This window comes from Chelonia mydas, chromosome 3 (genome assembly GCF_015237465.2).
Source record: "Chelonia mydas isolate rCheMyd1 chromosome 3, rCheMyd1.pri.v2, whole genome shotgun sequence".
NCBI classification, from domain to species: domain Eukaryota; kingdom Metazoa; phylum Chordata; order Testudines; family Cheloniidae; genus Chelonia; species Chelonia mydas.
The window spans coordinates 34013004-34589719 of record NC_057851.1 but is presented as its reverse complement, the minus strand read 5'-3'; the positions used below and the strand labels follow the sequence as shown (position 1 = coordinate 34589719).

At 42.7% G+C, this 576716-nt stretch overlaps 7 protein-coding genes and 1 non-coding gene across 31 annotated transcripts; 4 read left to right on the top strand and 4 right to left on the bottom strand.

Annotated features, from left to right (window-relative positions):
* Positions 1–181385: 181385 nt before the first annotated feature.
* EIPR1 (EARP complex and GARP complex interacting protein 1) lies at positions 181386–349910 on the bottom strand. 3 transcript variants are annotated; one of them, XM_037894138.2, is made up of 10 exons: positions 349748–349910; positions 342973–343042; positions 335830–335913; positions 328945–329077; positions 271058–271214; positions 229493–229592; positions 200948–201084; positions 197034–197201; positions 195358–195525; positions 181386–181719 (listed from the first exon to the last, which is right to left on the bottom strand). In XM_037894138.2, exons 1-10 carry the CDS (start codon positions 349762–349764, stop codon positions 181545–181547), a joined length of 1209 nt encoding a protein of 402 aa, XP_037750066.1. In that variant the 5' UTR covers positions 349765–349910; the 3' UTR covers positions 181386–181544. The 3 variants fall into 3 exon arrangements, with proteins under 3 accessions (XP_037750066.1, XP_043398237.1, XP_037750067.1); XM_043542302.1 differs by lacking the exon at positions 342973–343042 and adding an exon at positions 195241–195264 and having other exon boundaries at positions 349748–349894; XM_037894139.2 differs by lacking the exon at positions 342973–343042 and having other exon boundaries at positions 349748–349894.
* Positions 349911–349921: 11 nt separating this feature from the next.
* TRAPPC12 (trafficking protein particle complex subunit 12) lies at positions 349922–430808 on the top strand. Of its 3 annotated transcripts, XM_037894136.2 has the most exons (13): positions 349931–350061; positions 350515–350699; positions 353296–354515; positions 360216–360332; positions 371287–371400; positions 373526–373664; positions 403321–403433; positions 408955–409027; positions 414329–414402; positions 422765–422863; positions 427621–427721; positions 428521–428608; positions 430047–430808. In XM_037894136.2, exons 2-13 carry the CDS (start codon positions 350657–350659, stop codon positions 430287–430289), a joined length of 2424 nt encoding a protein of 807 aa, XP_037750064.1. In that variant the 5' UTR covers positions 349931–350061; positions 350515–350656; the 3' UTR covers positions 430290–430808. The 3 variants fall into 3 exon arrangements, with proteins under 3 accessions (XP_037750065.1, XP_037750064.1, XP_043398236.1); XM_037894137.2 differs by lacking the exon at positions 350515–350699 and having other exon boundaries at positions 349922–350061; XM_043542301.1 differs by lacking the exons at positions 408955–409027; positions 414329–414402.
* Positions 430809–453787: 22979 nt separating this feature from the next.
* Positions 453788–462209, bottom strand: ADI1 (acireductone dioxygenase 1). The gene is made up of 4 exons (XM_037894130.2): positions 461888–462209; positions 457971–458090; positions 456016–456195; positions 453788–454301 (listed from the first exon to the last, which is right to left on the bottom strand). Exons 1-4 carry the CDS (start codon positions 462005–462007, stop codon positions 454188–454190), a joined length of 534 nt encoding a protein of 177 aa, XP_037750058.1. The 5' UTR covers positions 462008–462209; the 3' UTR covers positions 453788–454187.
* A 9598-nt stretch (positions 462210–471807) lies between these two features.
* On the bottom strand, positions 471808–490634 carry RNASEH1 (ribonuclease H1). Of its 10 annotated transcripts, none has more exons than XM_043542299.1 (9): positions 490424–490634; positions 489548–489689; positions 489223–489344; positions 485750–485944; positions 484777–484876; positions 484174–484228; positions 483144–483228; positions 479369–479493; positions 471808–475284 (listed from the first exon to the last, which is right to left on the bottom strand). In XM_043542299.1, exons 2-9 carry the CDS (start codon positions 489580–489582, stop codon positions 475198–475200), a joined length of 804 nt encoding a protein of 267 aa, XP_043398234.1. In that variant the 5' UTR covers positions 489583–489689; positions 490424–490634; the 3' UTR covers positions 471808–475197. The 10 variants fall into 10 exon arrangements, with proteins under 10 accessions (XP_043398234.1, XP_043398235.1, XP_043398232.1 ...); XM_043542300.1 differs by having other exon boundaries at positions 489548–489686; XM_043542297.1 differs by having other exon boundaries at positions 489618–489686; positions 490424–490550.
* Positions 490635–500333: 9699 nt separating this feature from the next.
* Positions 500334–502634, bottom strand: LOC122464855. The gene has a single exon (XM_043541918.1). The coding sequence runs from the start codon at positions 502632–502634 to the stop codon at positions 500334–500336; it is 2301 nt and encodes a 766-aa protein (XP_043397853.1).
* A 3737-nt stretch (positions 502635–506371) lies between these two features.
* Positions 506372–521534, top strand: RPS7 (ribosomal protein S7). 2 transcript variants are annotated; one of them, XM_037894129.2, is made up of 8 exons: positions 506375–506428; positions 509649–509877; positions 510585–510666; positions 511102–511173; positions 513687–513830; positions 515950–516014; positions 520214–520364; positions 521418–521534. In XM_037894129.2, exons 3-8 carry the CDS (start codon positions 510592–510594, stop codon positions 521493–521495), a joined length of 585 nt encoding a protein of 194 aa, XP_037750057.1. In that variant the 5' UTR covers positions 506375–506428; positions 509649–509877; positions 510585–510591; the 3' UTR covers positions 521496–521534. The 2 variants fall into 2 exon arrangements, with proteins under 2 accessions (XP_043398230.1, XP_037750057.1); XM_043542295.1 differs by lacking the exon at positions 509649–509877 and having other exon boundaries at positions 506372–506428.
* Positions 521094–521305, top strand: LOC114018443. The gene has a single exon (XR_003563781.1). It is a non-coding gene; the product is annotated as a small nucleolar RNA SNORA73 family (small nucleolar RNA).
* On the top strand, positions 521465–568340 carry COLEC11 (collectin subfamily member 11). Of its 10 annotated transcripts, XM_037894120.2 has the most exons (9): positions 521526–526957; positions 527264–527388; positions 527593–527664; positions 538920–539075; positions 544704–544775; positions 560691–560762; positions 562383–562436; positions 566367–566462; positions 566622–568340. In XM_037894120.2, the coding sequence occupies exons 3-9, from the start codon at positions 527628–527630 to the stop codon at positions 567029–567031; spliced, it is 897 nt and encodes a 298-aa protein (XP_037750048.1). In that variant the 5' UTR covers positions 521526–526957; positions 527264–527388; positions 527593–527627; the 3' UTR covers positions 567032–568340. The 10 variants fall into 10 exon arrangements, with proteins under 10 accessions (XP_043398229.1, XP_037750055.1, XP_037750048.1 ...); XM_037894122.2 differs by having other exon boundaries at positions 521526–527388; positions 566640–568340; XM_027818060.3 differs by having other exon boundaries at positions 521526–527388.
* Positions 568341–576716: the final 8376 nt, after the last annotated feature.

Genomic DNA, 576716 nt, shown 5'->3' with positions numbered 1-576716 from the left:
GCTCCCCAAATCCCTAACAATCCCTCTCCTTCTCTTTCCCTTCACCCAAAAAAACCTGTTCCATACTTCTCCCACTTTCACCCAGCAACCCTCCAAGTTAAATCCCAGACTCCTTCCTTCTCCCTTAGCTCCTCCATTACCCCTGACTCCTCCAAGACTTTTCACTGCTTCTGAGAAGTGTGGGAAATATGTTTCTGTATTGTAGTTTAAATGAATTACTCAAAGTTCCATATTAATATGCCTAGTAAGGAATCTGCTTGTCAAAAATCATTACCTGAATCTTTTTTTTGTTGTTGTCTGTATTGTTACAAACATACTTGCTGACAGGTATTTTGAAATAAATTACCAAAATAATTTAAACTGGCCTGATTATATTGTGGTATTTTGACAAATAAAATATGCAGAATTTAAAATATTGTGTGCAGAATTTTTAATTTTTTGGTGCAGAATTCTCCCAGGAGTCAGATATGGACACAGATAATTAAAAGTGATATTTTAGATATAGTCTGTGTGTCATCATTGATTTCAGTTTTTGGTTTATTTTCTTTCATCCTCTAGGACTTTGCTGTTTCTATTATATTTAACATGGAAAACTGTCATTCCTTGCTAGAGCACTAGGTTGTGTGTAACTGTGTACTAAAGGAATTGCTGGAGAAGCAAGAGGTAGAAATGTGTGCACTAGAAAGATCTTATAGTGGATGTATTGCAGTAAAATAGCTCTGGAGCTATCTTAATTTTGCTAACGTGATTGATCAGACCCAATATTTTCAGTATGTCATGCATCTCTACAACCCTCCACCACTGAGATTATTTATTATTGCCACCAGATCACTAAATTCTTCCAAGATATGTGAAAACTAAGTTTCATTTTATTTTATTAATCTCTTACCATTTATTATCTACTTTACCTTCGTTAGGGTATTTTCTTTTCTTTATAAAACTTATCTCTCTATACAATTATTGAATCATTTCCAATCTTTTGTCTTTGGCCCCCTAGCCAGACACAAACTTGACTAGGGTAAAGATGGAAGAAACTTCAAAGTGTGTCTTGTCTTGAAACTAATCTCCTGATGCACAAAGCTCATGTACAGTCTTATCACGTTGCTTCTGTTTCAACCAGGTCTACTTTTTCTCCTCCCATTGCTAATGAGAAATACAGACCTGAAGTCTTATTTTGTACTATTGATCACATTTTCAACCACAAATCACTTGTTGTGCACAATCCTTCAACTGCCTCCTGTGAGGAATTCGGCAAGAACAGAGTGAATTTCTAATCAGCTGCTCCTGTTCAGCACTGCTTCTGGTAATTATAATACCAGTGCAAGTTTGACAGTTTTTCTTTGTTCCATGCTGAGCTCATAGGCTGTGTCTACACTACAAAGTTAAGTTGACTTTATGTAAGTCAACATTAAGCCTCCAATTTAAGCAAATCAATCTTCCGTGTCCACACTATGCTCACTGTGTTGGTGGAGTGCATCCTTACTAGCAGGGCTTGCATCGACGCACAGAGCACTGCACTGTGGAGAGCGGGGAGGGGGCGGGGGAAACCTTTTGTAACCCTTTGATAATCAAGGTGGGCCATTTCCAGCAGGGGACACCATCATAGGGCCTAATCACATCAGCCATGTACATTGGTCAAACTGAACAGTCTCTACGTAAAAGAATAAATGGACACAAATCAGACGTCAAGAATTATAACATTCAAAAACCAGTCGGAGAACACTTCAGTCTCTTTGGTCACTCAATTACAGACCTAAAAGTGGCAATTCTTCAACAAAAAAACTTCAAAAACAGACTCCAAAGAGAGACTGCTGAATTGGAATTAATTTGCAAACTGGATACAATTAACTTAGGCTTGAATAGAGACTGGGAGTGGATGGATCATTACACAAAGTAAAACTATTTCCTCATGTTTATTCCCCACACACACACACTGTTCCTCAGACGTTCTTGTCAACTGCTGGAAATGGCCCACCTTGATTATCACTACAAAGGTTCCCCCCACCTCCGCTCTCCTGCTGGTAATAGCTCACCTTAAGTGATCACTCTCCTTCCAGTGTGTATGGTAACACCCATTGTTTCATGTTCTCTATGTATATAAATCTCCCCACTGTATTTTCCACTGAATGCATCCGATGAAGTGAGCTGCAGCTCACGAAAGCTTATGCTCAAATAAATTTGTTAGTCTCGAAGGTGCCACAAGTACTCCTTTTCTTTTTGCGAATACAGACTAACACGGCTGCTACTCTGAAACCAGTCATTATGCAAGGCACTGAATTTAGCCGTATGGAATGGAAATCTATCAACTTCATTAAAAAACTCGTACAGATACAGACAGACATCATCTTCCTTTCCAAATGCAAACAGATGGACTTCATACCAAAAGGACTGAAGGTAAAAAATCCATTACAATCTACATACCACACAGACTATGCTGACAGCTTGTGCCACATGCTCTCAAAGAAATGCAGAACCACGTGATCAAGATCCTCTACAGCAAACAGGGAAAGATTAAGAATGAGCTCTCAAAACTGGATACTCTCATAAAAACCCATCCTTCCACACAATCTTCCTCATGGCTGGACTTTACAAAAACTAGACAAGCCATTTACAACACACACTTTGCTTCTCTACAAAAGAAAAAGGACACTAAACTATCTAAACTACTGCATGCCACAAGGGGCCACAACAATGGTTCCCTTAACCGACCCAGCAATATTGATAATCTATCCAACTATACCCTTAGCCCAGCAGAAGAATCTGTCCTATCTCGAGGCCCCTCCTTCTGCCCCTCCACCCCCACGAACATGATACAGTTCTGTGGTGACCTAGAATCCTATTTTCGACGTCTCCAACTCAAGGAATATTTCCAACACACCTCTGAACAACATACTAACCCACAGAGACCTTCCTATCAAGACTACAAAAAGAAGGATTCTGGGTGGACTCCTCCTGAAGGTCGAAACAACAGACTGGACTTCTACATAGAGTGCTTCCGCCAACGTGCATGGGCTGAAATTGTGGAAAAGCAGCATCACTTGCCCCATAACCTCAGCCGTGCAGAACACAATGCCGTCCACAGCCTCAAAAACAACTCTGAAATCATAATCAAAAAGGCTGACAAAGGAGGTGCTGTCGTTATCATGAATAGGTTGGAATATGAACAAGAGGCTGCTAGGCAGCTCTCCAACACCACTTTCTACAAGCCATTACCCTCTGATCCCACTGAGGGTTACCAAAAGAAACTACACCATTTGCTCAAGAAGCTCCCTGAAAAAGCACAAGAACAAATCCGCACAGACACACCCCTGGAGCCCCGACCTGGGGTATTCTATCTGCTACCCAAGATCCATAAACCTGGGAAATCCTGGATGCCCCATCATTTCAGGCATTGGCACCCTCATAGCAGGATTGTCTGGCTATGTAGATTCCCTCCTCAGGCCCTACGCTACCAGCACTCCCAGCTATCTTCGAGACATCACTGACTTCCTGAGGAAACTACAATCCAACGGTGATCTTCCTGAAAACACCACTGGCCACTATGGATGCAGAAACCCTCTACACCAACATTCCACACAAAGATGGACTACAAGCCATCAGGAACAGAATCCCCAATAATGTCACGGCAAACCTGGTGGCTGAACTTTGTGACTTTGTCCTCACCCACAACTATTTCACATTTGGGGACAATGTATACCTTCAAATCAGGGCACTGCTATGGGTACCCGCATGCCAACATTTTTATGGCTGACTTAGAACAACGCTTCCTCAGCTCTCGTCCCCTAATGCCCCTACTCTACTTGCGCTACATTGATGACATCTTCATCATCTGGACCCAGGGAAAAGAAGCCCTTGAGGAATTCCACCACGATTTCAACAATGTCCATCCCACCATCAACCTCAGCCTGGATCAGTCTACACAAGAGATCCACTTCCTGGACACTGTGGTTCTAATAAGCGATGGTGACATAAACACCACCCTATTCCGGAAACCTACTGACCGCTATTCCTACCTACATGCCTCCAGCTTTCACCCTGACCACACCACACAATCCATTGTTGACAGCCAAGCTCTGCGATACAACTGCATTTGCTCCAACCCCTCAGACAGAGACAAACACCTACAAGATCTCTATCAAGTGTTCTTACAACTACAATACGCACCTGCTGAAGTGAAGAAACAGATTGACAGAGCCAGAAGAGTACCCAGAAGTCACCTACTACACGACAGGCCCAACAAAGAAAATAACAGAACGCCACTAGCCATCACCTTCAGCCCCCAACTAAAACCTCTCCAACGCATCATCAAGGATCTACAACCTATCCTGAAGGACGACCTATCACTCTCACAGATCTTGGGAGACAGGCCAGTCCTTGCTTACAGACAGCCCCTCAACCTGAAGCAAATACTCACCAGCAACCACACACCACACAACAGAACCACTAACCCAGGACCTATCCTTGCAACAAAGCCCGTTGCCAACTGTGTCCACATATCTATTCAGCATCATCACCATCATAGGGCCTAATCACATCAGCCACACTATCAGAGGCTCGTTCACCTGCACATCTACCAATGTGATATATGCCATCATGGGCCAGCAATGCCCCTCTGCCATGTACGTTGGTCAAACTGGACGTCTCTACGTAAAAGAATAAATGGACACAAATCAGACCTCAAGAATTATAACATTCAAAAACCAGCTGGAGAACACTTCAATCTCTTTGGTCACTCGATTACAGACCTAAAAGTGGCAATTCTTCAACAAAAAAACTTCAAAAACAGACTCCAACAAGAGACTGCTGAATTGGAATTAATTTGCAAACTTAATACAGTTAATTTAGACTTGAATAGAGACTGGGAGTAGATGGGTCATTACACAAAGTAAAACTATTTCCCCATGTTTATTCCTCCCCCCACCCCTCCACTGTTCCTCAGACGTTCTTGTCAACTGCTGGAAATGGCCCACCTCTTCCCTCTCCCCCCCCGGCTCTCCTGCTGGTAATAGCTCACCTTAAGTGATCACTCTCCTTCCAGTGTGTATGGTAACACCCATTGTTTCATGTTCTCTATGTATATAAATCTCCCCACTGTATTTTCCACTGAATGCATCCGATGAAGTGAGCTGTAACTCACAAAAGCTTATGCTCAAATAAATTTGTTAGTTTCAAAGGTGCCACAAGTAGTCCTTTTCTTTTTGCGAATACAGACTAACACGGCTGCTACTCTGAAACAAGTATTTTTTCCCCTTTTTTTGTAAGCCTGGGTTACCCGCGTGGACGCCATAGCACAATAAGCATGGACCCCACTCAGCTGTACAATGCTGTGAGCATTAAAAACACCTTGTGCCTTATCATGCAGTATTTACACAGCCGATACAGGGGCCGCTGTGCAGAACAATGTGATGCCACACAAGCAGCCCTGCTGGAAGCCACAGAGCAGAGCAATTTGCAGTTGCTAGCAACAGTCATAAGAACATAAGAATGGCCATACTCGGTCAGACCAAAGGTCCATCCAGCCCAGTATGCTGTCTACCGACAGTGGCCAATGCCAGGTGCCGCAGAGGGAGTGAACCTAACAGGTAATGATCTAGTGATCTCTCTCCTGCCATCCATCTCCACCATCTGACAAACAGAGGCTAGGGACACCATTCTTTACCCATCCTGGCTAATAGCCGTTAATGGACTTAACCTCCATGAATGTATCCAGTTATCTTTTAAACCCTGTCATAGTCCTAGCCTTCACAACCTCCTCAGGCAAGGAGTTCCACAGATTGACTGTGCACTGAGTGAAGAAGAACTTCCTTTTATTTGTTCTAAACCTGCTGTCCATTAATTTCATTTGGTGGCCCCTAGTTCTTATATTATGGGAACAAGTAAATAACTTTTCCTTATTCACTTTCTCCACACAACGCATGATTTTATATACCTCTATCATATCCCCCTTAGTCTCCTCTTTTCCAAGCTGAAAAGTCCTAGCTTCTTTAATCTCTCCTCATATGGGACCCATTCCAAACCCCTAATCATTTTAGTTGCCCTTCTCTGAACCTTTTCTAATGCCAGTATATCTTTTTTGAGATGAGAAGGCCACATCTGTACACAGTATTCAAGATGTGGGTGTACCATGGATTTATATGAGGGCAATAAGATATTCTCCGTCTTATTCTCTATCCCTTTTTTAATGATTCCTAATATCCTGTTTGCTTTTTTGACTGCCGCTGCACACTGCATGGGCGTCTTTAGAGAACTATTCATGACGACTCCAAGATCTTTCTCCTGATTAGTTGTAGCTAAATTAGCCCCCATCATATTGTATGTACACTTGGGGTTATTTTTTCCAATGTGCGTTACTTTACATTTATCCACATTACATTTCATTTGCCATTTTGTTGCCCAATCACTTAGTTTGTGTGGACTTTTTGAAGTTCTTCACAGTCTGCTTTGGTCTTAACTATCTTGAGCAGTTTAGTATTGTCTGCAGACTTTGCCACCTCACTGTTTACCCTTTTCTCCAGATCATTTATGAATAAGTTGAATAGGATTGGTCCTAGGGCTGACCTTTGGGGAACACCACTAGTTACCCCTCTCCATTCTGAAAATTTACCATTTATTCCTACTCTTTGTTCCCTGTCTTTTAACCAGTTCTCAGTCCATGAAAGTTCCCTCTTATCCCATGACAACTTAATTTACGTAAGAGCCTTTGGTGAGGGACCTTGTCAAAGGCTTCCTGGAAATCTAAGTACACTATGTCCTCTGGATCCCCCTTGTCCACATGTTTGTTGACCCCTTCAAAGAACTCTAATAGATTTGTAAAACATGATCTCCCTTTACAGAAACCATGTTGACTTTTGTGCAACAATTTATGTTCTTCTATGTGTCTGATAATTTTATTCTTTACTATTGTTTCAACTAATTTGCCTGGCACTGACGTTAGACTTACCGGTCTGTAATTGCCAGGATCACCTTTAGAGCCCTTCTTAAATATTGGTGTTACGTTAGCTATCTTCCAGTCATTGGGTACAGTAGCTGATTTAAAGGACAGGTTAGAAACCATAATTAATAGTTCTGCAATTTCACATTTGAGTTCCTCAGAACTCGGGTGAATGCCATCTGGTCCCGGTGACTTGTTACTGTTAAGTTTCTCAATTAATTCCAAAACCTCCTCTAGTGACACTTCAATCTGTGACAATTCCTCAGATTTGTCACCTACAAAGGACAGCCCAGGTTTGGGAATCTCCCTAACATCCTCAGCCGTGAAGACTGAAGCAAAGAATTCATTTAGTTTCTCTGCAATGACTTTATCATCTTTAAGTGCTCATTTTGTATCTCGATCGTCCAGGGGTCCCGCTGGTTGTTTAGCTGCTTCTGATATACTTAAAAAACATTTTGTTATTACGTTTTGAGTTTTTGGCTAGCTGTTCTTCAAACTCCTTTTTGGCTTTTCTTATTACATTTTTACATTTAATTTGGATGTGTTTATGCTCCTTTCTATTTACCTCACTAGGATTTGACTTCCCCTTTTTAAAAGATGCCTTTTTGTCTCTCACTGCTTCTTTTACATGGTTGTTAAGCCACGGTGGCTCTTTTGTAGTTCTTTTAGTGTGTTTTTTTTAATTTGGGGTATACATTTAAGTTGAGCCTCTATTATGGTGTCTTTGAAAAGTGTCCATGCAGCTTGCAGTCTACTCACTGTACCTTTTAATTTCTGTTTAACTAACCTCCTCATTTTTGCATAGTTCCCCTTTCTGAAATTAAATGCCACAATGTTGGGCTGTTGAGGTGTTCTTCCCACCACAGGAATGTTAAGTGTTATTATATTATGGTCACTATTACCAAGCGGTCCTGTTATAGTTACCTCTTGGACCAGATCCTGCGCTCCACTCAGGACTAGATCGAGAGTTGCCTCTCCCCTTGTGGGTTCCTGTACCAGCTGCTCCAAGAAGCAGTCATTTAAAGTATCAAGGAATTTTGTCTCTTCATTTTGTCCTGAGGTGACATGTGCCCAGTCAATATGGGGATAATTGAAATCCCCCACTATTACTGAGTTTTTTATTTTGATAGCCTCTCTAATCTCCCTTAGCATTTCAGCATCACTATCACTGTCCTGGTCAGGTGGTCGATAATAGATCCCTACTGTTATATTCTTCTTAGAGCATGGAATTACTGTCCATAGAGATTCTATGGAACATGTGGATTCATTTAAGATTTTTATTTCATTTGATTCTACTTTTTCTTTCACACATAGTGCCACTCACTCACTCCCCTCCCCAGCCCCTCCCCGCACAACCTGTTCTGTCCTTCCGATATATTTTGTACCCCGGAATGATGGTGTCCCATTGATTGTCCTCACTCCACCAGGTTTCTGTGATGCCTATTATATCAATATCCTCCTTAACACGAGGCACTCTAGTTCACCCATCTTATTATTTAGACTTCTAACATTTGTGTACAAGCACTTTAAAAACTTGTCACTGTTTATTTGTCTGCCCTGTTCTGATGTGTCAGATTCCTTATGTAAATGTTTCTCATCTGATCTGGCCCATACTCTGTCCTCTTTCATCACCTCCTCCTGACTAAAACCTAGAGAATCTCTATCAATAGACTCTCCTCTAGGAGAAGTCTCTGTCTGATCCATGTGTGCCTCTGGAGCAATTGGCTTTCCCCCAGCTCTTTGTTTAAAAACTGCTCTGCAACCTTTTTAATGTTAAGTGGCAGCTGTCTGGATCCACTTTGGTTTAGGTGGAGTACATCCTTCCTGTATAGGCTCCCCCTCTCCCAAAGTTTCCCCAGTTCCTAATAAATCTAAACCCCTCTTCTCTACACCATCGTCTCATCCATGCATTGAGACTCTGAAGTCTCTGCCTGCCTACCTGACCCTGCGCATGGAACTGGAAGCATTTCCGAGAACGCCACCATAGAGGTCCTGGATTTCAGTCTCTTTTCTAGCAGCCTAAATTTGGCCTCCATGATGTCTCTCCTACCCTTCCCTATGTCATTGGTACCTACATGTACCACGACCACCAGCTCTTCCCCAGCACTACACATAAGTCTATCTAGATGCCTCGAGAGATCCGCAACCTTTGTACCAGGCAGGCAAGTCACCATACGGTTCTCCCAGTCATCACAAACCCAGCTATCTATGTTTCTAGTGATTGAATCTCCCATTACTAATACCTGTATTTTCCTAATGACTGGAGTTCCCTCCCCCAGAGGGGTAACCTCAGTGCGAGAGGATACCCCAACATCATGTGGAAGGAGGGTCCCAGCTATGGGAAGGTTTCCCTCTGTTCCCATTGACTTCTCTCCTTCTCTGGGCCTTTCATCTTCCTTAACGGCGCAGGGGCTGTCTGACCGGAGGTGGGACAAACATACAGTGTCCCAGAAAGCCTCATCATAGAATCATAGAATATCAGGGTTGGAAGGGACCCCAGAAGGTCATCTAGTCCAACCCCCTGCTCGAAGCAGGACCAATTCCCAGTTAAATCATCCCAGCCAGGGCTTGGTCAAGCCTGACCTTAAAAACCTCTAAGGAAGGAGATTCTACCACCTCCCTAGGTAACGCATTCCAGTGTTTCACCACCCGCTTAGTGAAAAAGTTTTTCCTAATATCCAATCTAAACCTCCCCCATTGCAACTTGAGACCATTACTCCTCGTTCTGTCATCTGCTACCATTGAGAACAGTCTAGAGCCATCCTCTTTGGAACCCCCTTTCAGGTAGTTGAAAGCAGCTATCAAATCCCCCCTCATTCTTCTCTTCTGCAGACTAAACAATCCCAGCTCCCTCAGCCTCTCCTCATAAGTCATGTGCTCTAGACCCCTAATCATTTTTGTTGCCCTTTGCTGGACTCTCTCCAATTTATCCACATCCTTCTTGTAGTGTGGGGCCCAAAACTGGACACAGTACTCCAGATGAGGCCTCACCAGTGTCGAATAGAGGGGAACGATCACGTCCCTCGATCTGCTCGCTATGCCCCTACCTATACATCCCAAAATGCCATTGGCCTTCTTGGCAACAAGGGCACACTGCTGACTCATATCCAGCTTGTCGTCCACTGTCACCCCTAGGTCCTTTTCCGCAGAACTGCTGCCTAGCCATTCGGTCCCTAGTCTGTAGCGGTGCATTGGATTCTTCCATCCTAAGTGCAGGACCCTGCACTTATCCTTATTGAACCTCATCAGATTTCTTTTGGCCCAATCCTCCAATTTGTCTAGGTCCTTCTGTATCCTATCCCTCCCCTCCAGCGTATCTACCACTCCTCCCAGTTTAGTATCATCCGCAAATTTGCTGAGAGTGCAATCCACACCATCCTCCAGATCATTTATGAAGATATTGAACAAAACCGGCCCCAGGACCGACCCCTGGGGCACTCCACTTGACACCGGCTGCCAACTAGACATGGAGCCATTGATCACTACCCGTTGAGCCCGACAATCTAGCCAGCTTTCTACCCACCTTATAGTGCATTCATCCAGCCCATACTTCCTTAACTTGCTGACAAGAATACTGTGGGAGACCGTGTCAAAAGCTTTGCTAAAGTCAAGAAACAATACGTCCACTGCTTTCCCTTCATCCACAGAACCAGTAATCTCATCATAAAAGGCGATTAGATTAGTCAGGCATGACCTTCCCTTGGTGAATCCATGCTGACTGTTCCTGATCACTTTCCTCTCATGTAAGTGCTTCAGGATTGATTCTTTGAGGACCTGCTCCATGATTTTTCCGGGGACTGAGGTGAGGCTGACTGGCCTGTAGTTCCCAGGATCCTCCTTCTTCCCTTTTTTAAAGATTGGCACTACATTAGCCTTTTTCCAGTCATCTGGGACTTCCCCCGTTCGCCACGATTTTTCAAAGATAATGGCCAAGGGCTCTGCAATCACAGCCGCCAATTCCTTCAGCACTCTCGGATGCAACTCGTCCGGCCCCATGGACTTGTGCACGTCCAGCTTTTCTAAATAGTCCCTAACCACCTCTATCTCCACAGAGGGCTGGCCATCTCTTCCCCATTTTGTGATGCCCAGCGCAGCACTCTGGGAGCTGACCTACCTCAACATACCTCTCTGCCTCCCTTAGCCACTCCAGTTCCACCACTCTGGCGTCCAAAGCCCATACATGGTCTCTGAGGGCCAGGAGCTCCTTGCACCGAATGCACACATACACTGCCCACCCACAGGGCAGGTAATCATACATGCTACACTGAGTGCAATAAACAAGATACCCCCCACTCTGCTGCTGGTCTTCAGCCTGCATTTCTCCTACAGCTACCGAGGTTAAAGATAGGGTTTTTGTTTAAATCAAGAAGTTTTGATTGTAGTTTAGTGTAAAGATTTTAAATAATGGCAAGTGTACCTTACTCTCTTCCCACTCCTCTTCCAAACTCCCTCTCGAAACTCCCTGTTAGCGGCCCCTATATCACCTTGACATGGTTGAGTGCCGTTTCTGGGCCCAGGAAACAAGCACTGACTGGTGGGACCACATCATTATGCAGCTATGGGATGATAAGCAGTGGCTGCAGAATTTTCAAAAGCATAAGGACACTTTTCTGGAACTGTATGAAGAGCTTTCCCCAGCCCTGAAGCATAGCAATACTAAAATGAGAGCTGCTCTGAGAGTGGCAATAGCTCTGTGGAAGCTTGCAACGCCACACTGCTACCGGTCAGCGTGGCATCAGTTTGGTATGAGTAAATCTACCACGGAATCTGTTGTGATCCAAGTTTGCATGGCCATTAACAGGCTTCTGCTAAGAAGGGTAGTGACTCTGGGCAACGTGCAGGACATAATGGATGGTTTTGCCATGATGGGGTTCCCTAACTGCAGTGGGACAACAGACAGAACACATATCTCTATCCTGGCACCAGACTACCTTGCCAAAGAATACATAAACCGAAAGGGGTATTTCTCAATGGTGTTGCAAGTGCTGGTGGATCACAGGGGCCATTTCACCAACATAAACATGAGATGGTCAGGAATGGTGCATATCATGCGCATCTTTAGGAACACAGGTCTGTTCAGAAAGCTGCAAGCAGGGACTTTCTTTTCAGACTGCAAAATAATCACTGGTGATGTTGACATGCCAATCCTGATCCTGGTAGACTCAGCCTACCCGTTGCTCCCATGGCTCATGAAGCCGTACACTAGCAGCCTGGACAGCAGTAAGAACCTGTTCAACTATAGGCTGAGCAAGTCAGAATGGTTGTGGAATGTGCCTTTGGTCATTTAAAAGGTTGCTGGTGTTGTTTGCTTACTAAGTTAGACCTCAGGGAAAGCAATATCCCCATTGTTATTGCTGCCTGCTGTGCACTCCATAATATCTGTGAAATAAAGGGAAAAAAGTTTCCACTGGGGTGGGGGTATTGAGGCAGATCGCCTGGCAGCCAATATTGAGCAGGCAGATACCAAGACAATAAGAAGAGCACGTTGAGGGGCTCTGCGTCCCTGTAAGGCTTTGAAAACCAGTTTCAACAATGAGCCAGAGTAATGTGATACTTATCTGTGTTGTTCCTTACCAACTTGTCCCCTCCATTGCATTTTCTCCCCTGTAAACTCCACCCCCACCAACCACTGTGTGTTAAAGGAGAAAAAGCTCTTTATTCATTCATCTGTTAAGTTTTGTGATGCACACAAACACATAGAGACTGAAAAGAAAAGTAAAATAATCTGGGGCAAAAGGGTTGATAATACTATGGGGGGGGAGAAAAAGAAAGTTTACTTACAGGTGCACTGCAATAACAATCAAAGGTATGGGAATGTGCGCCTTCCGGTCCTTGTACCCTCCCCTGGTGTTGAGTGCAAGTGATACTTTCCCACCCACTCCCTCCCTCCCCCGTCTCATAGGACGTTTGAGGGAGGAGGATGTAGAACTGGGCGATCATGGCAGCAGGTTCAGCATAGACTGCAGAGGGACTCTAGCATCCGGCTGCCTCTCTTGAACCTCAACCAGACACCTCAACATATCTGATTGCTCCTTCAAAATCTGCAGCATCTCGTCCTGCATAGCACGCTATTGTTCCCTGCATGTTCTCCTGTCCTCCCTGTCCATGTCCAGGTTCTCAGACAGTGCAATCCTCCATGATCTGAGCGCCGTCTTGTCACTCTCAGAGGCATGCATTAACTCATTGAACATGTCCCCCCGAGTCTTCTTTTTCTGCCTTCTAATCTGGGAAAGTCTCTGTCCCGGTGTGGAGGATGTGCAGACAGACAAGGTTTCAGCTGCAAAGAATGAAAAGCACAAGGGTAGCATTGACAGTACATACATTGTTTCTGGTGCAAGGTTAAAACACCCTCTATACACTTCACTGCAAGACACAATGTAATCACAACCGCTGGCTATTGCAAGAGTCAATTTGCTGCTCCAGCCATGGTGAGTAAGGCCATGAGACACACTGCTTTTGTGAAGACATCCTTGGGATCACAGGTTGGAACTTGAGAAAAGCCCACTCTCCCCTAGCAACCTGGATAGTGCTTGAGGACAGGCACCAGTGTAAAGCCCCCCAAATAATTTGTTTTTTTACAAAAGTGGCAGCAGGTTGGGGGGGGGAGGGAAGGGCGACAAACAGGAAGCCACTCTCCTCTTTTTTTCTAATGCTGCTTGCAATACATAGTGATCCCTTCCAACCACAGCTATGCCACATCTAGGAAAGCGTGGTTGTGTGACCCAGATTTCACCAAACGGGAGGTGGATTGTTTTCAGCCCAAGGGCTAGCATTGAAAACTTCCCCCGTTTCCCCTAGGTGACCCCATGTGATATCATTCTCCTGAGGGTAACAGAGGTGGAAAGGGAGCAGATGCTGCAAGCATCTGGGTACAGACCTGGTCCAATGCTGTGTGCTTCAATGATGCCAGCAGAGTTAATACCGGAGTGGGGTGGGAAAGTGTCCTACCATGGTGGATGAAATAAGGCAGTCCTTCCCAGACACCTCCTGTAAAGGATTGCAGAGTACTTCCATGAAAGCTTCCTAGAGATCTCTATGGAGGATTCCCAGGCCATCCCCATGCATATAAACTTTTTTGGAGAGCACCCTCTGCATAGCTGGAGTGGCCACTGATACCCACTACACCTACTTTTTTGTTCAGATTAAACATAAAAAATAATAGCATGTAACCCATACAGTTTGATTGGATATGTGTACTCACCAGAGGTGCCTTCCCCGGCATCACACTCCGCTGCCCACTGGTCCTGTGAAGGGATGGGCTCCAGAGTTAAAAACAGTTCTTGTCTGTCAGGAAGAATGGATCCTCCACTTGCCCGCTTCACATTCTCCTCCTCTTCCTCATCAACAATGTCCTCCTCGTTGTTGCTCGAGATCACCTGGAGTTCCTGGGAGGTATCCAAGGCATGTTTTGGGGCAGTAGTGGGATCACCGACAAGGTTCCCTCTAATTTTTTTTGTCCACGTGTGGAATGAATTTTGTTATGGGCACCAATATGGAGGTAATATGTGGTGGGGGTGGGGCTGGGGATGAAGGGTTTGGGGTGCGGGAGGGGGATCAGGGCTAGGACATAGTGTTGGGGTGTGGGGGTGAGGGCTCTGGCTGGGGGTGCAAGCTCTGAGGTGGGGCTCGGGATGAGGGGTTTGGGGCATGGGAGGGGGCTCAGGACTGGGGAAGAAGGTTGCTGTATAGGGGGTCAGGGCTCCAGCTGGGGGTGTGGGCTCTTGGGTGATGCTGGGGGAGAGGTGGCCCTGCCTGGCCATGGTAGCTCGGGGGCCGGGGGAGAGGCACCTCTCCCCAGCCAGGGCAACTCCAGGCCCCGGGCTGAAGGAGAGGCACTTCTCCCTGACCTCAGCAGCTCTGGGGCTGAGGCCAGGGGAAAGGTGCCTCTCCCTGCCTTCATGGCCCTTGATTGCCTGCTGCGCATCTTAGAGGAAACTTAGGTCACCACCAAGAATCGCATGCAGCTCATAAAAGTGGCACATCTGTGGAAGAGAACCAGAAAGACTGCTCGCCTCCCTTGTCTTCTGGTATGTTTCCCTAAGCTCCTTTATTTTCACGTGGCACTGCTGCGTGTTCCTGGTGTAGCCCTTCTCCCCCATGCCTGGCATGATCTTGACATAGATGTCAGCGTTTCTTCTGCTGGATCAGAGCTCTGCTTGCACACACTCTTCTTCCCACACAGCAATTAGATCCACCATCTCCTGTGTACTCCATGCTGGAGCGCGTCTGCCATCTTCAGTCTCCATGATCAGCTATGCTGGTGAGCTCTCCATGCTGATCAACAGGAAATGAAAATTCAAATGTTCCTGAGGCTTTAACAGGGGAGCGGCTGTTCCCTGTGTACCTGGCTGACTTGCAGTGGAGTTGAAAGTGCTCTCCAGAGCGGTCACAGAGGAGGACTGTGGGACACCTCCTGGAATCCAATTCATTCAAATTACACAACGCAGTGTCTACACTATCCCCATGTCGAACCGTGGATGTCGAATCAAGCGCTACATCTCTCGCACAGGTGGAGTACAGAAGTCGACTTTACAGGCCACTTAGGTCAGCAGAAGGTACTCGGTATTGTAGTCACACACATTACTAGATCGACTTAATGTGGCTTATGTTGACCTAAGTTTGAAGTGTAGATCTGGCCATCGTTAGGAAAGCAATCATGCTCCATTACTTCTTGTTTTGACTCTTGGCCCATATGGCTGCTCACGGACAGTCTTTTGGTGCTTTGCTACATTAGCTAATATGGTTAATGAGTCTTTGCTTTCTGAGTGTGTTCATTATCTGTAGCTGTTCATTGTTAGCAGAAAGAAGCCAAAGCTTTCCCCTTTGTATCTTGCAGATTTCTATCCTACAACTGATCCCTTACTAAAACTCCTGTTTTGGATAGTGGGAAGGGAGAGATTGGAAAAGATGGTTGTCCTTTAACTAAAGGCAATTTTGCCCGGGAATGGATTATATGAGAGGTTTCAGTCTGGCTTCAGGGAGAACACCAGTAGTGGGATTGCTTTACTTAGCGGCACAAATGATTTATTACTAGCTGATTATTCAAGTTAAATTACACGGCTCCTTCTGATAGATCCTTCTGCTGCTTTCTGTACAGCAGATCTTGGAATATTACTGAGTCATTTGACGGAAATGCTTAGATTATGAAGAACTGTCCTGGCTTGGTGTCATTCACCATTTATAGGGCATTATCAGTTTGTAACTGGGCAATTGTGGATCAAATTCTTCCTCACTGGCTCCATTACTCTCCAGAATATAATATCCTATAATTCACTCCCTTTATTTGCTGCAGATGTGTACAAAATTCTCTAGCAGCATAATATTAATTTTAATTAGAACACAAACAATATGCATTTGTCTTTTACAGTTTTGGGCAACAAAAATGATTAGGGGTATGGAACAGCTGCCGTATTGGGAGAGATTAATAAGATTGGGACTTTTCAGCTTGGTAAAGAGGCAACTAAGGAGGGATATGATTGAGGTCTATAAAATCATGACAGGTGAGGAGAAAGTCAATAAGGAAATTTTATTTACTCCTTCTCATAACACAAGAACTGGGGGGTCATCAAATGAAATTAATAGGCAACAGGTTTAAAACAAACAAAAGGAAGTATTTTTTCAGTCAACATGTGGAACTCTTTGCCAGAGGATGTTGAGAAGGCCAAGACTATAACAAGGTTAAAAAAAGAACTAGATAAGTTCATGGAGGATAGGTCCATCAATGGCTATTAGCCAGGATGGGCAGGGATGTGTCCCTAGCCTTTGTTTGCCAGAAGCTGGGAATGGGCAACAAGGGGATGAATCACTTGATGTTTAACTGTTCTGTTCATTCTCTCTGAAGCACCTGGCATTGGCCACTGTTGTAAGACAGGACACTGGGCGAGATGGACCTTTGGTCTAACCCAGTTTGGCTGTTCTTATGTCTCTTGCAGCAGTTTTGCCCATGTCTACGTGTTTTACCAAAGCATGATCTGTGATGGTCACAAATGATTTGAAACTGAACTGAGATAATATGTATTTGTTTTTTGCAAATCTTCTGCTTCTACTAAGTAGTTGTTTTCTAGGCAATCTAATCTATCTATCGTACTGACTCAGTGCAAGGGGATGGACTAGATGACCTCTTGAGTTCACTTCCAGTCATCCCTTTCTATGATTTTATAGCTGAAGTATGCATCACCTTGCATTTGGGGGATCTTTCTCCAAAGAGTATAATATATAAGCTACCAGAGTTAGAAGACTTGGAATGAAAATAGAGTCGGGGGAAGTCGGGGCGGCGGGGGCGGGTTAGGCTGGATATTAGGAAAAACTTTTTCACTAGAAGGATGGTGAAACACTGGAATGCATTACCTAGAGAGGTGGCCTCCTTCCTTTGAGGTTTTTAAGGTCAGGCTTGACAAAACACTGGCTAGGATGATTCAGTTGGGGATTGGTCCTGCTTTGAGCAGGGGGTTGGACTAAATGACCTCCTGAGGTCCCTTCCAACCCTGATATTCTATGATTCTATTACATATCTTGTCACCAGGTTTGCCTTTCATCATCTCAGAAGTCTTAGAGTGAAACTGCACTTTCGCAATGTTGATATTTTAGTTTTTATTTTGCTTGACTTTTAATTTCTCCCCTGGAATCTTCGATATTATTAATGCACGCATTCTCTAGTTTTCACAATATGAAAATTGGGCCTTATTCTAAATGCCAGGGTTGTCTCTGGTAATACAAAGCTGTTCTTAAGCCACTTCACTGGCTACTAGTACTGTTTCCATTTTACTTCATAATCATATTGATCATTCCCCAACTACTGCAATGATTATCACCTACTTCTTTCTACTACCATCTGTTTCAATAGGCCTTTAAGGCCCCTAGGATCATCTGTTTCCAGACTCTCATCTTCAGACATAGGAGAGCTTTTACTTTCCCATCTAGAAGACAGGTCTATCACTTTTGGATATGGAAGGTAGAACGTTTAGCAATGCCACTACAAGACCATCTAATGAACCCTTTGCCAGAAACATAGCCCATGGGAAATGTTTATATTTTTGTTTTCCTGGAAAACTTACCCATTACAAAAAATATGTATATTTCATTTTAGATTTATCCAACACCTGCACTTTGTGCATCACCCAGTGTTAGACACTGCTGCTTCAAGCAGACCACCACACCTACATAACTGCTTGCAGGATTTGATTCTCAGTTATATGCATAGTTCAGAGTTTTCCAACACTAGAGAGATCTTATGAGAGGCGACAAATCCATTAGAAGTGACATTCTTATTCAAATGAGTCAATGTTTGTGCCTGACAGACACTGTCCTTGTATCATCAGACAACCATGGATATTTTCACAACTTCATTTTCTGGTGACACTTATGCTAATTGAGCAATATTGTCCAGGCACCATTCCAAATATGTTTGATTTTTTTAATATAAAATATTAAATGTGATTAGAAATGCATTATTAAGTATTTCCCTTTAAACCAATATCCTGTAAAAAGATGAGCTGTTCACCAACCACTTGGGTGCCATGGGTATTTACAGCTCACCCTGCTTATACTACTCACAAAAAAGTCCTGCACACGCAGAAAATTTTCTTCCAGATTAGAGAGGACTTTGCTCATGGGGGGTGGAGCAGGGAAGGTTAAAAACATTTTTATTTTTAGATTCTATAAGCATATTTTTTCTTTGACTTGAAAAACTTCTCTTCACATTTCCCCAGCTAATGTATCATGCTGAAAAGCATCCTCTCCTTTTATATCACATAAATAAATATGTAACGAAACCACTTGGGATGCCTCACATAACACAAGAAGACAGGACATTTGAACAGAAGGTTTTCTGAACAATTTGGTAAAGAAAAACAAGGAAAGAAAAAAGCTTTTATCTTTAGATTGGCTAGTACAAGTGCCCCAGCCACATAGTTGCCATGGGCATTTAATTCACAGTTCTGATTTACTCCCCCCTTCAGTATGCAAGCACACAGGGTCCTCCTGCTGTTAACACACTGGAGAAACATAACAGATGCCTTGTTAAAACTCACCCCTCTAGGCTAGCAGTCCACAAATAATTTCCAAATGCTCCCCACTGCTCAGCACCTGATCATGAATGTATTAGGAAAACTAAAAAAAAACTAAAGACAAAAACTAAACTAAAATACTTAAATAAAACAATAAACAAACACAGCAAGAAGCTAAATTGATTTGGACAAAAAGAGAAGCTTTTTAGTGCATTTTAAACCACCTTTACCATAATTTTATCATCTTCACCGTGGCTGCAACTTCTTATGTGTGGATGGCCTACCACACATGGCTTCACTGATCTCAGCCTGCTCACATGCAAGATGTTGCAGAATCACGGCTTAATTTTAAGGTCTTTGGTGCAGGACCCTGACTTCTTATATATCTATAAAACACCATGTATTACCTAATTACCAGTAATAAGAAGAATACTTAACACATAACCAATATCACTGTAACACTTACAATAATTTAAAAATGAATAATATAAACAAAACCAATATATTGATTCACAGAAAGATCGGGTTTAGTGGAAATATTAGACCTGCTCAAATGCAATCATAGTTCAGATTATCTGGTCAACCAAACACTCATTTTAACTTCCCCTCATAAGATCCTATGTCAGGTTGAATATACACTACCCATGTAGTAATAAACCAAAAGAATCAACAATAAACTGGTGGAATAAGATATATCTATGGGATATTTTTCCATTATTTATGTGTAGAACTGAACAGTGAATATTTGATATTTGACACAACTGTAGCTGAGACTCATCTAATCATCACTATAACACTGAATGTAGGAGATGAGCTAGTTGACAGAAGAGCATTTTCCTCAGAGGACAAAGAAATCTCTCACATATTGGTGGTTTCAATGACAATGTGTTCTCTATCACAAATCAAAGGCCTGATCTAACATTTGCTTTAATTAATGGCAATTCTTCCTTTGACTTCAACGGGCACTGGATCAGACCCCAAAAGCTGAAAATATGGGCTTCTTGGGTGGGACTAACTGGCTGGAAGGTTGCTAATTCTCACATTTCATAACAAAACTTGCACTACTATGGAAGGAGTACACACACCAAAGTGTCTCAGTTCACATGCTGTGGGAAACAATATTCTATCCTTTTTGGGGGGTGGGTCTTCCTTCTATCTGTCGCAGTCACATGGCACCCCCATCACCATCATATCTTCCCAATCTTTAAAGTATTTATCCTCACAACATCCCTTTGGGGGTGTTATTATCCCCATTGTACAGATTGGGAACTGTAGCACAGAGAGACCAGGGCCCAGATACACAAAGGTACTAAGGAGCATAAACCCCAGACTTAAGTGTCTAAGTCCCAATTTTAGGCTCCACAACAATCCTGCTGAACTCTGTAGGCACCTAAAATCACTTGGTGCCTACAGTTTTCAAAGCAAAGTTTCTCTAGGCCCCTACATTTCAGCCTCTTGGCTTGTCCACTGCTGTCTCCCTCTAGGCATTCAGATGCCTGTCTCCTGCCTAAGCCCCAGAGTGAGTCACAAACCAGGGAAGATAGGCTTTTGCCCACCTAAGTCACAAGCAGGGCCCAATTCAGCAGGCTCAGAGAGCACCTAATGGATTGGGTCCCATTCAAAATACAGCTGAAGGAAGAGGTGACGGTGGTGCCCACAGTATTTAACATTTAGCCCAGGGATTAGAACATTCTCCTGGGATAAGGGAGACTCAGGTTCATTTCCCCCCTCCCTGAAAGAGGGGAGAAAGGATTTGAACAGGGGTCTCCCTCCTCTCAGCAGAGTGTTCTTACCTTTGGACTCTTGGATACGCTGAGGTGCAGCTCCCTCAGTCTCTCCTGTTGAAGCTATTCCACTTTGGAGAAATAATGAGAGTCATGGGAGCAGGGGGAAGGGGACTGCGCCTGGGGTTTCCCACCTCCGAGGCAAGTGCTCTAACCACTGGGCTAAAAGTTATGCTTTGGATGGCACCAATCCTGTAGGTATTTCGTATGGAATAAAGCAGGCACCTGACTCAGTTCCTCAAGATGTGGCTTACATGCCTAAGCCACCCGACTCCATGCGATAGGTTCCTGTTTGAGGATTGCCAAGGAGCGATAGCACCCCCCCCCCCCCGCCCCAGTCTCAATTTAAGACACCTATCTCCAAGAGCAGGGTGAACGCACACACACACACTTGTTGTCAGTCTCTCCCACAGCTAGCTAACTTAGGTGGTTCCCTGCCTAGTATGTTACCCTTTGTGGATAGTATTGATACCCATCGCTCCTCATTCATTATATAGGGAGTCTAGGTAACTAATTTAGGCTTTGTGGATTACACTGTTGGTTCTGGAATTTTCTAAGCACCATGACACTCAGTGCTGCTATGCCTAGATCCCGTTACGCATCCTTCCCTAAGTGACTTGCCCAAGGTCACACAGGAAGTCTGTGGTAGAGCAGGGACTCAAACCTAGGGCTCCCAAAGCATAGGCTTGTGTTTTAACCAGTGGATCATCCCGTTTCCTCTTAATTCCTTCAGACTTCATCTTCCTCTGTAATCCCCACCCCCACCCCAGACTGACAGTGCCACTCTCTCCTATTAATTCAATGTGTCCTCATCTGTCTCCTGCTATCTAGGGCACCAAATGAATTGCTCTCACTAGTGAATATGTTTTATTTGTCCTGCACACAGTTCTTACTGCCCTCTTCCATCACTGTTTGAATCACAGAATCATAGAATCATAGAATCATAGAATATCAGGGTTGGAAGGGACCTCAGAAGGTCATCTAGTCCAACCCCCTGCTCGAAGCAGGACCAAGTCCCAGTTAAATCATCCCAGCCAGGGCTTGGTCAAGCCTGACCTTAAAAACCTGTAAGGAAGGAGATTCTACCACCTCCCTAGGTAACGCATTCCAGTGTTTCACCACCCGCTTAGTGAAAAAGTTTTTCCTAATATCCAATCTAAACCTCCCCCACTGCAACTTGAGACCATTACTCCTCGTTCTGTCATCTGCTACCACTGAGAACAGTCTAGAGCCATCCTCTTTGGAACCCCCTTTCAGGTAGTTGAAAGCAGCTATCAAATCCCCCCTCATTCTTCTCTTCTGTAGACTAAACAATCCCAGCTCCCTCAGCCTCTCCTCATAAGTCATGTGTTCTAGACCCCTAATCATTTTTGTTGCCCTTCGCTGGACTCTCTCCAATTTATCCACATCCTTCTTGTAGTGTGGGGCCCAAAACTGGACACAGTACTCCAGATGAGGCCTCACCAGTGTCGAATAGAGGGGAACGATCACGTCCCTCGATCTGCTCGCTATGCCCCTACTTATACATCCCAAAATGCCATTGGCCTTCTTGGCAACAAGGGCACACTGCTGACTCATATCCAGCTTCTCGTCCACTGTCACCCCTAGGTCCTTTTCCGCAGAACTGCTGCCTAGCCCTGCTCTCATTACAGTGTTAATGCTGAGTACTTTTGATAATCTCACTTTTGACACACACAAAGGTGGTCATATATGTGTGAAATGACTGAACTCTTGTTCCTTCTAGTTTTCATTTTTGATGCTATTTACCCAATCTATTAATAATAATTTGCATAACCATGCTGCTTTCCTTTGTAGATCTCACAGCAGTTTATAAAGGGGAGTAAACATGATCATCCTCATTCAGAGGATGTGGAAATTGGGATGATGAGCGTTGACTTGGTTACACAATGTGTCAAAGACAGACACTGGTACACACTCTGAACCTCCTCAAACCCAGTCCTGTATTCTAACCACTACTCCATGAGAAGTAGCTTGGCACAGTAGTGTGGAATGCCTACCTACATCATTGCCTGGCAAGAAAACTCCATTCCTCCTCTTAGATGAGAACCCCAACCATCACAAATCTATGCTTTCAGTGCCTCCAGGTTAGATTATTACAACTCATTCCACCTGAGACTGTACAGAACTGACTCAAGACAACTAAGATTGGTGCAGTATGCAGCAATGCACCTCATAAACCATAAAGATAAATGGGAACACAATGCACCTGAGCTTTGTACATTCTACTGGCTCCCCATTAACTTCAGAAGTCATGTCAAAGTGTTGGTCTTAATCTGTAAAGCTCTTAACAGGACCTGGTTGTGCCAACCAACTGAGAGGAGTTGTGACTTACCCACACCTTGAAAAAAAAATCTGGCTGGTGCACACAAGCGTGTGTGTGTGTGTGTGTATAAAAAGAAAACATTGACACTCCAAATGGAGGGAAAAAATAGAAGAAATTAAACAAAAAACAATACTATGTGATTTCTTCAGATGCATATCTTGTCTTCTGACGCACTCCAAAACAGAAGCTTTCAATTCTGTAAGTAAAACACAAGAACCCAATAATCATGTTCCGACTCTACTAATGAGTCAGGCCTATCATTCTTTTGACTCTGTCCTTTAGATACTGATTACACTGAATTGTTTTACAGCTTTGTCCTTGTGTAGTTCTTTGCTGTTTACTGGACCAAGCCAGATTCCCAAAGAAACTGCCAGCCATCCTGTATTCATTCCATCACCTCATTCAATTGCTTTTCTAAGTTTAGAGTTTCTCTGTAAAGTCCTCCTCATGTTTCCTACTAATTTCAACACACTTATGATAAGTTGGAATTAAATGTAGAAGAATTCTCATAACTGCCAATTTTGTGCAGCTCCATGTGTGAAATTGTATGCAAATCATTTAATGAACTAATTTACATAACTGCATAAACTTCAGCTTAAGGCCACTACCTAAACACTCCCCGCCAAGCAGAAGTGGGAGTAGGACACAAAGCTGCCTAAAATTTGGCTGCTGTGAGGCAAAGCCAGATAAGGGGTTAGTAGGTGAGAGGGTAGGTGATTAGGGGGAGGATGCTGGAGGTTATCTGGGATTGCCACTATGTGCATTCATACTAGGGTGTCTACATCACTGAGTGTGGGAGGGGTGGCTGGGTGCTGTCATGGGGTGTCTAGAGTAAGTGGTTCAAGTGCTGCGTGCTGAGACGTCTGGGAGTGCTGGGATAGTCAGGGGCTGAATGGGAGATGGGCTCTGGTCTCCAAGAGGGCAGATACCTGGGGAATGGTTACTCTCTCGGGGGCAGGGGTCTGGATAGGGTTTCTGAGGGGCTGGTTAGGGAAGCAGTGGTCTCAGGTTTTTCTGGGCTCTGGCTGCTGGAGCCTGGGGCTCTTATTTAGGTTACATAATCTTTCTTCCCAGCCAACCTGCCACCTGCTGCAGCCAAGTCACTATGCTGCTGCTCCTTTCCCAGCTGAATCCAATACCGGGAGCATCTGGAGGGAAGGCAGAGTGCTGCCCTGAAGCGCTGAGCTTCATTGAGCAGCAGTGAGAGGCCTCAGGAGGAACTGCAGTTTCTGCTCTCAGGCCAGCTGGGCTATGTGATATTCAGGCTGAGCTGTGAGCAGGCAGGACAGAGCTGCCAAATGCATGATTGTCATGTGTGAGGCATAGAATTCGGCAGCACTGCAGACTTGCCAAGAGTTCTCCCCAGGGTCAGTGGAAAGCAGGAGTATTAATAAAGCTACTGAATATGAGGCTTATGGTACATATGGAAATATTTTAAATTTCTACATGCAGACCTGCCACGTGTATGTGATTTCCCCATACACTATGGGGCTTCCAACCCTTCTATGGGACGCCCCGGCCCCAGCCTTCTGATTTGCTGACTTCACCGTCATGCCACCTCCTGGGGGAGGGGAATTCAGTTTTAGGAGCTGCATGTGGTGAGCGATCACTTGGCACTTAACATTCGCAGTAGCCAAGACTCCTTTCCCTTCCCCCAAATGTAAGTGGACTGTTGGCCCCCTACTAATACTCAGAGGGGGTGTTTTGGTTGGCTAGCTCCCAGTACCAAAAGGAAGGGGAAGGGTTAATGGGAAATCAGGACCCTGAGATTGACAGTCCCCAGGAACAATGGGGAGAGGCCAATGCTCCAGGTCAGCCTGAATGACAGGGCAGGCAGGCTAATGAGAGAGTCAGGAGGCCAGGGGGGTCCCATCCTCTGTTTGAGCTGGAATTGCCTGGGTCAGACAGAGTAGGACCAAGCTAAGGAGAGAGCAGGAGCTGCACCAGCCAGAGAGACAAAAAGCCAGAAAAGCAGCCCAGGAAGCAGGTCAGTGCTAGGAGCCGAGCCACAGAAGCAGCCCACAGAGCAGACATTTTCTGGGAGGAGAGCTGCAGCAGCCAGAGCCAGAGGGGCCAGTGGGGTTGCCACGCATCCGGTTTTTGAGCGGAACACCTGGTCAAAAAGGCATCCTGGTGGCTCCGGTCAGCACCACTGTCCAGTCAGCGGCGCAGCAAGGCTAAGGCAGGCTCCCTGTCTGCCCTGGCTCTGTGCGGCTCCCAGAAGCAGCCGGTATGTCCCTGTGGCCACAAGGCACAGAGGTAGCCAGAGAGGCTCTGCGCGCTGCCCCCTGAGCGCTGGCTCTGCAGCTCCCATTGGCCAGGAACCGTGGCCAACAGGAGCTGTAGAGGCGGCACCTGTGGCCGGGGGGAAGCGCGCAGAGCTGCCTAGCCATGCCTCCCTCTAGGGGCCGCAGGGACATGCCGGCCACTGCTGGGAGCCACTTGAGGTAAGCGCTGCTTGGAGACTGCACCCCGCACCTCCTCCCGTGGCCCAGCCCAGAGCCCCCTCCCACACTACGAACTCCTCATCCCCAGCATCACCCCAGAGCCCCCACCCCCAGCTGCAGCCCTCAGCCCCCCTCACACTCCAACCTCCTGCCCCAGTCCTGAGCCCCCTCCCTCATCCCCGGCCCCATCCCAGAGCCCGTTCCCCCAGCTGGAGCCCTCACCCTTTCCCCAGCCCGGTGAAGATGAGTGAGGATTGCTAAGAGCTAGCGAGGGAGGGAGGGAAGGGGGGAATGGAGTGAGTGGGGGAGGGGCCTCAGAGAAGGGGTGGGGCAGGGGAGAGTGGGGCAGGGAGCAGGGTAAGGGTGTTCAGTTTTTCTGCAATCAGAAAGTTGATAAACCTAGGGGCCAGAAAAAGCAGCCCTGGGGGCTGGAGGCAGAGCAGCATCAATGCTGAGGCTGAGTGGAGCTGGAGCTGGGGCTAGAGCAGTCTGGAGCCAGGTGCAGTGAGCAGCTGGGAAGAGTGAGGGGGGACCCTGGGCAGCCAGCCCAGTGCAGGGAGATGCCCCAGCCAACAGGCCTTGCAGGCCAGACTTGTGGGGGATCGTAACCCCGACCCTAGCCCCTGTCCTAAGTGACCATGACAAGGTTGGGGTTGAGCCCCCCGAGGAATCCTGGGCCCAGCCTTGTTGGGGTTACGAGGACTCTGCCGTACAGGAGAGTGGAAGGGGAACCCTCGAGGTCAGGCAGGCCTCTGAGTAATGGAACTGGGAGTGAGGACTCAGATCCTTTCACTAGCCAAGTCCTCCAGGGTAGTGTATAAGACAGGAAAGTTCCCCACAGTAGCGGGACCATTGCTCCACTTACACAAACATCAGGCTGAGAGCCAGCTGGAGAGAAGCAGCTCCTTGCTGGGTCTGTAATTTCCACCACTAATTTTCCTCCACCCATCCTGTCCAAACCTCCTGGGGGAGAGGCGTAAAGAGGCCACTAATGCTGCCTTCCCCCAGACTGGGTGACAGGACAAAAGTCCCCTTTTCCCATCCTTGCCTCCCAACATCTGGAGGAGAGCACCTGGAGCTGCTCCATCAGCAGAGGAGAGACAGTGAGCAGCAAAGCAGCCCAGCAGAGCTGAGAGACAGGCGCCAGGAATGGAGCAGGACTAGCACCCACCCTGGAAATAGGTATGGATGGGGACAGGGCAGGCTGTTCCAGGGGGCAGGATTAGTGATGGGCTGTGTGGATAACACAGTCAGAAACCAGATTAATTAGGTGACCTGCCTATAGAGAGTATAGAATTTATTGGGGGCTCTGTGCTGGCGGCAGCAATGTTATTTGGGGAAACAGATGGAACATATATAATTAACTGGGGGGCTGTGTGTAGGATAAGAGAATTAATCAGGACTGCATGGAGCATGCAACTTGGGTGCTGTGCATTGAAGGGACTGACAGAATTACTAGCTGTGCAACAGATGTAATGCATGGTGCACTAGGGATAAGTATTGATTTTATAGGTGTAGGGAAGCGGATGAAGGCATGGGGAAAGGTAAGAAAGGAGCTCTCTCCCTCCTAGAGTCCATTCTCTCCTCCCTGGGGAGTTTTGCTTGTTTTCTCTGCTATTTTATAATGGGAGGAAGACTGAAAGAAGGTCAGGGCTATGGAGAGAGAGAGAGCACCCCCTAACAAAGGAGCCCACACCACCCACAATGTTTACATCAATCAGACTTAAGAGTGTTTGGTGGGGGTGTCCCACTCTTCTCCATTGTCGTCGCCAGGGGCTCCAGTGATGTGGACAGTACTAGGAGGGGAGCTGGCCTGGCATGTATTCCCCATAACATCAGACCCCCTGCCTACATCAAGGGGGAGGAACTGGGACCGTCACCAAGTACTCTAACCCACTTGTTTTTGACATATGCAAATTCAAATCTATTGGCTTCTGGTTGACCGCTGTTGGCAGTAACAGTTTGCTTTAGGGCCAAGCTAAGGGTCACTTTTTGCTCACTAAGGTTTAAGTAATGCATTCAAACACTGATCAAAGTAAGATTTAAGTAATGCATTCAAATACCAGGAAGAAGGACCGAATCCTGAGCCCACCCAAGCCTCGCTGCCCTAGGTGGTGGGGCCAAAGCCAAATATGGGTAGTGGAGCTTGGGCTTTGGCCCCGGGCGGTAGAGCTCGGGCTTTGGCCCCGGATGGTGGGACTCAGGCTTTGACCCTGGGCCCCAGCAAGTCTAATGCTAGTCCTGGCAACCCCATTAAGACGGGATCGCAGGACCCACTTTGGGGTTCCAATCCACAGTTTGAGAACCGCTGCCCTAGATGCATGCTTATAGTTCACCCAACCATCTTGCACTAATGCCAGTGTTCATTCTTTTAGTCCAGAAATAATAAAACAACACCGAAAATAAATAGCAAACAATAAAACCTGAACATAATGGCTGGGATTTATTTTCAAAGGCATTTAAGGGACTTAGGTGTCAAAATCCCATTCAAATTGTGTGCCTAACTCCCCTTGGCACCTTTGACGACCCCAGTCTAGATTCATATATGCCATATAATCTAGAAACAGAGAGGGGAAAACATCAGTTATTCTGGATGTTGTGGGTTGTGTTGGCTCCTTTTCTCCTGAGTTTGGGGGTGCTCTCTCCATCCATAGCCCTGACCTTCTTTCAGTCTTCCACCCCAAACCCACTCTCCCCTACCCATCCCACCTCCTCCCATAAAATATCTACTCAAAACATCTGTCTGTCTCTCTAATATATGGGTGTAATCCCCTTGCGGTTTAGAGAGCATGGCCCCTTGTCTTCAGAGGAACTGCTGGTTGTTCCGGGGAGAGGAGAATGGAGAAGGGGGGGGGGCCTGTAGCTTCAGACAAGAAGGCCTACAGCAAGCAGACCCTCACATAGTAAAGCAGCCAAGAACCAGCCCAAAGCCCAGGAGGGACAGAGCATCAACAGGGGACGTCCCAGAATGGGAACCAGGAGGAGCACCATGCAAGGGAAGAATCACCTGAGAAGGGGAAAACCAGAGCCAGTCCCAGTATCACTGTTGCCCAGAGCTGTATGGGGCCGGGAGTACTGGGGCTTCTGACCTGACATTGAGAATAAGGAGGGTGGCTGTAGCTAGTTAAGTGGGGCGGTTGTCACTCTGTCTGGATTTGCAGAGAATGGTAGAAGTGGGGTGGATGATATTTGAAATTTTTGTCTACCCACAAAAAAAAAAAACAAGCAGCATCGAAGACGCGTTCTCAGTTCCGTATACTAAAGCCATAGGAAAGATTCCCTCTGAACACTCACACTTCTCAAACTCTACCCAAAACTGATCTGTTTTAATAAAAAAATAAAAACTAAAAAATTCACTAAGAATGGATACCAAGCCTTGCCCTTCCCAAAACCTTTCCACATACATCCTTTTCCTTCCAGATTCCTTGTTTTAAAATCCAGAGAACCACAGAGTTAGGCAGCATATCTTTAGAGTAATTCTAGCCTCATAAGGATACTAACAGTTTAGAAATGAATAGGATGTGCCTGGGCAGATTAGATTGGTCAAATGGCTTTAAACATCAAATGAACTCACCCTTGACACCAGACAGGTTGATTTATTGTACTGTTAGCCCTCCTGACAACATGCACTGTGGTCTTGGCACTGTCTGATCATTTTTCAAGCTCTCTGCTCTCTACTGGCACCTACACCCTCTAACACATTACATCAGACAGCTCAGCTACAGAATGCTAAAAGTGTTCTCTGGGTTTTTTTTTTTTAAAGCAGCCTAAATGTAAATTATAATGTAGTGAAAGAGAAGGGGTCAGTGTTTGTATCTGCTGGACAAATAAATATATATGGGCTAGGACGCGTCAAAAGGACACAGCTCATAGTATTTTATATATTTATTTATAGTGGTGCCTACTCAGGAAGGCTGCTCCAATAAGTTCACAATCTAGTAAGGGCCAGTATGTAGCTGCCCCATGCAAGGGGTATCCTAAAGAAAGAATTGTGGTGGAAAGAACCACAATATCCTCTATGCTTCAGGGAGCTAAAATTTGCCACTGCCTATAGGAGTAAGTATTGATTTTATAGGTGCACTGGCCACAACCAAGGGCATTCAGCCTGCAGAGTCCAGAGGCAAGCAGAATGCCTTCACAGGAAAACTGAAGGAGCACATTGAGATTGGGTGCTTATACCTCCATAATAGGTTAAATATGCAAGTCCCCTTCCCAGCATTGGCCACAGCCACCAATCGTTGTCCAAGGGGTGCCAGGCCTTAAACCATTTGGGTTGCAGTTGATTTCCAAAAGAAATAACTCTTCATCCATCTTCCCTTATTTTATCTAAGACACATAGAAACACAGCTGTGCTAAGTTAGGTATCTAAGTAGATTCCTGGATTCCAAGGCCAGAAGGGACTAATGAGATCATCTAGTCTGACCTCCTGTATAACACAGGTCATAGAACTTCTCCAAAATAATTGCTGAAGCATATTTCAGAAAAACATCCAATCTTGATTTAAAAATTGCCAGTGATGGAGAATCCACCACAATCCTTGGTAGACTTCCAATGGTTAAATACCCTCTCTGTTAAAAATTTACATCTCTTATTTCCAGTCTGAATTTGTCTAGCTTCAACTTCCAGCCATTGAATCATGTTATATCTTTGTGAGTTTGAAGAGCCCATTATCAAATATTTGTTCCCCATGTGGGTATTTACAACTGTGATCAAGTCACCTCTTTACCTTCTCTTTGTTAAGCTAAGTAAATTGAATTCCTTGAGTCTATCACTCTAAGGCATGTTTTCTAATCTGTTATTCATTCTTGTGACTCTTCTCTAAACCTTCTCCAATTGATAACATCCTTCTTGAATTGTGGACACCAAACCTGGACACAGTATTCCAGCAGTGGTCATACCAGTACCAAATATAGAAGTAAAATAACCTCTTTACTCCTACGTGAGATTCTTCTGTTTATGCATCCAAGGACCACTTCCAACTATTATGAAAATAAAAGATTTTCTTTAATATTCACAACTATTTCCTTACATGGTCTGCAAGGTCATCAATTCTGTGAAGGCCAGTGTCCTTTGATAATGGGGTTGTTTTCAACTTGTTGGCTCCAATCTTCCCTATCATTATTTCATATATTTCCCACAGCTGCATGAAGCAATTAGGGGTTCATCTGAGCAATTTTGTTTTCAATGATCTGTAACGAGAAGGCACATGACACCCTAAGTGTATTTTTATTTAATATAGCTTTTTAGGAAATAACTTTTCTGCCTTTTCATTTGTTGTTCCCGCCAAACTAATCTCTTTCACCCTCCCCTCAGACTGTGGGTGCTTAGGTGAGATGTCTCTTCAGATTCCATGGTCTCATGACATCATTTGCCTGAATGTGGTAACACAACACACACTGATTGTTGGACTCATATTCAGAACATGGAAATTCATGTGTCTGGCTGCTTTTCAGCATTTTCTTCTCTATTTTATTTCTGTGGCTCTCACTCTTTGCACTACTGCCTTCACTGTCACCTTCATGTTTATACTTCTCACAGCTGCCCTCCCACTGCGATTAGTGCTGCAGGCCTTCATGGACTTCAGAGCAGAAAAGGAGGAGGAGGTGGTGACTCCAGGTGGCCACTCCTGCCACTTCTGATCTTAGTGCAGGACATGGAGAAGCAGGAGGGAACTCCTACAGGCAGCTTCTGCCACTTCTACAGGACCTGAAAAGAGGGAGAGGAAGCTATGAATATGTATTTCAGAGATATTTTAGCTTTGCATCATGTCTCATTTACCAAATATCCACGCTTCACCAGGAGGATATGCCTCGTGACTTGAAAGCTCTTGTCCTACAGAACATCATTACCTAATTATGTTTCTCATCTAGCAGCATATGCAAAATTACTTTGTGATTTTTTTCTGTTTGGTTTTCTATTCCACAACAGCCAACTAAGATGCTTTCACTGGAGGAAAAAAACTACTCTTTTCCCTTGAAACGCAGGATGTCATGATTATATCTGGATATTCTTAGCATGAACCAAACCAGACAAATCCTGGCTGTTGCACAGTAGGGAAGCTCATACATTTATCATTTTTACAACATGAGCATCATTCACAAAGAGTCACTGTATGTCAAAAGGAGCAGGAAGAATTGAAGCGAAGCTATTTGTTGAATTCAGTCTCAAATTTTGTTTTCCCAGGTTTACAAATCCAATATTTGTTGCTAACATGAACATTTGTACAAACGGCATTTTGTTTGTCTGAATGTTCATGAATAAAATGATGAACTATCTGTATAATCTGAAATTCATTTCGGGATCATGGGAGTTCTGATTTGGGACAGAAGAGGTAATACCAGCAAAAGTTATACAGTGACAACGAAATATAACAAATAGGATGAAAAAAAAGTTGGGACAACCAACTAGGTTACATTTTCGCTGACATTTTTCATATGATTCCATCAAAAAATGACAAAAATATGAAAAATTGTATAAACACCAACTTTTTTGTAAAAAGTTTTTAAATAAAAAAAGCCTGTATATTTTAAGGAAAGAAAAAAGTAACCAATATCTCCGCCAACTCTAACGGAAAAATCTCCAACTACACTACCTAAAGGTTTTAAAAAACAACATCTAGCAGAGGGCTGGGAGCCAGGAGGTTCCAAGTTCCATTCTCCCCACCTCACCAAATCACTGTAATGATGTGTAAGTAGGTGCTCTAACACTTTACAAATGTTGTTTAGTAGCTAAATATTGCTGATCCCATTTTATTGACAGGGTTCTCTCCTTGACCTACTCATTTCCATGGGCACCTTCATCTACTCTCAAAGACTCAGCTAGTCACTTTATGCTGGTAACTCGCAAATGTGTTTCTCCAGCTGCTCTCTATTTCCCGTGTTCAGTCCTACATATCAGCTTGGTTCTTCCAAATTTTGTCATGGATAACTTGCTGACAACCATAACCTAACATGGCTAAAGCCAAACATTTTATTTTCTCTGCTAACTATTCTTTCTCCGCCTTCTTTCTTGCTGATGATAACACCATGCTCCTTGTCATATAAGCTCATGATCTCAACTAGTCCAGCTCTCATATACAATCAGTATCCAAATCTTGCCATTTCTTCCCTCAGAGCTCATTAAAAATCTGACCTTCCCAATCCAGATGGTTAAAATGATTGACTACACCCTCATCCTTGAGTCTTCATCAACTTCTTTATCTCTGATATTCCCAGTACCCACATTACCCCCATTAGCCCATCCAATAAACTAACATTTTCTTCCCCACCCATTCATCCGAATGCTTCCCTCTATTGGTTCTCCTGGCATACTATGTCAAGTTAAACTTCTCATCCTCATGTGTATTTCTATCCCTACCTATAAGTCAGACCTTACTCTCATTTCTTTCCAACATACACCTTCCACCAGTGATACTAACTTTGATGCCCCACTATTTTCCTTCTCTTGCTACTATCTTTGAATATTTTCCATGTTGCCCCATGTACAGAACGTCTTCCATATCCCATTATCCCACTATCTCGCTCATTCAGAGCTCTCCTGAAGACGCATGACAACTGAAAGAAATAACTTTATAACTATCCTAATTTATTCTTAACTCTAGATTTCATCTGTGTCTGACTTTCAAACTGTAAATTCTTTGTGATAAGATTAGTCTTTATTGTGTGTATATTTACAGCACAGAGCACACATTGTCAGAGCTAAACAGACAACAACAATACTGAGAAAGAAACTAAGGATAAGACACTTTAGACCAGAGGTTCTCAAACTGTGGTCTGCAGACCACCAGTGGTGCACAAGCTCCATTCAGATGGTCCACGGATAGTTACCTCTAAGATGTGCACTTAGGCAGCCGCAGGCGTGACTCCACTAATTAGATGCCTGGACCCTGGAGAAGATGCACATGTAAGGTGAGGTGGTGGACTTGGAGGGAATAGGAGGTAGGTGGGAGGGGGCAGTGGGGTGAGAAGAGGGGGTGGGGGGAATTTGGGACGTCAAGGGCTGTGGCAGCCAAAGAAAGAGACGACTTTCCCCAGATCCGGGGCTGCGGCTGTCGGGGAGAGACAGCCCTCCTTCCCAGCCCCAGCTCGGGGGCTGCTGTGGCAGGAGAGAGAGAGGGCACATCCATTGCATTAGAAAGGTAAGACTACTGATATTAAAATATGAGTTGTGCACTTTTATTTGTAGAACAAAAAACCATTAATTATTAAGGTTTTTTTATATGGTGCTTTTATCCAAAGCACTTTACAGTAGTTAGCTAACGGTACAAACAACATTTGGAAAGATCATTAAGTGGTCTGCCAAGACCCTCAGCAATTTTCAAGTGGTCCATGAAAAAAAAAGTTTGAGAACCACTGCTTTAACCAATTCTACTTTCATTTACACTGATGCAACTTGCATTGACTTCTTGTGAAAAGGTTTTCACCTGTTTTGCCTACTTTGTTCAGTATCTAATTGAAAACATCTAGTTTGCATTATTCATCTTCATCAGTTAAACCAGGGTTTCCCAAACTTGGGATGCCGCTTGTTCAGGAAAAGCCCCTGGCAGGCCGGGCCAGTTTGGTTACCTGTCGCATCCACAGGTTCGGCCGATCGCGGCTCCAACTGGCTGCAGTTCGCTGCTGCAGGCCAATGGGGGCTGTGGGAAGCGGTACAGGCCGAGGGAAGTACGTACCGGCTGCCACTTCCCGCAGCCCCCATTGGCCTGCAGCAGGGAACTGCTGCCAGTGGGAGCCGCGATCGACCGAACCTGCGGACGCGGCAGGTAAACACACCAGCCCAGCCCACCAGGGGCTTTCCCTGAACAAGTGGCATCCCAAGTTTGGGAAACACATGTAGAGAGACCTCCCTCTGAGCCTAATGAGGAGGGACTGCCCCATGTCCTATGGTAGGTGAAGCCAAGCCAGCCCTCCTCCCCTCCCCTGGAAGCATCAGGCTGCTTAAGGCATTGCCATTAGCTACCTCACAGGCTCACAACAGGAAGTCTAAGAGGTGGTGAACTCCAGCTCAGTTGGGTGGGAGCCAGGGAAGGAAGCAGACATCTTTGCCCTGCTGCAGAACTCTGGACCAGAGATTGAGCTGTGCAGCACCCTGCCCCCAGGGGAGACTGACTTTGGTGAGGAGTTACTGAGACTGCTGTCTGTGGTTTACCCTGAGGAGACTGAGGATGCATGGACTATGGAGCCACACCAAGGAAGGGCAGCAGGAAGTAGCCCAGGGGAACCACACATGAGTCCGGTTATATTGCTGAGAGATGAGTCAGTGTGTTTTGGTCGGATCTCTGCTGACCAAGTGACAAGACCATCCACCACTCTTAGGGCCCTGGGTTGGCACCCAGTGGAGTATGGTGGGCCCGGGTCCCCCTACTGCCAACCCAACCTCTGGGGTGGTGGCCTACTCACCGTAGGCCAGAAGGCCTGTGCCTTTCCTGTGGCTGGCCCCAGCCAGAAAGCTGTAAGCCCCTAACTGTCTTGTTTGCTGTCTTCCCTAGTCAGGAGCTTTGGGCTATAGACTGCTCTCTGCTGTGCCCCACCCAGAGGGTCATAGGCCTAAACTGCACTTATTGTCTGCTCAGTTTGGAGGCTAGGCTAAAGACTGTTTGTTACTCTGCCCCACCCAAAAGGGCCTGGGCTATAGGCTGATAATTACTGTCTACCTAGCCAGGAGGCTAGGGTAATGATGGCTTGTTACTCTGCCCCACCCAAAGGGCTGCGGCAGTAGACGGTTAATGGTTGTATCCCTGCTCAGTAGTCGAGGCTAAAGACTGCTAATTTCCTGTGATTTGACTGTTGATGTAGTGAGGCAGAGCGTCCTCCCTCCAAACCTGATGGGGAGGGATGGACATGGACTACTACACCAGTGTGCCCTCTGATTTTTTACATCCATGTGCGGAATGAATTTTGTTATGTGCACCTTCATATTGGTGCACATAACAAAATTCATGTGGTGGTGGTGGTAGGGCCACGGGGTTCGGAGTGTGGGAGGGGCTCAGGGCTAGGGCAGAGGGTTGGAGTGCAGGGGGAGTGAGGGCTCTGGGGTGGGGCTAGGGATGAGGGGTTCAGGGTGCAGGAGGGGGCAAAGGGTTGGTGTGGGGCGGGATGAGGGCTCCGGCTGGGGGTGTGGGCTCTGGGGTGGGGCTGGGGATGAGGGAACTGGGGTGCAGGAGGGGGCTTAGGGCTGGAGAAGAGGGTTCGGGTGCAGGGGGGACCAGGGATGAGAGGGTTGGGGTGCAGACTGCCCCAGGGCTGCGGTGGGGAGAGAGAACTCCCCCCAGCCCTCTCTCGCTGCAGCAGCTCTGGCGGACCTGGGCCCGGGGGAGGGACACCTCTCACCACTGTGGCAGCTCCGTGCCAGGGGGAGGGACACTTCTTCCCACTGTAGCCCTGAGCCTCTGCGCAGGGCTTAATAGGCAGCTGTGTGGCCGCACAGTTTAGAGGGAACTTAGCACTACATCACACTTAACTGTTAAATGGTGTAACAATGGACGAGGGTTTCAATAACATCTTACTTCTTATTGGACCTATCTACAAGGTCATTAACAGGCTAGAACTTGACTCTCTCAGAAACAGCCTCTCTATCCATAACTCACCATAACAAATGCACTCCACAAGGATGGTACAGGTGGATAGACTCAAGTTCTAACTATAAAGCACTTTCTACAGGTCATGCTCAGTGAGGGGAACCTGAGCTATGGGACTACTTACCAGAAGAGATCAGCGCATTCCTACATAGGTTCAGACATTCTCCCCAAAACTATCCCTTAGTAAGAATAGAAAAGTTCAGGAAGGAGACAAGGCTTTGGAAATGTAGAAAGGCTGAGGTCCCTTAGGATACTATCGGTTGTACCCAAAGTTGCGTGAATGGGACTTCTTAGATATCATGGGATAGGTAATTCTGAGGTACCTCTGATTTAATGAGATTACATCTTTTCAAATGATTTAAAAACTGATCTGGAGAGTAGCTTTATTTGCATCTATTACAGGAAGATGCATTAACATTAACTGATCTCTCTTCTTTTCCTCTGCCTCCCACACTGTCCCTCCGCATCCCTGGTAAGGTAACTTTGACCTTATTTCAGCTTTTCCTTACTTTCCATATAAAAAAATCCTCTTGTCAAATGAATAGCCATAGAGTTCTAATAACATAATATACAGTTCTGGGTCCAGTAGTATTCAATGTTTTCATTAGTGACTTGGATAATAGAGTAGAGAGGTTGCAAGCTCTTTAGAGGGCAGAATTAGAATTCAAAAGGAACTTGACAAACTGGAGAATTGATCTGAATTCAACAAGATGAAATTTAATAAAGACAAGTGCAAAGTACTTCACTTAGGAAGGAAAAATCAAATGCACAACTACAAAATGGGGAATAACTGGCTAGGCAGTAGTGCTGCTGAGAAGGATTGGGGGGTTATAGTGGATCACAAATTAAATATGAGTCAACAGTGTTATGCAAAAGGCTAATATAATTATGGGGGTATTAACAGGAGTGTCGTCTGCAAGACACAGGGAGTAATTGTCCCACTCTACTCAATCTATTGGTGAGGCCTAAGCTACAATACTATGTTCAATTTTGGGAGTCACACTTAAGGCAATGTGAGGATAAATTGGAGAGTGTCCTGCGGAAAGCAACAAAAATCATAAAAGCTTTAGAAAAACATGACCTATGAGGAAAAGTTAAAAAAAAATTGTGCACTTTTAGTCTTGAGAAAAGAAGACTGAGGGGAGACCTGATAACAGTCCTTAAATATGTTAAGTGTGTTCTAAAAAGGACTGATCAGTTGTTCTCCATGTCCACTGAAGGTAGGACAAGAACTAATGGGCTTAATCTGCAATGAGGGAGATTTAGGTTAGATATTAGGAAAAACTGTCTGTCTATAAGGGTAGTTAAGCACTGGAATAGGCTTCCAAGGGAGGACGTAGAACCCCCATCATGGGGTTTTTTAAAAACATGTTGGACAAATACCTATTAGGGATAATCTAGGTTTACTTGGTCCTGCTTCAGTTCAGGGGGCTGGACTAGATGACTTCTCAAGGTCCTTTCCAGCTCTACATTTCTATGATTCTAGGATACCCTTACATTTCAGAATCAACCATACATTTCAGAACAAGCAGGACAGGAAAGAAATGATGGCTGAAATGGGCCCTAATACTACTTTACAATGATGATGGGCAATCATTTGTTACCAGGTATGATCGTTTTCCATGGAAGTTATGGGTCCTCAGGTGGCTAATAAGGCCAATCCTTGAACCACAAGTTCTATTACAATGAGGGCAGATGTTTTCAGGCTCAGCAGGAGGTTGTTGACCATGACTGGAAGCCAGTCTCACCTTCCTCCTGCGCCTCTTGTCCTCTTCAGCTTGTCAGTGAGTAAGTTCAAAATGCAGGGGACCATCACGTAGGACTTCACTCCATTTTAAGCGATCCTGGGCAAGTGTCTCCCAGGTGTCAATGTCAATATTACACGTTTTTAGGTTGTCCTTATATTGGAATCTTAGAATATCAGGGTTGGAAGGGACCTCAGGAGGTCATCTAGTCCAACCCCCTGCCCAGAGCAGGACCAATCCCCAAGTAAATCATCCCAGCCAGTGCTTTGTCAAGCCTGGTCTTAAAAACTTCTAAGGAAGGGGATTCCACCACCTCCCTAGGTAACGCATTCCAGTGTTTCACCACCCTCCCAGTGAAAAAGATTTTCCTAATATCCAACCTAAATCTCCCCCACTGCAACTTGAGACTCCTTGTCCTGTCCTCTTCTACCACTGAGAATAGTCTAGAACCATCCCCTCTGGAACCACCTCTCAGGTAGTTGAAAGCAGCTATCAAATCCCCCCTCATTCTTCTCTTCTGCAGACTAAACAATCCCAGTTCCCTCAGCCTCTCCTCATAAGTCATGTGTTCCAGACCCCTAATCATTTCTGTTGCCCTTCTCTGGACTCTCTCCAATTTATCCACGTCCTTCTTGTAGTGTGGGGCCCAAAACTGGACACAGTACTCCAGTTGAGGCCTCACCAATGTCGAATAGAGGGGAACGATCACGTCCCTCGATCTGCTCGCTATGCCCCTACTTATACACCCCAAAATGCCATTGGCCTTCTTGGCAACAAGGGCACACTGTCGACTCATATCCAGCTTCTCGTCCACTGTCACCCCTAGGTCCTTCTCTGCAGAACTGCTGCCTAGCCATTCGGTCCCTAGTCTGTAGCGGTGCATTGGATTCTTCTGTCCTAAGTGCAGGACTCTGCACTTGTCCTTGTTGAACCTCATCAGATTTCTTTTGGCCCAATCCTCCAATTTGTCTAGGTCCCTCTGTATCCTATCCCTACCCTCCAGCGTATCTACCACTCCTCCCAGTTTAGTGTCATCCGCAAACTTACTGAGGGTGCAATCCACACCATCCTCCAGATCATTAATGAAGATATTGAACAAAACCGGCCCCAGGACCGACCCTTGGGGCACTCCGCTAGATATCGGCTGCCAACTAGACATGGAGCCATTGATCACTACCCGTTGAGCCCGACACTCTAGCCAACTTTCTACCCACCTTGTAGTGCATCCATCCAGCCCATACTTCTTTAACTTGCTGACAAGAATACTGTGGGAGACCGTGTCAAAAGCTTTGCTAAAGTCGAGGAATAACACGTCCACTGTTTTCCCTTCATCCACAGAGCCAGTTATCTCATCATAGAAGGCAATTAGATTAGTCAGGCATGACTTTCCCTTGGTGAATCCATGCTGACTGTTCCCGATCACTTTCCTCTCCTCTAAGTGCTTCAGAATTGATTCCTTGAGGACCTGCTCCATGATTTTTCCGGGGACGAGGTGTGGCTGACTGGCCTGTAGTTCCCAGGATCCTCCTTCTTCCCTTTTTTAAAGATTGGCACTACATTAGCCTTTTTCCAGTTTTCCTCGACTTCCCCTGATTGCCATGAGTTTTCAAAGGTAATGGCCAATGGCTCTGCAATCACATCTGCCAATTCCTTTAGCACTCTCGGACGCAATGCATCCAGCCCCATGGACTTGTGCACGTCCAGCTTTTCTAAATAGTCCCGAACCACTTCTTTCTTCATAGAGGGCTGGCCACCTCCTCCCCATGCTGTGCTGCCCAGTGCAGCAGTCTGGGAGCTGACCTTGTTCGTGAAGACAGAGGCAAAAAAAGCATTGAGTACATTAGCTTTTTCCACATCCTCTGTCACTAGGTTGCCTCCCTCATTCAGTAAGGGGCCCACACTTTCCTTGACTTTCTTCTTGTTGCCAACATACCTGAAGAAACCCTTCTTGTTACTCTTAACATCTCTCGCTAGCTGCAACTCCAAGTGTGATTTAGCCTTCTGATTTCACTCCTACATGCCCGAGCAATATTTTTATACTCATCCCTGGTCATTTGTCCAATCTTCCACTTCTTGTAAGCCTCTTTTTTGTGTTTAAGATCAGCAAGGATTTCACTGTTAAGCCAAGCTGGTCGCCTGCCATATTTACTATTCTTTCTACACATCGGGATGGTTTGTCCCTGTAACCACAATAAGGATTCTTTAAAATACAGCCAGCTCTCCTGGACTCCTTTCCCCCTCATGTTATTCTCCCATGGAATCCTGCCCATCAGTTCCCGGAGGGAGTCAAAGTCTGCTTTTCTGAAGTCCAGGGTCCGTATTCTGCTGCTTTCCTTTCTTCCTTGTGTCAGGATCCTGAACTCGACCATCTCATGGTCACTGCCTCCCAGGTTCCCATCCACTTTTGCTTCCCCTACTAATTCTTCCCGGTTTGTGAGCAGCAGGTCAAGAAGAGCTCCGCCCCTAGTTGGTTCCTCCAGCACTTGCACCAGGAAATTGTCCCCTACATTTTCCAAAAACTTCCTGGATTGTCTGTGCACCTCTGTATTGCTCTCCCAGCAGATATCAGGATGATTGAAGTCGCCCATGAGAACCAGGGCGTGCGATCTAGTAGCTTCTGCGAGTTGCCGGAAGAAAGCCTCGTCCACCTCATCCCCCTGGTCTGGTGGTCTACAGCAGACTCCCACCACAACATCACCCTTGTTGTTCACGCTTCTAAACTTAACCCAGAGACTCTCAGGTTTTTCTGCAGTTTCATACTTGAGCTCTGAGCAGTCATACTGCTCCCTTACATACAGTGCTACTCCCCCACCTTTTCTGGCCTCCCTGTCCTTCCTGAACAGTTTATACCCATCCATGACAGTACTCCAGTCATGCGAGTTATCCCACCAAGTCTCTGTTATTCCAATCACATCATAATTCCTTGACTTTGCCAGGACCTCCAGTTCTCCCTGCTTGTTTCCCAGGCTTTGTGCATTTGTATATAGGCACTTGAGATAACCCGCTGATCGCCCCTCATTCTCAGTATGAGGCAGGAGCCCTCCCCTCTCACACGCTCCCGCTTGTGCTTCCTCCCGGTATCCCGTTTCCCCACTACCTCAGGGCTTTGGTCTCCTTCCCCCGGTGAACCTAGTTTAAAGCCCTCCTCACTAGGTTAGCCAGCCTGCTCGCAAAGATGCTCTTCCCTCTCTTCGTTAGGTGGAGCGCATCTCTGCGTAGCACTCCTCCTTCTTGGAACACCATCCCATGGTCAAAGAATCCAAAGCCTTCTCTCCGACACCACCTGCGTAGCCATTCATTGACTTCCACGATTCGATGATCCCTACCTCATTCTTTTCCTTCCATGGGGAGGATGGACGAGAACACCACTTGTGCCTCATACTCCTTTGTCCTCCTTCCCAGAGCCACGTAGTCTGCAGTGATCCGCTCAAGGTCATTCTTGGCAGTATCATTGGTGCCCACATGGAAAAGCAGGAAGGGGTAGCGGTCCGAGGACTTGATGAGTCTCGGCAATCTCTCCGTCACATCGCAAATCTTAGCCCCTGGCAAGCAGCAGACTTCTCTGTTTTCCTGGTCAGAGCGGCAGACAGATGACTCAGTCCCCCTGAGGAGACTATCTGAATCCTGTGAGTCCTGTTCTGCCATTTGAAGGCCACCTCTTCTTGAAGTCAAATCATACCTAGGCATTTGTAGTGCGAGAGGGAGAGAGATCAAGAGAAGAGAGCAGAGATACATATGAACTATGAAATCTAGGGAGATGAAATGGAAAAAATCCAGGCTATATCATTTTCTATCTTGAGCTGACAAACCTATGTTTCAACACCACAGTAAAGCAGGGTAGGTAAAATTGGAGTACCAGACCTTGAAAACTAACTTCAGATTTATATAAGAAAGTTCAGAAATGCATTTCTCTTGATTCACTGCATGAAAATTGTTGAGTAAGAATTATACTGTAATGCTAGGCTAGTGTTCTTCCTTTCACTTTTTGGATGCAATTTTTTTTTTAATATCAATCCCACCGTACATTTGTAACTGAATTGCAAAAGTTGCTAAAGGATAAAACTATTTGAAAAATGAAAAATGTATTTATGCTAAAGTCCATTCCACAACCACTTCATGAGGTATACTTTGTGATAAGCCTTTGTGGTATTACAACATGCTGCTGTTAATCTATCCCAACTATCTATCCCAACTATCTTCAAAATCCATTCAAAAAGGATGACAGGTTTCAGAGTAGCAGCCGTGTTAGTCTGTATTCGCAAAAAGAAAAGGAGTACTTGTGGCACCTTCGAGACTAACAAATTTATTTGAGCATAAGCTTTTGTGAGCTACAGCTCACTTCATCGTGGTGTCTCATATTTCTAACCATCAACTTCCTATTGTTTTCCAGTTAATCATTTTGTTTTTTAAGCTGAGATTTTAGTGTTTGGAGTTCCCACTTGGAATTGGTTTTAGGTTCTTCAGCCTCCTTCTCAGTTTCTACTTCTTTCAGGAGACCACCAAAGCCTGCAACTCACTCACTCTCCTTGCAGACATTATTGCCACAAGGAAGGCAGTTTTCTGGCACAAAAGGGAGAAAGAAGTTGCCAGAGGCTCGAACGGAGGACCCATAAGAGCTGCTATGACAGTATTAAGGTCCCACAAAGGAACTGGCTCATCAACTGGTGGGTGGAGACAAATAACACCTTTCAAGAATCTCACTACCATGGAGTTTGAAAACACCAGCTTTCCATGGATGGGCGGATGAAACGCCAAAATCACCAGCAGTTGGACTCTCAATGAACTAAGTACAAGACCAAAAGACTGAAGGTGTAACAGGTACTCTAAGATGTCCTGGATGCAACCTAGCTTTGATTAGACTCCTTGGGATAATGATCAGATCAAGAACCCCTTCTACTTAGCTGAATAGGTTCTCTGGAGGGATTCCTGCTATTAAGCAATATTTGCCAGTCCACCTCTGCACATCGCTCCTCTTTCTCATCTAACCACGTAGCATCCATGCTGCAAGATGCAGGGAGCTGAGTTCTGGATGTAAAACCTGACTGTGATGCTGAGTCAGGAGGTCAGGATTAAGATGAAGGGTTGTGGGAGGCCGAACCAATAATGTGCTGAGGTCAGAGAACCAACATTGTCTCCACCACACTGGAGCAATCAGTCTGGCATGGTCCAATTTCATCTCAAGAATGACCTGCGTTATAATCAGAATTGGAGGTCGATTGTTGGTATGCCCCAAACTGAAAAAAATGTGCCTCAGGACCCTGGGCTTCAGAGACCGCTCATGGTTCAGGGAGAAATTTCTGAGGTGATCTGCCAGGTGATTCTGGATCCCAGGTAAGTGATGAGCCACCAGTATAATGCTTTCCCTGATGCTGAACTGCTAGAGCCTGATCACATCCTGACAAGGCACATTGTCTGTTCACATAGTATATTGCAGTGGTATTGTTGGTGAATATGAGAGCTGCTGAGTCCCGGAGGTGATCTTGAAAGGTCTGACAGGCATTATAGATGGCACGAAGCTCTGGGACATTGATGTGAAGAGAATCTTCCTGTTCTGACCACAGGCCTTGATATTTCAGCAATCCAAGATGCGCTCCCCAGCCTATTTAGGAAGGATTGGTGCAGTCTTGGTCAGTGGGGACTGAGCAAAAGGAACACCTGGCACACAGGGTCCTGAATCATCCACCATTCTAAGGTGTCTAGGATTGGCAGGGGAGTTGGACCAGCCTGTCCAAAGGATGACAAACTAGATGATAGATCGACTTCACCCACATCTGAAGAGGACACAGCTGCAGCCTGGCATATTGGACTACCTGTGTCCATGCAGCCATATGGCCTAACAGCCTCAGGCACACCCAAGCTGTGGTTGAGGGTTGAGATTGCAGCTCCAGACATAGGCAGGAAATCGCTTGGAATTGCTTAGTCAGTAGAAATGCTCTAGCAGGGCCCCAGTGAACTCAATTCTTTGAGTTGGAACCCATGTTGTCTTCCCAGTGTTTAGGAAGAGACCTAGATGATTGAGTAGGGTTAGTGTGAAGTGAACATGATAGAGGATTTATTTTCTGGACTTGCCCCTCAATAACCAATCGACCAGAAATGGAAGATATGAATTCCCCTCTTCCTGAGGTATGCTGTTATCACAATCATACACTTGGTAAAAACCCAGGGAGCGGAAGACATGCTGAAAGGCAGCACTGTGTACTGGTAGTGTAAGCCAGCCACAACAAACCTGAGGAAACTCCTGTGTCTCAGAAAGATTGCAACATGGAAATAAACATCCTGAAGGTCCAGAGCAGCAAACCAGTCGTGATTTAAAGTGTGGAGAAGAGTTGCTAGGATGATCATACGGAATCTCATGTATCTGATGTATTTGCTGAGATTGCAGAGGTCAAGGATAGGTTTCATCCCTCCTTTGGGTTTAGGGACCAGAAAATACCAGGAATAGGATTCCTGTCCTCAATGCTGTAGAGGGACCTCCTCTATAGCCCCCAGCAACAGAAACTGAACCTTCTTGAGGAGCAATGTGTCATGAGAGGGGTCCCTGAAGAGGAACATGGTAGGGGTGGGGAGGAGGGATGGAGAGGAACTGTATGGCATAACCCAATCTGAAGGTGCTGAGGACCCAGTTGTCCATGGTAATCAAGTCCCAAAAACCATAAAAATAAGTCAGCCTGTCCCCAAAGAGGGGCTGGAGAAGGAGAGTTCACCACTGATTGTTGCCTTGACACACAAGTCAAAATGGACGCTTGCTGGATGCCAGGGGGGTGGGGAGATGGCTGGTTAAAACCAGAACCAGGAAACCTTCTCTTCTCAGATCTGTGGTCCTTCCTGGAGCCCCACTGCCTTACAGGAAAGGGGGACTGTCCAAAGAAACACAGAGTAGTTTTGCTGCTGACTGCTACAGTGGCGCCTCTTCACAGCCCGACTATATAAACTCAGAGAACGCAAAATAGCACAGGAGTGTTTAAAAGAGTGCAAGGTTTTGTCATTTTTTCCTGAAAACAAAACTCTGCCATCAGACAGTAAGTCCTCAATGGTCTGCTGCCTCAGGCACAATGCTTGAATTCTGCAGCCACGAGACCCTCCTCATGGTTATAGCTGATGCCATAATTCTGACCGAAGCATATGCCATATCCAGAGCTGACTGCAACCAAGTCTTGGCCATCATAGAGCCTTTTACAATGAATGCCTTAAACTCTTCCTTGAAGGCTTCTGGCAGCTTGTCCACGAACTTAGACATGGCCTCCCAATTAACAAAGTCATATTTAGAGAGCAATGCCTGTTGGTTTGTGATGCACATCTGCAGGGAAAAGGAGGTATACATTTTTAGCCCCATCAAGTCCATCATCTTGGACTCATTGTCCTGAGGTATGGACTTCTACCTTCCCTGATGTTCCCTGTCATTTGCTGCAGTTACCACCAGCGAATTAAGGGCTGGTTGGGAGAAACCCTCAAAACCTTGCATGGGAACAAAATACTACTTCTAATGCTTCACCGTGGGAGGCAGCGAAGCTGGGGTATTCCAGAGGACCTTTGTAGGCTCCAAGAGATCCTCATTTATCGGGAAAGCTACTCTTCCTGGAGCTAGTAATTGGAGAATATCCACAGCTTATGTGTATTCTCCTGCAGCAATTCCACCTGCATGCCCAAGGTGGTGGCCATATGCCTCAGGAGGTCCTGATATGCCTTAAAGACCTTGAGCATCGAGGGAGAGGAAGATTCCTGTAAGGCAGAGTCATCCGGAGAGTATGGAGAGGTGGTTTGCCATGCCAACACCAGGTCCTGTTCTTGCACCACAGGATCCAGTCAGAATAACCCCAGAGTTCCAACAGAATGGGCTTAGCAGTCACATGCAGTTGAGGTGGTTTGGAAGAAGGAGCCACCATCATGACTAGTGATCTTGCCCTGGAGCGGGTCAAAGAGTGGGACCTTATGGACGAGGAGCATCCCAAAGATTCCAAGAAGGCCACTGGGCATACGAGTAAGGCATTTATGACCAGTAAGCACCAGTTCAAGAGCTTCTGTCCTGACTACAGTGGTGATCCAAGGACAACTTCTGGTGCCTCCCAGGCAACTATGAAGGGGATGATGAAACCAAATTGGATCTTGATGAATCTCAGAGGTTGTCTGGTGACAACGGGGGAGCCAGCCCCAATCAGGCAAACAAACAGAGAGACTCATCTGAATCCCAATATGTGGGCAGCATTGGTTCCAAAGAGCAATGTGGGATTGGCACTGGCAATACTGAATGAGAGACACTCCCATGCAGTACCAAGAGGGGTATCGGCACTGAGGTGAAGGGCAGCACTGAACTCAACAAAGGGCTCTGCCTCCAAGACAACAGCAGCACTGAAGGATTCACCAGCATCGAGGGGGCCTTCAATGCCAGACTCTGCATCAGCCTCAACTCCACAGAGTGAGTCTTGGGTGGTGTGAGCTATGGTGCTGACAAACACGGCAGCTCTGTGACATGGACAGAAGGCTCATGCCAAGGGCTCATGGAGAATTTAGGCAGTAGAAGCCATGGCATCAGAGAACAGCACTGGAGAGTCCAGGACTTCAAGGCAAAGCAAGTCTGATGCACCAGTTATGCTGTTAAGATGGAGACAGTTGGAGTTGGCACCATTGTCATAGATACTGGACTCAGCACACACCTCATGGACAGAACTGGAATCAATGGTACAGGCTCTCGCTGATGTTGGAGTGGTACTGAGGAGCTGTTGTACAGACCTGCTTCATCCCGTGTGAGAGGAGTCTGCCCAGTTCATTTTATGGGCCCTCATCCTTACCACACTAGATGTAGGTGAACAACCTCTCTTCCTCCTTGGTGAAACACCAGAGCCTGAGGGCAGAGGGACATCACTTGCTGGATCCAAGACAACCACTGATCAAACAAGGTCCTTGCTACCAGAGCAGCTCCAGCAAGTGCTGCTTTAGGTGAAAGTCTCTTGCCACCTGAGTCCTCTTTGTGCACAACTTGCAGATGGAGCATTGTTCTTTAATGTGTCCTTCACCAAAACACAATAAGCTCCTCAGATGGGGATCACTGTCATGGCTGGTCTCCCCACAAAATGGACAACGCTTGAACTCTGGTGAGGGCATCACACAGGGCAGCCAACTACTCTAGCTAATACTATACTAACACTAAACTTAACCTAAGGTACTACTAACTAACTATTAAATACAAGAAAAAATTCTCAGAAATCTCACACTGAAAGTGTGAGGTGAAAACACCACACAGAGCTCTGACTGTAGCCACAGGGGGTGAGAAGGAACTGAGGGAGCCCCTTATATGGCCAAGGGAGGGGCTAGTGCCGCAGGGCATGAGTGCCACCCCTACAAATACTGCTAGGTGAAGTTTTCTGGCTCCAGTGCACTGGGTGCGCACACCCTGAAGTAGAATACACAACTACATCTACTCGAAGATTATTAGTTGTGCAGCTGGTCAAAAACAATCATCAAAATGTAGTCTTATATTCTGAATGGCTTTTACCAGCTCTAGAACAGGTTGAAAAAAGGAAGAAGGTATCACAAAAATTGTTATTGAAAACTTACAGCTAATTTTTGTGGAAAAACTCTGCTTAAAGATTTCACCAAAACTGCACATTTTGAAAATTTTCAGACAGCTTTAGTGAAATGGTAAGACAAGTTCTCAACAAGCATAACCAGTAGAGGAGTGAGAATTGGTTGCTTTTTTTTTTACTGTACCTTCTGAAAAATAAAAGAATATATTCAAAAATAGCCAAAGAGAATGATTGTCAAATAGATTAACGCTAACTAGGCAAACTGAGACAGTATCGTTATTCATATAGCACCGTAGCTGTGCATGGCATATTGTGCTGCATACAAAGACTGAACACGAGGCCTACCTTAAGATATTATAGTCTGAAACTCGCAAACAAGACCTTGAACAATAAAGTGAGCAGGCACAGACCGGTACATGGGTATTATCATTGGTAGGCTATGGGGAACAATAGATTTGTATATGTTTTTGAAGGACAGGAGGGATTGTTGTGAAAAACGAGTCACATCATTTCTTTTCATAACACCTTCTTTTAACATTTGTACAAAGTTTCACTGCTTAATTTCCTCCAGTAACTACAGAGTTAACCTCTCACTTTCTTTCTTTCAACTTCCTCTACTGCTGGTCTGGGCCGGATCCTTTTTTTCTTCTTGTTGCATTATTTCTTTTCATGGGCACAGGCATTGTTTCACTACCAATTTAGCAAGGAGGGTGAACTTTTTGACTAACCCCCCTTTTATTTATTTATACACACCAATTTACATACACACACATTCATTCCTCATATCTAGATGCATCTTATTTAACAATAACCTTAATCCTTTATGTCCAGACTTAATACAACCTTCCCCTTATTTGAGGCTGTAACAACCCCTCAGCACTGGTGCTTTGCCGAAAAGGATAGTAGTAGGGCTAGGGACAACGTGAAAGGTAGTGAGAACAGCAGCATTAACAGCACGGTGAAATGGGGGAGTTACGCTCACTGACCATAGGAATAATGATTCCTTGCTGAATTAAGGAGGTGATTACTGGTCAAATTTCTTCCTCGGCCTATTTTGAGAGAGGATTCAGGCAAATGTTAGGAAGGGGCCTTGCTGGGTTCAGGCGGAATTTTAACCAGTTGGGCGGACCCAATGTACCCAACCTGATCAGCATGATCAGCCCACAGGCAGGAGGGGGAACCTTAGCCAGCAGTTTCTGTTGCAACGAGGAAGGGCTGGGGTCGGTCTCCCTCTTGGAGCATCCATGTACATTTTAATTTACATAGCAAGCCTCTTCCCAAAAGGTTAACCGGTGAGCAAGGGCTGAGGAGGAAGGCATGATGGTCAGACAGAGGACCGATAGAAATGGTCAGAGGTAAAGAGATGGGGTGGGGATTAGGAATATTGCCCACCCCCACTGCAGTTTAAATATAAGTTTATAGGATCTTCAGATGGAGCTGAGGGGGTCTCCCGAAGAGGCCTTAAAGGGTAGAGAGATATCTGCTGGCCAGCAGGGGCTTGGAAAACCCAATTTCTCTTTTGTCTCCCTTAATTGTGTTTTAAGTTTTTCATGGGAGTCCTTGAGACTCCTCCTTTGAGATTCATGGTGCTGTTTTTCTGTTTCTCCATACCAATTGAAATATGCATCAAACATTTGCCAGAAGTGCGCCTCTGAGGTGCACAATCTTGTCAAGGTCAAAACTTTCCCTCTAGGGGAGACCGTAATTTTGAATCATCACTGGTATACCAATTCCATTTTTCCAGAAACTTGTAAGTGAAAGGACTAGGCCTTTTGACGAGACAGTGATCCCTCTGGACCCACTGGCCCACATTTCCCCAGTTCCTGGTGTCCCAGTATAACAGTTCCTGGCGAGGCAGGGATCCCCTTGGATCCTCTGGCCCCCAAGTATCCAACCTTCCTGGGGGATGTTTGGCCCCCAGTCCCCGGTTCACTTTCACTTGGGTCACTCACACAGGAAAGACTTACAGGAAATGTGGAATGAGGAAAGAAGTTAAGGGAAACACACTTGTACAAGGAAAATTTACAGAGGATGTCCATGACCCTCTCACATCCCCTTTGGCGAAGAGCCTCTGCTAGTGTCGCATGCTCTACCACATCAGGTGAGATGTAAGACCAGTCAGTGGTCCTAGCCTATGACCTTCCCCACAGCCCCCTTTAGCAAAGAGCATTGGCTAAAGCCGCATACTTTATCACATCAGGCGAGATGTAGGATCAGTCAGTGGCCAAAGAATTAGGGTCATCCACGGATGGAAAATAGGGACACACACACTTTCCTTTCCTTAGATGGGGTCCATTTCACTGGTCAAGCCATGCAGAAACAGCCCATCTTGGCCAGGGCTTTTACCGCCCTTCTCCATTGGGGCCACAGAGCTTGCTTTAGAGACACCTCTGGTCACTAGCAAAGCTTCGCAGAGGGCTCTGGGCGTCTTTCTGTGACCCTTACTTTCACACTGGCACACAGACACAGAGACTAAGTCCTAGGCAGCCACCTTTGTGACTTCTCTGGCCTACCTGAAGGCGTCAGAGCTGTTTGATAATAAAGTTCAGATCCAGCAAGCAACTCACCCAATTCCAGAACCTACAGTCAGTTCTCCACCGAAAACCCAATGTAGAGATTTAAAAGGTCTCTTACCTTTTACATGGTGCCTTGGGTTCGGAGGGAAACAGCCTGCGGTTGTGGATGGTATACAGTGGATGGATGGTATACACTCATGGATGGTATACGGTGGATCCTGGACGAGCCTGCAAATTGTTGTGTTGATTCAAACAGCTTGAGGTCTTTTATTGAATACAAGCATGCAGGGAGAGGGAGATAGAGATGGTCACACACAGGTGCCACCCTGGTCTCTCTCTGCCCTGCCCCTATAATATATAATATCAGACTTATATAAGTCCAAATTCAAGCCAAATGATACATTTCCTTACCACTCAAGCATTATTAATACAGCCTTATAAGGAATTAATGGAAGGGCAGTTTCATAATTAGCACAGTGCTGATGCACCGTGTTATAATCAAGATCTTATCAAGATCTGTGGTTTGCTGTGGCAGCGTTTTGTCTAGGGACTTTTGCAGGGTGGAGGGTGCATATAATGGACAGCTAGGGTCTTTTCTGGAGGCACTTTGGTTCTTTTTTAGTTAGAGATTGGCCTAGTCTATTATCTGGGTCAAGTGCCACAGCCTAGCATACGTAAATGCTTTAGCTTAAGCCAAGTCTTACAGGATACAGGCCTGTAGGCCTCTTGCGTTACAGCTTTTGTATATGTTGCATATAGTGCATAGATTTTGCCGCAGAATGGGATGGGGTCAGTTTCAACAGCAAGGTTAATAGCAATTTCCCCCACAATATGGTGCTTGGAAAAATGTTGAGTGATGGGTTGTTCCAAAATGGCAGGAGGTCTGAATGTTGGTGCAAAGTCAGGAAGGGAAGAAATAGTGAATTGTTTAAGAATATTAGCAATCTTGGACTCCCCATGTGACGCTCACACACTTAAGAAGACTGTAGGAACATAGGAATTGTCATACTGGATCAGACTCATGGTCCACCTACTCCAGTATCCAGTCTCCAGCAGTGGCCAGCACTAGATCCTTCAAGGAAGGTACAAGAAACCCTGCAGTAGGTAGATGTTGGATAATCTGTCTCCTAGGGGAGTCAACTCCTAAACCCCAATAGTTAGAGATTGGCTAAAGCCCTGAAGCATGCGGTGTTATATTACTTCTCAAACTTTTTTCACTGTTCTTTAAGTATTTACTATTACTACTGTTGATTTTCTTGTTATCCATATAAAAGCCCAGTACCTCTTTGAATCTTACTAAGTTTTTGGCTAGCCTGTGGCAATGAGTTCCACAATCTAATTATGCATTGTGTGAAAAAAATATTTCCTGGTATAAATTTTTAATTTGCTGCCTTCCTAGTTAATTGAATGTCCTATTCCTCTTGTGTTATGAGACAGGAAGAACAGATATTCTCAATCCAACTTCTCAGTGCCATTCATTATTTTGTATACTCTGATCCCTTCTACTCATCTCCTCCCTGAAGTAATTAATCCCAATCTTTTCAGTCTCTCTTCACATGAGAACTTTTCCATACCCCTAATCCTTTTCATCACTCATCTCTGAACTCCCTCTAAATACTCAACTTAACCACAGACCTTTGACCGTCACACATTTGGCTTTTCAAAATTTGCCACAGATGGTTCACCTCATCTCATTTCAGACAAAAGGAATGGATAATATTTCTAATTTGCTGGTATTTTAAACCAACAATCGTAGTCTTTTTAGCCTTCTAGTAGATTAATTGCAAACTCAAAGAAAGAAATACATATGAAACTTACAGTCTGCAGTCAAATGTGTGATAAATTATTTAAAAATAGTTATGTTGATGAATGACAGAAGATTCCTTTCTCTGGGAAATAATTAACTTCACGCACCTGAAAAAGTGAAAAAACAGACATGTTATAAATATTGGGCCAGATCCTCAACTGGTGATTTACACAAGCTAAGGATCTAGCCCTTGTTTTAAGTAGTGATTGTAACATGGGAAAAGGTTAACATACATGTGCTCATTACGTTATGTAAGAATATACAGGAAAATGACAGCATCTCGGCTACTTGTTACAATGACTTAGTGCCATTTTATACCATATCACGCAGCATGATAAACAGAGACATAAATTTCACCCCATTGTGCAAATCAAGTTACATTAGCAAAATATCTGATGCTATGATAGATACCTGTAGGCAAACATTCTTACAACTATTTTTGAGTTAAATTGGTTCCAAAAATATGGCGTCCAAAATATATTATGCAGTTTTAGAAAATGCTGCCATCCTCACTATTATTTATATGCACCATAAAAGTGCACAGGCTATTACAGACAATTAAGAGACAACCTGTCTGCCCTGAGATGCTTACACTCGGAGGTTCTGACTTATACACATGCTTAAGTTTATGCACTATGAGTAGTAGTAAGTCAGTGGGACTCCTTGCTGTGTGTAAAGTTAAGCACCCGCGTGAGTCTTTGCAGAATTAGGGCCTACAGCTTCCATGCTGAAAAACGGATATACAGATTCAATGGGGCTTCACAAGGTGCAGCTGTCCTGCCACATAGCTAAGACTGCTATGTTTGTTGGGTAGATGCACCCCTGATGGAACCACTGTTCCCATTGTTCTGTTGCAATGTAGTGCTTCGCTAGTCTCCATTCTATTCTCTATACTTTCCTCTACCAAGAGCACTTTTTACTGCTAATCTAAGTGATCAGATCAGGCCTAGATTTCAAACCAGATGAATAGTGACCATATTACTGGTGAGATGTCAATCTTAGCTGTTGGAATTTTCACTTGATTTTGAAATATGTTATTTACCAAGGCAGTCGGTCTCAGTTGTCACTCACAATCTGAGACTGGCAGTGGCAACAGAATTTTAGTTTTTTTATTAAAAGGAAGACAAAGCTACACTTATCAGAGCAAGTAAAAATCAGACACACTACAAACGTGAGAAAAGCAAGAAATCATGGCATAATGCTCTGTAACAGAGCAAGGAGAATGCAGAAGGATGCTATTTAATTTAAAACTATCACAGTGGCAACATTTCATTTTGATTTACTTAAGATTGTGATAAGACCCTGGAAATTAGTGCAACCACATTTTCCTATTAGATAACCAGAGTGGACACCTTAACTGCTTATTGACAAGAGCTCAAGGTCCTGCCTCCCCCACCCAGATCTGGTGTCAATCTTGGGTAATTTTAAAGTTTGCTAGTTTTGGTGTACAGAGCGTGGGTTCTGTTTAATTTTCTTTGATTTTCAAAAGAGGAATAACTTCCACTGACACCATTTCATTCTGTTTTTAAACCATAATGCAGTTTCATTGAAACCATTTTGCCATCATAACCTTACATTGAAAAGACTTCATAATGGCGTCATCAAAAGGTCCTTACAGACTTGCTATGAAATAGTTTCCCCATAATAACTTCACATCTCTGACTGTATTGTAATGGTATGATCATGGGGTCATAGACTACCACTGAATTCCTTTTGCCATTGTAATTGTACAGTACATCATTATAGCCTCAGTCACTGTGGCATTGTTATAGGGTCTCCATTGGCTGGCAATGAAACTATTTTCTCGTCCTACATTAGTCTTAAATAACAATATCGACCTAATGATATAGTCAAGAGGTTAGGAGAAAACAAGCCATACCCTTACTTATTTCAGTTCAGCACTAGATTCATGGGGCTGAGGGTTTACAGTATGGCCTCCTGAACTACGTTCCCTCCTTTTATAACGAAAATAAACCATGGCTCTATAAGCCACAGAAATGGAGAATTTTTTAAAAAATTAAAAGGGAGCTCCTTTACCTCTTCTAGGACCTGATTCACCAAAACATTTAAACATATGCTTAAGTTCATTCCTGTTCATCAAAGCACTTAAGCACATGCTTAACTTTAAAGTAATGCTTATATCACATTGACTTCAGTCAGATTTAAGCCTGGTTGTCAAATTCTTTGCTGACTTCAGATGGACTTCAGCACATGCTTTGCTGCATTGGACCCTAATATCTCCCAGTTCTAGTTTGCTCGCAGCCAAATCTTGAAGAGTGCTGTATGCCTTCAAATTCCACCAATATCAATGGGAGTTGACTCCCTCAGCAACTTACAGGATAAGACCTTCGGTCTGTACTCCATAAGGCCCCCCCATAGTCATCTCATCAGATCCACAGCCCTCCACTTTGTATTCAGCTTTGTTATGGCTGCACATATATAATTCCTTTGAAACTGACCTAATAAAATTTTTTATTCCCTCCTATAATGACAGGTTTCAGAGTAGCAGCTGTGTTAGTCTGTATTCGCAAAAAGAAAAGGAGTACTAGTGGCACCTTAGAGACTAACCAATTTATTTGAGCATAAGCTTTCGTGAGCTACAGCTCACTTCATCGGATGCATTCAGTGGAAAATACAGTGAGGAGATTTATATACACACAGAACATGAAAAAATGGGTGTTACCATACACACTGTAAGGAGAGTGATCACTTAAGATGAGCTATTACCAGCAAGAGAGCGGGGGCGGGGGCAGAAAACCTTTTGTAGTGATAATCAAGCTGGGCCATTTCCAGCAGTTAACAGGAACGTCCGAGGAGCAGTGAGGGGGGGGCGGAATAAACATGGGGAAATAGTTTTACTTTGTGTAATGACCCATCTACTCCCAGTCTCTATTCAAGCCTAAATTAATTGTATCCAGTTTGCAAATTAATTCCAATTCAGCAGTCTCTTGTTGGAGTCTGTTTTTGAAGTTTTTTTGTTGAAGAATTGCAACTTTTAGGTCTGTAATCGAGTGACCAAAGAGATTGAAGTATTCTCCAACTGGTTCATGAATGTTATAATTCTTGACATCTGATTTGTGTCCATTTATTCTTTTACATAGAGACTGTCCAGTCTGACCAATGTACATGGCAGAGGGGCATTGCTGGCACATGATGGCATATATCACATTGGTAGATGTGCAGGTGAACGAGCCTCTGATAGTGTGGCTGATGTGATTAGGCCCTATGATGGTGTCCCCTGAATAGATATGTGGACACAGTTGGCAACAGGCTTTGTTGCAAGGACCTAGCAAGGACCTCTGGTCACTCGATCTCAGACCTAAAGGTCGCAATATTAAAATTAAAATGGCCCACCTTGATTATCACTACAAAAGGTTTTCTTCCCCCCTCCCACCCCCCGCTCTCCTGTGTGTATGTATGTGTATTTGTGTATGATAAACCCCCATTTTTTCATGTTGTGTGTGTATATAAATTTCCTCACTGTATTTTCCACTGAATGCACCCGATGAAGTGAGCTGTAGCTCACGAAAGCTTATGCTCAAATAAATTGGTTAGTCTCTAAGGTGCCACTAGTACTCCTTTTCTTATTCCCTCCTATTCACCCACACAGGCTACATTTTGCCCAGACCCCTGAAACTCTTGCCGTTTTATTCTCACATCCTAATGGCTCCATGTTAATAGAGCCTCCATAGTCTTGTACCTGATGCCACTGAAATCTCAAACTGTAATGGTCCTATAATCGCATCATCACAGGATCTCCATAAATTGATTATCCTTATTCTGCCACTGCTATTGCACTAAACAACCATCCCCTTTGCTGTTGGTGCCACGGTGAGAGAGTGGGATAATGAGTTCCTGGTAAGATGAGAAAAATTCATTTTAATGCCCAAATAGAAAGGTCTTGACATTAAGTCAAAACATCAACAGAGTCATTAATGCTGTCTGTGCACTTAGGAGAAAAGAAAATTCCTTAAAGTGAGCACTAAGAAGGAATGCTGGAACAGTCTTGCTGGCTTGACATCTCCTCAGCTTCACTCAGTGACACAGAGCCAAGCAGCAGGTACACAGACAGCCCTTCTTTTCATTGCCTCCCCTCACTTTATGCAGAAGGATTAAAAAAAGGAAGCGAGAATGGGAGTGAATGAAGGTATGTATACTCTAGCCACCCCTTTGACTATTCCACATATTGTCATTGTTCCAGTACTGGGTACAGTTATACAGACCAGTATAAAATAAATTGACAAAAATATGGATGGCCACTACAACTGGGGTCAACTAGCATGGATTCCTCCAAAGAAAGTAGTGTTCAGTATGCTTAGGGATAATGAGCTTTAGAAGAAAATTAATGGTTAAAGTGGAGGCAATTATTTCTCTCTTTCCTCCCCCCTGCCCCCAGACACACACTTTTCACTCAAGTGTCTGTGGCATTCAGATCCTGACATTAGAATTCTAAACACCATGGTAGTCATGACATACCTTCTCCAAATTTCTGCACAACCCTATAATGCATTTCTAAATTCCTCTCAATTTTTCATTCTTTTTCAAACTGACAATACTTTACTTCATTTACGAAAGACAATAAGTCACATGTACCTCTCTTACAAAGGAAAAAAGAAGCAGCAAACCTAATATTTCCTCTATGGTTTAATATAATCTACTGGGCAATTTTAAAAGATTATTTTAGAGAAATTATATGTAAATGCATAAAAAAAATAAAGTCTCCTTGCATGAGCTCCAGACAAATAACCTGAAAATAATCCCAAGAAGATTTCATTTACAGAACTGAGAACCTCTGTCAGAAAACACTTCTATGAACAGCCACATGATTTTTAGCTTCAAATGCCTTTCAGTGTAGTTTTTTCCACCATTACAAGTTTTGACTAGATGACAAACAGCCTTAACTCTGCCCTTATAGTCCCATCAACCTATATAGCTCTGAGTCAGGAAAATATGTGGCAATAGCCAATATCACAGTATCACAAATAGTTGAACCATGGTGCCTTGGCAGCTCACCCAGGACCATGGTGATGGATCCTTTAAACCTTGTACATACAACTACATTTCTGTAAACGTAGATATTTTAAATCTTGTCCTTGTACAGCAGTGCATGCATAGCCAAGTCAAAAGACTATCTCAGATAAAGATATCAGCAAACAAAACAGGATAAAGACAGTATTATAATTTTGATTTAATATTTGAGTGGACAAGTTGTCCCTTTTTCAACTTTTGCAATTGTGTTAACAATTTATATTTTACCATTCTATACTTCTGTCAATATTTGGCACCTGTTTATTATTAATGGATCAGATACTCTTCGTAAAAGCAACAGCCGCTTAGGAGCAACATGCCAAAAGGGCACCGATAAACTACTACTAACAAATGTCTATTGTTGTTAGAAAATTTTTCTTAATATCTAACATAAATCACCCTTGCAGCAGATTAAGCAGGTTACTGCTTATCTCACCTTCAATGGACATGGAGAACAACTGATCACAGTCCTCTTTACAACAGCCTTTAGAGGGGTTCTCAAACTTCATTGCACCGTGACTCCCTCCTGACAACAAAAATTACTAGATGACCCCAGGTAGGGGGGGACAGGCCAAAGCCCAAGCCCCACCATCCCGGGTGGGGGAGCTAAAGCCAAAAGCCCAAAGGCTTCAGGCCCAGACAGGGGGCCCTGTAGCCTGAGCCCTGCCACCCAGGGCTGAAGCCCTAGGTTTCGGCTTCGGCCCTGGGCAGTGGAGCTCGGGCTTGGGCTTGGGCTTGGGCTTTGGCTTTGGGCCCCAGCAAGCCTAACACCAGCCCTGGCAACTCCATTTAAGTGCAGTCCCAATCTACTTTGGGGTCCCAACCCACAGTTTGAGAATCCATTTAAAGCTATTATCAGGTCCGCTCTCAGTCTTCTTCTCTCAAGACTAAACATGCCCGGTTTTTTAACCTTTTCTCTTAGGTAATGTTTTCTAAACTCTTTATCCTTGTATTTACTCTCCTCTGGACTCTCTCACGATTTTGTCCACATCTTTCCTAAAGTGTGGTGCCCAGAATTGGACACAGTACTTCAGCTGAGGCCTCCCTATGTCTGTCTTGTCCCTCTGGAATGTAACTTCTTCATGACAAAAACTGTCTTTGTACATTGCCTTCCACAATGGTGCCCCTGATCTCAGCTGGTGACCTCTAGATGGTCCAGTAATATAGTACAAATAATAATAAATGGTAAACAATCTCTGTGTGTTCTAATTTTCCAATCTGTAAAATGTCTATAATTACTTCAAATGTCTATAATTACTTAGCATCCCCATCCTAGGGACCTTTTTTTATAATATAAAGCAGCATTTATTAATTCCTCCACATTTAATTAATTGTGACCATTTTGCTAGAAGAGGTCGTTTTTGTTGTATTTAAGCCTTTACTTGGTCATTGTTACATGTGTTATATTATAATTAACAAGGCCATAAAACCACTACACCAATTTTAACAGAAGTTACCCTGTGCATTACAATGACACTTTGACCAGAAAGTAAAATTCATTGTAAAGGACATTTCCAATTACTTACAGAAAGGACTGTTTGCAGCCTTAATTGGACTGGAAAATCAGTTAACTGAAGAGAGATTTTTCACCATAAAAAGACTTTATGCCCAGAATGTGGATGAACTGTATGTGCCTATCTTCCTAAACTTTCCTTTAATAGGCGACGTGGACAATGCCACTGTTCTAATCACTAGTGACATAAAGATGCACTTTCTTTACAACTCCAGGAAAAGTAGGAAAGGGTCACACCTTGTTTTTATTTTTTTTAATTTTGGATGCTCATATGATATAACCACCTCATTTTACAATGAAAAGAATTCTGCATCATTTCAAGTATGTCAGTTAAAAACTAACTGCTATGATCGTCACAAACATCAAACCCTCCTCCCAAATTCAGTGAAACTAGAAATCAACTAGAACAATGGTTCTCAATCTTTTTGTGCTCAGGACCCACTTATAAATGTTTATGGCCTGTCATGACCCAGTAAATAGTCTGGGGGTGGAGGTCCTGCAGTGGTGTGGTGGGATCCTGCCCACAGTGGAGGTTGCGTCCTGCCCGGCACTCACTCCACAGTGGCGGCACCTGCAGCTCTTGTGATGTGGGGCTGGCTGGGCTTGGCTCTCCAGTCCAGGTGTGGCAATCTCCAGGACTGCAGCGCCTCTCAAGTTTGGCCCCATCCCCCTGACTAGACCAAATTTATGTGAGTAGAATTGTGACCTGGCTCATGGGGTTGCAGTGCCACTCACTCAAATTTAGCCTACCCAGACTCCCATCATCATGACGGCTGGGCTAAACCTGAGTGGTGCTGGGACCCCAGAGGTTGCAGTGGATGGAGCTGGGAGGCGAGCCCAGACAGCCCCGTAGGACAGGAGCCACAGGAGTTGCCACACGACACTGAAACATTTTGGCAACCCCAGTTTTGGGTCCCTACCCACAGGCTGAGAAACCCTGAACTAGAATATAATCTATGAATTTGATCCCTGACTTACAAAGATACTGTTATGACAAAGCTGGCAATGGAATGTATGTTATGAATGACTGACTAGCAAGTAGCATAGCATTCTACGCTACTTAAATTTAGACCCCCATTAAGTGTGGCTAAAGCAACCACAACTGGGTGGTTGTTGGGTTAGTGTGTGAGTTCAATGCTTGCTGTAGTCTGGTTGGACATGAACAGACCACTTGGTTCCAGTGGATGCTATTTATAATCAAGCCTATTATGAGAGTTTCTTTTTGTTGCAGAGCAGCTGCAAGCTGGACAAACAGAGGATTAACACTCAGGGAACTTGAACTAATGTATGCCTAGCATTGATGATGAGGAGCTCCATGCAGCAAAGTGCTTATAAGTTTGGACTAACTGGTTTCCCAGATGAAATAAGGGCCAGGCCGTACACAAGCACCGACAGTGCAATGAGGGTAGGAAAGAGTGACATCAGGTCAGAAAAGGATGCTGCTTTCTGACTACATGGCTGGATGCAGTGGGATCTTCGCTGGAATTTCTGCCAGAGGAATTACCTCTGTATGTAGTCTTTCTGGCATTTTTACCGTCTCTGTGCAAAGTAACCAAGATTTGTGACCATTTTCATGTGAAAAGTTTCTCTACAAACAGAAAGCTGCCACTGAAAAGTCCTCGCTGCTACCACTGAGCAATGGGCAACAATGCTTTTGAAGAGGACATTTTTTGCTTTTAGAATAGACCAGACTGCATCAATAGTACTCAGATTCTATGATGATGAGCAGAGTGGAAGAATCTTTACAGAACAGAACAGCCTCAGGCAGGGAGGCAGCTAAGTCAATTGCAGGCAGGAGTCTCAGATGCAGGGAAACAGAGTAGACTTAGGGTATGTCTACATGGCTCAGGCTGGAGGATTAAAAGTTGCAGTGTAGACATTCGAGTTCAGGCTGGAGCCCAGGCTCTGAAACCCCACAAGGAGGAGGGTCTCAGATCCTGGGCTCCAGTGTGAGCCCCGATGTCTACACTGCAATCTTTATCCCTGCAGCCTGAGCCCCATGAGCCCAAGTCAATTGACCTGGGCTCTGAGACTCATTGGTGCAGGTTTTTATTGCATTGTAGATGTACCCTTAGGTCCTAAATCTTCAGTGACATGATGGCCTTTGCGATTTACATGGAGACATGAAACATACCTACTGGAAGGTGAATGTTAAATACAGTATATGGACTGAAGCTAATGACTTTTTGAGCCCCATTTGAAGGGGATTAACCTTATTAAAAACCACAAAAGCAATGAATGGCACTCCCAATGCTTAAAAAAATTATCAGCAGTTCAGCTGGGTGACTATGCTGGAAACTGGTCATTCCTTGGAGATTAATAAGCCATTTTCTCTCAGTGTAAAGGGTGCGCTCTGATAGAAAACGAACAAAAAAAGCACCATTCTCAGGGAATTATTGTTAAGAATCCATTGTGTTGTACATATTTAAGAGGAAACTTGTGGATATTGCTACTGTCCCAGAAGTATATTTTTATTTATTTTTCCCTGTAAACACTAGAAGCCAATATATGACATGTTACAGTGCATGGATATCTAGATTCTAAAATGACCAATTATAGGTGAAAAACCAACAAGGTGTCAAACATTTCATAAGGTGTTTGTTGATGATGGTGGTGGGGCTTTCTTGTTTGTTTTCTGTGCAATTGCTTTCATTTAGGTTTGCCTGCCATTTGCTGGTGCTTATTTTTCTATTAGGCTTTATTTAAATCAGTCACAACTGATTAATCTGAACTGTTTGACTATTATTGTTTAATTGTCCCTAAGCAGGCATTCCCTTAAAAAGCATAAAGTTTCAAAAGAGACCTCTCTGATTAAAGAAATGTAATTATGAGTAAGATAAATGTGATTTGTACCAGATGCCTAAATGTTAATACATAAGATTCTTAGAATATCCTTCTATAAAAAACTTGCCCTAGTTTAAAACGTTCTGCCATTTATTTTTTTTTACCAAGACATACTTCACCAAGGTTAATATTGTATTTTAATTGTACCATATAGCAAATTGGTCATGCAATAACACGTGTAGGGGGCATGGGGCAAGATTGTGTTATGTCTAGACAACATTATTTCAGATCAAAGTGTAGCAGAGATAACCAAATCAGTTTCCATGTAGGAGACCAAAAAAGGAGAAAAATAATATCATGCATGCAAATTTCTTTCAAAATGAGCGTTTTGCAGACCCAAATCCTTTTTCTGTGGTTTCAAAGTCACGGTGGAGCTAATATACTGTCTTATCCTATCACAGGACTCTGTTCTCCCATAGAGTTCAGGTTACACAAGAAGCATCACTGAGGATGTGACTTGAGGAGCTGGTAAAGGGTGAGTGTGAAGGTGGATTGAGGATAGAACCAGCTTCAACAGAAATGCCACCAAGTTCTTATAACAATAATAATCTTGACTAATGGTTACACAGAAATGTAGCCACTTATTCCCACACAATGCAACCAATCCCATCCAGTCTACATGGAGTCTCATCAGGCAGGTGGAGAAGGGGATGCATAAGGGAGCTGCACCTGTTATACAGGATCAGAGTTCAGAGCCACTTGATTAGATGAGTTCCCTATCCTCCAACCACTTTTATGCAGATCCTCCATTCAGAGCCTCCCACCTTTCTGCAGGGCTTGTGTGAGTTACTGCAGGCATTGAAAACAATAGGCCAAATTCCCCGAAGGCTTGGTTGCTGAAGAGTCTCTCTCCTCCCCTCATCCTGACTGCTGTGGCCTTAACTGTGTGGCTTGACAGTGTTTCACAGGAAGAGAGATTGGGGGGGTTGTTAAGCACTCCAAGCTCATCATCAGAAGCAAGCACTCCACAGACATAGACCCACCAACTCAATGTGGCACCTGACCCTGTCAAAACGACAGCTGCAAAACCTGCAGACACATTTCCACTGCTACAATGATCAACACCCCCCACAACACACCTTTCAAGATCCATGGGCCCTACACCTGCCTATCACAATATGTTGTGTACCTCATCTAGTGCACTAAATGCACCAATAGCAACTATGTGGATGAAACCAGAGAATCACTAAGCTCTCAAATGAACTCACACAGGAATATGATAAAAGACAAAAACACTACATTACCTGTGGGTGAACTCTTTTCACAAACCCATCACTCTATATCTGACCTATCAGTCCTCACACTCAAAGGAAACCTGCACAAAACTTTCTGAAAATGAGCCTGAGTGCTTAAATTCATAACTTTGCTAGACACTAAAAATCACAGACTTGAAGAGAGACACTAGATTTATTGTTTATTACAACAATCTGTAACCCACTAACAACACCCCCCTCCCCCAGCTAACTTCCCCTCAATTCTTTTCTCCCCTATAATTGGAGGGGTGTTAACAGGCCACTTCACCTTGAAAGGTCCCTTGAAATATGTGTTAACTACTTATGCTAAACAATCCATTCCACCTTGTATTTAGCTCTGAGTAGGTTTTCTGGACCTGAAGAAGAGCTCTGTGTAAGCTCAAAAGTTTGTCTCTCTCACCAACAGAAGTTGGTCCAAGATATTACCTCACCCACCTTGTCTCCCTCAACCATGTAATCTAATCATTATCCCCAAGTGTTACTCAGCCATGGAGACCATGATTTCCCCTCACTACAAACCTCTGTTCAGACATTGAAGAGGAAATGCCTACCCTGTTTGCTATATGTTTAAGCTAAGCGGGGAGGGACTATTTGTGTGTCTGCCCAAGGGAGTGGGCAGGACTGAGTGGCCATTTAGGAGCAAATGGCTGCTACTGAGGGGGCCACTTACTCCACAGGTCTGGAGCAAGACCTACTTACATGGTTTAGATCAGGCCATGTGTTACAGAGGCAACAGGGCCAGACACTAACTCTTACATATAATTTTTCATAGTTCTCTATAAACAGTGACTGTGTAATTAAACAGATGGAGAAACTTGGGAAGAGAGGTTACAGGACTTGCCCAAGGCCAAACAGTATATTGCAAAATTGGTCTTATTCCCAAATCATTTTCTGGGATTGATCTTAAAGCCAGGGGCAGTTGGCATAGTTTTGCAGGGTAAACATAGCCATAGTGGCAGAGGCAGGATTATACTCATATGAGTTCCTAGCTCATATGCCTATGCTCAATCCACTAGGTCTCCTTAGCCCTTGCACCATGACGGGCCAGACTGCAATGACTTTGACTCATCTACTTGTATCCACGGTCTGATTGTGACTATTAGGGCATTGCTCTTTCCTTGAACAATGGCTATGGCCTAACTACCAGGTACACGTCCCTTTTTTCAAATGCAAATGACAACTGTTGTCGGGCTCTGCTGGGTCACTTCTGTATGTTTCAGCCTGTGCTAGGATTGCTTAACATCCAGTGCTTGGAAATTGCACCCTCATCTTACATGTATTTTGGCAGCCGCCAGGTGGTCTTCATATGTTTCTAAAACACCATCTGCACTACAAACTTGTTAGTAATCAGAATGCACCAGATTTTCATGCCTTCCTTTCTTCTGCTGTTCAGACTTTCTCATAAGGGGAAGAAAGAATTTTGTGCCAACATGGCATTGCAGTAACAAGGGAAGAACATTCTGCTGTGGAACATGGGTGACTGGCCCATTGCCAGGCACTGATGGCATATGGCAAGGGGGTTGGCTAATATTTTTAGCATTTAGAGAACATGGGCCCGGTGCCATCCTCAGATATACAGGTATAACGCCAACTGACTTCAGTGATGTTAGCATCGGTCTGACAGAACCAGGCACTAATTAACACATCTGTTCTGTGGATTAAAGAAATTATTCCCAATCATATATTTTTGTGTGTGTTAAAATATTTGGCTTGGGTTGTTGAAATGTTCAGCTGAACATTTTAAAAATACAGAAAGAAAAGTATAGCTAGAGACCTGATTAAATGTATGTATACTAGACTTTACAAGTAGGGAATGGGCTAGAACTTGAAGAGTTCATAGAATAGATCTAAAATGATATGTGATACGTAAAGGAGTCAGAGAGGGTTCATATTGGTTGACTCTGATCTGAAGTGATTAGGAATCTGGAACTATTTGGCTACGGTTCCAACATCAACATATTCATAGTTAGCAGTTATACTGCAAGATCTAGGCTAGTTGTTAAAGAGATCTTTCCAGTTTGGTAGGGTGAACTGAACAAGAAATAGGAGTTTATCAGTAGATCTTAATAATATAATTATATTCACTGAAAGTACTAGAATGATTGAGCATTACTCCTACTGGATAACATTTATTAGTTATAGTGAGCTTTTCCAATAATTTGAACAATTTTCCAGCACTGTTGTAAATCTCTCTCTCTCTCTCACACACACACACACACAAACACACACTTTATGTCTGCTGTTAAAATCACATGCATCTTGTCTCTCAGCATATTAATTGTACACAATGTATATTTGTTAAAATGTGCTGGGGTTATCTATCTCACAAGGTGGGATTTTCAAGGTGAAAAGAACTGAAGAACACACATCTTGCTGAAAGTCAGTCAGTGGAATTTGTGCTCTTAAATCATTTAGGTGCCTTCGAACAGCCTTCCCACAGTGGTTTGCTCTACTTCATTCTGTCCCACAAGCAATTATACCTAACTTCCTGACAGTGGGCCAGACTGTGAAGCCCTTACTCATGCTAGTAAACACTCACTCAAATAGGTCCATTCTCATAAGCAAACTCAGGAAATGCAGGCTAGATGAAATTACTATAAGGTGAGTGCACAATTGGTAGAATGTCCAAACTCAAAGAGTAATTATCAATGGTTCACTGTCAACCTGGGAGGGTGTATCCCATGGGATCTAGCAGGAGTCAGTCCTAGGTCTGGTACTATTAAATATTTTCATTAATGACTTGGATAATGAAGTAGAGAGCACGTTTATAAAATGCAGGTGACACTAAGATGGGAGGGGATGCAAACACTTTGGAAGACAGAATTAATTCTAAATGACCTTGACAAATTAGAGAATTTGTCTGAAATCAACAAGATGAAATTCAATAAATAAATTCAATAAATTCAATAAAGACAAGTGCAAAGTACTTCATTTAGGAAGGAAAAATCAAATGCCCAACTACAAAATTAAGAATAACTGGCAAGGTGGTAGTTCTGCAGAAAAGGATCTGCTAGTTATAGTGGATCACATATTGAATATGAATCAACAACATGATGCAGTTGTGAAAAAAGCTAATATTATGGGGAGTATTAACAGGAGTATTGTATGTAAGACACCGTCGGTAACTGTCAAATTCTGCTCTGGACTAGTGAGGCTTCAGCTGGAGTACTGTGTCCAATTCTGGGTGCCATACTTTAGGAAAGATTTGGATAAATTGGAGAGAGCCCAGGGCAAAGCAACAATATGATAAGAGGTTTAGAAAATCTAACCTATGAGGAAAGGTTAAAAATCTGGGTATGCTTAGTCTTAAGAAAAGAAGACAGAGGGCTGATAACAGTCCTTAAATATGTTAAGGGTGTTCTAAAAAGGACTCATCAATTGTTCTCCGTGTCCACGAAGGTGAGACAAGCAGTAATCTGCTTAATCTACTGCAAGGGAAATTTAAATTAGATATTAGGAAAAGCTTCCTAAGTATTATAAGGGTAGTTAAACTCTGGAATATGCTTCCAAGGGCAACTGTGAAATCCCCATCATTAGAGGTTTTTAAGAACAGGTTGGACAAACACCTGTCAGGGATGGTCTAGGTTTACTTTGTCCTGCCTCTTGAGGTCCCCGTCAACCCCACATTTCTACGATTGGAAGTGCTGACATGAGTAAGTGCTCATGTAAGCATAGGATCTCCATAATCTGGCCCACTAAATTCTACTGACCGAGAATCAGTCTATCAAGAGAGTTTTTGGAATCCCATTGCTGGGTACATTTAAAACAAAATTGGACACTAGAAAGTATACTGTAGCAACAATAAGAGCTCATTGGGGGTAAATTAGATCATGTAATAGGTCCTTTCCAGCAGTAATTTCCATGATACTGTTTCTATCCAAACTAACATATCAGCAATTGCAGGCCAAAATTTTCAACCTGAGCACCTACAGTTTTCGGCCATATTTCTTAACTTCCCTCATTTAACTACTCAGTTAGTATTCTTAGCTCAGGAACAGCTCTGAAGGGTATAAGACCAAGTGGCATGTGCCCTTCCTCTGTCCTGTGTGTAAATATAAAGAATAAATATAGATGTGTCCTCCGGTAGCTCCATGTCCAGGTTGTTCTATCATCCCCATGAGCATAATGGTTCTACTTGAACATCCAATGGCTGGATATGTATCTTAAATCTCAATCATTCAGCAGTGATCCTTGGCTTTAGCAGCTGGATAGTTCTCTCCCCACAACTGCAGTTCTGTATATCCAGAACCTCTTCTCAGGATCAGTACCTGATCCATCATGATCTGGAGATTTCTTTTTTAAATTCTAGTTTTTCTACATACTGTGCTAAAGCTAATATCAAGCTGCCAAAACAGTTCTCTCTCTTTCTCTTTCTAATTGTCATAAGTCCCCGCTGAGGGCCACCCACATAACAATCTTCAAGCTCTAGTAGAATTTCTTCAGCTAACAGAATGATTCTCCACATTATCAGTCATAAGTGTAGACTATCTAGATATAACGGGCTGTCTCTCTTAAAATACTAAATTAACTTTATTGTTCCCCAGGTCAGTCTGAACACTTGTCTCTCCCTGCCAGCAGGCTGAGGAACTGTAACCCTAAGAAAGTGAATTGAGTATCTCTGTATCTTTACCTCCTATTAACTCCTAGCTCCTTACATTTTGAATTAAATTAAAATACATTGATTGATACTGGCATACTGCAAAAAAATCAGTATTTGACCCAAATCCCTTCAACATTTACATGTTCAAGTGTTACAATGGTTTCCTCTTGAGATCACAGATTAGATTTTGTATTCATTCAACCCAAAAAGCCACAATATTAATGGAATGCAAAAGTTAAGACTTGAACCCACAAATGTCAGGCAACTTAGATAAAATTGCCTCAGCCCATGTCCGTGCTCTGTGTCACGTGTAGGCATCATGACAACATCCTAGAGTATATAACACGTATCAACAGTCACGGGTAATAGGACATATGATTGGACAACTATTTCATTTGCAAATATGGTGCAATGCTGACAGACCAGGTGCCAGCTCTTGCCAATGCTGTTGGTGCCAGCTGAGCACTGGCAAATTCATAGCTGGAAACCAAACCAGCTCACCTGCATATTAGTATTGTTCAAGATAGGTATTAGACTTATCAGAATGTGTTTAGTCTCCATGGAATGCATGTAAGTTGCTGCATGCATTAATTTCACTTGTAATGTCTGTATCCCATGCTATAAGGTGATATATAAGATTTACTTTATAATTGTAAAAATTCTTGCTCTGAATCTGTGAACTCAGTCATGAGAAATGGTCTGGCACCCATCAAAAAGGACTATCAAAACTAAATGGTCTGTTGTGGAGTACCACAATACAAAGACTTGGTTAATGGCCCTCTCACACCCACGAAGGTGATATGTACAAGAAAGCCTGTCCCATCTGTTTGAATGCTGGAAGCAGGGGATAAAACAGAGACATAAAAAAATGTTCTCTCTCTCTTGTGCTATTTGGACTCTCACAGGGCTGGAGCTAAGAAACAGAATCAGAGATCCCCAGGGTCAATCTTTTAGGGGGTTATCCCTAAAAGATATTCAGTGCTGACTGATTACTACAACTCTGTCACCTTTTAAAACCATAGACTGTAACTCATTTGTGCATATGTTTGCCTGCTTTAACCTGTAAATAACTCTCTCGTTTCTTTTTTCTAATTAATAAATGCTTAATTAGTTTACCATAGGTTTGACTACAAGCATTGTCTTTGGTGTGAGATCTGAAGTACAAATTGACCTGGGGTAAGTGACTGATCTCTTGGAGCAGGAAGCAACCTGAATATTTTGCGATCTTTGGTGTATGGCAACCCAACTATCACTAAGTCCACCTTGCCTGGGTGGCAAGAGAGACTGGAGTGTCCAAGGCAATTGTCTGTGACTCCATGGTAAGACTGTTATAGTGCTTCAGGAATTCACATTTGTTAGATTGGGGTGCCTGCCCTGCTTTTTGATAAACTGCCCTGAGGTTGGCACTCATGGTTGTGAACCGCTCCAGACAGTGTGACATATGAAAGAAATTCCATATCAGATTTGTCCTGTCATAATGCACATGCACAAGAAGGCCAAATTAATTGTGTCTTGAGAAAGAAGAGGGAAACAGCATGAGGGAGAAGGGGGACAAAATTCCACACCACAGTAAAACCCAGCATAAAATTCTTCAGCCGTCTTTGCCTTGTCTGTTGCGTCATCTCCTGCTTTGTCAAACACAAAGTTAACAGTTGCCTTCCTCCCTGGTCTTCATTGTTCTCCTTTATCTCCCTGCTCTTCTTTTTGTTCTTGCAGTCATACACAGCCTAACAAGTTCTACAGCCCGAAGCTTTAGGCTTATAGCTTTAAGTTTATTTTCTCTCGTTCAGAGCATCTTGTCTATTCAGACACAATTTCAGATTTGTCAAATGTTCTTCAGATAAACTACTTTAGAAAGCAAATTTCAATCTGAATCCTTTTCCCTGTGATTAATAATGAGTTATTCTAACAGTCACTAACCCTCCCCAAGACTTTTGAATCAGTCTTATACTTCTGTCATTCTTATTCTTCAATCTGAAAGACAGTGATCAGCTCTGTTTCTTTTAAACGAGTATTTGACTTTTTGTTCTAGGGCCTAATTTAGTGTAGGGAGAGAGTAAAAGAGCAACATTCACTGAACCAAGTTCCTCTCTGAGCTACGTTTGTGTAAATCCAGAGCAACTCCAATATCTTCATTTAAATCCAGATTGGCACTACCAGAGAAATTGGGCTGCACCCTTTATGACAGGGATCTCAAACTCAAATCACCACGAGGGCCACATGAGGACTAGTACATTGGCCCCAGGGCCACATCACTGATACCTTTTCATATAAAGATACGAAAGCCCTCCCTCGTGTCCCCTGCCCTGCCCCCCTTCACCCTTTCCATGAGGCCCTGCCCCTTCCCTGCCCCCACTCCGCCCCCTCTCTGCCACTATTCCAAACCCTTCCCCAAATCCCCGCCCCTGCCCTGTCTCCTCCCCTGAGTGCACGGCTCCCTGCTCCTCCCTCTCCCTCCTGGAAAGCGCTAAGGCAGCGGGAAGGACCTGGAGGTAGGCAGAGAAGCGGGGACATGGCACACAGAGGGGGGAGTGGGAGCGTCGGGTGAGGGGAGCTTGGCGCGGCAGCAAATAACTCCACGGGCTGCGTGTTTGAGACCCCTGCTTTATGACAAGCATTCCCATGAAAATGTTAATCTCTGATGCATGAAGAGCTATCTTTCCGGTGACATGAAACCATCAGAGATTTTTCCACACCAGCTTTCTTGAATCATTATTGTTTATATTATGGTAGTGCTTAGGAACGACAATCAACTATCAGGGCCCTATTGTGCTAAGCACTGTACAGACAGCAAGCAAACAAGACAGTCAATGGCCCAGAGAGGTCACAATCTGCTCACAGTCTACAGTAACATCCTACCAACAAAAATGTGATTTTTATAAAACTAGCATGTGCTTTACACATATTTATGACTTTATGTATTGAGTCCATATATGAATATGAACGTGTCACCTTTCAAGTCATTACAGTCCAGGTGCTCACATTGCAAATAGTATAACTCTCATGTTTATATCTGTAAATAAACCCCATCTGTTCTTAATAAACCCATCAAAAATCATTAAAGGGAGTTAATCTGGTGGCGGTTGGTAACATTTGGAGGAGTCTTACAAACACATCTCAAAACACTGATGCAAAAGACCCCTGGGACAGCAAAAATAAATTCCAGGATATTATAAACACTAGGATTTTAGTATGCAGTGTAGTTGTAGCCATGTCAGTCCCAGGATATTAGAAAGACAAGGTGGGTGACATAATATCTTTTATTGGAAGATATTTGGAAGTTGGTCCAATAGAAGATATTATGTCACCCACCTTGCCTAGCTCGGATTTTAGCACATTCTTATGGAAAGCCAGCAGTTCTATTTCCTTTACTCCATCACTATTCAATGCTCCTAGTGTTTTTTTAATCTATATTTGTTCTACTTTCTCTTTAGATATCCCTCCAAACTTTTTTATCTTTGTGTTTCTCATCATACCTAAGTTTTTTGGACAGGGACCACATCCTCACTTACTTATTTTGTAAAACTCACAAGTGTTGTGAAGCTAATTCCATTAATGTTTGTGAGATGCTCTAATGTTACAGTAATGGATGCTATAGAAATGCCTTACATACTTTTCTGTTTGCTCTGGAAAGCACCTAGAGTAGTTTTGAGAGCTGTAGAAATAAATAAATAAAATATCTGAATTAAAATGCGGCAAAAAAGTTTGCAAGTAATATACATATCTTCTATGATGTTTTTATACCATAAATGTTCTTCTTAACTTAAACAACACTTTTTACAAGTGCTTAGTCTATGGGTAAAAATTTTTCAAAAGCACCTAAGTCCCTTTTAATAATGGGACTTAGGTACCTTTAAAATTTTTACCCTATATTTTATCTACTTTTGCTATTTTAGTAAAAACATATTTTGAAACAATTCAGATAAGAGAATTTCAGAACTATTGTTTATGCACTCAATTTTTCTAATGTGTTGTCTCTTTTGCATCCCTCAATTGCACAGAAATATTACTTAAGTACCCATCTTTTTGTGTAATTCCATGTCCTAATTATGTAATTGTGTGTATTTAAACTAATTTCATAATTGGCATGCATATGTTAATTAAGGCCCATAATGATATGTTCATAAATAAACAAATTATTCTATGGGAAGGATTGTTCCAAACACAATTTTTTTTTATTTGCTGACCCAAAAATAACATGACCTGAGATATAACTGGAAAGTGCTACAAGGGAAGAGTTTAATATTTAAAGGGAAAGCGTCCTATTTAACATCCAACCTGTTACATAATGAAAAAGCAGTAGCATGTTCAGCAGTAAACAGTCCATGTTATAGTCAAAATATTTGGTATGCAAATGCATGTAACTAAGAATCAACTATTAAGAGGTAGTTAGAGCCAGTGGGTAGGGTCCTGGCCTTAGTTCTGTTCCTGTCTCTGTTGTGTGACTTTGGGCAAGGTATTGCATACCTCTGTAAAATGAGGAGAATGGTACTTTTCTTCCTTTACAAAGCACTCGGTGATCAATGTATGAAGGCCAGTATATAAGAGCGAAGTATTTTTAATTAAATACATTAACAAGCTTAGTATTTAGTTCTTTCTGTGAGAGCTATTCTGGAGCCTTCAGGAGTTTTGACTGTACTGCAGCCTGCAAAACCACCTTCAGTATTTTCCCTCATAGCCAGAGTCATCCCCTTCATTGATAGAACATTTCCTGTTGCCCTGCCTTCAGGTCATTTATGGCTTAATCCCACAAGGGACGAAGGACACTGACACTTAAGCACATGCTGATCTTTAAACACATGGGTAGATCCACTGGAAAGTGCTTAAGCTTTGCTAGGCCAATGCTAAAGTGCTCAACACCTTGCAGGAATAAGCCCTTTGGCTTAAGTAGTGCAGGATTCCCAGAATCCTTTGTTGCAGCGGGTAATAAGAATGCCTTCCTTAACTTCCCAAAAGGCATTTCTACACCTGTACAGGATGGCTCACCTTAGATAAGTGAGGTAAGGTGACTTGCTTTCTCCTAGTTTTTAGGATTATAATGTTTTCTACTTTTTTTAAAAATGTATTTTAGTGCCTTGGAGAAAAGGGCTTTTTAAAAATTATTAGTGTTCTATTTGACTTGTGATAAAGGAGCATTATTTGCGGGGGAGGTTTCAACCTATAACAATTTCTGGAAGGTGTTCAGATACTACTGTGATGGGCGTGACATAAGTATAGACCATGAACACAAAATATATGGACAGACATGCAGCCAGTCTTGGGGCCCAATCCTTTGGGGATTCTGAGTGCCTCAAGTATCTTTGGAAAGTCATATAAAACTGAAGAGAGATTAAACCTATAGGTTACAAACCAGTTGGGTCCCACAGAAATTAATTTTTAAAAGTTATAGAATTTAATAGAGAATCATGACTTTTATAGATTAAACCCAACCTGGAGAAATTAGTAGAGGAATACATCTCTGCTTTAGAATACTATCGAATGGCTTAATAAATTACAGAGGAATTCCATATTTGATCAGACCTGCAGTCCATTCTACCCTGGAATCTTATCTCTGACAGTAGCCAGTACTAGCTGTTTCCAAGAGCAGAATTTGGGGAAGGGAAGGAAGGGAGAACTAAATGAAAGACTATGGGAAAAAATCTTAGGCACCACATGTGCTGGTGGCTTTCCCACCCTGATCCAAGACACAGTCAACACACATTCATAAAGTCAAAATTCACCCCCTTCCTGATTTTTAGTTTTGTTTTCAAAAACACTAATAACAATTTAACAAATTCAGCCCAAACCTACTCCCTAGGCTCAGCTACTCCTCCATGAGAATGGGTCAGCCAAGACTCCTTGCTGCCCTGCAAACCAGTCCTCCATATCTTATATCCATGTTGTTAATGACCCCACCTGCTCTAATGAGTCAGAAGGAATCTATCATTAGCTCCCTGCAGGGTTCCAACATCTGTTAAAAGCATGAGGTACTAATAGAAAAACCTTGCCACATTCATGTATGGACTCCACTGAATTTCAATTCTCAAAGAGAGTTGGAGCATAGAGCTAACCTTTCTACTGTTTTGTGCAATATGGAGCTAAGCTGCAAAGAAAATTTGCACCATTTTCTTCAACCTCCATCTTTACAAATGCCTAGAGTGCTGTTGTACACAAAGCACCACCCGCCACTGCCGCTGCTCTAGACATTTCTCCAGCAAAATCACATACTAACGATGCCTGTCTGGCTCAAAAGTACAAGGTCGTTCAGATACCTACTTTGCAAATCTACTCTTCCCCCAGGGCCTCCAGGAACAACCCACTAGGTTGTCAGAATAACAGCTCATCTCTTATGGCTTGGCAGGGGCACAGATATTCTGGGGAAAGGAGAAAAGACATCATTAAGTTAATTTGCATTTAAAAATACAGGTAATTTCCTTGTGCTTATAACAGAAATATTTTAATTCTCTTCAGTTCTACTGTTTGACAGTCTGAATATTTATTAGCAACTATTGGTTCTCCAGATGTGTAAGAGCAGAGAATACAATATGGTTTTATCTCCATGTCAAATAATAATCCAATAAGGAGTTAAACTATGCACTGATCTCTGGACAATATGAAATGAACATTTGCCAAGGAAGACAAAAGGTTTATTTCCCTGACCAGGAAGGGTTTATGCAGGAGCAGATTAAATTTCATAATCCTAACACTGTGTAAATAAAATAAAAGTTAAGACACTGGTATGCTTTTCACTTTACTGACCTTTCCGTTTAAGGATTAATGCTAAGAAAACTTAAACCCAAAGAACAGGGTGTGAGTGGAGAACTGTCTTTTTGGTGTATTGTATTTATGTATTATAACATATAACCACATGAATCAAATGTGGCTATCATGGTTGATGTATAATATAAGCAGAGCTGGTACGCCTTAAATTAGGGTTACCTAACACTTTCCATTATAATACCAGGTGCCAGAGGGAGGGGAGAATAGGAGCAAAGGTGCAGGACAGACACAGACTAGGGGTAAGAGGGACAGATGGGTTTATAAGCATGAACGCACACTCCCCTTCAGAGGCTAAAATAGAATCCAATACTCCGGAGTCTCTACTCCACTGCTATCAGTGTTTCAACTCACCACTGATGGCTGGTTCATATGGAAAATAACAGTCTATTACTCCTACATTATTCCACTTCCTGAGTCATAGAGATCTGTGCTGTGAATCTAGAAGCTCCAGTTCTATTGATGACCCTGGGGGGGGGGGGGGTTACTGTGGTTCCGCATGTTGGAATTTGGTTTTTTACAGTTTGCTTTTTAAAAAAAAAAAATTAGAAAATTACATTTAAAAAGATGTTAAAAGAATGTGAAGGTTGCACAGTCAGGCACTCACAAGTTAGGAAATATCAGAATTTAGGAAGCTAGAAAATGCCTGAACAACTGTTCCCTTGTGCATATACATTGTGTCAGTCTTTACTTACATGATCAGATACTTTTTTTGACCCCTACCTTATTCAGGGCCCAGGATGGACCTGCTCAGAGAATAAATCAGGGTTGTGAAGTGCCTCAGACTGTTATCTGTAGGGCCACTGCCTTATTTGATGCAGAAGTTGAAAGGTGTGTATGCTATTTGTGGGTACTGGGACAGGCAGGTCTAGCCCTGCTCAAAGTTAGAGGTCTGCCCCCTCAACTAAGGAGAAGGAACCAATAGGCCCAGTCCAGAAAGGGAGTATATTGGACAACAAAAGAGAAAACGAGAACAGGAGGTCAAAGGTTAAAAATAAGGGATCCAGACAGACATATCAAGCACAGAAACTCGGACAGAACCTGCTGCTCCTCAAAGGCATGTGAGGATGCAGTGGACAATGCCCAGAGGAACTCTGCCCAGAGACTTGATTCGATGTGGGACCAGAAATAGGTCCCACAGTCACAGAATACCCCCCGACCCCAGCCAGCTTCCTTCTCCTGATGTGATGGATGCCCATCTCCTCTTCCAGGAGAAGGTTGATGAGGAGGTGCCACAACTTTGTGGGCCCATGGATGGGGTGTGCAAAATTTCAATAAGAGGTTCTGGAAGAGGGGCTTCAACCTGACACACCCTGCATAGATGTGTGCCAGGGTCTCCCTCTGGCCACTGAAGGGAATTGGCACCAGAGGAGTTGAAGAACTATGCCAGGTACAAACCCGCCCTTACAGCTCCATGGAAAAGCTGCCAATTAATATCCCCGGTGGGCTGTAGAACCAGAGTGGAGTACAGATTGGCCTGGGTTCCTTTCCCTCCGCAGATGGCAACAGTTCCGGCCACTTGGTGTTGGGGCAGAATATGAGAGTGACAAAGTGGATAGTAAAAAGCATGAGAGTGTACAGATGTTCTCTGGGCATGGTTTGGATGCGGACTGGCTGGATGTTGTGCAGCCAGCTCAGGTGGAATATCAAGGGCTGACAGGAAGACTTGTGAGACAAAGGCCCAATGACGAGTTCCAAAGGGCGGGGATGAAGGGTGGGCAGGGAGCACCTCCCACAGGACACACTTGAGGAAAGCGAGAGAAGCAGGAAGTAAGACTGCTTTCACCTCCTGGAGCACATGACCAGCGATGCACAGGATGGGCAGCCCCATGCTCTGTGGCCAAGCACCGCAGGTCCACCCAATCCCACCAATCATTCCAGGAGGTCTCAAAGTCTGGTGGTACCAGCCAGGACTGTCTTTTGGTGCACCAAGGGAGACTCAGCCATCTGCATACAGAGATGGGAGTTGTGTCACAGGGGTTCTGTGAGGAGGTCCCCCCTTTCAGCGGAGGCTATGGGCCTGATCACTGCAACTAGCTTCCAGATCCCGAGCAGGTCCTGGCAGAAGATCAGCAGCTCAAATAGGTCTCAGGGGAGAAGTTTCGGGTGGAGATAAAGGAGCTGCTGGTTGCATGGCGCCCTCGAAGGTGGCAGAGGAAGGTGTGTGCCAGCATATTTCATGCGAGACTAACTGCGGCTTTCAGGAGTCTCTGAAGGCCAAAAGCATAGACCTGGCTTCCCAGGGGGAGGCTCAGGACACCCACAGAGACCCAGAGCATCCCCAGCCAGAAAAATTGCAGGATCTTCTTCTGGAGGCTCACCAGGTACCCATGGGCAGGCTCAAGGTGTTAAACCAGTGCCAGAGTATGGAGAGGACCAGCTGGTTGAGCACCAATGGTCTCCCTCAAAGAAAAAGGCTCTGGAGCAGCCCCACCAACCTCCACAACTGGTCAGCCATCCAGACCGCTAGACTGCCTCAATTATGCAGTAGGGAGGGATCGATGGCAGAAAGATACACTCCCAGATAGAGCAGTGGACCCGCCCCCCACTGAATAGGCCAGAACACTGGTGGGAGGGAGCCCACTTGCCACCCATCCTTGACCGTCCGTCCAGAGATCTTGACCCAGTTGACAGCAGAGGAGATTGCCAAATAGATGGCTTGGAAAGTCACTACCAGCTTCATGTCTCCCAGGTCCTGGGGCATGAGAAGCACATTATCGGCATATGCCTACAGTACCACCCACAATTCCAGTTCCCAAAGCTTTGTCATCCTCTTGCAGAAGAGATGGAAAAATGCCTTGATATTGATGGAATAGAGCTGGCGAGATAGCGAGTGGCCCTGATGTACCCCTCAATTGAAGGTGACAGTTTCAGTCAAGGCCCAGCTGAACTTGCCCAGACACTTCGCAGAGGCATACAGCACCTGGATAAACCCCCACAAAGCAGAGCCCAAAGCCAAATGTCCACCAAGTACCCATGAGATATTCATGATCCACCATCAAATGTCTTTTTTCAGTCCATAGACAGGAGGGCGAACGACAGACCAGCCCTACATGCCAGATGGAGTAGGTCCTCGACTAGATAGAGATTATCAAAGACAGTGAAGCCAAGGACCATGTAAGTCTGTTTGGGGTAGATTCAGTGGTGAGCTGGAGCCAGTTTGCACCAGTTCGCTAGAACCGGTTGTTAAATTTAGAAGCCCTTTTAGAACCGGTTGTTCCGCGAGGACAACTGGTTCTAAAAGGGCTTCTAAATTTAACTGGCCAAAAGTGGCGCCTTAGGCACCAACTCCACGGGTGCTCCAACCCTGGAGCACCCAAGGGGAAAATTTGGCGGGTGCAGAGCACCCACCAGCAGCTCCCTGCCCCACCCCTGGCCCCAGCTCACCTCACCTCCGCTCTGCCTCCGCCTCCTCTCTGAACACGCCGCCCCACTCAGTTTCTCCGCCCCCCACCCCCGGCTTCCCACGAACCAGCTGTTCAAGCGGGAAGCCGGGGCAGGCTGAGAAGCAAGCGGCGGCTTCCCACTCAGGCCCAGGGAGGCAGAGCGGAGGTGAGGTCGGGCGGGGCGGGGGGGGGGGGGCGCGAGGAGGGCCGCCCATGCCGCAGCAGGTAACCCGGGGGGGGGGCGCAGGGGAACTGCTCCCCCCCCCAGCTCACCTCCGCCACCCTCGGCCTGAGTGGGAAGCTGCGGCCTGCTTCTCAGCCCTCCTCGGCTTCCCCCCGAACAGCTGATTCGCGGGAAGCCAGGTGCGGGGGGGGACGTGGAGAAGCAGAGCGGGGCCGTGGGTTCAGGGGACGAGGCGGAGCGGAGGTGAGCTGGGGCCAGGTGGAGCTGCCTGTGGGTGCTCTGCACCCACCAAATTTTCCCCATGGGTGCTCCAGTCCCAGAGCACCCAGGAAGTCGGCGCCTAAGGCGCCACTTTTGATGTGATCAGTGGGGGAGCAGCCGCTCCCCCTGCTCCCCCCCTAGCTATGCTCCCCCGCCCCTAGGAGCCAGAGGGACCTGCCGGATGCTTCCTGGGAGCTGCCCCAGGTAAGCACCGCTGGGACTCCCCACCTCGCCCCCTGGCAGGTGCCTCTGGCTCTTAGGGGTGGGGTGGGCACCCACTACGGTGGCCCACAAGACCCTCCTGCCCGGTTCTGGGGGCAGTCAGGGGACAGGGTGGATGGGGCAGGTGTCCGGGGGGGGGCATCAAGGAACACGGGGGGGTTGGATGGGGCAGGAGTCCTGGGGGGCAGGGGTGGGCAACGACCCCCTCGTGGGGAGAGGAGGGAACCCGTTGTTAAGATTTTGGCAGCTCATCACTGGGTAGATTATGTCTACCAGCATGGACCCCAGCCACAGCAAGATGGTGTGCACTACAAATTTGTAGTCCATCCTGAGGAATGAAACTGGGTGCCAATTCCTTAGGTTGTGAAGGTCCCTCTTTTTAGGCAGCAGGGCAAACAAGGCCCACCTGCATGATATGGGGAGCACCATGTCCCCAAGGACTCCGCCAAATGGTGTCAAGGTCCAGGCTGATCGAACTCTATGGTCAGCCTGTCAATGCCTGGAGATTTGTTGGTGGGCATCAGATTAGAAGGCTTCTGAGAACTTGGCCTGAAAGAGAGAGAGGTTTCTCTAGCTGGTCCTGGTTGCCCATTCTGAATGTAGGGAGTTCATCCCACAGGACCACACAGACATCAGCATCAGTCAGAATTGGAGAGGAGAGGCTAGCACAGAAGGGTCTGGCCCTTCCCCACATTTCCACGTGACCCATAAGAGGGAGGGGTGCCATTCTCTGCCAGGAAGCAGGTGATATGCTTTTTTGGCACACCTCTTTTTCTCCAGGGCATAGAAGAAGTGGGAGTCATCATCAATCTTCCAAAGAAGCTGGATGAGGGGTGTAACAAAGGCACTCAGGCTCATTGGTCATCAAGGACCTGGAGCTCGTCCCACTTCTCCTAACACTTACTGCAAAGGGATGGCTAGCTGGTGCAAGAGATCTGGAACCTCTTCAGCTCCAAAACCTTATGCTTCAACTGCTCTGTTGCCACATCCATCCTCAGGCTGCCCCTGCCCCACTGGTTGTAGTCAAAGCAGAACTGCTGGGCATGTGCCTTCGCCACATCCACCTTCTCTTCACCGAGGGAAAGGCATGCCTCTGCCAGGCCAGCCAGAACTCCCAGAACAACACTGCAAACCTCACATTCTCCAACAGGCTGCTATTGAAATGCCAGTAGGCTGGCCCTGGCAATGAGAATAAAATGGCCATCAGGTGGTGGTCCAAGCCTGGGGCCATCCCGATGCAGGAGGCATGGGCCTGCAAGATGTTAAATCAAGTTAAATCCCAGTCCATCCAGGAATGGCATGACCTAGTGTCCTTTACCTGGACATAAACTGGAGGTGATAGAGACATCCAGGTGGTAGTCATGCCAAACCTCCACCTGAGAGTGTTGGTTGACAATCTCCCTGAAGAGGTTCATGGCAGCCTGTCACACCTCTCTTCCACGGCAGTCCCGTGCATCCAGGGTAGTGTTAAAATCCCCACCCAGGACCAGGCACTCATGGAAATCCAGAGTGCCAAGAAAGGTGGATGCCTACCTATAGAACTTCACCCACTCTGGATCCAATATCAGGGCACAGATGTTAACCAGGTAAAGAATCAGCCCCGTCACACAGACCTGGAGGTGCAGCAAGCATCCTGGCATGACCTTGGCAACCCTCAGCATATTGAGCAACAGGTCTGCAGATAAAGGGGTGGCCACCCCACCCAAGATCTCAGTGAGGTGGCTGAAATACACCCGATCCCCCCACTCTAGCTGGAACCTGCAGCTGGATCAGTGAGAGTCTCCTGCAGGAAGATCACAGAGTATGCCCCCACCAGAAGGAATGAAAGTACCTAGTACCTGTGGAGACTGACCATACAGCCCCAGTGTTAAGTGATGTGAAGGCAGTTGGATTCATTGTGGGGGATTGAGTATCCTGGGCTGGGAGTGCTGCCCATCCCTGCAGAGCCACAAAGCAACCTATGGTCGATCCCAAATGCAATCAGGGAATAGTGGAAGCTGTGAGCCCACTGGAAGGCTGCAGCATCCTGTTTCCTAGTGCCCTTGCTTTCCCCCATCAAGGCCCTCATTGTCTAGGGGACAAGATTAAAATCCCCCCACTGCTAGAGAGTGAACTGCACCATCCCTCTGGAGACATTCATATCTGCTATGAACTGGCACAGCCCATCCTGCAGCGCAGCGGAGGCCAAGAGCTCCGTAACCTTAACCAAGCCCACGGATTCCCAGTTGTTCTCTAGCTGGGCTCTGTCAACATCCCCACGGCCTTTGGGCAGGGTCACATGCACCATTCCCTCAGTGGTAGCAGAACCACAGCACAGCACATCCACACTGCATTATCCCCCTTGTCTCGTGACACAGGAGGGAGCTGTGGAGGGAGCACAGCAACCCCCAGTGGAGTAAGGAAGGGAAATACAAATAAGGCCTCCCAAGAAAGAAGAAAACACCACCTCAGGGGCAGCATTAGCATAGGAGGTAGAAGTGGAGGGATCAGGAGTGAGATTGGTGTCCCAAGCGGCTGAGCTACGGGGGGCAGCACCAACCTCACCAGACACAGGGGTTGAATGGGCAGGTGTAGGGGGCCCCTCGATGACACCAAGCTTGCGCACCACAATGGTCTCGGTGCCTGCAGCATCAGACTGGGCACTGACTTGGTCGGGGTCCTCATGCTGCTCCAGGAACAATGGCCCTGTCTGAAGAGGGGGTGCCCCAGAAAGCTGTAAGCCCAGCTGCGTGGCACCAGCTGTTACCTCAGTGGGGTTGGCAGCCAGAAGCGCGGTGCGATCTGTAACCAGGCAGGTGGAAAGGGCAGGAAACACCTGAGACACAAAAACTAGGGCCATCATCCTGGGCAATAAGCTGGGGAAAGCGAGGGGTGCTGTAGCAGATTCAGTGCCCAGATCAAGGCCCACTGGCAAAGGTTTGTCCTCAGCCTGGCTGCAGAGGTCAGACCAAGATCCTCCAACTCCTGGAAGATGGCCCAGAGGCCCCATCCTGCCAAAAGGCTGTCCCCTCCCCATCAGTGACCAAGGCAAGTTCTACCTTGGTGCCAATAGAAGAAACAGGTTACAGAAAGGTGAGGGGGGGCGGGTCTGTGAGGCCTTATCCATAAACGGTTCCATAAGGGAAACCGTGTTACCTCCCTCGGCTGCCAGAACCACCTTGGCCAGCTTCACCTGTTAGATTTTTTCAGAGGGCACAGAAGCAGACCCAGAGATGGCCCCACTAGGTGCCTTATAGGAGGCCTCCTCCCCATCCTTGACAGGGAGGTGCTGGGCCCATGACTTACTAAGTTCCATCTAAGCTGTGCGGCTGCACTGCAGGTTATCAAGGGCCATGTAGGCGGGGAGAGGCGCCCCTCCCCCCGCCCGGCCCAATGAAGCCCTGCCTGTGCTGCCATGGCGGGGAAGAAACACCCCTCCCCCTGGACCGGCCCAACCCAGCTGGAGCTGCCAGGGCCGGGGAGAGGTGCCCTTCCCGAAGCTGCCGCGGCCATGGCCATGGAGAGATGCCTCTCACCCAGCTCCGAGCTACTGCGGCAAGAGAGGGCTGGGGGAAATCCTCTTTCCCCACTGTAGCCCCAGGGCAGCCTGCACCCCAAAACCCTCATCCCTGGCTCCACCCCAGAGCCCACATCCCCAGCCAGAGCCCTCACCCTACACCCCCCCCCCGCACCCCAACCCTCTGCCCCAGTCCTGAGCCCCCTCTCACGCACCAACCCCTCATCCCCGGCCCCACCCAAGAGCCCACATCCCCTGCCAGAGCCCACACTTCCTACACCCCAACCCTCTGCCCCAGCCCTGAGCCTTCTACCGCACCCCTAACCCCTCATCCCTGGCCCCACTCCAGAGCCTGCAGCCCCCTCCAGAGCCCTCACCCCCACGCTTACTCTCTTCCCCAGTCCTGAGCCCCCTGACACACTCAGAACCTCTCGGCCCCACCCCCGCCACACATCACCTCCATATTGGTACACAAAAAATTGTAATTGTTGGGGCTAGTAAGTGCTTTAGTACACCAAAACCACTAGGGTTCGAGTTGCTTTCCAGTTGTACCACAACGCAGCAGCAAGCACAGTAAGTGTGTTGTATTGTATTGATAGCCCGGGTGGATCCCAATAATCACGCAGACACATGGCTAAGTGAAAGGATATTTTACCGGGGCTGGCGGGAAAGAGAAAGTTTAAAAATACCTAGGCGGAGAGGCTTAAACAGTTATTGTTCAAAGTGAGCAACAGCAGTAAATGTTTGGGTCTCTGGGACAGTCGAATTGGGAGTCAGGGCTCTCTAGATCTAGTGCCTGGGATGCCATCTACAGTCCAGGTCTCTATTCAGGCAAATAGGAGTTTGCAGGTTTCCAAGCCAGGCTCAGCTGGGCTCTCACATTGGGTTCCCTGCCCAGTCATGGCTCTTCTAACACTGATCTGCACCTGGCTGTAATGTCTGGCAGTCATTGTCTGTTCCACACATGGCTCCACATACGGTTCCTGGGGATTCCTCTCTGCATCTGACTTCTCTGTAGCTCTTGGCTTGCCATGCTGCCACTGCTTCCCCACAAGAGCTGATTACCTGACCACTTCCTGGTTCAGGACCATTTGCCTTACCTAGCCTGGGGAAGGAAAATGCAATGGAGAGGAGACTGATCGAAGTTATAGTCCCCTGCTTAGCAGGTCCATCACAATTGGTATTGGCCATAAATTTATTATAACTTCACCAGCAGAGATTTTTAAAGCTTCCTATCTGGATGGAGTTCTGTGGAAAGATGTATATTGTACCAATGAAAAAATTAGAATTCAAAGCTCTATTTAAACTGTGTCCTGTGAGAATGTTGTGTTCACTCTGTCTGTGATATATAGATGGCTGCCATCACCGTAATATCTGAGCCCCTCACAATCTTCAATGCACTGATCCTCACAACAACCCTGTGAGAAAGTAGTTTCATACCCATTTCACAGATGGGGAACTGAGGCAGAGAGAGACTGGCCCAAGATCACAAAGGAAGTCTGGGGCAGTGCAGGAAATTGAATCCAGCTTTCCTGAATCTCAGCCTAGTGCCCCAACCAGCCTTCCTCCTGGTAGAAAACCTCAAGAGAGAACACAGGATAATGAAGCTTTTACTGGGGTAATGGTTCTCATTTGTAATTGTATTAGAGATGTCATTTTAGATATATGACATATGTATGACAACAGAATACATTTCTAATAGAGGGCCAGTCATCACTCAGCGTGTTGCCCAATTAAGGACTACAGGATTTGGTCCACTCTATATTCAGGCCAGCTTCATCTTATAAATATCATTTAAAAACTACAACTTCTGAATAACAAGAAGTTCTCAAGCAAATGGGATCAAATTGACAGCAGCAGAACACACAATATTTAGATGTAATATTAGCTCCATCAGGAAAGCAAATTCTGAAAGTTAACAAAAATTGATGAATGCTTCCTGACCGTAAGTGTTTGTAATTTTTTGCACTATACCAATGTGGAATAAGTTAACTACATGAACACCAGTTTCTCCTTTACAACTGCTGTTACTATTCTAACAGCATTATCAGCCTCACACATGTTTACCTCAGGGATATTTAGCCAGCCATAATTGACTTTTGCACAAAAACAAAGCTGCAAGCAAGGTTTAATCCATTTGGGTCTGCTTTTTCACCAAAAATAATTTAAGAAAATTTTTACAAGATCAAATATGAAAATCATAGATTAGGATTAACCTGTTCAGTCTTTCCAGTTTATATTTTTCTCTATGTTTCTCATAATTAGCAAATCTTTAAATATACAGCGCTGTATAATTTAAGACAGTACAAATAAACAAAGCATTCAGGGTTTGCACTTCCAATACCAATACTGATTTAATTGATATTTAATCATGTCACGGTACATCACCAGGGTATAGCTTAATAAATACCTCATCGCTATACTAACATCAAACCACATTTCAGCTGACAAAGTTAATACTACCTAACTGAGACTGTAAACACATGATGTGCATAGTAGTTCATCACAGGATAAAAATCTGTTGTAGAGTTGTCAGTTTAGTTAATTCTATATTTAAAGATTTTCCTCATTGCAGGTATCTCATTAGTACTCTTGGTTTTTTACATATGCACTGATTACTAGGTAGTGCTTGTCACAGTTTCAGGGTAACTACTTTTCTATCTCCCTCTCTGTGGTCCACTTCAAGAGTTCCCAGTCAGGTCTCAGGTTATAAACCATCACCTGTCTCTGGGTATGGACCTTTGTCCTTCTCCCTTCTAACCAGGACGTTTTAAGGCTGCACAGCTCCCTGCCTTATATTGTGCTATCATAGCAAGTGAGTCTACTTAAAGGCCAGCTTGTGCTTTGCTTTCTCTCTGAGGGCTACAGTGTATTGCCAGCAGTTACAAGTCACCACACGGCTCCTTCTAAGCAAGCACATTTATTCTTAAGGTAAAAGCATTATGGAAAAAACAATTAAAATAATAAACAGATTTAAACACACTAACCATACCAGGAGCCACCCTGTAGTCAAATGGGGCCCTAGAATGTCAAAGTCTTTCCAACCCTTCCTTAAGGTTTGGGGCATTTAGACAGAATGTCCTGTCCATTTGCTGGATCAAAAAGAAGGCCCTGAGTCAGTTTAAACTAGCCTTTTTATATCAAATGCTCTTTCTTTATCTCCTAGTCTCTTGAAACCCAGCTTGAACCAAGGGCTGGTACCTCTATAGATTTTTTGAGTCTCTGTGAGTCACCTTTAATCACCTCTCACTCTTTTTAGTTCCTGTAGGAGTTCTGGTAATCATCCCCCATGGAATAGAACACAGTGATACATAAACCATTCATAGAGTTAATACAGTATAGTCCCCATGTAATTGTAATATCTGTCACAGTGCTGCACAGAGGACCCGGATTTAGAAGATGTGGGGTAAAATCCTGACTCCATTTAAATCAATGACAAAATTGCCATTGACTTCAATGGGATTTGGATTTCACCTCTGGATTTTATTCCTGACTCTGTCAATTGATTCATTGTCTGACCATGGGCAAGTCACTTAATTTCTCTGTTTCTTAAATGATTTCTAGAAGATTCTCTGAACCACGCTATGAAGTATCCCTAATCTCTGTTCACGAGAAGCTGGGAATGGGAGACAGGGGATTGATCACTTGATGATTATCTGTTCTGTTCATTCCCTCTGAAGCACCTGGCATTGGCCATTGTTGGAAGACAGGATACTGGGCTAGATGGACCATTGGTCTGACCCAATATGGCAGTTCTTATGTTGTTCAGATCTCACGGTCCCTTCTGGCCTTAAGTTCCATGACTATATTTTTTAATTTCTCTATTCGTAAAATGGTGATAATTAGGTTCACCCTTGTAAAATGCTTTGTATTCTATGGATGAAAGACATTATACAAGTGGTAAGTACATCGTTTAATGTTATTATCTATATTTTATATAAAATGTATACCTTGTTCCCCTGTTTCTGTTGTTTTCCTGCAAGGGTGAAACTAAAGCTCTAGTCCTGAAAACACTTAAAGTACATAGATAGTTGCATGATTAATATTAAGCATGTTCTTAAAGAGGACTGGGCCTAACTGAGAATACAGAGGAAATTGAGAAGCTGACCATCCAGAGTGCTGCCAAATGAAGAAAGAAAGAAAGAAAGAAAGAAAGAAAGAAAGAAAGAAAGAAAGAAAGAAAGAAACTATTAGATAGACAGATAGATTACATGATTTCCATTCTTACCGGTTATTATAGCTATTGTAGTAGGTACAAACATTTCAGACAAACATAATTTTCATGTTGAAGGCATCCCTTTAAAATCTGACTGGGGTCCTGGGATGTATGGATTTCCCATGGAGAGCCTTATGACATTACTGCTGGGCTTAACAGAACACACAAGGCTGGAAAGCTTGGGCAAAATTTGTAGACACAGTAAGGTTTGTTGCCTTTTAAAAAAACAAAACAAAAACCAATGAATGCATAAAAACTTACCAGGAAGTCATGAGTAACAGATCATCACAAGTATGAGTAAAGGTATAAAATATTAGTCCTGGTCTTTTTCTAGTAGCCAAGACTTTATCAAACCTTGTATTTTAGTATTTTGTAACTATACAGAGAATGAATCCTTGCCCAGTTAAAGTCAATGGAAAAATTCCCACTGACTTCAGTGGGTCCAGGGTATCACTGAAAGTGTGATGAAAGAAGATCTTCAACAGTCAAATAATAGGGTTGGTAAATATGGGTACCGTTTCTTAAGGAAAGGAGATAAGTGGAGGCAAAAGAGGAATGTTAAAGGCTCATAACAAATCCAGAAAAGTCCTCTGGTTGATCCAGAAACAGAAAACCTATTGAGACCTCTTGGCAACGATGCGATTGGGCAGTGTACAAGAAGTCAAAGAAATAAAGCTGTCGCTCATAGATACAGATCCAAAGTTGGTGATTAGTATGGCTGGGGATCTCTGTAAAAATGTTAGTTCTAATAACACATACAATTTCAATACAGAATAAACCTATACATTCAATAGCGGATCAAGCACAGCAAAGAAAACATTGTTAGATTGCACAGCTGTGTTTGACTGCACCCTGAAGTGATTGGGAGTTCTCAAAACAGCAATACTTAATAAATGAAAATAAGACAATGCTCTTGTGCAAGATGTATTCACTAATAGCAACATTAAATCCTTTGATCAATGTAAATTAAAACCACAGTCGGAGAATTCATTTTTTCCCCTCTACAGACAAATCTTTAATGTCTTTCATCATAAAGACCTGGTGCTTTGTGCTGAAAACTCTAGCAGGTTTTCTTTTAGTCCTCCAGAAAATTAGATCATCATGATAAACAGAGATGGAAAAGACACACTACAAAAGATCATAAAGACTATCTCCTTGTAAGGATGCAAAACAGTCTTCATACAGAGGACTCATCAAATAATAAGTGGATACCAAAAGAGATCTTAGCTAAGAGGCTGAAATAGTTCAGTCCAAACCTCATACAAAATTCACAGCATCAGCCATGAGGAGGAGAACTGAAATGGAATTAAGAAGATTTATTATTACATGTATAGAATTGTAAGAAAATACAAAAGGGAGTATATTTTCCCCCTTAATCCTTCTACTATGGTTATATGCCATAGAATACTTGTGTATCACTTACAGCAAAAGATACCAGAGCTGACTGGAAAATTATTTTTCCCCCATAGAATATTTTTAGTTTTTGGCAAAAAAAAAATCTGAAATATTTCAGCCATAAACTAAAATATTTAATGTGAAAAACATAATATTTTTATTCTGAAATGCCACTGCAGAGCGTCATGGGAGCTGAAGTTCAAATGCCTGATGCTCCCATTTTCCTCCGAAGGATGGACTCATCTCCCATGATGCACCATTCTTGGTGAGGGAAAACGGTGCATCATTGATATTTTTGGCTTGGTAGCATTCAGTTTTTGACAAAATACTAAAAATTTCTATGGAAAGCAAACCCTTTTTGCAAAAAAAAAAAATGTTTTGTTGCAAACCCATTTTTCTGTTGAAAACAGTTATGATGGAAATTTTTGACCAACCCTAAAATCTGCTTAATCTGTCAAGGACACAAGCTATACCCAGAAGACTTACTTAATTAATTCCGGTTCTTTCCCATACTGTGTAATTATTAGGCCCAGATCCCAAAGCAGATGTTGATTGCTCTATAGAACATAGTCCCTTTTTATTCTAAAATATTCTATGGCTGTTTAGCCACTTGGAAAAGGTCTAAATTCTTAGATGTTTAAAAATTTAAGGACTAGTTGGTTTCTAGGTTTTTGTGGGGGTAATGTGGCATGCTGAGTCTTAATTTATTCACTTTAATTTAAGGTTTTGCATGCCAATAATACATTTTAACATTTTTAGAAGGTCTCGCTCTATAAGTCTATATATTATATAACTAAACTATTGTCGTATGTAAACAAGGTTTTCAAAATGTTTAAGAAACTTCATTTAAAATTAAAGTAAAAAGCTGATCTTACACCGCCGGCCCGCTCAGCCCGTTGCCGGCCTGGGGTTCCGTTCACCTAGGCCGGCAGCAGGCTGAGCGGGGCCTGCGGCCGGGATCCCGGCTGGCAAGGGGCCGGCAGCCAGAACCCCAGACCGGCAGTGGGCTGAGCAGCTCAGCCAGCTGCCGCTCAGCCCACTGCTGGTTTGGGGTTCTGTCTGCCAACTCCTCCCAGCCAGGGTCTCGGCCCTGTCCACATAGAGTAGGTACCTACCTTCTCCCTGGTTCTACCATTCTCTTCCTCTCGCTGCACTGAGATGAGGGTGGGAGTGCGCTGAGAACAGGGCTGGGGGTGAAGGAGCAGGTAGGGGTGCAGGGTCTGGCCAAGAGCTAGAATGAGGGAGGGGGCTCAGGGTTGGGGCAGGAGGTTTGGGTGTGGAGCACTTACCTGGGGAGCTCCCATTTGGTGTGAGGGGTGCAGGTGGGAATGTGGGGCGTGTGTGTGCAGGAGCTCCCATTTGGTGCTCAGGGCAGGGGGCTGGGTGTGTGTGGGGGGGGTGCCGGAGTCAGGGCTGGGGTTGTGGGAGGGTTCAGGGGTGAGGGCAGAGGGCTGGGTGTGTGTGAGAAGGGTTCAGGGGTCAGGGCAGTGGGTTGGGGGGGTGTGAGGGGATTCAGGAGTTAGGACAGAGGGCTGGGGGTGTGGGCTGGGGTCGTGGGGGTGCTCCCAGCCCCCTGCCCAGAGCGGCTCATGGGGGATATGCCTTGATTCCACCCCCCTCCCCAAGGTCCCCGGAGCAGAGAGCGCACTGCAGCTCCGCTTCTCCCCCTCCCGCGCAAAGGCCGTCAGCTGATCGGCAGCAGGGAGGGAGAGGAGGAGGGGGCAGGAACCCAGCACGCTGGGGGAAGAGGCGGGGGAGGGGGAAGCTTGCCTGCCCTGCAAGGAGAGAGCGGTGGGCAGGGGGGTGGAAAAGAGCGGGCCGGGCAGGAATTTTAATGGCAGGCTCCTGTCTGCTGGGGTCTGGCAGACAGCAGCGTGCCATTAAAAATTGGCTCACATGCTGTCTTTGGCACGCGTGCCATAGGTTGCCAACCCCTGAGGATGAATGGACAATCACTAGCAGCCAGCATGGATTTACCAAGAACAAATCATGCCAAACCAGCTTGATTTCCTTCTTTGGCAGGGTAACAGGTTTGGAGGATAGGGGGAATGTGGTGGTCAGAATACACCTGGACTACAGCAAGGCTTTGGATACGATCCCACATGACATTCTGATAAGTAACCTGGAGAAATGCAGGCTCGGCAGAACTACCCTTAAGTGGATACAAAATTGGTTAAATAACGGCAAACAAAGAGTAACTATTAATGGAATGTTGTCAGATTAGAGGGAGGTTTAAAATGGGGTTCCACAGGGATCTGTTCTGGGTCCGGTGTTGTTTAACATCTTTATTAATGACCTGGGTGTCGATATAGAGAGCAGACTGATCAAATCTGCAGATGACACAAAGCTAAGGGGGGGGACACTTTGGAGGATAGAGCTAAGATTCAGAACGATCTAGATAAATGGAAGAACTGGGCTATAGATAACAAAATGGAATTCAACAAAGACAAATGCAAGGTGCTGCCCTTTGGAAAGAAAAACCAAATGCACAAATACAGAATGGGGAATAACTAGCTTGGCAGCAGCAGTACTGACAAGGATCTGAGAGCTGTGATGGATCAAAACTTCAACATGAGTCAGCAGTGTGATGCTACTGGGAAGAAAGAAAAAAAAAAGCAAATGCAATTTTAGGTTACATTAAGAGAGGCACAGCACACAAGTCACAGGAGGTAATAGTACCGCTCTACTCAGGACTGGTTAGGCCTCAGCTTCAGTACTGTGTCCAGTTTTGATCACCAATGTATAGAAAGGATGTGGAGAAACTGGAAAAGATACAGAGGCGAGTGACAAAGATGATCAAAGGGACAAAACCAAGTCATATGAGCAAAAGCTGAAGGAACTGGGTATGCTTAGTTTGGAAAAGAGGAGATTGAAGGAGGACATGATAGTGGTCTTCAAATACTTGAAAAGTTGCCATAAAAAAATGGTGAAAAGTTGTTCTCTCTTGCCACAGAGGGCAAGACAAGAGGCAATGGGTTTAAACTACAGCATAGCAGATTTAGATTAAATCTCAGAAAAACCTTCCTAAGAACAGTAGGACAATGGAACAGACTGCCTAGGGAAGTTGTGAAAGCTCCTTCGCTGGAGGTTTTAAAAAGGAAGTTGGATAACCATCTATCTGGGATGGTTTAGACAAATCCTGCATCTTGGCAGGGGGTTAGACTAAATGAACCTTGCGGTCCCTTCTAACCCTATGATTCTAAATCCAGATCCAGGAGGAGCCAGCAGATTGTCAGCAGTGTGTCTCAGTTACTCCTGAGGAGATCCTGCGTGACTGCACACCCACAGAAAACATTGTGTCCCATCCCCCCTGCCCCGAATTCCTGCGGGAAGGGAAGCCACTCACAGGATGGGGTGAGGTATGACCATGGGCACAGTTTTGGGGGGGAGGATTGCCCCCCCAAACAGAGACGAGGCATGGAGGGCACATGGGGTTACATGCCACTGCCCCCCCGTCATTTCTGCAAGCACTGAGCTGCCCAGCTGCAGGACCCTGCCTCTCTGCTCAGCTGACTCTGCAGCTGAATGCCACCTCCTGGGTCCTAGTGCCAGTCGTGTTCCCCCTCTGTGTGCTGGGAGCCTTCCTGTTTTCTGGGCAACCGTGAATGCCCATGGTGGGGCTGGGTAAGGGGGGGGGGAATGAGGGAAAGGGGGTAAGGGGGAAGAGGCAGTGGGGGGAAGGAAGTGGAAAGTGGGAGTGTGGGGACGGGGATGGAGAAGAAAAGGGGTTAGGGGAATCACGGGGGGAAGTGGGAGCCCAACATGCAGCATCCCCTTGGCAGCATCTGAGGCTCCCCTGTTAAGCAGGCCCATTGAACCCTCACTCTGACAAGCCCTACCCCCCTATACCTGGACTCCTCCAATGAGCTGCCCCACCCGGACCCCCACCCCACTGATCCCCAACCAGCTGCACCTGGACCCCCACCCCATCAAGCCCCACTACCTTGGCACCCAGACCCCCCCCCACTGAGCCTCCCATACCCAGACCTCCCACTGAGCCCAATCTCCCCAACCGAGACCCCCCCAGCTGACCCCCAACCACCTTCACCTGGATCCTCTGCAGAGTCCCATTTCCCCTGCACCCAGAACCCCCCAGCGAGCCCCTGTGCTTCCAGATCTCCCACAGAGCGCCCAGATTGCCCCACATAGAAACCTCTTATTCCACACCTGGATACCCCCACACTAAGCCCCTCCATACTTGGATCCTGATGGATCGAGCCTGCCCACCCACACCTGGTGCACCTGGAGCAGAGGGGCAGGGTCCCAGGATGTTTCTGGGGCATGCCCAGCCCTTGCACTGTGTCAGGGTCAGGTGCAGCCTTACTGCCGAGTTCCTGTACTCGGGGAAGTGGGGGCTTCAGGGTTATCTCCCACCTCAATGCAGCCAGTGGCCTGTGCTCCCCACTGTCATGCTAGAGCCACATTTATTTATTGACAAATACATTTGCAGAATTTTGAGAGTTTTAAAATATTGTGCCCATAATTTTTAATTTTGGGGGGCAGAATTACCTCAGGAGTACTCAGTGGAGACCAGAGGCAGTGGTTAAGCTAAAGCAGGTAGGGAACAGCAGTGACTCTAGTAGTTTGGATACTAGGTGAAACACTGGAATGCGTTACCTAGGGAGGTGGTGGAATCTCCTTCCTTAGAAGTTTTTAAGGTCAGGCTTGACAAAGCCCTGGCTGGGATGATTTCATTGAGGCTTGGTCCCACTTTGAGCAGGGGGTTGGACTAGATGACCTCCTGAGGTCCCTTCCAACCCTGATATTCTATGATTCTATGACTCTGTTGGCAAATGAGGCAAAGAAAGAGCAGGGAGAGAGAAGGAGGTTGAAGGAATGAGGAACAAAGGAGTCATTTATTTGGCTCCTCTCTCTCAGCTTATAATTTCAAAAGAAGTATAGTCTTCTTTAGGCTAACAGAGGATTTACTTTGCAGATTCCTGATAAAGCATTTCTATTGCTTATCTGTGATATTCTGACACAGTACTCCGTGTTGAAATTTGTTTTGCTATATATGAAAATATTATTAAAAGTTGGTGGTTATTGATAAATTATATGCAAAGTGAAGCTGCACTTTGGGGATATTTAAATTAAGTGGCAAGTGTGCTGGCTGCATGAGTTATTGTCCATTGGACAGCTGTGTTTTAGAAATAATGAAATAAATTAGACTTGGCAACCTATCCGAATGATCAATCTAGTTCACTCATCATCACACAGAGAAATGGCCCTGGTCAGTGAAGAAAAATACAGGTTGGTGTACTGGAAAACTGGGACTAGCATACATGCAGTTTCCTGAAGAGTGGTAGAAATCTCTGGGTTGCTTGGTAGTAAGCTATAGCTTCAAAACAAGTAACAGAGACACAAGGGAGCAAAGATTAACGCAGAATCCTCCACTAGAGCAAGTTATAGCACCCATTTCTCTAGAACATTCTCCCTGAATGATCCGTAAGGCTCCTGTAGAACTCTGAAGCTACCTCCGCTGTCATGTCTGTCAGTAAATTAATGATGGTTAGACTGAGGGACAGGGGGGATAGCTGGCACTTTATTAAGAATTATTTTTAAATATATAAATGTACACTTTCCCCTCCCCTAACCCTTCACCTGTCACTTGTCTATTTATATTGCAAGCTCTTCAAATCAGGTTCCAAGCCTTCATATATATTGTACAGCCCCTAGCACAATGGAGCCTACTCTAATATAAATACTAATAAATTATAACTTCTGTATATGCTGAAATATAGGCCAGTTATTGGAAGTTTAATCTCCATGTGTCAGCTATTCATCAGTAGGCTTTTTATACCATCTTCTGTGTTAAAGACTACATTCTGCAAGGACTGTCCATCAATCCAAGATTATGCAAGGGGAGAGCACCTTGTAAGGTTGTCTGGGCAGCTGCTCATATGTGAGTATTGTATTTCAGCAAGTGGTCAAGCTCCCCTTTCCCATCTGGGAGGAATTCCTTTCCTGTCAAAATTTCATCATTATGCTGTAGTTAGGTGTATACATCTGGATTTCAGCTTTCCCTGATGCCAGAGAGCTCGCCTTGCTAAGTTGTTTATGTGGGTGTTGCTGGCCTTCCTCTCCCAGTACCTTTAATTTCACTTCCTAGCTGCACTGCATAGTGATCAATAAGATACCATACTGTGCTTCAATCAGTGTTCTGTCTTCTCTTCACTCCTGCAAAAAGACCTTTTCTTCGCTTTTTAAATTTTTTATTACCAAGATCAATAAAATCAGAGTTCTGAATCTGTTTAGTCTCCATTTGCCAGAGCCGGTCTTTCTGGAGACCTGCTGATCTCTTAGTAATGGTCATGTCAAGGGGGTGATTTTTTTCTTACTAAATTAATCCTCTGAGATTGTAGAGGTGGCTTTGCATCCATTCTCCATGACTTGCTGTCCCTGTCCTGGCATACCTGATTTATAAAATTATGCCTTCTAATTTTAGGCCCCTTCTATTCATGTGTAGCAAATGTTCCGTTCATCTTCAAGAATGATTCTCCAAAGAAGGCTGTAATTTCTATTCTGAGGAAGCTTTTGGTTTAGGTGGTTTAGGTGGATGATTTTTTTAGATTAATTTCTAATCTACCTTTATTAGCAAAGGTTTTGGAGAAGGTCATGGCAGTTTAAATTCAGGCCCATCCTGTCAGAAATCATCTGTGTGAAAAATGCTAAACTGTCTTCCTGTCCTGTTGCAGAACTAACTTTAATCTCGTGTGTGTGTGTATTTACTAAGATCCTTATATTATTGGCAGTAGATTCCATTTATGGTATAATACCATTCCACTGTTTTAATATGATACAGTTTTATCCTCCTAGAACATCCTAAAAAGTTTATCTGGAACTGTCAATATGTTTTTATTCATATTTTTCACAACATTGCAGCTTCAGACTCTTGGTAATAAATTCAGTCACAGAGAAGTTTAATTTCAAATCCATTTAGTTCTCTGCATCAATGTTTTTTGTCATAGAGCAATTGCCTAACTCAGTGGTTCCCAAACTTGTTTCTACGCTTGTGCCGGGAAAGCCCCTGTCGGGCCGGGCCGGTTTGTTTACCTGCCGCGTCCACAGGTTCGGCCGATCGCAGCTTCCAGCAGCTCTCATTGGCCTGGAGCAGCAAACCGCGGAAACTGGGAGCCGCGATCAGCCGAACCTGTGGACACGGCAGGTAAACAAACAGGCCCGGCCCACCAGGGGCTTTCCCTGCACGAGCAGCGGAACAAGTTTGGGAACCACTGGCCTAACTTTATCAACACCTGAAGAAGTGAGGTTTTCTAACCCAAAATGTTCTGGCACAAAATATTTAAAACAAATATTTTTATTACATATGAAAATCAACCTACACATTCTAAAAACTATAGGACAATCAACTACAGGACAATCAAGTTTTAAATTCATGCCATTTATTGAGTCATCAAGAAAATAACATAAGATGATCTGGCTGACTTAAATAATTAGATGGAGGGCCTTTCATCATTATCCCACCAACCAGTAACCAAATCAGCAGGAATTAATGTAATGGCCTGCTATGATGAGCTAATAATTTTGGTGTTGTTCCTATTGAAGAGATATCAAAATTATTACCAATAACATGAAGCCCAAACTTTGGAACTAGAGCTCACACTGAACCAGGATTTTTTTTTTCAGGGCTAAAATACCCTTCAGAAATCTTCTGAATGAAAAGTGGAACTGCTCTAAATGCTGAGTTTAGAATTCCTCTAGTATCAGCCACTGGATACATTACAAAAATCTATATTTGCAACAAAGAGATCTGTTAAATCAAATCAGTTTGTAAACTCATTTGTACACTTCTAAACACACACACACCTCTTGATGTCAATATTACTCCTGAGGGAATTCTGCACCAAAAAATAAAAATTATACACACAATATTGTAAAATTCTGAAAAATTCTGCAAATTTTGTCAATAAATAAATGTGGCTCCAGCATAGCAGTGGGGAGCACAGGCCACTGGCTGCATTGAGGTGGGAGATCACCCTGAAGCCCCTACCTCCCCCGGGAACTCTGCAGTAAGGCTGCACCTGACCCTGCCCCAGAAACATCCTGGGGCCCTGCCCCTCTGCTCCAGGTGCGGGCAGGCAGACTCAATCCATCAGGATCCAAGTATGGAGGGGCTTAGTGTAGGGGTATCCAGGTGTGGAGTGAGAGGTTTCTGTGTGGAGCAATCTGGGTGTGGGCAGCTCAGTGGGAGATCTGGATGCACAGGGGCTCGCTGGGGGGTTCTGGGTGCAAGGGCAATCAGACTCTGCAGGGGATCCAGGTGAATGTGATGGGCCTCAGCAAGGGGGTTCGGGGGAGGGGAGCTCAGTTGCAGTCTCCGGGTGCCAGGGGAGTGGGGCTTGATGGGGTGGGGGTCCAGGTGCAGCTAGTTGGGGAGGCAGTGGCATCGGGTCTAGGTGTGGGGTCTCATCAGAGGGATCCAGGTGTAGGGGGGTAGGGCTTGTCAGGGTAAGGGTTCAATGGGCCTCCTTAATGGGGGAGCCACAGCTGCTGCTGAGGGGACGCCGCATGCAGGGGTCCCCCTTCCCCCTGCTATTCCCCAATTCCCTTTTCTTTTCATTCTTCCTCCCCTTGCCCTATTCCACCCCCCTTCCTTCCCCACTGCCTCTTCACCCCAACCCCTCACTCCCCTTCCCTCATATCCCCCATCCCTCCCTCCCTCCCCAGCCCACCTAGGGCATTCACTGTTGCACAGAAAACAGGAAGGCTCCCAATACACAGAAGGGGAGCATGACTGGCACTAGACCCAAGAGGTGGCGTTCAGCTGCTCAATCAGTGGAGCAAAGAGGCTGCCTCCTTCAGGTGGGCAGCTCTGTGCTTGCAGGAATGAGGGGGAGCAGTGGCACATAACCCTGTGTGCCCCCCCCATGCCTCACCTCTGTTTGGGGGGGCAATTCCCCCCAAAACAGCATCCATGGTCCTCCTTCCCCACATGGCTTCCCTTTGCTTCCCTGCCATTTTCAGCAGGGAAGCACAGGACTTCTGGGGGAGGGCTGTTTTCTGCAGGCACGCAGTCACGCAGAATCCTCCCAGGAGTAATTTAATATGTCAGTAATATATCATATAAATTCCACAGGGCTGTTGCCTTGTAGATTCTCAAAGTTATTGTTTAAACATACTCCGTAAACCTTGAAGTGGCTGGCATATCACATTTAACTCTGTACATTTCTTGTATAAATTTGGTGTGATATGAAGAAAGAACGGTTAAGGAAAAAGATTGGAACTCTTATATTATTATTCCCAAGAAGGCCTTAGCTCCAGAAAAGAGCACAGTTTCACATAAAGGTGGCTAAATCTTCATTAGACACCTAAACATAGTCACCTACAGCCAACAATTTCATACTTAATATGGGTATTCAGATGCCTAAATATAAATGTTAGTGCCTAAAGTTTGGCAACCATTGAAAGTTGTGCCTACCTTTGTTGAAGTGTGAGGAAATCAGGCCACAAGCAATTAAAAGTCTGACCTGTCTTTTGACATGAATGCTTGATTAAAGGGTAAGAGAGCACAGATATGGCAAGTTTCCTATAGATAGGAGTCCAGTGCCTAACTTAAGCATTAGCTGTGATTATAGCATTTTTAGGGTTTGGATTCATTTTTCAATTGTTACGTATTATTAAATGACACAATACCTCTCAGGCTGAAGTTATTTTAATAAGCTTTGAATCACAGAATTTACAGGTGATAGAATACCCTATTAGGTCACCTAGTCCAACTCCTTGGCAGCATAGGACTATGCCTTATTGACTATGATTATGAACCCGTGAAAACACAACTCAGAAAATAAGTTTCAAAAATTCTTGACATAAGTAAAATTTTAAAAAATAGATTAGAATTTAAACAAATATTCCTTAAAGAGCAAAGTGGGATGTTACTGTGGGTGCTGATATCAAGAAGTAAGCTATAGTATTTAGCCTCCCAGATCTTCCAGAAAAGCTTCTCTAATTATTTACCAGGAAAAGTGCCTATGCTTATATTAACAGGGAAAATTGTTTCACAAATCAATTTTGCACTAACCGTATAAACAAAAATGCATCTCATATTGAGATGCTATTACTTTGCCTTGTACCTCAAAGGATAAGGTGAACTGGTATTCAAGAAAAAGGGTTGTTCTTTGTTCTCTATACTCAACATGATAATCTATTATCAGAGAAATTATAAGCACTCACATAAAGTACATTGTCCTTGACCCTTGCCCAGATGCACAATTGAAAGGAACCTCCCCCTCCATCCTCTATCTCTCCATCGAGAGCCAAGAAACATTTACCCTATCTATCCCCATCATATTACAGTAATCTTCATCTTTGCCCTTCTCATCCTTTTCCACTGATCAAGCCAGGTCTAAAATTCAGGCCTGATCCTGCAATCAGCTCTTCATGGATAGACCTTTGCACCTGTACTGAACCCCATTGACTTGATCTACCAAGACATTGCCTCTAAACTCTGCTCAGGGGCTATATCTTGTCTGTCAGCCCCAATTCAGTGTTGATTGTTATGTTCACAGCATACAGAGATAATAAGTGAAAACATAAAATCTTCTTGCTGAAAGGCTCAACATAATGCTACTTTATTTCTTAGAATTCAGAACAACGTACAAGAACCCAGAAAACAGAGACAAAAAACAGACCGCTCCCTATAATACAGAGACACAGCTCAAGCCACTGGTTCTCTGCAGAAACACCCAGATCATATGCTTCCCTAGAAAGCCCCCATGTCAGCAAGCAGGACCAGGAAATTTGAAGTGACAGCTTGTAATTTTAACACAGTTTTCAATAAATCCCATGATTAATCCTATCCCTAGTGAGTAGAGTTGCCAACCCACCAGGATTGTCCTGGAGACTCCAGGAATTAAAGATTATGTCTGTGATGAAGCCTTCAGGAACAGGTCCAACCAAAATTGACAACCCTACTAGTGAGCAAACTGTTTAAATTTAAGCATATGCCCAAACATATTGCTGAATCATGGCCTAAATGTGTAATAAATTGGAAGCCTTTCCCTCAGACCTACTAGAAGGGCAAAGGAGCTCTCTTTTCTTTCCATCCCAGAGCCTCCAGATTGTTGTGTGACAGAATCCATTACTGTATCCTTTGTCAAACCTATTGGTTGCTGTTGGGGTAGGGAGGGTAGAGTGTCTACTCTATTCAGCCACACCTCTAGCCACCTGGCTACTACCAGTGGCATGAACAGGACTTGGGGGTACTGTTGTCTTCTATTTTCAGGCTTCACTTTTTGGACCTCTTCCACAGTGGATTCATTTGTTTCTATTTTTACTATTGTTCAATAAAAAGAACAACAATGCAAAGCTTTGGGCACACTTTACAATCTTTTTAAGATATACTAACAGCTACCCAGACCCAACAAAATTATTCTAAGATCAGTGCTTGCCTCTAAAGCTGCCGAGTGGAACAGACATCATTCTTTATCCTATTTATAATCTACTCTTTATTATTTTATTCGTTCCCAAAACTGTGCTAGGCACTTTGGAGAAACATGTGTGAAGGCAAGCTCTCTGCCCCAAGCAAGGAGTGTTCAGTTTACTATTCAGTTTATGCCATGGGATGGAGACAAGAAACAGGGAAGGTATGAGACAAGATAGGGTAAGGATTACAATAGTAATAGTAAGACCACATGGTCAGAGAGGGGCCTGAAATTCTCCTAGTTCCTGAGAACCAGGATGTATATGTTATCTGTGTGTGGTTATTTTTTGGAAGTGGGCAGGCTGGATAGAGGATGAATGCTTTACCTTAGTCTTTGTCATTTCCTTCGCTCTCTTTACCTGTTCCACTCCCCCCGCCACATTCTTTTGAAATTTACCTGCTTTTGACTATTTGTGTGTCAAGGACTGTTTGATTGGATTTCAAAATGCAGAACCAACCATTTATGACCTAATTCTCTCCCATATCACAGAGTGCTTTCTGAGAAAAACAGACTGATTCCTGTACCTACACAGAGAATTAGGTCTGACCCCAAGGACAGATAGTCTGAAGTTACCTCAGCTGGAGGGAAGGAACTGGAGATATATGGATGGGGTTAACAATTAAGTCACTATCTTTGCCCATACACTTGTTATCTGTTCCCCAGCACGTCATCTACATTCTCTTTTTATTCACAAATAAATACCAAGCAGAGTGCACATTATGCCTTTAGCTGAATGAAAGAAATGAGTTTTATCATCTTTGACTCTCCACCACACATTACCATCTAACACACACAGGCTATATCTGCACTTAGCATGGCATGCAGAGCACAGGCACTACACATGGAGCTACATGGAGCAGTGAAAGGCTCCAGCAGTGGGGAAAGGCCCGGCAGCTCCCCACAGCTGGAGCCTTTCACTGTGCCAAGGAAAGTCTCCAGCAGCCAGCAAACAGTGGGAAAATGCACCGGTTGGCCCTTTGCCAAATGGTCAACATCTATACCCGAACAAATTTCTGTGCAAAAATCTGTATTTGCTTATACCCCGACTAGTTAAATGACATTGATAAAGGTGCATATCAAATTATGAATAGGGAAATTACTATGCAAATTGAATTATGTAATGTTAGTAGGGGAGTGGCTATGCTAATACCTGTAAGCATCTGAACACGTCCAGGGTAAGTTGGATATTTCCAGAACTCTAAACAGAGTCTAATGGAAATGATTGTCATGCAGTTAGTAAAATGCTGAGCCTTCTCTCCTGACAACTCTGACTCCATTTTTCTGAGACCCTTACATACTTGCTTTGGTTTGTAAATCTTTTCTATCTGCCATCATATCTTTAGCAGCTTTTAGTAATAAACTCACAGTTTCTGACTATCTAATTTTGTAGAATGTTTGCCCTACATTATAATATTAATCCTTTTAATGCTGACAAGAATGAATAAATACCAGGAGTAGTGTGAAACGAATGAAAGGCAGGAGGTGAAGTATATGTACTATAGCCACTTCATCATAGGATGTCAAAATGAAAAGTGTTGTGCCTTTCCCCATTATGTCATACTAATCCACCTTTGTCCTTATATAAAGTAGAGCTGCTCTTTTGCATGTAACATGTTCAATAAGTAATAGTGCTCCAGACATGGTAAGTGCTCTGCTTTAATTTGTACATCACAAGACACTGTGCCGTGTATAGGCAGTCCAGAAAATTATCTACATTACTATGTATATTATTCTAAATGTATTAACATTTGTTCATAATTTGTATTATGTTTTTTTATATCACTTAATCTCCCATTGATATTACCTGACTTTAAAAACTATACCATTTACACAGGGAAGACAACTTGAAAGTGCACAGAATTCCAGCAGGAGACAGTGCATTGTAATGCATATCCTCAATTCTCTGCAGGATTCAGCAGACTGCAGATCAGTCAGGGTAGACTCTGCAGGGAAACAGGGTACTTTTCAGCTCTCTGTACTGCATATAATCATGCATTATATGATGCAGAAAGATACATTATTGTGTGTCAAATGAGCCTAGTGCTCCTCTTCTCTGTTTTCCCAACATCAGATATTGCAAAGTCAAAAAGGCTAAACCAAACTTGCTATGTTTTTGGAGCTGAAATTGTGTTGGCAATGTGCTATATATTAAATTTTAAAGTGTTGCCTGTCATCGCTGTCCAGAGGCAGTTTCCTGAATAAGACGCATTTGGTGCCAAGGGTCACCTCATATTACAGCTCAGCCCCCATAACTTCACTTACACCAAACTCTGAGTATAAAATACAATATTGTAAACATCACCAGGAGGTATAAATATAAATAGATATAAAGACTGGTACTCAAAACTAAACAATGCAGCTGACTTTAGTAAACCCAATAACACATTTTACAGATCCTACAAACATGGTGCTACCTTATAAAAATTCTTACAGAAGTGCACTGGCAGAGTAATGACTTTGAATTTCACGAAGGGAGTATCTCAAGCTCACATGGCTAGTCAATGGCACAGTCTGAATAGAACCCAGGAGCCCTGACAATGAGAGCATTGATCTAATGTCACTGCCTTATCTACAACTGGACAATTATTTCTGAGATATAAGCACACAGTGAAAATGCAGATGATTCAAAGCACACTGATTTAAAGTGGATAATGGAAGTCGATGGGTACTGCACGTTGAATACTGAGAAAGAAAACGGATGAAGATTAAACTGAGGCTCTAGTAATAAAGATTGAATACGTACCCAGAAAAGACCCCTGTGCATTGGGAGCCATGTTCCAAGGCAAGACCTTGTAGCTTCTTTTTAACATGATTTAAACTAAGAGACATACTTTGTGTTAATTTGTAGCCTGTAATACTTTTAATTTGAATGACTTCACTTTTTAGGCAATTATAAATTATTCCAGTGCTACAGGTGTGGAAGCCATAATGGTAACCAATTCCATTACATTGTAATTATTCACAGCTCAAACTGAGAAAATGGTTCCAGAAAGGAAAACTGCAATGGCATGGTATTTTTAGTTCACTGCCATACCTCTCACCTGTCCCTCATTTCAGATGCAAATGTTCTTCCATTCCACAGAAACCTGATGTTATCACTCTATTATTAATGTAAACTATTTACAGTGCATTAGAAGTGCTAACCTATGAAACTGTAGCTATAGAAAATGTTGCTGATCCCCCAAAAATGAATCCATAGCTTCTCTCTCCTTTTAAAACATTTTAACGGTGAATTTAGTGCTTGTCAAAATTATCAGATTCACAGTCCCATTCACAGAAGCCCACAGAAAGGTGCTGCAGCAGCCATCGAGTTTTCCCACATTGTCCCACTACCTTTGACAAGGCTTAACAGACCACTGTTAGTGTTCAAAAAGTGATCATTTATCAGGCTGATTCCATATGTGATTTTATATTAATAATACTGAGCACTTATGCATGGTCTTGGATCAAAGTATCCTAAAGTATGGGATAACTTAAGGGCCAAATTCTGGTTGCAGAATTTAATGTTTTGTCATTCCCATGAATGGGACCAGGGTTAAGTCCTAAATAATTAAGCCTCAGTCATTAATTGTTAATCTTAACAGAAAAAGTAATCAAAAGGAACTCAGCATGGAGCAATGATTTTTTTTTTCTGATTTATCCTCCAAGAAGTGGTTTGAGACCCTCATAGAAAACAGAACTGTATCTAACTATAAGAAGCTACCCCAATGAGCACACCTTCTTACAGGCCATCAAACAATCAACAAATGTTGATCATTTTTTAACATTGCTGATTAGGTTGGATTCAAGCAAGTGATCAAAAGAAGAAATTCTCCATATTCTGCTACAAAACCTCTGAGCCAGTTGTCCCACATCTGTTAAAGCTGCTTGTACTCTTTTTGTTTTGGGGGGTTTTTTTGGCCCCACATTCTTACATAGTTATAGTCTCACCTTTGAGATTCAGCAGGTTGAATGGTATATTCTCTGCAATTACCCTTATGTGTAGGAAAAACCAAGCTCTAGCTATTGGATTTACAACATTGGTGAGGTTAGCAATATTAAATGCTGATGCAATATTTGTCTACTGCTCACAAGACAATCATGATAATACAGTAGAAGTCTCTCAAATATATAGCTTCTATGAACAGAGACTGTATTATCTTGGCAGACTTATTCTTTAACATGTACTCATGGGGACTCTAGGGTGTTTCTGTGAAGTACAGTACTTTACATTTAACAATAATGTCTCTAAGCCCTGGTCTACACTAGGAGTTGAGGTCGAATTTAGCAGCATTAAATCGATTTAACCCTGCACCCGTCCACATGATGAAGCCCTTTTTTTCAATGTAAAGGGCTCTTAAAATCAATTTCCTTACTCCACCCTTGACAAGGAGATTAGCGCTGAAATCGGCCTTGCCGGGTCGAATTTGGGGTACTGTAGACGCAATTAGATGGTATTAGCCTCCGGGAGCTATCCCAGAGTGCTCCATCGTGACCGCTCTGGACAGCACTCTCAACTCAGATGCACTGGCCAGGTAGACAGGAAAAGGCCCGCAAACTTTTGAATTTCAATTTCCTGTTTGGCCAGCGTGGCAAGCTGCAGGTGAGTGCAGAACTCATCAGCAGAGGTGACCATGATGGAGTCCCAGAATCGCAAAAGAGCTCCAGCATGGACCGAACGGGAGGTACGGGATCTGATTGCTGTATGGGGAGAGGAATCCATGCTATCAGAACTCCGTTCCAGTTTTCGAAATGCCAAAACATTTGTCAAAATCTCCCAGGGCATGAAGGACAGAGACCATAACAGGGACCCGAAGCAGTGCCACGTGAAACTTAAAGAGCTGAGGCAAGCCTACCAGAAAACCAGAGAGACGAACGGCTGCTCTGGGTTAGAGCCCCAAACATGCCGCTTCTATGATGAGCTGCATGCCATTTAAGGGGGTTCAGCCACCACTACCTCAGCCATGTTGTTTGACTCCTTCAATGGAAATGGAGGCAACACGGAAGCAGGTTTTGGGGACGAGAAAGATGATGATGATGAGGTTGTAGATAGCTCACAGCAAGCAAGCGGAGAAACTGGTTTTCCCGACAGCTAGGAACTGTTCCTCACCCTGGACCTGGAGCCAGTACCCCCCGAACCCACCCAAGACTGCCTCCCAGACCCACCAGGCGGAGAAGGGACCTCTGGTGAGTGTACCTTTTAAAATACTATACATGGTTTAAAAGCAAGCATGTTTAATGATTAATTTGCCCTGGCATTCGCAGCTCTCCTGGATGTACTCCCAAAGCCTTTGCAAAAGGTTTCTGGGGAGGGCAGCCTTATTCCATCCACCATGGTAGGACACTTTACCACTCCAGGCCAGTAGCACGTACTCGGGAATCATTGCAGAACAAAGCATTGCAGTGTATGTTTGCTGGCATTCAAACATCCGTTCTTTATCTCTCTGTGTTATCCTCAGAAGAGTGATATCATTCATGGTCACCTGGTTGAAATAGGGTGCTTTTCTTAAGGGGACATTCAGAGGTGACCGTTCCTGCTGGGCTGTTTGCCTGTGGCTGAACAGAAATGTTCCCTGCTGTTAGCCATGGGGTGGGGGGAGGAGGGGGGCTAGCCACACAGTGCAGGGAGGCAAAATGCGACCTTGGAACGAAAGCACATGTGCTATGTATGTAATGTTAACAGCAAGGTTTAACGTGAAAGAGTGTACCCATTGTTCTATGAAATGTGTCTTTTTAAATACCACTGTCCCTTTTTTTTCTCCACCAGCTGCATGTGTTTCAAGGATCACAGGATCTTCTCCTTCCCAGAGGCTAGTGAAGATTAGAAGGCAAAAAAAATGCACTCGTGATGAAATGTTCTCTGAGCTCATGCTGTCCTCCCACACTGACAGAGCACAGATGAATGCATGGAGGCAGACAATGTCAGAGTGAAGGAAAGCACAAAATGACCAGGAGGAGAGGTGGCGGACTGAAGAGAGGGCTGAAGCTGAAAGGTGGCGGCAGCGTGATGAGAGGAGGCAGGATTCAATGCTGAGGCTGCTGGAGGATCAAACTAATATGCTCCAGCATATAGTTGAGCTGCAGAAAAGGCAGCTGGAGCACAGACTGCCGGTACAGCCCCTGTGTAACCAACCTCCCTCCTCCCCAAGTTCCATAGCCTCCTCACCCAGATGCCCAAGAACACGGTGGGGGGGCCTCGGGCCACCCAGTCACTCCACCCCAGAGGATTGCCCAAGCAACAGAAGGCTGGCATTCAATAAGTTTTAAAGTTTTAAACTTTTAAAGTGCTGTGTGGCCTTGTGCTTCCTTCCTCCACCACCCCTCCAGGTGCTTCTCTCCTCCACCACCCCTCGTGGGCTACCTGGGCAGTTATCCCCCTATTTGTGTGATGAATGAATAAAGAATGCATGAATGTGAAGCAACAATGACTTTATTGCCTCTGAAAGAGGTGATCGAAGGGAGGAGGGGAGGGTGGTTAGCTTACAGGGAAGTAGAGTGAACCAAGAGGCGGGGGGTTTCATCAAGGAGAAACAAATAGAGCTTCCACACCGTAGCCTGTCGAGTCATGAAACTGGTTTTCAAAGCTTCTCTGATGCGCACTGCACCCTCCTGTGCCTCAACCTCCTACCCCGCCATAAACGTCTCCCCCTTACTCTCACAGAGATTGTGGAGCACACAGCAAGCAGTAATAACAATAGGAATATTGGTTTTGCTGAGGTCTAACCGAGTCAATAAACTGCGCCAGCGTGCTTTTAAACATCCAAATGCACATTCTACCACCATTCTGCACTTGCTCAGCCTGTAGTTGAACAGCTCCTGACTACTGTCCAGGCTGCCTGCGTATGGCTTCATGAGCCATGGCATTAAGGGGTAGGCTGGGTCCCCAAGGATAACTACAGGCATTTCAACATCCCCAACGGTTATTTTCTGGTCTGGGAATAGCTTTTGCTATCCCTGCAGCTTTTGAAGCAGACCAGAGTTCCTGAAGATGCGAGCGTCATGTACCTTTCCCAGCCATCCCACATTGATGTTGGTGAAACATCCCTTGTGATTCCCCAGTGCTTGCAGCACTATTGAAAAGTACCCCTTGCGGTTTATGTACTCGCCGGCTTGGTGCTCCTGTGCCAAGATAGGGATATAGGTTCCGTCTATGGCCCCACCACAGTTAGGGAATCCCATTGCAGCAAAGCCATTCACTATGACCTGCACATTTCCCAGGGTCACTACCCTTGGTATCAGCAGATCTTTGATTGCATTGGCTACTTGCATCACAGCAGCCCCCACAGTAGATTTGCCCACTCCAAATTGATTCCTGACTGACCGGTAGCTGTCTGGCGTTGCAAACTTCCACAGGGCTATCGCCACTCGCTTCTCAGCTGTGAGGGCTGCTCTCATCTTGGTATTCATGCTCTTCAGGGCAGGTGAAAGCAAGTCACAAAGTTCCATGAAAGTGCCCTAACGCATGCGAAAGTTTCGCTGCCACTGGGAATCGTCCCAAACCTGCAACACTATGTGGTCCCACCAGTCTGTGCTTGTTTCCCGGGCCCAGAATCAGTGTTCCACCCTGCCCCATTAGCACCATGATGCCCACATTGCCAGGGCCTGTGCTGCTGGATAATGCGTGTGGTGTTTAATGTGCTCCTAATTGCCAAAGTGATCTGAGCGGGCTCCATGCTTGCCGTGGTACGGCGTCTGCACAGACAAAAGCTGCGGAACGATTGTCTGCCATTGCTCTGACGGAGGGAGGGGCGACTGATGACATGGCTTACAGGGTTGGCTTACAGGGAATTAAAATCAACAAAGGGGGTGGCTTTACATCAAGGAGAAACAAAAACAACTGTCACGCAGAATGGCCCCTCAAGGATTGAACTCAAGCCCCTGGGTTGAGCAGGCCAATGCTCAACCCACTAAGCTATCCCTCCCTCTGGTATTTCAGGCAGGACTGAATCTCCATTAAGGTTTTCAAGGTGCCCCTGACAGACCTCACCAAAACGATTGTCAGCTATTGATTTCACAGAGGGAGGGAGGGAAGGGGGAAGCAAATGAATACAAAACAAATCTGGTCTATTTCTTGTTTTGATCCACTCCATCTATCTTTTACATCTTTGGCTGGCAGCAGATGGTGCAGTAGGACTGCAAGCCATCCACATCTCCTGGCTGCTCGGCAGAAGATGGTGCAATAGGACTGCTAGCCATCCTCATCTCCTGCAAGCTCACCATAAGATGGTACAATAGGACTGCCTGCAGGACTAAAGAGAATGACCTGGTCAAGTCACTCCTAATTTAGTCCCTGCACCCATGTCTGCCCAGGCGCTCCTGACCGACCTTACTGAGGCAGCCATGAGCACCTTGGACATGAGGACGATAGTTTTCAGGCCTGTAGCACCTTTTGCTGCCACAAGGCAATGGGTTGCTGCTGCTGTGTAGCAATGCAGTACTGCGTCTGCCAGCACCCAGGAGATATACGGAGACAGTGAGCTGAGCAGGCTCCATGCTTGACGTGGTATGGCGTCTGCACAGGTAACTCAGGAAAAAAGGTGCAAAACGATTGTCTGCCGTTGCTTTCATGGAGGGAGGGAGGAAGGGCCTGACGATATGTACCCAGAACCACCCGCGACAATGTTTATTGCCCCATCAGGCATTGGGATCTCAACCCAAAATTCCAATGGGCGGCGGAGACTGCGGGAACTGTGGGCTAGCTACCCACAGTGCAACACTCCGGAAGTCGATGCTAGCCTTGGAATTGTGGAAGCACTCTGCCGAGTTAATGCACTTAGAGCATTTTGTGTGGGGACACACACAATCGACTATATAAAAATGATTTCTAAAAAAACGACTTCTATAAATTTGACCTAATTTCATACTGTAGACATACCCTAATTGTGCAGTAGTCAAATGGACCTTCCTTTATTCTCCTTTGCTATTACAACAGCATTGCTTAATTGTCTATTACTCACCCACTAGTAAATTTCTGCCTCTCAAGCAGAGTCATGTCCATTGATTTCACCAGTTCCCATTTAACTTTCAGTGGAATAATAACCTAAATCATATAAAAATAACGAGGAGCCCTTGTGGCATCTTAGAGACTAACACATTTGTTTGAGCATAAGCTTTCATGGGCTAAAACCCACTTCATCAGATGCATGGAGTAAAAAATACAGTAAGCAGTATATATATTACAGCACATGAAAAGATGGGAGTTGCCTTACCAAGTGGGCAACTCCGATCTTTTCATGTGCTGTAATATATATATTGCTTACTGTATTTTTCGTTCCATGCATCTGATGAAGTGGGTTTTAGCCCACGAAAGCTTATGCCCAAATAAATGTGTTAGTCTCTAAGGTGTCACAAGGACTCCTTGTTGTTTTTGCTTATACAGACTAACAAGGCTACCACTCTGAAACCTAAATCATATAGGATAAATTGAATCACCAAGGAGAACAAGAGGGGTTAGAACTGTTATTTATACCTGGGCCAGATTTCAGAAGAACTCATCTCCCACTAAATTTAGTGGCCAGATTTTCAAAAGAATTCGACAGCCAGCACCTCTTTGTTCTCTAAGAGTTGATGAGTTCTTCTGAAAATCTCACTAATAATACTACTGGTATCACACATGGAGCTTTACAGCCCATAGTCCCGGCTCCTAGGAATTTACCATTTAAGGTGCTGATCCAGCCGCCATTTATACTCAAATGTAAAACTCCCTTTGACCCTAATGGGAGCTGAATCCAGCTCTTAGCTTATCTTAATAGTGAAGCTTTTTTATTTCCATAGAAGCTGAGGATGCTCAGCACCATTCAGGGAGCAATCAGCACTGGGACACAGTTAGCCCTAAGGCCCTGATCCTGCAAAAATACACATACGCACATTTAATTTTACTCATGTTGATTTCAGTGGGAATACTTACAGCGCCAAAAGTTAAGCACATCTGTAAGTCTTCACAAGATCAGTACCTATGGGCTTCATTCTGCTCCATTAAAATTAGACAAAAAATTACCCGTGAACGTTATTTTCTAAAATAGATCTTTCCGAAGATGGATGAAAGTTGAGATGGATGGAGGGACAGCTGCCTGGATCTCTCTTCTGCATGCTTGTTTACAGTTATCACCATTAACTGACTTTTTAAAAAAAAAAAAAAAAAAAGCTCACTCCCCTCACCCCATTTTATTTTTATAAGAAAAAAAATTCTGTATTCAAACACACAGCCCATTTCAAAGCTACAGTGGTAGCCAGGAAATACTTTAGAGATCAGGTGAAATGAATTCAAGAAGAGTGAAAATGGTCTTTGGTTCTGCTCTGTTACCTTTTCCTGAAGAATCACTGCAGAGATGTGAATCATCTTCATCGTACTGTGCTTCGTTTCTTGCGGGCATTTTCACAGATCCCTCCTGCTTCTTTTGTCTCCCCGTTTCAGACGCAGGCACTTTTCCCTTGGTCACTGTGACATTAAGGGTTTAATAGCAGCTAGAACATATAGTGGGGAAGGCAGCATGACTGAAAAAAAGACACCTTGTAATGAGGAATATCAATTAGGTAATAAAGTCAAGAAAAATGGAAAAACACAGGGAGCTTCAGCTCACTTGGCTTAAAGCAAAAACACAGCTTTTACTATTATAACAACTAAAATCCCTACTTTAAATAAACTGAAAACCAGCTACACACAGACAACAAGGTCATTTGTCTTTATAGGGAAAGTCTCTTTCTCGAGAGAATGAACAAATAAGACACTTAAACAAAAACTATCAGAGGCTAACAATTTTTAAAGAATCCATTAATAATATAATAGAAATAATTGCATAAAACACTAGTGGAAACAATTGCTTCTGGACTAGCTGAGATATATGTCAAAATGATAAATACTGTCTTTGTAAAGTATATGAAATATTGTTTTACCTCTCCTAGTTAGCCCTCTTAACAAAACATGCCTTCTATTTACATTTAGAAAACTAAATGATAGTGTTTCATGAAGAATGAAAGACCAAACACATTGACAGTGCTGTCTTTGTTCTTACATTTAATTCCTTTCTTTGGGAACTACAGTTAGTGTCTACATTTATGTTAAATAACAAACAAAAAATACAGGAAAATAAGAGAGATGTATATTTTAAAGTTATGTATTTTTCTTGCAAAAGGCATTTGACTGTATGATCTCCAAGTACACCAGTATGGCCAGTCTCCACATAAGATGTTAAGTCTCAGTTCCACTAACAAATTAAGCACTGAGGGAGACAGCAAGGCCTGGGGACATTGGGGGGTGGGTCAGGGGCACCAAAATACACATTGACCCAGGGCGCCATTTTCCCTAGACCAGCCCCAGTTGTAAGATTGAATCAAGCTCAAAGGCTTTTTTCCACACTTGTTACTGTAACTAATCATCATCATCGGCTATCCCTCGATTCAGATCTCTACCACAGATTTACATATGGGTCCTGAGACCCATATAATAACTAATATAAACTGACTAATATAAACATTTTAAAAGGGATAATCTTAAATACTATAAACTTAGACTCTTGCATGTGCAGTCTGTTGGAGCCTACATTAGGGCCTGATCCTGCAAGGTGCTGAACATCTTCAACTCACGTTGAACTCCTAAGAAAACTAGCCAATTGCTGGTTTTGTGTCCAAGTAGAAGAGCTGTACCTTGACCTATATTTTGGGTTTGGAAAATCCAAAGCTAAAATTAACAGTGAAGAAAGGATTTAAAGGTGTCTTACACTGCTTGTAGGTGGGCATTCCACTGCTCAAGGCCCACAGTCTCAATTCTGCCAGCAGGAGTGGAATGAGCTCATTGTTCAATTATCATGCACATTGTCCTTATTTTAGGTAATTTTCAAATTATTTCCTAACAGCAGGAAAACCAGAGAATGGAAACTGTAACACGTGGCACACGTATATCTGCACCGAGTCCCAAGGATCCCCTTTGCAAATGAGATCTTGCACTTTGTAGAGTTTTTTTCCCCCCCATGGTAAACTATTTAAATGAATAACCACATTTAAAGTACTCCTGGGGAAGAACCAATTTAAGGAAAACCATCCAGGAATTCACTGCAAATGAGATGCAGCATCTCCAAAGACTGTGTTTCTTACCGTAATGGTGACAGGCTTACATTGGCAGCTAACAGTGAATACCAGAAAGTCAGGAATCTATCCATTATGCCTCGGTTTAAACCAGCTAGGCAAAAGGCCTTTTTTATCCCTTAAAATAAATACATAAGTAGCTTTCACAGCAAATAAAATGTATGCCTAACTAGTGACTGCCTATGTTCTTGTAGCTTATATATTAGGGGGTCCCCATAGGAACAGAAGTTATATGCTAATAAGTATAAAATTGAGAGCAATGCTGTCCTTTCCTGGAGTAATCATCATGCATCAGATTTTTGTCATATCACACATCTCCCTTTAGTCTGCGAGTTCATGAGATTCTCCTATTAATTCAGTATTATTTGTACTGTGGTTGATGTTAGTGGCAAAATTCCTGTTGATGTCAATGGAAGCAGGATTGGGATCTTAGCTCTAAGGGGTAGTTTGCATTCAGAGTGTACCTCTTCACAGCTGATCTCCCAGTTCTGATGCTTATAAACCTAGCACATAACAAAAATTAACCCCAGCAGTCATGCAAGAAAGCTCTACAAGGTACCACTTAGTCTTGTCAGGATCTATCTGATCATCCAGTCTCTCTCCTGCCTGGATTGATTCTTGTTTAGCTGTAACAATGTGAAAAAACGCCTGACCGGCAGAATCAAAACATGAGGTTCAAGATGCAACTCCGCTTTACACACTGGGGAGACCAAATGCAACATGCACAACCCAGTATCTAGAATCAGTCTTTACTGAGTCTGCCTCTGTGCTCATGTATATCTACATTTGCAAAATTCATTGCCAAAGAGTTTGGCTCATAAGATGAATTGCTGCATAGACGTCAGCTCCTTTGTGGTTGTATGCCCATGCATTTGTTGTTAGAAGTCATAACTTGCTGCACCAGCTAGGTAAGGTCTCATCAATTCCCTTCTTTGAGATTCCTCCACCTGTCATAGATATGTGACCTTTATGTGAGGCAAATATCTGTTGAAAAGAGGTACTGCTTCAAATTACCTGATGGCTTTACTCACTGTCATGAGGATTCTTAGTTCAAAAGTAACCTGGAATGAATATATTTATTTCTGATGGTTTCCTAGGCTGAGTCGTTACTGCTGCATTCATCAGTTGGTGGCATATTGGGCATCATTAAGAGCACTGAAATATATGAATTGTAACAGGTTATATCAGCATTCATCTCTGGAGTTGTTCCTTCTCATTTTTTCCCTTGAGTTAGCTAAACCCGATGAGTTAGATTAAATGACTTGAATAGTGTTTTACTAGTATTTTTTATTTCTGTCACTATTCTGAAAACATCAATCCATAAATGATCATTCCAAGTTAATTTTCATCTGTGTGCATTTAAAATATCCTCAGCTATTCCTTGCAGTTTGCTTGTCAAAAAAAAGCAAGGTGCCGCTACAAAAGTCTGATAACTGGACAGGTTATCATCCCACAAAGGAATATTTTTGCACTGCACATGTAAGGAAGATGTGGGTCCAGCTGGCTAACACACCCCACACTTGCTACAAGAGTCAGTGGGGTCTCCACAACATTTAGAAACTTGTAGATCATAAGGAGATAATTCAAGCACCCTGCCTCTTATTTTCATTTTTTGACTATGGTGCTTCATCGTCTATTTGTTGCAAAAATTTAACCCCACTTGCCACATCCTTTTGAAGCAGCTGTTCCTTTTGGTATGGCTGATATCTTCTCTTCCTGGAGCCACTATTGGTGGTGGTGGCTTGGAATTGATTGTTTTGAATTATGCTTCAGTGCCAAGGCAAAATGTTATTAAATATTCATATTACAGTAGCACCTAGAAGCTCCTATCAGGCTAGAGGCGGTATTGTATACAAACACATACAAATACAATAATTTATTTTTTTAATTGCTCATTTTCCAAATCCATCATCCGTGATTATCATAGTTGGACCTTTGAGAAAGTTGTTCTCTGACAGAGAGCACTTCACATCACTCAGAATGCGGTTGTACATGCAGCGCACAGGTCATATTAGCACATCATGCTAATTAGCCAAGTATTCCACCAGCCTGGCCAAAGTCAGCAAGAGTCAAGAGACAACAGCTGTCCTCTCTGTAACTTAAGAACCTTTCTCAATGTTGCCATTTCACTGACTTTTCTTGTCGTCTTAATGTCACACAACTCAGTGAACTGAAGAGTGAAGTTCAGCTAAACTCACATCTGTGCTGAGCGCATTGTGCATGCACTTCCTTCAGTTTGGTTCTTTTCCCCATTGAGCAGGACAAATTACTTCAGAGCATTTCGAAGTTTACTGATGCAAAGCATTCACTCAGATGCATCTCCAAATTCAAATGAACCACGCTTTTCACTGCATCCAGATTACGCTTTTCTGTAAGTATGAAATGATTTCAGATCTGGCTTCTCTGGAATGAGTGTCAGTGAGTCAAATTCAGAAATATACTTTAGTTTACTCCTATAACCATTCAATGTCCCCCAGCCACCTCATCAACTAACTCTGACTTTTTGCCTATCACTTAATATAGCTTAAAATCTATCTTTTGTACTCAGTAAATTTGTTTTACTGTTTATCTTTATGAGTGAGTTTGCCTGAAGAGTGTGGCAAATCTGCTCAGGTTTTGCAAAGGCTGATGTATATCCACTTTCCATTGATGAAGTGGTGAACCAATTAATAAATTTGCACTGCCCATCTTGAGCAGAGCAAAATGGTATATTCCTGAGATGCAAGGCTGGGAGCTGGGGGGGATCTGGCCGGTGCCTTTCCCTGTGTGATTCATGAGTGGCTCTGGGAGCATTCATGCAATCAAGCTGGGTGTGGATCTCCACATGTGGTTGTACTGAGTGTTAACTCAGCCCTGGTCTACACTAGGACTTTAGGTCGAATTTAGCAGCGTTAAATCGATGTAAGCCCGTACCTGTCCACACGATGAAGCCATTTATTTCGACTTAAAGGGCTCTTAAAATCGATTTCCTTACTCCACCCCTGAAAAGTGGATTAGCGCTTAAATCGGCCTTGCCGGGTCGAATTTGGGGTACTGTGGACACAATTCGACGGTATTGGCCTCCGGGAGCTATCCCAGAGTGCTCCATTTTGACCGCTCTGGACAGCACTCTCAACTCAGATGCACTGGCCAGGTAGACAGGAAAAGAACCGCGAACTTTTGAATCTCATTTCCTGTTTGGCCAGCGTGGCAAGCTGCAGGTGACCATGCAGAGCTCATCAGCAGAGGTGACCATGATGGAGTCTCAGAATCGTAAAAGAGCTCCAGCATGGACCGAACGGGAGGTACGGGATCTGATCGCTGTATGGGGAGAGGAATCCGTGCTATCAGAACTCCGTTCCAGTTTTCGAAATGCCAAAACCTTTGTCAAAATCTCCCAGGGCATGAAGGACAGAGGCCATAACAGGGACCCGAAGCAGTGCCGCGTGAAACTGAAGGAGCTGAGGCAAGCCTACCAGAAAACCAGAGAGGCGAACGGCCGCTCCGGGTCAGAGCCCCAAACATGCCGCTTCTATGATGAGCTGCATGCCATTTTAGGGGGTTCAGCCACCACTACCCCAGCCGTGTTGTTTGACTCCTTCAATGGAGATGGAGGCAATACGGAAGCAGGTTTTGGGGACGAAGAAGATGATGATGAGGAGGAGGTTGTAGATAGCTCACAGCAAGCAAGCGGAGAAACCGGTTTTCCCGACAGCCAGGAACTGTTTCTCACCCTGGACCTGGAGCCAGTACCCCCCGAACCCACCCAAGGCTGCCTCCTGGACCCAGCAGGCGGAGAAGGGACCTCCGGTGAGTGTACCTTTTAAAATACTATACATAGTGTAAAAGCAAGCACGTGAAAGGATTACTTTGCCCTGGCATTCGCGGCTCTCCTGGATATACTCCCAAAGCCTTTGCAAAAGGTTTCTGGGGAGGGCAGACTTATTGCGTCCTTCATGGTAGGACACTTTACCTCTCCAGGCCAGTAACATGTACTCGGGAATCATTGTACAACAAAGCATTGCAGTGTATGTTTGCTGGCGTTCAAGCAACATCCGTTCTTTATCTCTCTGTGTTATCCTCAGGAGAGTGAGATATAATCCATGGTCACCTGGTTGAAATAGGGTGCTTTTCTTCAGGGGACACTCAGAGGAGCCCATTCCTGCTGGGCTGTTTGCCTGCGGCTGAACAGAAATGTTCCCCGCTGTTAGCCACAGGGAGGGGGGAGGGGGGAGGGGGTAGCCACGCGGTGGGGGGAGGCAAAATGCGACCTTGTAACGAAAGCACATGTGCTATGTATGTAATGTTAACAGCAAGGTTTACCCTGAAAGAGTGTAGCCAGTGTTTTATAAAATGTGTCTTTTTAAATACCGCTGTCCCTTTTTTTTTCTCCACCAGCTGCATGTGTTTCAACGATCACAGGATCTTCTCCTTCCCAGAGGCTAGTGAAGATTAGAAAGAAAAAAAAAACGCACTCGAGATGAAATGTTCTCCGAGCTGATGCTGTCCTCCCACACTGACAGAGCACAGACGAATGCGTGGAGGCAAATAATGTCAGACTGCAGGAAAGCACAAAATGACCGGGAGGAGAGGTGGCGGGCTGAAGAGAGTAAGTGGCGGGCTGAAGAGAGGGCTGAAGCTCGAATGTGGCGGCAGCGTGATGAGAGGAGGCAGGATTCAATGCTGAGGCTGCTGGAGGACCAAACCAGTATGCTCCAGTGTATGGTTGAGCTGCAGCAAAGGCAGCTGGAGAACAGACTGCCACTACAGCCCCTGTGTAACCAACCGCCCTCCTCCCCAAGTTCCATAGCCTCCACACCCAGACGCCCAAGAACGTGGTGGGGGGGCCTCCGGCCAACCAGCCACTCCACCACAGAGGATTGCCCAAAAAAAAGAAGGCTGTCATTCAATAAATTTTAAAGTTGTAAACTTTTAAAGTGCTGTGTGGCATTTTCCTTCCCTCCTCCACCACCCCTCCTGGGCTACCTTGGTAGTCATCCCCCTGTTTGTGTGATGAATGAATGAAGAATGCATGAATGTGAAGCAACAATGACTTTATTGCCTCTGCAAGCGGTGATCGAAGGGAGGAGGGGAGGGTGGTTAGCTTACAGGGAAGTAGAGTGAACCAAGGGGCGGGGGGTTTCATCAAGGAGAAACAAACAGAACTTTCACACAGTAGCCTGGCCAGTCACGAAACTGGTTTTCAAAGCCTCTCTGATGCGTACCGCGCCCTCCTGTGCTCTTCTAACTGCCCTGGTGTCTGGCTGCGCGTAACCAGCAACCAGGCGATTTGCCTCAACCTCCCACCCCGCCATAAACGTCTCCCCCTTACTCTCACAGATATTGTGGAGCACACAGCAAGCAGTAATAACAGTGGGAATATTGGTTTCGCTGAGGTCTAAGCGAGTCAGTAAACTGCGCCAGCGCGCCTTTAAACGTCCAAATGTACATTCTACCACCATTCTGCACTTGCTCAGCCTGTAGTTGAACAGCTCCTGACTACTGTCCAGGCTGCCTGTGTATGGCTTCATGAGCCATGGCATTAAGGGGTAGGCTGGGTCCCCAAGGATACATATAGGCATTTCAACATCCCCAACAGTTATTTTCTGGTCTGGGAATAAAGTCCCTTCTTGCAGCTTTTGAAACAGACCAGAGTTCCTGAAGATGCGAGCGTCATGTACCTTTCCCGGCCATCCCACGTTGATGTTGGTGAAACGTCCCTTGTGATCCACCAGAGCTTGCAGCACTATTGAAAAGTACCCCTTGCGGTTTATGTACTCGCCGACTTGGTGCTCCGGTGCCAAGATAGGGATATGGGTTCCGTCTATGGCCCCACCACAGTTAGGGAATCCCATTGCAGCAAAGCCATCCACTATGACCTGCACATTTCCCAGGGTCACTACCCTTGATATCAGCAGATCTTTGATTGCGTGGGCTACTTGCATCACAGCAGCCCCAACAGTAGATTTGCCCACTCCAAATTGATTCCTGACTGACCGGTAGCTGTCTGGCGTTGCAAGCTTCCACAGGGCTATCGCCACTCGCTTCTCAACTGTGAGGGCTGCTCTCATCTTGGTATTCATGCGCTTCAGGGCAGGGGAAAGCAAGTCACAGAGTTCCATGAAAGTGCCCTTACGCATGCGAAAGTTTCGCAGCCACTGGGAATCGTCCCAGACCTGCAACACTATGCGGTCCCACCAGTCTGTGCTTGTTTCCCGAGCCCAGAATCGGCATTCCACAGCATGAACCTGCCCCATTAGCACCATGATGCATGCATTGTCAGGGCCCATGCTTTCAGAGAAATCTGTGTCCATGTCCTGATCACTCACGTGACCGCGCTGACGTCGCCTCCTCGCCCGGTAGCGCTTTGCCAGGTTCTGGTGCTGCATATACTGCTGGATAATGCGTGTGGTGTTTAATGTGCTCCTAATTGCCAAAGTGAGCTGAGCGGACTCCATGCTTGCCTTGGTATGGCGTCCACACAGAAAAAAGGCGCGGAATGATTGTCTGCCGTTGCTCTGACGGAGGGAGGGGCGACTGACGACACGGCTTACAGGGTTGGCTTCAGGGAGCTAAAATCCACAAAGGGGGTGGCTTTAAATCAAGGAGTAGTTCAGGCAGGAGTTCATGGAGGGTTCCAATAAGAAATGGTGCACCTAAGTTACTGTTCTTATTGGAACAAGGAGGTTAGCGTGGCCTCTGATTGATACATGGCTAGATTTAGCTCGCTGCACCTTCTCTGTGAGTGACTGCAGTGTGACCTAGAGGAATGAGTCCCCTAGACAGGGGAAGAGGCAAATGAGTACAAAACAAATCTGGTCTATTTCTTGTTTCGATCCACTCCATCTATCTTTTACATCTTTGGCTGGCAGCAGACGGTGCAGAAGGACTGCATGCCATCCACATCTCATGGCTGCTCGGCAGAAGATGGTACAGTACGACTGCTAGCCATCCTCATCTCTTGCCTGCCCGGCAGAAGATGGTACAGTACGATTGCTAGCCATCGTCATCTCTTGCCTGCCCGGCAGAAGATGGTACAGTACGATTGCTAGCCATCGTCATCTCTTGCCTGCCCGGCAGAAGACGGTACAATACGACTGCTAGCAATCCGTATTGCCTGCCTGATCACCATAAGACGGTTCAATAGGACTGACTGCAGGACTAAAGAGAATGACCTGGTCAAGTCACCAAAAATTTAGTCCCTGCGCCCATGTCTGCCCAGTGCTCCCAGCCGACGTGGCCAGGAGCACCTCGGACACGACGAGGACGGGTAACAGTCATACTGCACCGTCTGCTGCCAGAAGGCAATGGGTTGCTGCTACTGTGTAGCAATGCCGTACCGCGTCTTCCAGCACCCAGGAGACATACGGTGACGGTTACCTGAGCGGGCTCCATGCTTGCGGTGGTATGGCGTCCGCACAGGTAACTCAGGAAAAAAGGCGCGAAACGATTGTCTGCCCTTGCCTTCACGGAGGGAGGGAGGGAACGGGGGCCAGACAATATGTACCCAGAACCGCCCGCGACAATGTTTTAGCCCAATCAGAGTGCTCCATTGTGACTGCTCTGGACAGCACTCTCAACTCAGATGCACGATTGTTTGCCGTTGCTCTGACGCAGAGAGGGGTTACAGAGTTGACTTCACGGAGGGTTCCAATAAGAAATGGTGCACCTAAGTTATTGTTCTTATTGGAACAAGGAGGTTAGCCTGGCCTCTGATTGATACATGGCTAGATTTAGCTCGCTGCGCCTTCTCTGTGAGTGACTGCAGTGTGACCTAGAGGAATGAGTCCCATAGACAGGGGAAGAGGCAAATGAGTACAAAACAAATCCGGTTTATTTCTTGTTTTGATCCACTCCATCTATCTTTTACATCTTTGGCTGGCAGCAGACAGTGCAGAAGGACATATTGCCTACCTGCTCACCATAAGATGGTTCAATAGGACTGACTGCCTGACTTAAGAGAATGACCTGGTCAAGTCACCAAAAATTTAGTCCCTGAGCCCATGTCTGCCCAGGCGCTCCCAGCCGACGTGGCCAGGAGCACCTCGGACATGACGAGAACGGCTACCAGTCGTACTGTACCGTCTGCTGCCAGAAGGCAAGGGGTTGCTGCTACTGTGTAGCAATGCCATACCGCGTCTGCCAGCACCCAGGAGACATACGGTGACGGTTACCTGAGCGGGCTCCATGCTTGCGGTGGTATGGCGTCCGCACAGGTAACTCAGGAAAAAAGGCGCGAAACGATTGTCTGCCCTTGCTTTCACGGAGGGAGGGAGGGAAGGGGGGACTGACGATACCCAGAACCACCCGCGACAATGTTTTAGCCCCATCAGGCATTGGGATCTCAACCCAGAATTCCAATGGGCAGCGGAGACTGCGGGAACTGTGGGATAGCTACCCACAGTGCAACGCTCCGGAAGTCGACTCTAGCCTCGGTACTGTGGAAGCACTCCGCCGAGTTAATGCACTTAATGCACTTCTGTGGGGACACACACACTCGAATATATAAAACTGATTTCTAAAAAACCGACTTCTATAAATTCGACCTTATTCCGTAGTGTAGACATACCCTCAGTGGAGGGGTTTGCTGCTTGTCACTAGCAAGGCATTGTGAGAGTCAGCCCAGGCTGGAGAGAGTTAAAGGGGGCACAGGGGTCCCACAGCCCCAGGCTGCACCATGGGGATCCCATCATAGAAATTAATTATTCTATCTTTAGAATAGGGTCTGTATAGTGTGAAGTAGATAAGGAAAGTGGCCATGTATTGAACAATGAGGAAAAAAACAAATATTCATTAGCTGCTCACTTAGCGAGCCCTATCCATCATCCTGTGCATTGAAAGAAGCTGGGGTCCTGTGAAACAATTAGTAAGTGATCATGTAATTAAAGACTATGTCATAATGCATACATGTGCAGGGACAGAATTAAGTATATACTGGGACTCTCAATTCTGGCATTTCCTAATTTTTGAGTGATGTACTTTGCAACCATTTACTTTGCATTTTAATGCAGTTTTTTGTGCATATTGTCTACGTTTGGCAATGATTCCATGAAAGGACAGACACCATAATGTGAAAATCATGGAATTTGATCTTAGAAGACAGATGAACTTGGTGTGATGTGTTTAGCACACCATTGTTTACTACTTATAACTACAGAGCCATACAAGGCAACAATGAATGCCCAGTAGAAAAAGAATTGAAAATTTGTAGCAGAAAATCATATATAGCCACAAGATAGCACTTTACATATTTAGCCATTTTTATTATTTCATTTTAAAAAAATGTTATTTTTACTCATTAAAAATGTGTCTAAACCATCTGAATACATTGTGTCTTCTCTCACAGAACGGGTCTTTTAACCTTTCCAGGCACAAGATGAGTGGTAAATCTTCTTTGGCTCGGCATCACCATCGTGTGCACAAGTGTCCTGAGGATATTTTAAAACAATGTCATGATATAAAATTGTGCTGAATTAATTCTAACCATTGAGATCTTAAACCTGACTTGATTATTTGCCAATTATAAGTACGCCTGAAGTAAAATACAGTTTTAATCCTGATAGAGTGGCCTATCTGGATCTACCTATCTAAGTGTTTGTATGGGAACCAGAACCATATATTATTGTGCTGGAGGATGTTGGTGGCTGCTAGTAGGCATGTCTTCAATCTGTGGGCGATCACCGACCTCATTGAAGCTGATGGACATGCTAGCCACATTTCATTCTAGCTAAATGAAGGGGCAATTAAATGCACCTTGGCTTAGTGACAGGTAAAATAATAGAAGCCACTGCCCAAGGCACAGACTAGAATGGCAAGGCTCAGTAGAAGTTGAGCCATGTGGCTCAAGGGATTTTCTGGAAACTGATTGGAAAAGCAGGGGCTGGGGCACTGATCTGGTTGCTGGTGTCTGAGTGAGTGTGGAAAAAAAAACAAGAAAGAAGCAGAAGGTCAGGAGAAAGCTAGAGAAGTAAGTGGTAGCATGGCTCTTAGAGAAAGCAGAGAGAGAGCTCAGTGGGACACACAACTAGATGGAAAGCAGGCTTGAATTTCTGAACAAGGAAACTGCTGCTTGTTTGCTTCTAATTTGTTCAGGGAAATAGGACTTTGTGTACATTCTTTGTAAATAAACAAGACTGCACCCAAGAAATACTGGACTCTCATAATCCATCTCTCCTCCTAAAGAAAACAACCCCACAAGGCTCCAAATATTGGTTAAAAGCTCAGATGTCAAGGGTTCAATAGTATATTCGCATAAATTTCAGCTAATAAAAACCTAAAGCTGATAAGCCATAACTGACCACACAACACAACTACTTTTATACTAACTACAGTAGAATTTTACTAAGTGAAAGAAAAGGTTTGATTGGCTACTTGTTGGACTGCAAGTTCCTTCAAAACATCTACTATAGAAATAGAGCCTGCATTTCAAAGGTGACCTTTCTGTTTATGAGCTGAACGCAGCAAAAGGAAAACAAAGATGGATTTATTTTAAAAAAAATCTTTTAAGAAGCTAATAGCTACAATAGATATAATTTCTGGGGGAGATGTATCACTATCTCATGGCTCAATAAAACCCTCAAAATTGGTCAGTTAAGGCCCAAAACTTGATCTCTGAAAGTTATAATAATCTGATGGGGAGAATTCAATTTTAAGGCATCATCCACAGTAAACAGAAATCAATGAGAAGACAAACCTTGGCTTCAGTGGACTTTGGATTCTGTCCTCAATCTTTGTCACTCCACTGACAGCAAGGGAGCCGGGCATTTTCAGTGCAAACCCTCTGTTTTTGAATTCCCGCCTTCTAAAAACCAATTAAAAAGAAAAGTCTGGAGATTTTAGGCCACTGTGCAAAATTTGTTCCCTCTGGTTACTTCTTAATTTGGGCCTGGCCTGGAGGTAGTGGGGTGGAAGGAATTTATTTCTAGATTTGAATGACTGATTTTACAGGGAATAATTTATTCAATTAATTTAACTTTATTTTTTTCTTTGCAGATTATCCATACTCATCTTACAGTTATCACCAATTTATTCCTCATTCACAGAATAATTTCTACAAATCAGCCCTAGGTCTATAATTTGTGCATGAGTGGTTTTTTTTAATATTTTATATTCAAAATTTGAGCTTTCTTTAGGTTTGATTGGCTATACAGCTCGTGGTGTATTTTTTTCCCATTCCCTGACTGTTTGAGCTTAACTCTTAGAATAAGCTTGCGTTTAAGAGCTCAAAATTTGGTTTCCACAAATATTCTCTTATATTTGCTGTTTCTGTGAACATTTTTGCCAGCAAATTTGATCATAAGAGAATCTAGCAGAATTGTTAGAAGACACACAAATAGAGGCAAAGCAAATTTGGTGCTTTTTATGCAGATGAATATTTAAGAGACTTTTAATGCTATTTACCCTGCTTACTTAATTAATAAGAGGAAGGCATGGATTTGATCTGTGTCAACTGTTGGTAACAGTTTTAATTTTTGTCCTACATGCCCAGTGTGAGGGCTGATACAGTATACAGGCTGGTTAAGTAATTTTAATGAACTAATTAGCTATGCCATGCTTCTCAAGATTTTGTTGAAATTGGGGCTGTTTAGCTAAAGTACAGATTCACATTCTCACACTTTTATAAAAGTTTTGTTAATCAAAATAAAATTTAAACAAGTTAGATGTTATATGACAGTGTTTCTAATCATAACATAAATTAGGCTTCATGTATTATCTTGTTGCTGTCTAATCAGAAAACAGGGCATCTCTGTTGCCCTTTTAAATGTGTAACTTCATATTGTTGCTGTGGGTCTTGTTCCACAAACCCAAGCTCTACAGATCTTCACATTCCAATTCTGCTTTCAGAATTTCACCAGTTTAAGAAACTGCTAGGCACCTGCTATGATTTTGTTCCAGGGATGAGACTCTGGTTTGGACACCTCTGTCATCCTGATCTTCCCAAAGCTTCCCTGTGGGTTCTGACCTCTTTCACACAACATCATATTCCTTCTGATAATGCAGAATCTCTTTCTTTATGCAAAGTCAGTAAAGTCTCTCCACATTCTTTGACAGTCCAGTATGCAGCAGTGTCAATCTTCTCTCCTCCAACATCCTTAGCTTGAATTAACATTAGCAGGATGAAAAAACGATATAAACATTTGATTGTTAGCTGTTTATTATTTTTATTTATTCTTATTTGACTTATGAGCTGGAATTGCTTCATCAGTGTACTTTGCAGCTGGCACCTGTGCACTTCTAATCAAGCAGTGAACATATCTCTCTGACCATCCTGTTCTTATGATGCACAGTGGTTGGGTTAACTTTTAAGACTTCCACTTTTTCATTGGCTTTCCATCAAATAAATGTAAGTGCTTCACTCAGTCTTTGCAAGAAGATATCTTTGTTCATTATTTAAGTACTTCCATTAATCAACATTTCTTATTTAAAATAAAAACATATGTTGTCCTGACACACCGTGGTTACCGTCTCCTAGCAACAGAACTTCCTCTTAAGCTGACACTTGTTCTTTTGAGGTGTCTACACCCTGAATACTTTCAATAGCATTCAGTCTCCATATTTTTTGTCTAACTTAATCAATCCTTTATTTTATGTGTTTGATTAGCTATATAAAAGGGTTTATTATTTCCATAATGTCACAATAGTTTGCTCTATCAGATATGATAACTTTTGATCTTTTTGTATTAACACTTTCATGATGCATTTAAACTAAGTAGTGCAAAGCTCCTCTTTCACAAATACTCCAGGAATTTCCAGGTCGGAAGGTTTGTGCCTGTCACTCCAGGTTTTAGAGTGCAACCTTGTGAAAGACTGGAGGAACGCTGTTGCTAGATTTTCATTTTTACTACTTTCCAGGGTCTGTATAACTGCCATTGATACATGGTGTTATTGAAATCCATATTTATTGAGGTTGTCACCAGATAAAACAATGATGGGCACGACATACATTTTAAAGCTAAATAAATTCTATCATTCCATTTCCAGGAGTCCCCCCACCCTCACACTACTATTTTTGTCAGGCACACAAAAACAATGATTTTGTACTTCTTGTGTTGGCTGGGCTGCAAACAAACACTATCTAGGGCCATTATGTGATCATTGACTATATATATAGGTACACGAATAAAGCCATCTTGGTAAAATAAAGAGTCATAGAAGTAGTTGGTCTTCCCAAAGAAAAACAATGATAATTTCTGTTCAGTTTGAAACACAATTGAAAAACAAATGTTCACTAAATAAAGGTCAATGTTGGTACAGAAGGAAATTTGTAATGTTCTCAAAAGGGAATTACAAATATGGAAGAATAACCAAGGAAACCCCAAAAGCTTAAAATTACTTGACAGAGCCCTTGTAATACTTAGAAAATGCTTTACTCTTGCTGGTTAGATAATCAAAGACAACATCCACTGCATCTGATAGATTAAGTTGCTGTATCATTGCTTCTGGTGAAGCTAATCACTTGTTGTTTATCTCACTAAATCATGTGTTCTCAGGGACATTTCTGGAAATCATGCAGAAATAAGTGTAATGTTACTTCTACAGACAAATCATTCATTTGTAACAAGTGTGTTCAGAAAATAATGCAGATATGTATTATTTCCATAACTGAAATGGGATGAAATGTTCTAGTGTGTGAGTTACCACTCACAGGATGTAAACTGGTAGGCCTTCGTGTGGCAATTCTAGTTTGCTAAGGAATGATTGAAGACAAGCCTTAGGCCTGGTCTACTCTACAACGATAGGTTGACGCAAGGCATCTTACATTGACCTAGATGTGCATGTGTCTTCACTTAAATTTGGCTCCCACTGACATACGTGCTCTGTTACACCAACTTAATAGCATCACCTCTCCGAGCAGCGTAGAGTCATGATCGATGTAGTTAGGTTGACGCAGTGTAAGTGTATACACTGAGTCATAGGTGCCGACTTCCCCTCTGCTCAGTGGGTGCTTGCCCCCCCTGCCCCTGCCCCACCTCTTCCCACCCCTGCACCGCCCTCGCCCCACCCCCATTCCACCCCTTCCCCAAAGTCCCCGACCCACCCTGCCCCCTTCCCGCCCCCATTCCACCCCCTTCCTCTGAGTCCCCATCCCTGCCCTACCTCTTCTCTGCCTCCTCCCCTGAGCGCACCGCATCCTCACTCCTCCCCCTCCCTCCTGGAAAGTCCTAAGCACTGCCAAACAGCTGTTAGGTGGCAGGAAGAGCCGGGAGGGAGGGGGAGGAGCGGGGACGCAGCACACTGCAGGCGGGAGAAGGAGGCCAGGAGGGGGGAGCTTCGCTGCCAGTGGGTGCGGAGCACCCATTAATTTTTCCCCGTGGGTGCCCCACACTGACAACTCTGGCAGCAAAGCGAGGCAGGATCGATTGTTGGCTTCACCGCAGTCCAGCCAATCCCACCAGTCAAGCATAGGTGAACCCAATGCAGGGCAGGAACTTTGGGTAAGTACGCAGTTTGCTTTGAAATTACAGGGATGGCACCCCCAGCATAGTGCAAACATCTTTAAATTTACTCATTTTTACTCATTGTGGCCTTCACGGTGTTCCCCTCCATATTTGTGGAATGACTGAGCCAGATAAGTCGGAGAAAGAAGAGGACTCGGGATGACATGTGCCTGCAAGCCAGTGCTGCATCAGAGAACAAGCACATGGCCTGGAGGAGGAGGATTGCCCTTGCAGACAGCCTGGGGAAGGATAGAGAGAAGAGGAGAAAGGTGCAGGGAAAGGAGAGGAACATGCAGCACAACATGCAGGCACTTCTCAGGCAGCAAACACCAATGCTGCCGACTCTGGTGGACATGCAACAATCCCAGGATCGCCTCCTTCTGCAGCCCATTAAGAACTCAGTATCAGGACATCCCTGTGTGCCCCCCATCCCTCAACATTCCATGTGGCATCAAGGGTCACTGTACTACAGTGGTGGACATTAAAGACAATCATAGCTCCACATACACTGACCTGTGAAAGCCACGGTTGGCATATGTGTAGCTGAAATGGACATGATTGTTCTTTCCCCTTCATATGTTCTGATTGCTTAATGTATTAATTTTTAAATGGTTTTCTTTTGAATTGCCTGTTTCATGTTACAGAACAAAAGTCTATTTTTTGGAACATGATTCATCTTTATTAGTTCCAAACATATGCTGACTTGTGCGAGCAGTTCTGAAAGTGACCAATCACTTGTTACTGTTAGTGTCACACAACTCATAGCATCGCTCACAAACAATATTAATAGGTGCATTGGCAATGTTGTATTTCTACATACTCAGCAATCACTAGAAGATTCATACCTGGTTGCAAGAGAGGAGGGCCAGGTAGAGCATGCTACTGCAACCTTGTATCTGGCTGTTCATATTCAGTAGACAGCCACTTCACCTCTGCCCTCCACCCCAGCAGAAATGTTTCCCCCTTTGCTTCACAGGTATTGCACTAGACACAGCAGACAGCTATAACCGTTGGGGTATTTTTCTCACTGAGGTCCAGTCTTGCAAGTAAACAATGCCAGGAACCCTTCAAATGACCAAAGGCACATTCAATTGTCATTCTGCACCCGCTGAGCCTGTAGCTGAAATGCTCCTTGGTGCTATCGATGTGGATGGGCCAGGGGAGAAAGGGGTAGGCTGGACAGGATCACTATAGTCATTTCAACATTCTCAATGGTGATCCACTGGTTGGGAAAGAAAGTCCCTGCTTCCAGTTTTCTGAGCAGTCCTGTATTCTTAAAGATGCGAGCATCATGCACTTTCCCTGACCAGCCCACATTGATGTAGATGAAGTTTCCCCGGTGATCTACTAGCACTTGCATAATCATAGAAAAATAGCCCTTTCTGCTGATGTACTCCATGGCAAGGTGGCCTGGTGCCAAAAGAGGGATACATATGCCATTTATCATCCCACTGTAGTTTGTGAGCCACTTTGCTGCAAATCCACCCACGACGTACTGCACATGGTCGAGAATCACAGTCCTGTGTAGCAGGAGGTGATTAATGACCCTGCACACTTGCATCACGATGGCCCCTGTGGTGGATTTCCTGACTCAGATTGATTCCCAGCTGACCAATAGCAAGCTGGCATTGCAAGTTTCCACAGTGCAGTTGCCACTCACTTCTCACCTGTCCGTGCAGCGCTCATTCTGGTGTGCCTGCGCTGGAGGGTTGGGGCATGCTCAGCGCACAGATCCAGGAGTGTGGCCTTGAGCATCCAGAAATTCTGCAGCTACTGCTCTTCATCCCAAACCTGCATGACAATGCAATCCCACCGCTCAGTGCTTCTTTCTCGGCCCCGAAACGGTGCTCTGCCACCTCCAGCTGCTCCTTGAATGCCACCAACAACCTTGAATTGTTTCTTTCTATGTCCCACAGCAATCTGTCCTCCAAGGAATCATCATGTTCCCCATGGCTCCTCAAGTGACTCTGCAAATACTGCAGGCTCATGCACCCCGTGCTTGCAACGTTCATGACAATCATGCAGAGCTATCCAAGCTCCATGCTTCTGTCAGAGATGGTGGACATCAACGAGGGACGCGCAAGTGTGTGGAATTTTGAAAAGAAGGCATGCAAATTATGGGATGCAGATGAAATTATGGCATGGAGAGCACTGAATTATGAGAAGTTGACCCCATGCTTCCTGTTATCCCAGCATGACTCGTTTTGGCCCCATCAGGCATTGCAAAAACTTCCCAAACACACTGCGCTAGATGATGGTGAGTTGCACGGCGGGATACCTACCCATGGCACACTGCACTCTGTCTCAATACAATTGCTCCTGGTGAATATGTGCACTGTTGCCACAAGGAGCCGGGTACATACCTGCACAAGCCATGTACTAACTGCGGCGGCTGTATGCAAACATGACTTAGGTCAACATAAGTTTGTAGTGTAGACGTGGCCTTAAAGTCTCATTAATTTTTATCAGTGTTACCAGGTGTAATATCAAGTAGTGATTGGTGAACATCAAGAGACTTAGAATACAAGCTGAGCACTCAAAAGTAGGGATGCTTATTAAAAGCATATCCCAAAAGTCCATACTATTTCAGTTTGTAAAAGTGGACTGGACATTTCCAAACAGGATCTCTGGCCAGTTTTCTTGTTATTTGCACTTTCGGTTCAGAAATACTACCAAAAAAACCAACCTAAACCCCAACTCAGCCTCTCTCAAGCCAACTAACCTCCTGCACAGGGCCAGTAGTTGAAGAGTGTCATAGGGAGAGGGCTGTGTTGGCCAAAAGGATCAGCAGAGTCGAAGCATCAATGCCATAGAAACCCCACTCATGGGATACTGAAGGTGCAGTATGCTAAAGCAAATGACCTGGTTTCAATAGGAGGTGGCTGGAGTCAGAGGCCCAGTTCTTCCTAATCCTACAGCCCCTTTACACTGATTTGGCAGCGTAAAGAGACCTTAAAGTGAAGTGAATGTAGTTTTAATTTTAATGTAAGTGTAATTTGCACCCACAGCCAGAGCAGTGTAAAGGGACTTGAGGGTATGGCGACACTGCTATTAGACACCCACAGCTGGCCCATGCTTGCAGGCTTGCAGAAATTGGGTGCATGGGGCTGTTTAACTGAGGTGTCGACATTCAGACTCAGGCTACAACCTGAGCTCTGGGACCCTCCCACTTCACAGGGACTAAGAACCCAGGCTCCAGCACAAGCCCAGACAGCTACACCACAATTAAGCAGCTCCTTTGCCCAAGCCCCACAGGCCTGAGTCAGCTGGCACGGGCCAGCTGCAGGCATCTAATTGTAGTGTAGACACACAGTGCGAATGAGAATCAGGTCCAGGGTGTCTTCAGTGCAGGGTCCTTAACTCAGAAATCGCATCTTCCATTGGTCACATAAGCCTGAATACTATGGGGCTCCAGGTCTCCAGTAATCTCCCCCCGCCGCCCCGGCCCAGTCCAGGTTTAGTCAGGGTGAGGGAGACCATCGCACACGGTTTTAGGAGTGCTTGTACAGCCTATATTGAAGCCTGTGTTTTCGCTGTTTCACTGCCACTGGTACCAATGCTAACTAGATTAAAGCTAGTCCAGGTACGTCCACGTGAGCTGCAACTGTAACCTGTGCCTGCTTCATGTGGCACTCTGTCCCCCTCTAGTGGCAGCTAAACCAGCTAGAGATTGATGAGCCCGCTACAGCCTTGGATAAGAGACATGCGTCTTTTAGCTCACGCGTTAAGCTCCAGAGGTCCCAGGTTTGATCCCAGCCGATGATGACCGGAGTCTGTCAGCGTTTCACAACTACACCTTGGTTATGTCCTTGCTGTGAGATAAGGGCGGCGATTCCCCTGCTCTTGTACACATACTCGCATAGCTTGACGAAAGCTCGCATGAGTGTAAATAGTAGGGTAGTTGTGGTAACATGGGCAGCAGCCGTGGAGGCACGGCTGAGTCGTGCCGAGTGCATACCCACCATTTGTACTCCGCTCATGACTCAGCCAAGCCTCCGCTGGCACTGCCCATGCTGCTGCAGCTACACCACTTATACTTGCACTGGGTCTCTCTGAGCTGCACATGTGTACACAAGCAGGGGAAACACCCCCCTAGCTCAAAGTGTAAACATCGTCCCTGTGTTTGCTGTGTAGACACAGGCTTGGAGGGTTAGGCGTCAGCTCTGGACAAAGTGACTTGGTTCTAATCCTGGATCTGACCATTTGCTTTTCAGCTCTTTTTACCAACACTGGGTGTGAAGATTGATTTGCGTTGCATCTGCTACCTAGAGAATATAAGACATGCGTTGAATAATTCAGGGCTCTGCAGGAACTAGTATGAGCTTGGCCTGCAATATTCACTTCTTTTATATAGTCGTATGGTCATCTCTGATTTCATGTATTTAATTTTTCAGACTATTTCTTCATTTACCCAGATGAGGGAAAAGAAAAAAGAAAGATTTAAACGGGGGAAAAAACCTGGAAAATTCCAAAACCAAAACTTTATTTAAAAAAATAGTGAAAGTTTCTAAGTGATCACACAGTACTGAAATGTTTATGTTTTTTTTATTTTTAAGACTCTGGGGTGAAATCCTGGTGCCAGTAAAGTCAATGGGAGTTTTGTTGTTGACTTTAGTAGGGTCAAGATTTCACCCAAGGTAGGTGTTCATTGTGTGATCAGTGTACGATTTAGCACAGACTTCATTTTTTATTTCCTTGCTTTAAGTTCTCGGCTTTAATAAATGTTCTGACAACTCCAGTTAGGGAAGGTTGTTACCTAGCAACCTAATTTGGTTCTATATATTAAACTTTTTTGTTTTTTAAAAAATTGTTAAAGTCCCTGCCCCTAAATGCTTTCCAATCAAAAGGCATCATTGGAACAAACTCTCATGGGCTGATAGTACAAAGGGGCCCAGAAACACTTGCAAGCTGTTTGTCCAAGCAGTAGCCTTATACAATTTAACTCTTATGGTTGCAACATTCACTACAGACAGGCAAAGAAAACCTGGATGATTAAAAGCCTGCCCCTCTCTCTCTTTCTCTATCTCCCCTCCTCCCCCTTGCCCCTCAGTTGATGAATTCCAGTAAGGCCTGAAAACTGAACAGGAGTTTTGTAGGATTGCAGAGTCTTTGAGAAAACAAGGGTCATTGCAGTAAGAAAAGCCTGGAGTTATGGAGAGGGCCACCCGCAAAGTCCAACGTCATATCAGAGTAACAGCACTTCTTTCCCCTGCCCCCACCAAATAAAAACTCAAAAAGGAAGAAGATCTAGTAAGCTGCCATTTATATGGAGGCAAAAGTGGCCCCAGTCATGTAGTCAGAATGATTTTGATGTTCCTGTCCATTATATGTAGCATGCTGAGCTAGCCAAAGGATTCAAGAAAAGGACAAGGCAACGGCATATGGCCTAAGCAGACTGTTCATGTCTTTCCCCAAACAAGGCAAAGCTTCACCTTAGACTGACCTTGCAATTACAGGCTACTGGGAGCAGTTATGCCCTTGAAAACAGTCAGCACAACAAATGGCATGAACAGAAAAGACTCAGAAAAACTGAACTCAGAGAGCCCTCAATTGGCAAGCCATGTATTTTGCCTACACTCTGAGATAAGCCTGCTCAGGTCATGAGGCTTGTTAGCTAAAGTTAACTATGAAATATGGAAGTAAAAGATCTCTTTATAGTAGCATTTCCTAAACAGATGAAACAAATGATAAAGTCTCCTCCAGAGAGGCACCTTTGGTAATTTGAAATTCTGAAAAAATAATCTGCAAATAATAAATCTAAATAACTGCAGAATAAGCAAAGTGGATTAATGTGTCATCTCTCTCCAGTGATGAGAGCAGAGTTTGAATATTTTTCTGAGCTGGTATTAACTAGCTAGAGAAAAATTGCAGCTCCACCACAAATAATTCATGCCTGTATGACACAGTGGAGGAATATTAATAAAATCCAGGCACCCAGAGAAAGACTGGCCCTTCTCATTAGAGTTTAAGGAAGACAGGATTCTGGGCATAAATCCACCAATTTGACCATGGCTATACTGTATGTACAGTACTCTGCACAGACCACAAATATAAACAAGCTTCCATCTCATTTACAAATCACTAACTCTTACGAATGTGCTAACTTGAACTGTAAAAACTCTTTTGACTACTAAAATTTAATCTGTCTCTCTTTCTGTCACAGCTCACGTGTGCAGGTCATATACATATATATAGCACATACACAAATATACACAGAAAAACACACACATATATGTACATATATAGCTACACATACAATGTGTGTTAGAAAATTAAAAATATATACATTATATATTAGCGAATAGACAGATATAGGAGCAACCAATTCCCATCAGGTGTATGCCTTGGTGATGAGTCGGGGCATGTCCTGCAGATATGCAGGACAGCTGTGAATATTCAGTAAGTAGTCACGGTTCAACTGGTGACATTTCGGGTGGGTAGCTGATGGTACGGTTACCTCTATAAAATGCCACTTAGGCCCTATGAGGAGGCTATCAAAGCAAATAAAGCCCACCTGCAGGGGCAGGTGAGGCCTATCAGCCTTGGCAGACAGCTCATGTAGGAGAAAGAAAAATCCAATTTCAAACCTTAGGAGCCAATCTGTAAAGCTTGTCCAATAGATATGCTCATGTGAACTAATGTTGATGCCAAGTGTACCCCAGAGGGGTAAAGGTGCTCCCTGCAACTGACATAAAACAGCCTTGCCTCAATGTAGTAACTGGGCAGGGGCTGCTAAAGTTATAGAAGCAAGTGAGCAAAGATGTGCAAGTTGGGATATAGGAATGCTGACTGGATGTTTAGAGATTCTTTTTGAGATCGTAAAGAGGAGAGGAGTAAATGTGGCTGTGACCCTATGTCCCATATTCTTCATAAAGATATGCTTATGATATGAATATGACATAACTAAGATATGTTTTATGCAAGATGGGTCATGTGAGATATCATTTGAAAGGTTATGATTTACTGAATACAATTAACCAATTTGAATACATGTATCATTTCTGTATCTGAAGTTAGAAATATTGACTATGTAATAATTACAATTGTGTTTTCACCTGGGGAACGCCCACCAGAGAGTATGCAAACAGCCTGGATGGACCATTAGGAAGGACAATGGGTCTTTGAGGATACTAATCTCCCTCCTTCCTGAGAAGTTTCCTGGGATGCTGCTTTGACACTGCAGGGTCTTGTGATCATGTCACCTGGTACAGGATACCATCTGAAAATGCTGGTACAGGATACCATCTTAAAATGCTAGTATTTAAATTCGGACAAATGCAAAGTACTCCATTTAGATAAGAACAATTAGTTGCACACATACAAAATGGGAAATGACTGCTTAGGAAGGAGTACTGCGGAAAGGGATCTGGGGGTCATAGTGGAGCACAAGCTAAATATGAGTCAACACTGTAACACTGTTGCAAAAAAAGCGAACATCCTTCAGGAGTATTGTAAGCAAGACATGAGAAGTAATTCTTCTGCTCTACTCCACGCTAATTAGGCCTCAACTAGAGTATTGTGTCCAGTTCTGGGCACCACATTTCAGGAAGGATATGGACAAATTGGGGAGAGTCCAGAGAAGAGCAACAATAATGATTAAAGGTCTAGAAAACATGACCTATGAGGGAAGATTGAAAAAATTGGGTTTCTTTAGTCTGGAAAAGATAAGACAGAGGGAACATGACAACAATTTTCAAGTATGTAAAAGGTTGTCACAAGAAGGAGGAAGAAAAAATGTTTTTCTTAATCTCTGAGGATAGAACAAGAAGCAATGGGTTTAAATTGCAGCAAGGGAGGTTTATGTTGGACATTAGGAAAAACTTCCTGTCAGGTGAATAAGCACTGGAATAAATTGCCTCGGGTCATTGTGGAATCTCCGTCACTGGAGATTTTTAAGAGCAGGTTTGACAAATACCTGTCAGGAATGGTCTAGATCAGTGCTTCTCAAGCTATTTGATGTGGGGGGCCGGCATTTTTTTTTCCAATGTGCTCGCAGACAGGCAGCCGATGGCTCATGGACCGGCACCGGTCCGCAGACCATCACTTTGAGTAGCACTGGTCTAGATAATACGTAGTCCTGCCATGAGTGCAGGGGACTGGACTAGATGACCTCTCGAGGTCTCTTCCAGTCCTTTGATTCCATGATTCTCTTTTCCACTGGATGGGAAACAAAGGATTCTCGCCATATGCAAATCCTATTTAAGGCTGGGGAGTGAGTTCATCTTGGCTCTTTTCCATTGCCTCCCCACCCAAGAAGGAAGACTGTTAAAAACACCTGAAGAAACAAAGGAACAAAGCTGGGGGAAGGTGGGGCTGGGGCGAGAAAGGTCAGCCTGTAAAAGGAATCCCTGGAGATTTAAACTGTGCTGTTTACCTTCAAGAAACTCTGCAACCTGCTTGAAACAACAGTTAGGGTGAGAAATTATTATTTGTAGCAAGTATTCCTTACTGTATTAAGCTTAGTTTGCATGTTTTGTTTTATTTGCTCAGTAATCTGCTTTGAGCGGTTTGCTATCCCTTATAATCACTTAAAATTTAGCTTTTGTAGTTAATAAACTTGGTTTTTGTTTATTCCAAAACCCAGTTTGTGCAATTCATGATGGGGTGTCAGGGGAGGGCAAAAAGCTGTGCATATCTTCCTCCACATTGAGGGAGGGGTCAATTTTCATGAGTTTACATTGTATACATCTCTATACAATGCAGACAATATAATTTTGCGTTTACATTCCAGAGGGTGCATGCACCAGAGTGCTGGGCAATTCCTCAAGCTGAGTCTTCGCACACAGAGCTGATTGGAGACTGTGTGATTGGATATCTCGGTGCATCCCTATCTGTGTGTGTGCAGCAGGACACGGTAAGGGAGCCCAGACTGGTGGAACTGGCGGGCTCAGTGGGACCCCAGCACATCAGGTGATACCCTAGAAGAGGGGTCCAACCCATCACAGTGGCGTGTGTACAAGATACCAAACAAAAAAAGGTTGTAACACTAAGCTGATGGTGAAGGATTACAAAATCTACTTCTCAGGCAGTTCAACATCCTGAAACAATATTGGAGTTATTCTGGATGAAACCATGTGATAGATGAGTATTAAACTCCATTGGGAAGAGGTAACTATCCATACACTAAGTGGGTATGCACCATAGTTAGGGGATGGCCAAAAGGTAAAAGGAGTTTTTTGATTAATTGTACTTTTTGGAAACACACCATCCAACAAGAAGGTAATTTCAGAGGAGGTCTCAATGCACACATTGAAACTGCAAAGGCTGGGTATGAAACAGTCCATGGAGGACATGGCACAGGAACCATAAATTTTGAGGTCAAAATGATCCTTCAGACTCGTGTGGCACTGGACATGGTGATCACAAACACTCCCTTTCAGAAGGGGGAAAGCCATCACATATATAACGTATGCCAGTTGAGGACACAAGTCCCGAATTGATTTTTTCTTTTAGTAATAGGAAGAGATAGATCATGAATAATAAATTCTAAGGTAATACTCAGTGGGTGCATTGTGAAATAGCACAGACTTCTCCTTCCAGATGTCAGAACAGACAGGCCTTAGAAGCATCTGAACCCCTGACAATCGGAAAGGCTTAAGTGGTGTAAACTTAAAGATGGGAATGTGAAAATCTTCAAACAAGGAATAATGCTCAGACTTCCTGACTACAAACAGGGAGGGGTGGACCGGGCTGGACTTAGGGGCAGACGACCGCTTTGGTGCCGGGCTTGGGGGTCGCGGGTGTTGTTTTTGTTTTTAGCCTGTCTTCAAGGAAACTCGTATTCATGAGAAAAAGAGACAGTTGGGTTACAAGGGCAAAGATGAGGTGATGGGAAGCTTAGAAGAAGAATTCAAGAGGGAGGTTCTTTGCTCGCTCGTTGACACTGCTTGAGTGTCCATCAAAGAAAGGTTTCGACAAATGAAGCACCACAAAAACACGGGGGGGGGCAGGGGGGTACAGGTTGTATGACCTTAGTAAGCTGCCAGCAGACAGGAAGAGACTCTTGAACAATTGTACGGACCTTCACCGGACGCTGACACATGGGGAATGTTCGGACATCAATAATAAAGACCTCTATGTCGAATTGGACAACATCCACCATATTTTGCCACACGGGAAGCACTCTTCACTCCTAGTTCTCCAATTCATTCATGATGCAGAGCTGAAGGACACTTTTCCTAATGTGTGGATAGCTTTGAGGATTCTGCTTACTCTGCGAGTCACAGTCTCGGAGTGGTAAGCGCAGCTTATGAAGCTCAGGCTCATTAAAACATATCTTCAGTAGGCAACGGCCGACAAGAGACTGACATCACTTGCTATTTTACCTGTTGAAAATACCATTGGCCAGTCTTTGGATCTCTCTGATGCTGTGCTTCAATTCACAGGGCAAAGGTGAGAAAAAACGACCTTTTGAACTAAAGGACTAGGGTTAACATTCTAAGGCTGTCACCTACTGTAACACTGTTTAATACTGGTCCACTATGTTGGTGCACAGTTTAATTTCTTGATGTTAGTACATTTCTGTTATTCTTAAAATGAAAAAGTTTCTAAAAGCTTAGAGGAAACAAATTTTTTTATTTGCATATATATGGCATGAATAATACAGATTTATAGATCCTAATGTGAAAATGTATCATCTTATATGACAGGGATAAATCATGCATCAAAGTTGTGAAATGGGCTATAAATGCAACACAAAAATAAGGTATTCAAAAGTTGAACAAATGGAGGCAGGGGCGTGGAGGAAACCTGGTTCCACCTGAACGCAACTTTGCTGGAAGTGGCATATGAAGTCCGAGGATTACACCAGTGCCAAAAGGATAAAAAGGGAGACTTGGTAGTGGAATCCTCAAGTTAAAGTATTTGTTGAGGGGGAAAAAAATATAATTTTCAAAAAATGGCAGGCCACTGGTTTGAGCAGTGATAAGATGGTGTATATGGAGGCAAGAAAGCAAGTCAAAAGAAATGTTGCTGCAGCTAAAAATATGGCTAGTGCTGAGTTATGTGACCGATTAGGAGGACATGAGGAAAAGACCATCTACAGACTCACCAAGGCAAGAGAGAAAATGGCGAGGGATGTGAACAAGTTTGTTTACATTAGAAATGAATAAGTTACATTGCAAATGAATAGTGAATCAATCAGTAAAGTTTGGAGTGATTATTCTGAAAAAGTGATGAATGAAGAAAACCCAAGGAAGGAATTAAGACTATGTCTATACAATGGACCTTACAGCTGCACAATTGTGCAGCTGCGCCACTGTAAGGTCTCCTGTGTAGCCGCTGTATGCCACCGGGAGAGAGCTCTCCTGTCGGCATAATTTAACCACCCTCAATGAGCAGTGGTAGCTATGTCAGAGGGAGACGCTCTCCTGCTGATGTAGTGCTGGCCACACTGGTGTTTTTGTCAGTGAAACTTATCTCAATTGCAGATGTGTTTTTTCCACACCCCTGACCGACAAAAGTTTTGCCAATGAAAGTGCTACTATCAACAAAACCTAAGGTCATGTAAACTGAACTGGTATTTGATAAATTTCACACAAGAGAAAGAGGTTGAGGAGGCACTTAAGAAAAAGGAAAAAGCCCCTGGCCAAATGAAGTACCAGTGAATGCAGTGAAGTCACTGGGAAGGGAAGGCATCAAGTACCAGTTTCTTCAATGATATTCTTAAGAAAGGGAAAATGCCAGATGAATGGCATAAAAGGTTTGTGACGCATATTTTTAAACATAAAGGAGATAGCCCAATGAAGTTGACAGCACATGCTAGGAAAGCATAAGAGAAAATTGTTGAAAAGAATCTGCACAGAAGTCTTGAAATTTTGAAAGGTCAGTGTGGATTCATGCTGGGAAGGAGCACAACTGATGCCACATTTGCATTACAAATCCTCGTAGAGATGTTCAGAGAAAAGAGACAGCAACTGGGTATGGGCTTTAGATCTAGAAGGTGTAACACTGTATATCAGGATAACTATGGGGGTGGAGTTTGCGATGGAGAGATGTGCCAGAAGAATATGTCCATCTTATCCAGTATATGTATGATGGAGTGACTAGCACAGTCAAAACTAAATGAGGGTACAGTACAGAATTTCCAGTAAATATTGGCCTGCGTTAAGGGTCAGTGCCGATTCCCTATTTGTTTGTGGTTATCATAGAACCATAAGGTTAGAATGGATTGCAAAGGTCATCAAGTCTAACTCCCTGCCAAGATGCAGAATTTGTTGCATCCAGGAACAATGGCTATCCAGCCTCCTCCAGTGAAGGAGCTTCTACAACATCCCAAGGCAGTCTGTTCCATTGTCCTACTATTCTTACAGTTAGGAAGCTTTTCCTGAGATTTAATCTAAATCTGCTATGATGTAGTCTGAACCCATTGCCTCTTGTCCGGCCCTCTGTGGCAAGAGAGAACAACTTTCATCCATCTTTTTTATGGCAGCCTTTCAAGTATTTGAAGACCACTATCATGTCCTCCCTCAATCTCCTCTTTTCCAAACTAAACATACCCAGTTCCTTCTACCTTTGATCATATGGCTTGCATCCATCCCTTTGATCATCTTTGTCGCTCACCTCTGGATCCTTTCCAGTTTCTCCACATCCTTTCTATACATTGGTGACCAAAATTGGACACAGTACTCCTGCTGAGGCCTAACCAGCCCTGATTAGAGTGGTACTATAGCCTCCCATGACTTGCATGCTATTCCCTGTTAATGCAACCTAAAACTGCATTTACTTTTTTTGCAACAGCATTGCATTGCTGGCTCATGTTGGGGTTGTGAGTCACCAAAACTCCCAAATCCTTGCCAGCAGTGCTGCTGCCAAGCCAGTTAACCCCCATTCTGTATTTGTGCATTTGGTTTTTCTTGCCTAAGTGTAGCACCTTACCTTTGTCTTTGTTTAATTCCATTTTGTCTATAGCCCAGTTCTCCAATTTATCAAGATCCTTGTGAATCTGAGCTCTATCCTCCAAAATGTTGGCAACCCTCCCTAGCTTTGTGTCATCTGCAAACTTAATCAGTGTGCTCTCTATTCCTACATCCAGGTCATTAATAAAGATGTTAAACACCGGACCCAGAACAGATCCATGTGGAACCCCATTTGAGACCTCCCTCCAATCTGACAACATTCCATTAATAGTTACTTTTTGTTTGCAGACCTTTAACCAATTTTGTATCCACTTAATGGTAGTTCTGCTGAGCCTGCATTTCTCCAGCTTACTTAACAGAATGTCATGTGGGACTGTGTCAAAAGCATTGCTGAAGTCCAGGTAGATTACATCCACCACATTCCCCCTAGCCACCAAACCTGATACCCTGTTAAAGAAGGAAAATCAAGCTGGTTTGGCATGATTTGTTCTTGGTAAATCCATGCTGGCTGCTAGTGATTGCCCCTTCATCCGCTACGTGTTCACAAACTGAATGTTTTATAAGTTACTCTAATAGCTTCCCAGGTATCGAAGCAGAAGCTTTGACTGCTATTGTGTTTCATGCATTCCTGGACACTTCCTGGCCTGAGGAATAGGGTATGCTGGAAGTATACCACAAGTGTTCATAAGAACGGAGTTGGGGGGATTTTTGGCAGGTAGGTTGCTAGGCAATTGGTTGGTAATTAGACTGCTTTGACACATACGAATTGTTAGAACATTATTGAGAAAGGATTGATGCAAAAGGTTAATATTAATGATTATCATTAATCATGGACTCCCAGAATGCCACTGATGGAATAGGGGCAGGCACTGATAATTGGAGTACCAGAACAAATATGAGTATACACCCATGACATCTGCATAATGCAGGGTATAAAACACCATGCATAGTTCCCTTTCCTCAGGTTCTCTCGGGCTCTGAACTGTTGCCAACTGGATCTGTGGCCTTCTGAAGGTCTCCACTTGCTAATTTTCATCCCTGTGTTTTCATCTTTTTTACAGTGAGTAGAAATGCATTTATTAGCCTGGTCCAGTTTGGTGCACTGATTGCTCATTCGGATAGGTTTATGTTGTTTAATAATTATAGGTAGTACAATTACTTGGTTTCTTTGTAAGGTTATAATTGAATCTATACTACTCTATCATCAGTCACGTCAATCCCAAAGAGAAAGAGAGGGGTTTCTAAGGGACTTGTGTAGCTTGTTTGAGGAAAGAACCTGTGACTGTTTATTCATAAAAACATTGTGTTACAAATCATCTGTGTGATTATTTGTAAGGGCTACATGGTCAAATGGTTGTACACTCCATGATAGGACATGAAACAAGTTTGTAAAGGGCCTAATATAGACTTCTTCAATTGAGGGAGGCCAGGCTACATTGGTATGGGCATATCCAGTGAAGACCACAGAGTTATATCAATAAGATTACAGTAGAACCTCAAAGTTCCAAACACCTCGGGACTGGAGGCTGTTTGTAACTCTGAACAAAATGTTGTGGTTATTCTTTCAAAAGTTTACAACTGAACATTGACTTAATACAGCTTTGAAACTCTGCAGGAGAAAAATGCTGCTTCCCCCCCCCCTTTTTTTTTAAGTTGTTTACATTTAACAAAGTACTGTACTGTATTTGCTTTTTTTTTTTGGTCTCTGCTGCTGCCTGGTTGTGTACTTCTGCCTTCAAATGAGGGGTGTGGTTGACCGGTCAGTTCGTAACTCTGCTGTTCTACTGTACTTTTGAAAGGAATGTGAATGGGAGATGACCAAGAAGGAAACCAAAGACTTCGACTGGATACCAGCGGATCTTGGAGAAACCAATCTGCATGACAGCCTGGCGTACAATCATGAGTTTTGGAAGAAGTCTATAAAAACTGTCAACCCCAAATAGGGAAGTGACAAGAAGGAAGAAAAAAGGAGACAGACAGGTATAGATGTATTTCAAACACACTATATCAGGGGGATTTAAAAATACCATTAAAACTTGCTGGTGGAATTTAACACACACTGGCCATTCCAGAGGAATAAATTAATACCCAGGGAGAGGTAACTTTTCTGGCTTGCCAAGCAAAGTCCTTTCTATTTTCACTCTCTCACCATCTGTTTTTACCAATCTTGGTTTCATACCAGCTGCAGATCTCACACCATACAATGATTTCCTGATAGGAGGATGGCAGGATAAGAGAGGCAGACTCTGGGTTTATTCAAACAACCAAGTCTAAAACTAATGGAGCAGCGTCTACGTTTTCCTCTATCTCATTTTCCCATTGTTGTAACTCATTGTCAAAGGGTTTTTCTCCTAGTAACACCGCTACTGATTCTCTTTTTTCCTGTGGCCTTCACACTATGTTTCTTTCAGGGGCTCTCAGCAGCTTATGCTTAGCTGCTTAAAGTAAGTTCCCAGGTCCGGGTTTTTGTTTTGGCATGCTGTGTACTATAAACTAAAAATAGATACAAACGAAAAACACTTTATTTTAACAGGTTGCATGAAATATTCCAATGCCAGGATAAGCCAAACTATGGCTATGTTATAGCAAGGGCATTTTTTAAAGAGGCTCAATATGTGCCATAAGAGAGTGTTCCTGTCGCGTTCAGTTTCCACCTCCATCAGATCAGGTCAAGAATCTCAGAGAATTTCTCTGTATGAGTGAAGCAAAGATGTCACCCCATGAGGAAGAGCAAACCTTTCAGGAAGATTTCTACACGAGTGCCCTGCTGTGTCAGAACATACTGCTGTCAACAACGGTGGCCATTAGCCAGGCGATTCTTGCATTTGTAAGGCTAAAAAAAACAAGGGGCAGGGAATTCCATAATTGACATACCGAACTGATTTTAATTTCAAGAGGTTCTGGTTTTAAACACCAAGCTTTAGTATTTTTACTTCCTAAAATTGAAATCCCATTGATAGATTTCAGGTTAACTTTGAGGACTCTGCCCTGCCACTGAGTGCAAACAGCAAACCCCATGAGGCCACCTAGCCCTTAGTTGTTCATTCAGAAAGCAAGCACTAAATCTTGATTGATCTTCTGATCACTACAAATTATTGGTAACCTCTGCATTACACCGGCCTGCTGCAAATTGGAGTTGACAGTATTATCACTGAAAGAAATGCATGAGCTGAGTGCTTGCCAAACTGTGACTTGTTGGCCCAGTAGGTAGCATTACAGTACTGCAAGGGATGACATTTTCTACAAGGGACGACATTTTCCACCTAAACATCATATGACACTCACACAAATAATACTATCCATTTAGAATTAAGGTTGGTCAAGTGCATTTCCTTACAACAATGCAAACACTAATAAAAAAAAGAAATTGTAACTCCAGGCAACGTATGCACCCAGCACAAAACCAGTCTCCACGTATTAGCTCACACTACTCAACTATACCAACATAGTAATACCCTCTTCAACATGCCCTCTGTTAGTACGAAACTCTCAATGGAGGGCATTTGGGGCTGATGTAGATTAAAACCAGGGGCTGTGGAGCTCCATATGAAGTTTATGTGGGTTGTCTGATTTGTTCCATACAGTAAACTTCAGTGTGCCACTCATTCCTCATCCTACTCCCTAGAACAGAGGTTCTCACTAGGGGCTGGAAAGGGGGAGCCAGACTTTTGCAGGGATGGGGTGCAACAAGCCCTCTGACGGTTGGATGGTTATGGTGAAAGTGAGGGAGCCAAGTGCCAGGTCACAGAGCCAGGGTGAGAGATTTAACGGAGTAGTGTGTTATATGGCCAGAATGGTAGGCAAGGAAAGGCTTGCTCTCTATCCACAGAAATATGTATGAACTGGAGGAAAGCTGGTGAACCTCTCTCTCAACATAACAAGTTGTTGGGCACCCAAGGCCAAAGTTCACACATCTCTGGGTGGGTGCTGTTTTGAAAAAAAAATGCCTTCTGTCTTTTGTAGATTAATTGTAGGTGTTACATCACCATCAATAAGGTCAATTATTTAGAATATTAAATAGAGATATATGCATGGGACTAATTGACAACATATTTAAGCTATATTGCATTACCATCAGATTAGTAGCACAGAGATTGAAAAAACTAAGAAAATTCCTAAGCTTCAAGTTGGGATCTCTCCCGCTCTTTCTCTCTCTCTCTCTCACACACACACCCCCCACACACACACACCCCTCCCCAACCAAAAAAATCTGAAAAAGTTGAGTTAAAAAATTAATTCTTTGACATTAAATTACATGTAATTAAGGTTTATGGCTCAAGGCCATGGATTTACCATAAACCCAAAGAGTTACTCCCATGGATGTCAATGGGAATGTTGCACAAAAACTAAGGAAATAATATGGCCTTCATATAGTAACTAACATCATATGGCCCGATTCTTCAACAGAGGGTAGCACTCATGAATGCGAGTGGTTGTACTGAAGTCAATGACAGGGAAGACTAGGCTATGCGGCTTATAGTAGAATGGTGATAAGGACTATGAATGATTTGTGGACTAATCTGTTTCCTCTTGTAGGAGGCAAGATCCAAATCCACAAATGGTGTAAATCAGAGTAGCGACTGAAGTCAATGGAGCTATGACAATTTACACCAGCTGAGAATCTGATCCTCCACATTTAAAGAGCTTGAGGAGAAAAGGGTAGTAAAGTGAGGCAGAGGAGAGACACCAAGAAAAGACCAAAGGGGATGTCAAAGAAGAAACAGAGAAAGGATGCAGGAGAGGAGATTCAGAGGGGAGTGGGGAAGGAGAGAATGAAATCATAGTCCTAACTCTCTTATTACACCCACCCACACTTTATTTCCAGCAAGTAGTGCTGAAAGCACCCACAGCTTTCCTGATTAAACTGGCCCAATTGTTCAATCCTTCCTCAAGTTATGTAGTACTTATTCACATCACCAGTCCCACCAGTAGGAAACTGACTAATTCTGATTGCCCTTCAAACTCTGGTTCCTGCACAGCTCTATTCTTTATTGACAGGTAGAAAGGAAAACTGCCTAGGATCATTCTAACAGCTGCAGTCAATAAGCCATTTGCAGTATAACAACGTTATTGAGCCTACAGATTTGTAACAACACCACATACTCTGTTCTTGTGTGTCAGTAGATGGCACTCTTTATATTTCCTATCTCCATATAGCGTGTGCACACATAAAAATACCGCTCTTTATATGGAACTACAGTGGCAGACCATACAACTTTAGTCAGTTTCCCTTTACAGGAAGCTCTGTGTTTTATTGCTCAGTGCAGACTGAACTGAAGCTCAATCTTGCACTGCAATGCAGGCTGGATGAATATGCTAATCAGGCTGCATCTGTCTCATGGGATGGGAGGTGTACGCATACTCTGCAACACATACAGTGCATAAACAAACAACACACTCTCCTATCCACCATGTCATAAGCCACAAAATATAATCGTCCCTGTAAGTCCTCTGTACACAGACTAGAAACACCACCACTTACCTTAAAATATGGTTTTGGATATTAAAAAAGGGGGGAGGCGTCAAAGCCGGCTTTTCCTCATTTACTTCATCTGTTCCCTGCCTGTATGCAGAGTCATACCTGCTTACTTCAGTTGGTATGACTTCATACTTGCTTTAGCACAGCAGAGTCCATACAGTATGTCCATGTGTTACAGCTGCTGTTGTAAATACAGTACAACTTTTATGTGGTACCTGTTGTTCTAGAGAATGTTAATGTAAGATATTTTTAAAAATAATTAAGTGAGAGCTGAGGTTGGACGTATATACCATCAATAAACAGGACCTCATTAGAAGATAAAAAGATTTTAAAAAATTGTAACACTTGGAAATTGACACACAGTGCCACACTGAAATTTTCCACAGACAGTAGAGGAGCCTATGATAAGATTTACTTCCACTTTTCACATTTTTTAAACGGATAAAGATTCTGCAGTGGATCTTAAGAATTCAGCTGATCGTGCATGACACAAACCAAAATCCAGCTCACTCTCCCCTAGCTTACACTTATTAAAAGTACCATAGGATTTTTGCAAATTGTGGACAAGTCCTCAGTTTCACATCTTTGAAGGATTCCCATGCTGTGATATTGTTTGGTACTGACACCTGCTTCATGCGGGAAGCTAACGTGATCCTTGCTTACCTTAACAGATGAAACGAGATCACAGTCTGAAATGAGAGTTCTTCGGAAACAAAATTAACTTGCTTTCTGAAACCATCTTCGCTTCATCAGTCGTCATTACAGTAAGTTCTACCCCACCAGACCATGGCAGGAACACGTGATATTTCTTCTTCAATTAGTACAACCCATTTGTGTTTCCTTTTCCTGAAACAGTTACAGGCCATAATGATGTAATGTATTTAAATTTGATAAACACAATTACTATCAACATTTAATTGATTCTTGATTACAATCAATTATATTTCTGAAACAATCAAGCATGCTACAATTAAAAATAATTGATTCATTAGCACACCCATACTAGAAATTACACAAATGCATTATTTATGTAATTAGACACATTTACAGTTCATTATTTCATGTTTTGTACTATTGTTAAAAAGCTACAAATTTTTAAGGTACTTTTTAATCTTCCTTTAGCATCTATTAACATAGATCACATTTACCTAATTCTAAAACCTGAAAAAGACTCAGTCCCTTCAAAAACAATAATTAAAGCTCACTTGTCGTAATCTAAAAGGTGAGGATGGGTGATGATACATCGCACGGTAGACCCTGCTTTTCAAGTTGAATAGAGCAATTTTAGGCAACACATTCTTAGAAATTTAGCAAAGGTTAATTAAATTTCTATCCAAAGGGCTGTGGCTTAAACCATAAGCTGCCAGAATTCAGGGCCGAACATGCGAGAGAGAGAACTTATGAGAAAATTTTGTGACATGAGCTATTTCCACTTCAGAAAATAACTAATGGCCCGTGTGCTTGTAATTCTGATGTGGCATTAGAAAGAGTACAGGAGTCTTGGCATGGCTGTGACAATAGGTTAAGTGCCCAATTTTCAGAGGTTCTGGTCATTCTCAACTCCCATTAATTTCACTTGTAGTTGTGGGTGTTCAGAACTCCGAAAGACTGCGCCATTCTCCATGCTTCATAGTCACCATTATGAGGATGGGGTTTTAGTTTTTCTGATCCTCTTCTTGGCAACATGATAAGGAGATATCAAAATCTGAATGTCTAGAACAGATACCAAAGGCTTGTCAGACTTTTATATATGCTCTCCTGTTCGTAAATATATATATAATGTCTACTGCACAGGTGTACCCCTAAACTGGAAAACATTAAGGGCCAAATTCCTCCCTAGTTACATCAGCAAATGATTTAGCCCTGTGCATTGTCCTGAGAAGTTAGCCATTCCCCCTCTGCCTTTCAGACAAATTAATGTATTTTAGAAGAAGAACATGGGACTGGACAAAAAATAAAAATTAGATAGTACTGAAAAGTGTTGCACTAAGACAGTTTACTACTGTCTTCCATAGAAAATAAGACACATGCTGACACCTCATTCCTTTTGGAAAGATTCAATGAGAATAAGCAATGGCAGCAGTCTAGCAACATCTGCAAACTATGCCATGCACTAGTGTATTGCAAGAATAATTTTATTCATGCTTGAGATTGTCAAGCAGAAGATAAATTATTAACAATAACTTATACACAGAGAGTGTGCGTACTTGAGCACTCGTCCAGAATTTTCCACTGTAACGCTTTTTGTAATGGAAATTGTAGTTTCTGCAACAATCAAAGTTTTCTGCAGAAAACTATCGATTTTGCTAAAAATTCTTTGATTTTTTCATTGGAAAAACTGAAACAAAATATCTTGTAACAAGTCGATTCATCCCAAATCCAAACATTTTTGTTTGTTGAACTGAATTGAGATGTTTTGTTTCAGGTCTTTTCAACATTAATCTGTACCCACCTATCTTCACCTGAGCTGCAGCAGAGTCTCATGAGAGCTGTAGTATAGGTGGTCTTATATCCCCATTCTCTCTTATAGTTGGAGCTCTCTGGTTGGACTACATCTCCCATAATGCACTGTCAGAAATGCTGCAGTGTGTCATGGGAGATGTAGTCCACCCACATAATCCCGCCCATAGAGAAGAATGGGAGGCATGAGGCACCCAAACCACAATTTCCATGAGGCACCATGGCAGCTCAAGCAGGCACACTTCAATGTCAAATTCAGCTGAAAGGAAATGTTTTGTTTCAGTTCCGTATACTGAAGTGAAACATTTCAACATTTCCTAATTGAATTTTTCTGATCTTTTCATCCAGACTCAGGAGAGAAACAAATGTTGAAATATCAGACTTTACCATGGGACAGAAATTACAATTTTTGATCAGCTCTAAAAATATCCTTATATAAATTCTCTCAATTTTATTTTAACTCTGAAATTTTTGAACTACAGTTTAGATTAAAATATTTTCAAAATAAAGAGCCAAACGCTTTATTGCCATGGCAGCACTGTAGTGAGGAGCAGAGATTGTGTCCTTTGCCACGGTGATCTCTTCCAGAGCAGGAAGTTTGCTGCGGATAGCAGCACATCTACGGTAGCCACCTAAGAGGACAGGACAGCCCCACTAACTCCCACAGCTTACCCCGTGGTAGCCAGACCCACCTTCTAGCACGCTTCTGTGAATCGTGGAAGAACAATGCCCTTCAACGTGCAGTGGGAGAAAGGGACTCTTCCATCCCCTCGCCTCTATTTCTTTGCACATCAGTGTAAGAACAAGCAGGATTGAGGAGGTCCTAAATTTGTACAGGGGATTTATAACCGCTCATCAAGACATAAACATGACACTTTTAAAAGATGTGGCCACATGTATTTTTTAAAGCTTCAGTACTATGATTATTGAACCATATAAAGCCTAGAGGGAAGTGCATCCAGACACTCATTCTTTAAACCTGTTCTGGTCGATCTTTTGCTGTTTAGATGGAACAGTTACTTTCTGAGCCCAATTAAGGTGAAGGCTGAAAGAATAAACTAAAACAATCTAGTGCATGTCATTGTTCGATATTATGCTTTCAGAATTTCACCTAAACACCACTTTAAAACTCTTCAGACTTCAGCTGCAAAGGAGAAAGGATGCCTCCGAGTCATTCCATCTTAAAAATTGGAGGAAAGTTCTTCCAAGTGTGTTTTGTGTGATCCTAAAATGTTAACGTGCTGACAGCTGTGGACCAGCTTCATTTAGCTGTCACAACAGACTATAAAGCAACGTAGTAAACTGGATACTTCTGTGTCTGACATCTGCCACTCTTTTATTGACTACTGTTCCACCAAGAACATTTTACAGAATAATTAATTTGGCCAGGTGCATGCAACAGAGTGTTCATTTCATGCATTTACACATCTGGGTTCTTGCACTGCACGGTGCTGCCTAAGGTGAGAACACCCACAGAGAGTTTTCAAAACTGCCATTTTGGACAGGACATGAAGAGGCTTCCTATAGAGAGAGAATGTGCCTTATATGCTCAGGAAAATGTACCCCCTAAGTTTTAACATAGCTTGAAAAGCCTGGCTGCAGAAACACCAACATTGTAAACTTTAATAGAAATGAAAAATCCTGGTAATGCTTCATCTCTGCAGGGCTGTTCTTGGGATCCAAGGAGCCTGTGCTTCAGTGGGAAAATACAGGTTATATGGAAGGAATCTTTAATGAACTACAACAGAGCCAGAATGCATTAGGCTTGATATAAAGGGCAGTCACAGCAGACACCCTTACAGAATTTGATCATGAGAAATGCTGAGCACCCATGACTCTCGGTGAAGGCACTGGGAATGGTTTAGCAGCTCTCAGGATTAGGCCCAAAGTAAGCCAGTTCTGCTACTATCAGAAACCGCAATTTTGGGTTTGGAACTGACAATGCACAAATGTCAAATTCACTATGTGACAAGGCTAGCTTCCTCACCAGCCTAGGGAATTATCTGACACACTAAATGAGTCCTTCACCCTTAGTTCCAGGCTCCATTTATTGTCCAAATAGCCACAAACTCTCACCAAAGGGAAAACCTAAAAGGTCCAGCTGTGGCTTTCTACCAGTCACAACTATCAGAGTTTCCCACCTACAGTCCTACATCAGCTAAGCCACTTGCTAACTTTTATAATCACTTGCTCCCTTTCCAGCTGGGTCTGATAATTTACCAGGGCTGCTGGCCACAGGTGTTTGCCTCTTAAAGGGGCAGGCTACCCTGTTACACTCAAGTTAAATTTGTCTACACTGCGTGCTAAATCAAGGCATATAACTGCGAAATCTCTACCCGTGTAAGGAAACAGGAGGCTATCTGGTAATAAATCGTAACTGGACTCTGCATTTCTTTAAATTGATGTAGCTCAATGAAATGACTGCAAAATGTATAATTTTTCACGCTTTGTTGGCAATGACATTTTTCTGTTTAGTGGTAATTGAGTGTCTAAAGCAAATTTTTTTTAAAAGGGCTTAAAAATAATAGAAAAAAAGTAATATCTTGAAAATCAGCCCTTTCCAATAACAACTTGTTCAAACTTCACATATAAAGCACTGTTTGAGCTCTTTCAGAAGCGATCTCGCTCTCAGAAGTGTCGGCCATTCATCCCCATGATTCCCATCTTATTTGGAAAGAAAAACTATCAGCATAAAATCCTCAGCTGTAATCTGTGCTTGAATTTTTTATTTTATTTTATTTTTTGCAATGCTGTTTAAAACCTAAATTTAATGAACAATCTTCCATAAAGCATAAAATTAGGCCTCAAATTCTGTTGCTCCATGCCCGAGTGCTGTCCTGATTGAAGACCTTCCTGAGCCACAGGGCAGCTAACGTTTTCTGAGTTAACCCCTAGCAAGAGCTCAGGATTAGTTCAGAGAGAAACTCTTAGGTGAGAGTTAAACAGGCACTGCAGAGAGAGAGAGAAAGGGAGGTTTGATGTGGACCTTTTGAAAGGGCACTCAGACAATTTTACTGGGATATCCCAGGATTTTACGACTTCCATGATGACAACAAGATTATCCCATTTTTTGATTGGTTCAGCACATACAGCTGGTCACTCTTGATCCAGACCAAAGTCTCCAAGGGTGGCCACTGATTCTAGGTGCATCAATTTTTGGATCCCCAACTTTGGTCATCTTGGGCCTCATTTTCACAAGTGCTGAACTCCAGAACTCCAGCAGAACTCAAAGGAAGCTGGGGGTGCTCAGCATTTTTCAATCACTGGTCCAAAAGATCTCAAGATGGGTACCCAAAAGTGGAGGCATTCCAAAGCAGAGTCCACTTTTAACAATTTGGTTGCTAGTGCTTAGTTTAGGTTTGGAGTTTGGACAGGTAGCTATAAGGCCTATGCTGTGGACCAACTATTATCCCTTGCAGCTTGAAGATAGGGCACCCTTTCCTGTCTGGGAAGGAACCTGTTTTGAATGCCTACTATTGGCGGTTAATGGAATGAAAATGTTTTCAGAGGGCTCTGATGGAGCGTATCAGGCTACCTTCAGGTCTTGTCTAAGGAAAAGGCACTCTCTTCAGCCAATCATCTATGGAAGTTTTGCTGGCTACCACACTACTCAGCCATGAAGGCTCCTCTTGATTCAGAAGAGGAAGTACTCTTAAGCTAGAGGTCACATATCATCATACAAAACATTATGAGGCTACCCAAAGTCCCAACTGTTGTCTCCTAGAAATTTCGGGTTACAAGGAAAACTACTCTCTCTCTCTCTCACACACACACACACACACAGTCTGAAGGAACAAACACTGAACTGGAAGTCAGGAGGCTCTGAGTTCTAACCAGGTATGACACTTTGGGGTTCAACCCAGGCCAGTTAAGGATGTGTCACAACCTCCCCTGTAATCCTGGGTGTGTCTGTGCTGTGCAGCCTTGGTTCAGAGCCCTGACACCAGCAGCCTGCTCACAGCACAATAGCTTCACCCTGGCTTCCACCAGCTGTGGTTACTCCTTGCAGGGTGACCCCAACACTCTCCCAGCCCTGAATTTCCCCGAAACTCTTTGCTCTGTAATGTCCACTTTCTCACTGAACACTTACAGAAGCTGTTAAGTTCGCTACTCCCTTAAAGAGACAGTACCCAGCAGCTTATTACCCTACCAGGCTTAAAACACACTCTCTTTTAATCAGTCCACTGAATTGATTTGTAGTAAAAGTAAAACTGAAGTCATAGGTTTAAGTGATACCAAATATAAGGAATAAAGATAGCACAGGTTACAAACAACCAAAAGTAAAAATACGCTTCCAAGACTAAAATCTGATTTACCCAACTAGAGTCTCTTATTCAAAGTGTTTCTCACCAAGTCTCTTTTCCAGCATGGCTGACCAGACTCTCTAGCCAGGGCCTTCACAGAGCTCAGAGAGCTTGGTTCCTTTGTCTCCTTAGGTGAAGGATGCCAAAATGGCTTTTTCTCTTTGCTTATATCTTCCCAACTTCATTGATCCTGTTTCAGGAGGCAGAAAGGCTTCCTGCGGGGTGTAGTCTCCATCCCCCATTGAGATTGTTAAGTGGTCATCATTCCCCACCTGCTCTCCTGGTGGCTTTGTTTACCTTGCATGTAAATGCAATTTTCTTTGCCTTTGCTTAATTTACATTGGAGCCACATTCAAGCAGGCGGAACCACATTCCTTTGTCTGGAACAGGCAGGGCTTAGGCATTGCTTGGCAAATATTTTTTAATAACATATTTCCAGCACTATGAAATCCTTTGTAGGTTTACCATACATACATCACCCAAAATCATGAATGATCAGTGAGTTATTAGTTTTCCAGTGGTACATGACATGCCACCTTTTGGATCTATATCATGACAACAATGTGCCAGCTGACATTGGGATGCTCTTAGGGCCACACACTGCCACTGACATCTGTAAAGTATCTACCACGCAAGACACTATGCCTTCCATGTTCAAAATGCAAAAGACATATGTGCAAAGTATTCATAAATATCAAATGCAAGACTTCCCTCAACTTCCTGAAAAAAAGAATTACAAGTTCCCCAAATGGATACTGCTGTACACATGGCTGATGTAAATAGATGCAACCCAAATTTGGCCCTTCCCATTACCTAACAATATCCATCCCTGCTGTAACTCTCCGAATTCTTCTGCAATAGGGTTGCAGCAGGGATGAATTTGGCCTACTATGCTTATCCACTATATTATTACAGACTGTCTTATCATATAACTCTACATCTCACAGTGAGCTGACAGTTAATTTAAAGTTTCTTGCTTTGGTGTAGTTCTACCTCTAGTCTTCTCATTTCTGTTACACCGGCTACTTCAGTTGACCAAACTAATACCTTATTTACACTGGTGTGAATTCAGAGTCAGTCATTGGAGTTACTCTGGATTTATACTGACATAATTTAAACTAGAAACTGGACAAATTTTTTTTCAAGCAGAGGTGATGCTCTGCTTTCAGATTACAGTTTTCTCTAAATATATTTCACAGGCTCTTGTTGCAATGTTTTGTTTTGTTTTTTTGCCAGGCACAGAGCAATGTAAATTGGCATAAGCTCTTGTTATAATGCTACAGGCTAAATTCAAAATCTAGTCTAATGCTGACAGCAAACTACAATTAGTATGGATCCTACACTAAAGAAAACAAACCATGAAATCTATCATTTTCATATCTACATAAAAAATTATCATGAAAACTTTCTGCAGAATCCAAAAGGTTCAACTTCTGTTCATTTCTTTCTTCAGTTTTCACACGAATTTTAGGACAGAAAAAAGTCAGAACACACAATGTGTCATATGTTGGATTGGGCCAAACCACAAGCATATGATTTCTGTTTCCCTGATACATCCATGCAAATATAATTGGAGCACAGGAAATGCCATCCTATCTAAGACCACTGGTCCATGTAGGTCTATATCCTGTGTTGGACAGTGGCCAGTATCAGACATTTCAGAGAAAAATGCAAGAAACCCTGTAATTATCGGTCATAAAACAGCCTACGCAGAGAAGTAATTTTTTTCTGATCTCCAGCTGTCAGTGATTGGCTTATACCCTGGAGCACAAGAGTTTATATCCTTTATTTTTAAAAGGATCCTATGACCCCTGGATGTTCTCGTTATCCATATAAACATCAAATCCTTTCCTCCTCAATATCTTGTGCCAGTGAATTCCATTGGTTAATATGCAGTGTTAAAAATCAGTTTAAAATGTGTGCCCTTTCCATTTCATTTCTTGGTCCCTCTTTTTTGTTATTACAGGGGATGAAGATCTTCTCCATATTCTGTGTTATTTTGTATACCTCTATCATGACTCCTTTTATTCATCTCCTTTCTAAACAGTCTCCGTCTTTTCAACTCTTGTCATACAGAAGTCTTTTGTACTGTCTAATCATTTCTATCACCTGTCACCTCTGCAGGGCAGTTATATCTTTTTGGGAAAAGGACAACTAAGACTGAACATAGTGTTTCAGGTGAGTGCATATCATTCCCTCTATTTGTTACTCTCCCACATTATCTCAGGGACAGAGACCCTGACATTTTTTATTTTCTCTGCAAAGCATGTAGCACATTTTAAGCCATGTGTCTGAACAATTAATAATGAGCCAGATTGTGACCCATCCTCCATGCCCATGCAGGACAATAAGGGGATACCAACTTCCCCTGTACTACATTCAGGTAGATGTGTGGTAGGAAGGAAGGGGCAGCTTCCATATAGAGGAAGCTTCCATACAGCTTCATGCGCAGAGAGTAGAGAGCGCCTTGGTTCTGAATCCTCCCACCCACCACACCAGGCAGAGCCGCTGAGTCAGTGAATCATGAGACATTTGCTGTGTGAGACTGGTGCCGGGCATGTCTCCTAGGGGAAACTGGGAGGCAGAGTCCAACTCTGACTCCAATAATCTGTTCCCTAGGCTGCTCCAGGGGCAGGACAACAAGATGCTGCCCCATACACAGGACACATGGCAAAGCCATAACTGAACCCAATATTAGTAATTAATGGGAAGTAAAAGGGTAAAGAGGATTAATGGGCAAAATTAATAAGTAGGTTTAAGGCAACTTTAATTGGTCAGAAGCAACACTACAACTCTCTCTCTCTCTCTCCAATTGCTCCAAACCTTCAAAATACTAGCCAGTCTCACTCTAAGCTGCTCAAACTATTACTGCTAGAGCAGAATGACCCAACCCTTAAACCTAAGATTAAAAAAATCATGGTTATCTTTAAGACATTTTAGAAATCATGAAAGATGATAGAGGGAAAAAGTCACCGTTGCCATGACATAGGTGACAGTGACACATACAGTGACATGACAATGAAAAAAACAGCAGAAGACAAAACACTGATTCCAAGGCCTGTGATCATCTAGTCTGATCTCCAGTATAACACAGGTCATAGAATTTGCCCAAAAATATTCCTTAGAACTACAACATATCTGTTAAGACTCCTTAATTACTTTTCAAATCCACCTTGCTGGTAACATTTACTCAAATAATCTTGCACTTGTCAAAGTATTTTTAAGTTCTCATGGCTCTCATGCTGTGAGGCCAAACTGTTTTAATCAAGAAAATGATTCACACATTCAGCAAAAGATTTTAAGGGTCATCTGAGCCTGTAGCAGTGACTGATCAAGTTCAACTCCCCATCACATAATCCAATTCTAGTTCAAAATGAGAATATTCTCTTCTGCACTTAGTCCTTCTCTGTCCAACAATCTGCGTATGGCTACCTAACCTAGGCATTAGAGATTTGGAATATAATATTCAAACTGCACAACATTTTGTATAAATATCTCCCCCAGTTGCATCACCCTTCACAGATACAGTTGACTGATTGAGTGACAAATCTAATGAAGTAGCAAGTAGAGTTTTATCTTCCACTCCAATATCAATCTTCTTGAAAATGCAGAAAAGAGGCAGGCTCTATTGTGAAACTGAGATTATTTGGGTCTAGATGAGGTGGAAGAATCACCTTATTTAGTGGTCTATTGATATTTAGTGTGTGATTTACCATTGCCATAAAAAAAAAAAAACACTCTTACCTCTTACCACATATGTTGGGACAGAATAGACCTCCTTTACTTACTTCCTGAGATTTCAGAGTAGCAGCCGTGTTAGTCTGTATTCGCAAAAAGAAAAGGAGTACTAGTGGCACCTTAGAGACTAACCAATTTATTTGAGCATAAGCTTTCGTGAGCTACAGCTCACTTCATCAGATGCATTCAGTGGAAAATAAATCTCCTCACTGTATTTTCCACTGAATGCATCCTATGAAGTGAGCTGTAGCTCACGAAAGCTTATGCTCAAATAAACTGGTTAGTCTCTAAGGTGCCACTAGTACTCCTTTTCTTTTTACTTCCTGAGGAAAATTTTTAAATTGCATCAATTCAATCCACAACCTAACAAAGCACAACATAAAGGAGAATTGCTAAATATGGCTATTCGACCTGACCAAAAATTCAGTATTTCTGTGCCATGAGATATTCTAACATTTCAACTTTTGTTTTCATCCCATCTCAGGACAAAAAGATGAAATGTTGGATTTTTTTACGGGAGGGAAATTCCAAACAATTTTGGATTTGGTGATGTCAAAACGTTTTGTTTCAATATTTTCCAATCAAGACTAAACATTTTCACACTCCCCAAATTAAAATGTTTGGTTTCAGTTTGATGAACTGATCCCAACATATTTTGTTTCAAGTCAAATTCATCATACCACATTTTCCTATTGCGGTTCATTGTGCCTCAGGCGAGTGGTAGTTTGGGAGTCTGAAATCCCTATTTGCCCCTATCTGCCAGATTCCTTGGCCAGACTGCATTTCCTATGGTGTACTTACAGTCATCTGACTCCCATGATGTGTCACTGAGGGGCACATTTTAAATGCTATTTTACCAAAGCTGCAGCTCCCAGACTGTGATAAACCCTCCCCCCACACACTTTTTTCAGGCCACTTTAAACACCAAGCCCTGTCACCTTTATTCCATTGCCATGTTCTAATTCTCACCATGCAAGTTTACACTCAACATTATACCAATGACAGTCTTCATAGACAAGCATCCAGATACATATATCCATTTAAGAACTAGTATAATGTAAAGCCTCCATCCTGTAAAAACTTGCAATACACAAACATACACATAGCTTTATGCCCTGTGAGTAGTCCCATTGACTTCAACGACATGACATTAACTTAAATGAGACTGTTAACAAGGCCTAAAGCTAAGCAAGTGCTTATGTCTTTGCAGAATCAGGGCCTAAAACATTCACTCTCTTAAGTGAGAATACAATTTATTCAGGAATATAATATAAATATTAGATTTACTTTGATTTTGTATTGTCTAATTGCATGATTCATGAGAACACCACTTCCAGTTCAAAAAGGAACAGTTAGTTTTAGGGAACTGGCAGATCCCAATATATCAGCAAATGATTTGCTCCTTTGATTTTGTAAGGAAAAGTAGGAAAGAGTGAAAAGATCCCCAAGAGGTAGGAGACAGGGAGAGCAGATGCAGCTCTTGCTCTTTAGAGGAATGAAATCTATACCTCATCCATTTTTGCCTTTCTAATGATAAATGATCCTCTCCCAAGGTTTTGATTTGTCCTGCAAAGCCAGTCTCCAAAATTATTCAGAATTTCCACGACCTTGAAAAGGGAATCATTAATAGATTTTACCCTGATGGTGACCTGTTGCTATGGAAGTCAATCTCTTCAGCAAAACTAGAAGGAAGAAGTACTGTACCATTAAATACATCATTAATATACCCCTAATAGGCTGAGGTTCATAACCCCTGAGTGCTGATGAATTGGAGTCACATAAACCTATTCTATCCAACGTTTTAATCAACAGTAATGGTTGCTCAGAGCCATGGTAGCTAAACCTATAAAAAAATAAAAAGTGTGCACTTCACAAGTGTTAAGTGCAAACTAGGAGTTGCATAGGCTTAGCAATACCCCTCGTAACGTCTATCCTTGCCATTTATCAAAGTCAGAGGAGTTTCCAATGCTTCCAAAAAGCTTTCTTAGTTATTTAATTAAAATTGTTTTGAAATCACTTCTATGCAGTCTTCTCCTTGTTATAAGGGAATGGAATACAATTGACTTTTAGAGCCCCAACCTGCTCCCCGTGAAGTTCATGGAAAAAGTCTCATTCACTTCATTTAGCCTGGGATCAGGGTCTCATTTCATATTGTACCATCCATGAAAAATATATCCTAAGTGAAACTATACAGTTACTGCTTTAAATGATCATAGATATAGCAGACAGAAAAAATAAAAGTTATGGGAAAGAAAGAAGATCTAGGTCTTTAGGTAAAGATTCGTAAAACTTCTAGACATGCTATTCATCCATCTGCAAAAATGCCTGCTGGGGTATTAGGTTTAAAGTAAATAATTATTACAGATGATTACTTAATATACATTTTTAGTTCACCTATTCACAAATCTTGTTTGCTGTAGAAGCACATATATTCCAACACTATTTTTGTTGCATTTAAAGATAACTACCCATCCATATCCATCACAGCTCTTACCTTCAAGCTTAAGATTGACATTTATTGCTGCTAACTGCATTCTGGTTGGCTGTTCTGCAAATGTTGATTAATTATTTTGTAGTATTTGTCAATTAAATTGCACCTCAGATCAAAAATTCAAAGCATGGGGGAAAATATCAGACTAAGTGGCTTTTCATATGTAGTGAAAAGAGCCTTCATTAAAACCTTGTTCTACTTAAATTGAGAGATTGTTAAAACTGACCTTTTTCTCATTACAAATGTTTTATCCACAATCTCTGGCAGCTTCAGTGCAGATTTTGGCTTTCTTGCAATCCTGAAAACTCTTAAAGTGTACTTCTTCGCTGGAAAATGATTGTAAAAATAGCATCAGGGACATTCCATATTTATTCCTATCAATGGTTTCCGGATCTAATCTGCTTCATTTACACAGAATACTTTTTTCCTTCAACATGCCCTAGATCAACAGACACTGCCTGGCATCTGAAAGCCAAGTTGGGTTGATGTGTTATCTACGAAAAACAATAAAGATTCTGTAATCAGAATGAAGTTAGTAAGAGTGTTGGTGATGAGTAAACCAAATCAGAGTCCAGCTCCCTCTCCCACAGCTATGTAGAACTGACAGAAGTGGTTAAAACTTACAGTAATTAATAAACTAAGCAAATTACACAAATGAGGAGCAAATCTATTGAGTAAGGTGGTGCCACCTGGTGCCTTTTCAGAACAGAAATGTGCCTTGAAATGTTCAAGGTATATAGACATGACCTTGGCATCGTCTGCATAGTTACTTCATCTCTACTGATCGTGCTTGTGTACAGGAAGAGGAGTTTCTGTAGAAGAGTGATGCTGCCACCTATTTTGATATTTCTTTCCCCTGTTTTATAGGGCTGCTATTTTGATCCAGATGCTGTTCAGATTCCCCTATTATTAAGATGATATTGGGATCCAAAATCTGAATACCACTTTCCTTCCCCCATTCTCTCCTCAAAAACCCCATGAGGCAGGTAGAGTTTCAAGGCTGGCCTGTTGTATTAATTGTGTCATGACAGACTCCTCCATGGAAAAAGGGTAGAGAACTTCTTTGAGCTCCTACTGAGGACAGGGGTGGGGTGACCTAGTTAGGAAGTTAATTCCACTCACTGGAAGCTGGGATCCTCACTCCCCACTCCCTGCTAAAGTCCAGGGGATGGAGTGTGACAACTGATCGCCTGTCAGGTCCAGGAGAATAAGATGCTGAAGATCTTCTCCCCAGCCATAATGAGCCCAGAGAATGGGGGCTAGGGTGCACAGCTTCCCCTTCCTCCCTCTGGCACTCCCACACCATATATGGTCTAGAGAAGGGAGTGAGGAGGGCTGGCCAATATCTTCCTAAGCTCAAAGCTACATCTGAGAGCAGCAGCCAGGATTGGTGAAATTTGCTGAGTTCAATATTGCCCAGCTCTCTCAGGCAATATTCAACTGGCCAAATAGCACTAGCAGTCCAACTTTTCAGCAAATTTTGTATTCAATTTGCACATTCCTAATTGTAACAAATTATTGAACTTTTTCTTGAAACAGATTGTGCTTCTCAGTGCATGAAACCTATTAGCAGCGCCTGAGTCACAGAGTAGATAGCAGACACGTTTCTGTGTGTGTATCTGTCAATGTGTGACCTGGTTACATAGGCTAGGTTCTTCACTTACCCAAAGGCTGTGCCCTTTTCTCCTCTTCAACCAGCAAACCTATTTTCCTGCTGTAAAAAACAAAGAATCACTCTCCCTTATTCCCAGAATGGATTGTGGGGCTTCTCCCAAAACAAAAAGGTAAATGTTAGGGGTCTTCTAATCTCACTTTTTCTATCTATCCAAGCTTTTATACTGTGCTGATCACTGTGGATTCAGAATCCCTTTTCCAGGACTTCGTTATCTACACATTCATTTCCCTCCTTGTTTAGAAATTAACTTTTAACTTGCGTATTAAAAACATCTATACAATAAAACAAGTATATTAAAAATAAAATGGCTAGCGAATACTGCCTAAAAAACCTAATCTGCTTCCCATCTTTGCCCCGACTCAACATCAGTAATCTTCAGCCAGACCTAAGAGACCTAATTAAACAGTTATGTTTTGCACCACATCTTCAAGATGTTCAGATGCTGGCTGTCTGCAGAAAGCGTCAGTGAGTTTTGTTCACTACAGAAATGGGGAAAAAAGTGTTATTGGACTTAGTGATGTACAACAGCACGACCACCAGGATTAGTTTAGACTTCTGCTTCTAGAGCATCCCAGGCATGACTTTGTGATACTTTTCTCCCTGTATGTGAAGCTTAGATTTGCAACATGCACCATAGTCTCTGTTCTGTTAACTGCTGTAACTTAATGGAGAGTTGAGTCACATTGGCAGAGCAATACTTGACAAACTTTGTACTACTCCTGCTCTGCCTGTTCTGTGGAAAGAAGACTACGGTTTCCAGGGGTATCAGTCAAGCACATTTCACCAGCACTAAGAAAAACAGGGATGAAAATAAGTAGTATGGTTATGCCCCAGGACTAGAGTGAGACGAAGCAAAGGAAAGTATTCAGAGTAACAGCCGTGTTAGTCTGTATTCGCAAAAAGAAAAGGAGTACTTGTGGCACCTTAGAGACTAACCAATTTATTTGAGCATAAGCTTTCGTGAGCTACAGCTCACTTCATCGGATGAAGTGAGCTGTAGCTCACGAAAGCTTATGCTCAAATAAATTGGTTAGTCTCTAAGGTTCCACAAGTACTCCTTTTCTTTTTGCAACGGAAAGTAGGTGTTAATGGGGAGTTCCACAAAAAGGGGATGGAGACAAAAATTCCATACATGTGAAGCAATAATCAGTGAAATATTACTTGGGTACTCGTTTCGTTTTCTCTCCCTTCCCCAACTTGGATTCTGCTGTCTCACTCTCTTCTAGTGTATTTGAGGAACTTTTTGGAGCCGTGTAAACCATACGCTATACTAACAGTGATGCACTAACATACGCTATACTAACAGTGCATACGCTACTCTAACAGTGATGCACTAACATTGGCATATGGAACTATCAAAATTAACATCAGGATGCTAGTCGTACAACCAGTTCCTTGACAATAGTGTAGTGTTACAGCAGCATACTTACAGCTCGTTGAGTCTCATAAGGATAATAACTTACTAGCCTGGCAACCTGCCCCTTGAGACTATAGTTGTTGTGATATAGTGGAAATGCAACAAATCCATAACACATTCTTGCAATGTAAAATTAATACTGCTTTACTTGTTGCATTTTCTAGATCTTGCCATGGCCAAGTACCCTTGATATAACAGCGTAGTCTTACTGTTCTAATAGCCAGATGTTACAGATGTTCACTGCTTGCCATGATATTGAGAATGTACTGGAATGAACCTAGGGTTGCCAACCCTCTAGGATTGTCCTGGAGTCTCCAGGAATTAAAGATTAATTTTAATTAAAGATTATGTCATGTGATGAAACCTCCAGGAATACATCCAAGCAAAACTGGCAACTCTAATATGAACCCCACAACATTTTATATTTGCTGGATGAATAGGGGTTGTTTTTGTCTCCCTTAGTTTACAGTTTTGTCACACAATGCAGCCCACATTTGTGCCGTGGCAGGTTGAGAGGTGTGTGACTGGCACAAAGACTAAAGTCCTTACTCCACTTTCACTAGATTTTACTCACAAGCTTCTATTGCCTACGACTCATCAGCTTCGGGAAAAAAAGGCTTCAGGATAAAGAAACAAAACAAAAACAGCTAATGCAGAAGACATCTACCTTGAGTGAAGGAGCCTAAATGCTCTTCACTTAACAAATTCTTTGATCCCTCAGAATTTCATTTTAAATGCTTCTTAAAACACAATGGACTTAATTTACTCATGTTGGCAGTTTAAGGGGAATGGAGTTTAAGTTATGACATGAGGTCACCTGAAATCCCAACGGGTTGCTCATCATCTTTAGGTAATGTTCATTTTCTTCTCCTGTTTTAATTTGTACTTTCCCCCATCTTTTAATTAAACCAGAAAGGATTGTATATGACTGAAAAAAAGCAACAGCTATTCTTTAAATTGAATGTATTTAGCAGTTGCCATATATAAAGCAATTACTATACTACATATAACGGTCACCCTTAAACTTTCTGTTTCTGCCTTAGACAACATTCCCTCAGTATTTGTGGTATTCCTTACAGTTAGTGTACAGATTACTTAGTGAATGCTGGTGCTCCCCAGGGGTATACAGGGCAGGTACTCACAGAAGTGCCATGCTGCCAGTGGGTGCAGCCACATCCTACAGCAGTGAACAAAAGGGTTATGAGTACAGTGTAAGCTAGCTTTTCAAGCTGGAATTTTATGTGAACTGGGGGAAGACTTCTAATACTGCGTAGTGTGAATCCTTCACCTTAGCTAGAGTATAATTATATCATTGTGCTTGACAACGTGACATAGAAGGGGCAAAAAAATATCCTTTTTGACACCAGTATGACACCAGTATGACCTGGCTACTACGGATGGTTAGGCTACCTAATTTACGTTTCAGAGCTCATATTAATTCATTAAGTATTTCCCTCCATATTCAGACTTGCTATAGACAGCTGTTTATAAAGGTTATAATAAGAAATAAACATTTTTAAGCATGGACAATTTATGTCTTCCTTCCTTCCTTTCTCCAGCCTGTTTGTTTATTTTGGTAGGAAATCGCATGCTACTGAGCAATATCTACAATATCTCATTTACAGAAAGTATGAGAATCAAATACTTCAGATAGTAGCAAACCTCCTGGTTTTCTGGCGATAGAAAGCATACTTGAGAATACACTAAAAGGAAAGTAAAAAATAAACAAATCATGGGGGGGAGGGAAGAGGAGGGGATCAAAGACTGAAAACAGTGAAGAGAGCATAAGAGAGAGATTTCAGAGTAGCAGCCGTGTTAATCTGTATTCGCAAAAAGAAAAGGAGTACTTGTGGCACCTTAGAGACTAACCAATTCATTTGAGCATAAGCTTTCGTGAGCTACAGCTCACTTCTGAGCTGTCTCTAAGGTGCCACAAGTACTCCTTTTCTTTTTATAAGAGAGAGAGACTATTATTCTGTTTTACATGATGTACCATAGGCTTTAGTTAGCTCACCTGTATATTTTAAAGATACTTTCCAGAAGATCATTTGACACGATGTTTGCTGCATTTGGCTTGAAAAGTAATAAACTATGGTATGGCCCTGGTTAAATTAGATGACAGGGAGGCAGGTATATCCTGAATTCTCACAAAGTGGGAGACTGAGTCTGTGGTGACTTGACTGCAGCTAAGTAGAATCCCACCACTCTGTGTGAGAGTATTGTTTGGTGTCTTCTAAAGGCAGGCTATCACACTGTGCAATTCATTAGTATTCTGATTGTCAAGTGGTGCTCAGTGGTTGTCTCAAGCTGCCTGATTAAAAATTAAACAGAATTAATTTTTTTTCTTTGCCAGATGCACTGGAGTCTCTCTCTCTCTCTCTTTAATTAAAACCTCCAAACATTCACCCTTAAAATCAGATGTATCATCATTCAAGAGTGATAACTGACCATTTGCTACACTGTTAGATCACTCAAACCTTATAAAATATTGTCCACAGCCCGTTTAATTCTGAATTACAGCATGGGGGGTTAACTTTGTAACACGCTGTAGCTCTTTTGACCATTGAGCTGATTCCCCATCTTCACCAAGGGTGAGAGGAATGAATAGACGTGATCATGATCCTAATCGGAGCATGGCAAACAGCTCCATGACCTACAGCTGGCTGTGTATTACATCAGGGGACTTGCAGGGGCTTGTTTCCTCCTCTCCTTTCTACTACACTAACCTCGAATTATTAAGAGGATTGCTCCTGTGTGTTCTAGTAAAGATGTTATTGCTGACACAGACTTTTGAATTGACTCAGGCATTTAGCGGTAACATCTGGGCACTAATCCCTCTGACCACTCTCCTCAGATTATAAATTTCTTAAACATAAAATTACACCAGTGGCTGAATTGTTATGCTGTTAATAACTATTCATAATGTTTCACACTTAAATAGGATGATCTAGTGATTATGACACAGGATGGCATCTCAGGAGACATAAGTTCAATTTACAACTCAGCCACAGACTTATTCTGTGACCTTAGGTAAATCACTCAACCCACCCCATGCCTCAGCTTCCAATCTGTAAAATGTGGATAATACTTCCCTACTTCATAGAGGTGTTAGTGATTCAACCCATTAATACTGTGAGGTGGCAAATAGATGGATAACACTTTCATCTTCAAAACATTTTACCAACATTAACTAAGCCTCAAAAGAACCCTGTGAGGTAGGTAAGAAAACCGGTTATCTCCACATAAATTATGGGGCAACCACAGGAAAGAGGTTAATTGGCTTGGTAAAGGATAATGAATGAGTCTTTATCAGACCTAGGATTAGTGCTCAGCAGTTTGTGAACAGAGAGACAAGGTGGGTGAGGTAATATCTTTTATTGGACCAACTTCTTTTTGTGAGAGAGACAAACTTTCAAGCTTACACAGAGCTCTTCTTCAGGTCTGGGAAACTTACTCAGTGTCACAGCTACATACATGATGGAACATATTGTTTAGCACAAGTATTTAACACATGGGTTAACTGTTTAGCACAAGTATTTAACACATGGGTACTAGGATGGCTCCCGTACATGCTAACCTTTTCATGGGCCACCTTGAAGAAGAATTTCTGCACAAACTCCTGAGATACATCAGTGATATTTTCTTCCTCTGGCCAGACAACTTAAACTGCTTCATAGATTTCCACCGCAACTTCAAAAATCACCACCCATCCATTAAACTCTCTCTGGAACACTCCCACACCAGTATCAACTTCCTGGAAACCAACCAGCTTCAACAGTAGAACCCTACAGACAACTATATACAAGAAACCCATGGATCACCATACCTACCTTCCTAGATCCAGTAACAGCCCCAAACACACCAAGAAATCTGTTATCTACAGCCAGGCACTCAGATACCAAAGAATACGCTCTGAGGAGAAAGTCTGGGATACACACCTTGACATACTCAAAATCACCTTCATCAAACAGGGACACTCCATAGATTGCATCTATGTGGGTGAAACAAGAAAATCACTAAGCTCTCAGATGAACTTGCACAGAAAAATGATAAAAGACAAAAACGCCATATCACCTGTGAGTGAACTCTTTTCACAAAGCCATCACTCTATATCAGATCTATCAGTCCTCAGAGCTTTGTGTAAGCTCGAAAGCTTGTTTCTCTCACCAACAGAAGTTGGTCCAATAAAAGATACTACCTCACCCACCTTGTTTCTCTAATATCCTGGGACTGATGAGGCTACAACAACACTGCATACAACTATTTTGAGCAGACCACTTGGTCACTTCCCTTTGCTTTAAGCAAGTTAAACATATATTTATTGAAATTAGCTATGGCATTTTTAACATAATTCTAATAGAATGGCAAAGAGTTGAGTGGCAAACACTCCAAAGATCTATAATTAGTTTCAAACACATCAAATATCTAAGCAGGCATATTGGATTGGCAGTTGTTGTCTCTAGAAGGTAGGAACTAATTTATTATTTGTATTGTGGTAGTGCCAGGATTGTGCTAGACACAGTGTACAAAGACACACGCAGTCCTTGACCTGATAAGCTGACAGCCTAAGGCCCTGGTGCTACAAACACTTGTGTGAGCAGTCCCATTGAAATCACGTGTAATCGGTTTGGTTTTGATTGTCATACAGAAAGTCTCATGAACTTATGTAGCAATGCTCATGCATAGAGCTAAGCTCATCCTTACGAGTTTGCAGGATTGAAGAACACAAACATAATTGTTACCTAACACCTAAATGTATACTCAAATTCAAACTTCTCTCTCTAAAAGGGACATTAGGGCAATGAATATACCTGGAATATTCACAAGGAAATTTTGTTATCAAGACATTAGGCGTTTTTGAAGAAGTGCTCAATGGAAGCAGCTGATTGCTGAGCATTGGTACAAATCTAGTACTAATGTAATATCAAGGAAACAATGGGCAGAATATCAACCTTGGGTAAATCATGGATAGAGAATCTCTGATAAGGCCAGGAAGAAATCCAAAATCTTACCATGCTTTCTTGCTTGAACACAGGTATTTTTGTTATTTCCCTCCCCACCAGCTTTTCTGGATCCAGTATTGCTGCCTCTTTCGCTTTCTCCAGCTCAGTTATTATGGTGCTAAAGGCCATGTAAATACCTGGACAGAGTAGCCTTACTATAAATGACCTCAAATATCCATTGTTAAGTGAAAACAAAGTAAAGTTCTTCCATATGACAGTTAAAGAAAGTTCAGACAACCATTTTGTAAGCTGTGGGACACAACAGAGTATACAATATCGTGTAATAATTTATGACTAGAGATCAATGTGAAGCAGAAGGTCAAAAGATTCATCCACTCGTTACATAATATCATCTATTCTTCTTATTATACTATGAAAGTAATGTCTCAGATAATCAGTTACACCCAAATGGATTTGTAAATCCAGACATTTCTAACCCAGAGTCACATGTCTTCCTACAGAAAAGTGTTTGTGGGGAACAAGAATTACCAGGAGACTCACTTAGCTTTCACATTTACAGGCTACTTCTTCACTTCCTCTTGTTCAGCTATAAGTAATTGCAGGGCACATATTTCACAGCCAACCATTACCATTAGCAAATTAATGATAACATTATTTATCTTTTTAGGTCCATCTTCATTTTTGGAGGAAGATTCAAAATGTACCAAGAGGAAAAAAAAATCTGTTTAACCCATGTTGAAATGATTGATCCTTCATGAGGCAGCCACAAGAATATAAGGCGCAGTGCCTCTAGGAGTTTCAACTTAATCTTGAATTTGTTCCTACAAAATAGGGACCAGATCCTCAGCTAGCACAAATCAGAATAGCTCCCTTTAAGTAAAGAGACCTATGCCGATTTACACCAGCTGAGGATTGAACCATAGCCCGGCAATTTCTTAATTTTGTAGATCTTTTTACTGCCATTCTGCAACTTATCTGAAAGCCACTTTTTCAATGTTAAGAGTTATGTGCCACAAGGTTTTCTGCTGGTACACAGAGAGTGCCCTTTCCACACAGTACAATCTATGTAGGAGTAGGACTACGGGGCTCCTCCTGCTTTTAAGGAAAGCATCACCATGAGGCAACAAATACCCATGTACTTCACAACAGCAACAAGGGGATCTTTTCTCCTCTTTCAGTAGGAGCCAAATTAGGTGAGTTTGTTTTGAGTTCAAAGCACTGGAATCCCATAACTCCGCAGCAAAAGCACAAATCCCACCACCACCTCATACAGTTGGAAATGTTCTGCTCTGTAATTCAAAACTGGCTTAACCAATGCTCACATTTGCTAGCTTATTTTTATTTCCTCTGTGAAGACTACAAAGGAATTCAATACTGAAGAAAATCTGAGCAGTTTTAAAAGTCTGTCCATGCAAATTCAGCAATTAAATGCATCTGCATTTGAATTTTTCTGCTATGTCTTTAAGAGCACATTTGAAGGATACTTGTTTAAGGATATGTTGGTTAGTTACAGATACCTCAGTTATAAATGCACTGTAATTTAGCAGCACTTTTCTTCCCCCCCCCCCCCCCACCATTAAAAAAATCTTTTAAAAAAAGCTAGCAAAACGCAATGCTAAAGTTTGAAACAAAACATTCAAAAAAATAAAAAAACTAAATATTTTATAGCTTTACATTAATAGATGAGTCCCTCCTCCGCCCTTTAAACATGCAAAGCAAGATCCTGATCCTACAGACACATATATATGCTCCTTTATGAACTCTGAGCAGTCCCACTGACTCCAAGTGAGTGAAGTTAAGCGCTATTGTATTAATTTAGATGAAATATAAGTGCCCAAAGAGTCAAAGGTGTTAACATGATTTTGAAACCGTTCAGCATTAAACACTATCCGTGGTTTGGTATACACAGACCTCAGTCTGCTGAGTACCAAGGAAAGCACACCATTCGGAATCCTCTTAACTGTTCTTTAAAGTTACAGGAAAGGCAGGAAAAACAGGTAAAGCATTTGAAATTTAAAATATTAGGCATGGAAGGATTAGATTTTTATCAGTCAATGTCAATAAAAGTCAATTTCACAGCACACACACACACAATACTTCCACCAATGGCCATCACAATTTACAGATAGGCACAATAAGAAAAAGGCTGCTTGACAACTACAGTCTGATTTAACTACAGTCTGATTTGTATATTTTGACACGTGATGTTGACAATGTGTGTGTGTTAACTGCTAGAAAGCTTTCACTTTTTTGGATCTCAATATTCACTGTCATTAAATAATTATTGTCTGACCCCCCATAATTTTCCACAATTATAAAAATGTAAATAGGTAAAATAAAAATAATGCTTACAAATAAATTGTCAAAATTATAAAAAAATAAAATCGAATTGAGTCAAGCCTGTTAAGTGAGGCTTTCATCTTAACAGCATTCCTTGTTCCCTTTAGCTGTAAAGAATCTTTAGAAGGGGGGGAAACCCCTTGTTTTACGACAGTCTATTGAATGACAATAACTGTCCTTTTAGGGGAAAAGAGAGGAAGTTAGTTGAGATGGGCTAGAGTTGTCATTGTTGGTGTTGTTGTTAAAGTCCAGTCCTGTTGCCTAGAAGACAAAACAAGAAACACACATAAAAGGGAAGGAGTACTTGTGGCACCTTAGAGACTAACAAATTTATTTGAGCATAAGCTTTCATAAGCTACAGCTCACTTCATCGGATTCATGCATCACGAAAGCTTATGCTTAAATAGATTGATTAATCTCTAAGGTGCCACAAGTACTCCTTTTCTTTTTGCGGATACAGACTACAACGGCTGCTACTCTGAAACCACACATAAAAGGGGAAAGCAAAGAACAGCAAAGAGAAAATGAACCTCCTGTCTCTAGCGTTGACACACTTGCAACCTTGAGGCTGGAAAACCACAGCGCACGGTTTTATCAGCCACTCTGAGACCTGGCAAAATTAAATCAGCATTGGGCTTTTAAGGGCACTGTTTTTAGCTGTCTTTCTGGTACCAGGCTCAGAGCAGTATTACAATATATTCAGTCTTGGCCAACTAAGCCAGGCTCTTATTATACTGAAGGTAAAAGAAGAGAAGAAAAAGGAACACAAAGGTAGAGGTAGGGGTGTGTCTATGTAAGTAAATCTCACATCCCAGGTGGTGTTTTGGATTTAGCCAGAGCAAGGGGAGGTGGCAATATTATCTGGCTCCCCCTCTTGGTCCAACCAGGACAATTCTTCAGTTAGGATCAGAACAATGAAAGCACAATGGTGACACACTGGATCCCAGCATCCCAGGAGATGGTGGGGATGGTAGTCACAATGGTGAAGCTTCCTCCTTCCCCTCCTCTTTCAGTCAGCCAGCATTCACAGTAGCCAGACTTTCCCCCAAAGTCCCTAATTTCTGACTCACCAGTGTTAGTCCATTGATTTCCCATCCCACGCTTCTCTTGTTTACCAGGCATGCTCTTGTCAGTCCTTCAGTTATGTCAGGCAGCCTTTTTGTTTGGATTAATTCACTCTGTCTCCCTTTTGCACCTTTCCTGAACAACATTTGTCGTTATAGATTATTGTGACAATTAACTGTCACTCACTTTTGACAGTTGAGCTCACTAAGGTAAATTTGGAGGCCCAGTTATCACAACATAATATGCATGTGTCTTTGTAGGACAGGGACTCAACTATTTACACGTATACGGCCTTATCTAAAGCCTACTGAAGTCAATGGAAAGATACCTGTTAACTTCAATGGACTTTGGATCAGGTCTTTAAACTCCACTCTTCCACTGGACCCATTTGGAGATCCACATGCCATCCAGGTCCTATCAGATTTTCATATCAGCCAGTAACAATGACAGATGGTTTAACACATTCTCTATGAATATACACAAAATGGTGAACTTAACATTTAAAAAAATCTTCCCCTAACCATTTTCTATTAAAATGGTTTTGATAAAATTTGTCTTTAAAAAGGCTTCTCGGTTAAAGTTTTATGAAGTAGAAAAAAGACTAATCTTGAGAAAAGAGACAACACTATAATAAAGATCAAACTGCACTCCAAAAATGGCCACTTTATTAAGTATTTCTTTAAAATAAATTATTCAGTTTCACAACTTACATGTTATGGTTGCAGAGGTGTCGTTAATCTAGATATATTTCAATCTTTGAAAAAGAGTTTCGTAGGTGTGGAAGGACGATTTGAGCTTTTCTCAAATATCCTTCAACTTGTCCCAGTCTCCCAAACCTTGGAAAACAACCTTTTGGGCTAAGATCAAACATGCAAAATTTCATAAAAGGAAACAAATAAAAGGAAACATGATCAGAAAATTATGAGCTTCTGGAAACAGGAAGATACAAGGGAAATCATTTTGCAATTTAATTATAGATTTTGCTATCAGCAAAAACTGTAATACATCAATTACTTTGCCCACAGCTGAAGTGCAGCTACCTCTAGGGTGGAGAGTGACACCTGTGTAAGTGATGCTCAGTTTTAACATAACTACCGAGGACATGAAAGGGTGATCCAATGCCCCTTGAAGTACATCTTTCCTTTGATTTTAAGGGGTGATGGATCAGTCAATACTGTATCAAAAGGAAAATCGAGAGGGAATTTATAAGACAATTCTCCAAACTGTATTGGCACGGGATGCCAGATGATAGTTAATACCTGTACTCTTATGAGAAGTGCCATGAACTTTAATAGGTGCACTCAGGTGTTCAAATGTCTGCAGTTAAATGATAGTTCCCTGTGACTACTACCTCAGTGTAGCTTTTATGACTGAATGTATACAAGTCATATGAACACAAACTTGCAGGTTTATATTAATTAGTTGCTGTACTCTTTGCGCAAAGAAACAGCAAAGATCCTCTCAAATTTAAAGAAAATTTTAGCAAACTTTAGAGTTCTCCAAAACTGGGTTGTTTACAGTGATATTTAACTAGCAGTTGTAACATACACAGCTTGAATATTGTAAAAATCATATCTGTCCATGCCAAAACTTAAACTTCTGACAGCTCATGATTTTGCAAGTTCTTTTCCATGAGACAAACAAAAGCTAGCAAAGGGATTTGTAGCAAAGGGCACCTCTGAAGCATTGCCATTTTTCACCAGATACACCTATTGCTTCCCCATATTACATAGAGAGGAAACTGCCTTGGCTGTGGAGGAGGAACTAAGAAATATTGGTTCAGCCTGATCTTAAATCATTACGGCTATGACAGGCATTCCTACACATGATGCATGAGTAGCAGCAAATAAGGTCAATGTGTTGTTCTCCTTAGCTGTTAATGCTCCATGGACTGAAGTGCCTTAGCTTGTTGTTTAAATTAACATTTGCTTTCTTTCCCCAAAACCTAGATACAAAATATACAGAGTAATTGAATCTATGTCTGATTAGCAAAGATTGTACTCCAACTTTATTCACTTCTGGCACATTTAGCCTCTCCCCGAATCGCTTTACGACTACCCTACATTTATTTAGTTTTTCATATTGATGAACCCCGATATAAATAACAAACTATGGGTAGATCCTCGGTTGGTGTAAGGCAATGTGGCACCACTAAAATTAATAGAGCTGTGCTGATTTACAACAACTGATGATCTAGCTCTATGCACCTACACAAGAATTGCTTCATGCACCAATAATATGGATTTCCCTGGGGGTAGAATCCAGTCTTTTTGTTTGATAACTCATAGCAATTCTACATCTGTTTTAATCCAGGAAGTGAAGACTATCTTCGGGGAGGAGGGATAGCTCAGTGGTTTGAGCATTGGCCTGCTAAACCCAGGGTTGTGAGTTCAATCCTTGAGGGGGCCATTTGGGATCTGGGGCAAAAATTGGGGATTGGTCCTGCTTTGAGCAGGGGGTTAGACTAGATGACCTCCTGAGGTCACTTCCAACCCTGATATTCTATGAGTCTATGATCTTGTTGGGTTTAAATTTCAGTTGGGATGTTGGCAAAGTGAATTTAACTCAAATTTGAATTTGGCAATAACTCCCCTGCTTATGCAAAAGCTTTCCTATATCACTGATAGGCCAAAACTGCCAGGACCTCTGTCTCCTATCTCATCAGAAGGCAACTCAGCAGCCCAGTTCTCCCTAGAACCTTGTCGGTACTGGTTCAGTACTGATTCAGAGACCTTGTCCACAATTTCCAAGGGTCAGCCCTACTAGTGGCAGCAATGGTGGAGGCTACAATAAAGACAGGCCTCCTGTCAAACGGGGCTAGATGACCTGGAGATAAAATACTATTACATGACAGCATCTACCACTGCCACCACCAATGGTGCTGCATTAGTAGGCCAAGCGTTCCTAGCATAGGTCTAGCCAGAGAGAAATATCTGCCACATAATCATCAACACCCCTTCCTGGGGTTTTCCTTATTAGCCAAGTACAACGCAGGTACAATCTGCTTGGATTGTGAGATCTGAAGAGACTACAGGTGGCATGGCTGCTGCTAGAGAAGAGTCACAGTGGAGTTATTTGAATGTCAGTTGAAATTCAAATGTACACCATAGAAGCATTGCTTCGATCAAAATAGTAAGAGGCCATAACTAGCCTTTTAAATCTGCTTTGGTTCCTTTTCTGGCGGCTGCTGTTGCTCCACTTTATGCTGGGGAAGATGATGCTCCATCAAACGGCCTGCAGAAGTTATGCTAAGCATAGAGCATCCAGTGCTCTCCTCACTGCCATAGAGCATGCAGCATTTTCATCGGGCTGCCTGCAGGGGTTGGAATCATAAACCTGTGTACTCAAATCAGGGCTCCCAAATGGCATGAGAATGGAATGTGTCTGTGCCACAACTTCTACACTTATTTTAATATCACAATAAAACATTTACATAATTTAATTAGATTATGTAAATGCTTGCTCTAATTTGAATCTTTGAAATCATAATTCTATGCTCTAAATTATGCAAATATTGAAATACTTTTCACAGCAGTTGAAGTAAAAACACAAGCCATGCAAGTCTACCTCATGCCATCCTGCTGTTTTCTAACTAGTGGAGTCCACATGAAATGCTCAATTAATCCTAATTTTTCTATTAATATTTTCCATGCAACAAGGCAGTACTTCCTGCTTTATTTTTAACTCCAAACCCAATTTAAAATTGTGAAATGTTTTGCAGATTATATCTATAACCTAGCAAAGAGCAGTCAATATTTTAACAAGAGGTTCCCACAAAAGTGCTCCCCCTTTCTCTTTGTCTGATAAAGCTTGTATCTCGGGAGTGAGCAGGCTTCAGAAAGGACGAGTGCTATTGCACTCGTTCCTGGAAGCACCTTGCTCTATCTCTCTTTGAACTGAGCTTTGAGAGAGCAACACCACTTTTAGCAAACAAATTTATACTAAGTGAACTTGTTTGCCCTTTGCTCCGGAAAAGTGTCCTGGATAAATGATAGCGTTAGCACAATGCTTAGCTCATGCAATTTTTAAGCGGATCTCTATCCCACAGAAATGATTTTCATAGAATCATAGAATATCAGGGCTGGAAGGGACCTCAGGAGGTCATCTAGTCCAACCCCCTGCTCAAAGCAGGACCAATCCCCAACTAAATCATCCCAGCCAGGGCTTTGTCAAGCCTGACCTTAAAAACTTCTAAGGAAGGAGATTCCACCACCTCCCTAGGTAACGCATTCCAGTGCTTCACCACACTCCTAGTGAAAAAGTTCTTCCTAATATCCAACCTAAACCTCCCCCACTGCAACTTGAAACCATTACTCCTTGTTCTGTCATCTGCTACCACTGAGAACAGCCTAGATCCATCCTCTTTGGAACCCCCTTTCAGGTAGTTGAAAGCAGCTATCAAATCCCCCCTCATTCTTCTCTTCCGCAGACTAAACAATCCTGGTTCCCTCAACCTTTCCTCATAACTCATGTGTTCCAGTCCCCTAATCATTTTTGTTGCCCTCCGCTGGACGCTTTCCAATTTTTCCACATCCTTCTTGTCGTGTGGGGCCCAAAACTGGACATGGTACTCCAGATGAGGCCTCACCAATGTCGAACAGAGGGGAATGATCACGTCCCTCGATCTGCTGGCAATGCCCCTACTTATACATCCCAAAATGCCATTGGCCTTCTTGGCAGCAACGGCACACTGTTGACTTATATCCAACTTCTTGTCCACTGTAACCCCTAGGTCCTTTTCTGCAGAACTGCTGTCTGGTCATACGGTCCCTAGTCTGTAGCGTGAGGAGCAGCTCACGTGAACTGACTGGAATCTGTAATAACCTCAGGTAGCTTCCCCCTGCACCTCATGTCTCTCCTTGCAGGCAGTGTGGGGAAAAGCCACATAACAATTACTCCCTCTTTCTCTCCAGCTGACTCTCTCTTCTGATTATGGAAGTCCCACTCACACACATTTGTCCACTGCACTTCTGAGCTCTTGGTGATGGCCAGTCCAAAACACTGCAAAATTCAAATTCTGACTTGAGCAATAAGGTGTAGTGGAGCAGGAACCATGTTATCTTCAGCCATAGCAGTACAAAGCCTTATAACAAAGTCACAACACTCCACTCCACTAGCTGAGAGATAACCCTGAGACAAGATATAAAATCATAGTCAACTAGGAAAGTTTACCCAAACGAGAGGAAGAGATTCAAACCACATTATCACTGAAAACAGCAAATTAAAACAGAGACCTGAAACATGAATCCTGTTAGCAAACTGAATCCAAATGCCTGCCATTTATGATTCTGACAGGAGAGTGAGAACAGTTGAAGTTCTCTGGCATATGTTTGCAAAGTTTAAATAGCTCCTATTGCTGATGAAGTTTCCATTTGTACTTTTGCAGACAACCTACTATACCCCCTCCCCACAAAAATATGTCTGCCAGATTTTTCCTGTGGTATTCAGATTAGACAAAGCAAAGAAAAGAGCAGCAACATCGCAAGTATCTGTTACTCCATCTACCCACTAGCTCCTAAAGACAAAAGCTAGCAACTGATCCTTCATACAAGTTGTACGTGTTGCAGGCATCAAATCAAACTCTTTTGCAGCTTTGGGTCTCAACAGTGTCATCATCATGTTCCTGGAGGATAATGAGGCTTTGTTAAATCTGATACCACCCCAAAAAACAAGTAGGGTGCTTATATTATTATAACAGCACCTATGGAAGCATAAACTTTTTCTGGGAGCAATATTAGATTTGGGTCAAAATATTGTGTGCGTTTGTGTATGTGTATACATGTGTGGTGCCTCAGTTTTCCCATATATAAAATGGGGATGATACCAACCTCCTTTGTAAGGCACTTTGAGATCTGCTAATAAATGCACTGTATCACAGCTAGGTCTTATTATTATTTAGTGTGGCACTGGTAAAAGGTTGTAGAACATGTTGAGATTCCACATGGTGTTACTTCATGAGACCAGGTAGTATAAATCATAAACTGTGAACAAGAATTATCTAATTTCAGTCCACTTAAAGACTAATTTCAAGTATTCTTTTCTGTCTTCATTATTTCCTGCATATGCCGAAGATGGCTCATTACTTTCTACAGCTTCAACTCTGTGTCCCATTTCTTATTTATAAGAACGCATTTAAAAGAATGCATATGATGACTTTCTTCATCTCACACACATAAACAGGTAGTGCTTGCCTTCATTATAAACATCACTAATACGTGCAAGACAATGCATCGTCCATTCTTTACTGCATAGATGGGATATCTCAGTTTACAGTATATTTGTTAGTGTTCTGGATTATGAGTTTGTATGAAAATCTGAAGAGTACAACCAAACTAGAAGTCCACCAATCTTATCCAGTCTCTTGAATTTAAAAACATCTGTTCTTATCTATCTCCCTGCACCTTGAAGTTTTATAGATCAGTACCACAGTTGCTATTTTCCAGTCTTTTGGTATTCAGTTTCCTATTGATCTCAGAAACTGCCAGGGGTTCAGGGAATATGTCCACAAATTTTATTAACACCCTAGGATGCATCTCATCCAGACTTGCTGATTAGGATGCACACTGTTTGGATTTTCCAAGTATTCTCTTGCCCACTTTGTATCATGCATATTTTTAAAAGCTTTTCCATACTTCTGGCCACCAAAATCCTGGACTCAGGGCACAGGCTGAGTAAATAGGCGGTTTGCTATAAGGGTACGTTAGAGGTCCCTCCCAACCAGCCCAGCTGTTTGCCTGCTGCTGTGATAGCTTCAGGGTTGCAGCAGCCTGCATACTTGTCATGAGTCCCTACATGGGGTTGGTTGGTGCATCTAACCAGGGGTGGCCAACCTGAGCCTGAGAAGGAGCCAGAATTTACCAATGTATATTGCCAAAGAGCCACAGTAATACGTCAGCAGCCCCCGCATCAGCTTCCCCCTCCCCAGCTCCCAGTGCCTCCTACCCACTGGCAGCCCCGCCGATCAGCGCCTCCCCCTCCCTCCCAAACAGCTGTTTCGTGGTTCCAGGAGGCTGGGGGAGGGAGAGGAGTGAGAGCATGGCAGGCTCAGAGGAGGGGGTGGGAAGGGGTGGAGTGGGGTCAGAGCCTGCGACAGAGCCGGGGTTGAGCAGTGAGCACCCCCCAGCACATTGGAAAGTTGGCGCCTGTCGTTCCAGCTCCGGAGTCGGTGCCTATACAAGGAGCCGCATATTAACCTCTGAAGAGCCGCATGTGGCTCCGGAGCCACAGGTTGGCCACCGCTGATCTAGAATCACAGATCCATTCATCATCTCCTCCTTCCCAAAGCCGTCTTCTATTCTAGAGCACTAGGATCCCCTTACAATGCTGTGTTCTTGATGTCAGGGGATGTGCCAGTTATGGAAGGAGCAGGATTTCCTCAAAAGAGCCCCAGATTCTATCCTTTAGCAAGTGAGTCAGTGCGGGAGCAGCACTGTAATTCAGGATTTTTAGTAACTGTATTTTGAGCTTGTCTATCTAAAATATTTCAAAGCCAGCTATCACCATAATGTATCTCAAGTAGATACTAAAGAGAGAATTTAAGAGAGTGTTCAGTAAGTTAGCAATTCTAGAATCATCTTCTTGTTTAATTTCCCTACTTGTACATTAATGGGTGTTTAGCATTCCAGATTCATCCAGCAATCCTTCTACAGAGAAAGAAAAGGAGTACTTGTGGCACCTTAGAGACTAACCAATTTATTTGAGCATGAGCTTTCGTGAGCTACAGCTCACTTCATCGGATGTAACAGAGAAGTTTCCTTATAAGATTTTAAGGTTCTTCTGGTGTATCAGCTTTCTCTTTTTGTAAGCCTTTCTTATCTGACTCACCTCCCATCTTTCCTTTAACTTCATTTACAGTCTATTTTTCCGTCTTTCCTATTTCTGTTTTCCAAGTTGATCTTTCCCTGCTCTTGTCTTTTCCAATTCACTTTTCATTCTATATTTGTCAGTCTCCCTTTCACTTTTTCCCCCTCCTTTGTCTTTTTCTTGTTCGCCAAATCTCCTGTGTGTCATTTTCTTCTCACTTCACTAGCCTCTTACTGACTGAAGTGGCAGGTGGAATGAGCAGGAGCAATGTGCAAATTGATTTGGAGAGTATCCATGATTTGGAGCTTGGCATTTCCTTTTCTAAGCAGAGCGGTCATGGATTCTCTGCAAATAGATTTGCACATCACTCCCAGTCATCAGTCCACCTGCCTTTTCAGACTAGTTCAGGAAGACCAGGAACAGATTTCTGTAACATTTAGAACTGCATCTACATCACAGATCCCCCAGCAAAGTATCATGCACAGTACCCTCCCCTACCCAACAGGCAAGAGTTTAGAACAGGGATTGGCAACCTTTGGCATATGACGCGCCAGGTAAAACCCCTGGTGGGCTGGGCCGGTTTGTTTACCTGCAGCCTCCACAGGTTCGGCCGATCGCAGCTCCCACTGGCCGTGGTTCGCCATCCCAGGCCAATGGGGGCTGCGGAAAGTGGCGTGTGCTGAGGGATGTGCTGGCCGCCCTTCCCGTAGCCCCCATTGGCCTGGGACAGCAAACCACGGCCAGTGGGAGCCGGGATTGGCTGAACCTGCGGATGCCGCAGGTAAACAAACTGACCAGGCCGCATGCCAAAGGTTGCCAATCCCTGGTTTAGAAATAGTAATAGAAATAGAAATATTAGAAGAATAGCAATAGAAATAGTCACACAACACAGCTCGGTCTAAACCCAGAAAACAGCTGCATGCATGTAGTAATGAAAGATTTTAAAATTTACTATTAATGAATATTGAATACAGTTCCTCGATCTCAACTATTTTTATAACAGCTGAAGATTTCTTAACGAGTTCAATTCAATTTCATTTAATTGTTTTTGTAAAGTGGGACACAGCTACATCTGCACCATGGATAGTGCATTAATGTGAGTGGGACTCTGCTAGAGTCAGGGTTAGTCTACCCTGATGAATAAGTTTCAAACACTCAGGTTGTAAACTTCAGTATATTTAGAGATATGTGAGGCTGAGAGATTTAGGAATTCAAAGTGAAGTGTCCAAATATAGACCTAGACCTAGATATTTGAAGTTGTCAACTGCATTGAGGTGGCCAAACAGTATTATAACCCTAATACTATTATTCTTTTCCAGTTCTATCATTGTTCTTAATCCACTTCATATTTCGTCTTTTCTAGATGATTTTGTAAAATAAGAGGATTAAAAATGTGTGCCAGAAATAAGGAGAATGGGTTTAGAGCAAATGTCAAGGCTACCCATGCCATCAATACTTATTTTTCATTAGCTTTAGTGTTGACAAGTAATTCATTAACTTCATGAGTTTGAGGACTGGTCAAGCTAATTTTAGCACTAACGAAGGCAAAGTTTGTCAATACTGATTTTTTTTTTTAATTTAACGTTTTTATTTAAGGTGGGTGAAATTTCAAACCTATCCTAATAAAAGGAAGACAATCACATTGACTTCAATGGGCTTTGGATCAGGCCTAAATTGCTTATTAAGAATATTCAAAATTCCTTGCAGAACCTCTTCACTCAAATTGACTATGACATCAATACCTGTCCAACTGCCTTTTCAAGCATTTGAATAGTTTTGTAGTATGTACATTAATGAAGCACTGGTGGAAAGCTTTTACTGCTCGTCTTGCACCCGTGGCTAAAGAGAGGGGTTTAATTCTCCAACACAGGATCTGATGCTTTCAGTAATACTAAAATTCAATTTAAAAAGTTTAAACTTCTTAGACATTGTAGTCCTCAAAGACCAAAAATCAAAACCAAACCATTAAGAACAGTGTTTAAAGGTTGTGCATTTCCTGTCCGTGCCACCCTTTGATTTCAAATGGTTTTCAGTGGTATGCTGCAATGCCCCATGTTCTGAGATCATGTAGAAAACTATCTGGATGATGTGTGCAGGTTGACAGGAAAGCAGTTCCATTTCATAGAAAAATTCAAGGTTTTGAAATTTGTTTTTGTTTCAATGCAGAAAGAAATTGAGACCTTTAGAATGTTTTCTCAAGACCTATTCCAGAATAGCCAAAATCTCAGTGGCCAGGACACTTATTGGGATATGGGAGACAAGGTTCTAGTACCTGGTCTGCCTCATTTGGTTCCAGGACTTGAACCTGCATTTCCCACCTTCCAGGTGAGTGCCCTGACCTAGCCATTGGGATATGGAGTCAGTTTCTCTCATCATCTTTTGTTGGAGCGGTTTCACTTCATATAAATAATTATTCACTGAGTCAGAGAAAGACACTGACTCTGTAGCCCAGCGACTAGTTTAGGGCACTTGCTTGGGACGTGGGAGACCCTGATCTGAATCAGGCAGTCCTGAGTCTCCTACCTACCAGGTGAATGCTCTGAACCACCAGGCTTTTGTCTATTCTATTCTAGGGTTGGTCTGTCTCTCCCAATTCGATGTGAAATTCCATCCTGGGCCTGAGAAACATTCTGGACAAACAGTTTTGTCAAAACAGACACATTTCCGTATTTTGGTTTCAACAAATCAGCTTTTCAGATGAAAAATTCTGGACCAGCTCTACTCCATAGCATATCTGCCAGTGAGTGAAAAAGGGTGGGTTTTCTAACAAAGCAATTTCCATAAACAATACAGGGGTTTTGAAAGAATTTTACCTCTGATTGAGATGGAAGGATTTTCTAAGTTTCCTTAAAGTACAACTTACAACTGAACCAGAGGATTGTCAGAAAGAAAGTGCAGCGAGGGTGTGTGGTGGGGAAAGAGAAGGGCAATGTGAAAGCTTGAGAGTATGAAAAAATTAATTCTCCTCTTGTCTTATAGTGGTGGTTCCCAAACTGGGGTTTGTGAACCCCTGGGGTTCATGAAATGTTACAGGGGGTTCCCGGGAAAAAATTCCCACTGGCGGACAGAGCTGTCCTTAGGGACCCCAGTCAGCACAGGGCCAGCAGCCCGGAGTCCCTGGACTTCTGAGAGCTAAGCAGATCAAAGCAAGCATATCTATCACACTGAGGAGATTTAAACTTCGAGACTCCTTATTAGAAATGGAAAGGGAGGTGGATATTTTTTGCTGTTTTTAAAAATAAATAGGCAGCTAGTATTGTTTTTAAAAGTATTATGAAGAACAAGTTTAAGATTTGTTGTAACGGGTGTTGTTTGTCTGGACTGCTCAAATGTTTGCTTATGCTTATGTAGGAAGAACTCTTTGAGTTGGCTTCTTAAATACCTTCATGTTGTTTCATATCTGATACTCCTTGATGAAACATAGGAGCCTTGTCTTATAACAGGCTTATTCAAAGTGATACAAGCTACGAAAGTGAGATCTTGGAAGAGTGTTGCCGTTTTCATAATGTAATAAAAATACTGTAATGATAAATAATAATTAATAATAAATAGTGTTTAATAAGCATGTCATAAAAACAAATTTTATATTTCTAAGATCACTGCTTTTATAATTTATACTCAGATAAAGGAGAAAATCCCTGAAATATTCATTTTTAGGAGGGGGTTTGCGAGACTTGACATCCCATTCTCAAAAATTAAATTAGAAAGCAATAAACATAAGTTGAAGACTTTTGCTAAGTACATTTGCTACTTCTATAGTATTTTAAATACTAACGTTATTTCTCTTTTTTGAAAGTCATTTTCATGTTACTGCGAGTGCTGATCAGGTGGCTAGGATCAGTTTTAGACATGACAGCAAACTATTTAAATTTGATCCTCCTGTCCCCCTACTTCCATAGTTTTTGTTTTGTTTTAAATGTAATGGACCAAATTCTCAAGTTGGGTAAACTGACATGGCTCCACTGAAGGCAACGTAAATACATCAAATTAGTCCAACAGAGTATGTGGTCCATACGTTAAAAATAACCAAAACAACAAATGTAGTCAAATTTGCTTCATGATTTTCTCATAACTGCAATGAAATTGCTTTGCCATCATATTGACTTTGTTGATGAAATCGCACTTCCAGTGACTGGTGTATACACACTCTGCAGCTAAGTGTTTAAGTTAAGTAGCACATATTAAGAACAGACTGCAGTTTTTCATGTCCAAAACATAATCATTTTTGTAGCTAAAATTTGTGGTTTTAAATATTAAAGCCACCTATGAAAGTCCATCCAACTCCTGGTTTTTGACAACCAAAAACTTAAAACACATTTTACTCTTTGGAAAGCACTCTTTGTTAAAGCCAAGTGTATACGGGTTGGTAGCTCAGGCTCGGTTTCAGGCTGACGCAGTTTGAAATAGCTGAGATATTAAACTTTAGAAAAGTCATAATTTTTGAGAGTGGCATTCATTATGAAGGAGATACAGGCACCAGAGTAATACAAGCAAAAACCAATAACAACTAATTAGCTACAATTATTTCACTTCTACAGGTTCTGCTATACAAACTTTGAGACAGCCATGCATGGAATTCAACTGTTCTCTTTTTCTGGCCACTTTGGCCTATACAATCAGTCACGTTTTCACAGTGTGATCCCATATCAGCAGCAGTGTCTACACAAAAAAATCACGTTTGGATGTATTTCGATCCAGCTACTGAGTAAGGACAAGTAAAGGTTAGTAGTAGGTTGCCCCTCAACAGCAACACCAGCAGTCACTATAGCAACAGCAGGAATAATAGGAGGAAGTTGGTATTGATCTTTCTATCCCTTGCTAGCAGCATTCTTCAGCTTAGCCTTACACTATGTTGTTTACTGTACAATTGGCTACCATTAAAGAAGAAGTTCACATATCCCTGAGGTACAGAAGTTAGCTGGAAACAATAGTGCTGAGAAAGCAAGAGGGGCATAAAAAAAAAAAATCACTGAGTTCTGCTCTAAGCACCTAAATACAACAGACAGCAAAGCAAGCAGCAAAGTGCAATCTGAGGAGGTCAATAAGTGCAGTCTTATTTTATGTGCCCTCCATCTAGATTTCAAATTTCCTGTGCATTCTCCTTCCATCAATCTTAAGTATTTGTAACAGGCAAGTCACAGCAGTAGCTGACCTAGGTGCCAAAAATGGAAGAGGATTTGGCAAAGCATGGTCTGTGCTCAGTGGAAGCCCGTTACATCATGCAAGCACATTGTGGAATGGCACTGAGCCAAGAAAGACAGGAGACAGATTTCTTGCACCCATTGAAGAGACTTTCAAATTAACAATGGTGTAGCTACAGTGAGATTGGCACTCATATTAAAATACATAAAAGACAACCAACTTCTAAAAGAGATTTTGGGTCAGACAGAGAAATCATCATTTATAACAAAAATGCCACATAATGTTGCGTAAAATTGCCAAATCACGGCACAATATGTTGTCAACATTCCTGTATGGTTCAGCTGCAAAATATTTTTTACGTGGCTCTCTGTGCTGGCAGTCTGAATGAAAGTAATAGATTGTAGCTGTCTGCATGACTTCATCCTTACCCTTAACATTTCTGGTTAGGATAAGCAAAGAAGGAAGAATGGTTTAAAATGTGGGAGTGAATTAGGAATGTTCTTCAGACCATTCCCCACTATATTTATAATCATTAAGGAATGAGCCAGAAGAGTTAACAGAGTATGGTCCTAGCTAAGAACACTAGGCTGCTTATGTTGAAAAGAAAGAAGAAAAAAATACTTTTGCAAGCCCGCAGATCCCTTTAGCCTTAGGTACCACTGCCTTACTCCAATTTTTTTAAACTGGTACAAGAATAACTTCATCGAAATCAATTACACTGGCATAACACTGTAGTAATACAGTAGTATACTCAGCCACATATATCAAGAAACAGTCGAGTTTACAATAATTAGATAGGAATCATCACCTCATTAGAGTGATTATAGAAATCACACTAGCACAACTTCAGGAAAATATACCACCAGTGTCCCAACAATGCAAAGACAATGAAAACGTCAATTTCGCTTTTAGTCAAGTTTATTTTATTTTTTTATGTATTAATTATATTTAAATGTTTACACCGAACAAAAAAGTATTGGACTTGGAAAACTAAACAATTATCAATACATTTCAAGCTTTTAAAAATGATGTCAAGGTAATGATTATATCATAATCCAAACAAATTATAACAGTATATGATATTTAAGTGCTCTGGGAACTCTGTTAATAACAAGTCTCCCATCATAACTCAAAGAAGCAAAAAGCCATGGGTCTGCTGAGGACCATTCCACTGCATATACACTGTCTTCATGTTCTTCATAGGTAGCTATTATGCTGTCCTGAAGGGGCTCTTTAGTCCTGGAATAAAAATAGTAAAGAGCAGTGACTGTACCTGATTTATAAGGCACTATAAATGTCACAAACAAAGATAGATATATAGGCCCTGATTTACTGTACAGCAGTGGGCTCTGTGGACACACCATTGTACTCATGCCAACCACTAATGTTTAGATTTTATAAAATATAGCATGATCATGTCAATATTAAAATGGCCATTAGTAGAGAGCGGTGATTGTCATTTTCACTACCTAAAATGTCAGTTGTTCACAGTTCTAGGAAGTTCTAGGTCATGAAAGAAACAACATATTGCCTACTCTAAGCACCTCCATGTTTTTTTAAAAAATGTAAGTACAGAGCATGACAAAAACGCAAATCACTAGATAATTTTTTCCTGAGATTAACATATGGTTTAAGAGATGCCTCCCTCAAATACACCTCCCCCAGATTTTTATCCTTTTGTTTATTTGTTTCCTAAGTGAATTTTGGATCTGTCAAAACTAGCTTTATGGCTGAATGCATAATGTAACCAATTATGAGACAGAGCTCAATCTGACCCCGAATGTCTTTTGATGCAGTGGGCCTGATCCTGCAGTCCTTAGTCAGGCAAAGTTCTCATGGGAGTGCTGCAGAAATGGGCCCATAATCTCAAGAGCAGTGGAAAACAGAGGAAGGGAAGGGTTCAAACTACACCATATTAACCTTTCCTCTTCTCCTGTCCATTTCACAGAAGTATATAAATTAGGGCTGTCAAGCAATTAAAAAAATTATTTGCGATACTGTTAAACAACAATAGAATATCATTTGTTTTAAATATTTTTGGATGTTTACTACATTTTCAAGTATATTAATTTCAATTACAACACAGAATACAAAGTGTAGTCTTCACTTTATATTTATTTTTGATTACAAATATTTGCACTGTAAAAAAAATGTATTTTTCAATTCACCTCATATAAGTACTGCAGTGCAATTTCTTTATCATGAAAGTTGAACTTACAAATGTAGAATTTTGTACCAAAAAACTGCATTCAAAAATAAAACAATGTAAAACTTTAGAGCCTACAAGTCCACTCCGTCCTACTTCTTGGACAGCCAATCACTCAGATACACAAGGCTGGTTACTATTTGCAGGAGATAATGCTGCTTGTTTCTTGTTTACAATGTCACCTGAAAGTGAGAACAGGCGTTCGCATGGCACTGTTGTAGCTGGCGTTGCAAGATATTTACATACCAGATGGGCTAAAGATTCATATGTCCCTTCATGTTACAACCACCATTGTGACAGATTTTCATTACCAATCTGCTTGGGGCATCAGTCGATCAAGCTGATGCTGCAGGATCTTTGGGGAGGAGGTACAGAACACATCAAGTGTCTAAGTTTTAAAGCTTTATTGATAAAATAATAACATAACAGCAGAGAGTGCTGGGAACACTCCCACGTCACTCAGGGGAAGAAAGAAAGCATTAATGCCCCAAGCATTACCCACTTTCATACTCACACATGCACTACCCAACACTGGCCAGGCCTGGGTGTAACATCAGAAGAAGGGGGGGGTGGGTGTGGAAAGGGTGGATGGGAATGGTGTCCTAGGCCCAGGTCATCCAAGGATCTGCTGTTGATCTCCGAGCTGCTCCAGCTCTCAGGAGGGTTTTGAGTCCTGGGCTCCTTTGGGTGGTGTGGGGGGGAATTTCACTCAGGGACCTCTGCTTCTGGTGCTCTTTGTGCCAATCCAAACCAGCTTGCTGTGGCCTCCTCGGTTTCCCAAAACATCCCAGCTCCAGAGACTTTGTTGTCCCTTTTATTGGCCTTTGCTGTTGCCATCTAATTTGTTCTCACTATTCTCGCCGATATCTCTGTAGCTCTGCTCAACTTAGTTTTCCTCTTGTCATGGCTGGGCAGCTGCTGATTTCTCGTCGAGCCCATGACCTTGGGCCAAGGCCAGCATCTTATCTTCACACGGAGCTAGCTGAATTGTTGAGTTAACCCGTTCTCTGCTCTTCTTCTTTCTCCTCCCTCTGGCCTCTTGTATTCCGCAAAGGAAACTTCCACTCACACACCTTTGACCCTCCCCAAAATGCTTTGCAATGCTTGCAACAGTGTTAGCCACATACAATGCGGATCTGCCTTCCGCAGAGACTCCCTGAGGGAAGGGGCCTTTGGGGTGTGACACCATTCCAGAGGACATGCTTCCATACTGATGATGGGTTCTGCTTGATAATGATCGAAAGCAGTGCGGACTGACGCATGTCCATTTTCATCATCTGAGTCAGAATCCACCAGCAGAAGGTTCATTTTCTTTTTTGGTAGTTTGGATTCTATAGTTTCCACATCAGAGTGTTGCTCTTTTCAGACTTCTAAAAGCATGCTCCACACCTCGTTCCTCTCAGTTTTGGACTGCACTTCAGATTCTTAAACCTTGGGTCGAGTGCTATTGGTACCTTCTTTGCGTTTTGTCAAATCTGCTGTGAAAGTGTTCCTAAAACGAACATGTGCTGGGTCATCATCCGAGACTGCTATAACATGAAACATATGCAGAATGTGGGTAAAACAGAGCAGGAGACATACAATTCTCCCCCCAAGGAATACAGTCTCAAATTTAATTGATGTATTATTTTTTTAATGAGCATCATCAGCATGGAAGCATGTCCTCTGGAACGATGGCCGAAGCACGAAGGGGCATATGAATGTTTAGCATATCCGGCATGTAAATACCTTGTAATGCCGGCTGCAAAAGTGCCATGCAAATGCCTGTTCTCACTTTCAGGTGACATTGTAAATAAGAAGCAGGCAGCAATATCTCCTGTCAATGTAAACAAACTTGTTTGTCTTAGTGATTGGCAGAATAAGAAGTAGGACTGAGTGCATATATTTGTAATAAAAAATGATAATATAAAGTGAGCACTGTGCACTTTGTATTCTGTGTTGTAATTGACAGGTTTCAGAGTAACAGCCGTGTTAGTCTGTATTCGTAAAAAGAAAAGGAGTACTTGTGGCACCTTAGAGACTAACCAGTTTATTTGAGCATGAGCTTTCGTGAGCTACAGCTCACTTCATCGGATGCATAGCATATCGTGGAAACTGCAGAAGACATTATATACACACAGAGACCATGAAACAAAACTTCCTCCCACCTCACTCCCCCGCTGGCAACAGCTTATCTAAAGTGATCCTCAAGTAGAGCCATTTCCAGCACAAATCCAGGTTTTCTCACCCTTTCCATGCGCATTATAAAGAGGGGTTTCAAAGGGGGATGGGCTGTTGTCAGCAGGAGAGTGAATTTGTATGTGTGTGTGTGGGGGGGAAAGGGTGAGAAAACCTGGATTTGTGCTGGAAATGGCTCTACTTGAGGATCACTTTAGATAAGCTGTTGCCAGCGGGGGAGTGAGGTGGGAGGAAGTTTTGTTTCATGGTCTCTGTGTGTATATAATGTCTTCTGCAGTTTCCACGATATGCTATGCATCCGATGAAGTGAGCTGTAGCTCACGAAAGCTCATGCTCAAATAAACTGGTTAGTCTCTAAGGTGCCACAAGTACTCCTTTTCTTTTTGTGTTGTAATTGAAATCAATATTGAAAATGTAGAAAAACATCCAAAAATATTTAATAAATTTCAATTGGTATTCTATTGTTATAACTGCGATTAATCACGATTAATTTTTTTGAGTTAATCGCGCCAGTTAACTGTGATTAATTGACAGCCCTAATATAAATATTAGCTCCAATAGAGAAACTTTCTTGTTTTGTTACCTTATATATCACCTAACACCTTTGCGCACATGATAATTGAGTGTTAAGACAGATATGGTCTTTTATACTACAAATGTTTAAAGAATGATGTGCATCGATTTTTAATTTCCAAAGTACACAATATGGATTGATATTATGATACTAGCAATGCACTCTCCTTTTCTTCCAATCCCTTTTTCTATCAGATGCCACTTCAGTACATTATTCTGTGCGGTGGTGGGTATTGAGTTTTCAGCGCATAACGTCAGATTTCTCTCCTGTCTGATGGAAATCAGTGAAGCTTTCAAAAGCATCCCCCTACCTCAGAAACAGACTTGTATTACAGCTGCCATCGTCCTACCAGAAGCATATGACAGAGAACCCTATGAATGGGACTCAATCACATTACAGCTATGATAGAAATGAAGTGTTGTTGGCTGTCTCTGTCCTTTTCCACTCGTCTCCCAGAGTTCAAAGCATGAATCTCTACAAGAACAACAAGTGTAAAAACAAATCTGGTATTGAATTTGGTAATGAATTTGTATCGCTTGCAGGGCTGCATGTAGTATTAGTGCTGGTCCGCCTAACCAGCTGTGAATTTAATATCACAATTAAGTTTAAATTCAATTCAATTACTAATGAAACTCTCTAATAACTGCAGTGTGATTCCTGATGTTCGGTTTCAAGGACCATCATCTTTTACTTATACTATTTTAGGGAAACCACCATAAATGTCACAGAAGAGACGACATACAGCTTATAGATTAACTGTGAAGAGTAGGATGTATGCTGGAGAGCTCCTGAAAGTGTACTTTGATACACTCCATCTAATAACTGATCTACTAAGCCCACAATGCACATTTCATCTCCTCTATAGTGTTTTTCTGACTACTTCTTAACTGACACAGCTGGTTAAAAAAAAGTTGGTCATGTCCCCAGATAGCAATGTGCCTCATGCAATGCTCACCCACTTATCCAAAACTCCATTATTCTGAAGGTTTCAGATGTCTCTTTGGATAAGCAGGGGAGCAATGCATGGTGCATATTGCTGTCAAGGGACATGACCGACTTTCAGTTAACCAAGAGTCTCACTCAGTTAACAAGAGGCTGGATAAATAGGGATGGATAAACTGCTAGTTTACACTATTTTCTGTATGTAAGATGTGACTTTGGTGTATCAATTCCAATAATATATTTTGTACAGTTTAATGTAAAAAGGAGGGATTATATGGTGAGGAAAGAATCTTGAATTAGCAGATGAACTACTGTTTTGAATTTCAGTTCTACTCTGCTATTTTGAACCCTCATTTATTGTTCCTTCTTTGATGAATTTCCCATTGAGAATTAAAAGTTACCTGGTAGTATCCCTTAAGGAGAGCATATTATTAAAAATAAAAACACATGAGCTCAGGACTAGACATGGTAGCATTTTACAGTTTCTTCCTCCATAATGACAGGTTTCAGAGTAGCAGCCGTGTTAGTCTGTATCCGCAAAAAGAAAAGGAGTACTTGTGGCACCTTAGAGACTAACAAATTTATCTGAGCATAAGCTTTTGTGAGCTACAGCTCACTTCATCGGATATAGGCCTGGCCTAGGGACATCGCTATTAAGGAGCTGAAGGAGGCATAACCTATGGATGTCCTACATAAAAGACTAGATACTATACAAGATACTAAGGCAAACATTGAACACAGGATGAAAATTACTGCAGGAACAGCACAAAAGGTCCAGTAGAAACTTACTTCCACTTCTAACCTTGGAGATATTGTACATGCTCTGATGAAAGAAAGTAAGAAATTATCCTTTAAATTGTGCTACCTGGATAATTTTCCCAATGGGGATGCACCAGTATAGACAGTAGCAGATTAAGGACCAATATATCTGAAATGTGAGGATGCCAAGGAAGAAGAAATCAGAACAAAAGAAGTTTGCTTTTCACACTAGAAATCTCTTGGAGACCAATCATTTTATCCCTTGCTCAGAGACATCCAAATAAAATGTTTGCTGGGTATACTGTGTCTTGTATTATTTTGGTAACCCAAGAATCCCAGAGGATATGCAGTTTGATACTATGTAAAGCTAGGCTGCTTACAGAGCTTCAGTTTCAGAATCCTAAAACATAGATTTTACCCGATCAAGCTGAAAATCAGTTTTATGCAGACTGAGAATCAGCTGAGACCACCATATATCAAATACTCTTTGGGTCACCTAGTAAGATTTAGGCTGGGCTGGTTGGACAAAATTTACTTCAGTCAAGGAAACTGATGTTTTCATACAGTAAGCAAAGTGAGTGGTCAAGTGGTTCATCAAGAAAACAATTGATAAAATCAGGATTTAGATACAAACTTCTATTTATCTAAGAGTATGTCCACATGTACAGTGCTGCAGAGGCACAGCTGTACCAATACGGGTGGTGAAGATGCTCTATGTCGATGGGAAAGAGCTCTCCCGTTGGCATAAAAAACCCATCTCTGCGAGATGCATAAGCTATGTCAGTGGGAGAAGCTCTCCTGCCGTCAGTGCTGTGCACACAAACACTTATGTCGGTGTAACTTATATCGCTCAGGGGGGTGGAATATTCACACCCCTGAGTGATGTAAATTTTGCGGACAAGGCTGTAGTGTAGACATACACTAAATCTGCTCTTTAACTCTTTATATTAGAGTGTATTTAACAATGTTGCTATATTTCATTATCTATTATAGCTTTATTATTCCCTGACATAGCAATAAACAGCATCAGCTTGAGTCTGCAATTGCTGATTAACTCTTATTAGAATGGGAGTACTTGTGGCACCTTAGAGACTAACAAATTTATTTAAGCATAAGCTTTCGTGAGCTACAGCTCACTTCATGAGAATGTTTAACTGCTTTGTTCAAAAGGTTTTTATGATTAAAAGGAATATTACCAGTGATATGGTTCATCTAGTACACCAGAGGTTTAGATCCCTGGCCTGCTGCTTTCTTGGAGGAGTAGTTTGGCTGGATTATATTCTGGGTTTATGTGTTTAAGAAGCACACAGGCCATTATTTCTTCCTTGTAATAAATTTTCCTCAAAAAGTTGCTTTAGTGTCAACTTTTTTAATACCATTTTAAGAGCTTCTTCTGAGCAGACACATCTACTTGCCTATCTGTTTATCTAGGTTCTTTTACTGCATCCATCACAATATGGATCTATCTATATCTCCTACACAGTTTTGAGATCGGTGTCAGAGAGCTGGAACAGGGCTTTTTCTCTTTTTGTTATCCTATTTGTATAGCATGACCACCACTAGCTTCTCCCATAAAAGGAGGGAAACTTTCATTTGACTAAATAAGTTTGAGGTTAACTGTGTTACAATCTTGTGTGACAAAGTTCCTGCTCTACCCTGGTGGGTCTTGCACTTATTGGTGGATTTGCTCACCTTGGAGCTTCACGGCAGCCCTCAACTTGGCCGTTTTTCTGAATTCACAGTCCAGGTCGACGACTCCTGTGTCTGACCAGGAGTTGGGAGGATTTGGGGGGAACCCGGGCCCACCCTCAACTCTAGGTTCACGCCCAGGGCCCTGTGGAATACGGCTGTCTAGAGTGCCTCCTCGAACAGCTGTGCGACAGCTACAACTCTCTGGGCTACTTCCCCATGGCCTCCTCCCAACACCTTCTTTATCCTTACCATAGGACCTTCCCCCTGGTGTCTGATAACGCTTGTACACCTCAGTCCTCCAACAGTCGCGTTCTGACTCTCATCTCCTAGTGCCTCTTGCTCCCAGCTCCTCACACGCACACCACAAACTGAAGTGAGCTCCTTTTTAAAACCCAAGTGCCTTGATTAGCCTGCCTTAATTGATTCTAGCAGCTTCTTGATTGGCTGCAGGTGTTCTAATCAGCCTGTCTTAATTGTCTCCAGAAGGTTCCTGATTGTTCTGGAACCTTCCCTGTTACCTTACCCAGGGAAAAGGGACCTACTTAGCCTGGGGTTAATATATCTGCCTTCTATTACTCTCCTATAGCCATCTGGCCCGACCCTGTCACACTTGTAAGAGAAGCCCGTTTAGCTTTTGGATAATTGTTTTCATGTAGCATGCCGTTACTTTAAATTACTGCTCATGCTAACAATCACTTAGGTTTGCAGTGCTTGCGATTCCATATTATCATCAAAAACTTCAATAAAAAGAAGTTTAAAAAAAGAGAGAGACATCAGAAATTATTAATTCTCCATCAGAACTGAAGTTAAATCTTGTTCAACCTAAAAATTGTTTAGAAATAAACCTAACCCAGTAGAGCGGCAACAATATACAGCAGGGGTGCCCAAAGTGCGGCCTGAGGGCCAAGCACACCCCACAGAGTTCTAAAATGCACCCCGCAGATACCCTCTTCCTGTAACTGCAGGGTAGAGCTGATCAGCTGCTGGATTTTATTGCTGATAAACTCAACCAACATGGTATTTTTTGTTGCTCTGCTAAGGAAGATACAAGTCCTAGAAAATATTATGGCTGTGTGAATTTATCTGATTTTAAAAAATTCCATCCAAATTTATATGCAAATTAGGAACAGCCTTCAGTTTCCTGTAGATTTCCAATTTGGCCCTCATCATAGCCAATTTTGACAGCCTCAAAAATACAACATATCAGCTGAATAATACTCCTAGTAGAGTTTATTTTTATATTACTTGTATGGGAAAGGATCAATGATTTTTAACCATTCATGCAATTGAAAGACCAGTCATTTTCTCACATTAATAAAACCTCAATTTCTCCAACAGAAACATCTTTAAAACACACAAAATCTGTATTTTAAAATAGATTGTCATTGCTGGTTAAATATGATATGTTTACTAACTTGAGTGAAGAAACTAATAGGAAATAATTATACATTTGTTAAAGACAAAATAATGTAAGAATGGGAAATTGCTGTTTTATTGGATTTGACCTAGTTTCTCAGACACCCTACCAACAAAGCCCCAAATACAGATTCTCCCACAAAGAATTCACATAAGCAGCTTTAACTAAGTCACTTTGTTGGGTGATGCTACACTGTAATCTTACGATTTCTAGATTTCTCTTACTGAGATACAAAACCCACAATCTTTTCTAAAACAGTCAAGATTAACACTATGTTAGCTGTGGGAAAATACCTAAAACCTGCTTAAGTAAGATCATTTGGTAGAAGCGTTTGAGATCAATATTGAAATATATAAGTTTGCGGAGTTTAAACAAAATAGATACATTACTAATAAAATGACGTAATTCAGATATTGCATAATATTTTTCCTAAATTTTAGAAATTAAAAGTAATCTGCAAGGGTGTGTTTGCGGGCGAGGTTTAGCTCTAGGACTGAAGAGAAAATTACTTACCTTATAGTAATTGGAGGTTCCTCGAGACGCATTGTCCCGATCTGTATTCCACTAGGGAGTAAACATGCGCTTCATGAGCCTTGAGTAGGAGAAGTTTGAAAGCAGTGTCCATTGGTCTGAAAATGTGCCCTGGCTTACCTCGTGCCTCTGATTGAAAAGAAAAAGGCAGGATGGAACAACTGCTTCCAGTTCCTGCTACACCTCGAATCCAAGAAGATCTGAAGATCTGAGGGAAGGAGGATGGGTAGCAGAATACAGATAGAGACCGCACAATTCAAAGAACCACAGTTACAATAAGATAAGTAACTTTCTCTTCCCCTTCGAGTGCTTGTCCCTGTGTGTATTCCACTGTAGGTGACTGACAAGTAGTACTCAAATAGGAGGATGGTGCAAGGTCATAGATGGTAGAGTCAAATGAAGGACTGCTGTTCCAAAAGATATATCAGTAAAGGAGTCCTGTACTAAGGCACCATGCCTAGCAAACATGTAGACTGAGCGCCACGTAGCTGCCTTACAGATATCAAGTAGAGGCACCTTTTGAAGTGACACCATAGATATCATTTCCCCTCTTGTGGAATGAGCTCTTACCCTACAAGGAGGGGAAAGACTAGATAGCTGATAGCAGAGCAAAATACAGTCTGAGATCCACTTCGAGATTTTTTTGAGCAGATATAGCCTGACCCCTGGCCCTTTCTGCTATGGCAGTGGCTCTCAACTCGCAGCCCACTTGCGGCCCAATCAGCATACAGCTGTGGCCCATGTGACATCCTCAGGGCCATACAGGTAGTATATATATTATGTGGATGTGGCCCACATAACGCAGAGAGCTGCATATGTGACCCACAATAGTAAATAGATTGAGAACCACTGCACTATAGCAACAAAGAGTCTAGGGGATTTCTTGATGGTTTTTGTTCTCTGCAGGTAAAAGGTGAAGGCTCACGTAATGTCGAGGGGATGGAACCTCCTTTCTTCTGAGGATGCGTGAGGTTTTGGGAAGAACATGGATAAGTGGACAGAATGGCTATGAAAAATGCAACTTTCATGGATAGGCGAGACACAGCAAGAAGCCAATGGTTCAAAAGGAGGCTTAGTGAGTATTGAGAAAACAAGGTTCAAGTCCTACTGAAGAGTAGGTTTTTTTATAGGTGGAAAAGATCTGATTAGGCCTTTCCAGAATCTGGTACTCAGAGGGCATGCAAAGATCAAGTAGCCCTGTGAAGGCCAATGGTATGTACTGATTCCTGACAAGAGAACCCATAAGGAACTGACAAACCGGCTGTCTTCAAGGAAAGAAATCCCAAACAAAAGGAACATCTCTGGCTTCTGTAGAAATGTGTCTGATGTGCCCAGACAGAGAAACACTTCCACTTGTCTACGTAACATTTATTAGTGGAACCCTTCCTACCATTAGAAAGAATGTTTTGTGCATGAATCCTGTAAGGACAATGCCTATCCAAAAACCAGGCTCTGAGACGAAGCACCCGTGGGTTGGGATGCCTGACCTTGGTGTTCCCCTGAGTCAGGAGATTAGGAAACAGGACTAATAATCAATGTCCGAGATGACACATGTAGGAACGTTCAGAAACCAAAACTGTGTGCACCAATTGGGGGCAGTGAGAATAACTCATGCCCTGTCCTGCCAAATCTTGTGCAAACTTGAGGAAAGAGTGGTAGTGGAGGGAAGGCATACTTCAGATTAAGTGACCATGGAAGGAGTAGAGCGTTGCCCTATGAATGGCAGCCCAGGACTCCTCTGGGGAACAGTATATGTTGCACTTCCTGTTTGTTTGGGAGAACAGGTTCCTGGGGGGGGGTTTCCCCAGAGAGCAAAAAAATTGTTTATCACAGACTCATGAAGCTCCCACACATGATCGACCGCACAGTGTCAGCTGAGAACGTCTGCTAGCATATTCTGTCAGAGGTATGAGGTGAGCCAGGGCACATATGCAGACCAACAGACACTGCTTTCAAAACCTTCCCCTTTGTGTCTGTTGTTCTCTGGGAAAGAGGGGAACAGGGGGCAGTTATGCTATGAGAAGCTTTAAGCCAGGTATGACCATAGATCATCAGATCATACCTAGAACTAATTATTTGGAACCCCCAAAATGTATAAGTAGATCAGGAACGTTTAGAAAGACGGGATTAGGTTTATTTCTATTTATTTCTTACGCCTAGTGGACTCCTCTGTGCTAATCCCGAATGCCTTTGTTTTGCTGTAACTTTCAAGCTGGATCTCAAGGAGCTTATTCTTGATGTTTAATTCTTGTAAGTGGCTTTTTAAATCTAACAAAAGCCTAAATTCCAGATGTATTTTTTTTCTTTTTGTTTTTAATAAAATTTATCTTTTTAAGAACAGGATTGAATTTTTGGTGTCGTAAAAAGTTTGTGTATATGTTGTTTAATTAGCTGGTGGCAACAGCTAATTTCCTTTGTTTTCTTTCTCAGCTCTTCCGTGTGTGTGTGTGTGTGTGTGTGTGAGCAAGCGCTTGAGGGTACCTCACAGGAAGGAATTCCCAAGTGTGCTTTCTGGGGTTCCAGAAAAAGGGGTTTTGCATTTGGGCGGTGGCAGCGTTTATCAAGCCAAGGTCAGAGAAAAGCTGTAACCTTGGGAGTTTAATACAAGCCTGGAGTGGCAAGTATTAATTTTTAAAATCCTTGTGGGACTCCACCTTATGCACTCGAAATGCCAGAGCGGGGAATCAGCCTTGACAGCATAGAAAAAGGTTATCTGTGTAAAGGGAGCACATACAATGTAGGATTTTCAAAAGCACTCAGTGTTGTCCTAATTTTGCTGCCATTGATGTAATTGGTAAATACACATCTTATATTAGACCTTATAGTATGTGTTTTGTATATGTACAGTGAAACCTAATTTAAGCTACTATTCAAGGAACTTTAAACCTGGTTGCTTACAGAAGGCGGTTTCATAATTCAGTGGTTTCTATTCAATATAGGTTCTTATACTGTACTCATTACTGTATTATCTGAGCACCTAATAAAGAGGGAGAAAAATTATAATCAAGATACTTTGGGCCATTTGTATTTACACTGTATTTTCTGGATTCCAATCCACAGGGAACTGCAGAGTCTACCTTACTGTTGGGATTGTGGGCCAATGCAGAGACCACACAGAGAGAATGACAAGGCACAGTGTGGTTATAGAGCTGTGCTGTAGGTACATCGAGAATACTTATACACTACTAAGCCAAGGGCAACTTTTCCAGATTAAACCTTTTCCAGCCACTTGACTTGCTAGCTGCTCCTGAAGATATTCTTTACAACCAGTATTCAATGAGTACTATGGGGTACATCTTCCTTTCTTGGCATGGAAAAACAACTGTTCCTTTGGCAGAACAAGTGAGACCAGTAGCTCAGCATCAGCTGGAGCAAAGGTGAGGACACTCTTGTGACTTGCATTTATTGTTCAATATAGATAGATGTATAGCTCAGAGGTGCACGTAGCATAACTGAGTAACTGTCTGATCTTATTTTTGTAACCCTTTCCCTTTCTCACTCCATCTAACCCTATTGTTAATTAAAAAAAAAAAAAAATTCAGGGCAGGAACCATGCCTTTCTATTTTCACTATAAAGCACCCAACTCATTTTTGTACATTAACATAAATTAAGAACACTTGTGTGGACACAAATGTTAGACGTGTTCAGTGCACATGAGGTGTTCACGTCTGCAAAGAACAGGCACATATATATGTATAAGCAAAAAATGTGCATGCAAAAGTACAGGTTGGGGGATGAGCGTTTTTTCCGCTCAAGTTTTAGGCTGCCAAAGTACTTTTCCAAATAAAAATTAAAGGGTTGAAACTATTAATATTAAAAGCGATAATGAAAATTTAGGCTTATTTCTCATAAGAAAAGACAACATAAAATGCAAGTGCCTTTTAGTGTACACAATGTTTTTAAGTAATACTATTTTTAATAAAATGATTTATGATGTGTCTAGCTTCTTTACACACTGAAGTGGAGTGAATATACATTTACAAATGCTCACCATGGTGTGCGTTATTCCTTACCTTCAGCTGAAAATAACTTTTAAAAATAAAAAATTCTAAATATATATAGGCACATTAAAGGTATCATTTTCTAGTAGAGCCCATCAGCTATATTAAGAAGGAAATTAATGTTGGCAATATATTTTCATTCTTCTTTTCATGATTGTGTGTGGAAGTTTAACTCTAAACATTATTAAGGAAGAAGGAATTATGAGAAAATTTGATGAAAAGCAGAAGACTTTCAACCCTTATGTAATACATATTATTAAATGTGGGCTCAGGGCCTAACTCAAAACCCACTGAGGTTAATGGAAGTCTTTCCATTGACTTAAAAGGCTTTGGGTCAGGCATTTAGTGTCCCATCCCACTTACACCAGTGAACTTACAGCAACTCTGCCAATTCGTTTTAGAAAAGTGGATCCCATCCAAGACTCAATGTAGTAGATTAAATTGAAAAGTACAACATACCTGAAAGGTGTGTATACAAAAATCCTGAAGTCGGTAAAGAATATAGCATGTTAGTCCTTAAAGTAAAAAACACCTGATACTACAAAAGGTTTGTGTGAAAATCAATATATTTCATACTTCTCCTCTTGATGGTGGTCCTCTTGGTCACTAAGCTCATCATCGTCTACCAGATGTCCAAAGGGCTCAGAAGAAATTGATACCATGTTAGACAGAATGATTCTGCTATCACTGCTGCCTGAAAGGACCAACTGGTCATGAGAATGATTGTATCGTACATTCCATACCCTATAAAATGTAAATAATTAAAAAAGTATTACAAGAGTCTATTCCACAGAGTCTGTAAGTAAATATACTGCACTGTTTAAATAAATTATTTCAATTTAAACGTGAACAAATAGTTTCAGAGAAATCTAATCTGTAAAATGAGTTATGCTCTAGGAATTATTTTGGGGAAGTTCTATGGCCTGTGCTATACAGGAGGTCAGATTAGATCATCATAATGGTCCTTTCTGGCCTTAGAATCTACAAGTATGGGTAGAATCTGACACACTCATTCTAAAGATTGTTTTTTTGCTGTCTTCATTTGGGTCATAAACTTCTATGTAATTTGATTTTCCAGGGCCATATCTTTAAAATTCAACAAACAGGTTGCAGGTTGGGAGGGTGGGGTGGAGGGACCAATATAATATAATATAATTCCCCAAGAGTAAATGTCTGCTTATGATTCAATATATCAAATAGACATTCTAAAAATACTAAATACAGTAAGGTACTCTAAAAGCAAAATGTGGATTTGAAATAAACTTCTACATTAACCAAGATCTCACATTATCACAGTGAACTGTTAAAATAGACCCTAAATCAAAAGGATTAGATTTTTCTAGTGTTTATACTTTATGAATTAAGTTAATACCAATCACGTTATGATTTTCTTTTGTTCTATTTTTGTTTTAATCTTCTCAACAAGTAAAAATATTGCTTCTGTTAATTCTCATCTTTAAGCTACTGTCAAAGTGGCTGCAGGGTCCAGATTTATGTTGCAAGTGATTCTGCAGCCCAAATTCCAATATGAAATGCTCAGCTGCTCTTGACTACAAAAATATGAATACGTAAGCGTTCAAAAACGGAATGGTTAATCTCTTAAGGAATTTTTTAAACCTATGGGTGAGATTCTCACCTTGCTCTGGCCCCTTCATATTGTGTAAAGGGGCCAGAATGGTGTAAAGGGGCTCTCAAAGCCCTGGATCTGGCCAAGGGAGACACTACCCCAGGACAGAAACTGATCTAAGGACCCCCCTGCCTGTGCTGGCTCAAGGGGCGTGAGGAGCAATTGCACGGGTGCGGGTTGCAGCATGTAGCATTGTGGAGATGCTGGGCAATGCAACTGCCATAAGGCAGCCCAGGGAGGGTGCTGTAACTGAGACAGCCCTAAGGCTGTGTAAATTATGTCGGCAGCTACAAAGCAATCCAGAACTCAGAGTGCAGAGATGTCTTAAAAGCCACCTGACCCCCTTCTCCCTTTGCTGCGCCTCTTAGAAATACAGCCCAGAATCTCACCCGTCATACAGCTGAAAATACCTTACTAGAAATTAGACTCACATTCCCCAACCCTTAATTTACAAATTATACAAGAAATAGTCATATATTAAAACCATTCCATGATGCAGAAAAATGATGAATCACAATAACATAAACACAGCTAGTTTGCATTGTTTTTAAACAGTAAAATAATTAGCAGAATAAATTACATAAACCGTCCACCCACAAAACAGCATGCAGATAATTTATTCTACCAGTGGGAATGCTCCTCTAGTGTCTTCACTGGCTCTGTGACATTTCTAGTATCCCAGAATTTCACCTTGCAGTCATCTCCGCAACTAGCCAGGTAGTACTGTTTATTGGGATTAAAGTCTAGGTCCCGCACCAGCTGTCCATGTGCATTTTCTATGTAATAGATCTGTCTGTAAAACATACATTAAAAATTAAAGGTAGTATGAAAGCTAACTGCAGTCTACTGATAAAAATCTGTTTCTCTAGTAACTTGGTTAATCCTTTGGCACTGACAGAGCTAGACCACATCTATACTATAATCTTTGGTTAATGCAAGTTACGTCAGCATACAGCCATTGAGTCTGTACATCGCTTGTGGGCGTGCACACTTGGCTGTTTGCTTTGGGATGGTACGTACTCACCAGGAGCGGCTGCGTCAATACGAAGTACAATGCACCATGTGTAGGTGTCCCAGTGTGCCACACGCCTTTGTACAGCGCAATGTCTTTTGGGAAATTTTCACAATGTGTTATGGGATAGAAGTGACTCGGCCAGGGATCTCTGAGAACTAAGGGTCAACTTCCTAGTGAGCAACTGTCTCCGCCCCATAATGCTAAGCATATCCCATAATTTTTGCACCTTTTAAAAAATACCTACAAACCCTGTGGCATTTTTCCGTGTTTGTCACCTATGATAGAAGCTCTGCACTGTTCTCATTAATGTTGCAATGATCCGCTGGTATTTACAGAGCTGCAGAAAGTACTGCAACAATGGGAGACATGACAATGTCCTTGAGGACAGTTTGCTAAGAGACACAGTGAAAAACAATTCAAGGTTGTTAGTAGAATTCATGGAACAGTTGCAACAGTGAAATACTGCTTCTGGGCCCGAGAAACAAGCACTAGCTGGTAGGATTGCATCCTAATGCAAGTTTGGGATGATCAGCAGTGGCTCAAGAATCTTCAGATATGAATGACCACATTCCTGGATCTATGTGCCAAGCTTGCCCCAGCCCTCCAGTGCAGGGACACCAGACTCAGAGCTCCACTGGCAGTGGCGAAGTGAGTGGGGACTGCACTGTGAAAGCTTGCAATTCCAGATTGCTACCACTCTGTGGGAAACCATTTTCGAGTTGGAAAATCCACAGTGGGGACTACTATCATGCAAGTGTGTAGAGCCATTAAATAGTCTCATCCTATACAGGACAGTGACTCTTGGCAATAAGAAGGACATAGTGGATGGATTTGCAGCAATGGGGTTTCTGAATTGTGATGGGGGTGACAGATGGCATGCATATCCCCATTTTGGCACCAGCCCATATTGCCACAGAGTACGTTAACAGAAAGGGCTATGTTTCGGTGGTTATGCAAGCATTGGTAGCTCATCAGGTATGCTTTCTTGATATGAATGGGGGCTGGTCAGGGAAGGTGCATGATGCTCGCATCTTTAAGGACTGTTCAGAAAGCTGCAAGCAGGGACATTCTTTCCACTGGTGGATTACCATTGGTAATATTGAAATGCCAAATACTAACTTTCTTCACCCTCTCCACCATTCTATTCTCTTTCCCCTATCCTCTGAACATATGTCAGGCTTACCCCAATCTTAAAAGACCCTCCCTTGACCACACTTGTTTCTTCAACTACTGTCCCATCTTCTTCTTTCCCCTTTCTTCCAATCTTCTTGCAATTTATTCCCACTGCCTGGACTTCCTCTGATTTAATTTTCTCTTGGAAACCATATGTTCTGGTTTCCATCTTCTCAGCTTGACATACACAGCTCTTATTACAATTACTAATGACCTCCTGCCCTAGCGTGAAGGCCTTTTTTTCTGTTCTTTTCCTCATTCGTCTAACACCTTCAGCATCATTTTCTACCCACTCAAGGGGTTTCTTGACAGTATTCTCCTGCTTCTATTCTAGCTCTTCTTCAGTATCTCCCTCCTCCGTTTTCCCATTCTCTGCAGATTTTTATCCTTGGTTCCCTCGTCTTTACTCCTCTATTCCTTAGTTATGGCTGAATTAATCTACTCTTATGGTTTCTATTCCTACTTCTGCCTACTTACAGGAGCTTTCTGCAAGTCAGCTAGTCTGGCTCCCCTTATTGATAAGAACCTGCTTTTTTCCCCAATGCAAATCAGTTATGTACTTCTGCTCTGTCCAAGCTCAGAAGCTCCATGGGTCTGAAGAGTCCCTCCTGCAGAATTCAGTAGCTTAAAGAACAGATCCTATGCAAAAATCCTGGTTTACAGCTCAGTCCCGTGAGCTCCTAAACTCTGCATAGTGGAAGCTTCAGACAAATCTTGGGGATGTCAGAACTGTGGTTCAATATGTCTATACACCAACAGGTCCACATGCAGTTGGTGCAACATTTTCATACACATATAAAACGTGGGGAGCTCGGGCAGAATAGTTAAACTCCAGGAAATACAGTGACTCTACTTATTTAGTAGACAAATCAGACTAGCCTCTTTCTAGAGATACCACAGTCTCTTTAGCTCAGAGTTATTCTTGTTTGTATTTTTTTTCATGTAGATAGCAAATAGTTCATTGTCTGAAGTCCATTGCTCTTCAAACTGGTTTTGGGACTGTCTAATCTGAGCTGTGATTTGTTCTATAGCTTCTATTTTGTTTAGACAAGCTGTAATTGTGAAGTTTGCTTTTGTAAACCATACCGTAGCATTTTTCTTTCGGCTACTGTTAATAACCTGAATAAATATTTTTCACTGGTGTTTACTAGGATTCCTCATTAAACACAACGTTCAGAAGATTCCTCCATTAGGACTAGTAAGTAAGAGCATGAAACTTAAATGTATTGTGTGCGTGGTCTTCAGCACTTAAACATAGTTAGGCTTTAAGCTCAAGTGTGAATACAACATACTGAAATGAGATAACTACAGAAAACAAAGGAAAAGCCTCAAAAAATCCTTCTCCTTTGCCCTTCACCATTACCTCCCATATGTTTTTATTAAAGGCAGCCTTATTTATAAATATGAATTTAGATTTTTGCATGTCCTCTTACAGAACAATGAAAATGACAAGATGCTAGAAATACAAGAAAAAATGGTTTCTGACGATTGTATATATGTATAGTTAGCTTTGCTTTATGAAATTAAATAAACCTTTTTAGCTTGGGAAACATGGGGACTTACTGCTGCACCCTGGGCTTGCAGGAGCCATAGAACTAAATTTGAAATCATCCCCCCTTTAAGGCAACAGAAGTTATTACAAGACATCCGTTTTCTCAGTTTAGTGATAAATTACTGTGTGCTAAGGGGATAAACGGTATCTTAAAAAAGCTTGCAGGCTTCTGTTGTTATGGCAACATATGTGCACATCACCACTCCTTTGCCTATCAAAATCAAAACCAGAGCAGGTAGAGAGTCCCTAAGTTGGTATATTTGCAGCATTTTGTTTATCTTGGCTCACTTTTTTTTTTTTTTAAATAAAGTCCATAATTGTGTGGAACTAGTATGTTATAATCTTAGATACAGTAGTTACTAAAATGGTAAAAGTAAAAGGTAAACTTACCTCCAAAGATTAAATTACCTTTAACCATCATACTATGGAGATAACAATTAGTGCACCATCAGTACTCTGATTTAAACAGACATTGATTTTCATGCTGAATTATGAAACAGCTCTAGTTTAAGCAATACTTATATTGTGTATTGAACAATCACCTTGGGACTACTGCATAGTTCAATGACACTCAATACACAAGGTAGATTTGAAGCTTAGAAAAAACCCCATGAGTAAACCTTTTACTTGAAAGCTCTGAATACACCAACAATGCAATCCAAATCCATTCCATTTACAATTATTTATGCGGTCACATCTTTTCTATCCTTTTTTTCAAAAAACAAGTCAAAAGTGATGAAAATTAACCTCCACTAGAGAGTCTATTCTTTAAGAACAAGAGAGCAAATTTTTTTGTTACCTCATACTTCGAGTATCCCATCCTCGAATGGCAGTATCATTAGCTGTTGCAACCTGTGTACAGTTGTGGTGTGGACTCCATCGTCCGGACGTAAATTTTAATTGCCCTTTTCCTTCCAATGCAGCAGAACTGGAGAGCTGTGCATTAAAAAAATGGGGTATTTACAAATAAGGATAAAATTAAAATAAATGCAGGCACAGTGGAAAAATTGCAAGCTGACCTATTGCTTCAAGTGCAAGAAAGTAAGGTAGAGATACTAGGATAATAATGGGAGGGAAATAAATAAACAAACACACACATAAAAAAGTAAGTATGTAAAAACCCAGACCAGTAAGTTTGTTTTCTAGCCCACACAATCTGAAGTAATTTTTATAAGGCTTATCCAGTGTAAGTTACTCAGCAGACAATGGATGTAAAGATCATTTTCTAACCTTCTTTACATTTTCAAAGAAAATTAAATTGTTTCATATAATTTGTTGAAACTTCATGGGAGTATTCAAACATCTGAAGATGGTTAACAAGCACAGATATATACGTACATTCAGTTACATGAAATTGCTCACAAGATATATCAATACTCAATGTTACTCAATACAGGAGTCCCAGATTTAATCTTAATGAATGCACCTTCATTCAGTGTGCCCAGCCATTTCATAGCATCCTCATCAGAGCCAGAAGCCCACTGTCAAGTAAGTCAGCGGGCACTTGTCAAAGATATGTGACAGAGTCTGAAGTTGCCCACATCTGCATTGTGGGTCATGAGAGAAACCCCATTTGAAGCGATTGGCCACACAATTGCCCTGTCTTGTTTGAAACTGGTTCAGGGATGACCACTGGTACCTTGGCAGGTCAAAACCTGGTGGGAAGATGGTTGGGTTGGTATGAGAGAGTGACTAATGACTGTCATCGCTGACCAGTCATTAAGCCAAGCAGATTCCAGCATCTTGTCCTGTGGAGTCATACGTGACCATAAAGGGCATCCAGAAGACATACAAATTGGTGGGTGGTTGAAGAGGTCTGAGTAGAGAAGCAAGTCACTGTCCTCATGGATCTTGGCCAGGAGCATAATGGAAACCCCTTCATGGTGAATATGGGATGGTACTATGTTACTAAGTATTGGCAGCCCTGGCAACAGTTGCACATAAAGTCCTGGTAACAATGAGCAGAGCTTCAGTAAGCTCTACATAGACCAGCCTTGTGTGAGATGAGCAACACAAGACAGGAGCACAGTATTCTGCTGTTGAATAGCAGAGAGCAAGGGCTGATGTTCTAAGTGTCCGGGTGTTCACATCCCAGGTTGAGCCAGCCAGTTTTCTGAGCATGTTGTTTTGAGTGCTAGCGGTCTTATTCAAGTGATTGCAGTACGTCAATGACCTATCCAGTATCAGGCCAAGGTAAACCAGATTTGGGTCATGCTGCAGTTGTTGGCCGTTTAATAAAGGCCAATGTAATTTAAAAAAAATTAAAATCCTGGTCCATTAGCATATAATGTCATATCTACTACCATATAGTGAAAGGTGGATGATAGGTCATATGGCGAGAGTAAAAAGTTATCGTTTCAAAGTACATAAGGAGGCTTGGAAGGGAAGCAGGAGATAAGTTAGGATCTCTGGTTTCCTCTCTGCACTCTCATTCACCCTCTCAACACTGACAGAAAGGCCACAATAGATAACTGACTTTCCACAGAAGATGGGAAGATAAGTTCTCTCCAAGCCAAAGCGAGCAGGAAGAGGCCTTAAATATTGGAGGGTCAGAGTAATATTATTTAATTTAAATACCCTTGCTAAAATTAGGGGTTTGTATTTTATATTTTAAAGAAAAAAAGATAAACCAACCTGCTATTAGTCACAGCACAACACTGTACAATTTCCACATGACTAAGCAAAGAAGTTAAAGATGGAAGAAATGTATTTGGTCATTTTGTTCATCCCCCTCCTTTCACTGCATTCTCTAAGTGATTTATGTGGAATACATTTAAATTGCTTTAGTGATACGTATTCCACACAGTATGAGATCTCACTGTAAGGAACTTTTGACCAATACCCAGAGCCTAACTTTTCCATGGCTGAACTCCATCCCATTACTTCTTCCCCTTCCTTGTTTTTTACACTCCACTTACTACTATAATTTCTAAATATTTGAAGTGAGCAAAGGTTAAAAGAATGCTTATTATGTTAAGCGACCGTATTGAGTTTTCACAGGTATAACCAAAGCTAAACATATCTAGCATCAATCTACTTGTAGGACTTTTAACAACTTCAGGTCTATGCTGTCCATATTGAAGAGATGTGATGCATAAGTTTATGCTTTATCATATTATAACAACATACACCTTTGTATTTTGCAAACCTTTTACTGCATCTGATAATTCAGACACAAACTCCTCCTCATTGGGGATTTTAAAGTTAGCAATCGAGAAACCTTCAAAGCCAAGTACAATTTTTCAACCTCTGACATTATTAAACTGGCTGAGATGTGCATGTCTTCAGAAACCTTTGCAAAGTATTTGTTTGTTGTGGTATAACAATGTAAGAGACCTATATGCATGGTTATATTTTGCTTATGTTTCCATCTTTTGAGTACACTTATGCCAAACAGTAGTGTGAAAATTATTATTTGCTGTCCGAACAGTTTTAAAATCTTTTTGAACTGAAAACTTTCTATCTACCTTGGTACTCACGGTTGGTCTATCAATGTGGCATCTAAACATCTTTCTCAATAAAGTTGTCACTGAGCTCCAGTCGAAAAGACAGAATTCAGCATGGAAAGATATTTCCTTTAAGTCAGGGCTTTGAGGCTCCGAAAGAAAGTGGTGCTGGGAAACTCACACAATTGAAATTGAGCTGTTTCAACTGTGTGGTTAAATGGGCACTTTTCTTTAGTGCTGTGAATCCAGCACCTACAAGGAACACTTAAGTTTGTTTACATAAAATTCTGGTGAGCTTTAGAAGAATCCACAGATATGAACATTTGTCATCTTCCATAAAAAAAAAAAAAAAAATAAGAGACAGCCCTTGATGTACTTCGAGCCAAACACCTCCCCTATTGCATCCAAAATGGATATTCTAATCACCATACCAAGTCCATTTAGAAGATGGCTTCCCACCGAATTCAAGGAAAGAATCTCTCTTGACCAAATTCTTTTAAAAGATTATTTTTATATTTTTCTTTAACTATTTTAGATCAGTACATTTACCACACTACTGATGTAATTCAGACAAGCTTACAACACTTGCCCTGATCACCACAAGGGATTACTCCCTCAGCTACACATCATTGTTCCATTAAAGCAGGCATTAAACAGTTTGTCCATTATCAAGATCTGCATAAAAAGGGTTCTTCCTCAATAGAAATTAACGGATGTCCACCCATTTCTCTACAGGTTGTCAGTGATGTCATTGTGGTCAAGCTTTTAAAGCCCTTCTAATATCCCCTACATCCTGTCAGAAAAGCTGAGGTTTTCCCTTGTTCAGGTAAGAATGATCTTAGCCAGGTAGGTCTGGACACAGTTTTAATGACTCGCCACATCCCCTTTTTTAAAAAGCTGCAGTTTATTGATAAAGAAGAAATAAGATGGATAACATTCATCCATTGGATTCAAGACAATAAAAATATACTATACCATACTGTTTCTTTGTATGTATCATTTCATATATAGGATTTACTCCGACCTACACAGAAGTGCACAGGACCTGAATGGGTCATCTCAAAAATTAAATTAAGCTTATTTAACCTTGAGAAAATAAACTTAGATAATCAGAGGGAAAGAAACAATAACACGGAAAATATACAAGAGTTCGAAATAAAATAAAACCACAGATTTCTGTCTTATTTTTTCCGTATTTATTCCTGGGGTAGGAAAGCCTCCAAGCATTGTGTATCCAAAACATACCCCAGTGGATTAGTTCTGTCAGTTTTAGGAGAGATTTTTCCCATTTTAGCAGACATTTTAGGAAACTGATCTTATCTTAACCTCCACTGTCTAAAGTATTATGCACAGACCTTGTGACCCTACACTTTAATGCACAATCCCTCACTGGTCTGGATTGAACCTCAGAACATGACAGACCCCTTCCAGGAATCTAAATGTGATTTGGGACTGGCACACTTCCATAGATCACCCTTGATTCAGGTCTGAAATATAAAGGAGAAACTGTATGCATTTAGGATTTGCCATTCCACCCCAGTTCTTCTCACATAATCCTTTCACCACTTCTATGAAATGAAACATACTTTTTCCAAGAAGGGAGGGAACACATTTACGGTTCAGGTCAAGTTCCCAATCAACTCAACACAGATTCCTACTGTAAAAAACATTATTTCAAACAAATCTTTCTTCCCCAGTGGATAACCATTCTCTGAACCTCTCATCCACACTTCTACAGCCACTGTTACACCACAACCCACACCACACAAAATGCAGTCAAAAATGAATTATCTTCTACTAAACTGATAGCAAAGAGCTACATAAGAGTCAAACTCTCCGCACCCTGGCTCATGAGTCCTGGAACAGAAGAAAATGCAGATGGCACTGAAATAAGAGCCTGTGGGAAACAAATACAGTTTCAAAACCTTAGCTTTGGTTTTCCTTTGTACCTGAATGTGAGAAGAGGAAGACCGAAAGGAAAGGATCTATCTTCATCTCTTACTTCCCCCTCTCTGAAGGGGAAGGATATTGATAAATTGGAGAGGGTTCGGGTAAGAGCCATCAGAAAGATTATAGGATTAGAAAATATGCCTTATGGTGACAGACTCAAGGAGCTCAATCTGTTTAGCTTAACAAAGAAAAGGCTGGGTAACTTGATTACAGTGTGTGTACCTACATTGAGAACAAATATCTAATAATGGGCTCTTCAGTCTAGCAGAGAAAGGTATAACACGATCCAATGGCTGGACATCAAAGCTAATCAAATTCACACTAGAATTAAGGAGTACATTTTTAATGGTGAGGATTAATCAATCATTGGAACAACTTATTAAATGTTATGGTGGATTCTCCACTATTGACAATTTTAAAATCAAGATTGGATGTTTTTCTGAAAGATCTGCTTTAGGACTTATTTTAGGGAAGATCTGTGGCCTGTATTATACGGGAAGTCAGACTAGATAATCACAATGGTCCCTTCTGGCCTCGGAATCTATGATTTCGGAGGGAAGGAACAGAAGAGAAAGGAAGTTACTATATTTCCAGTAGTGAATATAGAAGGGCCTTATTACAGGTCTTGTCTACACAAACAATTAGACAGGGGAAGCTGGGGTGTGAATCTACAGGATACTAGTTTGCCCCTAGTTGACCCTGCTAATTACATTACAGCGCTTTGATCTAAGTCCTCTTTGAAACAAGACTAGCTCAAAGCCCATTAACAAACTGCTAATGTGCCACTCCTGGGGGAATTCTGTTCCAAAAAATTAAAAATTCTGCAAAATTGTGCATATTTTATTTGTCAAAATAACAAAATATAATCACGGCAGTTTCAATTATTTTGATCATTTATTTTGGTATTTATTTCAAAATATCTGTGAACAAGTATGTCTGTAACAATGCAGACAAAAAAAGATTCAGGAAATGTTTTTGAGAAACAGATTCCTTACTAGGCATATTAATATATAACTGAGTAATAATTCATTTAAACTTCAATACAGAAACATATTTCCCACACCTCAGAAGCAGTGCAAAGGTTTGGGGAAGTCAGGAGTAATGGAGGAGCTGAGGGAGAGGGAAATCATTGCTGGGAAGGAGCCTGGGAGTGAACGTGGAGGGTTGTTGGGTCTTGGTGCTAGAAGTATGGAACAGGATTTTGGGGAGGCAGAGGAGGGATTGTTAGGTAGTTGGGGAGCCTCTCCCATGCAAAACCTGGCTGACCCCTAGTCTCTCCCACTCAGGCACACCTGCCCCTGTCCCCATGTGTCCCTGCACTCCCCTTCCCCCATCTCCATGGGTCCCTGCACCCCCACTCAGCCACCCCTTCTCCCCACATCCCCATGTGGCCCTGCATTCCCCAGATCCCCATGTGGCTCTCCATCCCCATTCCCATTTAGTCCCTGTCCCAGTCTGTCCCCCACAATAGCCTTTTTGAGCCTTAGTCTATGTGTCCCCCCCCCAGAAGCCCCATTTGCCCCGCTCTATCTGTCCCCTCCATATTCCATACCTCTTCACCTGGCCCTGCAGGGCACTGTGAAGAACGCAGCCTCTCCTCCTCCCTATCGGTGCTACTATTGTTGGTGAGCTGGCTGCCCTCTGTTTTGCAGTCACAGCAGCCCTGGGTCGGTGAAAGGCATAACTGCAGAGGCTCTCTGGCAGAATGTATTTTCTAGAGACGAAAAAAAAATCCACTGGGGACCTGAACTTGGCGCGTGCACAATGGCACAGAATTCCCCCAGGAAAAACGTGCATCAACAGACTCCACATGGCCAGTTAGACCATTACAGGCTAGTTTCCCACCCCCCTCTCCCCCAGCTTGCTGTTGTTTAATTGTACATGTATACAAGCCCTTCCAGTAAGGGATCTTTTGGATCCCTGTCTGTCCATAGTTGAAAACATTCAGTTTAGAGTAAGGAATATACAGAATGCAGAAAGAGGAAAGACACCTGTTAATATGTCATCCTTAACAGCCAAAATCTCAGACCTCAAGTTATCTGAAGTGGCTTACACATTGTAATTTTGAAAAGAGAAAAGCTTATTTGCTGTATATTTTTAGGGTATGAAAGCAATGCATATAATATTCCTAAATTGTGTAAGAAACTCAGATTGATTTTAGGATAAAGATCCAAGAGAAAATAAAACATGAAAAGAGAGTGGAATGATAATACACGAGGGCTCTGATTAAGCAGAGCCCTTAACTATGTGCTTAACTGCTTTGCTGGATCAGGGCCTAAATTTGGTGACATACAAGGAACTGTAAGTTTATAATGTAATAAAATTATATAAGAATACTTATTTAACAGGTGAAATAGAAAGATCTGGGGGAATTTAAGGGACATGAGACAATCTACACGGTTTTGTACCTGAATAGCCCTCATGGAATGATGAGTTTCAAAGACAGAAAATATCTTGAATGGCCAAAAGTCTTCCTAGTTTTTAAGGACAGGTTTGAGTGTATTAAAGTATGAAATGTCTGGCCAATTTATCAGGATTTTGTCCCACATCACCAAAATATCAAGAAGGAATCAGATATTTCATTTTCTGCTTCAAGCTCTGGCTTCTCAAAGGCCGAATTGGAAAAAGGAGAACGAAGATATCCCATTTTCAAGCCAAAATGAAACTTAAGCCGTTTCCTAAAACAAACATATACCATACTTGTTCACTATGTAAAACACTTAATCTAGAGTTTATCATTCTAAAGTGGAAAGAAACTGCTGCAGAATTCATAAACTAGAGGTGAGACTGAATGGAATCTGAAATGTGGTTTCTATTGCATCAACAGTATGGTCCAGCAGCAAGAGCACCAGAGTGAGAGCAATGGGTCCTAGGTTTTATTTCTAGATTTGTCATTGACAAATTGTGTAACCTTGGCAAGTGCCTTGAGTTCTGTTCCTCAGTTTCCCCACTTGGAAGATAGAAGTAATGATTATGATTGCTCTTGATACATACATCAGAGGGATAAAAACCAGGAGAGGAGCAAATTAAATTAAAGGGCAATGTTGGCACAAGAATAAACAGATATAAACTGGCCATAAACAAGTTTAGGCTAGAGATTAGAAGAAGGTTACTAACCAGCAGTGGAGTAAGGTTCTGGAACAACCTTCAACCAAAGTAATGGGGGACAACTAGTTTTAAAATTATGCTTGATAAATTTATAAATTGTGTCATATTTCAGAGTAACTGTACCTGTATTCCCCTCTCCACAGCCTCTAGAGAGCATCTGCTTAAGGTTTCTGTCTCCCTCATTGCTGACTGGGATTTCAAGGTAACACGGCTCACTACTTTATACTGCAATATCCTTAGCAAACCAGTCTATCTAAAGGCCAGCACCTAAGCTTTGCTTTTTCTTCTGGGGCTCTGAACTGTATATTGATAGCATTTACAAGTTACCACGCAGCTTTTTCTAAGCAAGCACATTTATTCTTAAGGTAAAAGCACTACAGAGAAAACATAAAAAAATAAGAGTTCTGTGACAAAGCTCTGTCCTTGCCTCCATGGGTCCCGCGTTTCCTGGAGGATTTCGCTAGCCTCAGAGGCTCACTGTGACCCTCCACGTAACCCTTCTCTCTCTAGAGACAAGGGTCACAGTCTACTGAGCCATTTTCATCATAAGCCAGTGAGGGAGGTGAGGAGAAGTTATTCTTCCTTGCACAGTCTCTGTTGTCTCCCAGTCTCAGTGATTAATCAGGGGCAAAGGTGTGTGGGGGGGGAGTCCAGGCCCACCCTCTACTCCGGGCTCCAGCCCAGGGACCCTAATGGTATCAGCTATGGTAGCTGACCTTTTAGAAACATGACATGTACAATTCCCTGGGCTACTTCCCCCACAGCAGCCCTCACTTCCTCAAGCTCCACTTCACCCTTCCCTCAGGGCCTCCTTTCTTGTGCCTGATATGGTGTGTACTACTCAGCCTCTCCAATAGCACAACTTCCTCCCACAGCTCCTGACATGCACCCCCACCTGACTAACTGGGAGGCTTTTAACTAGTTTCAGCCAGCCCCTGATTGGCTTCAGGTGTCCCAATCAACCTAGCCTTCTCCCGGCCTTCTGGAAAGTTCTTAATTGGCCCCAGGTGTCTTAATTGACCTGGAGCAGCTGCCATTTCACTTATCCTGGTACCAGGGATTTGTTTAGCCTGGAGCTGATATATCTATCTCCCACTACTTTTCTATAGCCATCTGGCCTTGCCCCGTCACAGTTCCTATACGCATGCTAGCAGCTTACCAGAGGTCACACATGAGTCTAGCCTGTTTTTGTGGTGTCCTAGTCACAAACACAGAGTCCATTTCTTTTCCATCACGTATATACCTTTAATTCTCAGTTTCCAAACATGACAGGATGTAGCTCAGATGTACAGCAGGAGGAGCCTTTCACACAGCTTTTCTTCTCTATGCAGCTTACCCCCTTACTTCCTGTTCCTCCCAATTATATATCCTCCCCTTTACTATGCCAATTACCACATTAGACCAACAACTATGACACAGGGTCAGTAATCCCCACCCAGAACAGGTTGACTGATTCCAATTAAGCCTGCAGCCTTCTCTGTGCTGCAGCAACTTCAGGGACTGGGACGCTACAACTACCTCTCCACCACAAGGTGTTTATAGCCTGAGTGATTCACCTTAATCACCCCACACTGGAGGAGCTAAAAACAACCCTCCCTTCCTGGAGCTGCACACAATCCATGGCCCAGATTGATACATAAATCATTTATAACCTTAACTCAATACCTTCCCCCAAATGAAATTACATGAACGGATTATCTGCAGTAGTGGGGGACTAGATTCAATCATAGAATCATAGAACTGGAAGGGACCTTGAGAGGTCATCTAGTCCAGTCCCCTGCACTCATGGCAGGACTATATTATCTAGACCATCCCTGACAAGTGTTTGTCTAACCTGCTCTTAAAAACCTCCGATGATGGAGATTTCAGAACCTCCCTAAGGCAATTTATTCCAGTGCTTAACTACTCTGACAGTTAGGAATTGTTTCCTAATGTCCAACCTAAACCTCCCTTGCTGCAATTTAAGTCTATTGCTTCTTGTCCTGTTCTCAGAGGTTAAGAAAAACAATTTTTCTCCCTCCTCCTTGTAACAACCTTTTACGTACTTGAAAACTGTTATGTCCCCTCTCAGTCTTCTCTTTTCCCAACTAAAGAAACCCAATTTTTTCCAATCTTCCCTTATAGGTCATGTTTTCTAGACCTTTAATCACTTTGTTGCACTTCTCTGGACTCTCTCCAATTTGTCCATATCTTTCCTGAACTGTGGTGCCCAGAACTGGACACAATACTCCAGTTGAGGCCTAATCAGCGCAGAGTAGTGCGGAAGTATTACTTATTTTGTCTTGTTTACAACACTCCTGCTAATACATCTCAGAATGATGTTTGCTTTTTTTGCAACAGCGTTACACTGTTGACTCATATTTAGCTTGTGGTCCACTATGACTCCCAGATCCCTTTCCGCAGTACTCCTTCCTAGCCAGACATATCCCATTTTGTACGTGTGCAACTGATCGTTCCTTCCTAAATGGAGTACTTTGCATTTGTCCTTATTGAATTTCATCCTATTTACTTGAGACCATTGCTCAAGTTTGTGCAGACCATTTTGAATTTTAATCCTATCCTCCAAAGCACTCGCAACCCCTCTGAGTTTGGTATCGTCCACAAGCTTTGTAAGTCTACTCTCTATGGCATTATCTAAATCATTGATGAAGATATGGAACAGAACTGACCCAGAACTGATCTCTGCAGGACCCCACCTGGTATGTCCTTCCAGCATGACTGTGAACCACTGATGACTACTCTCTAGGAACAGTTTTCCAACCAGTTTTGCACCCACCTTATAATAGCTCCATCTAGGTTGTATTTCCCTAGTTTGTTTATGAGAAGGTCATGCGAGACTGTGCCAAAAGCTTTACTAAAGTCAAGATATACCATGTCTACCACTTCCCCCCTATCCACGAGGCTTATTACCCTGTCAAAGAAGGCTATCAGGTTGGTTTGGCATGATTTGTTCTTGACAAATCCATGCTGACTGTTACTTATCACCTTATTATCTTCTAGATGTTTGCAAATTGATTGCTTAATTATTTGCTCCATTATCTTTCCAGGTACAGAAGTTAAGCTGACTGGTCTGTAATTTCCTGGGTTGTCCTTATTTCCCTTTTTATAGATTGGCACTATATTTGCCCTTTTCCAGTCATCTGGAATCTCTCCTGTCTTCCATGACTTTTCAAAAATAATTGCCAATGGCTCAGATATCTCCTCAGTCAGTTCCTTGAGTATTCTGGCATGCATTTCATCAGGCCCTCATAGTATCGATAGTGTCCACATGGATGAGTAGCATGGGGTAGTAGTCAAACGGCCGGATGATCCTCGACAATCCCTCCATAGCATCTCGGATATGGGCCCCTGGCAGGCAGCATTCTTCCTGGGATGCCATGTCAGGGTGACAGATGAGTGCCTCTGAAGAGAGTAACCAAGCACCACTACCTTACATTTCCTCCTGGGAGTGGTGGCTGTGATCCTCCCAGCCTTGTGGGTATATGGCTTCTCCTCCTCCACCTTTGGGAGTGATTCCTCATCGCTCGTTGCCAGGGCAGCATATCGGTTTTCCGTCACCACAGTGGATGGGTTGGGATTAGGGATGGAGCACTGCCTGCTGCCAGAAGTAACCAGCTGCATGTGTCCTCCCTGTGACAGAGCCATACCCTCCTCCGCCGGTGCTGTGACAGCCGTCGTCTGTAACTGGATAGCTTCTTCAGCCTTGGATGTCTCCATATGAATACTCTCGAGGAACTAATCATGGGAAGGGATGCTCCTCAGTCTAGCCACCTCCTTCTGTAGCTCTCCCACCTGCTTCCTGAGAGATTCCACCAGCAGGCACCTTTCACACTGGATGGTCCCCCTAGCCTGGCTTTCTGTGAGTGGGAAATAAAGGCCACAGTCTCTGAAAATCCACACCAGGATCTGGATAGAGGCATCCATGGTTAGGCCGTCTGTCTGGATACAGGCGCAGGTGGAGGAGACAGGAGCAGCATTGCCAGTGGTGATGCACCTCTTCCTAACATAGCGATTATATTACAACTCCCACCTACAAACTCCCTCTCAAACTCCCCTGTTCGCTAGCTAATCCAGAAGGTCCCTTCCAGTCCTATCTCATATGTTTCTATGATCATCTACCTTTGTAAAGTACTGAGAGCTAAGGATAGAAAGCTCTATAATAATAATAATCATAACAACAACACTAATGATTCGCTGAAAATATGGCAGAATGGAGGTGCATGACATTTTCATTGAGAAAGTTCAGTACGTTTGACTTTTTTTTGTTTTTCACAGAAACATTTCAGTTCTTTAAATGTACAACTCTGAAATATCAAACATATTACAGTCTTATGCTTTTGAATTATTTGAAAAATCATAAATAGAAATTTGAGAAATATCTAATTTAGAGAATGAGAAAATTCCCTTTAGACCTCTCTTTCTCCTTAATGAATTTTTGTAATATTTTATTAATTTCTACAGTGCCTCTCTCCCTCTCTTCAGCAGCTAGGCACTTTAATTACAGATAATAAACCACAAAAGAAGAACATAATAAAAACAGTTCATCAAATGCTAACAAATTAAGCTTGCATCTTGCCCTGAAGGTTGCTAGACTAAAAACTCTGATGGACCTTCAAGTACAGTGAATTCCAATGTGAGACCCTTAATTGAGGAAGCCTTACCTCCAAACATGAAGTATTCAGTATGTTCAGGTAGCACACACTTCTCATCATTACTGTCTTTACAGGTTATAGGGTGAAAGATGGTATCACAAGTAATGAAGTCCCTAAAGATCTAAATCGTTAAAGATCACCATCTGAGATAAATTAACTCATGGCAGTGAACCTCACCACTCAGGCAACAGGCAGCTGCATTCTGCAGTAGCTGGAGCTAGTAGGTGGACTTCAGGGTAACCCTATATAGAAGGCACTGCAACAGCCAAACAGGAAGTAATAAAGATATAGAAGACTTTTCTCAGGTTCATAATGCAAGGAAATGAGTAGTCTTCTGGCTAGCTGGAGATGCTGAATGGCACTCTGAACCATAATACTATCTGAGAATTCTAATCGGACCCTGATGCTATCAATCATTTTGCATAAAATTGGATACATAAAATGAGAAGAGAAGACCCAGCCTCCACTCTTCACTCCTCCATGTTTCTCATTACCAACAAGCATCCGTTCTGATCCAATTTGAGCTACAGGCAGTTCAACTTCATCCAGATTGCTCTTTAAAGTATATATTGGGAAAGTAATGAGACTGTAGAACCTGAGTTCAATAGAAAAGTATTGTAGAGGCAAGTATCATCAGTATAGTGGTAACACAAGAGCCTCCTGATCACACCCTAATGGTTTCATACTAGTACTGGGAAAACAAGGAATAGGGAAGAACACAAAATGGAAATTTGTAGGACCCCACATGCTAGTGCTTTTGGAGAGAACCAATTGCCCAGTAGTTGCTTTTAGTACTTTTCCAAGGAGTGAGCTGACAGAATTAGTATGGACACATTATCTTGTTCATTAAGAAAAAATAAACATTCATATCAATACAGTTTTAGTCCCATGCCAGGTGAACACTGACAAACAGAGATCAAAGAAAATTGTGAAATCCAAACAGGGCCGGTGCATCATCAATATTCAGAACTTCTACTGGTGAACCAGACAAACTATCGATAAAGATAGCAGTGCATCAAGGATCAGCACTGAGCCCTTTCTTGTTTATAGTTGTCCTGGATATCCTCACAAGGAACAGACAGAAGGAGGCACCTTGGTACATGCTGTTTGCAGATGGTCTATGCCAATGGTCCCCAAACTTTTCATGTCATGCCCCTCTTACCCCTGTCTGCTCCCCCACAGCTGCAGTTGGGAACTCGGCTGCAGCTCCGGGGGGTGGGGGAGGGAAAAGGGCCCGCAGACAGAGGTGATGGGGCCAAGGCTGGGGCCAGAGCTGCAGCCGGGGCTGGGAGCCAGGGGCTGCGGCAGGGCCGGGGACTGCAGCGGTGCCAGGGACCACAGCGGTGCTGGGAGCCAGGGGCTGAGGCTAGAGCTGATGGCTGGAGATGTGACCAGGCCAAAAGCTGAGACTGTAGCCAGGAGCTAAGTTGCGGCCAGGGCCGGATAAGAGCTGGGGTCAGAGCAGGGCTGGGTGGTGCTCCCTCCCTGCCATGCCCCCCTGAACTTTCCTTTGTGCCCCACGGTTTGGGGACCACTGCTCTATGCAGTGAAGAGAAAGATGTAGAACAGGATCTGGATAAATGGAGAGATGTGTTGGAGAGACATAGGATCAAAATAAGCAGAGGAAAAATAGAGTATATGGTATGTAATTTCAAACATGTGAACACTGAAGAATTATCTTTGACGCTAGAGGGGCAGACAACAGGGAAAACACAAAGTTTCAAGAACTGGATTCCACAATCTGGGGAAATGGAGGATGGAATTAGAGCTCAGATAATAAATGTCTGGCTCAAATGGAGAGAGAGAAGTACTGTAGTATGTACTAAGAAGACACCAGTTAAGATTAAAAAGGAAAGTTTATAAAACAGTGGCTCATCCAGTTTTAATATATGGTGCTAAGCATCGGACAAAGAAGAAACATGAACAAATGATCTGTTCCATAGACATGCAAATATTGAGATAGATGAGTGGTGTAAGCAAGAAAGACAGCGGGAAGAACGTATATGTTAGAGACATGCTCAGAGTAATACCAACAAATAAAAAAAAGAGGGAGCGCAAGTTCAAACGATTTGGTCCCAACGATTATGTGTGCAGGACAGTCCAAAAGACCAAAAATGAAAGAAAAAGACAGAGGCTGATCCAAGAAGTAGTGGAGGGATGTCGTAAAGCAGGGGTTTTCAAACTGGGGGTTGGGACCCCTCAGGGGGTTGTGAGGTTATTACAAGGGGGGGTCCTGAGCGGTCAGCCTCCACCCCAAACCCTGTTTTTCCTCCAGCATTTATAATGGTGTTAAATATAAAAAATATGTTTTTCATTTTGGGGGGGGGGGGGTTGCACTCAGAGGCTTGCTATGTGAAAGGGGTCATCCGTACAAAAATTTGAGAACCACTGTCATAAAGGAAGACAGGTTAGCACGTGGTGTGCTAGAGAATATGGAATTGAACAGGACACTTTGGAGGGAGAGGACTTGCAGAGCAGACTCCATGAATGGGATTAACACAGGAGGAGGAGGAACAAGAGAAAGAGAACACACATAGGAAAAATGAGCAATTTAGGAACAAAATATGATCACTGACTCATAATGAAACTAATATTCAGCAAAACTAGGGATAATGCATACTTTCCCAATATAAATGGTCAAATACATGCAAAAGGCCCAGAAAAATAGGCGACATAGGTCATTTTGGGGAGGCAAGACAAGACTGTTTATACATTTGCTGGCAAACAACAACTCACCACAGTTCTGGTATGAGTATTTTGTGATTGAGATGCGAAGAACATGCAAAATGTCCATGATTCAATGCCTCTGTCTATTTCATTCTATTGCAATATGTTTAGGACAGCTGAAGATGGCATCTACTTGCATAGGAAGATCTACCCGATTTAGTGACGTTGGAACTATAGTCCAGTTGAGGAACTTTTTCACTTTCTCCAACAAAACCTAAAGAGATCCTGTGAATTGTTTGGGCTATGGACCTCTTCTCAGTTCAACTAATGATTATAAATAGCAAAAAATAACTAATTTAATTTGAAAAGGTCCTGACAGTGAGCGTAAGATTAGATTCACCGCAGGTAATGTCCTCAAGCAATTTTTTTAAAAGCAGCTTGGTTCTAAGATGGTTGAAATAGAGGCTAAAATATATGTATTTAAATACTATAGTGGAGACCCACAAAATGATGTTGACAAAAATGCTGAAATGACAAAAAAAGGAAACTAAATTGGACTATATAGACAATAGTTATGGATTTAAAATGTTTCCTATGAGAGGCTGACAGGGTGATACAGGAACTGAAGGTGCCAGTAGTTTGATTACAAAATGGCTTTGTAAAATTTTAGGAATTGGTTTAATATTAGAAAAATGAGACTTGTGAACTCCAGCAAGATCAAGTAGCTAAAGCCCATAAAAAGATTATGGATCTACATTTTGTCCTGAAGAAACATGTAGAAATATAGACATATCAATTTTTCAAGGTACAGATATTTTGATTTCCCTCAACTCTCCAGAATTTTGGGTGAAAAATGCATAAAAAAGAGGATTCAGCTTATCCCTTTTGATTAGGATGAGAATTATATGTAATGAGACAAATTTACACCAGAAGGAAGCTGTAAAATTCTTGGATCATCAAACATTAGCAATTAAGATAGGCTCTTAAGATTGTAACTTTGAAGATCTCATTACTTTCATTAACTGATATGGATACATTGGGCCTGATTCCGCTTTCGGTCAAACCTGATTTACACTGAGGTAATTCAACTGACTTCAGAAGAATTATTCCTGATTAAAATGGATGGTGGCATATATGGCGTTATCTGAAAAAAGTCTGACAGGCAATGAGAGCAATTACTTTCCGATGGTTTGAGAAGCATGCACCTATAGAGGTATAGAAGCTCACTGGTCAATTACTTCTTCAATATTCTCTTCCAGAACTAAGCAAGACATCAGGACAGGATTGCTGCTGTGACATTCTAAGAAGAAATGATATCTAGGGACACAGGACTGGAAGGGTCCTCCTGGGTCACCAAGTCCAGCCCCCTGCAATCAAAGGTGATCTAGTTATGTAATCCTGTTAATAAATGTACCCATCTTCACCTTAAAACTAGTTTGCTCCCACTACTCCTACTGGAAGGCTACTGCAGAACCTCACTCCTCTGATAGTTAGAAACCTTTTAATTCCCAGCCAGAATTTATTCATAGCCAGTTTACATCCATTTGTTCTTGTGCCAACATTCTGTTCATCTTAAAGAGCTCTTCCTCCCTCCTTGGTGTTTACCACCCTGATATACTTATAGAGAGCAATCATACTACTTCTAAACGATTTTGCTAGGCTAAACAAACCAAGCTCTTTTGGTCTCCTTTCGTAAGATTGGCTATCAATTCCTCCGATTATCCTACTAACCTTTCTATGTACCTGTTCCAGTTTGAATTCAATAGTTTATCTTAGTAGGCATTGTTTATTGTATATTTTCTTCTGAGTAATTTGCTTGCAAATACATAGAGGAAATGGACATGGACTTTTTCCCTTACCTTGAAGACTTTTCTGGATACCTGCATTTGATGTCTTGTATAATTGATTATAACCTCCAAATCAACTGTGAAGGACTCCAATGGTCTTTCTTTAGGAGAGCTTTTACGTAAAGACTTTTTGATTATACATTTCATTTTTTGTTAAATCTGGTGAAAACAGATTTTCTGTGCCGTAGGTTAAAGCTGCATCATGTTTTGTACCTGTTTTCAAGGCCCACACAACTCTGTTCTGTTTTGTTAATCTCCCTGAGTAGCCTGCTTTTATTTTTACATACACACACGTGCGCACAAACAGAAAAACATTTTGATTTAAAACTTCGTTTTTAAAGTTGTGATTTACTTCGTACTCAACAATCCCATACAAACAGGTTGTACAGAGACGTAACAAAATCTTATCTGTATCGACATCACATTCATGTTATAAGTAAAAAATACATTTATCATGCACTGTTAATATCATCCACCTGTTTTCTGTTCACTAATCCATTTGCAGGGGATTACCTCTAACATTTCAAATCTCAGAACAGTGATTTTTTTAAAATCATCTTGCTAAAGAAATGTTTCCTCCTCCTCCCCTCAATTTTTGAATTTCCCCTCCTTGTTATGGGCAATATTTCATTCCTGGATCAGTTTTTCTACATATCAAAGAGCCATAGTTTTGAAGCCCAGTATTTCTCAGCACTGCGTGGCTAGAAACCTGAAATTAATCCCTTTGAAAAGGGAAGACTCCAAGCTTCCTAATGGAGCTCAACAATCTAGTCTAGCCCTATTTAAGCCTGGAAAGGCTTAAAATATTTGACTTAAAATTGTCATAACTTTAAGGATTAGAAAATCTATTTTAGATCTTATAAAGAGGTTTTTATGACTCCCTGTATGTCTCATACAATTGGACTCATAGTAACTAAGGCATCTAGATGGAAACATACCAGCTTTATAATAATTGATACATTTGGCCAAGATTGAAATGCTGGTAGATCTGTGATTTTGAGGGGAAAAGCCTTCATTGGTTTTCAAAATTCAGCTGTCAAAGGAGAACCCCTATCCACAAGTGGGTTCTGGTTCACTGAAGAAGCAAATATCATCTAAGGGCTTGTCTACATTGGCAATTTACAGCGCTGCAACTTTCTTGCTCAACACTCCCCTGAGCGCAGCAAGTTGCAGAGCTGTGAAGTGTCAGTGTAGACAGTGCATCAGCGCCGGCACATTTCTGTGGCCCCTCAGGGGGAGGGGAACAGCGGGTCTCTGTGCACTGCTTGTGCCTGCAAGTACCGCCCCCGCAGCTCCCATTGTGTACTTTGGAAACTTCCCCCTCATGGAAGTGGTTTTTTTGGAGATCTGGGAGAACTCTCTCCCAGCGCTCTGCCGCAACCACACACGCCACGTTAAAGTGCTGCCACGGCACTGCTTTAGCATTGCTAGTGTAGACTCGCCCTAAGTGAAACACTAAGAAAATTGCTGGGGGCAGAAGACTCATCATGGCAGAACAAAAAGAACAGACATACTTGTGGCACCTTAGAAAGACTAACAAATTTATTAGAGCATAAGCTTTCATGGGCTACAGCCCACTTCATCAAATGCATAGAATGGAACATATAGTAAGAAGATATATATATATATACACATACAGAGAAGGTGGAAGTTGCCATACCAACTGTAAGAGGCTAATTAATTAAGATGAGCTATTATCAGCAGGAGAAAAAAAAACTTTTGTAGTGATAATCAGGATGGCCCACTTAGACGGCTGACAAGAAAGTGTGAGGATACTTAACATAGGGAAATAGATTCAATATGTGTAATGACCCAGCCACTCCCAGTCTCTATTCAAACCCAAAGTTAATGGTATCTAGTTTACATATTAATTCAAGTTCAGCAGTTTCTCGTTGGAGTCTGTTTTTGAATTTTCTGTTGCAAAATTGCCACCCTTAAGTCTTTTACTGAGTGGCCAGAGAGGTTGAAGTGTTCTCCTACTGGCTTTTGAATGTTATGATTCCTGATGTCAGATTTGTGTCCATTTATTCTTTTGTGTAGAGACTGTCCAGTTTGGCCAATGTACATGGCAGAGGGGTATTGCTGGCACATGATGGCATATATCACATTCGTAGATGTGCAGGTGAACGAGCCCCTGATGGCATGGCTGATGTGATTAGGTCCTATGATGGTGTCACTTGCATCCGATGAAGTGAGCTGTAGCTCACGAAAGCTTGTGCTCAAATAAATTGGTTAGTCTCTAAGGTGCCACTAGTACTCCTTTTCTTTTTGCGAATACAGACTAACATGGCTGCTACTCTGAAACCTTGAATAAATATGTGGACAGAGTTGGCATCGGGCTTTGTTGCAAGGATAGGTTCCTGGGTTAGTGTTTTTGTTGTGTGGTATGTGGTTGCTGGAGAGTATTTGCTTCAGGTTGGGGGGCTGTCTGTAATCGAGGACTGGTCTGTCTCCCAAGATCTCTGAGAGCGAGGGATCATTTTTCAGGATAGGTTGTAAATCTTTGATGATGCGCTAGAGGGGTTTTAGTTGGGGGCTGAAGGTGACAGCTAGTGGCGTTCTGTTACTTTCTTTGTTGGGTCTGTCCTGTAGTAAGTGACTTCTGGGTACTCTTCTGGCTCTGTCAATCTGTTTCTTCACTTCAGCAGGTGGGTATTGTAGTTTTAAGAATGCTTGATAGAGATCTTGTAGGTGTTTGTCTCTGTCTGAGGGATTAGAGCAAATGCGGTTGTATTTTAGAGCTTGGCTGTCGACAATGGATCGTGTGGTGTGTTCTGGATGGAAGCTGGAGGCATGTAAGTAAGTATAGCGGTCAGTAGGTTTCTGGTATAGCGTGGTGTTTATGTGACCATTGCTTATTAGCACAGTAGTGTCCAGGAAATGGATGGCTTGTGTGGATTGGTCTAGGCTGAGGTTGATGGTGGGGCAGAACACTGATTCCTAGAGAAAAAGTTCTTCAGAAATAATTGAAGTTTTCAAAGTACACGATGGAAGCAGTGTGCTCACCATGAGATATCAGAATATTTTAGATGGGGTTATGGAGGAATTGATGGAGCTTTCTATTGTCTTTCCTGAGAAAGTCCTAGAAACACTCCTAGCCTTTTCAAACTAAGGCTTTTCACAGACCATCCCAACACGCTGCAATCTAAACAACTCAGTCACATATTGATATACTACTGGCCACATACTTATCTTGGGCTGTCCTTTAGACTTCCACTGACTCTAATTTGGGTTATTCATATTTTTCAGGTGCAAGCACATAACTGCTGTCCTTGGCTAAATTTCCTTTGTTCCTTTATCATGGACCTTGCCCCCAGAGCCATTATTCTGCTATCAATCTCTGATGCAGTACAGGCATACTTCTATTTTGAAAGTAACAGAATTTATAAAATATACTAGGTAAGCAACACTAACTGAAATACCGATGGATCAGCAATCTTTTGAATCAGAAGCTGGATATTGCTTTAATGATATAAACATTGATTTCAAAAGTTATGCTGAGATTAAATAATATGTATCACTTATATACCTCTTTTCATCGGTAGGTTCAAAATGCTTTACAAAGGAAGCCAGTATCATTATCATAAACAGCTTTGTTGTGGCTTAACCAGCTAGATAGCCATGATGAAGAATCTATTGTTCTCAAAAATCATCGGTAGACTCCAATACTGGGTGATGGAGGAAAGACCAGAAAACATAAGTATGTTCATAAATGTCTGCATGACATAGAAAGAAAGGTAATTTAGGGGAAAGGAAAAGCAAATGGAAGGTATCTAACTGACAGCAACAAATTTTAATAAGTAGAACCCTGGCCAAAAAATTAGGAAAAAGCCCTAACACTTAGACATTCTTTAGAAGATATTTTATTAAGAAAGTATGACTAATGACAGACTGGACAGCATCCTGAAAGAAATTATATTTGATATAGACTGGAATTAGGGAGAGGCATGGTAACTTTAAGATTGTGTCAGAGAGTGGCTAGGACAGTGAAAGTCTAATTAACATTCAAGAGAATCTTAAGCAAGGGAAGACAGAGCAGCCCAAAGGGAACATGGAAGGAAGAGAGGAAATGCTAAACACGTCTGAAAGAATCCAACACTTCAATCGGACAAGGACAGCTACTGCATGCAAATAGACTTTATCCCAAAAAAGTAGTTTGCCAAGAGGTTTAAAGGTTCCTGTGTGTTACATAAGAGGAAATTAGAAAAATAACGCAGCATATCCGGCAATTACATCTCTTAATAAAAGTGAATGCAATGGGTATTATGCCAGAGAACACAGACTGATGAATTTTTAGGGGCTGGATTAAGCAAATCTCATTGTCAATTTGCTAAAATAAAATATTACTTTGCAGCTCAAATGGCAATGCAGGTGGTTTGGGATACTGAACGCTGTAATACCTGGTACAAGCTGTACAGGAAAGACACTAGATTAAAGAGCTGTATGTAAAGGATATCATAGAATCTAGGAAGATAAACATTTTCAGTGGACAGAACCATACAGTCAAATGTATATGGAAACAAAACCACGATGTGAATGTAAATACATTAGTGGGATTATACTACTGGCCTCTTAATCAAGGAAATGAAATTACATGCACAATGTTGAGAGGCAACAAAATGATAATAATGGGAGACTTCAACGACCCACATATAAACGGCCAAATGGGACAATGGGACAAAGTTTAGAGAAACAATTTCTTGACACTGAGTGCTGCTTATTGGAACAAGTAGCTCTGGAGCACCCAACAAGACAGGTTATTCTTGATTTAAGTAACACACAGGAGATAATTATAGAAGTGACAGCAGCTGAGTCACTACATAATAATGACCGCAGTATAATTAGAACCAACATTCTTGGGGCACATAGGATACCAAAAAGTGACAGTGATACTAAACTTTAGGAAAGGAGATTTCAATAAAATGAAATGCTTATTTAAAAAAAAAATTAAAAGTAGAGGAAGTAAAATCCTTAGAGGTGGTATGGATGCTACTTATAAAAAAAAAAAAAAAAAAACCAAACACAGACTCAAAAGACAGGTGTACCACTGAACAAAACGAGAACCAGGAAGACAAAGAATAAATCAGTATGGCTACATTGCAAGTTCTGAGATGCTATTTGAGCCAAACAGAAACCCTTCCAAAGTTTGAAGTCTGATCCTGCTGAAGCCAATAAATAGGAACATAAAGTACAGCAGGCAGGAAATAAGGGTTAAAATGGATTTTTATGAACAAATAGCCTAAGATATAAAAAAAAACAATGCATGGGACTCTTTAAGTGTATCAGAAACAAAGTTATTTTGGTCAGTCAGATCAGAGAGACAGAAGAACGTCAACAAGAATTAAACAAGCCAGCTGAATGGGCAATACAATAACAAATTAAATTCAGTGTTGACGAATGCAAATTAGCACGCACTGGATGGAAAAATTTGAACTACTCATACAAGTTACAGGATTCTAAATTAATTGAATCAACTCAAGAAGGGGATCTGAGTGTCACTGTAGATGGCTCAAAGGAAACCTCTACACAATATGCAGCTGCAGTCAAAAAATTAATAAGATGTTGGGCTACATAAGGAATGTGATTGTGAGTAATAATGATATTATTATAGGCTTCATACAAATCAGTAATGTGGCCTCACCTGCAACACTATGTGCATATGGGTCACCAGATCTCAAAAATTGTATTGCAGAAGTGAGGGGGATTCAAAAAAGACCAAAGAGAATTGAAGGGCATGGAAAAACTCTCATATAAACAGAGACTGAAAAAGACTGTGACTGTTTACCTTAGAAAAGAGACAAATAGGAGGAGACAAGATACAATATAGGAAATAATGAACAGTAGAGAGAATGTAAATCAGGAAATACTATTCTCCCTGGCCAATAAAGCAAGAGCAAGGTGACATTTGATTAAATGGAATGATGGAAAATTCAAAATTCAAGATTTTTCACACAATCTGTATTTAAAGTTTTAAACTCATTCCCACAGGAAATTGTTGAGGCCAAGAATTTAACTAGATTCAAAAAGGTCTTTATATGATCATCAAGTACATCCAGAGTTAACACAATTAATAACAGAAGTTTTGAATGGGTTATTAAACCTCATGTTTCTGGATTAATCCAATCTCTAGTTATTAGAGATCAAGATAACACCCAAAATAGGAGACAGATGATCCCACGTCTGTCAATTGTGTACAACTTCTTCTGAATTGTCTGATACTGGCCACTTTCAGAGACAAAAATAATGGACTAGATCAGTGGTCACCAACTGGTCAATCACGATCGACTGGTTGATCCTGGAGCCTCTGCCAGTCGATTGCGATCTCCGGCCGCTAAATATCCAGCAGCACAGCAGGGCTCAGGCAGGCTGCCTGCCTGCCCTGGCCCCATGCCACTCCCTGAAGCGGCTGGCTGCTGGCATGTCTCTGTGGCCCGTGGCCGGAGGGAGCATGAGGCAGCTCCACATGCTGCCCCCACACCCAGCATCATCCCCGCAGCTCCCATTGGCTAGGAACTGGCCAATGGGAGTGGTACTTGCAGGTACAGGCAGCGCACAGAGACCTGCTGTTCCCCTCCCCCTCAGGGGCTGCAGAGACGTGCCAGCAGCCAGCTGCTTCCAGGAGTGGTGTGGGGCCAGGGCAGGCAGGCAGCCTGCCTGAGCCCCGCTGCACCGCTGTCCGGGAGCCCCCTGAAGTAAGCACCCCTCGCCGAAGCCTACAACTTGCATCCCCACCCCAGCCCTGAGCCTCCTCCTGCACTCAAACTCCCTCTGAGATCCCTCACCCCCTCCTGTACCCCAACACTCTGCACCAGCTTGGAGCCCCCTCCTGCACCAAAACCCTCCCAGAGCTTGCACCCCTCACTCCTGCACCCCGACCCCCCAGTCCTAGACTCAGCCAATGCACACCACACAGTTGAGAACGTTATACTGATTTGTGATGTGACATGGTTCGGTAACAGAGACCCACTTGGGACTGTCACCTGATGTGCTGGAATTACCTCTGAGCCAGTTTTCCCTGCGAGCTTGGGACTCCAGAACCCTGCCTTTTTGAGCCAGACACGCTAGCCTGGTGCAACACAGACCCAGGTCTGGTACACGTCCCTAAAGCTGCAGACTTTAACCAAAAACTGCTCAGCAGGTCACTTATCTCCAGCACCCAGACACCCAGCTCCCAATGGGATACAAACCCCAAATAAATCCGTTTTACTCTGTATAAAGCTTACACAGGGTAAGCTCAAATTTTCTGCCCTCTATAACACTGATAGAGAAATATGGACAGCTGTTTGCTCCCACAGGTATTAATCACTTACTCTGGGTTAATTAATAAACAAAAATGATTTTATTAAGTATAAAATGTAGGATTTAAGTGGTTTCAAGTAATAACACACAGGACAAAATAAGTCACCAAGCAAAATAAAGCAAAAACACACAAGTCTAAGCCTAATACATTAAGGAACTGATTACAGGTAAAATCTCACCCTCAGAGATGTTCCAATAAGCTTCTTTCACAGACTAGACTCCTTGCTAGTCTGGGCCCAATCCTTTCCCCTGGTACAGTCCTTGTTAGTTCCAGCAGACATCTTAGGTGGAAACTATGGGTGTTCTCACGGCTGGCAGCCCCTTTGTTCTGTTCCATCCCCTTTTATATCTTTGGCACAAGGCAGGAATCTCTTGTCTCTCTGGGTCCCCACCCCTACTTCTAAATGGAAAAGCACCAGGTCTAAGATGGATTCCAGTATCAGGTGACATGTTCACATGTCCTGTGAGACCCCAGCCTCCATTCTTCCAGGGCTGCCCCGCAGGGACCCAGGAAGGTTTGTAAGTAAACAGACCATTTACAACCAATTGCCCTAGTCAATGGGAGCGACTGAGCTTCCATTAATGGCCCACACTTTGCATAACTACAATAGGATCTCAGAGTTATACTTCATATTCCTAGTTTCAGATACAAGAATGATATATTCATAGAAATAGGATGAACACACTCAGTAGATTATAAGCTTTGTAATGATACCTTACAAGAGACCTTTTGCATAAAGCATATTCCAGTTACATTATATTCACACTCATAAGCATATTTCCATAAAACATTATGGAGTGCAATGTCACATGTGACAATCCCTGAAGGATTTTGGATCTATAAACCACAAATGACACTAATAAAAAGTAAAACTCACAAAATGTGCAGTGGATTCTATGAGATTAGATGCAGTGTGACCATACGACTCCTGCATCCAAACTCCCTCCCAGAGTTTGCACCCCTCACTCCTGCATCCCAACCCCCTGTCCCAGGCTCAACCCAGAACCCGCTCCCACACTCCGAACCCCTCGGCCCCAGCCCAGAGCCTGCACCTCCTCCAACACTCCAACCTCCTTCCCCAGTCCAGTGAAAGTGAGTGAGGGTGGGAGAGAGTGAGCGACGGAGGGAGGGGGGAATGGAGTGAGTGGGGCAGGCCTCAGGGAAGGGGCAGTGCCTCAGGAAAGGGGTGGGGTAGATCCTGGTTCAATCTTAAATTCAAAAAGTGATCTTGTGCGTAAAGGTTGGAGACCACTGGACTAGATAGAACTTGAGTCTGATCTAGTATTGCAATTCCTATACTCCTATGGGATTCAGTTCACACCTATCCACCAAAGAAACCTCAGAGTACAACCTCATCTCATATCTTGATGCAACATCCTTTTCTCTGGCCTTGACAAATGCAATCTTGCTTCACTCATATGCATTCAGAATGCTGCTGCAAAGATCATTTCCCTACCTTGTCACTCTGACCACATCATCCCTCTCTTTGAATTCCTCTCTCGGTTTGTTCTTCTCTATTACATCAAACAAACTGCTTGTATTTACTTTCAAAGTCCTCCACAGTCTATCCCCACTCTACCTAATGTCTCTGATTCGATATCCAGCTATTAATGCTCGCCTCTGACTGGTACCACCGCTGTAATTAAACCGCTGTTGCATGGCCACACTATGCTCCTTGTGTCAGTGCAGCACATGCACAATAGCAGCGCTTGCATTGACAAAGAGAGCAGAGCACTGTGGGTAGCTATCTCACTGTGCAACTGGCTGCAAGGTGCTTTGGGAAGGGTTTGCAATGCCTCATGGGGCAGGTACAGTGTCAAATGATGAAGGTTTCTCAATCCCATCGTTTCATGGGCATCCTACTGGATTGCCAGCTGCTTTTCAATTGCTCTGGTAACCTGCAACCTAGCCATCTCTGTCAGAAAACATGGATCCTGCACTGCTGTTCAGTATTGTGCTGTACGTGATAAACAAACCGCTATAAGAGGAGCCCAAGGGGGGCTATTCGGTTGACCCTGGCATTGTTTGTTTCCACCATACCATGAACCTTGTAATTATTTCTACATGTGCCTAAAAAGTAACACATTTTTAAAGTAGCACTGAGTAATATGACCAAACTGACATAGCTGAACACGAAAACAAGAAGCCCACAGAAGTGTGTGTGTGGGGGGGGTGACAGGGAGTGTGTGTGTGTGTGTAAGAATGAGAGAGAAACAGACAGAAATGGGGGAGCGTGTGTGTGTGTGTGTTGGGTGAGAATGAATATGTCGGCATGCTGTCTCTTTACATTCAGACAGCAGCAGTAAGCAACCAATCCCGAGGCAAAAGCTGGTGCACAGACAGCTGGTGTCCTGCCCCCAGCTCAGCAGAGACCAGTACACCAGCAGGGGGAGGGGAACACCCAACATCAGACCTTGCCTCCCTCCCTGGCTCTACACAGCACAGCATGAGCCTCTCCCCGACCCGAGCAGCAGCCTACCTGCCACTGTAGTCCTAGTGCCGGGAGAGCAGGATTCCATGTTCATGTTTTGATTCTTTCCCTCCAAGTTCTCCCACCCCCTCCTCTCCCTGCAGAACAAGGAGATTCACCCCTCTCCTCTGTATTCCAGGTGGGAGTGTGTTTGCTGCTAGGAGCCAACATGCTCAGCTGAGAGGTAGCTATGTGAGCTCCCCATGCTGAGGAATTTCAAAGCTTCCTGGGGCTTTGAAAGGGGAGGGGCATATGTGTGTGTAATTGGATGCAGGGAGGCAGAGTTCAAAACAGTGATCAGAATGCTCACAGTGGGCATTGTGGGATACCTCCTGGGGGCCGGTTACAGTGACGCAACGAACTGATGCTTTGTCGATCTAACTTTACTGCAAAAAGCTCTACGCCTTTTGTTGAGGTGGTTTTATTTGGTCAGCAAAGCAGGAGAGTTCTGTGGGCAGGAGGAGCACTGTAATGTGTACTCCACTGTTTTGTCAACAAAAACTGCCTTTTGCCCACAAAACCGTGAAGTGCAGACAAGGCCTCAGTCTCCCTGCTGAGAAGTGGGGAAATCCAAATCCCTCTGGGTTGTTCGTTACTTGGTGTCAATGTCTGGGTGACTGGATTTGCCATTGTCTTCTCAAATGCTCCATTCATATAGAGACCAAGCCCAGACAGCTAGGCAACACCCACACCTATGTCACTTAGCCTGCTCTGGAAGCAAACAGTTCTTTTCCACCCACTGGGTAACTATGCAGCATAGAGGGGAAACTTAAGCACAGAGAGGACTCAAAAATATTACCAAATACTCCCACTTTCTCACAGCCCCACACACTTGGAAGACGTTCCCCACAAACATCTGCAAAGCTAACTCATTATCCACCTTCAAATCCCTCCTCAAAACTATCCTTTGATATGATGCCTAAAAAAACACCCCTTGAGAATGGTCAGGCTGCTGATGTGCAGAAACCACTGTTTTTCATGCTGGCCAGCACTGTTTACTTGTATTTCCCTGTTGGTCAGTCTGTATCCATCTATTGTTTCCTGTCTTATACTGAGACTGTAAGACCCTTGGGGCAGGGAACCATCTTCTTCTGTATTTGTACAGAGCCTAGCACAATGGGATTCTAGTCCATGACTAGGGCTGCCTATGTACTACAGTAATACAGATAAATAACAGCAGTGCTCACACACTGAGATAGTGACTTGCGATACTGTGATGCTAGCAGACAGAGAATAAGTAAAAATCTCTCTCTCCACGCTCCCTCTCCCCTCTTTGGGCTCTAGGACATACATGAATACTTGTTTAAATAAATAACTTCAAGATTTAACCTCTCTTACCCAATCCTTAGACTAAGCTTTTGTTCCATTGATCTCTGATTTAACTGGATTTTCTTTAATTTGTCTAATGATCATTGCTTTATTAAAATCATTTTGACATTATACTCACTGGGGTAACAACCACAGGCAATTCAAGCAGACCTAATAAAATAAATAAATAATAATAAAAGGTATAACTGTTGGTAAGAGAGAAGGGAGACAAAAAGTTACCTAAGCCTGGAACATTCAAATCCAAAAAAGGACCAGAGTGCCTGTTTCAACAAGCTGCAGCCAGAAAGGGAAGGGAAAGCCTCAGGATTGTGAGGGGCAACAGGAAAAGGAGACTAAAGTTTCCAAAAACCCAGGCTTAGCGCATTTAATTCACACTAACAGTAGTCTCAATAAACAAACTTTAAGTCCTATTCTTAGAATGTTAGAAGAAAGTTCTTATGCTAATTTTAATGAAATTGGGTAAAAATTTAACTTTTAAAAGTTAGTAGCAATATATTTGAGAATCCTTATAAAATGCTGAGTTAGATCATATACAATACCCGGCCATATTATAACTTACAAGCAATTTTTCTTACCATGGCGTTGCTTGAGCTTTCTTGCAAATCCCACAATAATAAGTGATTATCAGCCAGTGAAATTATCTTTTTACCATCTCCCATTGGCTCCCATATAACACTGTAAAACAAACATATAACATAAATAAAACACATGAAAAAACCCCAGATCAATGAAGTCTTGCAGTTGTCAGTCATTTTAATTATGTGGCACTAAATCTGTCCTCAAACACAATGGTGAAACTCCCATAATTTTCAATATAGATTGGTCCTTTTTGTCTGCAGAGCAGAATTTGACCATCCTTGTCAATATGTAGTTAGTTACATACAAAAAACCCCAACATTAAAATAATATTACAGAGGTAAAGACACGCACTCAAAAGTTAGGAAATGCCAGAGTTAAGGTTGCCCATACAACCTTAATTTGGCCCCCTTGTGCATATATATTATGACAGCCCTGCTCAATATCACATATAAAGTCTGTGGCAGACGAAGAAACAAGTGGTGTTCAATTATCACTCAGAGCCAAGGAATCTGACAGAGGTCTGCTTCATTCAGTGTCAGAGCTCTAACTGATCAGTACTGCTTAACATGAGTAACACAACTGGTTCTAACTACCTCTTGCCAGAGCCTCTTAAAGGTACATTTCTCCACATTGTCCTTTCCCAGGCAATTAACAAACAACATTAGCATACTACAAAATTTCAAGTACTTATAACCAAATTACTAACCAAACTAACAATGCTCAATTTTTATCTGAGATGCACTGTACTGTCACGTAGACCTGTAGGCCTCACTTGAGACATCTGCACCATTGTATTCAGGTGGCAGTAAGTCCATTAACTCTGGTTGTGCCATTTCCTGGGGCTCAGACTTCTCAGTCTGCTGTGGTTGTAAGACACAACCATTCACACAAGCAAGACAGCCATTCAGGGCCACTTGGTTCCAAGTGGTTCTTGACAGAGCCTCTTAAAGGCACAGTTCCTCACAGGACAGAACCCAGTTCTCCTGGATCCCAGTCTGCCTAATTATAAAACAACTTATTTTCTCCACTAGCATCCCTCTGCCTCAATTACTGTCCATTCTGGGCACTGGATGAGGCAACGGTCATGGAAAACAATGTAATTAAACACTGAATCAGAGATCGGCAACCTTTGAGAAGTGGCGTGCCAAGTCTTCATTAATTTAAGGTTTCGCATGCCAGTAATAAATTTTACATTTCAGGGGCCCCGCGACAGAACCCCAGACTGGCAGCAGGCTGAGCGGGGCCAGGGGCCAGGACCCCAGACTGGCAAGGCGGCTCAGCGCGCTGCCGGTCTGGGGTTCCGTCTGCTGCCCACGCTGCCGGTCTGGGGTCCCGGACGTCAGCCCCGCTCACCCCACTGCCGGCCTGGATGGACAGAACCCCAGACCAGCAGCAAGGGCGGCAGACGGAACCCCAGACCGGCAGCGCGCTGAGCGGCTCAGCCTACTGCCGGTCCGGGGTTCCGTCCATCCAGGCCAGCAGTGGGCGGCGGCCAGGACCCCGGCTGGCAGCAGAGTGCCACTAACAATCAGCTCGTATGCCACCTTTGGCATGCATGCCGCAGGTTGCCGACCCCTGCACTGAATCATAATGCACATGCACAAAGGATCCAAATTACAGGATAACTTTAATTGTACCATATCCTAACTTTGGAGTGCTTTTGGAAGACAGTAAGATTAAATGGACGAGATTTGCCAGAGTAGTTACTTGATTTCTGTTCCCAGCTTTTATAGAAGTGACTTTTTGTAATCTCTCAGGTACCTTATCAACACAGACATGGAAGCAATCTCAACACCCAGGCGGTGGGGAACATTTCTAAAATGGGTGAATGATTCTTACCTGCCTCCTATAGTAGGAATATAAGGCCCAGATGTATTGGGCTATGAAGTACACAAAATTAACACCAGGTAATGGGAGAGCTGAAACAACAACTCATGGTCTTCTCCACACTCTTCACCCACTGACCCTTTCCTTAGGTAAGGTAATGGGGAGATAATGGTAGTAAGGACTGGCTACTGCTTCTACATTCCTTCTATTGTAGAGCTCTAACCCTGTAGGAGACTCACTGTAGACGGTAACATGCTCAGTGCAGTTCATTTGTAGTGAACTCCATGATGCTGCGGGATGCTCAATACATTTGGCATGTTATGAATTTTAGCACCAAGCCTCTAACACAAAACTAGGACTCCCCCCACCATAGCATAACCAAAACTACCTAGTCTTTCCCTAATCATCATCTTAGAAATCACAAAATTATACTGGAAGGGACCTTGGAGGTCATTTAGTCCCGTCCCCTGCACTCATGGCAGGACTAAGTATTATCTAGACCATCCCTGATAGGTATTTGTCTACCATGCTTTTAAAAATCTCAAATGATGGAGATTCCACAATCTTCCTGGACAATTTATTCCAGTGCTTAACTACTCTGACAGTTAGGAATTGTTTCCTAATGTCCAAACTATACTGCCCTTGCTGCAATTTAAGCCCATTGCTTCTTGTCCTATTCTCAGAGGTTAAGAAAAACAATTTTTCTCCCTCCTCCTTGTAACAATCTTTTATGAACTTGAAAACTGTTACCATGTCCCCTCTCAGACTTCTCTTTTCCAGACTAAAACCCAATTTCTTCTAATCTTTCCTCTTAGCTCATGTTTTCTAGTTGCTCTTTAATCAATTTTGTTGCTCTTCTCTGGACTTTCTACAATTTTTCCATATCTTTCCTGAAATCTGGTGCCCAGAACTGGTTACGACACTCCAGTTGAGGCCTAATCAGTGCAGAGTAGAGCAGAAGAATTACTTCTTGTGTCTTGCTTACAACACTCTTGCTAATATATCCCTGAATGATGTTTGCTTTTTTTTGCAACAGTGTTACACTGTTGACTCATATTTAGCTTGTGATCCACTATGACCCCCAGATCCCCTTTTTGCAGTACTCCTTCCTAGGAAGTCATTTCCCATTTTGTATGTGTGCAACTGATTGTTCCTTCCTAAGTGGAGTACTTCGCATTTGTCCTTATTGAATTTCATCACATTTATTTCAGAACATTTCTCCAGTTTGTGCAGATCATTTTGAATTTTAATCCTTTACTCCAAAGCACTTGCAACCCCTCCCAGCTTGGTATTGTCTGCAAACTCCATAAGTATATTCTCTATGCCATTAGCTAAATCACTGATGAAGATATTGAACAGAACTGTATCCAAAACTGATCCCTGCAGGACCCCACTCAATATGCCCTTCCAGCTGGACTATGAACCACAGATAATTATTCTTTGGGAATGGTTTTCCAAGCATTTACTCACCCACTTTATTGTATCTCCATCTAGGGTGTATTTCCCTAGTTTATTTATGAGAAAATCATGCAAGAAAGTATCTAAAGCCTTACGAAAGTCAAGTTATACCACATCTACCACTTCCTCTCCATACATAAGGCTTATTACCCTGTCAAAGAAAGCAATGAGGTTAGTTTGACACAATTTGGTCTTGACAAATCCATGCTGTTACCTATCACCTTATTATTTTCTAGGTGTTTGTAAACTGATTGCTTAATTATTTGCTTCATTGTCTTTCTGGGCACTGAAGTTAAGATAACTAGTCTGTAATTCCCCGGGTTGTCCTTATTTCTCTTTTTATAGATTGGCACTATATTTGCCCTTTTTCAGTCCTCTAGAATCTCTCCCATCTTCCGTAACTTTTTGAAGAAAATTGCTAATGGCTCAGATATCTCCTCTGTCAGCTCCTTGCGTATTTTCTAGGATGTATTTCATGAGGTCCCGGTGACTTGAAGATATCTAACTTGTCTAAGTAACTTTTTACTTGTTCTTTCCCTGTTTTAGCGTCTGATCCAACCTCATTTTCACTGACATTCACTATGTTAGATGTCCAATCACTACTAACCTTTTTGGTGAAAACTGAAACAAAATGACTGCACTGTTTTCATTGAAACTTCAAAAAGATTCAGTCTGAATCAGAGAGCAGGTTCAGAAAATGTCACCCCAACCAGTTATAGTTTAGCAAAATTATAAACAACTGAAAACACATCAATACAATGGAAAACATTAAACAGCCTAAACAATAGGCATCACTACTAACTGCCTACAATAATTAGAAGTAGCTAACTGGTTTTAAAACCGTCACTTGGTATCTACAGAGAGACACGGTGGGGGAGGTAATATCTTTTATTGGACCAACTTCTGCTGGTGAAAGAGACATGCTTCTGAGCTACACAGAGCTCTTTTTCAGGTCTCTCTAACATCCTGGGACCAACATGGCTACAACAACAACTAACTTGGTAACTACATTTCATAATGGACACGTTATTCCATAAAGTTCTGTTCCAGAAGACATGCATTAGCTCTTTGAAAAGATTAAAAGCATTTTATAAATACCATTAAAAGGATAAAATATTAAACTCATTTCAGACTTTCTACATCCAAAATGAAATAAAAAGGACTAATGACAATTCCGATATTTTGAAAACGGACTGGATCATGGAACAGTGAAAGTGTTTCTCACACCAAATGATAAGGAGCATACCAAAAACCTCAGTGACTTTTTTTTTAATTCAATGATTATTTCTTGATTACAGAAGAGGACAACAATGGATATTTTGGCCTATTTTATTAGATAACATTTTTGATTACTGGCAATGAAATTTGGTTTTGCCAATTACTTCTGTAGTGATTATTTGGCAACAGAGATAAAAACTAATTTTCTAAAAGCCATTTGTTATGGGTGCTGATGTGTTTGCCCCTCACTTGAACTAATCACTGGGCATTCAGCTGTAAGGACTAAATTGGAAGCACTTTTTTGATGTTTTCAAAGGCAAGAAGAAATTTCACATCTTTGAGTGTCACTGAGCTTCAAGATAAAGAATTTTATAGCTGGAAAGTGTGGTAATTAGAGCCAATTATAACCCAACTGACATACCCCAGAATTAAAAGGTCTAGGAGCTTTGTCCTTGCAAGATGACCATTTTGCTACTATTTAATTTATCTGATATGGAAGTTCACCGTTTTATAGATGTGGCTGTAGCGATCATTCAGATTTTATGATCAAGTTGAAGGTTACCCAAATCACTCTTTGTAACATGATTTCACTTTAAGTGGAGACCATTTTTCCATAGCCATAACTCAACTGTTAGAGCAATAGGAAAACACCAGGGTTTGCAAAATTCACTCATACCTCTTACCACTGGTGAGTGAGAAGCTTTGCTTTCAAAGTAAAAGGGCTTAAGCCACCAATTTCTGCAGGATTTAAGTTATTTTTTAAGTTTCTATTCATTATGTATATGATAATCTTCAAAAGGTGAACAGAAAGGAAACCAGTGCAGCTTTGCCTTCTTGAGTCTGCAAATAGCGGCAGTCTCTCAGTTGAAACTAGCATGTTGTCAGTCTCAGAAAAGTTTGTCCTTGTCTAAAACAAGGATTTTAAACCAGATCAAATCAAGCTAATCCAGTTTGAAAATGCTTGTGTATACACAACACAATCCACACTAATTCTGCATTAATCGAGAACTCTGGAGTCCTCCAGAGTACCATTCTTGCAATACAACTTTGACAGCTCTCCAGAAGCTCTATAAAATGGCTCACGCAGACTCTCGGAGCTGTGCTGAGACCCAGGATCTCATTGTCATCTGGGGAGAAGTGTTGGTTCAGGAAATTCTTGTGGCCAGCCACTGGAATAAAAATGCTTTTGTGGACATTGCCGAACAGATGCTCATGAGGGGTCACAGCCAGAATGCCAACCAATGCCAGATAAAAAGCAAGCAGCTCAAGAGAAAGTACATTCATACAAGGGACAAAAGTAGAGACTCTAGCAGGGATGTGTGACCTATCCATTTTTTTAATAAGTAGACAAGATTCAACACGATTATAGTACAACTCATTTCTGACACCATTTGGTGCCTTTTGTGCCCTACCACTGAGGACAATCGGCAAACCCATCAGAGGATGAGCAGGAGGATGCTGGACAAGAGCTGTCCCCTAAGCGCCAAGGTCTTTTTGGGACCCAAGACACTGACATCAGCCAGATGGAAGGCCAGTCCTGCCCTGTGCCAACAGGCTGAGATTCCTGCCCTGCATTGTTTAGGCTCGAGTCCCAGACCAGGACCAAAGAGAGAAATCCCCTGGAGGGAACTTCAGCACGTAAGAACCTATCTTTACAATTTATTTATTATTATTGGCTGTACTGAGGTTCTGGATCTGGGTGCCCTCTGGCCTCAGTCATTGTTGGCAGATGTGAGCTAGGAGCATTTCCATTTATCAAGCCCCGACCTCCCTTGGATTATGCTGCCCATTCAGCACCCCTGTAAGTTTCCAAAATGGCAGCTGCTCTGCCCAGCAATCAGCCTCTGTGGCATGCTAAATCCATGATTTATCCACCGTTTTGGGGGCCATTGCATGGATGGCATTTGCCCATCCTTTCCCCTTCCTCCATCTGTCCTGATGGTGAAACTCGCCCCTCCCATATTTCCTGCCTCAAAATGCAGCCACCAATGGCTAACACTACCTCTGTCCATAATAGATTTGAACAACAAATGCATTGTGCAAAAAATCATCAGTTTATAGATAGTAAGAACAGACAGGCAAAAAGTTTGGTTAGAGTTCATTGTTTACATGAGGCATAAATGGATACTGTATGGCAAGTAAAGTCACTAACAATACTACTCCCACTGAGGTACAAATGACACACTTTCTAACCATAACCTCTGACACCACAAAAATACCTGCAAAACCTAAACAGGAACATCATTCCAACCCGCCCCATCCCCCAACCTCCCAAACAGCATAATAGCATATACAGCAAACAGAAACCCCAATACACCCAGCAACCTCCTCACATGCAGACACTTATCTCTGAGGTTCTTCCAAGATTGGTAAGAGTTTCATGGAGGTAAATTAACATATAGATATTTTTAAAATGCTATTACGGCCTGACTGGAATACGAACAATAAGCAACTGATCTTTTAGCCCTTACTCCCATAGCCATAGCACCTGCAACAGCTAGACCATCAAGGACAGGGCTTCTATGCACTGCTCAGAGGCTGATCTACCTGAGGGGGAGAAAAAGGAAGATTCAGGATGAGATGTTTGCAGAATTCGTGGCAGACTCCCAGGGGAAAATCAGACTGGCTGAGAGGCAGAGGTTGTACATGACCCAGGGAGAGAAAGAAATGCAACTCTCCTAGAAGATAGTGGCAGTGGCCAGAGTCAGCATTGCCACAGTCAAAGAGAGGATGGAAAAGGGACGGGGAGACACTGAGGCAACTCATGGAAGCTATTCTGAGTCAGAATGCTCTCCTCCAAACCATGCTCCTGGCTAGGCCAGCAGGCCCCTGATTTGGGACCCAGCCATGTCCTTCAGCCCCTGGAAAATTCTGACTACTGGAACCAGCAGCAACTCCTCCCCACGGTATCCACAACAGCAGTGCTACCAGTCGCCATTCCCCTCTCAGAACTAACCTCAAGGCACAGAAAATACTGGCTCTTGGGAGCCCAGTGCTTTTGAGTCCAGAAGTGCCCCTGACAATTTTGAGCCATGGCTCTCAACCCCAGATCCCAAGTGGACAAAAAGAGGCAGAGGGGAAGGCAAATACATACCTGTGACTTGAAGCTCCCCACCCAACCTTGTTCTATTTGAATTTGTTTTATTGCCAGTTTTGCCGGAACTATTGCTTTAATTAAATGTTTGTTTATAAGTGCATTGTTAGTAGATTGTTTAGTTAAATGTATTTTCAAATATAAAATAGTTATTTTTCCATTGGTTTACTTAAAACTTTATTTTTGGTTTTGTTATTGTTCTTTCATAATAAAAAATGTTTACAATCCATCCATTACAAGTCATTAACTTAGAAAACCTTTAAAATAAAGCTGAGATAATTCATAGGGTTTTACAAAAGTACATAGGGATCATTTCACTTCCACCACCATACACAATACAGTTATCACAATGGATCTATCCCAATACCCTCCTCCAGCAGCTAACCACATGTTCAGACATGTGGCTCAAAATATAAACAATAGGCATCCCTGACAATATTCCCATGGGTGTTAGTGTTTTCTACGGGATGCCTTGCTGGGTAGTTTAATCATCAAGCAAGTCTCCCATCGTCATTAAGGCTGTCTCCCTTGCTCTCACAAATATCATGTAGAACACAAAAAAGCAATTATAATGGTCAGAACATTTTTTCCACTGCTACCAACCTATTCCATGAACAGTGCCACCTGCCTTTTAACCAGCTAAATGTACACACGACCACCATTCTGCAGCTACCGAGGAAGTAGTTTATATGTTCCTTCCTTCTGTCCAAACAGCCTGGAATGGCTTCATTAAGTAACACATCAGATGATAAGATGGGGTGTCTCAGAATAATTGAACCAATCTTCACACCATTAATGTCCACAGTGGTCTTGGGAGCAGCGAGTCCTTTCTCTATTAATTTAAATAGAAATGAGTTCAGAAAGATCCTAGCATCATTGACCCTTCCAGACAACCCTGCATGTATGTCTTTAAACCTGCTATGGTGGTCAACAAGTCCTTGGAGAACCATAGAGAAATATCCCTTTCTGTTTATAAATTCCTGAGGATGGAGGGTAGTGGGGAGAGGGAAGATAATTGATAGACAAGTGAGTTCCATCCATTACCCCAATACAGTTTGGGAACTCTGTACTGTCAATGATCTCGTGAATACTACCCAACTTTAGGATCTGGTTAGACAGCACCTTGTCAATGACCTTCATGAGAATGGCCCCAACAGTTGATCTCCCCATGCCAAATTGGCTGTCTACACAGAGGGTGGCATTCTGAGGTAGCCAGCTTCCAGATGGCAATGGTGACCTGCTTCTCCTCAGGTGTGGGGCACTGCATACGTTGGTACATTGTTGCTGCAGCTCCGGGGTCAATTCCACACAGTGTAGAAGGGTGGAATGTTGTTACTGCTGTCAAGTTCTTACAGCTGCTCGGTGCTTCAGTCCTTGGAGCTCTGGTGTCATCAGCTCTAGCAGAGAGCACAGCCTGCTAATTCAGCAGATCTCCGTGTTACTCATAGGGAAAGACCACAGGCATGGTTCAATGACAAACGCACTCAGCCAACTTTACTGCACTCAAGGCACAAGTCCTAAAGACTTGCAAGACTTGTACATTAACACAGAAGTGCCCCCTGGCAAGGAGCAGCTCAATCTGCAGTGGGAGTCTCTGCTGTTCCCTCAGCCACATAAAGGGTTAAGGGGAGTGTGGTGGGGCAGAGTCACACCCCCTAAGAAAAAGGGCTGAACCAGGCCAGAGAGGCTGCGCAGACCAGCAGCCAATCAGTGAAGGCCTGGGGAAAGCCAATCAGGGCACTGGAAGGGACAGCCAATCAGGACCGGGCTAGGTCTTATATAAAGGCTGCTCAGTTAGAGAGAAGACAGTCACTCCCTGGCCAACAAGGGATAAGGACTGACTCCTGATGAAAGGAGCAGCACCTTGGACAGAGCAGTGCTGGGCAGGCTTGGGGGAGCAGATAGGGGCTCCAGCCCACTGGCTGTCAGGCTGTGGCCCTGCTGCAAATGGCCAGAAAGGTGCATAGGGCCAAAGGGGAAGTGGCCCAGTGAAAGTGAGCAGGCAAGAAGGGCAGAGAGAGGCTGCCACTAGAGGGTTCCTGGGTCGGGGCCCAGAATAGCGGATGGGCCTGGGTCCCCTGCTTTGCACTGCACCTGGCCATTGAGGAGGGGGGCCGAGACAAACTGCAACTGGCCCCTGAGATAAGGGGCTAGACTACAGGGTTGTGGTTGGCTACCGAGAGAGGTGCAGACAGAAGGACTGCTGTTAATACCACCACCCCGGAAAGGGGTGAGATTGAAGCGGTGGGCACTGCCAGAGGGCAGTGTCCTGAAGCAGACAAGGACTGTCCCGAAGAGGATGCCGCCGAGCAGGGAGCAATGCAGGTCCCAGGGCAGCAGAGCAAATGATGGGCCTGACACCACGCATTGAGGATGCTCTGCAGCGGTCGAGAGCTAATTCCCGGAGCGACTGGCAGGGGGTGCCAGTGGTGGTGAGTCAAACCCCGTCACAGGGAGGTACCCTGACATTTATAGATGGAGACAAACAACTGGGAAAACTACTAACGTACCATCTTACATGTTTCATGATGTCTGTTACCTTCCTTTGTTCCAGATATCTCGGACAAAACATTCTTATCCATTGTTCTGTCACACCCCTATCTAGTACAAGATAAGATGGTTTATCTGGTACTAGCCCTCTGAAGTATTTATGTAAATATCTAGTGCCTAATCCTTCTTAGGAGTGCTTATGTTTTAGCAATGCTATCAGCAATTTTGCCAAGTTCATATACCAGATGGTGAACTTGTAAGCATCTGTTTGAATACATGGTCTGACTTGGGTTTACAGCCTCTGGTTCAGGTCATACATCAGGCCCAGAGCTCCAGGTGCGCGCATGCGGTTGTGCGCATGCGCACGCGTGCGCTCTCTCTCTCTCTCTCTCATTTATTTATATTACATGTAGAGCTCAAACAGTTGCCTTCACCATTCTGAAATTCTCTTATCACTGCTGGTCATCCCAGGCTGCAGAATGATCCTTTCTCACCAACTCATGCTGGTTTCCCGGGATCATAAATGGTGCTGAATACCATGTAGCTGACCAAAGAACTATTCCTCTAGTTCCAACAGCTTGGCATAAACCTATTTTTCCTGCTTTACCTGCTGCCACTGCTTCAGAGTGTTCTCCTGATGCCACGACAGAACATTAGCATGCTCCCGCATAATCTGTTCTTTGATATGATGGGAAAAGTCATCCAGCTTTGACAGCCTTTGCTCATTTGTGCTTGTCATTATACTGGTGTGGAGCACTGTTGGATCCACAATGGCCAACAGCAATTCAAAAATGGTGCAACCCCACCCCGAAAAGAAGTCTGGGGTGGAGACAGTGGAAACATTTTTTTTTTTTTTTTAATTTGAACCCACTTGGCTTCCCACTTGTCATAACATACTTTACTAAATAATGAAATTTCAGTGAAATACTTCACATGCTATGTTTACTGGTAAAATGTGGGTCCAAAATATTCTTCTTTCTATTAAGTTAGTGCCTAGGATTCCTAGTAACAGACCAGTATCCCATTGATAGGGCTCTACCAAATTCACAGTCCATTTTAGTCAATTTCACAGTCATAGGATTTTAAAAACCATAAATTTCATAATTTTAGCTATTTAAATCTGAAATTTCAAGGTGCTGTAATTGTAGGGGTCCTGACCCAAAAAGGAGTTGTATGAGGATCACAAGGTTATTGTAAGGGGGGGTTGCAGTACTGCTACCCTTACTTCTGTGCTGTTACTGGCGGCGGTGCTGCCTTCAGAGCCGGGTGGCCGGAGAGCAGCGGCTGCAGGCCGGGAGCCCAGCTCTGAGGGCAGAGCTGCTGCAAGCAGCAGTGAAAACGTATGGATGGCCTGGAATAGTGCTGCCGTCCTTACTTCTGCGCTGCTGCCTTCAGAGGCGGGCCCTCGGTCAGCAGCCACCACTCTCTGGCTACCCATCTCTAAATGCAACAGCGCAGAAATAAGGGTGGCATAGTATGGTATTGCCACTCCTACTTCTGCGCTGCTGCTGGCAGGACGCTGCCTTCAGAGATGGGCGCCCAGCCAACAGCCGTGCTCTCCAGCCATGCAGCTCTGAAGGCAGTGCAGAAGTAAAGCTGGCAATACTGCGACACCTCCTTCCCCTCCCCCCCCATCACTTTTGTGTCAGAAGGACCCCCAATTTGGAAACAGTAGTCTCCCCTGTGAAATCTGTATAATATAGGGTAAAAGCACACAAGACCAGATTTCACGGTCCATGACACATTTTTTTATGACAGTGAATTTGGTAGGCCCCTACCCATTGGTCTAGGCCAGAGGTGGACAAACTATGTCCCATGGGCCACATCCGGCCAGCAGGTCCGTTCTGCGCAGCCCCTGAGCGCCAGGCCCAGGCAGCGCTCTGGGTGGCGTGGCTGCGCATTCATGCAGGGCAGTGTGGCAGCATGTCTGGCTCCAGCCAGGCGGCACGGCTGCCATTCATGCTGCTCTGAGCAGCATGGTAAGGGGGTCAGGAGGTTGGATAAGGGGCAGGGGTTCCCGGGGGGGCAGTCAGGGGACTGGAAGCAGAGGGCGGTTGGACAGGGCAGAGGTTCTGGGTGGGGGCAGAGGACAGGGAACGGGGGGGTTGGATAGGCGTGGGGGTCCCGGGGGGCCTGTCAGGGGGTGGGGGTGTGGATGGGGTCGGGGCAGTCAAGGGACAGGGAGCCGGGGTGGGGTTGTGGGGGGCAGCTAGGGGCGGGGTCCTGGTAGGGGGCAGTCAGGGGACAAAGCAGGGGGGGTTGGCGGGGGCAGTCAGGGGGCAGAAACTGGGAGGGGGCAGATAGGGGGGAGGGGCCAGGCTGTTTAGGGGTCACAGCCTTCCCTACCTGGCCCTCCATATAGTTTTGGAACCCCGATGTGGCCCTCAGGCCAAAAAGTTTACCCACCCCTGGTCTAGGCACTGTACAAACAAAAAACAGTCCCTGTCTCAAAGAGAAAACTACAGATTTACTCAATGGAATTTAGAAGACCATATTTTCCAGTACCATTCAGACAATGATATTATTGAAAGAGTTCGACTTAATGCTGCCTCAAAGGAAATGAAAAATCCATAGTGCTCAAACTGAAAATACCTTATTAGTCTCTATTTCTCAACATTATTCAGTATGTCTAAACAGGAACAAAACTTATCCTAATTCCATATAAGTAGTAGTTATATAACTAGGAAGGCCAAAAAAGAACTTGAAGAGCATTTAGCCAAAGACTCAAAGTAATAACAAACAATTTTTTGAAGTACATCAGAAGCAGGAAGCCACTGGACGACAGAGATGCTAAAGGAGCACTCAAGGACGATCAGGCCATTGCAGAGAAACTAAATAAATTCTTTGCATCGGGCTTCATGGCTGCGGATGTGAGGGAGACTCCCAAACCTGAGCCATTCTTTTTAGGTAACAAATCTGAGGAACTGTCCCAGAGGAGGTTTTGGAACAAATTTATAAACTCAACAGTAATAAGTCACCAGGACCAGACAGTATTCATCCAAGAGTTCTGAAGGAACTCAAATGTGAAATTGCAGGACGACTAACTGTAGTATGTAACCAATCATTTAAACCACCTACTGTACCAAATTACTTGAGGATAGCTAATGTGAAGCCAGTTTTTAAAAAGGGCTCCAGAGGTGATCCCAGCAATTACGGGCTGGTAAGCCTGACTTCAGTACCGGACAAACTGGTTGAAACTATGGTACAGAACAAAATTGTCAGACACATAAATGAACATAATTTCTTGGGGAAGAGTTAATATGGTTTTTATAAAGGGAAATCATGCCTCACCAATCTACTAGAATTCTTTGAGGGAGTCAACAGGCATGTGGACAAGGGTGATCCAATGGATTTAGTGTACTTAGATTTTCAGAAAGCCTTTGACAAGGTCCCTCACCAAAGGCTCTTAAGCAAAGTAAGCTGTCATGGGATAAGAAAAGTCCTCTTATGGATCAGTAACTGGTTAAAAGATAGGAAATAAAGGGTAGGAATAAATGGTCAGTTTTCAGAATGGAGAGAAGTAAATAAGTTTCCCTAGGGGTCTGTTCTGGGACCAGTCCTATTCAACATATTCATAAATGATCTGGAAAAAGGGGTGATGACTGAGGTGACAAAATTTGCAGATGATACAAAACTACTCAGAATAGTTAAGTCCCAAGCAGACTGAGAAGAGCTACAAAAGGATCTCACAAAACTGGGTGACTGGGCAACGAAATGGCAGATGAAATTCAATGTTGATAAATGCAAAGTAATAAACATTGTAAAATATAATCCCAACTATACATATAAAATGATGGTGTCTAAATTAGCTGTTACCAGTCAAGAAAGATCTTGTAGTCTTTGTGGATAGTTCTCTGAAAACATCCACTCAATGTGCAGCGGCAGTCAAAAAAGCAAACAGAATGTTGGGAATCATTAAGAAAGGGATAGAGAATAAGACAGAAAATATCATATTGCCTCCATATAAATCCATGGTACGCCCACATCTTGAATACTGCGTGCAGATGTGGTCACCACATCTCAAAAAAGATATATTGGAAAAGGTTCAGAAAATGGCAACAAATGACTGGGGGTATGGAACGACTTCCATATAAGGAGAGACTAATAAGACTGGAAATTTTCAGCTTGGAAAAGAGACTACTAACAGGGAATATGATTGAGGTCTATAAAATCATGACTGATGTGGAGAAAGTAAATAGTGTTGTTTACTTCTTCTCGTAACACAAGAACTAGGGGTCACCAAATGAAATTAATAGGCAGCAGGTTTAAAACAAAGGGTAGTATTTTTTCACACAATGCACAGTCAAGCTGTGGAACTCTTTTCCAGAGGATGTTGTGAAGGCCCAGACTATAACAGGATTCAAAAAAGAACTGGATAAATTCATGGAGGATAGGTCCATCAATGGCTATTAGCCAACCTGGGCAGGGATGGTGTCCCTAGCCTCTGTTTGCCAGAAGCTGGGAATGGGCGACAGTGGATGGATCACTTGATGATTACCTGTTCTCTTCATTCCCTCTGCGGCACCTGGCACTGGCCTCTGTCAGAAGTCAGGATGCTGGGCCTATGGTTTGGACCTATGGATGGACCTATGGTCTGACCCAGTATGGCCATTCTTATATGAAAGCACTACAACCTCCACAACAAATATCATTTTTTCTCCATTCATATTATAATCACTGGGGTTGCTCAGGGCTGGAGCACATCAAACCCTTAAAGTGCGAACATCATGGCAGGTGTACCAAGACTCAGTCAGGTGCTGCAGCAGATAGGGCTTGCAGCCCTGGCTAGCCTGGGTATAGCCCAATAACCACTCAGGCACACAGCTAAGTGAAAGGGTATTTTAGTAGGGCTGGCAGGAAAGAGAGAGGTTGCAAATACCCTAGGTACAGAGACTTATATAGTTACAGTTCAGTGAGCAACAGTGGTTCTTGTTTGAGCCCATGGGGCAGTCCAACTGAAAGTCAAGAACCTTCAGGCCTAGTGCCTAAAGTACCCTCTACAGCCCAGTCTTTGTTTAGGCAAATAGGAGCTTGCCAGTTTTACAGGCCAGGATCACTTAGTAGTGTCTCTTTCATTGGGACCCCTACGCATTGGCTCTCTGCTCAGCCACATAAGTTCTACACAGACCTGCATTCAGCTGCAGTGTCCAGCAGTTACAGCTTGTTCCACATACAACTCTGCATCTGTTCCTGGGTGTTCCTCTCTGCATCTCTCTTCCAGGCAGCTCCTTGCTTGCCAGAAGGCCGCTGCTTCCCCACAAGACCCCATCAGCCAGGCCACTTCCTAGATCAGGACCTTATCCTGATCCTTCTTAAGGCAAGAGGAAGTGCAAACGGGAGGAAGCTGATGGGACTTCAAGTCCCCTGACTGGCAGGTCCATCACAATATTTTATTTTGGAGTTAATCGATCATTCAGTGTCCAGACATTATAGGCAGAGTTTGGTCCTATTAAGACTCTGGTGCTACTAAGGTTGCCAGATACTTTCCATTATAAGACCCTTTTTCAGTTGTTTATAACTGCCAAATTTTAATCATTTGGCAAAAATATTTCATGTGAGATGTCTGCCTCAGGTTGATATTTATTTGATTTACCTATTTGAAATTTCAGCCAAAACAATTCAGCCATTTCTGAAAATGAGATTAAGGAAAATAACATTGATTTTCAATGTTAAAACAATTTTGGCTACCTTTTCTTTGAAACTCTAGTGTTAGTGACTTGAAATTTGGCAGGAGGGTAGACTGTGCGTCAAGGATATGCCTTTTGCCATTCCTATGAAAATCTGCAGAAATATGGTCAAGTTAAAGCCTTTGAAAAAAAATCACAGTTCATTCATGCTCAGTAGAGATTTACAAGAGTTTAACAGGTAAAATCTGAAAATCCTGTCTTCACTGAAAATGCTCAGGCTTCTCACAGCTCCTAGTGCTGACCAAACTCCTACTGTTATCAGTTACTCCAGTAGCTCAAGTGGCAGAGGTCTGTGGCTCTAAAGGCTCTAACCCTGTTGATGAACCTGATGACATGCTTCTTCTCCCTCCCAGTTTACTTGCAGAACAAAAATAAAAAGCAAAACTCCACTACGTTAAAAGAACATTATTAAGGTGGTGAAGTCAAGCACTCAGAAGTTGGGAAATGCCAGAATTAAGGTTGCCTGTGCCTAGGATCCCTGCCTCATTCAGTGCACAGAATGAATGCTGTTCATGTAATAAACAGCTGTTCAATCTTTTATTTTATTTTAATTGTTGTTCACCGCACACTATTCAAACCCTACACTGAGGACATAATTATTAAGTTCCTCATGGACTATGGTGCTCATCACTTCAGAATTTGAGAGCTTCCCAAACATCAATGAATATTGCCAACTCTCTCAACTTTATAGTGAGAGAGGCAATTTTGGTGCTCCCTGTAGGAGCTCTTACCAGAGGACTTAACTAATCTCAGTACCCCATTGTGCTAGGTCCAGTATAAAAACATAGCAAGAGACAGTCCTTAATCCTGCCCTAAAGATCTTACAATCTACTGCAAAGCATGGTGAATTTGGGACATGAAGCTGGAATTGGGATTCAAGCTCATCTTATGAAGAGGCTGCTAAAGTATCAATTCCTACTGAGATAGGGAAGAGTTAAATTGTTGATCTACAGGTGAAAGGTTCTATAATTCATTAGAAATGCCCTGATGTATGCAGTCCACTGTAAATCTAATGTTACACCTTTGAGAACAAGGCTTGCTTTCTGAAAAGATGGTTTAATGAATTTACAGGTGTGATCTTTTTGGACACCATCAGGGTCTTCCACTTTCTGGACATAAAGGCAATATCTCCCACACTTTGTTCTCAGTCTGAGACAGTGTCTCCATTACGGATGCCCAGTGGCACAGCTACAGCGCTGCAGCTGTGCCACGGTAGCACCACAGTGCAGACCAGTGGTGGGCAGCCTGTGGGCTGCATGCGGCCCATGAGGGTAATCTTCTGGCGGGCCGCCAGACAGTTTGTTTACATTTGCACGGCCACCCGCAGCTCTCAGTGGCTGCGGTTCGCCATTCTCGGTCAATGGGAGCTGGGGGAAGCGGCGGCCAGCACATCCTTATGGCCCATACCGCTTCCCGCAGCTCCCATTGGCCGGGAACGGCGAACCGTGGCTACTGGGAGCTGCAGGCAGCCATGCAAATGTAAACAAACTGTCTGGCCTTCTGCCAGCGGATTATCCTGACAGGTAGCAGGTTGCCCACCACTGGTGTAAACACTTGCAACAGTGATAAAAGGGGTTTTCTGTCACTGTAGTTAATCCAAGCTCCAAGAGATAGAATATCAGGGTTGGAAGGGACTTCAGGAGGTCATCTAGTCCAACCCCCTGCTCAAAGCAGGACCAATCCCCAATCAAATCATCCCAGCCAAGGCTTTGTCAAGCCTGACCTTAAAAACTTCCAAGGAAGGAGATTCTACCACCTCCCTAGGTAACGCATTCCAGTGTTTCACCACCCTCCTAGTGAAAAAGTTTTTCCTAATATCCAACCTAAACCTCCCCCACTGCAACTTGAGACCATTACTCCTTGTCCTGTCCTCTTCTACCACTGAGAATAGTCTAGAACCATCCTCTCTGGAACCACCTCTCAGGTAGTTGAAAGCAGCTATCAAATCCCCCCTCATTCGTCTCTTCTGCAGACTAAACAATCCCAGTTCCCTCAGCCTCTCCTCATAAGTCATGTGTTCCAGACCCCTAATCATTTCTGTTGCCCTTCGCTGGACTCTCTCCAATTTATCCACATCCTTCTTGTAGTGTGGGGCCCAAAACTGGACACAGTACTCCAGATGAGGACTCACCAATGTCGAATAGAGGGGAACGATCACGTCCCTCGATCTGCTCGCTATGCCCCTACTTATACATCCCAAAATGCCATTGGCCTTCTTGGCAACAAGGGCACACTGCTGACTCATATCCAGCTTCTCGTCCACTGTAACCCCTAGGTCCTTTTCCGCAGAACTGCTGCCTAGCCATTCGGTCCCTAGTCTGTAGCTGTGCATTGGGTTCTTCCGTCCTAAGTGCAGGACCCTGCACTTATCCTTATTGAACCGCATCAGGTTTCTTTTGGCCCAATCCTCCAATTTGTCTAGGTCCCTCTGTATCCTATCCCTCCCCTCCAGCGTATCTACCACTCCTCCCAGTTTAGTATCATCCGCAAATTTGCTGAGAGTGCAATCCACACCATCCTCCAGATCATTTATGAAGATATTAAACAAAACCGGCCCCAGGACTGACCCCTGGGGCACTCCACTTGACACTGGCTCCATGTCTAGTTGGCAGCCGTTGATCACTACTCGTTGAGCCCGACAATCTAGCCAACTTTCTACCCACCTTATAGTGCATTCATCCAGCCCATACTTCTTTAACTTGCTGACAAGAATACTGTGGGAGACCGTGTCAAAAGCTTTGCTAAAGTCAAGAAACAATACATCCACTGCTTTCCCTTCATCCACAGAATCAGTAATCTCATCATAGAAGGCGATTAGTCAGGCATGACCTACCCTTGGTGAATCCATGCTGACTGTTCCTGATCACTTTCCTCTCGTGTAGGTGCTTCAGGATTGATTCCTTGAGGACCTGCTCCATGATTTTTCCGGGGACTGAGGTGAGGCTGACTGGCCTGTAGTTCCCAGGATCCTCCTTCTTCCCTTTTTTAAAGATTGGCACTACATTAGCCTTTTTCCAGTCATCTGGGACTTCCCCCGTTCGCCATGAGTTTTCAAAGATAACTGCCAATGGCTCTGCAATCACATTCGCCAATTCCTTTAGCACTCTCGGATGCAACTTGTCCGGCCCCAGGGATTTGTGCACGTCCAGCTTTTCTAAATAGTCCCTAACCACCTCTTTCTCCACAGAGGGCTGGCCATCTACTCCCCATGTTGCGATGCCCAGCGCAGCTGTCTGGGAGCTGTCCTTGTTAGTGAAGACAGAGGCAAAAAAAGCATTGAGCACATTAGCTTTTTCCACATCCTCTGTCACTAGGTTGCCTCCCTCATTCAGTAAGGGGGCCACACTTTCCTTGGCTTTCTTCTTGTTGCCAACATATCTGTAGAAACCCTTCTTGTTACTCTTGACATCTCTTGCTAGCTGCAGCTCCAGGTGCGATTTGGCCCTCCTGATTTCATTCCTACATGCCCGAGCAATATTTTTATACTCTTCCCTGGTCATATGTCCAACCTTCCACTTCTTGTAAGCTTCTTTTTTATGTTTAAGATCCGCTAGGATTTCACCGTTAAGCCAAGCTGGTCGCCTGCCATATTTACTATTCTTTCAACTCATCGGGATGGTTTGTCCCTGTAACCTCAACAGGGATTCCTTGAAATACAGCCAGCTCTCCTGGACTCCTTTCCCCTTCATGTTAGTCCCCCAGGGGATCCTACCCATCCGCTCCCTGAGGGAGTCGAAGTCTGCTTTCCTGAAGTCCAGGGTCCGTATCCTGCTGCTTACCTTTCTTCCCTGTGTCAGGATCCTGAACTCAACCAACTCATGGTCACTGCCTCCCAGATTCCCATCCACTTTTGCTTCCCCCACTAATTCTTCCCTGTTTGTGAGCAGCAGGTCAAAAGCTCCCCCGCCCTAGTTGGCTCGTCTAGCACTTGCACCAGGAAATTGTCCCCTACGCTTTCCAAAAACTTCCTGGATTGTCTATGCACCGCTGTATTGCTCTCCCAGCAAATATCAGGAAAATTAAAGTCACCCATGAGAACCAGGGCGTGCGATCTAGTAGCTTCTGCGAGTTGCCGGAAGAAAGCCTCATCCACCTCATCCCCCTGGTCCGGTGGTCTATAGCAGACTCCCACCACTACATCACTCTTGTTGCTCACACTTCTAAACTTAATCCGTAGACACTCAGGTTTTTCTGCAGTTTCGTACCGGAGCTCTGAGCAGTCATACTGCTCCCTTACATACAGTGCTACTCCCCCACCTTTTCTGCCCTGCCTGTCCTTCCTGAACAGTTTATAACTATCCATGACAGTACTCCAGTCATGTGAGTTATCCCACCAAGTCTCTGTTATTCCAATCACGTCATAATTCCTTGACATCACCAGGACCTCCAGTTCTCCCTGCTTGTTTCCAAGGCTTTGTGCATTCGTATATAAGCAATTGAGAACCTGCTGATCTCCCCTCATTCTCAGTATGAGGCAGGAGCCCTCCCCTCACAGACGTTCCTGCCTGTGTTTCCTCCCGGTATCCCGCTTTCCCACTTACCTCAGGGCTTTGGTCTCCTTCCCCCAGTGAACCTAGTTTAAAGCCCTCACAAAAGACCATCCCCCCCTCACCCCAGCCTCTGCTTGAACCAAATCTGCATCAGAAGAAAGCCTTACAAAATACAATGAAAAGGCAGTGGGAGACACACCTAAACCACTGGGATAAAGATGACAGGATTAAGGAAACTCCCCTAGCCTCATTTGCATCAAAGATGGGACAAGGAGGCATCTCCATTAGCATACGGAACGGAGAACAGAGATTCCAAGGCAAGAACCACGGAACTCTGGGACCAGGAAAGCACTGCATGATGGGGGATCTCTGCTCCAGATGTTAATGAACACACACACAGCTCAGTAGTTATCAGACCAATTGTAGTAATAAATCCTTTGGTATCCAAAATAGTGAAGCTCCCTAATTGCATTGTGACCTCCCTCCAAGGAACACTGCCCATAGCCAGAAATGATCAGCTCCCGTTGTCTACCCTGAACAAAACATCTTTGGTATACTCTTGAGCCATCAGTTTACATATAAACAAATTTAGTATTTTCCCTTGAACCATTGTTTTTTCTCTACAAAAACCCCTATCCATGCTCAAGTAAGTGTTCTGATGCCTGGATCCAAAATCTGCATCAGTTCCATTGGGGACTTCATCTTCTCCTGACTGATCATGCTGGGGCCTCTGCCTGTCTCCAGCACTCTGGACCCTCAGCTACCACCTGGGATCCCTGATCGATTCCAACTTCACAGAGTGGAGAGAACCTCTCTCTCGTGCGTGCTCTCTCTCTAGGTATAGTCTTCTGACCCTGACTTATGTGATCAGTTATAGTTTTGTAAACCTGACTTTTAAATCAAATTTATATTAGATTTAATATTAACTGTTTTGTTTGTTTGGCTCGCCTATGGTTATTACCTGGCAATAAATAACTTTCATGATTAAGCTGGTTGCTTCTCTCTCTCCCCCCCACCCCCGTTGGCGTGTTTTGGTTTCCTCATTCGTTCTGCAGCAATGCTCTTAGTACCTAAACTAAAAGATTCCTGCAGTGCCCAAAAATCCTGTGGGGTTTGCTCATCAAGTGGGTTACTACCAGAACAATTGTAACATGAAAGTGGGGATAGAGACGTGCCGAACCTGGGACATATGAGAGTGGCAGCTTGGAAGTGCTGCTCGATCCAGTCTGCTGAGTCGAGGGGCATATGAGGGTGGCAGATCGAAAGTGATGCTTGACTCAGCCGGCTTAGGCACGCTCTATTCCAGTGCGGTGCCCAGGGCCTATGAGGGGGACAGCTTGGAGGTGCTGCTCGACCCAGCCTACGAAGTCCAGGGACGTATAAGGGGTTAGCTTGGGAGTGCTAACTAATCTGGTCCTCTCAGTTGTGCTCTGTTAGTGTGTGTGTGCACGTTCGTTCGTCTGATTCTGGGGCTGGAAGAACCTAGCCCTGGGGAACCTAGGTCCTGCAGGACAGCTCCATTGGGAAGGAACTTGCAGCAGGGAGAAGTAGAGCTCCGTTTGAGAACACAAGTGACAAGCAACACATTGATAGCAACATCATCAACATGGTGGTGTCTGCACAAGGGCTTAGGTCAGCTTACATCTCTTAGGGGTGTGAATTTTTCACACCCCCTGAACAATGTTCACCTACGGTCAACCTAAGTTTTAGGTAACCAGTTTAAAATGCACTCTGAAGGCTTGTCTTCACTGCAAAGTTAATTCGAGCATTGGAATCATAGAATATCAGGGTTGGAAGGGACCTCAGGAGATCATCTAGTCCAACCCCTGCTCAAAGCAGGACCAATCCCCAATTTTTGCCCCAGATCCCTAAATGGCCCCCTCAAGGATTGAACTCACAACCCTGGGTTTAGAAGGCCAGTGCTCAAACCACTGAGCTATCCTCCCCCTCCCGCCACCCGTCCCCACCATTAGTCTTTACTCAAGTCCCAACCATTAACAAAACCCACCCCCATCTCGAGTGAGGGGATGCTTTTAACTCAAGTGGCTGGCCCAAGAATGGGTATATGCTAAAACTAGAGTGGACACAAACTGTCAGCCGTTAACATGACCATTTGGTAGTCTGGACTACTCGAGTGCAGCTAGTTCTCTAATGCCTTCCCACAATTCCCCCCCTTTATCCAGAAAGGGCAGAAAAGTTCTCCCACAACTCATGGGGAAAGAACTAAGAGTGGCTCAACTTACTGCAGTGCTAAGAACCATGGGATGTGCTGCCAGCAGTTTCTGTGCCACATGACTGAGTATAGCACCAGTGTAGACACACCTTGACTTACCTTGCCAAGTGGACGAGGTTTCTCCACTGGGTGTCCGAGCGTGGCATCTTTCCCTCGTGCTCTTCCATACAGACTATCCTGGACTACCTGCTTCATTTGAGGAACCAGGGCTTGGCACACACTTCCATTAGAGTGCATCTCACAGCCATCTCCACTTTTCACCTGCCAATCCAAGGCCAGACAGTGTTTTCTCATGACATGACAGTCAGATTCTTGAGAGGGCTCGAGAGACTCTTCCTGCAGGTATGGACCCTTGTCCCACAGTGGGATCTTAATGTAGTCTTCTTTAGGCTCATAGGCCCGCCCTTTGAGCCGCTGGGCTCCTGCTCCCTTTCCCTCCTGTCATGGAAGACTGTCACCACCACTAGGAAAACATAGGCAAGACGAGTCTCTGAAATTAAATCTTTGATCTCAGAACCGCTGTACACGGTCTTCTACAAAGACATGGTTCAACTGCGGCCCCACCAAGCCTTCCTGACAAAGGTGATGTCTAACTTCCATATGAACCAGGACATCTTCCTCCCCGTGTTGTGTTCCAAACCACACAAGACCAGTGAAGAGAGGCGTCTTCACACGCTGGATGTTTGAAGGTCCTTGACTTTTTATCTAGAAAATACAAAGCCTTTCCTTTTACAAATCAACTCAGCTCTTCGTCGCTACAGTGGATAGGATGAAGGGCCTTCCAGTGTCCTCGCAGAGGATTTCCAGTTGAATCACCTCTTGCATAAGGACCTGTTACAACCTGGCAGGGGTCCCGCTGCTGCTGATTGTCAGAGCCCACTCGACTAGAGCTCAGGCATTCTCGGCGCCTTCCTGGCACACATCCCTATTCAGGGCACCTGTAGAGCTGCAACATGGCTCTGTCCACATGTTCACGGTGCATTATGCCATCACTCAGCAGGCCAGAGACAACGCTGGGTTCGGCAGAGCTGTGTTGCAATCTACACATCCGTGAACTCCTACCCACCTCAAGGGGTACTGCTTGGGAGTCACCTAATATGGAATGGACATGAGCAAGCACTTGAAGAAGGAAAAAACAATTACCTTTTCCATAACTGGTGTTCTTTGAGATGTGTTGCTCATGTCCATTCCACAACCCACCCTCCTTCACCACTGGCAGAGTTTCCGTCAAGAAGGAACTGAGAGTGGGCGCTACTGCAGAGGGCATCAGAGCCAGTCCTCTATGGATACTGCTGAGGGGAAAACTTCCAGCACTGGCACATGTAGCGAGCATGCACACTTAATATGGAATACACATAAGCAAGCACTTGCAGAAGAATGGACAGATTAGTCATATGACAAAAATAGTTTTCTCCTTTACTAACCAGCTAATACATCATTGGATTATTTTGTTTATTTTTGGCTCCGTGCGTCAAATTATTTTATTATAGTTGGTAGCATAACACTTAAAGTACAATAGTATACACACAATACCATCCATTTAACACTAGTGAAAAAGTTTGAGGTCATTCATGAGAATCCCACTTGAAAACCAAAAGGAGAAAAGTGACTTTTCACGTTTTCCTGCCAGTTCCACATTTTTTTTCAGAAGATGACCCCATAAAAAGGAATGACCAAAATGGAAAATAATAAATAGACAATGTTTCAAAAAGCTAGACAAGTGGTACAGTATTATGGCTTATTCATATTAAAAGAAGGGAAGAAGAGAGGTCAAGAGAGTGTAAATCCTGTTGAACTCAGTTATGAAATAACATATTTTGGTTTACTAAAGGATGCTAAGTGAGGAAGTTTTATAAAGGATCAGAATACAAGGTTAGGAGGTTATTGGAAATGGGCTGGAAGTATTCTAATCAAAAGCAAATCTATTTCACTTGTTGTTTGGTAAGTTTTCCCAAAATTTTCTTTTTATTCCTCTACACTTTTCGGCACAGAGACAGGTCATGAAGAACATAATTTCAAGAAATCAAAGAGGTGTGAAACAATTATTTAGGTGCTGAAAGTTCTTTGACTCTGTCTACAATTAATCAGCTTCATATCTTGATATATCTGAAATTTTGTGCATCATGTAAAGAAAATGGAGGGTCTAGGATATGCGTAATAGACAGGGCTTAAATTCTCAGACAGCATTTCCCAGAGCCCTCCATGCCCTTCTCCCCCGCAACATGCTATAAAAACACCGGAGGGGGGGAGGGGCTTGAAAATATTTACCGGGGTACGGCTCCAGACAGCTCTGCTGAATGTAAGCCCTGGTAATAGAAATTAGCATGTGATGTTATATTCTCTGGCAATTTCTGTAAAAGGAAAATGGTTCCTATGATCCTGATATTAAATGTGCCCAGCTGAACCTGCTGCACTTGCACAAAGCCCCTCAGATAGGTTTGCACAGCCTGCAGAATTGAGCATCCCAGCCCAGGTGGACAAACTCAGGCTATTGGGGCTCACACAAGTGAACTACAAATAACTATGTAGACAATGTTTTGAAGTTGCATCTCAAGCTTCGAAGCCCATCCCATTTTCTAGGCTTCAGACCCTGAGCTCCAGCCCAAGCCGCATCATCAAACTGTTGTCTACACAGCTATTTTTAGTGAACTAGTGTGAGCTCCTCTAGCCCAATTCTGTCAACCTGGGTTGGGAGGCTCACTCCTGCAGGTTGTGTAGACATACCCTATAAGGTTTCAAAGGGGTCTGCCCAACCAGGGGTCGTGAGTTCATCTATTTTTAGTAGTAGCTCCTATCATGTTAAAATAAGTGATAATTTTCATTTGTTCTCAAGGCAAAATTACTCATCAGTAGATTGTTCTAATTACACAATTTCTTCACTATGCGAACATATAACCATTTAAAATGCTATCAGCAGAATTCTGATTTTCAAAACAATTTGCTTGATATTAACTTTTTTACTAAATCAATTTATATATTCAGTTTTGTTTCCTTAAGCATGCAACCTTAATACTGCATTAATGAAATGAAATCTTAAAGACAAGTCAGGAAATATGATTATATTTGGATTAATGTTACTATCAGACCCTTAACGATAATTCTTCCACAATACTACTGAGGTGGAAGTCCAACTCAAACAGCTTAATGGGTCTAAATCAGGGGGCCCAGACAATTTCCATCCAAGAATATTAAAGGAACTGGCACATGAAATTGCAAGTCCAATAGGAAGGATTTTTAATGAATCTGTAAACTCAGGGGTCATACGCAATGACTGGAGAACTGCTAATATAGTTTCTATTTTTAAGAAAGGGAAAAATGTGATTCAGGAAACTACAGACTTGTTAGTTTGACCTCAATTGTATGCAAGATCTTTGAACAAATTTTGAAAGAAAAGTAGTTAAGGACATAGAGGTGAACAGTAATTGGGATAAAACACAACTTGGTTTTATAAAAGGTAGATCATGCCAGATCAACCTCATCTCCTTTGTCTAAAAAATCAGTTATCTTCTCAAAGAAAATGCAGTAGATCTAATCTACCTGGATTTCGGTAAGGCATTTGATATTGCTCCACATTGGAAATTATTAGTTAAATTGGAGAAGATAGGGATTAATATGAGAATTAAAAGGTGGATAAGGAACTGGTTAAAGGGGAGATTACAACTGGTCATACTGAACGGCGAACTATCAGGCTGGATTTCCTCAGGGATCAGTCTTGGGACCAGTCTTATTTAAAAACATTTTTATTACTGACCTTGGCACAAAAAGTGAGTGTGTGCTAATAAAATTTGCGGATCACACACAGTTGGGAGGTATTGCCAATATGGAGGAGGAAAGAATATCATACAAGATCTGGACAACCTTGTAAAACAGGAGTAATAGAAATGGGATGAAATTTAATAGCGCAAAGTGCAAGGTCATGCATTTAGGGACTAAGAAGATTTTTTGCTATAAGCTGAGGATGTATCAGTTGGAAGTGACAGAGATGGAGGAAGACCTTGGTGTATTGGTTGATCACAGGATGACAATGAGCCATCAATGTGCTGTGGCCGTGAAAAAAGCTAATGCAGTCCTATGATGCACCAGGCGAGGTATTTCCAGTAAAGACAGGGAAGCGTTAATATCATCATACAAGACAGTGGTGAGACCTCATCTGGAATAGTGTGTGCAGTTCTGGCCTCCCATGTTTAATAAAAATGAATTCAAACGGGAATAGGTGCAGAGAAGGGCTACTAGGATGATCTGAAGAATGAAAAACCTGCCTTCTGAGATGAGACTCAAAGAGCTTGGTTTGTTTAACCAAAAGATGGCTGAGGGGAGATAGGATTGCTCTGTAAAAATACATCAGAGAGATATACCAGGCAGGGAGAGGAGTTATTGGCATTAAGTGCCAACGTTGACACAAGAACAAATGGATATAAACTGGCCTTCAAGTTTAGGCTTGAAATTAGGTGAAGGTTTCTAACCATCAGAAGAGTGAAGTTCTGGAACTGCCTTCTGAGGGGAGCAGTGGGGGCAAAACACCTAACTGGCTTCAAGATTAAGCTTGATAAATTTATGAAGGGGATGGTCTGATGAGACTGCCTATAATTGCATGTGGCCCATCAGCAACTGCCAGTACCAAACATTTCTAACAGCCAGAGATGGGACACTAGATGTGGAGGGCTCTAAGTTACTACAGAGAATTCTTTCCCAGGTAATCTGCCTTGTTGATCTTGCCTACATGCTCAGGGTTTAACTGACTACAATATTTGGGGTCGGGAAGGATTTTTCCAGTGGGTCAGATTGGCAGAGACCCTGGCAGTTTTTTGCCTTCCTCTGCAGCATGATGCATGGGTCACTTGCAGGTTTAACCTAGTGTAAATGGTGAATTCTCTATAACTTGGAAGTCTTTAAACCATGATTTGAGGACTTCAGTAACTCAGCCAGAGGTTATGGGTCTATTACAGGAGTGGGTGGGTGAGGTTCTGTGGCCTGCAATGTGCAGGAGTTCAGACTAGATAATCATGATGGTCCCTTCTGACCTTAAAGTCTATGCATCTAATGACTATTTCTAGCTAAACATATTCATAACTAGTGCTTGAAAATGTTGCCTGCATGCAATGCAAAGTGTTACAATTATGAAAAACTTGTTTTTTGCATTTCCTGATCAAGTTCTTGTTTATTCATTTTGTTAGTGCATATATCATTTAAAAAAAATCAAAAGAAAATAAACTTACATTATGGGATCAATAAACGCCAGAAAGCACTTAAGTCCATCTCCATGTAGTATTGCACTTAAGCCTGTGCTTAACTGTCAGCATGTGATTGTGTCCCATAGAGTTCAATGGGATTTAAGCACATGCTTAAAGTGAAGCACATGATCAAATGCTGTCGTGAATGGATTTATTTTTCCAGAACTGGGGCCATAATACATTCCATATAGTAATATTATGAAGCTGTTACACTTAACTGCGAGTGGAAAAGACTTGTTTGTTAAACTAGTAGAAATCAGTGTTTATTGCAGTCAAACCACCTAGCACTGAGAGTTTCTGTGACCATACCAGCTAAGAGAAGATGAGCCTCGACAGTTCTCAGATAAGAAACCTCAAAGGAAAATCCAATTCGTATAAAAGAGGTACTAGTAAACCAATAAAAAGCAATGTTCTGCCGCTTGCAGATTGAACCGTCCGGGGGTATTGTGCTGTGAGATGGTGGGTGCTTTTATTTTTATTTATTTATTTTTAAGATGTGACCAAACTGATATCCAGATGAGCTTTGGTCCTTTAATTTCTCATGGAACTACTTGAAATAATAGAAACAACAATCTTAGCATTCTGGCCACATTCTACTTTGGGCAATTATATTGTGCGGACTTAAATTCCCCTACCTTTTAAATTGGATGTGGTATAATTCACTTGTCCCATATCCTAAACTTTGATAGATCATGAAAAAGATGGCCCTTAATGCAGCTTTTTGGTCTTAAACTTTGCAGAGAAGTAGGAGGAAACTGCTTGATTTTAGGTCTTTTAACAGAATTATCAGGTTTTCATATCACGAAAGTGAAAATTTTCCTGATTGCCTCTTAAACTCCATTTTAGAGTACAAATGAAGGAAGGGGCTATATAACATAAAAGAAAACACAATGCCAAGAATAGAATGGAGACAATGAAGACCAGAGAGAAGGGAAAAGGAAGGAGGGGAGACTTTGGCTGTAAAGTTAAGTATCAAGCCAAAAGAAAGGGGTCTAGTTACTGAATCAACCACACATGAAGCACCTGCATGCTCTTTGTCTGGCTTCTACCCATAAGTTAAGGATAATGCTGCTTAAGCTTAAGCGATGTGGAAAGATCACAACTTGTGATAGTTGGAAGTACAGTAACCATGGATTTCCATCAGTACATCATAAGACCGTCTCACTAAAGAACATCTATTTCCTGTGGAGCTCATAAATGCCTCTTATTATTAAAGCCCACACTGTAAAGTTACGTAAGGATTAATAAGAAATCTTCTCTTTGAATAAAATGCTGGTTTAATTTTCAGTCATTAAGACCAACCTCCTGCATTGACAAATGGCTTTTCCTGCGCCAAACACCTGCATTTGTGCTGTCCCCAGTTCTAGTTATTAGCATAATTTGTTGCAATTGACTTAAATCCCATTTCCCCATGAGCTTCATTGGTTGGTATATTCTGGGAAGGCATCAAATGCTTGTCTTTTTCAATCAAATTTCTGTGTATGAATTAAAGTTTTCGTGGCTCTGATCCCTCCTAATTAGAAGGATGTGGGAAGTCGCAGAGAGAAACAAGAGGTAGTCATGCAGAAAAGAACTAGCCCTGCCACTGTTTACTCACGCATGGGGTTAATCCTGCCATCACCAATTTGGCAGACACATGACTGCCCCAAAGGAACGGATAGTGGGGGGAAAAAAATAAATATTGTGGATACCTCATTTCCATTAAGTCTGTCACTAATGGTTTGCTGACTTGCCTACCAACTTAAAGTGCAAGCAGAAGGAGCAACTCCGACGAAAGTAGTAAAAGGAGTATGATTTTCTGTTTTTTCCACATTTTAAAAGGGATTTCCCAAATCATAAGCAATGTGAAAATAAGCCATTTAAAGAGAGAGATTAATTTTTAATTAAAACACACCGAAGACAGATTTGGTGAGGGAAGAAAGCATTTATTTTCTATTTAATGTCTCAGTGCCTTTATAAGAGCAAAATTAGATAATTCTTTTGCTAGAAAAGCATCTTTCACTCCATAAAGAAATATTAATTTTCTCCCCTACTTGACAAAAGGCTTTTGGTACTGGTACAGTGGTTAAATTTATAGTACTATCTATATTCTTACAGTTTACTTCACATTTTTCAGATTGCTAACCAAATGCATGCTCAGGAGAAAATTACAATGGATTATACAGAGTGATAAATATCCTATCTATCTTCTCACACAGCAGGTCTGCTCTCTTCATATACTTAAAGCAGAGGTGAGCAAACTACGGCCCACGGGCCACATCTGGCCCTGGGACCGTCCTGCCCGGCCCCTGAGCTCATGGCTGGGGAGGCTGTCCTCCCTCCCCTGCAGCCACACCGCCATGCGGCACAATGCTCTGGGCGGCAGGGCTACAGAACCCGGCCTGACCCGGTGCTCTGTGCTGCGCGGCGCAACTGCCTGTCCTGGTGCAGCCACGCTGCCAGCCACTGGCGCTCCAGGCAGCGTGGTAAGGGGGCAGGGGAGTTCGGGGGGTGGTCAGGGGCGTGGATACGGGTTGGGGCAGTTAGAGGGCGGGGAACAGGGGTTGAATGGGGACAGGGGTCCCGGGGGGCAGTCAGGAAGGAGAGGAGGGGTTGGATGGGGTGCAGGGGGCAGTCAGGTGACCGGGACCCCTGCCCTCTGCTCCCTGGCGGGGGGGGGGAGGAGGGTGAGTCAGGAAGAAGGGGGGGTTGAATGGGGCGGCGGGGGGCAGTTAGGGGTGGTGGGTCCGGGGGCGGTCAGGGGACCGAGAGCTGGGGTGGGGATGGGGTAGGTGTCCCCAGGGGGTCATCAGGGAACAGGGGGGTGTTGGATGGGGCAGGAGTCCTGGGGGGGCCATCAGGGGATGAGAAGCGGGGGAATCGGATAGGGGGCGGGGGCCGGGCCATGCCTGGCTGTCTGGGGAGGCACAGCCTCCCCTAACCAGCCCTTCATACAATTTCAGAAACCCGATGCAGCCCTCAGGCCAAAAAGTTTGCCCGCCCCTGACTCAGAGTGATCTCTGTTCAGTTTTTTGACAAAGCTACGTTTTTATTGCACTGCACACCTGTTAGCACTACAGAGCTAACTATTCTATTCTAGCACATGAATGCTTGGAAATTGTTATCAGCGTTCTAATTCTTAAATATTTATTACTTATGATACATAAGCCAGAAAGAACTTACCTTGCTAACAGATCACAGGCATACTACGCAGAACTTACAAATGGAGAAGTTTTGAAATCAAGTGAGAGCATTTGTCCACAGTGTCCATGCCAAGTTACTTCAGCCTAGTGTTTTTTTGTTGTTCTTTCCCTGTCATCTGCTCCTCCTCTGCTCCTCCCTCCCTCAGCCCAGGGTTTCACCTTCCTTCACTAACTTAAAACCAACAAGATATTTTGCTCAGTTTTCTAAAACACTTACTCTTGGGAAAGAAACAACAGTAAGTTGTTGGATCCAAAACTCATTGCCTATTTCAAGAAAATTTACTTAAGCCTTTCCATAAGATAAGTTATGTTTATAATAGTTAAAGAAATAGCATGTAAAAAGAAAGAGCTAACATTACAAACACTACACCCTGGTAACTTAGGCTATATCTACACTAGAACTTTTGTCGGTTAGAAGTGTGAAAAAAAAAACCCCTGACTGACAAAAATTACACCTACAGAAGTGCCAGTGTGGACAGTGCTACGCTGGCAGAAGACACTCTCCCGCCGCCTACTGGGGGTGGTTATATTGTGCTCATGGGACAGCTCTTTCCTGTTGGCATAGAGTGGCTACATGGGAGACCTTACAGCAGCACAGTTGCATCGGTACAGCTGTGCCACTGTAAGGTATCTAGTATAGACATAGCCTAAGTCTTGCTTAGGAGTCTCTTTTTACTATTGGTTATACAACAAAGTGCTTGGTGATAAACTACCTTAATGGGTGATTTATACACCCTTTAACAAAGTAGTATGGATTTAGCCATATGACATCCCTTAGTGCAAGGAACAGCACCTCACTACTCATCTTTTCCAGATCATGAAAAGTATTCATTTACAGTTGCTTTTTCCTCTCTTCCCTGCCCCATCTTTCATAAATTCAGAACATACTAATTTTAAAAGCTTTTCCCACTAAATATTCAAGAGACCCCAAAACAGCTGGCATTTTTTAAATTGCTGCTTCCCTCTAGTTACTTTCATATCTGCTAATACTTATAGTTCCAACATTTGAGTTAATTGCCAGGGAACTAATCAAATAAGCAGCTCCTCCCCTTATCCATCTCCAATCAAAGATAGCTTTACCTGCCATTCTGACCACATCAGTGTTTTTCAAATGTTTTCAGGAGCTGTCTTCTGCCTCTTGGATCAAATTTAAACTTTTCAGTACTCACCTTTAAGGTCTTGCACAGCTCAGCTTCCACTTACCTCTCTTTTCACTTCTCCCTTGCTGCTTCATGTACCTAACTGGCACATTCAGCTATCTTTCCCCTACTTCCCTCATCCTCATTTCATCATGCATTTTTCTAGGTGGACTCCTCCTGAAGGTCGAAACAACAGACTGGACTTCTACATAGAGTGTTTCCGCCAACGTGCACGGGCTGAAATTGTGGAAAAGCAGCACCACTTGCCCCATAACCTCAGCCGTGCAGAACACGATGCCATCCATAGCCTCAGAAACAACTCTGACATAATCAAAAAGGCTGACAAAGGAGGTGCTGTCGTCATCATGAGTAGGTCGGAATATGAACAATAGGCTGCTCGGCAGCTCTCCAACACCACTTTCTACAAGCCATTACCCTCTGATCCCACTGAGGGTTACCAAAAGAAACTACACCATTTGCTCAAGAAACTCCCTGAAAAAGCACAAGAACAAATCCGCACAGACACACCCCTGGAACCCCAATCTGGGGTATTCTATCTGCTACCCAAGATCCATAAACCTGGAAATCCTGTACGCCCCATCATCTCAGGCATTGGCACCCTACAAAGCCAGACAATCCTGCTGTCAGACTCCCTCCTCAGGCCCTACGCTACCAGCACTCCCAACTATCTTCAAGACACCACTGACTTCCTGAGGAAACTACAATCCATCGGTGATCTTCCTGAAAGCACCATCTTGGCCACTATGGATGTAGAAGCCCTCTACACCAACATTCCACACAAAGATGGACTACAAGCCGTCAAGAACACTATCCCCGATAATGTCACAGCAAACCTGGTGGCGGAACTTTGACTTTGTCCCCAAATGTGAAATAATTATGGGTGAGGACAATGTATACCTTCAAATCAGTGGCACTGCTATGGGTACCCGCATGGCCCCACAGTATGCCAACATTTTTATGGCTGACTTAGAACAATGCTTCCTCAGCTCTCGTCCCCTAATGCCCCTACTCTACTTGTGCTACATTGATGACATCTTCATCATCTGGACCCATTGAAAAGAAGCCCTTGAGGAATTCCACCATGATTTCAACAACTTCCATCCCTCCATCAACCTAAGCCTGGACCAGTCCACACAAGAGATCCACTTCCTGGACACTACAGTGCTAATAAGCGATGGTCACATAAACACTACCCTATACCGGAAACCTACTGACCGCTATTCCTACCTACATGCCTCCAGCTTTCACCCAGACCACACCACACGATCCACTGTCGACAGCCAAGCTCTACGATACACCCGCATTTGCTCCAACCCCTCCAGACAGAGACAAACACCTACACGATCTCTATCAAGCATTCTTAAAACTACAATACCCACCTGCGGAAGTGAAGAAACAGATTGACCGAGCCAGAAGAGTACCTAGAAGTCACCTACTACACGACAGGCCCAACAAAGAAAATAACAGAACGCCACTAGCCATCACCTTCAGCCCCCAACTAATACCTCTCCAACTCATCATCAAGGATCTACAACCTATCCTGAAGGACGACCCATCACTCTCACAGATCTTAGGAGACAGGCCAGTCCTTGCTTACAGACAGCCCCCCAACCTGAAGCAAATACTCACCAGCAACCACACACCACACAACAGAACCGCTAACCCAGGAAAACTATCCTTGCAACAAAGCCCGCTGCCAACTGTGTCCACATATCTATTCAGGGGCACCATCATAGGGCCTAATCACATCAGCCACAATATCAGAGGCTCGTTCACCTGCACATCTACCAATGTGATATAGGTTTCAGAGTAACAGCCGTGTTAGTCTGTATTCGCAAAAAGAAAAGGAGTACTTGTGGCACCTTAGACTAACCAATTTATTTGAGCATGAGCTTTCGTGAGCTACAGCTCACTTCATCGGATGCATACTGTGGAAATTGCAGAATATCATTATTATATACACAGACACCATGAAACAATACCTCCTCCCACCCCACTATCCTGCTGGTAATAGCTTATCTAAAGTGATCATCAAGATGGGCCATTTCCAGCACAAATCCAGGTTTTCTCACCAGGATAGTGGGGTGGGAGGAGGTATTGTTTCATGGTGTCTGTGTATATAATAATGATATTCTGCAATTTCCACAGTATGCATCCGATGAAGTGAGCTGTAGCTCACGAAAGCTCATGCTCAAATAAATTGGTTAGTCTCTAAGGTGCCACAAGTACTCCTTTTCTTTTTTTCAATGTGATATATGCCATCATGTGCAAGCAATGCCCCTCTGCCATGTACATTGGTCAAACTGGACAGTCTCTACATAAAAAAATAAATGGACACAAATCAGATGTCAAGAATTATAACATTCAAAAACCAGTCGGAGAACACTTCAATCTCTCTGGTCACTCAATTACAGACTTAAAGGTGGCAATACTTCAACAAAAAGACTTCAAAAACAGACTCCAACGAGAGACTGCTGAATTGGAATTAATTTGCAAACTGGATACAATTAACTTAGGCTTGAATAGAGACTGGGAGTGGATGTGTCATTACACAAAGTAAAACTATTTCCCCATGTTTATCCCCTACACCCCCCCACTGTTCCTCAGACGTTCTAGTGAACTGCTGGAAATGGCCCACCTTGATTATCACTACATAAGGTTTCCCCGCCTCTGCCCCCTATTCTCCTGCTGGTAATAGCTCACCTTAAGTGATCACTCTGGTTACAGTGTGTATGCTAACACCCATTGTTTCATATTCTCTATGTATATAAATCTCCCCATTGTATTTTCCACTGAATGCATCCGATGAAGTGAGCTATAGCTCACAAAAGCTTATGCTCAAATAAATTTGTTAGTCTCTAAGGTGTCACAGGTACTCCTTTTCTTATTGTGAATACAGACTAACACGGCTGCTACTCTGACTCCTACATCTGTAATTCCCTTTCTGATCCAGTTGTCCTTCCACTCCTGAAGGCCTATAAGTCCTAGTCTCACCTCAATGCTATCGAAGCAGAAACAAGTTTTAGGAAACCCTCACAATGCATATATTATTAACCAAAGTAATCACAGAGTCCTATTGTTGCTTGTCTCCCCTTTTCCTTCGCATCTCCTGCCCCTACAGCTTGTCAACTTCTCCTGACATGCAATATCTTAACTCCAATTGTAAGTTCCTCAGGATATTAGAATCTATTTCTCTAAAATGCCACACACAATATCACTATATAAATAAATAACAATTAAATACAGGACCTTTTCTTGCAAACCCTTGTGACAGGGTCAGGCCAGATGGCTACAGGAGAGTAATTGAAGGCAGATATATTAGCCCTAGGTTAAGTAGGTCCCTTTTCCCTGGGTAAGGTAACAGGGAAGGTTCCAGAACAATCAGGAACCTTCTGGAGACAATTAAGACAGGCTGATTAGAACACCTGCAGCCAATCAAGAAGCTGGTAGAATCAATTAAGGCAGGCTAATCAGGGCACCTGGGTTTTAAAAAGGAGCTCACTTCAGCTTGTGGTGTGCATGTGAGGAGTTGGGAGCAAGAGGCACGAGGAGATGAGAGTGAGAACGCGGACCGTTGGAGGACTGAGGTGCACAAGCATTATCAGACACCAGGAGGTAGGTCCTATGGTGAGGATAAAGAAGGTGTTGGGAGGAGGCCCTGGGGAAGTAGCCCAGGGAGTTGTAGCTGTCACACAGCTATTCCAGGAGGCACTCTAGACAGCTGTATTCCACAGGGCCCTGGGCTGGAACCTGGAGTAGAGGGCGGGCCCGGGTTCCCCCCAAATCCTCCCACAGGAGTCGTCGACCTGGACTTTCTGTGAATTCAGAAAAACGGCCAAGTTGAGGCTGCCGTGAAGCTCCAAGGCAAGCAAATCCGCCAATAAGCGCAAGACCCACCAAGGTAGAGCAGGAACTTTGTCACACCCTTAATCTTGCAAGTTATCCCACTGAAATCAATGAAACAATTTACAGGCTCAAAAAAGAAGCTGAGAAAACTCTTTAAAAGTGAACTCCGCTTTCAAAGCCAAGAGTTGGCAAGCATAATTTTATCAGCAATTTCCTGAGATTAAAATGTCTCAGTTTCTGAGCAGACTGCTTTATTTCTTTAGAGTAGAGGCCCTCCCTCTGCTACTAACTCTTGGTATGTGTAACAATAACTCTATTCTAATTTCTAGAAGTACAATAGACTAAGTTGTCAGACTTTTTCTTACGTGGCTGATACATAAGAACAGGGGTGGGCAAACTTTTTGGCCTGAGGGCCACATCTGGGTATGGAAATTGTCTGGTGGGCCATGAACGTTCACAAAATTGGGGGTTGGCGCACGGGAAGGGGTGAAGGCTCCGGCTGGGGGTGTAGGCTCTGAGGTGGGGCCAGAAATAAGGAATTCAGGGTGTGGGAGGGGGCTCTGGGCTTGGCAGAGGGTTGGCGGGGGTGAGGGCTCTGGCTGGGGATGTGGGCTCTGGGATGGGGCTGGGGTGAGGGTTTGGGGGTGCAGGAGAGTGCTCTGGGTTGGGACTGAGGGGTTCGAAGGGCAGGAGGGGGATTAGGCCTGGGACAGGGGTGTGGGAGGGGGTCAGAGGTTCAGGCTCTGGCCAGGTAGCTCTGTGCACTGCCCTGTCCGCAGGCAGCGCCCCTGCAGCTCCCATTGGCCGTGGTTCCCGGACAATGGGAGCTGCGGGGGTGGTGCTTGTGGCAGGGGCAGCGTGCGGAGCCCCCTGGCTGCCCCTATGCATAGGGGCTGGAGTGGGGACATGCCGTTGATTCCGGGAGCCACGGCACACACAGAGCAGGGGAAGCCCTCGACCCCACTCCCCGGCGGGTGCTCGAGGGCTGGATTAAAATGTCTGAAGGGCCGGATACGGCCCCCGGGCCACAGTTTGCCGACCCCTACATAAGAAGTACATCTAGAAAAGGGGAAACTTATTATAAAACTGTAGAAGTTATAGGTGGAAAGACCTACCTTATTTATGCCCCAAACTAGCAAAGCACTTAACAGGACTTCACAAGTTTAAAAATAAACACATGCTTAAATGTTTTTTTTTTTTGAAGTGGGGTTCATATTCATCTCCCTGCTCATTCAAATGCCTGCTATATCTAGAGTAAGAATTTTGCTAACTCCAAGATACATTGAAGCTTAGCAGCAGTACAGATTTGTGTAAACTGCAGATGAACAGCAGTTGGTGGTATTCAAGTACTGATAATACGCATGGCAAGAAGAGCTCCAAATGTCTTTGTCCACAGATGTCATGGTTAGTTTTGTCAGGATATGACCGGAAAAATATTCCAAAAGTCTTTGAGCAGAGGACACATGAAGCTCAGAGACAGGTAAGAAAAATTTAGAATTTCTGTCATCACACATTAGGCATTCTTTTTTTTGTCTTGGCTCAGAAGAAAATACACACTGCAGTGGGTGTATTATATGGTGTGTGTGATTGTTCAAAAAACGAATTCTGCATTTCTTTGTATCTTCTTTACCTCATTTCACTTTTGAAAATCTATGTGCCAGTGTCCTTGTCACGTCTTCTTAAAACAAAGTCATTAAAAGAAAGAATGGTCAGTGAAATAAAATGAATACCTAGCATCCTGGCAGTGAAATAATTCCCTTCTCCCCCCGTACCTCCACCCCCAAGTATTTCTAGTACACACAGTATTAGAAACAGAAATAATACCAGAGACAATATTCTAACTATAAAAGGCCTTCGCCAGGAAATGAACATAGGAAAATTAGCTGTAGAGAAAAGAACCTGAGGAGCAGGATACAATGGGAACAGTGAAAGGAGAAAACATGGGCAAGAAAAGGACAGTGTGAAAAACAGGGGAGTTTGGTAATATAGTAATGCTTCTTTCCTTCTCTTTTCCTTATAAAATGCAGATAAAGAGATTCGATAATTTCAATCTTCTTACTAATCTTCATTCCAACCATTCATTTCAAAACTTGACTTAAAAAAAACCTTTTAAAATCTGTTATCACCTCAAATGTGAAATTTCAAGAGCTGTCATGATTCAGTTAACGACTCCCTTCCTCCCCCCCCCCCCCCCCAACCCAAAACTAACCTGGACGGAGTGCCAGACTGCTCAGAGAGGGTGTAATCACATTGCCTCTGATAGCTGGACTACAGAGCATATAAGACCTTTAGTTAAAACAGCAGGAGATTGTGTTTTTGGAATGAAACATTGACCCGGTAGTCCAGACAGCCACAGCCAGCAATCTGAATGATTAACATGACATTTATGTAACCAAAGAATCAGCCTCCTTAATTTAAGTGACCCATTTGACTATAAAAGTTTCTCATGCATTTTCATGATGATTTTTAAATACTTTGGTTTTCTTCAAATGAAGGAAGAATGTTCTTGTAGTTAAAGGTAAATTCTAATCCCAGTTCTTCCATGAATATTTGGAGTAATTTTGGGCAAGCCACTTAGTTTTACAAAATACCTAAAATACAAATATTGAATTAAACAACAAAACAGACTTTTAAACGTCTAAGTCGCCACTTGTCAACACATTGTTCTCTGCTTGGCAGTTAACCTACATGTGGATGAAATTAAAAAAACACTGTCTTGTGTTTTAGAATAAAACCTTAAAAGTAATATTCTGAATGATGCAAAGTGCAGAGTCTTCTATACACCAGCTCTTTGTGTATACTTGTATAGGCACTGAAGGCCGAAGTGTTTCAGTGGAGATCTCAGGACAGGATGCTCCTCTATCTGGGACCAATTCTGGTTGGTCCCTGGTCAAACTAGAGAGGTGTTCAATTAATAAAGGTAATTTAGCATTGTAAAATGATTAGGGATACCTTTGGGTGGTTTCTTACAAGGAAGGAGGTCTTTAAATACAGTACTATTTATTAGTTTTAATCCTTACTAAACTAATTATAAGCGATTCTGAACTGAAACCCCCTATACAAATTACCAAAGCCACACCCAAACCCCAACTGCACCCACACCAACTGGCCCTCCAGACCTTGCCTTCAGGCCCTTGTCCCGCAACCTCAGTTGGCTGAACACCATCTAGCCGATCTGTCTCTGAAACACACCCAGGAAACAATTGGTATTCACTCATGCTTCACACCATCCACATCTTTGCCCTGGTGTCCCACCCTGACACCAAGTGGCAGGACCTGCTGCCACCTAAGGAGGACCAGTCTGTACTTCACTCTGGGTCTTCTGTACTTCACTCTGGGTCTACTGCCCTCCTGGGATACTAGCTGATGGCTCCTTCATGGAATCATGAGCACAGGCATGTACCTGGCATGGTTCAAGAACTCCCTGACACCTGTTCTTTCTGTGGCCAGAGGGAGATCCTGGCATACGTCTATGTAAGGTGTGTCAGATTGTAGACCCTCTTCTGGCTCCACTAGAACCTCTTAAGGATATTCTGGCTGCACTGTCTCCCACATCTCCTTATCCTAGTACACCCCATCCATGGGCCCAGAAAGTCATGAGACCTCATAATCAACCTCCTCCTGGTGCTGGCCAAGTCAGCCATCCATCATAGTAGGAGAAGAAAGCTGAATGGGGCACGGGTGCTCTGTGACTGTGGCCTAATTCCTGTGCCTTATCTGCTCACATATCACAGAGTTCCTCTGAAGAGCATCCACTGACTCCTTAGACTCCTTTAAGGAGCAGTGGGAGCTGTCTGGCGTTCTCTGCTTGGTGCGTCCCCATCCCCCGCAATCCCTCATTATTACCCTCTGACCTCACCCCTGACCCTGTTTTTTTCATTTGTTGTCTGATGTAACCACCTGATGCCTGGGTCCAGTGGTTCCTCATTCTTAATTGAGGGGGAAGGCCTTTTGTTTTGGGTAGGCCTGTGCCTGCCCACCCTCAGTGCGTCAAACAGTACCCACACCAACTCTGAAAAAGTCTGAATCCAAACTTTGCAGGTTTACTACCCAGGCACTTCCTTAAAAAAATAACAGACACACAGATTAAGGACAAAACTTTTGGAACCAATGCACACTCTAGTGAGCACCTAATCACTCACGTAGTCTCATTGGGTTTCCGCAATATGGCCTTAAGAAAAAAATTAGAAGAAAAATAAACAAACCAAAAATAATAGGTTGGGTTTATAAACAATAAATCCCGTTGAAAACGTGATCATTTTTGACTGAATTGCGAAATGAATAGATATATAAAAATAATTAGTCATGCAATTTTTATAGGGCCTCACAAAATGTTAACTTGAAGTTTAAATTATAATTTGTCTTAGATATGAGGCTTGAAAGCTAAACAAAGTTTGCAAACAGAAGGATAACACACTCCCCAAGACAGCAGTGGTACAGATTCAGAGAGTTAGTGGGGTTTGGGAAGTGGGTAGAGATGAGACTAACCCACTCTGGGTCCTCTAACTGACTGGAGAAAGACAGCAGGAGGGGAGATCTGCTGATGGCTATTCCCCAGCTTTACCTTTCACCTCTAACACAGGACAGGAACTTTTTAAACCTTGTCTTACAAAAAGGTCTAAAAGGATGGGGAGAATTTGAGGAAATACGGTTGAATCCAAGTGCTATTTTCTTTGATGCAATTTCAATTGACTCCCACAAGAAAGTCATAGAGCAACACCTGACACTGCATAAGTGTGTTATGCTGCATTGTCCAGATTCAATGTATGTAAATATGATGCAATATCTCTCAATTCCCATATCTCATCCTCTCCCTCCTCATTCCACCCTTTTCTGGGTGATACCTTCAAAGTTCGTTGGTGGTGGTAGTGCAAGGGGTCTGTACACTCTGAGATCATGGTGCTTCGTTCCATGGTCTGGCTCACACACAAACATTAGCCAGTGCAGAGAGTTCTCCTGCGATTAGTACTCTGTTTGCTGGTGTAAGAGTGGAAAATGGCCCAGATGTCATTGACGATGCCAAACCATGCTGTTATGACCTATGGGCTGAGTGTCAACATTCCGTTGCCTTGCACAGAAACATGCTATATAGAGACCCACACACCTAGGTGCTCATGAATATACGGTGAGCAAATTTCACTCTCTCAATCAAATAATGAAAAGGACCTCTGTGATAACACACTGCAATAATCCAGCCCTCATTACAAATTTTTAGTTGACAGAAAAGAATAAAGAGGAACGATGGAACATAATCAAATCTCCCCCCAATAAATTACTTATATTTATACCAAATACAAAATGCAGCCAGAAAAACAAAGATAAAAATGTGATATCAAAATTATGTTCTGTACAAAGACTAAAATGTTAAGTAGAGCACCTGTTTGTGTGCAACACAGGTCTTGTATGAAAGGGGGAAAGGCACAGCAAAACAGTACACAGGCTTTTACAGCATATGTTTTTGCAAGGACTATAATACATGTTTTTAATCTATGAAACATCTGGGACCAAAAAATCAATTTGTACCTTTTTTTAACATAGAATAGTTTTAAAGTTTGTAATCCAGTTTCTACAATATAAAACTGCACAAAACTAACAGCACAGGGCTTTAGGCTTTTTTTGGGAATATAAAATATGCAGAATCCTACCAGGCCATATTGCCATGGGCTGTGTTGTCAAGGTGACAGAGTAGCTCCAGGGTTTGAGTGTTGCTTGATGAATCATCAGGGGATTCATGACTGCCTGATTCCAATTCCTTCGGCATCCTCCAAACAGCCGCACATGTCATGACTTTACTGTCTGAAGCTAAGCAACAGAGGATAATGTCAACAGATCATTGTACAGGAGACATACTGTACACATGCATCAACATCTATGCAAATCTTTAAGCAATGCACATCTGCTGTTTAAAATATTTAAAATATTATATTAAGCTGAATTCAAAGAACATACCACACAGATAAAGGCGCAGACCTCAAGTCAGCAATCAGTTCACTGCAGAACTCATAATTAGCATACATTTAACCCACTTTTCCATGTTTTAAAGCCAAAATTCAGTTCTGATGAAAACAGATTTTCCAAGCCCCATTCCCCATATGTTCCTTTCAATTAATGTTAGAAATGAAAATGACCCCTTCTCAAGTGTATAGTTTGCACCTTAACGGTAATAATTTAGCCACAATTTTAAAATTTCTTCTTGTGGATTTGCTGGGTTATCCCCAGTTTGCATGTATGGCACTAAGTCACATCCTTTGCTGTGAAAGACTGTTTAGCAAAAAGAGTTCTCCTCTAAACATATATGCATTCAAATTCCTCCCTTTAATTCCAGCTGTAAAAACAGAGTTTCCAAAAAAGACAAATACAGGATTTATTTTTATTTATTTTTAAAAAGCAGCAACATCTCTTGAAACCCCTTCATGTTTAAACTTGCCTTTAAAAAAAAAAAGATGTTGCAAAATATAGGTGTATCTATGAGAACAGTCTATCAGCACTAAAGGGAAAAGAATGTTGTGGGGCCCATCTTCATTCCTGCACCGTGTGTAGCAATTTGCATCAGTGCAAAGTGGGTGTAAGCATTACTAGATCAGAATGGCAATAATTTGCAACCACTTTGCACTGGTGCAAATTGCTATGCAACAGAAAATCTGGTCCAAGGTCAACAAGGGAATAGCACAGGGGTGGGCAAACTTTTTGGCCCAAAGGCCACATCTGGGAATAGAAATTATATGGCAGGCCATGAATGCTCAGAAAATTGGGATTGGGGTGTGGGAGGGGGTGAAGGCTCTGGTTGGGGGGTGCAGGCTCCAGGGTGGGACCAGAAATTAGGAGTTCAGGGTGAGGGAGGGGGCTCCAGGCTGGGGCAGAAGGGTTCGGAGGATGGGAGGGGGATCAGGGCTGGGGCAAGGGATTGAGGTGCGGGAAGGGGTGCAAGCTCCAGCTAGGGGTGCGGGCTCTGGGGTGGGACTAGGGATGAGAAGTTTGGGGTGAAGGAGGGTGCTCTGGGCTGGGATTGAGGGGTTTGGAGGGCGGGAGAGGGATCAGAGTTGGAGGAGGGGGTTGGAGCGCTGGAGGGGGCCAGGGGTGCAGGCTCTGGGCAGCACTTACCTCAAGCAGCTCCTGGAAACAGCAGCCATGTCCCCCCCATGTCCTATGCAGAGCCACGGCCAGGCAGCTCTGCACTCTGCCCTGTCTGCAGGCACCGCCTCTGCAGCTCCCATTGGCTGCAGTTCCCAGCCAATGGGAGCTGGGGGATGGTGCTTGGGGGGGGGGCAGCGTGCAGAGCAGGAGCGAGAGCAGGGCCTTACTGCTGTTTCCGGGAGTGGCCCCAGACCCCACTCCCCAGCGGGAGCTCGAGGGCCAGATTAAAAGAGCTGGTGGGCCACATCCGGCCCACGGGCCACAGTTTGGCCACCCCGAAATAGCAGGTCAGTACAAGATACTGCTGCACACAAAAATCTTACCATTGATGGCAATATTGAGGAGACCACTAATAGTAGGGGATTGGGTTGGGGGGGCAGTTTGGGGAAGATTGAATCCCTATTAAAATGGTCTATATGAAAATCCAATGGGTAAGTAATGGTTAATTTAAAAAAAAAAACATTTCCTTTTGAAGAGTCGCTTTGTATTAGTAACAGAGATGAGGGACTTCCTTTTCTGAGTACATATGACTGGTTTTAGTCTGGAGCTATGAACTGAGGTGGTTCTGCTGACTTTGAGAATTGAGGGAAAGGAAATGGAAGCAACTGTACTACAAATCAGTATCTTGGACTAAGATGTCAGCAACATGGATACAGAAACCAAACAAGTCCATATTACAAAGCAGTTTGACGCAAATATATAAATAAGGCATACGAACTACTTCCCCAGGGACAGAAAGAGGGTAAGCATTTAATCCAAAATAATTAATAATAAATCTTAGTTATCAGTGAGATACAGGAAAAGTAACTAGATAAAAATTGGATGAAATTAGGAAAGACCAACAGAAGATGATGACAATCACTTCAAAGGAGGAGGGCTGAAGGGGAGGCTTAATTTACTGTGCAGAGTTCAGAATTTGTTATCTGGTAAATGTATACACTAGGATGTGACAAGAACAGAGTCTGGAATTTGTACATGAATTTGGTCAAAGAGGCGATTTAGAATCATACGGTGTTGGACAATCCCCTTTCGTCTGTTGCTATGCAAACAGACCTGTACTAATTGTAGTGCATGCTGAGTGATTGATCAATATTTAAAACTCAGCAAGTACTATGCCAAATTCCCCACTTCAATTCAATGTAGGTACTGAACAAAAAAGAAAAAGCAACTCTATACTGTATTGCTATTTTTCCTTACCAAAGGGTAAAGCATTGCACCTAACACACTAAGCACCTCCACCATACAAAGAAGAACTACTCACTTAAGCTAAATTTACAGTAAGTTCTGTGAAGACATAATTTCTTGAGAATGCTATGTTTGTGTACTCCGTATCAGCGATGAGAAAGCATATTGTTTAAAAAAAAAAAAAAAAAGCAAGCACTTGGAGGCTGTCCCACTAGCACCGAGAGATGCACAGAGAACCACGAAAGGAGTAAGCAGCTCAGAAGAGGCCATGGCACATAAACTCTCCAGAGTCTTAACTAGGGTTAAGATCCATAGTGCCTTTGGGGAGAAAATGGCAAGTGGTTTTCAGCTAGATTCTTTTGGGAGAGTGGTGAGTTTGGTATAGTCTTTGGTAGAAACTTCCCTTTCATACTGTTGGTGGTGGTTTGGTTTGGTTTGGTTTTTTTTCTGGCAAATTACCTATGACTAAGTTTGTCTAAAGGTAAAGATAATGATAAACTCCTCCTGCTCTCCATCAAAGGGTGAGGAAGACCCAGCACATCACCACTTTTTGCTTTAACAAATTTAAACCCTCTTTAACATCACTTCATTTCTTTGTCTGAGTCTGCTAGATGATCCACTATTATTATTTATATTTGTAGTGTAACCCACGCACCTTCTGGGTGTGGCGTTCTTTCCCATCTAGTGGCACCAAGACCACTTAGAGCAGAGGTGGGCAAACTACGGCCCACGGGACCTTCCTGCCTGGCCTTTGAGCTCCCAGCCGGAGAGGCTAGCCCCCAACCCCTCCCCTGATGTCCCCTGCCCCCGTGGCCTCAGCTCGCCATGCCACCAGCACTCTGGGCAGCGGGTCTGCGAGCACGTGCTGGGCAGCGCGGCTGCGAGAGCCGCTGGCCTGCCCTGGTGCTCTAGACTGCGCGGCGTTGCGACTGCCAGTCCTGGTGCTCTGAGCGGCATGGTAAGGGGGCGGGGAGCGGGGGGATTGGATAAGGGGCAGGGAGTCTCAGGGGGCAGTCAGGAGACATGGGGTGGTTGGATAGGCGTGGGAGTCCTGGGGGGCCTCTCAAGGGGGGGAGATGTGGATAGGGGTGGGGGCAGTCAGGGGACAGGGAAGGGTTGGATAGGGGGTGGAGTCCCAGGGGGGCAGTTAGGGGTGGGGGTTTCCAGAAGGGGGCGGTCAGGGAACAAGGAGCTTGGGGGGGGGGTTGGATAGGTCAGGGGTTCTGAGGGCGGGAAGTGGGAGGGGGCGGATAGGGGGCAGGGGCCAGGCGGTTTTGGGAGACACAGCCTTCCCTACCCGGCTTTCCATACAGTTTTGGAATCCGATGTGGCCCTCAGGCCAAAATGTTTGTCCACCCCGACTTAGAGAGAGTTAAATGAGTCTGCTCTACAGCCTTAACTAACAGGCAGTTAGCTTTTAGCTCATGCTGTAGAAGCTCATGCACTGAGCGCCAGTGGTCCCAGGTTCGATCACGCCTGCCAACAACCGGGGTCTGTCAGCGTTACAGTAGTACTCAAGTGTGCTAGGCACTAAACATACGCACAGAAAGGCTTATCTCTCTGCCTGAAGAGCTAATAGTCTAAAAACAAAGACATTTTCCTGCAGTCATCTCCAGACTGCAATGGCTATAAGCGGAAATGAGTCTACCCTAAATGAGCTGGTTACTGAGACAGTGCCCATATGCAGCTTTACACTATCTATTATTTACTGAAAAACATGGTGGAGAACAACTGCACTCTGATAATTTCCTGTTCCATGAAACCCAAAGTGGAGATTCTGGCTCCGGAACACAGGAGTCCAGCAGAGATTGTGATCCAAATTTTAACCCTCTAAAGTTAACCCAGACTCTGAACATGTGAGCAAGACTCATCAGCCAGGAATCTAAGAAAGAGAATTCTCCTTACCACCTCAATGCACCCTCATTTTGTGCCTTATTTCCAGCTACAGCCAAACCCTGATGCTTTAGAAGATAGCAAAAAAACCAAACCAAAACAAAAACAATACAAACAAAAAAACCCAGAATACACCTGGCCAATTGTGGAAAGGGAAAAAGTCCTTCAAGAGCCCTGCAGACAACCAGCTTACACCCTGAAGCATGAGATTTTATTGTATGATTTTATTCGATTCATCTCAGCAAAGAAAGTATTTTAAGCTCTGGAAAATATATCTGGGATCTTAATTTTAACCTCGGAGTATTTCTGCAATGTTGAGTCTAAGGAAGATAGTGTAACTTGTCAGCTGGAGCCCCACTTAAGCTATTCTCATCAGTTTTGGATTTCACCAAGACAATACAAAAGCCAGCACATCACACAGATGCTTGGAAGAGTAAAGGAAAATAATTACTGATAGCAAAGAGAGCCACCTAAAGACTGGAGGGAGAATTTGAAGCGGGGCAAAGTTATCAAAAGCACCAAAGTAACTTAGGTGCTTTTAAAATTTTACCTGCAGCCACCAATAAAGAAAATCCACTTAAATTTCAAGTGTGTGCAGTAACTGGGCAAAGATTCTATCTAACTACAGTAACTATAAATGCTGTCAAGACCAAGCCGGAAATGTGCCTCACTATTGTATGCACAGGAGACACCATTGGGTGGTGAAAGCATAAAGATATATCATACTTCCACATCTTGCAGACTTGGCTATGCCATTCCTTGGAGCCCAGTATACAGTGTCCCCTCTGAGAGGCTGTTTATCTACTTTGATATGATGTATATCAGATGCCATTTGTTCTCCCAAAATGCAAGAGAAGCTTATCTTTTTGAAATGTAATTTGACCAGAATAAATTTAGTGTATTAATGGCTGTTATTCTGTAGTACTTACTTGAAGCAGCAATTTTTGTAACTATTCAATTTTCATCTTAAAAAACTGTTCTAAGCTTTCTACGTTAGTGCCTATCTTTATAATACAATGTTAGCATGAAAACTAACACACACTTACAAGGGGGCCCTCTAGCTGAGAAGTCATTTGTCCCTGTTCACTATGGGTACCTCTATACAACTTGTTGCAGTGACCCTCACAGCCCAGGCTAACAGACTTGGGCTAGTCAGGCTCGAGCTAGCACTCTAAATATGGCTGTGGAGACAGTGCTTTGAAGTTATGGGTCAGGCTGGATCTTGGGCTCTGGAGCCCTGAGCCCAGCAAGCCCAAGTCTGCGGATTAGAGATAGGGGGCTCCCTGCTGCCAGCTGGGTAGACATACTTAAGGGAGAAAGTAGTTCAGTTATTTAGCTGTCTCTGGTCCAAATTTACAGAAATCTAAATGAGAAACTTCTATCCATGATTTATCAAGATTAAAAATGACCTATTGTGATTACGCCCTCTTCCCCACTCTATAATGGAAAAAAGCATCAACCTCACTGTAACGATAGTATTTCCTAAAATTTAATATTTACTAAAAATGCTCTCCCCAATGCTATGGAGATGGAAGTATCTGAATTTAAAGGATGGCAACCCTTCACTTCGTAAGGCAAATGCTTTTGTATGCACCAAACAGATGCCAAAATGTCTAAAGCAGAAGGGTGGCTCAGATTTTCATGTGTAAAATGGTATAACATTGCACATCAGCTTAACTTCATTTGGGAGTGGCTAGGGGATGGAATCCAGTATGCATCGAAGATGGGGAGTCTTCTTGGGACTATACAACTATCTTGCATAGTAGATGCACAAAATCCCCAAACGTATCATCTTAAAAGACTTTATTCATAGCTGGATTTGGAAATGCTCAAGGAAACTGATGGGCCAGTATCAAGCTCTCATACTATGGTCTAGTCTCAAGAACTGTATGTTCCTTGCAAGCCTTACCAGTTCTATTTTTAAATTTTGAAAGTATGCTGAAATTAGATGTTTGGCTGATTTCACTGGTGCAGAAGAACTTAATTCAGAGCACTTTTCATCTTCCCTTACACTCATTTTAATGTACTTATATACAGCTCTAACAATTCATTCCCAGAGGTGTGAAACCAAAATGGAATTGTCATGGCCTCACATGGAAGCAATTTTAGGTATGCCTAGTCTAAGCCTGGGTTTAATTTTCCTTTTATATAAAGTATTTAAAAACAGATAGTTTTCTCTCTGGTGAAAGAACCAGGAAGGCCTGGAATAGATTGTAAAGCGTCAACCCATTATTACAGACGGAGTAAAGTTCTATTGTGGGTCATAACTCCTCAAACCAAATAATCAGCAGCTACAGATCTATAGGAGACTCAGTATAAAATAGCTCCACCTACATATGAACAAGACTCCCACAGCTACCTTCTCAATGAATATACAACAAGGGGATCACTAACTGTACAGTACTTGCAGAATTTGCCATACATCCATACATTTCACGCCCATGTTACTTTGGAAGTCTCTCATTACTTTAAATTTTCCATTTTTACTACTATTGAACAGTATCACTTTAGCCCTTGATTTGTCTTGTTCCCTTAGAAAAGATGTGAACCTGCACCTTCATGCAAATAGAAATGTATATTTCATTATGCAAGATGCCACCCTATGGAATTCCCTTTGGAGATCTCTGCTACAGTCTTAACTCTCCCCAGTTGTGACATGCAATAGCTTTTTACCACCTTCTCACATACTATTTTTCAGATACAATATTAAGCATTTTTTCTATAACTTTATACGCATGCAGTACTCATCATGTTACACAGTTAAATAATGATTCCAAATATATTTGACTTAAATCAAAAAATCTTTTCTTTCGAAAACTATGTAATTTAATTTTCAATATTTTTATTGTTTATTTTTAGGAAAGTACAAAACAAAAAGGGGACATTTAAATGAATAAAGGAGTTATTACTGATATTTAGATAAAAAATGCGAACATACAAGGCTACTGCACTGGACCTTTAAGGTTCTTTCTTTCAAGCCACTTAATCATAAGTCACATAGCATATTAATTTCTTTCCAAGCAGCCACCAAGCCTTTCTTAGGCCACATCTACATTAAAGGATTTTTCCTCCCCATTGGTGGTACCCACGTGTAAATATACAGCTATAGTTACTTCTATTGTTTGTTTTTACACCAACACAACCTGCTGACATTCTCTTTGACTAGACACCATTGGAACACCTATCTTCAAGAACCTTATGAGGTACACTCAAAAGGAACTACTCTCCTGCTTACCTTAAGAAGTCTGTAGATTACAGTCCCTCAGTAAACCTTAAAGTCTGAGACTCTTACCTTACAAAAAACCTCAGTGAATGAGGCAAGGACTTCTACTGAACGTTTGCCACATTCCCTGCTCATCTTAGAAGGCTGAGCCCTTGTCTCATTCACTGTACACCTTCTATACATTTTTCTCTGTTGATCTACATTACTTAAGTGCACCCATACAGCGTGGCCTCGTTTAGCTGCACACTTTACAAGTAGAGTGAGAAAATGTACTGGCATGCACAGAGTGCAATTTTTGGTGGGTCACAATTCAGTTAAATCAATACCAATTTTCAGTGAAGTACTCAAAAGCACTTCTCAATGGGGGCTATTTCCATGCTATTTCAACTTTCCATCACAACAACAACTGCTCAAAAAGAAGTTCCAAGAATGTGTTGTAAACATGTGAGGTATCCTATTTTCTCACCCCCAAACATGCTCCCTCTTGGACTCCAAAACAGTTGAGTAATATTTGTTCCAACTCAAAGTATTCCCCTTTGAGAAGAGGTCAAGGATGAAAGAAAAATTTGAGTCTAAAAGGTGAACACTTCAGAAAGTTGTAAGCAATGATAAGAATTAAAGGAGAAAGATGTGTAATCTTAGCTACTAGTCTGCTGCTGCTCCTGCTTTACAGTGCATTACATACGGTAATCCACTGGCTCTCAACCTTTCCAGACTACTGTACCCCTTTCAGTAGTCTGATTTGTTTTACGTACCCCAAGTTTCACCTCACACTTAAAAACTACTTGCTTACAAAATCAGACTTAAAAATACAAAAGTGTCACAGCACTCTATTACTGAAAATTTGCTTCTTTTCTTGTTATTACCATATAATTATAAAATAAATCAACTGGAATATAGATATTGTAGTTATTTCAGTGTACAGTATAAAGAGCAGTATAAACAAGTAATTGTCTGTATGAAATTTTAGTTTGTACTGACTTCACTAGTGCTTTTTATGTAGCCTGTTCTAAAACTAGGTAAATATCTAGATGAGCTGATATAACCCCGGAAGACCTTTGTGTACCCCCAGGAGCATGCATACCCCTGGTTGAGAACTACTGCAGTAATCAACCCACTTAACCAAACATAAGCTGGAATGCAGTAGTCCCTATACATGCCTCTGCAATGCTACACAAACATCTAGGAGCTGGAAGCAAACGAAAAATGTCAACGAAGAAAGGCCAGAACTGATTCCAGATGTATACATTTGATCAGGACACTTGGAGAGACTTCCCCTTTATGAAAGGTGGCAAGGGACCTATTATAGATTCATAGAGTTTAAAGCCAAAAGGAACTGCTGCAATCACCTAATTCAGTAGTTTTCAACCTGGGAGCTGCAAACTATGTCTAATATCTCCAAAGGGCCCGCACCTCCATTTTAAAATTTTTAGGGGTCCGCAAATGTAAAAAGGTTGAAAGATGACTGACCTAGTTTGACCTCACGTAAGACAAAGGCCAAAGAGTTTCACCCAATAATTCCTGCAGTTGAGCGAATTATTCTTCCCTAATATGTAAGCAAATACCTCAGGTCCACAAGTTTACAGACTGGACAGTAATGGTTGAAAGAGAGCCATTTACAATCACTACACAGAAATGGGGTTTGTTTTGGGGGCTTTTTAAGTAGAGTATATACTGGAAAGCTGCAACAAGTTGAGCGATTGGGTATTAAATAAATTTGTATTTGGAGACTTTCTGAAAAAAATTATCTTCCTTGATAAACAGCAGCTTTAAAAAGGGACATAGCATATAATTTCAATGGATATACTGAGAAACTATTTCATATTTAGATGACTGACATGGTAAATCTGAATAGATCCATTAGAAGCAGCTGCAGTCCAGCACACCAATGTGGATAATAAGTATACTGAATTAGAGTTCTGTTATTATATAAGAAAAAAAACTACACTCACTGGTGTTTGAGCCATAGGTGACTTTCTGAACTAAACAGCTTTAATTTTTAAAATTTTTCTCTCACACTATCTTCCTTCCTCCGCCCTATTCTCTCCCGTACCCCACCCTCTCCCCGAAAGTAGCTAGAGACAGAAAGAAATCCAGTTAAGAAAAAACGGTTACTAACCTTCCATAACTGTTGTTCAAGATGTGTTGCTCATGTCCATTCCATGACCTGCCCTTCTACCCTTTGTCGATGGACTGCAGGGATGACCGAGAGGGGGAAAGATTCCGTTTGGAGGCCCAAGTGAAACATCTCCACTTACCCAAATAGGCCACCTTTGTGAAGGGTTTTCTGCTACCTAGCAAGATTTTCTGGACCTGCTCCAAGCAGGCTCGCTCCTCTGGGTTCAGCCGTGCAGTAGCCACGCTGTCAGGTACAGGGAGGCGAGGTTCAGGTGGAGCAAGCGGCCTTGTTCTGCGAGATTAAGTCTGGGCGTAGCGGGGTTGTTACCGAGAAGCCACGAGTGTGCCAAACCAATGCTGGCATGTCCACACCGGCGCTATCAAGATAACTTTTGCCTTGTCCTTCTTGATCTTTAGGAGGACGTTGTGAACCAAGGGTATCAGTGGAAAAGCGTACACAACAGCCCCTTCATCATGAGAATAGAAAATATCAGACAGGGAACCCTTGCTGAGCCCATGTATGAAGCAGAACTTTTAGCATTTCCTGTTCTGTGTGGTGGCGAACAGGTCCACCTGGGGAGTCCTCCACTTCTGGAAGATGGCATTGAATACCTCTGGGTGAAGGGACCACTCATGGTGAGAAGACCTGCTTAGGTGATCCGCCAACGCATTACGGTCTCCTGGGAGGTGTGACACCTCAAAGTCCCACAGTCAGAGAGTCTCTTGACACAGGAACAAGCTCCCCCTTGCTTATTAATGTAAAGCATCGAAGCCGTGTTGTCCGTCAAGACCTGCATTACCTTCCCTGAGAGATGGGGAAGGAACACCTGGCAGGCCAAGCATTTGGCCCCGAGTTCCCTGACATTTATGTGCAGGGCGAGTTCTTCTTGGGACCAGAGGCCCTGTGTTCTGAAACTGCCAACTCCCCAGCCCAAGTCTGAAGTGTTGGAGATTAGAATCACTGACAGGTGTGGGGCAGTGATTGGCAGCCCATTCAGCACCGACTCAGGGTCTATCCACCAAGTCAACAATGCCAAAACAGACGACGGGATCGTGAGAGTCAAGTCTAGGTGGTGCCTGCCCGGGACGTAAACTGACACCAGCCACAGTTGCAGGGGTCTGAAATGCAGCCGCGCATACTGCGCCACTGTGCCATGTGGACTAGCGACTTGAGGAATACCCAAGCGGTCGTGAGCTGGTAGTCCTGACTCAGGCGATTAGCTCCAACACAGTTTGGAACCAGGCTTCCAGCAGGTAGCCTCTGGCCTGAGTGGAGTCAAACACAGCCCCTATAAATTCTATTCTCTGTACTAGAACTAGTGTTGATTTCTGCTCGTTTATTAGCAGACCCAACTCTCGACAGGTGGCCCTTACTACGTCAAAGCAGTGCTGCACCTGAGCCTGCAAACAGCCCTTGAGTAGCTAATCATCAAGGTATGGGTAGATTTGGATGCCCCGACATCTCAGGTAAGCTGCAACCACCGCCATACACTTTGTAAAAACCCTTGGGGCTGCCGATAGTCTGAAGGGCAGCAAGGTGAACTGGTAGTGGCATTGGCCCACCGCAAATCAGTGCCCATGGAAGATGGAAATGTGGAAATACACATCCTTTAAGTCAAGGGTAGCATACTAGTCTCCTGGACCCAGGGAGGGAATGATGGAGACCATGCAGAACTTCAACTTCCTGAGATATTTGTTGAGGCAACGCAAGTCCAGGATGGGCCTGAAGCCCCCTTTGGCCTTTGGGATTATGAAATATCAAGAGTAAAACCCCTTCCCTGTCAAATCTTGAGGAACTTCCTCCATGGCTCCCACTCGCAGGGGGGGTTACGCCTCCTGGGTGAGAAATTGCTAATGAAAAGGGTCCCTGAAAAGGGATGGGTTTGTGCAGTGGAAGGGAGGGGTGCACAGAAATTGCCAGTGCGTACACAGTTGACACAGTACTGAGTGCCCAAAGGTTCAATGTTATGTGGGACCACGCAGTCTGGAAGGGAAACAAGCAGTTCAAAAACAAAAGGGGGGGATGGATCCAGGTATGCAGTCCTCGGACATACCCTCAAAAGGCCTGCACCCACCAGGGTATCTACCCAAGCTTGACTGATAGGCTGAGGCAGAAGACAAGGACTACCAGTGTTTATAGCCCTTTCCCTTCTTTCTAAAGGGTTTGTGCCCGGGAGACCCTGAGAACCTGGGAGGCAGTTGCAGCCAGAAGTGTTTTCTGGAGGTCGTAGGCATGTACCGGCCCAGAGAATGTAGCCTTGCCCTTGAATCTTTCAGGCCATGCAGCTTGGCATCCCTCTGTTCAGAGAGCAACACGTTGCCCTTGAAAGGAAGGTCCTGGACCAACCGCTGCACCTTGTGGGAAAGGCCCACTGGAGCCACGAACATCACCTCATGACTGCAGTAACCACTGATCTGGCTGCCAAGTCAGCTGCATCCAAGGCTGCCTTGAGAGAGGCTCTGACCAGTCTTGCCTTCCTCCAGGATAGCAGCGAACTCCTGCTTAGACTCCTGTGGGAAGGAGTTTCTGAAATTGGTCATTGAGTCCCACAAATTAAAGTCATAGTTCCCCAGCAGGGATTGTTGGTTTAATCTGATGAGGTTCAACAAGGACAAGTACAGAGTCCTGCACTTAGCAAGGAAGAATCCCATGCACTGTTACAGGCTGGGGACTGATTGGATAAGAAGCAAGTCTGCAGAAAAGGACCTGACGATTACAGTGGATGAGAAACTGGATATGAATCAGCAGGGTGCCCTTGTTGCCAAGAAGGCCAATGGCATATTGGGCTGTATTAGTAGGAGCATTGCCAGCAGATCGAGGGAAGTGATTATTCCCCTCTACTCGGCACTGGTGAGGCCACACCTGGAGTATTGTGTCCAGTTTTGCTCCCCCCACTACAGAAGGGATGTGGACAAATTAGAGAGAATCCAGCAGAGGGCAACAAAAACAATTAGGGAGCTTGGGCCCATGACTTACGAGGAGAGGCTGAGGGAACTGGGGTTATTTCGTCTGCAGAAGAGAAGGGTGAGGGGGGATTTAATAGCAGCCTTCAACTACCTGAAGGGGGGTTCCAAAGAGGATGGAGCAAGGCTGTTCTCAGGGTGGCAGATGACAGAACAAGAAGCAACGGTCTCAAGTTGCAGTGGGGGAGGTCTAGGTTGGATATTAGGAAACACTGTTTCACTAGGAGGGTGATGAAGCACTGGAATGGGTTAGCTAGGGAGGTGGTGGAATCTCCAGCCTTAGAGGTTTTTAAGTCTCGGCTTGAAAAAGCCTTGGCTGGGATGATTTAGTTGGTGTTGGTCCTGCTTTGAGCAGGGGGTTGGACTAGATGACCTCCTGAGGTCTCTTCCAACCCTAACTTTCTATGATTTCTATGACAGGGGTGGGCAAACTTTTTTGCCCAAGGGCCACATTGGGGTTGCGAAACTGTATGGAGGGTCGCATAGGGAAGGCTGTGCCTCCCCAAACAACCTGGCCTCCACCCCCTCCCACTTCCCACTCGCTGACTGCCCCCCTCCGAAGCCCCGACCCATCCAACCGCTCACCACCCCATCTCTCCTGCCCCCAACAGGCCCCCGGGGACTCCCCGCATCCAGCCCCCCCTGCTCCCTGTCCCCAACTTCCCTGACCCCTATCAACACCCCCGCCCCCTGACAGGCCCTCCGGGACTCCCACGCCTATCCAACTGCCCCCCTGCTCCCTTACTGCCTCCCCCACCCCAGAACCTCCGCCCCATCCAACCAACCCCCACTCCCTGTCCCCTTACCATGCCGCTCAGAGCAGCAGGAGCTTGCAGTCCCGCTGCCCAGCCGGAGCCAGCCACACCACCCGCAGGACCATCCTGCCCAGCTGTTGAGCTCCAGGCAGCATGGCTGGCGTGGATGTGGCGTGGCGGGCATGGATGTGGCCTGCGAGCCGTAGTTTGCCCACCTCTCTTCTATGATATGCGAAGCTGTAGGCTGCCTCCCAAAGAAATCCAGTCTCTTGGCCTCTTTATTTTTCAGTGTGGCACTGGGCTGCACTGCCTGTCTCTTTTGTTTGCTGCCAACACCACCAGGAGGGGGATGGGAGTATAAGTACTCATATCCTATTGCAGGCACATAGTACTTCTTCTCCATCCTTTCAGATGGGTTTGCCAGAGGGTCTTAACTTGCCCCTACTTCAGAGGGGGCCGCAAGAGCCAAGATGTCAATTACGCTGTGGGTGGACTCTTTCAGTTCCTCCACTTCCAGCCCAAGGTTCATGGCGACCCACTTCAGGAACTCTCGATGAGCCCTAAAATCATCTGGTGGGAGCGGGTTGGAAGGGCCTGCTACCACCTCATCCGGGCATGACGATGAGGCAGCTAGTGCTACGGGAAGGGCTGGTACCTCCTCCTCAGCCTGCCCTACCTCATCTCGGACCATTTCAGCGACCTCGGTGCTGTAATCAGCATCCGGTTCCAGATGGGAAAGTACCACAGTGCGTCTCTCAGATGTCACCAAGTGTGGTAGGGGCCCTGGTACCTGGGGGAACCTCCATGGGTTCCAAGAGTGCCACTGCATTGGCCAATGCTCTGGTGGCCAAGCTGCAGCGCCGAAGTCTGATGCATATTCCAGTAAGCGGTACCCCTTCTGTGACACCACCAACTCAACTTCAGACTCCGACGATGATTCTTCATCCAGAGACCAACGCAGAGCTGTAGCTGGTTCTGCCTCCAGGCGGTGCAGGGGAGCTGATGACTGGTGCTGGGCTGGGGACTGTTGCATCAGGGCCATGCAACCCCTGGAAGGTGCTACTACCGCTGGTTCTGATGAGCTCTATGCGCCCCTCCACCGCTGTGACTTTGGCGGGAGCAAGCACTTGGGGAGTGGGCAGTACCAGGAGGGACAGCAAGTACTTCACAGTCTGGAAAGCCTCCAGAGTCGAGGGTGCCTGGAGACATGAGGGACCGTGACCATTCCCAGGAGTCGGAGGTCACAAATTTGGCTCGGTGCCCTCAGCGGGGTTGCTGGAGCTGACCACTGCTTTGGGGATGACAAGTGACCCGGCACGGGTCTCATCACCTCTCCCCTTGTGTCCCTCTGACACCAGCAAGCCTCCTCTCTCTGCGTGTTGTTTATTATGCCTCTTCCTCGGCACCGGGGATGGCAAATGGTGCCGAGAAGAGCATGGTGCCGGTGGCATACTTCATACTGAGGATGAAGAGCTCGGCGTTGATTTGGAGCAAGACATTCAGGCGAATGTGTCTGTCTTTTTGAATCCCCTGAGAGCCTAATACTTGTCTTTGACATGAGCTTCCCCAAGGCACTTCGGACAGGCTGAAAGTGGGTCACTCACTTGCATAGGTTTGCCGCAGGTGGAGCATGGCTTGAAGCCTGGAGTCCCTGGGACGTCTCCCTTCAGAAATGGGACAATTAGCTATATTCTAACACTAAAATAACTATCAGTACAACTATATACAAAAACTGTGAAGACTAAACCAGTAAAGAAGGAAAGTCTTGCAAGAGCAAGAAGCCGTTTCAGCAACCGTCATGGATGGTAAGACGGAACAGAGAGGGTCAGGAACCGGTGGTACCCCTTATACTGGTGCATAGGTGCAGGGCTCCAGGGGGCACTAGGGCCAGCCCTATGGATTCCACTAAGGGGAAAAAAACCTGGCAGCTGTGCATGCGGTGCGTGCACAACTAGCATAGAATCGACATAAGCAAGCACTCAAAGCAGAACTTTATTTTTTGTGTTCTGCACACTTAAAAAATTACATTTGAAAACTACTTTGGGGGCACTTCCAAAATTCAGATATGCTAGACCCAAGGATGACTCAGGGGACTGGTAATAGACTAGGGAGCCTATTATTAAAAACCACCATGAGAACTGGCACTAATTGAAATCCTTTGTTTACAGTCCCAACAGAGAAGCCCGGACCTGCACAGGTGCAGAGACTCAACAATTCCCATAACCTTAAACATGGTCCTTCCAGGTCAGAGCTGAAGCACATTGGAAAGTCTGTGTGAAGAAACAAGCAGTGAACACAGAACAAAAATAAGGGAAAAAATTTAAAAAGGGTTGACTAAGCTGTTTCAATATTTCTTTTTTTAAATGGCAGTTTCCAGGCTGGAGTACATTTTCTAATGGCAAAATTTAAATAAAAAAAATAAACCTCTTGAAAACAGGATTTTAAAACGTGAAAGCACTGACAAACCCTTGACCAAATTGATGCCAGTAGGTGCTGCCATAATATAAAAGAGAAAACCAAGGAATAAATTAAAATGTACACACAAGAGAGTACTACAAAAAGAAAAAGATCCTGCAAAGACTCAACTGGATTTAGATCACAATTATGTATGGACTTGTCAGCTAGCATTACAATTCACAGCTGTTCCAATCATCTACTTTTTATTCTTCTGGCGCCCCTTGCTGAATAAAATCTACATTGCCACAGAAGTGTGCTCTGACATATACATCAATTGCAATCTTGACTTCTGCCATGAACTTACAGCATTTACATGCAGACCAGTTCTATCTGCTGAGACCTCCCTAATTATACCATTTTATACAACTATAGATTTACACCTATATCATTCTTGACTAAATACATACAATAAGCTGTCCACGATCACTTCCCCTTTTCCATGAGAATACAGTAAGCCAGCTATTTCTAGCCTTTTGTTTCAAGACAATTTAAAAAGGGAAAATATATTTTTCTAGGTCTCTATTAGTATATAAGATGTATTGTAAATCGTTTCTGTAATTAATAACTGTATATAGTAGACTTATGTAAGAGTTGCATTCTCAGTCTAATCTTTCCTGTCATTTCATTTCATTCCCCCATGTTTAACCTTGAAACCCAATTGATAATACTTCCTACATCACTGCCTGCAGATATTCACACTGGAGCAGGAGGAGCTGAAGTTTCACTGCCTGACAGGGTTTGCTCTTTGATCAGCTCAGGTGGTGCAGAGCCAGCTGGGCTGCAGTTATTCTGTTGCCCAGGGAACAACAACTGAAGTGTATACTTCCTAAATCTGCACAGGAGGCACTTCTGCACCATTGCCACAGCAGCTCTTGCTGTGCAAAGCTGAAGTGGTGTAGCTGCTATAGCTAGAGCCCAGCTGGTGCCCATTAATGCTCTCGGTATGACAGGAACAAACAGCTAGTTTTCAGAAACCTCATTCTTTGCATTGACAAACAGATTTATGACTCTCCTTTATTAATGAAGATAAACATCCTTTCCCCCCTTGAATAAAATGGAGAAATTCAAAAGAAATAATTATTTCAATGATGCTTTATTCTAAATAATACTTTTGTAGTCTTTAGTTTGCTCATAAGAAAATGAACTACATTGCCTCTATAAAGTAATGTCTTATTACAATCGCAAGATGTAAAATACTTCCTTATTCTGTCTTAATACTAAATTAACAATTTTAAAAAGGGGTTTTGCCTATTCAAAACACAAGAATGCAAGTTTTCATTCCTGTACATGTAGCTATTTCATGTATTTAAAAAAAATCCCAGTATCAGTTTAATGAAATGTAACCATTGCAAATACTTCAGATGCTTACGTCTTTTCAGACACTAAGACCAAATGTTTGCTTTTGAAGATACACTTCCACTCTGCTCCTGTGTAGGTAGTACAGTAGCTTATTGTAAATCCTGATGGAAGCATGTGTATAAGCACATCTGACAGCAGGCATGGTTCGGAGATAAACACAGTTGCCTGATATAGTACAATCCAACCCAGACATGTCCATACGCAGGTCACTCTCCATGATTAGCAGCTGGATCACTGCTTCAACGTGTAGCAGGAACTATATAAATTGCAGAGTTCTCATTATTTACAGGTAGATCACAGGTAACCACTACTCATAATAAATTCACAATTACATCATATCAATCCAAAGGTTACGTTTTAGATCTCTGGACAATCCACTTCCATATTTGTACTCTGAATACTGACATATGATTAAATTAAAAATAAAAACCACACACATTGGACAGCAAACCAGAGATCATGTTCCAAACAGAATGGGCCAAAAGGACATTTGGATGCGACACAAAGGAGAGACAGATTTAATAGTCACATTACAGAGAATTGAGTGACAGAACCAGCACAGAGCAGGCAGCTAGCTGGTTGAATATCAGAAAGGGCACACACCAGAAAGGGCACTTCCTGCATACTGGTGTACTTTACACTCCAGATCAACAGTTTTTTCAGTGACAGCATATGAGTACTTTCTGAGTCTATGGGCTGAACATGCCCCTTTTCTTTGTGATGTGCCTTACTTTGGAGATATACAGGTACATCTAGGGGGGACATTTTATGGTTTGCTTTTTTGGGACTCAGTAATATACTGCATTTACTTTCAATGCAACTTTCAAAGCCAGATTCTGAAGGTAGGAAACTGGACAACAGATACAAAGCTGTACCTGGACGGAAAAGAAATTAAACAGAAGACTCTGGGGAGCATGATGACATTTGAAGGTGGCTGCAATACAGATATTCATACAAGATTAGGAAAAGCAAACACCACTTTCAGGAGGATGAACTATGTCTGGTCAAACAGAGGTCTTTGCACCAAATGGAAAGTCAGATTATACTATGTAACTGTACTGAGCACACTACGGTACAGAGCAGAGACTTGGCTGATGATGGTGGCTAACAAAAAAAGATCGGAAGCTGTCTAACACAGATGGCTGAGGAAGATACTACACAGTTCATAGAAAGACAAAACAACAAATGCAAAAGTAAGGGAGCTGACAGAGCAGGACATGTGAGGAAATATCAAAGAAAGAAGGCTCAGATGGCTGGGACACGTACACCATATGGAAGATGGGAGACATGCTAATCAAGCATTGAATTGGGTACCCAAGGGACGAAAGAAAAAGCAAGGAAGGCGAAGGATGAACTGGCAGAAGACAGTGACAAAGAATATTGAATGCTCTGACATCACCTGGGAAGAAGTTCCACAACTAGTGAGCAACTAGTCAATGGAAGAACTGGACTGCCCAATGTGTCAGCAGCACAGGAAGAACTAAGGTCTCAGGTAAGGAAATATTTTATTACAGCTAATGTTTAAAATTAAATTTACACAAGTTAAGAGGGAAAGTACTGTACATCTGGGGTCAGGCTCAAGTTATAAGGGATTACAAGTATTGGTTACAAGGTTCACAGGATACATACATAATACATAACCAGCACAGACCTAGATTGGGGTAGGGGAGTTTTTAAAACATCAGTGGATAAATGGTCTCAGGTATGTCACCCATAGAATGTATTTAGAGTCCAAGTCAGTATTGGTGTAGTGAATAAGTACATGGGTGAGGTGCGTCCCTTGGTTCGTCAGGGAAGGAAGTGGGTTGTTTCCCTGACCGGCATTCTCGATTACTCAACCTGACGGTGTCCCGTGATGTGTTCCGTGTAGACACCTGATGGTGTCGTACACCATGACCTGTTTCATGAGCCGGGCACAGCAGCGACCAACTCCGCATGCTCTCAGCACCAGCTCATTGTGAGGGTCCTACTACAACCAGAGGCCAGTTTCTGCCCTTCCATTGTGTTTTTATGTTGCTGTTCTGAATTCCGTAATGTGACTCTTATGGCAGAATTTGGTTGCAACATAGTAAAAGCTAGACAGACTTTTTGTCTGATTGCTAGTTCTACTGACTAAATCAAAAAAGTCACAACAATGCCCAGTGTCCCTCTGGATTATTGCATAGAATCATAGGACTGGAAGGGACCTCGAGAGGTCAGCTAATCCAGTCCCCTGCACTCATGGCAGGACTAAGTATTATCTAGACCACCCCTGACAGGTGTTTGTCTAACCTGCTCTTAAAAATCTCCAGCGATGGAGATTCCACAGCCTCCCTAGGCATTTTATTTCAGTGCTTAACCACCCTGACAGTTAGGAAGTTTTTCCTAATGTCCAACCTAAACTTCAATGAAAAGGACGGCAACATCTCCAGGTATTTTAGCATAACGGGGCAGAACAGAGGGACTACCTCTGTCTACACTGTTCTTTGAAAGTTTTCCTACCATTGTTATACCAGTGCAGCTCCTACAGTGGTTGGAATAGTGGGAGCCTACCATAGGCAGGTTGCAGGTGGCCGGTGGCCACTGGCATTTTTAAACATAGTGTTGTCCAGCCCTGTACCACAAAGATCTACATGACATGGTGGTATAAACCCCGTGGCCAGCTGAGCCTGACCTATTCTTGGGCTCCCACCAGTGAAGCTGAGCCAGCATTAACAATATTGAGACATTATTTCAGAAAAAAGGCTGGTGTAGACAAAGCAGGAAAGTGTAGTGGGGGATTGGCTTCATCACCAAGGAAAATCACCGCAAGCATCAGTTACATGAGACTGGATTAAGACAATACATTAAGATCCTTGGTTCTTTTCCTATAAAGGTTCTGAAGCACACTTGCCTATCCATTAAGTTCAATGGGAATTGAGGATGGCTCAGCACATCATGGGATCAGACCCCGATTGGTCCCTTTCCCACTAAATTACCATATTTATTTAGAATAAATAATTTGTGGAGGTCAAACATAACTGCACATTAATTCAAAGACTGGTATAACAATTTCACTTGATAGATTATAGAAATCTACCTCAAATAGACAAATCTCACTACACTCCAATAAGAGCATTTTGTTATGTAGATGCTGCCAAGGAAGTGCTGCTGGACCACCAAAATGATCATATAGATTCCTGAACATAAATTAATTCAAACTCACAGTTATAACCAATTACATACTTTCTAAAGTGTCCTATGCCTTTTAACCCTGTATTGGAAATTTTTGCCATCCCACTTTCTGCGTCTAGGCCTCCCTGTCAGAGGAAATTGTGTTATTACCTTTGTAAACACACAATACTTTGTTTCATCAGTGAAATGTGCTGCTGGCTTGGGATATGAGCCATTATTTTGCTCTGTGCTCTACATTATCTGGATACATTTGCTAACTTTCAGAGTCAATTGAAACATGCTCACACATCAAGCATAGAATGCAATTCACGGAAGAAAATATTAATGATAAACAACTGGTTGCTACATATAGATTCATTTCATTTATTGTCCACATAAACCTGAAAATAAAAATGCCCTGGAAAGAAAGCTATGTTACTGCAACAAGAAATTATAAAAATTACTAAAAGATAATGGTTTTCAGTTGAATCCCATATAACTGATATGTCATAATATCAACAGCCAATGGTCAAAAAGCCAACACCTCCTGCTCCAGCAAAAAACTGATAAGATCAAGCAGCTATATCAGCAGCATCCAGAGAGGCCTGCAGGGATGTTCTGACAGGCTGCTGACCCTCTGTGATGACAGCCTAGAATTGTTCTCTCTGCTCTGGTGGAAGGTGCTCAACGAAGGAATTAAACTTGGAATAATTGGTATGGTTATATTCGCCATGAGGAGCTGGTAATTGACTATTCTAAATTGTAGAGTAGCCAATGAATATGACTTACGACCCAATAAAGTCACTTTTGATCTTTAACATACAGCATCGATTTTGTGTGGTGCTGCCTTCCATGTCTGTTAACAGAATCAACCACATGGGAGCTGGGATAGGGATGAGAAAATAAAAATTCTGAATCCTTAGAGGGGACATAATACTTTTTATCATCCCTTTTACAAATGGGTGGTATTGTATCCAATTTCTTTTGAAGTGTCTAGCAGAGACTCATTAACAGGTAGCACAATGTGGGCAGATGATGATGTGTGAAAAATGTCAAGCAATAAATGCTGTGACTCTCTAACATCCTTGAGTGGTATCTGTACAGAGTCTGCTATCCTTTTAATGAGGTCATGGAACTGCTTTAAGTCATCAGCCAGGGATGGTGGAGGAGGCATAATGGCTTAATCTGGGGATGAGGAAGAAAAGTTGTTTGTCGGGTTGACCTCCTCATCCATCCTTGCTTCCTGCTCTTCAAAGGACTCTTCCTGTGGATAAGGCATTCTAGAGTGTGAGGATGGTGAGGGACTGTTTGCCCTTATCATGGCGAGTAGTACTAGATGCCTTGGAGAATTATTGTTGGTAAGCTGCCCAGGGACCATAAGCTGCCCAGGGTCAATGAAGGGACCCAAAGGTTGGTAAGCTGCCCAGGATCAATGAAGGGACCCAAATGGCATGGGTGGGGGCACCCTGGGATGTCCATAGCATTGGGATGAAGTCTGAAGGTATCTTTCCTGGGGATGTTCTGACTCTGGGAAAAGGGGAGAAATGTGTACTGATATTTGAGAGACTGAAGAAAAGTTCCCATCATCATCATCATCACTTGGAAGAGGCAGGGCACCTGTAGAAATAGGCGGTGACTCCAACAGCACCAGACAAATACCTAGAGACAGAGGTCCTCGGTACTGAGAATGGATCAGTGCCAAACAAAGGGGATTCAGATGTGTCTGTTACCACCAAGTCCTGAGAGAATCTAACTCTTGCAGTACCAATACAGTCATTTGGTCAGAAGTAATTGTGGCAGAAGGAGCCAACAGTACCATAGGTCTTACATATTCTGAGGACTGACCACTAGGTGTATGGTTTTCTATGGTACCGAAGTGTTAGGTACTGAGGGCCTGGCAGATTCTATCAGCACTGATTTAGAGAAGATGGTCTTTTTCTCCTTGCCGCTCTGATCTCCTGATAGTACCGGAGAACTTCCAGAGCCTGAATTCCTAGAGTCTTTGGGTTTGCTACTGCTCACAGTACCTGAAGAACCTGCAGCCTCGTGGGTATCAAGCCAGAGACTAGTGGGTGCCAAAGCAGTTTTCTCAACTACGGATTGTGGTCTCTGAGGTAGGTTCCGTATCAGAGGAGCTTTAAAACCATTCCATGGAGTCCTTTTTAGATGATCCTTGAGTATTCCACTTGGGGGCTGTAGGAGAGTGCTGCACCAATGAGGTAGAGGTGGTTGATTTGCTGGGACCCTGGTGTATGGGGAGGGGAGGACCTGGCCAGGTATAAACTCACCATAATGAGGAGCCATAATTTAATCTCACAGTCCTCTCTGACCCTCAACTTTAGGGCCAGCCAGAGATGACACTTTTGAGGAGCATGGGACTCCCCAAGGCAACAGACACACCAGGAAAGCCCATCTCTCACTAGGATCGCCTCCCAGCATGAAAGACAATGTTTAAACCTGGTAGATCCTGGAATGCCTGAGTTCCCCATAGGGAAAAACAAAGTGAAAGGACAGCCATGCAAACACCTGCCCTCATTTTTAGATGACATTGTAAATAAGAAGCAGGCGACATTATCTCCCATAAGTGTCAACAAACTTGCTCGTCTTAGTGATTGGCTGAACAAAAAGTAGCACTGAGTGGATTTGTAGGTCTAAAGTTTTACATTGTTTTGTTTCTGAGTGCAGTTATGCAACCAAAAAAAAAATCTACATTTGTAAGTTGCACTTTCATGATAAAGAGATTGCACTACAGTACTTGTATGAGGTGAACTGAAAAATACTATTTTCTTTATCATTTTTACAGTGCAAATATTTGTAATCAAAAATAATAATATAAAGTGAGCACAATACACTTTGTATTCTCTGTTGTAAATTGAAATCAAATATGGGAAAATGTAGGAAAACATCTAAAATATTTAATAAATTTCAATTGGTATTCTATTGTTTAACAGTGCGATTAAAACTGCGATTAAGAGCAATTAATTTTTTTAATCATGATTACTTTTTTTAGTTCATCGCGAGTTTAGCATGCAATTAATCAACAGCCCTAATCCTGTTTTTTAGGGTTTTTTTGTTTTTTTAAATCTTAAACCATTCTCCAGCAGCCAGACTATTCCTCGGCCCAGTTGCCTCACCCAACATCCTCCTCTGTGCTGATCTAACGTACCCTTCCAATATTCTGAACAAACATAAGAACAGTGTAAAATGAATTGAATTTAATATTAGAATAAACAGGGCTACTGTACTCATTTGCATTAATCACTGGACTGGGACTAGCTGGACAAGGACACGGGGATCCGGGAGAAGAGGAGGAAAAAAAGGAGGCTAGAATCAGCTAGCAGAGACTGGGACTGAGATGAGAAGCTTAAGGAGTAGAGACTGTTACTGTCTAGGAAAGGAGCCGGTGCTGATGAGAAATATAGGACTCAGACAGGGACAGGTTGGAAGGGATGAGACAGAAGGTTCTGTAATCACTGGAACACATTCCCATCCCAAGTGTGGATGGGTACCAGGATATCCGAGACTCATCATTCCTCTGTTGTTAATAAACAGCTGTAAAACCCATGGGCAAAGTGTGTGTCTCATCCCACTCTAGTGCTGGTCCACACAGTCAGATCTGTTATGTATTTTTGATTCTTAAAGTATGCCTTATGGATAACCAGTCTTGTTGTATCTGGACCCTCTCTTTGAATCCCATGTGGTTCCAAGCCAGCTGGGTCTGGGCAGACACTACATACTGTCTCTAGCTCTAGGCCTCTAAGGGTACATTTACGCAGCAGCTGGGAGGGGTAGACAGACACGTGCTAGCTCTGCTTGAGCCAGTGCACTAAAAATAGCAGTTTAGGCACAGTGGCACGGGCAAGAATGTACCCAGGGGGTCACCAAAGCTCACCAAAGCTTCCAAATTCTTCAGTGGAGCCCTATCGTAAGCCAAACACTCAGTCCTGGAGGTAACAAAGGCAAGGTTAAGTGTCCGTGTGTCATGTGGATAGACTTCTCTTGCCCCCTTCCATCTGTTTCCTGGCAAGGTTTAGCTGGTGAGAGCACTAGTCTGGAGCAAACCCTGCCCTTACATAAAGTTTCAGTCCCCACTCTCAGGTGATTCACTGACCAGCTCCAAAACCCCAGTCAGGTGGCTAAAGTCCCAGCCTCCTAGCATCAAAATGGGAGAAGCCATTTTCTTTAGCTTGGTCACTCTCTTTAATAAATCCCCTTTTTCTATACGGGAGAGCTGTTCGAAACTGATGGCCCCTTAATGGCTCTCATTCAGGATCAGACACGTAGGTACCAGGCCCTCGTAGTACAAGAGTGATGTTACAATCCAACATTACAGTATACAGCAAAGGAATTAATTACAGCTGACATTACAGTATATAGCAAAGGAATTAACAAAAGTCCCAGTCAAACTGGAGGCTGAAAAACAGCATGTTTTTCACAAAATCAGAATGGAGACACAGACATAACCCCAAAAGCGCAACGACTTTCTACTGCTACTGTACTCTATTAGCTCAAGTGGCAGAGATCTGTGCAGGAGATCTAGAGGTTCTAGCCCTGGTGGTGAATCATGTGGATATCAATATAATGCCACTTGATGGAATTTCTTTCAGCTTGCCTTTTTTTTTTTTTTTTTAAAATACCTAACTGAAAACAACCCTAAGGTTGCAAAGTCAGGCAATCAAAAATTAGGAAATGCTAGAACTGAGGTTACCTGTACAACCTTTCTGTTCCTTTAACAGAGTGTGAGTTACAGAGTATAGGGTAACGAGGAATCCTTGTGGCACCTTGCATGGTGACAGTTTTCAGAGGGTAGCCGTGTTAGTCTATATAGTGTTAGTCTGTATTATGGGAGCAGTGTTAGAGTAGTATAGCTGAAATAGTCATTTTTTCTAGTTTACCAAAAGATTCCTATGCAACTTAACACATCGTTTAATATACATCCCAGCTTCTTTCTGATACTTGATATAAATAAAATGACAATTAGTAAGTCACAGACACAAAATCACTGAATATGTACAAAGTTCAAGAATGCTTACATGATAGTGCCAGACAACTATACTTTTACCATACTGAGAACTTTGAAAAGAACTATGAATTATAAAGTATTTTTAAGATTACATTTCAGATATTTTTATCCTTATGACTCTGATCTCATATATTGTTAATTATACGAAAATCAAAGCAATATAAAATAAAATCCAAAGAGCTAGGGTTTCACAAACAGACTAGTCATTCCTGCTGATCAGCATGTGCAATGCAAGTCCATCTAATACACATGCATATCACAGAAAATTATTTTAGCTGAAAAAAAAAAAAAGAGATGTGATATAGGCTTTTAAGATCTTGTTATAAGCATGTGCAGTTATGTTTGTCCTTATGTGCTCCTCTCTGTCCTCCGTCTCCCACCCTGGGGTAGGATGGTGCCTAGATATTTGTACTTCACACCTTAAGTCAAGAGCAAACAAGGGCCACATCCACTTCAGAGAAAAAAAATTAAAAAATGTTTTGCAAGGAGTTATATTTTGTAGGTAGTTAAACTGGCAATAGTTAGCTTTGTCTTTAGTCTGTAATCATCATGTAAGCATGACTGTGGGCCACATATCACTCATGGGCCACACTTTGAACACAATGAATTTAAAATAGAAGTGATTAACATACTCCACTGATTTTTTTCTTAATTCAATCTATACTATAACTCACTGATTAAGTTAAGATCTGATTAAGTTGCGATAATTTTTATGCACCAGTCAACCCTAGAATTTTAAAGTTGCTTTCATAAATTAAGCTGCAGATGATGTTTTGTTTTAAAGAAAAAAATGCTGTCTGATTATTGTGGTTGGGAAGTGATTTGTATTAAAACTTTCTAAACATTTATACAGGGTTCATTTTACAAAAGTAATACTAAAATCCCAAATTAAAAGTTGATTTTGTGTCTTTTAGGCAATTGCTTAACATAAAAACAAATATTTAAGACTTTTTTAAAAAAAATAGTTACCACTGTTTCTTATAGTCAATGTTAAACAACTTTCTTAAATTTCTTCACTGAATGATCAAGTTTTATAAGCTCAAAGTGAATAAATTAGGGCAGAAAAAGGTGAAGATAAACACATGCAAATTACTGGGTTCCAAAACTGTTGGTTCCAAAGTAGTAAGTGGAGGATTGTGGTAACCAGTGATTCTGTTGGAAACATCTGCGCTGTTTATTTTGCAGTGTGTACTTACTGTATTGAATTATTTTGGAGGAGTACTAACCCTATGAAAGAAAGAAACATATGCTAAATGTAAATGAGATATTTATGGTACCTTGTAGTTCTTTTGTGAATGCTCAAAAAACAAAGTTTTCATCTTATTTAACCTTCTTAATCCAGTTTGTTCTGCATGTTTAATTACAGTAATCCGGGTCACACATCCAAAGCTTGACATTTAAATCATGCTATCTTCCTCGTTTCTTAAAAAAAAAAAATTAAATGAATTTTGTAGCCTGCCACAATTTATCATTTTTCAGATTGCACCAGATATCTACATGAGTTAAATCAATAGCTCCTACAACTGACAAAACTTCATCACCTTACTGAACTCATGCATGGCTCACGACAGTATTTATCAAAATGAAAACTTATAGTTGCTGCCGCAGTTTCTCTTAAAATAGTAGCACCTATACTCTATGTTAATGGTGTGCTAATATAGCTAGTTTATACTTCAGGGTTTTATTTTAGTCATTTGGCCACACTTTTCAGCCCTGGGCTGACAAGTGGCATATGTTGAGACGCTGTCACACAAGTGAATTCCCACATCAGACTCCCCCTCTCCCCAACAAGGATTTAGCTCAGGGAAGCTGAAGAGGGTACATCTTGGTGGTTGTGAGAGGGCCTCAGAGGCTGATGTGAAATTGGGAGAAAAAGTCTTTAGAAGGTTGCTTGAGAGAAAAGACAGAATCCAACTGTAATTTCAGTTTCACTGGTATAAATTAGGAACAATCCCACTGAAGTCAATGGAGTTAAATCATGCCAGTATGAAATCAGTGGAAGTGAAAAAAGAATCAAGCCTCTTCAACTTCTTGAAATTTTTTTTGAGTCCCCGGTATCACCACACTATTCCCCAAATCTTCACATCAAGAAATCCATCCCAATGCCCAATATCAATTTAGTAACTAGTATGACAGCACAAAGCATTCAGGCACACAGAACAACAAAGTTTGGGAGGTTTCTTTAATCTTTTCTCAGGGAGCAAATGCTTCTAAGAGTAACCACTTTGAAATGTGTTGTATGACAAATGTATATAACCCAAACAAAGATGAGTGGTATGCAACACTACCTAGGCTTTGATACCTGTAACCCAGCCCAAATGTCGGATTCACTATTCAGTTTTAATTATCTACACTGCTTATCTGTAAGGAATCAAAGCAATATAACTTTCAAGAATGTGATATGTATAAATAATCAAAAGCTGAAATTTGCACTCCACCAACCTTTATATATAGTACCTAGCAAAGGCATAAACGTAGTAGAATCTCTGATACAATTATCAGAAGAATGCCAAAGAAAAGTCCACTGGCCCACCTAGCAAATTTATTGTGGCCTTTCCTACACAGATTTAAAATGAAATAAGAGGCTCATATTAGGGCTGAGTGAATCTTTCAAGTCAGAGGGGTGGGGAAAGGCTTCCAGGACACCAAGATATGTACAGATTGCTAACTGGAATCAGAGAATAGCCTTCAATGCTTGGGTTCAGAATAGCTTCTCCAGTACATATAGCGCAAATATTGTAAATCTTAATGCTCCACAATACCTGGCATTCAGGTAATTCACCAAAATAATTTTTAAAGTGAAAAGAAAAATCTTATTTAATTCCACTGGGACCCTACACACTTAGTTCTGTGAACCACAGAAGGAACAGGACAGAAGAATGTTAATTTCCTTCTACCCTGTGAATCCCTCTGCTCTGTCGTTTAAATTTTTCTTAATGGTATAGTGATTTCAGATATTCTTGATTAGAAAAGCAGAGGGAAATGTGCTAGCCCAAATTGTGTTTCCTAGTCTGCCATGAGGATTGCTATGCCACACAAGGGATGGGGTAGGACTGTAATTAAGGGCTATACTACCAGCTTACATCAGTTGCAAGCGGCCGTACAACCACCAAATTGGGCTCAACTGTGAGCGATTATAATATTTTTTAATAGGGCTCCTGAGTCATAAAGTGAGGATTTTATCCCAAGAATGTAAAAGCTCTCAGAAGACACACTAATGCAGACAATAATTGCTGTTCAAATTTTTATCAGGTTCTATGTAGTTCTGGTATATCAGAACTTTTTGACTAACAGAAGAACCCAAACTTCTTCTGGTTCATCTGCCTGTCAACTGTTTTTATAACTAATGAAATTTTGGGAAATATTTTTTAAATTAAAAAATTGTTGAATCCAGCAATAAGAAAGAGAATTCACATAATGACTCAGAAAATTTGTGAAGTCAAGAAAAAGAAAGGCACCCCGGGAAAGACAGAGACACATAGATTCAGGGTTTGATTTCATTTTTGTGTAGGGAAAGAAGTGAGAAAGGAAGATTCGTTCAATCTGTATCAAACAACTATGAAACCGGTTGGCTAGGAAACTTCATTCCATCCTAGTACACGATAATTTGGCCTCTCTTACACACACACTCCTTTGTCACCTCCTGTTTGGACTATAGCAATACGATAACCTAACCACAAAGCCCTCATGAAACTCCAACTTATACACAATGTCTCCTCAGGCAACTCTGAGCAGATCGGACTTGTCCCGCTCTCTTGACAGTGGCTTCCCACAGAATATCAAGTCAAATTCAAAGTCTCATCCTTATCTTCAACATGCTCAATAGTTTGGATCTGCTTTATCTAAAAGACAGACTAAAGATCTGAGAAGATGATTGTGGAAGACTAGTTTGTTCCTTCTGGTAGAATGGAACTTGCTGCCATAATGATAAAGTTTATCTGTGCTGGAAACAGAATTTTCTCAGGGGTCAGCCTGAGATGGTGGTTCAAACTCCCAATGGAATTACGGACCCTGACAAACATCTTGCTCTCTCAGTGCAAAGTACATTTCTTTGATTTTGCCTTATTTAATAATAAACAGAGCAGCATGTACATTAACAGAACAAACAAAAAACAGCACGGCACACACAATTCTCCACCTGGGAAGAGGGTGAGAGAGACCGACAAAAATCACAGGTAACAGATGCGCTTTAATGCACTATGGGAATGAACTAAGATATTGTGGTGGTAGGAGTAGTATAAGAACCTACATAGAATAGAATCTAATAAAATAATGAATAGCTATAACTATCATAGCACCACAGGGAAGAACAACAAAGCAACAGTGATCCGATCCTGGTCAGACTGACTTAACTGTTCCTCTTGAGCCATGGGAACGAGCTCTCTTGCAGCAACCTTCCAGTGATGCTGAGAAAGGGATCAGGGAAAAAGATACAAATCTTTTTTTCCCTTCCCTCCCTGAACAGCCCTAGCAGAAGTACTCTATGATTACACCTGTGCTTCTGCTGCATGGAATGTTTTTACTGTGGCAAAGGACAGCAAAAAATATTAGATTAATTTCACCCTGTTGTCTGCAGCACTTGAGAAGCACTGTGTGTGCATTAACAGCAGCATTATTTCAATCCTTTCTTCATGCAGGATTTGCACTGCAGGAGATTTTTTAAAATGCAAACGTGTTAGTAGAGGGAAAGGATGGAATGCACCAGATACCTATGATCTCACACCAAATTCAAACCCTTGAAATGAAGGAATGGATTTTTTTTTTTAAATAAAGAGACTGCTAATTATTTTTGACTGAACAAAGTCTGACATGTTGTGGACTTACAAAAACATTATTTATCATAAATACCAGCACAGTGGCAAGTGTCTTGTTTGCGGAAGCAAACAAACAAAAAACAATCCAGAAGATATAGATAGATATCAGCCTGCTTTAAACAAACATGTTTTGCCCTCTGGTGGCTTCATATGTCATTACATCATTATTATATTTTTCAATGGTTAAAAGTCACATGTATTAGAACAGAGCTGTCAATCACAGTTAACTCAAGTGATTAAGTCAAAACAAATTAACTTGATTTAAAATTATTTGTGATGAATCAGTTTTAATTGCACTGTTAAACAATAATAGAATACCAATTTAAATTATGTTTTTAAAAAGTGTGGTCTTCCCTGCTTTTGCTGGAGGATGCCTTGGTGGTCACAGAGCATGTGCATAGTGAGCTCCAACACTAATTGATGGGAAAGAGTGTTAAATCTTGAACAAATAAACTTTCTCCAGAGTTCTATTAGTTACTGGAATTAAACAGGTGTTAAGGAAAACTAAAGAATCTTATAAGTCTATATAGTGCCACAGGACTCTGCCGCTTTTACAGATCCAGACTAACACGGCTACCCCTCTGATACTTAAAGAATCTTAAAAACAGTTTGACTAAATGACGCTTTCTTGGTCAGTACTTAGCATTCAATCTCTTAATTCTTGTGGTCAATTTCACAAGTTATCCAGTCTTCACGGTAGACAAGACCAGAATGCGTAATTTAAGAAAAGTCAGCAGGAAACAAAATTTTTGAAGAAGGAGAGGAGAAAAAAAACCCACATTCTTTTGGCCTTTTTTATAAACCAAAAAATACCACATGCTCAATTGTTTTTCCTTTGCAGGCTGATATTCAACATATATGCATTTATTAATATGTAATATAAAAACTATCTGGACAGAATTTGTTCATCAAGATTTCATTTAACAATTTTTCGCCTCCCATTTCCGCACCCTTTTTCTTAAAGAAGCCTCATTCTATAAGGAACAAGCACATGTCAGCATAGGTACACTGATTTATATCGTTGTGTTTTATAAAGTGAATGCTTGTAATTTAACAGGTCTGCCAGAAAGCTTGCAAAATTAATAGTCTGTGATAAGCATATATTTCCATACCTGTGAATGCGTATACTCTTAAGTACATATTAAAGATGATCCCATGGCTTATTTATTTCAAAATGTTCATAATTTCAAAATTGCTGACCTGATTGTCTATGGAATTTTCAGATCTCAAGGAAAAAATAAACCTAGTTTGAAGGAACTCTTTTCAGTAGCTTTAAATTTACTAACAAGCTGTCCCTTTCCCCTACAAACACTGTTCTAAGCCCTCTGTTGTGATGACTTCATTGTTCTGGTAGCAAAACAAAAACCAAAACAAAAATTAGGCTCTACACTGGGGAGGGTAAGTACAGAGCAACCAAACATTTAAAGGGATAGGACACCACACATGCCCTCTCTGCCTTGTCCCAAATACAGATGACTCCTGTTTCTCTGATAAATTTGCATGAAAAAGCTTATTACTAAATTAGACCTTGCTTGTGCTAACTCAAATTGACTATGCTCCCATGACTCCTAAGCTTGCACCAGAATATTTATTTACCGATCCACTCATAAAGCATCTGCTTACAGGCCACACAGTCTCTTCCCCAGACATTTTGGAATTGGGGCAAAAAGCTTCCACCCCCTGCTGAAGCCAAAAGGATAAAGAGTAGCTTTTCTGGAAGAAGCATATGGATAAAAGGCGACCCAGTATTTAAAAGTAAGGTAATCCAGTGCTGTAGAGCATAATATATTGTTGGCTCTCAATTAAGTCATATAAAAACTTGTACCTTGGGGAGTACAGGCAATTGGAACTTTGTTATACAACTCCTTGGAAAATTCCGTGACCCAATAGTTCACCACAGGCCTTTGGCAAACAACTTGGTTAAAGATTAACCTGTCCAAAAGCCAGACAGCAAATAAAAATATATTTAGATCATGTCACTCTGCCCACTGAGTGAGTGAATGTGTTCAAAACCACCATGAAGTTCAACTAATTAAAAAAGAGGGACTGGACACTAAATGTTTTAACTTCATGAAGGATTCATGTGGGAATTTTAATGAGGCAATCAGTGGATATAAACCTTTTCTCCCACAGCAGACACCTACAAAAAGTCTGATAAACTCTATATTCACTCCACTGCATCTGTTTCTTATGAAAATTATCTCAAATGGCTTCTGCCATGCCTGCTATCATTTTAAAACCTCCTATTTTATTAAAAGCTTATTTGAACCTATTTAACTCAAGCTCACTGGACCAATTGAACCTGTATGTGGCAAATCACTAGAGAATTTTAGTTATAACTGAGGTCTGGTCTGGTCTACACTACAAACTTGGGCTGATATAAGTCACCTTCCGTCAACATATTTGTGCAAGTGTCTACACTCAAATCTGTCCATCACTGATGTAAGCAACCCATTATGGAGATGGAGTAAAACCATTTCCCTGAACAACGATGAGGTCGACGCAGTGCGAGAGCAGATAACTACATAGAATCATAGGACTGGAAGGGACCTTGAGAGGTCATCTAGTCCTGTCCCTTGCGCTCATGGCTGGACTAAGTATTGTCTAACGTGCCCGGTGTTGACCCTAACAGTTGTCCAGCAGCTGTCGCACAATTCCCCATTCTCTGCAACAGTGACTGCTCTGGTAGCAATTCTGAATTCCACTGCCTCAGGGTCACAGAGGCCCAAAGCCATCACCCCTTTTTAAAACACCTGTGTATTTTTGAAAGACCTTTTCTTGATTGCCCACATTGGCGGGCGCACCTAGCAGCTCTCCCTTCTCCTGTAAAACTGCCTAAACGAACATGCCAGCTCCTGCCTGGATCTCCTGGGCCTGTGGGGAGAAGAACCTGCACAAGCACAGCTACAGAGCAGTGGTAGAAATGTAGACATCTATGAAAAGACTGCGAAGGGGACACAAGCAAAGGAGTATGAAAGGGTTTAGCATCAGTGTCACGTGAAAGCGAAGGAACTGTGCTAGACATACCACAAGGCCAGGAGGCCAATCAATCAATCAATCAATCAATCTGGTGCTGAGCCACAGACCTGCCACTTTTTACAATGAACTGCATGCCACACATGGCTGAGACCTGATCAGTATCCCGCAGACCACCATGCATACATTGGAGGAGACGGATACCCCTGTCATTAACAGTGAGAAAGGAGGAAAAGGACGAGGGTGGACGCATGGCAGATTGGTGGCGGTTACTCAGCCATGCCACGAGCCAGGATCTGTTCCAGACTCCACCACAATCTAGTCATTTCCGCCACCTGAGCACAGATGAAAGTGAAGAAGGGGAACGAACCCTATGTAAGTATGCGCATGCATTTTCACTTACAAAGTTTAAATTTAAAGATGGTGCACAGCCCATTGCCAAGATAACAAGACACAGGCTATGTCTACTCTATAGCTTATGTTGGCATAAGTTATGTTGCTCAGGGGTGGGAATAAGTGCCAAGTGCCATAAGTGCCAATATGGACAGTGCTATCTCTGTGGGAGAGCTTCTCCTGCAGACATAGCTACCACTTCTCGCAGAGGTGGTTTTATTATGCTGACAGGAGAGCTCTCTCCCGTCAACCTAGATCAGTGGTGGGCAAACTGCGGCCCGCGCTGCTTTCCGCAGCTCCCATTGGCCGGGAACAGCAAACCGTAGCCACTGGGAGCTGTGGGCAGCCATGCCTACAGACAGACAGTCAATGTAAACAAAGTGTCTCACGGCTCGCCTGATGGGCCGCTGGTTGCCCACCACTGGCATACAGAGTCTTCACCAGCCACGCTGCTGCAGCGCTGTATTGTGGACATGCCTACAGATATTGACTTTTCATTGTTTCACTTGGACAAGCAGCAGCTGTGGTACAACAGAGATAGATTTGCTTTTCATTCCCAGAAGGATTAGGAGGGGCTGGGGGGAGGGGGGCTGTGAAGCAGTTTGTGTACGCATATAGGGATGTCCCTTATATCCTCCCAAATGAAAATGAAACTTTCATGCAGATACTCTGCAATCCTCTTCCTTAAGGTTTGTAGGGATGCCAGCTTTATTTCTTCCTCTACAGTAGGACGCTTTCCCATGCTACTCCGCCATGAGTTCATCTGGCAGCATTGCAGTAAACAGATTAGTGGCATATGGGCCTGGGCTGCTTTGGGATGTCAGTAGCAGCTGTGCTCTCTGAGCCTTTATTACCCTCAGGATTTAGCTATCAGCTAAAATCAACACCTCTTGTGGAAAATAATGCCAATATTCACTATGCTCTGTACTCGTACCCATGGAAGAGAGACCAAAATGTTATTGTTTCATACAACCAAAAATCTTTAATACACCCCCTCCTTTCTTCCCTTTCACCCCTGGAAGGTCATACACACCATGGCTAGTGCTGGAGATCAGTGCTGTGCAGACACTCCAAAGCTGAAGTGTCAATAAGCATGTCTCATTAGAAGATTTTATGGGAATACGGGAAGGGAGTTTTGAAACATATCTTTCCCTTTCCATTGTGACTGTAAATCCAACGATACATTTCCCTGTTTTTATAAGAAGCTACTGTTGTTGCAGCCTTGAGGGGTTCCCTCTCTATACCTGCGGAACACCTAACTCTGATCATGAAAAAGAAGAGGACTAGGGAGGACACATTCAGCAAGATCCTGCAAGCGAGTGCTTCAATCGGACCACAATCAAAGGGCCTGGAGGACAAACATGGCAGATGGCACGGAGAAGGAAAGAGCGGACACTAAAAAGACCAAGCAATCCCAGCAGGAAAGAGAGGGGGAGATGAACCAGGATACAATGAAGCTTCTTAGACAAGAACTCCAAACGCTGAAGACCCTAGCTGATCTACAGGTCCAAAAATCCCAGACTCCCCAGCCTTTGCAGTCCTTAGAGAACATGGTAGCTCCCTTCACGCCCAACATACCATGTAGCATCACAGGCTGTATCCTTACTCTCAGCCGTCCTCCCTGGGGGACAGCAAGGAAAACCACAGCTTCATATACATCAGTTGTGGTTCTCATAGGTGAGTGTATGTGTAGCCACAACAGACTACATTTCTGCAATGAAATGGACAGAAATGTTTGCTGCTTTGATCGTTTAAAAATTCCATTCTGTTAATTTATGTTAGGAATCTGTATTCCATTGTCTGTTTCTTGCACATTCTTTTTCTGTACTCCTTTTGCCATTCAATACATTTCTACTTTTTGCAAATAAAGTCGTCTTTATTAGTTAGAACACACATTGTAGAATGCAGGGTGGGACTCAAGCATCCAGTAGTTGTAAGCGTACGACACCACAGAGGTCAGAGGTAAAGCTCATTCAGATGTATAAGTGTATGATAAGCAAGCACAGTCGTAGTTATAAGCATACAAGCAATACACAATTCCTAACAGCTCCCAAAGCTTCAGGCCCAGAGAACAGTCCAGCACCAAACAATGTGTCTGACCGTTCAAGTGCTCTTTCAAAGACTCCCTCAACGGCATAGCTCCATGTTGAGCTCTTGGAATGGCTCACATCTGGCTGTTTAAACTCAGCAGCCAGTTTCTCCACCTCCAGCCTCCATCCTGGCTTTTCCCCTTTGCTTCACAGATATTACACAGGACACAACAAGCAGTTATTTTTCTCACGGAAGTGACAATCTAGTGAGTAAATACAGGCAGCATCCCTTCAATCTACCAAACGCAGATACAACTGTCATTCTGCACCTGCTGAGCCGGTAGTTGAATCTTTCCCTGGTGCTACTGAAGTGGCCAGTGTGCCTTCATGAGGTGTCAAGATAGATTCATGAGCCTGGGCAGCAAGGAGTAGGTGGGTCCCCCCAGAATCACTATTGGCATTTCAATATCACCAGTGGTAAATCTGTAGGTTGGGAAAGAATGTCCCTGTCTGCAACTTCCTGAACAGTCCTGTGATCTTAAAGATGCGAATATCATGCACCTTCCCTGAACAACCCCCGCTGATATCAGTGCAGCATCCCTGGGGATCCACCAACACTTGCTTAACCAAAGAAAGTTAGCTCTGTCTGTTGCTCCATGGCAAGATGGGCTGATCACAAAACAGAGATGTGTATGCCATCCAATGCCCCGCGATAGTTCAGGAACCCCACCGCTGCAAATCCATCCACTATTTCCTGCATATTGCTGAGAGTCACAGTCCTGCATAGCAGAAGATGATTAATGGACCTACACACTTGCATGACAACGGCCCTCACTATGGATTCTGCCACTGACCAGTAGCAATCCAGAACTGCAAGCTTCAGGAATGTAATTGCCGCTCGCTTCTCAACAGTCAATGCAGCTCTCATGCTGGTGTCACTGTGCTGGAGGGCTGGGGCAAGCGCAGCACAGAGATCCAGGAGTGTGGCCTTTCCTATCTGAAAGTTCCACAGCCACTGCTCATCGTCCCAAACCTGCATTACGATGTGATCCCGCTAGTCAGTGTTCTTTTCGCAGGCCCAGAAACAATCCTACACCCTCTGTTACTGATCTGTGAACACCAACAACCTTGAATTGTTTTTTGCCATGTCCCTTTGCAATCTGTCCTCACAGGAATAATCACATCTCCGCTGTTGAGGTACTTCCTGTGGGTCTGCAAATACTGGAGGATTGCGCATCCTGTATTTGCTATGCTCATGAGAGCAGTGCAGATTTCTGCAAGCTCCAAGGTTCTGTTAGAGATGACGGACACTGAAAAGCACTGCACGGATTTGTGGGATTTTTTTTAGAAGGCACAAAAATATGGGATATGGCATTACGGGATGGAGAAAATTGCATGCTGAACACTTGACCCCGAGCTCCCCAAGATCCTTGGGTGAGTCATTTCTATCCCACAACACATTGCGAAAGTTTCCCAAAAGGCATTACGCAGCATGGTGACATGTAGCACACTGGGATACTACCTGGGGTGCACTGTACTTTGCATCAACATAACCAGTCCTGGTGAGTAAACACAGCGACAACGCAAACAGCCAAATATGCACGTGCACAAGTGATATACAAACTTTGGTGGCTGTACACCAAGTCACTTGCATCAACTAAAGATTGTAGTGTAAACATGGCCTCACTAATAGAATTACACGTGGAATGAATTTGGCATATCATGTAAACTACACAAAATATTGAGCCCAGATCCCCTACCATTACCTATGGTTCATCTCCTTTGGATGTATCTGTCAAAATATTAATCATCACGCTTTTTCTTAGCCCTAGATGTTACCTTACATCCACTTATGAAAAAATACCTTTTGAGCATGTTATTCAGACTCTGATCTGTCGGTTCTGCTGTGTTGCTGGTTAACTCATTTTTACACCAACAAATTCAGCCACTTCTGGAAGTGAAGTCTCTGCTAGGTAATTTCTGCTAAATAAATAAATAACTTTTCACCTCTGAAGAGCTTCTCATCCAGCTATCTGAAAGTACTTCAAGACACATACAGGCAAAGTCATTTATCCAAAGCAACACAGCGAGTCAGTGGCAAAGCTTGAAATAGAAGCCAGATTTTCTGATACCCTGTCTGGTGCTGTATCCATAGGGCCACACAGCCAATCTAACTGAGCTGAGCTATGAACCATAATGGCAGCTCATGTGCTCTTTCCCTATAGTACGAACCATTACTTTTTCCTAATATCAGTGCCTTCTTTTTGAGCATAATCCATTTTTATCCTTTATACCAACTCTCTCCAACATACCACTTATAGATTTATAGATCATTACTTTGTACGTGTACAATACGTAAACCTGTAGATTATGCTTGGTTTCTTCTTTTTGCTATTAGCTTAACAGCATACTATACCTATTGCTGGTGTCCCAGTGTGTGAGGCAGTGAGCAATTAAGGATTTTCTAGTTATAGTTCAAAAACATGAATTCCACAAAAGTGGAAATTAATATTTATATCTATCTTTCTATGAACATAGGAACTGCCATACTGGTTACGACCTAAGGTCCACATAATCCAATATCCTGTTTCTGGCAGCAGCCAGCACCAGATACACCTTCCTCTGAAGCCAGAAAACCCCACAGTAGGCAGATAATCTGCCCCCCATAAAGGTCTCAACCCAATCTTGAATGGACAATGGTTTAAACTTTGAAACATGTGGTTGCATCTCCCTTCCAATACCCCTTGTTGTTATTAAGTATTATTTGTATTACCATAGTACCAAGGAACCCTCGTGCTAGGTGCTGCACAAACATAACAAAGACTGCCCCTGCCCCACAGACTATACCTTTGGATGTTCTTGTTATCCATGAGTGTACAATCCCTCTCTGAATCTTGCTAAATTCCCGTGGCAATGAATACAACAGTAATTATATATTATGTGAAAAAGTATTTCCTTGTTATCAGTTTTGAATTAATCATCTTTCAATTTCATTGAATGTTCCTTTGTTCTTGTGTTAAGAGAGAGAACAGAAGTTCCTGATCTATCTTCTCTCAACCATTCATTATTTTGTATGCCTTTATCATGTCCCCTTATTCATCTAATTTTAAGGTACTTCCATGGCCCTTATGAGTGAGTTTTTCACAATTATTAAATGAATTTTACTCTGATGACACTCCTGTAATGTAAGGAAATAATATCCTCATGTTACAGACTGGGAATTGAGGCACAGGACAGATTAAGTGACTTGCCCAGGGTCAAAGAGGAAGTCTTGTGGCACAGCCAGGAATTAAATCCAAGGGACCTTGATTCCAAGTCCAGTGTTGTATCCATGAGACCATTCTTCCTACCGTACAGATGGCAAGTTCATGCAGATATCTCCAAAATTCACCACCAATTAACATCAATTGCATACAAGCAATACTGATACAAGTCAGTAACAAGAGCACGAACATTTGATTACCTGATTTAGAAAACAAATTAAATACTCAGTAGTTTATTTGTACAGTCAGTATACCTTACCCCCATAGCCTTGCAGGAAAGAAACATTTTTAGTTGTTACCCAAAACTAATTCTAACTTTTTTCAGCCTACTTTCCTTCACTTTTTCCTGTATAATTGAGACTAATGACCTAACCAATTTCAAACACCAATCCTGAACACTGTCTTTGTGACCAACACACCACATTCAGATTCTGAAGCTTTTATTTTAAACAATTTTTACGGTTAATCTTGCAAGCATGAACCAAGTGGTATAAATCCCTGCAGTAAGATCTTCCTGAGCCCAAAAACATACAACCTGAAACAATTACTAACATTTGTGAACTATCCAGTCTCCCATTCATTTAACTGGGGTATTGATTCTAAAACCTAATGACAACAACATAAATGTCAAGAAATTATTCTATTACTGATCATTTTATAGGATGGTATGGAGAGTGAACTGGGAGTTGCTCCAAGAAGGAAAATACAGAGAGAAGAAAGGAAGAACACAAAGGCAGGAAGGAAGGGAAAAAAATAGAAAAGAGGATGATTAAAAAAAAAAAAGGGCAGGGGGGGGGAGGGGGAAGATGTAACAGTGGTCAGAGAAATAGCATCACTCAGCAGAGAAACCTAAGATGGAAAACAAAGCACCTCACAAATCATAACAATTTACAGCAATAGTCTACCATGCTTACTGAAGTCAAGTAGTACCTTACTGTGAAGTATTCCCACTGTTTTCCATTGACCTATTCTAGAGTAAGGTACTATGCAACATCAGCAAAGGTGGCACAATCCACCCTTACATTTTTAATTACTACATAAAGGCCATACTCTATTTCTGAACCTTATAAGACAGACCAGCCCTGCCTCCCTGCCCCAGCCAATATCTACTTCCTCCAATTTGTTCTCTCTCACAGGAGAGCTTCTTTGGCTATAAGCACCCTAACTATGTGGAGTTCCTCCATTACAAATATGATCTCTCCATCAACCCTTACATTTTTCCTAGCCGAACAACTTTACTTCTCCACCCTGATGAACTGTCTCCATAATCCCAGCCACCCATTTGCCATATTTGACTCCTCCGTTAAAAACCTCAACACCTTTCATGCTTTCCCCTCTCAGGTCAGGATCTCGCTAATGTTTTCAGTGACAAAGTTAATGAGATCTAACATGACTTACCCAGTGTCCTCTTCCCACTAACCCTTGTCCCCTTCCCTCTAACCTCTTCTCCTACCACTCTCTCCTCCTTCTCCCTTGTCACCGAGCTAAGTTTCTTGACTGTTTCTTCTCCTGCAATGTCTACCTGCCCAAGTGACTGCATCCCATCTCCAGTCTCTACCCTCACTTCCTCCCTTACCCGTCATCTCAGTCTCTCACTCTGCACAAGTTCCTTCTCCTCACAAGCATGCTCTAATAACTCCCACTCTTGAATCCATCTGCCTCTCCAGTGAGAGCCTCATCTCTCCAAAATATGATTAATACACAGTCTACAACCACTGCATTGAGTTTCTCTACTTCAAACTTTTTTTTTAAAACCCTCCAGTCTGACTTCTGCCCTCTTCACTGAAACTGCTCTTCTAGTCTCAAATGACCACTGCCTGGACAAATGCTAGCAGTTTACACCATTTTCAACCCTCTTTGGACTCCCAGCAGTATGAGACCATTGAGCACTCTCTACTTCATTAAATTCTGTCCCGCATTGGCTTTTAAGTCAATAAGAGAATCAGGAGAGAGGACCGACTCCAACTGGTCCTTCACCATCTCCTTCTTTCAGCATCTCCCAAGACTCAGTCCTTCGCCCTCTGCTCTATCAGATCTGTGACTATCAACATATTTGCTCATAAAATCAAAGACCTTAAATTCTTACTTTTTTCTGGCTATAAATTGCATCTTGTGTGTCAGAAGAGTGGGTCTTCCCTTTAGCAATCTCCTCACTTGAGGGTAAATAAAAAGGGCAGAGACAGATGGCAAAGCAGCTTCTTTAGATAGTGTATCAATCAAAAACAAGAACAAGATTCACCTACACCTCCTCCTCGCTGAACAATCTCTCCTCCCACAAATTTAAAAGGTTTATTTATTTTATACTCCCAATGCCAAAGAAGAAGAATATACTGGAATTGCAACAAGCAGCATCATTAATGAATCCATGTATTCTAAAGGCTCCTGTCTCTGTCTCTCCACAAGGTTTCCACTTTCCTCACCTAGCCCTGGAGTTAAGGTTAGAAATTTGTAGTTTCCTGTAACATTTAAATACAAAATTATATTAGCTACCCTCCAGTCCACAGGTACTTCCCCCCATCCTCAGCATGATTTAAAAGTCTCTTAAAATGGCTTTCCTATTTCCCTGGATACATTGTGAAAATTAAGTAATGCAGAGAGAATATATGTGTTGTATTTCAACTAGGCCTAGTGCTTTGTCAGCTTTTCCTTATTTTAATTTCCCCAATTATTCCACTCTAGCATAATCTACAGCCTTTTTGGCATTTCACCTTAATCCAGGGAAAAATTTACCCTAATGTAAGACATGATGCTTTCAGGCTCCTAGTAATATCTACTACAAACTTCAAATGCTTTCCTTTGGTAGGGGTACTGAATGGCTATGCTTGGATGGCTACTGGTTTCTTATATATTTGAAGCCTAATTTATCTTCATTATGGAAAGAGTCCAGCGGAGGGCAACAAAAATTATTAGGGGGCTGGAGCATATGACTTATGAGGAAAGGCTGGGGAACGGGGATTATTTAGTCTGCAGAAGAGAAGAATGAGGGGGGATTTGATAGCTGCTTTCAACTACCTGAAAGGGGGTTCCGAAGAGGATGGATCTAGACTGTTCTCAGTGGTATCAGACGACAGAACAAAGAGTGCAGTGGGGGAGGTTTAGGTTGGATATTAGGAAAAACTTTTTCACTAGGAGGGTGCTGAAGCACTGGAATACTGGTTACCTAGGGAGATGGTGGAATCTCCTTCCTTAGACGTTTTTAAGGTCAGGCTTGAAAAAGCCCTGTCTGGGATGATTTTGCTGGGGACTGGTCCTGCTTTGACCAGGGGGTTGGACTAGATGACCTCCTGCGGTCCCTTCTGTCAAGGTTCCTTCCCCACTTTGAACTCTAGGGTACAGATGTGGGAACCTGCATGAAAGACCCCCTAAGCTTATTCTTACCAGCTTTGGTTAAAACTTTCCAAAGGTACAAACTTTGCCTTGTCCTTGAACCATATGCTGCCACCACCAACCCTTTTAAACAAAGAACAGGGAAAGAGACCACTTGGAGACGTCTTCCCCCAAAATATCCCCCCAAGCCCTCACCCCCTTTCCTGGGGAAGGCTTGATAAGAATCCTCAACAATTTGTACAGATGAACACAGACCCAAACCCTTGGATCTTAAGAACAATGAAAAAGCAATCAGGTTCTTAAAAGAAGAAATTTAATTAAAGAAAAGGTAAAAGAATCACCTCTGTAAAATCAGGATGGTAAATATCTTACAGGGTAATCAGATTCAAAACACAGAGAATCCCTCTAGGCAAAATCTTAAATTACAAAAAGACACAAAAACAGGAATATACATTCCATCCAGCACAGCTTATTTTACCAGCCATTAAACAAAAGGAAATCTAACGCATTTCTAGCTAGATTACTTACTAACTTAATAGAAGTTCTGAGGCTGCCTTCCTGATCTGTTCCCGGCAAAAGCATCACACAGACAGAAAAACCCTTTGTTTCCCCCCTCCTCCAGATTTGAAAGTATCTTGTCCTCTCATTGGTCATTTGGGTCAGGTGCCAGCTAGGTTACCTTAGCTTCTTAACCCTTCACAGGTGAAAGGGTTTTGCCTCTGGCTAGGAGGGATTTTATACCACTGTATACAGAAAGGTGGTTACCCTTCCCTTTATATTTATGACACCTTCCAACTCTGATATTCTATGATTCTATGATTTGACCCATTACTACATTATTTCTCTCATTCATATCTTTATTTTACAGTTGCATTCTTGATCCTGACTTTGTCCCATCTTCAGTCTTCCTTGATATTTACAGAGTATATTTCCACTCAAGTTGGTTTGCTTTTGCTAATTACTTTGTCTCCCTTTTTATTCATACTTTAAAAATGTCATTCCTGCCCAGTTTTAATTTAGCAAATGTGACTGTTCACTTTTAACTGACTGGAGCTTGTCAGGATAGTATGGGCAATGGGAGTGCAAAGTTCCCAGCATTGTTCTGCCAGTGCTCCTCATTTAACTCGAGCCTTCTTCCTATTTCACTAGTGGGCCACTCTCTGGAATATACTATAATCTGTGCCAGGCTGGAGATGGTATTTTTGTGATATGGACAAATATCCACGGGGGAATGAAACCCGACAACCAAATTCATTTCAGTTTTGACCTAACCAAGATGAATGCAGGTTTTCAGAGTCGGACTGTTTGCCAGTTAGCCTAGTGAACTACAATTATTCCTTATTACCATTTTTATTACTAAATGCTGCTCAAAACCTATGAACCTAGGACTACTTTCTTTTAACTACCCACTATTTTCCCCCAACCACTCCAAGACCATCTGATTTTTATTTATTTTTGGGGGGGGACACATACTTTGCACTCTACTGCAATTTACCATTCTGTGTTTAGTGTCAAATTTATTTTCAGGCCTAATAAACTCTTAATTGATTTCTCAAAGTCTTTGCTACTTTCGGGTTTTCAATCATAGCCTGTTCCGCGTAAAATGAAGTCTAATATGGCTTCTTTTGTGATTAATTCACATACCTACATGAAGCGAGAGGGGGAAAAAAGCTTGATGCACCAGTTTCTTTTGTGAATACATTCCAATATTGCTTACTAATGAAGAAATTCATTCTGGGTAATTTAACTCTTCTCTTTACCATTACTTGAGTCTTCCTTCCCTCCCACTCCTTGCACATTCAAACAGCTTTTAATCCATTTCTCTGTGTTGGCCTCCTCACAGCTTCAGGTATACCCCCGCCCGCCCCAAGAATTAAAGGGTCATCATTTGTTAAATGCAACTCATCTGGAGCTATATACTTTTTTTTTTTAAATGTCATACGCACATGTAAAATCCCCTTGTCTACACCAGTTTATGTTCTTATCCAAAGCCCACTGAAGTCAATTAAAAAGACTCCCACCAACTTCAGTGGGCTTTGGATGAGACCGTATGCTACCATACTCTCAAACTTTTAATTTGTCTTGTCCATGAACTTGAAGAAAGAATAATTAGTATCTAAACAGAGACAGCTAGCTACTAAACAGATCCTATTGCCAACCTGCCCTCGTTCCTTAAATTTGGTTTTCAGATTCTAAAATAATTCTGTGACTATCCTTGGACATAACCTTCTACAATTACTGCATTATAGGCAGTGCAGGTAGCAAAACCTGTAGTTAAGGATGGCTAACACTTCCCATTCTAAGACCCTATTTTCAGTTGCTTATAACTTTGCAAAACTTTAACAGTTAGGGCTCAAGTTTTCCATGCCATGCATCTGCCTCAGACTGAATTTTTTTTGTTTTTGAAAGTTTCATAAAAAATGACACAGCTGTTTCTCAAAAAGAGGCTAGGGAAAACTGTTTTGCCCATAATAATAAAAAAAAAAATCTTAAATTGTTGCACTTGAGAAGCTCTTGTGTCTCCTTGTTTTGGAGCAGGGACTTGAAATTTGGGAGTTGTGTCAGGGATGAGTCTTTTCTCCATGAAAATCCCACTAAATTAGGCCAAGTTATAAGCCTTTGAAGTCTCAATACACTAGGGTGACCAGACACCAAGTGTGAAAAATCGGGATGGGGGGGGGGGGGGAATAATAGGAGCCTATATAAGAAAAAGCCCCAAATATCAGGACTGTCCCTATAAAAATCATGACATTTGGTCACCCTACAGTACACATACGCTGAGACACATTCAATTTTGGCAATCAAATTGAAGACTGTCGGTACTGAGCATGCTCCAGCCGAGACTACAGAGTCTGAGCAGGACTTGCCATGCAATTGCTTCTTCCACTGTCCTGGGTACCAGGCACAGGAACTGAGAACAAGGAGATTATCTGGCCTGTGTTCTCAATATGCCCACTGCTGGCACTCAGGCAGTGAGAAGGAAAAAAGCAATCTGTCTGAATGCAGAGGGGAGGAGCAGCAAGAACAGGCTTGAAGGGGTCAGAGACAAGCAGACTGTAATACAAGGGTACACTCCTCTCAAAAACGGGAATGGATCACAGGATTCCCAAGCGTCACCATTCATCTGCCATCAGCAAATAGCCATGAAACCCACCCACTGGCAAAATGTGTGCCTCATATAAGTCTAATGGCTGCCCCACATAGAGGATGATAATCAATTACCACCATCAATTACTCTGTTCAAATAGAAGAAACTCTGTACTGCAGATCTAAAGGCTCCAACCCTGCTGTTAAAACATGCAGATATCAATAGGGTTTCACATCATGGAACTTGTATTTTCACTTTTTTTAATTACATACAAAAACATTAAATGAACAGAAAGGTTGCAAAGTCAGGTGTTCAAAAGTTAGGAAGCAGCAGAACAACCAACATGGCAAACAAGAATTAAGTTTGTCTGTGCAACCTTAAATTTGGCTCCCTTGTGCACATGCATTACAATATAGTCTTTAATTACATGATCACATATTATGTTTAACTTTCTACAGGATCACTGCCTAATTCAACGCCAGAATGGACAATGCTCAAATGAAGCAGGATTGCATAGTGAATGAGATTGTCTGTAGGATCCCTGCCTCATTTCTTGCAGAATTTGGAAAGTGTGTAATAAATGAAGCACTGAATTGTAGGAAGAGAATGGAGGTTCTCATTGTTAAGGCAGTTGAATGGATTCTATCCCTGCCTCTAGCATGGAGTTTCTACACAATGCTAGTCAAGTCTCTTAAAAAAATCAAACTTTTCATAGACAGCCACTAATTGTGTTTTCATTTTCTGGGTGCCCAATCTGAGACACCTAGAGTCTGATTAGCAGACGTGCTGAGTACTCCCTCTAGTGCAACTGGAGTCAATGGGAGCTGTGCTCTGAAGAAAGTGCTATACAATGCCGAGTACACTGACAAATCAGTCCACAGCTTCTCAAGCTGAGAGCCCCAAAACAGTGTGCACTTTTAATCTTGATGTGAACGTGCCTCCGTTTCCCATCTTTAAAATTCAAATAATACTCTCATCTCACAGAGACATTGGGAAAATAAACTCAATCATTTTTGTGAAGTACTCAGAAGTTATAATGATGACTGCCATAGATAAGATTGTTCTCAGAGCAGTGTTTGCTTTCCGTGTTGTAAACCAGGCCAGCAGCCACACATTGAACAAAAAGGATAAAATAAAACATAAGAGCTGTTCATTCAGTGAGCACTGCACATTTTGTCGATTGAATGAGGCAATGAGCTTGTGGAAAATGTGTGTGTCATGTCATTAAAGACTTCTTATAATGCATCTGCAAAAGGGGGCAGAATTAAGGTTGCACAAGCATCCTTATTTCTGGCATTTCTTAATATTTGAGTGCTTGACTTTACAACCTTAGCGGTCTTTTAAAAAAAAAGGGGGGGGGGGTTACATAACACGTAGTTTGCTTTTAAGGAAAGGATAGAGGGTCACTAATATAGTAGTAAAGCAAGGTATATAATAAATATTGTCTAACATATCTATAAGGTTCTTTTATTCACCATGCCCGTCTTTACCATTCCAGCTTGTAAGGTTACACAGACCCTGATATGAATGATGAGTGATTTTAAAATGTATCTTGCAAAGCTGATTTTAACAGAAGTTGAAACATGAGAAGAGTTACTGTTTTTCTAAAAATATTTTGGTTAACTTTGATGTTAAAATCCCAACAGGAAAAGTTTGAATTGTTTCATGATCAACTCTTTATAATGAGTTAATTTATGCTCTATTTCCCTCTATCGTAAGGATCCACGCAAACGTTCCATTTCAAAAATCTAAAGGATAAGTAATTTTTAGAGGCCCTAGGTGGAGTGAAATTCTCTATGCTGCAAGAAATCTTACCATAGGGGTATGGGAAGGGAAAAGTTATTTACCTTATATTTATACTTTTCTGAAGACATGATCTTCCAGGAGTCTCACTCCTAACAGAGATTGGTTGAACCCCAAACTCTAAAGATTTTCTTTATTTCTAAAGGACAGCAGAAGCTAAAAGCACTATGAGAACATGAACTCTCTCTGTTACTGGTCGTCACCTACCAGTACCATCATCATTGGAACCTCAAATTAGTTTTCTATTACTGGGAAATGAAAGGCTACCCAAACAAAACAAAGCCAATTCCAAAAATAGGAGAGGGGGAAGTCAGTGCCTTAAAATGGCAAAGATAAAAAACACCTAAAAAAGGCTCCCCTCCAGATTCTGAGGGAGATAGGTAGGTGAGTGAAATTCCTGCAAGATGATAATATCTTCAAAGAAGCAGAAGTAGATGCAAATGTTTCCTTTTCTAAAGACACCATCTGTGCAAGATTTCCATGCCTGGGTCATGTCCAGACTAGGAAATCAGATGTTGCTTTAAGCTGTGTTAGCTAGCACATTTTAAAACAGGTCCTTGTACCTAGAATAGACACGGCAAGTTGTGTTTAAAAACATTAGCTCATTGTAGTTAATCTTGGGCTCTGCCTTAGGGATGGCCATGCTCAGCTAACACAGTTTAAAACAATCTATTTTCCTAGTGTAGACATGGCCTTGGAGAGCAGCAAGGCCCAAGCTATTATCTGCCGACTCTTACATCCTTTCTACTCATGGAACCATTCAGCAGCTCATGGAACCAAGGATCATTAGATACTACTGGAGACCAGCACCCTGCTGGCGCTTCTGAGCCTGCAGCAGCCTGAGAGCTGAAAGCTCAGCAAAACAAAAAGAAACTAAATGAGAACAGAACCTAATGCAAGGAGATTAACCAAAGCAGAGGAGCTGAAATGGGTTGAGAGCCAGAATGGGAGATAAAGAGGTAGACCGACAATGGGAAAGAAGGGTATGACCAGAAAATTTCAAGGGCAGTGGTTAATATCAAGGGTAGCAAGTGACCAGAAGCAGTGGGTGGTTCACAGTCCAACCCACTACCATCTTTAGGAACAGAAACAAGCATTATTGATGGGGGTGGAAGTGAGGGTGGTATCTGCCTGTCTCACTTTAGGGAGCTTATATCCAGGAGTGAGAAATATGCACAGATGGTACTCTTTAGAGAAGACAAGAAACTAGTTTCTTGCAGATCAATGAGATCGGGAATTAATGTTGTAAAAAAGAATGGATGTTGTAGAAGAGTAGTCTCAGTAGAAATTTGATGTATATCCTTACCCAAAGCATTAAAATACACACAAGAAAACCTTGAGTCATGACTAATTCTTTGATGAGCCTCACTTGTCTTTGGATGCAGTGATTTATGGCTCTAAAAGATAAAGAAATCTCCTGTGTGAAAGTATCACTTTCCTGCCATTGATCCTGAAATGACCTCCAGCTACTGGGATGGAATATTATTTCCAAGTTTACAAGAAAATAGTGGCCTTGAACAGTTTCCATTACAATCTGTCTTTAAATAAGAAAAATAAAGGAAGAAAGGTATGGCGAACTAAGTAATGAAAACCCTATAAATCTAGATAAATGTAATAAAAAGCAGGCAAGAGAAATACATGGGAAAAATAAATTTATACAAAACCAGCAGGTCCAGATGCGTACATTCCAGGGTGTTTAGATTTAGCTAATTAAGCCATCCACAATTATTTCTGAAGAGACAAGAAAAACGTGTGAGATACCAGCAGTCTGGAATAAAAATAACCGTACACAAATGTGGAATGCATTTGCAAAGAAATAAAGAATACACATTCCTGATAAATGCAAAGGAATATTTCCTTTAAAGGATAACAAAACAAAACAAAGTAGAGATCAGAGGCTTCTAAAAAACACCATAAGATAAACTTTAATTTTTCAAATCAAATTGCATAAGTAGTAGTAGAAGGGAACACAATGAATGTATAATATTTAGATTTTACTTAAATAAGTATTTAATACAGTGCTTAGCAAAATCTTAATGGAAGAGTTAATAGAAACTGAGCTGGAAAAGAGCACTGTCACATAGACTGAAAACCAATTGAAGAACCATAAACAAAAAGGCAATGATAAATGACCATATACTGAGTTTGGGGAAGGTATCCATCCAGTGGTATACCAGATGGATTGTTGTCAAATCTAGGTTTAATATCTTTATTAATTTATAGGACAAAGGGGGTAAAAACAACACAGAATCATCGAAGATTAGGGTTGGAAGAGACCTCAGGAGTTCATCTAGTCCAACCCCTTGCTCAAACCAACACCAACTAAATCATCCCAGCCAAGGCTTTGTCAAGCCAGGCCTTAAAAACAGGTAAGGATGGAGATTCCACCACCTCCTTAGGTAACCCATTCCAATGTTTCACTACCCTCCTAGTGAAATAGTGTTTCCGAATATCCAATGTAGACCTCCCCCACTGCAACTTGAGACCACTGCTCCTTGTTCTGTCATCTGCCACCACTGAGAACAGCCTAGCTCCATCCTTTGGAAGCCCCCCTTCGGTAGTTGAAGGCTACTATAAATCCCCCCTCACTCTTCTCTTCTGCAGACTAAACAAGCCCAGTTCCCTCAGCCTCTCCTTGTAAGTCATGTGCCCCAGCCCCCTAATCATTTTCATTGCCCTCCACTGGACTCTGTCCAATTTGTCCACATCCTTTCTGAAGTGGAGGGACTAAAACTGGACGCAATACTCCAAGTGTGGCCTCACCAGTCCCGAGTAGAGGGGAATAATCACTTCCCTTGATCTGCTGGCAACGCTCCTACTAATGCAGCCCAATATGCCGTTGGCCTTCTTGGCAACAAGGGCACACCGCTGACTCATATCCAGCTTCTCATCCACTGTAATCCCCAGGTCCTTTTCTGCAGAACTGCTGCTTAGCCAGTCAGTCCCCAGCCTTTGGTGGTACGTGGGATTCTTCTGTCCTAAGTGCAGGGCTCTGCAATTGTCCTTGTTGAACCTCATCATATTTCTTTTGGCCCAATCCCCCAATTAGTCTAGGTCACTTTGGACCCTATCCCTACCCTCCAGCGTATCTACCTCTCCCCCAAGCTTAATATCATCCACAAATTTGCTGAGGGTGCAATCCATCCCATCATTCAGATCATTAATAAAGATGTTAACCAAAACCGGCCCCGGGACCAACCTCTGGGGTACACCACTTGTTACCAGCTGCCAACTAGACACTGAGCCGTTGATCACTACCCATTGAGCCCGACAATCTAGCCAGCTTTCTATCCACCTTCTAGTCAGTTCATCCAAATCCATACTTTTTTAACTTGCTGGCAAGAATACTGTGGGAGACCGTACCAAAGGCTTTGCTAAAGTCAAGATATATCATGTCCACTGCTTTCCCCATATCCACAGAGCTAATTATCTCATCATAGAAGGCAATCAGGTTGGTCAGACATGACTTGCCCTTGGTGAATCCATGTTGACCGTTCCTGATCACCTTCCTCACCTCCAAGTGCTTCAAAATGGATTCCTTGAGGAACTGCTCCATGATTTTTCCAGGGACTGAGTTGAGGCTGACTGGTCTGTAGTTCCCCAGATTCTCCCTCTTCCTTTTTTTAAAGATGGGCACTATATTTACCTTTTTCCAATCGTCCGGGACCTGTCCCGATCGCCAAAGTTTTCAAAAATAATGGCCAATGGCTCTGCAATCACATCAGCCAATTCCCTCTGCACCCTTGGATGCAATAGATCTGGACCCATAGACTTGTGCATGTCCAGCTTTTCTAAATAGTCCTTAACCTGTTCTTTCACCACTGATGGCTGCTCGCCTCCTCTCCATACTGTGTTGCCCAAGACAGCAGTGTGGGAGCTGACCTTGTCTGTGAAGACTGAGGCAAAAAGCATTGAGTACTTCAGCTTTTTCCACATCATCTGTCACTAGGTTGCCTCCCCCATTCAGTAAGGGTCCCACACCTTCCCTGACCTTTTTCTTGTTGCTAACATACCTGTAGAAACCCTTCTTGTTACCCTTCACATCCCTTGCTAGCTGCAACTCCAGTTGTGTTTTGGCCTTCCTGCACCCCTGCAAGCTCGAGCAATATATTTTTATACTCCTCCCTAGTCATCTGTCCAAGTTATCACTTCTTGTAAGCTTCCTTTTTGTGTTTAAGCTCACAGAAGATTTCGCTGTTAAGCCAAGCTGGTCGCCTGCCATATTTGCAATTATTTCTGCACATTGGGATGTTTTGTTCCTACACCCTCAATAAGGCTTCTTTAAAATACAGCCAGCTTTACTGGATTCCTTTCCCCGCTCATATTAGCCTCCCAGGGAATCCTGCCCATCAGTTCCCTAAGGGAGTCAAAGTCTGCTCTTCTGAAGTTCAGGGTCTGTATTGTGCTACTCTCCTTTCTTCCTTTTGTGGCTCTGGGAAGAAGGATAAAGGAGTTTGAGGCACAAGTTGTGTTCTTGTCCATCCTCCCTGTTGAAGGAAAAGACCCAGGTAGGGACCATCGAATTGTGGAAGTAAATGTGTGGTTATGCAGGTGATGTCGGAGGGAGGGCTTTAGATTCCTCGACCATGGGATGTGGTTCTGGGAAGAAGGATTGCTAGGAAGAGATCAGATCCACCTAAGGAAAAGAGGGAAGAGTATCTTTGCTGGTAGGCTCGCTAACCTAGTGAGGTGGGCTTTAAACTAGGTTCGCCGGGGGATGGTGACCTAAGCCCTGAGGTAAATGGGAAGTGGGACATCAGGAGGAAACACAAGGAGGAGGGTGCAACAGGGGAGGCCTCCTGATTCATACGGAGAAAGCAGGGCAATCGGCTAGTTATCTTAGGTGCTTGTACATGAATGCAAGAAGCCTGGGAAACAAGCAGGAAAAATTGGAAGTCCTGGCACAGTCAAAGAACTATGATGTGATTGGAATAACAGAGACTTGGTGAAGTAGCTGACATGACTGGAACACTGTCATAGATGGGTATAACCTGTTCAGGAAGGACAGGCAGGGGAGGAAAGGTGGAGGAGTAGCACTGCATAGTAAGAGAGCGGTATGATTACTCAGAGCTCCAGTATGAAACTGGAGAAAAGCCTGATGAGAGTCTTTGGCTTAAGTTTAGAAGCGAGAGCAACAAGGCTGATGTCTTCCACTTTATGGAAGAGATAGTCCCTTTCTATATAGTACGTAGAACATTGCATAGCATCCTGGACACATAACTAACTGAAAGATGGGCATAATTTGTAAAAATATAGGGACGAGCAGGAGAAATGATTACTTAAGCATTTGAGAAAAGAAAAGTTTGAGAAACAATTAAAGTTATATTTTACATATCTATCTTCACTAAACAACAATTGTGTGATACATGCAAATACTGCGGGGAAGTGGAGGTGAGAAACAGGACAATAGCTATGACTCTTTGAAGGTCGTCAAAGCCTACAGAGGAAGTGAAAGAATTCAGAATGGTCCACCAAGATATAGCAAGGAGTAATGTGATAAAACTCAAAAAACTCCAGGAAGGCAACATAGTCTAGTAGATAAAAAACCACCCGATTGGGATTTAAGAAACCTGAATTCTTATCCTGGCTCTGCCAGTAACCTACTACGTTACCTTGGCCTAAGTCACTCAACTCTGTGCTTGTATTTCCCTTCAAACCCTTTGTATTCCTTACTCCACAGCAGGGGTTCCCTAACTTGGTTCGTGGCTTGTTCAGGGTAAGCCCCTAGCCGGGCTACAAGATGCTTTGTTTACCTGAGCGTATGCAGGTACAGCTGCTCGCAGCTTCCAGTGGCCACGGTTTGCCATTCCCAGCCAATGGGAGCTGCTGGAAGCGGCGAGGGCCAGGCTACCGCTTCCCACAGCTCCCATTGCCCAGGAACAGCGAACCGTGGCCACTAGGAGCTGCAAGCAGCCGTACCTGCGGACACTCAGGTAAACAAAGCATCTTGCGGCCCGCCAGGGGCTTACCCTGAACAAGCTGCAAACCAAGTTTGGGAACCCCTGCTCTACAGTGTAAATTTTCAAGGTATGAATAGTCTCTCACTGCGTGTTTGTACAATGCCTAGCACAGTAAGGCCTGACTATTGGTTGGAAACTAGAATATCATAATTAACAAAATACAGACTGCTGGAAACTTTTTCCAAAAAGTTTCATCTCTCTCTGTGTGGAATTATCTCCCTCAGAAATCTGAAAAAGTAGCAGAAGTCGCTGTAAATGACAAAATAGGCATTTTTACATATAATAGATAAGAACCCAACCCTACAACTAGCAGAGAGATTGAAAAAAGTTAATTTGGCAATCTCAGATTCTGTCGATTTTCTAAAGTTAAAAGAACTGTTTGGATTCTTTTTAAGACAGGTAGTGTCCAAGTCTATTGAGATGGGATGATCTAGATGTAAAATATGATTGCAAGAACCAAAATATTGGTTAAAATGCTAGCAGTTGATGTGATGACAAGGAAGAACCCATTGGACTGGATTCCCTGTTAAGAATGTAATAGCAAATTAGGAAACAATAGCAACTACTGAAGTGAATGGCAACAGGAGGGCTGGGTTGTTGTGGGGTGTGTGTGTGTGTGTGTGTGTGTGTGTGTGTTTGTTTTTAAATCAATTTAGTTAAAGGTATCCTAGTAAAATAGCTTTGGTAACTGAATTCGGAGTGTTCCAATTGAATGTATTTATTTTACAAGACATGTTTGCATAAATAGCATATTCAGTAGACGTATTAAGTTTTTCCTAATTTTTAAGAATGAAGAGATACTTGGAACAACAACATGTTTGACCTCTCCGATTTCACATGCAGAAAATTTTACTTGTCTTCAGGAGTGACAACTTCTTCTTGAGAAAGCAGCAGGTCACCAAGCTGTTACAGGATGAAGATTGTTAACTTTGTTTCACCCACGTGCAAGTAATCAGTGAATATACAGATGAGCTTTAAGTACTATTCAGTCAGTCTAATCTGTCACTGCCAGAAGTAAGAGTGCATAGTCTATCTTCAGCTGTTGGGAGATGTTTGGTATTTTCCTGACAGGAAATCTTGTCTAATGCTTCTCACCAATCAAAATTCATCTTGAAACGAAGGTTGGTGTATGGTTGCTGACAATGTAGTTATTCATAGGTGAGCAGTCCATGAGCTTTATGCTTCACCTGAGGAACAAAACTCTCTCTCTTACTACAAATACATACTCTACTCCATGGGAAGGCATTTCTGGAGAAATACCCAGGTGAGTAAGCAGGAAAGGAATTTTCTTTGACACCAAAGTCTAAGTATCTTGTTTAATGTTTGTAACTTGGATATGCACATTACTGCCAAACAGAAAAATGCCAACAGAACACTGTATTGAGTTATTGTTGACAAATCTTCAAGTCATCTAGGACTAAGGATTTTCTCATCCTTAATTATATCAATAGGTGAGCCTGTAGAACAGAGTTTAGATGCCTTTTTGCAGAACCCTTGTTTCACAGGCACAGAACATCCTGTAGGAACATAAAGCTTGAACTCTTTTCCAAAACTAAGATTTATTTTCTTATCTTTTTGATCAGTTCAGTCTTGACTTTGGTAGTTAAATATACTTCAAAAAAGAAACAAACAAATAAAAGTTATTCCCATCCAAGGCTTTTTCATATAAGTAGTTTGCTCTTGTATTTAAGGAGACTTGTACAGAAGGGGTTCATAAGTGCTTTACCCATTAGCTTTCTCTCAAGGAGCTTTGAAGTGAAAACATAATTATCCCACTTTTCTTCTTCCCCAGATTTTGCCCATCGTTTTGGTAACTTCAAAGATAGCTACTAAAAATGGCCACAAGTCACATTTTTTCTGTGTCCTGCATTAGCACAGCACATCTCTCTCACACGCACAATTTTGAAGTGTTATTGCCATCTTGCTGAAGTACAAGTGCTGGCAATAGACTTTTTCAGTCCCAGTTTGAAGAGGGGCAGCAGACCAAAATGGACAGACTTATTTGAAGGGTGTGTGTCTGTTTTTTTCTTTGAAGGGAAAGACAGTGACCTTGTATTAATTACCTAGTCTCATCCAAAAAATTTCTTATCAATTTCCAGTGAAATTTAGCACCATAACATCATCTTTTCAAGTATCAAAAATTACCAGACAGCACTTATGTAACTGTCCATTACAAAGAAGACATCTCCCTATGCGTTATAATAATCAAGTTAAAAACAAGCATATAACTAAACAAATATGTCCAAGATAAGAAGGCAACTTCTGTTATGTATGACAAACTAATTTACAAGAAGTTCAAACAGAAGAGATCCAGAAAGAAGGAAAAATAAAATATTAGAACACCCTCTCAGTTTTCCATGTGGCACTAACATGATTTAGCAAATACTAAGTTGAGGAACACAGCTGATTAAATGGTCTATAGGGGGTAAGTAAATAGAAATAGGGAGACACAATATAGTGCAGTAACTTGAAAGCTAAAATTAATATTGTGGTTGAAAATGGGAGCCTATCTAAATTTTCCAGAAGGAGTCTTATGCTGCCAATTGAGAGATGGCTTCAATATGAATAACTAAAGCTATCCCAAGACAACCCCTCATATGTCTGGTAGCTAGACAAGAGGAAAGTTAGAGGCTCTTCTTACAGTGACAAAAATATGCAGCCAAAGTAGTAGCTTTAAAAGGATTTTGATTGTTTCATTTGCTTGCATTACTACTTAAAGTAAGTTGCCCATTACATTCAATATTCCTTGTTATAAGAACACCACACTGTGTGCTTTCTACTCCAGACATTGTTAGTTAGAAACATCAGTAATAATTTCTGAATCAGAACTTGTTTTCTCTTAAATGCTTGTGGCCGATTATTCTAAATGAAGATGCATGAAGCCCACATAATACAACTTAATATACATAAACTTGTTGAAGTAAACAAACGTGAGCTAGAATACACACAGGCCAGAACAGAAAAATCAAACATGTGAACTAGACATGGGTCCAAGCTGCAGAGATAAAAAATGAATATAGATTGAAACAGAACATTACAAAAAAAATTGAGGTGTTTAGATTCAGCCCCATCATCTCTAGTATAAAAATATTAAATAAGCTACCTATTAAACAAATGCAATTCTTAAACTATTACCCATATTCCTATTACAAACAATGCAACATGATACAGTCTTGAACAGTGATTTTAGAAAGATTTTCATTAAAGTGTAATATTTTCTAGAAATAAAAAAGTCCGAAGATAGCTGTAGACATAGTTTAAAACTATTAATGTTTACATTCAAAATTTTATATGTAAAAACTGAAAAAATGAATGGGACATCATCTACCTACTTACTCCACTTGCTGTACAACCATAAATAAAAACAAGTATCTAATTTGTTCTTTAACACATTTCACACTATGCACAGTTCAAAGCTCTTTAAAATTAGTACTCACCAGCTCAAGAAAACTAACGAAAAACAGCATTAAGAAACTAGAGGGGTTGTTTTTAAAAAAACAAACAAAACAAAACAAAAACAGAGTATACATGCACATTACCAGGTGATTTTATCAAGGAGCTACTGAGAAACTATCCTGAAGTTGTTTAAATAGGTATAGAATTTTAGGACAGATTCCAGCTCTTTCAACCTTCCCCATAGATCACTGGCAAGGTGAGGAAGTTATGCCCAATAAGTCACGCCAGTAACATTTTGTCTTTGTCTTTCAGTCCAATTCCCCCTTCAGAAAACTAAAAAAGTTTGTTACTGTACCCATCCACTATGAATTAGTCTTAGTTTTGTTAAGCGTAAGAAAACATTATTTATTACCATTTTTATTAATGGGTTAGAATACCAGCAGTAAGTGAACAGAGTCTTAATTTCACAGATACAGCAAAAGGGTTGAAGTATGAGAAGTAGCTCAGGCTCTGGATCAGTCTCGAGATTCAGGAAAATAAATGTTAATTTATATTCCATTCACACTGAGAAGGTTATCTTCAAAAAAGTATGGCCTAGAATTTATTTTAACGAAACTGAATATTTATTCAAACTAATATCATAGGTCCCTTTGCTTGCCAGAGATAAACTTCCCACTAACTAGTGAGAAAAGAGTGATTTTTTCAAACCTCAAAATATGTAGTCTCCACATATTCTAGCCTAGGAAGCATACAGAGCATCTTCAGACAATAGCTGTACATGCAGGTTTAGGCTGGCCAAAGAGTCTTAAGCTGTTGCTGGTGAGATATTTTAGGTAAAAACTATACAATCCTCTATGTGTTTATGAGTATTATATATGTAATTTGTAACTACTATATTAAAATGTTTCTGCACTTTCTAGAAGAGATTAGTGATGGCAGTACACTATTTTGAAACCACCTTTTACGTTACCAGTTTGAAAAACCAGTAAACATGAACTCTAAAAGTACCGAAGCCTATAAAAATATAGATATAAGGCAACTCTAGTTCAGTAAATTTAATCAGGCAAACAACTTAGATTTATTTTTTAATCTTGCTTCAATAATGTATATTTAAGAAAGCGTTTTGGAAAAGTGCAAAGAGATCCCATTTTAAGCTACTTGCGTATTGCCAGATGTGCAGCTATTGTACATCCCATAAATATTAAAACAAGTTCAAATAAGTTGTTAAAATGCACTTACTTTTATTGTAGCAGGTTGCTAGCACACCTTTATCTGCAGGACTGGCACTAATGTGCCAAATTTCACCCACTTCATGGATGAGAACATTTTTGTTTATAATGTTATTTTCATCATCAAAATCTATTATGTGAATCTACAAATACAATAAAAAGATAACATTAGGGCTCCACTGTTTTCCTATGGGTCTTAATTATACAGGATGACAACACAGAATATGAGTCTTATGACTGATATTTACTTTAATTAATTGTTATACTAACAATATAACTCTTTAATTTCATGCAGGATATTTTCTCTAAAAAAAGTGATTATCTTATTGTGAAGAAACCCCTTTTGTTTTTTTTCCCTGGTGTTGCAACTACAGCATACAACTGCATTTTCCATTTGATGGTTAACAGAAAATGAGCTACTAGAGCCCTAAACTTGCAGCTCATCACTTTGCTAGCATTCAAACCCTCCATTAGATGTCTAAGATAATTCTGTATCCAGATCAACAGAAATGAATCTCCCTTCAATGGATAGGAGGAGGGATTATTAGTAGATGTAATAGGAAAATTGATGCCCTACTAGAAGTTTTTCAGCACTCTCTCTTCAGCTACTGCATATACATCTGCACTTATCACCGACATCAGGAAATCTGTCACCATTTAAAAAATTGACAGGGAAAAAAAATTCAACCTTTCAACTTATAACAACAGTCAACTTAGAATCTAGCCAATTGTTTATAAGTTTTAACAAGTGGTTTCAGGTGTTACTCACAAACCTCCCCCTTGCCAATTTTTTCTTTTGTTTTATAAACACTTTTCCCTATTTTTAAAAATTAGCTTTATTTCCTCAGCTACCATGTGGAAGACTCACACAAAAAGCAGGGGAAATGGACTAAGACTGCCCCCGAAAAACACTTAACATGCATGAGTAACTTTACCCATGCAAGTAAGCCCTATCAGAGGTCCAACAACAGAACCCTCCGCATGGCGAAGAAAAGAAATTAAAGACATCCTATTCCCTACTATTAAATTAGGTCATACTAAAAGCTTAGCCACACAGTGCTGTAGGCAATTTTTTTGAAGTGTTAATGTGCTAGATAGAACCAATCAATCCAGTTTTAGGATTTGTTTAGTTTTGCAGTACTGAGTATTCCCTTCACTACTAGATGATCTTGCTCTCAATCCATCAACTCCCAACCATAGCCAGGGTCATATCCTCTAGTCTCGTTCATCTCAAATTAGTATTCATCTTTTCCTCACTCTCTTCAGTGCTGCCATCAGCAATTACTTTCTTAAATTGGACTTTGGTTCCCGATACTAGTACCATACTCCTAGTCTCCTGTCAGACTCCAAGACATCTAAGAATCTAAAATGCTCAAGGAGCCATCTCTCTCCAGTCATCATCTGATGACCCAAACCATGAATCCATCTATGAAGTGAAACATTATTCATCCCCTATACCAAGCCATATCCATCTTCCTGTCCAATTTAAAGTGACCCTCTGCCTTTCAAAATATTGTCCCTGGTTTCACGTTACCTTAACTCTTGCTTGAGCATAATCTACTCTGCCAGACCCTACCTTGGCCTCCGCTACATCCTGTTCCCACAACTGCACATTATGACTTGTGCTGCCTCATCTATAATGATTTCTCCCTCATTTCATCTTTATATCTGACCTTCAGGCCTTCTCTTTTTAGCTCTTGACAGTCTCTGTAAAGCATGTTGTAAGACTCTTTATCAAAGGTAAAATGCATACTTGTACTGGATAAACTTACAATTCCAACTATTTGCAGACAAACTGGGAGCAAAATACTGTATTTATTAATTTGGGACATGAAGATAAAGAGAAGACAATAGCAATGGACACTGGAATTACAGTCAGTGGAAGAATTCCTTCCTTTTATAACTCTTTGGCCTACAGTATCTCTACACAGCCCCAAAGTAAGGACTGAAGGGCAATTCCTATTATTCCTGCGACGTGAATCTTTTACAATTGCTTCTCAGTCTTGCATCTCTGAGACAGTGTATTTGCCACTGAATGCATCCGATGAAGCTCACGAAAGCTTATGCTCAAATAAATTGGTTAGTCTCTAAGGTGCCACAAGTATTCCTTTTCTTTTGCGAATACAGACTAACACGGCTGCTACTCTGAAACCTGAGACAGACAGGATCCCTCCAGTTCACCATTTCAAGTAAGAGAAAGATATATAGCAGGATGTTTAGAATGTGAGAATCACTGTACTATCCTGCATATGGGATAAAACTTTATGCCTATGCTGCAGCATGCAATACATCAGTCCTGCCTGTTTGCATCTTTTCCCTACTCTCAGCTTCCTCAAAAAATGTGAAACCTTCCACTGAAATTATTAAGTAGACTCCTTGCAGTGCAATTCGTTCCCTAAAGATGAACTACAAATCAAAAATGCATTTACTTCAATAATGTGTATTATATGTCCCCCACTAACCAGGGTAAGTGGGTCATTCAGCACATGAACCTAAAGAATACCTTTTACTCTTATATAAGGCCCTTCAAAGTCATATAGACAGTTTCTACTCTGCTGTGAAGATTCTGCTTCAGCTGATCTCACAGCTACCAGGTAACTTTGAAGAAGCGAAGAGTCAACTCATGCAGGTCGAGGATAAATCTTTGATTAAAATAAAATTTCACATTTGACAAAAGGTTATTTATTTTTATATCCTTTTGGTGTAGGGAAAAATATGAAATATCCTTCCTTGGTAGCTCTGACATGCATCCTAGGTACAAGAAGAGATGCTACAGCGAAGTGTGAACATGTTGGCCTGCTGTAAGTAAGAAGGGAGGGGGCTTAACAACAGAAAAGAAATATTTTCTCTCCATGGTTTTTGTGCTAATGTTCTTCTTAGCCTGGCCATTGTGAGCATTCAGCACATATTTCTAAAGCTGAAGAAATCTTGTTAGTTCTTCTGTCATTCATATTTAGTATTTTCTTCAAATACATTTGGGCCAAATTTATACTTAACATAATCCGATGCCATAATGGCAAATAAGACAGACCACCTCATATCACACTCTTATATGGGCTTCAACTCTGAAATGTACTAATCAATGTTGTTCAAGACAGACATCAAAGATCACCTAGGATACATGTCACAGCTACCAAGGAAGGATATTTCATATTTTCCCTACACCAAAATGATATAAAAATAAATAACCTTTTGTCAAATGTGAAATTTTATTTTAATCAAGGATTTATCCTCAACCTGCATGAGTTGACTCTTCGCTTCTGCAAAGTTACCTGGTAGCTGTGAGATCAGCTGAAGCAGAATCTTCACAGCAGAGTAGAAACTGTCTATATGACTTTGAAGGGCCTTATATAAGGGTAAAAGGTATTCTTTTGCTTTATGTGCTGAATTATTATTGTTCCTACACTTTTAACATAAATGTTACAAATTAAGTGGTTTTCTGTTTTCAGTTAACCTTCTGTAAATACCTCCATTTCTTCAGCTACAAAGCTGTTTTTGAACCTCCTACCTCCATAAATCAGGACAGCTCTAGAACTAGCTTTCTTCTACAACACACCTTTATGTGACTTGAAACAGAACAAGAGATTCTGCATATATTGATGTTATATGAAAAACCCTCCTGACTGTATAGAGCCTCATTAGAAGTCACAGCACCAAAGGTGCCAGCCAGCTACTAAAGATAGCTCAAGTAATGGGAAAAAAGTGGTGCAGAATTAAGCAATAATGATTAAGGCCTATAACATTTCTTGGGGATTAATGACTAGATGGGAGAAGATGATAGCATGAAGCACAGCCAAGTACCATTAACCACAACTATTTGTTAATAGTCAGCTAAAAGCCCTGCACCTCTAATCTGAGTTCTATTCCCTTGAAAAAGAGAAAAAAAGTCAGATAGTGAAAAAAAGTGCTTGATACAGGGTCAACATGTACCTACACGGTTAGAGTAAAGAATTAGTGCCCACAGTCACCTTCTCAGAACCATGTCAACATTTCCCTTTCAGTAAATGTTAATGATTTGAAACTCATTGGATATTAGGTGACAACTAGAAGGTGCTTCGTCCTTAAAAACTAGTAATTAAATCCTCTGCTAAATACTCCGAGAAGTCAGATAGTTTATCCTAGGCAAAAAATTACATGTAATTACCCAGTTAGTATAAAACACCTTCACAGTCAATAGTTAATCTTCAGGCATTTCACTATCTGAGATATAACAATGAAAAAAAGTTTTGCTCCTTGGTTTTTTTTAAACTAAATTTTTTCTGTAAGTCATTTTCTTCTCCCTCTGCCAACCATAGCTTATAAAGATATATAACACTGCACCCAGATCTTTATACCTTGAACAGCTTCTCTTATTATTTATACACCATGTGCTTTTCCCTCACCAAAACTCAGTTTCAGATAGCTTTCCATTGCTAACTTCAGCTCCAGCACTATCTGTTCTCCCTTGCATGCTAGGTTATATTTAACAGGAGAAAAACAAAATAATCTGAATTTTGAAAATACTCTAGGAACATTGATCCCTTCCCTACATTTTCTATCGCAGGGGTGGGCAAACTATGGCCCGTGAGTCAGATCCAGCGCCTCAGGGCTTTGGATCCAGCCAGCGGGATTGCCAGCCCCGTGGTGCCGCGGACCCCACACCAGGAATTGGCCAGCACCACGTCCCTGCGGCCCCTGCGGGAGCAGGGGCAGAGGGCTCTGCATGCTGCTCTTGCTTGTGGGTACCTCCCCCAAAGCTCCCTTTGGCCAGGAACCGGAAACTGGGGCCAATGGGAGCTTTGGGGGAGGTACCCACAGGTAAGAGCAGCACACGGAGCCCTCTGCCTACCCTTCCTCAGGGGCTGCGGTGCCGACAGCTTCCTAGAGCAGCGCGGGGCCAGGGCCAGGGCAGGCTCCCTGCCTGCCTGCCCTGGCCTCGGTGCGCGCCGCTGCCATCCCAGAGCCACTCCAGGTAAGCAGTGCTGGGCCGGAGCCTGCACCCCAAACCTCTCCTGCCCCTCGCACCCCAAACCCCTGCCCTGAGCCCCCTGCTGCACCCTGCACCCCAACCCTCGGCCCTGAGCCCCCTCCCACACTCTGCACCCCTCCCTGCACCACTGCCCTGAGCCCCTACCCCCTCGTGCACCCAACCCCCTTCCCTGAGCCCCCTCGTATGCCCTGCACCCCTCCTCTGCCCCAACCCCTTGCCCTGAGCCCCTTCCTGCATACTGCACCCCCTCCCACACCCCACACTCCCTCCCACACCCCAACCCCCTGCCCAAGCCCTACATTCATGGCCCTTCCTACAATTTCCCCACCCAGATGTCAAAGCCTCAAGCCAAAAAGTTTGCCCACCCCTATTCTATCGTGTCTCCTCAGTCTCCCACTCTTGGTATGTTTTTATTTTTCATCATATTCTCTGTCAATTGGAAGGAGTAAGCTTTTCAGGGCAAAGGTCTGGTTTTCGTACTACAGAGTGCCAATGTGACTGTACGAACAAACAAGGTGAAACGGCTGTGTTTGCTATGCCATTATGGATGCTGTGTTCAGTGGTTAAACTGAGGGGGAAGGTGATGGTACTGTTCCACCCATATGAACCACCAAAGTGAAATGCTGCTCACACTGGATTGTACAGCTTTTCAAAATATGATTGTGCATGCCCTCTGAGCTCAGCTCCCCATTGACAGAGCTTGATTTTGTCCATGCACTCTGCTAGGCTCCTTGGGCTCAGCTCCTTCTTGACTGGCTGGGGGGAGGGAGGGGAACATCTCTCAAACTCAACACCTACTACTAGCACCAAAATGAGAAACAGAACATGAAAAACAAAACAGTTCATGTTGACATTTAAGTTACTACTGGGCATCTGAGACAAAACTTCACTAAGATGAATGGTGATGAGCTTCTGTACCAGGCTCTCTCCTCTCTCTAAACATCTTTATGTCATTTATACCCTTCACATTTGAGGTTTTCTTTGCAATCATAACAGCTAGAGATTGACTTTTAAAAAAAACAATGAAAGCTGAGATTCTGGAGAATAAGATAGAAGCTTGAGAGAAGTGTCAGCACACTACAGCACCATGCACCTCCTGAATCCAAGCTCTGTTTGTGTGCTAAAGGTATTAGTGAATAAATACTGTTACTGAAACTATTCTAATGTGAAAAGTCAGTGACTGTACTAACACTATGGGTTTTTTAATCTAGTTTAGGGCTCCAGCCTGCCATTCAATATAAAGGCTTGTCCTAAAGTTAATCTTATAAAAAGTCAGCTATTTTACTTTTACAAGGAAAGATTGGACAAAAAAGATGGCTGTGTATAGGCTGTACGTCACTGTAGCCTTTACTCCCTGCAGAAACACAGTGATGGAAGTTTTATGGATATTCACAGGCAAAAAATGAAGTTTGTCTACAGCTCTATTCCCATGAGCCTATTACCTACACATACATGTCTTTAAGGAGTTCCACTGAAGTAAATCATGAGGGCCTAACTACAATTTCAAAATGGAAAGCAGGATTTTATTTTAATTGGGTTACCTGTTCTGCAGTTTAAACTGGTTCTACAAAATCAAAAGCAGTAACTTAGTAATAGAACTGGTCAAATAATATTTGTTAAATAACTCATTTGATTCATTTGTAATTTCTCTTAAATAAGTTATGATAAACATTTTTAATTAATTATTCACCAGTCTTAGAAAATGGGGCGACTATGAAATTATATTAACCTTTTAAAAAAAAAAAAAAAAGACTTCTCATTCACCTAACTAGTTATCAAAATGTGTACATTTTGTTCACATAATACACTTTTTAAAATAAAGCATCTAATGCTCAAACTTGGCAGGAAAGTGAAGTAATATACCAGTAAAAAAAAGTTAAAGAATATTCCTGATACTTAACATGTATTATTCTGACAAAAGTTTACCTGATTATCATATTTGAGAGACTGTGTCCCAACCAAAAATCGAATGGCATCTGTTTCTGCTATCTGGGGTGTTAAAGCACGTGCCTAGCAAAAAAGAAAACCATTATAAAAATACAATGCAATACGTTATTGATAATTTGTGAAAATCTTGGAACATAAAAGACATCCCAGTTGATCACCTTGAGCACCAAACTTTTACACTGCATCTTTCTCCTGAACTTTATCTGTATTTAGGCTATTTATCTAAGTTTTCTAGTGTAAGGATTGCTTCTCACATCTGTAAAGTACCTACTATACTCTCAGTGCTAAATAAATATGTCCATATTTATTTATTTTTAAAAACCACGATTCAATGTTAAGGATTTCTCCCAAATTAATTATTCTTAATGAACCCAGAATCATGGAACATGGGAAGGACGCAGAAGTGGCTGCAAAAATACTTAAGCCAGCTGCAATGACAAAGGGCATTCTTGGACAAATTATTCAAAATAAATATTTTACACCTTTAAGTAAGATCCGTGAACTCACACAAAGTCACCAATTCATTCTTTTCCCTACTATTCATAGGAGAGAGCAAGCTAGAAGGAAAGAAGTTCTTGGTCCTCCTGGCTTTTTAACATTAAGCCACTGAAGCTAAATCCTACCAGAATGACCATAATGGAAATTATCACCCTCCACTTACTCATAAAAAAGGCACAGCACTGACAGTGATAATACAGCCTTTCCCGCCCTACCCTGCCATTTGCTTCCACCCTGTCCCCAAAGGACCTCCTCTCAGTGGTAGAGGATATTTCAGTCTTTGGCCAGTTTGCTAAAGAGACCAATAAGATGCTGTAATATAACGTCAGATAACTTTGGAATTCACATCCCCACTTGCTCTTAAATATCCCAAATCTGTAGATACTCCAGGCAAAGCTGATATTTTTAAGCAGGCATTTTGGAAGGACTGAGGTAGCCAGTAGCTCTGCCCACCTCCACTACAACCATTCTTTTTGGCTGACATAGTTAAATGCTGGGTGATTAGGTGCGGTTTTGTTTTACTATAGCCTTATTGATTAGGAATCGATTTTTAATTGATGACTAAGGTGGCTAGAACTTTAGAGAGACACGCTTTTAGAAGTGTTATTATTTTATTTATTTCATTTTAACCACAAGTTAATTACAGAATAGTATTTTGGAAAAACCCACTTAGATCTTCATTGAATAAAACAAGCAGTCCAACCATCTGTTTAGGGGGTTATGATCAGATTGGACCTCGAGTTCAGAATTCATTCTGGAACACCACTGAACAGATAAACATTTCAGATGCTAGACTGAATACTGATTTTAATGAAAAACTACATTTTCTACTTTAGATTTAAACCTGACATGGGTAACAAGTGAAATGAGTTTACAGGTCAAAAACTAGTACACAGTGAGCAGATCATAAAGTGAGTAGAAATGTTGATTCAACTGACTGTTTATTCTCAGGACATGCTAAAATCTGAAATAATAGAAAAGAATCACTATGGATTTACAATGGCAGATCTATGCAATGAAACTTACATCGCATCTATCTGCATTGTGTCTATACAGAGCCAGTGTTGCTAGTCTGTAGCGTTCAGTGACAGCAAGAAAATTCACCAAAAAGCTTTTAATTTTTATAAAAATTTACATTGTGGATTTCCCCCCAGCCATGGTGAGAACTTCTTTTCATTCCAAATCCCCTGCCAAGGTCTTTTCACGAAAGCACCACTAGAAACAACCCAGTCATTACAAACCTTCTTCAATCAAATAGACTTCAGTTGTTTAACAAGTGGAGTAGAACAAAACAACAACAACAAAAGATCTCCTGGGTCTTTCATGGAATAAAGAAATACTGGTAAGAACTTTGTTCCCTCCTCTTTAAAGAGCCTCTTCTTAAAAGCAGTTCAGACTCAAGGTGCACTTTAAAAAAAAAAGGGGGGGGGGAGGAGGGGGGAAATGTCACCATATGCTGACATTTGTCTATCAACTTTTTCTTCTTCCTCCCCCTCCAAAAAAAAATTAAAAATGGGAATTGTATTTTTCCCCACTCTGTTGAAAAATATGAAAAGTTTGGGTTAAATATCTGAAATTGTAATACATTTCAAAATAAAGAACTGACTTCCTACATGTTATCCTTATTCAAAGGATGGAAAAATGCATCTGTGTTTATCAGATTCAGATCTGTCAATAGGGGCTTACCAGTATCTGAGACAGTTTGATTCTTAATAGGGATAATGGACCTTCAGATGGCCTATGCACAACTATGCAAATCTGTTATTTTTTATGGTGTCTACTCAGGCAAGTTGATTCAGAGAAAGTCACAATGGCAAAACAAACAGCTATTGGTGTGCAGAAATTACTGCCTACCATGCTGACCAATACTGCCTCTTGTTTAATTGTACTTCCTTGTTTGTGTATATCCGCCTGTTGTCTTCTGTCTTAGACCTAAATTGTAAGCTCCTTGGGGCAGGGACTGTCTTTTTGTTCTGTGTTTGTACAGCACCTAGCACAATGGTCCATAATTAGGGCTCCTCAGTGCTATAGTAATACAAATAAACAAACAATAATTTCAACAGGTGATAGACGTACTTCAGATGGACAGAACATGTGGTCAATGTATAGGAGAGTAGTACTTCAAGCTTTGGCAACTGGTTGTTTAAGCTCTCCTCCCCTACCTTAATGATAAGCATTGGTATTGAGTCACTGTGCACTGCTGCTGTCCTCCTCCATTTGAAGCATGCACAGCCTAATTCACCAGAAAGCTTGAGATACAGAAAACCTCAGCCCCATAATCATATCCACAATTGAATAGGTATAGGTATACCCTAGTTAATACTGAAATACAATGGTTATACTGAAAAGCATATGAACCACAGAGACGTAATCTAGTCAAGTGAATAAAACGAATTGGCATTTTCATTTACTGCATCCTAAAGCAGTTTATAGAGCCATGAATTACATAGCTGGAGAGGAATAACCATATGCATGCAAAAAAAGGGTCTATAATGCATCATCTGTTTCCAAGGTAGTAAAACTATCATACTTTTAGTAGCAGCAGTATGAGCTCTGAATCAATTTAACACAAACCTTCCACCCCTCCACTACAGCAAAAAAGGAGACAAAATATTACTTCAAGAAAACAGTCATGGGATAAGAGGGAAAGTCTGCTCATGGATCAGTAACTGGTTAAAAGATAGGAAACAAAGGAAAGGAATAAAAGGTCAGTTTTCACAGTTGAGAGAGGTAAATAACAGGGTTCCCCAAGGATATGTACTGGGACCAGTGCTGTCCAACATAATCATAAATGATGTGGGAAAAGGGATAAACATTGAGGTGTCAAAGTTTGCAGACCATACAAAATTACTGAAGACAGTTAGATCTAAAGATGACTGTGAAGAATTACAAAGGGATCTCACAAAACTAGATGACTGGACAACAAAATGGCAGATGAAATTCAATGTTGATAAATGCAAAGTAATGCACACTGGAAAATGTAATCCCAACTACACAGACAAAATGATGGGGTCTAAATTAACTGTTACCACTCAAGAACGAGATCTTGGAGTCATTGTGGATAGTTGTCTGAAAATATCCAGTCTGACTGTGAACAGCTCTGAGTTACCGAGTGTTTTTTCTCTGATGGAACTGACACTATTTGTCATGAAACTGTCATCTGACGTTCTTCTCATCTGGGGCCTTTGACACATTCAGCGGATGTCAAACAGCTTGGTTTGGCATGCAAGTGGTCAGCTTAGGGCTAGTGTTTGCTGAACTGCGCAGACTAATCAAATTCCAGCATTTCCAGTTTGAGTGAGTGATATCTAGATTCTGAGTCATCTCGTCCCATCATGCCCATCTAGTAGCACCCAGTAACTCAATTAGATGGGTCAGTTACATTTGGATCACCAGAGGATTCATATTAAACGGAAAAGTTGAGCATATTTAGCATCAAGGCACAGTGTGTAGACTAGATTATGGCCATGCTTAATGGATGCGTAGGCAGCTTTGAAGATGGCTTCTCAGAAATGACTGAAAGCTACATTGACTGGGATGATGCATGATGGTATAGAGACAAGACCTTATTCTAAAGCATCTGTGTACTTCTTCCAGTCTGCGTTTCTGAAATTCCATCTTGGTTTGTTAAAGATTCTAATGATTGGGAGCTGTAGGCCAATGTGAATAATAGAAGGTCTGTGTTGGTTGTGTGGGAATCTTCCAAGACCAGACATAATGCAGGTTGGGAGTGACCATCCACAGATAACACCCAGAACAAATCAGGAGAGTATTCACAAGATCGTCTGGCTGAGCAGAAAGTGCCTCTCTGCTCTGCATCATGGAGGAGGGCAAGATCATTGTTAGATGCCCACTCCACCAGTTGGTCCCCATTAGCATCTGATGCCCCAAGTATCCCCAGTCAGGATGGTGACTGTTGAAGTCACCAACATGGACTGCTGCGTGAGATAGTCTTGACAGAACTTTCTGGTCCCAATTAAAATACGGTGGCTTGTCAACATTTGTGATCTGGAAACTTTCCACCTGAGTCACAGAAACTAGTAGATGTAAGCTCAGTGGCATCTGAGATGTTTGAACAGATCAGCAATGGATCAGCATCTGACCTCTGTGGCAATGGATCAACATTCTTATTGCTCTCCCTGTGAATACTCAGTTCATACTTGGGAAACTGATGACCTAATCAGCAGACCACACTGAAAGTCCTTTCTAGGGCTGAATATCGATCACTTGCCAGATGACATTCTTGATGCAATTCCTTCCTCCAACATTTGAGCCATTGAGCTAGCCCTGAGTACTGCAACTCAACATTGCAGGATTGTCAGTAGCCAAATGCAGCAGCGAGTTATCCTGTTGTCACAACAATGATATCATCTGCCTGCACGAGATGCACACTTCCACTGCAGAAACTGGGACTAGACAGCTGGGGATGGATCACTTGATAACTGCCCTATTTTGTTCATTCCCTCTCAAGCATCTGGCATCAGCCACTATTAGAAGATAGGATACTGGGATAGATGGACCATTTGTCTGACCCAGCATGACCATTCTTAGTTCTTATCACATTGGTGACTCATATTCAATTTGTTATTCACTTTTAAGCCTTATCCTTTTCAACACTATTGCTGCTTAGGCAGTTTTCCCCCATTTTGTAGTCGTATGTTTGATTTTTGCTTCCGAGATGTAGCACTTTGCACTTGTCTTTATTAAATTTCATGTTGTTGATTTCAGAGTAATTTTCCAATTCGTCAAGGTCACTCTGAAATCTAATCCTGCCCTCCAAAGTGCCTGCAACCCCTCCCAGCTTGGTGTCATCTGCAGATTTTAGAAGCATACTGTCTGTTCCATTATCCAAGTGATTAATGAAAATATTGAACAGTACTGTACCTAGGACAAATCTCTGCAGGATCCCACTAGATATATCCCCAAGTCTGACAGCAAACCATTGATGATTATTCTGTCAACCAATTTTGCACTCTCCTTAAGGAAATTTCATCAAGATCACATTTCCCTAATTTGTAGAGCTGTGTCAAAAGCATTACTAAAAATCAAGATATACCACATCTACAATCTCCGTCTATTCTCTAGGACAGTAACTGTGTGAAAGAAGAAAATTTGGTTGACTTGGCATGATTTGTTCCTGACAAATACGTTGGCTATGATTATTATTACCCTATTATCCTCTAGTTGCTTACAAATGATTATTTAATAATTTGTTCCAGTATCTTTCCAGGTATTGAAGTTAGGCCGTCTGGTCTATAATTCCCCAGCTCCTCTTTGTTCCCATTTTTAAAAATAGGTGCTATGTTTTTCCTTCTCCAGTCCTCTGAGACCTCATCCATCGTCCATGAGCTTGCAAAGATAATCACTGACATTTCTGACATAGCTTCAGCTAGGTCCTTCAGTACCCTAGGATGAATTTCATCAGGCTCTGACTACTTGAATACATCTAACTTATCTACATGTACTCTAACTTGTTCTTTCCCTATTTTGGCTTGTATTCTTTCCTCCTTGTTGTCAATATTAATTGTGTTAAACATCTGGTCACCATCAACTTTTTTAGCGAAGACTGAAGGAAAATAGGCATTAAACACCTCTGCCTTCTTGATGTCACCTATTATTACCTCTCTTTCCCTGCTACATACTGGACCTATACTTTCCTTTGTCTTTCTCTTGCGCCTAAGATATTTACAAAACCTCTTCTTACTGCCTTTTATGCCCCTTTCTAGGTTTAACTTATTTTGTGCCTTAGCCTTTCTGATTTTGTTCCTACATGCTTGTGCTATTCTTTTGTACTCATCCTTAGCAATATGACCATGCAGTGTTCCCTCTAATTTTTCCCACACATGCACGGAATGAATTTTGTTGTGTGTCACACATCACCTCCAAATTGGTGCACGTAAGAAAATGTATGTGTTGGGGGTGAGGCTGAGGGGTTTAGAGTGTGGGAGGGGGCTCAGGGCCGGGGCAGAGGGTTGGGGTGCAGGAGTGTGAGGGCTACAGCTGGGGCTGCGGGTTCTGGGGTGGGGCCAGGGATGAAGGGTTTGGGGTGCAGGCTGCCCCAGGGCTATGGCAGAGAGAGAGAGAGAGAGAGAGAGAGAGAGAGAGAGATAGAGGACTCGCCCCAGCTCTCTTTCCCCATCCTCAGGTCCTGGGATTAAGGGTTGGGGTGCAGGCTCTGCGGTGGGGCCAGGGATGAGGGGTTTGGGTGCAGGCTGCCCCGGGGCTACTGTGGGGAGAGAAGACTCCCCCCAGCTCTCTCTCCACAGCAGCAGCATCTGGGCGGAGCCCTAGCCGTGGCAGGTTGGGGACCAGGCTGAGTTGGGGCCGGGGCACCTGTCCTCCAGCCGTGCCAGGCGAGGAGCGCCTGTCCCCCCGTTCGTGGCAGGTCCACCGGGGTTGGGTTCCCCAAGTGCCTGCATAGCGCTTAATAGGCTGCTGCTCGGCCACGCAGCTTACAGGGAATTTAGGACCATACTTCCACTTTTGTTGGATTTCTTTTTGATTTTCAAGTCATTGAAGACCTCCTGATGGACCACACACCGCCATTCACTCAGCAAACAAGCAGCAGACATATAGTGATCCAAGGGGATCCATTCGCCACATGCTCCAGTTTAAATGATCAACCTTCCCAGATGTAGTCCTGGACTGATGAAACCTGATCGGGTCCCTCAGGCTGGGACTCCCCAGGGATGAGCTAGAGGAAATTTAGAAGAAAAAAAAGTTGCCTCAGGTGTAGCTTCACTCCAGAGACATCTTCATCTGCAAGCCTTCCATCCACCCTCAAATCTACTACTTAGGATATACTCACCTTCTGCTTCCATCTCCACACAAAACATGCAAATATCCAAGCACAGAAAACACAAAACACCATCATATTTTCTTCACAGCACCATCCAAACAACACTACTACAAACATACAAACAACAACTTCCCAATATGGGAAAACACTAGTACAAGCTTTTTCTACTTAAACAATTTCCTCCATTTAAAAATCAAACACACAAACAAGATTAGCTAAAAATCTACACCACACACACACACCCCTAACTATATACTTCAATCCAACATACCAAACAGCCAAAAAATATCCATTTCTATTCTATCCGCTCTGTGTATTTGGGGATTAAAAACTGTACATTTTACATAAATATGTAAAGAGGAGATGTCATATAGGTAAGATAAAAGAGAATGCAAGCTTCGGTTGCAGACTGCCAGGGATGGCTGAGGACTTAACTAGGGATTTCCTGGACTCTTCTTTGGTTGCGCTAGAGAAACATTCACTTGCACAGCCTTAACTGATTTTTAAATGAAGATTTTTTGTTTTGTTTCGTGTAATGAAATGCTTTTTGCATGAATTTTTTCTCTGACATTCAGCCTAAGTTTTCCACTGTCATTCTGCTACTCTTTGTTGCACCCTGTATGTCACACTAAACCGTTGTTCTCCTTTATTTGCATGTGTATCTTTCAAATTTGGGGAGCCTTATATCCCTAATTGTTTTTTGGTATTACAGCAGTACATAGAGGCCCCAGTTGAGATCAGGACCACGTTGTGTTAGACTCTGTACAATCACATAGTCCCTTCCCATCCCAGAAGAGCTTACAATAAAAATAGACAAGCCAGAAAAAGGATGGGAGTGGAAAACTGAAGCAGAGAGGGTTGAAGTGACTTCCTCCAGCTTACAAAGCCAGTCAGCAGGAAAACTGTGAATAAAACTTGTTTCTCTCCTGAGTCCCAGTACACTGGACTACACTCTCCACTTCTGACATCATTTGTCTCTGATGCCCCTGGGTACATTTATAGACATTTCTATGGCACTCATCACTGTAGTCCAGCAAATACACACTTACAAATTATATTACAATATGGCAACTTCTTTCTGCTACAGAGATGCTCAAAAACTAATACAAGCATTCTTGATTTGGTCTTACTATTTCTGTATGGAGAAGAGCTAGTGTCTCTAGTTCGAGATATGACCCTACACAAGCAGTCAAAAAATCACTGGACATTTTTGCCACTCTCCTGAATTAAAAGCTAATTTAAATCCAAGTGCTACTATTGACCCTTAATATTTTCATAATTGTTTAATTTCTGCAATGCTAACACTTAGCTTACAGATAGAAGCATGGACTAAGTTTCAGCAAGTTTTGTTTTGCAACAATACTAATTTTCAACTTTTAAGCTTACAAAGCAAAACAGTCGCCCAATGTATGTCTTTTAAGACTTGAAACATATGACCTTTCCAGATAAAACTTTATTGAAGTCACTCTCCGCAACACGAGAAGGGAACCTCTCAAGGTACAGAAGTGGAGAAAGAGGAGAAGCCTAGACAAGAGTTAATTCAGGATTACTGCACATTTTAATTATCACTTGAAAAAGTTCCATCTTAGGTTTTTATACCCATCATGGTAGGATCTGAGCCGAAAAAGTTCAGTTATGGTTTTGTACTGAAAGCAAAACAAATTCTTAATTCACAACTATTCTAAATCCAAGGTGGGCAGAGAGAGGGAAGAGATAAGAGGAGCATTTAAATAGTAGATTAAAATCTAATCTGTGGGCCAATAGTGTTTGTTGTGGTTGTTGTTGTTTTTAAAATGCTGTTCTAACCAATAAAGTACATGGATTTCAAAGTGCCATATTTTGGGGAAGATGGTCTGAAAATACATTTAGAAAATTTATTTTAAGCATTTTTTCCATTTTATCTATTCTCTCAAATACTCCAACCTATAGATTTACTTTTAGTATTTTGCTAGTGGTACAAGTTTAGGGACTGATACAGTTATACCTAGAATATCATTGTAAAATAACCTTTCAGGGCAAGATTTTGTAGTTAATGAGACTTCTGGGATAACTCATTGTTTAATCTATCTGAATTAGAAGATTATACGTCAGTAGTTCAATTTCAACCCAAGCAGATAGCACTGAAAAGTCAATGATATGTGATAGAGTTTGGCAGCATGCATAAAGAGAGTTTGTAGTCTCTGGCTACCACTCAAATACCACTACACCACAGCTGATACCCTTCTCAGCAGAAAGGCCAAGACAAAGGTGAGTATGATGCTGAGGCACACTGACAGGGCAACATAGGGAAATTTGTCCTGGTGCTGCACCTGTTTTGCAGATAAAAGATAACTTCAGACTCCAGGTCAGTCAAGAGGACATCTTTCACTAGCACTAAAATCAGTCAACAACTTTAAAGAAAAAGTCTTTCTAACCCTTTGGGAATTCTGGATCATCACTCAAACAGCCAAACATTCATGGGACAGCCAGTCTGGAAAATGTCATCATTCTAAAAGCAAAACTAGTTCATAACTGATTCTGTGTAATGAGGTGCCCTATTTCTCAGTTCTTCTCTCTTTACAGCCTTCTAGCTCTAAGCAAGCCTGTCGAAACAAGTGGAAAATATGATTGGCACAGTTCTCTTAGAACATGCAGTGCTAAATTTAAACTGTTAGATACTAAAAACTAACTTAACTTAGCTTTATCAGCATTATTCAGTTCTATATTTGCCTGGGATCTGACTGTGGGAAGAGAAGAGCCACCGTTAATTCCAGGCATAGAAGGGAAAGGCAGCCCAAGGGATGGAGCTGTGCCCTTGACAAAAGAGGGCCTAAGTAACAGCTGGGCTCTCTTGACGTACTGTTACAACAAGACCTCAGCTGGAGCTGGGTCCAAGGAGGTGGACCTTCAGGAGACTGAGGGAAGAGCTTGCCTATATACGTATATATGATAGAAAAATCCTGGTCAGGGGAGTAAGAGTGTTTGACAAGAGCAAACACCAAAGGTTTGGAGGATAAGAAAGGAGTCATCCTGTGGTGACACATACGTTGGCAATCCGAGGAACTGCAGGAGGCAGCTTGTTTGTGGGCCAGCAAAATGGCAGTACGTCCACTTAACAGCAGGAAGTGATCTGCCTTGGAGAACCCAGCAAACAGCAGTAGCCAAAGCCTAATCAGACAGTTAGCAATTAGCCCTACAGGAAAGGCAAGACAGACCAAAGTCGACATTCATTTGGCTGAGGAACATACTGTATCAGGAGGGCACAAGTGCAGGAACTCTACTTACGTTTCCTGGGCAGCAAGGGACTGAGGCTTAGAACTGCCATTCATGAACAAATAGAAATGTTTGTGGCTTAGAACCAAGGCCCTGTGTACCATGAGATTATGTGGCTGCATAATTCTCTGTTTTGTAAGGCTGCCACATAAGGGGATGTCAGGGGCTTGGCAGCTGGGGAGTCTGGAAGTAACTGAAGGAGCCAAACAAAATACAGGCAACAGAAAGACGCACTTGCTCCAGCAGAATTTAAGAGCTCTCCTGGAGAGGTATTTCCCCCCAGTGCTTCCTCAGTGCTCCAGGAGAGGTTACGTCAAAAGCTCTACCAAAGTGGAGCTGGGGATGGCTCCTTTCCTATGTGCCTTAGGAGAGCTATAAGAGGGAATGAGTCTATCCTGTGTAGTTCATATTTATTTATAGGCATTTCTATGGCACTCATTAATTTAATACCTAAGCACTTTACAAACTTGAATTTATTCATATGAAAAACAGAAATATTAGCCTCATTTTACAGATAGGAAACCTGAGGCACAGAGGAGTTTGCTTAAGTGGCTTGCTTAAGGTAACTCTATGGAGACCAGAAATACCTAGGAATAACACTGTAGTCTGTGAGCTCCTTTGTGCCTCAACCACAAAACTATCCACCCTTCCTCCCCATTCCAAAACTGCTCCAGAGCAGAGCTCTGCCACATAGACACTTCCTCCTGCTCACCATTAACTTTTACAAATCCCCCGTTAGAACTACAGTCTCAGAAGGTCCATTGCCTTCTATGCTCCCAACCAGGCCTAATTCCAGTAAAACCTAATTCCTATCATCTGCTGCATATTTCCCAAACAATAAGTGGAACTGCTCAGTGCAGACTTGTGAACAATGGTTAGGATGAGATCTAAACGATTTGCTACACAATTTAAATCTACTATATCAGATAGTACTTTGCTTAGAACACAATATACATTCTGTGATCCAAAATAAGAGCCTATGGGCTAGAGGTATTTAGGCATCTAATGCCCTTTAAAATCTGGAATTATCAACCCTGGAGAAATAGGAGGACATATAGCCTCTGTGATCCAATCACATAATGGTTATGATAGTCAGACTTGAGCTGATTTAACATCCAATAGTGTACACACAGAAACACAACTTGCAAAAACAGCCCCATGCTCTATTGATAATAAAAGCAAATACAACTGAATGGAAGGTGGCCAGACGGGGCAACAAGGCTGATACAGAGAATCATCACGAATAAGCATCATTAAGCAAATTCACTTGCCGTTTCTTCGACCATTTCAGTTCTGGGACCTGCAAAAAACTATCCTGGTGTGACATGAAAACACAATGGTATACCAAACAATTTTTCTTTGTGGGACAAATTCATAAAGGGGGCAACTATAGCACCAGCAGCAAATAACTAATGATTTAGGGTAATTTGATGAATAGTAATGTATTACAAGATGTATTTCAGTCTTCTTCATGAGCCATACAGGCTGCCTGCCTTGCAACAACGAGCCAGGAGTCTCCCCACTCTGCAGGAGAGAGAAGCAACCAAGAGCATATTCCTTCAGAAATTTTTGGCATTTCTCTTCCCCTGCCCAGACCGAGGCCAAGTGTTCTCCATGAGTACACTGTAAGGAGGCCACTCAGGATGAGCCAGGGCTGCGAAGGAGGTTGACTGGGGTGAAACTGGAACTTATAAATTCTATTCTTTTGACTATTTGTCCATAGCTCTATAGCAGTTAATCTATCTTGTCTATTAGATTGTAAGCTCTTCAGCACAGGGACTACTCTATACTACATCTGTACACGGTCTTGCAAAATGCCCCCCACCCCCATCTCCCTCCCCATTCTAGCTAGGGCACTCAAGCACTAAAGAATACAAATAAATAAAACTAACAAGAGATACAGAACAATGGTTATTGAATAAAAGAGGCCACAGCGCTTTGTACGTATCTGACATATCTTCCTACTGTTCGTCTATCCTCCCAAATATGGCACAACTAAAGTCATGCTGCACAAGCAGTTCCCTCCTCCCTGAACTACTAGCTCAGAGGTGGGCAAACTACGGCCTGCGGGCCGCATCCGGCCAGCAGGACCCTCCTGCCCAGCCCCTGAGCTCCTGGCTAGGGAGACTAGGCCCCCAGGCCTTCCCCCGCTTTCCGTCCTCCCTCACAGCAAGCACTGCTGCTCTGAGCTGCATGGTAACTGGGCAGGGGGGGTTGGATAAGGAGCACGGGGTCCCAGGGGGCGGGGGCAGGCAGTCAGGGGGCAGTTGGATGGGGCGGAGGTTCTGGGAGGAGGCGGAGGGTGGTCAGGGGACGGGGAACAGGGGGTTTGGATGGGGGGTCCCATGGCGGGGCGGTTAGGGGCAGTGGGTCCCAGGAGGGGGCAGTCAGGGGACAAAAGCAGGAGGGGTTGGACTGGTCGGCAGTTGGGGGGGGGGGCAGTCAGTGGGCAGGAAGTGGAAGGAGGCAAATGGGGGTAAGGAGACCAGGCTGTTTGCGGAGGTACAGCCTTCCCAGCCCTCCACAGTTTCGCACCCTGATGTGGCCCTCGGGCCAAAAAGTTTGCCCACCCCATACTAATTCCTCTTGCCCGCAGGCTGTTAGGCACCTTAACAAGAGGCTGTTATGTTACATGTGAAAGCAGGCAAGGGTCAGAATTAAGGCTGTCGCATAAACACATTTCGGGGCTCAGGAAGAACCCCTGATCATCAGCTATGTCGGAGGGAGGCTGTAGAGAGTCTGATCACCTTGCCTAGTATCAGCTGCCCCCAGCGCCTGCTGCTCTGCAAGGGGCTGTCCCCTTCCACTGCCCACCACGCTGCCCCCTGAAAAGCCCTGTCACACACCCCAAGTAGGCAATGGCCACCCCCGGCCAGCAACAGCCCCCCTCCAACACCACCCTCCCCTGGCGAGCAACAGCCCCCCTCCAACAGCCCCCCTCCAACACCGCTCCCCCGGCCAGCAACAGCCCCCCTCCAACACCACCCTCCCCTGGCGAGCAACAGCCCCCCTCCAACAGCCCCCCCGGCCAGCAACAGCCCCCCCTCCAACACCGCCCTCCCCTGGCGAGCAACAGCCCCCCTCCAACAGCCCCCCTCCAACACCGCCCCCCCGGCCAGCAACAGCCCCCCCTCCAACACCGCCCTCCCCTGGCGAGCAACGGCCCCCCTCCAACACCGCCCTCCCCTGGCGAGCAACGGCCCCCGCAGGCTCCCCTCCAACACCACCACCTCCGGCGATCAACAGCCACCTCCACGTGCTCCCTTCCAACACCGCCCCCCGGCGGGTAGTAGCCCCCCCCCCCCAAACCTCTCTCTCCTAGGATCTCCTCTCCCCCCTCACGCGCACCTGGAACTCCAGCCCATAGATCACTGGCGCGTCATCCTCCATAGCCTCCCCACGGCTGCGCCCGCAAGGCCCCCCCCTCGCCCAACAGCCGCACAGCCCTTTCCCCGAGCTTGAGCTGGCCCCCCTCTTTCACGCGTTACTCGCTAGCCCAGGGGGCTTTCTGAGCCACTGCGGCATCCGTTGCTCTCCCCTTCCGGGTGATGTGAAGGAGACGCAGGCGCCGTAGAGACCGGTCCCCGGTTGAGGGCGCAGGAGCAGTGGCTGCTGGACCCGTCGGGCGGCGGCGGTGCAAGGCTGCTGCGGGCGCTAAGCAGGTGAGGGTCAGGGCTGTAGGTAGCAGGGAGCGGGAGGCCGGGCCTGGCGGAACGGAGGGGCGGGGCGGCCTGGCGTGGGGCAGGCAGCGAGCGGGCCTGGGGTTCCCTAGCGTGGAGCTGGCCGGGCGGGGGTGCGCCGGGGTCCCGGTTTGGGGTGAGGCGGCAGCAGAGGTGCCTCCCCGAGGGGCTGTCACTTGTGCCACGACCTGCCGTGGATGTGCAGGGTCTGGCTGCCACACGCAGAGCAAAATCTTTCCCCCCGCGGGGGGGGGGGGTCGTGGGACCTGCCTGAAAGTGAACCCCAGTGAGAGGCCCTTGACCCCCCCCCCCCGAGGGGTTGGGACCCCCCCCCCTTCCCTTTCTCTGTTAGACAGTGGCCACGTTCTTCCGCCGCCCCCAGCACCGTGCTACCCGGGAGCAGTAACCAGACTGTGTGCTGTCGCCCTGCTTCAGCCCCGCTGCCTGCGGATCTGCAGCCCTGTCTGCGGTGCCTACCAGGGCGTTTCAAACCCACGCGCTCTACCCACCCGATTAAATGGGAGGTAGTGGGTACTGACTGGCCAGGCCAAAGGTTTAGCCTGGTGAATTAGCACAGATGCCTATGAAGACTCAGAAATGCAGAATTCCATGGCAAAGCTGTGAGTATACATCAGGGGTAGGCAAATTTTTTGGCCCGAGGGCCACATAAGGGTGCAAAACTGTGTGGAAGGCCGGGCACTCACCCCACAGTCCAGTGCCTGCAGCTCCTGGACTGTGGCAGGGCTTGGCTCTCTGTTCTGGGCTTTGCAATCTCCAAGTTGCAGCGCAGCTCAGGTTTGGCCCTGCCCCCTTCACTGGACCAAATTTGAGTGAGCGGAGTTGTGACCTGGCTCATGGGGTTGCAGTGCCACTCTAAACTTTGGCCTACCCAGATGCTTGTCACAACTCCGCTAAATCTGAGTGGCACTGGGGCTAAATCTGAGTGGCACTGGGGCTAAATCTGAGTGGCACTGGGGCTAAACCTGAGTGGCACTGGGACTGCAGAGGTTGGAGTGCCTGGACGAGGGAGGTGAGCCCCGCCAGCCCCATGGGACAGGAGCTGCTATGTGACCCTTTGAAATATTCAGGCAACCCAGTTTTGGGTCCCGACCCACAAGTTGAGTAATCCAGTTAGAGACAACAAAGGAAGAGAATGAGCTTCTCACAGAGCAGGCTAAAAGTATTTTCAATGAGTATAACTGGTAGAAACTTTTCATTGCAATTTTAGAATAGCTTTGGCCCATCCTGCAATGAGACCTTTTCTTGTGCCTGAGCAAAGCACTGTTGTTTTCAGTGGGATTCTGCATGGATTCAGTACCAGGCTAGCTGTAGTTTTATATATAAAAAGAGAAGCCTTCACTTCATCAAAATAAAAAAAAAATGTAATCATTACTTAGTCTGAGATGAGAAGCAAATTAGAAGCCTCCAAGGTTAAAGAAATAAATTCATCTCCCAGAAAAATTTGCTTCTTTCTCCAAACCTGCATAGGTTTTAAAATATGGGAAAATACAGCTTTTTTGTTTAAGTTTTTCACAATCAAAGGGTAATAGGTCAAAGGTAAAATAGAGTGTATTTACTGAATTTTGCCAGAAGCAGTGATGGAGAACCCCATTTGGGGGTATCCAAAGTTTAGATGTTAAAAAGAGAGGTTTAAAAATGCCAGTTAGATTTAATGACAAGTTTCAGAATAGCAGCCGTGTTAGTCTGTATCCGCAAAAAGAACAGAGGGAGTACTTGTGGTACGTTAGAGACTAACAAATTTATTAGAGCATAAGCTTTCGTGGGCTACAGCCCAGTTCATCGGATGCATAGAATGAAACATATATAGTAAGAAGATATATAGATACAGAGAAGGTGGAAGTTGCCATACAAACTGTAAGAGGCTAATTAATTAAGATGAGCTGTTATCAGCAGGAGAAAAAAAACTTTTGAAATTTGAGAGGCAAACTCCTAGACTTGAACAAAAATTTCAGAAATCTTAAGATGCGTAATCCTCTCTTTCTGTGGGTCCCAGCACTAGTTTTAGTGGAATCAGTAGCAAAATGCCCACTGTCTTCAATGGGAGTAGGATCAGGTGCTTATTGGTTTTCTCCTTTCCTCTATACCCAAACACGTTCATTATTTATTATCATTAATATTTATATTCCAGTAATGCCTAAAGGCTTCAACTCAAGCAATTGTAGTAGGCACTGTACAATCGTAGTTAATTTAATTCCCTTCTTTAAAAAGCTTATAGTGTAAAAGGAAAGAGATATAACAGGTGACTGACAGAAGCACAAAGCAGAGCGATAACAAAAATAGTGGTTGCGTGAACAATTTTTAGCCAATCAGTAGCAGTAATCACAATTCATCATCTGAATGCCACCTACCTAAATCATTATTGAAAGAGTGACCAAGAAAAAGGAAAGTGTGAGCTATTAGTTTGTCAGGCAAGCAACCCCCCCAACTAGATCTTCCTGTCTCCGTTTTCCCTTTGGAAAGAATATTAACATTTTGTAGTTTAGATGAAACATTATGAGGTGCATAGATGAATGAGAACGTGTATCAGGAGAGGTGGTGATGTTGAGAGAAGTTTTCTGAACAATCCAAAGGAAGTAAACCTAGAGGGCAATGAAGTCTAATACCCGTAGGATACGAAGATGTTTTTGGTCAAATAGGGAAGAGGGACTCTTGCCATGGGAGAGAGTAAGCCTACATTTTTGGCCTGCTTTAGATGTACTATTTGATTCTTGCAGTATCAAAACCAAGGAGGATCAGAATAAGTAATTTTTAGCAGAAAGATATTTTTGTAAGAAAAAGACAATCTGGTCCATTTTAGTGTTGATTTTTGAAGCTGCCTCTCAGCTAAGTATTTTGTAATATTATTTGTTTAATTGGAAGGAAATATTGCCAGCATAATGCTAAATGTCTTTCTGGGGAGGCTGGAGTGGTTGAATGGGAGCGTGTGCACGCACACTCACACACCATTGCCTTCCTGAAATTTATAATATTTTGAGACTCACAAGTTCACAGTGGCAAAAGGTAAATTTAAAACATTTTTGTGCCAAGTACAGAATAGCTGGCCAACAATGAAGTGACAAAAATAAGTATTCTAATAATCAAATGACTACATAAAAAGTCCTTCTGTGCCTTTTTAATAAATACTCTTGAGTTTCAGAACAATGATTTAAATTGATCAATAAAATTAACTTCCGGAATATCTTTCTCTTTCTTTAGTCACAATGGAAAATAATCAATGTAACGATGAGGATGCTAAGAAGAGCGTTTCAGATGAGGAGGCAAGTGGAAATGCAGTTCAGCAGAGGGCTCAGGAAGAACTTCTCTTTCATGAGGAAACCATTGATCTTGGTGGAGATGAATCTGAGTCTGAAGGGAATGAGACCATCTCAGAGGATTCCAATAACTTCATAGATAAACTTAATGAACACATGATGGAGAGTGTCATTATTTCTGATTCTCCAAACAATAGTGAAGATGACACGGGTGAACTTGGTTGCCTGCAGGAGATTGTGGAACAAATGGAAGTCAAGGACATTTGTACACCAGAAGAAGAATTGAATAAGGAAGAAGCCCTAGGTAATGACAGTGAAACTGAACATGAAGAAACACCTAAAGATATTTCTGATATTGGAACAGATGATCAGGCATCTTTAAAGGAAGAGTTGATTCAAGAAGCAGTGAAAGATGAACCGAAAGTGGGAAATGAAGCTCTAGGTGACTCAACACCAAGTAATATTGATGAAAGTAAATCTGAGGAGCCAATATCATCACCCCTTGCCAGCAAATCATCTCCTGAAGCTGAGCCTATCCCTGTATGCACCATTTTTAGTCAAGCAAACAATGTTAATGCTCAACCACAGTTGTTCATACATGATGGCTTTGAGCCTCAAATGGTGAAGTCTCCTAGTTTTAGTAGTGTACATGAGATTCCGGTGAAGTCTCATCCACAGGTGGTTCAACCAAGTCCTAGCCTAAGCACATTTTTTGGTGACCCTGTTAACACTAATAATCTAGCTGCTGAGTTTTTTGATTCATTTACTACATCTACTTTTATTTCTGTCAGTAACCCTAATGCAGGTTCTTCAGTCCCAGAACAAATGTCATCTGTCAGTACAGTTGGAGACAATTCCAATGACTCTGCTGACCCTACATACTCTGTAGGAAATGAGAGATCTGAAGCAGGTGGTCCCCCTGCATCTTTAGAAATGTCACAATCTCCTAAACCGTTTTCACAGATCCAAGCTGTTTTTGCTGGAAGTGATGACCCATTTGCCACAGCCTTGAATATGAGTGAATTAGATAGAAGAAATGATGCCTGGCTTCCCAGCGAGGAAACTAGAAAGGTTTTAATTTCAGTAGCCACTCAGCAATATAGTACTCTGTTTATAGACAAAGAGAATCTCACCATGCCTGGATTAAAGTTTGACAACATCCAGGTAAGAATCTATAGCTACATCCTACTTTTTGTTCGTATGTTAGGGCAATGAAATGGGATGACACATCTAGTGGTCTGTTCTTTTTATTACCTTGTTTTACAGCCTGTGTTCATCTTGTGTGTACTATTGCAATCCTTATTAGAGCATTGAAGATGACTGACGGAGCAGTCATTCATGAAAGGACTCAAAAAACTGACTCTAGTGTAATGATCCGAAAGCTTTGTTACTTATTTGTAGAGACTGATGCAATCAATTTATATAGAATCTAGGTTTTCATTTAAAAAGTCATTTCTAGCTTTTGCAAAGATAACATTCCAAACCTGAAGTGGATATAGATTAAAGCAATGTGGTGGCCTATGAAGTTTGCAGATGGGTAACTCCAGCGCTTTTGCTTGTAGTATTCAGTGCTATAGCAGAGTGACGAAAGTCTTGTCATTTTTCATAGCTGATGTTCAGAATGCTACTGGTAGCACTGACATTGACAAGAATCAGGTCATTTGCATTCTGACACTGCTTAGGAAAGCTAGGAGCAGCAACAGAGGCAGGCATTGAAGCCATTTACTGGTGAGGAGGACCCAAGATGAAGGTTGGTGGAGGGATAGAGTAGTGGAGACCCATTCCCTTCTCAGCAGCCAGGCAACACTGCAAAGCAGAGAAGAAACACACAATTCCTTTCTTCTAGATTTTAGCAAGACTAGAGTTTTAAGTTTATCTGACATCTGTTGTCCAGAGGCTGATGTGAAAGCAATATGCAGAGACTGCTTCATAGTAGAGATTCTTGTATCCTCCCCTGTCCCGGCAGCTGAGACTGGCTGGGTGATTAAGCTTCTCAACAGAGTTTTGCCTCTGGACTTCACAGGTCAAGTTCCTCATCCTCCTCTTTCATCTCTACACCTCTGGCTAGTAAGTTTCCTCTTTCAGATGGTAGAGGTCGGGTAATACTGGGTTTTTTTAAGCCTTATTTAGTAGTACCATAGTATAAAATTCATTATCGTTCAGTAGTGAAATAAGAGGTTTCAAAATACCTGTCAACAAGTATGTCTGTCAAAATATAGACAACAGAAAATAGTTCCTCCAGAAGTAGAGCATTAAAGAAACCCCCTACGACAACTTATTTCCTGTTTCTCTGTTATGCTTTTGCTGGGCACCTCAGTCTGGGTGTGTCATGTGCCAGCTGGACACATCTGGGGGGGGAACCGCTGGTCTCAGATACCTGCACCACCTGCCTCACAGAGCCCAGCCATGAGGCACCACCCAGCCCAGATACTTGCTGTGACCCTGCACCCCATATTTTTCACAGTGATATTATGATATGATTATGGCATAATTCTGATGTATATTAATCCATTGCACTCGCATCCCCAAAGCCTAGCTGCAGAGCACCCTCCCCCAGCCCAGACACCCAAACCCCCTACCCCCCATCCCAGACACTCCCCAGCCCTCTCCCTCCGTCCCCCCCCCGCACAGACATCTGCACTCCCTACCCCCAGAGCCCAGGCATTGGACAACTCCCCCAGTCCAGACATCTGCACTCCCTACCCCCCAAGAGCCTAAGGATCCAAAGAAAGAAACAGCCTGATGCTGGGACCAGGTTTGTACAAAGTTTCCTGCACGCCACCTCCTCCGTTCAGAATGTGGTGGGAACTGCAGCAGCCAGCCTCCAGCTCCCCTTCTCCCCCTGGCAAGTGTCCTCTATTTTTGAACTGGGCTCTGCTGGGTCCAGCAGTCCACAGTGGTGGCCAGCAGCTCTGCAGCACCAATTCTGTGGGGAAAAATGAAATTCTACACAGAACATTAATTCTGTGCAAATTCTGCATTGCATAGCGGTGCAGAATTCCCCCGGGAGTGTATATTACAGTAGTGCCTAGAGACCCAAGTTGAGATTGAGGGCCCTTTATGCATGACACAGTACAATCACACACTGAGAGAAAGTCCCTGCCTCGAAGAACAGACAAGTCAGACAAAGGATGGGAAACAGGCACAGAGAGGTGAAGTGACTTACACAAGGTCACATAACAGATGAGTGGCAGAGCCGGGAATAGAACCCAGGTCTGGATTGACTTCCAAGCCATTGCTCTCCCATTTGATCACACTGCCTACCCCAAGCAGTATAACACTACCTGCTCTTCATTCAGTGTCTCTCTAATTTGCAAACTGTTGCTTTCTGGGGTTTTTGCTACCCTTAGTTATTTTTGGTCACTCCTGATTTGATGTCGTCTTTATGCTCCCTGCCATTGTCTTCTGTTTTGTGCCAGTTTTTCTCTTACCTCATTTCTTCTTCCCCCTGCTTTCCCTATTTGCTCATTTATTGACCTCTATTTTACCAGCTGCCACTGTTTCCTCTTTCTTGCTCATTTAATGTATTTCTCCCAAATTAGCTTCCTTTCTAGCACGTTTAGATTCTCCTCACCATTATTGTGATTTAAAATGTCTATTTTTCAGACTATAGATGGAGACAGCAACTAATATTGATTTTTTTTTTAAGTTAAATTTGCTGGCCAGTGATGGTGATAGTAAGCTATTTTCTGCCAATGAGAATAAAACTAAGTGCACTGCAAAATAACATCTTTGTAATTGTGTTTAAATTCAGAGCTGAATTGTATCTAAGTGGTGATTGTGCTTAAATTAACAGTTTTTTAAAAATCTAATAACTCCTTTTAAATTTTACCCACTGTCAGTAAAGAGATTAGAGGATCATAAGGGCTAAATGATTCTGGCCCTCTCTGAATGTAAGGGTATTGAATTGCTGAAATCTTGTGCAGGGAACATGTTTGTATGGCTCTTACCCAGCATGACATCCAGCATTCTGCTCCTGTTGTGGAGCCACATATGCTGCTGTATTCTCCTCTTCCTCCTGGGTGAGAATAGAGAGAATGTTGTTCTGTGTGGCTAGTGGAAAAGGGAGGCGGGGGAGGTACTACAAAACCTCCTCAGTCAGTAAGCTGTTAGTTTCTGTATACTGTTGTCCTCCAGAAATGCCCAGCAAAACTTACTGTAGCTCTCCTTTGGACTATTTTGTAAGGATGGAGTATGTGGAGGAAGGGTGGCCTAGTGGTTAAAGCGTGGACTGGGCCATGAGAGATCTGGATTAAATTCCTGGCTATGCCACAGACTTCCTGTGTAATTTTGGGTAAATTAATCTCTTTGCCTCAATTACCCCTCTATAAAAGGCAGTGATGATATTTCTTTTCTCTCACCATGAAAGAAACAGCTCTGAGAGGTGAGAACTGCTCCATTTATATCAATGGGGGATGTCAGTGCTGATGTCCATGCTGAAGCCTGACAATTTAAATCCCCATATGCACATTTTTACTAATGATCTTTTTAGCAGGAGCATGCAGGTGGTGTAGAGGCAGGTGGTGTAGAGGCACATATTTTGGCAGGATGCAGTGGGTCAACTATTTGCCACCAGCAAGGATGAGGAATTCAGATCCTCCTCCCTCTCCTCAAATTTGAAGTCCCTCTGCCCAAAATGGGAAGGAAAAGAGAAGACGCGTTTCTTAACCTATGAACATTGACTGGATCCTGGTATGGCGCTGTCCCCTACGCCTCAACTGAACACTGACAAATGCATAGCTGGGAACCAGTCTGGCTCACCTATGTGTTAGTATTGTTAAAATAGGTATTAAATTTATAAAAATGTCTTTAGACTTTATGAAATGTTTGTAAGTTGCTGTGTACATTAGTATCACTTATAATATCTGTATCCCATGTTATAAGGTAATATCTAAGTGTTTGCTCTGTAACTGCAAACCACCAGTCAGGAGAGAAGCATTACCAAGTGTGAAATACTAGTTTGCCACAGAAAGAGTTATCTTCTTCCCAGCAAAAGAAGGCCCATAGACACCAGACAAACCATTGTGGAACATCAGAGGACACAATACTTTGTTGATTGCTTCCTTCCACAGCCGTGAAGAGGAGATCTGCTTGTGGACTTGTCCCATCAGCTTGGACTATGGGGGAAAGGAATAAAAATCCCTAACGAGGAGAAACTGTATTTTTATGCTGCTTCGACTCTGAGGGCCAAGGATTACTAAGCATAAGCATAAGCAAAAGATCCCCAGTGCTTGACCTGGGTTAGCCCTGCAGGACATATAGAGCTTGCTTATTAGAGAAGCTTCTACCACCGTTTGGCACCTAAGACTGTAACTCACTTGTATATGGTTATCTGCTTTAACCATGTTGATAACTCTTATTTCTTTTTCTTAGTTAATAAATCTCTAGTTAGTTTCTTGTAGGCTACAAGGGTTATCTTTGATGTAAGATTAAAGTGTGATTGACCTGTTCCTTTGGGACTGGGAATAATTTGGATATTGTTGTGATTTTTAGTGTAAGGGACCATTTATCACAAAGGCAAATTTGGCTAGGTGGCAAGATAGACCAGATTACCTGAGAGGACAGTCTGTGACTCAATGGTTAGACTGTTAGAATGCCTGAGGAATTTACACTTGATGCTTGGTTGGTGAAATTTAAGTATAGCAGTCACAACCAGTTTGGGGTTTGTGCCCTGCTTCGTAACAGTTTGCCCTGAGTTTGGTACTCACGCTCTTGAACCACTGCAGAGAGCTTGACACCTGGTTATCAAAAACCAGTCATATTGCATGATTACAATGGTCCCTTCTGGCTTTATAATATATGAATATATCAAATTTCAGGTCTGTATAAAAGCTACCATCACTATGGTTTTGAAGTGCCTCAGTACAAGGATCCGCAGCACATTTAAAATTTGACAGAATATAATAAGCTGAATTTAATATCAAAATAAGTAACCAGTACTTCTCTGATTGTACAACTGGACTGTGGGGGATAAAGGAGGTCAGTGATAGTGATGCGGCATTGGAAAAAGTGCTGCATAAATGTGGGTGTCTGCTGCATGATTTAGGTTAACATACCACATAGAACATGTGGCCTTGACTATGGGCAGAAGTTAGAAGAGCTCAGGGAGCCAGCCCCAGATCTGACATATCTTGGTGCTCTAAGTTGTACCATTAACATTTGCTCCACAACATTTCCTTTCTGCCCTATATCAGACATGGGAGTGGGGCCACAGGTGCCAGGACCCAATTGCAGCATACTTGTGGCAACAAGGAGGTCGTCTTCAATGGAGGAATTTTCTGCTGGGGAAGATTGACTCCTATGCTTCTCACACAGCACAATGGGGCTGTGAGCAGCAGAGTACCTGACCCTATGACAACAAAAGGAGTAATATAAGAAAAATACAAATCCCAGTGTTAGTATATATAAACTAAGCACGAAGGCATGCTGTTAAACCAGCACCCATAGCTAAACTATATCCAAAAGTATGTTGTAAAACTCTCTCACTGTAGTCAAATTCATTTAATAACACACATTAAACTAGCCTCTACTCAACTAAACTGCATGTAAAATCACTGTATAAGCCAGCTTCAATATAGCTAAATATAGATCTAGTGATGGGCGGATCTCAATGCACAAAGTTTGGATGCCTATCTCATCCTAATTTTTGAACTTTTTATTTTGTGGAAAAGTCTCAAATATGTAAAGATTTACATTCATTTTACAAAAACAATTCATCCTTGAAAACAAACACTTTCACTGAAAATATCTTTCCATTAGAAGTATTTTACTTGTCTTTTCTTTCAAAGTTTTTTGTTACTAGAAGAATGTAAAAATGTTTTTTTTTTTTGGTTATAATCTGTGTTTCCTCTTTCCTTGCCACAGGGAGATGCAGTAAAAGACTTAATGCTCCGTTTCCTGGGTGAGCAAGCAGCAGTGAAGAGACAAGTTTTAAATGCCAATTCCGTAGAACAGTCTTTTGTAGGCTTGAAACAGCTAATTGTAAGTAAGAATACTTCTAATATTCATCATTTAATTTTTATTAATGATTGTGTAACATAGTACATATAAAAAAAAAGTATTCATGTATCTCTCCATGATTTGCTATAAAACTAGAACCAAAATACTGTAGCCTTTGATTAGCATTTATGCTTTTAAAGGACAAAGTATGATAATAATCAATATTTTTAACATGGGCAAGCTAAATTTAAGATTGTTTCAGATACATAGCATAGTACACATAGTACAGTTTAATTTACTCCCGGGGGAATTCTGCACCTACAAATTCTGTGCACAATATTTTAAAATTTTGCAAAATTCTGCGTATTTTGCTTGTCAAAATAACACAATATAATCACACTAGTTTCAATTATTTTGGCAATTTATTTCAAAATACCTGTCAACAAATACAGACACAAAAAAAGATTCAGGGAAAAAAAATTGACAAATAGATTCCTTAGTAGGCATATTAATACAGAACAGAGTAATTCATTTAAATACAGAAACGTATTTCCTGCAGCCCTCAGAATCAGTGCAAAGGCTTGGAGGAGTCAGGGGTAATGGAGGACCTGAGGTAGATGGAAGGAGGCTGGGAGTAAACCTGGATGGTTTTTGAGTGTGGATGGAACAGGTGTATTTTCAGGGGAAGGGATTGTCAGGGAGTTGGGGAGCCTCCCCCACGCAGACTCTGGCTGACCCCTAATCTCTCCCATTCGGTCAGGCGCATCTGCCCCCATCCCTGTGTGTTCCTGCAGTCCCTCTACCCCATGTCCCTGTGTGGCCCAGCATCCCACCTCCCATTCAGCCCCTGGCTCAATGCTGTCACCCCACTAGCTCCTGAGCCCATGCTCAGTCTGTTCCCCCGCCCCCCAGCCCTTCTGAAACCCAGTCTGTGATTCTCACCGCCACCTTAGCCAAAAAAAAAAAAAAATCTGTAGAAGACATAAATTCCACACACGCACAGTGGCGCAGAATTCCCCCAGGAATATTAATTGAATAAAAGTATCGTGAATGGTTTCAAAGCAGAGTTTGTAGTCATTGTTTACAGAGTCTTACATTTCTGCTTACCCACCATGTTTCACTAATGCTTTGTGAGTTTCTTAATCAATGAACAAACCTGGGTTCTGAAAATCTCTCACATTATTTTGTCCTGTTTTTGGGAAGAAGGGGGTGGAGAAAGGGTATTTTTCATTTTTTGAACTTCTGTTTCACTCTGAAGCATTTACATGAACATAACATACTTGAAATTCTTTGATACTAGGAACATTAGATTATAATTTCAATCTGTCAGTGAAAAGTTTATTTTATAAATTAAAAGGAAAATGACAACATCAGGGTTATTGATACATTTATTAGCAATCAGACAATAAAAATGAAATGAAAAGATGAGAGCAATCATCCTGAACTTCCACAGTATGAACATTCAGCAAACTATTTAAGTATCAGTGTGATGCAGCTGTGAAAAAGGCAGATGTGAGTATCAGGAAAAGCATTTCCAGTAGACTTAGAGAAGTATTCATGCCATTTTACTAGGCACTGTTAAGACCTCATTTGGAATACTGTGTACAGTTCTGGTCACCCATGTTCAGGAAAGATGTATTTAAACTGGAACAGGTGCAGAGAAGAGCTATTAGGGTGATCAGGGAAACAGAGGGACTGTTTTATGAAAGGAGACTGGAAGATCTTGGCTTGTTTGGTCTAACAAAAAGAAGGCTGAGGGGATATGATTGCTGTCTATAAATACATTGGAGGGTAAATATCAGAGAGGATGAAGAGCTGTTTAAACTAAAGAACAGTGTTAGCACATGAACAAATGGATATAAACTAACCATGAACAAATACAGGCTAGAAATTAGAAGATGGTTTCTAACCATCCAAAGGGTGACGTTCCGGAGAAGCCTCCCAGTAGGAGTCGTGGTGTCAAACAACTTAGTTTTAAGAGAGAACTGGACAAATTTAGGAGTGTGATTTATGACAGAGGTACATGTGATGGCAGGGCTCAGCAGCCCTGGGGCTCACTTGCAGTTTATATCTTAATGTTCCTAAGTGCTCATACTTCAGAGTTTCAGCCAGACACCTGCAGGGGTCAGGAAGGGATATATCCCCCCCCCCCCCCCCCCCCCCGTGTATTCTAGGTAAGGGTATTTTGATCTCCATCCTCTGAAGGAGGATGTCCACTGCTTGAAATGGGACCTCTCTCAGTGGCTTGGCTGGCTGGTTCTTGAGCACATGCTTATGGGTCTAACTGATTCCCATTCCCAGGTACAGCGGCAGCTCTTACAGAGGCTGGTGAGTTCCAGTGAGGGAACTGGAAGTTGGGTGGTAGGCCAGGACTACCTAAAATAACTCTGTGGGATGACCCTGATGTCTTTTTGCCAACCTTTAAACAGGTAGCTGTTAATGCCAGATGGGACAAGGGTGCGTGGGCACTGCAGCTAGCCCCTTACCTGACCAATGAGGTTCAGGTGGCTTATATGGCCCTAAGCAAACACCAAACTAAAAACTATGTATGATGGGTTGCCCCCCTTTAAGGTGCCACCTGATGTACTGGGATACCACTGAGCCTGCCTGTTCTTCCAGCCTGGGCCCCCTTACACTGTCTTGCTGAGCCAGGCTCTTAAGCCTCCTCTAGTGCACATACAGGCAGGGCCACGCCCAGCTGCAGAAAGACACAGATACTGAGATCAGCTCTGGGAAGACTCAGTTTAAGGGACTTGCCGCAGAATTCAGGTACCCACCTCCCTTGGAGTTCAGACCCAAAGGTATGTTGTCTTGTGCTGTATAGAAAAATCTGCACAGCACAAGCTCATAAAAATTCGCCCTCTCCGTCAATGTGAAGAGAGATATGCACAGCTTCTTGCGCCTCCCGCCCCCTCCTTATATGAATTGCACAAACTGGGTTATGTTATAAACAAACAAGAAATAAGTTTATTAACTACAAAAGACAGATGTTAAGTGATTCTAAGGGATAGCAAACAGAACAAAGCAGATTATTAAACAAATAAAACAAAATACACAAACAGTTTAATTCACTAAAGAAACTGGTTACAAAATGTAATTTCTCACTCTAAATGTTGAATTAGGTGGGATCTAGAGTTTCTATAGCTTAGAGTTCCAGTTATCTCATCTTACAGACTGGACCCCTGTCTCAGTCTGGACTCACCCCTTAGGTACTTTCAGCGGTCTTTCTTCTTGGGTAGGCAATGGAGGAGAGTCTAGATTAACCTCCTCCCCAGCCTTAAAAAGGATTTACCTAAGGCAGGAAACCTTTGTTTGATCCCCATCCCCCTACAGAGCAACAGTACCAGCAGTGTCCAAGGTGATATTTTGTATCAGGTGACAGGACCACCTGACCTTGTAGTGTCACAGCTACATCCCAGGATGCCTCTCAGGAAGGAGAGAGATTAGTATCTTCACAGTCTTATTGTTTCTTCCTAATGGCCCATCAAGGCTGTGATGGCCGATTGTCTGGTGGGTGTCTCCTAAATACATACACAGTTGTCATTGTTACATAGTCCACGTTCCTAACTTTAGAGAGAGAAATGATACATGCATTCAAATTGGATAATCACATTCAGTAAATCATAACCTTTCCAATGATATCTTACATGAGCCATCTTGCTTAAAGTATATCTTAATTATACCATATTCATATCGTAACTATATTTCTGTGAAGAATATGGGGTGTAACATCATACTATGGGTACACTTAAAGATGCTATTTTGGACAGGGTGGGATTGTCAGTGAAAGAATACCACCAAAAATCCCGAGCAGCTAGATAGAATGGTGGGATATGTCCCGGGGCTTTTGCACAGAAATTGTCAGACTGGGCCAGTCATTGTTTGAGGCCAGAGAGTCAGAACTTTAAAGGCCCTCACGGACTCAATTATTCTGGAACAGTTTACACCGAGCCTCCCCAAGGCTATGAGAGTCTGGAGACATCAGTCAGAATTGTTAGAGGCCACTGTAAAATTAAAAGAGGAGCATGTGAAAGCAGACCTTGCATGAAAAGAGCTCTGTTCTCTACAGCAAGGAAGGGAGGAAAGAAGCTTGAGGAATCTTTTTTATTGAAGGCCTGGAATTGGTCACGAGAGGTAAACAAGGGTGCCCCAATTGCCTGCTTAGTGATTTGTTACCAGTGCAGTGGCAAAGCTCATATAAAAAAAGACTGCACCTACAGGACTGTGGGTTTGCAGAATTCTGTGAGTGGACAGGTGTAAAAGGAGGACCTGAGATGAAGAAAATTCCCATCAAAGTAGGCCAGATAATTACAAAGGTACATTATGGATTCAGTGGAAGCATGTTCCCGTGTACAGAGCACCTTGGTTAGACCACAGTGTCAACAGGAGAGAGTGACAATAACCATGTACTGTGTACTGTGACGTTATTGACTTGAACTGGGACCATATAGATCATTGTTGCAACCAAGATCCTGTAGTGGCACCAAATCTTATATAAAGGGGGTCAAATGAGGTGTCCATTTCTCATAGTAAAAGGGCAGATGAGGGGAGTGAGCAACCCCAACAGATAGGTCCGTGTAAAGAGAGCACTAATGTAGACCCTCCAAGTAGCCTTCCAGGTACAGTGTTTAATAACTGTAGACATCCTATAACAAGCCCAGAAAGAACAGATGTGCTGGAGGATTTAGGAAAGAAAAACTTGAAGAAGGTACTAGATCAGGGAGTACTAGATCAGGGACACCTAAAGGAGCAGGAGGGCAGAGGCTCAACCAACTCCCAGGAGGACCAAGCCATGTGCAAGGTACCTGATGATGAACATACAGAAGAGAGGGAGAAGAGTCCCAGTAAAGAGGACTTGGCAGGCAAACTTGCCCCAATAGTCCCAAGCCCAGGGGTATGATAAGTCAGGAGTTAGTATTACTCATTGAATTTACTGACACTCAGTACTACTTTAAAGGTGAAATTGTAAAAGGAAGATCTGCCTATTTCAGCTATTTATTTTTTATCACAACTGCATCTAAAATGATAGTACCATAGAGTAACAACTATATTTTTTGCTCAAACATGAGAATTCAAGAATAGTCCAGAAGGAAGACAGGCAGTCCTTAGGAAAGAAGTATGAAATAAAAAAGTTTACCAACCTGAATATCCTGCATTTTCAGACATGTTCGTTTCATCATCTTCAACGCAGCTTCCTCCTGAGAAGGAACACTTCTCATGATGTTGTTTCATTCGGACAACTGGGCCTTGCATTTCTTTGGTGCACTGTTTGCATTTTGCACTTATGCTTGTCTTACCCAGAGGTAGAGGAACTTCATTAAAATATTCCCAAACTGGATCTCTTTTACGGTCTGCTCCCAGAGGTTTTCCCTTAGTGAGAGAATTGTATGGTAGACCTCAAATCAACGAAGGCTACACTCAGAAAGACTTCAAAACTTCTGGAATATGCAGCTCAAACAGGTTCACTTTTGTTTCTACTGCCTGTCCCTCCCTTCTCACATTTATCTCCAGGCTCCTTCTCCTTTTCCAGATCTATTCTGCGCCCAACAATCTTCTATTCATTGAACTTTTTGAAACTTTGCACTTTTAGAGAGAGGTAAGGAATTGACTCTGTGTACACAAATTTGCAGAGGGACAATGCGGTTGAGGTCTGTTATTTTTCACCTCTATATATTTATTTATTTAAAAATATTTTTTGCTGTTAACAAGCATGTTATCTATGGAGACACAAATCCATAGTTTGAGAACTGCAAAACTAAGCATCTCTAATGGTATCTTCTAGACTGAGCTCTGAGTCCCATTGGGTAGATAGAAATATTAACCTAAATAATCTATACAGAAGCCCCTGGAACCCCATAAAATTGGGTCCCTAATTCATGAACTATTGGAACTCATTTACAAAACTTTTCTTAAACGTATGAATATATTGTCTTATACTTTAGAATTTATAATCCCTATTCCAGGATGGGATATCCATGAGTTATAATATATCTTAATTAAAACTATCTTTAGATATGTTTTTCCCTCAAAAAGCATTTTATCAAAAAAATCTAATTTAAATCAAACAAATTATATTTTTTTTATTTTTATTTTTTTAAATCATTGATTTTTATCCACCCTGCTGAGAAGTACCACCAGAGGGCAGTGTGACCATCTTGGCCATTCCCTATGTGTTGCCCTGAATTAAAGAGTTGAAGAAAGGCAGCTACAGTTGGAGGTTTCTCCCGAAAAGGTACAGGGGAAATGCCCCATCCCAGAACCATCCTACTCAGATCTGTCACTCATGCTAATACCAAGGGAAGAGTCTCCTTTGCTTGTCCCCAGTATGCTGTCTGAAGAAAAACTAAAGAGGCCTATCGAACTTCTGGATACAGAGCCAGATGTTCAAACTTTTCCAGATGATAATGTGGATACGTCGTCATCTTCCCCTCTAGAAAGTATGCTCCAGTTACACAAACTCATACAAAGGATGGTTCTACCTAAACATCCCTTTGTTAACCTTAGAGGAAACTGTACACCCAGTTTTCAGTATTTGGGTTCACCCTTCAGGAGTTCTGGATGGTTTATTGCAGCCAGCAAAAATACCTAGTTAAACCCTGCATCTGAACCAGGAGTAGTTAACCATCTGTCACTTGGGAAGTTCTTGTTTATCCAGACCATCCAGCTCCAGATTCATTGGGAGTGTTGACTGACACGAAAAGAGATGCCATTTCAGCTAGAGAGAGTGAGAAGCTAGACTCTGCGTGGAAAGTATATTCTCCTCTGCCACATTTGGACATTACAGTGGTAACCTATCAGACAGTAGTGTCCACATACAAATATTGGGAGAAAATAGCATTGCTTGTCCAGTCATTACCTGAGGACCAAAGAAAACTGGCCAAAGCTCTGACTACACATGCCTTGAGAGCATCCTTTAACACTTCTGATGTGGTATGTGGCGCTGTTGTGGCATCCACAAGTAATTTGAATAACCACTCGTGACTACATTCGTTTGGACTTCCTCTGGAAACAGAAACCCAGATAGAGGATCTCCCATTTGATAGCGAAGTGCTGTTTAGCTTTTGAACTGACAGACTTCCTAGAGAAGTTGAACCTGCAGTGTCCCTGAGGATTTCTCAGAAAAAGATCTAATGTACCAGCCTTTTGTTACCAGAGGCAATCATATCCTTCCTCTACTTCCTGCTCATTTATAATGAAGCAGTACCCACAAGAGCCTACTATTCAGCAACAGCAGAGAAGCACAAACTATAAACCATGGGCTAAAGGAAGACCATCTCCCTCTGTTCTGGCCCTTTTACTCAGGTTTTACAAGATGCATGAGAATCCCAGATTAGTTTTAAACCTACAAGTTACTATCCCTTCATTTTAAAACTACATCTCCTGTTTCTTAGATCCGTAGACTGCTATCACCACGGATCTTGCAGATTGTCCAGCAGGATTAGTGCATTCAATTCTATGCACTCCCTCCCTTCCACCCTTCTTACCCATCTCTCTTCAGGAACTCTTTTCAAGAGAACTCACTAAGATCAGAAGTCTATTTACTACTTGAGTCAGGTGCCATAGAGGAAGTTTCTGAAGAGTTTGAGGGGAAAGGCTTTAGTCCAGGTACTTTCTGATCCCAAAAGAAAGATAGACATCTCTGACCCATTCTAGGCCCTAAGTAGCTGAACTCTTTCATCAGAAAGTTTAAATTCCACATGCTACCCTAGCTTCAGTTATCCCCTTCTTATATTCTCCACCCCCCCATCTCAATCAGACCTTCACATTTGAGGAATTAAAGGCAGAGTGTTAGACTTTCAAGTCCTTTCTCTCTCAGCTATAGAGCAGAGTGGCTCAAATAGTTACTGACAATACTTCATCAATATTTTACACGAACAAGCAGACTAGAGCACATTCCAGCGAACTGTGCAAAGAGGCCGTAGCTCTCGGGCAGTGGTGCATGCTTCAGCAAATTCATCCTATAGCTCACCACCTTGCAGAAAGGGACAACGTAAAGGTAAGTCAGCTGAGCAGAGGCTTACACAGTCAATGCTAGTGGTCGCTCAGGAATTCAGTAGAAAATTATATCCTCTCCCTGTGGGGGTATAGATTGAATAAGAGTTGAAATTGGATTTATGCTTTTGGTTGCCCATAAAAAGAACCTTTCCCACTTGTGATCATAACACTGAACAGCCTAAATCTTCAGGAGATAGACATGATTGCAATAAGACACAGTTCCAAATGTCAAAGGTTTTGCCCCAGAGCAACCAATCCATTTCAGATGTGTCTCTTCTGGACTGCAGGGTAGGTCACTTCTAGGTGTTCCCTCCAATTCCTCTGATTTTCCTGAGGACTCTCTAAATTAAAGAAGACAGAGTCAGGATTGTTTTGATTGCCCCAGTGTAGATGAGACAACAAGGATTCTTGGATCTCCTGCAGCTATCACAAGACTATCTGTCTCTCCCTGAAATTCCAGGTCCAGCAGATAGGTTGGATTTGCCAGCTGGACCCAGACTCTCTCCACTTGAAAGTATTGGCCTTAGGATTTTTACAGATCTAGACTATCCAGTGTTATGATGGCAAATGGGAAAGGTTCTTTTTATGGGCAACCAACAATAGCATAAACCCAATTTCAGCTCTTATTCACTCTATGCTGAATTACTTCATTTGAAATCCTTGGGACTCTCCATATCATTGGGAAAAGTACATCGCTAGCCATCTCCGCTGCTTATAGCTTAGTAAAGCAAATGACTGAATTCGGCCAGGATATAATAAAAACAATTCTTGAAGAGGTTAAAAAATGTCTAACGAACAGAGAACCTGGATGTACATGGTACCTCAGTCTAGTATTTAGTCAGCTCATGAAACCTTTCTTCAAACCTATGGGAGAATGAAACTGGGGACATCTTTCAGTTAAAACTTTTACTGTAGCTACTACATCTGCTAGTGAACAAGCTGCAGGCACTCGTGGCTAACACCATCCCTTTTTTGCAATCAGTCACAAAGATAAAGTGGTCCTTTGTCCACATCTCATATGTCTCCCCAAGACTGTAACAGAATTCCATCTAAACCAGTCCATAAAATTGCCAGTATTTTTCTGTAGTTCTCACACTCACTTGGGAAGTTAAGTTACACACTTTAGATGCTAAGAGAGCATTAATAAGCCTAAGGAATATAGGAAATCACCTAGACTGTCACTTAGGGGAAAAGACGTAACTTCAAGAAATTTCCTCCCAATGCCATTGCAAGTTGGTTAGATTCTGTACTGATGTGTGTTTTAAACACATCGCTGTTCTTCTTCCAGAAGGGCACCGATTATACTCAGCTAGAGTGAGGGCTATGTCTATGGTTTGCCTTAGACGTTCCCATATTAGAAATCTATAGAGTTACCACTTGTAAATCAGTTCATACTTTCACAAAACATTATTCTCTAGATCTGCATCTAGATCAGATGCACAATTTGGTAAAGCAGTATTACATTCTCTATTTAACTCGACATCCTTGTCCCACTGTCCAGGGAGGAGTACTGCTTACTAAACTCCGACAAGTGGGAATGTGTAAAGGTCACTTCAAGAAGAAATGAAGGTTACTTTGAGATTAGTTCTGCACACACTCACTCCCTTCCCACCTTCCCCACTTGGAGTCCTAATTTCAGTTTGGATTTAAAGAGGTGCTGGAAGGCACTTAAGTGGTCATTGCACTATGCCCTCTCTTATAGCTCTGTCCTCTGAATATTCACAACAGCAAAGAGAGGGGCAGGAACAACAAGAAGGCTTCAATAGGCACAGCTATTAGAAGTTTTCTCCAGTTCAAGATGCACCATCGGTGCACCCCAAGAATGTGACACAGCAGAGGTCATCCCAGAGAATACTGTTTACAGGTGAATCTTCATTTTTAAAACTTTGAAAGGTGTGTCTAATGCATTCAATCCAACTGCATTTTCTGCACCTTAACCTTCATCACTGTCAGTATGGCAGCTTCCTGTTCTGTTAATTATTATTTTTATTACATGTAAGAGATTTTTATTTTGGAAAAAAAATAGTGATTTACTCTTTCGTTATGAAGTGTAGCGTAATTTTGTAGTGATCTCTAGTGGGCTATTAGACATTACAGTAATACAGATGATGATGATAATAATAATACAGTAATCTTCATTAAAGTTTTTCTACAAAACAGAAAATTTTTGAGATTTGGAGAATATCAATAGTTGCTCCAGAGTCCGGGTTAAAGTCTCTGGAAATGTATTTGGTGTTTAATAGGCTTCAGTAGAGTACACAACAAGGTAGAAATTTAAATTTGCTAGTAAGTGCATAGTTATAGAGCATGATATGTCAGTGCAACATATTGAGCTGAGTTGAGGTTGATTTTTTTTTTATTTTATCTATGAAAATAAATATTTAAGTATCATATGGTGTTTGCCCTTGAGAAAGATTAAATGTAAATTCAAATGTTTAAATAAAAAACAACCCTGCAATCTGTAATTTTAAATTTTACATTTATTCTCTTAAAAAACAAACTATTTTCTCCTCCCTCATTGTTGTTAATTATTACTAGACATTCTGTGATTGAATGAACTTCACCAAAGAATTGATCCTACACTATTGAAATCAATAGGAACAGCATCAGACCCTAAATGTGTTATAATATTAGAGTATTTTGGGTAAAATGGATATGATATGACTTGTTTTTATTCTACATTCTTTGAGATGGCAAAAAGTGTTGAGTATTGTGGACGGATTAGAAAAATATGATAGATGGCTTTAACTGGAAAACCCCTGTGATGTTTTTATACTTTGTGTATACTTTTGTTTTAGTGATCTAGTCATCTTAAACTATATCTCATGCTCAACTTCATTTTTTGCCTAATTACATGTGTGTCTAATTACACTTTTTACTGGCCAGTTTTACCTACCTTGTCATTTTTATTAATGGCTAGATATAGTTGCTTCAAGCAAAATAAGCAGCTGTGCATTTTAGTAGCTCATTTGTTGGTTGGTTACTTCATTCTTTTTCACAGAACAGCAAAAACTGGAGAGCAGCAGTTGACCTGTGTGGACGACTTCTAACTGCCCATGGTCAAGGCTATGGCAAAAATGGGCTACCTACTAATCATACAACAGATTCTTTGCAGGTATGGTCACCTTACAATCATGTGTGGTGGTTAAGGCCCCATTCCTGTAAAGGAATCCGCATGGGCAGACTCTTGAGTGTAGTCAGATCCCTTTGCTGGATCAGTGTTCAAAGTTGTACCCTATTGGTTCACAAAATAGTTCTCCCATCCAGTTATATGAAAGTAGATTTTACTTTAAATGACTGCTTAATAAAAGTAAGTTGATTACACACATTTACATATAGCGATATAGCACACTTAATTTCTTTTGACTAATGTGAGTATCTCCAAAGGTTCATGCTGTTTTTTTCCTTCATGATCATTATAATTAGATTATGACGACTCTTTAAAACGAACAATCTACACAAATGTTAATCTGGTTATTTTAGATAATGTAGATTCAGATGTTGTAAACATGTTTTGTGATCATGTTGAAATAAGTTGCTAAACTTACCTTTTAAGAACCTTAAATCAGTAAAACTTCATGGAAGAATGACTGATGTTCAGATTTATAAAATGTTACTGGCTGAAAACGCATACCACTCTTCTGATTCTTTTCTGCTAGTAACTAGCAAGATCATGGAAGTTCATGAAAGTCAGAGCAATTTTTTAAAACTGCAGAAAAAAGGAAAAATGAACATACAAACCTCAAATATAAATTTATTGAATTATAGTTACCTGAAATTTCTGGTAAAATAACTTGAAAATTGTAATGAGGCTTAGAACCAGGTTTGCAATATTGGCCTGTTGTGATAATTGGACCTAGCCTAATTGTAATCTCAACTGTGAGAAGTGAGTAAAGATTATAAAGTGTCTCAATAACCTATAACACCAAATGTTGGAAAAAAGGTGCAAAAAGGAGACAGACTAAATTAGTCCAAATAAAAAGGCTTACTGATATAACTCAAGAACTGTGTTAAGATCATACCCGGTAAAGAACTAAGTATGGAACCAGACATCAATGGACCCTAATTGATGTGTTGGAAACTAGTCCTAATTGGTGGACAAAATAAAGAGGAGGTGGGCTTTTCCACCCATCACTCCCTTTTGAAGTCCTTAAAGAAAGAGACTTTGGCTACTGGAACAAGCTTCACCCTCATGGCTTCCATCCCCTCCGTCTCCTGGGACCTAGGGCCTTCGTCATCCTGATCTCAAGAGGTGTCCCAACTAGACCGGGCCAGAGAGAGGGTAGCAGGTGGAGGGTAGCAGTGGAGGTGCAGAATTCCACCAGGCGTAAAGCAGGAAAGAGCAGTCTCTCTCCTCCACTTGCTACCTGCTACCTGCTTTCCCTAGGTGCCTGGCTAGACTGGATGTAAACTACCTTGTGGGTATTGCCACAGTAGCAAACACATTTGAAATATAGGTACATAGTCAATATTCATAACTTCAGATACTAACATGATACATGCATGCAAATTGAACAATCATATTCAGCAAACCATAAATTTTCCATTAACACCTTGCATGACTTACTTTGTACAAGATTTGTTGTAATTACATAATAGTGGTAGCAACAATGATCTACATAATCATATTTTAATCATATAACATCACAACCAGAACGACAGTTATTACCATCTTTAATACCATCTAAGAGATGCTCAGACAAGAAGGGTGGGGGGGTTTTTTTCCTTCCAAAGACTTCAACTAAAGGCAGAGGGAACAAAGATGTTGTTAAAATGAAAGCCTTACTTAATATTTTACATTTCAGATGCTTTAACTGTTTTTCCATCTTAATTGTGTGTTCGGCATGGTACTGAACAGGCTGAGGTCTCCGTATACCAAACCCCAAACTTTGTTTAAAATTTTTAAGTGTTGGACAGTTTTAGGGCTGTTTGGGGTTCTTTGGACCCCTTTATTCCATCTAACTTAATGATACAGATCTCTCTAGAAACTTCCACTCAAGGGTCCAATACATCACAACTGATCAAAATATCATTTTCCTGGGTTCTACTCTTTTGTTAACTTTTTCAAAACTGCTACATGACAAGCATATATGTTTTACTCATGCAGATCTGAGATTAGTTTTTTGACTGTTTAATTTATTAGACCTGAAATGATTCAAACACTGAGAGTAATTTTTAAGTTTGATTTACAATAGAAGCTGATAACTGATCTGGGATTTTCATATCTGTTGCAATTTTAGCTATGGTTTGTGAGACTAGCACTGCTGGTGAAGTTGAATCTTTTCCAAAATGCAGAAGCGGAATTTGAGCCATTTGGAAACCTGGACCAACCTGATCTGTACTATGAATATTACCCTCATGTATACCCAGGACGCAAAGGTAAGGCACTTGGTTTATGCTATACTTTTATCTCAGCTGTGAACAATCTCCTCCTCATTAAGTCCACAGATTTCAAATAAGGAAGCCAAACTATCATCCATTTTTTTAAATGAAGTGAACTTCTAGCTGCTGTTCAGAAGAAAATCATTAACGGTTATGCTAATGCATTTCTTATAATATAGAGAGAGGATAACAAGAGCTTTTAATATTGTAGGCAGGCAGAGTTCTGTGTATAATCCAGTACAGTAATATAGCATCTGTTCCAGAGACACATGGTTTTAGATGGTATTTTACCCTTAATTTAGTGATCACATTTTATATATAGTTTTTATCTAATGTACTTAGTATTTAAAAAAAAATAAAGAAATAAAAATAAGAGGTGGTAGTATATGTTTCTGGTGGGGAAGTGGGCAGATGTGCATTGACAAAGTCGCACAGAATGAGGAAAAAGGGATTCCTGGATTAAAGTAAATTATCTCTTTTGCCTTCCTTCCTAAACTCATTCAATGTGCTGTGAACAGGCTAAATTTGCAGGAGTTTGCATAAACATTGTAAGAGTTGAGTAGAGGAATAGGTAGTGAAGAAAGATTAAAAGGTAGCAAAAAAAAAAAGGAACTTAAACTTTTGCTAGGGTGTTGTTTTTAGCAGGTTACAAGCAACTAAATACATAGTGACATATTAACTATAGTATTGGTATTATAATTTTAAAATAGAATACAACAATCTGGATAAAAGGAAAGTATAATACCAATTACAATATGTAGAAAATGATAACCTGCTTCTCATACTGTACTACTTGTACCTTTTGTTCAGAGTATTCCAAAGCTTTTCTTAAATCAAAGTTGTTTGTAACTGATTGAAAAATGTTAGTTACTATAAGAAAAAGAGGTAAAATTAAACTAAGCTAATCTGAGAATTAGAAATTGTTTTCATGAAAAAATACTAATCAAATGCGATATTGACCCCCATTTAGTAATTAAAACTAAAAGGATATTAATAATAGGTTCACCCCAGGTCTTTAGGCAAATCCTGCTGCTGCATGAGAAGATATTGCTAATATTTTAAGAGATCTCTGTCCTCCTGTTCATGCTGTCTCATTGAGGAGGTTCCATAAATTTCAAGTATCACTGTTGAAGTTCAAAACGTGAACTTTTGCTAACTATATGTGGGCGCTTTTCACCGTTTTAAACTTTAATAACACCACAGCACTGGTGCTAGATGATCCTCAGGTTTATCATAGTTGTTCTTTATTTGAACAAAAAATTATTGTCCAGTGGTTCATAAGCAATAAAATAGTAAAAGAGATATTTTTATGTTCCACTTGAACAATCTGGGGGGGAAAAAGCCATAATATATTTCTCATTGTTGAGAGTAGGGTTGTTTATAATATCACAATTACAATCTATTGATCCACATTCTCCTCCACCCTGAGTATTAAATTTAAACTGGTTCTTGTTACTTAAAATGGTTGCCATGTGGCAGCAGGATTTTAATTTTAAGTGTAGCCTAGCTCCTTTGTCCAGCACTACATAGGAACCCTCCAGTTCTTCTCTCTTACTAGGCATAGCAGCCTTCCCTAACTCCATGAGTTACTTTCCATAGTATTCTAATTCACAGTTGATCGCCGTTGCCAAGGAAGGACATTAAGAATATCCAGGATCTTTCACATTTATAGAAGAAGAAATTATTTAATGCAGTGCATTGTATGACTTTATTTCTTCCATTGAAGCATCTCAGTAGACCAGCATGGCCAAAAAAGACCAGTTTGGACTCTCTCAAGTGCCAACTCTCATAGGTGAGGGGCAATCACCAAACAGAGTCATTGATAGTGAACTTGGCAAAGATTCTGTGTAGCACCTTTAAAATGCATAACACAACTCGCAGCACATCTTATGTGGATTTGCGGATAGCTATGGTGTCTTTAAGCCATCTATGAGCTCTTGCAGTCCTGGGCTGATCTGAGGTTTGGAGAGGCCCCTGATGTAACTTAAACAGCCCTGGAGGCCCAGAATCTCTACAGTGCTGTAAGCTGTAGCTGTTTCCTTCTCAGCGCTCTTCTCCTGCAAGGTTTGCGAGAAGTTCCTTGGTAATTGGCCTTCCCAGGTTCCTAAACTAGGGGAATCCTCCTTAGCTGGATATGGGGCTTGTAGGGCCCCTTTTTGTCACTCTGGCTTTTTTTAGGCTACTTAAAGGGGCTAGAGCGGGGATGAGGATCTCACTCCTTATCTCTAAGCTTTCATACTCCCCCCTCCCCTTTATTTTTTTACATTTTGATGCTTTACAAGTACTTTTCTTCTTTCTTGCTGTGTTCCTTAGGATGTGATGTTAGCAGTAAAGGTGATATGTTGACAACTTCTTCAGCTTTAAAAATAAGTAATTTTAGCCCAGAAAAAAGTGTGTACAGTCTGTGCCAATGCATGAGAGCTTTTAGCCACAGGAGAGTTTTGAGTAATATGCAGAATTTAGAGTGGCTAAGTCATTATGCAAGGTAACCTATTTCCCCTTGTTTTTTCCTCCCCCCCCAACATTCTTGTTAAACCCTGGATTTGTGCTGGAAATGGCCCACCTCGATTATCATACACACTGTAAGGAGAGTGATCACTTTAGATAAGTTATTACCAGCAGGAGAGTGGCGGGGGGGGGGGAGAGAGAACCTTTTGAAGTGATAAACACCCATTTTTTCGTGGTCTGTGTGTATAAAAACATCCTCACTGCATTTTCCACTTTTATGCATCTGATGAAGTGAGCTGTAGCTCACGAAAGCTTATGCTCAAATAAATTGGTTAGGCTCGAAGGTGCCACAAGTACTCCTTCTCTTTTTGCGAATACAGACTAACACGGCTGCTACTCTGAAACCTGTCAGAATTTAGATAGCAGACTGTATATAGTAGGCTATTCGGCAGATATTGCATTGACTCCTCCTTCTGAGACTGGATATGAAATACTCTGTTTCTGCAGTGCCATTACACCCAAGATCTGAAATGTCTTTCTTTAACAACAGCTTGTCATGAACTTCATACAACTGCTAAAATTATCTGTAGTGGAAGGTATGAGCTGTCGGCGAGCATTCTATTTCAAGATTACATATCTGAGGTGCCAAGACCACAGACTGAAGATCTTACAACAGGGAGATTTTGACCTCATGCCTCACTTCTTATTTACAGTAAGGTCTATCAACCTGCTCTGTAATCTGATCACCTCTAAGAGAAATCAGCTGAAGATTGTATGGAGCTGACCTGCTTCTTATAAAGCATGGACTGAGTACTAGATTAAGGCTTGGAAGCACCTATCAAACCTTCATGACTCAAGTTTGGGAAGCGAACTACGCTATCTTGCAGAGGACGAGAGAGAGAGAGAGCAATTCTGATTCTGCCTAGAATTAAATTACGCAGTGTTGGGATATGAATAAAAGGAAGATAGAATCTATGCATCATTAACCAGCTAATTTAAATGATGAACACAAATCGTACATATATTTTTAGATAAAGTGCATGAACATGTATCCACAATACACTGCTGTTTTCTAATTTTTCTTCTAATTTTGTGGTGTAACAAGCATAAAAGTAAGAATTTTTTATTCACAATAGACAGATGAAGCAGGCGATTAAAATGCACTTTAAGAAGAGTATATATACAAATAACTTACACAAATTAGTTTTAATACATTTATTTTAAATAGTGTGCATAATATCTACCCATTGGAAATATTAGTAACAGGAAATTTAATAAATTACAAGCTGAAACCATTAACTTTTTATGCTCCAGCCAAGAAATGTTAAATATTTCTCTGGGCTGCTTTTAACATGATTTGCTCCTGCAGGATTGGAGAGGCTTGCAGCAGAATCCAGTTTTAGTTCTTACCCCCAAAATTTCCCTTCTCCTAATTTAGCTCCCACTTCCCATGGAACCCCACTGGACTGTGTTGTCTCCCTTTTACACCCTGTCTTGCGTTCTATTGCAGCTGGTACTCACAGATCTACCTCTCTACTTCTAACTCGTCTCTTTCAATCCAGTCAGACATCTGTCTTTGTCTCTGACATCTCTTCTTTGAATACCTTTGTATTACAGTAGTGCGTGGAAGCCTCCAACTAAGGTCAGGGCCTTATTCTGCTAAGAACTGTACAAACGTGTAGTCAGACACTATCCTTGCCTCAAAGAGCTTACATTCTAAGTAGGTGAGAGAGAGAAGGTGGAAGAAAAAATCTCTGTCAATTAAACTTATTTTGGCCAACGTGTACCTCTCCTATTTCCTCTGAAGCTCGCCAGGTCTCTCAATTTTCTATCACTGTTGACAACGCTACCAGTGATGCCAGCCTTGTTGTCCCATGTGACAGTTTAGGAATATGTTGTCCCTCAAGGGTATAACTAGGAAATCAATGCTCTCGGAGCCAGGTGGACTCTGGGGAAAACATGTTTAAGCAACTCTGGGCTCAGAAGAGGTCTGGCACTGGTTTAGGGGGTCTAGGCAGCTGGACTCCAGGGATCCCATTGCTCAGGAAGGGTGTCAAACACAGAGTCTGCAGCTGGGAGTGTACTTGAGACCCAGAGCTAGAAACAGTGATCAGTCACTAATAGTATTGGCCAGAAAACAACAATTCAGTTTCACAAAAAAGTTGAGGTTTTGACTTTTTTTTTATTCCAGTGCAAAAGGAAGATGAGACCCTGTTGTATTTTAAAAAAAAAAAACGAGTGAGAGACCCACTTAAGAATAGCCTGTAGCCTAGGTGGTAGGGCACCCAACTGGGTTGTGAGAGACTCAGGTCAAGTCTGAATGAGGCAGAGTAGGGGCTTGAACCTGGATCTCCTACATCCCAAGCAAGTGCCCCGATCAGCAGGCTATCAAGTCAGTCATTCTTTTTGTGGCCCAATGAATATTTAATTGATCGTATAACGTGGAACAGCTCCAACTGGAGAGACTGAGACTATAGCCGAGAACCCCTGTTCTAAAATTGGGGGTTGCGAGGTTATTACGTGGGGGGTTGCGAGCTGTCAGCCTCCACCCCAAACCCCGCTTTGCCTCCAGCATTTATAATGGCGTTAAATATATTAAAAAGTGTTTTTAATTTATTAGGGGGATCAGAGGCTTGCTATATGAAAGGGATCACCAGTACAAAAGTTTGAGAACCACTGGCCTAGAATATAGGAGATGCAGGTTCAAATCCCTGCTCCAAATTGGGCAGATCAGGAATTTGAACGTGGGTCTTCGGTGAATGCGATAATCAGTGGGTCGTTGGCTATTTTGTAGTGGGTTTTTCTTTCTTTGGTGTTGGTCTTAACTAATTTGCATTATTCAGTTAAAAACATATCAAACAATTTCTGACCAGCTCTAGTCACAATTCAGGGCTGAGAAGCACATGGGATTCAGTGTTTGGATTCTATCACAACAGATTGATATATGTCCAGAGAGTGGGACTGGGCTAGGTTGTGATGCCACATTAATCTGATCTTCACACAGTCATGTCCATGTTTTTGTCTGTGTTGCCCTCTATGCTTCTGGAGCTAATATGCTAGGTCACTACTCTCTGTTTAAATTCCTCCTTAAAACTCACTAACAGCAGCAACCAGGGAGTAACAGGACAGAAGTTGGTGGATAGTTTATGCGATTAAAATAAAAACTACCAATACATGTGGCAACCTTTGCCCTGGCCATTCTGCTTGTATGCTTCATCCCCTTTTTCCACCTTCAGTCAGTTTTCTGTATTTCAGATTATAAACTCTTTTGTTCCTGTATTGCTACATTCTTTTGTGGGTGAGGTCTGAAGAAGAGCTCTGTGGAGCTCGAAGGCTTGTCTCCTTCACCAACAGAAGTTGGTCCAATCAAAGATATTACCTCACCCACCCTGAGTCTGTCATACCTGGCACCAACAGAGCTACAACAACACTGCAAACATTCTTCTGTGGCACTTTCCAAAGTGACTGGTGGTACATTTGGCCAACTGTAAATCCAGTTAAACAAAAATGTATTTGTGTGGATGATTACCCCCATTTGTGAGCCAGAGCAGATGCTTTTGTTTCAGGAACAGGTTTTGGTCTCTGTAATTACTATTCCTTAACCCTTCTGTGTGCACTGCTACTGTCTGCTAATCTATGGAGGGATCTGCCAAGGCAATTTCATTAGGGAAGAAAGGAAGGCTATTTTGTCTGTATATACAAATACATACTGATATCCCATAATCCCCTTTTTCTTTGGAATCTGCAAACAGCCTTGAGGCTGAAGAGAACAGAGAAGGTGAGGTGAATATGGCCTTTATATGTGCAGTTGGAATTTATAGTCCATGCATGTGAGCTCCTAATGAATTTACTGGTTTTGAATTGTTTTGTGGTTGGCAAGGCATGGTGTGCGACATCCTACACAGTGGTTCTGTGGAGGCAATATAATCCTATAGCACTCTGTTGTCAGTTGGCTTGTATTCTTTCGATGTGCTGTCCCAGCTCTGCGCAGATAGCTGGTTCAGTAGACCAAGTGCTGAAGGCTGGAGTGTCATTGCCTCAGTACTGCTGTTCATGCTGCCCAGTGCTTCTGTCCTTGAAGCTCCAATGTTATCACTACTAACAGCAGATAAGGCAGCCTGCTCATTCAGCAAATCTTGATGTTACTCATAAAGACCACAGGCACGGTTTGGTGACAGACACTGGGCCAGGTTTATTGCCTCCTAGGCACAATATTGGTGCCCTGGCTCTGTGATTACAGGCAGGCTAACACATGAGTGCCTAATAGCAAGGAGAGGCTCAGTCAGCAGTGGGAATTTCTGCTCTCCCTTAGGCCACACAAAGGATTAAGGCGAGGTACCCCAACATTTATAGGCTGAGACAAACAACTGGAAAACACAACTTACATGACACCTTATATATTTCATGACATCTGTTACCTCTCCTTGTTCCTTATATCTTGAACAAAACATCCCTATTCATTATTCTGTCAAACAATCTTATCTTGTACTATATTGGTGTATAGCTATACTAGCATTGAAATATATTTATGTAAATATCTAATACTTAATACGCTAGCAACAACTCTATCAAATTCATAAACTTATAACCAGCTACTTTAATACTTGGCCTAGCTTTAATTCACGGCCTCTGATTCAGGCTTCAGATCTTGTACCAAGCCCAGTGCTCCAGACTCTCTCTACTACAAACGTCATCCTAACTTCACCTGTGATATGGTATGTCCCTTTTCCCTTTTTTAGAATTAAACTTACTCTATCTCACACTAGTTTTCTGTAGGTTTCAGAGTAGCAGCCGTGTTAGTCTGTATACTCAAAAAAGAAAGAGTACTTGTGGCACCTTAGAGACTGACAAATTTATTTGAGCATAAGCTTTCGTGAGCTACAGCTCACTTCATTGGATGCATTCAGTGGAAAAAATTTCTGTAGGCACACATTTGCTGGAGTCTTTCTTTTATGCCTACTGCTGTATCTACATAATTCTCCCCAGCTCTTCTAATTTACCTTTATTTCCTTGTCTCCTTTCTCAGCTGTTTCCTGTACTGATGTCTTTTCTGTATGATACTCATTAACTTTCCTCATCGATGTCCTTATTTTTAAAGTAAATTTTCAGCTCCGTTTATAAAATACTTGCGTTCTCAATTGTTTGAGTGGCCACATGCATACTTTGCTTCAGGCAAGATTTATACACATACAAAGAAATCCAAAAGGCTGCCAGCTTGTGGAATAGAATAGCATCTGAAAAGAAACAAAGTTGTTTACTTGGATTGCTTTCTTTCAGTGGACCAGCCAGATTTCAATAAATTATCTAAAACTATATCTGTTAGTTCTGTTTTAAAAAGAAAAAAATCCATACGCTGAATGTTCTGGGAATTTATTACATTTCTTAGGCGATGTCTACACTTACCAGGGATCGACGCTACGGCGCTCGATGCAGTGGGGGTTGATTTAGTGTGGCTATTGAAGACCCGCTAAAATGACCAAGGGCGCTCTCCGATTGACTCTAGTACTCCACCAGAACGAGAGCATCTCCAGTCAACGCAGTGCAGTGTAGACAATGCAGTAAGTCAACCTAAGCTATGTCAACTCCACCTACGTTATTCACATAGCTGTAGTAGCGTAACTTAGGTCGACTTACCCCGGTAGTGTAGGCAAGGTCTTAGTCTTTGAAATCTTAAAAAATTGTAAACTGAAAAGGGAAACACACTAACCTGTTTTCTTATAGTTGATACTTTGGACCAGGTTCCAGAGATTATTTTGGTAAAAGAGAACATTAGTGTGAGTAAGAAATCAAGTTTTGATATGAGGAGACATTTTAAGGTGAAATAAGATAACCAGCCTGTGTTGCCTGTATTTGACCTCCTGATTCAGAATATCAGCACTATCTCCAGGAGTAAAAATAGTCTCCAGAAAACTTGCCTCCAGCCTGTTTCTTACCTCTAATATGCAACTTCAGATATTTTGGAACATATCATGCATTGTCTAAGCTGGAGAAAGAGGTAAACGTTGTTTGAAAGCTGTTGACAGTTATTTTTATTTCTAATTCTATACTCTTAATGTGACTAGCTTTAAACTTAAGTTGCTTACAGAAAATAGTTTGATATATTTTGAGAGACCACATCTAGAAATACAAACAAGTGATTTTAATGTGTACTGCACTATAGTAATGAATAACTGTAGTTTGTTATAATCAGACTTTATTCTTAGAAAGAAAAGGAGTACTTGTGGCACCTTAGAGACTAACAAATGTATTTGAGCATAAGCTTTTGTGAGCTACAGCTCACTTCATCGGATGCATTCAGTGGAAAATACAGTGGGGAGATTTATATACATAGAGAACATGAAACAATGGGTGTTACCATACACACTGTAACGAGAGTGATCACTTAAGGTGAGCTATTACCAGCAGGAGAGTGGGAGGGGAACCTTTTGTAGTGATGATCAAGGTGGGCCATTTCCAGCAGTTGACAAGAACGTCTGAGGAACAGTGGGGGGGGGAGGATGCGGGGGGGAATAAACATGAGGAAATAGTTCTACTTTGTGTAATGACCCATCCACTCCCAGTCTTTATTCAGGCCTAAGTTAATTGTATCCAGTTTGCAAATTAATTCCAATTCAGCAGTCTCTCGTTGGAGTCTGTTTTTGAAGTTTTTTTGTTGAAGAATTGCAACTTTTAGGTCTGTAATCGAGTGACCAAAGAGATTGAAGTGTTCTCCGACTGGTTTTTGAATGTTATAATTCATGTCTGATTTGTGTCCATTTATTCTTTTACGTAGAGACTGTCCAGTTTGACCAATGTACATGGCAGAGGGGCATTGCTGGCACATGATGGCATATATCACATTGCTAGATGGTGGAATTCCTCAAGGATTTCAACAATTTCCATCCCACCATCAACCTCAGCCTGGACCAGTCCACACAAGAGATCCACTTCCTGGACACTACGGTGCTAATAAGCGATGGTCACATGACCACCACCCTATTCTGGAAACTTACTGACTGCTAGTCCTACCTACATGCCTCCAGCTTTCATCCAGACCACATCACATGATCCATTGTCTACAGCCAAGCTCTACGTTACAACCGCATTTGCTCCAACCCCTCAGACAGAGACAAACACCTACAAGATCTCTATCAATCATTCTTACAACTACAATACCCACCTGCTGAAGTGAAGAAACAGATTGACAGAGCCAGAAGAGTATCCAGAAGTCACCTACTACAGGACAGGCCCAACAAAGAAAACAACAAAACACCACTAGCCATCACCTTCAGCCCCCAACTAAAACCTCTCCAACGCATCATCATGGATCTACAACCTATCCTGAAGGATGACCCATCACTCTCACAGGTCTTGGGAGACAGGCCAGTCCTTGCTTACAGACAGCCCCCCAACCTGAAGCAAATACTCACCAGCAACCACATACCACACAACAAAACCACTAACCCAGGAACCTAACCTTGCAACAAAGCCCGTTGTCAACTGTGTCCACATATCTATTCAGGGGACACCATCATAGGGCCTAATCACATCAGCCACACTATCAGAGGCTCGTTCACCTGCACATCTACCAATGTGATATATGCCATCATGTGCCAGCAATGCCCCTTTGCCATGTACATTGGTCAAACTGGTCAGTCTCTACGTAAAAGAATAAATGGACACAAATCAGACGTCATGAATTATAACATTCAAAAACCAGTCAGAGAACACTTCAGTCTCTTTGGTCACTCGATTACAGACCTAAAAGTTGCAATTCTTCAACAAAAAAAACTTCAAAAACAGACTCCATCGAGAGACTGCTGAATTGGAATTAATTTGCAAACTGGATACAATTAATTTAGGCTTGAATAAAGACTGGGAGTGGATGGGTCATTACACAAAGTAGAACTATTTCCTCATGTTTATTCCCCCCCGCAACCCTCCCCCCCCACTGTTCCTCAGACGTTCTTGTCAACTGCTGGAAATGGCCCACCTTGATCATCACTACAAAAGGTTTTCTCTCCTTCCCCCCCCCCGCCCACTCTCCTGCTGGTAATAGCTCACCTTAAGTGATCACTCTCGTTACGGTGTGTATGGTAACACCCATTGTTTCATGTTCTCTAAGTATATAAATCTCCCCACTGTGTTTTCCACTGAATGCATCCGATGAAGTGAGCTGTAGCTCATGAAAGCTTATGCTCAAATAAATTGGTTAGTCTCTAAGGTGCCACGAGTACTGCTTTTCTTTTTGCGAATACAGACTAACACGGCGGCTACTCTGAAACCTGTCGTTATTCTTAGAGTTTCTCTGTGTTAATACAGAAAGAGTTTTCATTTTACTCTTCACAGTTGCAAGTGTAGCTACAAGGAGACTTGATCTATCCAATATTCAGTAGCTGTTAGTGTACAGAAAGGTCATCCTTGTGAGACATTTTCTTCTGGGAAGAGGAACATAAAGAGGTCTCAGAGTAGCCGCCGTGTTAGTCTGTATTCGCAAAAAGAAAAGGAGTACTTGTGGCACCTTAGAGACTAACCAATTTATTTGAGCATAAGCTTTCGTGAGCTACAGCTCACTTCATCGGATGCATTCAATGGAAAATGCAGAGGTCTGTTTTGCTCTTCTTTCTGCCCTGTAATAGCTAATGAAAGTAGGCTCGGTATTTGGGCAATGAGCTGTCTTCGAAATTGCTGCCTGCACGTCTGCTTTATATAATACACTGGGGCATCTGAGACTGAATATTTGTCATGGCTTTCATGAGTCATGGATTCCATGATTTTTCATGGGGTTGTGGTTTTTCATTTGTGAAGACACAACCTACGCTATTATTAAACATAGCAGTTGTGTCTGTGTTCATTACAATAGCAGCTTATAAAGCCACTGGCAATAATAGAGGTCTTTTTCCATTTCTGATTCCTATGTTTCTGTGAGAGGATTGATAGAAAAGATTTCAATTGCTATCCAGTTCACACCTGGGATGATTTGGGTTTGTTTCTGGTTAATAGACTATTGAAAATTAACATTTTCTATTACATTAAATTTAAACTCTAAATTAAAATCTCTATTTGAATGTTTTAAATGCTACAGAAATTGAAGATAATATATCTTGTGTTTTTTCCCAAATTCACAACACAGATAGAAGGTGTCAGGGTTCCCTCCCCACTCTGAACTCTAGGGTACAGATGTGGGGACCCGCATGAAAGACCCCCTAAGCTTATTTTTACCAGCTTACGTTAAAAACTTTCCCAAGGCACAAATTTCGTCTTGTCCTTGAACAGTATGCTGCCACCACCAAGTGATTTACACAAAGAACAGGGAAAGGACCACTTGGAGTTCCTATTTCCCCAAAATATCCTCTCAAGTCTTTACACCCCCTTTCCTGGGGAGGCTTGAGAATAAACAAGATGAGCACAAACCAGCCTTGGATTTTTAAGACCCAAAAAACCCAATCAGATTCTTAAAAAACAGAACAAAAAAAGATAAGAGAACAACTCTGTAAGATCAGAATGGAACATAATCTTACAGGCAGTCAGATTAAAAACATAGAGAATCCCTCTAGGCAAAACCTTAAGTTACAAAAAGACACACAAACAGGAATACACATTTCCTCCTGCACAGTGAATTTCACAAGCCAAAACAAAGAAAACATAACACATTTTCCAGCTAGATTACTTTCTAACTTTATAGGAGATGGAGGGCTTGCATCCTTGATCTGTTCCTAGCAAAGGTATCACACAGACAGACAAAAGCCTTCCCCGCCCCTCCAGATTTGAAAGTATCTTGTCCCCTCATTCGTCATTTTGGGTCAGGTGCCAGCCAGGTTACCTGAGTTTCTTAACCCTTTACAGGTAAAAGGACTTTGCCTCTGCTCAGGAGGGATTTTATAGCCCTGTATAGAGAAAGGTGGTTACCCTTCCCTTTATATTTATGACAGAAGGGGTGGGAGGTTGACCTACTAAAGTTCCCTTGCATGCACAATTCACTACCTTCTTTCTTTTAACTTCCTCCCAGTGTTGTCATTTTTCTTATTCCTTTGAAATAAAATCAGCCACCCAGTCCCCCATTGTCTTGTGTGGTCTTGTGGAAAGTTAAATGTAGATACTAACTAAGGAACATGTTCTTCAATATTTTATTGTAGAAGTTCAAGAAACTGATTTCACACTGTACACCTTCTCCTGAACAATGTTACTAGTCTTAGTACAAGTACTTGGGTTTTCAAGTTGCAGCTGTATTGTAGCCACAGGATGATACTTCTGGGTGGCTGGTAAAGGCGGAAAATCTTATGGTGAGAGTCTAAACAGCCCTCAACTATTATTCTAGCGGTTTTTGCTTTTGCTCCCTGTAACTAGGACTATGTTCCCTTTGTGGCTGACTCCTATCCAAGAATAGTTTGAGGCTTTAATAGAAAGTAGGGCTGCCAATTAATCGCAGTTAACTTAAACGATTAACTCAAAACAAATTAACTTGATTTAAAAAATTATTCACAATTAATCGCAATTTTAATATCACTGTTAATAATAGAATACCAATTTAAATTTATTATAAATATTTTGGATGTTTTCTACATTTTCAAATTTGTTGATTTCAGTTACAACACAGAATACAAAGTATACAGTGCTCACATTATATTATTTTTGATTACAAATATTTGCACTGTAAAAAAGGAAACAAAAGAAATTGTATTTTTCAGTTCACCTCGTACAAGTACTGTAGTGCAATCTCTTTATCTTGGAAATGCAACTTATAAATGTAGATTTTTTTTTTGTTACGTAACTGCACTCAAAAACAAAACAATGTAAAACTTTAGAACCTACGTGTCCGCTCAGTCCTAGTTCTTGTTCAGCCAATCGCTTAGACAAACAAGGTTTTTTTGTTTTTTTTTTTACGTTTATGGAAAATAATGCTGCCCACTTCTTATTTACAATGTTACCTGAAAGTAAGAACAGGTGTTCACATGGCACTTTAGTAGCCAGTGTTGCAAGGTTATTTACGTGCCAGATATAGTAAACATTCGTATACTAAACATTTGTGCCTCGGGCACCAATACACTAACCCGTGAAGTAACTCATGCTGTTGAAAAGTCCCTTGTGCTGATTTCTTGTGTGGGACATAATATATACAAGGTGAGATTGCACCTGGTAAATGCATGTGATCACAAAGAAGCTACCGAAGATCTAACAGGAAACTTGCCGTATGCCTCTTTGTCACAGAGGCACATTTATTTTCTGTGCCTACACTTATTCAGAGTTTTTGGCCAATAGCTGGTGAATGTGTAATACAAAAATGTGTCATGTCCCGCTTACATGCCTGAGTTCTTCTGGAACCTCTGCTCCCAGATGGGTTCCAAAAAGACTAGTTTCGAGGGGCATGGAGCAAAACAGAAGATCGCTGTGGGTTGGGAAACTACAGATCCACACAGTCTCACAGCAAATGTGCTGCTGCATCTTCAGGTGAAGTGGCAGCTGACTGCTTGAAAGCCCCCTGCCTTGCTCTTGTGTGGCCCCAAAGTAGCTGAGTATGTGGAACAACTCACTTGTACAGGGTTGAAGATTCAGAGAGCAGCCTCCTGGCCCAAGCTTTTCCCCATTTTTGTGGCTTGACTCAGCTTTGAATGATATTGGTGGATGTCCATCAACAAATAACCTTCTGGTGAATGGGGAAATTGAAGTGAGATTGGAGCTACCGGAGAGTTGTGAAGGAATAGGGAGTAGGAGAAAAGTGGTGGGTAGGGAAGAAACAGAACAAGTGGGGAGGGAAAACAACGAAAAAAGAACAGACAGGAAAAAGAAAAGTGTGAGAGAAAACACAGAAAAAAGAGATGGCAGAAGCTGTGTCATCTTATGGGTAGCAGACATTTGCTAATCTATTCCACAGGTAAATTGTGCAAAAAAAAAAAAGTGGAACCCTTGTTATATATGGTGTCAACATTCCTATCTGTTGCCACATGTAATGCAGTTGTCGCAGACCTCCAGTGTTAGCAAAGAGTTCGTCCCTCAAGCCCCTGATGATTGCAGGAAAGATACTAAAATCTCTAGCAGAGCTGGAGAAGTTTGTCAGCTATTTTGTTTGGGTTGTGTGACAGATCTTTACAATCCCTTTAAATTTATGTGTATTTTGATGCTCAGCCTTTATCTTGTTCTGTCTTTGAATAAATCTTCTAATACAGCATTTCACAAATTGTGATTAACACCAGGTGGTTCAGGGTGGGTATATTTGTCTGTTTGTTAATTTATGCAGCACCATGGCAAAAAGGTAAATTATGTAGTCACTTGTATGGCTGCTTAGTCTAGTTACACATGGCACTCTTTAGAAGTGAGCAACCAAAAGTGGAGATTGGTTACTCACTTCCAAATTCTAGCATGCTATGTAATTTTCAGTGGAGAAAAATTACGATGGTCACCAGTGGTAAGAGAACAACTGTTATTTCTGGTCTGCCATCTTCGTATTTCTTTCTCTTTCTTCCAGCTTCATTATCCTCCAAACCCTTGAAAAAGTATTTTTGCAAGATTTCCAAACTACGTCTCAACTCATAACAGCAACCAATGCATTATATGTATCCAACTGGTTTGTGTGTGTTTAAATTGTAAACTGTTTGATGTGGGTACCAGCAAGTAAAATTTTCAGAAGTGCCTAAATCCCATTTTCAAAAATGGCAGGCACTTGGGGAGCCTAAATCTCATTGAAAGTCTGGGACTTAGGAGCTTAAGTGACTAAGGATTGTCTACAAAGTGGAATAATGTATACTACGGGGGTGTGATTTCTAAAGTGCGCTAATGTGTGTTATACATTAATTGGTCTGTATAGACCCTACTGATATGCACTAAAGGTTCCCTAGTGCACTTTAATGTAGTACTGTTTCAAATAGCACTGCATTAGCTTTAGGAACCTTTAGTGTGTACCAGCAGGGCCTGCACAGACCAGTTAATGCACAACACATTAGTGTGCTTTGGAAATCACACCCCCATAGTGCATATTAGCCCACTGTGTAGACAAGCCCTAAGTCACTTCTGAAAATGGGCTTTAGGCACTTTTGAAAATTGTGCCTATGTCTTCATATAAATTTGTGCACTTCCAAGTATACAGTTGGAGCTAAATAATCTGTATTTTTTTCTTTCTCCTTTTGCTTTCTTTTTTTTCCTTTCCTTTTCCCCACTCCCTCCTTTTAGTTTTCTGTATTTCCTCCTTACAAGGATGCTTGTTTCCTTATACAACCTTTCTAGGTGGAAAATGTTTAGTGTGTAGGAAGATTATGAAAGAAATGGTACAGATCCAAAATGACTTCCGGAGACTGGGGTTAGTATTTTTCCTTCTACATCAAGGGTTTTCTTGCAGAGGAAATTCATTAGGATCACAGAGCTAATCCTAAATAGTTTCTCTTCACAGTGAGCGCCATGGCCTAGTTAAGCACTAATTTGATTGCTGCTGGTATTTACCACCCATGATGCATTTGGGCAGGCTGTAGACAGCAGATCAGGAAGCATATCTAGGCATTTTGGGTGTGAAGGGGAAGCACTCACACTTAATTGCCAGCCGTTGAAATCCTCATTTTTCTGGTCTAGAACTGTTGCAGTTACATTCTGGTCTCTCATTTTAAATTTGGTGATTGGCATCAGGTGGTGTTTGTTATGACACCTGTCAAAATATGCAGCTGTTCTTACTGGAACATGAATTGGAATGTTTGGCCTTAGCAAATTTTACCTGATCTTACTGATTGTTCCATCTGTTCCAAGGTCTTTGGATTATCTATCTTGCTTTTAAGAGAGATTTATTTTTTCTGGTACCATTCAATTTTGCCTTCTTTTATGCTATTAATATATTAAAAGGACAATGTCAACCTGAAAATTATATTCTCTGAAAATGTTGAACCTACTATAATTAAAACTAACACCTAAGGTAACTCATTGTGAAAAAAGTAACTTAAATTCCCATTGTCTATACTTTTTACTATACACAAAGCTGCTTTTAGAACCCCAAAAGCTATCAACTTTTTTAAATTTAGGGACCTTGAGTATGGAGACCTCCAGCACCTGCGTTAAAGGAGAACTCCAGTAGCTGGCAGTAGAAGTAGGCTGTTCTCTTTTGTTCACTAGCTTTTCAAGTGAGTAATACTGTCAGTGTTACTTTCGCTGTTCTGCTGGATAGCTAGTCAATTTCTCCCTTGCTGAAAAAAACCTTATAAACATCAACTGGAGAGTAGAAAACCCTTTTAACAATATATATGCATTTGAATTTCAGGACATACTATTTGTTTTTATATACTGCTATTTGGAGGTGTACTTGTTATTTGATCAGCATCAGTATATTTGGTACAGTATTCAATAATATATAATAGAGGATCTGGTCTCTACCCGAAGGAGTTTATAATCAAAGTCTCTGATCTTGCGGAGGGCTGCATACAGCCGGTCCTCGATGTGTGCATCACATCCCTTTGCCTAGTGGGATTCTACATGGATGTATACGTCCACCTATGTAAGGGCCCTTTGCAGGGCTGGGCTTAAGTTAGGCAATGCAGTTCAGACCACAGAACAGCAGGTAACCAAGTACAGGGAACGCTTTCAGACAATATAGTTGACACTTAATTCTCTAGAATCCGAGGCTGGGAAAGACCACTGTGATAATCTAATCTGACCTCCTGTATAACATAGGCCAGAGAACTTCCCCAAAATAATTCCTAGAATATATCTTTTTAGAAAAACATCCAATCTTGATTTTGAAATTGTCAGTGATGAAGAGTTCACCATGACCTTTGTTAAATTGTTCCACGGGTTGATTAATTATGTAATATAGCAGATTTATTTCTGTCATAGATTAGTATTAATATACTCATACTTTCTTGCTTTCTCTTTTCCCATGTAATCCATTGGTTATTGAAGCAGATATATTCCCTTTTACTGTCTTTGATCCATAGGTTGATGAGATTAAATTTCATTTGCTGAATTCTGTAATCCATTTATCAGATCTTTATAATACTATTGTTATTGAGAGGTTATAATACTCAACAAATATCATTGCTGCTTCTCATTTTTGTTCCAGGTAGTTGAAACAATGTATAAAACAAAAATAACAATCCTTTCTCCATACTGATATACTCTCTGCCAATCACCTCTTCCATCTTGAAATACTTCCATTTAGAAGCACCCAGTGTTTTCAACATGCAAATGATTACTTCATCCATTCACACTGCTCACTCTCCCCAACTCTTCCACCATGACTACTTCCCTCTTCGAGGAAGGATGGTGTTATGATTATGGCAGTGGACTCAGTGCCTAGACTCTCTGGGGACTTTGAGCAAGTCACTTGCCCCAACTGTAAAGGAGGATAATGGTACTTCCTTTCTCTCATGGTTGGTCTATATTGTCTGTTTAGATTGTAAATTCTTCAGGGAAAGATTTGTCTCTTACTACGGTATTTTCTTTTATGGTACCTAGCACAATGTGGCCACAATCTTGGTTGGCGCATGTAGTCGTATGTAAATTTCATATCTGAATGTTAACATTATGTCTGTCGTATTTCCGTGCACCTCATACATGGTCACCCAACATTGATTTTCTTTGGTCTACAAATTAAATATAGCAGGAAATTAGTTATGACCCACTCTGATTAAATTTGGGAAGTGGTTTCCATTCTAAGCCCATTTATTCAATTATTCAGAACTTCCTGAAACTTTCAGATCATGTGCTGAAATTTTCCATACTTGGTTTCTACCTGAAAGTTTTGGACAGTTTCAACAAAACGGTTCAAATGCTTTTAAGCAAAGGAAGCGTGGGGAAAAAATACTGTAAATAATAATAATAAAATTATTTTTGTAACTTTGTTGCTTAGTAATTTCATCCTAAAGCTGAAAGTATTGAAATTTGCCATGGAAATTTACTTCAATTTTACTGAATTGTGGGCATTGGAAAAATCACATACTTATCATGTGTCACAGAGTGCACTTAGGACATGATTCCATTTAAAATAAAATTGTTGTTTTTTTTTAATATAGCCAAATGCAAAGGTATACACTAGGAACAAGGACTGCAGATCATATCTATAGAATCGGGGACTGTATGCTGGAAAGCAGTGATCTGAAAAGGATTTTCCAGCATCATAGTTGACAAGCAAGACAAGACATAACAAGAACCAGTGGTTCAAAGCTGAAGCCAGACAAATTCAAATTAGAAATTAGGCACACATTTTTAACTGGAACAACGTACCAAGGGATATGGTGGATTCTCTCCTCCTTTTGATTGATGTTCTCAAATCAAGACTGGATGGCTTTCTGGAAGATATATTTTAGCCAAACACAGGTTATGTTTTAGTCAAAAATAAGTTATTGGGCTCAGTAAAGGGGTAGCAGGGTGAGTTTTAATGGCCTATGATATACACGAGATCATACTAAATGATCTAATGTACACTTCCTGACCTGAAACTCTGTGAATCCAATGCCTATTGAAGTCAATGGGAGCCTTTCCATTGATCTAAATGGCTGTTGGATAAGTCCCTTGAGGAAGGCTGTGCATTCATATGTACTCAAATTAGTTTTCCAGGCAACTGACTGATCACTTGTAAATCTCCTAAAGAGTATGGGATAGGGCATGCCAGGTGTGTCTAGCCAAATAGTTCTTCAATATGTAATTTACCATGTTGCTTTTTTTTGCAAGCAAGCAGAACTTTGAAATCTTGGAGAAGGATACGTTTTTTTGGCGTGTCCACCTTTTTTCTTTTTAAATTTTAAAAAAATGGGTTGTTTTGTTTTAAACTATATTAATAGACTGTTAAAGTTGCATTGTTAAGTATTCAAAAGGCATGAAGTGACAATTATGGTTCCCCTTGTGCGTATATGTTACAATATTGGACTACATGATGTCATATTATTTCTCAGTTAATAAAGCAGAAGAGGGGTTTTTTCAACAGCCCTATATACAGGATTTTACATTCTGTTTGGATATACAAAGAAGTGCACAATACTGTGTGTAAAAACCATACTAGTTCAGCATACTACATAGAACAACATGTGACAGTGAAAATTTGCTGGTTATGTATAGGCCATCAAAGTTCACAGACAGATGAACTTTGATTAATTCTCTCATCCTTTGATGTACACTGTCTGAGGAAGACTGTGCTAGTGATTCAAAAGCAAATGCACTCTATGAAGTTTACTGACCAAAGGCCTGGCTCATTGATTCTTTCTGTTGGTTTCAGTGAGTGCTGAATCAGGCCCAAAGGCCTGCAAAAAAATTATGCATTTGAGTAGTCCCATTGAATTGAATTACTCATGTGCATAAGTGAGTTCAATTGAATTACTTGTGTTCATAAGTGTTGGCAGGTTCTGGACCAAAATTATTAAAACTGGATATGTTAGAGAGAAGATACTTTATCATATAGAAAGTGTCAGTAATAGTTTAAACTGTTTTCACAGTGAATATAGTATAAATATGTAAGATTACAATATGCTGTAAAGTTGCAGAAAAAGTATATTACAGTTGTATTACTTTAGAGATTGTATAAAATCATGTGACCAAGACTATATTGTATTGTATGTGCACAAGGGAAGAGATAAAAGTTGTGCCTGAATCCTTAAGTTTGCACACTTAATCATGGATCCTCAGTGTTCTATTAACTTTGTTTTATGTATGGGAGTCTAAGAAATTCCTATTCCTTGCATCTGTTGTTCTTTATTCTACTTCAACTACTTTTTGCACTACCTTGCTTAAGCCTTGTCAGGTTTCCTTCCCCTCTCTGAACTCTGGGGTACAGATGCAAGAGCCCCTAAGCTTATTTTTACCAGCTTACGTTAAAAACTTTCCCAAGGCACAAATTCCACCTTGTCCTTGAACAGTATGCTGCCACCACCAAGTGATTTAGACAGAGAATCATGGAAAGGACCACTTGGAGTTCCTGTTCCCCCGAAATATGCCCCCAAGCCCTTACACCCCCTTTCTGGGGGGAGGGGCTTGAGAATAATATCCTAACCAATTGGTTACAAAGTGAACACAGACCCAAATCCCTGGATCTTTGGACACTGAAAAAAAATCAATCAGTTCTTAAAAGAATTTTTTTTTAAAGGTAAAAATCCCCTCTGTAAAATCAGGTTGGAAGATAACTTTACGGGGTAACAAAAGATGCACAAAACACAGAGGAACCCCCTCTAGCCTTAGTTTCAAAGTTACAACAAAACAGGGATGAACCTCCCTCCAGCAAAGGGAAAATTCACAAGTTGAGAAAACAAAGATAAACTAATACGCCTTGCCTGGCTGTACTTACAATTTCTGTAATATGAGAGACTGGTTCAGAAAGGTTTGGAGGACATGGATTAATGTCCAGTCCCTCTTAGTCCCAAGAGCAAATGAACACAGAAACAAAGAACCCAAAACAAAGCCTCTCCCCCACCCCAGATTTGAAAGTATCTTCTGTCCCCCATTGGTTCCTTTGGTCAGGTGCCAACCAGGTTCTTTGAGCTTTTTAACCCCTTACAGGTAAGGAGGAATTTTAGGCTACCCTTATGGTTATGACAAGCCTTACTTAGCCATACTTATGGATCTGCATTAATCTGTGAACACCTTTTTTATTTTTCTCTATTTCCTGTTACTTCAAGTACTTGATTAAGTTTCAACAATTTCGTGGATTTTTCCAAAAGTTTCTCTACTGAAGTGTAACATCTTGTTTTATTCTTTCTTAGTGAATTATCTGGATGTTAGTTATTGTCCACGTCTTTTTCACTTTTTGTTTTTCGTGATCTATTAAAGTGATGCAGGAGAACATTTTAAATAAAAAAATCATAAATTGTTAGTTTATAAACCATGGGGCCCTGAGCAACATAGTTATACCAACCTAGCTCCCAGTGTAGACAGTGCTATGTCAACAGTATGGCTTCTCCATCGACATAGCTACAGCCTCTCAGGGGGGTGGAGTACCTACGCTGACAGGAGAAGCTCTCTCGTCCGTATAGGTCCCATCTTCAGTAAGTGCTGCAGTGGCACAGCTGCACCAGTGCATCTCTTTTAACTAACTTTTTTCGCTTTTCCTTTTAACTTATTTTTCTTCTACTTTATTCTCTGACTATATCATTCATGATTTCACTTTATTCTGAGTCTTAAGTATTATTTGGTTCATTTACATGCGACTTCTATCAAAGTAAATCTGGAATTTGGCCCTCTTCATATTTACAGTATCGTATCGCTTATTGCCAACTCCAAATGTTCAGAAATCATAAATACCCCCCAAAAAATCATGAGATTGACTTTAAGATCATGAGACTTAAGAAAGTAATAAATGTGGGGTTCTTGTGATTCGCTTTCTAGTTTCTGAGCCTTTAATGTACACTTGGGCCATGTTTCCAAGCTTTTCTTCACCGCCATGAAGGCTAGAAAGTTACTTTTCCTTTTATTGTGAGAGTCTCACCTTTTCATTATCACTTGTTTTCAGGCACTGGGTCTTTAAATAAAACCTAAAATAAAACATAATATATCCCAAGACTCATAAAGTTGGCAACTCTGAAAACTTACCAGAGTCGTAATTTAGCAGGTTTGAAATGAAGAGAAATATTTTCCCTATTTTACATCTGAGATTTTTAGTTTTCTTTTCTTTATACAATGTAGATTTATATAAATACAGAAGATTAGTCTTTTAAAAGCTTAAGTATCTCAAGAAGAATGAATTTTTAGTGCCTGAATTTTCACCTTTCCCTCCCCCCAAGTGTGTGTTGTGTTTTGTTTTTCTTAATACTTTTTTGCCCTAGGTCTGGATCTTGCTCCCTTTAATGTCAGTGGCAAAATTCCCTTTGACTTTAGTAGGGTCAAAATTAAGCTTGTAGTGCTGAGTAACACTAAAGCTGTTTAAATAATAATTAGTGCAGATATTTGTTTTGAGCTGTAAGAGCATGCTTAGAAGAGAACTGCAGCAGATTTTCTTCCACTGCAGTTTACTGGGAAGCTGTTGCAGAGAGGATTGCTTACAAGCTGCCAAGTTTTGATGAATTGGGACTGAGAGTTTTGTTTACTTTGTAGAGACAATGAGGGGGGAAAAAAGAGACAAGACTTGAGGGAATATTGCAATAATAATGAGAGAACAGTTTCCTGTTCTTGCCTTCATTTCCACAAAGCTTCGAAGGATCCCTTCCTTTTCATAGCAGAAATATTAATCACTAGTGGCTATCACAGATAGCGTGTAGTCATCAAAAGTTTACGTAGCGTTAAATCTCCAGAATACTAATTGTTGCAACTTCTTCTTTAAGCAACTGTTGTGAAATACCTATGGTCTTAAAGAATTCTCTTTATATTCCATAGATAATGTTCTTTGTGCGTTCCTGGGTAAATCTGATTATATGATCCTGTTCAACTTGAAAATTTTTTTTTTTATTGTAAGAGGGTAGTGATGCCCTCACAGCTCATAACCTAGATATCTCCAATGTAATCACGTGCAAGACAATTCACATAGAAATGCTTTACAACAACATAAAATATTTAAATTTCACATTTCTTGTTCAGCTATGGTTTTAGTTTTCATGTTTTCTCATCACTATAATTGATTTATATTGTAAATATACCTAAGTTCTCCTATTTATAGATTCAGCAGCATGCTATTTTAAAATTACTTAATGTATTATTCATGTTTCATATTGCAAAGTCCTGTCTGTCCGCTTAACATTGGCGCCCATCACCATGTATCTGAGTACCTTCCACATCAAATCAGTAGCAGTAGTGAACTCCCTAATGAACTGCTTGGAGTCTCCAGTTGTCATCCCTTTTTAAGGAAAATACTGTGGTGTTTTTTTTGTTTGCTTGTGTTTTAGGTTGTTTTGATTTGTTACATATTTTTATTTTTTGTGGGAGGTGCTTGAGTAGATGGGGATGCAGAGTGTCAATGTTGTGAGTCATTCTCTCCATCAGTGTTTATTAGTTTGGCAGTATACTCAAATTTCTTTCTTTCCAAACTGGAACAGTAGATTTTTATCCTGTGTTTTGCTTATAGTAGCAAATATATTTTTTCTGGTGTCTCAATATGCACACACACAACTCCTCAATTTGTCACATTTAACAAAAAATACTGTTTGGGTGACTAATTACCTCACAATTTAAGCAAATCTTTATAATTACATATTCAACTATGACATTATTAAACTAATGTAGAATTGTTTTGTTTCATCTTGTTTCAGTAATTATTTAAAACCATATGTATTCATTTCAGAGAGCAACATTTTAAGTATTATATTTTTACTATAGATATGTTTTTCTTTCAGATATTTTAATTAATAGAAAGATGAGCTTATATTATTTTCAGTGATCCTCTGTGCTAACTTCTTAAAATTTATTTAGATTATTTTCTTTGGTTCTGTGTTTAGTATATTTTTTTTAGTATATTTAGTATATTTTTTTTATCTTTAGGATATTTTCATTGTCTTTTTGGGGGAGGGAGGGGCGCAAGGTTTGTTACATTTGCAGTACTAATATTCTCGGTATATTTTTCCTTTGTTACTATCCTTATATTAAGACCATCAAAAAGAATTTTTTTTTTTTTTAAATCAAAAGGCTCAACATCCATGCCTCATAGGACAGTGGAAGCTGTGTTTGGGGTTTTTTGGTTTTTTTTTTTTTTGTAGATTTGCCCTTTTCTACTAGAATGGGCTCTTCCTTGTCAGCTCCTTTGGCACTGGTTTTCTTACTCTCGGCAGGAGGAAACTGAAAGACATGCTTTTGATTCAATATGATGTGGTGGTGTCACAGAGCAACAAATCAAAGTCCTATTGTTTAGACCAAAATTCTTATTGAGCTCTGTTAAGTCGGTTAAGTCTTCAAAGTCAGCACTTTCTGTGATTCTCTCATTAGATTGCTTTTTACCTTTTATCAGTAGAGCTTGATGAGACTTCACTGAAGATTCAGAAGAGTCATATTGCAGTTTGGTCTTTGCCTTTTTCATCCTCCGTTCTCCCCATGAAATTCTACTGACCTGCTTTTAGAGCCCATTATGCTCATAACCTTCCCTTCCACCGTGATACACACATAGGTCACCTTGCAGAGTCTTTTGATAACAAAGATTCACAATCATCCACCTTCTCAAAAGATTTTTAGTAACTTGCTATTGCTTCTCTCATGCTCTCACGGTCTCTCTCAATGTTTTTCTGTCACAGCAGTTTAAAGATAATTATTCCTCTTCCTCAATCTGAAAAAAAGCCACCGATTCAATTTTTGGATGTTAGAGATTGTACAGTAGGTAGAAAATATTGAAGTATTTTTGTTGGTTTCTTTTAAAAAATTATTCTAGAGTAAAAATAAAACTTTTTATGAACAAACCCTTTCAGATGCAATTTATAGGGGTGCCATAAAAATTTTCAAGAGAAGTTGATTTTTTTGTTTTATATCTATGTATTTTGAAGGTTGTAACACTTACAAACCAGTGAAGACTTTTAAAGTCTAACATAAAGTAATGATCATTATTTTTCCCCAGAAAAATAAGTCCCCAATTGTTTCTTAAATTAACATAATGTCATGTTTTCATATGGGTGCTGCTGAGTTGTACCTAAGAGTAACCACATCAAAATCATTTAATAAAAATGAAGATAGATGTTTCTAGATCCAATATGGGGGGAGGAGATCAAGCTGATTTTTCTGAGAACAGTTTGGATCTCAAACTTTATTGTCCAACAAGGAAAACATCCCAGGGTTTTTCTGTAAACAAAGTTAGTTCTTAAAATTAAGATGTGTATGCACATACGTTTCTCCCTTTCAAAGGACCATTTCCTGATCTGATTTGACCGGCAGTTACAAAATATTGGGGAAGTTGACTGATTGGAGTGCCCTATCAGAGGTTCAAGTTAAAAGTTGTTTTCTCTCCTTACTGGATGGCAACAGTTCCTTTTACCACATTTTCATGACAGCATATGCATAGCTATGTGCATTCCTCCCAAAGTGCAACTTACCAAGAAAAATAATTTAGCAAAGTAACCAACCAACCAAGCAAATCATCCATTTTTTTTTTCTGCTATTCAATAGGATATGCAAGGAAACTGAGGTGGGAGGGCAGTACAGTCAGTGCCTTCAGGATTTTTAAGTTCAGGTTGGCAGCCTGTTCAGTGAACAGTAAGTAACTGAATTTCAGTTGTCTGATCCTTGTGTATACTTGCCCTGGCTGCTGGCCAACAACATTTTTCCAGACATGCTTGGATCACATTACTATAGTAAAAATTATTTTACTTAAAACGATTCTAACTATATTATCAAGATTTATTCCAGGAGAGGCAACAGAGCGAAGAAAAACCACCAGTGTGTTGGATCCTTCTGGGATGTCAGCATGGGCCACAAAGAGCATAAAATAAAAATCTAGGGGTGGAAGCAAGGTATTGATCTCTTACTTCCTGTGGACTGGCTCCATGCTGCGGTACTCTTTGATGGACGCTGTGACATCACAGCAAGGTTCATACTAATGGTTCACATTTGAGTGGTTTCTGGCCAGCTGCCCTCAGTGAAGTAGCGCATCATTTGTGCTTAACAAATAATAAATTAATAATACAAATAAAGTATATTTTTAGGTAATACTGTGCTGGATGCCCATCCTAACTGAGCTGTTGGGAACTTTCAGCGTGTACCAAAATTGGTATGTGACTTTTTGCAGGACACTGAGTTCCCATAGCTTTCTGCATCAGAAAATAATGAAATGAGTTTTTCTACTCACACAGGAAGTGTGATTTATAAGCCAGATACAGTCGGCCTTCAGCTCCATTCATCTCTCTAACATAAGGTGACACCAGCTTTGGTGATACGGCTTAGTAATGTGGTTCTGGGTTACTCCTTCCCTTGCTGCCTCTGATAGCATACCCCCACACACACTAGTGGCCTCATGCAGCAATGTAGAGGATCAATAACTTTCCAAAATAGACAGTTACAAAGCTGGTTTACATATTCTGTGATGTGTTAGTGAGAGGCATGTTTCCTCTGTGGAACTGCCTATGGGCTGAACTATGCTGATTTGGTTCCCAAGTCAGGTCTCCCACATGATATTACTGCTGCTGTGTTACTGGGTTTTATTAGGTTTCAGAGTAACAGCTGTGTTAGTCTGTATTCGCAAAAAGAAAAGGAGTACTTGTGGCACCTTAGAGACTAACCAGTTTATTTGAGCATGAGCTTTCGTGAGCTACAGCTCACTTCATTGGATGCATACTGTGGAAACTGCAGAAGACATTATATACACAGAGACCATGAAACAATACCTCCTCCCACCCCACTCTCCTGCTGGTAATAGCTTATCTAAAGTGATCATCAAGTTGGGCCATTTCCAGCACAAATCCAGGTTTTCTCACCCTCCGCCCCCCCCCCCCCCCCACAAACTCACTCTCCTGCTGGTAATAGCCCATCCAAAGTGACCACTCTCTTCACAATGTGTATGATAATCAAGGTGGGCCAACATACTGTGGAAACTGCAGAAGACATTATATACACAGAGACCATGAAACATACACATTGTGAAGAGAGTGGTCACTTTGGATGGGCTATTACCAGCAGGAGAGTGAGTTTGTGGGGGGGGGGGGGCGGAGGGTGAGAAAACCTGGATTTGTGCTGGAAATGGCCCAACTTGATGATCACTTTAGATAAGCTATTACCAGCAGGAGAGTGGGGTGGGAGGAGGTATTGTTTCATGGTCTCTGTGTATATAATGTCTTCTGCAGTTTCCACAGTATGCATCTGATGAAGTGAGCTGTAGCTCACGAAAGCTCATGCTCAAATAAATTGGTTAGTCTCTAAGGTACCACAAGTACTCCTTTTCTTTTTGGGTTTTATTAGTTTGTACAAAGAGAGCCAATAATACAGCCTTGTTCTGAGTTCTTTTCAGGGTTGTTACGGTATAACGCCTTCATCAACAAAAATTGCTTCTAAGCCTTTAAATGTTTTTCCATTTTATAGTCCACATTCTCTGAATCTTTGCTACACAAACTGGACCTAATTTGCCTTTTGTTTGACACAGAAAAATCTATTAGAGTATATCATGAGTTGCATGGATCATACCACAACAGTATGTGCCAACTTTTCTCCAAAATAACCATACTGTCTATGCATTTCTCGTTATTACTTCTTAGCAGAATTATTACTTGAAGGTTGAATTACAGCTCATTGATCCAACGTTGTGGTAGAGAATATGGCCAGCCTTAGGTCATGTTTTTAGATTTGCAAGACAGGCATTTGAGGTTCATAGCATTCTGCTACAAAACCATTTTAGCGCAGTGTTCCCTGATGAAGGGAGTCTGCAGTGCTTACACTTCGGTTGTCCCCAGCTTGCATGCCTGGCTCTCTAGCGATCTAGGCATTTTTCCTTATCTTGTTTTGTTTTGTCCTGTATTGTGCTTGATTACTAGTCAGTATAAGGACGTATTAATCTCTTTGCTATTGGTTTGATAACATTTTTAAATGTTTCCTTAAAAAGAATTCCAAAGACATTTTTGCTTTCTTTAGCTGCATAACGCATAAGGTATACAACACAGATTGTGTGTGCTCCTACAGAGGGAACACTTCAGTCTCTAAGAGGAGCCTTTGGGGATACTTACCTTTGGAGAAAGGGAATTTACTTAGATGTAATTGGAGTTCTCTTAAGGTCATAATTAGTGAGTGGTTTTCTGGTTAAGATTCTGTCTTGTTTTTTAAAAAAATCTTTAGAGACAATAACTCCTTGTATATTTCCCCCTTTGATACATGTGCCTTATTAGAGCAGGTGCAAAATCTCATCACCTTTCTAAAAAGCTCCTGAATCCTGTTTATGAAAACTGGTGAGCCAAAAATGAGACTCTGTGGAGGATAATCCCTTTAGTTTAGAGTATGCCATCAGGTTAGTGTACTAGACTTTTATAGACAAGTGTGTTTTCTCTCTCTCTCTGTCATCTTCTCCCCCATCATAACTTTCCCGTTTGTTACTAATAACTTTGTTTCTTAGGATCTGATTCTTCCCTCAGATAGTTTTGCTCAGTGTCCATTGAAGCGTGCAAATATCTGAGAGCAAATAAGGTGCAGAGTGGGTCTGAGTCTCATTGAAGTCAATTAGGATGCCGAGATACTTGCAGGATTGGGTCCTTAGATTACTGTATTTTTTTTATTTATTTTTTTTTTTACTTTCTAATAACATTAAAAGAAGGCAATCTTTTTGTTGCAAATATTGGTTAAAGTTCTCTTTCCCCACCCCTTCCGTTTGGTATCCTTCTGTCTCACTGAAAGGATGACTTTATTCAGTATGGGATTCACAGCGTAATGAGTCCCTCCGTAGGAACACTACTGTCTTCGCTGGAGACAATATTTAACACAATAAAAACTGAACTAAAGGGGTAGGGGGAGAGGTGGGGAGCTGTTTGGTGTTGCAGGGATGAGCACATTGGATCCCAGATCCTTACTGGGGCCTTTGGGTACTATTACAATACAAAGCACTGATAATAGAATCTCAAATAACATATATTACTTCCTTGTTTTTCTTTAATTACACATCAGATTTAATATACCTATGTTACAGTATTCCTCTTAAGTTTTTGTTCAATTTGCTATTTTCATTCTCTTACCTAGTTTCTTTTGTGGGTTTTCTATCTTTATTTTTTTCTTTTTGTCTTTTTTTTTTTTTTTTTTTAAGGGGCCCTTTAAATCTGCTTTTTATTTATTTGGAGGAAGCGTGAGTGCAGGGGACTGGACTAGATGATCTCTCAAGGTCCCTTCCAGTCCTATGATTCTGTGATTTAATTTTAATTTAATTTGTGTTCCTTTCTTATTTGGTTATCTTTCTCTCTCAATGTGTGTGTCATCTTTGTTTAAGAGCTGCCATCAGAAAATCCATCTTAAATTCTTCAGTACTATTGGTAAATGAGGGGTTATTGTATTTCTGTAGCAATTCTGTATTTAAATTGTAGATGAGTTTCCATTCTAAACCCTTATTTTTCAGTTGCTAATAAATTTCTCTAATTTCTTTTGGATTTCTAGACACACCATATGCTATTGTTTTAAGGATGAATTAGTTGCACACTTTTACCATTGTGATTATGCTTGTCTGTAGATATTTATATTTCTCTGTTCAAAAATATTCTATAAAGTAGCAAACATTTTCCTCATTTAACATTTAGTTATTAAATCAAGGGAAGAAGAGAATTTAGAGATTTTAATTCCTAATCACTTACTCTAGTGAATGTGCCTAGGATATGTTTTAAGAAATACCATATAGACCATAGGCAACAATATGCATTGATAACTGTAGCAATCAAATTCAGAAACGTTTCATTATGATTTCTAGGTTCCATGGTTCCCTTTTCCATGCGGATTTTACATGCTGAACTTGAACAGTACCTAGGAAATCCCCAGGAGTCACTTGATAGACTGCACAGCATGAAAACAATCTGCACAAAGGTAAAAGCTTCTTTAGACCAGAGGTTCCCAAACTTTTTTTGCTGTGCCCCATTCTCCATGGGAGTCATATAGCCCGCCTGCCCTCCACCTTCCAACTCCTGGTTGTCCAAGGCAGAAAGTGACTCATTGAGGGGAACAGGCAATGCACACTTGGGATGTCAGCAGGGCATGACTGGCTCCATGCCTGGAGGACTCCAGGTGGTGTGGTGTGGAGCAGAGCAGGCTGGGGCTCCTTGTCCTCCCCATGCCAAGAGCTTCTTGCTTCTGCAGGCTCCGGAGGGTTTAAAATACATGAGGCTGCAGCCAGCTGGGTGTCTGGGCTGCAGCAGGGCAGTACATAGGAGGGGACATAGGGAGTCCCCAGCAGTCAGGGAGGTGAGGAGAGGGAGAGTAGCAGGCTGCTCCTGGGACAGGGCTGGGCAGGACTATGCCCCCTGAAAACCTCCTCGTGCCCTCCCCCCCAGGGCAGTACACCACACAGTTTGAGAAAACTGTGCTCTATACAATAGAATCTCTTAATGTTTATACAGGTATATTTTACTGCCTTTACCCAGAGGATCCAGCGTAGGACTAGATTTAGGCTTTAGACTAGCCCCGACAATGGGGTGGTATTTAAGTGCAGGGCCCCAGAAATTGCACAAGGAAAGGATTGTGCCACTCCTTCCACAGCTTCTGGGGAGTAATTTACTTTCACTCCTTTTTGGGATGTAGAATTCTTCCCTCTCTCCCCATGCCTGCCAGCTCTGTTGACTGGGGTAAGGGGGACAATAGCTGGGTAGAAAAATGGCTGCATCCTGATAGAGACTGTGCATGCCTGAGTAGGAGGGTGTATCTTCTTGTACAGCTGCATGAAACCAGAGCATAGTATAGCTCTTACTGACCAAGAAGTCTGCTTCCCCCCATCAAAAGATATTAGCACTCTGGATAACTTACAGTGGAAGTGAGAAAGTGACTGAGGTAGTGTCTTCTATTGGACCAACTTCTGTTGGTGAAAGAGAGACACTTTCGAGTTTACACAGAGCTCCTCTTACGTGTAAGCTCAAAAGCTCGTCTTTTTCACCAACAGAAGTTGGTCCAATAAAAGATATTACCTCACCCACCTTGTCTCTCTAATATCCTGGAACCAAGATGGCTACAACAACACTGCATACAGTGATGGAAGTGACAGTTATTTGGAAATTCTAATCAGTTATTTTTAAAAGATTGAGATTTAATGCAGTGTTAGTTCTTGTTTTTAACAAGCGCTTTTCAGTGCTGAAGTTAGACTAGTACTGTTGTGGGTACTCCTTGTACGTAAATGTGACAAAAGCTTCCCTGTACAAAGTTTACAACAAATACCTCTTCTAGTATCTCAGATTAAGAGATACTGTTTTTATTTATTGTAAACTCTATTATAAATTCCAGATTAGCTCTTTAAAGAACTGTAGCGTTGCATACAGTTGTGATACTGAAAAATTTTGCAACTTTACCAAAGATAAATAAATATGAATACCTCAGTGTTTGTTGTATTTGCTATACTTACTCTCAGAAATACCTTGAATAATACAAATGCAGAAGATAGATAATTTCCAATGTTATTTTGTTGTTTAAGACAGTTGGCAAGTTTTACCAATGTATTTAATAAAACAAAACATAGCAGAATAATTAGGATTTTAAACCAAAAACCAGGACTCCATTCTTTCTGCTGTGTACAGGGTTTGGCAAATGAAGGGTTCTGTGGCTCTTGCCATACTGTTAGAAAGAAGAACTGTTTGGAAACACTTATGGGATGTACAGAGTTTGGCAATTGGGAGAAGTTCTTTTAGGGACATTTTTCATCATCTTGCAGAGTGTATCTGCTGTTGTTGGGTTTAGTGTGTGGGTAGTGTTGGTGGCCTCTCATCTGGGGATCCCTTCTGGCCTTAGACTCTGACTCTGTGACTCTGACTTTCTGACCCACTGGCTTTATGTCCTGCCTCTTCTCTGACTTTCCTTTACATGCTCCTGGATAAGCACTCTTCCTTATCTTAAAGAGACTCACCTCCTAACTGCTTCTGAGCTCAGCATCAGCATGGTACCTCCAAATTGAATTTTGCATACACTGGCATACAATATATTATAGTGTTTCAAATCCTGGTCTTGTGCTATCTGGTATTTGAAGTGCCACACTCTTTGGCATGTGTCAGAGCTTGCAGCTGGCTATGTTAAAATGGACAAATCCCAGTTATGACATAATTAGCCATGATTCCCTGCCAGAATAAAGATGTCTGGTCAACCTTGAGATGAAAGATATGCATTTCCTCTTTTTATTTTTATTTTTAAAGGATATATTGCTATTCAGTTATTTTAAAGGCCTAACAACCATATGGCTTTAGTTGTGTGCCATCAGATACATATTTTGTCTTCCAGTGCACCTCTAAGACAGCAATTGCTGTAAGGGAGAGAGAGGGAAATAAAGAGGAAGATGCATAAACAGGACAGATGAGAAATTTTACAAAGTTGGCAATTTAACCACCTAAAACATTTGAAATTGCTTAGAAAAAATTACTAAATCTGACATTTCTGCATATATAATTGGTCACACAAATCTGTTAATCAGGACCTTTTCTGCAGTGTTCATAAGTAGAACACGTTCTCCACATTAAAAGAAAAAGTCATGGCACACCCAAAAAAATAACATCAAAAATAGGGGGGAATTGATGACGGGGGATCTTTGCAGCCATAAACCAATAGTATTTTGTTTTATTACTTTAAAAGTGAAGGAGGAATATTTCAAAATCCTTAGCCCTCCTTCTCAATTACAGAAGTGTCTATGGATACCCATTATGTAAATCTGATGATCTTGGAATCATAAAAGCTAGAGGTGCGAAAAGACGTATTAGCTCACCTTTTAGCTCCCTGCCAATGCATGATTGTTTTCTAATGCTTAGTCTAGTTTTTAATGAACCAGCCTGTGAGGTTGACACCACTTCCCTTGGGAGACTATTCCACTCTAATACAGTAAGAAAATTTCCTCGTATTCTGTTTTCCTTTACTTAATTTCATCACATTACCCCTAATTTAAACTCTGTATAATCCTAAATATTACCTCTCACTCCATGGTGTTTACCCCATTCAGATATTTGTAGACTTCACTTTAGCCAATCTATGCACATCACATTTAACTCTTTCATTCTGCTCTTAACTTGGTCTCTCCAGCCCCCGGATCATTTTACTCTTATGTGAACTCCCTCACATTTGCCAGTGTGTTTCTATAATCAGGTACACACAATTGCACTCAATATTCAAGATGAGTTCTGATGATGTTGCACCCAAAACTTCATCAGATATAAACATGGGGCATGAAGTCATCTCCAAGGCTTAGCCAGCCAATCAGTTTTAGTCATATCAAATATTTAGTCATGTTATAGTATAAACTGTAGCCAAATGAGCAGATCCTATTCAAGAGAGCTCAAGGACTGGCATAACCAAAGCTTTTCAAGTGCATATCAAGGGGCATAATCAAAGTTTCTGTGGTCAGTTAGTACACCGCCTGCGTAATCCTTATTAGGATTATAATATTAGTATAGAGTATTATAATTCTCCCATTGTGATAAACACCAAATTCACACAGAAAAATAAAGTTTACCCTAATCAGGGTCATGCATGCATAACTAGAGTTTTGTTTTGCATTCCTTATGCCGATTGTTGAATGGAAACTTTTCCCAGAATCTAGTTTTATTTAATCAAGTGTATAGCTGTGGATATGCCTCAAGGAGGAATTTAGATCATGTACATTTTTCCACTGAGTTCAAATACAGCTATGAATATAACCAGTGAAACAATCACAGGAACTGCAGAAATTGCATGTTCTACAATTTGTGTCTCATTGCAAATTTTGCCTTTTTCTGCATAAGTTAAGTTTCTTGTTTTAGGGCAGGGAAACAGGGGGTGGAAATTGCTAATACACTGTGTGGTACCACTAGTCTTCCCTGCATAAATCAATATGCTGTTGCCCTGTTAAGCCAGCATTGCAGAGAACTGTCTCCAGACAAACAGTAGCATCAGCAGCAAAGGTATGAACTGTTTCTTCCATTTACCACAATGATGTGTTCACTTGAAAATCTAGCTGGGACCATTTAAATGCTAATACTACCGTGAAAGAAACTCTAACAAACGCTCACCTGGAGACAAAAATTTAAAGAGAAGAGAAACCTGCCTTGGACTAAAATCATCCCTGGTGTAACCAGAATGAAATCAGTGTAATTACTTCAGAGTTGCATTTTAACCCATGATTCTCTTCTGTTGCAAAATAAATTCTTTCCTTTTGCCTGCCTGTTGACTAAAATGGCCATTTTTGTACACTGCTGAAGAGGCACTAGGCTCCTAGCTGCATCTTTTGGCACCTAAACTTCTTTAAAAATCTATTCTTTAAGTTCCTAAACCCCATTTTCAAAAGGCTCTTCATGCCTAAGGCACTTTTCAAAATAGAACTTAAGCTCTGGAATCAATTGATCTCTTTTGACAATTTTACCCTGTTTCTTTTATTGTTTGGAAAGCACAAAGCACATTTTGAGTGCTACTGCACTGTAAATAATCTTTCTTTAAACTGTCATGAGCTGAAAGCACTAGGTACGCAGTGCACTTGGCCCCTAGGAGAGGGAGTGCCTCCTATGTTGCTGATAAACTAAACCCACCAGCTAATTAAAGAGTGAGTGGCTTAACAGGCTCTTAAGGGAGTCCCACTCAGTCTACTGTGACCAAAAAGATGAAACTGAAATGCGGTGATTTATGAGGGGATGGGAATCAGCAAAAATAGGGTAATCTTCAGGAGTCAGAGAGACATTTGGATACACCATAGCGGGATTGGAGAAATGCAATTGGCTTACATTGCAAATGAAACTGTAGATATATATATTTTCAAAGTGCAGATATCTTAAACCAGATGCTCCAATAGTTATACATATTCATTCTCCAGATAATCCATCAAACATAATTTTTTGCTCACTCCGTAGCTTATATTATTTAAATCTCTAATAAATAAAAAACAGCAACAAAATCCCAACTTTGGGAAGCAAATGGAGCTGAGAGTTAGAAGGATCATTATTTAATTTAAGAACAAAAAGGGGGCAAATTCTGTTTAAACCAGAGCATCAATGAATTTATGGGATACATAAAATAAAATTTTAAAAAACCTCTTAGTTTTCTTCTGGAATCAGTTTGACATTTTTGCAAGAGCTAATAATCATTCTCTTCTGGAGCATATTTGATATTTTGCTTAACAAAATGCATATGTCCCTGGTGTATGCTGTCTTTTAATGCTTTGTGAGTATCATAAACCTGAACTCTAACATCAGCCTACAGTTCAAAGGCTTTCTGTTATGATTGATCTAGCTATAGTAATAATCAGTGATTTTGAAATGTGTCCATGTGAAACACTCCTGTTTGAATTGTTTTACATACAGACTATGACAACTGTAGATAACTTGCATATAATACAAAATGCTGCCTAATTCCCGAATGCCTGTTTAAACTCATGTTAGTTTTAAAAAATTTGCTACAGATATTAGAAAATTTGGCGCAAGGCTTAGCAGAAGATGGACGTATGACTAACATTACACAAGAGAACAGACAAGGTAGGCATTTTTTTAAAATTTCTTTTTACAGGCAGTGTATTTTTATCACTTGCCCAGGTATGCCAAAAGTTTTCAAAAGACTGCCCCAAAGCTGTTAAGAGTACTTTTCTGATATTATAGTCTCTTCAGCCCCTGAAATGATACATCTTGTATTTTTATTTGCTGGAATTCATTTAACAGTTTCACCTTTTATTTTGATCAAATTGGTGAATTAAATCAAATCTCCTTTGTAATTTGAAGAAACAGAGAGTATGACGGCCATTCTTTAGTGTTAGGTGTACAAGAAAATCAATGCATTGCTGAGGCATTGGAGACAGACCAGATGGGGGTATCTATCTTAAGAGGCTCATTGCCTCCATCAATCTTCTCCCCTGAAATCTGAGAAACTTCTTGAGATCCAGATTTTCCCTCCTTCCCTGTTGGTCCCAGCAGATTATATTAATTTGAAAGGTCTTTTGCTATGTATTACCATATTTTGATTTAATATTTATAGGAGACATTTTTTTTTTCCTTTTTATTTTAATTAACTTATTTATTAAAGATCATGGGGCAGGAAGAAAGGGGATTGAGTCAGGAGCTGCTGTTAGAGAATCCTGACAAGAAAAACATTCCTTTTTCCCACTTGAGAGCCTAAGGCTCACTGAAAATCAGTGCGATTTGTGGATCTGGGCCTTAGCATCCCAAAGAGACTTAGGCTCCTAAACTCCACTACAATTCATAAAACCCTGTTTGGCTGCCTCCTAACCCTCAGCACCTAAATTTTTGCTTTAAAAGTTCCCAAGACACCAAAGATTTTGCCTCTGTGCATGTGCACAACACCTCACTCGTGGCGTCCAGATGCCTAACCTGCAGCGGGATCCTCAAATCAGGGGAAAATAGGTGGGGAGATGCCTATCTTTCCTGTTGGGCCCAGTCCGGTAAGCATGCAGAGAGCATGCTTAATGGATGGGGACTCTTCAGAATCCAGCTGGAGGAGGGAGAAGTGGTGGTTCTGCTCTCCCATATAACATTTAGCACAGTGGTTAGAGCACTTGCCTGGGATATGGGAGACCTAGGTTCAGTCTCCCTCTGCTTGATGGGGGTACTGGATTTAAACAGGGGACTCACACCTCTCAAGAAGGTGCTCTAACCATTGAGCTATGGGATATTCTGATGTGGAGTGCTCTCAATCTTTCCTGCTGAAGTTGGATGTGAAAGAGTGATTGGAGCTGGGGGACTGGATCTAGGGTCTCCCACATCCCAGGTGCCCTAACCACTGGCCTATAGTCTCATTTGCACTTTCTCTCTCTGGCCCTATGCTTATGTAAATATTAATATAAAGTGGAACAGCTTCAGTAGGAGAGACTGAGGGAGCCCCACATCAGACTATTCCTTACCACATGGTTAGTACACTCTTCTGAGACGTGAGAGGCCCCGGCTTAAATCCTTTGGTCCCGTCAAACAGAGGTGAGATTTGAGCCCAGGTCTTCCACATCCTGCGTAAGTGTTTTAACCACTGGGCTAAAAATTATACGGGAGATACCATCGCCACCTCCTCCAGCATTTCTTGCAAGGAACCACTTAGGCACCTAAGTCATCTGACACCATGAGAGGGGTTTCCAGCTGGGGATTGCAAGCAGACATAAGCTCTTCCCTGACTTACGCACCTAACTTTGTCAGAGGAGTGGGGCTAAGGATACACCCCTCTCATCAGCCTCTCCCATTGGCTAGCTTAGACATCCCAGCATCATCCTTTTTATGAGGTAGCTGTCCCAATAAATCTGTAAGGGTGCTCAGTACACTGTCAAGTTTTATGGGCTGAGCGTCATCCTGGATGTGCCTGTATTTTGTACTTCAGAAGTGGCAACCCTAGTCACTTTTTTGAAAAACGGGACTTAGGCACCTAAGTAATTTAAGTGCTCTTGAAAATTTTATCTGACGTGAGTTTTTAGGCACTGTAACAGGGCAGGTGTACCCCTTACCATGTCTAGCAAGCTAGGGGTTAAAACATCTATCACAGGAAGCCAGAAGCCTTTCTTCCACTGCCAACAATCTATGAGTTAACCTGGTTAACATTCCTCAGGACACTGTTCCCCTACAGGGTCTAGGAAATCGTTGTCTACCATTAGGGTGGGAGGAGAATAAATCAGTTTGTCTGGGTATAGTTGCCAACCAATGTGAAATTTTGCTTTATACAAATCTCTAAGTGCTTTTTAGGGGGAAGGGGCATGTGCAAGAACCCATCAGCCAGATATTTGCATATGTATTCTGGTGAATATTAAATTTACTTTTTTCTGGGGACAAGACCAAAAAGCAGAGAGAAATACTTGGCCTTTCTCAAAAATTATTTGAAAAAATGAAGCTCCTTCTCTATGTGGCTCTGTTTTCACCTTATATTCCTTCTCCATACCTGGCTTCCTTCATAGGATTTCACTCTTTTCCACCCATTGGCTTTCTCCCACATGGATTCCCTCCTCATTTTCCCCAGGCCTTTTTGCCATTCCCCACCCTCTCTCTAAAAGACTGACTGCTTTTTGTCACATACGCAGTGACTTCTCTCCTAGCCACTTACTAGCTCTGTCCCCTGCAGGCTGCCCCTCTGACGTGCGGGTAACTGGCTCCTTGCTCTACGCCACTGTGTCTGCAACTGCGTTTAGAGCTGTGCTCAACTCAGTAGGGGGAAGAGCTAGAAAAAAGGTAGTCAGCAGGAACCAGGGGAGGGAGTAGCTGAACAGCTGGGAGAGATGCTGCTGTGCTTGGAGTACAACTGCCTGTCTGCCTAACAGTGCCCAAGGACTCTGGGGATGCTTGCAGGGACTGTTGGCTGCTCTTGCCTGATGGGATTGGTCGGCTCTGCTCCCTACTTGCCCCTGTGCTGCGCTTTGAGCTGCAGGACGCTTTTATTTTTGTGGAAAATCTAGCTGAAACAAACCTTATTAACTGTGGCTGAAGACAACCTTAAGTCATTATGGGGATTATGTCTGGGGAGTAATTTCCTTATTGCCAGTGTGAGTAGGTGCTGCACCAGCCAGCCCATGACATGCATCTTCTCTAGTGTGGAGCAGAATGTCTCATTTTCCAATTGTTCAGTAGGAGAGATTTAGCACTGCACCATTTGCCTGGCAGCACGTTTGTTTTCTATAAGGAACCAAGTCTGCAGCTGCACCACGCACAGAGCTCCCATTGAAATGAATGTGAGCACATAGAGCCACTGTACAATCAGAGCCTAAATTAATAACCATTAGGAAGGAATGTTCAGATGGATAGTGTAACAGCAAGGGCTTGCAAGGTGAGTTATTGTCATATCTACTACCGGGTTACTACTAAAAATCATCAGGTATTGGGTTTCTATTTTTTGTTTTCCCATGTCATTCTTTAGCCCCTTGCTGCCAGCAATAAGAATCCCTCCTGAGTGTCCTTTTAGTGCATCTTGCATATTTATTCAGCCTTCGGACTTACTGGGCCTGAGCTTGTAGCTGCTCGATGTTCAGAACTCCCATTGTCTTCTGTGTATTGAGCAGCTGTAGAAATGTACGCAGCCATCTAGGTTCCATTTTCCAGCATATTTGAAACTTCTCATTGGCTGCTGTTTTTACTTTACTCTCTGCCTGTCCTGGCTACCACACAGACATTTTAATAGTGCCAGCAATAACAGAAAGTGTTCTTTATAACCAAGTGATGTCACAACACAAAACAATAAACTATAATCAAGTGCATTCTTTTTTAAACACATCACAGTAAGTTTGAAATATGGTATGAGCTACATAATAGCTTAATTTTCAATAAATGACTTGATCTCAGACCAGTGTAACCCCAGATTTTTTTAATATTAACATCTAGAGACAACACAAGCACAAAAACATCAGGAAATGCACTTGACAAACCTAAAATTGCTTCAAAAACGGGATGTTAACATAATTGGAAAGAGTTATTTAACACTGCCCTGTTTCTGCCATGGGCTCAGAAAGAAACAAAAGGTAGAAAACATGGGGTAGAATGTCCTCTCATGGTATGCAATGTACTCTCCAGTAATGGCAATACATGTTTTACATGAACTTGGGGTGGAAAATATATAAAATATGACTTCATACTGCTGAATGATATAAGAGAGCTATGTCTAAGGAAGCTATTATAAATTAAATACCAGGTCCAATCTTGGAGACACAACTATGCACTCAATTTTTAATGTGTCTAGAACATAAAGTTATATTTTTTACCTGTCTCACCAAGCTTTTATTACTTGTAATGAATGGCATTTGTAAATCATTAAAAAAAATTAACTCTCTGTAACCTGCCATGGTTTTTATAACAGACCCCTTTATTGCTACACAAGAACAAACAGTTATCACTGTTCTGTTGCAATCCCCCCTTTTTCTTCCTGTCTTTCCAACCCCAATACAGTAACTTTGAGAGTTGATCGTCAGGGTGAGCCGTAATATTTGTTTTCAAATAATTTAATTCAAAATCAATCATGTACCAAATTAATATCCCTCATGTCTATTTTTGAAGAACAGAAGACTACATTTATTTCTAGTACTGATCTATAGAGCCCTGCACGGATACAAAATTTTTATGTGCATCCGATCCGTGATCTGTAAACGTGGTCTGAAGATATAAAGCGGATATCCTCAGATTTGCACGTCTCTACTGATCTATGGTCCCTGTGACAGTGGATACATAGGGAGAAACATTCTCTTACAACATCATGAGTCTGTCTCAAACCAAGGGAATGAGCAATCTGCTGCTGCAGCCTTTAAAGCCTGCAAGCTCCAGGAGCATGGAAAAGACAGACAGACTCGGCAGATTTTTCCACCATATCACTAAGCCAGAGGCAAACAAATAGTCCCAGACTGAGTGAGCTCTGACCCTGCACGTTCTGGCTTTGAGATGAAATTTCAGGCTACGTTTGGGTTTTTAGTTGATTAAATTTAATCCCATAAATTACACAATTGTATGCTGATGGTAATAATTATTTAGATGTTTCTATGTATCTTTTGTTCTGTTATTAGAAAATGTGTGGCTTCTTTTAGTATTTAATATGTTGCCTGAACTAAAAGCTGAAAGGTTGTCTGTTGCTTTCGCATTGTTGCATCATTTATGCAGACATTCTTTTCCTAGAACCAATCGAATTAGTCCTTTTGAGAGAGGCAGTATTTTCTATCTGACAGTACGGTGTGGCAAAGAATTAAAAATTCTATGCTAAAACCCAGTGATTTTAACAAGGGGGATCTTTTAAATCAGAATTCATAGGACCAATAATTGATGGCTAGAAAAAACCTCTAATTTATTTGTGCACATTCACAAGCTGCTCTTATTTTGTAGCCTCTGTTGAGCTGTGGAGGTCACGTCTGGGCCGGGTGATGTACTCCATGGCAAACTGTCTGCTAATGATGAAGGTACGTGGGTGGCAATAACTGCAGAGTTACCGTATATACTAGAATAGAATGTCAGAGAAAGTGCAAGAGAATTACTGGTGCATGGATAGGGGAAGACTACCTGACTGTACAAGGTTTAGCTTAGTGAAGAATTAATTAGACTTAGTAATTACTTATTTAATAGATAACCACTTGCAGCAGTGTTCTTTAGGACCATATCTACACTTATTTCTCTTGAAATCATTTCAGAGCACATGCAATAACAATACAGAATTTGCATTTTTAAATTGAATTTTTCAAACACTTAACTAAATACTGTAATTAAAACCAATTATATGCTCTCTCTGTCTTTCTCAAACTATGTACTAGGAATGTTGCTCTAGTTGCACACAGTAATGATACTGTAGGCTTTGTGTGTGACAGAGACTCGAAGCATCCAAATACATCTTCTGCCTTGTCCATATGTCTGTGCAACAAGATTCTGACCCTGGAGTTTTCAGTCTCCTATAGCTGCAAAGGAAGGAACAGTCAGAGTGGAGTTGGCTATTTTTTGCCTGTTTTTCCACCCTCTCCTGTAAGCCTTCCTACTCCATTTTGTGCAACAGCTTCTCCTTGCATTCAGAAAGAGGGAACAACAAACTTCTTCCAAAGTAGACCTCGTTGCCATGGGAATAGGGATGCCCCTGTGCTAAACTTTTGGCAAGAGCTATGGACTGCCTCAACCCAGATCTTAAAGCTACTTTATGGATCAGTTAGCAGCAAAACCCCAGAGCAACACTGTCCGCACTATAACCTCTCACAGACCAGGCTCTGAACTTCTCCATATTCCTAGTGTTGAACCCTGTTACAGTTTTGCCCTTCACAGCATTATTGGGATGTTGTGAAGCCCAAAAGTGTAACGGTTCAAAAAAGAATTAGATAAGTTCATGGAGGATAGGTCCATCAGTGGATATTAGCCAAGATGGTCAGGGATGCAACCCCATGCTCTGGGTTTACTTAGCCTCTGACTGACTGCCAGAAGTTGGGAGTGGACAACAGGGGGGTGGATACCTTGACAATTTCCTGTTCTGGTCATTCCTTCTGAAGCACCTGGCATTGGCCACTGCCGGAAGACAGGATACTGGGCCAGATGGACCATTGGTCTGACCCAGTATGACCGTTCTTATGATCCTAGTTGCCCAACAGCATTCCTGAACCTAGCTTTCCATAAAGCTGAATAAGCTGCTCGTAAGCCTTGTTTTCTTGATGGGTTTTAACACTCAAATAATATCTCAAATAGAGTACAGGTATGAAAGCGTCAGTTACTCAGAGACTGCCTTAAAATGCAGCATTCTGCTCTTGTGAGGATCCCAGGAGATGGAAATGCATATTCAGAATAGTTAGAGTGAGATCAGCACTATTCCCTCTTACGTAAATACAACAGCACAGCAAATCAGGGTGGTTAGAAAGAAGCCCCATTCTGTCTTTAAAGCAAACAAGTCTTTGTTTTGAATCAGAATCCTGAGACAGTTAGTTTTCAGAAAACTCTCCTTTTTCAAATGCAGGTGGGAAAAAAATTTAAACACTGAGTCTCCATCCCAAACTTAAATGTATAACTGGAGTATAAAAATATCCAGTTAAAGAAATATAGTTAGCAAACACTGCAGGTTTTCAACAAGTTATACAGTAACTTTGCTTTTAACTATACTAATTTTTTCCCTAAGCTCCCTATATCTCCTTTAGTCACTTCTACTCTTTTTTTCTTTTCTGCTTCTGTATGCCATTCTTGCTTCTATTCCCCTTTCATCCTTTTCGTGATATTTTCTTCTCACTTCAATAGTGGCATGAACTCCAATTTCTAAGCAAGTCATCAGTGTTTCTGACAAGGTTGCTTCAAGAGAACTGCAACTCATTCTCCTTCCTTCATTTCTCAAAACCAAGTGTATTCACAATCTGTATTATAACTCTCAATCTAGGAAACTAGAATTCCAAGATTTATTTCCAGAATTCAGATTTCCCACATGACAATTATATATTGCTATTGAACCCCCAACATAGCCATTACCTGTATTAAACTTGTCCTTGAATATGTTGCATGTGCCTTCCCGTGATGCACATCATTTTCAAGAACTGCCTTATAAGAGTCAACGAGGAGTCCAGTGACACCTTAAAGACTAACAGATTTTTTTGGGCATAAGCTTTTGTGGGTAAAAAACCCACTTCTTCAGATGCACTTCTTCAGAATCCCAAGCACCGCTACAGGCTGGGGACTGACTGGCTAAGCAGCAGTTCTGTAGAAAAGGACCTGGGGATTACAGTGGATGAGAAGCTGGATATGAGTCATCAGTGTGCCCTCATTGCCAAGAAGGCCAATGGCATATTGGACTGTATTAGTAGGAGCATTGCCAGCAGATCAAGGGAAGTGATGGCACTGGTGAGGCCACACCTCGAGTATTGCATCCAGTTTTGGTCCCCCCACTACAGAAGGGATGTGGACAAATTGGAGAGAGTCCAACAAAAATTGTTGCGGAGGGCAACAAAAATTATTAGGGGGCTGGGACACATGACTTACGAGGAGAGGCTGAGGGAACTGGGCTTGTTTAGTCTGCAGAAAAGAGTGAGGGGGGATTTGATGGCAGCCTTCAACTACCTGAAGGGGGGTTCCAAAGAGGATGGAGGTAGGCTGTTCTCAGTGGTGGCAGATGACGGAACAAGAAGCCATGGTCTCAAGTTGCAGTGTGGGAGGTCTAGGTTAGATATTAGGAAACACTATTTCACTAGGAGGGTGGTGAAGCACTGGAATGTTACCTAGGGAGGTGGTGGAATCTCCATCCTTAGAGGTTTTAAGGCCCGGCTTGACAAAGCCTTGTCTGGGATGATTTAGATGATGTTGGTCCTGCTTTGAGCAGGGGATTGGACTGGATGACCTCCTGAGGTCTCTTCCAACCCTAATATTCTATGAAGATGTATGAAGAAGTGGGTTTTTTACCCACGAAAGCTTATGCCCAAATAGATCTGTTAGTCTTTAAGGTGCCACCAGACTCCTCGTTGTTTTTGTGGATACAGAATTACACAGCTACCCCCTGATACTTGACACTTATGAGAGTCAGAATATTTTAAGAGCAGTTTTCAAACATAAATCATATTGCAGTTAAAATCAGGACAAAGTGTGAAGATAATCTATACTGTATATGCCACAAACCCTCTGATGGGTAAATTGGCTTCTTGTTTATTTTTTTCCTTTAAATTTTCCCAAATGTTAAAACAGTCTTAATAACAAACAATGCTCAGATATTCATCTCTGCTTTAATTGATTATTTTTTCAAATAATGATTTTTAAACGTGGTCTTTCTTGAGGATAAGTGTTTTTTGAGGAAACGAATTACACAAAAGCTTCAGATATGTGTAAAAGATATCAGTTGTCTGTAATATACTTCTAGAGGAGTATTCATTGTAAAATATATCATTCAAAATTGAAGCTTTTTGTTTTCCGGTGTAATGAATAAACAAACAAATTCTGGGTTTCTCCTGAACTGAGTCAGTGCAATCTATCGCCATCTAGTGACAATATATTATATTGGGATGTAATCCTGTGTTGATTCTGAAATACTATTTGTTACTTGAATCATTTGTGGTGTTGGGTAGAGTGGTGATGATGACAACAGTTATTTTCTGAACTATAATAATGTTCCCTGTAACCTTGGTGTAAAAAACATTGACTAATTTCCAGCTGTAAATTTTATTAACCTTTTCCTTTGGTCAAAAAAGCTAACTAGTATTTGTTGAAATATAATTATAGATTATCTTTAAGGCTACGATTGTCAAAGGACCCTAAAATAATTAGTTTCCATGGGAGTTGGGTACCTAACACCTTTAGGCTCTTTTAACAATCCCAGCCTTAAATATTAAACCCAATAAATTCCCCTCAGTGTCATTCTTCTTGACCATCCTGAAAGGAAAACTTACGTGGCCCATGGAATTCTGTACTTACATGGCCACATTACCACAGTATATGAGCACCTCACTAATAGCCCTGTTAGGTAGAAAAGGTGGTGATTTGAGGCACAGAGAAGTGACCCACGATCACACCGGAAACCTGTGGTGCAACAGAGAATTGAACCTGGGTCTCCTTTACCCAAGGCTAGTCCTCTAACCTAGTGGTTTTCAAACTTTTTTTTCTGGCTACCCAGTTGAAGAAAATTGTTGATGCCCGCGACACAACAGAGCTGGGGATGTGGGGTTTGGGGTGTGGGAAGGGCTCAAGGCTTGGGCAGAGGGTTAGGGTGCAGGGGTGAGGGGTGCAGAGTGGGACTGGGAATGAGGGGTTCAGGATGTGGGAGGGGGCTGTGGGCTGGGGCAGGGGGTTAGGATGCAGGAGGGGGTCTGGGCTGGGGGTGCAGGCTCTGGTGTGGGGCCAGGTATGAGTGGTTTAGGGTGCAGGAAGGGGCTCTGGGTTTGTGGGGGGGCTCAGGGTTGCGGCAGGGGATTGGTGCGCATGGTTGGGGCACGGGTTTACCTCAGGCAGCTCCAGGTCAGCAGCTTAGCGGGGGTGCTATGGCAGGCTTCCAGCCTGTCCTGGCACCGCAGACCGCGCTGCGCCCCAGAAGCAGCCAGCAGCAGGTCCAGCTCCTAGGCAGAGGCGTGCAAGCGGCTCCTTGTGGCTCTCACCCGTGGGCACCGCTCTCTAGCTCCCATTGGCCAGTTCTCAGCCAATGGGAGTGTGGAGTCGGTGCTCAGGGTGGGGGCAGCACTGGCTCTACTGCAGTTAAAATGTTGTGGAGGAGGAAGGGAAGACCACAATCTATACTAGTGACAGAAGAGTCTGATATCTGAGCCTTCTCCTCTGATCTGGATTCTCTTCTGATTTAAAAGACAGAGACAGCATAAATTGTCCTCTCTCTTGCTTTAATTATGCTGCAGCACTGTCTTCTGGATTCCTAACACTGTGAAACTCTGTTTTCATAGCCACTACACAAGTACTACAGGGAGGGAAAAGGGCAAGTTTTTCCTTTTTAATAAAGTTATTCCTATCCTCCTTTCTCAGGACCAGTTTCTCAGGACTAATCCTAATGACCAGTTGAGGGTGCAAAAACATATTTTACTTTTCTTCACACAAATAGCCCGATTGGATTTATTGGGACTATTTACATGAGTTAGTCTATCTAGGTTTAGGTCTAAATAGTGCTTGATTCAAAAGTTATTAAAATTTAACACAGTTTGCCCATTCTCATAAATTTATCACGAGTAATGCAAATTTGTCCCCTCCTGCAGGCATTCTCATGATGATGCAAAAATCTTCAGCCTTCATGTGATTTTTTTTTTTTTAGGAAGCAGTGTGTGAGAGAGAGAACTCTCTACTTCTGTTTTATAGTTTAGTGGAAGGTGCGTGAACCTTTTAAGCCCCAAGACCATGAGTTCTAGTCGTAATGCTTCCAGTGACTGCTGTTAACATTTCTGTACCCTTCTCAACCCTTATTATAAGCCAAGATTTCATATCATATAGGAGGGTAACTGTCCTTCACCATTTGCACAGATAACTGGGAGCTTACACAAACCTGCTTCAAGCAGAGCTGAGAATGAAACACAGGTCTCTAATATAACAGAGCTAAATTTATCCACTTTGCAACATAGTCGTCCAGAAGGAACCTGTCAAATCAGGTGCTTGTGTAACTAACGTTAGTGCCATGTGGCTCTGTGCCATAGTGTAGTGGGTAAGCCCACAGATTAATGACTCTTCTACTGCATCCATGCGAAGAGGTGTGGTTCTTTAGCTGAAGTGTTAGCGACTCACCCTTTTACACCCAGAATACAACCCTACATATGTCCCAAGCAGGGGCATTGTTTCATTAGGTTATGCTCTCTGTAACCGCTACACCACCATCTGCTCCCAGAACGCGGAATAGAAACCAGTCACCCTGTGGTCCAGCCTTCCATTTCTGTAACCCACTCACTGTGTGTGTGGTGTCTCCCTATATGGGCTAGTCTTCATACAGATAACGGCATGCTTTCCTCTTACCACTTACTCTTTAAGCTAAAGTGGAGGAGGTCTGTGCTTTGGATCAGAAGATTGTGGTTTCCAGCCCTGCTCATACCCATGTGGGGGTGAAAAACTACATATATGTATAAAAGTTAGGGTAAGGACCGCAGAGTGATAATTGGAATTATTTTATTTTGTAAAACATTGCATTTAAAAGTGAATTAGTATAACATCCCATTTGTTTTACTGTTGCATTTTTATTATGTGTAATTGGTTACGTATAATTGTCCCTTTAGACATAATATGTTGTGACAGACTGCTTTGTCTCTTCAGTGAAGAGTTAACTCAAGTTCTCTACCCTCAAGTTATTCCTCTCAAGTTAGCATAGCTCAAGGTGGAGCAGCCACACTGCAAAATAATATTCAAGCAGCTGCAGTCACTCATATGTGGTACAAAGACTTTTGGGTACACATCCCATGATTCTCAGCACTGCAATAAGTTGAGCTGCTCTATGAATTCTTTCCCATTGGTTTGTGGGAGAACTTTTCTGCCCTATCTGGCTATTGGAGGTGGGGGAAGAATTGTGGGAAGGCAGTGGAGGTCTAGCAGCACTTGAGTAGTGTTAACCTGTATCCACACATGCTTTCTCGAGTTTTAAAATATGCCCCCTCTTGGGCTAGCCACCCGAGTTAAAAACTCCAGCACACTTGAGGTAAGAGGTTTTATATATGGATGGGACTCAAGTTATAACTCAAGTTAACTTTAAGGTGCAAGAAAAGCCTTTAGTGTGTGTTTAAGACTAAGACTAACAGAATGTGGGAGATTTTGCCTGTGTCCAGAGTGGAAGAGCCTGTTGGTGAACTCCCCTAAAAGATCAGAATTTGATTTAATAAACGTATTATTCCAGAAAGCTAGCCTTGTTCTCAGTGGTGTAACATTAATGCTTATGGAAGCATTTCACGAAATGACAAAAGACTATAGAGCCTTTCACCTGTCCATCACCAGTTTGAATCATACCTAGCTCAACAGGGATTAAAAGCTGTTCCTACCTAATACAAGTTTGGTGGTCCCTATATGAGGTGAGTTTGGTGAATCCCAGTTCCAGCTCCTGCCTCACAAAGTCACTACCATGCTTTTCACTAGACTGTAAGCTCTTCAGCACAGGTACTGTTTCATACTATGTGTTGTTTATACGATTCTTAGTACAATGGGCCCCCAATCTCGGTTGAGTTCTCTACCAAGAGTTCCAGTAGCAGAGGCCAAAATCACCTTACTCACTATAAATTTGTGAGAGTTCTCAACAGTGTAAATATCACGCACACATTGATGGAAGAGGGAGTTCAAAAGAAAGCGGACCAAATAAAACCACCTGACTTTTTTAGGGTCAGTCTGTTGGATTTTTGAACTTTTGGGGTAGCCAATATTGATACAGTAACATTTAGTATGACATGGTGCATCAGAGTGAGAACAAGAGCTCTAAATATGTCAGTTATTAAATATTATACATGTATCATTTTTAATGAAGTATAGTCACAGTTTGCAATTGAAGGTCTCTTTGATTTTTGTTACTGCAAAATTGGATTATTACAGGTGGTGATCTGGGTCAGAAATAGGCAGGTCTTAGTCATTTTAAATATAGCCTTAAGAAAACATAACACAGTTCACAATATCTCCCATCAGTTATGGAGTAGAGGAGAAGGCAGAAGAAATGCCTGTGGCATTTGTTCCAAGTAAGTTGGGGGGGAATCTGACCCCTGTTGCTTTTCAGCATTAAAATTTGCAGAGATTAGAGCACCTTCAAGAGGCAAAACAAAACAAAATGGTAGGCTACTAGGCAGAGTGTATACACAAGCGTCTCAAGATAGCTGGCAAAGCCTGGAACGAGCGGGCTGTGCCCTTTAGTCTCTGATATGGTTTTGATTCTGAGCATCGCACACTAGAAGTCCTTGTATTACAATTTACACATGGAATTTTCAGAAGTGCCAAAATCACTTGGGTGCATAATCCCCATTGATTTAGACTAAATGGCACTTGTGCTTTTAATTCACTTAGGTGCTTTTGAAAATGCCACCTGAAATCATTATTGGAAGCTGAAGAGTAAATAATCAGGTTGTGTTGCTAATTTTGCTGAGGAGAGACGTGACCCAGTTGGAAAAAAGAAATGTAAAGAAAAATCTGCCACTTTATCACTGGGTGTAGTGTACGTTTCCAATAGAACTGAATAGTCAGAAGGTTAGCATAGCCGGCAGCTAGCACTGCCATGTTGGGAGGATATTCCATTAACATTAAATATTTGCAATGATTTTAATTCTATACTCGTTCTCATTAATATCTGTTTACTGCATACACACTTTTTAAAATGAGCGTACATAAAACAATGAGTGAATGCTGATCTTAAAATCTAGTCATGTGCTTTTTCCCCCTTAGGACTATGTGCTTGCTGTAGATGCATATCACACAGTCATCAAATATTACCCAGAACAGGAACCTCAGCTGTTGAGTGGAATCGGAAGGATTTTTCTTCAGGTATATATGTTACTCTGAATATGCTAAGTAACGTTGTTGACAGTAATGTATTGAGTAATTGCTGTATTTAAAACTCTGTTGTTCTTCTTATTAGGTGTATATATGGCAACCTATATGTAGTAAAGGCTTTAAAATAAGATGAAACAGCAGAATTTCTACCATGAAACATTTGACTAGATTAGAAAATGTAAAGTATTTACAGTGGTGAATCAAACTTTAATTACATTATCTAACAAAGATCACACTATGGAAATTATACCTAGTAATTATATCAGCTCAAATGGTGAGACCCTGGTCCCGCTAGAGTCTATAGCAAAATTCCCACAGACTTTAATGGGGCCAGGATTTCACCCCAAATCTAATTTCCCTCTTCTTCAAACCCAGACAGGCTTCTGGTGTTTAATCAAACTGCTCCCTAAACAGCTTAATCCAAAAGCCATGTCAGAATTTCCTCACCTTCCTTTTGCCATGGCATTATTTCCATTGTGGAGAGAAAAGCCAATAGTGTTTCATGTGTACAAAGAATGTGCATATGGCTGTGTGGATGACACCTATTAAATACTGTTGGAATATTACATTGTTTTTCAAAAAATGATCTCTTATTGCTATGCTACATAGTTATCTGATGAAAATTTAAGTTCTAATATTTCGTATCCAACAAATCCATAAAGAATGGGTTTGTAACATTCCTTAATGTTAAACACTTCAGACTTTTTCTTTTATTAATAAAGAACAATATTAGTGCTTAAATGATGTATTTATAAACTCTCTTCTTGTCTGTGGTGATAAGGCTGTAAAATTAAACTGTTCTATTTGGGGTTTCTTTTTACTTGGACAAAAGATAATTACATTATTATTGTTCATTTGAAATCATATAAGTTGTCATTCAAACAAATCCAATTATGGAATTTTCAATTTTTCTAGCAGAAATTTTATTTCAAGGTAGTTGATCATTCAGTAGAGTGGAGGTGGTGTTTGAAGGTCTTTTTCTGAATCAGAATTGATCTGAACGTTAAAGTGAAATTCCTATACAATTGAAAAATATAAAAGTTAATTATAACCTAAATAGACAACTTCTACTAACTATGAATAAAGCTACTCGAAATCCACATAACTAATAATTCTGGGTCATAATAGCAAAATCAATCAGCCAGTTTGGATGCTTTACTTGGCACTGTCATGTGACAAAGCAGAGATCATTTCCTGCCCCTGGATTCTTTCTCTCAGATACATCAGTGACTGCATTAACACTCTCAACCTCGAGAGAGTGGGCGCAGAGTGCCCCATGTCTCTGAAGAGTAGACTGTCCATCCAATTTAAAGAGTGGTGTTAACAGGCTCTGAGATGAATCCTGTCAAGTTGTCATCCTCCTTGATGGTTGGCTATGACATGGGATTATTTGAATTAGTGGTTTTACTGCCAGAACTGGACCTTTCCTCATAGAGTAGCAGAAGGGAAAATAAAGCATGAGGTGCCTGTTGGCCTGCTTACATAATCCTGGACAATAGCTAATGAAAACGCCACTTCTAAATGCAAATAGTTCTTTGGCCTGGTGCATCAGGGAAAATGTCTTTATTGCTTGGCAATATCTCCTGTTTTTATTTGGTAGTTTTGAATAAAAGAAGGATTCAAATTGCCTGTTTATGAAAATAAGAATAAAACCTCATTGAGAGAGGGTAGACTGGACTGAAATTTAATAACAAGAAATTCCATCTTGAGAGTGCTAAGCAACTGATACAGGAATTTAATGTCAAAAGACGCTCCCCGACTTGTGAAATTGTTCCATTCCGGAACGCCTTGCGTCACTCGAGTTTTGCGTAAGTCGGAAATGTATACCCGACCACTACACCAAAAAAAACCTCCTGTCTGTGTGTTGCTTTTGCCGGGAACAGATCAGGAATGGAGCCTTCCAACTCCTGTTAAGTTAGTAAGTAATCTAGCTAGAAAATGAGTTAAATTTCCTTTTGTTTAATGGCTGGTAAAATAAGCTGTGCTGGAGGGAATGTATATTCCTGTTTTTGTGTCTTTTGGTAACTTAAGGTTTTGCCTAAAGGGATTCTCTGTGTTTTGAATCTGATTACCCTGTAAGATATTTACCATCCTGATTTTACAGAGGTGATTCTTTTACCTTTTCTTTAATTAAACTCGGGGAGAGAGAGAGAGAGAAAGGTGCAGCAAAGAGGAGTTGGGAGCCAGCATGTGTAGGTGTCAGCTGTGTAGCATGTTTGAACTCTAGAACAGCAAACTCCATGAGAAGAAGACAAAATCTTTTGCAAAAACTGAGGGGAAAGGCAAAGGGAACTTTTCAGCACTCAAGCCTCACAGTTTCTCAGAAAAATGGTGCCAAGTGATTCCCAAGTAGTCTCAAACTGATCTGCTAGCCATGACTTGCAACCAGAAGAGGCACAATGAGCCAGATTTTACCCATTTATGAAAGTACCAAAGGTATTTTGGGAGTGGAATTCAACTCCTAAGTGTGAAGTAATGCAATGGTGAATTACTAGATAAACACAGGGTTGTGAGTTCAGTCCTTGTAGGGGGCCATTTAGGGATCTGGGGCAAAAATTGGGGATTGGTCCTGCTTTGAGCAGCGGGTTGGACTAGATGACCTCTGGAGGTCCCTTCCAACCCTGATATTCTATGATTCTATATAATTAGTGAAGAAGTGCTATGAATATGAAGTCGAGGGTGGAGTCTTGGGAGACGTAACATTGGCATAAGGATAAGCCACGTGTTGTATTCTCTCTTACTTCAAATTTCTCACAAGACCCAATTCTTCTATAATGCCTACAAGAATGTGTTGGTTCAGGAGCTGTGAGATATAGTTGAAGGGTTTTTAATTTTCTTTTTAAGTGTACAAAATAGTGTGTGTGATGTTTTATGTTTAATGTTACCTATATCCTTCACCTTCCAAATGTCACTTATCTTTAAATTGTTATGAGCTTCTTAGGGCAGGAATCATGTCTTCCTAGCACAGTGGGTCCCTGATTTTGAATGAGGCCTTCAATAGCTACCATCATATAAATACTAAATGAGGGGAGAGATTTGGAAAAAGCAGAAAAGGCCACAGTCTACCCCAGAGATGCTTTAAGAGGTAATGTGAGTAAAGCTGTCAGCAACCACTTGGGACACATCAGAGACAAATTCAGCCTGATAGGTTAGGAGGAAACAATGAAGATGGTTTGGTCTTCAGTATTTCATTTTATGCTCCTAAAGTACTCTGAATCTGCTTGCTAGCTAACCCTTATTTGCTATTTGAATAACTCCATCAAAGGACTTGAAAAGTGAAATTACTGTTTAATTTACAAACCAGTGCTTTTAAGTTGTTCTGTGACTATTTTAAACCCAGTTTCTGCAATAAATTACAGCAAAGGGGACTTAAAAATAGTCCCAAAATTTTTTTTGAAAAATAATCCTATTTTTCAGACTAACAGAAACCATGGTTAGTCAGTGCAGATTACATTGGAGGAACATTAACCATGGGTTTGATTATTTGAGGCTAACAAGAGAGTTTTGTGTTAATTTGGAAGCATTAATAATCATAATAGTTACATTAGTTCAGAAAAAGTGACTGAAATTCCTAAATTAATTAAATAAAATCCGGTGGCGGTGGGAAAGTAATTTTAAATGGTTAAAATTCCAGGACTAATTTAAACTGATTCTTGTATGTCAGATATCCTGGAAAAGCAAAAGAGATAAATACTTTCCATTTGTTTAATGGAGTAAAGGCACTTAACAAATGAATAGTTTATGTATAGTAATTGCATATTATTCATGCACTTGAATGCTGAGATACAGTTAAGAAATAAGAATTGTTCATGATAAGTTTTGTAAACTACCATATTTTTGCTAAAAGAGAAGAAAAAGCTTATTTCCTAAAATAGTCACTCCTAACTTTAAAACTGTGACATTTGATTTACTTTACACCTTGACCACTCTCCTAAAAGAATTATTAATTCTGTTTTCTGACAGTTCCCAAATCCATCACTCCTTCCACCCATGCACTCCCTTTATCATCTAGCCCAATACTTCTGAATCCACCACATTATCCCTTCCCCAGTACCCTAACTGAGACTCTTCTAAGTGGCTTCTCTACCTGATATTTTTGTCTCCGTAGCAGCAGTGGCGGGGGTTGTTCTCTGGTCTCTGGCTGTGGGGTGATTGCTCAGGAGGGGACTAGATCTCCTCTGGTCATAGGTGGGGTGGCCATCTGAAGAATGGATCTTCCACAAGCTACCTGGCTACCATGCTCCATCTCACTTATGATTGGTGGCTCCTGGCTTTGAGGAGTGATCCTGTTTCCTCTCTTGTGTAGTAGCTATTGGAGGTAGCTCTGCTATCTTCTCATTTCCAGCTAATTTTGCTAACCTCTGGGGTTTTCTTTACAATGGAGAGCCTGGACACCTGTCAAAGCTGTTAGAAATGAGGAGACAAAGCCACCACTACGTAATATTCTAATGTTCCACTGAGCCCAGTTTAAGAACCAGGTCCTTAGGGAAGAGGACACTGTATGTGTTTTTTGTTATTCACTTCTATGAGCTTAATGAGGAATTGTAAAAGTCAGCCTTGATAATGGCTTTAGTCCATTCACAGTGAATAATGGCTAATCGGAGAGGTAGAATTATGATGCCAGTTACTTTAATACTTCATATGTTTTCACGTTTTGGTTCTTTGTGGAAGGATGTCCCATGAAGAGCTTATTTGAATGGGTCTTTCTCGTGCATTGTCCTAATATTCTTGTAATTTTTGTCATCCAGATTGGAGATATAAAAACCGCAGAAAAATATTTTCACGATGTTGAGAAAATGAGTCAGAAATGGGATGGACTACAGCACCAAATTATGGTTTTAATGAACAGGTAGATAATTTAAGAGCTAAATAAAACTTTAAAATATGATTTTGCAAAATGTGCATTGTGAGTTTTAAAGTACCCTTGAGAGTATCTCTTTCTCTTTCTTGCTCTCTTTTATGTAACCATATCTGTCAGAAGTGAGACTGAATGGCATGTACACCCATGAGATCTGTATTACTTGGTGTAGTCATCTTATCCTGGCTTGAAACTCTTTAGTTACAAGAGTTGATTTTACAAAGTTATTTCTCATTCTTCAAAGCATTGCATATTTTACCCTATTTTTTCAATATATACTTTTAGGAACAAAGAAGCTCTTTTGGATTCTGATCCTGCAATCAGATTTGCTAGTGCAGACCCAGCACTTGGCATCCGTTTGAAGCTAGCAAGATATGCACTAGTAAATCAGATTGCATGATGGAGTCCTCAGGTTTTGGTGTTTATCATATTAGCTAAATATATTTTGACAAGTAAAATAATACTACAGGTGTGTTCTGGAAACAGATATAACACTTGTAGTTTCACAGAGAAATTATTTTAGGAAGACTCTCTGTATTTTAATAACAAATATAGAAAAGCATTGCTTTGTTGGCAGAATATCTGAAGTGGTCAGTGATCTGAGTTGTCACTTCATTTGTCTGTAAATCTGTGTCTCACAGCTGGCTCACGATTACACTGTGAAGAGCAAATGTCAAAAACTCTTCGCATTTATAATAGGGAAAATAAAAAGTGGTCTCCGTTCCATTTGAAATGTATTATCACCTTGGGTTTTTCAGGATAACTGACTCACGTGTCACTTACTTTCTAGAGCATTTCTCCATCTTGGTCAGAATAACTTTGCAGACGCTCACAGAGCCTTCACAGAAATTTTAAAGATTGACCCTGCAAATGCTGTGGTAAGACTCCGGATGTACTACATTGAATTGACACCTGAGTGGTTCCTGTCATAGCTTATCCCTAAGATATAGATAGCACCCAAAGGGTGCTTGGAGCTCTATAGAAAAATTAGATATGGTCCATGCTCCAAAGGGCTTTCTCTATACATAAAGATAAGATACAAATAAAAACAAAGGGATGAGTAGGGGAAGGCAGGACCAGTTTACCTGAAGAGCATGATTGTTTACTGCACGCGTTGTAATGGGTTACATGTTAAGGGGGCTCTGTGAGGGCTTTTATATGTTGGCTTTGTTTTGTTAGAGGTACATATTGGAAAACAAAATGGTAATTGCAAACATATGGGGAAATAATTTGTCATCGGATAGTATTAAAGGGACACTATCTGCTTGAAAAATCACACTTTTTTACCCTATTTTAATTACTGTATTTAGAAATAACACTAAAGGCTCCTGATCCTGAAAGTGCATCTGTGCATGCACATGGGTCTGCCCATACAGAGCCAGCTGTAAATCAGAGCCTAAAATTCTTATCACTGAAAGACATTACAGAAGAATTGTCAAGTTTTTTCATCTTGTTTACTTGTATATTTGGCAGCTCTCTGACTATAGGGATGTATCGGTATGCTGATCCTTGGGCACAAGCATATATTCCCAGTGCCATGTTCCCGGGCCCTTTTAAGACTGAGGGAACCAAGTTCAGGGAGCACATGCTTGGAGTCCTGTGACTGCAGGCTGTAAATGCCACCTGCTATAACTAGAGACCGCTTCCCCTCATTTGTGGGAGACCTACTTAGGAAAGAGGGTTGTGTCCTCCCCTATCCCCAGCTTTCAGAAAGTGTGAAAATTTCCATTGCTAAGTATTTCATACTACTTTTATCTCTTTTGTACCTTGTGTTACTTAATGAATTCTGATCTGATGAACAGGATATGGAACCTGATGAGCATTTGGGATTTATTTGGACTGCCCTAGTTAGTGAATCTACCCATTGACTTAAAAGTCAGTTTCAGTAAATCGGTTTCCCCTGTTTGCATCTGTGTTTCATGTAGCTGCAGGGGAGAGAAGGACATTTTTAAAAATAGGAATATGCAAGTGTAAAACTAGAATAATTGGCAGGAGGATTCAAGGACAAATGTGGTATCTGAAACCACTTTCAGCTCGCTTTTAACATTATCTGTTGAGTCCCTTTACCAATCTGAATTCCAGCTTGGATTCTTCTATCTTTTAGAACTTCAGATGTTGGAGGTCAGCCAGTTTTTGTTATGGGATAGACACTGAAAGTAACCAAGCTCCCCATGCTAAGGATAAAAGAATTGAATTGTAGGTTAAATAATACATTTCAACAATTGCAAATATTTGAAGAAAAAAAAAAAAAGTAAAGACTTATTAAATTTGGTTTGACTCCAGACTCAATATATATATTATAATCTTTTTCTCTAGGCTAATAACAATGCGGCTGTTTGTTTGCTTTATCTGGGAAAATTGAAGGATTCCCTCCGGCAGTTGGAAGGAATGGTTCAGCAGGACCCTAAACACTACCTACATGAGAGTGTTCTTTTCAATTTGACAACTATGTATGAATTGGAGTCATCCCGCAGTATGCAGAAGAAGCAAGTGCTGCTTGAGGCTGTAGCTGTCAAAGAGGGTGATAGCTTTAACACTCAGTGTCTCAAGTTAGGATAGTTTGTTTTCATCTACCAATTTTTTTATGAAAGGCTGATTTTTAAAATTGTACATACTCGCGTATATGTAAATGTTCCTCTTATGAATGAAATGTAATAAAATCTCTAATTATGAACATATAGCAGAATTACTACACTATCTACACGGTCTGGAACAATAATCCTTGCCTGTCACTATTGGGATTTTGTGCTGATCTATAGCCAGCTTCATCTCTGCAGGTCTGTTACTATTTAGTTATTCCTAACTGTCGTATCCATAATCACATTTACTCAGATGGATTCCTTTTTTTAGGAGTGACACGTTTGAGCTGACTTGTCTTGATGGTGGTTGTTATAAATTCTTCAGTGATTGGGGGAGAAACATGATATTATCAAGTCTCATAACATAGCTAAGGGTTCCAGAGAATGTCTGTATAAGTAGCGTTTATCATAAAAGTTAAATCCTGAATGCAGATTTGCTTTCAGCATCTTCTAGTGTGTATATCCCACCCTCCCAAGCCAATAAACTCAGTTCCTCCTATTTGTGCACTCACAGTTGATTGTTTCATTTTTTTAATTCAGTATTGAAAACCCTGTACTTTCAAATGAGGTCTCTGGATCAACAGAAGAACCACTACCATCCCTTAATTTATCCCTATTTGATAGAGAATCAATCCAGATACTCTGTTAATTTGTAAAACAGTTCTAAGTACGACAAATAGAGAGAGCTATACATTGTGCTCAAGCACAATAATGGTCAGGAGTAAGATTCTCTTACAGCAGTTGGAGTATCCTATCATCATGAATTACTGCACTGGGACAATGTGCAGTCTTGAGCTACGATGGTTCAACACCACGTCTTCTAGTCAGGTTTTTATACTACACCTCCCACTGTGATATCTCAATGCTTGTAAACAGTACAGGCCTACATTTTTAAAAGTAGCTAGTAAGATTTATTTATTTATTTTATTTATTTATTGAGATGTCCAACTTGAGGCGCATCCTAAAGGCACCTGATTTTCAGAAAGTTCTAAGTGTTCGCCTCTGAAAATCAGACCTCTTTGAGGTGTCCAAGTTGGGCAGCCAAATACTGAAGTATCTATAATCACTGATCACTTTTGAAAACTTTGTCAGCACAATAACAGCTGTATGGCTAAGTGTTTTGGCCCATTATTCTAGAATGCTGCTATTTCTCCCATAAGGTATTGGTATGTTGATGCAATGGATAGCCAGGCTCCCGAAAATTTTAAAAAATTAAATCTATATAGGACCTCTGTGGTTAAGGTCAGTGTTCCACAGCGGAATCTGATCCCAACTAGTCCAAGAAGGACAGGCATTCAGTTAAACTAGTTATAAGATATCATTGCTAACACTTATTTAAGAGCCACCTAGGGTTTTTTTGGCAACTATTTTAGCACAGTGAGATAAAACTATTGGTAGTTTATATCTCTTTTTGATAAGCACAACATACTGCTATAATTTTAGATGTAATATAAAGACTATGGAGCAGATCCTCAACTTGAGTATATTGTCATTACTCAGTTGAAGTCAGTGTAGTTTACGGCAGATGAGGATCTGGTCCAAGATGTTGTTCAGTGAAACCCAAGATAATACTGTTTTTCAGTATAATTTATTATATGCACAGTTTTTCCTACCTGATCTCCTTTTCCCATGTTTAATATTTCTTCTAGACAGTTATGTAACCAAGATGTATTTCTACCACACATTTTCCTTGTAGACATGGAAGATAGCAGAAAGCAATTCCAATTAAATAGCTCAATTTACAATGCAGTGTAAATAACATTATTGTGGGACACAGCTTCTCTTGACATCTTGCTTAAGACCAAGTGTAGCATCAGTTTAGTATCTGATATGGTCTCTCGTGCAACTATAACTGCACTTTTAGCAGGCCTGAATAGGTCTTCACGATCTCCAACTACTGTGGACCAGATTCACCATTGCCCTGCATTTTGTTGTAGTAATTTGTACCAGTGCAAAGTGGGAGTAAATTGCTACTGCTCTGATTTTGTAGCATCTTACACTCACTTGGCATTAGCATAAAGGACTACAACAAGGTGCAGGGGGGCAACAGAGAATCGGATTGTGTCCTACTTGGGGAATCAAACTTTAAAAAAACAAAACACTAAAGATCTTCTGAAGCATATGATAAATTGCCTGCAAAATGTTTTTTTCATTACCCAGCTTTTCTTTTTCCTATTATGTAACCAGAGACCGCCCGACACAAATCACTTTAAACACAGATACACTGGCTATTGCACAGATGCCATTTCAGCATGTTTTCTATGTTTTTTATTTCCAGAAGTCTTTATTCTGATAACAATGTTATTGAGGAAGCTTGGACTATAAAACCTCTAAACTCAATGAGCCATTAAACAAATTATATCGTTGGTAAACTTACAGAATATTTAATTAAATTTTAAAATGTAGAAAGTAGGATTTGATTATTACTGCAGAATCTATTTAAATGTACTGCTTACAAAATGCAAGAAATTGTTAGTGTTGCAATATGGTTGAGATTTTACATACATACAGCTTAGTAGCTTCAGAGTTCCCCATATCTCAGCCAGACAGCACACATCTAGGATTTTTAATAACTATATATGGTGTTAATTTTAATGCCTTATGGCCAAATTTTGCCCTTAGTGATACCCAGGCAATCCTGAGGTTTCCTGAGTGTAAATGAAGGCAGAATTCCACCCTCACTCCAGCATGATGTGTCATCTGGCCAAGTTTTGGGATGGTGTAGAAAGCATAGCTTGGAATAAATTTATATTGTTAAAATCTCAAGTATAACGTTGCCTTAACATCAATTTTTAAATACGCTTTGATTTATTTCACACATTCAAATAGACATATTATGTATGGAATATCCATCCTGAACAGATCTGTAAGTTTCTATCCTTTCCTCCTTCCAATCTCTCTTCAACACCCACTTCAACACTGCAGCAAATTGGCCATCCAAAAATGGACAGGTTGAAGGGCAATTGAGTATATTATTTGTATTACAGTATCTCCTAGGGACCCCTGTATTGAGGCCTCATTTTTATGTTCTGAACTAACATAAAAAGATGATCCTTGACCTAAACTGTTTAAATCATAGAATATCAGGGTTGGAAGGGACCTCAGAAGGTCATCTAGTCCAACCCCCTGCTCAAAGCAGGACCAATCCCCAACTAAATCATCCCAGCCAGGGCTTTGTCAAGCCTGACATTAAAAACTTCTAAGGAAGGAGATTCCACCACCTCCCTAGGTAACGCATTCCAGTGCTTCACCACACTCCTAGTGAAAAAGTTCTTCCTAATATCCAACCTAAACCTCCCCCACTGCAACTTGAAGTTGCAACTTTACAATCTAAGTCCCCAAAATAAGGCATAAGCTGTGTATGAGCTCTCTGCATAGGGGTGAACTTAAGTCATAGGGTATATCTGCACTTGAATTTTTAGTTGTGATTTTATACATGCTAACATGATTGTGAGTAATACTGTATACACTACATAAAGGTTTGTTCCTGGACCCACCATTTTTCCCAGTCACGTTTAACCTTAGCCGCAGCTGTAAACCTGTGTCCTGTCTCTACTAGAACTTAAAATCATGTTGATCAGCATGTTAAAAATGACTAAAAATTCAACATACCATACAGAATGCAGGTGGCAACATATCAGTCAGTGTGCCTATATATCTCAAGCTGCTACCGACTCAACTGCTATTATCCAGGTGGTTACAAGGAGCCCCCAGAATGACTGACTAGAAAGGTTTCTGAAACAGGATGTGAGCTAATGGATGAAAGAACAATCTACTATAACAGAGTGCCAGAAGATACCACTCTCCGCCCTTACATAGAAATCAGTGGTTGGGAGTCATGTGCTGTAAGTAGCGGGACGCTTGCTCATTTACGTAGGAGTTGCGGCATAAGTATTAAAATAGGTATAGCAGTTCAGCAGCACTGAATGCAAACAAGATCCAGGGCTGGCTCACTTTCAGGCAATTATAGTAGAAAGCTGCTTTCCTGCTCAGCTCTTCAAGTCAGTTTGAGGAATACAAGATTCTTATCTCAATGGAATGGGTGAAATGGTCACAATCACAGTGTTAGAGAAGGAGTAAAAGAAAAAAAAGGAGGGGGTCTGATTGCTGCATTATCCAGGATATTCTGGATCAACACTTGATCCAGCCAGGGCTCTGTCCAATCATTTGCAGATGTTCAAACATTACAAAGGAAAGTCACTGTCAATAACAGGAGTCCAGTCTAAAACCATCAAGTGTGGATTGTAAATTACCCATAACAATAGGGGACGGGCAATGTGGAAACTAGTTCTAGGTGGGGAGGGAAGTCCTCTGACTTAAAACAAACAAAAAAAAAACTGTCAATCTTAAAATGAAAAAGTAAAGTTAAAAGCTGCACAATGTAATTTCTAAAGCATTTTTTAAATCCATTGTTCGAAGAGCAGGGTCTGAGCACACACTTCAAAAGCTGGTGCACACTCTAGTGGCAAACTTCAGAACTTACTTCCTCCTCCGATACAAACCAGGGCTGCTCTACCTCATCTTTGTAATTTAGCCACTTGACTTTATTTACAGTTAGTAAATCCATCAGATAATAACTTCCCTTCACTCCGTTTTATAATATGGTCAGTTTGTAACTGCCAGCATCATTGGAGATAGTGGGAAGGATGTGCATGAAATGGGGCCTAAACTAAAATTCTCTGTGTCCCATCATCTGTGATCCTTGAGGAAAATCTGAGTCCAGAGCCAAACTTTACTGTTTGGGGCCATTTCTGCTAAATGAGAGTGAGTCCAGGGTCCCACAGTGCCACCAAGGTGAGAAAAATGTAGAATATTTATTAAATTTGAAATATGTATTTGCAGTAAGTGCTGGTCAGGTACATCAGTTATTTCTTGTCATCCAGGATAAGAACATATAAAACAAAAAAGCTGGCATTTCTGAATAGTATGGGTAGTCCACAGAGACCTGCTTACTGAACTATAGAATAATTCAGAGTAAGAAAAGTTATTCAAAATTAACAAATTATTGCCAAAGCTGTAAAAAATTAGAATTATTTGTATTACAGTAATGTCCTGCTGTCTTCAACCAACTGACTGGCTAGGCACTGTATATACACATACAGAGAGACTGTGCCGGCTCTGTATATCTAAATAGACCAGACAGACAAAGGATGAGAAGGAAACCTGAATGTTACTTCATATCTCTCTCTGCGTCTGAGTCACACAGCAGGGCAGTGGCAGGCTGGGATTAGAAGCCAGCTGTTTTACCTATTAGTCTACTACCCTCTCCAGGAAGCCAATAGACATGTAAAATGTCACCCTGTCTGAATGACTCCTCTTCGGAGCCAGATTTTTGTAAATCAAGAATATCTGAATCTTTATACAAAAACAGATGAAGGTTGCTCTAGTATAGTTGCTGAGCCCCAAACTGTGTTCAGCAATTTAAATCCTCAAGCAGGAAGCCTTTTGATTTTATTATTTTCCTAAAGAAAGGTTCATTCTCATTGGTTGCTAACCATTAAAACAAGTTGATTTGCCACTCGATAGAGCCTTTCCACTAAACCTAGTGCTTTTTGCTAACCAGGAGAATATGTACTACATCTAAGGCTAAGATTTTGACACGCATGTTTTTAGTAGGTGAAGTACCACAAGTAATGAGAGACACCAACATCATCACTCTCTATAAAAACCATGGTGACAGGAGCAACTGTAACAACTATCGTGGCATTTCCTGTCTTAGTATTATGGGAAAAGCCTTTGCCCGAGTTGTCCTGAACAGACTTCAGACCCTTGCAGACAGAATCTATCCTGAATGACAGTGCAGTTCAGAGCTGAAAGGTCTACTATCAACATGATCTTCCCGCTGAGACAACTACAAGAGAAATGCAGAGAACAAAAAAGCCTCTCCACATAGCCTTTGTCGATCTCACAAAGGCTTTTGACTTTGTCAGTAGAAGTGAACTATTTGCACTTCTAGAAAAGATTGGATATCTCCCCAAGCTCTTAAGCATAATTCGATCATTCCATGAAAACATGTATGTCACAGTCCAAATCTCTGAGGCTTTTCAGAGTCAGAGTGGAGTTAAGTAAGCTTGTGTACTTGCCCCAACTCTGTTTGGGATCTTCCCTGCTACTGAAACAAGCTTTTGGTTCCTCAACTGAGGGAATCTATTTGCACACAAAATCTGATGGAAAGCTGTTCAATCTTGCAAGACTCAGATCTAAAACCAAGACTTGGGAGGCCCTTATCCAACACTACCTCTTTGCTGAGGATGCAGCAGTGACAACCCACATAGAAGCTCATCTTCAAAGCCTAATGGACAGTTTTTCCAAAGCCTGCCAAGACTTCGGGCTAAAAGACTAACATAACGTGCCAAGTTGTTGAGAAAGCACCCTCCATCAAGATCAACAACTATGAACTTGAAGTGGTGAACGAGTTCATATACCTGGGGTCCACTATCACCGTCAACCTTTCTCTTGAAACAGAACTCAACATCCTCATTGGAAAAGCCATCACAACAATGTATAGACTGAACAAGAGGGTATGGCAAAACAACAAACACACAAAGATCTGTGTGTATCATGCATGTATTATCAGCACACTTTTGTATGGGAGTGAGACTCTTCTACTCTCATCAGGAAAAGAGGCTCAACAGCTTTCATATGCATTGCCTTCATCGAATCTTGGGAATCTCCTGGAGGGACAGAGTCACCAACGCTGCGGTGCTCAAACAGACCAGCATACCCAGCATGCAAATGCTCCTCAAACACAGACGACTCCACTGGCTTGGGCATGTGTGCCGAATGAATGATGGGCTCATCCCAAAGGACATCCTCTACGGCGAATTGGCATCTGAGAAAAGACCCAAAGGATGCCCAAAATTGCATTTCAAGGATATATGCTGGCGAGACCTCCAAGAAATAGACATGGATGTGGACAAATGGGAAGATCATACTCAAGACCACAGCCTTTGGAAACAAGAGCTTAACAAATGTCTCCGGAGTTACAAGAGGAAGCAGTCCAGCTTAGCAGAGGAGAAAGGAGCTTGCAGAAGGTAGAACCCAAAGGGTCGAAACATCACCTTTAAATGTGACAGATACAGCAGAGATTCTCTCTCTCGAGTGGGTCTCTTCAGCCACATCCGCGGCTGCCATAAAACCGATTGAGTAAATTCTTTACCTCTCAGGGGCACATATCCACAGTCTCTTGAGACTGAAGGATGCCTTCACAAATCTTTAGTAAAAGTCACGGACAGGTCATGGGCAATAAAGAAAAATTCATGGAAGCCCCCATAACCTATTGTGACCTTTACTAAAAATATGCATGACAAAATGGGGAGCTGCAGGTCCCCACACCACTCTCAGGGGGCCCTGGCACAGATCCCCCCACCGTCCATGGCTCAGAGCTGTGGGGTGCTTCACTGCCTATGGCTCGGAGCTCCCCCATTACCCCTGCCGCCCACGGGAGCTAGGAGCTCTGGGATACCCCCTGCCACCCGTGGGGGCTGGGAGCTCCCGAGGCCCCTCTGCCTGTGACAGCTAGGTGCTCCCAGGGCCCTGCTGTGCACAGCAGCTGGGAGCTGCAGGGTCCCCGTGCCAGCTGCCTGCAGCAGCTTGGAGCTCTGGGATAACCCTGCTGCCCACAGCAGTTCAGAGCTCCCAGGGCCCTGCTGCCCGCAGCACTTGGGAGCTGTGGGGTCCCCCCGCCACCTGCAGGGGCTCGGAGCTCCAAGGTGCCCCGACCAGAGCCTCGGAACTCCAAGGTTCCCCCACAGAGCCTTGGAACTCCAGGGCACCCGCACCGTGTCCCGCAGTTCCTAGCCGCCACGGACAGCGAGGGAACCCTGAAAAATCCATGACTTCCACAACCTCTGTGAGAAAATCATAGCCTTAACTATATCTATACACATGTATTTATGTAGCTTCACATACATTTATTCAGATTCTTCATTTCTACATTTTTATTGTGTGGTGGATGATGTATTTTTCACTTACTAGATAATTTTTTTACTCATGATTTGTACCAAGCTGCGTTTGGATGGAAATTACACAAAACCAGCATTGTAAAATTATTGGTTAAATAAAACTACACGACATGTCCTGGATGCATAAGAAACAAAGTAAGGTTATCAAAACATGTTTGCATTTAAAACTGATCACTAAACAAAGAGAAGACTGAGTGGAGAAATAACAGTTTTCAAGTACATAAAGGTTGTTATAAGGAGGAAGATGGAAAAATTGTTCTTGTTAACCTCTGAAGATAGGACAAGCAGCAATGGGCTTAAATTGCAGCAAGGGTGCTTTAGGTTGGACATTAGGAAAAACTTCCTGTCAGGGTAATTAAGCACTGGAATAAATTGCCTAGGGCAGTGTTTCCCAAACTTGGGATGCCACTTGTTCAGGGAAAGCCCCTGGCGGGCCCGGCCGGTTTGTTTACCTGCCGCGTCCGCAGCTTCGGCTGATCGCGGTTCCCACTGGCCGCTGTTCGCTGTGCCCAGCCAATGGGGGCTGCGGGAAGTGGTGTGGACCAAGGGACATGAGCTGTGCAGCAACATCAGAATTTAGTCAGCTTTGCACATGCCCATTTGTGGAAACTTAGGTGACCTGAGGGTCTTAGGCACTTACAGGGTTAGGCAATAGCTGAGAGGAGGTTTTGATGAATGTCAGTAGCACATAAATGTTGGATTTAGGCATCTAAAGAGACAGGTGCCTAAGTCCCTTTGTGAGTCTAACTCTATGTGGCTAACCTGCTTAGGTGTTTTGAAAAAATCCCACTATTTGCACCCTTTAGGTACCTAAAAATCTATCCCCATGTCCTTCCAGCTTTTAAAATGACTAGAGCTCATCCCTTCCCATCTGGATTTTATTCACAGATTGGAAGAGGAAAACAAGCATTCCTGCTTTCTTAACCCCCAGTCACATTGAAGTAGTCCAAATGAAGAAAATACTTGCTTTCCACCTGCTAGCGAAACTGAAACCAAAAGAAATTAAGGCAAACCATTTTTCTGCACAACAGAAAAGAAAGTTCTAACATGAAGAAAGCTGTAAATACCAGCATTCGCTCCATGGTAAAGAGTGAAAAAATATAGCTACTTACTGTAGTACGACAGGTTTCAGAGTAACAGCCGTGTTAGTCTGTATTCGCAAAAAGAAAAGGAGTACTTGTGGCATCTTAGAGACTAACCAATTTATTTGAGCATGAGCTTTCGTGAGCTACAGCTCACTCTCTAAGGTGCCACAAGTACTCCTTTTCTTTTTACTGTAGTACGTGACACTGCCATATTTATAAAGCTTGAGTTGACCATTAAAGATTTTTTTCACCTCTGTTCCTTTGTGTAATTATAAAAAAGCACTCTTTAACTCACTCAGACTTGAGAAGGGCTCATTGATACAGATTTTTAATTATTATTTCAATTAGTTCAACAGATTAAATTTAGAATAAATTTAGGCTTTTCAAATGTAATGTTACACAGGTTTATTTTTAAAAAATGTATTTAAGTTAAATAACATTGATTTAAGAACATAAGAACGGCCATACTGGGTCAGACCAAAGGTCGATCCAGCCCATATCCTGTCTACCAACAGTGGCCAATGCCAGGAGCCCCAGAGGGAGTGAACCTAACAGGTAACAATCTAGTGATCTCTCTCTTGCCATCCATCTCCACCCTCTGACAAACAGAGGCTAGGGACACCATTCCTTACCCATCCTGACTAATAGCCATTAGCTTATTAAAATAACACTATCCAGTTTTTATTTATTTTAACCATTGATTTTTATCCATGCTGTCTCCAGCAGTGACCAATGGAACATATTTCAAGAAAACACAAAATAATGCAGCTGTCTATGCAATACTGAACCAGGAGCAGGGAAAGTGGGGGGGTAGGGGGCATCTTATATTCTAAAGCATAAAGCTTTATAGCCCTTAATATTTTTCATCTCAGTTCCTGTAACTGAAGAGGCTAATTTAAATCATACTATATTAAAATATACATCAAAAGAATGTTAAGGTTGCAAAGTCAAGCATTCAGAAGTTACTAAATGCCAGAATTAAGGTTACCAGTGCAACCTTAATTCTGCCCCTTAACTTTTAGATTCTTTGCTGCCCAGTGGAATCCTCAGCCCTGAGTTAGGCACCCAGGCTCCCTCTGCACTGCATGGGGACAATCAGGTGCCTAAGAATCACCAAATACCCGGTAGCCTGAGAGTTCAGGCACTCACCTGGAAGGTGGGAGACCTGGATTCAAATCCCTGCTCCAAAGCAGGGAAAATGTGGATTTTCTACCTTCCAAATGAGTGTGCAAACCAATGGGTTATTGGGTAGTCTGGAAAAAAACCCACCCCCGCTCCCAATCAGGTCACCCCCTCCTAGTGCTGATTTGTGCCCCACAGGTGAGATAAGCAGGTTCATATCTAATTTGAGAAACCTTGGTGGCAGTGTTTGAACTAAAGCAGTTTTGTGCATGCCCACCAGCAGAAACTTAGACATCCATGGGGACTTTACTGCCAGAGACTTAGGCCTGGTCTACACTACAAAGTTAGGTCACGTCAACCTAGTTGTACAGGTGTCTACACTTAAAATTGGTCTCCAACTGCTGTAAGCACCTCTTGCACTGGCATAGTAACACCATCTCCTCAAGTGACATAGAGCCATAGTGGATGTACTTAGGCCGATCCTGTGTGAGTCTAGGCACTGTGTTGGTTATATCGACACTAACTGTCCTCCAGCAGCTGTCCCACAATACTTCACACGGACTGCTCTAGTCTCCACTGTGAACCCCCCTGCCCCTCATATTTAAAGCAATGCTAGTTTTTGACATTATTTTTCCTGATTGCTCAGCTTGGTGAGTACACCTAACAGCTCTCCATTGTAGAGTGCAACTGCCCAGCTGACCACGCCGGCTACATGCTCCAGACATGCTCCTGCCTGGAGTAGACAGCAGATATTGGATCTCCCGGGCCTGTGGGGAGAAGAGGCTGTGCAGGCACAGCTCCAAACCAACCGTAGAAACGTCAACATCTACAAGCAGATTGCATGGGGGATGCAGGCGGAGGGCTCTGACAGGAACCAGCAGCAGTGCTGTGTGAAAGCCAAGGGGCTGCATCAGGCACACCAGAAGGTCAGGGAGGCCAACAATTGACCTGGTGCGAAGCCACAGACCTGCCACTGTTATAAAGATCTACTCAGTGGAGATCTCACCATCATCCCCCACAGCACCATGGCTACCTCCAAGGAGCCCAAGTCCCAGGCCCCTGCCAGGAACAGCAAGGAGAAGGAGGTAGTGGAGGAGGAAGAGTATGATGGACAGGAATGAGCGGGGGACCCAGCTGCTCAATGAGCCAGGACCTGTTTTTGACTCCACTACAGTCCAGTCAGTCCCACCAGTCAAGCACAGTGAGCCCATACAGGTGAAAGAGCCTCAGGGAAGAGTGTAGATATATTTTCAATTACAGGGATGGCACCCCCCAAGCAGCAGGACACATCTTTTGGCTTTTCATTAATTTTCTCATGCTAGAAGAGGTAATGGTGCAACCAAGAGAGGTAGAGTTGCTATCTGCTTTTCATTCCCCTCTAGAGGATGGGGGTGGGGGAGGAGGAGGGCATACAAAGCAATTTGTTTATGTACACAGGGACATCCTTTGAATCCTCCATAGAGTTCTCAATGAAACTTTCATGGAGGTACTCTGCAATCCTCTGCCAAAGGGTTTTTGGCAGGGCTGCCTTATTTCTTCCTCCACAGTAGGACACTTTCCTACACCACTCAGTGCTAACTTCAGCAGGCACCATTGCTGTACACAAGATAGCAGCATGTGGGCCGGGCAGCTTCGGGATGCCAGCTGCAGCTGTGCACTCTCTGCCTTTGTTACCCTCAGGAGTGAGATATCAGCTAAAATCACCACTGCCTATGGAAAATGATGCCAGTATTCAGTGCCATTGCCCTATACTACTAGAATCATGCAACCGAGCTATTCCCTCCTCATTTCCCCAACCCAGGTAGGTCACACTAACCATGCCTGGTACCATGCACAAGCAATCCCAAGCAGAAGGGAGAATGTAGTACTTACAACTTTAGTGGAGCAAGGGGAGTGAGTCCAGCACCTGAAATTTCACTGAATATGCTGACAATGGTACCTCTGCGCGTTTTATCTTCATCTTCTGACACTGCCACCTTCAGGGTCTCCCCCTCCACACCCGCCTGAGCCAGATAAGGAGGAGAAAGAAGAGGACTTGGGATGACAGGTTCAATGAAATTCTGCATGCCAACACTGCATCCAACCGTGAGCACAGGGCCTCGAAGATTAACATTGCAGACAGCCTGGAGAAGGAAAGAGTGAGAAGAGTAAGGCCTACAAGTCCCAGCAGGAAATGGAGAGGAAGATGAACAAGGACATAATGGGGCTTCTCAGGCAGCAAACACAGATGCGGCAGACTCTGGTGGACCTGCAGATTCAACAATCCCAGGCTCACCTTCCTCTGCAGCCCACGGAGAACTCAATATAGGGACATTCCCTGTGCCCACCCCTCTGCCCCCGCCAACATTCCACATGGCATTGGGGTCACTGCATTACCCATACCACTCCACCTGGGGGTCATTAAAGACATTCACAGCTTCCCATACACTGACCAGTGAAAGCCATTCTACTATTTGAAGATATTTCATCTTTATTAGTTCACGTTTGCTGCAGAATGTTCAGCAGTTCTGAATGCAACCAATTACCTGTTACTGTTAGTGCCACAAAACTCATACAATCGTTCACAAACAAAATGAATAGGTGCGTTGACAATGTTATATTCCTACATGTACAGCAATCACCACACAATTCCTCCTAGGCCGCAAAAGAGCAAAGCCAGGGAGAGCACACTACAACACCACACACTACTTTGGCTCACTGTTAAAATGGTATTTCAAAGCCTCCCTGAGCCACATAGCTCCATGTTGAGCCCTTTTAGTATCCCTTGTATCTGGCTGACCAAATTCAGCAGAAAGGCACTCCACCTTCACCCTCCAGCCCACTGGAAACTTCTCCTCTTTGCTTCGCAGGTATTATGCAGCACACAGCAGGCAGCTATAAACATTGGGATATTTTTCTCACCAAGGTCTAATGTTGTGAGTAAACAATGCCAGCAACCCTTCAAACCACCAAAAGCACATTCAACTGTCATTCTGCACTTGCTGAGCTGGTAGTTGAATCATTCCTTGGTGCTGTCGAGGTGAACAGCTTCATGAGCCAAGGGAGCAAGGGGTAGGCTAGGTTGCCCAAGATAACCATTGGCATTTCAACATTTCCAGTGGTAAGCTACTAGTCGGGAAAGAAAGTTCCTGCTTGTAGCTTTCTGAACAGCACTGTGTTTTTAAAGATGCAAGTGTAATGCACCTTCTCTGACCAGCCCACACTGATGTCAGTGAAGTGTCCCCAGTGATCCACCAATGCTTGCATAAACATAGTAGCCCTTTCCGTTGATATACTCAGTGGGCTGGCAAGGTGGTCTGGTGCCAAAGGGATATGCATGCTGTTTATCACTCACCACAATTTGGGAACCCCGTTGCTACAATTCCAGCCACAATGTCCTGCACATTTCTGAGAATCACAGTCCTGCATAGCAGGAGGCGATTAATTACTTTGCACGCTTGCATCACAATGGCCCCCACAGTGGATTTCCCAACTCCAGATTGCTACCGGTCAGACAGGACTCCATCTAGCATTGGAAGTTTCCACAGTGCAAGCACCACTTGCTTCTCCATTGTCAGTGTAGCTCTTATTTTGGTGTCCCTGAGCTGGACAGCTGGGACAAGCTTGGTGCGCAGATCCAGGAATGTAGCCTTTTGCATCCAAAAATTCTGCAGCCACTGCTCATCATCTCAAACCTACATTATGATGTAATCTCACCAGTCAGTGCTTGTTTCTCAGGGCCAGAAGTGGTGCTCTACCATCTGCTGCTGCACCAGGAAGAACCTTGAATTGTTTCTTGCAATGTCCCACAGCAATCTGTCCTCCAAAGAATCGTCATGCTCCCCACTCATTCAGTTCTTCTTGGGGCTCTGTAAATACTCTGGGATCATGCACCTTGTGTTTGCAATGCTCATGACAATAGTGCAGTGCTGTGGAGGACCCATGTTTCTGTCAGAGATGGTGAACAGTGAGGAGGGCAAGTTTGTGGGATTTGAAAAAAAGGCAGGAAAATTATGGGACGGAGACAGTTGCAAACTGGGAAGTTGACCCCATGCTCCCAGTCATCCCTGCATTACTTGTTTTGGCCCCATCATGCATTGACAAAACTTCCCAAAAGACAGTGCACTGGACGGTGGCAGTTCCACAGTGAGATACCTACCCATGGTGCATTGCACTCTGCAGCAACATAAGCACTCCTGGTGAGTACACACACCGCCAACAAAAGGAGCCAAGTAGGCATGTGCACAAGTGATGTAATACCTGCAGCAGCTGTATGTCGACATAACTTGAGTCAACATAAGTTTGTAGTGTAGCCATGGCTGTAGGCACTTAAGGAATTTAGGCATCTCCAGGTTAGGTGGTAGCTGAATGGGGGTTTTGAGGATCTCAGTGACACTTAAATGTTGGACTTTGATGCCGAACTGCCCATTTGGCATCAAAATACTGCAACAGGAAACTGAACCGCATCCAATTCCCCTACATAATATTCAGCTGCTTTACTCATGAGACCAGCCTTACCCCTTTCTGCAATCCCCTGCCTCAAAAGTTAACCATGGGGACAATGTTCACTTAGCCAAACAATTCAGTGTAACAGATTTATGAAATGCCCTTCAATTTGCATAAAAATGTCAGAGAATCATGGAGAACAGAAGTACAGGGATTTTTTCAATATTATGAAATATTTATTAACAATGAACAGAACAGCTAACAAACAGCTTTAATGGGTTTATAGGTACCCCTCAACCATATTGGATACTTCACTATACTAGAAAATTTATTTACTGTAAAGAACACACCTGTGACGCTGTGCCCAGGCTGGGCTTCCCCTTGCAGCTGGAGCTGCTGCCCAGAAGACTCCTTCCATGTTGGCAGCTGTGACCCTCCATCAACTGTGGCACCCTCCCCACCACCTCTGGGAGCACTCACTCTTCAGCCCTGTGGTATTTCCCCAGGTGGGCGTGGCCCCATCTGCTGCCACATCGCCACCTGCTGTGGCCCCTCCATCCACTACTGCTGCTGCTGCTGCCTCCTCTTTTCACATCAATGGCAGCCAGAGTCCCATCCCCACCATGACCAGTAGCCACGGCATCCATCGCCTCCTGATGGCTGCCTCACGCCACATTGAAACCTATGCATGGGCGTTGACAAGGGTGGGGGGGCCCTCAGCTATAGTGGCAGCCTCCAAGGTGTATGGGAACGCCATCTTCTTCCTGGCACATGCACACGCCCCTGCCTGAAGGCAGCGGGAATGCTGATGGAGCCCAGCTGGAGGACGACCGGGCGTCTGTGGGCTTAGTTGAGGCTACAGAGCTCTCGGTCCCCCGCCATCCTGAGGTCACCTGCTGTGATTCTGCACTTCAACCTACCAAGTTGATATAATCTTAGGAGCTGAAGGGTTCGAAGGCAAAGGAGCTCCAGTGGATTCCCCTGCCTCCCTGTAGCTAAATCCTAATACTATTCTCACTTCCAAAGATTCTCCTTTAGTTACAGTGATACAGGCCTGTGGGTTTGAAGCAGAAAGTTTTCATTTCTACCCTCACTTAATTCTAGAGCTAGTTCATGCTGTGAAAATGGCACATGAGCCGAAATGTGTTGTTCTTGACAGAAGAGAGACGGGTACCATACTGTGCTGTACGACCAGGGTGTATATATCCATCTGTGGAGGCAACACAGCAAGGAGGCACTTCAGTTTTGTTTCCAGTATTGTATTCTGTATAATGACAGTGAGATTTCCACAGAAATCGCTGTGGACATGACAGCTGGGAGGAAAGGGGAGGGAATAGATGGCAAAGGTAAAGGCATTGGTTAATAGCATTAGCCTGCTGGTTACATTAGCCTCCAATGTCTCAGCGAGAGCTCCCCCAGATAGGGTGACTAGATAGCAAATATGAAAAATCAGGTCATTTTATTGGGGGGGGGAAGGGAATGTATAGTTGCCTGTATAAGACAAAGCCCCTAATACGGGGGTGGCCAACCTGAGCCTGAGAAGGAGCCAGAATTTACCAATGTACATTGCCAAAGAACCACAGTAGTATGTCAGGTTTCAGAGAAACAGCCATGTTAGTCTGTATTCGCAAAAAGAAAAGGAGTACTTGTGGCACCTTAGAGACTAACCAATTTATTTGAGCATAAGCTTTCGTGAGCTACACCTCACTTCATCAGATGCATACTGTGGAAAGTGTAGAGATCTTTTTATACACACAAAGCATGAAAAAATACCTCCCCCCACCCCACTCTCCTGCTGGTAATAGCTTATCTAAAGTGATCACTCTCCTTACAATGTGTATGATAATCAAGTTGGGCCATTTCCAGCACAAATTCAGGTTCCCCCCCCCCCCCACAACCCCACTCTCCTGTTGGTAATAGCTTATCTAAAGTGCCCACTCTCCTTACAATGTGTATGATAATCAAGGTGGGCCATTTCCAGCACAAATCCAGGGTTTAACAAGAGCGTCGGGGGGCGGGGGGGGAGAACTGGGAAAAACAAGGGGAAATAGGTCACCTTGCATAATGACTTAGCCACTCCCAGTCTCTATTCAAGCCTAAGTTAATTGTATCCAATTTGCAAATACATTCCAATTCAACAGTCTCTCGCTGGAGTCTGGATTTGAAGTTTTTTTGTTGTAATATCGCAACTTTCATGTCTGTAATCGCGTGACCAGAGAGATTGAAGTGTTCTCCAACTGGTTTATGAATGTTAAAATTCTTGACATCTGATTTGTGTCCATTTATTCTTTTACGTAGAGACTGTCCAGTTTGACCAATGTACATGGCAGAGGGGCATTGCTGGCACATGATGGCATATATCACATTGGTAGATGTGCAGGTGAACGAGCCTCTGATAGTGTGGCTGATGTTATTAGGCCCTGTGATGGTGTCCCCTGAATAGATATGTGGGCACAGTTGGCAACGGGCTTTGTTGCAAGGATAGGTTCCTGGGTTAGTGGTTCTGTTGTATGGTATGTGGTTGCTGGTGAGTATTTGCTTCAGGTTGGGGGGCTGTCTGTAGGCAAGGACTGGCCTGTCTCCCAAGATTTGTGAGAGTGTTGGGTCATCCTTCAGGATAGGTTGTAGATCCTTAATAATGCGTTGGAGGGGTTTTAGTTGGGGGCTGAAGGTGACGGCTAGTGGCGTTCTGTTATTTTCTTTGTTAGGCCTGTCCTGTAGTAGGTGACTTCTGGGAACTCTTCTGGCTCTATCAATCCTCTATCTATCAATCTATCAATTGCATAGACAATCCAGGAAGTTTTTGGAAAGCGTAGGGGACAATTTCCTGGTGCAAGTGCTAGGGGAGCCAACTAGGGGGGGCGCTTTTCTTGACCTGCTGCTCACAAACCGGGTAGAATTAGTGGGGGAAGCAAAAGTGGATGGGAATCTGGGAGGCAGTGACCATGAGTTGGTTGAGTTCAGGATCCTGACGCAGGGAAGAAAGGTAAGCAGCAGGATACGGACCCTGGACTTCAGGAAAGCAGACTTTGACTCCCTCAGGGAACAGATGGCCAGGATCCCCTGGGGGACTAACATGAAGGGGAAGGGAGTCCAGGAGAGCTGGCTGTATTTCAAGGAATCCCTGTTGAGGTTACAGGGACAAACCATCCCGATGAGTCGAAAGAATAGTAAATATGGCAGGCGACCAGCTTGGCTTAATGGTGAAATCCTAGCGGATCTTAAACATAAAAAAGAAGCTTACAAGGAGTGGAAGGTTGGACATATGACCAGGGAAGAGTATAAAAATATTGCTCGGGCATGTAGGAAAGATATCAGGAGGGCCAAATCGCACCTGGAGCTGCAGCTAGCAAGAGATGTCAAGAGTAACAAGAAGGGTTTCTTCAGGTATGTTGGCAACAAGAAGAAAGCCAAGGAAAGTGTGGGCCCCTTACTGAATGAGGGAGGCAACCTAGTGACAGAGGATGTGGAAAAAGCTAATGTACTCAATGCTTTTTTTGCCTCTGTTTTCACTAACAAGGTCAGCTCCCAGACTGCTGTGCTGGGCATCACAAAATGGGGAAGAGATGGCCAGCCCTCTGTAGAGATAGAGGTGGTTAGGGACTATTTAGAAAAGCTGGACGTGCACAAGTCCATGGGGCCGGACGAATTGCATCCGAGAGTGCTGAAGGAATTGGCGGCTGTGATTGCAGAGCCCTTGGCCATTATCTTTGAAAACTCGTGGCGAACGGGGGAAGTCCCGGATGACTGGAAAAAGGCTAATGTAGTGCCCATCTTTAAAAAAGGGAAGAAGGAGGATCCTGGGAACTACAGGCCAGTCAGCCTCACCTCAGTCCCTGGAAAAATCATGGAGCAGGTCCTCAAAGAATCAATCCTGAAGCACTTAGAGGAGAGGAAAGTGATCAGGAACAGTCAGCATGGATTCACCAAGGGAAGGTCATGCCTGACTAATCTAATCGCCTTTTATGATGAGATTACTGGTTCTGTGGATGAAGGGAAAGCAGTGGATGTATTGTTTCTTGACTTTAGCAAAGCTTTTGACACGGTCTCCCACAGCATTCTTGTCAGCAAGTTAAGGACGTATGGGCTGGATGAATGCACTATAAGGTGGGTAGAAAGCTGGCTAGATTGTCGGGCACAACGGGTAGTGATCAATGGCTCCATGTCTAGTTGGCAGCCGGTGTCAAGTGGAGTGCCCCAGGGGTCGGTCCTGGGGCCCGTTTTGTTCAATATCTTCATAAATGATCTGGAGGATGGTGTGGATTGCACTCTGAGCAAATTTGCGGATGATACTAAACTGGGAGGAGTGGTAGATACGCTGGAGGGGAGGGATAGGATACAGAAGGACCTAGACAAATTGGAGGATTGGGCCAAAAGAAATCTGATGAGGTTCAATAAGGATAAGTGCAGGGTCCTGCACTTAGGATGGAAGAATCCAATGCACCGCTACAGACTAGGGACCGAATGGCTAGGCAGCAGTTCTGCGGAAAAGGACCTAGGGGTGACAGTGGACGAGAAGCTGGATATGAGTCAGCAGTGTGCCCTTGTTGCCAAGAAGGCCAATGGCATTTTGGGATGTATAAGTAGGGGCATAGCGAGCAGATCGAGGGACGTGATCGTTCCCCTCTATTCGACACTGGTGAGGCCTCATCTGGAGTACTGTGTCCAGTTTTGGGCCCCACACTACAAGAAGGATGTGGATAAATTGGAAAGAGTCCAGCGAAGGGCAACAAAAATGATTAGGGGTCTAGAGCACATGACTTATGAGGAGAGGCTGAGGGAGCTGGGATTGTTTAGTCTGCAGAAGAGAAGAATGAGGGGGGATTTGATAGCTGCTTTCAACTACCTGAAAGGGGGTTCCAAAGAGGATGGCTCTAGACTGTTCTCAATGGTAGCAGATGACAGAACGAGGAGTAATGGTCTCAAGTTGCAATGGGGGAGGTTTAGATTGGATATTAGGAAAAACTTTTTCACTAAGAGGGTGGTGAAACACTGGAATGCGTTACCTAGGGAGGTGGTAGAATCTCCTTCCTTACAGGTTTTTAAGGTCAGGCTTGACAAAGCCCTGGCTGGGATGATTTAACTGGGACTTGGTCCTGCTTTGAGCAGGGGGTTGGACTAGATGACCTTCTGGGGTCCCTTCCAACCCTGATATTCTATGATTCTATGATTCTATGATCTGTTTCTTCACTTCCGCAGGTGGGTATTGTAGTTGTAAGAATGCTTGATAGAGATCTTGTAGGTGTTTGTCTCTGTCTGAGGAGTTGGAGCAAATGCGGTTGTATCGCAGAGCTGTAGACAATGGATCGTGTGGTGTGGTCAGGGTGAAAGCTGGAGGCATGTAGGTAGGAATAGCGGTCAGTAGGTTTCCGGTATAGGGTGGTGTTTATGTGACCATCGTTTGTTAGCACTGTAGTGTCCAGGAAGTGGATCTCTTGTGTGGACTGGACCAGGCTGAGGTTGATGGTGGGATGGAAATTGTTGAAATCATGGTGGAATTCCTCAAGGGCTTCTTTTCCATGGGTCCAGATGATGAAGATGTCATCAATATAGCGCAAGTAGACTAGAGGCGTTAGGGGACGAGAGCTGAGGAAGCGTTGTTCTAAGTCAGCCATAAAAATGTTGGCATACTGTGGGGCCATGCGGGTACCCATAGCAGTGCCGCTGATCTGAAGGTATACATTGTCCCCAAATGTGAAATAGTTGTGGATGAGGACAAAGTCACAAAGTTCAGCCACCAGGTTAGCCGTGACATTATCGGGGATAGTGTTCTTGACGGCTTGTAGTCCATCTTTGTGTGGAATGTTGGTGTAGAGGGCTTCTACATCCATAGTGGCCAGGATGGTGTTATATGTAATATGTCAGCAGCCCCCCATCAGCACCCCCACCCCGCTGCCCTGCTCCCAGAGCCTCCCACCAACCAGCAGTCCCGCCGATCAGCGCCTACCCCTCCCTCCCCGCACCTCTCACTCAGCTGTTTCGTGGCATGCAGGAGGCTCAGGGGAGGGGGCAGGGCCTGTGGCAGAGCCAGGGGTTGAGCAGTGAGCACCCCCCGGCACATTGGAAAGTTGGCACCTATAGCTCCAGCCCCGGAATCAGTGCCTATACAAGGAGCTGCATATTAACTTCTGAAGAGCCGCATGTGGCTCTGGAGCCACAGGTTGGCCACCCCGCCCTAATATCTGGACAGTCCCCCATACAAGTACTTAAGTGCAATCTCTTTATTGTGAAAGTGCAACATACAGATGTAGAATTATTATTTTTACATAACTGCACTCAAAAATAAAACAATTAAAATTTTAGCACCTACAAGCCAAAGCATGAAGGGCCATACAAATGTTTAGCATATCTGGCACATAAATACCTTGCAACGCCGGCTACAACAGTGCCATGTGAACGCCTGTTCTCACTTTCAGGTGAAATTGTAAAAAAGAAGCAGGTAGCATTATCTCCCAGAAATGTAAACAAACTTGTTTGTCTTAGCGATTAGCTGAACAAGAAGTAGGACTGAGTGGATTTGTATGAGGTGAATTGAAAAATACTATTTATCTTTTTTACAGGGCAAATATTCGTAAGAAAAACAACATTAAGTGAGCACTGTACACTTTGTATTCTGTGTTATAATTGAAATCAATATTTGAAAATGTAGAAAAACATCCAAAAATATTTATAATAAAGTTGAATTGATATTTATTATTAACAGTGCAATTAAAAAATTGTGAAAAATAGCAAATTTTGTTTTAATCTAGTTAATTTGTTTTGCATTAATCGCATGCATTAACTGCAATTAATTGATAATCCTAGTTTTAAGTAACTTTTTTTAAATCTGCAAGTACTTTTCAAAATATTTTTTGGGAACAATCATATGCCTCCTCCTTGCCCCAGATACTGGTTGACCCCCAAAACCCATTCTCCTGGCTTGTCTAGGCCCTGAGTTCCAGCTGCCAGGGCTTTTTTCTGTTGGCCCTGCTGTTGCAGGCTCTGCCCCCTTCACTTCTGATTGGTCACTGCAACCAGCAGTGGGGAGATTCGCTTCCTAGTCCAGCAGCAGCAGGGAGACTCCCGGAAAAGAACCATCTTCAGAATGATATGGTTGCTGTTACTGAAATATCCATTTTATGGAATGATGCTGTCTGTACATAATATCATTACATATATAAAATGGAAAGGAAATTTATAAATGTATTTACAATTGAGAGATTTTTTCATTGTTATTCCAGGTTTACTTCTGCATATGAATAAAGTTTCATTGTTCCTCTTTTTCTTTCTCTTCCACTTTGTGCTTATATAATTTAGCTAGTTGTCCACATATTGACAATTGCAGGGAATACAGGAGTTAAAAGTACTCACGCTTAGACCTATACTTTAACTTGTAAATACATACGTACTATTTCCACAGCATACTTGGACTTAAGTACTTCTGTAGTGGTGTACTTGGCACTAAAACTTATGTCCTTTTTATCAGTGCTTACACCACAATCCAAACCACTCCCACACTTGCAGGGCTTGAGATTTCAGTCTCTCTTCCTATTCCTTTTGGTCATCCATCCTATTCTCAGGATGCTGACTTGCACGGCTGCTCCCCTCACTTCTTGCCTCCTCTTCCTAGGGCCCACCATAGGAGTAATGCTCTCCTGCTGCTTCTCTGAATACCTTTATCCTTGGTTCTTGCCAGTCCCTTCCCCTCAGTCCAGGGCCTTCTCTGTTTGACTGCCCTGTGCTCCTTGCTTTAATTTCCCCTCAGCCTACCACCTGCTTTCCAGGTGATGTTAATGGCATTAACTAGAGCAAGAAAGCTCTAGTTAACCTCTTCATGGCCTGTATGTGGTTTACATCCCCCTCACACTAGCGAGGATGATAAGTGACATACAAAAGGTTGGAGCCATTTCTATATACATTTGTGATTTTTAAGATTCTAAATAGTACATCTTTTCTTCAAAACCACGACTTCATTTTCAGAAAAATTTAAGGGATTAAAAATAACTGCAAGTCTTTATAAATCCAGACTCTGCAATACAATGAAAAGTTGTCACTACAAAAAAGGGAACTTAGGATCTTGGCAACTGGAAGAACCTTTTTAGTAAGGTGGGCAGAATCAACCTAATCCAATGAATACAATATGAAGACTCACAGGGTATGTCTACACGGAGATAAAAAAGTCAGCTGGCTCGTGGGGCTCAAAAATTGCTGTATAGACCTTCGAGCTCAGGTTGGAGCCAGAGGTCTGGGAGGATGGAGGGTCCCAGAGCTCGGGCTCCACTCTGAGCATCTACACAGCAATTTTTAACCCTGCAACTGAACTCCACCAGCCCGGGCCAGCCACAGCTGTGCCGCAGGGCTTTTATCCCCATATATGCCCCAGGCCTCCACTTCCACTATCTTGTAGAGTCATTTGCACCTGTGCAAACCGGGTTTAAAATGTTACTAATTTGGAATGGTATCAGTTCACATCCACTGTGCACAGCTGTAAACAACTGCACACAGGGCCCAGAAGTGAAGAATCTGCATGCCTTGATCTACACTCCAATTACAACCTCATCAGGAGACTGAGCAGGCACAGCACTCTGCACTGTAGGCAAACTTTCCTTTTAAAGCAAACATTTAGACAAAAAACATTGTCATTTTTGACATTGCTGAGGTGTATTTCAATAATACTCCTGCAATTACATAGTGTCTGAAGATCTCAAAACACTGGACTAAGGTGGATAACTCTACTTATCTCCATTTTACAAATGGTGAAATTAAAGCAGAGTTAATGATTTGTCCAATGTCAAAAAGCAAGCCAGTGACAGAGCTGGGACCGGAACCCAGTTAGCACAGTCACAGAAACACTATTGTCCAATGGGTTCTTAGTGTCAGGACATGAAAATAGCTAACAGACCTTTAAAGATAGAAAATCATTTTATTAAAATGCTGCAAAAGTAAATCACTGCAATTCATTATAACAAAGTCACAGACATTGTACCAGGGCAGAGCTAGGTAAGCTGCATATGAAGGTTCTGATTATGTGAATTCATCTTGTGCAGATTCTTTGAGAGAATGCAGCAGTTTTTTAATTAAATACAATCACCTTAAGTAGTTTGATAGCATCATTTCAGACTAGGATGAACATTCAGCGTTTGCCATACTCCCCATTCACCCTCCCAAAATTAGAGCTAGAGAAGCACGTTTGGACAGGGGAAACAGAACACATCCCGCAGTGAGTGGTATTGAAGTACAAGATTCCCAATTTACATTCTGCTCAGGCTTGAGGACATTCCGCACATTAGACTTCAGAGAGTATTACTGTGCCAAAAACTTCACGTACTGTCCTCGAGCAGGAAAGTGATCAGCTGGCCGGTTGTATGCTGTCCAGACTGGTTCTCCAACAAACAGCCTCATTGCCTTCACGTAGTTCTGCGGAAGGAAAAGGAAATGGCAAATAGCATAACAGCTCCTTTTGGAGGCGTCTGAATATAGAGTTAACAACTCCTGGTGAGGTTTATGATACTTTCCACCTTCTCAAGGCGCTTTAGGAGCTTCACTCCAACCTGGGAGTTCCATCACTATTTTGCTTCAGTGTTCCTAGCAACCTGGCCATTGTAGTAGTAACGGTACTTTGCGCTTATATACAGTTTTAAAAACTTCAGAGGATCCTCAACACCCCTGTAAGGCAGATAAAGTATTATCCCATTTCACAGATGGGGAAAATCCATGACCTTGAGCAAGTCCCTCAGGCTTTGCCTATATTGGGACATCGGCCTTGGTGTAGCTGCACCAGCACAGACCCCTGAATGTAGACATGCAAGGCTGGGGTTTGCACCAAGTGAGCACATCCTTGGCCACACGTGGGAGTCAGCACCAGTGCAGCTACACTGATTGCTGATTCAAGGCTATTCCCACAGACAGATAAGGCCTTTGGGCTATATTACACATATAACCCCTCTCAGCAGGTCAGAGAGCAAGTCAATGGCAGAGCCGGGAATTCATCTAGGATTTCTGACTGCCAGCTGTGGCTCTAGTCACTAGACTACACTCCCTCTCTACAGGCGAGTTTAGTACTCATGAAAGATGCCAAGACAAGTATGCTCAATTTATCCACAGAAGAGGTACAGAACAGAGGCAATTCAAACTTCCCTATGCGGCTCTGCCTTCAGCCTGGATGAATCAGTCTCCATGCCTCAGCCAACTGTGGTGGCGGTTTGTGCGATGGATAGCTGTAGAACAGAGGTGGGCAATCTATAGCCCATGGGCCGGATACCGTCCTGCCCGGCCCTTGAGCTCCTGGCTGGGGAGGCTACCCCCCGGCCCCTCCCCGTTGCCCCCCTCCCCTGCAGCTACGCCACCACGCGGTCAGCACGGCTTGCGCCCGTGCACCTCTCAGGCTTTCCAATAAGCCAGTCCTGCCACTCTGAGCGGCATGGTAAGGGGGTGGGAGTGGCGGGGGGGGTGTTAATGGGGCAGAGGTTTCCAGGGGGCAGTCAGGGATGGGGAGCAAGGGGCGGTTGGATAAGTGTGGGAGTCCTGGGGGACCTGTCAGGGGGCGGGGGTGTGGATAGGGGTCGAGGCAGTCAGGGGACAGGGAGCGGGGAGGTTGGATGGGGAGAGGTTCCGGGGCGGGGGCCCTAGGGGCAGGGGTCCGGGGGGGGGGGCAGTTAGGGGACAAGGAGCAGGGGGCGTTGGATGGGTCGGGGGTTCTGAGGGGAGCAGTCAGGAGGTGGAGCGGGAGGGGTCAGATAGGGGGCAGGGGCCAGGCTGTTTGGGGAGGCACAGCCTTCCCTACCCGGCCCTCCATACAGTTTTGCAACCCTGATGTGGCCCTCAGGCCAAAAAGTTTGCCCACCCCTGCTGTAGAATCTCTGGACTCAGACCATACGCTGATTTCACACAAGATACAGAACATGTCTAAGATGGCAGCGACTTGAAGTCACTACTGATGAGCTGCATGTGAACTGGCAACTATGAGGTGAAAGCTCAGATTCTATAAATCATTTTGTATTCCTCACGTTCCTGGTTTAATGAACTGCAGATCTGAAATAGGATATTTAGTCACCAATATGCAATATGCCTTTGTACACTTGTCTGTCAACACATACACCTAGGAGTGTAATAGATAAAGCCATATACAAACATTTTCATCCAGTGTAAATCGGTGATATATGCCAGCAGGAAGAGTTATCATGTCTCCCTTTTCCATGAAAATCCGGATCCACTTGTCATCTTTGTCTCGAACATCAAAGTAGCCACTTCCTTCAAGGATGTAGCGAATTTCATCATCCAAATGCAAATGTTCTTCATAAAATATTTTTATCTAGGGTAGGAAGGAGAGGATATTACATTTCTTTTTAAGTTTGTTGAACAAAGAAATAAATCTAAATACAAGGGCATATGGAGATAAGTATCAGAGAGGTAGCCGTGTTAGTCTGGATCTGTAAAAGCGGCAAAGAGTCCTGTGGCACCTTATAGACAGTCTCCCAACGTCTGGGAGACTCTTTACAAAGGAGTCCAGAAAGATATAAAACTCTGATCAATGCACTACTAGACTATGTTAACAGCACATAAAGTCAGGTCTATGCTTGGTAGGATAATATTCATCTATAGTTGTACAATTATCTGGGATGCACAAATATGACAGAGCTGAAGTCCCCTGTCACTTTACACTGGAATAAGTCAAATGCAACATCACTGCCTACTGTAGCTAATCATCTACATGAGAACAATACAAGTAATTATTGCCAACCAGGTTTCCCGCTGCATAGTGATTTGTACCATCAACAAGAGACAGACCCTGGGCCACAGTCCCAAATTCAAGGCTCCGCTCCCTAACAAGCAGCGATAATGTTCTCTCAGATCTTTGGGAGAGGAAGGATACTTTGTCTTTCAGGCAATTTAGGAGCAATAATGCCAGGCTCTGAAGGAGTCCCATGAGGACTTGTGGGGTGGGGAAGAAGAGAGAGAGAAAGGAAACTACTGCAATGCCATGGGTAGGGAAGGAAGTGATGAACCCTTGAGGAACAACTCCATTTAAGATGGATATGGAGAAACCTCACCATCCGCACCGAACTCCTGAGTTACCATACCATTCCCATTCAGTTGGAGTGGCACATCTTTATGTTTAACTGGTGAGGAAGGAGTTTCATTATAAAATGCATAACTGAGAACTTGACATTGTTCCTGCTGATCTGTTCTGAAGCAACCAGGACATTAGTTCCCCAAATTAAAACATTTCTCAGCTGGGGAACTGCACAAATCCCTCATACCCCTCAAGTGTTTAGCACATTTCAGACTTTGCAAAAATGTACTGGAGACAAAAGAACTAATTACCAACTAATACATTTTGCAGGCTGACAATCCCCAAAGTGCATGTAGCTGTAGGCGTGTTTCAACTTTGAAAACTGTCAAGTGGGCATGCTCACAAGTTATTTCAAATCATATGTATGGAAGGTCACAAATTCCCATCAAAATGAATTTGGCAGAAGTTCCAATTCCCTCCAATGGTGAGTATGATAAAATATTCTTAGCATTAAAATCAATCACCTTGACAACCAGGCCAAGAGTGGCCTCCTTTTTCTGAGAACACTGAGAAATTATTTATGACAGTACTGAGGGATTTGTTATTGTTGATTAAAATTACCACCATGTCCTAGGGCAGCAGTGACCAAGCTCAGGGCTTGCTGCTCTGAAGTTCACCGGGGAAAGATTTTGCCAAAGCCCCAAGCTGGCAGTGGTCTGACTTAGTTTGGATGACAATCTAATAGTGTTTGCAGGGCTTCATTTGCATATGTGCAGTTTCAACATGACAAGTGAGAGCCACTCTTATTAATGAGAACCATTCTAAAAGGCATCATATGTAAGCTACTAAAGGGAAAGCAATTACAGAAAACACAAAACCCTCTCTCGTTTTAAAAATGGAATCCAAGCAGTCATTTGAAAAGCTAAAAACTAAACAATGTGATTTTTAAAAATGGGGGAAAATCCATTGTTCAAAGAGCAGGTTCTGAGCGCGCACTTCAAAAGCTGGTGCACACTCTAGTTGCAGACTTCAGAACTTACTCCCTTCCCAGATCCAAACCAGGGCTGCTTTACCTTGTCTTGATAATTTGGCAGCTTATCTTTATGTATCGTTATTATATCCATCCAAGAATAGTTTTTCTCTTTCCGAATCCTTGCTAGGTCTGGGTCAGTCTCATAGTTGTCAGCATCCAACTGTGTGATTTTTTGGAGGAGGAATTAAAAACAAACAAACATCCATGAGAGACAGCCAGGATACCCAAACGACCGTTTCCAAAACCAAAAAGTGCAGCCAGTTAGTGTATAAATAACATTTCAAGTTACATACTAGTTACTAACAAGTCCAGCAAGGTTATTTATTTGTTATTGTGTAGTCTAAAGGGAAAAAAGGGATTATAGAAAAGCTAGCTTTTCAGAGTCAGTGTGGGTGTCTCAGCGGGACGTACTGGGGAAGCGAGCTCAATCTGCCTTCAGACGCTGCTCCCACAGAGTCTGCTTCTTGTTCCAGAGCCAGAATCCCAGTGTTGGAGTGAATCGTGTCTGTCCCTCACAAAGAAAACAACTGGGAGTCCCTCATGACTAATCAGCAGGATTGCCATTGTCCCTGCACAGTTGCTGAAGTTTGGAGTTACCAGGAGGAACATTCTCGTTGTTCGTAGTTACTTCACTACCATTTTCCCACCAGGCAGCCTGCCAACCCTGGCAAGGCATGCTTCCAAAACAAATTAGCCTTGGTAGGGGAAGCAGCAGCATGACAGCAAAATAAATAAATAAATAACATTCGGTTGAAAGTTGGCGGCAACAACAATGTGGGGAGGGAGGGTGGGTGTCTTCATCGATTATTTTAAAACTTCATTAAACTGCTCTGGTTACAGACTTTCTTTGCTCAGTATCTATTATTGTTCCACCTTCTCAGACGTGGGAAACATTTTAATAACCCAAATGAAAGAGGCTGTGTGAGGCTCCACATTTTCAGCTCTAATTTTTTTTTTGGTGGGAATTAACAATATGCTCAGTGACTTGTTACTGATAAGCCTACACTTTATGCAATAAATACCATGCTATAAAAACCTTTATAAATCTCACCACAGGTACATATCACAGCCCTAAAAGAGTTTCTCATATCAGGCTTATAAGAGTCTCTTATAAAGGCTACCTGCTCTAGTGAACCCAGCATGTGACTGGGAGACAGGAATTATTGAATTCTATCTTGTGTATCCATAAGGGATACATTTTACAGTACAAGACTGTCTGGCTTGTAGCCTAGGTGCCAGAATTGCTCAATTATGCAGTTCTTCTGTCTGACCCACCCATTATAGCAGGGGTCAGCAACCTTTCAGAAGTGGTGTGCCGAGTCTTCATTTATTCACTTTAATTTAAGGTTTCGCATGCCAGTAATACATTTTAATGTTTTTTAGAAGGTCTCTCTCTATAAGTCTTAAACTAAACTAAAGTAAAGTAAAGTATGTAAAGTAAACAAGGTTTTCAAAATGTTTAAGAAGCTTCATTTAAAATTAAATTAAAATGCTACTCTTACACCGCCGGCCCACTCAGCCCCTGCCAGCCTGGGGTTCTGTTCACCTAGACCGGCAGCAGGCTGAGCGGGGCCAGCGGCCAGGACCCCAGACCGGCAGTGGGCTGAGCGGCTCAGCCCGCTGCTGGTCTGGGGTTCCGTCCACCGGCTCCTGCCAGCCATGGTCCCGGCTGCCGGCCCCGCTCAGCCCACTGCCGGTCTGGGATCCCAGCCCTGCTCACATAGAGTGGGTACCTACCTTCTCCCTGGTTCTAGCCCATTCTCTTCCTCTCTGTCTGCACTGAACTGAGGGTAGGAGCGCACTGAGCACAGGGCTGGGGGTGAAGGAGCAGGCTGGGGGTTGGGGTGCAGGGTCTGGCCAGGAGCTAGAATGAGGGAGGGGGCTCAGGGTTGGGGCAGGAGGTTTGCGTGTGGAGTGCTTACCAGGGCAGCTCCCATTTGGTGCGAGGGGTGCAGGTGGGAATGTTGGGGGGGGGGGGGGGTGCAGGAGCTCCTGTTTCATACTCAGGGTGGGGGTGGGAATGTGGGGGTGCAAGAGGCAGGGCATGGGATATGGGGGGGCTGGGTATGTGTGGGGGGTGCTGGAGTCAGGGCTGGGGTCGTTGGGGGGGTGCAGAGGTCAGGGTAGAGGGCTGGGTGTGTGTGAGGGGGTGCAGGGGTCAGGACAGAGAGCTGGGGGGGTGAGGGTACAGGAGTCAGGGCAGAGGGCTAGAAGTGTGTGAAGGGGGTGCAGGGGTAAGGGCTGGGGGTGTGTGAGGGGGTGCAGGGGTCAGGGCGGGGGCTGGGGGTGTGGGCTAGGGTCCTGGGGGTGCGGGCTAGGGTCCTGGGGGTGCTCCCAGTCCCCTGCCCAGAGTGGTTCACAGCAGGGGGCTGGAGGGGATATGCCCTGATTCCACCCCACTTCCCCAAGGCCTCGTCCCCACCTCTTCTCCGCCTCTTCCCTGGGGCAGCGAGGACGCTGCGGCTCCCCTTCTCCCCCTCCCTCGCAAGGGCCATCAGCTGATCGGTGGCAGGGAGAGAGAGGAGGAGGGGCAGAGGCAGGGGAGGGGGGACCTTGCCTGCCCTGCACCAGCAGCCAGCAGGACCAAGCTTCTTCACCCTGCCTCTGCCGGGGGGAGGGGGGAGTGGAGAAGAGCGGGCCGGGGCGGGCAGGATTTTTAATGGCACGCTGCTGCCTGCCGGAGTCCCAGCCGCAGGCCTGCTCAGCCCGCTGCTGGCCTGGGTTCTGCAGCGGGCTGAGCAGGGCCAGCGGCTGGGACCCGTCAGGCAGCAGCGTGCCATTAAAAATCGGCTCGCATGCTGTCTTTGGCACGCGTGCTATAGGTTGCCGACCCCTGCATTATAGAGCACCACCAATGTACATGTACTTCACTTCAGGAACCCCTTGAATTAGCCTGTGGGAAGGAGAGATCATGGGTAGCTGCCCAAATGTACTGCGTTAGGTAAAGCAGTACAATTCTTGAGTTTAGACAAGGCCCCAGACTTAAGCTAAATCAATTTTGAAAAGTGGGGACTTAAGAGGCTAAGCCATTTATGCAGTTTTTGTCTTGTGTACATTAAACCTCACACGAGGATGGAAAGCATATGATACCACCTTTACATTTAAGCAGGCACGCATGCTTCCAATTCCAGCAGGGAACTTAGGTTTTCACTTCTATTTAAAAAAAACAAATCATGATTTTTAAATTACAAGGGCAGGACACTGACACTCCTTTGGCCCTCCCTGCACTGAGATTCAATTCCTTATTAGCACCTCTATCAAGAACCATGTCTGGGCCCAGACAAGCCTTTTAGGCTACCTGACACATTTGGATTCCCTTTGGCACAGGCTCTGACCCACTGGACCATGAAGATGGGTCTCCATTATCTCCAATATTAACAGGCAAAGCCAGGCCATGTGGATGTGCCACTACGCGTCAAGGTAGTGAAGGGTATTCCAGGAATAAGCAGGAGCATCAGTCAAACTGCTGCGGTTGCTAGTGCGGCGTCACAGACCCTCAGCAAAGGCAGGGGCTAAAGTGCGGAGAGTTCATTTAAAAGACAAATGGTAAGTGACCCGGGCAGAGGAGAGGGCCCACCCTGGGCGGGGGGGCTGGTAATAGCAAAGCAGCACCCCCCTTCCCCGATCGAAGGGCAGCGGGGATCCTCAACCCTCCCCTCCCCTGGCCGCCGCAACGGGGTTTGGGAACAGGGATCGGGCCAGGGCCAGCGCCGGGCTGCAGCGTGCGACGAGCCACGCTGGCGCTCGCACGCCGCAAACAAGTCTGTGGGCGGAGGCAAAGGCCAGAGATGTCCGGGCCCAGGGGCCCGCACTGCGCAAGCAGCGGCAGCGAGTCCCGGCGGGAGCCGGGCGGGCTGGAGGCTGCGGGCCAGGGGCTCCCGGGGGCCCCGGCTGAGTGGCCGGGCTACAGGCGCCGCCCGCTCCCCCTCCCGCGCTGCAGCCAGTCTCGCCGCCTACTTTCCAGTGGAAGACTCCGAGCCGGCGCAGCTGCTCCAGGCTGACGGGCCGGTGCGGCTCCTGCCGGTGCGGGGCCCTCTGGTCCTCTCCGGACTCGTCCATGTACCACACTTCCACCATCCTGCCCCGCGGCTGCTCCGCGGCGCGCCGGCCCGGCTCTAAGCCAGCCAATCGGGCCCTCCCGCCGCGCAGCCGGGCTGGCTGCAGCCCACGGGCGGGGCGCGTGATCCGCAGGGCGCCCGCTGCCAAAGCGCCCGGGCAGCAAAGGGGCCGCGGCTTGCACCCCCGCCCGGCCGGGAGCTCGCGCGCCACACGCTCTGTGGGACTGGGCCGAAACAGGCTGCATCGGTCATAGGAACAAGTACTAAGGCTTAGCCTCCTAGGTAAGACACGTGTTGCCTTGGAAGAGGAAATCCAGCAGCTGCACTGAAACACTTTGGCAGTAACATTACAATATTCCAGTACCCCCGGAGTTAGTTTACCCATGCCGAGGGTGACCGTCTGGCTGGTATTGGACCAGCCTGGCTGGCCTTTTTTTTTTTTTTTTTTAATGCATTTGCCAGTTGCCAGAAAAATAATGTAATCTGCTGGGTTTTTTTTTACGTGGGTCTAAAGATTTGCATTATTGTCACAATACTAATGTTAAACGTTTCTGTGTCCAGCTAAAGTTGCTGCATTGGTCCCGTTTCTGCAGTGTAAGTAAGAAAATGGTGTTATAACACATAGTTCATAGATAAGATTTATATCTAGATCAGTGGTCGGCAACCTGCCATTGGCTGCACGCAGCCCATCAGGGTAATCCGCTGGCGGGCCACGAGACAGTCTTTAGACTCATAGAATCACAGACTATCAGGGTTGGAAGGGACCTTAGGAGGTCATCTAGTCCAACCAAAGCAGGACCGATCCTCAATTTTTGCCCCAGATCCCTAAATGGCTCCCTCAAGGATTGAACTCACAACCCTGGGTTTAGCAGGCCAATGCTCAAACCACTGAGCTATCCCTCATCCGCAGGCATAGCCACCCGCAGCTCCCAGTGGCCGCAGTTTGCCGTTCCCGGCCAATGGGAGCTGCGGTATGCAGCATAGGCTTTAGGGTGCTGCTTCCCGCAGCTCCCATTGGCCTGGAATGGCGAACTGCGGCCACTGAGGGCTGCAGGCAGCCGTGCAAATGTAAACAAACTGGCGGCCCACCAGCGGATTACCCTGACAGGCCACAGGTTGCCCACCACTGTCCCAAAATGTGGGTCGTGCCCCCTCCCCTCCGGGGGGTGCGGAGGAATGTTCGGGGGCACGGCAGGGCCCCAGGTCAGCCCCCATGGGGGGCGGGGGGGGAGGGAATGTCATCCAGCCCCACTCCACCCCTAGCCATGGCCCTGGCTCCCGGCCAGGGCTCGCATCCAGCTGCCTAGCTCCATTCCGGGCCCCAGCTGGCCCCAGTCTTGGCCCCCTTACTCCTGTCAGTGGCAAGAGATTAAGAGCAAAAGTGTCCACTAATTTTTGGCACCAAATTTGAAGCACATATGATTTGATTTTTCAGAGAATTTAGGCCATGTCCACTACAAAATTAAGTTGACCTAATTTATGTTAGTGTATAGCTGCCACAGTAATTAAATCACTTGTGCATGTCTACACTTTGCACCTTATGTTGATGGTGTGTGTCCTCACCAGGCACGCTTGCACTGATTGAACTGTCAGTGTAAGGCATTGTGGGACAGCTTCTGAAAGCCAGCAACAGTCAATGTAAGCAACAGTGTCTACACTGACGCTGCGTTGACCTAACTACATTGACACTGACTCTACACCTCTCATGGAGGTGTAGTTATTAAGTTGGTGGAGTGGATGAGTCACGTCAGTAGGAACGAAATTTTAGTGTAGACACTTACATAGTTAGGTTGACATAAGCTGTCTTGCATTAACCTAACTCTGCAGTGTAGACCAGGGCTTAGGGTGACACTGAGGCCCATTGATGTTCACTACTGGATCAGCAACTCTTGTCAGGCCTCACATACTTAGTATATCTAACACTCTGTTGCCATAATCTGTATCTAAAAGTTGTCATGTAAGATATCATATACAAACTGGTAACACTTGTCCTGAAAATCATTGTGTAGTGTATGTACAATGTTATAAATATGTGCTAGAATTATGTCCTTAAAATGTGTTTGGCAAGCAATGCATAAACCCAGTCAGCCATAGACAAAGGACTCTGTATTTGTGTAAGCGGGGGAATAGTCCCGCTATTGTGGGGAACTTTCCTGGCTTCTGCATTACCCCGGTGAAGTGGGCTAGCGAAAGGATCTGAGTCCTTGCTCCCACTTCCTTTACCCAGTGGCCTCCCTGCCCCTGAGGACTCCCCTTCCACTCTCCTGTCTGGCACAGTCCTCGTAACCCCAACAAGGCTGGGCCCAGGATTCCTGGGGGGCTCGACCCCCAACCCTCCTGTGGTCACCTAGGGCAGGGGCTAGGGTGTCCCCACTCCGGGGTACTCTCTCTGCCATGGGCAGTTCTCTGACCCACTGACCATTATATATAAGTTAAAGCAAATGCAAGTTATTTAATCAAAAATTAATTTTAAAAAGAATAAGGAAAAATGGGAAAGGTTAAAGGAAACACATCACCTTGCTCTGTGGCAGGGAACATCACAGTGTCTCTGGAATGTCAGGGCAGTTCACAGTCTGTTCCTTGTAAGTCCCAGGCCTTCTTCTCAGGCCCTGGCTGTGCTGCAGGGATGCTGTGGGTTGGACACTTGCGCTGGTGGTGGCCACACGCTCTCAGGCTCCAAGTGGTAGGACCCTTCTTCCCAGTGTCGCCTCCGTCCTGTCGGGGATACGATCCAAGCCTGGCCTGCAGAGCCTCTTGCCTGAGGCGTCTCCCTGTGCTGGGCCCGCTGTCCAGAGCCCCCTTACTCTCCCCAGCTGCTCACCGCACCCAGCTCCGGACTGCTCCAGCCCCAGCTCCACCACTCTGTCTCAGCGCTGCTGCTGCTGCTCTGCCTCCAGCTCCCTGGCCTGCTTCTTTGGCCCCTCGGGCTCTGGTTGCTACTACTCTGCTCTCAGGACAGGTCTGCTCTGCAGGCTGCTTCTGTGACTCTGATCCCAGCACTGACCTGCTTCGTGGGCTGCTTTTCTGGTCCTTCTGGCTCTGGTTGCTGCAGCTCTCCTCCCAGGGAAAGTCTGCTCTCTCTGGGCTGTGCCTCTGGCTTCGGGGCTGCAGCTCTGCTCCCAGCAGAGGGTCTGCTCTCTCTGGATCTGGCACAGCTCTGCTCCCCAGCTCTTTAGCTCGACCCCACTCTGTCTGACCCAGGCAATTTCAGCTCACACAGAGGACGGGACCTCCCTGGCCTCCTGACTCACTGATTAGCCTGCCCACCCTGTCATTCAGGCTGACCTGGAGCATTGGCCTCTCCTCATTGTTCCTGGGGACTGTCAGTCTCAGGGTCCTGATTTCCTATAGACCCTTTCCCTTTTAGTACTGGGAGCTAGCAACTAAAATACTCCAACTGAATGTTAGTAAGGGGGCAACAATCCCCTTACATTTGCATGTCTGACCAGCCTGGTCATCAGGCAGAGATGATGAAGGTACACTTACATGCGTGGTAAACAAAGCCATCAGGAGAGCAAGTGGGGAAAGATGCAGCAGGGTCAATGAACTTTGGGAAGATATAAGGAGAGAGAAAAAACCATTTTGGTATCCTTAACTTGAAGGGACAAAGGAACTGATCAATTGGAGCTCTGTGGAGGCTCTGTCTTGAGAGTCTGGTCAACCCTGCTGGAAAAGAGACTTGATCAGAAACACTTTGAACAAGAGAGTCTAGTTGGTTAAATCAGGTCTTAGTCTTAGAAGCATATAGTTACTTTTGTTTGCTTGTAACTCTTTCTATCTTTATTCCTTATACTTAGTATCACTTAAATCTATGACTTTGCGATTAAAGAAACTTGTTTTTACTTTTAATATAAGCCAAGACAGTGCTGTGATTGAAATAAGAGTGTCAAACACCAGCTAAATTAATGGGTTGCTGTTTTCTGACTCTTTAAAGAAGTAGTGATTTTAACTTCTGTGAGTGTTCCAGGAGAGAGCTGACACTACAGGGAAGATGGTTTGGGGGACATTTGGGATTGGGGGGGGCGGTATGTGTTGGGGTCACCTTGCGAGGAATAACCAAGGCTGGTGGAAGCCAGGGTGAGGCTATTGTGCTGCTGGTGCCAGGGCTTTCAGCCAGGGCTGCACAGTACAGATAAGCCCAGGGCTATAGAACAGGCAGTGACACAATCCCTTACTGATCTGAGTTGGTATTGCCACCTTTACTTCTGCACTGCTGCCTGCAGAGTTGGACCCTTATTCAGCAGCTGCCGCTCCGGCCACCCAGCGCTGAAGGCAGCAACACAGAAGTAAGGGTGGCAATACTGTGATCCCCCCGATATTTCCTTTTTGGTCAGGACCCCTAATTTGAGAAATGCTGGTCTCCCCTGTGAAATCTGTATAGTCTACGGTAAAAGCACACAAAAGACCAGATTTCACAGGGGCAGACCAGATTTCATGGTCCATGACGCATTTTTCATGGCCGCGAATTTGGTAGGGCGCTACACATAGGGAGCCAAATTAACCTTGATTTTGTCCTTTCCTAACTTTTGAGTGCTTGACTTTGCAACTTCATTGTTCTTTTAACAGTTAGTGTCATTTCCTAGGGTTTTGAAAAAGCAAATTGAAAACAAAAAATTCCTTTATGCGGCATCATATTGACACACGATTCATCAGCATTTCTGTCCATGTAAGCTTCTAAATGGGTTTAGCTCCAGCTTTGAGCAAGGCATCATTGGTGTTCCTCCAACCTCACTGTCCAAACATTTCACCCAGGGCTAGTTTACAATTTGCAGAGCCACAAAGCTGCTAGAAAGCAAGCTGTGAGACACTTGCCTCTCCATTCCCACTGCCAGAGCACAAAGATCAGGTGTTCCAGGCTCATTACCACAGTGGGGATAGGCCTATTCCTTTTGTTCTTCTGCCAGAGGGGAAAATCTAGTGGAAGGTTGCCACAGATTTGGAGCTGCTTTTGGAGGGGGAAGTCAGGAGGTATTATCTCCTTTTGACCACGGGGGAGTTTGAGGGAGACTGTAAGTCTGTGTAGGACCTGAAGCTCTCATGCTTAAGTCTGGATCTACATACACAAATATGCTTAAACCTTAAATTTCTTCCCAAGTAGGTAGACTGTAGCAAAAGCCAGAGGAAATGCACATTGTTTTGATTCTTGTTTTCTTCCATTATTTTAAACCCATTTTCTCTCTTTTGTTCCTGCTCTCGTTACATATGCTGAGAATAGCATGATGGGTATCAAATTATTTTTATTTTTCTGATGTACCTAAAACTGACAAAGGGAAAGATCAAAAGTGATCAGCAGGATTTCTCTAAAGCACAGGCTCTCACCAATGCCTGGAGGCTGCATCTCTTTCAGCTCCCTGTGCTGCTGGAAATTCAGTTTATGAAATGCTTGAGCAAATCATTTCTGAGTCAGATGCTCCTCACAGTATCCTTTGGTCCCCAAGGCAAAACTGAGGGAATTTCTTCTATGCTAAGCAAGCTGGAGGGGCTGTCTGAAAAAGACAGATAGGCATAGAGAAGAAGTGCTCTAAGGTACAAGGAATGGAAGATTATTTTAAATCTTTCAGCTCAGGTTTCTTGGGAGAACGATCACCAGTTGGCATCAGGCCATCTGAGTTTTAGGTTTTGTTACATTCAGTTTAAGAAATTAAAGGAAATAATACAACAGTTTGGGGTATTTTGGGGAGGCTGGGGTTCCAGATTAAAAATCTTATTTTTGAAATTCAGTTTTTCTCTGTGTTTTATGTAAAAGTTGATCATTTCTCCAACTATATTTTTTAAAGCAAACACATTCACTCCTAACTGGAACAACTTGACATACTTCATCAGTTACATTTTCAATGTATATTCTGGATTGGTGTTTCATTCAGCAACTGCCCTAATTTTTCACCTGTAATACAGATGCTGAGAGCAAATGCGGGCTCAATGTAAGTTTTTGGACTAGAAAACAGTGTGATACAGTTAGTTGTATGTGACAGGGCACTAACCAGAGGGAGGATATGTTTTTAAATTCTGTGCAAATAACGAGAGGGTGGATATGTTTTTAAATTCTACTGTGCAAATAACTAAAGGAGATAATGGAACTAAGCATGTGCTTTGACATTAACAGAGAATATCATCTTAATGTGACTACTTGTATTAGTAAACAAAGTAGCATGGACAGTTGTATATGGCAAAATACACTTTTCTTTAAGTCTTTTTTTGTCCTGGTATGTGCCCCATTGGGCCAAAATAGGACAAACTATACTGTTACAGATAAGAGATTCCCCAGCAAATACCACTTGTGATACAGCCTTGCAGGAAACCTTTGTACTCATTGGGAAATGTAACTAAAATAAGAGTGAATTGTGTGAAAGAGCACCAAATGTATTGAGCAAACCAACTAAATACCAGCGGCCTGTGGTAAAATAGGGAGACAGGTAATGGTGAATGTAGCACTCCTCCAATAGCCTTATATGTCTGTGTAAAGGATGCATGGGTGCACTAATGACTTCGAGCTTAAAGGATCCATGGAAGATATGAGGGCCTGAGGAGCTTATTGAAGAATTCTCAATAATTCCTGCCCTTCCCTGTAATGTTTCAAAAATAGGACCCTCTGTGGTAAAGCGTGATCATGTACAAGAATTGCTAACTGGGCCAGTTCGGTCATTAAAAATGGACAAATAAGTTGGAAGCTGCAACATTCAGGATGCAAGGCTTGTTGAAACCTTCAAACTCATCCTTATCAGAACTGAGAATGGGTGAATGGTTAATATGTTTTGCCAGAATGCAAAAAGATAAATGAACAAGATGACCAATTAGTTGTGAAGGCTCTTGGTGTTAAACAGCGTAATGTTTCTTTGGCCTTAAGCTGCATGCAAGCCGGGGTACAAAATGTTGTCATAAATCTTAGAGATGGCACAAATGGAATTTTACCTGTAGAAATTTGGAAAATCATATGGGATGCTGCCACACAAAAGGAGCGACAGTTACAAGCCCGGTGGAGATTAGTAAATTTTACTTATAATATTAACATCAATCGTTGCCTATGTATTGGCAATAGGAGAAGCTACCGTTGAAAAGGTGTATCCCATTGTAGTCCTACATATTAACTGAAAGGGTTCTGTACTTTATCCAATGGACCATAGAGCAGGGGTCAGCAACCTTTCAGAAGTGGTGTGCTGAGTCTTCATTTATTCACTCTAATTTAAGGTTTCGCGTGCCAGTAATACATTTTAACGTTTTTAGAATGTCTCTTTCTATAAGTCTATAATATATAACTAAACTATTGTTGTATGTAAAGTAAATAAGGTTTTTAAAATGTTTAAGAAGCTTCATTTAAATTAAAATGCAGAGCCCGCCGAACCGGTGGCCAGGACCTAGGCAGCGTGAGTGCCACTGAAAATCAGCCCGCGTGCCGCCTTTGGCACGCATGCCATAGGTTGCCTACCCCTGCCACAGAGGGTATAGGCTGTATGGGACAATGATAAATGGCAGTCAGTAGATTTAGAAGCCTGTGTTGTAGATCAAGGATTCGGATTTATGTGAGAAGACTCTGTTTTTAAGATCAGCAATGCATGTTTTAATACTAATGAAGGAGTGTGCCATTTGAAGTACATCGTGAAGAGACTGATAAGAATACAGTGGTGTACATAGGAAAAGGATGTATGTTTTAGAACTATTTATAAATATGTGATAATTAATGGAATGTATAATCAAGCTATATATAATTATTCCAATGTTTCTAATGTCATAAAAATTGAAGGTTGTGATTTTATGTTTACATCGCCAGTGTTTACAAGTCAGTTGTTAATTGAAAATTTCACCATGTATCGAAGTTCACACCTCATGTAAATTGGTATGAATTTGTCATTAATAGCAGAACTTCTAGAACATCAGAGTTTACATCGTTAACAAAGGCTAAAGAGACTGCAAAGAAAATTTTAGTTACTGTACACCATAATGGTGAAAACATAAAACAAACACTAGAGAAAGTAAAAAAGGTTAGAGAACATCAGTGGTGGGAAACACTGGGGATGGTTCCCTACTGCAACTAAGATGTCTGATGTCTTTTTACATCCAATTATAATATTATTACAAATTGTAATTTTAGTTGTGTTAATATGTATATATTGTTGGATAAGGCAGGTAAAGTGACAATTCGAGTGGACAGACCAAGAATATCACATCACACGTCGCCTCATCGTGTAGCTGGAGCAGAACTGGATTGGGATATGAGAGTTGCCACCAAGAACTATTATGCTCCACTGATGGCTGCAACGTGCTAGGTGTTGAGGTGGATGCTTGCCCCATACCACTTTAATTGAAATCAATTGGCTGTCAAGGAGGGAATTGTTGTAGATTAAAAGGGGGTTAGCCTGACTCTAAATGGTCCAGAATTACACCTTACAGAAGCTCATGGTAAAACTGTCTGAGACTGGTTAGAACTAGTTAAAGAGAAGGGGGCAAGAACGTAGCAAGCAAGAGAGAGAAGGTTCCAGAGAATATAGGAAAAGTGCACAAACAGTGTGGTTGGTAAGACAACACAACAGAGTATAAAAGACAGACTGTGAGGAGAAGTTTGGCACTCTGTGGGACTTCTGAGACTCTCACAGGCTACCATCAAGATCCATTGACGCAGACTCCGAGGACTCATTCTGGTGCTTGGCCAGCTCTGTTGTGGGACTTTGCTGCTAGGACTGCATAAGCTAGAGTGCTGTTAACCGTTAATAGTTGCTTAATTAGGCATTCAATAAACTTTACTTAATCAGAGAGTGGAATGTTCTTGTCTAATTACTGGTGTGCCCCAATTCATCCACAAAATTCAGTCAGCAGTTGTGGAATCCCTCATTGGAGGTTTTAAAGAACAGGTGGGCCGGGGATGGTCTATGTTTACTTGGTCCTGCCTCAGTGCAAGGAAATGGACTAGATGACCTCTCAAGGTCCCTTCCAGTTCTACATTTCTACCTACAGTTCTACAATCCTGGCCCTATCACAGATTCACCTTGTACATCCTCTCCCCTCCCCCCCAATCAGGTTGCTTAACATCTCTGCTTCAGCTTCCCCATCTGTGTACTAAGGAAAATAATGCTTGCAGGGATGGAGTGAGAATTGATGTCTGTAAAGTGCTTTGAAATCTTGGATGAAAGCTGCTGTCGAACTACAAGTGTACTACTGCCATCTGTTCAATGAAATCAAGAGCCTCCTATCTGCGTCTCCTTGGCCATTCAGTGATATCAGGGATTCTCTTTTAGCTCCAGTGCCAGAGGCCTGTGGGTCTGGAGTAGGATGAGAGGTCTATTTACACTGTTGCTGTGAAATTCTAAATGGCTATGATGTGCAGCCTGCAGCGTTCAAAATTGGAGCCTGCATATACTGCAGGTGTAATATACAAAATCCCCTTTAGCAGCTCTCCAACATCACAAATTAATCACTGGGGAGGGAAGGTTGATGAGGTAGTATCTTTTATTGGACCAACTTCTGGTGGTGAGAGGGGCAAACTTTCGAGCCACAGAGCTCTTCTTCAGGTCTGGGAAAGGTACTCTATGGGTCAGCTAAATGCAAGGTGGAACAGATTGTTTAGCATAAGCAGTTAATGCATATTCTAAGGGGCCACTCAAAGTAGAGTGGCCCATTAACACCTCTACAGTCCCACTATAGATTGGTGTTTGATGAAGAAAAAAAGGCAGAAATACTGTAGAAGAGATGCTTAGAAGCATTTGTGCTTGCTGTACACAGCATAAATGTAGAGTGCTGATTCCTCAGAAAGGCCTTCTCCCCTCCCATATAATTACATAAACCTATGCTAAAGCAGTGTCAAGAATGCAAAGTCAAGAAATCCCAGAATTAAGATTGTTCTATCTTTATTTGGTCCCCTTTTGTGTACATATTACAGTGACTTCACTTACATGATTGCATTGTTTTTGCCACAGTATCCCTGCCACATAGTGGTCACTCTATAGGTGGCTGTTCAATATTTCCATTAGTTCTATTCATCGCTCAGTGTGCAGCTTTGGCTTTATTTACAGCCCACCATCTAAATCCTAGGCCTACTACAAAATTGTTTATTCATGGGCTTTTCTGTGGCTTAAGTGACTTGCCCAGCATTATACAAAAATTTTGAAGCAGAGGAAGAGAGAGAATCCAACCAAATTTCCAGGGTGGCATTCGATTGGATAGAATTTCCTGGATGGGGGACATACGGAAAAATTAGGAACTGGTCATTTAATTAAAAACAGCCAATGCCTACACACAAGGGAACCAAAGTAAGGTTACACGGGCAACCTTAATTCTCGGATTTCCCAATTTTTGAGTGCTTACATTGCAGGCATAATATTCTTTTAACTTGGAATTAAGGAAGCATAAAAAGTTTATTAAACCAGGAGAATTAAGGGTTGAATGTAATTAGAGACTTTTATAAATGCTCCCTGACAAAGTTAAGCTGGAATTAAACCTCCAATACACAAGGCTGCATTTTCACACAAAGTGACTATTAGAATAGGATTCTTATATGAATTTAAATGGACTCGAGGTTTTTTTTTTGAGCTGGCAACCATGGTAAGGCCTGGGCTTCAACAGCTAAACTGTCTGTTGAACCATGAACACTAGCAGAAGTTCTGCAGGCCACATACAACCCTGCAATACATCTCTGAAGCCAACATTATCCTCAAGTGACCCCTGTGTAAATCCATTTAGAGGTACTGCAGTTGCACAGGTATGAAGCTATAATCAGGCCTGCTGAACCTCAGCCAGTGATAGTGATTTGTAATGCAGGAAAAGTCCAGTTTACCCATCAAAGCCTACAGTGAGGTAAGAAATTGTCTCAATTTGAAAGTAAATGTTAATGTATCAGCAAGACAGCACGTAGGGAACTCTACAGCTGAGTTTAATAAAGGCCTTGACTAGAGTGGAGATTTGCTCCTTTATAGCCATCCATGTAGTTTAAATGGTATAATCCCTAAGCGTAGGAAGGCAAAGCCATTCTGAACAGTGGAGCTTATCCTGGTTTCAAGTGGAACAAGTGCCAAAATGAGTATCTTTGCCCATCTACACAAGAAATGACTGGTTCAGCTTATACCAATGATTGGATTTGGGGCAAAACGCCAATCTAGACACAGCCCATGTCATTTGAAAATAATTCTTCATATTGTATAATTCTAAGAATGTAGGATTTTAAAGAAATTGATATTTTAAAGAACAAAATTTTAGTAAGTATAGAAATGCTAGCATAGAGGTGGTGGAGTTCAGATGGGAAAAGGATCAAAGTGACAGCAATACAACAGAGAGGGTGTAGCTATAGAGGATCCCCTGCTATTGCGAGGGAAAAGACAAAAAGGTGAATTAAGCAGCATGTCTCAAGGTTGACAAGGAATGACTGATGCTGAGGAAAGGTGGCAATGGTCAGAACCCGCCAAGTGAATGACCAAGTTGATGGTTAAGTGTCAATCCACTACTGAATGTCGGAAAGAGGAAAGGAGGGGAAAAGCTTTAGTGTCAGAGCATCGAACAAACCTAAACAGCATCGAATAATATAGGGGAAACAGAGGGGAGAGTCAGGAAGTGAAGCTAGGACAGGATGGAGGATTCCACCAAGGGGGAGAAGGGAAGAGTCAGACTGCACGTTGGGGGGGGGGGGGGGGGGGGGGAGGAAGAGGCATGGGAAGGGGCTAGAAACAGGAGCCAAATGCATCTTAGAGGGTAAGATATATGGGCCAAAAAAAAAAAAAAAAAAAAAGCGGCCAATATGGAAGAATGACCATGAAAACAGAGTAAGGTAGAGAGCAATGTCTAGAGACTGTGAGCAGTCAAGTATGTTTGGAACAGGACCGAAAGAAAGGAAATCAATTAGAATGAGGTCAGCAGAATCAGATGATAGGTAAAGAGAGAAAAAAATAGAAATGAGGCAGGAATGGGGTTAACAGTGGAGCAAGAGAGGGGGTGAGCATGTCAGGACAAAGAGCAGAAAAAACAGTGGCAACACAAATGTGGCACAGGAACAAATTTGCAAAAGCAGGCAAAAAAGCAGGAATCAAGTAGTATGTCAAATGATATGGTTATATGTAGAGAAGACTCTGGCCAGCATGAAAGTCACCAGAATGCGCATGGATTCGAGTATGAAACAATCACTCTCAGTGAACAGGTGTAAGACAATGTAACAGTCAACATGGCAGTTTTCAGTATGAAGTCACTCAGGAGCCCATGTTGTGATGGCAATAGCTGACTAGGGGCCAGTTCAAGGTTGCTTCAGGAAGAAGCTGGAAGCAAAGTCTACAGGGGACTTGAAATTCAAGTGGCTGGAAAAGGAAGCCTGTCTAATACTTCCCTGCAGCCTGCTTTGTTGATTGTTACATCTGCAAGTCTGGATGAACAAATACTTTACAGCAGCTTATACGGATACTATTTAGGGATGTACAAGGTTAACCAGTAAGCATTAGGCTTACCGTTATCTGGGCCTTAACCGTTTATCCTGGCGACCGGCTGGCCATGTTGGGCGTCTGGAGTGGACCCGCGGGCCACCTGGAGCTAAGCCCCTGCCCGCCTGAGCAATCTAGGTTAATGGTTAACCGGTTAAATGATATAATTTTGATCATTTAAACCAGTTAACTTTTTAAACCAATATTTACATCCCTAATACTCTTACGAGCTAACACACTTATTAGCATTTGAGGAGGTGCAGTGGGGGAAGTTATGTTTTATAGGATTATGCAGTTCAAATAATTGCCATTGCACTTTGGTATTTTCTACACTATTTGCTTAAAAACAGTGACAAACTTCTCAAGTTTAAATTTCAATACTCTTGGTAAAGGGAAAACGCCTATCATTCAGATTGCAACATATTTCCCTTCATAAACTTTTTGAAACAGTTATACTTTGTAAAACCTAAAGTTTTATCTCAGTTATGGAACATCTAAAAAAATTAACAGGTACTGTGGCAAATGGAACTAAAAACACTGGACACCTTACTTTTACCAATATTTGAATGTTCAGTAAACCTCTACCAACAAAGCAGCGATTAACCAAGTAACCTGAACACTAAAAAAGTAGGTGTGTTTATACAGGACAGCATATATTTAAAATTTTTAAACCAGAAATAAGGTAAGAATAGTTATAACAAAGTTTAAATTAACTTATTTTGAACAATTCCAACAGGAAGTTTTCAAACTGAAAAGAGTATGTCTTATGGCTTAAACAGTCTTTAGTTAGCAAGAACGAAGTTTCCTAGTTCTTGATAGCATGCTAGGAGTTTTGTTTTCCAGCTCCTTCTCTTGCAAGTCTATCAGCCACTTCATTTCCTATAAAGCCAGCATGACCGGGAACATGCATCTGTTGAGAGATAAGTCTACAGTTATTTGACTCAACACTATCAAGATTCAAATAGTCAAGAGAGACCACACCAAATACACGAGATCTGATCACCTGGTCTGTCTTTATTAATCCCAAGTATCACAGCACCTTTCTAGAGCATTAAGTGATTTCTTCTGCATATAGCAGGGCTTCTCACAGCTAGGATTCTTTTAACTGGTTCCTATCTCAGAGACAGAGCCTCATTTTATTTATTAAAATGTAGGTAAGCTTCGGTAAGTTCCAAGTTCATGAAATGCAGCACTGTCTGGTTTTCAGACTAGCACAGGACACTCCTCTTATTGTGGTGATTTGTTTTGTTAAAATCTGAACAGTTCCACCCATTCTATTCCCAATGCAGCACTACTGGAGAGGGAATGTAGAGGGGAAGCCTATAAAGCCAGGACTCCCTCCCTGAAGTGCCAGAATATAGTGCTCCAGCCACTGTCAGATGGATTTTCTGCTGTATCTGGAGGTTTGTTTTGTTTAGAGCTGGGGGAAGTTACATACTAGACAACAGCTTTAAATTTTAGTTCAGTAAAGTTGTTTGCTTAACTGCAACCTGGAGATTATATTTCTACTAGTGAGACAAGGTGGGGGAAGACAATATCTAGTTAGCCTTTGACATCTGAACAGAATACATCAGTGAAGTACAATAAGGGAAGGAACTTCCTTTAGGAAAATCCCCCAAGAGAAGTATAAAGTTTCCACTTATGCCCACTGTATTGTTTTGTAGGGATTACTTAATGGTACATTTCCTTGGATTCTGTTTCACTAGCCATAAAGGCAATGGTGCAGAGATTTGTTTCCGAGTTAGGTATCTTTGGAAGGTTACAGGCAAATTTAGAATAATTAGAAACGTGGCTATGGGGACAATATGTTCTTCTCAATGCCGTATTTATTTCTACTAGAAGATACTAAAGGTTACAGACTCAATTTAAAATACTATCACTAGTTACTCAGCAAAAAGCTACTGTATCCTGCTTCTACGTTTGAGATAGAGTTCTTACCAAATTGAAAGCCAACATGGGTATTCTAAGGACTGCCATATTCATGCTTCTAGTATTATTGGAAAAGCTTTGAATATGCCACAGAAAATCTGAGTTAGACAGTTTGTTTTGCACCCTGCTGGCAACTGACCAGTTCTGCTAAAGTAAAAAGTTTACTGTGTCAACTTACACACCCCTGAAGACTAATTTAAGAATTCTTATCTTAAATTTTTGACCTTCAGCCCTAACCATCCTCTGTTAGTTTCTCAGTATTCTAGTTTAGATCTGAGCTTTGCTCCCTTTTCCTGGAAATACCCTAGAGATTTAGAGTGTGGGGCTTTTCTTGGTGGGCAATATATGAGCAAATGTTTAAGTATATTGTTTGATAGGATCTAGTAGATCCTTTTGTGTATTTCTTAAATTACTTGGTAACAGAATCTTGCTGATTATTTTGGATGGAGCTAATAATTTTCCTGGTACTTATGTGGATTCATGGTAGCTTTACGTTTATTAAAATTCCTTATGATGCTCTTATCTGTGAAAATGTATAAAATATTTTTAGAGGCAACAGTACATAAAAGTTAGTTGTGCTTATTCAGTCACACTTAACACCAAATTACTCACCAGGGTGCATAAAAATCAATTAAAAAAAAACACTATCTAAAGATACACTATAGCTCAAAGATATCTCTTCATGGAATAAGGATTATAAATTCTAATTCTATAGAATGAGACAATATATTCATGTAATGTTTAAGAAAAGTTTTGTAAAGGAGTTCCAATAGTTCGTGGATTAGGGACCCAATCTTATGGGGTTCCAGGGGCTTCTATACAGATTATTTTGGTTAATCTTTCTATTTACCCAATAAGAAAAGGAGTACTTGTGGCACCTTAGAGACTAACCAATTTATTTGAGCATAAGCTTTCGTGAGCTACAGCTCACTTCATCAGATGCATACTGTGGAAATTGCAGAAGTAGCTCACGAAAGCTCATGCTCAAATAAATTGGTTAGTCTCTAAGGTGCCATAAGTACTCCTTTTCTTTTTGCGAATACAGACTAACACGGCTGTTACTCTGAAATCTATTTACCCAATGGGACTCAGCATCAGAGATGCTCAGTTTTGCAGTTCTCAAACTGTGGATTTGTGTCTCCAGAAATAACATGCTTGTTAACAGCAAAAATGTTTTAAAATAAATTAGAGAGGTGAGAAGTAACACATCTCAACCCTATTGTCCCTCTGCAAATGTGTGTACACAGAGTGAATCCCTTACCTTTCTCTAAAAGTGCAAAGTTTCAAAAAGTTCAATGAATAAAAGATTGTTGGGGGCGGAATAGAACTGGACAAGGAGAAGTCTGGAGATAAAATGTGAGACCAGAGGGACAGGCAACAGAAACAAAACCTGTTTGCGCAGCATATTTCAGAAGTCTTGAGGTCTTTCTGAGTGTAGCCTTCATTGATTTGAAATCTACCATACCATTCTCTCACTAGAAAGAAAAACCTATAATGGCAACAGGCCGTAAAAGAGACCCAGTTTGGGAATATTTTAATGAAGTTCCTCTACCTGTGGTTAAGACAGACATGTGTAAAATGCAAACAAAGAAATGCAAGGCCTGGTTGCCCGAATGAAACAACATCATGAGAAGTGTTCCTTCTCAGGAGGAAGCTGTGTTGAAGATGATGAAAGGAACATGCAGGATCTTCAGGCTGGTAAACTTTTTTATTTCATACTTCTTTCCTAAGGACTGCCTGTCTTCCTTCTGGACTTTTCTTGAATTCTCATGTTTGAGCAAAAAATATAGTTGTTACTCTATGCTACTACCATTTCTGATGCAGTTGTGATAAAAAATAAACTGCCTATTTCAGCTAATCTTCCTCTTACAATTTCACCTTTAAAGCAGTACCGAGTGTCAGTGAATGCAATGAATAATACTAAATGAGCAGTATGGTAATAATTAAATAACTGCATTAACTTATTATTTTGTTTAGGAGAATCCATCCTCAACCTACAGGATTCTGAAGACTATCCACCTTCAAGGTCATCATCATTTTCTATAGTTTCAGAGTTATCTGCCAATGATAGTGTTTCAGTCACATCATGTATGTCACATAGCCACAATATATAACCTGTGGCAAAAAGGAAAAAAAAAAAAAAAACTGCATCCAAAAACAACCATAGATAAATTTGTGATAAGAACCAGCAGATTACAAAAAAAAAAAAAAAAAAAAAAAGGTAACTGATGAAAAAATTGCCTGGTTTGTTTATGCAACAAACTCTCCTTTCTGTATGATTGAGAACCCACACTTCATTAACATGGTTGAGTCATTAAGACCAGGATACAGTCCACCCAAGAGAGCAGATGTCACAGGCAAATTGCTGGATAAAGTATATGAAAGAGAAATTGAGCGGTGTGCAAAAGGTCTAGAGCCAGGGTGGGCAAACTTTTTGGCCCGAGGGGAATTGTATGGCGGGCCATGAATGCTCACAAAATTGGGGGTTGGGGTGGGATGGGATGAGGGCTCCGGCTAGGGGTATAGGAGGGTGCTCCAGGCTGGGACTGAGGGATCTGGAGGGAGGGAGCGGGATCAGGGCTGGGGAAGGGGGTCGGAGTGCAGGAGGGGGTCAGAGGTGCAATCTCCAGGCAGTGCTTACTCAAGCAGCTCCTAGAAGCAGCAGCATGTCTCCACTCCAGCTTCTATGCAGAGGCATGGCTAGGTGACTCTGTACACTGCCCTGACCCTGCTGCTCCCATGGGCTACAGTTCCCGGCCAGTGGGAGCTGTGCAGGCACCGTGCGGAGCCCCTTTGCTGCCCCTACACATAGGTGCTGGAGGGGGGACATGCCACTGCTTCTGGGAGCCGTGCGAAGTGGATCAAGCCTCCGACCCCACTCCCGGGCTGGAGCAGGTCAAGCCCCGGACCCTGCTCCCTGGTGGGAACTTGAGGGCTGGATTAAAATGTCTGGAGGGCTGGATGCGGCTCCCGGGCTGTAGTTTGCCCACCCTGGTCTAGAGGGTAAAATTGTTAACCTGAATCTGGATGGGTGAATTTAAAATCAAATCCACCCTGTTACTCACCCACTGAATTTCCATTCCCTCTGAAAGCTCATCAAGTCTTTCAAAGTCTTCTTTATTTATTACATCTTTTCCTGTGCTTGTTCTCCAGCCATTACTTTTCCAGTTGTCTACCCAACTTGTTATACCTATGGAAAAACATATTAACATTTTATTGGAAGATTGTAACTTGTAATTGGAAACTGTAACTAACTGGATATATTTTTAAAATTCAGCAGGAATGTAAATAACTTGTGGCTACTGCATAGGAAGACTACCCATGACCATGCCTTTAAAAGGAAGTTATTTAGGAAGTTTTAACAGTTTTACAAATCCTTGCCATGTAAGTATCAGGACCAAACACTAGTCACTTCTACTAAAAAGAATAAATACCCTGTTGCTGTTGAAGTCAGGGACAGGTCTCCGGCTTCCATTAATTATTGCTTATTGTCCGCGACCTGTCCATGACTTTTACTAAAAAATACCAATGACTAAGACTAAGATTTTGTCATGATCTCCGTAACATGCTTTGTAGTTGCTCTAGAGCTACTGTTCTTCCTGTTATCTCTACAGACTATGGGCATGGTCCCACCCCAATGACTTTAGTGCTGCAAGACCATACTGCTATCAGTTACTAACTTTCTCCACAACTGCATTAAAGACACAGGTGAAATATGCTGATTTCATTCTCTAATACAGTTTTTCCGAATGACTGTCTCTTTCTAGCATCTTTCTTTACACCTATGCTTCCCCATTGACTGGTATTGATGCTCACCATTTGTGAGCATAATAGATGAGTTTAGATTCACTTAAGTGCAAGTTTTCCAGGCGAACTGCAATAAATTGAAGTTGAGGGTCTGTTTGCCAATGGAGCTAACATTGTGCAGCTCTAACTAGAGCTTTACTAACTTATTTTATTTGAAGGTCAAAAGAGGAGCACATGGTGGGAGTGCACAACCACCTAAAAAAGAAGGCATAAAGCAGAACACATTCAGAACAACATGAAGGGTTACATTAACCTAAAAGTCACTGAGAAAAAGTAACAATATTTTAATTAAGAGTTAGAAAGTCCTCTACTACTGGTCAAAGAACGTATTAATTATCAGTCAATTTGTCCAAGACAGGAGCACCCTTCATTAAACAAGTCTACTAGTGAAACAGTTACCAGAATAGAGTTGGCCACTTTATGCCTGGCAGTATGAACAAACTGAGCTGTTACTTCTCACTCTGCTAAGGACTCTTTGCAGGAAGCCAGACCAAAAGCTCCCATAACCAGTCCGATCTCCATATTTGTATGAACTGGAAAAGGAACTGCTCAGTAGGAATGGTTAAGAGATGACTGGTGGGGCAACTGAAGACAAGGAAACAGATTACTTAATGGATCTATTGTTCCTCTTTCCTATCCACTCTGCTCCGCCCCATCTTCTGCCTCCTTGCTGGGTTTAATTCCCTGGTCCACTGAGCCCTTGCTTAGCAACTCCTCCACTTCCTGGGGCCAATGCTCCACTCTTTCTCCCACATAGAAGCAGGAGCCACCAAAGTCTGAGACAGTGAGAAATCAAGACAGCTCCTGCATCTCTTCTTCCACCCAAGCATTCCCCCTTTCCCTGTCCAGTAGCTCCTTGGCCTCTTCAGGGTGTGGGCATCACCCCTTAGAGGAGGCATCAGATTACTTCCAGCTCATTTGCCCTCTGAGCTGCTGGCTCATGCTTTGGGGGGAAAAACAGAAAGATGAAAGTTCTCACCCCCGCCCCCAATATAAAGTCATTCTTCTGCCCAAGAGCCTCTCATATTTTGGGAAAGTATAGATAAAAACCAATTACACAAAGAATCTCACTCAATTATCTGATCAACAAGGAAGCCTGACTTGATACTGCTCCCAAATTATTAAGCACATACAAACTTTGTCTTGAAAGCACTTAAATGTATCAACTCATCCCAAAAGCCAAGAGTCAACATTCACATTTTACAATGGGAAAAACTGAGGCATACAAATTGACTTGCCAAAGACAAAGTGATTGTTAGTTTATTAGATCTCAGGAGTTCCCATCAAGAGCTTGTGCTCAGACAACAACAAAAATTAAAAAGGACTCTGGGATGGTGTGGATTGCACCCTCAGCAAGTTTGCAGACGACACTAAACTGGGAGGAGAGGTAGATACGCTGGAGGATAGGGATAGGATACAGAGGGACCTAGACAAATTAGAGGATTGGGCCAAAAGAAATCTGATGAGGTTCAACAAGGACAAGCGCAGAGTCCTGCACTTAGGACGGAAGAATCCAATGCACCGCTACAGACTAGGGACCGAATGGCTAGGCAGCAGTTCTGCAGAAAAGGACCTAGGGGTTACAGTGGATGAGAAGCTGGATATGAGTCAACAGTGTGCCCTTGTTGCCAAGAAGGCCAATGGCATTTTGGGATGTATAGGTAGGGGCATTGCCAGCAGATCGAGGGACGTGATCGTTCCCCTCTATTCGACATTGGTGAGGCCTCATCTGGAGTACTGTGTCCAGTTTTGGGCCCCACACTACAAGAAGGATGTGGAAAAACTGGAAAGAGTCCAGCGGAGGGCAACAAAAATGATTAGGGGACTGGAACACATGACTTATGAGGAGAGGCTGAGCGAACTGGGGATGTTTAGTCTACGGAAGAGAAGAATGAGGGGGGGATTTGATAGCTGCTTTCAACTACCTGAAAGGGGGTTCCAAAGAGGATGGCTCTAGACTGTTCAGTGGTAGCAGACGACAGAACAAGGAGTAATGGTCTCAAGTTGCAGTGGGGGAGATTTAGGTTGGATATTAAGAAAAACTTTTTCACCAGGAGGATGGTGAAACACTGGAATGCGTTACCTAGGGAGGTGGTGGAATCTCCTTCCTTAGAGGTTTTTAAGGTCAGGCTTGACAAAGCCCTGAGTGGGATGATTTAGTTGGGGATTGGTCCTGCTTTGAGCAGGGGGTTGGACTAGATGACCTCCTGAGGTCCCTTCCAACCCTGATATTCTATGATCTAGTCTGTTAGAAGTGATCAGCAAAGAACAAGATGCAATTGTGCCTTTCACCTCTTTATGATACATAAAAGATCTAAAATGTTTTCTCTCCATCTGCTTTCATGTTAGAAATTCAGGATATGCCTATACTCTGAAATTATAAATCACAAGGAACTGAAAGTTGAGTAACTGAGGGGAAAAAGGGGTTAGGTCTATTAGAGAACACGTTAATGCCACTGCCTACTACTTGTAGGAGGTCTTGTAAAAAAATTCAATATCCTAACCCCTAAGGTGAAACCTCACAATATACACTGGGAGACACCATCTCCAGCAGTCCTCCATTTAAACCAGGGAAGGATAGACTTGAACAACTTTTAGAGGTAAAAAAACAACCAGAACAGCCATTTTCCTAATACTACTTGCTGGCCACTTTTTCAGATATACAGCCTACATTTATAGGTTTGGTATTAAAATGAATACACCATTTTGTATATTGCACCCTTTGCTTCTGCCAGAAGATCTTTTATTATAGATGTTCAGTATCTGATATTTTAAAATATTTCCTACATCAGTTGCTAAACTAGGTATCCTGTCTATTCCAGAGTTTGATACAAAAACAGTGGATATGATTTTGGCAAGCTATGGAGAATGTTCTTTTCCCTGCTATTACTAGGAACTGAAATGAGTTATGCAGAATCCCTTCACACACACACACCCCTCAAACAGTTTTACAGAAACAGATTTGTAGGGCTTATACAGTGAAGGTACATGTTCTACATTCAATACATAGCAGAGCTGAAATCGTTAACTTACCATTTATAGTGAACTTGCTATCAGTGTAAATAACCAGTTTCTTGATGTTTTGACTCTTTGCTTGCTCTATTGCTTTGCAGGCTGCCTAAAGGATGTGTTTCAATCATAATTCAGAAGATTGTGAACAAAAAATACATACAGAAGAAATACAACTAGAGAATTTAGTGCGAAGACAGACACAAAAATTGCAGGAACATATCAGACGTCCCACAGTCTAGAAGTCTGTGAAAGACAAGATACAACGTGCCTCAGTGGAAGACAGAAGCCAATTATGGAATAACTAGTCCACAGAAGAAACTTCTTAATCCTGCCAGCTAATGACTGGCTCACCCCTTCAACCATAAGGGTTTATATCCTGGCTACTTTCCTCTAATAGAACTGTGGATGTTCTGATTATCCACATAAATGTTTAATGCTGTTTTGAATCCTAAGGTCTTGACATCAGTGATATTTTGTTGTTTAAAAGGTTAGTGATGCATTGTGTTAAAAAGTATTTCCTTGTATCGTTTCTGAATGTCCTTTCAATTTCATTGGATTTTCCTTTTCTTTCCAATAGGAGCACCATTTTATCTTCATTACACTAGATATTGTTCTGTAGACCTCCACCATGCCCACTGTTGTTCATTTCATATCTAAAACTGAACAGTCCTAATGTTATCTTTCATAGGAAAGTCTTGCCATCATTTGTCTCTGAACTCCTCTCTACTTCTGAGCTATCTTCCTTGAGACAGGATGAACAGAACTAAATACAAAACAATATTTGAGGTAGAAACCCCAGAAACAGAGAACAAGCCAACAGGAGTTCCAGAAAGCAACTCTGCCAACTCCTATGCAGAAATACTGTTAGCAGAATCAGCAGCTTCCTTTTTGACTTTGATCATTGCTAAATCCCTCACAGCAGAGCCCTACTAAAACTAAATTGAATGTGTGAAAATATCTAGGAGCTTCTGCAGCTAATTAAGTTGCGTGGCATCATAGTCCTCAATTCTTTTCCACAAGTATAAAACAATTTTAAAACTCCACAACTTACATGTATTTCAGCTCTTTGGTTGGTCTGCCGTCCAGGAAGCCTATCACTAGTATTTCTGTTTAAAAGCAACACAAAATAAATTAAATGGTTCACACTACCACAGAAGTGTATAGCCACAGATTAGGGGCATAACTAAAACCTCCCCTTCAGGGGGACTAAAGTTTTTAAGTGGCAAACAATCTGAAATTTGGGCATGCTTGGCCCTGCCTACTGCAGGTTGAGAACAAATCAGTCAATTTAATTATATGTAAACTTATGAAACCACTTAATGAGAGCCTAAATTAAACCTTCCCCAAGATATTAGCCTGGACAAATGCAAGGTGAGTCTTGTTATATTTTGCCTACATTTCTAACCTCTACAGGCACCTTTATTTCTGCATTCAGTGATGGCTGTCATTCAATATTCCAATTTAATAACTGAGTTTACTCTTTCTAGCTCATTATTTATTTAATTTGGTGAAAGTCTCAGTCAAGTAACTGTGTTTTGCATTCTGAAGTCGCTGAATTTAAAAGCCATACAATTTAAGTGTTAAATTACACAAGACCAATATTAGTAAGTTTTTGTACAGCAAGTGATTTAACTATGATCTCAAAATTACTTACAAAGGGTGACCTGGTCCCCAATAGACTCCTACTCCAGCACGTGCCTTACGACGCCCATTACTTGAGCAGCAGCCATCTGTATAAACAACTACAGAGTCACCTGCAAGAGATGGATACATGCAACCTATTGAAAATTGTTTTGTGACTTTTTAAATTATTCAAAAGCATAAGCCTCTTTGAAATAAAATTGTTAACATATTTATATTTCCTCCAATAATGCTCTAGCAACTTCTACACACAGAAGTTGTATATATCATTTTGCACAGGTGCAGAATCTTTAAAATAATTTTAGCCCCTCCCTTTTTCACAAGAACTTAAATTTTTGCCAACCCTGAAGAAGATTCTTGTGTGGAAGAGCTTCATGCCCCCAACTCCAGGTCCCATCCAATTTTTCTAAGATGGCCATCAGCCACAATGAAAAGTTAAAATACATGTTTAAATGTGTTCACGCAAGTGTATTTACTCAGGGTTCTGACATGGTTCTGTATCAGTTAAAACATTATTTCATCCTGTCTACAGTGGCCATATCAACCTATGTAATAATGGCTAGTGTTATATACTCAAACTATGCTTGACCATAAGATTACTTAAATTTATTATTGCTCTGAAGGCACTCTAAACATTACTATTAGAAAGCCAGAATTGTAATGCCTGCATTCAGATATCCCGTTCTCCCATGCAAAACAATAAAAGGTTCTTCAATGCCCTACCTGGATCACCCATTAGGGAAGACTAGGGGCTAGAAGAGATAACATTCCAGGCATACCATAAAATGTTAGACCTACACTGTTAAACCAAGCAGCAAGAGTTGAGAGCTTCTCACAGAAAAAACATGCCAAAGCTTCTTCACACTAGAGAATTTCAACTTGAACCAGGTTTTGGCTGTTAGCGAGAGAAGTAACTTTAGGGAGTTGTTAAATACTTTATATTCATTCAATGTACTTCAATAAATTGTAGTCCCAAAGAGGCTTACCCATATATGAGAATTTATCTTTGCTCACTGAAGGTGCCGAGTATGTCTCATTGTATTTTACATGTTTTTTGTTAGGTTCTTCCTCAGAAGACTGCTCATATGGTCTCTTGCATGTGCTGTAACTTGGGCTTGCTGTTTCCAGTTCATTCCAGTAGCTGTCACTCTTTTGTGTTAAACTAGATATACCACTAGTACCTTAGGAAAAAATCAATATTATACACAAATATAAAAAAAAAGTTATAATATGCATGCCTAATTGTAGTAGTATTAGAAGTTATTTGTTGAACTAGGGAAAATATTATGGCAGAAGTACCAAGTTAAATTTCACACCATCCCTTTAATCCCAAACAATTTCTTTTTTAAAAAGAACACAAATAAACGTAGAAGTCATCATTAACGCTATGTTAAATTTCAGCTATCAGGACATGCAGACATTAAGGTTCATAAATTAACGCAGCCATGTTGCACACATGTAGTATTTTCTATATTGTGTATAGTGGAGCATAGCTTCATGTTTTAATGTTAGAAATTTGCTTTTGTGTTTCCTGGATATTTTTATCTGTGGCAATATTTTTAAACAGGAGTAAATATATTAAAATAAAATTGATAATTAGAAATGAAAAATCTAGTAGTAGCATAAGGAATTTAACTTTAGAAGAGGAGTTCAATACTAAGACTGAGCATTAAAGTTGCACAGAAAACAACAATACCTCACGTAACTAATCCAAAGCCATCTTTGAATTTTCCTTGTCCCTTATCCTGTATGTTTTACTAGATACTGAGGATAGATGAGCTCAGAGCAGATTCTTAGAAGCACTCAGCATTGCCTTAACTCTACCACCATTAAAAGCCAGTGCTGGGCCCTTTTGAAAATGCCACCCTGTGACAGAGTGCTAGGCAACAGCAGATGAACTACCACTCTGGTCACTGTATCTCCAATTAGCTGCCGGGAAATAAAACTGATTATGACAGTTGTGACTAATGGACAGATTGGGGATGGGCTGCAGAGCTATAAGGCTAATAAACCCATTAGCTCAGAAGGTAGATAAAGCACAGGGGGAGAGAAACAGTGTCTCAGAGTTAGTCCCAAGAGAGATTTCCCACTTTTCCTGTGCTTGACCTAGGGGGTTAAAGATGATATGCTGTTGTAAATAAGATGCTGCAAAGGTGAGCGGGACCACCATAAATAAACCACGCATTGTGTTTACAATCAGAGAGTCTCCAAGTGCTCTCTGTATGCAGTGGTAGAGCAGAGGGTATGCCTTGTTAAACACCCCTTCAACTATAACATTAGGGAAAATTTTATGGAAATATTTTAGTTAACTTCATGATAAAAGAAGTTTGTCTGACAGTAATTCATCAGTCCCTCTGTGCAACAGCAACTGATTTACATTTCAGTTAGGTTTCAGAGTAACAGCCGTGTTAGTCTGTATTTGCAAAAAGAAAAGGAGTACTTGTGGCACCTTAGAGACTAACCAATTTATTTGAGCATAAGCTTTCGTGAGCTACAGCTCACTTCATTGGATGCATACTGTGGAAACTGCAGAAGACATTATATACACAGAGACCATGAAACAATACCTCCTCCCACCCCACTCTCCTGCTGGTAATAGCTTATCTAAAGTGATCACTCTCCTTACAATGTGTATGATAACCTGGATTTGTGCTGGAAATGGCCCAACTTGATTATCATACACATTGTAAGGAGAGTGCTTTGGAAGCAACACCCATTAGTTCTGGAATGGCCTTCCAACTGTGGTAAGGACAAGAAACCTAGCTTGGTTTTTAAGATGAAGCTTTGGTGTGCCGAGACCACTGCTTCTCATGGCGACCTATATTATCTCATTGTTTACTTGTACTACCCATCTACCGGTATGCATCTGTCTCTTGTCAGATACTAAAAGTATGTCCACAGTACTGAAGCTCAACTACAATGCTGCAGCTGTGCCACTGTAATGCCATAGCATAGGTGCTTCCTACATCGAGAATCCATCAACATAGCTAATCCACTTCTCAGAGATGGTACCTAGGACAATGGAAGAATTCTGCAGCTGACCTAGATCTACACAGGGGGTTAAATCGACCTAAGTACATGACTCAAGGTGTGAAATTTTTCACAACCCTCAGGGATGTAGCTAGGTCAACCCAATTTTTAAGTGCAGACCAGGCCTTAGGCTTTGTCTACACTTTTATTGGTTAGAGTTGTGAAAAAAACCAGTATACCCTGGATGGTCATAAATTTCACTGACAAAAGTGCTAGTGTGGGCAGCTCTTGACAACATAGCTAACGCTACTCATTGGAGGTGGTTTAATTATGCTGGCAGGAGAGCTCTCTTCTGCCAGCAAAGAGCAGATACACGGGAGACCTTACAGCAGTACAGCACATTTGCCAACTTTCATGCAGTAAATAAGCACCCCAACTTTCACAATAAGACAAAAAACAAGCTAATCGCATTTCAAAACAAGGCCGAAACAAGCCAATCCCTTAAGAATCCCAACACTATGTGACTAGATCCCCCCAGCATGCAGTCTGCACTTCAACAAAAAAAACTTCAAAAACAGACTCCAAGGAGAGACTGCTGAATTGGAATTAATTTGCAAACTGGATACAACTAACTTAGGCTTGAATAGAGACTGGGAGTGGATGGGTCATTACACAAAGTAAACTATTTCCCCATGTTTATTCCCCCCTCTACCTCCCACTGTTCCTCAGACATTCTTGTCAACTGCTGGAAATGGCCCACGTTGATCATCACTATAAAAGGGTGTCTCCCGCCTGCCCCCCGCCCCCTCCTGCTGGTAATAGCTCACCTTAAGTGATCACTCTCCTTACAGTGTGTATGGTAACACCCATTGTTTCATGTTCTCTGTGTATATAAATCTCCCCACTGTATTTTCCACTGAATGCATCCGATGAAGTGAGCTGTGGCTCATGAAAGCTTATGCTCAAATAAATTTGTTAGTCTAAGGTGCCACAAGTCCTCCTTTTCTTTTTGCGAATACAGACTAACCCGGCTGCTACTCTGAAACCTGTGCACCCCTGACCCTTGCTCCCTCCCTTGCCCCTGCTTGCCTGGAGCAGATTTAAAAAAGAGCAACAAGCTACAGCAAGGAAGATGCCAAACAAACAAGCTAAAAACTAGCCAACGAGCAATTCACAAGCCAATTAGGCCAAAAACAAGCCCAATTTGTGCTTTTTTTTTTTTTTTGGCAGGTTTGGCATGTCTGCAGTACAGCTGTGCTGCTGTAAGGTTCGTAGTGGAGACCTAGCCTTAGAGCCTAAGTTGCTTGGAGCAAGAGCTGTCGCCATCGCAGTACACATAATTCTAACAGGAAATACACATGGAGGCATGTGATGGGGTTGCCAGCAGGGCACCGGACTGGATACCCCTGGCCGTCCTGCCAAACCTATGTTCCTGTACAGACGCTGCCCCCTGGCAGGGAAGGGTGGACGGGGCTCGCTGCGGCACTACCTGCTGAATAGGATGAGGACTGCCGCGCCTCGCTGCCCACAAAGGACAAAGCCTCTGCCTCGCTGGCAAATTTCTTGAAGCTGGCGGCCGGGTACCTGTTCACCTGCTCTCGGCACTCCTCCCTGCAACACAGCAGCGACAGGCGGGCCGTCAGCAGGAGCCGGGCGGCCACCGGGATGGGACAGGATCCCGCGGGCTCCTCCTCCTCCTCCCCCGGGCCGACGCGCAAGCCTGGGCTCCCTGGCCGCGCAGGCGACACGGCGCCCCGACCTGAGGGGCTGAAGGAGCCCGCCGGGCAAGGCCTAGTAGGGAAGGGGGATCCAACCTTGCCCCGTACGGGGAGGAGGCCCCAGCCGGCATGGGAGTGGGGACCACCCGGAAGCAGCCACCCTCACCAGCTCTGATAGACTCCGATCCTCCTGCCTCTGCGCACCGCGTAGAACATGCTGCTCCCGTCGCCGCCGCTGCTGGGGAGAAAACAAGGGTGAATAAGCGCCGCGAGCAGTCGCCGCAACATGGCGGCGCTACCGCCGCCCGGCTCGCCCCTACCGGCCCTCAGCCTCGAACCCGCTGCCGCCCACCAACCTGCCTCCCACACAGATGCTTTGCCCTGTAGCGGCCCCGCTCGCCACCGCCTACTGCGCAGGCGCAAGGCACAGCCACATTCCCCCACCCTTTGCGCAGGCGCAACCTAGCGGCTGCACGCCACCAGCGCACGCGCAATGCAGCGGTCTCACAGCGGGCTAACTTGGCCTGCCTATTGCGCAGGCGCCGCCCCATTCCGTCGCCCAGCGTCTCCTACCGCGCAAGAACCCCGACAGGGCAGGCGCATTGCGCAGCCTTCTTCGGAGTTCCTTCCTTTCCTCCTAGGACTCGCCGGACCAGCGAGGGCTGGGAGAGAAGGGGCAGGCGGCGCGTTACAGGTCCCGTGCGGGACCAAACTGACACAACATGCGTTTTCATTAAAGCTGTTCGGGTGGAAGCGGGTCGCCCCCAAATGCAGGCTGGAGCCGATACGCCTCCATGCGCCAGACCCCTCCCGCCCAGAGCACAGGCCACGTGGCCGACCCCCACAGTCACACCCAGCTCTCCAAACCAGGAGGGCAACGCGTGTTTCGGCTCGCGCCCGCCCCTGAGCTGGCTGAACTCGCAGGGCCGGGGCCAGGTGCCTTCACCTGCCCGGCAATTCCCCGCGCCTAACCTCGCCTCTTGCTGGGCTTCGCTATCCTTTTCCTCGGCCTGGCGGATGGGCAGCAGCCGGGCTGCTCCTGCCTTTCCGTCTCAGGCGTGCTGCTGCGGGGCGCAGGGAAGAACCGTCTCGTTGCCCCCCAGGAGTGCAGGGGGAGCAGAGCTGCCGGACTCCCTGCGGCTCTTTCGGGTTGGGCCCCTAGGCTGGCGGCGTGCTGAGGGGCTGGTGGGGGCAGCGCCAGGGAGAGAGTTTTGTAGCAGCTCTGCTCAGGAGGGGGCAAATGGGGGCAGGCGTCGCGACCAATGAGAGCCTCAGCGGGGGCTTCCCCCGGGCGCGCTCCCGGTGAACTAGGGCGCAGGGCCTGAGGCGGGAGCGACTCATGGCGCCGAGTGGCTTTGGCGCAGCAGGGGCAGAATCTCTTGACAAAGTGGTTTGCCCGGGGTGACGCCCAACTCTGTGCCGAAGGGGCTCCCCTTTGAATAGAGGTCGGTCATGGTTAAATGTTTCTCCATTGTTAGCCCTGCGTGGCCACTTATCACCCCTTCGGATTTCATCCCAAGAGGGAGGTAAAAAGACAGAGCACAAAGAGCATCCTTACAGTCAAAATGGAGTTTGCAGCTTAATAAAGATATATACAGAGTTCAAAATCCCACACAAAATCCATAAATGGTACATAGACTGATTCCTTAAATTGTCACACGTGGGTTCCACGTTCATTACAAACTGTGACTCTTGCATTTTACTTCCCTAGCTGCTGCCCTTGAAACCTCTCTGTGCATAGTTGGCCAGACAAAGATGAAAGTAGGTGTTCCTGGCCCCACTCTGGAAATCCAGGGGCAGCAATAAGTTTAGTAAAATACAAAGACTATGGACCACTTTGACATCAATTTTGCCTTCAACTGAGAGGGAGTGATTTTAGATTTCACCAGATCCTTAATATGCTTGCCAATCAGCATTACCATTTTCTTACCCAAATTAAGATATGTATATTTTTGACAGGCATTGGGGTGAAAGTATAATTGATTTGGTCTGAGTCCCATGAAAATATAACAACAATGGCGTATTTCTTACTTCTGACGATTTATTGGTGACACTCTGCATTATACCCATTAAGAAAATGGCTGCTTTTGGTATTTTCACCCAAGGTTTATTTATTTATATTTATTTTCATTAAGATATTAACGTTCTCAAGGTTTTTACTGAGATTCTCAGCATTTTTTACTCTTTGGATTTGCAGCATATTGTGCGTGACTGTCCTTGCTTAGCTTTTCCTTTAATTAAAGGCTTGCTGTAGCAGACGGTTTTCACATTCATTTTATTTATATTCTCTTTTGGGCAATAGATAATAAAAGAGCGACCAGCAATAAATGAAGGGGAGAGAAAAGACCTCCTGTTAAATTCATCTAATTAATTCTTGGGTTGAACAGGCAGGTCCATAAATTCAATTTACATGCAAGGACTGATCAGTAACTCTTCTACTGTCATGACCAACATACTGAGCTCAGATTCAAAGACAGAGAAAAATGACTTTGAGGTCCATTGAATGCCATCCACATTCACCTTTGTTCCTCTCTGTCAATAACACTGAAGCTGCAGGTAATCAAATAATTCCATCACTTTTGCTTCATCTACATGGATTTTTTTCTGAAATATTCCTAGCATTGCTGTAGCGCTGCAGTGACAGAAAAAATGGGAGTACTAATGTCGATGGAAACTGGCATTTTTACTACTGTACTTGGTCCTCTAGCACTGCTGCGTAAGAAGTAAAAATGCCAGTGGCTGGTTTACACCAGCTTTCCCATGGTTGTCATACCACTGGTGGATTTGTGGAGATTTTCAGAAGAAGCTCAGTGTTGATGACGCAATCCAGAGAAGGCATTCCAGGTGACATAACTCACACTATATGCATTAAGTGATAGGACTCACAGAGAAGTATAATAGGAATCATTTAGTCCCTATCTACACCAGAAAGTATGACAAAATCAGGGGAGATATAGCTGTGTAGGTCCCAGGATAGTAAAGAGAGAAAGTGGATGAGGTAATACCTTTCATTGGACCAACTTCTGTTGGCAGCAGTTCTCAGACTTCATTGCATCACAACCCCCTTCTGACAACAAAAATTACTACATGACCCCAGTTGGGGGGAACCGAAACCGGAGCCAGAATGCCGCCTTCAGCCCCAGGTTGGGGGGCTCAGGTTTTGACTTCAGCCCCAGGCCCCAGCAGTCTAATGCCAGGCCTGGAGACCCCATTAAAATGGAGTCATGACCCACTTTGGGATCCTGAGCCACAGTTTGAGAACTGCTGGGTAAGAGAGACAAGCTTTTGAGCCACTCTATCTTGAATGATCCCTTAGAACACGGTCCTCAACCTTTTTCTTTCTGAGTCCCCTCAAACATAGGCGCCGACTCTGTGGGTGCTCCGGGGCTGGAGCACCCACGGGGAAAAATTGGTGGGTGTTCTGCACCCACCGGCAGCCAAGCTCCCCTCCCCGCCCCCCCCACCTCAGCTCACCTCCGCCTCCTCCCCTGAGCACGCCGTGTCCCCACTTCTCCTCCCAGCGCTTGCCGCTGCAAAACAGCTGTTTCGCAGCGTAACAAGCTCTGGGAGGGAGGGGGGAGGAGCGGGAACGCCACGCGCTCAGGGGAAGAGGTGGGGCCAGGGCAGGGATTTTGGGAAGGGGTTGGAATAGGGGCAGAGAGGGGGCGGGGATTTTGGGGAAGGGGTTGGAATGGAGGCAGGGATGGGGTGGAGTTGGGGCAGGGACTTTGGGGAAGGGGTTGGAATGGGGGCGGGGGCAGAATGGGGGTCGGGCGCCTATGTCCCCAAACATGCTAGAAAAACTAGCATGGGGTGGCAGGGGGTGTTCGGGCTCCAGCCACCGGGCGGGGAGGGGAGCAGTGGCGCTGGAACCCTTTTACTAGTGGGGGTGCTGAAAACCAACCCCTCCCCCTTCCCTCCAGAGGTGGGTCTGGGAGCAGGGCCATGTCTATGGGAGCGGGGGACCCCGACAGAGGTAAGGGGGTCGAGGTTGGGAGTGAGCGTCACGCCAGCAGCTGGGACCCCGTATGTGCGGGGCTGGGACCACATGTGTGGGGCTGGGAGCAGAGCCCCAGGTGCAGGGCTGGGACCCTGCACATGGGACCAGGAGCCGAGTCCTTGTCTCGGGGCTGGCAGCTGGGACCCCGCATTGGGGGCCAGAAGCAGAACCCCAGGCGCGGGACTGGGACCCTGCATGTGGGGCCGGGAGCAGAGCCCCACATAAAACCTGGGGGTGCTGCAGCACCCCCACATCCCTAGGTCCCACATCTATGGAGGGGCTTGGGGCTTTAGCCCTGTGGGGCGCCAGACATGGGGGTGCCCTCCATAGGTGTAGTTTGACTTCTGTTTTGGGAGGCCAGCTCTGCACAACAGGGCCCAGGGAGGGATCGCCACCTCCACCCCCTGACTCACCTCAGCAGGCCATCTAGCCTGTTGGGGCAGGGGGGGGCAGAACAACCAAAAATTATAACTGAAAGGGAGAAGCTCAGGTCAAAAAGTTTAAAAATCACTCAGAATGCAGGCAGGGGATAGCTGGGGCTGTGAGCAAGCAGGGGCGGGTAGCTCAGGATGCAGGGAGGGGGTAGCAAGGGACTGTGTGTAGGCAGGGGAGTAGCTCAGCATGCAGGGAGGGGGAGCTAGGGGCTGTGTGCAGTTGTGGGGGTACCTCAGGGTGTAAGGAGGGGGGTTGCTAGGGGCTGTGTGCAGGCGGGGAGGGTAGCTCAGGGTGCAGGGAGAGGGGTAGCTTAAGGGCTGTGTGCGGGTAGCTCAGGTGCAGGAAGGGATAGCTAGGGCAGTGGTTCTCAGCCACAGGTCCGGGGCTCCCAGGGGGGCCACGAGCAGGTTTCAGGGGGTCTGTCAAGCAGGGCCAGCATTAGACTCGATGGGGTCCAGAGCAGAAAGCCAAAGCCACACCATTCAGGGCTGAAGCCCTGAGCCCTGTCACTTGTAGCTGAAGTCGAAGCCTGAGCAACGTAGTTTTGTGGGGGCCTCTGTGTCATGGGGCCTCAGGCAATTGCCATGCTTGATACCCCTTAATACCGGCCCTGTCTTTTATATGCAGAAAACCAGTTGTTGTGGCACAGGTGGGTCATGGAGTTTTTATAACATGTTGTGGGGACCTCAGGAAGAAAATGGTTGAGAACCTCTGAGCTAGAGGGTGTGTGCAGGTATGGGGGTAGTTCAGGGTGCAGGGAGTGGGGTAGCTCAGCATGCAGGGAGAGGAGTAGCTAAGGGCTGTGTGCAGGTAGTTCAGGATACAGGAACGGAGTAGCTAGGGGCTGGGGGACCCCCTCCTGCCAGCCCTGGAGCTGGTTCTCCCCACCAGGCAGCTCTTATCTGCTGCACAAGCAGTCAGAGGAGCCTGGGAGCTGAGGAGCAGCTGCATCCGTTGAGCCGGAGCACCAGCAGCAGACAGAGGAGGTGGCTGACCGCTCCATGGCACCAGCAAGAGCAGCAGCCGCCCCGCAATGCCTGGCTCCAGCTTCTGGCCCCTGACCTGGCTGCGAGACGGAGCCCTGGGGAAGTGGGGGAGAGGAGGCAAGGGGGAGGTGTGGAGCTTTCCCTGGGATTGCCTGCTCTGGTTAGGGCTCTGCAGTTTGGGGGGGCAATGCCCCCCATGTGCCCCTCCAACTCCGCTCGCGGACCCCCCTGAAACTGGCTCACAGCTCCCCAGGAAGCTGCTGACCCATGGTTGAGAACCACTGCCTTAGAATATGTGCTAACTACTTATGCTAAACAGAGGGGGATTAGGGGTTTGTGGGGCCCTTGGCCAGAGCAAGTGGGGGCCTCTCCCCACCCCTTCTGCCTGCAGTCCTCCCACTGTTCCCCCGCCCCACTCCGTGCTCCCGCTGGGAAATGCGGTTGGGGCACAGGGGCTTGCTCTGCTCTTGTTAGGATATAGATATTCAAGCCTGTCTGCAAAGGCCTATACTTTAAGAATTTAGGTATATGTTTATCATTTAGCTAGTTATAGAAGTACAAAAGAAAGAATCAAAATCACTGTCTAACTTTTCTCACTGTGACGGTCTGAGGCCCTGTTCTTAGGCTAAAGTCTCTGGCTAAGCAGCAGAGGCAGCCATAAACTGGGAAGCGTATAGTCACATCCTCACATTCCAAACTAGTCACATTGACATCAGGTGCTATTGGGCTGTTAGGAATACAATCCTGTCCTGATAATGCCTATCACCTCCAGAGAAAGAGAAGTGCCTAGAAAATGTAAAAGGAAACTTAAGTTTAATAGCATTCTGTCTGGCAAGAGCTCACTTATCAATAGCTGGGATGTAAATTCCTCATTTCTTTGTTATTCTATCACTGTAGTCCCCCTTTCCCTATTGTTTGTCTGTATAATCTCTGTCTGGTTCTGTGATTGTTTCTGTCTGCTGTATAATTAATTTTGCTGGGTGTAAACTAATTAAGGTGGTGGCATATAATTGGTTAAATAATCATGTTACAATATGTTAGGATTGGTTACTTAAATTTCAGTAAAATGATTGGTTAAAGTATAGCTAAGCAGAACTCAATTTTTACTATATAATCTGCAGTCAATCAGGAAGAAGGGGGTGGGGAATGGGAACAGGGACACAGGCAAGGTTCTGTGGTGTCAGAGCTGGAAGGGGGACACTAAGGAAGGAAATTGGAATCATTGTTTGCTGGAAGTTCACCCCAATAAACATCAAATTGTTTGCACCTTTGGACATTGTTGCTCTCTGTTCATGCAAGAAGGACCAGGGAAGTGAGTGGGTGAAGGAATAGCCCCTAACAGCTCCCCTTGGCACTCCTGCCAGGGAAGAGGGGTGGAGCAGATTGGGGCATCTATTTTTCCAGGGGCACCCAACTGGCTGGGGCCCCTAGGCATGGACACAGTTGGCCCAGTGGCTAATCTGCCACTGATGCTGAACAATCTACCTTACATTGAGCTGTGGTGCTTGGAGTACTTTTCCAGAACCTGGAGAAGAACTCTATGTGGCTCAAAAGTTTGTCTCTCTCACCAACAGAAGTTGGTTCCAATAAAAGATACTACCTCACCCACCTTGCCTCTCTAAAGTCACGGGATCTAATTACCAGAGTTCTTCCCTCCCCTGCACAGTTACAGCACAGTTTTAATTTGTAATATAGGTGAGAGACCTTAACTGTGTTCCCTAAGTAGGCTACAGTTTGAAAGCTTTTAAGTGAGGCCCCTGATGCAGCTACAATTGCAATGTAGCTGCAGTCTTAATCTGGTGGTGATCCATTGTTTTTTTGCCAGAAATGTTATAAATGACTCCCCAGATTAAGGTATTTAACAAAGTATGGAAAACAGTACTTTCAGCATTTTTTCTTACCACTGTTTTGTCTAACCCTGGTCTTCATATCAGTGTGGCAGCCAGTCTACTCTTATGCCTTCCATAGTTGATACACCAGTGTTAATGCAACTGAGAAATTGTCAGTGCTTGACAGGTTATATTGAGATGAACTGAGGCATTGGAGGTAGAGGTTACACCTTTTGTACTGCTGTAATTTGTATGGGGACAGTTTTTCTACAAAGCACAGGTATTCGTTTCCATTGAAAAGGTCAAATATTACACAAGGCTCTAAAACGGAGAGATCTGCAATTTTTTTTTTCACTCAGATGATCTTCTACTAGTCGTAGGCATAACCCTCTCCAGCTGTGAAGGCCCTAATATATCATTAGACTTTCTAATACATGTCAAAGATCCCACATGTGGGGACACAGGGAAAACAAAAACTAGAGAATAAATCAGAGCTTTTCGGGGCACTTCCCTGCTTTCTCCTTCTATCACAAGTGTGTAACAGGACAAGTTCTTAAGTCACTGAAACAACTATATCAATCAAATAAGACACACACATAGGGACTGGGGACCAGAATCCCCTGAAATACAGCTCCAGAAACACAGGCTGCTATTAGTTGATCGAAAAGAGAATTTCTTTATCTTGTTAGGGAAAAAAGTTTCCCCTCCCGTCTAGGGTTAGGAGGGTAGCCTTCCCTGGACTTCTGTCTTAGCCAAACAAGACACAGAGTCGTAGCTCTTTGATAAAGTGAGGCACTTTAATGCTAGCAAGTACGACAGCTGAAGGGCTCACCAATTCCTTCACAGAGGAAAATGGTGAAGCCCCAAACAAAGAACAGAGATGAGCTTTTATAGCCTGGTTCAACATACAGTGTAATATCTCTTCCAGTTCAAACCGGTTAACCCAGTCTGTTTGAAGTTCTGGGGTAGGTATGAACATGGAGGCTTATCTGTATAAGGAATTCTTTCCCCAAAACGGGGAGTACAGGTTACACACAGTTCACATTCCTTTTACCCATAACCTTAGAGAGAAGACAGATAAGCATAGAAAAAAGACAGAAGCCTAGCTTTACATGATTATAGGGTTGTTTTCTGGTTCTTTTCTTTATCAGTTCCCCCCTTTGAGCCTGAAGATAATTATCTTACATGGCTCATTATTCATTGTTTAACATGTTCATATGCTTTTCATCTTGGTTAACACCACCCTTTTTTATATATAATATCTTTGCTGGGCTCATGGCTTTGGTACATACCCGGTGGAAAAGGGCACAACAACTGGACACACAGCAGAACAGCAGACCCACAATCATAAGGAATCCCACTCCATACACAAACAAGGTTTTTAGCCATCCAAAGTTAGGCAACCAGCTGGTGAGCCAGCCCCATAAGTCAAAGCCCACACTGGGAGAAATATAGGCCTGCTTATGAAAGAAGGCTGACACGTTTGCAATTATATTAGTATCCGTGACTACGCGTCCGCTTTGATTCACATAAAGGCAGCATGTGGCATTGAGAAGTGTGCACATCCCTCCCTGCGCACTTAAAAGCTGATCCAGGGCCAACCTGTTTTGCAAACTGTAGCGAGCTAGTGAGCTTATTTCTTCTTGCAAGGCTTGGGTTGCATCTCGAGTGGCGTTAGTAAATATTTCCATTTCGGCTGACATATTTTTTAGAGCGTATTCAAGTTGGCCCACCCCCACCCACGGAAAAAGAATACGGAAGGCTCGCATGCCTGCACTGCCTTCCTCGAATATAGGATTATAACTGGTATCTCAACGGGTTCGTCAAATTGTGTCTTTGATTTCTATTAAGTCTCTACGATGCATCCCTCCTGGCCAGGCAAAGGCCACCGTGCATCTTCCTAACCACTTTGGGGGCAAGGTTTTTCCTGCCCAAATACCACATACCCACCATAAATGGTGATCTCCTAATACTATGCTATAGTTGCCTTTATTGCCCCCTGAGTTCTGAGAAACGTCCTGCAATCGTCCCACCAGGGATGCAGCATCATCAGGATTGGGTCCTATTCCCCCCAAGTTCCATAATGTAAGGCCGGCAAATTGAGTCGTATTTTCTCTGAGAATGTACCCCACATAGCCTCCAGCATGGACGTAGTTGGCTACCTCAGTACCATTGGGATACTGCAAAAGAGTAGTGCTTGCATTTTTCCCCCAAATTAGAATTTTTTCACAGTGGGTTTTTGGGTATTTTCCCAGTGTAATTTTATCTCGGGAGCGTAGTGACTGTTTCTCTACGCACAAGGGGGCCTTAACGAGCAAGTCTGGGCGATGGTTTGGGATCCAAGTCCTAAAATCTATGGGTCCCCTTCCCCTTTTTCCCTTTTGGCCGTACCACGCCGACCCATTTTGCCAAGAATCGAGGAGCGCTGGAACTGGCAAAATGGGGAAACCTTGCAGTGAATGGGAGAAGTGGGAACACACCCAACAATCACTAACATTCCATGCATTGGTTAAGTTTTGGGCTAATTGTAGAAACGTATTTTTATCCCAACCCCCCAGGGCAGAGGTCCAGGTTAACGCCCATAGCCATACATACATTATAAACACTACCGGCTACTAACAACAACAACAAAAAAAATATTAATACAGTATTTGTAACAGCATAACTAATGCTCCACAGTTCTATAACTGCTTCTGATTCGGCTGACCGACCAGTACACAGTTCATGTAGAAGCGGCGGTCGTGATGGCAGTCGTTGGGGATGTTGGAGCAGGAACCTTCTTACAGTGGCTGCAGTGCACCCATCTATCGATGCCCTCGACCTTCACTGCAGTCGGAGTAGTCAGAAGGACTTAGGCCGGGGCCAACCACCTTGGTTCCAGGCAATGCTTCCTTCGATGGATTTTAACACAGACAAAGTCACCTGGAAAAAGAGAGTGCGCACAAGTATCAAGCGGTAAAGGTTGGGCATCTTTTACTCTGGCCCACGCATCACACAATGCATCTTGCAACATGCGACGATAACCCGCCAACTTATCTTGCCCAGCCATTAATGAAGTTTTCGCTGGGACAAACCCGTCTACACTGGTTAGGGGAATCGGCAAGGGTCGGCCAAATAGAATTTCGAATTGTGTCAACGAATGCTTCCTATGGGGTGTATTACGAAGATTGGTTAACACTATGGGTAACACTTCAGGCCACTTTAATCCAGTCTGCTCGCATAGCTTTGCTAATTGGGTTTTTATCAGCCCATTCACCCTTTCTACTTTTCCTGAACTTTGTGGATGATAGGGGGTATGCAAGGCCTGTTTTATGCCGAGGGCCTTCGCTAAGTGTTGAATAATTTGGGAAGTGAAATGGGGGCCTTGGTCACTTTCCAAACGAGTCATTATCCCAAAGCGGGGAACAATATCCTTGAGGAGACACTTTGCTATGGATACTGCATCTGCCCTTCGAGTGGGGAAAGCCTCAACCCACCCTGAAAAAAAGGTCAACCAGGACAAGAAAGTATTTTAGTCCTGTTACTGGTGGTAAGTCCATGAAGCCCATCTGGACCACAGCAAATGGGTACTCAGGCAGTTTGCAATGTCCCATAACTTGTGGTTTGATTGCTCCTTGATGATTATACCGTTGCTACAATTCACACTGTGCAGTGACGGTCTTCGCAGCTGCATGGACCCCCGGAGCAAAAAACAACTTCTCCATTTGAGCCACTAATCTCCCCTTTCCCAGGTGCGAGGCCAGGTGGAGTGCCTGGGAAACCTGAGGGAGGAGTTGTCTTGGGAGAACTGGACGACCGTCCGGGCTGACATAGAGGTTGTCCTTATTTAGGTGGCATCCAATGGATTTCCAATGGCTCACTTCGGCCGGGGGCGTCGTCTGCTGGGCAGAGAGCAAAACGGCTGGCGTCACTGGTTGCAGTAGCAGGGGTGCCAAAAAAGGAAAAGGGGCTGGAGCCCCACAGAGGGCAGCATGACGGGCTGCTGAATCGGCTGCAGCATTTCCCTTGGAAACCTCATCCGAGGCGCGGGAGTGGCCCTTACAGTGTGTAACTGAAACAGCTGCAGGAAGTTGAATAGCCTCTAACAAGGCCGAAATCAAGGCAACATGGGAGATCTGAGAGCCACTGGAGGTAAGGAACCCACGATGTTTCCAAAGTTGTCCAGTAGAGTGGCATACTGAAAAGGCATATTTGGAGTCAGTATAGATGGCCACAGTTCTGTTTTCAGCTAATTGACAGGCCCTAACAAGCGCCACGAGTTCGGCTGCTTGCGCTGACTTTTGAGTAGGTAAGGCATGAGCTTCAAGCGTTGTCATCAGGGTAACGATTGCATAGCCAACTCGTAAGGCTCCAAACTCGTCCCGACAGGCGGAGCCGTCACAAAACAATTGGAGGTCTGGATTCTGCAATGGAATATCGGAGAGGTCAGGACGAGGCGTGGAGATCAAATCCACCAAGTGGAGGCAATTATGAGGTTCCCTGTCCTCAGGCAGAGGCAAAAGGGTTGCAGGATTCAGGACTTCGCAGCAGCGTAGGGTAACAGCCTGATTGGGGAGCAAGGCTAACTCGTACCTGGTCAATCTGGCTGCTGTGAGGTGCTGAGTGGATCCACGATTAAGAAGCGCTGCAGCGGCGTGAGGCACCTGAACTAGAAGAGGGTGGCCCAAGGTAAGTCCCGAAGCTTTCTCAACTAATACAGCGGCAGCCGCAACAGCGCAGAGACAGGGCGGAAGACCCTGAGCCACTGGGTCAAGAAGGACTGAAAAATAAGCCACCGGTCGCTGGCCAGGCCCAAAGGGCTGAGTTAGCACACCTGACGCCGTGCCAGATTGTTCATGGCAAAACAAGTTGAAAGGCTTTGCGTAATCCGGTCTGCCCAGGGCTGGTGCAGAAGCTAATGCTTGTTTGAGGGCTGTAAGGGCGTTGTTGTGTAGAGTCGTCCATGGCAGGGGTTCGGGAACAGAATCCAACAGCAAATCGGTGAGGGGGTGCACTAACTCCACATAAGCCGGAATCCAATAGCCACTTGCTCCCAGTAACTGGTGGAGTTGTTTTTTAGTGGTAGGCCTCGGCATCCTCAGAACGCTTTCAATCCTGTCCTGAGTAAGTGCAGTAGAGGCATATGAAATACGATGCCCTAAATATTCCACCTCGGGTTGGGCAAACTGTAGCTTGGAGAGTGCCACCTTGTGACCTTTTTCGGCCAATGCAAAAAGAAGAATTCGAGTGTCTTGTACGCAGGCAGTCTTGGCTGTAGAGCACAATAACAGATCATCAACGTATTGAATCAAAGTAGAACCCATAGTCAACGAAATAGAGTCCAGATCTTGCCTTAAATACTGGCTGAAGATGGTAGGGCTCTCCCTGTAGCCCTGAGGGAGGCGGGTCCATATGTATTGACGTCCGTCAAAGGTAAAGGCAAATAGGAACTGTGAGTCTGGGTGCACAGGGATGCTGAAAAATGCTGAATACAGATCAATCACAGTAAAATAAGTAGCTCCTGGGGGAATAGCAGTTAAAATAGTTGCTGGATTGGGAACAACCGGAGCTCTCGGGATCACAATCGCATTAATCAGTCGGAGGTCATGCACGAAGCGGTAAACCGGTTTGCCATCGGGGCCAGGCTTGGGTTTTTTAACAGGAAGAATAGGTGTATTGCAAGGGCTGGTAGCCTCTTTAATGATTCCTTGAGTTAAAAGCTGTTGAAGGACTGGCTGAATGCCCTCTATGGCCTCTTTAGGCAGTGGATATTGCATTTTTCGGGGCAGAGGGACGTCTGTATGGTAAGTGATATAAACCGGTTCTGCTGACTTTAAAAGTCCAGTTTCAGTGGACGCCGAGGCCCACAATGCTTCAGGAATATCAGATAACTCAACAGGGATAAAGGGGGCAGTGGGTATAATTGTGGTGGCATTAGTGGCTAACAATGCCATTACCGTAGCTTCAGGGACAGAAGTAGGGACTGAGAGATATAGCCCCTCCAGGCTGCAAGTTATAGTTGCTCATAGTTTACATAACAAATCTCTGCCTAATAGATTTGCAGGACAGGAAGTTGCAATTAAAAAGCTATGATCTTCTGATAACGGGCCAAGGTGGACCGTTTGCTCAGCAGTTAGAGGAAGGGCGCACACGGTGCCACCAACGCCTTTTACGGTTGCAGAAGTGGTAGGAAGGTTGGGGTCCTGTAGAGTACTTCTATCTGCCCCGGTGTCAATTAACATTGAATAAGTTTTTCCTCCCACCACAACTGGAAGTTCCGGCTGGTTTGCATCCAACTGCACTGTCCAAGAAGCGGATGGGGTTCCTGGCGGGAGGAACGAAGCATTGTGGGCGGCTAGCTTTCAATCAGTACTCCCTTCTTCTCCCCCCCTTTCCTGTACCCTCTGGTAGGCTTGCATAAGAGGGTCAGCTGACTGGAGGGGGTAATTCGGGCACTGGGCAGCCCAGTGTCCTTTTTGTCGGCACCGCCGGCACTCATCTGGCCCTTCCCTCCCGGGCCGTGGCTGGAAGTTCTGACCTTGTGGTCCCCATCCCTGGGTAGAGCTGCCTCCTCTTCCGCCTCGTCCCCGAAAGCCTCCTCTCCTACGGCTTGCATCTCGTCCCCGAGAGCCGTCTTGGAAACCTTGCAACTGCAGATTAAGGAGCTTTTCGGACCTCCTAGTGTCTAATTCCTTCCTATTCCTCCAGGCATGGCCTGCTAACCCCACCACCTCCTCCAGCGTTTTGTTTTCATAAGCTGGTTGACTACACACATACTTCCGAGCGAATGGTAATAAGTTTTTTACATACTGGCCGATCACTTTTGTTTTTGCTACAGGGGAGATTGGATCTAAGCCGCCGTGGCTTTCAAAACCTTACAAAGGCGGTGGAAGAATTCCCTTGGGTGCTCATCGTGCTTTTGAACACATGCATCTACCTTTCCCCAATCATACACAAGCTTAGACATATCCTCTAATGCTTCTAAGATTCGCTTTCTCATTTTATCCCACTCTTGAACGGTCTCCGGAACATCCCAATCCATTTCAGGTTCCTCTTGTGGATAAGCCGCCCCGCCTTGCACTGCCTCTCTAGTTTTCTTATACACCGTTTCCGTCTCACCCTCACTTAGCACTTGATTCAAAATCATCTCCGCATCATCATAATTACAATTATACATTGTGAAAATACCCTTTAACTTTTTAATAAATTCTTCCGGACACTGTCGAAACGAGGGAAAAGTAGATGACCAATTCATTAGATCCGTGCTGGTAAAAGGGACATACACCATCTGTGTTCCCCCTCTACCACTTGGCAGTTGTCACATAGGCATTTGGACTGCACTAGCTATTGCAGCTCCAGTAACTTTTGCCTTAGGTGTGCCTAGAGAACTATGAGACCGGGTCTTTGCAGGGGTCGCATCACTGGGGTGTCGCGGATCAGGACGTGCCACCCCCCTGGTAGAGGTGCCAGCCTCCAGATCATCCCCCAGCTCTGTGTCGGTTGTGGGGGTATCGGTAGCTAGCGGGAGAGTGGGGCAGCTCCTCTCCCAGTTCGGGGGCGTGGGTGCATCGGGGTCAGGCTGCGGTACCCCACCCCATAGCCAGGTACATTCTTCCAATGGTATAGGGTCCCCTGCTTCTTTCAATGGGAGTTGGGGATAAATAGACTTTGACGCTTTTAGCTTTCGGTCAGCATTACTAGATTCTGGATTGTAGGGTGGGGGCCGCATGGCTTTAAGTTTTTCTACCTTAGCACGTAAACTAGTAGTTACACTGGCGCTTTTGCGCCGTTCGGCCTCCCTTATCCATACATCAGAATACTTAAATTGCCGCGGTTGCAAATCATACAATACTTTCCGTAAATGAACAACATTATGTAACTCAAATGTTCCCTCCCCCGGCCAGTGATTTCCTGGTTCCGGGTCGTCTTGCGTCATTCCCACCCAGGGACCTTGACACAGAAATATAAACTTATACAAAGCTTTGTTGCCATCCGATTGTAAGGCCTTGATATCCCCATCATAATGTTTTAACATATAGCCCAGAGACGTAGAAGGATCAACAGTTTTACTGGACCCCCCCTCCATCTTTTCCCAAAGACGGAACCCCCGGCTGTCGTCTAGACAATCACAAAGGAAAAATTCAGAACTCACCAAGTTCCCACCGGCTGGTGTTCACCCAGAGGTCCGGACCCTAGTGCCTTCGGGACGCCTTATTTCACCGAAACGGTGGGTGGAAGCAAGATGGGAAGCCTTCAGGGTTAAAGCAACCCTGGTGCCGGCAAGAAGGATTCAGAGTCCCGACCGTCCACCGGTCCGGAGAAGCGGCATCCCGGATGAGCCCCCAAATTGTTAGGGAAAAAGGTTTCCCCTCCCGTCTAGGGTTAGGAGGGTAGCCTTCCCTGGACTTCTGTCTTAGCCAAACAAGACACAGAGTCGTGGCTCTTTGATAAAGTGAGGCACTTTAATGCTAGCAAGTACGACAGCTGAAGGGCTCACCAATTCCTTCACAGAGGAAAATGGCGAAGCCTCGAACAAAGAACAGAGATGAGCTTTTATAGCCTGGTTCAACATACAGTGTGATATCTCTTCCAGTTCAAACCGGTTAACACAATCTGTTTGAAGTTCTGGGGTAGGTATGAACATGTTGGCTTATCTGTATAAGGAATTATTTCCCCAAAACGGGGAGTACAGGTTACACACAGTTCATATTCCTTTTACCCATAACCTTAGAGAGAAGACAGATAAGCAGAGAAAAAAGACAGAAGCCTAGCTTTACATGATTATAGGGTTGTTTTCTGGTTCTTTTCTTTATCAATCTGGTGATAGTAGTAGCAAGTTATTTATCCTCTCTGTGGGCCAGTCACTAGATTGCAACATCACATGCTCTCTCATTCACACAAAGGCATGGTCTCTACTGACTTCACTGGGGCTCCAGATGTCTACAACAGTACACTGCACAGATCTCATTGCAGGATCAAGGCCAAAGCCTCTCTTTGGTTAGATAAAGCCTGAGCTTCTGTGATTCACAAGAGTTCAGCGATTGGACACCAATCTATAATTAATCCATATGCTGCATAAAACAGACACAATTACTATATATATATATATATATATATATATATATATATCACACATGTCCCCTGCAGAGTAAGGACTAAACCTCTGATGCTTAAGCCCTCTACCCTCAGGCTTCTATTACTTGAACTAAAAGAGAACTTTTTTTGTAATAGCAGTAGCTGCTAATGTATTTGCTCAGTAGGCCATCCACTAGTAGTAGAGCTGGTCAGAAATGTTTTAATCTAAAAGTTATTTTAATATAAAAACAGGGAAAATTTAAACTAAAATTTGCACACAGACACACAATAGTTATCCTGTTTCTCCAGAAGCTGCTGTACTAACAGATATAATATTTCTCTCACTCATACCCACAAGGTATGACTCTGCAGAGATTTAAGCACATGTTTAAGTTTACACGCTGTGAGTAGTCCCAGTGAAGTTAATGAGAATAGTCACAGGGCTAAAATCAAGACAAGCACATGTTTATGTCTTTGCAGGATCAGGGCCAAAGTCAGTATATTAAAAGTGGTAATGAGAGAAAACCAGCACATTAAAGAGTTAAGTTTCCTGTGGGGGCACTGTGACTGCAGAACTCTCTGCTATAAATTCAGCCATGTTTTACTACCCCTTTCATTCAAATTCTCTTTAAACTGCACTATTGGGTTCAGTTTGGCCTTGATTTTGCACTAGGTAAGTTTTCAAAATATTTTTTAAAATCTTTTCCTTTCTTAAACTCAAACATACAGGCTATCCCTTCAGTTCTGTCTATTTAATTTTAATGATATTTTATTTATGGTTTTTCTTTTACTTGAAGTCTGGAGAAAGAATAAGGTTTTCATATATCTGAGGGAATGATGCAAACAAAAAGAAAGAAAAATAGGCAGAAAAAAATAGTGAATAAATTTGTTAGTCTCTAAGGTGCCACAAGTACTCCTAGTCTTGAGTTTCTGCCCTTTTAGGGGCTTCCCTCCCCCTTCATACAGATCCATACTAAAATTGATTGTAAATTCTGTTTAGCTAAAATTATTACTGACAACATTTGGTTGGTCAGAGTTGATGGGTGGCGGGGGGGCAGGGAGGATAATCTGTGTTAGATAATGCATTGGCTTGAAGCATGTTTAAACTGAACTTAAAATTTGTTCCCTAGGATGGGTAAAAATATCCCCTTAATAAAGTCTTCAAGAAACTAAATGCATCTTATTTTAAGCCATTCAGGAATTAAATAGTCTCTTACAACCTCAGGACTGTCACTTGGTGTATTGCAGAGTAACTATGCAGGTATACATTTAGTTACTATGATGGCAAGTGTTATATCATTACTGAAATAGTCAAAAACTGAGGAAAAGAAGCCACCATATTTACCTGCTTCTGGGGACACCCTTCTCAGAGATCTTCCAAAAGAAAAGGCTTTCTGGTTTTGAATTTTCAATTTGACAACTAATACACGTCATGGGTGCAATTGCTACCACCATAACACTTAGTCTTTTCTTTAAAAAATTATGTATATACCTTCATACTGGTGGGCTCTGTTTCTTGCATGGAAAATTGTACTACTATATGATCATGGAGAGCTATTCTAGGAGCTCTTAATACCAAAGAAGCATTAGTTTGCTTAGAGGAATAATCATAGGACTGGGGAACTAGAAATAGCGGAGTTATACTCAAGTTTCTATAATTGACTTATTGTAACTTTGAGAAGTCACTTGACTTCCTTGTTCCTTCTCTGTTTTCCTCCTGTAAAATGAGGTATTCAAATATCCCATTTCTGTTGTGAGGACTAAGGGCTCGATTCACAAAAGGATTTAGGTGCCTAAATGCTTTAGGCACTTAAGTCCTAGAACCAGGCCCCACTGGCATTCACAAAGACCCTACTCAGCTGCCATCAAACCCTGTAGGTGTCTAAATTCACTCAGCACCTAAAGTTTTGCAGTACAAGTTCCCTAGGTGCCTGTGTTTCTTCTTCTGAGTATGCGCACTGGAGCACCACAACAGGGATCTAGGTGTCCAAGCTTCAGAGCGTTACATGAACCGTGGGAAGATAGGCAGTCTTTCACCTAACTCGCTGCTGGGGCCCCAAGCTCACTTATAGATGAATGTATGCAGAATGGGGAGACCTTTCCTTTTAACTTTCAGCTCAATGGCTAGTATACTTGGCTGGGATGTGGAAGACCTCTGGTAGACCTCTGGTTCATGTCCCCAGAGAGAGGGAGAGGATTTGAACAGGGGACCTGTAACCCAGGGACTTCTTAGTGTCAACTTGCAGAGGGCACAGGGGTGCGTAAGGGTTACAGGGATCATCTACATAGTTAGCCAAAGAACTTCATGGAAGATGTCTACTGAAAGCCTATATCTTACTGATCATCCTAATACTTGCAAAATGTATGGATAGATAATATATAAGGAGTTATGTGAAATGTTATTAAGGTCTGTGATGGGGCTGGTCATCAAAAGATGAGAAACAGCCTTCTTTCAGGCAAGAGATGTTTATCTATTTGTCTGACTACATGGAAATTGAGTATTGTATGGTTCACAATAGACACCCATTTACAGTCTGAGCCTAATGCTGATGAAGGTATTGTAAATTCCCTTTCTGGAAGTTCTTACAGAAGAATTAAACCAGGAGGAAGGAGCCCTCTTTATAAGATGATGGATTTTTGGACTATAACTGTAGGTACAGGCTATACTCTGCATCCTTTACTGAGGGGACAGGCTAAGAGAATGGCTTGTTTCATGATGATAAAGGGATCACAGCCTACCTGGCTGAAAGGCGTTAGTGAGCAATACTAAGTTCTAGAATGCATATTATAATTTTGTTTTATATGTAGTTAGTTTTCGATACTTCCATCAATATGCTGCTTCTTGAATCTATTAGATATGTTTATAATAAAAACAAGAAGTATATTTAAGCACTGTGTGTGGAGAGGAGTGATGATCTTGAGGTGTAACTGGCAAACTGAGGTGTACTGTTCCTTTGGGAGTAGCAGATCTGTGAGTGTCTAGTGGAACTGGTTTTGTATAGTTTAGATGGATGCTCAGAGTACTCAGGGTAGGGGTGCTGGAACAACTTTTGTAATGGGGCTGCTGAGAGCCATTGAACCAAACTGTAAACCCTGTATGTGATGTAAACCACTTCAAGCTGGGGGGTGTGCCATCACCCCCCCCCCCACCCCTAATTTCAGCATCTATGGCTCAGGGTTTGGTGTGCACCTATTGTTAATCTGTAAAGAGAGCTAGGGCTGACTTCTGGAGGCTTGGAAGGCAGTGGCTTGTGTTGCGGGGGAACTGACCCACAGTAGGCACAGACAAGGAAGGCTGAGAGCAGATAGTAGGGAAGTGCCACACAGCCATGGGTACCATCACACTTTCCAACCTCTCGATGCTCTAACCACTGAGCTATGGGTTATTTTGTTGCGGTGGGGGTCCTTTAGTCTCTCCCTTTGAAGTTGTTCCACTGTGGATTAAATCAAGTCACTGGATGAAAGAGCGACTCTGTAGCTTCATGGATAAAGCACTCATCTGGGAGGTGGGAGACCCAGGATTCAGTTTCCCTGCTCCAATAACTTTTTATATACAATTTATTCACAGTGGAACAGCTGTAACAGAGAACACTGTAGACTAGGAGCATGAAAGGGGCTTGAATTAACATAAAATTATAGAAGAAACTTAAATCTGCTGAAGGGCCAGAAAAAGAACATAGCACAAGAATGGCCCGGCCCTGGCAGCTCCACATGGCCACCTGCAGACAGAAAAGAGGAGCCTTCCACCCATCTTCCACACACCCCTTAACTTGGTAACAATCAGAGGTGCTACTCTAAACCGCACACATGCGCCCTGTGCCACTATAGTGCTATGGCAAGGCGACTGCGCATGCGTCATCCCGCATCCTCTTTTCCACGGCTTCATCCTACAGCCACGCTCGCCTGAGCCGGCTAGGACAACACTAGTCAGCGCCCATGCCAATAGCTGAATTCCCCTCTTCGGCTTCACTCTGGCGGAAGTGGCTCGGGACGCTATAGGCCGGACTGCCCCTCTTCCGGGTTTGGCTTCAGGTCTGTGTGGGCGGGGCGAGTCCTTCCCGGGCAGGGACCTGAGCGGTTCTCGCGAGAGCTCTCCCTCTTCCTAGGCCGGCGCTGAGAGAGGTAGGTGCTGGGGCCGCCGACGCGGAATCGCGTTTTAGCCGCTGTCCCCGCAATACCGCGCCGAGCGGGCACCAGCCCCTCGGCCCGGAGGGGTCGGTTGGGGATGCGTCCGATTAGCGGCCTCCCGCGGCCCGATGGCCGCCCAGGAACCCGGCGCACCCCGCCTGGAGCCAGGGGGCACCCGGCCCCGCGGAGCCTGTCTCCTCCGGGCAGAGCTAAGGCCTCCGTCCGGGCTCGGGGGTCGCGGCTGTGGGGCTTCTGAGCCGGGGCCCCGTGGCCTCTGTCCAGGCGCGGGATCCCTACGGCTTCTCCGTACAGAGGCCGCCCCAGTAAATGATGGGCTCAGCGTGTGGACTCCTGCCGGGCTCTGGCAGCGGGCTCTGGCAGCCCTCTGACCCGCCCCCCCTCGAAGAGGCCGTGGCCTTGCAGCGCGGGGTGGCTTCTGTCAGGAGCCTGATCCCAGAGACTTCTGACTTCTGGGACTCCACTGCTCGCTTTTCCCCATGTGACCGCTTTGAACTGTGCGCGGCTTGTGAAGCTTCTCACCTCTCCTCTTAGGGCTGACACAAAGATGAGTGGCCTAGTGAGACGGATGGAGGGCCTAAATCTCTGCTGTGTCCAACTAACAGAAAGCCCTTGGCTGTGCATTGTGGCTAGTAGTCATGTGTCTGCTGACAATTGAGATGTTTCTGTTCTTTGGGTTGTAGAAAGGCCATGTTCAGTTCTAGCGCGAAGATTGTGAAGCCCAATGGTGAGAAACCAGATGAATTCGAGTCTGGTATTTCCCAGGTATGTTAGTTTAACTCCACTATCCCCTAATAACTTGAACTAATGAAAGCACAGGTATAATCCTAGCTTGATTCAAAACTGAAGTTAAACTGCCTGAATAAGTCTCAGTTTCCTAAGGAATATAGGAATTGCAGATTTTTGCTTCATATTCTGCTTCTGATGGTAGCAAATACCTTATGTTTCAGAGGGAAGTGTAAGAACTAGTCAGTCACGCAGTGAACGATGTATGCATTTTGGGTGGTGAGGGTTAGGGTGTGTGTTCTTGACCCCATGGATCAGTTTATGCTTGGAAACAAATATATACAGACCATTTATAACAGATGATTGATTAGTGTTTAGCAAACTAGTGCATGTACACAAATGCATCAGAAAGTAAAATGATGTAGCTTAAAACTGACAGTAATCAAAATTGTTCTCTCTAATTCTTCTCTGTAGGCTCTCCTGGAGTTGGAGATGAACTCTGACTTAAAAGCTCAGCTGAGAGAGTTGAACATCACAGCAGCTAAGGTAGGTTTCAAAAATCTTGCACCCCATCCGAAAAAGGTGACTGACTTTGTTGCCAACTGACAATTCAGTATGTTGGTATCTATCTTAAATGGATATTAATATGCCATGTGACAAGTGGTCAAAAAGTTTGAATTAAAGATGAATGCAAGATTTCATGGGATTGTCTTGCTGGATACTTAACGGGAGGAGGCAGACATCAAGCTTTGTAACCCTGTTTATTGGAGCTGACTGCTGTAGCTTTTTATTTTTTATTTAAAATACAGTTCTAGTCTTAAAAGTGACTGTAAAAAATGCCATTAGAGCTTCCACAATTCTGACTCCAGATAAACTGATCAAATTTAACAAGTATAAAACCTATTTCTAACTTCCCAGACCAAGTTTGCAGGACTGGATCTGAAAATCCAAATGACTTCTTGCTTGCTTTACTAACCCTGAAGTTGCAATTGCAGAATCTTCATCAATGAAATGCAGACTAGAATTGTCCTGTTTTTATAGAACAGCTCTGGGGTGTCTAACATATGTCTCATAATATTCATATCATTATAAAAAAAAAAAAAATAAACCACCAACTTGGCCTATATAAAATGGGAGTAGATCAAGATACCAGTCTCATATAGTCATAGAGTAAGTGTCAGCTCTTCAGAGTCTAGTTTTAGTCTAGGATGTGATTGTGAAAATGGCATGAGGTCTATATTTAAAACAAAAAATACTTCAGAACAAAATTTGTTCAAATTACAAATTCTTCTGCCAGCCCTGCACAGCAAACCTAAGATTCAAAGGTGATCTTTGTACATAAGCAGTAATAAAGCTTATGCAGGTTCTTTTGTCCCTAATGGTACCTGTGCAAACTTGTTGGGGTCTATACAGGTATTTTGACTGGAATTCAGTAAACAAATCTGAAGATGCAAACTGAATTGTGGACTTTAGGCAAGTGACTGGGGTGTGCACACTGACTTCTGATGGGGCCTGAATCTGTCTCAAGAAGCATGCTCTTGTTAGGTGCAGTACTTGTGCCAAGAGGGCTGTTCCTAATGAGAAGGGCTATTGTTGAACAGATTTTGAAACATTGAGGGACACAATGCATTTAGTAAATCCAACATGGGCCTCCAGTGAGGTGGGTCTCAGAGGGCTCTACCCAAGTGGTTTTTTGGAGCATAGCTCTAAGACAGAGGTGGGGAACTTTTTTTCTATAAGGGGCCATTGACCCACAGAAAAAAATTAGTGCAGGCCACGCACAGGGGTGGGGCCAGAAATGGGGGTTCAGGGTATGGGAGGGGGTGTGGGATCTGGGGTGGGGATGAGGGGTTTGTGGTATAGGAGGGGGCTCTAGGCTGGGGCCAAGGGGTTTGGAGTTCGGAAGTGGGCTCAGGACTGGAGCAGAGGGTTGGGCTGTGGGTGGGGATGTGAGATGCAGACTCTGGGAGGAGGCTGGGGCAGGGAGGTGGGGTGCAGGCTCAGGCTGGGTGGTACTTACCTCAGGAGGCTCCTGGTTGATGGGGCTAAGGCAGGCTCCCTGGCTCCACGCTGCTCTGGGAAGCTACTGGCATGTCCCTAGGCTGAGGTGCGGCCAGGCAGCTCTATGCAGTGTGCGCTTCCTGCGTCCGCAACTCCAATTGGCTGCAGTTCCTAGCCAATGGGAGCTGCAGAGGTGGAGCTTGGGACGCGCAGAGCTTCCCTGAATGCACCTGTGCCTAGGGGCCGCAGGGACATACCAGTCGCTTCCAGGAGAAATTTCCAGATGAAATTAGGCAGGGGACTCGATCCAGCCCCCGGGCTTTAGGTTCCTCACCCCTGCTCTGAAGAGTAATGACCTAGAGTCCCATTCCATGATGTTGGAGGATAAGCTTGTGCCCAGCAGTAAGGCTGGTGAGGGAAGCATCAACTTCCTAGTACTTGATTGCATACTAGGGAGGTAAACCATGCAGGACACAATCATGTTACCATGGTTATAAAATTATTTGCAGGGAGACAAAGTACTATTGAAATAGCAGTGTGGATCTTGGCAAATCAGTAGATGTGACTGACTAACCTACCTTACTATTTGTATGAGGATGTTGCGTGGAAGACAGTTAGTGGAGGGTGTTTAGGCGATCAACACAAACAGGTTGATTTTTATCCTCCATGTACGCCATGGGTAACATTATTTTATTTGAAACTTGATCTCAATACCAGCCCCATGCAATTCTGTTGCACTGGAGACCCATTCAGTCTACGTATTGATGTCTACTTGTGTGAGACTCTCCTGTTTGAAAGGGTCAATGAATCTGAATTGTAATTGCGACAGTCCAATGACATGTAGGGATACTAGCCTAATGGGTGAAAAGGCTATTCATTTCACCCAGCAATTTACAATTGCAACAAAATACATTGCAACAAAGCTTGATGAGAAAACTGCCATTATTATTATGTTTAATGGATTTGGTAAAGTGCTTGCTGTTACTTCAAAGCTGACCTGTGTTCAGGGGATTTAAAATCAAAGGTAACTTAAGTGTATATTTTGTCTTCTGTCTTAGGAAATTGAAGTAGGGGGTGGTAGAAAAGCAATCATAATCTTTGTACCAGTTCCTCAGCTGAAATCTTTCCAGAAGATCCAGGTCCGATTAGTTCGTGAGCTGGAGAAAAAATTCAGCGGCAAGCATGTGGTGTTCATTGCACAGGTAAATAGTTGATTATTTTGTGGTTTATCACTCTGTATGTGGCATATTGGTTCCCTGAACCTGTTGGGGCTGGGACGGTAAATGTATCGAATGTGTGGTTTGTTTGTTTGTTCTTGCTGTAGATCAAATACCTTTCTAGACACTGTCAGTCTGTGGCTGCACATAAGTCTCAACAGCTTGCTTTAAGAAGCACTAGAGAAAAACTGTATAGGATGGCCGAACCATACTCTGAAAAGGAGAAATAACATGTAGCTGGAGTAGAGTCCTAGAAGTAACGAAACTTAAGCAGGAAAAATGTAAGCATAGTATTTTTGCAGACTCTACAGTGAAAGTAGAATAGAAGTAAGCTTTAATACGAACGGTAGGGAGAGGGGGAGTTTTATTTGCTGTCTTTTAAAGTGAAAAGGAAGAAGGGGCAATGCTAGTGAGATCTCACTTCCTTTAATCTTAAACTGAGGGGGATGGGGGGCGGGAGGTTAAGCCAAGAAAAGCTTTTTGAGATGGGAATAGATGGATGGGAAGCCAGCATTAGGAAGAGAGCAAGCCCCTGGAGTTCTTATTACCATGAGGATAACTTTAAATGGATGTATGTGTGTTTTTTTTAATAGTTATGAAGGCTGCACTTCACCTGTGAAGGGAAGAAGAGATCCATTTTTTGTATTGTGGTTTAAAAGGATCAAAATACCTGAATTGAATTCATGTGACTGAGTATATTCTGCACAATGAAATGTCTCTGCTAGTCCTGCACTTTAAACTTTGGGCTCTAGAGCCCAAAGTTTAAACATCAGATGTCTTATATGCGATAGCTCACACCCAGCTTTGTCTTAACACAATAACAAATGTATAACACTGTTAATTATTGAAATCTTTAATGGTATAGAAAGGGTGCCAAATTTGTTTTAAAGGAATATAACAAATCATACTACCGTTCATTGGGTACTTTAGAACATTTGTCTTCAGTGGTAGTGGCTTGGCGATAGCAAGCATGACAGTTCTGGATATTGCATATTGGAGCCAAGGCTCAGAGGGCTTGTCTTCACTATGGTTATAGCGACCTAAGTTATGATACTCCAGCTACATGAATATGATACTCCATCAATGTAGCTTTGGTCAACTTGCCCCAGTGTCACTGCGCTACGTCAATGGGAGACACTGTCCGGTTGACTTCCGTTACTCTTCCTGGAGAGCTGGAGTACTGGGCTCGACCAGAGAGCGCTCTGCTGTCAATTTAGCAGATCTTCGCTATAGCTGCTAAATCAATCCCTGCTGAATTGATTACAGCAGCATCAGTCTCCCCATAGTGAAGACCAACCCTAGAACTCCTGCCTTTCTAGTTAAACAATGAATCTTCTCACAACATAAGATAAGGCTGCCTATGATTAGTTGCACTGGCTTAACTAAAGGGATATTTTATGCTGATTTTTAAACTGTTGTAGACTTCTGTGTGGACATTCTAACTTAGGAATCCATTTAAGCTAAACCAAAATCCCTTAAAACCATTTTAAGCTAAACCAAAGTAACCCACTTTTAAACTAAAATAAGTGTCCATGTGGGGACAGTCTGCACAAGTTTAACAAATGCAGTGTAAATATCCCTTTAGTCAAACTTCTACAACTTCCTCATGTAGACATAGCACAGGTATCCAAAGAACTGACACCAGGAGCAGATGAATAACAATCTCAAGAATAATCTAGCAGCAAATCGTGGTGGGCAAAACCTTCTGCAGTGTTTTTTAGCAACTATTTCTAGAAAAGGACCCCCCACCCCCTGATGTGGGTGAACAGATTATCATGGCTATTAGCTTTGTTAAATACAAACTGTTCTCCCCAAACCTTTCCTTCTTCCCACTGAACATACTTGGCATGAGAATTTGTCAGAGGTTGCAGCAATGCACTACAGAAACTGACTTTATCATAAAGCTCAACTTCTACAATTGGAATGTGGTTTTGGGTATTTCCTGAGCATTCCTTGATGCTGTGTGGAAATAATTGTGGGACTTCTGTAGGAGAATGGTAACCCTTGAAAGAAAGTCATATTTATGACTTCAAATCTGAACATCTCTGATTCTGAGGATATTGACTAAATGTTTCATGAGGCTTGATATCACCTTCTTTCACAGAGAAGGATTTTGCCCAAACCAACAAGGAAAAGCCGTACAAAAAACAAGCAAAAGCGTCCCAGGAGGTAAGTAAATGTTACGCTGCTGAAATGTGTGCCATTTCTCTTATATGACTTGCATGACAGCCATTTTGATCATACGTAAAGGGTCTGAGAAAGATGACAAGACAAATATTCTGGGACACTGGCTCTGCAAAGACTCTTCCTTTCAGCATGTAAAGTTAAGGTACGAATAGTACCCTTTACCATCCCGAACTTCCTTGCATCTTCAATATTCAGATCGCTTCTCTTCAAAATCAATCCCTCATTGTGTTTCAAAAACTTACTACTGTCACTTTCTAATCTTGCAGTTCTAGAATGGCTGTGAGATAGAAGTGAGGACTGTGTTGTACAACAGGGGTCAGCAACCTATGGCATGCAAGCCAATTTTTAATGGCACGCTGCTGTCTGCCGGGGACCCCGGCAGACAGAGGCATGCCATTAAAAATCTGGCCCGGCCTGCTCTTCTCTGCCCACCGCTCTCTCCTTGCAGGGCAGGCAAGCTTCCCCCTCCCCCCACCTCTTCCCCCCAGCATGCTGGGTTCCTGCCCCTCCTTCTCTCCCTCCCTGCAGCCGGTCAGCTGACAGCCCTTGCTACGGAGGGGGAGAGGGAAAAGCATATCCCCTCCAGCCCCCTGGTCAGGGCAGGGGGCTGGGAGCACCTCCACAAACCCAGCCTACACTCCCCAGTCCTCTGCCCTGACTTCTGAACCCTCCTCACACAAACCCAGCCCTCTACCCTCGCCCCTGCACCACCCTTCCCACACCACAGCCCTGACTCCGGCACCCCCCACACATACCCGGCACCCCCATGCCCTGACTTTTGCACCCTCCACATCCCCACCCTGAGCACCAAACGGGAGCTCCTGTGTGCGTGCACCCACCCGCCTCCACATTCCCATCTGCACCCCTCGCACCAAATGGGAGCTGCCTAGGTAAGCGCTCCACACCCAAACCTCCTGCCCCAACCCTGAGCCCCCTCCCTCATTCTAGCTCCTGGCCAGACCCTGCATCCCAACCCCCAGCCTGCTTCTTCACCCCAAGCCCTGTTCTCAGCGCACTCCCACCCTCATCTCAGTGCAGAGAGAGGAAGAGAATGGTAGAACCAGGGAGAAGGTAGGTACCTACTCTATGCGGACAGGGTCGGGACCCTGGCTGGGAGGAGCTGGCGGACGGAACCCCAAACCAGCAATGGGCTGAGCGGCAGCAGGCTGAGCTGCTCAGCCCACTGCTGGTCTGGTGTCCCGGCCACTGGTCCTGCTCAGCCCACTGCCAGTCTGGGGTTCTGGCTGCCAGCCCCTTGCCAGCCAGGGTCCCGTCCGCAGGCCCCGCTCAGCCCACTGCTGGCCTAGGTGAACGGAACCCCAGACTGGCAGAGGGCTCAGCGGGCCAGTGGTGTAAGATCAGCATTTTAATTTAATTTTAAATGAAGCTGCTTAAACATTTTGAAAACCTTGTTTACATACAACAATAGTTTAGTTATATAATATATAGACTTATAGAGAGAGCTTCTAAAAAACGTTAAAATGTAGTATTGGCACGCGAAATCTTAATTTAAAGTGAATAAATGAAGACTCGGCATGCCACTTCTGAAAGGTTGCCAACCCCTGTTCTACAACATTGACTTAGTTGTCAATTCTGAGATTTTTGGTGTATTTCTTGATTTGCCTGATTTCTGGCCTTGCATGGAAACTGGCAGTACATTCCAAATGTAGTACGCATTTTCCCAATCTTTCCATCTACATCCAGCACTCTTCTTTTTCCAGTAGTAGCTAGCAAAATATTTGCTAGCAGCAATTACAAATAACTGACTTCTCTTTTTCTGGTCTGCCCAGCCACTGTCTTAAGATTGCCTCATTGTTTTCCAAGATGCCCACAATGTGTGTAAACTGAGTAACTTAAGTGGCTTGGGTTGGGTTCCCCTCCCTCCTCCCAATAACTTGTTCGTCTGTTGTAATGCTAGCCTTGGAACAGATGAACATCTAGGGAATGGACGCTAACTCTTCATCTGTACTGCAGAGAATTCAGCCCAGGAATTACGTTCTAGCTAAATTCCCTCTAGGCTGCATGGTTGTGCAGTAGGCTATCAAGGGCTGAGCAGGCAAGAAGAGGCGTCTCTCCCCAGGCTGCAGCCATGAGAGAGGGCTTGGGGGAGGGCTTGGGGAAGTCCTTTCTCTCCCTGGGGCAACCTGCACCCCAGCCAGAGCCCTCACTCCCCAGCCCTGAGCCCGTCCCACACTCTGAACTCCTCAGCCCCACCCCTGCCACACATCACCTCCATATTGGTGCACATAACTAAATTCATTCCGCACATGGATGTAAAAAACTAGAGGGAACACTGCATGCTAGCGTTAATTAGGCAAGGTAAAATTATAAAATTTGAATGGTGATTCACAGTGTGTGTGCTGAGGGATATACATACAACATACCCTTACATTTTGCCCCAAGAGATTTGATTTTTATTTGTGTAATTTTTGGATAGACTCACTTTTGTAGTTTGTTTGCTACCTGGGTGGGTGGGGAAGGAAGCTAGGCTTGCATGGGAAGCTGTGATCTAGGAGGTAATTTTTTTATTATTTTTTTACTCTGACTTGGGGTAGAGCTAAATTCTAAAGGAAAAAATAGTGTCCTTGGCACTATAAGTTCAAATTTAAGCAACAGTTTGCTTCTGTTAAACATTTTTCTCTAACTAGTTGGTCTGACTGAAATTGTGGACTACTGTCTACATTCACTGAGTGATTTGCACTTGGTATTGGTTTTATTCTGGGATGCAGTCAATTTCACTGTAATTGTAATGTCAAGGATAATATTTAATTCTGTGTGTTTTTGTTTTTGTTTTGTGTGGTTTTTTTTTTTTTTTTGGAACATATGTAAATTGGCATTCAAAGAACTTCATAGGGCACTTACAGGAATTTTTGTGGTCTAAGATGTAGAAAACTCTATCTGACGCTGCAGCAATAGGGCTGTATGGGGGAAACTTGCATTATAATTCCCTTAAATTGCAAACACTGTTCTATGGAACCTGCTAGATGAGAGTCTGTGTTCCATTACAGAATCATCTCTAACACTGCAAGAAGTGGGGCATTGGAGGGGAATAACCCAATATTTTTGCTTAAATGTCAGGTTGATTCATCCTAACCTAATGCAGTAAATACACTCTTAAAAGTAGAAAGAACGAGGAGTACTTGTGGCACCTTAGAGACGAACAAATTTATTTGAGCGTTAGCTTTCGTGGGCTAAAGCCCACTTCATCAGATGCATGCAGTGGAAAATACAGTAGGAAGGTGTGTGTGTATATGTATGTGTGTGTGTGTATATATATATATATATATATATATATATATATATATATATATATACACAGAGAACATGAAAAAATGGGGGTTATCATACTCTTAAGAGTTGGTATGGCAACCCCCATTTTTTTGTGTGTGTATATATATATATATATATATATAATTTTACCTACTGTATTTTCCACTGCATGCATCTGATGAAGTGAGCTTTAGCCCATGAAAGCTTATGCTCCAATAAATTTGTTAGTCTCCAAGGTGCCACAAGTACTTCTCATTCTTTCTGCTGATACAGACTAACACGGCTACCACTCTGAACTCTTAAAAGTAGTATCCCTCAAATTTTTCATTTGAGGAAGTATTACACTTACAGGTGGCACTATTAACTTGTGTAAATACAACTTGCTTACACTGAATAGTGAAGCATTGATAGAAATAGTGTAGTCTCAAATATCGCTTTCACTACAAACTACTCAGTTTTATTTTGTACTGCCATGTCCCTGGCTCCTGGAATAGCTGCTGAGATGAATTGTGGCATGGTCACAACTAACTTTTTGATATGGTGGAGTACGGAATTCATGTTTACTGTTTATTTACCAGCCCATACATTCCTTTGTCCCGAGAATTATGGTAGTATCTCTTTGGCAGATTATAGGGGAAGTATGTTTTTATAGTCGTCAGACTAAACTTGCCAACCCCTTGAAGGTTTAATTCAGGGGTTCTCAAACTGGGCGTTGGGACCCCTGGGGGGGGGGGGTCACAAGCCACCCCAAACCCCACTGTGCATCCAGAATTTATAATGGTGTTAAATATATAAAAAAGTGTTTTTAATTTATAAGGGGGGTGGCACTCAGAGGCTTGCTATGTGAAAGGGATCACGAGTACAAAAGTTTGAGAACCACTGGTTTAATTCATGAAAATATTGTATTTCAGCCGTACACTTACTGCAGTGCATGATGCCATTCTCGAAGATCTGGTCTTCCCTAGTGAAATTGTGGGCAAGAGAATCCGCGTGAAACTAGACGGCAGCAGACTCATAAAGGTCCATTTGGACAAAGCGCAACAGAATAATGTTGAACACAAGGTAAGGAACTAACTTTATACTCTTCTCTGTAACACAGGAGTTGTGATGACTCATAGTTGAGTGTAAAACTCAAAACTGTGGCAGTGGCAAGAGTGAGAACTCTGCCCTGATCTTTAATTACATTTTGGACTAAGGAGATGCTAAGAGAAGTTTTGAAATCAAGCTTTAGTTTGACTGCACTTGGCTGCTTTACACTCTGCTTTTGGTTAACTAATTTGTGGTGACCTTTTGCCTACTTGCTCCCTCTTAGTATGAGTGGTAGAAGATGGGTTTCTTATTTATAATGAAACACTGGATCTTCAAAGCCAATGTACCAGCTACATTATGGGGTAGGGGCCCCCACATATCTCTGTTACTCCGCTTCAGCTGCCTTGTGGATTGAATAGCTCTGAAAGTCTGTTCTGCTGGCAAATCTATATGATTGATGGGTTGAGTCTTAATGTTCTACAGAACATTATCACCTCCCAAATAAAGAATTCTGGGAAGTAATCTCAATATGGAAGAATTGTCATCAATTTAGTATTTCACTTAGTCTAATTTTTCAGGAAATGTGGCTTCATTAGTGCTGGTACATAACATAAAACTTGTTCAGAATGAGGTGGGAAGCCTATCATTTCCTGTTGATATAGGATTTCTTAGCAGTACCTTAAGAAACTAGCCAAATCAAACTTGGAATAAAATGAGTTTTGAATGCTGGACTGAATCAGTTCCTGAATGCATCTGTCATCTTCAACATAGTCATCCGTTGAGGTTACTTATGGGTCTGTCCAACTGGTATATGGGAGTATAGCCCTAAGTGCAATGATGTACAATCCCCTTGTGCAGTGTGGAAGAGCAAGCCTGTCCCTGGTTCTAGAGCTGATGAGGGCAGCATCCTTTATATTCCTATAACTTCTCAGTCTCTAGACAATTACTGAGGAGAAACCGTGCAGGGTGCAACTTGAAACATAATATATAAAATTATTATGTCTGAACTATACAGCAGAACATGCAGCTTTTAGAAAAGTTATTGAAAGTAAACTAATGCTTTTATACTTGACTTTTTCTTTCCAGGTGGAAACATTTTCTGGTGTCTACAAGAAGCTCACTGGCAAAGATGTTATTTTTGAGTTCCCAGAATTCCAGCTGTAAAGTGCAAGAATGACTGAATAAACAGTTTAATTGTTCATATCTTAAGCAATTTCATTAAACTAAACACTTTATAAAAGCACACTACAGAAGGAGGAAGTAGCTGACGTAGGTAACTGGTAATAGCTTGGCTATGGAACCTTCTAGTTGAACTGAGTTGCATTTATTAAAGTAGGTAAGAACTCATGTCACCAGAACCTAATGGTAACTAGGTAAGAGACTTCAGTTTCTAGTGGACATGTCCATATCCTAAATCACACAGAAAGCCTTGGTAGGGAAGTACACTAAACAGGTCTAAATAATACCTTCTCCGAGGATGAATTGGTCTGGCAAGGTAGCATATGGAAACTTCAACTCATGAGTTTTCCATTTATTTTAGAAACTCAGGTAGAATGGAAATTGACAGTTCCCAAGGTTGGTGGGAACATTAATCTACATAATAAATACTTGGCTTTAGATATGACAGCCTCGTATGGGGCGGAGGCAGACAAAATTCCACTTGCTTATGGAACACAATTCTTAAACACCTATTTCAAAGGTCACAAGGCTGAAATTTAAGCATTGTTCTTCCCTGCAGGTTAAGCTGTTTTGCTTTGTTATAAATTGTAGACTACTACTAATGGGAGAACATAGAACTACAATGCAGGTTTTGTCAGTCCACAGGTTCTAGCTGTATTCTTGCAAGTCTGTAGGATATCAAAATAGATAAATATAGTTTTCTAGTTGCTTCAGAGCTGGAGGGTTGTGCTACACGCTGAGAGGTGGTCAGTGGGATTTGTTTGAAGTGGTGTGGGGAAGCCTACATTGTTTACCTCAACAGCTTGAGACATTGCCAATACTTCTGAAAGACAGATGGGGCGCCTATGAAATGGGTGACTTTTAAAAGTCCACAAGCAAGTCCAAGGCATAGGGTGACACTCCAAGTATGTAAACAATAACTTGTCTTCCTGTGGGATGAGGATGGACAGTTGAAGTCACTGGGAATCTGAGTTCTTAGCTAAGCAAGACTTCACTAAATATTAGGGCTGTCAAGAAATTTAAAAAAAAATTAATCATGATGAATTGCATGATTAAACAATAATAGAATAGCATTTATTTAAATATTTTTGGTTTTCTGAATTTTAAAATACATAGATTTCAGTTACAACACAGAATACAAAGACTAACAAATTTATTAGAGCATAAGCTTTCGTGGGCTACAGCCCATTTCATCGGATGCACAGAATGGAACATATAGGAAGAAGATTATACGCATACAGATAAGTTGGAAGTTACCATACAAACTGTGAGAGGCTAATTAAGATGAGCTATTATCAGCAGGAGAAAAAAACTTTTGTAGTGATAATCAAGATGGCCCATTTAGACAGTTAACAAGAAGGTGTGAGAATACTTAACTTAAGGAAATAGATTCAATATGTGTAATGACCCAGCCACTCCCAGTCTCTATTCAAACCCAAGTTAATGGTATCTAGTTTGCATACTAATTCAAGCTTAGCGGTTTCTCATTGGAGTCTGTTTTTGAAGCTTTTCTCTTGCAAAATTGCCACCCTTAAATCTTTCACTGAGTGGCCAGAGAGGTTGAAGTGTTCTTCTACCGGTTTTTGAATGTTATGATTCCTGATGTCAGATTTGTGTCCATTTATTCTTTTGCGTATTCTTTTAGTATTAATCCAATCCCTTTTTTCATTTCATTCACTAAGATGATTAGTGACATCTAATGAAATGTTTTGGGTTTCAAATTTTATGCTCCAATTAAGTTAATAGAGGACAGGAGCCCTAACATGGTCTGAAGCAGTCTGCAGACTCACAACAACATCCCTGCATTGGCTCATATTGGGAAGGCTTTTTGCAGCCTAGATACTTCAGAATCTAGCTTCCATTATTAATAAAAACAAATGTCCTGAAGGCCACAAATACAAGCAGGTTGAATTTGGTTTCTGAGCCATATGCTGGACAGCCTTGCTTCAAGGATCAAGAATAGCACCTCTCTCCTGCTTCCTTATTGCATCTCTAGAGCACTGGTTTGCAGCCTTTTTTCATGGGTGGGCCACTAAAACATTTAAAATGGAGGTGTGGACCCCTTTGGAAATCTTAGACCTAGCTTGCCTAGTGTGCTAGAGTTTGGTCAGACACTTGCCCGACTATTGAGGCTGATATTTGGGAAGGCGGTGTGTTCACAGGCAGTCCATTAATGGAGATCTCTGGGATCAAAATTGCTGCTTTTGAGTCAGTAACCCTTTGCAATCTCTCATCAGCTGGTAGTCTGTCTACTCATTAAGGTGGAGTGGGTTGAGTGTGGGGGGAGATCTTGACTCTTACAGAAAACTTGTGACAGAGCAACATGTTCAGAAATTAGTACATCTAAGTATTGTGCAGTTCAGATGTGCAGGCCTATCTCACAGCATTCTAGTTGCCCGCTAGTACTGTAATGTCTGAGCATCTCACAATTTCTGAACTCTTTATCTCCCCATTCTCCTGTGAGATAGGGAAGTGCTATTATCCCTTGTGCTTAAGTGACTTGCCCAAGGATACATGGGAGGCCTTGCTCTTACTAAATCGTAGGCTAGTGCCCGAACTACGTCCTTCTTCATTTTAGGAGGCTTGCAGAATGTTGGAGCTGTATTAAAATTTTATAAACTGTTTGCAAATAATTGATTATATTAGGTTTAAAAACTGGCACAATCCCACTCTAATGAAATCCCAGTAGACTAGGTTGTCCTTAGCTGTAACATGCTGAGCAGGTAAGGACTCTGCCCCCTTCTTGGCCCCACTGCCTTAATTGCACCTTTGGTCACAAGTTGAATAAACAGGATTCATGCAAGTGGCTCTCATGCTGAGCAAGGGGGTAGAGCTGTAGCTCTGACATGTCTCCCTTAGCCCCTCTTGCAATGATTACTAGAATTGGACAGATGGGACAGAGGAATAAGTAGCACCCTGAAAATTGCTGCAGTAACTTCCACTACACTGTCACAGAGTAAGAGGGGAAGAATTGACACTCAAACTTTATCTCCTGGTAAGCTGCTCCCTACGCAGAGTTGAGCCTAATGGCTTCATCTAGCCATTGTTTGGGTTTGTGGACTCTCCTGTGACCAAGAAGAGGAAAGTTTCTTACTGGAAGATTTCCTTCCTCACAGCACACAGATTCACAGATCCACGCCACCCTATTAATTACTGCAATCAAGTGTTTCTCTTTTATGGGCTTTGCAACAAGTTGCTATAGTCACAGTTAAATGATAAATTTACTGTTTAGCCAGCAAGCGTTCTCAACTCTGGACAATATTGCACTGGCAAGCTCTTCAGGAGGAAGCACGTCCCTCTGTGTCTCTGACTCAGATTTGATTGCTCTCCAGAGCAGCAAGGGAGAGACTGTGGGTATGTCTGCGCAGCAGTTGTGCAGGTGCTTCCCAGCACGGGTAGACAGACACGTGTTAGCTCTGCTTGAGCTAGTGTGCTAAAAATAGCAATGTGCTGGTGGTGACTTGGGCTAGCCACCTCAATATGCATTTGGGGTCACATGGGATCGTACCTGGGTGACTAGACTGAGCTGCCCCTGTGGCCACGCTGCTATTTTTAGTGAGATCTGCCTGAGCTATCAGTCGTGTCTGTATAATCATGCTGGGAAGCTGCTGTGTTGACCTATCCTAAGGGCAAGATTTATAAATATTGAGGTGCCTAAAGTTGCAGATTGACTATTCACCTATCTGCAGCTGTAAGCACCTAAATACCTTTATAAGTCTGGCCTTAAAACTCAGTGGCTGTTACATTAACCTTTTCCTCCTGATATTTCCCATGTTTGTAGATCCATGTTGGTAGCAATGGTGGGAATACTAATGTAGATCAGCTTTGTTTGTTTCCCATCGTAAAATGGGGATGATAATACTTATCCCACAGGTGTATTAATGCTTATGAAATGTTCTAAGATCCTCAGAGGGTAGGGCCTACAAAAGTGATAGGTGGTATTATTACTATTTATCCCCAGATTTTTCTTGGTCCTTAATAACCCTCTACCTGCTATTGTCTATTTCTCGTGTTGCCATTCTTGTCTATTACAGTGCCCTCCTATCTGCTTCATGCAGGGCCAAAGTGTGTTTAGATACCGGCCCAAATAAAAAGTGGCATAGATTTGAACAGCCACAGGGTGAGCACAAGAAGGTACATTCTCTTTCTGAATGGCCCAAAGGGCAGGGATTCTGCACTGGCTGCACCACCAGTGAGCTGTTGCACAGGAGGGCAGGATCCCAGAGCTGCTGCCTCTCTTCCCTGCCCCTTTGTGGGGTGCTGAGTGCCCACAGAAGAATAGAGGGAACAGTTGCTACTCTCAGAAGTACTGGAATTGTATTTGTGGTGATCTCACCATGGCCATCATGGTTAAAACTGTTTGATTTATTATTTTAAATAGTTTAAGGTTGTTGATGGGTTTTGGTCCTTTGGCAGAACTTTCTCCATAGGGTCTGATCCTGCACTCCATTGACTTCAGTGGGAGTTGTTTCAACTGGGTTAAGATCGCCCTCAGTTTTTTTCTATTATTTCTTTAAGAAGTGGGTTTAGGGATCAATCCTTTATTCCATGTGCAGGGTGAACTCCCAGTGGTTTTGGGGGAAAGCACCTTCCAGCTTTCAAGTGTTTTTGTTCGATTATTTTTTCTTATTTCCTGCTAGGAAATCTGCCCTTACCTCTCTGTTAGAGAAACTATTTCTTTCTCCTTAAATGAACCAAAGTCATTAGTGGTTTCTCTTTATTTTTTTCCCTTTCCTTGGGAAAAAAGCACTCAGGAATGCGTTCTCATTACAGTGCCTGGTCTTCCCCTTAGCACTCTTCAATTTATTTATTCTTCTTTTATTCAACCTTTCTATATTCTTATTTACTTGTAAATCACTTAATGTTTAATATCTCCTTTGCTGCTAACTTCCTTCAAAGATTTTTAATTCCCTTTATACTTCCCTTCTTGTCCCTCCAAGTTGTGTTTATGTAGAGAGATTTAAATATGTATGTAAATATATGTTACATTGCTGTTGTAACATGATCTTCAAGGACTTGGACTGAATTCATTTTGCTGCATTCTTTGTAAAACAGTTTCCTTAACATTCCATTGACAGCACTTGCTATAAGGGCCCAATTCTGTGTGATGCTAATTGCCCCTTTTATTGTCACTGAAGTCAGTGGCACTTCATATGTAAGTAAAGGTAAATAGGATTGGACCCTTAATTTGACATTGTGGCCTTTCTACATTTACATTAGTATGTCCCCTCTCTTTGAGCTTTTGCACTGACATAATTTTACCATCATCTAGTCAAGTTTTAATCTCTCTAATAATTATTGAAAAATAATAAAAAAAAGTGGGTTGTTTGCCAGGTTCCAGCCTAACGTGGAAATGAAATGGCCAAGAGATTAAACCATGAGGATCTACATTTATAATGGAAAAAGCTGTTCAGACTTCTAACTCTAGCTGTGCTGTTGATATTTCTGTAAGAAACTTTACACTGCAAGTTACCAACAAATGCATGAGTCCTTTATTAGAGACTAGTTAATTGTTAGTATAATGTGGGCCACAGTTGTTGGTTGTGGTGACAAAAAGGTTTTTTTAACGAATCTGCCTTTGCGCATCCAAATGGCTCCCTAAGGGCTTTGTTAGTGATACTGACTGTACAAAAATGCACACGGGGCTTAATCCTGAGCTGTGCTAAGCATGAGCTTGACACAGCTTGTGCAGGGGTAGTGGAAAGGGAGGCAAAGGTGTCTAAGTCACCTTTTATGTCCTCCTTGACAACCAGGGCCAAGATCAGTCAGAATGCAATGGACTTATCTCTGATGCTTGTCCGTCCCTGATGTGTCGCCTGTGAGGGTAGGAGAGCCAGCAACAATGACTTCAGGACACCTGAGGATTCCCATTGGCAAGGTGACTCTTTGGCTATTCCTTCAGGACCGGGGGGAATCTGATGCTTGAAGTATGTATGAATTACTTCTCTCGGCACTGAAGTGCCATTATATACCAAAGGGTTAAAGTGTGACAACTGTTTAAGTGTGAACAGCAACAACATAGTAGACCAATTCAGAAATTATACTGTAGAATTTCTGAATGTCTGTTCTTCTCCTTCAACAGGCATGGAACTTCCCTTTGTCAATGGGTAATTCCATATGGGTGAAGAAAACAGGCTTGGAAGAGACCAGCCAGGTGGAGAATTGAGTATTTACGTTATTGTGCAGTGTGTGGAGTTTCTGCTCTTTAAACAGTGGCATGCTTTACTCCAGAAGTGAAAAATACTTTAGCCAGTTGCAAAAATAAGGGAAATTGAGGTAGGCAAAGAATGTATTAATTACATACATTGGAATTTGAGTAGGACCCTTGACTCACCATCTTTTGAATATCAGCTGCTGAAATTCAATGCAGGAAAAGTTGTGCTCTGGTGGGAATGTGTGTGTGTGTTTAGTTGGATCTAAATGGTTACAAAGGGGTTCTCTGCTAGTGAGGGGGAGGGACAGTGAGAGTGCATTCCCAAAAAAGTACATTCCCAAAATAAGCAGCTTACATCATAGACCTCTTCAGTTTTCCCACACTTCTTTCCTAATTATTGTCCTGCAGGACAGCTGATCTATTTCAAACAGGAAGTTGTTTACAGATAACACTTGCAACTGTTCTGTCTGATTTGTTGAACTGTCCAAAAGCAAAAGACAACATCTTTTCAAATTAAAAACTGTCAGATTTCTGTAAACAGCAGCATGAGGGTCATCTGTGCAATTTCCCTGCAGGCAGAGTGTGCTCTGCAGTCCCCATTTTCTCAGCAATCATAAGGTAGGAGAGACTTTTGCGGTTTTACTGGTTAGAAGCATGTAAGGAGGAAAAAGTCTGGATGTACGATAGAGACTGGACATGTGAGTGGAAACATTCAAAGTATGTCTGACAACTGGTGTGGGTTAGCTGCAGGATAAGAAACAAAAGCTTGATGTACTGTATTCTGAGAGATAATGTGGACCTTACTGCTTGCAAAAGCCTGATTTAACTGAAAAAATCCCTGTTTAACTTGGGATTTGTAACAGTGTCAAAGATACTTCAGAGCAAGAGAAAGTGAATTAAAATAAGATTTTTAATTTTTTTTGTTTTTAACTACTGAAATTGAAATGTATTAACTTTTTATAGCCACTGGTTCTGATTTTAGTAATTTCAGTATAGCATGTTTGGTTAGAACACACATGATTTAATTGCCAGAGTGGCAAGAGAGAACTGGCTGTGATTCTTCATAACATGATCAATATAGCCATTTAAGACTAGAAATGTGAAACACATTTCTCAGTCTCTCTATCTGTTCTGGGGCACCAGAATGTCTTCATCTATTACGAATGATGAGTTTATAATATAGCCCCCAAAGCAAAGGATACAGGACATGTGGCAATGGTGTCATACTGAAGTAGACTGTAGAGAAGCGGTGTCCAATAGAAATTCGATGCTAGCCACACTTGTGGCTTTGAATTTTAGTTATTAGCTACATTATAAAAATGCCACATGCATTAGCCACAATTCAATAGCCTATTAGCCACATGTGGCTAGTGGCGAACGTATTGGACACTGCTGCTCTAGAGGATCCGATAATGACAGAATACACCAATGGCTAGTAAAGGGGTAACTCTAGAGATTGAGTCAAGGACAACTAGGACTGGGATTAGTGGTATATTGGATAAAGGGAAACTTTATTAAAATTAAAGGTTCATATATATGCAGCTTATAGATGTGGATATTGTCTGTGAGGTTTGGGAGGGGAAACGTTTCTTACAAAATTGCGTGTCTAATTAGAGAAGTGAAATGCACCACTTTTTATTTTTCACTTCTCATACAAAGAAATAAAAGAAACTCCTGAGATTAAATTATTACAAATTACTAGTCACTAGTTACTCTGAAAATGTGGCTGAAAGATAATAGCAATTTTTCCACTCTCAGCAGTTGATTTTTGGAGTATTTTGGTGTTAGCTATTTCATATTTACAAGCATGCTCATTTAAAGCAGTAAAGATATTGGAGGATGTAAACCTGTAAGCCAACCATTGATTTAAAGAAAAGATCATTGATGTCATTTTTATGAATCAAATTCTCAGTCCTTCTATGATATCACTTACTAAAAATGCCTGTAAAATTTTGATCAAGCTACCTAAATGTCTATTCTTAAAAAGGTATTGCATTTTAGTTTTAATGCTTTGAAATCCAGCTGATTTTGATTAGAACTGAAACAGATACCAGGCGAAAAGATGATATTGTGGCTCTGATTCTGTGAATATTTTCTTCCATAATCCTTTCATTTATAGTAACCTCAGGGATTACTTGTAAGCTTCTGGGGCAGAGACTGACTTTACTGTGTTTATTCAGCGTGTGACATAATGCAGTGCTGATGTTGGTTAGGGTCTCTAGACACTGCTGTAATACAAATAAGAAATTTAAAAAAATGTTTCTGACAAGAAGTGGGTGGCTTTTGTTTGTGGGGTTTTTTACGTTGAATGTGTCCCTTTAAGAATGTTCGATTGTCTTTAGATAATTCACCCTAGATGTGAACATCTGCCAACATAGAATCACCTAAAAATAGCATGTTCTGTATCACTAACACTTTTCATAGGAGTATGTAAGTCATAATCCAAATTCATAGCCAAACCTGTGACTTTGCCTGATGACCAATACAGAACTGCATTGTGGAAGCAGCAGAGTCCAATCGCATAACTTGTAGTGGGGCTACCATGTTGAAACCTCTCTAAGTGATTTCACATAGCTTTAAAAACTTCATTTTTACTCTACATTAGGATTGCTCAAAAGTTTTCAGTTTAAACTTTTTTTGGACAGAAAATTGGGTTTTTGACACAACTTTTTTTGTAAAGTGTCTTTTCTGTGGAAAATTTTGCTAGTTTTCTTTTTAATCAAAATATTTCAGCCAAAACCCAAAAGTATTTTGGCTAAAAATGGAAGTTGTGGTTTGCTGCAAGTCCCCATTCTTCTCTATGGGCTGGGATCCCTAGCTGCACTACATCTCCTACACTACTTCACCCTTTTGCAGAGGTAAACCTGTGCATTATAGGAGATGTAGTCCAGCTGGTGACCTTGGCCCACAGAAGAGAGTGGGGACATGAGCATACTACAACTCCTCGGAGGCATTACACCTCTTGATTTTGGCCAAAAACTTTCAGTTTTGCCAAAAACTCAACATTTCATATGGAAATCTTCCACAAAAATATTTTTTTCCATTTTTTGGTCAAATTTCTGTGGGGGAACAATACTCTGTTTTACTCTCCCACCCACCCTTTACCAGCCCTGAAAAAACCCAGAAAATTAGCCCAATTCTAGTCATCAGCCATCTGCAAACTAGCCAGCCTCTGAAATGTTAGCAGTTGAAAACTTCATCTGTGTTTGGAAAACCATGTTTATTCATAGGCAGTATCAAATCCCAGTGATTATCATGGATTCACTCCTATCGATCTAAGGTACTTCTGTGGTCTCCAGATCCTAAAGTGATGAGCACCTCACCATGATTAATGTAGTTATCTTCACAGTCCCCTGTGAGGTAGGGAAGTGTTATCCCCATTTTACAGAGGGGGAACTGAAGGACAGAGAGACTGAGGGACAGATTTTTGAAGGTATTTAGGATTCTAAAGTTGTAATTAGGTGTATAGTGGGATTTTCAAAAGTACCTAGGAGTCTAACTCCCAATCTAAAATGCCATGAAGAGTGGGATCCTAAAGGGACTTATGGGTAGCAATGCTGAGCATCACGGAGCCTAGAAAATGAAAGGAACAACACTGTGATCCGCAAAGCCTGAGTTGGACACCTAAGTTTCCTATACAAACATGGGTGGACAGAGATGCCTACCAATGCCGTCTCCAAAAGCCAGCACGCTAGGTGGGGCAGAACTGCCTAAATTAGCCATGGAGAAGTGTTGAGGGCCGGGGGAGAGTGTGCTAAGCTCTTCCCCTCTCTCAGAGATAGGCACCTATGTCCAGACTGCAGGGAGATGCCTAGCTTTGCTTAGCATTACACGAACAGGAATGTGCCTCCTGACTTCCGTTGGCTTAGGCACCTAAGATATTTCTTGTGGGACTGAGTTAGGCTCTCCATACAAAACAGGGGGAAGAGGAGGTGGTGGTCCCCACCTGTATAACTCTTAGCCTAGCAGTTAGAGCACTTGTCTAGGATGCGGGGACCCAGATTCAATTTCCCCCTCTTTGCCAGAAGAGGAGAGAGGATTTGAACAAGGAGTCTTTTAAGAGTGCTCTAACCAGTGGACTTTGGAGTAGTCTGATGTGGGGGCTCCCTCATTCTCTCCTGTTGAAACCATTCCATTGTGGATAAATAATGAAAGAGTGAGTGGAGTAGGGGGATTGGACCCAGGGGGGTGCCCTACCCAGCAGACAACAGCATCATTCTCTCTCTGGTGTTTGACACTTCTGTCATTAATGGGGTCACTGCAAGTAACCTTCTAGGCCGAATCACAGAAGAGAAGGATCTCATAAAATGTATACAGGAAGTTGGTAGGTATGGCAGAAATGGCCAGCTGAGAGAAGAACCAGTGCAGATAATAAAAAGGGGCAGCACCCTATGTAACCTGCATTGACTGTGAGTAGAGCTCAAGGTGTTGGTTTTAACCTCTAAAGCCTTAAATAATTTAGGAGTGAGTTACTGCTAGATCACCTCTCTATGGTGTCGTATTACTGCGCTTCAGCCCAGAACTTGAGCTAGAGCTCTCTGAATGTAGAAAGGAGGAAGCTGCTGGCAGCTGTTGGTCGTGTTTCGCTCTGCAGCCTTTTGGGGAGGATTCGAGAGTAGAAGGGCTTAGTTTATTAATATCCTTATTTGCCATGGAGTTTAAGCCATTACAGCTATATGAAGGGGTTGCCAACTCTCATGAATTTATTGTGAGAATTTGGAATATTTGGTAGTTTTTTGAAAGCCTCAGCTTTCTTTTTTTTTTTTTTTTTTTCCTAAGTATAAGTTTATAGTACTTGGGGTTGTAGAGAAGCTTGTAAATATGACCTGCACCCCAAAGGCTCAGCAATCAATGACAAACTAAAATAAATTGGCTTAAAAATCATGAGATTTTTTTAAAATCATGATTCTTTGCCGCTTGATTCATGATTTTTGAATACTTGGGGTTGGTAACAATGTAGATCCCTTCCAGCTGAAAGTGCCAAATTTCACACAGCTCTCCCCAATCTTGCTACACAGTAAAGAAACAACCTTTATGACAATGTATGGCCAATATTTTCAAAAGCATCCACTAAACTGGAGTGCCTCACTCTCTTGGTTCCTACAAATAAATGCAACTGGCTGCACTACCGAGGTCACATGCAGTCATTTTTACAGGGTTAGGGCATAACTGAGACAATGGGGGGACCTGGTTTTCAGAAGCGTTGAGTATTTATAATTAAACCCCTGGGGAAGTTTGGGTGCTCAGCATAATAGAAAATTGGATCCAATGTGTCTCAAGGTGGGCACCCAAAATGCCTCCAAATTCTTGGAAAATTTAAATCCAGATCTGTATTTGAACTTTCCAGCTTGGGCTTACCTCTAGTTTCATAATCAGAATGGTTGTATACTGTGTTCCTGCTACACTGCGCAGTCGCGTGGCCGCCCAGGAGTGAATCAAGGGCCGTGCACTTTGTTAACAGAGCTGTGCACAGTGGCAACGTGTTCAGGTGCCCCTCCCCCTGCTTCTCTGCAGCTGCGTTGCTTCTCTGCCTTGGAGCTCTTGGCCATCTGCTCCTGGGATCCTCCTGCTTGCTGTGCAGAGTAGGGGATGGGGCATGACGTCAGGGTGTCCCCCTCTCCCTGCTTTCCTCCTGCCCATGTACCCCATCTCCACAGAGCAGGGGACAAGGCTCAGGAGCAGGAGAGCTCAGCTGCTGCGGTCTGAGACTTCTGGTATGTGTGCCTTAAGGAGACAGTGCACGGTCTCCCATAGACTTCCCCAGCAGCCAGCACACACACAATCTGTGTGTGTGTGTGTGTGTGATGCATATGCGCGCGCACACACACTGTGTGTGTCTCTCACACACGAACACTGTCTCTGTGTCTGTCTCACGCACATATACACACGAACACTGTCTCACACACACAGTCTGTCTCTGACACACTCACCTCCCAACACATACTTGTGGTGTTGTTTTGTTGTTACTGCTTGGTACTTCCTGCAATGCACATATAATCTCTGTAATTTTATTCTTTGACTAGTCTATGCATTTCATAATTTTATTTCTCATGCTTAAATTTAATTAGTTGAGTAGTGAGTTCTAAAATGCCTAACCTGTCCTGTCTGGAGTAATTATCCCTATGGTAACTTTTAAAAATATACATATTAGATCTAGGTTTTTTGCTTCTACTGGTGGCACGTCTGCACATTACCTCGATATTGGTGCACCAAAACAAAATTCATTCCACACATGGATGAAAAAATTAGAGGGAACATTGGACTTGTACATGCTTTCGAGAACTGGATCTACAAGCCAGCAGCAATGACTAAAATGGCAAATTTGTTCACAGTTCTCAGATCTTAAAAGGCAGAGCACATTCATTGTCATAGGAATTTCTGTAGGTTTATGCAAACCCTAAATTCAAGAATATACAGGAACAGACAGTCTTTTAGTTGCCCTATTGTCCAGGCAGTGGCTCCAGTCAGCATAGATTTTATTCTAAGACTCTTAATTCTATGGCTGTAGTTGGGCAGCCTTGTTGTCAATTCCCAGGCCCATTTAAGGCAAATTGGGACCACAGGCCCATCCTTACGTGGATTCCCCAAGGACCAGCTCCCATACTGTGGCCCTGTCCCCATGCTGTGGCCTCATCCCTTTCTGGGATGGTAGTTGCAGGGGCCATCTACATGAGCTGTGTGATGTGCTAGTTCAGGGGCCCACCCTCACTTTTATTTGGGTTGGTTGAGGCTTCCTCCCCTCATCCTGAACCACAGCTCCCTCTCTTCAGGTGGGCATCATCCATTCCAGAGGCAGGAAAACTCAGCTCCCACTCACTGAGGTGAGGACTCTGTGTGTGTGAATGGGGGCACCACTTGACATCGCCCAAGTAAAACCATAATGAGATGACAGCAACACTCACCCTTTGTTCCACCAGATTCTCCTTCTGGGATGGTGACAGTAGGGTCACACAAATAGCAGCAGATTTCAGCACCAACAACCCATTTAAGATGGGTGAGGGCAGTTCATACCTCTTACATTAGTTTAGGCTATCTGCAGAGGCAGGTAGATATCAGTGCCTCAGTTATACTCGGGTCACATTTCCAAGCCTTCCCTCAGTCATGAGGGATAGAATGAAACTTAGCTGCTGATATCATCACTTGACTTCAAGAATATACAGCAACAGACAATCTTTTAGCTTTCTTATTGTGTCTGTTGGTTCAGGTGTTGACTCCAGTCACTAAAGATCTGGAGTACAAAGTGGCTGTTGGGCCTTGCCTTAATCTGGCCTCTGGTCAGTTCAACAATGTTTTTGCAGGCGGCTCTCCTAACAAAGGTCTCTGCCTCTGTGGTTCTCTGATGGTCTCTCGATGATCTGTTATTTGGAAACTTGAATAAGTAAAAATGTTCTCCATGGCTGAGACAGTTTCCCTAAAGTTCCACAAGTCACAAAAGCTCTTCTAAAGTTGTGTTTGCTTCCCTGATTGTATTGCTTGGTTTTTTTCTAACTCCTCTATTCTGTTCCAGCCAGTACTTTATTCCACATCACCCTGCTTAAGTCTTTCCCTTTTGAAATTTTTTTTTAGCCTACTGCCTTCTTTTTTTGTGGGGGTGGGGGGGCGTGGTTGCAGGGAGAGGATGGGATTATTTTTGAAATGATTAAAAATAAGAGGTTTAGGAAACATGACCAATGCGGAAAGGTTGAAAGAACTGGGTATGTTTAGAGAAAAGAAGAGATGGCTGAGGGGAGACATGATAGCAGTCTTCAAATATGTAAAAAGTGGTTATAGAACATAGAAATGTCCAAACTGGGTCAGACCAATGGTCCATCTAATCCAGTAAACTGTCTTCTGACACTGGCCGTTGCCAGATGCTTCAGAGGGAATGAATGGAACAGGGCAATTATCGAGTGATCTATCCCCTGTTGTCCAGTCCTACCTTCTGGGAGTCAGAGCTTTAGGGATATGCAGAGCATAAGGTTGTGTACCTGACCATCCTGGCTAATAGCCATTGATGGCCTTATCCTCCATGAATTTATCTAATTCTGTTTTGAACCCAGTTATACATTTGGCCTTCACAACATCCTTGGCAATGTGTTCCACAGGTTGACTATGTTGTATGGAGAAGTACTTCCTTATGTTTGCCTTAAACATGCTGCCTATTAATTTCATTGGGTGACATCCTGGTTCTTTTGTTATGTGAAGGGGTAAATAACACTTACTTTATACCATTCATGATTTTATAGCTCTCTATTATATCCCCCCTTACTTGCCTCTTTTCTAAACTGAACTGTCCCAGTCTTTTTAATCTCACCTCATAGGGAAGTTGTTCCATACCCATAATCATTTTTGTTGCCCTTCTCTGTACCTTGTCCAATTCTAATATATGTATATTTTTTGAGATGGGGCAACCAGAACTGATGCAGTGGTCAAGGTGTGGGTGCACCATAGATGTATACAATGACATTATGATATTTTCTGCCTTATTATCTGTCTCTTTCCTAATGGTTCCTAACATTCTGTTAGCTTTTTGACTGCTGCTGCTCATTGAATGGATTAAATTATCCATGATGACTCCAAGATCTCTTTCTTGAGTGATAACAGCTAATTTAGTCCCCATCATATTGTATGTATAGCTGGGATTATGTTTTCCAGTGTGCAGGACTTTGTATATCAACATTGAATTTCATCTGCCATTTTGTTGCCTAATCAACCAGTTTTGAGATCTCTTTGCAGTCAGCTTTGGGCTTTACTATCTTGAGTAATTTTGTATCATCTGCAAACTCTGACACCTCACTGTTTACCCCTTTTTGCAGATAATTTTTGTATATGTTGAAGAGCTCTAGTCCCAGTACAGATCCTTGGGGGACCCTGCTCTTTACCTCTCTCAGCTGTGAAAACTGATAATTTATTCTTACCCTTTATTTACTATCTTTTAACCAGTTACTGATTCTTGAATGGACTTGCCCTCTTATCCCGTGACTGCCTACTTTGCTTAAGAGCCTTTGGTGAGGGACCTTGTCAAAGGCTTTCTGAAAGTCCAAGTACACTATATACACTGGATCATCCTTGTCCACATGTTGTTGACCCCTCAAAGAATTCTAATAGAGCAGTGAGGCATGATTTCCCTTTACAAAAGCTGTGTTGACTCTTCCCCAACATACTGTGTTCATCTATGTGTCTGATAATTCTGTTCTTTACTATAGTTTCAACCAATTTGCTTGGTACTTAAATTAGGTTTACCAGCCTGTTATTGTCAGGATTACCTCTGGAGCCTTTTTTAAAAGTCAGCATTACATTAGCTATCCTTCTGTCATTTCTGGTACTGAGGCTGATTTAAGCGATAGGTTACATACCACAGTAAGTACTTTCATATTAGAGAGCCTTCAGAACTCTTGGGTGAATACTATCTGGTCCTGGTCACTTATTACTGTTTTAATTTATCAATTTGTTCCAAAACCTCCTGTGCTGACACTTTAATCTAGGACAGTTCCTCAGATTTGTCATCTAAAAGGAATGGTTCAGGTGTGGAATTTCTCTCGCATCCTCTGCAGTGAAGACTGATACAAATAATTCATTTAGCTTCTTTTCAATGGCCTTGTCTTCCTTGAGTGTCCCTGGCTGCTCGCCCCTCCCCAGGATATGGTAGCCTATGCGGGGGAATAAGGTGACCCTTTTGTGCTCTTATTCCTCTGTGTGGAAGCGTAGCCAGGGTCACATTTTAGCCATTAACATTGTGAGGGTGATTCAGACTGTATGCTCATTCAGTATTTAGCCTCGCTGCTGAGATTCCCAGCAAATGTACCATTTCTGATGGTGGGGTTTATAATGTGGATTGCATCTGTGACTGGATTGAGACCACCTGCTTATTTCACACTGGCTACTGAATACAGCAATCAAATGGCAGGGACTTTCAATTACAATCACATTAGGCTAGATTTAAATTGATGGCAAGGGGTGAAAGACTTCATGTCCCATTACTGATCTTTTGGGCTATCAATTTGTTCAGTCTAGCCATAAACCTGCACACAAGTGTGCAGTAGCTAATGCAGGAAAACCAGAATTGGTGACAGACATCTTCTCCATATCTTGATGCTTTGATCTGGTTTTCATTTTCTCCCTACTCCTGCTACTACGAAGTGCTAAGTGCTACTGAAAGGAAGAAATCAGGAGGACTGATAATTCTTTTCTTTCCTGAAAGAGCATTTTTGCAGTCCTCTTGTAGATCAGCTTTTGGTGACCTATTCAATCAAACTATATTTCTGGGCAGTTTCTTTTCCCAAAGGGTCTACCTACAGCATAACAGTATGAAGCCCGTTCCACTGACAGATTTGTAGGAGGTTGTGATTTCCATGAGCTAAGGGCTTGTACACGCTACAATTTATGTTGGTGTAATTTATCTCACTGAGGGGTGTGAATAAGCTACCTCCTGAGCGATGTAAGTTACACCAAACTACCTGCTGGTTTGGACAGTGCTATGTCAATGGAGAGCTTCTCCCGCGACATAGCTATCGCCTCTCGGGGAGGTGGTTTTATTATGCCGCCGGGAGAGCTCTCTTCTGTCAGCGTAGAGCATCTTCACCACACATGCTACAGTGGCACAGCTGTACTGATGAAGCTGCGCCACTGTAGCACTTCAAGTGTAGACTAGTCTTAAGTGTCTTTCCAAAGTTGTTATTCACCTTGCTCAGGTGTAGATGACCTCCTGGATTTATTAAAGACTCTGGTGTATTTACATTCCATGATGAAATTGAAGAGATAAGGGCTCTTGCATCAAATACTATAAAGATACCAGTGGCAGCTATCAAAGCTGTGAAAGGTAAAATTTATGCATTCTCCTACCCTGGGCTGTCAACTCAGATATTTGTATCTTTCCATGTAAATCCCTGGTACATTTCTTCATTCAACATTGATGGTAACCTCACCTTTACTGGGCATCTTTTCCATTGACAGATATGGAAAATAAGACTTATGTATCAGTGGTCTTTTTTTGTTTTGTTAAGAGAAGGGAATTTTACCATCCTTTTTACCTAATTTGTCTTCTGAATTTTTCCTCAACCAGTGTAGTCTTAAAAGGAACAGCTGAATGACCATAAATCCCTATTGTATTGTACAACATATGTTTATTAGGCATACAACCTGTACACATTCTTTTCATGCTATTTAGACTATAGTACGCACAAACATACTCCATTCGTGGTGCCACACTGCATGCTCTCAGAAACTATTAGAAGCCTTTGGAATTCCCATGACTGTTTATTCATTCTTTTGTTTAGGAGTCAGTGACCTGCAAGCACTCATTATGAAGAGAGATCTGTGTTTTCTGGTGACTCTAATTAGCCTTGCCTTCCTGTCACTGTTAAGATCTGGATATCCTCAACATATTGCAGAAGAGTCCTGCTCTGTTCAGATTCTTGTTCCAGGCCTCAAAGGTAATGTTTGAGTCTCTCCCTCTGCCTAAATAGTAATCTCTTTTTTCTTACAGGTTTATTTGAACCAATGACAAGTCATATGCAATTTCTAGCAGGGACTAACATCTCTACAAGGTGCCTTATAATTGCCCTTTCCATAGTAGGATTTGGAATAATTTTCCAAACATGGCCAAGCACTGTCTGTAACATGATTTGTGTCCATTAAAACAACATGGTTACAAACTGCAGGCCTGACTGCAAAGCCCACTCATGAGGAATAGCCCTCGTTACTCAGATGGGTTTTCCTTATGACTTCAGTGGGTTTATGCTCATGAGTAGTACTCAGCGTACATAAAGGTTGCAGAATCTGGCTCTGTGTTATGACTGTCTAGAAAACATTTTATAAGCCTTTATTGCCCCTTTGAGAGGGACTACTTGGAAATAATCAATAACTCTATATTTGTTAAACTGAAATACACCTTCCTTTGTGGCAAACTCTGAGAATGCTGAGCACCTTCAACTTCCATTGACTTAAATGCTCAGTGCCTCTCCGAGTTTGGCCAGGTATGATTATGAAAATAAAGCTGCCTACTATTTGCTCTACATTTTGGCCAAGAATATTGCCTGATACAGATGGTATGACAAAATATTGGTCTCTTCATGTAAAGGAATACCTTGGCATCCGTACTTTAAATAGCACAGAACTTCTAAATTAATTCTTGTTCTGAAGCAGTAGCGCGTATTGCCAATGTTATACCTGATGATCCGTATTAAGGGTGTGTGCAAAATCTTGGCCCTATTGAAGTCAATAGCAAAACTCCCATTGACTTCAATAGGGCCAGGATTTTGCCTGAGATGTATGTAAGGATGCTATATGTGCCATTCCTAATAAGGGTGTATGGCAAGAGACTCTGTGAGCTATAGACCAGGAACAGTTAACATATCATCAGCTGACAAACTTGCATTGTCTAAAAACTATACAATTTATCAACATATGAAACCTTACAGTTTTTCTTGTGGTTGTGCCTCTATTGTCAAATGATGTCACTCATATAAGATGGGTGCCACCAGTGTTAAGAAAACTTTTTTTTATTTTTACTGCACAACTGAGAAATGCTTTACCTTCAGATTGCTGACCTGAGAAAAAGGGTAGAGTTTTCTTTTCACAGGCTGGCCCCTGAACTCTTAGCCATGTTGACACATAAGGTGGGGGTGAAAAGTAGAGCAGTGTTAGTTTGATGCATTCAGACAATCCATGATTTGACTGAGCCTTAATTGTTGCTATTCAGCTGCCATCTTTAGTATGTATCTCACACAAATAACAGCATTATCAAATTTATTATTGCATAGCCTAGTGATAGAGAAGATTGATCAAGTGGTCAGAACGCAGCATGGGGAACTAGGAACTTTAATCCTGGTTCTGTTGTTGACTTTCTCTGTGTCCTTGGGCCAGTCCCTTAGTCTCTCTCCTTTCACTTCCCCATTTGTATAATCAGGGTAATTCTGGTACAGACATTCACCATCTCACAGTAGTGTTGGGAAGATTAGTTAGTTCATGCTTATGAAGCACTTAGTGCCATCTAAATGCTAAAATTGCTATTATTACAATGTAGAACTTTCCCAGCAATAATTCTGGCCTCTTTTTTTAGTAAGGCAATCAGGAATAGAGCCATAAAACAATGAGGAAGCTTGAAAACCAGAATGCTTTAGTGCTTTCACTCCATCTAATTAGAAACAGTCATTGACATGGCAAGGGAGATTGATGTACAATTTCAGTGAAGCACATAATGACCTGCTAAGCTTAATGTAAAATCTCTAAAAAGCCACCAATGCCCAAACTAAACTGTCGGGGGACTGACTGTCTCAGAGGCGTGGTAGTGATATACAGAGCCTTTCATCTGTTGGCTCAAATCCAGTCCATGTCAGGAATGACCAAGATTTCCGCTAAACTGAGTATATGTATGGCCATATGCCCAAAACTCAGCTCGTGAGCAGCATTCAGCTCTGCACAGAAGCAACACTTAAATATGCCATAGCTCCTCCACTGCTGAGCTGCCACTGATATCTGTGGCCACAGTGGAGCAAAGCATCTCATAATGGAGCCCAACACAGCCAGCTGGGCTCTGACTGCCTTAGAAGGATGTCCCAGAAGATCTCCCATCCCTGTTCCTTCCTGGGAGCTTATACCTGGAACATGTCTGTAGCAGGCTTTGGGGAGAATGGGGGAAGAAGAGAGGTTATGGGGAACAGAGGAAAGAGATGTTGGGGGACCCTGGGAAGTGGGGAATTGGGATACCCTGGGAAGGGAAAGAGATTTCTAGGAGGGGTAGAAAAAAAGATAACAAGGGAGACTTAGGAATGGACAGAGAGAGCATAGCATGCCAGAGGCACCAAGTGAGATGACGAGAGGGAAGGGGACGAGAGAGATGGAGAGGCACTGAGAAGTGTGTGTGTGTGTGTGTGTGTGTGAAAAGAAACATACAAAAGAAGAAGGAAAGAGAGGACCCAAAGAAAAGAACAAGGGAGAGAAAATGGGAACCCATTGAAGAAGAAAACGGAAAATAGAGAAGGAAGGAAAGTTGAAATGAAAATAAGACTGGAAAAAGAAGGGAATAAAAAATAAAGTCACACACCGATTTACTCATTCATGTACTTACATCTTAGGTTTGCTTTTTTTTTTAAAAAAAATATAAGCCTAATGAAATAGACAAGATGATTTATCCTGGGACCTAGATGGGGGTGGGAAGAGGAAGGATACTGTGGTTCTGAGAGTCCACATGGCACAATGATGCATGCTTTAGAAATCCAGAAGTATAAGATTAATAATTAGAAAAGCATAATAGTACATGAGAGAAGAGATTGCTCGTTCAAACCTCTCTTAAAACACTACTACTTCTGCCAGGCCCAAAAGAAGTGAGTTTTTTATTATTATGGAGAATAAATATATATATATATATATATATATATATATATATATAAAAAACCTCCTGAGCTATTCTAAGCTTTGGATTTGCCAATTTGTCCTGTCTTCTGTCTTTAAGACTGTAAGCTCCTCAGAGCAGGGACTGTTTAATATTCTCAATGATATGTCACGCACAAAAAAAGTTGACATGAAATACATAAAAATAATTATCATAATCTTTCTTCCTGTGTATTCACTCAGTTAATAGTTCTACTCACATATAGGGCACGCTGGTAATGACAGAAAGTTATCACCAGCTAGTGGGTTCTCCATAACCTATGTGTTTATTATTATTTGTATTATGGTAGAGCCTAGAGACTCCAACTGAAAACAGGGGATCTCCTTGTACTAGATACTGTACAAACACATACTGAGACATAGCCCCTACCCCAGATTGCTTACAAGGCAAGGAAAAGATACAAGGAAGTGGAAAAAAGGCAATATTATTGTTGACGCCCCCTTACAGATGGTCAAACAAATAGAGGCAGAAACTGAACTCCGATATTCTAAGTCCTAGTCCAGTGTCTTAACCGGAAAGACCAGTCTTTCTCTCTTTGGTGGTCTTAGTCCGCATCACAAAACCCACAATAGTCTTAGGCTCTGACTGGCACATCAGGCAGTCTGAGAGGAAAGCCAAGGACTGAATGGGCCTAGAAACTGATGTATTCTTTCACCCTTAGAAATGGTCCCTCCAGGTCAAGGTAACGGCAAGGAAACCTGCTGCTGTTGCCCTCAAACTAGGAAAAAAATGCAGACAAGCACAATTCCTGAAGCAGGCATGATCTATCTTAGTGACCCCTGATGCATGGCTTTCACTCTGGAGTGACTCATGAAGTAATAGGCTGTAGTATCTTGCTCTGCGTCTCCACAGAAAAAAAGGCTAGAGGGAAAATACTATCAAGATTTATGTTTGGCAAGTAAGGAGTCTATAATCATCTCACGGGGAGTGGGAGATAGTAATATGGAGCCTGTTGGCTACTCAAGGATAAAAAACCAGAACTTCTTTAATGCGCCAAAGACAAGTAAAAGTCACACTAATTATACCATTAACTGTGAGTTGTCAGCAGTATTTTCTTATGGAGAGCAAGGGCCTCCCCCTAGCTTTGACCACCTGAAGGTGGCATTGGAAGATGGTCAGGAGCCTGAATACGTTAGTTGGAGCTGCTATCCTCTGGAGGCACAGGCAGCCTTGGAATTCTGAATGCAGCCCTCGAATAAGGAGCAGAGGCCTGTGGAGATTGCTGCTTTCAAGTATGTGAGACTCCATTTTGTTCTCAGCAATCTTTCTTCTCTATGCACTTCCTTATGGTGGCTGTGGTTTGTGTTAGAGAACTCCATGACTACACGTGGACCATAAGCTTCATGTTGGCTACCCTGCTTTACATACAAGATAGAGAATTATTGGAAAACTTATCAATATTCATATTCCTGGGTCCACAGAGTATGATGGCAACAGCTTTGCCTTTAGTTTCAAGATGTCAATTTATCTCATTGTAGTCATTGACATTGTTTTCTTTTATGTTTGTGGTTTTCTTCTTTTTCACAGAAGCTTTTGTTTTCTTAGCTGGGACTTTGTTAAATTGATTATCGAGATTCTTAGTTATTTAATTAGTACAGATATTTGAATTGTATTTTAAGTAACGAAATATAGTAGCGGGGGTACAGAGCAAACCACTCAACCACAAATACCTAGTTAATGAAAACAAGACAGCTTACATTTATGAAGGCTGCTATTTAAATATGAAGAGTCTATATTTTATGCCCTGAGCTAGTTGAGCATGAATATAATACATACGGGTTCAAACTAAAGAAATTAAGAGATGCAGCAAATTATCAGGAATGAAGATGAAGGCATTTCCTCCTACAGGTCCCAATCTCTCATTACTCAGCAAAACACTTAAGCATGCTTAATGAGACTTAATATATGCATCAAGTTAAGCATATGCTTATTTGCTTTGCTGAAGAGGGATGGATTTAAGCATGTGCTTATTTGCTTTGCTGAATTGGGACGTAATACAGTCATGCAGTCAAAATGATATAAGATTGATGGTGCTGATGTACTACTGGATGTGTCTGTTGTGTCTACTCATGTGAATAATCTTATTGGCTGCAGATGAATAAGGGCTGCAGAATCAGAACTTTGGTTTAGGCTATGTCTGCACTGCAAATTACTTCAGTTTAATTTACGTTGCTTAAGGGTGTGAATAATCCATGCCCCTGAGCGATTTGAGTTATACTGACCTAAACCATGGTGTAGACAGTGCTATGTCAATGGAAGAGATTCTCCCGCCAATATAACCTACTGCGTTTTGTGGAGGTAGGAATTATTAAGCTGACAGGAGAGCTCTCTCCCATTGACTTAGTGTCACTGACTTCACCAGAAGTGCTAGAGCGGTGCGGCTGCACCTAGCCTTAAGAGTCAGTTATGTATTCTCTGCCCTTACTGTAGGTATCCATGTGACTGGTTAATAGGCTGTACCATGTTCTTCATTCAACACATGAAGGCTACTAAAGTCAAAATCCTCCAGCTTTTTCCTTAATGTACGTGTGGCTTTTTTCCAAAGGCAAAACAAAATGTAGTTCCTCTAGTCATTTATTACTGATGGCAATTCAGACTGACTGAGATATCTATAGGAAGTGATGGATCAATATGTTTTATTCTTTCTTCTTTCCTTTTATATTAATAGGGGAGGCTGGAGAAAAAGGGGAGAAAGGTGCTCCAGGGCGTCCAGGGAGAGTTGGACCTTCAGGAGAAAAAGGTAACTTGGTTAAAGAAGACTAAGAAAGTTATTCTTGATCAAAAGTTTTCCTGGTGGATGATGAGAATCCTTTCTGTTTTTGCTAAAACTAAGGCTTCCCTGGCCATTTCCCTGTGACCTACACACCCCATTTGGAGATTGTGTCTACCACCTTTCTGGTCAGAGACTCATTTTGGAACCCATTAATGCTGTTTCTTGATTTGCCAGAGGGATCCCCGTTGAGAAAGACATTACATTATGTGGCCTCCATGTTATTCTTAGCTTTTGCTGCCTGGGTGGTACCTGCTGCATATCAGTGTGAGGAATTAGCACTAGATCACTGGAAAAACAAGTTCAAAACCTGATTTTCAGACCCTGTTCTCTACTGCTGTTTGCACACACATATGCATGCCCTTTTGGCACATTAATACCTGCAAATACAGGTGTTATTCTGTACAGAATTTGCACAGGCAAAAAACGTTTTGACACTTGTGTGACCTTGGGTGAGTTACACACTTCTTGCGTCACAGTGTAGCCCTCTGTAAAATGAGTACACTAATACTTGTGGTGAAGGTCATTTAATTAAAGGTTATGAAGGACTTTGTGATCTTTAGATGAATGACATTTTATAAATACATAATTATCAGAGCTGACATTTCAACATTTGATTTTATCCTGAAATGGCATTTTTGATCGAAATTAAATATTTTGACATTCCAGAAATAAAAATGTTTCATTTCAGTTTATTGAACTGACCTGAAATGCTTCTTTTAAAATAATATCAATATTAAGCTCCATTTCCATCTGGTGATGCATCATGTGACTGCCATGATATATTATGGCAACTGTAGTCAGGGAACCTGATGCACCCATTCTCTACTGTGGGCCAGGCTTCCTGACTGGACTACATCTCCCACACAATGCACCAAAACGCATGTGACTGCCATGATGCACCATGAAGCTCAGCCTACATGAAATCAGCTCATTGCCTTATGGGAGATATTGTTAGACCCTGCAGGGCTGGAACCTGGAAGGTTCAGGGCTGCTGATGCCTCTGTATTGCCATGGGAAGCTTAGGCCTAGGCTAGGCTAGGCTAGGCTCCCATGGGAGGATGCTGTGAGGCTGAGCTTGGCAGGAAGTACTTCCCAACAGGACTGGAGTGGTGGCCCCTCACAGCCCCCTGATTGGCTGATACCAGTATATAAATCAGGAAGCCATGAAGGGGAACTGTCTGAGCAACAACGTAGACTCCCTTGCCCATTTCTGCTTCAGACCCTGATCGTGATAGGCCCTAGACTCTGGTTTCTGACCCTGGTTTGTCCTCGACTTTGCTATTCGACTGCTGTCTGTAACCTGGTGCCCGACCCTAGTCTCCTGGTAACCTGACACTGCTGCCTCCTGGTGCTTGACTCTCAGTTCACCCTCTGGCCTGTCTTGGACTCTGACCTCCTGGTACCTGATTCAGCCCGACTAATGACTCTTGCTCCAACCACTCAGTCTCACTGCCTTGTTCCTGGTTGTAACAGATATAATCCTTCAGGGAGTCTGGCCCATAAGAGAGAATGGGGCCTGGAATTACAACTCCCATAAGACAATGTGCCATGATAGGAATATGCAGTTAAATGTTGTGTTGAAGTGATATGAAATGAAAAATAGCAAGGCAAGACTGGAAGGGACATCCTGGGCCACTGAGTCCAGTCCCTTGCTGTCTTAGGCAACCATGTTATATAATTGTGTTCCTAAATTTTTCAAGCTCCAGCTTAAAATTAGTTAGGTTGTTTGCACCCCTACTGAAAGGCTGTTCCAGAACCTCACTCCTCTGATGGTTAGAAGCCATCTCCTAATTTCCAGCCTAGATTTCTTCTTCTAATTGCCAGCGTAAACATTTTGGATCAGTTCAGAAATCCATGTATTCAGATTTGGGTCAAAATGACCTGAAATGAAATATTTCATTTAGATTTTCCTGACTGAAAATAATAAAAAAAACCTGTCAAAATTTTTGGAGAAACTACATTTTCTGATGGAAAAGTTGTTACAATAGAAAATTTCTGCCTCGCTCTAATAATTATAATGCTTTTTCATTCCTGTGTGCCTCTGCAATTCTGATTTCATGCTGGGCCTGGAGGAGGAAGTGCTGAAATAAAAATACCTTGCAAGAAAAAACATCAAAATCAGCAAGAGACAAAGGAAAATAGGAGTTTCATGGCCTATGTATTGGTATTTTTCCAGATGATGCTTCCAGAATGACTGAACAGAGGCAAAACCTTTTATACCAGTCAAAAAAATTAAAGAGCAAGACATTTTTTTCATCTCTCCTTTATCCAGCCAGGGTCAGCAAAGTAGATCGTATTGGACATATTCTCAGAACACCTGAAGATGCAAATATTTTGTTTTAGCAAGGTGTGAAGAGTTTATAAAACAAACTCCTATGTGAAATGGACTCTAATTAGCTCATCTTTTCATTAATATTTTATAGTTTTTAAAAATTTGTCTACATTAATTGCTCTCCACAAATGCTTTTTTCATATGAATATAGGTTGTTATTTTTAAAATAATGTGGAATACATGATACAAAAATTATTCAAGGCAATTAAAAACCCTTTATTAGAGACCCCCCCCCCAGTAGGGTATATTTGGTTCACCAGGCTTTAAGAAGTGCCTCACTAGCAAGGAAGCGATCCCGATTGCAGACAAGCACTCCCTGTGCATCTGCTGCCTCAGGGAAGGCCACATCCAGCAAAAGTGTGGTCTCTGCCAGCAAATCCAGCCACGATCTTGTAAGGGCAGAGAGCTCTGACAGAACATTATCTTCATGGAGGCGGCTCTCAGGCCCTCATAGGATCCACACCATGAGTCACCTGGCAGATGTCAGTCTTCCCCACAGCTCTCTACATTTAAAGGCTGTGGGTCAAGGAAAAAGATTGCTGCCCCCTCTCACAAGTCATCTAAGAAAAGAGCAGGCTCTTCATACTGAGCCCCGAGATAGCTGTAAGTGGTCCCCATCTCGCTCGGTATCTTTGGCACCATCGGTACTGAGACCGTCTCAGTCCAGTACCCATTGCTCATGGAAACCAACAGCAGCCTGTTCCACTGACATGCTCATGGACCCTATGGGCATGGGCACCGGGGAATGGGCACCGAAGGACAGGAGTAAGCACTCCGCTAAAAAGGAGCTCCCAGTATGTGAATCTACATCGGTACCATCATCATTGCCTCATCCAGCTCCGGAGAGACTGGTACAGATAAGATCCCTGTCTCCCCCAGCACTGCCACTAACACCGGGGTGGTCAGTACTGGCGAACCAGAGGAGGTGGTGTCACAGTACTCCTCTCAGGCTCCATATGGTGCTCAGTACCAGCAAGGCTCATGCCCACAGATGGCCCCATCACCACCATCGTGGTATGGCCACCCATGGGCACCACCACCAGGCACTATGCCACCATCATCCCAGTGGTTTTATTGGGACCCGTGGGCAGCATATCACCAACATGCCTCTCAGGCTTTAAACCTCACCCAAGAACCCTCAAGGCACACTACCTCAGCTGCAGCATCCAGTGCTTTGGAGCCTCCACAAAATATCATAGAGGAACGGGAGGGTGGGGCCAAAGAAGCAATGACACTGAGGAGCATATCCTCCTCCTCCCTGGATGAAGCTGTCATTGCCTTCCCCACCATCTCTGGTGGACAACTTTTGTCTCTTCCAGGAATTGGCAAAGAGAGTTGCAGACACTCTCCAAATACTCCTGGAAGAAATCAAGGATATTCATCATCGGCTCCGTGACATCCTCCATTCTTCCTCCTCCTCCTCCTCCTCCAAGATTGCCCGCCCTATTAATGAGGCCATCTTAGACCCGGCAAGAACCATCTGGCAAACCCCAGCATCAGTAGCACCAACCTCCAAGCGGGTAGACAAAAAATACGATGTCCCCACGAGTGAATCTAAATTCCTCTTCTCCCACCCACCCCCCCAATTCCATCATGGTGGACACCATCAATTCCTGCAGCTGCCAACACCAGTCGAGGGCCACTCCCTAAGATAGAGACTGGAAGCGCCTAGCCATGCTTCAAATCCATATCACCAACTACCAGGCCCTCACAGCGAAGTATGATTATATAAACTATTCAAAACTGAATTACTTTATTGAGCAGATACCAGAATTACATTGTGACCAATTTAAGGCTATTATCCAGGAGGGCCAGTTAGTGGCAAAGACATTGCTGCAATCTGCCCTTGATGCGGCTGACACAGCAGCTAGTGGTGATGCGAGGGCGTCATGGCTCCATCTGTCGGGCTTCTGGAAGGAAGTACAGTCTCCTGTTGAGGACCTCCCTTTTGAGGGCACAAAGCTCTTTGCAGAGAAGACTGATGCTCCCTTCATACCCTGAAGGACTCTAGAGCCACTCCCCAGTTGCTGGGCATCTGTGCACCAGGACAAAAAAGACTATTTAGTCCCCAGTCCCTGCATAGACCACACACATTTAAATATCAACTTCATTGCCACCATGAGTCACAAAGAAAGAAAGGAAAATTTCCGAAGTGCAAACCAGCTGGACCACAGTCTTCTTCGTCCCAGCCCTCTATGTCCAAACACCAGTTTTGACGGGTGGGTCAAGGCTCTGTTAGACTGCTCCCCCCAGCTGATACAGCCAATAAACGCTTTACACCCATTTGGCCACCAATTGGCAACATTCTGCAGTGCCTGGGAATTCATAACATCAGGCCAGTGGGTCCCAGAGATCATTCAGACTGGGTGCACCATACATTTTACTTCCCTGCCCTCTCCACAACACCACTATTTTTTTTCCTATGCGTGCTTGAGCCCCTCCCCATCCATGGAGTTAGCACGTATACTGCTCAGGAGTCACCTACAGTGGAGCACCCATAGGGACACTACTCGAAGAAGAGGTTACTAATCTTGTGCAGTAATGGTGGTTCTTCAAGATGTTTGTCCCTATGGGTCCTCCACAACTCACCCTCCTCCCCTCTACTTCGGAGTTCTTGTCTATGGCTTGGCAGTAGAGAGAGAACTGAGAGGGGTTAACCTGCATGTGCTGACTAGCCTCGTGGCAGGGCACAAGTGCATGTGTGGGCCTAACAGACACCACTACTGAAGTTCTTTGATCAATAGCACAGGGATGCAAACACACCTACGGTGGAGCACCCATAGAGACACACCTCTCGAAAACCATTGTTACTGCACAAGGTGAGTAACTTCTTCATCTTCTGCCATCTGGAAGGGACACAAGGTTATTCTGGATTTTATCCAGAATAGTCTTTAAGCACATGCTTAACTTTAAGCATGTGTGTAGTCTCATTGACTTCAGTGCAACTACTCCTGCATGTAAAGTTAGGCACACGTTAAGTGCTTTCCTGCCTCTCAGAGAGGAAGTGTGAATGGAACATCAGCACCAGCAATAGTAGGTGAGCTACCTGTGGATTCTCTCCCAATAAGAAACAGATGAGGTTTGTTTAATGAACTCTTGTGCCTGCTGTCATTTTTCCAGGGATTGGGTCTATTTATTATCTAGGAACAGGGACTTTAAGAAAAACACCAAATATTGCAAGACTTGTGGTAAAATCACAAGAGTTGGTAATACTGAAATAGCCAACGCATGGCCGTTTTTTCCAGTATTCTCCCACCTAAGTTTTTATCTAGTGCTAAGAGCTGGTGATCACCTGGAGGATACTTATTTATTTCATATTATAGAAGTGCTAAAAAAGCGTGTCCATCCACATGCTTTAAGCTATTAAGTGCTCCACTATCTAAAGAGCTCAGCCTGTTATTGGGGCAGTAAACTTTTTAGCTCAGTCTTTAAACTCTTTGTGGGCCTGATTTCGCACCATCAGGGACCATGTAGGTGTTAGATGACCAAGTCCTTTTAATTACTAAGTTATAGTATAATTTTTAAGCACATTCGTACTGAGTTTTATAGTTTGTTATTCTTTTGTGACGCACAGGCATTAAGTAAAAGAGAGGCGTTTTCAATTTTTGGGTCCCCCAGTAGGGAAGACTGTCAGTCAAAATCTTTATAGTAGTAACACTGTTAATGTTTGTTATATTCTGATGCTATTTGAGTAAATGGTGGCTGACTTGAGAGCGTGTAATCCCTTTGTAGTTTTTGCAGTATTTTCTATTTATAATATCACTGTGATCTCCAACATTTCTGTAATTCCTTTTGTGCCCTCTATCTGTTTTATTTGTTGGACAAGTTAATTCTAAGATACCGTAACTACTATCTTTGGGTTTATAAGTGTTTAAAAATCATTGAATAAATAAATGAAATATATAAGAAATGCTGTCCTCCTATTTCTGGCCTGATCAGAGGGAGGAAGTACTGGGAACCTTGTGAGAAAATCTCTACTCTAGTGATATTTGCAGCCCAATTTTGCGGAGCCAAAAGATTTTGATAATTCAAATAAACAATCAGATGTTTGGATACTTATCTAAAATAAACCCAAATGCTAAGCTGTTTGATGTTTCCGTGTCACTAGACCGTGGTTAAGAATAAATTCATGTTACTTTCCTCATTGCTTTTGATTATTCTGCAAGTAGATTACCACCTGTATATCAGCATTTTTATAAAGCATTGGGTAAGATGTAGATTAAACACAGGTCACTAGAACAATTATAATCAGTCTTCCAAAGTAATTTAGACCACTGTATTACATGATATAGTATAAGCAAGAGGAAAATATTCTGTATAAGAGATTCTATGACTGACGATTAAATGTCATAAGCCAGCTTCTGTCTTTTGAATGAATATAGGCCTCTACTGAAGTTATGAAAAGATTGCATGCATAGCTGAGGGAGAATTTAGCCTTAAATTATTGTTCACGGGTGAATAATATAGTACAAAGGATTTGCCTTCCACTTGAGTTTAAATCCTGATGACAGTTACAAATGGAAATGAGTTAGGTGACCTCATCAGAGTCTCCTTTTGTGCCCATTATGAAATGACTGTCCACCTCAACACAACCGACATTCTCCCCTCAGAAGATGGATTACTTGGTCAGGAGTGATCTGAATGATTTCATAGAGCCATGAGTCTGTGTGTTAGGCCCAAACTTCCAGGAGCACGAACTCCTCATAATAATTTAAATTAAAAAAATATAGTGAAGCAAACACCCCCCGATCAATACAAATGCCCTCTCAGTGCAACCCAAGGTAGACATTCGAAAGCATTTAAAATAAGAAATGGGGGGGAGAGGTCGGCAGGAGATAGGGGAGTAATGTTGGAAAGCACTGTCAAGCTAACTGGACTCTTAAAAATAAAAGGGGCCCTACAAGGCATTTTAATTTATCTGCAGTCTTAAGTAAACACCTGAAAATATACAGAATGTATCTGAACTTTTCTGCTACTACACTGCACAGACCTATAAATTAGGTTTCCTCAAAATGTTGTGGAATAGCTTGAACCTACAAGTTGCTGAGCACTCTGGGTCTGATCTGGTGAAGCATGTTACCACATGCTAATCTTAATGAATAATCTCATCAACTTCACTGGACTGGGGTTCAAATGCTCAGCAGTTTGCAGGATCAATGTCTAAGAGAGAGGTAATACTATCTCAAGAGATATTTTAATATTACCTACTGCTCATTAAAGTGCAATCTCCTTCATGTCTGATTCAATATTCACATGACTTTTCTGCTCCCTTAGGGGTGTTGCTGGCAGAATTTTGTACAAAAGCCCTGGTGAAAGATGTCTTGTGTAGACAATTATATATACACAAAGTTGCCATCTGATTCAAAAATATTTTCCAGTTCTACTTTAAAATGCATATATATTTTGACAAAAGTGAGGCTGATGGATGTCTTCAATTTCTCATCATGTTAGATGAAAGTTTATTTACATAGCTTCATTGATACATTAGCACAGTAATTCAGTCTAAATTGTAAACCCCACTGAGAAGCTGCTTGGTAGCTTAAAGTGCAAAAATCATCACTCAGAGCCACATTTTTAAACATGTGTGCATAAGTTGTGCCCACAAAAGGTACACGTGTGTATGGCACAGACAGATAATTGATCATGCAGTTTTATGTGTTTTGCATGTGCAACTGCATATTTGACATGCCTTTGCACCTCACAGACGTATCTTGCTGGTACAATTCAAGTATGTCATATATATTTGCCCCGAAAGCTGTTGTGTAGAATTGTTGTATTTTACAGACCATGATCAGTTTTAAGAGCTGCTTTTTGACTTCCTATTATATCTCACCATTTGCCACTTGCATAATTTATTATTATTTATTTATTTGTATTGCTATACAATAATAATGGGTGATTTCAACTATCCTCATATTGACTGGGTAAATGTCACCTCAGGGTTTGATGCAGAGGTAAAATTTTTAGACACCATAAATGACTGCTTCTTGGAGCAGCTAGTTCTGGAACCCACAGAAGGAGAGGCAATTCCTGATTTAGTTGTAAGTGGAGTACAGGATTTGGTCCAAGAGGTAATGATAGCTGAACTGCTCAATAATAGTGACCATAATGTAATTACATTTAACATCCTTATGGAAGGAATAGTACCAAAAAAACCCCACCACGATAATATTGATCTTTAAAGAGGAGAACTACCTAAAAATGAGGACGCTTGTTAGATGGAAATTAAAACGAGCTGTCACCAGGGTTAAATGCCCGCAAGCAGTAAGGGGACTATTTAAAAACATGTTGATAGAGGCTCAGACTAAATGCATACCCCAAATCAGAAGAGACAATAAGAGGACCAAAAGAATAGCATAATGGCTAAACAGCAGAATAACGGAGACCATTAGAGGCAAAAAGGCATCTTTTAAAATTTGGAAGTCAAATCCTAGTGAAGATAATAATAAGGTGCACAAACTCTAGCAGGTTAAGTGTAAAGACATAACAAGGCAGGCCAAGAAAGAATTTGAGACACAACTTGCTAAAGATAATAAGAATTTTTTAAAGTACATTAGAATCAGGAAGCCTGCCAAAAGGGGAGTAAGGGCCTCTATGTGACCAAAATATTAAAAGACAACTCAAGGAATACAAGGTTACAGGGGTGCTGAGAGCCATTGAACCAAACTGTAAACCCTGTATATGATGGAAACCACTTCAAGCCAGGGGTGCGGAAGCACCCCTAGTTCCAGCACCTATGTAAGGTCATTGCAAAGAAGATAAATGAATTCTTTGCATCAGTCTTCACTGCAGAGGGTGTTGGGGAGATACCCACATCAGAGCTAGCCTTTCTGGGCAACATATCTGAAGTAGTGTCTCACATTGTTGAGTCAACGGAAGAAGTTTCAGAACAAACTGATAAATTAAACAGTAATAAGTCACCAGAAGCAGATGATATTCACCCAAGAATACTGAAGGAATTCAAAATATGAAATTTCAGAACTACTAACTGATACTCATTGCTGAAACAAGCCTCCATACCAGATGGCTGGAAGGTACCTGGCAAATTGGTAGAAGAACCAAAGTAGCAAAGAACGGACTTATCAGACAGGTTAACGTTTGTTGGCAAGAGTCAACATGGCTTTTGTAAAGGGAAATCATGCCTCACAAATCTATTAGAATTCTCTGAGGGGGTCAACAAGCATGTGGATAAGGGTGAGCCAGTTGATAGTGTGCTTGAATTTTCAGAAAGCCATGGACTTATCGAATTCTTTTTTGAACCCAGTTATACTTTTGGCCATTTACAATGTCCCATGGCAATGAGTGACACAGGCTAATTGTGCGTTATGTGAAAAAGTACTTTCTCTTGTTTGTATTAAACCTGCAGCCTATTCATTTTATTGGATGTCCCTGGTTTTGGTATTGTGGGAAAGGTTAAATAACACATCTATTATAAGACAAGAGTCAATGCATGGAGACAGACAGACAGGAGTACAAGGAAACGAGACAATATAGGTCAGCATAAGAGGCATGGTCTCAGCACATCAGCAACCTAACTTTTGTCAAACGTTTTTGTCATCATTTCAGCAAAGGAGAGCTGTAAAGAGAGATTTGCAGCTTTGCAGATTTTTATGGGGAGTGCTTTCCAAGCATGAAGGGCAGCATGGGAGAAAGCATGAAGGTGCTTGTTTGCAAATTTAACCAGTGGGTGATGGAGGCTGGCATCATAGGCCAGTCAGAGGTGGGAACTGACCTTTTGATACAGAGAGATAATGAGTGGCGTGGGGATAGGGTGCAAAAGGTCTTTAAAGTACATACAGGTAGCTTATGTTTGATGTGATAGAGAAGAGGGAGCCAGTGGAGGGATACAAAGAGACGGGTGACACGGTCAGAGTGACAGGCTAGAAAAATGATCTTTGCAGCAGCATTCGGAATGGAAATGAGCAGGGTAAGACTGCATTTGTCAAGGCCAGAAAGAAGGATGTTGCAATGATCAAGATATGAGTTAATGAGAGCCTGGATGAGAGTTTTAGCTGCTTGGACGGATAGGAAAGGTCATCTCTTAAAGATATTATACCAAAAGAATCTGTAAGATTTAGTCATAGCCTTGATGTGAGAACTTAGACAGAGGTCTGAGCTGAAGATAACATCCAGGTTATGGGCCTGAATGACCGGCAGAATGGTTTAAATAACTATCAGCCAGTGGCATCCCATAAAAGATGGATCCTGTTCTTTAATTTCATATATTCATAAAGTTTAAGGCCAGAAAGGACCATTGGATCATCCAGTCTGGCGCAGGCCATTACATCTCATCCAGTTACTCTGCATTGATCTCAATAACTTGTATTTGACTAAAGCATAACTTATGTTTGGCTAAAGCATTTTTTCCAGAAAGACATCCAGCCTTGATATGAAGAGACCAGAGATGGAGAATCTCCCTCTTCCCTGGTAGTTTGTTCCAATGGTTACTCACACTCACTTTTTAAAAAAAATTGTGCTAATATCTAATTTGAATTTATTTGGCTTCAGCTGCTAGCCATTGGTTCTTGTTCTGCCTTTGTCCACTAGAATGGTACCCAGTATTTTCTTCCCTTGAAGGTACTTGTAAATTGTGATCAACTCACCTCTGAGTCGTCTTTTTGATAACAGATTGAGCTCTTTATGTCTCGTGCTGTAAGGCATTTTCTCCCCCCCTAAAATCACTTTTTTGGCTCTTGTCTGTGCACCATCTCCAGTTTTTCAATATCCTTATTAAAATGTGGATAGCAAAACTGGACACAGCATTCCAATGCTGGTCTCACCAATGCCATACACAGAGGTAAAAATCACCTTCCTACTCCTGCTTCATTACTCCCCCATTTATGCATCCAAGGGTGATTTTAGCCCCTTTTGCCACAGTATCACACTGACAGCTCATGTTGGGTTGCTTGTCCACTGTGACCCCTAAATCCCTTTCAGTCACTGCCTTCCAGGATACAGTCTCCCTTTCTGTTGTTATGGCCTGTATTCCTTGTTCCTTTGCATTTGGCTGTATTAAAATGCATTTTGTTTGAATGGGCTCAATAGTTCACCTCTAGTATTTTCTGCCTTCTCTTGCTCATGGGAAGGATCTCCAAGAAGATCAGTTGGCCTTTCCTCTTCCTTAGTTCACTTCCAAGATCCTGAAGTCTTCTATCATCTGTGGAGTTCCATGTGATGCTGAGGCATTGGTTTCAAAGTGTATCATCACCAGTAGAGACTTGCAGATGACTGTTTGTACTGTTTGTCCAAATTTGTAGTTACATCTCTTTTGGTCACTCCAGGGAGACAGCATGAGGACTGCATTCCCTCCGAGCTTCCATCCTCCCCAGTTTCCTCATGCCTCTTTTGGATTGTTCTTTTGGCAGTTCTGTGGTGTGCTAGAATGGACTCCACAGGTGGTCCCCAAATCATAGTTTGAGAACCAATGACGTAGAGGAATCTCTCTTTAAATTGTTTACTCCATAGGAAGAAATAATTACATGGAGAGAGGCTCTCCCATGGGGAAATTAAATGGTTATCCCACAAGGAGATTAAATCACAGAGAAAAAGAGTTATAAAGCAAGTTTGATGAAACCCTTGAATGACACTATAGTTTGCTACCAGCCAGTGAGTGTTTCTGTGAGGATGGAACAAGCAAACTCCTGTAGGGGGGGAGAGACTGTAGAAAAAAATAAAATCCAAACAATTCTTTTAATGAGCACAGGATAATTAATATATGTTTCCTGGGTTTGAGATAAACTCTTATTTCTGAGTAGAACACATAGGCTTCATTTTACTGGTTATTATTGATAAGTAGTCTCTTCTGTTTGCATAAAAAGATGTGAAGTCACAAGAAGCAAATTAGTTGTGTTTATATATCATGTTATATTTATGGGCTGAATACAAGTCTGTTTCATTTCAGATACAGCTGTTTGAAATGAATTATTAAGGACCCCTAGGGCTGGGTGTTCAAACCTCTGATATAATCCTTTTATTATAACCCCCAGTCTTCCTGTAACCAATTCATATCTGAGTGAGCAAGGTCACTTTCTGATAAGCTTAGTAAGGTCATAACAGGCTAACACTTTTTGACACACTTGTAGTTCCTGGGAAATACATCCCCAACATTCATCACATTCCAGAAAAAATAACTGCAGTTAATACAGTACCATCGACTGAAGCCTTAAAGTGTTCAAGGAATCTTGAATCCAACATGTGAGTTGAGGCTATCTCCCAGACAGTACTTTTTCAATTGATTGTACATATTGCTTCTGTTTTTCTACTGGGATCACATGCATTAGGAAGAAAATACCTGTGGTTTCATGTACAGTTTCCTAATTTCACAATGACTATGTACACATCATTCCTTTTAGAACTTTTGGTCCTTTTTCATAATCATGATGCCTAGGAAATACCATAGATAATACAAGACAGACATTGGTCATATGACTTGCCATTTTGAATCAGGCCAGTTAGCCTTTATGACCTCAACCAACAACAGATGCATCCAAGGAAGGTGGAATCTGAGCTTCCTACCCCAGCATGATGCATCTACTGGTAGCTAGTTGTGTGAAACTTCCACCCAGGGTAATAAGGAGATTTCTTCCTGACCCTATGGAGACTAGGTTTTGCCTAGAAGCATGCTATTTGATTGTTCTTATCTTAAAATTATATTTTTAGTTATAAAAGTATCTAGGCTTTAAAAAAAAATCCAGCCAAAGTATGTGACTGTGATCTGCAGCAAAGAATTCCACAGGTTGATAATACGTTGGGCCAGATCCTCAGCTGGCATAAATTGTCATAGCTCTAGTGACTTCAACTAAACTATGACAATTCATAAGCTGAAGATCTGGCCTATTGTGTATAGTAATATTTCCTTGAATTCATCTCATTGAATGAATGGTTCTTTCATTTTGGGACAATGCATAAAATATGTTGCACAGTTTAAAATAAGACTAGATTTCCTTTGAGAAGAAGGCCACATAGGATTTTTAGTGGAAACAGTTGTAGACCAAGCTGCTAAATGCTGGGCGAGATTGTCTCCCCTGCTCTAGTCCACTTATGCAGACTCATCGGGCAATTGGAACTGAAAGCTCGTGGAACTCCTTACCTGGTGTATAGCTGGCATAGCTAGTTGCTACGCCATTCCATGTGGAGTCCCTAGTATAGAGGGCTAACTGGTATGAGGAGGGTGTATGGCCAGAATGTGGCTCTCGCATGTCTGTGTGGGATGAGTGGGAGGGCATAGCCAGTGGGCATACACTGAGAAGTAGGATCAGGGTGCTCTTTTGAGCCCCCCTTCCACCATGCCTGATGGTGGGATGTGCAGCAAAAAACCAAGGCTACTCCCTTTCAATGCTGTTTACAAGTCAGGACAGGGACATTTCCTGGAAAGCCTACTTGAAACAAGTCATCTGACACAGCAGGTATTCACCAGGTCCAGATTATCCCCCACTTCCCTCCCCCAAGGATGAATGATCTTGCTGGCTTCAGAGTTACTACACTACAGGCAAAGAGCAACTTCCAGCTCAGACAAACTAAGTATATATGGCACCTGTATATCCACTTGGATTTGCTTAGAAGAGCTGTGGCTTACTAACTATGGGTGGCATGGTTTAAGCCAAAGCTTCAGTAATGTGCAGTGTTTAGCAATTGTTGTCAGACTCTGGTCCTCCCAGCACTGAAAATGTTTTGGCTGCTAGCGTAGACAGGGCCAAACCATTTTCAATATTCATTACAGAAAGCATTCTAGACACTGTGTAGCAGGAGATATCTCCCATGCTTTCGAATAGTGGATTTTGAAGTCTGTTGACACTGTCTATACCAACAAGATAACAATTTCCCATATTGGTTGAAGGGTGTGAAAAAGAAGAGCCACACTTGAGACTTCTTGGCTCACTTTCCTACCTTAGACACATATGGTGGACTAAATTCCACTTTTGACTAGTGATGGTAGAATGTGGCCATTGATTCCAGCTAGTGGATCGTAACATCACTTTTTGATTAAAACTACTTTTGTGATAAATGACATGACAGATACCTTCTGGGGAAGAGTTCAGATAAATGATACCAAGACCCCCTCTATAATGATTCGTTGATCAGATAACAGTGGTTTCTCTTCTTCAGCTTACTTTGTGTGATATATGAGGATAAAGCATGACACATACCTCCTACAATGCACTTGTTTTCCATGAGCTATCTGAATATTCTGTTATATGGTACAACCAAGGAAAAAGGGGTCAATCAAACCCTTTTCTATTAGATTTCTGTGTATACACAATGGAAAGCCAGGACAAACACTGAAAGGAGAAGAGGGTAAATTATGGCAACTCTATTGACAATTTATGTCAGCTTTTGTAATGTGCATATTTATGCTTTATTCATTAAAAATTGCTGAGGAAGATAATTTTCAAGTGGCTCATTTACCACAACTCCACTGTAAAGTAGTGCATGGTATCTTCATTAAAATTAATAACACTTTACATTCCTGCTGTGAATTACTTAGACTGTGTGTGTGTGTGTGTGTGTGTCGTGCACGCGCGCACCCCTAGAGGGCAAACATAAGGCTTTCACTATTTCTCATTATAATACTATTGAGATGTTTAGAGTATAGAGAAAAGAATAAGTATGCAACTGCCTTCCACTGAATTTACAGAACACAAAGACTAAATTTTGCTCTTAGTTACTTTGTTGCTACTCCATTAGATCAGAGCTTCACAACCTTTCCAGACTACTTTACCCCTTTCAGGAGTCTGATTTGTCTTGCGTACCCCACGTTTCACCTCACTTAAAAGCTACTTGCTTACAAAATCAGACCTAAAAATACAGAAGTGTCACAGCACGCTATTACTGAAAAATGGCTTACATTCTCATTTTTACCATATAATTATAAAATAAATCAATTGGAATATAAATATTGTACTTACATTTCAGTGTATAATATATAGAGCAATATAAACTAGTCATTGTATGAAATTTTAGTTTGTACTGGCTTCCCTAGTGCTTTTTATGTAGCCTGTTGTAAAACTAGGCAAATATCTAGCTGAGTGGCTGTACCCCCTGGAATACCTCTGCGTATCTCCAGAGGTACGTGTACCCATGGTTGAGAACCACTGCACTAGACGAATTGACTCATTATGCTTGAAGACCTGTAAATCTCTTAAATTCCGTAATAGATTCAGCCTTTTGGTCCACAAGTCTTTCTGGAATCTCCCTTTATTTTCAACAATACATTGGCATGACAAATTATCTGAGTGGAGTCATACAAAACCTTTTTTTATGGCTTTCAGTCAAATTCTATTTTCATTTACACCTGTGCAGTCCCAATGAAGTCAACTGCACTGAGAAGATTAAATGTGCTTTTGTGTTATTTATGTAGCAGGCCATGGATGAGGAAAGAGCTGGACTCCTGGAATTTGAGAAACCTTGGTGATCATTCATTGTAATGCAAAGAAAATTTGCTACAGCATTTTCTGCTGCCTGCCATAGAAAGTGATACTGAAGTGCTGCTGGGGGTCTGAATAAAGCAGACAATGTTTTTAACTTGTCTTTGATCTTTTTGTTATGTTTAGGAGAAATGGGGGACAAAGGACAGAAGGGCAGTATGGGTCGACATGGAAAAATTGGTCCCATCGGTTCAAAAGGTATATTTGATTCAATCTTTTTTTTCTCCCATGGTGTCTCAACTGAATAATCAAGGGCCATTTATCTTTGAGATGAGTCCAGTTCATAATTCAAATTACTCAAATTGTCTCAGGGCTTACCACAATTGTTATAAATATAAAGGGAAGGGTAAGCACCTTTAAAATCCCTCCTGGCCAGAGGGAAAAACCCTTTCACCTGTAAAGGGTTAAGAAGCTAGGATAACCTCGCTGGCAACTGACCAAAACGACCAATGAGGAGACAAGATACTTTCAAAAGCTGGGGGGAGGGAAAAACAAAGCCTTTCTGTCTGTCTGTGTGATGCTTTTGCCGGGGACAGAACAGGAATGGAGTCTTAGAACTTAGTAAGTAATCTAGCTAGATATGCGTTAGATTCTGTTTGTTTAAATGGCTTAGAAAATAAGCTGTGCTGAATGGAATGGATATTCCTGTTTTTGTGTCTTTTTGTAACTTAAGGTTTTGCTTAGAGGGATTCTCTATGTTCTGAATCTAATTACCCTGTAAGGTATTTACCATCCTGATTTTACAGAGGTGATTCTTTTTACTTCTATTAAAATTCTTCTTTTAAGAAACTGAATGCTTTTTCATTGTTCTTAAGATCCAAGGGTTTGGGTCTGTGGTCACGTATGCAAATTGGTGAGGATTTTTATCAAACCTTTCCCGGGAAAGGGGGTGTAAGATTTGGGGGGAAAGACGTTTCCAAATGGACTCGTTCCCAGTAACTGGTGTTAGACGTTTGGTGGTGACAGTGAAAGTTCAAGGGAAAAAGGAAAATAGTTTGTACCTGGGGAAGTTTAACCTAAGCTGGTAAAAGTAAGCTTAGGAGGTTTTCATGCAGGTCCCCACATCTGTACCCTAGAGTTCAGAGTGGGGAAGGAACCTTGACACAATAGATAGCAAGTCTATAATTAAATCACATTCTAGTCAATCAAATGATGGAGATCTCTGGATTAGTTATCTTATACCCTGACACACAGCAGGATCAAGAGGTCTCAGAAAGCTGACTTTTGGGTAGATTAAAGAGTTTTTAAGTTACATCAACCTCCAAGTATAGGTTTTTAAAGGAGAGCGGGTGGGAAGTAGAATTGTACTTTGGTAGAGGCGCAGATTCAGGAGCCATGAGGTCTGAATTCCTTGGACTTTCCACTTCTTCTGTGACATTGGTCAAATCATTTTGAACAGCATTTTCAATGGAGTTGTCTAATTTTAGGCTTCTAAATCAAAATTTAGGTACCTAAATAAAAGTGGCCTGATTTTCAGAAGTGCTACTTCCTTACAGGTTCCATGGAATTCATTGCTCTGTAAAGTGCCTAAGCAAGTGCTGGCACAAATAACAGGAGATGGAACGGAATGAAACTAGTCATGATGTTTGTCCCTGAATCCCAACTACACAGTTTGAGCCTGTCTTGATGATGAACTGACTGGGACAACAAATCCAAATTCTCCATCGTTTGGGGCCCATCTCTACATTATGCATTTGTTTTTTGCCTTAAATCTTAGTCATTAACACAAAAACCCTGTTTAGAAACTTTCTGTTAATGAAATTGGTGACCCAGTCTGTTCGTTGAGCAGCAAAATTGATGATATTTTTCATTTTTTAGGTGAAAAGGGAGATAATGGGGATATAGGGCCACCTGGTCCTAATGGAGACCCAGGTAAACCATGATAGATCTTCAAAGTGTATAGTTTTTTAAAAAAATGTATAAATCATGTATAGTACACATTCCTTTTAAAAATGCTGAAGAATGCTGTTGGAAGTAAAAATTTTGAATAACCTCTTCTGATTTATGCATTGTAATTTGGATTATACTGCGCATCTACAGGGTACTTTTACAAAAAGTTTGTTGAGGATGCAATGGCTGCTGGGAGTTGTACTGTAATTCCTTCTGGGGGGATGGACAACTGCTTGAAAGAATGCTCAATAGTTCCCCACTTATTCAACCTGGATTTAGTTATTCCAGAAAGCTAATGGGAGCAGGAATGCAACTTGTTCCCAGTCATTCACCACTGTGTAAAAAGACATCTCTGGACATCCTACTTAGGCCCTGATTCTACACTGAGAACCTTGTGGGGGACCCCTGCACCTTCATTGACTTCAGTGGGACATCTCATGGGCACAAAGCTGTGCTGTGTATGTGGTTCTTAGTGCATGAACAGGGCCTAAGGAGCGATTTAGGGCCTTCATGCCAGTGTCTACAAGGCCAACAGGCTCAGACTTTGCAGAATTTATTGGCAGGGTAGGAGGGCATATTTTCATCCACAGCTGTTGTTCTCAAACTGCGGGGGCAGGTGCCCCCGGGTGGAGGTGGGGTGCAGAATGTATTCTGGGGGGCATGAAAAGCTTTTGGGGGAAAAGAACTTACTGCACACATTTTACCCCCAGCAATGAATAAATAGCTAAGCGGATTCCTCCAGACATATCAGGTCCTCAGATGGCACTGTGCATTTTCATGGATTTCTGCTGAGCTTGCCTAGCATTATTCAAAGTCATCGCCCTCTGTACTTTAATCCATTCTTTGCTGTGATGTGGTATGTGCATTTAATTGTAAGCATCGACCACAATTGCGGTTTTTCTTTTGCTCTTATTACAATGGATCGTTGGCTCTGTTTGAATCAATGCCTTGCTGTTTTTAATATTTAATGAGAGTTGCATGTTGATTTTTTTTTTTATGGGTATATGTACTTGTGTGTTGCGGGGAGGGAGGCTGTAAACTACTACAAACACAAAGAAGGGGACACAATCGAATACATTTGAGAACCACTGATCTACAGAACTGACCTTATTTTGGTTTTCAAGAATACCGTGATTTTTGCCAGCTATGCTGGTGGAGAGAAGCTGTTTTGCAAAGCCCTTCTACACATCGTTTGAGAATCTGAAAAACCACTGGATGATCAATGGGAACACACTATCTTGTTAGGAGTATGAAAAGCTTAGGGCCAGTCTAAACGTAAAATATTGCAGCGGCACATCTGTACCAGTGCAGCTGGGTCAGTGAAGATGCTGCTGTATTGATGGGAGAGCTTCTCCTATCGGCGCAGTTAATCCACCTTCATGAGAGGCAATAGCTATGTTGACAGGAGAAGCCCACCCCTTGACATAGTACTGTCTATGCAGGGGAGCTAAGTCAGTATAACTGCATCGCTCAGGGGTGTGAATTTTTCACACCCCTGAGTGACATAGTTATACCAATGTAAGTTTGTAGCGTAGACCTGGCCTTAGACTCAGATGATGGAAAATAATAGACTATCGGTGCTTTTAGGACAAAAATGCAGCCCCTCCCCTGCATTCTAATATCTTTAATAGATTTTATCTTAGATAATGGAAATGTTGTTTGCATTAATTATGTGTTTGTTAACCACATTGTTACATTTGTATCATTCAGAGGTTGCTATTAGGCAGTGAGTAATGAACAATCAATGTTTACTAAAACATCTGCTCTTACGGGAAGGTTAGGAAGGAGCAAGGCTATGCAGTGCCTTGTATGTGAGGAGAAGAGTCTTAGGGATGGATAGTGACTTGGACTGTGCCCATTCAAAAGGAGAAGGAACCCCCCTTTCACTCCTACATTTGCTACTTAGACCCTGGGTCCAGGCATACAGCAGTAAGCAGCAAAGGGCCTGCAAAGTACTTTAGCACATGTAAGTTCAAAATGTTTTTAAGAGGTTTGCTTAAGTGGCATGGATTTAGACAGGTGTTTAAAAGCTTTGCTGAGTCAGGGGCTTAGTATTTGCTAGCTACACTAGCCTAGGAATAGCTGCAGGAGACACACTTCTGAGTCGCATTTCCTCCCCTGCTTTCTCCTTGCTCCATTGGGGGTTAGTAAGTTACAGCTGATCTACACTACTCAAATTTCAGAGTGGTAGCTGTGTTAGTTTGTATCAGCAAAAACAATGAGGAGTCCTTGTGGCAGGGTAGAGACTAACAAATTTTATTTGGGCATAAGCTTTCGTAGGCTAGAACCCACTTCATCAGATGCATGGAGTGGAAAATACAGTAACAGGTATGTATAAATAGTACATGAAAAGATGGGAGTTGCCTTACCAAGTGGGGGGGTCAGTCTAACGAGACAATTCAATTAACAGTAAATTACCAAGGGAGGAAAAATCACTTTAGTAGCGGTAACGAGGGTGGCCTATTTCCAACAGTTGACAAGAAGGTGTGAGTAAAAGTATGGGGAAATTAGTTTTTGTAATGACCCATCCACTCCTTGTCTTTATTCAGGCCTAATTTGATGGTGTCCAGTTTGAAAATTAATTCCAGTTCTGCAGTTTCACATTGGAGTCTATTTTTGAAGGATTTTTTTTTTTTGAAGAATTGCCACTTTTAAGTCTGTTATTGAGTGACCAGGGAGACTGAAGTGTTCTCCTACTGGTTTTTGAATGTTATAATTCCTGATGTCAGATTTGTGTCCATTTATTCTTTTGCGTAGAGACTGTCCGGTTTGGCCAATGTACATGGCAAAGGGGCATTGCTGGCACATGATGGCACATATCCCATTGGTAGATGTGCAGGTTAACGAGCCCCTGCAGTATCAGTGCACTAGCAGCCTAACTCTTGTTGAATTTTTGTGTAGGCATTGTGGCAAAGAGGAGTTATAAGGAAGGTTTTGAAGAAGAACAATGAAGTGGCTTTGTGGATATTTACAGGGAGCTCCTCCCACCTGTGATGGGCAGAATTGGAGAAAGCACAAAAGTGCTTGTTTGAAAATTTAACAAATGGGCCATGGAGGCTGACATTACAGGCAGATCTGGGGCAGGATACTGAATGAGAGCTGATAGGTGGGGGTGGGATTAGACAGTTAGGTAGCTAAACTGGATATTAGTATGATTAAATACAGGTTTGAATACCCATATGCAGAACTGGGTGCCTTACCTGGAACCTAGTTTTCAAAACTGGGCTCACAGAAGTTACCTTTTTAATAATCTTATTAAAATTGCTTTTTTCAGACCAATGTAAATTTGGGATAATGGGCAGAATTCTAGAGTCTTAAGTCTTTTATTGGAAGAACTATAACAAATGAACACTTTTGAAATGGCCAGAACTGTCTTTTAGGGCTAATTCTGAGCATTACATAATAGGAGCAACATCTGCTTCTGATCTGTTGTGCAGATAGATCCCTCGTGCAGAGCAAATGCAGAATATGCCATACAGATTTCCTGTGTGGAAAAGAGATCTGCATTGAAGATGGAAGAGGAGATTTTTGCCTTATATATGCATCACTGAGAACTAAGAAGTTTAAAGATGTCCTATTTTTGTTCCTTGTGGACCGGTGTTTGCCACATGTTTGGCATTAATTGGCACCATCATTTGGGATCTCCTCAGAAAGGCCAAGGACTGAGGTGGCATAGAGAGTGAACTGAACTCCTATAGGTAGACCCACAGGTCAGAGTGAAGGATGTTGGTGGGTCAACATGGGGAAGTGTGCACAGTTGCTGCCTATTATTTGGACAGAGAATTTCACTCTCTGGGGTCATCAGGCTAGCCCCTTTTGTGAGCAATACAGTCACATAAATATATTTCACAAAACATTTTTATTTATGATTGTATATACAATTTAACAGCAAGCACCCCCCGATCTCTGCAGGCATCCCTTGTGAATGCAGCCAGCTAAGGAAGGCTATTGGTGAAATGGATATCCAAGTGGCCCAGCTGACAACTGAATTAAAATTCATAAAAAATGGTATGTTTATTTTGTATGTTTCACCCTTTCCAAGTGCCCTATTTTTTTTAATGATGAAGCTGCTCTTAAAGAATATGGCCATTTCATATTTGATTTGTGTATCTATTTTTGTGGTGTGCATTAAGTTGGTTTATAGAAATGCGAGTGCTCACTTTTCAGCACTGCCCTCCCCCGCAGCTGTCGCTGGTGTGCGTGAGACAGATAATAAGATATACCTACTGGTGAAAGAAGAGAAGAGATATATGGATGCCCAGCTCTACTGCCATGGAAGAGGAGGAACACTGAGCATGCCCAAGGATGAGAATACAAATAGTCTGATTGCTTCTTACATCAATCAAGCAGGGCTCACCAGAGTTTTCATTGGGATCAATGACCTGGAAAAAGAGGGCAATTTTGTGTATTCTGATCGATCACCCATGCAGACCTTCAACAAATGGCGCAGCGGCGAACCCAATAATGCCTATGATGAAGAGGACTGTGTGGAAATGGTGGCCTCCGGTGGATGGAATGACGTTGCCTGTCACATTACAATGTATTTTGTTTGTGAATTTGACAAAGAAAATGTGTGAGGATGTCTGCTCCCCTGCTCCCCCGTTTGAAGCAGATTGTATCACTTACCCCTTGTTTATAAAGTACTAGTTATATTTTACAAGTATATAACATCAGTGTTGTACAGCTGTAAATATAATTAGGTATTTCAAATATCAATATTTACCCTTCAGAAGGGAAGATCGGAGTTAAATAAGACATAGTTTGTCTTGCCCTAAGAAAATATGTATTTAGATAAGGTCTATATTCTGCCCTCCCTGCAATTAATGAATGAGGTTGCATGACAGCAATGGAGGGCAGAATTTGGCTCTATGTTGTTATAATGTTGTTTCTGAAGACGTAGATTCTTGATATTGTTTTATCTTAACAACATTTTTAATTGTTAATGTTAATTGCTCATACTGGTTTACAAAGATGACATTTCTGGCTATTTCAAGCCATAAGGAAAAGTTTTTGTATACTCCAGCTACTTAGTACAACTATTGCAGTAGGGTTCTGAATGGACAGGCTTTGTACCTGTTTCTGTGACACATGCACAAGCCAACTAACCCATCAGTTCTACCATTTTTGTAACATCTTTTTATTAAACTGTTTGCAAGTAACAACACAGAGACTCACTTCCGTGAGCGAACCCATTTACACTGCCTTGGGGAGTCGAAATGGCTCATAATTCAGTACTAGAAGGAGATAAGTCAACTTTGTGTTTCTTCAGAAAATACAATGCCAGGTTCTGTCTGTTTTACATGTTGTTTAACTGAGGGTGGGATAAAAGAATTTGCCAGAGTAAGCCAGTACTCTAAAGTTGTATTTGAGCCCTGCTGGAACACTCTTGGATGGCATTCCAGCACCTTTTTGGAGAGCTGGAATGGCATTTTATGGCCCTTCAGATACCTGCATTCTGGCACTTCTCGAGCGCAGCATTCGCTAGTCTATTTTTGCTTAAGATATTCGTGATTGATATTTTTGGTTACAAAACACAAGGAGGGCTTCCTGAGTACATCATGAGTCTCACAAAACCTTTGTTGTCCAACAGTTCCTTTCACTGGGACAAATACTGAAGTCTTCACTGAGCTTTCACTCAGTCCTTAACTTGATGTCAGCGGAAGATTGGCTTTAGTAAAGACTCTCTGAAAAGGGCCAAATTCTCTGCAGGCATAAATGAGCACAGCTCCATTGACTTCAATGGATTTCATTCATTTGTCCCAGCAGAGAATTTATCTCTGAGTAAGGACTTCAGGAATTGGTCCCTTATTTTGTTCCTGTGATTACTACTCTTCCTTGCTACTCTTCATGGCTATATCTTCTCTTAAATAAAATCTTATTTATTTTTTTTAAAAAATCAGTACATCTATAGGGATATAGTTCTAAAGGAATGCAGTAAGTCATTTTGTCCCACTTATTTGTGTATCCAGTTCACAACTGGATGTGACTGAAAAATGTGGTATATTTTTGAAGGGTATAACTGGACAAAAAGAGTGATGAATATTGGATATTTGTAGTGGCCTGTTGCAATTCCTCTCATCTTTTAGTCAACTACTCTACATATGAAGGTCACTGGGAAACCTCTGTCGATTGTGTTTTCAGACAGTGTGTGCTTTCAATGTTTTAAATAATTTTTAAGGGTAAATAACACTAAATATGAAACAATCACAAAGCATGTCTGATCAATCTGGAAGAAATATCTAGAAGAAACTCAAAACAGGCTTGCTGTGTGATTTCAGGTAGCCTCCATGTATTAGGCAAGACCAAATTAATAAGTTACTGTACAGTGCTACAGTTAATGGAAGACTACTGACCATAGGACTTTTGCTCAGTTCCTCAAAGCATGACAACATTTGAAATTACATGTTAATTTTATTCTCAAGGAAATAAACAATTTCATCCTGGCATGCTAACTGTTGTGAAGTTGAACCTGTTATATATAAAGGTTTACTAATGAACTCCTAAAGCTGGTAGAATATTATTCTAATATATGAAAGCCATGCAGACCATAGTGCTACAGAGACATAACCCTAAAGAACAATTCAGATGGTGACTGGTTCTGCTTGCCAGTGTTTCTTTCTGGTACAGGTAAAGTATGGCTCATGTGTGTTTGGCTTTTCCAGGGCTTTAACTGAGATCTCAGATAATCTTGGTGTGGTTGTACACTTACATACAAAGGTTCTTATTCTACAAAATCTGAGAAGGACTACAAATGTATCCCTGTGGGTCAATTTGCACCCAGGGAATATTCCCTTTTGAATTTTGTAATGGTTTGCCTCCTGATAATAAAACCCCACAGAGGCTTTTAAACCACCAGTATGGTTGGGTCAAGGCATTATAGCTGTATGGTAATAAATAAGGGCAATCTGAGCCTGGGTTCCTGCCTGCCTAGGATGGCACATAAAGACACTTTGTGTGCCTAAGCTGTCAGGTTTGCCCACACTTTACCCATTTTTGCAAGATGCTGATGTGGTGGGTTGATTCTGCGTGAATGAATCTCTTTGCAGATTCCTTTGGATAAGGTAGAAAACAGGCCTGCAGGCCTAAAAGCCTTAGTTGAGCTGGGCAGCAGGCACACAACGTTTCACAGATTTATAGAGTGTTTTGTTAATAATCTGAATTTCTGATCAAATGGCTAATTAATATTAAGCAGCAGAAAACCCATTTATTTTCCTCCATTTTTCATGGTACTCGTGTAACCCAGACACCTTCTGGGTGTGGTGTTCTGTCCCATCTAGTGGCACCGAAGCCACTTAGGGACAGAGAGAGGTTAATGAGTCTGCTCTACAGCCTTAGCTAACAACCAGTTGGCTTTTAGCTCATGCGGTAGAGGCTCATGCACTAAGTTCCAGAGGCCCCAGATGCTCAATCGCGCCGGACAACGACCGGGGTCTGTCAGTGTTCCAAGTGGGGGGTCATCCGGGTTTTCAACTGGGAAGTCTCTGAAGCTCAGGATGCTCTTCCTCAGCTAAGGAAAGTATGTAACCCACACACCTTCTAGGTGTGGTGTTCTGGCCCATCTAGTGGCACTGAGACCACTTAGAGAGAGATGCACTTCATGCATCTGAAGAAGTGGGTATTCACACATGAAAGCTCATGCTCCAATACATCTGTTAGTCTATAAGGTGCCATAGGACTCTGCTGCTTTTACAGATCCAGTCTAACACGGCTACTCCTCTGATACTAGAGAGAGAGAGAGATTAATGAGTCTGTTCTACAGCCTTAGCTAACAGCCAGTTGGCTTTTAGCTTATGCGGTAGAGCCTCATGCACTATGCTCCCGAGGCCCCAGGTTTGATTCCGCCTTCCAACGACTGGGGTTTGTCAGTGTTACACTTACACCATTTTTTCAACAGCTTTTGAAATATGAAATAAAAGGGAAATCAACTGTATTGTTAAGGTCTTTCTATATCCTTGTTCACTATAGGTTGTCAGAGCCCTAACTCCACTGTGTGGGGAGGTAGGGCTCAACATTACTCGGCCCTCATTGCTCAGGATGGGTCTTTGGCTGTGCTGTGGGGAGTCACAACTCACTCTCTGTTCTGCTGTGGGGAAGGGGGACCTCTGCACTGTGCCTTACGTGGGGCAGATTATAAAGCTACAGTCTAGCCCTGGGGTGGGCAAACTGTGGCCCATGGGCCGGATCTAGCCCACCAGCTGTTTTAAGCCAGCCCTCAAGCTCCTGCTGGGGAGCGCAGTCTGGGGCTTGCCCCGCTCCGTGGCTCCAACTGGGGAGCAGGGTCAGGGGCTGTTCCACGCTGCTTCTGGAAGCAGTGGCATGGCCCTGCTCCTGCTCCTGCTCCTGCTCCTATATGTAGGGGCAGCCAGGGGGCTCTGCTCTGCATGCTGCCCCCGCAGCTCCCATTGGCCGGGAACTACGGCCAATGGGAGCTGCAGGGGTGGCATCTGCGGACGGGGCACCGCGCAGAGCCGCCTGGCTGCAGATCTGCGTAGGAGCCAGAGTGGGGACGTGGCTGCTGCTTCCGGGAGCTGCCTGAGGTAAGTGCCGCCCGGAGCCTGCACCACAGAGCCTCTTCGCAAGCCCCCACCCCCTGTCCCAGCCCTGATCCCCCTCCTGCCCTCTGAACCCCTCGGTCCCAGCCCGGAGCACACTCTTACACCCCAAACTCCTCATCCCCAGCCCCACCCCAGAGCCCTTCCCCCTCACCCTACTCCCCTGCACCAGCCCGGAGCCCCCTCCTGCACCATGAACTCCTCATCTCCAGCCCCACCCCAGAGCTCACACCCCCAATCGGAGCCTTCATCCCCCTCTGCACCCCAACCCCAATTTTGTGAGCATTCATGGCCCACCATACAATTTCTATTTCCAGATGTGGCCCTTGGGCCAAAAAGTTTGCCCACCCCTGGTCTAGCCCTATGGGCCTGGTCCAAAGACTACTGAAGTGAATGGCAAGACTCCTAGGGTATATCTACTCTGAATCCGAGCTTGTGGACTCAGTGTTTCCAAGTCCGTGCTTGAGCGTCCTACTGCATTATAAATCTGGGTTTAAAATGTCTTGACCTGGGACTCACAGCCATGCTAATTTGTCCATACTGCACTAAGTGGACCTTCTGACTTGGGCCTGTAGCTTAACCTGCATCCACAGTGCAAAGTGACAGGGCTTGGACCTGAGTCACAGTAGGACGTAGGCTCTAACCCATCCCCCTAGTAAGGTCCTAGGATCTAGGACCTGAGTTCTTGCCGACCCAAGTCGGACTGATAGGTGTGTGGACGGAAGTGGGGAAGTTGTCAGAGCCGAGGCTTAGTGTGCAATTTAGCCATACCCCTATTGAGTTCAATAGTCATTAGATCAGCTCCTGTCACTAGCGATGGAACCAGTGACCACTGACTATTCTAATAAATAAGGGAGATTAGACAGTAACATTTTATGGCATGGACTTTGTTTGAACAATCATTGTATTGGTGAGATTATTCTTTTTTTTAGTTGGGAAAGCAAAAATTATTGGTATTTTTCATACACATTAAGAAACATATACTTGTTATGTACTTCTATGGAAGACGTTAAGAACGCATGAGCAAAAAGCAATTGTAAGTGTGAAGTAGACGGTCTTCCCAAGAAGCTAATACAAGGTTTATGTCAATCTGCACTTGATTGTCTTTTTTTCTTGTTCAATATTTGTCCCTAAATATTAAAAGAAAATGTTTTTACCGAAGTGATGGACATATAGGGTGTGTTTTGGGAAAACTGTCAATCAATCTAACAGTCTTCTATATAGTAATTTCTTCAGGCCCCTGAATCAATCTTTCATATGAAACACATTTATTTTAGTCAAAATAATGTATTCAGTGTATTTTACATAGTAAGGATGTTTTGTTATGTAACACCAGCATACTTGAAAATATGTTTCAAAGACACTTAACAGGTGAACAGCTCACTCATGCTGTGGCTATCATGTATCCATGAGTTATAAACTTGTTTAGATCAAAAAGAAGAGGAAGACTAAAGATAAGTCCATTTTATACCAAAAATAGAGCACTTTTATTGGAATTCTATAAGGAAAATGATTGACTCTCTTTACATAAGTTCAGGTAACACCGGTTGAGATAATAATGAACCTGTTACCAAATTGGTGGGAAGCTTTGGCCCTTGTAGCACTCTGGCCTGAACTGGTCCACGTCCTAGAGACTTATTTCGTAGGGCTCTAGCTTTCATTTTGTTTCAGCCTATCAGCTAACTCCTAACTTTCCAATTCCCAATCCCATAGCTTTGTGTGTATGTGTGTGTCATATCTATTAAGTCTCCAGCTTTTAACTGGAGAGTCCAGCTTTCTTTCTCTCTCTTGCCTCTGGTGTTGAGTGATCATCTGCTACCTTGGAATTTGTAGTGAATTTTCTGTGCCTCCTACTTGCGTCAGGCAAGGCACACAGGAGGTGTAACCAGGAGCAGATACAGCATCCTCTCCCTCCTGACTCTACAAGGGTATCTCTGCCTTCCCATTCCTTCCCCTCACTGAAGGACCCTGCAGCACCGAACCCATCCATCAGCATCATTCCCTGTGAAACAGTGCTCTCAGCGGGGACCTGAGCCTGCTGTTGTAATGGAGAAGTAACTGACCGCTATGAGGTACTGGAGGGAAAAACTGATTTTGTGTTGTGATAAGTTTTGACTGTTTGGGAGGGAAATTTTTTTTTGTTGGGAATTGATTTTATGGAGGGAAAGAACTGATCATGTGAATGGGGAACTGATTAATTTTGGCAGGTGAAGAGAGAACTGATTCTGTGTGGATGAAATCTTGGTGGATTATGGAGGAGGGGTTTGAGGAGAGTTGCGTGGTTAAGGTGTTTAGAAGGGAGCATTTCAATTTAGCATGGAGAGGAAATAACTTTTAGGGGAAGGGAGGGATAAAGAGGGAGGAAAAGGTGAGAAGTGGCTATGGTGGAGTTAACAAAGAGTAAGCACACCTCATGTAAATATTACCTAGATGAGTGCTCAGGCTTTTTGGTCGGCCAGGGTAGGCAGGTCTGTAGATGAATGCCTGTGTGTGTGTTAAACCAGAACAAAACAGTCTGTTCCCTTCCAGCAGGAAGCATGGGAACACCAACATCAACCACCCATAAAAATAGAGTTATAGAGTCAGAAGGAACCACCAGATCATCTAATCTGACCTCCTGTATACCACAGGCCACCAACACCACCCATCCACCTGAACACTGAACGCAATAACTGGAATTAGACCATAGTATTATAGCTTTTGGAAGGCTAAGCAATTGTGTGCCACAGGCAAAGAACAGAAGGATCAAGATGTACCAGTGCCAAACATGAAAGTTAGGAAAACAAACCAGCACTTCCCGTTCCTCCTGAGGTGAGTGACAGAGTGAGGAGATGAGGGATGGAGAGGGTAGAGGAGAGATCGAGAGATAAAGCTGAAGGAAGAAGAGCATATGGTAGAGGGGAGTGAGAATGAGTGTGTGCATGCTTGTGTGAAAGAAAAGAGTAAAGGAGGAGTCCAACTGAACATCTGATCTCTGGCCACATGGGGGACGTGTACACTTTGATAAAAGACCCAGGGCGTGGGTGCGGCTGGCCCGGGTCTGCTGACTCAGGAATGTGGAACTCAGGCTGCTGGACTATAAAATGACAGTGTAGATGTACGAGCTCAGGCTGGAGCCCAGGCTGTGCAATTCCGTGAGGGAGAAGGTCTCAGAACCTGGGTTCCAGCCTGTGGCTGAACAGCTACATAACAATTTTTAGACCCGCCGCCTAAGCCCCACAAGCCCGAGTCAGCTGACCTGGGCTCTGAGACTTGGTGGCATGGTATTTTTTAATTGCAGTGTAGACATACCCATAATTCATGACTGTGGGCCTGTGAACAAGTACCAGTGCCCTCCACACTAGTGATACAGTAGGGATAATAGAGAGACGGGTGAGGTAATATGTTTTATTGGACCACCTTCTGCTGGTGAGAGCAGTGGTGGATTAATGCATGGGGTCTGGGCCCCGGAGCCTTGGCCAATTTGGGGGCCTCTGCAGGAGCGCCAGAACTTGTGTAGAAGTCGGGGGGCCACTGGCACTGGAACTGTGGCCCTGCCTCCTGCTCCTCTTCTCCCGAGGCAAAGCCAGAAGCCAGAGCTGGGCAGTGATGCCTGGGCTGCTGTGGAGAGCCCTGGCCCCTCCACCTGCCCTGGCCAGGGTGCCCTAGAGCAGCCCCTGGCCCATGTCCCCGCCCCCTGGGGCGCGCTGCCCAAGACAGGCGGAGGGTCCAGGGCTTCCCAGAGTGGCCCGGGCTCCATGGACAGCTCTTACCATGGCCTAGCTCTGGCTTCTGGCATGGCCAGAGAGCAAGGTCAAGGGGGAAGAGGAGGAGCATGGGGTGGAGCCCCATGGCGAGGGGGGTCAGGCCCACCTCAGCCATTCACCGGGAAGATGCTGGTGCCACGAGCAGAGATTATGCTTCATGGCAGGGGACTTTATCAGCTCCCCTGCAGAGAAGCACATCCCCTTCCACTGCTGTTCCTCACCTGCCCAAGGCTATTACACCCATGTTAAAAAGTGGGTGGGCATGCCCTTCCCAACCCGCCTTCCCCCAGTTCCAGCACACCTGAGCCCCTGGAGTGTGGGGGGCCCAAATGTTTTGTGCCCAGGACCCCAATAAATCTTAATCTACTTCTGGATGAGAGAGACAAGTTTTTGAGTTTACACAGAGCTCTTCTTCAGGTCTGGGGTTCTCTCGGAGTATTTGGGTGGCCTGTTCCATGATCCACTTTTCTGGCGGAGAGTCCTCTCACCAACAGAAGCTGGCCCAGTAAAAGGTATCATCTCACCCGCCTTGTCTCTCTAATATCCTGGGGCTGACATAGCAACAACAACCCTGCATACTAGTAGGGATATAAAGAAAAGGAGGACTTGTGGCACCTTAGAGACTAACAAATTAATTTGTTAGTCTCTAAGGTGCCACAAGTCCTCCTTTTCTTTTTGCAGATACAGACTAACACGGCTGCTACTCTGAAACCTGTCATTATACTAGGGATATGTTACTATATTCACTTTACTGGGAGCATAATCCAGTGCTGATAATTCAAAGGTTAGATACCTAGCATCGGTGCCTGTCTGTTCTAGTAAGTATAAAAATATTAAATATTGTCAAAAATTCAGCAACTGCTGGTCTGGTGTGCAGTGTAATGATCTCTGTGTTACCATACTATCATCTAGTGGCAGTAAGAGGCAACTAAGGCTATATCTACACTACAGCTTATGTCAGCATAATTTATGTCACTTAGGGGTGTGAATAAACTACCCCCCAAGTCACATAAATTACACTGACATAAGTGCTGGTGTGGGTAGCGCTATGTTGGTGGGTGAGCTTCTGCCCCCGACATAGTTACTGCTGCTCGTGGGGGCTGGAGTAGTTAAGCCGATAGGAGAGCTATGGACTCTATAGTGTAGCCGTGCCTTAAGCGTTCTACACTCTTGGCTTTACTGAAAGCTGATTTATAACAGGTTGGCGCCACCTACTAAAGGAAAGGTATGTTACACATTGCAACATCCACAAGTCAAATTTTATCCCTGCTTCATCCTTCAGTGCAGTCATAATCATAAGTAGGTACAAAATGTCAGGACTAGGAGAATTAAGTTATGCATTCAGTTAATTGTGTTTGTCTTTTACTGATGAAAACAGTGAAACGTTGAGATGAAACGTAGCAAAATAGGATGGTATAAAAGTGCAATTCATTAACTTTATTATTACAAAATAGCATCCTTTTCTACACATCAGCGCTATTGTTTTTGTCTTAATCTAGTTCCCTGCTGTTTTATCCCCATAAATTCTATCCTGCTCTGGACACAAATTTAATAGGGAAAATTTGTCCTTTAAACCAGATAAGGTGTGAAATCTCTTCTAAATCACCAAGAAGTGTATGTAGAGGAAAAGATTGTACCTGATCACTGTGCAAGGTATTACCATGGCACACTGATTTCATGGTTGTTTCTTACCATGTCTTAAATTCATACATCTTGGGAATAGACTAGAACTCCTGCACCCTTTAGCCTTGCCCTTGTACAAGCATAGGTATCTGTCCAGAAGCCAGGGACAATATAGTTTCTTCTATTATTCTGGTAATCAGAGATCTTGCATTTCTTCTTCGAGTGATTGCTCACGTGTATTCCACAATAGGTGTGCGTGCTCGCCACATGCACCGATGCCGGAAGCTTTTCCCCCTAGCAGTACCCGTATGGGGGAGCGCCCCCTGCGAACCCTGGAGTGG

Excerpts from the sequence above, each read along its gene's own strand:
- RNASEH1 (XM_007055648.4), bottom strand. The coding sequence starts at position 489,739 with ATGTTGCGGCGACTGCTCGCGGCGCTTATTCACCCTTGTTTTCTCCCC. Across the intron at positions 484,229-484,776 it reads TGGGGACCAGGTCACCCTTT|AAATACTAGTGATAGGCTTC; the intron begins GTAAGTAATTTT and ends GCTTTTAAACAG. Across the intron at positions 483,229-484,173 it reads ACCAAAGAGCTGAAATACAT|GCAGCCTGCAAAGCAATAGA; the intron begins GTAAGTTGTGGA and ends CACATCCTTTAG.
- COLEC11 (XM_037894120.2), top strand. The coding sequence starts at position 527,628 with ATGGGTGAAGAAAACAGGCTTGGAAGAGACCAGCCAG. Across the intron at positions 539,076-544,703 it reads TCTTGTTCCAGGCCTCAAAG|GGGAGGCTGGAGAAAAAGGG; the intron begins GTAATGTTTGAG and ends TTATATTAATAG. Across the intron at positions 562,437-566,366 it reads TGGTCCTAATGGAGACCCAG|GCATCCCTTGTGAATGCAGC; the intron begins GTAAACCATGAT and ends CGATCTCTGCAG.
- EIPR1 (XM_037894138.2), bottom strand. Across the intron at positions 197,202-200,947 it reads TGGGATACTCGAAGTATGAG|ACAGATCTATTACATAGAAA; the intron begins GTAACAAAAAAA and ends TATGTTTTACAG. Across the intron at positions 181,720-195,357 it reads GACCACCATCAAGAGGAGAA|GACTAAAGAGCCCCTTCAGG; the intron begins GTATGAAATATA and ends TTTTTATTCCAG.
- LOC122464855 (XM_043541918.1), bottom strand. The coding sequence starts at position 502,634 with ATGGCATTGTTAGCCACTAATGCCACCACAATTATACCCACTGCCCCC.
- RPS7 (XM_043542295.1), top strand. The coding sequence starts at position 510,592 with ATGTTCAGTTCTAGCGCGAAGATTGTGAAGCCCAATGGTGAGAAACCA. Across the intron at positions 510,667-511,101 it reads TCGAGTCTGGTATTTCCCAG|GCTCTCCTGGAGTTGGAGAT; the intron begins GTATGTTAGTTT and ends TCTTCTCTGTAG. Across the intron at positions 516,015-520,213 it reads AAGCAAAAGCGTCCCAGGAG|CCGTACACTTACTGCAGTGC; the intron begins GTAAGTAAATGT and ends ATTGTATTTCAG.
- TRAPPC12 (XM_037894136.2), top strand. The coding sequence starts at position 350,657 with ATGCCTATGAAGACTCAGAAATGCAGAATTCCATGGCAAAGCT. Across the intron at positions 350,700-353,295 it reads CAGAATTCCATGGCAAAGCT|TCACAATGGAAAATAATCAA; the intron begins GTGAGTATACAT and ends CTCTTTCTTTAG. Across the intron at positions 409,028-414,328 it reads TACACAAGAGAACAGACAAG|CCTCTGTTGAGCTGTGGAGG; the intron begins GTAGGCATTTTT and ends CTTATTTTGTAG.
- ADI1 (XM_037894130.2), bottom strand. The coding sequence starts at position 462,007 with ATGGTGGAAGTGTGGTACATGGACGAGTCCGGAGAGGACCAGAGGGCC. Across the intron at positions 456,196-457,970 it reads TGCCAAATTATCAAGACAAG|ATAAAAATATTTTATGAAGA; the intron begins GTAAAGCAGCCC and ends TTCCTACCCTAG. Across the intron at positions 454,302-456,015 it reads GATTTACACTGGATGAAAAT|AACTACGTGAAGGCAATGAG; the intron begins GTTTGTATATGG and ends TTCCTTCCGCAG.